The following is a 465,858-nucleotide window of genomic DNA, read 5'->3' as shown; positions in this document are numbered from 1 at the left end:
ACATTCAATCCCACTAGTTATATCATCTACAGTCAGCCATGTTTCACTAATACCTATAACCTGTGGTCTGGAAGTGCCAACCATGGCCAAAAACTCTTCCTTCTTGTTCCTAATACTCCTAGTATTAGTGTACATGAATTTAAGACCCCCATTAGCCCCAACCCTACCTTGATGCCTTATATTAACTATCCTACTCAGATTTGTTGTCCTTATTTGCTCTGGCATATTATATTCATTCTTACATTCAACTGCCTCCATAAGGACTGTATCTCTACTCCCCCCCACTAACAAATCTAGTCTCCCTGAATTTGCACATCCACTATATTCAGCAACACTTTCTCAAGTCTTCTTACACCGTAACCATTCAAATGCAAGCCATCCATCTTATATAGATCCTTTCGCCCATCAAACTCACTCCACACATCCACAAATTCCACACCACTCGTCATACATAACCCACGCATAAAGTCATTTGCAATTATAGCCCTCCTTTTAAACATTTCACTGTCATACCGTGGCAAAAGACTAATCATTCTAACTCTCTCACTCTTTTCTTTTGCTACCTCAAACAATTCATTCAGGTCTTCTGTCATTTCCATTTTATCTCCTTTCAAATCATTCGTACCTGCCACAACAATCATTTCTTTCACCCTTTCCTTTTGCTCTCTAATAGACGCAGTTACGTCCTTTATGGTCGCACCAGGTTGGTACGATTTTGTCAAATCCTCTACTAACACACCTCGTACTAACGAGTCTTCATACAGCACTCTATCCTTCATTTTGTTCATGTTCACATTCATACGTCTATTTTTCCTGTCATACCTTTTATTATTGGTTGGTTCATTCAGTCTACTTTTGTTCATGCACTCTAGCTGCTGTTTTGCTCTTTCTATCGCATTATTCAACAACGCGATCTCACTCAATGCATCTATCTCATCTTTTTTGTTCTCTGAGAAACCATTTATACTATCATTCACACACTCACAATTTTCCTGTACAACCTTGCCGTTTCTTGTCATATCCCTATTTCCTTCATTCTGAAGGTTGACAAAAATATCACACTCACGATCCGAAATACACTTCAATTCCGCATTCTCCCTACATTTTCTACACACATTCAATCCTTTATTATCATCTAACCACACTCCGACCGCACTCCGCAAAGCGTACATTTTACAGCTAGTACACTGACTCATTTCTTTTATGCTACCGTTCTTTGATAACGATAGCGAACCTTCATTACTGGCCGCCATTTTCCTTCGCACAGTGCCATACTTATCTGTAACGTGTTTTGTCAAATTATACGTTATAACACACCAAAAATAGACGCACTAAAATAATGGAAAAAAGTTTAATGGAGAAAAAACCTGTCTTCCCGTGCGAAAGATCAACTAACGCGGGAATCGGTGGAAAAAAGCTTAGTAAAAGTTCCTCTAGTCAGCGACTAAATTTGAACTCGAAGTCTATCTTCTGGCGGTTTAGCGCTGAGGAGTGCAAACGCCACTTCCACTGAACTCACAGGCGTTCATTGGGACAAGTATCTGTACTTGAGTTTTATAGATCTGGAAAAGGCATATAACAAGGTACCCTGTAAGAAAAATTCAATTATATGGTGTAAATGGAACATTATATAAAGCAATTTATAGGCTATATTTAAGTTGTAAATCAGCAGTTAGAATTGAATGAAATTCAGAAAATGGTTTGATGCAATATCAGGTGTAAGACAAGGAAACACTTTAACTCCATTGTCATTCACCATCGATATAGATCGAATTATAAAAGTAAGTGGCATTAAACCTGATATTAGAATTGAATATTGTTGTGTCCTGAATAAGCATTAAAAATGTTTATATTAAAATATTCAGGTCACAACATTAATTCTACTCAGGCAGAGAACATGGAACGTTGGCAATAGAAAAAATAAGTTGTTTGTGAATACAAGTCAAGATAAAGTTTAAGGAATTCTATAAAATTGTATAAAATATTTAAATATAATCTGTATTAAGTGTGGGCTTGATAATAGAAATCCATGTAAGCTGGGAAAATCCATTTGAAAAACCAACCTCTTGCACTGAAATAGTAAAGCCTGTGAGTCAGGGTTCAAGGGTCACTTTTACCGTTCTGCATTATGAAAATATTGGAAAGGGAAACCTAAGCGTCTTCCAAGAATAGGAGGCAGACACACGTGCGAAAAAAATAATAGAGGGAGCTAATGAGATTGACGTGGACACACGTGACCGAGTTGGCGCGTATCGCAAATATCGAGATTTACCGAGAGGGGAAAATTAAACAAAAAGGCCTTGCATGAAGATTCGAATCTCTTTTCTTCCTGATCTCTCGGAGTGGTTCTGCTCGTCGTAGGAGGGAAGTTCCTGGCCAGTCGTGGAAGGCACTTAGTTCGTCCGTTGTAGCGTTCGTATTGGGCCAAGTTCTAGGATAGCTGTGATGTTGTCATAGGACGGAGGGACTAAATTGAGCCATCCATTCAAGGCGACGTTACCGTGCCACCTCCCACGTTTCCCTCGGAGATTCTACTCGCACAGATCTACGGAAGATATCCTCCAAAGCGACTACATTTGAATGCTCAATGTTACAAGGCGGGAATAAGTTTTAAGAATTCAAGGACAGAAATGGTAATGTAGACCTTTGAAATACTAATTCCAGTTGTAAGAAGATAGTGAATTTCCTGTGTGAACGTTTAAATTGAACTGAACTTAAAGAACTGTAAGAATAGCCTACAACTAGATACGTGTCCGAGACTGTGTTAAGAATTGTTTGCCCAATAGGCCGAATAGATACAAGATTATGTTAAACTAAAAGTGTAATTGTACTGATGTGTTCACTGATAGCCACGTGTATCCGAATGGCTTAATGATAATCTATGAATTTTACTTTATGATTGTATTTAAGGTTATTAAGATCCAGTATGTGTGATAAGTACAAGTTAATTAGAGCTTTTGATCTGAGTTGAGTGCAACCATATTATCCTGTTTTGAAATGTATTATAGTATATCACCTTAAAGCTCATTAAATTATTTCATTCATGCACTTGCCTGATCTGCCTATGTTATATGAATTCAAAACTACCGCTCATAAAAATAACAACGAACCAAGCGAGATAAACCCATGAATAATAATGCAATAAGTAAGCCGCGACTGTAAGAAAGAAAAGGACAAGCGGGGGGGGGGGATAAATTTATGCTTGATCAAATAATCATTTCCTCTAGTCGCCGACTAGACTCGAAACCAAGACTTCCTTCGTGCGGCCTAGCGCGGTGGTGTGCAAACGCCTCATCCACTGAGCTACACAGGCTTTTTTTTTTTTTTTTTTTTCAAATCATTAACTCTCTAAAGGGGGTCACCATGAAACAAGAATCCTTTCTACCTAGGTATTAGCTGGCGCAGCATATATATAAATGTGTTAATACTTATAGAGTGAACTTCTTCAGATTGTTTGTTTAGGACACAGAGGCCAATAGGACTGCGAAGCACTTAAGGAGAGAATATTTGATTGTAGAATTTAAATTATAAGGGATAATTATGTATAAGTAGGGTACAGTGTTAGGCGAGTTTTGAATTTAAGAAAGATAGAATACTGGATCAGTTAAGAAAGGGTAGATAAAAGGTAAACAACTAATTAAGTAAAGAAATAGCAAACAAGATAAGAAAAGGGCAATAACATAAATGACGGAGTCGAGAGGATAGTAAAGACAAAAATGATAAGAAAAGTCGCAACAATATATCAAACTTTGTTTTATGCAGATATTCTCCCAAACACGCCGAGTGCAAGTTTTCAGGTTTCTCTAACAAAACTGAATAGCAGCTGTGGCAAATTTGGCATGATAACTAGCAATAAAAGTAATAAAACTATAAAAATAGGTAGGAACATAGAAAACTTTAGTTGTTTCTCAATGGAGAACCTATAGAACAATAAAATATTTCACTAAAACTTCATAGTTTTTAGTGAAGATGGCAAATTAAATTAGGCAATAGACAGCAGAATAAGCATAGCCAGTATGGCATGATGGAAATTATTTATGTGGAATAAGAAGAATTAAAGAATCTACGAACAACCAATAGTATTTCTTTTTTATTTTTCTCTGTAAACACTTACAGGACGGCTTTGTCTATATACGGACTGAAAACCACACATTTCCAGGAGGAAGACTGCTTTCACCATGTGAGATGGCTAACTCACATATGAATAAGGATATATAAATTCGTACAACGAGAATCACACTTACGTTTTTTCGGTCGCAGGGTGTCCGTCGTTCTTCCAGTTGCGCTGTAAAGCGCCTATGAATGTCATGTTGTATTCATTGAACTCTCGATGAGTTTATTCAATGTTACGAGTGCTAAATTTTACCAAAACTTCAAATTGGAAAAAACAAACTTTCATTATTGCTTTAAATATTGTTTATTCAAAATTCATTACTTATCTTCTTATAAGTAAGAAGATAAAATTATTTACTGATCTTCTCTCTGCCTAATGGTGCATAAGGCTGAGATCTGTTCCAAGCCACCAGTTCAGCTTCTATCCAGGCTCTACTCAGCCATCTGTTATTTTTGGACAAGTGAATTTATTATTATTATTATTACGGACAACTCCAAGGAGACCTTAGACTCATCGAAGGACGCCCTAAACATGTCAAGAACTACTCAGCATTCGCACAGTATCTATCATACTTTGCTTTGAACTCATTTGGAGTCATGGCGCCCACAGCAGACTCTAACAGCTTATTCCACTCATTCACCACTCTCCAAGTAAAAATACCTAGTTCTAACGCCCTTGCTAACTACACTCTTGCTCAGTTTCCAAGGATGGCCCTAGTTCTCCCACCACCAGACCTGTTCTGAAAAATCTCCTCTGAATTAATCTTATAAAAGCACATCAGTAATTTGAATGTCTCAGTCATATCACCCCATTTTCTGCCTATCAAACAATTTCTGTAACTCACAGATCTTCAACCTGTTCTCATAAAGCTTCATTCCATAGACCAACTATCATCTTGGTCACTCACCTCTGGATCCTCTATACCTCCTCACCATCAAGAAGAAACCTTGGCTCCCAGATCTGGGCACAGTAGCCAAGATGGGGTCTTATCAAGGTTCAATAAAGAGGAATAATAACCTGCTTGTCTCTGCTAGTCAAAGTATTTTCAGTAACCAACTGATTTGATCAGTTAATTTAGTCACTTTTGCATTGTGCCCGCTAAACTTATCTCTTTGTGATATTTGCTGTTTAATTTAAGCACTTTTGTTTTAGTCATATTTATTTTAATACCAATCCTCTCACCTGTTTTATTCAGGCCTTCGGATTTTGTGAGATACAAAGGTCGAAGTAATGCAGAAGTCATATCTTCTGCATTACTTTTCTTCTGCAAGTTTCTTTTTAAGTTTCTTCTGCAAGTTTACACGTGAAGTAACTTCACGACTGGGAAACTCGTATATAGAGGCTAATGAATTCACATTACTTATATTAGTAATAAGGTAAGGTATACAACACCTTTTGGCTGCTTGCAAATGGAAATATGACTTCAACCTTGGTATCCCACCTCCGGGTCTGGCTCCCACTGATGAGACTTCAATAAAGTCGAAACCCTTCCCATAATGCATAGCTATATACATGTCCGCGAGGATATGTGCTTTGCATTATGGGATACTAAGGCAAGTGATGTGAAGTCAGTCCACCTTTGCTGCGAGTTGCCCCAGTCCTGAAAGATACTTCAGGCGCAAACTTTGTTTGCTTATACTTGGATAATGGATTAAACCAAGTATATAATTTCTTGGTATTTTAATTTATAATGTAACCACGTGAAAATCTTTCACCAACAATAAATAAAACAAATTAAAACAACGTGACACTCATTGCGTGTTGACATAAATCGACTTCCATACCAGTTAAAACGATCCTCTTTTCCTCGTTTCATGTCAACCTAGCCATGACTGTTTTAGCTTGATTAAAATTAACCAAAGCTACTCACATATTTATGGCCGTGTTAGTCTCACATTAACATTGTCAAATTAAGCAAATCTTTATTGAGCATATGACGCAAAACATGCATTACTAATATCTTTATCGTGTTTTTTTTTAGATGAGTGAATTTCTTCCAAATGCTCTTTTATGATACAAGAAATGTCTCTAAAATATGCTTTTATCTTTTGTTATTAATATCGCCTGTACAGTTTTAACGGACAACCGATTCCTTTCATCAGTTCAAAATGCTTTTATGAAGGAATACTCTATTTGAAATGATTCATTTGAGCCCAGCATTCCTAACTCAAAATTCACAATGTGATGTTCCCAGAAATGTCTTCATTTTCCACTGCCTGAATTGCCTCAATCCACCACGAACAACTCGCACGTCACATTTCTTTCAATGATCAATCTTAGATTATCAATACACACAACACACCAAAATGAAGAGATATTTAACAAAACCTATTTAAAGTCACATAGCTGTGCAAAACGCTTTGTTCAGTTTCTTGTTTCAGTTTTCAGTAAATTCAACATCTCTGGTGACATTATCCTCTATTAGTTGTTTTTTGAATGCAGGATAGATGTCAATATAATGTTGCTCTTTCTTTTGAGCATTTGTTCATCAGCTCTTGTGTCACCTCACTGCCACAAATGTCCTCTTGACTATTTTTGATTGTGTTATTACATATTTTTAGTTGGCTGTCAATGAACTTCAATCAGAGAGTACTGACGATTGTTAAAAAAATCCCTGAGTTTGGGGCTTTTATCTTGTGATAGAAAGTGTGACATGAAACCATCAAACGTTTTGAATATTCTTTCCACAGCAGGTCACATGGAAAGCCATCTGGTCTTCGCACTTCCTAAAAGTTGTTTGTGTTTCGCTTCAATAAAATTGCAGAAGGATTTGAAACAGTCTGTTAATAACTCTTGCACATTAATTGGCAATACACATATGCACTTTACAAAGCATTATGAACGAAATGTGCAACACAGCCTACATCTCAAAAGGTTCATTTTCATAGCATTTTAATTTATGAAAGACGTTATCTGTTGCCTATTTATTGTTATCTTGTCCGTTAATTGCGGTCGAAGAACAAGAAGTCCCTAGAAATTAAGTAAGTGTGGCTAATGGCTAATAAGGGTGAAGTCTAGATTTTTCGTTTGGAGAGTGGCGAATGAATGGAATACATTGGCTGATTCAATTGTGAGTGCTTCGTCTGTTAATGAGTTCAAGAAGCGGTATGATAGACATTGTGTGAATAGTTTGGGTCTCCCGCGATGAGTCTACTGACTCCATGGAGATGCCCGTATAATAATTTATATTTCTCCATGATGGAGAGAATGTGATATTCTACGAGATTTTGGAATTTCAAGAACTCACTTGTATTCCTTTCGTAGATATATCTCGCCAAAACTTGGAGAAACTTTAGACTTAAGTGATCTGATGAATCTCTCATTAGAGATACATATTTTGCCCCTCGTAATTCACTCATCACTTCACGAAATGCAAAAGGAGTCAATACTTTATAATTCATTTAAGCGCCTCCGTAGCGCAATTGGAAAAACAACGAGATATTGGTCTTTTGAATGGATAAGTCCCGAGTATTGTTCTCTTCGCGACGAGAGGGAATGGGCTTTCTCAATTCAAGTTGAGTTAGACGATCTGATACGGCAGTTTTCCTCCAGGAAACTCTGGTTTTCATCCTGCATATAGGCAACTCAGCCATGAGAACTTACACAATTTACAGACAAATGCGGTAAGCAGTAGATGGCAGCAATAGTGTAGTGTAGTTTGAAGATTTAATACTGGAGTCAAGCTGTGTGTATTTAGAGGGTTAAAAAGTGGCATAGAAGACCCTCCCGCGATGCGTCCTTCGACTTCTTCGAGGTGTCCCTTAATAACATAACAGTAATAATAATAGTACTATACTTTCACAATTTCTTCTTCTCTATGTGAATCGTTTTGGGAATAAGTTTCATATGATGGTAAGTGTGCAGTCCACTGATCTAAATTAATGGTTATGTACTATAGAAAACAACAGCATATTTTTACTAAAGAAAGGTGCCATCTTTTAACAATTTGGTGATATTTTATAATAGTGTCACGGTTGAGTTGGATGAAAGGAATGGATATACGCCATGGTACTGTTGGATTTTGCTAAGGCATTGATAAGATACCACTGATATGAAAAAAAAAACTGATACTAATCATAATATATAAAAAACTGCCCAGAGAAGACGCATATTGAGGAACAAAGAAAACTGAGGATACGTTAAAATTCATTCTTATTAACAAAATTACCATGTTTTTCCGTGTATAAGACGATACTTTTTTCTAAAATTTTTCGACGAAAAATTGGGGGTCGTCTTATACACGGGTGTTAACTGGTTGAGAAACCATCGGTTGCCATGGTGAAACAGCCGGTATCTGGTCTCCGGCTGTTTCACCACGATTAATTCGTGGTGAAACAGCCAGACTGATTAATTCTAGAATAAATCAATTTGCATTCATATATCTGCAACTTGTTGGTGGGGGTAAGTTAATGCATTAACAATATTTTGAGCACTAGCCCATAAAAATGTCAGAAAATAAATAACGACTGTCATATTCTTCCAAATTCAAGTTAAAAGTCATCTTACGAAAAAGAACATGGAAATAAATCTTCAGAGAGACTGTTTGGACCTCCTCCTATTGAGTGTATGATTAAACAGTGGAGAAAACAGGAAGAACAACTACTAAAGTTGCCAAAAAAAAAAAAGAGAGAGAGAGCCTTAAGAGGAAAACCAGCAAAATGGCCAAACTTGGAGCAGAGGCTTAAGACTTGGATTATGGAGCAGCACCAGAGTGGGATATGTGTGTCATTTATTTATTATTATTATTCCTGACACCTCCAAGTAGTCCGAAGACTCATCGCGGGAGGACACCTACAACTGTCTCAACCACTACACCGAACTTCTACTACGAATCGTCTCCATCAACGCCATCTACCGCTCATTTCCACCACCACCACAACTGGTATTCTATGTCTGTAAATTGCGTGTGTTCTGATGGGCCGATTTGTCTGTACGCGGGATGAAAAACCCGAGTTTCCGGGAGGAGAAACCCTGCTACCTCTGTATGAGATCGGCTAACTCACCTTCGATTGAAAATCGTCCAGATCACGATTCCTCCCGTCACGACGAGAATCGAACTTAGGCCTATTTCAATTGAAGAGCGCAATTGTGTCAACCAAGCTTATTCAATATGAGGCAAAAAGGTTTGCAAGAGAACATTGTTGATTTCACACGAAAGGCAAAATGGTGCTTCAATTTCATGAGGAGATAAGGGTTGGCTATGAGAACACAAACCAAATTAGCCCAGAAAATGCCACCAGCTTATGAGGATAATATCCAACAGTTTTACTCCTATGTCATAACACTTCCAAAAAAATACGCTTCTGAGACAAGTCAGATTGCAAACGTGGATGAGGTGCCTCTCAATTTTGACGTGCCTTCCAACAGAACTGTTGATATGAAAGGGGTCAAAACAGTAGAAATCAAAACAAGTGGGCATGAAAAGACATACTATACTGCTGTTCCTTCATGCAATGCAGATGGTATTAAAACTGCCTCCTATGCTCATTTTTAAGAGGAAAATATATCCTAAATAGAGCATACCACCTGGCGTTCTTGTCCAATTCATGAGAACGGCTGGATGAATGAAGAGATCATGGCAATTTAGTTTGCAAAGATTTGGTCCAGAAGACCTGTAGGGCTCTTGAAGAGGCCAGCTCTGCTTATGTTTGATCAGTTCCTAGCACATTTAACAGAAAAGGCAAAAAGGGTTGCAGCGGATTTTCGAACACAGCTAGCAGTTATTCCTGGTGGACTTACAGATCAGCTAGAGTCACTAGATTAGTGGTTCTTAACCGGTGTTCTCCGGAACACTTGTGTTCCGCGAACTGGTTACAAGTGTTCCACCGTGAAAGGTGTCACGTGACACAGTTCTGAGTGTAATTGCCTACTCTGAATAAAAATGTCGAGGGAGCTATTCACGTTATAACAGAACAATTAACAATATTGGAAGAAAAGATTTCAAGTTTCTTTCCTTAAATATACACAATTATGACTAGATACGAAAATCATTTGGCACAGTTAATACACCAAGTTGTGAATTTTCGTTACAAGAGAAGAACAATTACCGTATTTGCGGGCGTATAAGACGCACTTATTTTTATTTATTTTTTAAACACATTTTTTAGGAAAAAACTTTATCACTGAATATTATAATGAATTTACAGTATTTCAAATATAAGTAATAAATAGGTCTACTTTCAACAAATACCTAATCTAACTAGGAAAGAGTACCCACATTTTAATCTTCTTCTTCGTCAAAACCCAGAAATTCATCTCCAGAGCTAAATAAAGAGACACTTGAAACCTCTTCTAAATCAGAATCTGAGTCCTCATACAACAAATTGTCCTCTGTACCATCCAGTGCACTTTTTAAATGATTTAAACCCTGTCTGAGTTTTCACAGCTTCCAATGAAGCTTTGACCCCTCACAAACTTGCCAAATGCTAGGCCTCTTCTTTCTTCCTGATGGTATAACTTCAAAATCTGAAGACTGCATCCAGCTGTTCCACTTCTCCTTCATAAATCCTTTAAATGGTTTATTAATACAGACATCTAAAGGTTGAATCTGACTAGTTAGACCTCCTGGAATTACAGCTGAGTTTTCAATTCTTTGAGTTTATTTTTAACATCTTCTGTTCTGTGAGAACGAAACTGATCCCATACCAGCAGGGCAGGATTCTTCAACAGTCCACCAGGGCACCTAGACCAGAGTTTAGTTATCCATAACTTCCTTCCTCCTCCATCCATCCAGCATTTTGCTTGAACATGTACAAACACTCCTTTAAGCAGTTTTAAGAGCATCCACTGAACTCTACGTAACTGGAATCCTCTCACACACCACAAGGAAGCAAGAAAGAAATCTCGTAACTCGGTACAGATAAAATGTCCAGTAATGAAAGTAATATAAAACTGAGTATCGGCGTATAAGACGCACCCTGTTTTTCCAGACCTATTTTCAAAGGGAAAAAAAGTGCGTCTTATATTCTGGAAAATACGGTAGTTACCTTGCCAACGGATAGCACTCTAAAAAATGAAATACTCTGAAATAACTCTTGAGAATTTTGTATTTTTGTCCAAGCCGAATACCCAGCTCTCTCCACAAGAGCACTGATAAATTGTTATACTTTTCAGCATATTTGTGTGAGCTCGGTTTTTCAATATTAACCCATATAAAAACTAAAAAGCGTGAAAGACTTACTAATACAGACAAAGAGACGAGGGTAGCTATATGTGTCTAATATGTGAATATTAGACCTGATATTGCTGAAACCTGCAAAAGCCGACAAGATCAAGTATCGCATTAAAATAAGTTCCATTTTTATAAAAGGTAAGTCCATGCATATGTTTATTGTTAGTTTTATGACCATAATGCTTTTTGGTGTTTCCCAAATTCTTCTTAAAATCAAAAGCGTTCCCTGACTTTTAGAAGGTTAAGAACCAATGTACTAGATATTTCTATCAACAAGCCCTTCAAAGCTCTGAAAGAAGAATGGAATGAACAGATGCAAAAAGCAGGTACTAACTTGACACTGACAGCAGTCAAGCAAGAGGTGGTTGTGAAGTCCTTCAAGAAATGTGGAATCAGCAATGCCATGGTTGGAACTGAATCCATGAATAATCTCATATATATATATATATATATATATATATATATATATATATAGACAGTGACTCAGAAGACAGCAGTGATGCAGTAGAGTTTGAAGAAAGTATGTCTGGAGCTAAAGTGATGAAGAAAATGATATCCCAGCATAATTTCTTAGTATGTATCTTAAAAATATTATCTAATTACTAAATATACTTTTGATATTTTAAAAAAAATATCAAATGTGTTCTGTTTTTGTTTAAAATATTAATTTCTTAATTTTGGGTTCGAAAAAGTCAGGTTCGTCTTATACAGTACATGGAAAAATAAGGTATATTGCTATCTTCTCAGTATCCAAAAAGTTAAATATGGTTAAAATGGCTTCACCTGTTCTCTGTGGGGAAATAAAGGCGTTAGTACATTTATTTTATTGGAAATTTTATAAGAGCAATTGGATTAATGCATTAAATTGACGATGGCATATAACACACATACACATGAACTAAAGTTAATAAGATCACCGATGGAGAGATTCTCATTATAATGGTGAGATATGAATCATGCACTGATATCAGAGTTGCAGAACGGATACTTCTGGTTGCATGAGCTTAGAATTTTCTTTACATATTCCTGTCTAGTCGCCGACTGGAAGAACTTTTTCTAATCCTATCTTCGACCAGTTCCCGAGTTAGTTAATCTCTGGCACGAACAAGCGGGTTTTTTCTCCCGGACACTTGGGTTTTTCATCTTGTAAAATCACGAAAATCGCCCGTAGAACCCACATTATTTCAGACAGTAACATATCATGTTACGGTTAGGTACCAAGATATGGCGGCACTTATTTGCCAGTCTATTCATCGGTGCCACCTATAATTAATGATAGACATGGGTCAGCTATCTCTGATTGGCTACCGGTAGAGATTGAACTGCCTGCTAAGTCTCCAAAAGCTAGATAGGATTAAAAGGCTTCGCCTATAAGGGAATAAAAAGGCGTTAGCTGATTTTTGTTTAATCTGGAAAATTTATGGCGGTCACTGTTATTCAAGTAAACTGATGAATCGGTGCTTCGCAGTTCTTTTTTATAACGTTAACATTCATTTTTAATATTTTTTTAAAAATGTCTTTTATGTAACACTTTATTTTTTTATTTTATTTTTATTATTTATTTATTTTTAACCAATGTTCTCATCATCACCATGATCGTTTGTTATGTGTTTATGATTTATGTCTAGTATACCCAGTTCTGGTTCTGAGATCAGGAGTTACCAGTAATCCACTTTAATGGATGAGTGGTGTCCTTTTTTTATTTTATTTATTATTTATTTATTTTATTTTTTATTTATTTTTATTTTTATTTATTTCTAATGCGTGAAGCATGTGACTTGATTTGTCTGAGTTGTGGACTCATGAAATCTAAGCGTATTAAAAAAAAAAAAAAGAAAGAGGAAAAAAGTTGTTCTCTCTCGGTGAGAACAGGAATTTCCTAAGAACATGGTCAGCTTGCAAATAGGATGCAATGACACCTAATGGTTTAATAGAAGCCTGCGCATTTATTATTTTTTTTATTACTGATAGAAACATCTGACATCAGGAATGAAAGCCCAAAGCAGGTCTTAAAGTGAATGAGAACTCAGGCTATACTTGTTTATTATCCATATTTCATCAGAAAGAAGCGTGGTTTTAATATGCTACAGCCTGTTGCTGTAAAAGCACTTCTGTGGATAATGCGCGCACGACTAAACAGAGTTTCATTAGTTGATCCGTTGGGTATTTTTAAATTTACGGAGGAAGCAGCCATGGAGATGAGGTCAGTGTGTTATGTCTGCGAATTGCATGTGTTCTTCCTGGGACTTTTCTAGCAGGAAAAGTCCTGCCACTTTCATATGAGACTGGCTATTTTACTTTCAGCTGAAAAGTGGCTTTTTGCGTCATATGAGATGACTCTGCATGAAAGTAAATAGCTAAGATTATTTACAATTTTAACAACTTACATTTATACAATTAACACATTACAGTCTGTTTGAAGAGTTCAGCATTCAATGCTAAGTGAATAATAGTTATGTCAATTATTTTTATTATTATTCGACAGCATCATCAGTAAATATATCAAACAACATGCAGCTAGCCTAGGCCTGATCTCATTAAAATTAATAAATGAAATCTTTAAATCCGGACAAATACCCAGTATGTTCAAGACTGCCATAATAACGCATATACAAATTTAATCAAGAAATTTAGTTAACTCTATAGCAACACTACCAATTAGCAATACAATTATGGAGCAGCTCGTGCCCAACAAACGCGCAACATATCCACAGAACTATCGTATCATCCGCAAAACACAGTTCAGTTTTCAAAAGAATAAAGGAACATCTTCCTCTCTTGAAAGATTTTACAGAAGTAATTAATGTCACCTTGGATTTAAAAAAAAAAAAAAGTTGTCATAGTGTTGTTTATCGAGAGCCTCCGTGGCTCAGTCAGTATAGACGAAGCCCTTTGGTCGGAAAGACTTGGGTGAGTTAGCCGGTCTCATACGTAAGTAGGGCTTTTTTCACCCGGAAAGTAGGGTTTTTCGTCCCTCTGAACAGGCAAACCGTCCTCGTGAACACACATGGATTGCAGTCATGAATACGTCCCAGCCATATGCTGGTCCCGAGTTCGGATAAAATTGTGGGTTGGGGAAAGCAATAGTGAACTACCCTGTAAAAAAAATCTCGCCAGGAATACTTTGTGGGCAATGCCTGCAAAGTCACCTACGGTAGAAAACGACTGAAATAGGAAACCAGAAATTGTTTATCGACACACTCACATATGAAACCTTATTAAAAAAGCTAAGACATGGTGGAATAAATGAGCCTCTGCACACGTGATTTAGAAATAGTCTTCAAAACAGGAACCAAATCACATGCATCAGATTAATCCGTGTTCTTACCCCAGTTCTATTCACCATCTATATACACCTGGTATTAACCAGCTACCTCTCAAAGGCAAGATCTTCCAATATGTCTTAAATATTCTAATAAGGTTTCATATAACCAGTTGATTATAAATATATATCCGGTTATTATTAATAATTACCGGTTAAAGTGAATAATTAGAATTAATCACTTTAACCGGTTAAAGCGAATAATTCCTAGAGGAGTCTAGTAATAAAAACATCTTTACAGGTTTTAACCGTAACATATGTTACGGTTAAAGTGATAAATCCGGTTATTATTAATAATAACCGGTTAAAGTGAATAATTTACGAGAATTAATCACTTTAACCGGTTAAAGTGAATAATTCCTAGAGTAGTCTGGTAAATGTAATAAAAAGATGTTTATAGGTTTTATATATAGGTTTTCTTTCTCTATAGAAATTATAACAGCTTAGGTTAGGTTAAGTTAGTTTATAATGAAAAAAGTAAGGAAAGTACTTTTGCACTCAATGAAATCAGAAATCATTATAAACTAATCTAACCTAAACTAACCTAACCTTTATCGGTTGGAAATCATTATAAACTAACCTAACCTTTATTGGTTAGGTTAGTTTATTTTTACAGGTTTACAGGTTTTATATATAGGTTTTCATTAAATTTCTTTGCCTAGGGGCATCAATATTCTCGGACCGGCCCTATAGATAACCATGATTGACAAGCCCTGGAAGTACTGATTACTACGTTAATAGGAGAGGTTGCTTTTTTCTTATTTACATCAGTCGCTACTAAGTGTGTGTACATTTCTCCACATTTTCATTGATTTTATGTACCCATAAGCATAATGGGAGATTTAGAAATAATGAAAACACGATTTAACGACCAAGTTAATATGTTGAGATCGAAAAAAGGGACAAATAATCAGTTATTTACAAGAGAAGAGTATTATTCGTTTTCAGCGAAAGAACAAAGATAAGGTTTCCGGCAAAATACCCGAAGATTATCAAGATTTGATATCGTAAAAATTGGAAATATTGAAAAACTCGTCGTACCTGTTAAAAATGAAAGAGATCCGATTATGTATTACACTTTCTTGGAGGTAAATTTTCAGTTAATTCATGACACTCATATTGCTATCGGCCATGGAGGACGAAACAGAATGATGAAAGAGCTTAAAGAGAAGTATAAGAACATCACAGTTGAAATTGTTATGACATATTTGAATCTTTATGAACCCTGCCAAAAGAAATTGAGCATTCCAAAAAAAAAAGGGCTCGTTGTTAAACCAATTAAAAGCGGCGAATTTAATTCTAGATGTCAGATTGATTTAATTGATATGCAGTCACAAGCTGATGGCGATTATAAATTTATAATGGTTTATCAAGACCATCTTACGAAATTTGTTCAACTTAGAGCTTTGAAAAACAAAACGAGCTGAAGAAGTTGCACATAATCTATTGGATATTGGATGTATTCACAATATTTGGAGCCCCGTGCATCTTGCAAAGTGACAATGGCCGGGAATTCGCGAATAAAATTATTGAAGAAGTCTGCGGAATGTGGAATGAGCTTAAGATTGTTCATAGGAAACCACGGCAAAGTCAATCACAAGGCTCGGTTGAAGGAGTAAACCAAGACATTGAAAAAATGTTATCCACATGGCTTGAAACAAATAAAACAACAAAATGGCCGGAAGGGATAAAATTTATTCAGTTTATGAATAAATTTTCTGGCATAGATCACAGTCCCTATGAAGCTATGTTTGGCTGTAAAGCTAATGTAGGTTTGAAAACGTACTTACTAGTCGATACCTTGTCAGAAATCACGAGTGAAGATTTCAAGATGATATTAAAAGATCAAACTAATAAGGATGTTGAATGTGAGAAGATAATCTCAGAGAGGGAAGCTGTATTAGGACAGAAAACGGTGACAATGTGGAAGTGGAAATAGATGATACGAGTGATGACTTATCTGTTGGAGATCCAAACAAAAACAGAAATAAGAGTTTTTGTAACATTTTTCTGAAACAGGAACGATCGACAAGGAAGATAACAAAATAAAAAATATAACTAATGTTGAATTAGAAAATAATGAAAAAAAAGTAAGGAAAGTACTTCTTTTGCACTCAATGAAATCACAGAAAGAATTCAAGAATCTCGAAACTCTGCTAAGCAGTCACTTAAGAAGCAAGCTGAAAAAAATTTTAAGGCTTTCAATGACTAAATTTCCAATTGCAAATGTAGGAGAAAATGTTCGGATAAGAATTCCAGAAGTAGACAGGGCTAAGACCGATAACCGGAATATTATAGCTGTTATAATTTCTATTGAGAATGAAAACCTATATAAATTAAGTACAAAATATGGTATTTTCAGCCAACTCTATTCGAGGAAAGAATTTACCGTTTGTAAGGAAACTTTTATTTCAATTAATGAAGTTCCTGATATTGAGATAAGTCTAAGATAATGTGCCCGCAAGAATTCTAATTTAGGTGGTCAAGGTTTCCAATATTGCAATTGTACAGCTCATTGTAACTCAAATCGCTGCAAATGTAAAAAGTCAGAAATCCTTTGTAATTCCAAGTGCCACGGAGGTCTTTCCTGCAAAAATAAGTAATTTGTTTTTTACAGGACAACAATATAATCATATAATAATGTATTTATCTCCTTTTCTCTCTGTTATTAAATAAAATATTTTTTATAAAACATGTTTTTATTACATTTCCCAGACTCCTCTAGGAATTATTCACTTTAACCGGTTAAAGTGATTAATTCTAATTATTCACTTTAACCGTAACATAACCAATCCACTCTCCATCATACAAAACAAGCAGAACATTGAAACCACTACCATCACTCAAGTTGAAACAATACGATATCTTGGAATTTATCTTGATGCTGATATGAACTGGAATAGCCACATATGCATCTACAAAACAAATTCCAGTACAGTAACTGGCAAATTCTACAGGCTAAAAGGCATAGTTTCTACACAGATAAAGACAATAACTGTACAAAGCACTATTCCAAAATACTAAGATACGCTATAATAACTTATGCATTTTGTGCACACTGCAAACTCAATATTTTAATATCATTACAGTACAATATGATACAGCTGATATTTTGGGAACAAAGTCGCGACACCAGCTTTATACACGCTACAGTGTCAGAACATAAAATACTAACAGCAAAACACTTATGTCACTATGCAGCTATGCTAAAATATTAATTTGATGCCAACTAAACTACAGGACAGCCAGAAATACTTACCATATAACAAGACCTCAGACAATTAATTATTATTATCATTACTCTTCTTCTTTTCCCTGTAATAGGCGTACTGGCCTATTACAGAGCTATCTTAAGCCCTTCTAAGTCGTACCCTTCCCGAGAATAAGGTAACTCCTCCTATGCCTCCCGGTATATTCTATGGCTGTAGCTGCGTGTGTTCACAGGGCCGGTTTGCCTGCTTGCTGGAGGAAAAACCTCAGATAAACCTGGGAGAAAACCTTATTGTCCACGTCCAAGACGGGATAACTTGGCTATATCTGAGACAGATCCTCAAGTTCCTCACACCGGCGACGAAAATCGAACCCAGGACACTATTTCCCAGGCATATGGATGCGAAGTGCATAGCCACTAGGCTAACCGCGCGGACATTATTATTGCTTTATTCACATAATTGATACACACAGTCAAACCAAGATATCATTTAAACAACAATTTCACTGGTGATAAAGAGCAATTCAGATTCTGCACAAGAATCTAAGAACAGTCTGTCAGGTGGGGTCGTAAAATATGGACCCAAGTAATGCTGTTTTTTATATATCATATAGGGTCACTTCGTTGGTATTTAATTGCTGTAAATAGTTGGATAGTGTCTTTGAAATTGCACCGATAACTATTGGGATGACTTTGGTGTATTTAAGTCACAGCCGGCCAACTTCGATTGCCAGATCTCGATATTTAGTAATTTTTTCCAGTCCTTTGTTGTTAATGTCATTATCATCGGGTACTGTGATATCAATAATCCATACCTGTCGATGTTCGATAATTGTGATGTCAGGTCTATCGTGTTCCAAATGCCGATCAGTTTGTATTCTCAACTCCCATAGAATTTTTGCTGTTTCGTTTAGTGTGGGTTCTATGTTCGATTTTCTTGAGTTTATGGGACGAAAAACCCGAGTTTCCGGGAGAAAAAATCCGCATGCCCTTGCCAGAGATCGACTAACTCGGGAACCGGTCGAAAAAAGAATTTCCTCTAGTTGCCGACTAGACTCGAAATCAAATCTTCCTTCATTCAACCAAGCGTAGTGGTGTGCAAACGCCACATCCACTGAGCTACACAGGCTCAGCTTATTATTATTATAAGATAGCAAGACCTCAGTCAACTAATTATATCACATGGATAATTATATCACATAGATATAATAATCATTACAGAAAGGCCACTCAAAGCTTCTACATACCAAATATGCTAAATAAACGGTATTTTGAATACAGGAACCTTACAAACTACAATAGTTTGAAGGACTTAAGGACATACTATGAACGAAAAATACGCACCCCCTTTACAGCCTTAATGAAACATAATATATTAGTTCAGGCTTTCCAGTTCAGTGATGCATCATGACATTCCAAAATCTCTCTCTCTCCCGCTCTCTCTCGCGTGTGTATGTGTGAATTTCATATCCTATTGTTATGATAAATAAGAAATCTTATAAGTAACCATTGTCATCCTCAGATAAGCTTAATGAAAATTTCGAGGATGTAAGCTGAGATATTACATTTCAATTTGGCCCAATGCAAAAAAAAATCCATTCATTACAATTACAGCATTTAAATGCATTAATAATAAATAAATAAACACTTTAAAGCAAAATTTGTAAATTAATATAAATGTCTTTAACTAACGCATGTATGCATATACATATGTATTATAAAGACATTTTATTGATATTGTATATTTATACTATAAAAATGTAATTTTATTCAACTGTAAAATACCTATTACTTTCATTATTATTAATATATATTAATTAGTATTTGATATATATATATATATATATATCATCATCTAACTTTTTGGGAGACTGAATGGGCAGTTCAATCTCCACTGGGGCTAAAAACGGCCTCGCCTACTTCCTGTATATGCGGGAATAAAAAGGCGTCAGCAGATTTTTTTTTTTTAATCATTCATGATCATCATCATAACACTAATTACTGGTATAGACCATATTGGTTTGCTCTGGTCTCATTATCCATCCAATATCCTTTTTTTAGGTCTACCCTGCCTTCTCTTTCCAATTGGCTTATAATTTAGTATTTGTTTAGGATGTAGGGTGTTGGCCATTCGATTTACATGTTAAATCCATTTTTGTTTATAATTGTTTAGTTTTTTCCTATTGATTTTGTTTTTAGTTCTTTTAACACGTCTTCGTTCCTTTTTTGATCTAAAAATGTGTATTTTGCAGTTCTTGTGATAAATCTCATTTCACTTGTTTTTATTCTTTGTTTATATTGTTTGTTTATTGTCCAAATTTGACTGCCATATAATAATGTGGGCACTGCTAAAGTATTGTATATTTTCAAGCGTGTTTCTTTTTGTACTATATTTGGGTTGAGTGTTCTATTTATCAGGCCTATAATCTGTAAAAATTTTGAAGTTTTTAATTTTATGTCTTTTTCTCCTTCATATGATATTTCACATTCAAGATAAAGTATTTATCTGTTTTATTATTTTATTATTAATAACTATTTTGCTTCTAATTGGAGTTTGTCCACAAAATGCCATTGCTTTAGTTTTATCTATGGAATTGTATTTACTCGGTATGAAGATATGTTCATTTTTTTATATACTGACTGAAATCCGAGAATTAGACAAACGATTAATTTATTTAACACACAACATGTTTCGTCGGAAAGCCGACTTCTTCAGGCATGAGAACATTGAAAGCAAAGTAAAAGACACTACAAAGAAACATTGTACCACTACAAAATCGACTATAAACTTCTGTTAAGTTTGAACTGTAGCTACAGTCAGAACTAAAGTTCTATTGTTAGCCATCTACGTGCGTGTGACTTCACGAGTGCGCCAGTATCTGATAGCAGAGCCTTTATACCCTATCTAGCTTTTGGAGACTGAGTGGACAGTTCAATCTCCACCGGTAGCCAATCAGCGATAGCTGGCCCATGTCTATCACTAATTATAGCAGCCACCGATGAAGAGGCTGACAAACAAGTGCTGCCAACTCTTGGTACCTAACCCTAAAAAGATATGCTACTGTTTGAAATAATGTGGATACTACGGTCGATTTTCTTGAGTTTACGGGATAAAAAACAGTCGTCGATGAAAAACTTGCTTGCCAGAGATCGGTTAACTCATAAATCGGTGTCTAAGAAAGGGCTTAGAAAAAGTTCCTCCAGTTGGTGACTAGACTTGAGCTTGAGTCTGACTTCGAGCGACCCAGCGCAAAGGATGCAAGCGCCATTTCCACTGAGCTACACAGTCCCACGATAAAATTATTATTATTAGAGATTATTGTTATTAAAATTTATTATTATTATTATTCACATAATTGATACACAGTCAAAACAAGATATTCACACTACAATTTGACTGGTGATTCAGATTCTACCCAAGAATCTAAGAATAGTCCGCCAGGTAGCGTCGTAAAATATGGACTGTTCCAAGTAATGCTGTTTTTTTGTAGGTCATATGGGGTCACTTCATTGATTTTTAATTGCTGTAAATAGTTGGACAGCTTCTTTGAAGTTGCACCAAGTGCACCGATAACTATTGGAATGACTTTGGTGTGTTTAAGCCATAGTCAGCCAACTTCGATTGCCAGATGTTGTTGTTGTTGATGTTGTTATCACTGGGTACTGCGATATCGATAATCCAAACCTGTCGGTGTTCGATAATTGTGATGTCAGGTCTATTGTGTTCCAAATGCCGATCAATTTGTATTGGAAAGTCCCAGAGAATTTTTGCTGTTTCGTTTTCCAATACTGTTTCTATTTCATGCTGCCACCAGTTATCAGAAGTAGGAAAGCCATATTTTCTGCATACATGCCAATGAACTATTTTGGCCACTTGATCATGGCGGTATTTATAGTCAGTTTGAACTATTTTGTTGCAGGCACTGATTAGATGTTCTACAGTCTCATCTTTCTGATCGCAAAATCTGCATTTGCTGTTATTATTGATGTTCAAAATTTTTGCTTTGATTGCATTAGTTTGTAATGCCTGTTCTTGAGCTGCTAGAATAATCCTTCTGTTTCTTTTTTAATATATCCTTGTTGTAGCCATTGCCATGTCTCGTTCACGTCAATTTTGTCCTCAGTATCTCGAAGAAATTGGCCATGCAAGGGTTTATTTTTCCAGCGCACATATCGGATATTTTGTTGTTCCTTTTTGTAATCGGATTTGTTTCCTGTTGCTTTTAGAAGGCCCTCTTGTGTAATTGCTTGAAGCATTGGCTCAGAGCTATTGTCGATGTAATTTCTTAAACCAATTTCTTCTTCTTCCACAGTCTGTCTCGCTTGCAGCAGACCTCTTCCACCTATTCTCCTCGGTAGGTACAACCGGTCAACATCACTTCGTGGATGTAATGCATGATGCATAGTCATTAGTTTTCTAGTTTTGCGGTCTAGTTTGTCCAGGTCTTCTTTTGTCCAATTTATTATGCCAGCTGTGTATCGGATCACTGGTATAGCCCAAGAATTCATTGCTCTAATTGTGTTTAATTCCATTTAGTTTTGTTTTCGGAATATTTCTAACTCTTTTGATGTATTTTGATGCTGCCTGTTGTTTAACTTTCGAGTGGAGAATATTATTGGCTTCTAATATTCCTAGATATTTATAGTATTCGTCAGCTGAAATTGCTTTTATATATTTCTCTTGATCAAAATTAAAATTGCTAGTGTCATTAATTTTTCTTCGTTTAATAGATAAAATTGCGCATTTATCTAAACCAAATTCCATTTTGATGTCCTGAATGAAAATACGAACTGTGTTCAATAAAGAATCTATTTGCTGGGCCGATTTTCCACATAGCTTCAAGTCATCCATATACAGCAGATGGGAAATTTTAATATTACATTTAGGAATTTCATATCCAAGTTTTTATTATTATTATTATATCATCTATTATGATGGTTATTGTCATTAGAGGCCTCCAGGGAGTCAATGACTCATCGAGGGAGGCCGCAGATCACCCACACCAGATGAACCTTCTCTTAAATTCATTCACACTGCGATGCACTCACTAAAGAGCAGGCCACTTGCTGAGGAGCAGGTCAATTGTTCCACTCATTCACTGCTCTGAGAGCAAAAAATCTAGTGCTCATCCATTTCTTAACAGCACACAAAGATAGCTTCCCCTGACGTTCCTTGTTCTCTCCCCGCATTCCATATGGTGAAAAATTTAATGAGTTGATAACCTACGATGTCCTTTCAGAAGTTTATAGACCTCTATCTTATCACCTCTCTTTCTCCTGTTTATCAGTGCCTGCAATCTACTTCGTTATTCTCAATCTGTCCTCGTAATCTACATTTCATATCCTGATATCATCTTTGTTACTCTTTGTACCCTTTCTACTCCAAACCTAGGAGACCAAATCTATACACCTTACCCTATTTTTTATTTTATTATTTTTTTATAGTTGTAGTTGAATAAAATTATTTTTGTTCTAATGCATTTATTTATTTATTTTTAATGCATTTAAATGTGAAGTTATAATAAATGCATTTGTGTGTGTAAAGCTTCAAGGAATGCATGCTGAGAAATTACACCTCAAATGGGAGCAACACACACACACACACACGCGATAATTTGGAATGCCATGATACGTCACCTGAACAGAAAAGCCCGAATATGTTGTATTTCATTAAGTTTGTAAAGTGTTGTGGACGGAGTGTATTTCTCGTTCACAGTGTCCTCATGGCCCTTTTCAGGTTATTGAACTTTGTAAGGGTCCTGTATTCAAAAGGTAGTTTATTTAGCATATCTAAAATGTGGAAGCTCCAAAGGGCCCTTCATAGTGATTATTATACATATATTTAAATGTGATATAATTAGTTGTCTGAGGTCTTGTTATACAGAATGTATGTATTTCTGGCTGTCATGTAGTTGGCATCGAAATACTATTTTAGCATAGCTGCATAGTGTCTTGACTAACTAGTTTTCCCTTTCAGTCATTTTCCTTATCGGAAAACGATTTTGTAGGCATTGCCCACAAAGTATTCCTGGTGAGATTTTTACAGGGTAGTTCACCATTGATCCCCCCCCAATTTACGTCCCAGCCATATTCGTCGGGAACGGCATATGGTTGGGACGTATTCATGACTTTGAACACACATGAACACATGTGTGTTCAAAGGGCCTTTTGACACTTCTGGGGAACGATAAACCGGAGTTTCCGGGTGAAACCCTCCCTCCCTACCTCCGTATGAGACCGGCTAACTCGCCTTAGTCGAAAAAGATCAGATAAAGGTTCCTCATGTCACTGATGGGAATCGAACCCAGGTCTTTCGGACCAAAGGGCTTCGTCTGTACTGACTGAGCTACATTGCCTCAATAAGTGTCTTGCTGTTAGTGTTTTGACATTCCAGTGTGTATAAAGCCGGTATTGTCTCTTTGTTCCCAAAAGATCAGTTTTACCATTTTGTACTATAATCATATTAACCTATTTAGTGTGCACAGAATGCATACGTTGTTATAGCGTATCTTATTATGTTTTGGCATAGTGCTTTATATATTAGTGTTTTTATGCGTTTGTTGAAAGAGGACTGCAAATTTTACGCGTTGCTCATAATCTATCAATATTAATTCCTATACCAGTTGGATCTTGTACGGGAAGAGGCATAAATGGTTTAAGTGCGCTTCAGTAACGTCCGAGACACATCTAACTGGCCAGAACGTCTTCCGGGCAACGTTTCTGGTTCTGCTTCTTCAAAACTGTCCAGCATACGTTGAATGTTTTCCTCTGTCCTCTCTCGGATGACAAACGTTTTTTCCCAGAAAGACGGTTCCCTAAGTGAAGTCACTTAGGGAACCGTCTTTCTGGGAAAAAACGTTCAATCAAGCAACGAATCATTGTTTCCGAGGGAGCATTTCTAACATTAAAATGGCAGCGATATGCTGTTAGGATAATCGAATGCTGATTTTTAAAATAAAATAACACGTTTTTGATTCGTTGTTGAGTTGCGAACTTTTCCATGATTAATTTTCCCAAATGTTTTTTTAATACCTGAAAAACGATAAAATGAAAAAATGAATTTTAAACCCTTTCATGACTTATGGACCATCCTGTATAATGAAAAAAAAAAAAAAAACATGTAGCATTTGCGCAATGTTTTATTGTCACACACTGTCCAAATTTTGAGAGTTCCTTCTCTTGTTTTATGAGAGGACTCAATATTGCAGCCCGTACGATATATATTATATATCGTATATTGGAGACTCATTGGAGGCCTAAAGTGGCCTGAAAAAAAGTTTCATGTTTTGTTTCTAGAGCAGGGTTTCGGACTATCTAAAAATAAATAAAAAATACAAAAATTCAAAATCAATAAAAAGTAGAAAAAATCTCACTCACGATACGAATGTACAATAGGTTTACAGACAAACTGGCTTAAAACTATTTTTTTATATATTAATTATTGTCCCTTTTTGGTCTTTAATCCTTGTGTTTTATTTTATTTATTTTATTTTATACTTTCTCGAAATTTATAGTCCATTTGATTCATCATTTTTCTTGTTTACTAGTCTAAAGAGCCTTGGAAGAATGCTCCACATAACAAGAAAAGGGACAGAATAAGAAATACAAGAATTAGAAATATGACTGGAGTAGAAAATATTGTAAAATGCTATGAAACTATAAATGGTCAGCCTATTTATAAACTATAAATAGGCTGACCATATTAGTAGAATGCCAGAAGAAAGGTGGACAAAATTAAGCGCTGAGTGGATACCAAGAGAAGGAAAGAGAAGGAAGGTCGCTAAAAAAACATGATCTGCAAACGTTTGATATGAGATCGTGGACATGGCTAAAGAGACAGAATTGGAAAGTTAAGGGGGAGGCTAAAGAAAAAGATGATGATGATGAAACCATTCCCTAACCGCATGCTCAATCAAGTTTGACACCAAATATTTTATCATTTCCGCCTTCCAAAAATATACAACCAGGTATATCTTCTAAATTACTTTTCAGTATTAATTAAAAATTTATATTAGTCTTTTAGCTTAGCTTTTGATGGGAAATACAGAGTAGCTCCATTATCTACTAAGCTTTGCTATTTTTGTATTTTTAAAATTTTATTTCATGTTTATTTATTTATTTTCAATCATGATCTCTCACGGAAGGTCAAGGAGCCCTGGTTTAGAGTATGGTGTAGCGTATTATGTTTATATTTATTGTGCACTATGTAGCACAAGTTGTTTATAATATTAACCAACACTGGATTGCATATTTCTAGTCTGACGATGATTAAAATAAAAAATAAAAATTAAAAATAAAAAAAAAAACGCTATTTGGTATGAATAAAGTAAACTAACCGTCAAAACAGATTAGAAAAAAAAAAAAAGCAAGAGAAATGTAAATATCGTTTTGAACTTGATAACGTCAAGATATCAGTTTTAGTTATCTTTTCTGTCTTCCAGTGTTTCAAGATCAATGAACTAGTCTCCTTATTTTGATTATTTATTATTGAAAAAAAAAAAAAAATCCCGCTTAAGGTTGTTGTTGTATATGTTATTGTGCGCTATGTAGCACAAGTTGTTTATAATATTAACCAACACTGGATTGCATATTTCTAGTCTGACGATGATTAAAATAAAAAAAATAAAAAATAAAAAATAAAAAAAAATAAAAAAAACGCTATTTGGTATGAATAAAGTAAACTAACCGTCAAAACAGATTTAAAAAAAAAAGCAAGAGAAATATAAATACCGTTTTGAACTTGATAACGTCAAGATATCAGTTTTAGTTATCTTTTCTGTTTTCCAATGCTTCAAGGTCAATGAACTAGTCTCCTTATTTTGATTTATTATTGAAAAAAAAAAAAAATCCCGCTTAAGGTTGTTGCGTCAAGTGGCAGTTTTCGGAAACATAACTGCGACATTAATAATACACATTATCCTTTTTCCATTTTAGTTTTCATTGTTCTTTCAATGAAGTTATTTAGATTTGAATTTTCTTCTATGTGTGAAGAAAATAAGCAAACGCATGATGAACTTAAACTAGTATAGCAAATTCGAGAACTTCTTAAAAATGCTATATCTGAATTCCTTGGTCTTCATATATACCATACATATAGGAGGGGGGAAATGGAAATTTAAGCGATAAAGCAGGTGTTTTTGTTTTTATTTTATTTTTTGAGATTTCAAGATGAAGATGACGTCCCAAGCAGTTTCAGACAGCAAAATTTTTCTAAATTTTTGGTTAATGTTGTTTCATGACTCACTCATTTTATGTTAATTACACTTTTATCAAAAGAACAGTGTGAAAAAAAATCAGTATTTTTAATTAATATTTATTATACTTCACTAATGAATTAATATATATTATTCGTATGAAAATAAATACTAACCCATTTCATTTATATTTCAACGCACTTATTTTGTTTTTTATTATTTTTTTTATTCGCATCAACACTGTCAGAAGTGCAGGTAACTGATCTCTCATAAGTTTTCGGGTAAAGTGTATCTTTACAGGCCACCGAATTTCGCTAAAAAATTGAAGTGACGTTTTGCCTTCGGAAGCTATGCACACATTCGAGTTCCCAAGATCGTATTACATGTTTTCAATAGATGCAAGATAAATTATTTGGATAATAGGGTAGACGAAGTGCAATGTTACGTGTCCATGACACTTCCTGTAGGCTTTATTTTACTGTTTTTTTACATGATGGTTTATCATTTGATACTACCGACACAGCATCGAGCAGGCTTAGGTTTCTTCATTAGAAACTTCTAAGAAATACACATTAATTATAAAAACTAGTTTTTTTTTTTTTAAAAAAATAAAAATAAAAATATAAACAATGTGTAGTATACTGTTATCCAATTTAAATAAGTGACCTTGAGGATATTATAAATATATTTATGCATATCAATGTTAATAAATAAAAGGAAACCGAGGCTGAACCTTTCTTCGAAATAAAGAAATTATGAAATAACAGCATATAACATAGCATATTACCTGAGGGTAGGGGGGGATGGTAAGAACACTCAAGGCAAGAAGGGACATCGTTATTATTATTATTATTATTATTATTATTTAGATATGTCAGCAGTGCGTTTGGGGGAATACTCTTCATTACTGTATCAGCAGTGATGACGGATTTAACTTTGAAAAAGAGTTGAAAGTAAAAATATTATTTTTACGCTACTGATAAGTTAACACAATTGCTGTTATATATATATTTATATTATATATATATATATTAGGATAACCAAGTTATTTTAACTCCTAATCCCAAGTATGCAAACAATTAAGTTTGCACCTGAAACAAAGCTCAAGTCTAAAGATGGTACAACACCAGGGCAACTCATTGTAAAGGTGAGTAAAGCTCTGATCACTATTCTTAGTATTTTCCCATAATGTAAAGCACATCTCACTAGAAGATGTATACTGCAATGCATTATGGGTGGGGTCACTACCCAGACCGGTTTCAACCTTTTTTGAGGTCTCCTCAGTGAGTAGCTAGACCCTAAATACCAAGGTTATCCTTATAAGGACTGGCTTAAAGGGGCGAAGCAAGAAGGCTTCCCCGTTATCTCCAGAGGACAGTGTAGGGATAAGGTGTTAATGACCTATTAAAGCTCTGATCATGGCAGGAGGGTAACAGCAATAGCCAAGCCTCAGTTAGAACTTCATTGGCTACAGCATTGCCATATTTAAAGGTAAAGCCGTCTCTAAAAATTCAGACGATCCCTAGGCCACTCAACCGTCCATCTCAGCGTTGGCTCCACTCAGTGATGGCCTTCCACCCACACGTCACCACCGAGCAGAACCGCTCATATTCCCAAGAAAATCATTCACCGACAAAGCCCCTCAGCGGGCCGTGCCGGACAACACTTTCCCCGCAGACTCAAATTGCTCCCTTAAGGCAAAAACCTTAAGAGAGCGTATTCATTAACTCTCGAATCTCAGCGCCCCAGGGGGCTAACAGCAACAGCCGAACCTCAGTTAAACTTCATTGGTACGGCATTGCCATCCATTACCCTCCAAGAGTATTGGATTGAATGAATCAATCACCGAATAAAATCTAAACGACAACAACAACAACGTTACTGGCTTGTTGGGTGAAGCATAAAATGCTTTTTATTTCCCCCTTTATCTGTGTCAAGAAGCTTGATGGGGGGGGGGTTGTGAGTCTTATGCTCGCACTTTGTGAACTATGGAGTTACTCTCTTCTGCTGAAAGCAGGATTGCCTTGGGTCTTTTATGTTTGCAATAGTCATGTTCACTATAACTGGAAGCTTGTCTGATAAGTGGGTTGGGATGAGAGTGTGCCTTGCTGAAGAACTTTTCCGCATGGTCATGAAGGAGAGAATGGATGTCAGGGATTCCAGTTTCTCTGTGGATCTGCGTGTTTCTGACGAACCATGGGGCGTCCACGATCATCCGCAGGCATTTGTTTTGTATCCTCTGTAGTTTCCGGATGTTAGAGTTGGATGTGACTCCATGCCGGGGATGCATATGTGATTACTGGTCGTATTACCATTTGATATAGTAGCAGATTGTTGCGTGTATCCAATTTGCTGTTGCGATTGATCAGGGGATAGAGTTGGACTATGGTTCTGGATGTCTTTGTGCCTATGAGCTTGATATGGCTGTTGAAATTTAGCTTTTTGTCTAGCTATACTCCAAGGTATTTGGTTTCTGTCTGCCATGGCATCTTTTTTCCGAGGAGTTGAATATCATCTTGGATGAAGGCTTTGCATCTGGTGAATAGTATAGCTGAGCTTTTGACGGAGTTTACTTGTATCCTCCAGTCGGAGAACCATTTATCGAGCTTTGTGATAGTATCCTGGAGACGACTAATCGCCAGGTGTGGGCGGAGAGATCTTATCATTATGGCTGTGTCGTCAGCATATAGGGCTGTGATGGTAGTCCTCAGGTTGGGTGGAATGTAAGCCACGTAGATTGTGAAAAGTAAAGGAGCTAATAGAGATCCCTGTGGTACTCCTGCCAGGATTTGGCGCCTAGTTGAGATGGTGCATTTATTTTTATCTGCATGGATCTGTCAGTGAGGTATGATTTTATTAGACAGGTAAGGTTTGTCGGAATGTTGGCCTGAATGAGTTTGTAGAGTAATCCTTGATGCCATACCTTATCAAAGGCCTTGGCAATATCCAGAAAAACTGCAGCTGTGTGAAGGTTCCAGTTGTATCCTTGAGTGATATGCTCCACTAGTCTGTGCATTTGTTGCACTGTGCTGTGCATACGGCGGAAGCCAAATTGTTCGTTTGGAATTATTCCTAATTGGTCTGATTTTTCTTGTAGCCTTGAAAGGATAATTTTTTCAGCAATCTTTCCTAGGTTGGAAAGCAGGGTTATTGGACGGTAGCTTTGTGGGAGTTGTGGATTGTTTCCTGGCTTTTTTATTGGTATGATGTCTGCTGTTTTCCATGCAGTGGGGAAGTGTCATATCCTCAGTATTGCATTGGTTATGTTAACCAGATGTATAATAGCCTTTCTAGGAAGTAATTTGATGATCTGTTTGTAATTCCATCCTGACCTGGAGCTTTTTTGTTGTTTAGATGTTTTATGATGTTGGTTATTTCAACTGGAGTAGTGGGGGTGATGCTGTCTGGTTTGTCTTCGGACTGTCTTAAGGTACGCTTGACCTGCTGGTGGACTTTATATATGTGGGTGATGTTTATATTGTCATATGATGGGCTGCATTGTTTTTCTAGGTTTTCTGCTATTGCTTCAGCTTTTTCTTTATCAGTGTGCGCCATTCCATGAGCAGTTTGCATGGGGGGTAGGGGGTTGTGTTTGGTGCGCAGGATCTTCAGAAATTTCCATATTGTGTGATCTTCTGGGTTGAGTGATGATAGTTTATTGTCCCAATCCTGATTCCTGTGGATTGAAGTGCTTTTCTGACTTGGTTGTTCAAGTTGTTCAGTGTTTTCCTGTCCCGTGGGGCTCTTGTGTTGTGGTATCTTTTCCTGGCTTTGTTTTTTTGTTCTGATGGGGTCCATGATGTTTTTTGGGAGCCGACTGGTTGAGTGGTTGGTTGTGGTTTTGGTGACTGCTTCTAATGCTTTATTAATTTGGTTTGTTAGATTGCTTACTGCTTCATCTATTTCTTCTTTATTGTGGATGATGGGTACAGGACCAATGTATTCTGGTAGGATTTTAGCTAGCCTATCCCATGATATGAAGGTGTGCTGGTGGGCTAGTTGGTCTTGAGTGCCAAGTTTGATCAGGATTGGGTTGTGGTCAGATGATAGTTCATTGATCGTCTCTAGTTTGTATTGATAACTGATGTTTCTGAGGATAGCTGTGTCAAGTACATCTGATCTGCCATGAGGGCTATAATGTGTGTGCTCAGTGGGTCTTGCTACCACAACTGAGTTAAGTGTTGAATAGCTGTGTAGTATGCGTCCACTTCTGTTGTTGATCGTGCTGAACCATGCTGTGTGTTTGGCGTTTAAGTCTCCTGCTATGATGGTGGGGTCTGTGCTGCCAAGGACTGCATCCAGGTCTGCTGATAATTAATAAAATCTAAATACCAAGGTTAGAGCCTTATCAACTTTACCTATAGAAGTTGCAACAAGGTGTTTTTATTTTTAATAAAAATCTCTGGAGAAGATATAGATTAAAAAAACTTTTTAACTTGGGGATATTAGGATAACCAAGGTATTTTATAAACTTGGTTATTTTAACTCCTAATCCCAAGTATGCAAACAATTAAGTTTGCGCCTGAAGCAAAGTTCAAGTCTAAAGATGGTACACACACACACACACACACACACACACGTGTGTGTGCGTGTGTGTGTGGATACCAATATACCAAGCTATTTTATATATATATAGAAAGTATTTTACCTTGGGTATAATAAATGTTAAAGATACCAAGCTATTTTAAACCTGGTTTTACTCCATTTCCCACGTAAGCAAACAGACAAACAAGTCAAGTTTGCGCCTGCACGTAGTGCGAGTCTAGCTGATCCTCAAAGTAGTGCAAGTCAAGGCAACTCATGGTAAAGGTAGAATAAGCTCTGATCACTATAATTAATATTTATTCTTAATATTAACCCATCTCCTTGAGGAGATGTATGATGCTATGTATTAAAGGCAAGGGGCCATTACCCAGACCGGTTTCGACCTTATGAATAAGTGAAACGGGCTCTAAAAATAAGAGACGATCTCGAGCGATCGCACAACTCCGCGTTGTTCCACTCAATGACAGGCTCACCCCGTCACCGAGAAAAACTTCTCAGCATTGGATCTACCCAGTGGCAGGCTCACCCCACCACCAAGCAGAGCCATAATCTCAGCGGTGTCCCCCACTCAGAGACAGGCGAAAACCTATTTTCAAGCAGAGCCTCTCAGAACCCAAGCCTCACCCGCACCGGTTTCGACCTTTATTGAGGTCTCATCAGTTGGAGCCAGGCTAGAAATACCAAGATTTTAGTAATACAGAGCTTATAAGTATTTTACCAGAACAAGTTACCATAAGGTGTTTTAACCTTATTAAATAAAAATCTCTGAATGAGATATAAATGTAGAAAGTATTTTATCTTGTATTTATATAATATATAATATATATAATATATATTATGTATAATATATAATATAATATTTATATATATAATATATATTTATATATGTTAAAGATACCAAGCTATTTTAAACCTGGTTTTACTCCATTTCCCAAGTGAGCAAACAGACAATTAAGTCAAGTTTGTGCCAGCAAGTATTGCAAGTCTAGCTGACCCCACACATAGTGCAAGTCAAGGCAACTCGTGGTAAAGGTGGTTAAGCTCTGATCACTATTCTTAATATTTACCCTTAATGCAAAGCACATCTCCTGGAGGAGATGTATGATGCTATGCATTAAAGATAAGGGGCCACTACCCATCAGGTTTCGACCTTTATTGAGGTGTATTTAAGTAAAGACCTCTCTAAAGATTAGGACGATCCCTAGACCACTCCATAGTGGCCGAAAGACCGTCCAACTCAGCGTTATTCCACTCACCAAGAAGAACTTCTCAGCGTTGGCTCTACCCCGTGGCAGGCTACCCCACCACCAGCCAGAGCCATAATCTCAATGGTGGCCTACTCAGAGACAGGCAAAAACCTATCCCCAAGCAGAGCCTCTCAAAGCCAGCCCTCACCAGTTCCGACCCCTATAGAGGTCTCATCAGTGAAAGCCAGACTAGAAATACCAAGATTTTAGTAATACAGAGCTTATAAGTATTTTACCAGAACAAGTTACCATAAGGTGTTTTAACCTTATTCAATAAAAATCTCAGGATGAGAGATAGATGTAGAAAGTATTTTACCTTGGTTATGGTGCAAACTTGACTTACTTGTCTGTTTGCTTATTGGGAAATGGAGTAAAACCAGGTTTAAAATGGTATCTTTAACATTTATTATACCCAAAGTAAAATACTTTCTACATCTATCTCTCTTCCTGAGATTTTTATATTAAGGATAATTTTCTGAGATAATTTATATTAATATTAATATAAAATATAATTTATATTATATTATATATTAAGGATACCAAGTAATTTTATAAACTTTGTTTTTTTACTCCTTCTCCCAAGTAAGCAAAACAGTTAAGTTTGCGCCTGAACGTAGTTCAAGTCTAAAGGTAGTGCAACACCAGGGCAACTCGTTGTAAAGGTGAGTAAAGCTCTGATCATTATTCTTAGTATTTCCCATAATGTACAACACATCTCACTAAGAGATGTATACTGTTATACATTATACATTATGGGTGGGGAGTTCACTACCCAGACCGGTTTCAACCGTTTTTGAGGACTCCTCAGTGAGTAGCTAGACCCTGAAATACCAAGGTTTTTAGTAATACATAATATCAACTTTACCTCTACAAGTTGCTTTTACTTTGAATAAGAAACTCTGGATGAGATAAAGATGTGAAAAGTTTTTTACCTTGGGGATAATATATATATTATTATCCCCAAGTAATTTCATAAAGTTAGTTTGTTTGTTTTTTTCACAAGAGATGTGAAAAAACTTTTCACATCTTTTTCTCATCCAGAGTTTCTTATTCAAAGTAAAAGCACCTTGTAGCAACTTGTATAGGTAAAGTTGATAAGGCTCTGCATTACTAAAAACCTTGGTATTTCAGGGTCTAGCTACTCACCGAGGAGACCTCAAGAAAATGTTGTTGTAACCTGTCTGAGTAGTGAACTCCCCACCCATAATCTATAACAGTATACATCCCTTAGTGAGATGTATTTTACATTATGGGAAACACCAAGAATAGTGATCAGAGCTTTACCCACCTTTACAACGAGTTGCCTTGGTGTTGCACTACCTTTAGACTTGAACTACGTTCAGGTGCAAACTTAACTGTTTTGCTTACTTGGGAGGAGTAAAAAAACCGAGTTTATAAAATTACTTGGTATCCTTAATATATATTATCCTCAAGGTAAAACACTTTTCACATGACGTATAAGACGAGACCTAAATTTTAGGTTATTTTTAGTATGTAGGTTGTAGACGACCTCTCAATTTCTTTCTTTCTTATTTTTTTGTATTAATGCAACGTTAGGTATTGTTATATCCGTTATTTTTATATCTATGCATATCCGTTTATAGCACAGATTTAGTATTTACCTGAATTACTCTAATTAAAAGTGATTAGCCCCAATTTTAATTAATTATTAATTTTGCATTTTTTTTTTTAATTTTAGGATTATTAAAATTGTTATCATTTAAAATCATGGAACCAGCAACAAAACGAAGAAAGTATGAAGCTCGATTTGAAATAAGGGTAATTGAAATGGCAAAGCAAACTAATAACTGTGCTGCTGCAAGAAAGTTTGACATAACCGAGATGATGGTAAGAGAATGGAAGAAGAAAGAAGATATTTTAAAAAAATTGCCAAAGAAAAAATGTGCGATGAGAACGGGGATCACCCGATGGTAGAAACTGGAAAATCACGTTGCAGAATGGGCATTCGAATAAAGGTAGAATGGTTATCTTGTTACAAGAAATATGATTAGAGCATGCGCACTAAAATGGTCAAGACTGAATCCGGATGAAAGTAAAAAATTTCAAGCTACTTCAGGATGATGTAATCGTTTTATGAACACACAAAATCTGATAATACGACAAAAAAAAAAAACGAAAATTGCTCAAAAACTACCAGCAGATCTTGACTACAAACTTACCAGTTTCCATAAATTTATTATTCAGTTGAGACAAGAACATAAATTTCTATTGTCAAATATTGGAAATATGGATGAAACTCCTATGAGCTTTGATATGATAAGCAATGAAAAAGTGGAGTCTAAAGGTAGTAAGAGTGTGCTAGTTCGAAGTACAGGTCAATGAAAAAAAGCAAGGTTTACGGTTGTGTTGTCATGTTTGGCTGATGGAACCAAGTTAAAACCAATGATCATCTTCAAACGTAAAACTAATTATGGATAAATAATGTGTGGAACACGCGATCAGTCGGTATAATGAAGAAACGCAGTTTATTAAGTATGGGATATGTTTCGTAGTCATTTAACTGAGAATACTAAAAGTCTTCTAGAAAAAAATAACACAAAAATTGCTGTTATACTAGGTGGTTTAATTTCTGTATTGCAACCACTAGACGGCTGCTTGAACAAACCATTTGAAGATTACATGCGAGAAGAGTGGAATAATTGGATGATTCAATTTCCCTTTTTATACTCGCCGTATAAGACGACCCATGATTTCGAGGAGTTTTCTGTAGTATTTGAGAGTCGTCTTATACGCCGACATATACGGGTATATATAAATTTGCTAACTCCTTTTCTTCTTCGAATCTGGAATAAAAGTTAACATTTATTATTTTAGCATTTTTGATATTATTATTATTATTATTATTATTATTACTACAACGTGGCACTTCCAAGGAATCACCGTCGGAGGGCACTCTACTCCACTACATACATTTCGCCATCTCCCCTACTATTTAATTCTCCAATTGCAACACAACGCCACTACTACCATTAACGCCATCTACCGCCCACCATTACAAACAGCATTTTTTTGTCTGTAAATTACGTATGTTCTCATGGCCGATTTGCCTGTACGCGAAATAAAAACCCGAGTTTCATGCACAAAAAATAAATAATAAATAATAATAATAATTAAAAAAATAACGGATATTTGGAAACTTTTTATAATTTGATGGAGTGCATTGTTGTACATTCATAAATTTGCTCTCTCATTGTGGCATGGATGTATGCGAATGTCTTTATGGAGTATTTGGGATTCTTCGTGGCGATAGAGCCTCCATAGCTCAGTGTGTAAGAAGGATGCTCCTTTCGTTCCAAAGACCTGGGTTCGAGTCACGTCTAGCAAGCAAAATTAGCCCTTTATTTTCTGGCTGAGTTAGCCATTTTCATACGAAGTGAGGAAGGTTGTCCCTGCAAAAAAATCGGATTCTGCAACCGTGTCCAAAGGCCTCACGATTAACAGGTATAACATATAACAGCCGAAACACCCAAGCTATGCAGTCAGTGATATAATATTTAAGCTCCATATTCGGTTTCTGGAGCCACTAAGCTATACTGCAGTATTTAGAATTGTAAGATGCTTTCCAGATTCACAAGGAACATTGTGCATTTGATACTTTACATAAAATCCTATAAAAATAAACAAACTCAGCTTTAAGAGCGTAGGTAGCAGTCAGGTTCATGATAAGTAAATACAATCAATACTTGAAAAAACATAATTTAATGAAGAAAACATTCATTTTTTATAATGTCAATGGGCAACTTGGCAATGTTTATCCTTGAACAGCTTGTCGATGTTGGCATCAATGTTGGAAGTATTCTCGAGATGTTGGTCCGTAATCTTGTCTTGGACTTCGCATGCTTCATTCTGGAGAAGAACTGCTCACATAAGTATGTGCTTCCTAACAAAGCGCACATCTTCAAAGTATGCCGGCGAAGATTAGGGAATGCATCCTCAGAAATGTAGTCTTTGTAAAATGTAAGCAAGGGCACATGGAATAATTTTTCTCTCAAAGAAGGGTTGTTTTGGAGTTCAAGCTCCATTTGTACTGAGCCTGGCATTTCGGCAGCATTGACACTGAATGGCATTGAAAATAAATCTAAAGACTGATCTGTGGCACACCCAGAGGGGAGGAAAAAACACTAGAAAATTTTCCAAAATTATTTTCCTAATTAAAATTCATTTTTTTTTATTTATGTTGTGTCCTGTCTTTTATTTCTACATTTATGAATTAGCGCTCATTCCAGATGCTCAATTAGAGGTCGTATGCGATGCGTAATGTGTATTCTCAAATTGTCAACTCAACTCTCCCCCCCCTCCCCCAAGATTAGATCCTGAGTGCGTAACTGAGACTGATGATTACGAAAATCACTAAATCTCTCTTCGAACTCACTTCGCAACACGGCTAATTTTGTAGCGTATTCATCAAGAGACGAACAGTTGAACTCAGCAAGAAGCTGAAAATGATTTAAGTCTTTTTTTTTTGCAAGTTGTGCCTTTCAAAGTTTGAGCTTGGCCACAAAAGCTTTGATGTGATCAGAGTGTGCACCAGTTGATCTTTGGATTGTAGCCGCGTATTTAGGTCATTCACAGGGCCGGCGGAAGCAGGCATGCAGAGCATGCGGTGCATGCGGGCGCCGTCGCTGGGGCACGGTTCATAAGTTCATTTTTAAGAAACAAAATTTTTATCATAAAAAAAATTCTTAGAATGATTAATATTAAAATAAATAAGGCCGGATACACTGAAATAAAAATTTAAACAGCCGCCTCTTTGATCAGACGGCTTGTTTACAATTTTGCAGCGAGAGCAGGCTAAATGCCTGCCTGCAGATTGTTGTCTACTGCAGTCTATCTAAAGTGAAACGGTGAACGGTTTTATGCGCAGAAACGAATTTTCGTACAAACCATTTGTTGCTAGTTAACCAGTCATATGGTACGCATCACAATAGGCTACTGACAGTAGCGCACTGCAGACTATTATTTCGTCTCTGTGTTGTGTTGTGTAATAATTTCTTGTGGGTATAAAATAGAAATGGAATCAAAAATTAAAAGTTATCCGGCGCACAAAATCGTAAGCGTCATGCTGCGAAACAAGCAGATATTAAGAAACAAACTGGGGCTCTTAATACATTTATTAAAATATTAAAATATTCTGATGCAGATTGTAACCAACTCGATATATCAGAAATCAGAGTTGAAGAACCGTGCACATCATCCAGTTTGCATGAAAGTACTATTGCAACTGTTGAACAAGATAACAAGACGCATGATTTAAGTAAAAAAGAGTTAGGAGAAGATTTAGTTGTAGTTCACCACGAAACTAATACATTGTTAGTCTCTGTAAATTTAGAAGATCCAGGTGAATGAATGAGGAAATATTGATGAAAAATTATGATTTGTTTTAATTGAAATAGGGCCTGTCCCAAAGAAAAATATAATATATCCCAGAGGTACATATGGTCGTAAATTTGGCGACACGTATTATAATAGAAAAATGGAAAACGGGGAGATCGTGCCAAGAACATGGTTCATTTATTCCGAAACTTTAAAGTCTGTTTTTTGCTTTTGTTGCAAACCTTTCGCACCTACTGAATCAAGCAGTCTTGTAGAAGGTTATAACGATTGGAGAAATGTAAGTACAACTTTGCATAGACATGAGACTAGTTTAACTCACATGAAAAATTTCTTAAAATGGAATGAACTTGATAAAAATTTAAAAAACAAAACTACTATTGATTGTCAGACTCAAAGCATGTATGGAATGGAAAAGAAACATTGGACAAGTGTTTTAGAACGCGTGGTTGAAATTATAAAATTCCTTGGTAGCCAAAATTTAGCTTTTCGCGGATCATCTGATAAATTATATGAAAGGAATAATGGCAATTTTTTAAAATTAGTCGAACTGTTTGCGAAGTTTGATTCCGTTATGGAAAATCATGTTGAAAGGGCCCTACAACGAAACAATAGAGTACACTATTTGAGGAAAGACAGTCAAAATGAAATATTGGAAACTTTAAGTAACGCAATCAGGGATACAATAATTATTATCAATTCGAAAATCTAAATATTATTCCATAATTTTAGACTGCACACCTGCACACTCGCTTTGTTTCCTGTGACAATGGAATTGTCAAGATTAGGGAAAACTTTTCAGGTTTTGCAGATGTATCAGATTCCACAGGACGTAGTTTATGTGCAACAATAATTGAATAACTGGAAAAATGGAACATTCCCATTGAAGACATGCGAGGTCAAGGGTATGACAATGGGGCAAATATGAAAGGGAAAACATATGGGCTCCAAAATTTGCTTTTGAACAAATATCCTCGAGCTTTTTACGTGCCATGTGCTGCTCATACTCTAAATTATTCATTAACGATGCAGCCAAAGTGAATGCAGATACAATTAGTTTCTTTGCAATTATTCAAGAAATATACAATTTCTTTTCATTCTCTTACAAACGTTGGGCAATCCTTTTAAAATTCGTAAAAAAATTAACATTGAAACAGCCATCAGAAACGCTATGGGAAAGTAAAATTAATGTAATCCGCCCACTACGATATCAGTTAGGAAAAATTTACGATGCACTTTTTGAAATTTTAAATAATGAAAATTTTAATAAAGAAACTCAGCATGAAGCACAAACATTATGTGCTAAAATAAAGGACTACAAATTTATTTGCTCTCTTATAACTTGGCATGATTTACTTAACAGAATAAACCCTGTGAGTAAAATGCTTCAAGACAAAAATATGATCATTAAACTTGCTTTAGAATCTATCGAAAACTTAAAAATATTCTTACAAGAGTATCGAAAATACAAATTTTAAAGAAGTTCTACAAACGGCAAAAGAACTGAGTGAAGAGGTGGATGGAGAACAAGAATTTAAAACTGGTACGGAAGTTCGACGACGAAAGAAGACACGACAATTTGACTACGAACATCATGACGAAACGCCACAATCGCCAGAAGATAAATTTAGAGTGAATGTGTTTTATACACTTCTAGACGTTGCAATGTGTTCGTTAATAGAACGTTTTGAACAACTAAAAAGATATTATAATTTCAATTTATTGTATAGATTACTACAAATTAATAAGGAAAATTTACGAAAAAATTCTGACGATTTAGAAATTCTCTTGAAGGACGGCGAAAATAAAGACGTAAATGCAATAGAACTATATGACGAGTTATGTGCTTTCCGGGATATTTTACGGAAGGATAATTTAAATATTCAAAACCCTTTCGATATTCTTAATTTTATTGTGTCCAATAATTTATCTTTCCCTAACTTTTCAATTGCTTTAAGAATACTATTAACCTTACCTGTTAGTGTAGCGAGCGGTGAACGTTCCTTTTCCAAGTTGCAATTGATTAAAACCTACTTAATAACAAATATGTCATAAAAAAGGCTTGTTAGTTTGGCGTTAATAGCTATTGAAAATGATATATGTGCGGAATTAGACGTTAAGACCATTATTTCTAATTTTGTCAATATGAAATCAAAAACCCTAAAATTTTAATTAAAAAAATTCAACTATATTTATCTAATTTAATTTATTCTAATATGTTCTAATTATTTCTGAATTCTTTTCTTATTTTCTCATCTATCTTGAATTTCTTTTATTTTCCTAGAAGATAGTTCCACTTTTAAAAATTATATTAAAACACTTTTACAAGTTACTAAGAATTTAGTTGTTATTGTTGTCTTGTCCTTTGAAGAGTCCTAGATGCCTCCGTGTGGTCCCCACACTGCCCTGGCCATGTCTATGATTCTGCTTGTATATAGCTGTTGTTCAGGATTAGGATCCATTTCTTTCAAGGCCGCTGCAATTGCTGGACAGGCAAAGATGTGAGTGGGTGTCAGTTCAGTATTGGAGCAGTTGACTCTTCATTAAAAAATTGGATGCCGTTGCCACGTTAGTCACCTTGAAATCGGACCATAAGAAATTTGGTCAAGAGCTTCAAAGGTCCAGGGGGGACCGCGAGGTGTGGTGGGACTTCCCCCCAATAAGAATTTAATAACTTGTAAAATGCAAGAATTTTTTAAACTTTAGTTCAAATAAAGTTTAACTTTAATTAAAATTCATTTTAATTTTGTTAGCGATTCAGGTCGGTGAGAAGGCTATAATCCCTGTGTCATTATATTCAACGATTAAAGTGAAGTGGCTTTATCAAAATTTGCTTTAAATTTTGATAATTTGTTTTAAATATTCGGGTTTTTAACGATTATCCCGCCTAGGCAACACCCTTTTGTTCGTTACATTTAGCGAACCAACGTGTGGCTGTTCTGTCAAAATTTATTTAAGAAATTTCAAATAATTTAAATTTTTATTATCATAAAAGAACCACACACGCCCGGATTGTTACAGGGGCGCTTAGATAAAAATTGCATGCGATAAAAGACCCTAGCGCCGGCTCTGAATATTACTATTAAAATGTGTTTACATAGTATAAGATATTATTATTTTCCAAATATAAATAAAATATTTATTGCATTTGTTAATCACATGAAAATAATCTTCCTCAACCATATACATGCCTATATGTGAAAGGGTTCGACGTACTATTTGCTGGGAAGCTCCAATGTTTCTTCTATGTCACTGGTTTTGAAAGAACGATTATGAATGAAAAAAATGAAGTAAGTTAAATGAAATTAGAAAGTAAAGGTATCCTATATTTGCCAATCATATGTTAATCCCCTAGGTTAATTGACAGGGGACGATTGATAAATGAGTGATTAAGTGAATTGAGTTTCCTTTGCAACTACCTGGTCGGGAATAATAATTCCACAGGAGTACGGATGCTATAAAAGACGACAGATCATTTTCTTTGCCTGGTGTTGCATAGAACTCCCGATTCTCTTTCCCCTCATCCAAACAAACAAATAACTAAATTTTAGATCAATCATTATTCTCATTAAAGCAGTGAGAGCTAATGATCCCTTAAAATTGTCTTTCATTAGCTTTACGAATAGTTGTTCAACTGAAATGCATATTTCCAAAATAAAGAAATAAATATAGTTCAGTTAAAAAATAAAAAAAAAACTGTTAGTAAAAAAAATAATAATATGTCATTTCAGTGAGATCCCTCCCTCGTTTCATTGTTTCACGACCGGATTTGTTACTGAGTACTAAAGTAGGCGTGTCCTGATGGTTGCTACACGTAATTTGCGATATTTAGGTCTGAAACACAATCTAATAATACCAGTTTAGGCAGAAGACTCGGATATTATTTTGGATTAAAAAAAGGGGGGGAAAAGGTAAGAACAAGTTTTCTATCATAATTAACGCAATTATAAATCAATTCATTAATAATATATTATTGCTTCAAATGTTGATTGTGTACTTAACTTTTTCTCAGATCATTGGTTTAAACAGTTTAAGAAGTAATTTCGTTTTCGGATGAATTCATAAATATTTTTTAAGTACTGTGATTATGTTAGTAAACAAAGTATGATTATTGTTTATTCACAGCGCTGAGCTGGTAGGACAGTAAGTATATATATATATTCTTCGATGGATCTTGAGTCCTTGAGATGTTTGTAGCATTATTTTTATATGGGAAGAAATTTCGGATATTTAAGTAGTTAGCAATCTACCGAAACAACTAAGGCTATGGAGCCAGTTGTCATATTTGTAATTTTTAGTTGTTCCTTTAGCTGGTTTGCCTTTCAGGATGAAAAAAGGATTATTAACGTTACAAGGATGTTGCATCACAGTAATAAAGGATTATTACTGCGATACAACAACATCGAAGCTATCACAGTATATAGCGACAGTGCTCACGAGTGAGTCTCTTTATGTTCATATTTTTCAAGTAATTATTTTCTGTTATTTTCTTTAATTTTGAAATTCAATTTACACTGATGTACTAAACTTTCTTATAAATAGTGATAAGTACAACGTGACTCTATAGGTCAGAGCTCAGACATGTTGGTGCTTCCCTACACGTAATAGATTGTTCGTCTATAGTTCGCCCACAGTTTACAGATCTCTGCTTGGCGACTTGCCAAGAATAGTCGATTCAGGCTGAAGGGGAGAAAGAAATGAATGACGTGCGAATTGGTCGCCAACACGCGAAATCACGTGCATTATAGGTAAAATTTTCCAACTGTTATACAAGCAACATAGTTAACTACAATAATCATAAAAGAGAAGTTAATTTTCCGACGTGTAATAATAAACAACTCATCCCACAATACGAACTGATTACCCTATTATTGGAATGGATTCTCCTCCTGTTGACATGCGCAGAAGTGTCGAAGGGTCTCGAATCTGTGGGCGTACTATACCAGGGTTTCCCAAACTGTGCTCCACAGAACACTAGTGTTCTGCGGAAAGGGAATAAGTGTTCCTTGAAAATCTATCGAAATTAATATGAGCCTGAAATGGTTTTAAATGCTGCGACAAGTTCAAACATGTTTGAAAATCAGGTGCTCCTCACTTTGCATGTGGTTTGTGCTATTAAGGCCAGGGTGTGCTAGCCTTGACTCAGCCGGTCGGGGTTGTCGACACCCCCCGAGCGCGAGTGAAGCACGGAAGCATCTATTCTAGGAAACGTGCGGTCACAAGCAAGGTCAATGCAATGCGCTATGGCCCAGCCCGACACGCCTGTAGTGTGCGCTGTCGCATTTTTGCAATGCAATACAGCCTGCTTCGGCAATAGTGTGCGCTTAGCTTTTCATTGAATACGAGACCAATGATACTCGACTCTAACCAAGGTGTTCCGTTAAAATTTCAGGATTTGTTAAGTGTTCTGGCATAGGAAAAATTTGGGAAACGCTGGTCTATACGATTGACATAATTACGTTCATCTCATGAACATGATTTGAAGAAGAACTGTTGGTATCTAAGTAATTGATGTATTCTCCCCCAAGTGCATTTATAAGATATGTTTCTGAAGTAATGCCCATCTACCGTATATTGCCTTTAAAATCTTTTATATTCATCTAGAATCGATCCTAAATCATGGAAACAAGGCTATTTAATCAGTCTTAAAGAAATTAAATAAACGTTAGCTATCCAAGTATATTCCTATTGCACCTACATCATTACTATTGAAAATAATGGATCAAGTCAACTTCTTCACCACCTGGAATCCTACCATTAAATGCTACAACCAATATAGATTCCATGACTCTTGGTCCACAGCAAATCTTGCGAACATCACCCATCTATGAACACGTGCTATAGAAAGGATTGGTGAAACACACTTGTCTTTCTCACGAAAGACTAGAGGAGGAATGCAATGAGCAATTCTTGATAAAGTGAGGGATAATTATCTTGATTATCAATTCAGAAGTTGGAGTGAAAAAATGATGCCAGTAGGTGAGCATTATCTTTGAGTAATGCTATAAAATTACCATCTGGATGTGAGAAAGGCAGAAGCATCTTGCTACTTGGTTAAGGCCCTAGCATCATTTATACAGAAACAAGATTTCTGCATTTCTGAAAGGATTGGTGAAACCTCAGCCCTTTCAAAGGACTGTGGGTTTCACTAATTTCTGTGGTGTTGAGAGATTAGTATGATTTTTTGCAGCGTTTAGAAATGAGCATACTTTTTTATACAAAAAAAAATTGTAAAATAATTTACTTCTAAATTATGTTTTCGTTAAAAACCCTTTACTTCAAGGTGAATGTGAACATAATCAATTTAAATTAGAAATATCACACTATTTTATTTCAATTATTGCAGTCTTTCTTTCAGCTTCTGTTCTCAAAATAACCTGTTGAATGCTGTTTTCACCAAATTTTAGTTTGGATGTCCAGTCTAAAACAATTAATCAAAATCAATCAGCTAACTGCTTTTATTCCCTTATAGAGAGTATGCGAGGCATTTTAACCTTATCTAGCTTTGGGGAAATGAATGGGCAGTTCTACTCCATTGGTAGCCAATCAGAAATAGCTAGTCCAAGTCTATCACTATTTATAAGCGGCAACCGACGAAGAGATTGGCAAACAAGTATTTCCATGTCTTGGTACCTAACCCTAACAGGATATGTTATTGTCTGAAATAGTGTGCTTTCTAAGGTCGATTTTCTTGCATTTGCGGAACGAAAAATCCACTTTCCCCCTTGCCAGAGATACTAACTCGGGAACCGGTCGAAGAAAGGCTTAGAAGCTTATCTTTGGGCAGTGTATCTCAGAGGATGTAAATGTCATTTCCATTTAGCTACACAGTCCTAGCCAATCTAAAACATTTAAATGATATTTCCATTATAAAAAGCAAAGTTGATCCCAAAGTGTGACTGAAAGGATACTGTGGGCCAGCATCTCCCAATCCCCAACCCCCAAAGCCACTGTTTATAGAATTGTTTTCTAATGACTTCAAGAAGTAGTTGGCAACAGTCTCAGTGCATTTAGTTTCTGCTCCGTGAAGATATTCTATGCCACGCAGTTCTCGTTGTTCAGGAACTTTTAGCGAAATGCATAATCTGTACTTACACTTCAGGTGTGTTCCCAAATTCTTATTCTCCTGGTTGACCGAGTAGCTACGTATCCGCTCTCCAGCCAAGAGGATGCAGGTCCGAATGTCCTACTAACCTTTTACTATATGTAAACTGCTGTAATCTGTGTCGTGGTGCAGTATGACCTTTGATGTCTTTGCACCATAAAAATGAAAAATAACTAGCTAACCTTATTGAGGATGAAAAGATTGCTGATTAAGGAAACGGTTTCACGATTTCGAAGAAACTATGGTTTATATCTTTGCAGTAGCAAAGATATAAACCATGGCAAAACAGTTTTGCCAGAGAGCCATTTAAAAATGGAAAGATTTTGTACATAATCAGAAAAAGGTTACTTTGAAGAAGATAACTCAAAGCAACTTCTACACAATACACGTTCAGTAGAATACCCGCAAAAATAAGCAAGAAAGAACATATGCATATGAGAGAACAATACATTGATGGCTTTACCTTGTTGCTTTAATATAAGATTATTCCATAATCAAGCCAAAAGTAAATGGCAAAAAAAAAAAAAAAAAGTTGACTTACGAAAAACAACTTACCAATAACTGCTGGATGAATACAACACATTCATATGTGTATAGCACTTTTGCAATTTACTTCAAGCTGTAATAAGCAGGTAGAAATGTCTGTAGTGGTTTTACAGTGGGTGCTAAAGATCTTCATGAATATTCATGCCATAGGGCATTCGAACATATAACAGCGGACGCAATATCCACTTGGCCAAACAGACCGATATGTGAATAAAATAAGCAAAATATTTTACATAATAAAATAAAAATGAAAATAATGAGCGAAATATATCTTATTATCTGATGAATAATAGAGTCCAATAAATTAGCTTTCTCGTCTAAGAAAGAGCTTTTGGTATTAACATACAATAGATTGGGTTATTTGGAATTACAAAAGGAAAAGCTATTTACAAGCGGATGCCTGTTAATTTGCATATGTTGTTCTGGCTAGTTTAACTGTTTTTGTGAGAAAACAAGCCTGAATTTCCATGAGGAAACTGCTGATTAACTCAAATCCAATGATAACAATCCTTGTAAATGTCCTTTGCACATTCCAGAAGAGATGGAAATCCTTATTTAGTATCGGATGTCCTTTACAGAAAAAGGGCGTTGTCTATACGAAGCAACGAAATACATAATAAGAATATGGTTAGGCACGAATGTATTAAACTACTAAGTGTTACTTGAAAATGAAACTCGGCAGATAATTATGTGATATATTTTATGTTTTCATATCACCCAACATTCGCTGATGAATATGACCTAACTTAGTGTTTACCAAAATAGCCTGAAATTGACCAAAAACAATACTATGCACAGAATGTTATGAAGTACTCATGTTTCTATTCAGAAATAATAATTTTTTTTTTAACGTAAATAATCTGTTCAAAGTAATATTCTCTGTTGGCCTTATTACTTAACAAACAAAGCTCCCGGAGTGTAGGGTGTAGTATTCTTACCAGATTGAAATTCAATGCCATTTGGTAGAACTGTATAGTACAAATGTAACATCGAGGAAACAGGCTTGGTTTTAGTCCATTTACTAATGGTAAGATAAATGATCAACGATAGTAGCGATCTGGGTGCCAGTGCAATCCCTCCACTATAAACAATATTTCAGATGTTCTTAGTCGTTCAAAGAAAAATATGTGGCGAAAACAACAAAAAGTCCATCACTGGAAATTTATTTCTCTCCATCATGAAGATATTCCCTCCCCTTTTGCTTTGTCTGTGTGCAGGAATTTATGGGCATGACCACTGTCTCGCATTGATGAGATGCGATTCTTTTTTTTTCCTTAGTTTCCGGAGTCCATTTAACATCTAAGAGCGAATTGAATTTCATCTTCATGAAATAAGGGGGGGGGAGGGGAGCGCGCGCGCACACATATATGGATGCCATATATGCTGTGTGCATATATAGACAGAATAAATATACACAATGTGTGTGTGTGTGTGCGTGCGTTAAGAAAAATTATTTAAATATAATACTATTTTTTTAAAATGATTGTTATTCTGTTTTAGGCATAGACATTTATCTAAGAGATGCAACATCAACAAGAAGAGATAACACCACTTTTGCATTCCGATAACACCAAAATAAATTTGAGAAGTTACTCATCTACACCTCAAGTAAGTTGTTTTAATTTTCTAAGATCTTTTTTCCTGAGTTTGTTGAATTGTGCTTCATATATCAATGTGTTTTGCTTGTCATTTTCTCTATTCTATTCCTTCCCCCCCTCTTTGTATTTTTAAGGTCTTTTCATATTTGGGCTTCCAGTCTTTTGCTAGTTTAACTATTATTTTGGGGCCATTCTATTAAAATGTTGATACCATTCCGATTTTTTTTTTTTTTTTTTATATCCATTCGTATATCGACTCTAAACGATATTCTTCATAAATCTTTTCATTTTAACTCCATCAAATTTTGTTTTTAACTATTTCTCTTAATGTTTTCATTTCACACCTTGTATTTATCTGTTGTATTTTGATGTTCCTATAGTTGAATTTAAGCAGTCTGGTATTTGTTATCCTTCTTTTATTTCATACTCTCTAAGCCTCTTTCTAGTTTTTAAACCATAAACCTCTTAGTTGTGTCATCATAATTACCTATTCTGTAGTTCCACGCACGCGCGCGCGCACACACACACACACACACACACACACAAATTTAGCCACCTTCTAGATGAAGACATGACCATTCCGCCAATTCAGGGACAGACTGGCTATTTTCATCATGACTATGCCCTCTGGTACTTGCATGTTAAGTAATATCCCTCAGTTGTTGGATAATATCAATTTCTTTTTCCCTGTATAGAGCATTCAGAGTTCACATTCAGTATCGAAGAAGCCGCTTCGTTAGAAAGACGTCGGTACGAATCCTTCTATGCAAAGAACCCTTTAAGGGCTTTTCAACTGAAGGTGAGTTTAGCCTGTCTCATATAGGCGCAGTATTTTATTTTATTTTATTTTTTGAAATTGGTTTTTCATCTGGAAAAATAGGCCAACAGGCCAGAGGAACACACTGAATTTACAGACGTAATACTGTACACTAGTTTCATAGCCTCGCTTGGTTTGGCCGTAAATCCGAACCAATCAACCAACCAACCGTGCATAATATCAATTTCTTTTTCACTATATAGGCCTCCGTAACCCACTCGTTTTTTTGCTAAATTGATTGGAAAGGATTTTTGTTTGTTCTGTGGATTTTTCACTCAATGTTCTTGTTCCGACTGTTCAAGACTTCCATAATTTACCAGTACATTTCATTAGAACAGAACAACTATAAATATATTTTTCCAGTTTTTCTCGATCTTCCAGCAAAAAAATCTGAAATCTGCTTTTGCCCATGACCTAGGTTCCAATACTGTCTACAGAGGCGTAGAAACGCTTTAGCACTGGGAAGTTGCTAAGTGCGCCGGTATCAGAAGGAGGGTGCTAGTGGCAGAATAACCAATTTTCGAAATTGTCACACTGTAGACGGTGCTAAACTACGAATTTGCAAAGGAACGCTAAAAGCCTATCAAGCTGCTAACTACTCGAGGCGAAAAACCTTAAAGCGTTTCAGTTCAACAGTGAGTTAGCTAGTCTCATATTGTGATAAGGTTTTCCCTCCAGGAAATACTTACTATATTTAGTAAGCATTTCCTGGAGATATTATACTAGAATTACTCAGATACTTACTATTAACCCCTTCAAAATGAGTTGCGGTGTGTTGCAGAATTTGTGTGTCTAAAGCGGCATATTGCCGAAATTTAAAAATACAATATAAAATAGCGGACTTTCATATCTATTTATTTTTATTTTTTACATTTTTTGCATTTTGCGTCCCCAAACCTAGTTTCGCCCGTGGCTGGCGCCTCTTTCGCCACGCCCTCGTTACGGCACTGCAAACTAGCCATTACTACTACTACTGTTATTACGGCCGACTCCAGGGAGTCATTAGACTGATCGAGGGAGGCCCTTAACATCATGTCCACACAACTATTCGACATTCTCACAATATCTATCATACCTTGCCTTGAACTCATTCACTGCCATAGCACCCACAACAGACACTGGCAGCTTATTCCACTCATTTACCACTCTAAAAGTAAAGAACCCAGCTCTAACACCCTTGCTAACCACACTCTTGCCCAGCTTCCATAGATGTCTCCTAGTTCACCGACCACCAGTCCTGATCTCAAAAATATCCTCTGAATTAATCCTATAGAAACCCTTCAGCAATTTGAATGTCTCAATCATATCTCCCCTTTTCAGCCTATCACCCAATTTCTGCAACCCACAAATCGTCAACCTGTTCTCATAAGGTCCATTCCATAGACCTGCTATCATCTTGGTCATCTACCTCTGGATCCTCTCCACCTCCTTCCCCATCAAGAAGAAACCTAGGTGACCAAATCTGGGCATAGTAGTCGAGAGAGGCCTTATCAAGGCTCGGTACAGAGGAACAATAACTTGCTTGTTTCTGCTCGTCAAAGTATTTTTCAGCAACCAAGTGATTTATTTGATGAGCTGATTTAGCCACTTTTGCAATGTCCCCCTAAACGTCATCTCCCTCCATATCCACCAACATTCCCAAGTCCCTGACCTCATCAACCTCCTGGAGTACAGTTCCACCAATGTGGTATACTGCTGCTAATCTTTTCACCCCAAAATGCATAACCTTACATTTTGTCACATTAAATTGACATCCATTCTCATTAGCCCAGAACTCCAATCTATACAAATCATCCTGCAAAGTTTTGACATCTTCTGCATTCACTATTGCCTTACCCAACTTTGCATCATCGAAAACAAATGAACCGTTCCTTTTAGATCCTTCTCTATATCGTTAATGAACAAATTAAACAGCTGTGGTCCAAGAACAGAACCCTGAAGCACACCACTAGTCACAGGCCGTCATTTGGATTCTACTCCTGAATAAGGGTACTGGATAAGGGTAATGGGTTTACAATTATCATTGTAAACCCATTACCCTTATCCAGTTTAGCCATCACGGTGTTATAAAACTTGAGCAAGTTACTGAGGCATGATCTACCTTTCACAAAGCCATGCTGTCCCCCGTACAGTATCTGATTTTCATCAATCCATTCTTATATTTTTCCCTTGACTACTTTCGCCAAGACCTTGACAACGACTCCTGATATGCTAATCGGTCGGTAATTTGCAACAGTAGTCTTGGATTCTCCTTTATGCAGTGGAACTATTTTTCCCTCTTTCCACACCTTCGGGACTAAATCAGACCCGAGACCCAGATTAAACAACATGGTCAAGGGCACTGATAATTCTTTAACCGCTTCACGTAAAACCCGTACCGGTATACCATCCAATCCCAGAGATGTATTCACATTAAGGTTCTGTAATAGACTATTCACCTCCACTTCATTCATCACAATTCCCGTATAAACTAATGGTTCCTTCATTCTTTCAGTGTCACCACCTGGCTGATATACTCTTGCAAAGTGCTTACTCAGCAATTCCACTATATCGACTGATTCAGTGACCTCCTTACCATTCGCATTCCTTAAAATGATTCTGCTGTGTACAGTTTTTTTTTGTGCTTGCAGCATATTTAAAGAACTGTTTGGGATTCGCTTTAGCTTGCATAGTTAGTTTCCTTTCATAATCCGCTTTTGCTTTTCTTACGATACTCGTTACCCTTCTGGCTTGCGCTTTATACCGTTCGTGTGCCTGCAGGTCACCTTTCTCTTTAAATTCCTTTCACAGTTGTTTCTTTTTTTGAAGCTCAAGCTTAATGGTGTTATTCATCCATTTAACCCCTACTTGTTTTACTATTCCATAGAATAGTACAACAAGTAGCCATAGAATGCTTTGGCCATTATTTCAAATAATAAATAGAGTCAACTGTAAATAGTACTATGGTCATTAATCACTGTGAATTTGGGATTAATTGTTCGTCGAAAATTAACAGTTTACAGAGCGGGCTAATTCACACACAGGGAGATTATAGGAGGAAGGGATTATTGCGGTTTACGTATACTAATGCCCGAAGTATTCGGAATAAGTGTGAAGAATTTTTGTCATTACTTAGTGCAACTTGGCCAAACATTATAACGATTAGTGAGACTTGGTTAACTAAGAATGGTATAGTTACAGGGATTGAATGCAAAGGTACAGTATTTTCAGGCAGGACAGAGATGACAGAATGGGAGAGGGGTTTTACTGATGATAGACGAAGCGTTAAAGCCAAAAAAAAGGTAAAAGTGCCTCAAGGTGACAGGTATGTAGAGGGCAGTTCATTCTAGGCTGTTTGGTGTGTAATAGATTCAACAGGGTGAAATATGTAATCGGTTGTTGTTATAATCTAAGGGGTATAAGGGAGAATGTAGATAATATGTATTGGCAAATTAGCACGATAAGTGAAGGTCAAGTAATCATTATGGGGGATTTTAACTTTGGGGACGTAGATTGGGAGAAGGAATGGTTACAAGGAACAAAGGAAATTGAGTTTATACAGTTGTTAAGAGATAACTACCTGAGACAGCATGTAATAGAAAGGACAAAAAATTCGAAAGTGTTAGATCTGGTCATAGCATTGGATAACATATCAATAAGTAATCTAGTTACACTGTCTCCACTTGGGGAAAGCGATCATGTCGTCTTGACCTGGAAGATTGTAAGATGCGCTGAATATTCTGTTAAGAAGGGGTATATGTGGAATTACAAGGCTGGTGATTATGAAAAGCTGAGAAGTCAGCTTTCAGCAGCGTTTGGCATAAGAATTTGAAGGGAGAGATGTTGATGGTGAGTGGGAGATTGTCGATGAGTATTTAAAGAACGCTGTATCAGACTGTATTCCCAGAGTCAGAAAGAGAAATCAAGTAGGTAAACAAGTTACTGAGTAAGATGGATGAATAATATTATTAAGCAAGAGTTGCAGATAAAGAAAAGGTCGTGGTGGAAGTGTAAAGAAAAAGGAGGTGAGTGTTCCCATGAGCAATACAAGGTACAGGCAAAGAGATTATAACCTGTATGGTGAGGAAAGCCAAAGCTAATTATGAGAGGAAGCTAGCTGATCAATTCAAAAGACATCCTGAGGAGTTCTTTCGCTATGCTAGTAAAAGGAAGAATAACCATGGAAGGATGACTTTAAAAAAGTGTCGATGTTAGTGAAATTACAGAAGCAAATCAAATACTTGAGTTACTTACTGATCATTTTACAAAAGTGTACCATCTTGGTTGTGATATTGCAGTGCCGAATGTGTCATTGACTGATGAAAGTCTAGAGATAGACGAAATAGAGTGCTTAGTTTATTACAGAACCTTAATGCTAACACTGCCACTGGATCAGATGGCATATAGGCCCATGTGCAAGAGAATTAGCACCTCCTCTAACCAGTTCTGTTAAAGTTTCAATAAAGTGGAAAGAGGGTAAAATAATTCCACTACATAATGGAGGTTCCAAGACAGAGGTTGCAAATTATAGACAAATCAATACATTTGGAGTGGTGGTTAAGGTTTTGGAGAAATTGGTAAAAATTAGAATTCATGGCGAGGTGGACAGCAATATGATACTTTATAAGGGGAAACATGGTTTTGTGAAGGGTAGGTCTTGCCTCAGTGACTTGTTTACTTTCTATAATAAAGTAATGGTGGAGTTGGATATCCTTACTCAGTGATACCGCTGGACTTGGCAAAGGCAATTGACAGGATTCCACACGGAACTCTGTTGCATAAATTGAAGCAAATTGATATGGTTCCAAAGCTGGTGATTTGGATTAGAGAGTGGCTGGTGGATAGATATCAAAGAGTAGTTTATGGAGGAGCTGAGTCCAGGATAAGGCAGGTGACTAGTGGTGTACTTCAGGGCTCAGTGCTTGATCCTCTATTGTTTAATTTGTACCTCAATGATACTGGGAATACTTTGAAAGGAAATATCCAACTGTTTGCTGATGATGCAACATTGGGAAGAGCGATAGTCAATTCAGATGATGTAGGTATCTTGGAGGATGACTTAAATAGGCTGACGGTATGGGCTAAGGTAAATGGCTGTCAGTTTAACGTGGCTAAGAGTAAGGTACACTTCGAGAGGATGAAATTACATGCTATTTACTATATTAATGGAACTGAACTGCAAGAAGTTGACGAGGCAAGGGACTTGGGAGTTATGTGGACAGAGAACTTAAGTTTAATGGGCATATTGCAAAGGTTGCCAAAACATCACATCAAATTACATGGTTGTTAAAGAACAATATTCTATAGTCTAGTTTTATAAACAAATGTTTCAATTTTTCTTTCTGTTCTTGTTACTTGTAGCCATTTAGGTGGTAATCTTAATTTTATTTTAATAAGGAAGTGGTCACTGCTTATTTCATATCCTCTGTGAACTCTAACATCTAGTGAAAATTTTGATGTCTTTTCATTTAATATGAAGTAATCTAATATTGATTTCCATCCTCTTGCTGCCCAAGTATATTTATGTATGTCTTTATGTTTATAGAAGGAATTCATTATTTTTAGGTTATTATAAACTACAAATATCCTATCTTTAAGAAAGGTAATAGAGATGACCCTAAAAACTATAGAGGTATCACTATACTAAATTCATGTTACAAAATATACAGCAGAATCTTAAATAACAAACTAATGAAATATTCCGAAAACTTTATTCTAGAGGTACAAAATGGATTTAGAAAAGGGCGATCATGTATAGACCCAGCCTTCTGCCTAAAATTAATAACAGAGAAAAGAAGAGAATATAATTTAGAAACACATATTGCATTTATTGACTTTAAAAAAGCATTTGACAAAGTTAAAAGAAACATATTATTTAACATATTAAAAGAAAGACAAATACCAAATAATATCCTAAAAGCTGTCACAAGTATATATGAAAATAATCAAATACAAATAAGATTAAATCATGAACTATCATATACAAGAGAGATAAACAAGGGGTCCGACAGGGATGTCCCCTCTCAGCAACTCTTTTTAATATCTACTTAAATGAAATAATAATAAAATGGAGTAAAAATTTACATCAAGGAATTAAACTTTCACTTACAGTTAACTTAAACACTCTCCTCTTTGCAGACCACCAAATAATAATTACAAATTCTGAAGATAACTTACAGAAAGCTATTTTAAATCTAAATGAGATATCCAAAGATTATGGTATGATAATATCAGCGGAAAAATCAAAAACTATGGCCTTTAAAGGACAAGATCCAGCAAGAACTAAAATAGTATTAGATAACAAGATCTTAGAACAGGTGAATTCATTTAACTACCTAGGATGTATGATCACTTATGAAAAAGATATAAACATAAAAATTGCAAAATATTTAAAAATAACAGGAGTAATTAACTCTATATTTAAACCAAACCTAGTTCAAAAACAAACCAGGCTAAAAGTATACAATACATTAGCCCTACCGGTCTTAATGGAAGCGAAATCTGGACAATAAAACAAAAAGACAAACAAAGATTAACAACAGCAGAAATGAAGTTTATGAGAAAAACTGCAAAGTATACCCTATTTGATCACAAAAGAAACGAAGATATTATGAAAGAATTAAACCAAGAACCAGTAATTGAAAAAATTAAAAAATATAAACATAGATGGATGGAACACGTTCAAAGAATGAAAACAGAAAGATTACCAAAACAAGCCTTAAAGTACAAGCCATCAGGAAAAAGAAAACCAGGACGTCCTCTTAGAAGTCATCGGTTCAACGATGACTTCTACGGCCGGAACAGGCCATACTAGGCCTAAATCCTTGATACGTATGATGATGATAAAGAACAATAGAGGTATATAAATTATTAAAGGGATTTTAGGATTGAAAACTGATGACATTTTTAAGACCAGTACAGGAGGGAAGAGAAAGAGGGGTCATCCGTGGAGATTGTGTAAGAGTATGGTTAATAAGGGTGTTAGGACTAGATTTTTTGCTTCGACGATTGTGATGGGTGGAATGCGCTGCAGAGGTGGTTGTGAATGCTTCATCTGTGAATGAATTTAAGGAGAAATATGATAGGTATTGTGTGAATAATGGTTAGTGTGTCAATGTAGGGTCTCCCGCGATGAGTCTTTTGAGTCCATGGAGACACCGTTATAATAATAATAATAATAGTAATAACCGAAAAGAAACGTCTACTATGGTTGTTGTCGGTTACTACTATGTGCATACACTAAAATAAATAAAGAAAATAAAATCTCTAACGCTTTTTTATTCATCAAAAGTAGCAGCTTTATCTCTTTTCGCCCTAGCTTTTTCGAAATCAGTATGCAACGATAATTGAGTCCGCACAATTATGAACCAATTTAAAATTTATTAAAATATTTTTCATTTTATTGTTCCGGTATCACTATTATTTTAGTAATAGCGATCATCACGCCATCAGAAATTTCCATTGTAACAACTCAAATGAGCCTGAAGTTTATTTTGGTATTTTTCATCTGCATATGTAGGAAGAAACCTAAATCTCTGGAGAACTATATTATTTTAATAATCTTTTCTATCATAACCATAACTAGATATCGCATTTTTGGCTTGATGACAAGTAATTTTTTCATTGAAAGAAGTCTACTACTCGTTGATGTCGCTTGTTCTCAAAAGGGTAAGAGGCAATTATTATTATTTTAGCTAAATAACTTTTTGCTACAACTAAAAATATTGTTTGCATGTGTTATTTTCAAGTTATGAATTGTGACAAAAGACTACGATAAAATACATAAAAATTATTTAGAAAAATATTTTACTGCAATGTATATATTAATGGGGGTTAGAAAATGTAGTTCCCGATTGCTGTACCTGCCTCACTTGGCAACCATTAACTTAAATCGGTAAAATTTTGTTTTATCACTTTGCGATTTTCGAGAGATGTATTTCGTCATAGATTTCCGTATTATAGCTTTTCCGGCAAGTAATTATCGTATTCAATGCTGCCATCCTGGAGATGCATATTATGTAGGAAAAGCGGAAGTTCATCATCAGAGAGAGCCATACGGCTTCATGTTCATACGGAATAGGAAGAACATGTTTATTATCAAAGAAAGAGCAATACGGCGGAAGTTAATGTTTTAGACAAGGTATTATTCAAGTAGTCAATTCGTGTCCTAGACGGATTCAAACCCAGATCTTTCCAACGAGGGCAATGTTAAAACCGACTCATCGCTTTTCCATTTCATCTGCTTTGCTTGCTTCTTTTCATGTCATTAATCTTCTGATGATCCCCCCCCCCCCACTGCCCTTTATTCACTCTTTCAAGAGGCAAAACTGCAGAAGAAATTATCAAATGCGAATGTAAAGAAACGAACTGTTAACCTATATTATATCTAAGTTGCTTAATGTTTAGCATGATTCAACGTTTTTTTTTTTTTTTTTTTTTTTTTTTTTCCTGTGGGGAAGGGATGCGTATGGAAACATTAGCGTTGAACACCATCCACGGCAGTGTTGAAACGTACTGCACCCCAATGCTGTCGTGGAATACACACTATTTCATCATTTCTTCGATGCGTCGTTTTATATAGTATCCATTTTTTTTTTTTTTTGAACAAATGAAAATTTCTTCCCTTTTCTGTAAGTAAATACTAAAGTATTTGATCCAAATGATTTCGAAGCAGTTCATCTCTGCTCACAGCATTAGCGAACTGCTTAATGAGCCCTAAGTTAGAGTATTCATGGCACGGCACAGTATTCGACTTTTTATTTTATTTATTTATTTTTTTCACTTCCCATTTACTTATGATGTTTTCTGAATGATATTTTTTGACCTCGCGTATAAGGATATTTCTTGCTGGTCATTCCATTTGCTCACTTTCCTGCAGCTGTCACAAAGAAAAAACATGGAAGTTTAGTGTAGTCGGATTCTGGCCACGTACAATACTTAATACTTCTAATTCTCTGTATATGTCAAACACATACCGGCTACTGAATTAGAAGCCTTTATGCTGTGAACGTAACTTACGCAGCGTATATGCAAAATACTTGATCACGTGCTTCACCACGTGTTTTAGGCAACTGTTTAAGAATGCCGCTGGTCTTTCAAAGGATCTTTCGGAGTTCGATAAAGGGCTTATTCTTGGCCCTCGCCTGGCTGGAGTCACGATTTTGAAAACAGCAGAACTTTCGAAAAAAATGAAACTTTTTTTTTAAATTCAATTTAATGAAGATCGAGTTATGATTATTCTTATGCTCATCACGGAGTGCACTCCTTTTTTTTTTTTTTTTTTTTTTTGTCTTTAAATTCGAGTATTCTCTGGTCTATCTGTCTGTATGTGGGATGAAAATCCCGAGTTTCTGAAAGAAAGAAAAAAATAAAACAGAACACGCTACTTCAGTATGAGATTGGCTAACTCACCTTCAATTGAAAAAGTATATAAATATACCTCTCATCACGATGAAACTTAGGTCTTTTCCATTCGAAGAGTGCCATGTTCTATTATTTTTCTGTGGGCACTATTGTCCATTTAAAAGAACTTTCTAACTATATAGTATATTTTAAATACCAAATTTCATTAAGTTATATCCAGACAGTGCTGAATTATTATTGTTGTTGTTATTTTTATTTTAAAGTAGGATCGTAAATAGACATACATTACATATCAACGGGTGACTTACGCGGAATGAATTAAATGGTTCGCGGATGCTGGATTTCGTAATACATCCGAGATAGCTGTATCTAAGTTAGCTATTTTGTCTTAAGTTGGAGAGAATGATCCATCCATTTTGCTGTCGTATGAGGTGTTTAGGATGCTGAATATTTGGTCAAAAAGGGGTACATACGGATTTATAGATCTTCTGATTATGTTAAACTTAGGGGACAACTTGGTGTAGTGCCATGGCATGAGAATCTGCAAGCAGGGATGTTGGCAGTTCATGGAAAATAATCGAGAGTATTGAAGGAAGCGGAATTAGACTGCATTCCTCAAGTTAGGAAGGTGGTCTGCTATTGCTTCCATCGAAATGAAACACGTAGTTGTCAGATGAATGACAGTATTAAGCATGAGCTGTAAAAGAAGAAACTGTTGTGGAAGGAATATAAGGGAGTGCAATCAACAAGCATATGAATTGCACAAGGTACAGGCACAGAGGTTACGGAGGTGAGGAAGGTAAAAGAAATGAATCGAAAAGTTTGAAATGAAATTAGCTGCGCAAGCCAAATTTAGATAATCCTAAAAGGGTTGGTTCTTCCCCTATGTAGCCAGTACGAGAACACGGTTATGATGAGATATTTTTAAAACATTCTGCTGGTTATTATGGTATCAGAACTTGAAAAAATAGTTGTATTGCTGAGTGATTATTTTGCAACGGTTTATCATAAGGATGTAGGTAAATAAATCAGTGCCTAATGTAGTAGGCATCGAAGTGAACGTTGAGGCGGAAAAACTGGAGGTGCTTGGGATATTGCAAAATCTTTGTGCGAATTCTTTCATGGTATTAGATGGGATATTGGTGCGTACATTACGGGAATGTGCAGAGAAATTAATTTAAGTCTCAGTCTGGCAGAATCCCAAGAGAGTGGAAGGAAGGAAAGTAATATGCTTACTTAAAGGTGGATCGAAAACACAGGTTGAAATTGCAGACCTGTTATTATCTCAGGAATATTTGAAGTTTTTGGAAAAGTCGATTAAAACCAGAATTAAGAACGGGGTGGATAAGAATAAGCATGATACTTTATAAAGGATATCATATCCTTGTTAAAGGGAGGGTATTGCCTTAGCAATTTACTCTGTTTCTATAATAGAGTGACGGTAGAGTTGGATAAATGCAATGCCTACACTGTAATATTGTTGAACTTCGCAAAAGCATTTAACAGGATACTTCATGATAATTTGTTAAGTAAACTGGAGTGAACAGAGATAGATGATTGATGGGGTTTCACTTCTAGAAATTGATGAGGTCAGGGATTTGTGACTCATGGTTAACAGACATCTGCTGGTTGCACAAACTGGAAAACCAGCACGGCGGATCACTTGGACTCAGATTAGTAGAGAAAAAGAAGTCATTATCCCGCTCTATAAGGCTTGATTAGTCCCATCTGTATTACTATTCTCAGATTTGGACATCCTTGTTTCTTTTTGATGTGGAAGTAGTTGAGAGGATTCAGATACAATGACAAAGATAGTTTCAGATCTGTGAAATACTACGTATGAGGATAGATTGAAAGCTTGTGGGTTACAAAAATTGGTTGATAAACGGAAGAGAGAGAGAGGGGGGGGGGAGTATGATAGAAGCATATAAGAGGCTAAAAGTTTTATAGGATAGATCTAGAAGAGGTTTTTCAATATATAGCAGGAAGAGAAGAACAAGAGGTCATCATTTGAAGTTGAGTAAAAGCGTTGTTAATATGAATTATTATTATTATTATTATTACGTGACACCTGTCACTACCATCATCATCTACACCAACGCCATCTACTACCCGCCATCCCCACTAATATTTTTTGTCTGTAAATTGCGTGTGTTCTCAAGGCCGATTTGTCTGTATGTGGGATGAAAAACCCGAGTTACCGGGAGAAAAAATCCTCCACCTCCGTATGAAACCGGTTAATTCACCTTTGGTCGAAAGAGATCAGATAAAGGTTTCTCACCTCAAAGACGAGAATGGAACCCAGATCTTTCCGACCAAATGGCTTCGTCTATACCGACTGAGCTACGGAGGCTCCTCGTTACTGGATACTGATGTAATTTGATGTGAAATCAACAGTCTCTCTCTCACTCTCTCTCACTCTCTCTCTCTCTCTCTCTCTCTCTATATATATATATATATATATATGAACATACTTCAAATGCAAACTTTTCATGTTTGGATAAAGAATAAAACAAGAGTATAATTTCTTGTCAAATATAATTTACTTTCCAATCAAAAATGGCTAGATACCAATGCCACAGATAAGAAAAAGTAATTCGGCATCGAGGAAATTACTATCTAAAGAATGTTGATTACTATCTAAAGAATGTAAATTACTATCTAAAGAAAACTAATTATTTATCACTGTTCCTCGATAAATAATTAGTTTTCTGAGTCTGGGGCATCGGTATCCAGTCCTTTTTTGGTTAACGTACTCCTTACAATATTCTCAGGAATTTTTCTTCACTATAAGATACACCTTTACTCTTCCTAAAAATGATTTTCGAGCTATGTCTTTGCGCCTTGCGGCAATTTATTCATTCTTCATCATCCATTGATTAATTATCGTGAAATGTAACATTTGAACTAAATACTAAATTTAGTATTTGAATTTAATTCCAATTGTAATATTTTGACTACTAGTTGTAATTGTATATTTAAAACTGTACTAAAATGTAAACTACTAAAAATTTATAATTTTTCAATAAAAACATATTTCATATTTGAGAGTACTTCACTTAAAAAGACCGAATAGCTCAAGCAATATGCCACTATTGAATATCATGGATCGAAAGGCGTTAGCTGCTTTTTATTTTTTATTTTTTTTTATATTTTTTATGTGATACCTCCAGGGAGTCCAAAGACTCTTCGAGGGAGAGTGTGCCAACAACATCGAATGATTGATCCCCTTCCAACTACTAACCGCGTTCAAACTTGCTTAACGTTTTGCGTAAGCTAATAGTAGCAGAGGCTGTACCAAATTTTAGTTAAACCTTATTGGTGGATAACTATTATTTATGAACATAAAGCTCATTTATTTATTTATTTAGCGTATGGCTCACACATGAAAAGTTACATTACAATAATCTTTAGTATATATATATAATCAAAAATCAGCTAACGCCTTTTTTTATTCCCGTATAGGGAATAGGCGAGGCCATTTAGCCGTATCTAACTTTTGGAGACTGAGTGGGCTGTTCAATCTCCACTGGCAGCCAATCAGAGATAGCTGGCCCAAGGCTATCACTAATTAAGCGGCATGCAGTGAAGAGAGACGGCTCAACAAATGCCGTCATCTCGTCGTCCTTAACCCTAACACAATATATTTAATGTCTGAAATAATGTGGGTGATACGGTCGATTTTCTTAAGTTTATGGGACGAAAAACCAGAGTTTCCTGTAGAAAAAACCCGCTTGCCCATGCCGGAGATCGACTAACTTGAGAACCGGTCGAAAGAAGGCTTAGAAAAATTTCCTCTAGTCGCCGACTATATTCGAAAGCAAGTCTTCCTTCGTGCAGGCAAGCGCCGTGGTGTGCAAATGCCACATCCATTGAGTTACATAGGCTCCCTAGTATATATATATATATATATATATATATATATATATTCATTTTTACTCGGTTGGCAGATTATGGAAAAGCTTTAATGACTATTACCGAGAGATAAAAAGATGACAAGATATATTTAAAAAGATACTACTAGTTTACTAGTTTCGTTGAATAGATCAACATCCTCAGGCATCACAATCAAAGAAGTATATAAAAAATTACAGAGACTTAAAATTGTAATAACAGAACAAGTATAAAAAGGCAGTAGCGTGTTTGAAAAACAAATGCAAGTATGAGTTCCAAACAAACGTATACTACGCGCTGTCGCGAGTGCACCAGTACTGAACAGAAGCAACATGTGCATCAGAGAGATTGTAACTCAGGCTGTTGTTGATATGAGAGGAATCTAGAGAAATTTCCCTGGATTCGATAATCTTTCTTTCGAGTTCATCGTAGCACACATGGATGTTAGAAGTTTGAGTCCAGTTTACAATGTGTTGGCGGCCTTCGTCTGAGTTAGCTAAAAAGAGAACGTGGCTAGAGAGAGCGCTAGCTCTAGTCCTGTTATAGGAGATATCTCTACAGTGTTCATCCAAATGTAGAAGGATGGATTTAGCAGTCTGTCCATAGTATGGCTTTCCACAATCACACAAAATCTTGTACACTCCTGGAAACTGAGTAGGAAGATGTTTCTGTTTATGTTTGCTAAATAGTGAACGAAGTTTTGGAAGCGTAGTGAAGCAAGTTTTGAAGTTAAATTTCTTGAGAATCTTGGCCAGTTTTGGTGAAAGAGAGCTGATATAATGCAAGGAGATGAAGGCTCTTGGGGAAGAGGGATCTTCAGAAGTAGTTGAGTGCCTGGGGGAAAGAAATTTGTCAATTTTCTTTGGCGAGAAACCATTGTTAATAAAAGTTTTTTTAAGAAAAAGTAGTTCATTTTCAATTTCTGTTTCTTCTGTAAGTAATGATTTGGCTCGGTGAGCTAAGGTGGAAATAATACCACATTTTTGTGGGGGATAGTGATGGGAGGAAGCATGAAGGTATCTATCAGTATGAGTAGGCTTTCTAAAAATTGAGATTTTAATGCTCTCAGCACATCTGGTAAGTTTGAGCTCTAAAAAGTGAAGGCAGTCATCTGATTCCAGTTCGAAGGTGAAAGAGATTTTTTCATGGCACTTGTTTAGGTGGTCTAAAAATAAATAGAGGTGATTGACACCGTCTTCCCAGATGAGGAAAATATCATCAATATAGCGGTACCAGATTTTTGGTTTAAAGTGAAAGGAGTTAATAGCTTTTTCTTCAAAATCGTTGAGAATATTAGAAGAATCTCAGAGCGATTGGATTATACATCAACAGACTTGTATTTCTAAAAAAATTTAAGTGTAATTCTATTATTCCACTCTTCCTTAATTTTAAAGAATCGATTAAAACCACTAGAGCCGAAAGAATTTACAAGAGAGCAAAACTAGATCTTTTATCGGAACGCATTTGTGATACCAAACGTTGTCTTGCTGCTTATTTTTCTAAGAAGACCTATCACGAAACACGTTTTTCTCATTCTCTAGACAGTTCATCTTGGAACCATTTAAAAGAAATTAGCACTCTTAAAGCTTCTAAAATACAGAATTTAAATAAAATCAAACTCATTAGAAAATATGATTCTCTTAAATATAATCAGGATAGCAAAACTTCTCATTTTTACTCTACTTATCTAAAAAAAGTTGTCATCAATAAGTCTTCCCATCAATTATCTTTGGCAGAAGAAAGCATACTTGCTAAAGGTCTCAACTTTGTCACTGCTCCTACATCAATCGCTAGAGAACATCTCTTAACAAAGATAGAAAAGGCAGCTTCTTTATTACGAAACAAAGAAGCTAACCTCCTCCGTATGGAAGCAATTTTCTCTATAAATAAAGCTAGACCTCCACCTGATAACATTTCTTACTCTAAAAGGACAGCTATCAAGTCCTTGAAAGATAATAGTAACATAGTTATCCTTCCGGCAGACAAAGGGAATGCAACTGTCATCTTAAACAACGCTGATTACCATAATAAAATCTTGGAGCTTTTAAATAGTGATACTTACTCAGAAATTGCTAGTGACCCTACGATGGAACTACACAATAGAACTAATAATTTATTAAAAACCACCTTAGAGTTGCAAAGAAACATTCGGCTTTCTCTTAGGTCACTTTATACTCAGTTTCCAGGAGTGTACAAGATTTTGTGTGATTGTGGAAAGCCATACTATGGACAGACTGCTACATCCATCCTTCTACATTTGGATGAACACTGTAGAGATATCTCCTATAACAGGACTAGAGCTAGCGCTCTCTCTAGCCACGTTCTCTTTTCAGCTAACTCAGACGAAGGCTGCCAACACATTGTAAACTGGACTCAAACTTCTAACATCCATGTGTGCTACGATGAACTCGAAAGAAAGATTATCGAATCCAGGGAAATTTCTCTAGATTCCTCTCATATCAACAACAGCCTGAGTTACAATCTCTCTGATGTACATGTTGCTTCTGTTCAGTACTGGTGCACTCGCGACAGCACGTAGTATACGTTTGTTTGGAACTCATACTTGCATTTGTTTTTCAAACACGCTACTGCCTTTTTATACTTGTTCTGTTATTACAATTTTAAGTCTCTGTAATTTTTTATATACTTCTTTGATTGTGATACCTGAGGATGTTGATCTATTCAACGAAACTAGTAAACTAGTAGTATCTTTTTAAATATATCTTGTCATCTTTTTGTCTCTCGGTAACAGTCATTAAAGCTTTTCCATATATATATATATATACACTTCCACCATCACCATCACTAGTATTTTCACAGACAATCACAAACATCCATGCCCACGGGTTCGAACCCGTGGGATTCGAACCCGCAGCCTTTTGGCTGGAGAGCGGATATGCTAACCACTGGCCAACCAGGCCAGCAGCATAATACTTATATACATATGTAACTTAATAATACATAATATAGTCATAAAAGAGACACTGAAGAATAGACTACAACTATATGTCTAGGTTGATTATCTAATCGACTGCACTTTGTGTAGCGTGGATGAAGTCCGACAGGTTTCCATTGTATGCACGTTAGGGATTTTCTGCTGTAATATGACTAGTAGTGTGGCGGAGTGATCTACAGTCACACATGGGTGATGCAATCATGCCCCATTTGTAAAGGTGGTCTGCACATCTACCATGATTGGTGCGGATTCTGTTGAGGGTAGACCAAATTTCTGAGGTAGGTCGAAACCCGAAGGCAGTGTGTTGGGTCCACCAATTCATGGAAGTTCCCTGTTGAAATGTTACACCAGGACTCCTTCAGCTTCTCCTTCATGTTAAGCCTTGTCTCCTCAAGCTTTTTTGCTTAGGATGCCTTCACTTTAGCGAATTTATTTTTAGGGATGGAATGTCTGGATTTCCATGATTTTGTTGTATTCATGTAGAAGAAATTTGGATCTGCGGAGGTGTGGAGGTGGAATATTGCTTAGCAATATTCCACCTCCAGTATGTTGAGGTTGATTTCACAATTCCAGAAATAAGTTGCATAGTGGTGTTAAGCTGTACATGGTTGAGCATCAACCAAGTACATATGGGTGCTGTTCAGCTATGCAGGTGAGCAGTATTCAGCTGCAGAGTAAACCAGACCAAGAGCAGTGCAGTGAAGTGTTGCTGCTAAGGCTTCGTGTTTTTAGCTTGAATGCTGTGTTAATGAGATGTGGTTTAAAAGATAGATTCTATTCGAAGTGACGCCCAGATATTTCGGGAATCTGTTGTAGCATAGCAACTTGTGATTGAAGTAGATCATCAGGTCTTTGTTTGCTAGTTATTGTTCAGGTGGAAGCATGAAACTTTGTTTTGCTAGGATTTAGACATAATCTCCATTTGCATAAGTATTCATCTAGGGCTGCAAGGTCATTAACACAAAGCTGACATAAAGCTGAGAAATTTGGAAACACTGGGCATATTATTTCATCATGTGCTACCATATTTTTTAATTCGTGTTTAAACCAATACAGAATATAAGTTGCTCGAACAAGTTCCATATTGTCAGCCTATCCTCTTTTGTTCAGTATTCATGTGTGCAATGGGAGAAACTTGGCGAGTTAGAGATGACTATAACTGACCTCTTGAGACCAATCAGATATCGTTGAGTCAGAGGCGGGAGATTCTCCACTTAGAGAGATGAGTGGTATGATAGAGAGCGAGAGTAGCGAGAGAAATATGAATGAAAAAATGAGAGTGGTGGAGAGTGGAAAGATTGAATGATTGTGAAGTTTTTGGAGATGGTCTCAATTTGAGATGAATGGCAAGCAAAAGTGGCTGACTTGCAGAGAGAGCGATAGATGAGCTGAAAGAGCAGGTGGAATGTCTAGGGAATAAGATGAGAAGTGTGGAAGATGAGATTAGGCAAGTGGAAGGGATGAATGCAAGACGAATCAGAGTAGGAGTGAGAGAGTTATGGGAATGCTAGAAGAGGAGAGAATGAAAACAGTAGGAGAGAGGGAATGAGGAGAATGCGAGTGAGCTTGAACCAGAGATAGAGTGATGTCAGGAGGGCAGGTCAATAGGGAAACACACAGAGAAAGTGTTAGAGGAGAGAGAGGGATGCAGGTGAGAAATCGAGGAACAGGGTGGTAAGAGGTGTAATGTATGGGGACTCAATGATCCGTGGTGTGCAAGGTGGCATGCGTGAGGAGTGTGTGCCTGGAGAAACAATAGAAAGTGTGATTATGGCAGTTAAGAGAGGAGAAAGGGTGGATGAGATGATTGTGATGGTAGGAACAAATGACTTGAGAGGTAATGTAAATTCGGCGGCGAGAGATATGAGATTCTTGTTTGAGGTATTCATATACAAAAGAAAACGAAGTGAGGAAAGATAGTGGGCATGTCGCCTAAGTATGATAATTACGACATGAGCAGAAGAACAGTAATATTTAATAACACAATAGCTAGAATGTGTCAGAAGAGAAGATTAGAATATGTGGATGCTTGGAGGTGGTTTGAGGACAGGAAGGAATTGTATGCGAGAAACCGCTTGCATTTGAATGAGAAAGGACATAGGCATCTGGAGAGATTGCTGTTCGGAACGAGTTACTGTGTCAATGCAGGGAAACTAGAATACCCAGGGTGGATGGTAGCAGAGGTGGCGTCTTGTGGGAATGGGTGCTTAGGAGAAAGGGGACGACATCAGGTAACGCTGAGCCGAGTGGAGTCTAGAGAGGTTAATACTAGGTATAGAAACATTGGCAATTTTATGCTTTATACTAATGCCGGGAGTATCCGGAATATAGGAGAGGAATTGGTGGCGATGATAGCATCAGCCTGGACAAAGATTATTGGGATCACTGAGACGTGGTTCACAGAAGAGGATATAATAACAGGAATAGAAGTAGCAGGGTACAGCATTTTTCTGCAGGATAGGAAGGGAAAGCATGATGGTGGAGTACTGCTTATGATAAATGATGACTTATGTCCTCTAAGAGGGTAGGCTTTTGGAGGCATTGACACTAATGATTTTGAAAGCATATGATCTGAGGAAGAGGAGGGCAAGACAGGTTATTTAGTGGGGTGTGGCTGCAGACCAAAGAGCACAGAAGGTGGGGGGACCAGGAGATGTTGAGACAGTTAAGTTTGGCAAGTGCAAGAAGAATGATTGTTATGGAAGATTTTTACTACAGCAGTACAAATGGGGAGAGGAAGATGCATGTACTAGAATTCCTGAGGAACAAATGTCTTAGGATGCATGTAATAGAGGGAACAAGAGGTTCAAGAGTTTTGGATTTGGTCATAGCATCAGAAGAGTTGATAATTAAGGTGATATCTCTCCCACCAGTTGCAGAGACTGACCATGTGGTTTTGACTTGGAAGATGAATAGACATGCAAGAGTATCAGAGAGACGGGAACGTATGTGGAATTATAAGGCAGATGATTATAACAGTCTTAGATATCAACGTGGTTAGTTTCATGGAGGGAGATGTTTAGACAGTTACAATTGGAAGGCCGTGATATCATTAGTGATTGGGAAATTGTGAAGGAATATTTGTTAGCAGCAATAATAAGCTGTATTCCACAAGTGAAAAAGAGGACACAATTTGGTGTAAAGTGGATGACAAGCAATATTAAACAGGAACAACATTTCAAAAAGAGGCCATAGAAGAGATACAAGGAGACAGGGAAGAGGGGATAATCATGAAGAATATAAGACACAGGCCAGGAGAGTGACTAGTATGGTAAAGAAGGCGAAACTCGAATATGAGAAGAGATTTGCCCTAAGATCCAAATAAAATCTTAGGGAATGTTTTAGCCATGTGGCTAGTAGGAGGAGAAAATGATTGTGGAAGAATGACACTGTGGGATTGAAATGAGAATAGAGTGACTGATGCAGAGGACATAGTGGAATTATTATTGAACACTTTATTGGAGGGCATCGTGGAATTGTTATTGAACACTTTATTGGAGTATTTCTTCCTGGAGAAGTAAATTTTAATACTAGAAGGGATAGAGCAGGTTCGGGGGTTAGAGGTGCAGGAGTAGAGTGTGTTTCAAATACTGAGTATTCTGAATGTCACTAAAGCTGTGGAACTGGATGGTATTTCACCACGAGTTTTGAGAGAATGTGCTAAAGAACTGACAGCTCCTTTGACCTTGCTTTTCAATTAAAGTCTGACTACGGGAAAGGTGCCCAGGGAATGGAAGGAAAGTAAGAGAGTGCCATTGCATAAGGGCGGTAACAGACTGGAAGTGTCTAATTATAGGCCAGTTTGTGTGTCATCAGTAGTTAAGATCTTGGAGAAATTAGTGAAGGACAGTATACAGCATTGGGGAGATGAGGGTAATGTTGTCTGTGACAGTCAGCATGGATTTGTTAAGGGACGCTCTTGTTTTAGTAATATGCTAACCTTCTATAATAAAATTACAAGAGCAGTAGATGAGGGAAAGGCATATATTGCAATTTTCTTGGATTTAGAGAAGGCATTCGACAGGGTGCCACATGATAAACTGATATTTAAGTTGCAACTTGGAAGATGAATAGACATGCAGGAGTATCAAAGAGACGGGAATGTATGTGGAATTATAATGCAGATGATTATAACAGTCTTAGATATCAACTTGGGTTAGTTTCATGGAGGGAGATGTTTAGATTACAATTGGAAGACCACATGGGTTTGGATGTCAGGTTGGTCAACTGGATTTAGGATTGTCTGTCTAATAGGTACCAGAGAGTTGTGTATGGTGGGGCAGTTTCAAGCAGGCAGAGGGTTACAAGTGGGGTCCCACAGCGCTCAGTACTGGGACCTATATTGTTTAACCTTTATATCAGTGACATTGTCAGTGGATTTCATGGGGATATTCAGCTGTTTGTGTGTGTGTGTGTGTGTGTGTGTGTGTGTGTGTGTGTGTGTGTGGAGGAAGGAAGTGAGACGAGATCTGGGGTCGATGAATGATAGGAACATGAAATTCAGTGGACATATTGTGAAGGTAACCCATAGGATTGCTGCAATAGTGAGAAGGACGCTGACCTAAAGAGATGAAAGAGTTACCATTCCGTTGTATACGACCTTGAATAGATGACACTTAGACTATTGTTCTCAGATTTGGTCCTCAAGATTTGAAGCGGATAAATTAGCAATGGAAAGGTCACAACAGATGGTTTTAGGACCATACAATGATAGTTATGAGGATCAGTTGAGGAAATGTGGACTGCAGGGTTTGGTAGATAGAAAAAGGAGAGGTGACATGATTGAAATTTTTAAACTGTTGAGAGATGGTTATTAGATTTGACAGTTGTGAGTGGTTTTGCTTGGTGGAAGGTGGGACAAGTGACCATCCCTGGAAGTTACGAAAGGAAGCTGTGAGCAAGAGGTTGAGGAGTGCCTGACAGAGTGGTGAGAGAGCGAGAACGGTCAATTAGTTTATGGAGTGTTATGATAGACTTTTTTGTTTTCTAGGAAGGACCTCCTGCGATGAGTCTTTTCACACCATGGAGGCCTGAATAATAATAATAATAATATTATTATTATTATTATTATTATGACTCCTCCAGGGAGCCCAAAGATTCATCGATGGAAAGTATGCCAGCAGTATCGAACGATTGAACCTCTTCCAAGTACTGACCGCGCTAAAACTTGCTTAACTTTTTATGTGAGCCATTAAAAACAGAGGCATTACCAATTGTCGAATGTTTGCTGGCATTAGCTAATAAGGATGCACACAAGAAAGTGAGGCTTGACTTTTTGTACTGACACCTTCTCTACATTCCTTATAGGCCATATGAAGGTGTTCCTGTTTATCAAGTGTTTTGATCCTCACACATCGTGTAAGGTTCAAACCCAATAAATAATTACAAAACTCCCGATTCAGATAAGTTATTCTTGAAATAATTAATTGTATATGAGTGATTGTTTGAGTAAGAGCTGCTATAAAAGTTGTGCGCTACTAGTAATATTAGTGTGTGGAATATTTTGCTTAAACTTGATTACAAATTCGTTGTTTTTGACCCTTAGAGTAGTAACCGGCAGAGGAAAGATGGCGGCGGCTTTGTCTGTGCATGACTTTAACTTAGACTTCAGTCGTTTCGTGAAGTGCTTCATGTATTCTTTTGATTACATAGATGGTTTGTGGACATTTAGAGCTGGTGGAAAGGTATGCGCGAAGTGTGAGCTAAACGAGGATTTGATGAGTGCTAATAAAAATTTGATGAGAGAAAGTGTTAGTAGCGAGAATATCCAGGAGGAATGAGTGCTCGTTCGAAAGAAAAGTAAGGTGTGAAAGAAAGGGGGAAAAATTGTTAATAACGCATTGAAAAAGAAAACAAGTGATTTGAAAATCGTAATGGATTTTAAAAAGAATGAAAGCGAGGCGAATGTGGCGGAAGGAAACACAATTGAGAGAAAGAAAGAAACCGGAAATAGCGTGACGAAAGGATCGAAAGTGGGAAAATGGAAAGAATGAATGAAAGCGAAAGTTGGACGCATGGACCGAAAGTGCAGCAACTCAAAAGGATGAGTGAAAGTGTGAAGGGGAGTCGAGAGTTCGAAAATTAGAAAGATTGAATGATAGAGAGAATGTGACACGAGATTCGAAAGTTGAATTGGGTTGGATGAGGCAAGAGATGAAATGGATGCGGAGTGAAATTAAGAAAATTCGGGTGAAAACGATTAAAACAAATCAAGTAGATACGAAAGAGTTAACGAAAGACTAGCGAGGGGCGTTGTATGGCAACTCCGTTATTAAAGATTTGCTGAATAAGAGGATGCACAAGGTATGTCTTCCAGGCGGTAAGTGAGTAGAGTGATTGAGGCATTGGATATGAGGAAGGAGTGAGCGAAGGAATTGATAGTTTTTAATAGGTAGGAATGACTTGACAGAAGACAAAGAGCACGTCTGAGTGGATATCAGGAGGCTGTTTAGGTGGATAAAAGAGAATACTGTGACAGGAAGGATAGGAAGTGTGTTGGCTAGGTATGACTGTGGTGAGATGAGATGGAGAGCAAGGATTATGAATGGTATGTTGGCTGAAATGTGTGAGGAGAGGGGAAGTACAATTTGTTAATGTGTGGAATGAGTTTGAAGGACGAAGTAAACTGTATGGGAGTGATGGACTGCATTTGAGTGCTTATGGTGTAAGTCACTTGGAGAGACTGTTGCTGGAAGGTAGAGAAGTGAGTGTAGAGAATGAATCACATCAAGTGAGAAGTGATGTGGAAGAGCAGGAGAGATTGAAGAGGTGGTCATGAATGAGGAAATAAGTGACACGAATATATGGAAAATGAGAGAATCAGTGTGTTCAAGATGAACAGGGAAATGGGGAGGCTCAGAGTGGACAGGGGTTCACAGCATAAAAAAGGTGGATGCTCCAAGAGGATGTGAGAGCATGTGTAGACAGGAAAGGAATGGGACAACCTGGGATCAGGAGGAAGCAGTTGGAATTGAAGACGGTTCTAAAATGAATAAGGAGAAAGGGAAATGGCCCGAGTCGAGCATGGAGACATCACATCGAATGAGTTATCAGTGGAACTAGCTGTAGATCCAGGAATGAGCTGCTGTGTTTATATACAAATGTTAGAAGTGTAAGAAACAAGGCAGATGAGATGGTTGCACTGATTGTGTCTGTTCACCCAAAGATTATTGGAATAAATAAATGAGACGGTTGGAAGAGGATGACATCCTGACAGGAATAGAGATGGAAGGATATGATGTGTTTCGTGAGGATAGAAGGGGTGAAAAGGGAGAGGAGTGCTACTGATGATAAAGAAAGAGTTATATCCATACAAAGGAGAGATGCAAGAGGAAAATAGTGCAAAATAGTGGTTTTGAGGCAGTATGGTGTGAGATAGAGGTGAATGGAATGAAATACTTCGTTGAATGTTATAGACCTGGTAATGTGGATGGTAATGATAATGAAATGCATAATCAAATTAGACAACGAAATAAGAAAAGAGTGATATGGATTTTTTAATTATGGCAATATAGACTGGAATGATGAGATAGCAACTGGAAGTAAAGAAAATGAGCTTCTTGAGTTTTTGAGGGATAACTACCTCAGACAGTATGTAACAGAGGGCACACGAAGATTAAGGGTTTTGGATTTAGTCATCTCATCAGAGGATGTAATTATAAATGAAGTGTCAAATCACTCACTGATTGGTGAGAGTGACAATGAGGTGATTACCTGGGTGGTTGCCAGCACTGTGAGGACCTCTGTAAGACAAGGTTACATGTGGAACTACGGGGGGGGGGGGGGGGGAGGATTATGAAGAACTCAGGAGACAGATTTCAGGTGTAGCATGGAATGAGGTTCTGGGATTTTCAGAAACTATCTAATAGATTCAATGTCTAAATGTATTCAAAAGGTGAGAAGGTTAAATAAGGTAGGTGTGAAGTTATTATTATTATTCAGGCCTCCAAGAAGTCAAAAGACTAATCGTGGGAGGTCCTTCCTAGGAAACACAAGTCTATCGAGACTCATCGTGGGAGGTCCCTCGTAAAGTCTATCATACCACTCCTTAAACTCATTGGCCATTCTCGCTCTCACCACTCTATCAGGCAATGCATTCCACGGTTCAACCACCCTCCATGCAAAGAAACCACTCCTCACCCTCTTGCACACAGTTTTTCTTTCGTAACGTCCAGGGATGGCCCCCTTGTCATCACTCCTTCCCGATGTTCAACCAAGTGAAACAACTTCCCAGTGTCAACCCTGTAACCACCTCTCAACAGTTTAAAAGTCTCAATCATATCACCTCTCGTTCTTCTATTCACCAAACACTGCCGTCCACATTCCCATCAGACGATCCTCATAACTAACATTGTACGGGCCTGAAACTGTCTTTGTTATCCGCCACTGTACCCTTTCCACAGTTAATTTATCCCCTTCAAATCCTGGGGACAAAATCTGAGAACAATAATCTAAGTGTGATCTGATCAGGGTCTTATACAATGGAATGATAACTCTTTTATCCCTGCAGGTCAGCATCCTTCTCATTATTGAAGCAATACTCTGTGTTAACACTTCACCATCTTTGCAATATGTCCCTTGAATTTCAGGTTTCTATCAATCATCAACCTCCCAGATCTCTTGTCTACCCTACTTCCTCCATTATAGCTCCTCCAATAGAGTGTGCAGCCTCCCATCGATGTCTCCCAAACCTCAAGACTTTTACATTTTGCTGCATTAAACCGAAACCCCCATTCATTTGCCCATCTGTCTAGCTTATTCAAATCCTATTCCATGACTACCACATCTGCATTATTACTAATAACCCTTCTCAGCTTCACATCATCTGTGAACAACTGAACATTCCCCTGCAATCCACTTACAATGTCATTGATATAAAAGTTAAACAATATAGGTCCCAGTACTGAACCCTGTGGGACTCCACTTGTAACCCTCTGCTTTCTTGAAACTGCCCCACCATACACAACTCTCTGATACCTATCGGACAACAAATCCTGAATCCAGTTGACCAACCTGACATCCAAACCCATGTGCTGCAGCGTAAATATCAGCTTATCATGTGGCAACCTGTCAAATGCCTTTCCCTCATATGCCTTATATGCCTTTCCCTCATCATATATCTTTCCAGCAGTATATGCCTTTCCCTCATATGCCTTATATGCCTCACCCTCATCATATATCTTTACAGCAGTATATGTCTTTCCCTCATCTACTCCTCTTCTAACTTTATTATAAAAGGCTAGCATATACCTAAAACAAGAGTGCCCCACTCACAAATCCTTGTTGACTTTCACAGATAACATTACCCTCACCACCCATTCTTAACAACTACTGATGACACACAAACTGGCCTATAATTAGACACTTCCTGTACTCCAGAAATGGATGAATAAAGAGATTAAGCATGCGTAACAGAGAAAAAGGGCATTATGGAGGCAATATAAAAGACATGGAAGACGCCAATTCCATGATGACTACGAAGACCAGGCAAGGCTGGTGACTTGGTTGGTGAGGGTAGCTAAAGAGAGGTATGAACAGCCCATAGCTAATGAAGTGAAAAAGAATCCTAAGGAGTTCTTTCGATATGTAGCGAGCAAAAGAAATAATGATTATGGAAGGATGACATTGATTGGAGAAAATGGTATAAAGACAGCTGTTGCAGAAGGTGTGGTGGAGATACTTAATGAGCAGTTCATAAAGGTCTTTCAATCTTGTGAATGTGACTTCATGAAGAGATTGAAAGCAGTTGATGATGGCGAGGAGAGACTGATTGTAAGTTAACAAGATGTGTATGGGGAGTTGAGCAAACTAGATATAAATAAGGCCTTCGGAATATGTGGGATATCACCATATATTCTGAAGGTATGTGCCAGAGTTGACGCCGGCCTTGACATATTTTTTTATTACGAGTCTTGCACTTGGTCAAGTTCCTAAAGAGTGCAAAGAAAGCAAGATTGTGCCACTTCATAAAGGAGGTGAAGCATCAAACTATAGGCCTATCTGTGTGTCAAGTGTTGTAGTTAAGTTGTTGGGAGAAGCTTGTGAGAACTAGGATCCAGAATTGGGTTGAAAACAATGGTATATCTTTGATTGACAGCATGGATTTGCTAAAGGGAGGTCATGTTTTAGTAATTTACTTATTACAATAATTTGGCTGATTCCATGGACAGAGGAGAAGGATACTTAGTACTATACTTAGATTTTGTGAAGACTTTTGATAGATTACCGCATGATAAGTTGATAGTCAAACTGGAGTGGATGGGGGTTGGATATTAGATTGGTGCATTGGATTGGAGACTAGCTATCTGATAGGTATCAACAAGAGTTGTGTATGGGGGGAGCGATATCCAGCGAAGGAAAGTTACTAGTGGTGTGCCTCAGGGATCTGTTTTAGGGCCATTGCTGTTTAACTTGTATATTAATGATATTGGTGAAGATTTGGATGTTCAGTTGTTTGCAGATGATGCAAATGGGAATGGGACGTGAGTTCAATGTTGCAAAATGTAAGGTTTTAAAATTTGGAAAACAAAAAAAATGGAATGCAGAATTTATGCTTGGTGAGAATATATTGTTGGAGGTGGAGAAAATAAGAGATCTAGGATAAGGATAAGGATCTGAAATTTATGGGTCACATAGCCAAAATTGTGAAGACAACACAAAGGCTTCTGGGAATGATGCGGAGGACACTGACTTTTAGAAGTAGAGAGATTTTTCTTCCATCGTATAAGACTTTGATTAGGCCACACATGGACTATTGTGCCCAGATATTTTCACCTGGTTTTCAGAAGGAGGAAGAGATGTTGGAAAGGGTCCAGAAATGACTGACTAAGGTAGTTTCTAATCTCTGGAATGTCGAGTATGAGGAAAGGTTGAGGAGATGTAGTTTGCAGAAATGACTGACTAAGGTAGTTTCTAATCTCTGGAATGTCGAGCATGAGGAAAGATTAAGAAGATGCAACTTGCAGAGTCTGGTGGACAGGAGGAGGAGGAGAGGAGATATGATAGAGACCTACAAGTTATTAAGGGGTTGTTATTGGATCAATGCTGGAGAGGTTCTACAGAAAATAGTGGGAGATCAGGGGAGAACCAGATGTCATCCCTGGAAGCTGTATAAGGAGGGTGTGAGTAGGGGAGTGAGAAGCAGGTTTTTTTCATTCAGAGTTGCAAATGATTGGAAAATGCCTTGCCTGAGAGTGTGGTGTCTATATAGAGAATTTGAGTGTGTTTAAAGCATGATATGATGAGCTGTGTGTTTGATAAATGGACCTCCTAGATGAGTCTTTGACTCCATGAGGTCTTGGGTAATAATAATAATAATATATAGCGATCAAAGTTGACAAATAACAGATTCATTTGGAAGAAATTTGTTAATCCGAATCTAGTAATGTGATATGCTAAATTATATAATACTATCATAGTATCCTGTACATATCAGGAGTTGACATGGAAGATATATTATTATTAATGGTTATACATCATCTTAAATTGCCATATGGATTGTGTTTGCTTTCATAGTGCTAGATTACCAGAAGAAAGACCACTATAAGTCTGATTCCAGTTGCTGACTAGAGAAATCTTTTTAAGCTATTTTATGTGCTAGAGTTAATCAATCTTCAGCACAGGCAAGTAAGTTTTTTCTTCAAGAAACTAGTTTTTAATCCCGCAACTAAAGATTATATACCATATAACTGACATCATTTCAGAAAATAATGTAAATGAAATGAAGAGATTGCCATCAACTCTGGTTATTTCTCTTGGAAGAAAAAAATCTACAAACAGATAGAGGGAACTGCTATGGGTACCTCCTCTAACCCCCCCCCCCCCTCTTGCCAATTATTACATGGAAAATTTTGAAAAATGAGCCATTGACTCTTCCCCTCTAAAACCTTCTATCTGGCTAAGATATATAGATGATGTGTTCTCTATTTGGCCTCATGGCCCAGACATATTAGATTCCTTCCTTCCTCAGTCACCTCAATAGCCTACATCCAAGAATCCAGTTTACGATGGAAAAGGAAAATAACAATAGTTTACCCTTCCTAGACACCTTTCTTTCTCTGTATACAGAAAACCTATATACAGAGAAAGAAAGAAATTCAGTAAGAAGTAAAGAAAATGAGCTTCTTGAGTTTTTGAGGGATAACTACCTCAGACAGTATGTAACAGAGGGCACACGAAGATTAAGGGTTTTGGATTTAGTCATCTCATCAGAGGATGTAATTATAAATGAAGTGTCAAATCATCTCCACCAATTGGTAAGAGTGACCATGAGGTGATTACCTGGGTGGATGCCAGCAGTGTGAGGACCTCTGTGAGAAAAGGGTATATGTGGAACTACAAGGGGGGGGGGGGATGATTATGAAGAGCTCAGGAGACAGCTTTCAATCTTGTGAATGTGACTTCATGGAGAGATTGAGAGCAGTAGATGATGAGGAGAGACAGACTGTAAGTGAGCAGGAGATGTATGGGGAGTTGAGTAAACTAGATGTTAATAAGGCTGTGGGACTTGATAATATATCACCACATATTCTGAAGGAATGTGCCAAGGAGTTGACACCTGTCTTGACATATTTTTTTAATACACGTCTTGCACTCGGCAAGCCCTAAGGAGTGTTGGAAGGAGGGCAAGATTCTGCCACTTCTTAAACGAGGTGATCGAACTCAAGCATCAAACTATAGGTCTATCTGTGTGTTGGGTGTTGTGGTTAAATTGTTGGAGAAGCTTGTGAGAAGTAGGATCCATAGTTGGGTTGACAACAATGGTATTATCTTTGATGGACAGCATGTATTTGCTAAAGGGAGGTCATGTTTTAATAATCTACATACTTATAATAATAAAGTGACTGCTTCCTTGGACATAGGATAAGGATACACAGTAATATACTTAGATTTCGCAAAGGCTTTTGATAGTGTACCTCATGATAAATTGAGAGTCAAACCAAACTAGAGCAGATGGGGTTGGATATTGGATTAGTGCATTGGATTGGAGATTGGCTATCTGATGGGTATCAGCAAGTTGTGTATGGGGGAGTGATATCCAGAAAAAGGAAAGTCACTAGCGGAGTGGTTCAGGGATCTGTTTTTAGGGCCATTACTGTTTAACTTGTATGTTAATGATATAGGGGAAGAGTTGGATGGAGATATTCAGTTGGTTGCAGATGATGCAAAGTTTGGATGAACCATGAAGAGTAGTGAAGATGTTGTGTCCTTACAAGGACTTGAATAAATTGAGAGATTGGGCACGGAAATGGGGATGTGAATTCAATGTTGCAAAATGTAAGGTTTTAAAATTTGAAAAACAAAGATGGGATGCAGAATTTAATAGAAATAAGAAATGGAAGAAATAAGAGATCTGGGGGTGATAGTGGATAAGGATCTAAAATGTAGGGGACACATAGACAAAATTGTGAAGACAACACAAAGGCTTCTGGGAATGATGCGGAGGACACTGACGTGTAGAAGTAGGGAGATTCTTGTTCCGTTGTATAAGGCTTTGATTAGGCCACACATGGACTATCGTGCCCAGATTCGGTCACCTGGTTTTCAGAAGGATGAAGAGATGTTGGAAAGGGTCCAAAAGCGATTGACTACGGTAGTTTCTGATCTCTGGAATGTCGAGTATGAGGAAACGTTGAGGAGATGTAGTTTGCAGAATCTGGTGGACAGGAGGAAGAGGGTGAGAAATGATAGAGACCTACAAGTTGGTAAGGGGTTGTTATAGGATCAATGCTGGAGAAGTTCTACAGAAAATAGTGGGAGATCAGGAGAGAGAGAAATCCAGATGTCATCCCTGGAAACTGTATAAAGAAGATGTGAGTAGGGGAGTGAGAGGCAGGTTTTTTCGTGCAGAGTTGTAAATGATTGGAATGCCTTGCTTGAGAGTGTGATGTCTACAAGGAGTTTGAATGTGTTAGGCACGGTATGATGAGCTGTGTGTGTGATAAAAGGACTTCCCAGATGAGTATTTGACTCCATGAGATCTTGGGGTAACAATAATAATAATTTACCTTCTTTGGAATACATTCTGATATTGCTTCCACTAAATAGTTCTTGAGTAGAGTCCAAGCAGCATTGATATCCTTTCCATCCAGTTCTTCTTTTCAATTTATTAACGGAAGCTGTTTTCTGAGCTTTTCACAATTACCAGTCTTATAATTCCACATATATCACTTTCTAACAGACATCCTTGAATGAATGGTCACCCTGCAAGTGATCACTTCATGGTCACTCTCATCAACTGGTGGAAGATTTGACCCCATTTATAATAATATCATGTAATGAGATGATCAATTTCAATACTTTTGATCCTCTTGTACCCTCCATTATGTACTGCCTAAGGTAATTGTCTTTCAAATATTCATTTTCTTTACCACCAGATGCAGTCTCTTGATTCTAGTCTATATTACCATAATTAAAGTCATATATAATGATTACCCATTGCTTGGTAGGTAGGCCAATTTGCATTATACATTTCCTTCTCATTACCCCCTGCATATTATCAGGTCTATAGCAACACCCAACTAAATATTGCATCCTGTTTACCTCTATCTCACACCATACTGCCTCAATACCGTGCTCACTATTGCACCTTGCAAATCCATCTTAGATGGGCACAACTCATCTGCTACCATCAACATTACTTCTCCTCCCTTTCTTCACTGTCTGTCTTCATGAAAAATATCATATCTGTTCATTTCTTTCCAGTCAGGATGTTGTCGTCATCTAACCATGTCTCGCTTATACCAAGAATTTTGGGGCAAATAAACTCAAGCAAAGCAATAATTTCATTCCCCTTATTTCTAATACTTCTAAAATTAGTAAATAAACATAAGAAATCATTTCTGGTTCTACAAGTGCTACGAACATCATTTCTCCAATGTGACTTTGTGGTACCTTCCCCAGTCACTTCCTCTATATTACCATCGATTCTACAACTTTCCTCACACCCAAACTCCTTTCCATTCCAGCCCTCCCCCCCAATCTGTGTTTGACTGCTCACACATTCACCTCTGAATCCATCATCAACATGTTTCATAAAGTGTCCTCCCCCCCTTCCCCGTTTCCCTGTTTGTGTTGTGCTTCCAGTTTTCCCCTCTTTCCACTCGTTTGGAACTTATTATCTCTCATTTACTTCATTCATGATATTCACCTTTCCATTTGCAAGTGAGCAAACACCTCTTTCTACCCTGGTTTTTTTGCTCTTTCATATCACCTTGTACGACTTCAGATCTGCCAGCAACAATCTCTCCAGCCATCTCACACAGAAAAACCATTTAAATGCTGCCCATCTTCTTTATATAGTTTCATCCATCCATGAAATTCCTCCCACACATTTACAAAATGCACTCCATTCTCCTCAAATAACTGCACTAGCATATCATTCATAATCTTTGCTCATGTCCTCAATTCATCATTATCATACCTTGACAACACACTGTTATCCTAATCATTCATCTCTACTACAACCACCAACTCTTTTGCTCTCTTATTCCTCTTGTCCATTGCTTCAATCACTCTCTCCTTTCTACCACCAGGAACACAAACCTTATGCACCTTCTCATTCACCACAGCTCTAATAAGGGAATCCCCATAGAGAGCTGCTCTTGAATCATTCGCTACATGGCCATCTTTCTTTCTCTCTTTTTCACTCTAAAAAGAATTACGGACATGTATGTCCATAATTCTTTTCATTTCATTTCACATGCAGTTCATCTCTTGCTTCATCATTATCAACTCTGCTTTTATGTTTGGGTCCAATATATGATAACACGAAGATTCGTGTCTAACATTTTCATGTACACTGCTCAAAACAATTAGAGTATATTTTAGTTTCTGTTGGATAATTATAAATTTCTGCAAATAATTATAACTATTGGGTACTTTATACATGAATAAATATTTCTTACGTATGGATAGGGTGTGATTGATGAGATATTGTTTAAATAATCAATATTATTATCATTATTAATAATATTATTCAGGCCTCCATTGAGTCAAAAGACTCATCGTGGGAGGTCCTTCCTAAGAACATAAAGTCTGTCAAGACTCATCTTATTTATTCCAAATTTAACAAATTATACATTTTAAGAAGAATAACAACCAAAATAGCCAAAATCGCTTTTGTTAATTTTTAATAGGGCATATGGTCTCCATTAACAGCCGAAACAGTGGTACATTTTGATTGCATAGACTGGATAAGATGATCAAACAGTTCTTGTGGGATATTTTCCCACTCTTCTGTGAGAGCAATTTTGAGCTCTTGAAACGATCGTGGTGTCACCAGTCGAGCAGAAACACGCCTATCTAAAGCATCCCAGGCATGTTCTTCTGGCAAGTAATGACAAATACTGATCGTCTCTTGGAGTTGCTGATGGGAGACCCTGACCTTGTCTTCGGCAAACATTTCCCATCTTCAGAAAGCGATTCCAAAGTCGTGAAATTAAATTACGCTTTGAGTTACACGACACACTTGAGCGACAACTTGCTGCATTTGTCCAGCTTCTAATTGACAAATGGCTCTCCACGCCAATGGATTCCATGATATCATGTTGCTCTGCCATTTTCAACAAAATAATGGGTGCTAGGTGACACAAGTTTACAATTGAAGTGATAATTATGCACTGTGGAAGTGAGCCATGCTTTTATACCCCCCCCCTTCCACATGTTAATACAGCTAAGATATGTTTCGACAAGTCTTAACATGATTTTGTACGCAGTTGTATGTTCTACACTGTTGTATATTAAGAATATTTTAAAATAAATGTGTTACATTTGTAAATTATTTTTATAACTTTATAATTTACAAGAAAACTAAAATATCCCCTAATTGTTTTGAGCAGTATAGTTTCTTTGGTTATTTTTGGTTGTACAGCATTTGCAGCAGACCTCACACTGATGTTCTGAAAAGGATACCCAAGGATAATTAATTGACTTATGTATCTTCTCCTGAGTGATATTCTGATCTTGTAGTAGAAGCTGCTAATCATGTATTTTATGAATGCTTGACATAACAGCAGTTAATTGAATAAACTTTTAATGTAATGAGAATTAGGATTTAAGAATTAGATTATAAACATCGATTTAGGATGCCCATATATTTCAGTTGTGGTTTCATTTGGCACCTTTTATTGGAAAATAGAAAAGTTTCTAATATTAATAATTCCAATATTAATAATTTTACACTGAATAGGTGAAATTTAATGAAATTTGGTTTATTTTGAATCTATTACAATTTATCTAGTGGTTTCAGTATGGGCTTCATTCGTACTGTCCGTAGCTGCAAAATCCGGTGAAGTGTAATAAAATGATTGTAGTTCTGGATCCACTCACTGGATTTCTTACACATACTACACTATGCGATAGTTATTTAAATAACTTAACTTTGTCAGTCATCATGAAGGTTCTCAACGTTAAATAGAAATATGCACTGACAGTTGAAATTCTGCTCTGAAATTTGTCAACCTTTATTCTGTTATTGAAATATTGAAATTCAGAAGGTTATCCTCACTTCACTGAAGAATATCAAGGTGATCAGTGTTAGGGACATTGATTATTGACGGTCTTCAGTTTAAACAACTAGTTGATTTTTAATTTTTTTTTTTAGATTTTTTGCATCAGCAGCTATTCTCAAAACCTAACCTAACCTAATCAAAAAAGGGTTATATAGAACTCCTCAGGATATGCACTCACAACTGTAATTTTAACTCCTGCACAACAAGTAAGACTACTGACTATCACTTATAGATGTGCTATTCTTAGACAGAGTCTAATAAATTCCACTTTATTGGTATTGTGTGTAACATATGAAATACTGGAATAATTTAAACATGGTTTAATTTCATTTTTCTGTACTGTGCTTCATCTCCATTCAACATGCATATTTTTTCTTCTGTTACAGATTACTAGTTTACATTTAATTAAATATATATATATATATATATATATTAGGATAACCAAGCAATTTTATATGCTTGGTTATTTTAGCTCCTAATCCCAAGTATGCAAACAATTAAGTTTGCGCCTGAAACAAAGTTCAAGTCTAAAGATGGTACAACACCAGGGCAACTCATTGTAAAGGTGGCTAAAGCTTTGATCACTATTCTTAGTATTTTCCCATAATGTAAAGCACATCTCACTAGAAGATGTATACTGCAATGCATTATGGGTGGGGTCACTACCCAGACCGGTTTCGACCTTTTTTGAGGTCTCCTCAGTGAGTAGCTAGACCCTAAATACCAAGGTTTTAGTAATACAAAGCCTTATCAACTTTACCTATATAAGTTGCAACAAGGTGTATTAAGTTTTAATAAAAATCTCTGGAGGAGATATTGATGGGAATAAATTTTTAACTTGGGTATATTGTATATTAGGATAACCAAGCAATTTTATATGCTTGGTTATTTTAGCCAAAATAAAAAAAATATATAAAATAAAATAAATAAAATAAATAAAAATAAATAAAATAAAAAAAAAAAAATATATATATATATATATATTTTTTTTTTTTTTTTTTTCATATACATCAGAATTCATCTTCTGCTTTTGGACCTGTTACATTGTCCTGGAAAAATATCACAGTTTTAGGAAGGGTGGAGCCAGAAAAATGGTTCTTACGCATAAAAAAACCACAATACAAGAAGTTATTGAAAGGAGGTAGGGATTTGTTTATTTTATTCTTTATTATCAGAAACTTTCAGAGAGTCAAGAACTCATCAAAGGTTGAGTTCTTGTTTAATTTTCAGAATTTTAAGAAAATCAAACAAAAAAAGTTTTGCATTTCACATGATTATTGAATTAGATTTCTTCTATTGCATTACAAGTAAATTTGCCTACTGTCATGCTAACAATCAGACATATACAATGTTATTCTCATTTTCATTGTTATATATAGGCACTCTTTAAGACTGTAATAGATATGTTTCAGAGTATGACTAACACCCATATCACCAAAACAAAACTAACTCAGTGCCTCTGTAGTGCATTTGGAAGAATACCAGGACTTTTGATTGAAAAAAGACCTGAGTTTTATTCTAGTGATTAGATGAATCTTTATTGAACTGTTTCAGTTGAAGTTGAGTTTGCCAATCTCATATGGATGTAGCAGGGCTTTTTCTCCCTGAGGCTCGGGTTTTTCATTCTGCATACCAGCAAATCAGCTATGAAAACACACAATTTACAGATCACCACCAGCACCACAATTTACTGCTCACTAATGCAAACTATTGTTGGTGTTGGTGCAAGTTGATGGTTTGTTGTGTGTAGATGGAGGATTAGGTAGTGGAAATTAGGCCACACATGGACTATTGCCGATTTGATCACCGGGTTTTCAGAAGTATGAAGAGATGTTAGAAAGGGTCCAAAGGCGATTGACTAAGGTAGTTTCTGACCTCTGGAATGTGGAGTGTGAGGAAAGATTGAGAAGATGTAATTTGCAGAGTCTGGTGGAGAGAAGGAAGAGGGGAGATATGATAGAGACCTACAAGTTGGAAAGGGGTTGTTATAGGATCAATGCTGGAGAAGTTCTATAGAGAATAGCGGGAGATCTGGGAAGAACCAGAGGTCATCCTTGGAAACTGTATAAAGAGGGTGTGAGTAAGGGTGTGAGAGGCAGGTTTTTTTTGTGCAGAGTTGTGAATGATTGGAATGCCTTGCCTGAGAGTGGTGTCTGCAAGGAGTTTGAGTGTGTTTAAGACACGGTATGATGAGGTGTGTGTGTGTGTGATAAAAGTACCTCCCAGATGAGTCTTGACTCCATGAGGTCTTGGAGTAATAATAATAATAAATAGTGAATTATGTGTAGATAGAGCATGAAGCAGTAGTGGGGACAGTAAGATGTGTGTAATGAAGTACGATACAATAGAGTGCCCTCCCACGATGAGTCCTTGGACTCTTTGGAGATATCACATAATAATAGTAATAACAGTTTGAAATATTAGGCTCAAAATAGTAATGATAATAATACATTTTTTCTACTTAAGTATAAAGAGCTAATAAGCTTCATTTCAGCAATGAAAACATTACTTAAATTAAGGGGATATTAAATCCCACATAGTTTTAAAACCGAATAAGAAACTCAAAGATTGGAATCAGAGAGTTTCTTGCCGATGCAAGTGATCCTATACGTAGTACAATACCAGACGACCCGTTGCAAAGGTGGGGGGGGAAGTTCAGATCGCTATTCTTAGGTATTTTCCATAATGTAAAAACACATTTCCTAGGAAATGTATGCTGTTATTACATTATGGAGGGAGGTCACTACCCAGACCGGTTTCAGCCTTTTTTGAGGCTTCATCAGTGAGTAGCTAGACCTAATACCAAAGTGTATAGCGAAAAGAACTTATATACTCTGCGAACGAGTTTTCCAAACAGGTGCAACCATTAAGTTACTTAAGTATAAAGAGCTAATAAGCTTCATTTCGGCAATGAAAACATTACTTAAATTAAGGGGATATTAAATCCCCCCACCTTTGCAACGAGTCGTCCGGTATTGTACTATGTACTAGGATCACTTGCATTGGCTAACGCTAGTGTCGCCGATACTTTATAGTTTACTATATTTGGCAAGAAACTCTCTGATTCCAATCTTTGAGTTTCTTATTCGGTTTTAAAACTATGTGGGATTTAATATCCCCTTAATTTAAGTAACATTTTTTCTATACTAAATAGGAGGGGGGATTAATTGAGTCTAGTTCATGAGTAGTAAACAGGAAGAGAGAGAGAAAGAGAGAGAGAGAGGAAGAGAGTCTCTAGACCTTAAATCAATGGATATCACATCTAAGTAATAAGATTTTTCTCTTTTTTGGATTGAATCACTGGTAGACTTATATTTTTTCCAAACTGTAAGGACTCTTAGACTAGTCAATAAATCAAATACAGTACTTGAGAGAACTGTGTAAGGTTAATATTAGGACGCTTACTTCATTACATTTGTTTATTTTTTATATTATTCCTGCATACCTGTATTTCTCCAATCAACTGCCAGGCTTATAACAAATAAATACCACATGTAGGCTGGGGTCAAGAGCAAAGTAATCAGTTGATATTCCTCTTAAAGAGCTGGAGGTTGTAGTCATGGGGGGGGGACTGTTTCACAGAATTGAGATCACTGGAATGAAAGATAACTGTCAGTAGCTCATTTGGTGGTGTCAATTGTTCAACTGTAAAATTTTGTTGGGCAGCTGTTGCTCAGATTGCTGTAGGTTAAGCAGAAATGGGGAACATAATGGATGCAAGTTCTGCTGAGCAATGCTCTTAGAAATATTAGATGAGACACAGCAATCAAATGGAAGATACATGCACACACACACACACATATTTAACTAAATTAACAATTTTCTGTTATAATGATTAAAGTATATGCTTTTCCATTAAATAGACAAAAATTAATATTCATGCAAGAAACCAAAGCTTCTAAAAGTGACTGCATACAGACCTTGGAACAACGTTTATAATGAAATGCCACTGTGATGATACACTACTTCAACAGGAACTTAAAATGCTTCCATAGCATAATCGGACAACAGGACATTGCTCCCTTTAGCTGCAAAAGACTTGAGTTCGAGTCTCGTCATGATGAAAGGAATCTTTATGTGGACTTTTTCAACTGAAGGTGAGTTAGCAAATCTTATATTGGGGTAACAGGGCTTTTTCTCCAGGAAACTTGATTTTTTTCATTCCTTATACAGGCAAATCAGCCATGAGAACTTACACAATTTACAGACAAAAATACTATTTGTGCTGTTGATGGGCAGTAAATGGTGTTGTGTGTTGATGGTGATAGTGTAGTTGTAGTTGGAGGATCAAGTAGGGGAGACAGTGAGTTATTTAGTGGAGAAGTGTGCCCTCCCACTATGAGTCCTTGGACTCCCTGGAGGTCTCACATAATAATAATAATAACATATTTGCCTTTTTTTATTATTCACACTTCTTTACTACCCCAGTTGCTGCTTTGATATTCTTAGTTTGTTTGTTTTTTACCTGGAATGCAGACAGTAGTTTATCTTGATAGCAAACTTTTAAGCTCTAGTGGAAGCTTTAAAAGAGCTTCTTCTTCCTCTTGGTGATTTAGCAGAGGAATAAAGTATCTGTTTTGCAATCAATAGGCAACCTAATTTTTCTGATTAAAAAACAAATGTATATGAATGCAATCATAATAGTTTGAGGTATTTCATCTACTTTTTTTATTGGTTGCTTTGCTAATGTAAGTGCTGGCGATTGTGTAATCTTGTGGCAACATTTCTACTTCTTATGGAAATCTAACTTCTATTCTAGTTACTATCTAGAATGGAATTCAGCATTATGCAAAGAGAACTTTTTCTAGATTTGTATTTTTTCACAGCCACTTCCAGAGCTAGAGGACCCTTTGATATAGGCAAATAAGTTTTTTTTCCTCTGAGAAACTCGGGTTTTTAACTTCAGTTAGAAAAAATTAATGTGGGTAATGGTGGATAGTTTCCTTTCATCATCAGATTTTCAGTTAGTGCTGGTGTACCCCAGGACTCAGTGCTGTCACCCACACTTTTCTTTCTATACCTTAATGATCTTTTTCTCTCTGACATCCAATCCTTTCATAGCTTTGCTGACAACAGCACTCTCCACACCACTTTTTTTTATTTTCAAAATCTTTTAATTCTCAGAAAATTCATGTTTCAAAGTCTTCTTTAACCAATGCATTAAACACCAGTCACTTTGCCATTTCCAAATGGTGAATTTTAATGCCACTAAAATGTAATCCTCTCATTTCCAGAAAGAAACATTATGCCCCCCCCCAGTAGTTTTGACAAACTTCTTCTTGCAGTCAGGATCAGTTTTCTTTTCTTTAGTTAACTCTCACAGCTAATCTATCCTGGCATATGCACATCAGTTTAATAGTGTCTTCAGCCTCCAAAAGCCGGGTATTATTATTTTTTTTAATTTCAAACAGTGTTTCTCTCCTGCTCAACTCTCAACACTTTATAAAGCTCAAATTCACCCAACCTTAGAATACTGTTACTACATTTGGGATAGAACACCTAAGACCCCCCCCCCCCCCTCTGAATGCTTGATTATTCAGAATCAGGTAATTTGTTTAATTAATGATCTCTCTCCCACCTGACTTCCACAACTCACTTTCCCACAGATGTTCTGTTGCTGCATTATATCTCTTCTGTAGTTATTTCCATTAGATTAGAGATTAATCCATGGTTCAACCACCTGGAGGGTGGTTGCATTCCACAGTTCACTGCCTGATAGGGTGAGAACAGTCAATGAGTTCAAGGAGAGGTATGGTAGACTTTGTGTTTCCTAGGAAGGAACCTCCCTTGATGAGTCTTTCGACTCCATGGAAGCTTGAATAATAACAATAATAATGATCCTAAAATTGCAAGGTGATCTCAGTGGATTATGGTAATGATTAAGAGGGCTTTAACATGTAGAAGGAAAGATGTAAGTTCCCGTTCCCTTATAGAAGACCTTGATTAGGCCACATATGGACTAGTGTGCAAATCTGATCACAGATCAGCAGCTTAGAGAAGATTCGCTAAGTTGGTATCGGATCTCTGGAATGTGAGATATGAAGACAATATTGAGGGAATTCAATTTGTAGAGCCTTGTGAATTGAAAAAAGAAATGGGATATGATTGACATATAAGTTAGTAAGGTTTTGTTACCAGATTAATATGGAAGAGATTATTTGTAGAGCAGAACTAGAAGCTATCCCTGGAAGCTGTATACAGAAGTAATGATATTTTTGTGTGGAAGCATGGACTTCCTGTGATGAATTTTTTGGCTCCATTCCTGATGTTATTATTTTTATTATTATTATTATTATTACATAACATCTCCAAGGAGTCTAAAGACTCATCACGGGAGGGTACTCCACTCCACTGCACACATCTCACCATCTTTCCTACTACACATAACTAACATCAACCACCTGTCACCACCATCGACAGTTTTTTTTTTGTCTGTAAATTGCATATGTTTTGATGGCCCAATTTGCCTGTATGATGTAAAACTGAATTTCTGGGACAAAAAAACCTTGCTGCTACTACTAATAATAATCAAAGAGGAGTATCAGACACAAAGGGATAGAGTTTGTTGTCAATATTATTATTATTATTATTACACAACATCTCCAGGGAGTCCAAAGACTCATTGAGGGAAGGCACCTACTCTACAACTCTCCGTCTCCACCACTCCACCAACCGCAACTACCTTCATCGTCTATGCCAACACCATCTACCCTTGACCATCACCACTAGTATTTTCTTTGACAATCACAAACATCCATATCCACGGCGGGATTCGAACCCCGCAGCCTTTTGGCTGGAGAGTGGATACACTAACCACTCGGCCAACTAGGCCAGCAATATGTTGGGACTTCGGTTTGTAGGCATTAGTGAAACCTGGCTATCAGAATCACACATACTAACTGATATCGAGTGTAAAGGGTAGACTATTTTTAGGAAGGATAGAGAGGATAGGAAAGGAGGGGTGTGCTGATATCAGATGACTTGAATCCAGTTAGAGTTGAGACCTATGATTGTAGTACTGCTACTATTAACAGTATTTCATGTGATAGTGAGTTTGAATCCATCTGGTGGAATCTAACAAGATCAGTTACATAGGGGGTGTTGTTACACACCCTGGTGGATTGGTTGCTAGTGGTGAAGAAATGCATTACCAAATAGATAAGATGAGTGCAAAAAGAGTAATCATAATGGAGACTTTAATTATCCAAATATTGATTGGGTATCGGTTGAATCTCATGAGAAGAATAAAAAAGAGATTAGTTGAGCTGTTGCAGGACAAATTTCTCAAGCAGCATGTGAAAGAAGGAACTTGAGGGCAAAGAGTGTTAGATTTGATTATAGTCTAATCAAATTTAATTTTCCTTACTTGGATTCAAAGAAGGCCTCATAGTCATCTCTCTTATTTCACCTCTCCATAAAAGCATTCTCTACATCTTCCCACACATATATATTACACTCACAGCACCATACAGATATGACAATTAAATTAGCTGAATGTGCATGTAGAAACTATATTTGATTACCTGTAGACTAGTGACTACACTGATATCCAAAAAAGAAAGGTGAACTACATGTTTATCTATATATGAAAATGTTTCATGTCTAAAGCCAAATGCAGACATAACTTTATTGCTAACATACTAATAAATTATATTATGCAATAAAGGTGTTATAAATTTTTTATAAATTAAATTGCAATATATTTTTTTTGCAGAAGTTACAAATTTCCTAAGGATGTAGTTAGGAATTAATGTGTAGTGCTTACAGAAAACTATGCAGAGAGGCATTTCAGTATGCAATATGTCCACCCTGAACTGCAATGCAGCTCTCACTACATCGTAATGTGCTTAGCACTAATTGATTCAGTAGTTCTTGAGGTAAACTGATCCACTCCTCCTTCAGAGCAAGGATAAGACCTTGTTTATTTTCTTGAGCGGAATTTCAAGCAGCATTGTGTCTCCCTATTGTGTCTGAAATGCGTTCTGTGGGCTGAGATCAGGGGAATGTGCTGGCCACTTGATTTGATTAATATCCTCATTCTCCAAAAGTATCTCCACTTCTTGTATACAATGTGGTGTGGCATTGTCATTCATGAAAATGCATTCTCCACCTACAGCACCATGGAACAATCAAACATGACGTTGAAGAACTTCATTACAATATCTTTCACAAGTCATAGTCCCTCTCTCCAGCATTCGTAGCTCGGTGCATCCATTAAGCATAATGCCTCCCTAAACTATGACCACCTGCATTACCATTCTCACAATGGTAAGCAGTACCACTTTCATGCCAGATCAAGTGTCATCTAGAATCAGAGGAAAGACTAAAATTACTCTCATCTGTAAAGGGTACATTAGCTCATTGGTGTCTGTTCAATTTTTATGAATACAACACCTCTGAAAATGTGCTCTACAATCAGCTGTGGATAAAGGAATGAAACTCTAGGCCTTTGGGCATATAGGCCTACTTGTCACAGATGTCTTGCCACAGTTTGTCAGGATATCCACGTATCTGTGCTTGAATGGAGCTGACTTGCAAGCTGACCTACTGTGGTGCATCAATTATGGTTTGCTATTATAACCAAAAATTTGTCTTCATGCTCCATGGTAGAGTGAGTGCAACCTATCAAATCTGGAACATATTCCATTGGTTTGAAATACTGCCCAGAGCCTGGATACAGCACTATGCGAGATTCCAAACTCTCTGAAAATATCAGTAATTATGTTGCCTTCAAGTTTTCCAATAATTCTTCCCTGCGTGAAATTATCTAGTGATGTTTTAGAGACATTACAAGACATCCTACTTTGCAACTTTATTCCTTCACAAAAAAAGTTTCCTTCAAACACAATTCACTTAAAACAGCCTTTTGCCTTTTATCCTGTTGAGTGACCCCTTTGTGAGCAATTAAAAAATTTGAATGTGTACTCACTTTCTATTCAAAATTGTCAATTATACAAATTTTCACAAGCTGATTCATCTGAATTTGCAGTTGTAACCTTCAGAAATAGTGTTTTTCCTTAGGTTTTGGACACCGATAACTATCACCAAAGTAATTCCCTTGTGCAGCAGTGCACTTAGTTATATGATGATGCCACTGTTCAAAACATTTCTGGAACTTGTCTTCTGGAATGCTTTTTATTATTGTCACTACATGATGTTGGATATCAGAAATGCCAGAAAGTCAATATCTTTTTAAGGCATTATTCAGTTTTGAGAACAACAAAAAAAAAAGTCACAAAGAGAAGTCTTTGGTAAATATAGTGGATGGTCCCAATTTTGTGATTGATTTTTTAGCCAGAAACTCACATAGAGATATTGCATCATTTGTAGGGACATTGTTGTCATGGATGATTAAATTGTATGCCCAAAATGCAGTTCTCCTCATGAACAGCTTCATGTAACCTTGTCATCACTTCTAAATAACAATGCTGGTTTGCTGTTTGTCACAGTTTAATGTATTTGAAGTGAATATTATTATTATTATTATTATTATTCTGGCCTCCATGGAGTCAAAAGACTCATCGTGGAAGATCCTTCCTAAGAAACACAAAGTCTATTAAGACTCATCGAGGGGGAGCCCCCCCCCCCTAAGAAACACAGTCTATCATACCACTCCTTAAACTCATTGACCGTTCTCACTCTCACTACTCCATCAGGCAATGCATTCCATGGTACAACCACCCTCCATGCAAAAAAAACCACACCCTCTTGCTCACTGTTTCCTTTCGTAACTTCCAGGGATGACCTCTTGTCATCACTCCTTTCCGCTCTTCAACCAAGTGAAAGAATTCCCCAGTGTCAACCTTGTAACCACCTCTCAATCATATCACCTCTCCTCCTTCTATCCACCAATCTCTGCAGTTCACATTCCCTCAGCAAATCTTCATAACTATCATTGTACAGTCCTGAAACCATCTTTGTTATCCGCCTTTGTACCCTTTCCACAGTTAATTTAAAATAAAATATAAAATATCAGCTAACGCCTTTTTATTCCCGTATACGGGAGTAGGCGAGGCCATTTAGCCCTATCTAACTTTTGGAGACTGAGTGGGCAGTTCAATCTCCACTGGTACCCAATCAGAGACAGATGGCCCAAGGCTATCACTAATTAAGCGGTACGCAGTGAAGAGAGACGGCTCAAACGTGCCGCCATCTCGTGGTCCCTAACACAATATATTTAATGTCTGAAATAATGTGGGTTCTACGGTCGATTTTCTTGAGTTTACAGGACGAAAAACCCGAGTTTCCGGGAGGGAAAACCTGTTTGCCTGTGCCAGAGATCGACTAACTCGGGAACCGGTCGAAAAAAGGCTTAGAAAAATTTCCTCTAGTCGCCGACTAGACTCGAAACCAAGTCTTCCTTCGTGCGGCCAAGCGTGGTGGTGTGCAAACGCCACATCCACTGAGCTACACAGGCTCCTACAGTTAATTTATCCCCTTCAAATCCTGGGAACCAAATCTGAGAAGAATAGTCCAAGGGTGGTCTGATCAGGGTCTTATACAATGGAATGATAACTGTTTTATCTCTACAGGTCAGCATCCTTCTCATTATTGCAGCAATCCTATGTGTTACCTTCACCACCTTTGTAATATGTCCCCTAAATTTCAGGTTTCTATCAATCATCAACCCCAGATCTCTTGTCTCCTCTACTTCCTGCAGTATAACTCTTCCCACAGAGTATGCAGTGTCCCATTGATGTTTCCCAAACCTCAAGACCTTACATTTTGCTGCATTAAACTGACACCCCATTCATTTGCCCATCTATCTAGCTTATTCAAATCATCTTGCAGGGCTACCGCATCTGCACTATTACTAATAATCCTTCCCAGCTTCACATCATCCGCAAACAACTGCATATCCCCTTGCAATCAACTGACAATGTCATTGATATAAAGGTTAAACAATATAGGTCCCAGTACTGAGTCCCTGTGGGACCCCACTTGTAACCCTCTGCTTCCTTGAAATTGCCCCACCATACACAACTGTCTGATACCTAATGGACAGCCAATCCTGAATCCAGTTGACCAATCTGACATCCAGTCCCATGAGCTGCAACTTAAATATCAGCTTATCATGTGGCATGTCAAATGCCCTCGCTAAGTCTAAGAAAATGGCATTATATGCCTTTCCCTCATCTAATAATAGTTGTTGTGGCGGTGGAGGTGGGCGGTAGATGGCGTTGATGGAGATGATTCGTAGTAGAGGTTCGGTGTAGTGGTTGAGACAGTTGTAAGTGTCCTCCCGCAATGAGTCTTAAACTCCTTGGAGGTATTAGGAATAATAATAATAATAATGCTCTTGTAATTTTATCATAAAAGGCTAGCATATTGCTAAAACAAGCGCGCCCCTTCAGAAATCCATGTGGACTCTCACAGATAATATTACCCTCATCTGTCCATTGCTGTATAAAGTCCTTCACTACTTTCTCCAAGATCTTACTAACTACTGATGACACACAAACTGGCCTATAATTAGACACTTCCAGTCTGCTACCGCCCTTATGCAATGGCACTATCTTTCCTTCCTTCCATTCCATTGGCACCTTTCCTACAGCCAGACTTTCATTGAAAAGTTAGGTCAAAGGCTCTGTCAATTCCCTAGCATATTCTCTCAAAACTCGTGGTGAAATACCATCCAGTCCCACAGCTTTATTGACGTCCAGAGTACTCAATATTTGAAACACACTCTCCTCCTGTACCTCTAAACCTCGAACCTGCCCTATCCCTCTAGCATTTAAACTGACTCCTCCAGGATGAAATACACCAATAAAGTGTTCATTAAACAATTCCACTATGTCCTCTGCATCAGTCACTCTATTCCCATTTTTATCCCACAATATAATTCTTCCACAGTCATTTCTCCTCCTACTGGTCACATATCTAAAAAATTCCCTAGGATTTCTTTGAATCTTAGGGCCAATCTCCTCTCATATTCCAGTTTCATCTTCCTTACCATACTAGTCACTTTTCTGGCCTGTGTCTTATACTCTTCATGCATCTTCTCTTCACCTGTCTCCTTATATCTCTTCCATAGCCTCTTTTTCGCATGCAATTCCTGTTTAATATTGTTTGGCATCCACTTTACTCCAAATTGTGTCCTCTTGTTCACTCGTGGTATACAACTTACCATTGCTGCTAACAAATATTCTTTCATAATTTCCCATGCACTTTTGATATTCTGACCTTCCAATTCCTCCTTCCATGAAACTTTCCCAAGAGTTGACGTCTAAGACTATTATAATCACCTGCCTTATAATTCCACATACGTTCCTGTCTCTTTGATACTCCTGCATGTCTATTCATTTTCCAAGTCAAAACCATATGGTCACTCTCTCAAACTGGTGGGAGAGATGTCATCTCAGTTATTATCAACTCTTCTGATGCTATAACTAAATCCAAAACTCTTGAACCTTTTGTTCCCTCTATTACATGTTGCCTAAGACATTTGTCCTTCAAGAATTCTAGAAATTCCATTCCCTTATTGCCACATGCATCTTCCTCTCCCCAATTTATACTACTGTAGTTAAAATCTCCCATTATAATCATTCTTCTTGCACTTGCCAAACTCAACTGTCTAAACATTTCCTGTTCCCCACCCTCTGTGCTCCGTGTGTGCTCCTGGGTCTGTAGCAACACTCCACTAATATCCTGTCTTGCCCACCTCTACCTCACACCATATGCTTTCAAAATCATTAGTGTCACTGCCTACCAAAGTCTCCACTCTTAGAGGACATAGGTCATCACTTATCATAAGCAGTACTCCACCACCATGCTTCCCCTTCCTATCTTGCCGAAAAATGCTGTACCCTGCGACTTCTATTCCTGTTATTATATCCTCTTCTGTCAACCACATCTCAGTGATCGCAATAATTTTTGGCCAGGCTGATGCTATCTGTGCCATCAATTCCTCTCCTTTATTCCGGATACTCCTGGCATTAGTATAAAGCATATAAATGCCATTGTTTCTATATCCAGCATTATCTCCTTCTATACTCCACTAGGCTCAATGTTACCTGATGTTGTCCCCCTTCTCCCAAGTACCCATTCCCACAAGAGGCTACCCCTGCTACCATCCTCCCTGAGACACACTGACTTGTTCAGAACAGTAATCTCTCCAGATGCCTACGTTCTTCCTCATTCAGATGTAAGCGGTCTCCCGCACGCAATTCCTTTCTGTCCTCAAATGCGCTCCAAGCATCCACATATTCCAGTCCTCTCTTGTCACACATTCTAGCTATTATGTCATTCAATACCACTGCTCTTCTGCTCAGCTCGTCATTACCATACCTAGGCAACACACACGCTATCTTTCCTCTCTTCTTTCGTACCACCTCAAGCAAGAATCTCATATCTCTTGCTGCCCTATTTACACCACCACTCAAGTCATTTGTTCCCATCATCACAATCATTTCATCCACCCTTTCACCTCTCTTAACTGCCAAAGCCACACTTTCTATCGTTTCTCCTGGCAAACACTCCTCACGCATCCTATCTTGAACACCACGAATCATTGAGTCCCCATACATTATATCTCTTACCATTCCCTCTCTCCTATTGTTTCCATTTTCTCCTCTTCTTTCATTCCCATACCTGTCTCTCATTCCCTCTCTCCTACTGTTTCCATTCTCTCCTCTTCTAGCACTCCCATACCTCTCTCTCATTTCATCTCTCATACTGTTTCCATTCTCTCCTTACAATAAAAAAAAAACAAGGAAATGTTTCTTGATCTGTGATTGTGACATTTTTGTCATTTTCAGTCTTGATGAAGATAATGTTTTCCTAAGCATGATTTGCTATTTATTTCAGGATCACACTCAAATTGCAAGTTTTATCAGCAGTAATAATTCTTTCAAAAACAGTCAATGTGAAGATCAGAACAAACATTGAACTGTCACTGCTTTTGCTCTTCACTTAAAATTTCCACAACAATCTTTGTTGATTTTCTCATTCCCAAATTGGCTGTCAAAATATTTCTCATTGTTTTTCTCTGTTTAAATTTAATTCTTCTGCCATTAACTACACACTTAGTCATCTAGTCATCTGGCAGACTGAACTAATTGCCATACTCTTTCCACATATGATGGATATCAATGAGGATGAATATCAGGTGGTTATTAAGGAGAATGAAAGGTAACAGGGTAGTAGAAAAGGTTATCAATGTGTTTCCAAGGAAAACAAGAATCATGAATGATATGTTGACAGAGCTGTGTGAGGAGAAAGAGTGCTGTTTGTAAATATGTGTGAGATGCATTTGAGGAAAAGATAGACTAAAGCACATTTGTATCAGGAGTGGACTAAGGAGTTTCGTTTGGGTTTTTATTAATTTTATATCTTTTTTTGTATTTTTATTAATTTTATATCTTTTTTTGTATTTTTATTTAATTTTATATATTTTTTTGTATTTTTATTTAATTTTTACATAGTCCAGAACTGTGCTAGAAACCAAACATGGAACCTTTTCAAGCCATGTCAAGTTTCCAATAAGCAAAGCAGTGGGTGATGAAGTTCATCTCCTACCTAAAGAAAATCACAAACATCCATGCCCATGGTGAGATTCAAACCTGCAGCTTGTTGGTTGGAGAGTGGCTTCATTAACTAGCCACCCTTGTTGACTGAGTGGTTAATTAATAAGCAACGACATGACATTAGCCATATTTGTTTATGCTAATACACTTTTAATTATAATATTATTTCAGGATTAAAACCATATCAAACAGTTAATATTGATTGGAAAGAGTAATGAGCATCTGGTAATAAGAATTCTTCTTGAAATTCAGTTTCCTTAATGGACTGTGATCTTAGGTAACATCAAAGGATGTGATTGTCAATAAATCATCTCTGTTGTTAGTTGAGAGCAATTACATGGCTTTCACTTGATAAAAAGGGTTGGGCATAAATGTAGAGGTCTCAAGATAAAAAATGGATTTATGTGAAGCTACAAAGCAAGTGATCATTATAAATTTTAGGATTGAAGAACTTGAAGGAAGGAAGAATGGTAATGTATGGAAATTGTATACTTGAAGGGAGAAAGATAAACAGGTTTGGAGAAAAATAAGTGTTTAAAAATATCAAGCAAGAATTGGGGAAGAAGTGTTATGAAAGAATTTGTAACTTCTCATGCAAGGAATGAAAAAGGGATAAGTATAAGATTTAAAAAAAATACGAGCAGAGCAATGCCAGTCAAAGGGAAATTGAAGTTCAGGACATACTGGTAGATCAGTTAACACATTCCTTGAAGAACATAAAAATTACACTCAAGATAATCTATATAAAACAGTCAGGGTTGGCAGTATCCATTGAAGGATACTGCCAATGTGGAATATGGATACATATTCCACAACACGGGTACTCCATACCTCACATAGGATCATATGGAGAAAAACATCTTTATTACATAGAAGTTGTTATATGTCTTAGAGGCTATTCTTAGAATCAGCATCAGCTATCTCTCCCAATCTCAAGTATAGTTGCATTAATTTACCAAAGATCTGGGAGACTATTGTTTTAAGATCCTAATAGCTGGACTTCTTCGAATTAACTTTGTAGTTATCTGATCCATATAGGGTGCGACTTAAGGACAGTTACTTGGTTTGGTACTGTGTGCTTGTTGTAGTTATCATTTTGCTCTGATGATGCTGAGTAGAAAACCAGTGAAATATTAGTGATTTTAATTACTTAAATATAAAGAGCCAATAGGCTTCATTTCAGCGATATAAACATTATTCAAATTAAGGAGATATTAAATCCCACATTGTTTTAAAACTGAATAAGAAACTCAAAGATTGGAATCAGAGAGTTTCATGCCGAATATAGTAAACTATAAAAGTATCGGTGGTTACTAGCGTGAGCTAATGCAAGTAGTCCTAGTACATAGTACAATCTCAGGCAACTCGTTGCAAAGATGCTTTTATAGTACGATACTTTTATAGTTTACTATATTCGGCATGAAACTCTCTGATTCCAATCTTTGAGTTTCTTGTTTGGTTTTAAAACAATGTGGGATTTAATATCCCCTTAATTTGAATAATGTTTATATTGCTGAAATGAAGCCTATTAGCTCTTTATATTTAAGTAACTTAATGGTTGCACCTGTTTGACAACTCGTATAGCAGAATATATAAGTTCTTTTCGCTATACCCTTTGATATCTATTTGGTCTAGCTACTCACTGATGAAGCCTCAAAAAAAGGCTGAAACCGGTCTGGGTAGTGACCCCCCACCATAATGTAATAACAGCATACATTTTCTAGGAAATGCGTTTTTACATTATGGAAAATACCAAGATTAGCGATCAGAACTTTCCCCACCTTTGTAACGAGTTGCCTGAGATTGTATTACGTACTAGGACTACTTGCATTAGCTTACACTAGTAACCGCTGATACTTTTATAGTTTACTATATTCGGCATGAAACTCTCTGATTCCAATCTTTGAGTTTCTTATTCGGTTTTAAAACAATGTGGGATTTAACATCCCCTTAATTTGAATAGTGATTTTAATAAATGTATTTTTTATCTTGGTGTTAGTTATACTTTTAAGCTTTATTATGAATATATGCTGACATATGGAGGTATAAAAGTTTTATAGTTGCATCACTGCATAATTCAAAAGGCCTGGACAGATGGTTGAATTCAAGATGATTGGAGTTGAGCTTTCACATTACCCATCTATAAAAAAGGGAAATAAAATGGAATGGGAGAATCACAGAGGAATTTCCCTAATGGGTGTTCCTGGTAATATTTATTATTATTGACACCTCCAGGGCTTCCAAGACTCATCGAGGGAGGGCATCTACTCTACAACTCTCCGTGTCCACTACCCAACTTCATCCACCCATCATCCACTAACCTTATCATCTAAATCAACGCCATCTTCTGTCCATCACCACCACCACCACCAGTTGTATTTTCACAAACAAACACAAACATCCATGCCCACAGCAGGATCTGAACCTGCAGCCTTTTGGCTGGAGAGCGGATACACTAACCACTCAGCCAACCAGGCCGGTAGTACACTTGAGAAATGGCTAAGAAGGATTGTAGAAGGGAAGCTTGGTGAAGAACAAGTTGGATTCAAGCCAAATATAAGTTGTCAGGATCAAATTTTCACTTTAAAACAAATAGTTGAGAAATCATGGGAATATAACAAGAATCTGTATTTTATCTGGAAAAGGCATATGACAAGGTGCCAAGAGGGTAAAACTATTCAAAACACTACAATTATATGGTGTAAATGGAAAAATATATCAAACAATACTTCTGTGTTTGAGTTGTTAGTCAGCAGATAGAATTGAAAGAGGTACAGGAAGAGAATTTGATGTTAAATCAAGTGTGAGCCAAGAATGTACATTATTACTCTGTTATTAATATGGATCACATTATGAAGGAAAGTGCTATTAAACTGGATATTAAAATTGGGAATGTTAATCTCAGCTCTACTTTATGCAGATGATGTTATACAAGTCTGCAAAATTCCCCCTGACCAAATTGAGTAAGTGGCATAATAAATTTGGTATGAAAATCAGCATTAAAATGACAAGTACAATGACAGTAGGCAGAAACATTGTCATCAACTGCATCCTGAATGAAGCTATATGAATATGGCAAATTAAATATGAAATAGACAACAGAATTATCAAAGCTGGTATAGTAGGAAGTCAACTGAATAAATTTATATAGAATAGAGGAAAATTAGTCAAAACACTAAGTTAGCTATATACAAGTCAGTGTTCAAACCAATTTTAATTTAGATATCTGAGAGCTGGGTTAGAAATAAAACTCTTGACCAAAGACTGAAGATGTGAGAGTTGTGAGAAAGATTCAGATAGTGAACAGATGGAATCAATGGTAATATCATACTAAAAATGACGATATTAGGAAAGAACATAACATTGTTAGCATTCGGGAATGTGCTGACTGATTGCTTTTCCCTTTCAGTCATTTCCAGCCATAGGTGACTTTGTAGGCATTGCCCATAAAGTATTCCTGGTGAGACAGGGTAGTTCACCATTGCTTTCCCCAACCCCCCAATTTTTATCTGGGCTTGGACGTATTCATGACTGTAATCCATGTGTGTTCACGGGGCCGGTTTGCTGTCCAGGGGAAGGAAAAAACCTGAGTTTCTGGGTGAAAAAACCTCTACCTCCGCATGAGACCGGCTAACTCACCTTTAGAAAGAAACCAGAAACAAGATAAAGGTTTTTCATGTGACTGACAAAAATCGAACCCAGGTCTTTCCGACAAAAGGGCTTTGTCTGTACTGACTGACTGAGCTACAGAGGCTAAGAGTGTGTTAGCAAAGCTAATCTCAGATGTTAAGTAATTTACACAGAATTAGTGTGTGAAAAGATTAGCAAATCTTCTTTGCCAAACTGTATAGATCTAGGTAAATTGATACAGTAAAAAGTACCTTGGAAGACAGATGAAAATCAATATAAGATTTTCTTCTGTTCACACAGAATAAATGAAATGTTCAACCACATTTGACTTATTCTAACAATATTTTTGGGTGAACAAATTCAGTCTATGTAACAAATAACTTTGTTCTCCTTTTAGCATTCATATACAGTAATATTAAAGATATGTTTAAAACATATTTTAAGATATAGTTTCTTTTTAGGAGTTCAGTGGTTTATAGATTTCAAATATGTATCTATTTAAAAAATTTATATTTATTTATATATGAGGGTGGTCTGAAATGTTCTAGGCCTAGAACATAGATCGAGGCCTAGATTCGGCAAGATTTTTTTTTTTATCTAAGTTGGTACATCTGTCATGAGCATCCATGTGAAATTGCAAGTCATTCTATCAAGTACTTTGTTTTATACAGCTGTCTGAATCAAAAGTGTTGTCTGTATCCCTTGCAATGGATAAAATTGAGTATCGTGCAGGTATAAAATTCTTTGTAAAAGAAGGCTTAACGTCAAAAGAAATTCATTCAAAGTTCATAAAAGTTTATGGACACTCTTCTCTTTCGTTTTCAATGATTAAGAAATGGACTGCAAAGTTTAAACGTGGCTTTACCAGCCTTGAAGATGATCCACGTGAAGGACATCCAAAAAGTGTAACAACACCAGAAATCATTGATCAAGTACACGGTATGGTATTGGATAACTGGCGAGCCAAAGTGCATGAAATTGCTGAGACTATAGGCATTTCAAAAGAATGTTTAGATTATATTTTGCATAAAGAATTGCAAATCAAAAATGCACTCACATGAAAATCTCTGAACAGTGCTTGGAGCATTTTAACAAGAATAAAACTGATTTTGTGCTTCGATTTATTACTATGAATGAAACTTGGATTCACCATTACACACCAGAATCCAAACAGCAGTCAAAACAGTGGACAGAAGCCGGTTGTTCAGTGCCAAAGAAGACATTTCTCAAAGTTGGTTCCATCAGCAGGAAAGGGCATGGCATCAGTGTTTTGGGATGATAAAGACATTTTGTTTATTAATTATCTTGAAAAGGTAAAACAATAACCAGGGAATATTATTCTGATCATTTAACCAGACTAGATGAAAAAATTCAAGAGAAAAGACTAGGTTTGTAGAAGAAAAAAATCATCTTTCATCAGAACAATGCACCTGCCCACAAAAGTGTTTTGCCAATGGGAAAATTAAGGGATCTGCACTATGAATTGTTGGAACATCCACCCTATTCCCCAGATTTGGCTCCCTGTGACTTCTATCTCTTCCCAAAACTAAAACTCTTCCTCACCTGTTAGCGTTTTTCTTTGAATCAAGATGTGATTGCAGCTGTAGAGGGGTATTTTGAGATCTTACTGAGAACCACTACAGGGACGGGATGATGGCGCTGGAGCATTGCTGGAATAAATGCATTAGTCTTAAGGGAAATTATGTTGAAAATAAAAATAATTTTGAAATTATAAATTTATTTTTTCATTGTTAGGCTGAGAACTTTGCGTGTGTGCATGCACATGCATATGTATTAAATATGTTAATTGAAAAAAAAAAAATAAATATATATATACTTTTATTAATCACTTCAATAGTTGATGGTATTGTGCTGCCTGGACAATTGTTAGCTATAATGGGACCTAGTGGAGCTGGGAAAACAACCCTAATGAATACTCTTGCTTTTCGTAACTTGAGAAATTTAGTAGTTACTGGAGCAGTTCTTGTTAATGGCAGGAATATTGGAAAAAAGATTACTGAGATATCTGGATATGTCGAACAGCATGATATGTTTTATGATAATCTGACTGTGTTGGAACATCTTATTTTCCACGTAAGTTTTATTTAATAAAAATTATACATTATACTATTATATTTTACTGATGTTTCATTTTATAGTTTAACGGTATGAACACAACAATAAATAAATTTCTTTGTTCCAAATTATTTTGTGCAAAAATAAATTAAATAATTTAATGAATTTAATTAAATAAGTTGGTTTGCAGAGGTGAGAAGTGAAAGAATTATTATTAATTCTTTAATTTATTCCTCAAACTCTAGGGAAACATTCTTACATTGCATCATTGATGTATTTTTTTAATACTTCTCAGGTACTTCCAATATCCTTTCTGTAAAGCAGCCACTACCACTGAATAGAACCTAGTGTTCTCCTAAGTTAGTCATAATTTTCTAATTTGTAGTTGCATATAACCGTTTCTTAGTGAAACATTCATATACTTAGCTGCTTTTGAGATCAGTGCAGCATGATCGTTGTCACTAACTGGAGGGCTGAACACCAACTGGAAGGTGAGAACGAGGGATAACCCTTGGAAATTGTGTAAGAGTGTGGTAAGCAGCATTTTTTGAATTAAATTCTTTCTCTTCTTCTTCTCCCTGCTACGTATTAGGCTTTACTGGCCTGTTACAGACCTGACTTGAGCTCTTCTAAGTCGTACCTCCCCTGAGGATAAGGTGACTAGCCCTATGCCTCCAGATATATCATCTGGCTGTATCTGGTGTGTTCACAGGGCCAATTTCCCTACTTGCGGGAGAAAAACCCTGCTGTCCATGCTTAAGACCGGCTAACTTGGCTATGTCTGAGAAAGATCCTTAAGCTCCTCATGTCGGCGATGGGAATTGAACCCAGGACACTCCTTTCCCAGACATATGGTTGTGAAGCGCATAACCACTAGACTAACTGCACAGACATTATTATTATTATTATTAACATCTGACCTCCATGGAGCCAGGGAGGTACACAATATCGCATGCAACGTTCATCCAGCCATGTCTTAAACTGATTCAATGTAGCAGTGCATTCTACTCACCAACCACTCTCCAAGATAAGAACCTATTCCTCACTGCTCTTCTGCGCACACTCTCCTTATACAATTTCCAGCGATGGCCTCTTGTTCTATTTCCCTCTCCTATTCTATGAAAAATCTCCTCTATGTTAACCTGATAACAATCCCTAACTAGCTTATATGTCTCAAACATATCCCCCTTCCTCTTCCTACTATTCATTAGGCTTTGCAATTTATGTTCTCTCAGTCTGTCCTTGTATTCTACATTCGAAAGACCACTGACCACCTTTGTGAATCCTCTCTGGACCCTTTCTAACATATTTACATCTCCATGAAAACCTAGCAACCAAATCTGTGCACAGTGATCTATATGAGGCCTGATCAAGGCCTTATACAGCATTCTGCATGTCAAGGTCCTCTGCATCATGGCCATTATCTGATGCAAAGTCTTGAAATTCAGGAGTCGCATTTGTGCAAAGTGTCCCCCAGGTTCTTGTCTACAACCAATCCCAGATCTCATCTTCTCTACCTCCTTTAAAGTTTCCCCACCAAGTGTATACTTTGCATCCCATCATTGCTTACCAAATTTCAAACCTTATACTTTGCAATATTGAACTGACAGTTCCTTGATTTGCTTGACTGTATTGCTCTCCCAAATTTTGTATCATTTGCAAACAGCTGAATATCACTAGTTAAACTTATCCCAATAACGTTAATATATAGATTGAACAATAATAGTCTCAAACCTGACCCCTGCAGCACACCACTAATCACCTTCCTCTTTTGAAATACTCTGCACCCCATGTACAACTTCCTGATACCTATCTAACAGCCAATCAATGATCCAACTCAGAAGTCTGTTATTGAAACCCATCTGTTTCAATTAATTTAATAGTTTGTCATGTAGGAGCCTACAAAAGCTTTGGCAAAATTGAAGTATACCACTGCATATGCATTTCCCCTCTCCAAGACATTTGTCATCTTGTTATAGTACAAAGTAAGTTAGTAAAACATGATCTTCCTTTATCAAACCCATGCTGATAACTACAGAAAATACTGCTGTTATCAACCCAATTCTGCATCCTACTTCTGTCCAGTTTCTCTTTAGTACCTTCACCATAACTCCAGATATACAGATTGGCCTATAATTTGTAGCCACAGCCTTATCACTACCTTTATGCAGTGAAACAATTTTACCTTCTTTTAAACAATTTTACCTTTTTTCCGCTCCCTTGGAATCTGTGCTGTTGTAATACTCTTATTAAACAAGCATGCCAATGCTATTGCCACTTCCCTTAAGATGCATGATGATGTCATTAAATCATATTGCCATATTGACAACAAAGTTATTTAGCTATCCTGTCCTGTTTCTCTGCACTTAAATTGAGTCACTCTGTTAGTAAGGACAACATTATTAATTAGAACAACTGATTATTCACCCATTATTCATCTTGTACTGCATCCATAGTGCCTTGTTCTTCTTCAAGATTTCATTTTTAAGCCTCTCATTCATCGTTTTCGTTGTTTTTGCAGATTCAAATTATTTGAAAGGTGCAAATTATGCAATGAGAGAAGACATGGATGAGTTGCTGACAGAAGCAAAAAGAAGAGTGAAAAAGTAAAGATTGTGAGTTTTCTACCTTAGTATGATAGAATAGAATAGAATTGAGAGGAGGGGAAATTATTGCTAATGAGTCAATGAGAAGATTAAATTGGAGAAATGTTGTGCAGTTTTTAATCATATGGAGTGAATTTGATTGAAGAAAGGACCTACATTTGTTTACTGGACTTCATTTGAATCACTTTGGATTTTGGAAAGAGTGTTGTTCATTGAGAGGTGAGAAATATAAAATCAGGAAAACTAGAACTATTGGAGGGGAGGATGCAGTCAATGTGTGACAAATGAGTGTGCATAAAAATGATTATGCAATGCTGAATGCAGTTTGACCGAGTTCACATCTGAATGGGTTTAATGACATTATTCAAGGGTAACTGTGGGTCCAAGGCAAGGTTGAAATGCATGTACACGAATGCCAGGAGTATCAGAAATAAAGGAGAGGCGTTTGGGTATTGGTCATCTCAACTTGGCCAAAAATTATAGGCATCAGTGAGATGTGGTTGATAGAAAATTGTCTGCAAGTAGTTTTAAGGTTGTATGTGTCTAGAAATTTTTTTCAGTTTTTCAGATGTGCCTTGGATATATGGGGTGGTAAAAGATTTGGTATAGTCTTTGTTCTGCAGAGAAGAGAGGGAGGGGAGTATGGTTTTGGTATTTTAATATTCTTTGTATTTGGTGGGGATTGTAGTCATTGGCTAAGAAGGTGTTGTGAATGTGGTCAAGTTCAGCCAAGAGCATTACTCTGAACTATTCAATTTTGTCCTGTTGTACAGTTGGGGGGACAGTGAGTGACTGTTGATGAATGTATTTGCCTGTGTGTGTGTTGGGGGGGGTTACTGTTCCATCAGTTTGGCATGTAATCAAGGTGCCTAAGAAGGGCAGGCTATTTTTTTTTTCTTCTTTTTTCCTGAACTTGGAGTGCTTGCTATTAAGATAAGATGTGTTTGGATGGTGTTAAGAGTCTCAGAGCCATGTGGCTTCTGGCCACAACATAGCATAGCAAACTGGGTCTGTGTGTGGCAGAAGTTAAAGCTTTATCTTCACAGGTTTTCATAAAGTAGTTTGCCATGGGGAGGGGAATAGAGATTTCATATGTCTCCTCTATTTGTTTGTAGAATTTTTCTTGCCAAACAAAATAGCCTGAGTTCATGAACTTAAATAAGGCTGATATATTGGGAGAAAATTGTGCTTGGATGTGGTCTAAGGTGTCCTTGAGAGGAACATTAGTGAGCTGAGAGGAGATGTCAAAAATGATTATTATCTCTGTGTGCTGGAGTGCGGAGGGGTTTTCTATGCTGGCCTTAAAGTGGGAAGAGTTTTAAATGTGTAAAAAGAGTTGTTGCCAGTATTCTAATTGAGGACGTTGACTAAGTGTTTGACTAGTTTATTTGTGGGTGAATCATTGCCATCCACAAGAGAGCCAAAACTTAGCCCTGAAAGATCCCACTTGTAACCTTTTGCTTCCTTGATACTGCTCCTTTGCACACAACTCTCTGATAACTATCAGACAGCCAATCCCCAATCTGTTTCACTAACTTGATATCCAAACCTATATGCTGTAACTTAAATATCAGCCCGTCAAATGCCTTTGTAAAATCAAAAAAGAAAAAAAGTGATCTGTGCCTTTCCTTTAACAACTGCCTTGTTACTTTATTATAAAAGGCAAATTATTACTAAAAAGATTACTAAAACAAGAGCACCTCTTAACCTCTAAACATATTCATGCTGACCCTTGCATATAACATTATTCTCATCTGCTCAATGCTGTGTATGATCTCTCAAGGATTTCTCCAAATTCTTAACAACTCTAGAAGAAATGCAAACTGATCTATAGTTTGACATTTCCATTCTACCACTAGCCTTATGCAATTAGACTCTCTTACCCTCCTTTCACTCCTTGTGCACTTTTCCCATAGCCAGATTCTCAGTGAAAAACCAAGTCAGTAGAGCTGTCACTTCCTTAGCCATTCCCTAAAAACACTTGGTGAAATCACATCCATTCCCATTGTCATGTTGGCATCCAGATAACTTAGTATTTGTAACACACTCTCCTCTTGCACTTCCAAACCTTGAACCCTTGCTATCTCTCTATTAATAAAATTTTTTCTAGGCTGAAATACTCTAATAAAGAGATCGTTAATTCCACTACGTCTTCTGCCCCATTTTTGTCTGACAGTGTCATTCTTCTCAATTATTTCTCCTCCTACTGGCCACATAATGAAAGAATTCCTTCATATTTCAGTATGTACTGATGAGTCACAAGACTCATAGTGGCATGTTGCACTCACTAAGAAGAACATTGAGTAGCAGAGATAAGAGGAGTAGTGGTTCTATTATAAGGCCCTGAAGACCATATCTGGATTACTGTGCTCATCGTGTCACCAAAATTTGAAGCAGATGAAGTAACTTTGGAGGGGGAAGGATACAATGGCAGAAAACAAAAACACTATCAGACTATGGAAAATTGGTTACGAGGGCATGTAATCTGCAAATTTCATGGGTAAAAGATGAAGAGAGTGATATAATTGAAGCATTTAAGGTTATTATTATTATTATTATTATTATGCAACATCCAAGGAGTCCAAAGACTCATCGAGGGAGAGCACCCCCCCCTCTATAACTCACCATCTCCACCACCAACTATAGCAAATAACAACTATCATCATCTGCTGTCCGCCACTAGGATTTTTTTTTTTTTTTTTGTCTAAATTAAAGAAAATTACAAACATCTATGCCCACAGCAGGATTTGAACCAACAGCCTTTTTGTCTGGAGAGCAGATATGCTAACCACTCAACCAACCAGGCCAGCAATAAAGTGATCATTAAACAACTCCACTATGCCTTCTGCTCTATTTTTGTCTAACAGTGTCATTCTTCTACAATTATTGCTTACAGTTACAATTATTTCTACAATTACAATTATGAGATTAAAACAGGATTTTTCATATGGTAAAACAAGGAAAAAAAAGAAGAACAAGGGGCCATCATTTGAAGTTGTGAAAGGAAGTGATGAGTCATTAATAGAGTAAGAAGTAATTTTTTTGCATGGAGAATGGTAGGAGTATAGGATACATTACCTGAGAGGTTGGTTAGAGTGCAGACAATGAATGAATTTAAAGAGCTATACAATATATTTTATTTTGTTTAAAGCAGCCTTTCCACTATGACTGCATATGAAGTCCAGAATAGTAATAAATGTTATTATACTTTTCTAACTACTATTAAAATATCTTTAAATTGGTAAATGATAATATTTTATTGTATGCGATATGACTACTAGGTTTGTTATTCCCTATAAATCAAAAGTAGAAATTGCAAAAAAGTAACTCATTCTGAAATTATTCCCAAGAAATCTTATGAAAATCTTTTGTGTTTCATTTTTAAGAGATTTAAATAATTAAAAAAGATTAAGGAGAACAATTAATGGAAAGATAGACATTTAGCCACTGAATAGTGTTCAGTGTTAAACCTGAACTGTTCAGTAAATACTTCAGTATAATTAACATGGTTAATGAACAAGAAGATATTTGTGGAATACTGATTATGAAGACACATTGAGAATTTGTAGATTGCAGAGACTAGCAAACAGGAGAAAGAGGGGGTGATATGATTAAGACATACAAACTTCTTAAAGCTTTATACAGGATTTCAGTTCATGGAATTTTTCATTTTATGGAGGGTGGGGAAAGAACAAGAGGGCATCCTTGGAAGCTAGGAATGAATGCTGCTAAGAAGTGTGGGGATGAGGGCTAGATTTTCCTCTCATAGAGTTGTGCATGATTGGAATGGATTGCCATTGGATGTTGTGTGTGAAAGCAGTGTGAATGAATTCAATAACAAAGTATGATAGCTAGAGTATGTAGTATATAGCCGCTCTTGATGAATCCCTGAAGGCCTCTTAATAATAATAATAATAATAATATTTCATGCTGATGATATTGTACAATGTTTTGGAACGAAGACAGAATGGGGTGGAGTTATTATTATTAATATTATTACCCAAGACCCCATGAAGTCAAAGACTCATCTACACTCAAATTCATTCAAATTCTCTGCAGACACCACACTCTCAGGCAAGGCATTCCAATCATTCACAACTCTGCATGCAAAAAACCTGCTTCTAACTACCCTGCTAACACCCTCTTTATACAGTTTCCAGGAATGACCTCTGTTTCTCCCCTGATATACACTATTTTCTATAGAACCTCTCCAACACTGATCCTATAACAACCCCCTTACTAACTTGTAGGTTTCTATCATATCTCCCCTCTTCCTCCTGTCCACCAGACTCTGCAAATTGTATCTCCTCAATCTTTCCTCATACTCGACATTCCAGAGGTCAGAAACTACCTTAGTCAGTCGCCTCTGGACCCTTCCCAGCATCTCTTCATCCTTCTGAAAACCCGGTGACCAAATCTGGGCACAATAGTCTATGTGTGGCCTAATCAAAGCCTTATACAACAGAACAAGAATCTCCCTACTTCTACACGTAAGTGTCCTCCCATCATTTCCAGAGGCATTTGTGTTGTCTTCACAATTTTGGCAATGTGTCCCCTAAATTTCATAGTCTTATCCACTATCTCCTCAAGATCTCTTATTTCCTCCATCTCTGACAATATATCCTAACCAAGCATAAATTCTGCATCCCATTTTTGTTTCCCAAATTTTAAAACCTGGCATTTTGCAACATTGAACTCACATCCCCATTCCCATACCCAGTCACTCAAATTATTCAAGTCTTCTTATAAGGCCACATCTTCTCTCCTCTTCATGGTTCGTCCCAAATTTGCATCATCTGCAAACAACTGAATATCTTTGCCAACATCATTAATATACAAGTCAAATAGTAATGGGCCTAAAACAGACCCCTGAGCCACACCACTAGTAACTTTCCTTTTTCCTGGATATTGCTCCCCCATACACAACTTGTTGATACCTATCAGATATCCAGTCTAATTTGTACATGTTTTGGTCATAAAGTATTACAAACAGATATCCAGTCTCCAATCCAATCTAATATCTAACCCCATCCGCTCTAGTTTGACTATCAACTTATCATGCAGTAATCTATCAAAAGCCTTTGTGAAATCTAAGTATATTACTGTGTATCCTTCTCCTCTGTGCAAGGAAGAAGTCACCTTATTGTAATAAGTAAGTAGATTACTAAAATATTACCTCCCTTCAGCAAATCCATGCTGTACATCAAAGATAATACCATTGTTGTCAACCTAATTCGGGATCCTAGTTCTCATAAGCTTCTCCAACAACTTAACCACAATATCTGACACACAGATAGGCCTATAGTTTGATGCTTGATTTTTATCACCTCCCTTATGAAGCTGCACAATCTTGCCCTCCTTCCATCCTTAGGAACTTGATGCAGTGCAAGACTCGTATTAAAAAAAAATATGTCAAGGCAGGTGTCAACTCCCTGGCACATTCCTTCAGAATATGTGGCAATATATTATCAAGTCCGACAGCCTTATTAACTTCTAGTTTGCTCAACTCACCATACACCCTTGCTCACTTACAGTCAGTCTCTCCTCTCCTCTCCAATCATCGACTGCTCTCAATCTCTCCATGAAGTCACATTCACAAGATTGAAAGACCTACATGAACTGCTCATTAAGTATCTCCACTGCAATGGCTGTCTTTATTTCATTTTCTTCAATCAATGTCATCCTTCCATAATCTTTCTTTTTGCTGGCTACATATCGAAAGAACTCCTTAGGATTCTTTTTGGCTTCATTAGCTAACTGCTCTTCATACATCACTTTTTCTATCCTTACCAACCAAGTTACCCACCTTGCCTGGTCTTTGTAATCCTCATGGAATTGGTTATTATTACCACTTCTCTTATGCTTCCTCCATAATAACCTCTTTCTCTGTATCACATGCTTAATCTCTTTATTCATCCATCTCACACCCACCTTATTTAACCTTCTCACCCTTGGAATACATTTAGATATTGCATTTACTAAACAGTTTTTGAAAATCCCCCAATCTCTTTTCCAGCTAACTCCTCATTCCATGCTCCTCCCGCAAGCTGTCTTCTGAGCTCTTCATAATCACCCCCCCCCCCTTGTAGTTCCACATATACCCTTTTCTCACAGAGGTCCTCGCACTGCTGGCAACCACCCAGGTAATCACCTCATGGTCACTCTCACCAATTGGTGAGTGATTTGACACCTCCTTTATAATTACAACCTCTGATGAGGTGATCAAATCCAAGACCCTCAATCCTCACGTGCCCTCTGTTACATACTGTCTGAGGTAATTTTTCCTAACAAATTCAAGAAACTCATTTTCTTTACTTTTAGTTGCTATTTCGTCATTCCAGTCTATATTGCCATAATTAAAATCATGCATAATGATCACTCATTTCTTATTTGCTTAATGACTACCATCCACATTATCAGGTCTATAACAACATCCAACTAAATATTTCATTCTATTCTAACTAAATATTTCACCTCAATCTCACACCATACTGACTCAAAACCACTGGCACTATTTCCCTCTTGCATCCTACACCCCCCTCCTTTTTTTTTACCCCTTCTATCCTCACGAAACACATCATACCCTTCCATCTCCATTCCTGTCAGGATGTCATCCTCCTCTAACCATGTCTCACTTATTCCAAGAATTTTGGGTGAACAGACACAATTAATGCAACCATTTCATCTGCCTTGTTTCTTACACTTCTAGCATTTGTATACAAACACAACATCTCATTTTTGGAACTACAGCTAGTTCCACTGATACCACTCATTCGATGTGATTTCTCCATGCTCAACTGGGGCCATTTCTTTTTCCTCTCTGTTTTCCTCTCGATCCAGGTCATCCCATCCCATTCCTTTCCTGTCTACACATTCTCTTGAAGCATCCACCTTTCTCATGCTGAGTTGGAAATAATAGTGATTGAGTGAACAGTAGGTATATATGAATAATTAAGAATAATTGATGCTAGTAAGACAAGGACAGAATGACATATCACTTCATGTTTTAAAGAAATTTTTCAGTGGGTTAACAGAAAACTTGATATTATTTAACAAGAGTAATGCAAAAGAAGAACCAAAAGTCTGGAAGGTGTTTCTGAGGCTTAAATTTACAAACCAGTCTGTGTATCTGGTTATAGTTAAAGAGGATAGGATCCAGTATTGGATTTTGTTGATAACAGCAGGATTCTAGATGATGGTCAGTATGGATTTGTTAAGAGGAGTGGTATTATTTTCATACTTCATTGACATGTTAAATAAGGCTACAGATGTACTTGAGAAGAAGAAGACTGCATATACATTGATATGTGTGTGTGTATATATATGTATATATATTATTATTATTATTATTATTCAGGCCTCCATGGAGTCAAAAGACTCATCGTGGGAGGTCCTTCCTAAGAACATAAAGTCTGTCAAGACTCATCGAGGGGAGGTTCCCCCTAAGAAACACAAAGTCTATCATACCACTCCTTAAACTCATTGACCGTTCTCGCCTTCATCACTCTATCAGGCAATGTATTCCACGGCTCAACCACCCTCCATGCAAAGAAACCACTCCTCACTCTCTTGCTCACAGTTTCCTTTCGTAATTTCCAGGGATGGCCTCTTGTCATCACTCCTTCCCGCTGTTCAACCAAGTGAAAGAACTCCCCAGTGTCAACCCTGTAACCACCTCTCAACAGTTTAAAAGTTTCAATGATATCACATCTCCTTCTTCTATCCGCCAAACTCTGCAGTCCACATTCCCTCAGCTGATTCTCATAACTATCCTTGTACAGTCCAGAGACCATCTTTGTCATCCGTCTTTGTATCTATTCCACAATTAATTTCTCCCCTTCAAATCCTGGGGACCAAATCTGAGAACAATAATCCAAGTGTGGTCTGATCAGAGACTTATACAACGGAATGATAACCCTCTTATCTCTGCAGGTCAGTGTCCTTCTCATAATTGCAGCAATCCTCTGTGTTACCTTCACCACCTTTGCAATATGTCCCCTAAACTTCAGGTTTCTATCAATCATCAACCCCAGATCTCTTGTCTCCCCAACTTCCTCCAGTATAACTCCTCCCATGGAGTATGCAGCATCCCATCGATGTTTCCCAAACCTCAAGACCTTACACTTTGCTGCATTAAACTGACACCCCATTCATTTGTCCATCTATCTAGCTTATTCAAATCCTCTTGCAGGGCTACCACATCTGCACTATTACTAATAGTCCTTCCCAACTTCGCATCATTCGCAAACAACTGAATATCCCTTGCAATCCACTGGCAATGTCATTGATATAAAGGATAAACAATATAGGTCCTATTACTGAGCCCTGTGGGACCACACTTGTAACCTTCTGTCTCCTTGAAACTACTCCACCATACACAACTCTCTGATACCTATCAGACAGCCAATCCTGAATCCAGTTGACCAATCTGACATCCAGACCAATGTGTTGCACCTTAAATATCAGCTTATCATGTGGCACCCTGTCAAATGCCTTTGCTAAGTCTAAGAAAATTGCAGTATATGCCTTTCTCTCATCTAATGTTCTTGTATCTTTATTATAAAAGGCTAGCATATTGCTAAAACAAGAGCGCCCTTTCACAAATCCATGTTGACTCCCGCAGATAACATTACCCTCATCTGCCCAATGTTTTATATGGTCCCTCACTACTTTCTCCAAGATCTTAACAACTACTGATGACACACAGACTGGTCTATAATTAGACACTTCCAGTCTGTTACCACCCTTATGCAATTGCATATCTTACCTTCCTTCCATTACCTTTCTTCCCTGGGCACCTTTGCTGAAGCCAGACTTTCATTGAAAAGCCAGGTTAAAGGCACTGTCAGTTCCCTAGCACATTCTCTCAAAACTCGTGGTGAAATACCATCCAGTTCCAAAGCTTTATTGACATCCAGAGTTCTCAGTATCTGAATCACACTCTCCTCCTGTACCTCCAGACCTTGAACCAGTCCTAGCCCTCTAGCATTAAAACTGACTCCTCCAGGATGAAATCCTCCAATAAAGTGGTCATTGAACAATTCCACTATGTCCTCTGCATCAGTCACTCTATTCCCATTTTTATCCCACAATATCATTCTTCCACAGTCATTTCTCCTCCTACTGGCCACATATCTAAAAAATTCCCTAGGATTTTCTTTGGATCTTAGGGCCAATCTCCTCTCATATTCCAGTTTCGCTTTCCTTACCACACTAGTCACTCTTCTGACCTGTGTCTTATATTCTTCATGCATCCTCTCTTCACCTGTCTCCTTATATCTCTTCCATAGCCTCTTTTTCACATGCAATTCTTGTTTAATATTGTTTGTCATCCACTTTACTCCAAATTGTGTCCTCTTCTTCACTCGTGGTATACAACTTACCATTGCTGCTAACAAATATTCTTTCACAATTTCCCACGCACTAACGATATCCCGGCCTTCCAATTCCTCCCTCCATGAAACTTTCCGAAATTGACGACTAAGACTATTATAATCACCTGCATTATAATTACACATAAGTTCCCATCTCTTTGGTACTCCTGCATGTCTATTCATTTTCCAAGTCAAAACCATATGGTCACTCTCTCGAACTGGTGGGAGAGATGTCATCTTAGTTATTATCAACTCTTCTGATGCTATAACCAAACCTAAAACTCTTGAACCTCTTGTTCCCTTTGTTACATGTTGCCTAAGACATTTATCTCTCAAGAATTCTAGAAATTCCATTCCACTATTTCTACATGCATCTTCCTCTCTCCAATTTATACTACTGTAGTTAAAATCTCCCATAACAATCATTCTTCTTGCACTTGCCAAACTTAGCTGTCTAAACATCTCCTGGTCCCCATCCTCTGTGCTCCTGTGTCTGTAGAAACACCCCACTAAATATCCTGTCTTGCCTACCTCTACCTCACACCATACGCTCTCAAAATCATTTGTCTCACTTCCTTCCAAATTCTCCACTCTTAGAGGACATAGGTCATCACTTATCATAAGCAGTACCCCACCACCACGCTTTCCCCCTCCTATCCTGACGAAAAATGCTATACCCAGCAACTTCTATTCCTGTTGTTATATCCCCTTCTGTCAACCACGTCTCAGTGATCGCAATAATTTTAATTTTTGGCCAGGCTGATGCTATCTGCGCCACCAATTCCTCTCCCTTATTCCAGATACTCCTGGCATTAGTATAAAATTTTATTAGTATATTTTAATTCCTAGAAAAGTAAACACTCATATTTCTGAACATCAAGACATCATCTGGCTCATTAAACCACACAACTTGGCTCAGCATGGAATTGAAAATGCAAACCATAGGATCAAATGGGAAAACACAAAGCTTTTACACAAATCTATGTACCGAAGCTCTACTTCATAGACCAAACCTTAATTGTAACGATTGCCTTACTATCCCAGAAGTTTGGGGAATTGTTTTATACTCAATTGTGTTAAATAGATTGTATCATAATAATTAATTTAATTTATTATTTCAGCCCAACAGTTTTAACTTAACAAATACATAACTACTTGTACAGAAGGATTAAAATTTGGCACATATGCATATTGTTTCATGGTTCAAATTCCTTACTCTTGTTCTTGCTATCACTGATGATGTCTTATAATATCTAAGATGAAATATTTGTAAAATAAATATTATTTTTTTTACTGTGTCACTGTAAATGTTTAATTATGGAAACTCTACAGGTCTTGCTATAAAGGAAAGTCCGAAAAGATACATTTAAGTAGACAATCACGACTGACAATGCTAATATTATGCTTGCTACTTTGCTACTTTACTGTAATTTTACATGAATAAATGTTTTTTGTTGCATTTTTTTCTAGGCTTCTTTAAGAATGGGTCGACATTACTCACGTCAAGAGAGAATGGAACATGTACACAAAGTGCTGATGGAGGTAAAATATTTTAATTCAAATATATAAAATTAAATATAGACCTTATGAAATTCTATAAGCTATTATTATTGCTATTATTATTTGTAATCTCTGCAAACAACTGATATCTCCCTGCAGAAGCTGATGGTACCAACGACATAAATGTTAAACAGTAGGGATGCTAGTACTGAATCCTTCTTCTTTGATAACACTCCATTGTACACAACTCTCTCTCTCTGTCTCTCTCTCGTTCTGATATCTCTCAGACAGGTAAATGAGTGGAATAAGCTGCCATTTACCTTTACCACTCATTTACCACTCTGATATCTCTCAGAGTAGTAAATGAGTGGAATAAGCTGCCAGAGTCTGTTGTGGGTACAATGACGGAGAGCGAGTTCAAGGCAAAGTGTGATAGATACTGTGAGAATGTTGTATAGTTGTGTCGATATGATGTTTAGGGCCTCCCTCGATGGGTCTAAGGACTCCCTGGAGTTGCCTGAAATAATAATAATAACAAATCTTGCTGTGCAAAAAAAGCTAAATGTGTCAACTGTCAGGGAGATCATCCAGCTTACTCTCATGCATGTCAGAACTGGAAAGATGAAAAAGAAATACAAAGAATGAAAACAGAGCATATCCTTTCTTTTAGGCTTACATGGTGATCCGAATACATTTTGGAAAATTATGGAGACAACTACCATGTTTGAGTAAAAGTTTAGTTTAATATAAACTAAAATCCACTTTTGACGTTTCGACCTTTATATCAAGGTCATCTTCTGGAGCCTATGCACTATATACAGAAAACAAGCTACACTACAATCTACATGGTTTGTTAAAGTTACTGACCAATTATTGGTCAGTAACTTTACAACAATTATTGGCCTGACCTCTGGCAAAAAAGCAGGATTAGAAAAACAGAGCATACAATAAAGGCACAAGAGCATTAGATGAGGGAAAGGCATATACTGTCATTTTCCTAGACTTAGCAAAGGCATTTGACAGGGTGCCACATGATAAGCTAATATTCAAATTGCAGCACATGAGTCTGGATGTCAGATTGGTCAACTGGATTCAGGATTGGCTGTCTGATAGGTATCAGAGTTGGGTATGGTGGGATGTTTCAAGGAAGAAGGTTACAAGTAGAGTTCCACAGGGCTCAGTACTATAACCTATATTGTTTAACCTTTATATCAGTGACATTATTCGTGGATTGCAAGTGGATGTTCAGTTGTTTGTGGATGATGCGAAGCTGGGAAGGGTTATTATTGGGTTGTTGCAAATGAAATGGCCGATTTTAAGGAAGATTGAAAAAGAAGAAAATAAAAAGAAGAAGAATGCCTGTTTAATCAAAGTAATCTCCATCAGCATCAATGCATTGTTGCCAATGTGCAAGGTCATTTATACCACATTTGTAAAAATCAGTGTCTCTGGAAGTGAAGTCCTTCACTGCCTGATAAATTGATGCGTCGTTGGCAAGGCATTTCTTGGACAAAAAATGGCTCAAGTGCCGGAAAAAATGATAATCTGTTGGGGAAATGTCAGGAGAGTATGGAGGATGAGGCACAATGTCGTATCCCAAATTGTTTATTTGCTGTATGGTTGACACTGCCGTATGTGGTTGAGCGTTATCCTGAAGAAATAGGACTCCATGTCTATTCACAAGTGCTGGTTGCTTAAGGCACAATTTGTCATGCATTTTCCGCATATCTGTACAATATCGAGCTGCATTTTATTGTTTCACCTCGTGGAAGGAATGAGTAGTGAATAACAACAGCAGAAGACCACCATACAGTAAACAACATCTTCACTGGATGCAGAGATGCCTTTGGAGTCCTTCTTGGAGCATCTTTCACTCCCAACCACTGCGACGAATGTGTACGATTGTCGTAGAATATACACTTCTCATCCACAGTCACAATTCATTGCAGGAACCTTTCTTAAGAGAGAAGAGCACACTTCCAAATGCCATGCTTTGTTTTCATCAGTCAATTCGTGAGGCACCCTCTTGTCGAGTTTCCTTACTTTTCTTCTTATTGCCAAGTGTCGTGAAACAGTTGAAAAGTGTACATTTAGTGTCTGGGCAATCTCTCGTACAGTTTGTCGTGGATCTGATTCGATTAAATCCTTTAATTCATTCAAATCAATGGAGGAAGGACGATGGCCATAGGGTTTGTTTTGTAGCCTTGAATCTCCTGATCGAAATTTCGCAAAGCAACAGCGAGTGGATCTCTCATTAGTTGTTCCTCTACCGAATGCTTTATTGATGTTTTTTACTGCAGCTGCTGCAGAATATCCCAATTTGAACTCGTAAAGATATAGCAACCTTAATTGACTGGGTTCCATCATTGACTTGATGTCGGTAGTATTCAATGTTTAATGCTCATTGAATGAAACAAATACTACAATTGCATCATCCACGTGTGATGCTGTCACATGACATAAAAAATTTGCATATACCTCAGCACTTGCTTTCTTCAGCAACCAGTAGAAACCTGACAGTCATTCAACGGCCATTTCATTTGCAACAACCCAATAGTAATAGTGCAGATGTGGTAGCCCTGCAAGAGGATTTGAATAGGCTTGATAAATGGGTAAATGAATGGGGGTGTCAGTTTAATGCAGCAAAATGTAAGGACTTGAGGTTTGGGATACATCGATGGGATGCTGCATACTCTATGGGAGGAGCTAAACTGGAGGAAGTAGGGGAGACAAGAGATATGGGGTTGATGATTGATAGAAACCTGAAATTTAGGAGACATATGGCAAAGATAGTGAAGGTTCACAGAGGATTGCTGCAATAATGAGAAGGACACTGACCTGCAGAGATAAGAGGGTTATCATTCCGTTGTATAAGACTCTGATCCGACCACACTTAGATTATTGTTCTCAGATTTGGTCCCCAGGATTTGAAGGGGAGAAATTAACTGTGGAAAGGGTACAGAGGCAGATAACAAAGATGGGACTGTACAATGTTAGTTATGAGGATCGGCTGAGGGTGTGTGGACTACAGAGTTTGGTGGATAGAAGAAGGAGAGGCGATATGATTGAGACTTTTAAACTGTTGAGAGATGGTTACAGGGTTGACACTGGGGAGTTCTTTCGCTTGGTTGACCAGCGGGAAGAAGTGATGACAAGGGGCCATCCCTGGAAGTTAGGAAAGGAAACTGTGAGAAGAAGGGTGCAGAGTGGTTTCTTTGCATGGAGGATAGTTGACCCATGGAATGCATTGCCTGATAGAGTGGTGAGAGCAAGAACAGTCAATGAGTTTAAGGAGTGGTATGATAGACTTTGTGTTTCCTAGGAGGGACCCCCCCCCTCGATGAGTCTTTTGACTCCATGGAGGCCTGAATAATAATAACAACATACCAGGATGCAAAAAGAAAGCTAGCCACTATCACACCTGCTCTGAGATCTTCTTACGCTGAGAAGGTAACAATTAAGAAAGTGACAGTAGCAACTCAAACTTGTATGTCTGTTTCACCATCGGATAATTTCACCATACCTGCACCTTATGATCACAAGTACTTCTCTGTTGAGTGCATCAATCACATGACCTATAGCCTTACTCCAGAGACCACTCCAAAAATGATCCCACTTGATGAAAATCCGCTTATCAAAAAATGTTATGGCAAAGTGAAAGTAAACTAAACTTACCAACTGACCCTAACACATCAGACGTATTGAATACTCTCCCAGAGGAAGAGATGGACACTGGCCGTCCATACTTCCCCAAAACTATTGATAAATATAAATATGACAAAGGTAATTTCTCAACCTCCTGAAAACCAGACAAGTCTATAAAACCAAAAAAATAGCAAAATTTGTACAATGGAACTGTCATGGATTTCACCAGAATATCGATGATATCAAGATTTTCTTGCAGAAACCAAACCTTTCTGTTTCTGCCTAAAGGAAACATACTTAAGACCCAATGAGGACCCTACCTTTAGGAATTTCAATGTTGTATGCTCGGATAGAACTGGAGATGGTCCTGCTCATGGAGGAGTAGCTATCCTTGTTGGCAGTCATATTCCTTTCCATCAGGTCCAACTTAATACTTCTCTGGAAGCAGTAGCGATTCGCTTCTCCTTGGGATTTCTTATTACAGTATGCTCAATTTATTTACCACCAAGTACTGAGTTAAATGAAATTGATCTTCATAACCTTATCTCGCAACTGCCTGAACCCATACTTTTGATGGGTGACTTTAATGTTCACAATACTCTATGGGGTAGTGCCAACACTAATAGATGAGGTTGAATCATTGAAAGAATTCTTGATAATAACTCTTCCTTTTAAATAATAAACTCAGTACTTTCTTCCATATGCCTACCCATTCATATTCTGCAATTGATCTTACAATCTGCTCCCATGGGACGTTGAAGAGAACATATATGGAAGTGATCACTTTCCTGTTCTCTGCACAATGTCTTCACAGGAACCATGTTCACCCACACTGATACCTATATGGAAAATGGACCAGGCTAACTGGAACACTTTCTCTCATCTTGCAAAATTTAATGCTGATGCCATCAGTCCAATGCCTATCAATGAAGTGGTAAAATATATAACAGAGTGCATTGTCCAGGCAGCAACAGCCTTCATCCCAAAAATATCATCTTGGTTTCCACTCTGTCCAAAGCCGTGATGGAACCCAGAATGTCAGACAGCCGATATATTTTGTAGATATCCCACCACATTAAACCTTATAGCTTTCAAGCATGCTCGAGCCAAAGCCAAAGTTCAGTAGAGCCTGATGACATCCATTATGAAATGATAAAACATCTACCATCATCTTCTATGGTAGATATTTTATCACCTTTTCTTACTATAGAATAGAATACTTGCAGAGGAAGAGTTTCCAAATTCTTGGCATAAGTCAATTGTCATTGCTATCCTAAAACCAGGAAAAGATCCAACACAAGTAAATAATATCAACCCATTGCTCTGACCAGCTGTCTTTGTAAGATACTAGAGAAAATGGTTAATGCCAAACTTCTCTGGTATTTAGAAAGCAACAATCTTCTCTCCAATACACATTGTGGGAGACATCGCTCAACTTTAGATCATTTGGTTCGTTTAGAAACTTGTATAAAAGATGAACTTCTGAAGCAAGAATACCTTGTTTCAGTTTTTTTTTTTTTGGCATGGAAAAAGCTTATGTCACAGCCTGGAGATATGGCATATTAAAAGACCTCTATAGCCTTGGTCTTAAAGGACACCTTTCTGTATTTATTAAAAACTTCCTTTCCAGATGAATTTTCCAAGTCAGAGTGTGAAATACGTTATCTCGATCATATCATCAAGAACAGGGTGTTCCCCAAGGCTCTGTCTGAAGTGTGACACTTTTTGCTGTTAAAATGAACTCAATCACCAAACAGCTTCCTCCCATTGTAGACAATGCTCTATATGTTGATGAGTTCACAATTTACTGCCTCTCCGATAATATGAGTGTAATTGAAAGACAACTTCAGCAAGCAATTGGTCATGTTTCTCTGTGGGCTCTTAGTAATGGGTTTAGGTTTTCAACAGAAAAAAGTGTCTGTGTACACTTCTGTCGAAAACACACTCTTCACCCAGATCCTGAATTAAGAATGGGACACACTATTATTCCAGTAGCTCCAGAAGCCAAATTCTTGGGACTGATTTTTAACAGTAAACTTATATTTGTAGCACACATTCGTCAACTAAGAGAAATGTACAAGAGAATGTTCAACCTTCTTCGCACTCTATCCTCTGATTCTATCAGTTTGATTTCTTGCCTATCTACTATACTATAGGTTCAAGAACTAACACCTCTATTGGCTGTGCTGCTCTGTTTCCTGACATTATTATCTCCAACCAGATCCCACCTGATTGCAGTATTATACAGCAGAGTTACATGCCTTTCAGCTTGCACTGGTTCATATAAAAGAAAACTGCTACCAAAAGTGTATAATTTATACAGACTCATTGAGCTCTTTACAGGCTATCTCCTCTCCTATGCATAATCCACATCCAGTACTTTATGGTGTTACAACGCTCTGTTTTACAAAATGAAAATCCTTAATTTCAATGTTCAGTAGTTCTGGATTCCCAGCCACATTGGAATTAAAGGAAATGAGGCAGCAGATGCAGCTGCTAAATCAGCTCAAACTTTCTCCACGTACTGTTTGACAGTATCATATACAGACTACAGAGTTTATACGATCAAAGCTAATTACTTAATAGCAGTCGTCATGGCAGGAAGCATTAACAAACAAATTATATGACATTAAACCTGAAATCAAGCATTGGCATTCTAGTCAACCTAGTCAACAAATAAAGAGAAGAGAGGAAATTGTTCTCACTAGACTCCACATAGGTCACAGTCATCTTACACATTCTTATTTGCTAAGGCTTTTGACAGGATACCCCATAGAACACTGTTACGCAAATTGGAGCAGATGGGAATGGATATTAAATTGGTGATATGGATAGGAGAATGGCTCAGGGAGAGATACCATAAGGTGGTGTATGGAGGAGCCGAGTCCAGAATGAGGCAGGTGACCAGTGGTGTGCCTCAGGGCTCTGTGCTTGGGCCAATGTTGTTTAATTTGTATATAAATGATATAGGAAACGGCTTAAAGGGAGATATTCAGTTGTTTGCTGATGATGCAAAGTTGTGTAGTGCAATAAAAAATCAAGCTGATGTTGAAAGTTTGCAGGAGGATTTAAATAAGCTGGTAAAATGGGCAAAAGAAAATGGATGTCAGTTCAATGTGGAAAAGTGTAAAGTCTTGCATTTTGGGATTAAAAGATTACCAGCTGTGTACTACATAGATGGAAAGGTACTCCAAGAGATTGATGAGGCTAGGGACTTAGGGGTATTGGTAGATAAGGAGATGAAGTTCAGAGGACACATTGCTAAGGTGTCCAAGATTGCACATAGGATTACTTGGTTGTTGAGGAACACACTGACATCCAGAGATAAAGAGGTTATTATTCCCCTTTATAAAGCATTGATACTTCCACATTTGGATTACTGTGCTCAAGTCTGGTCACCTGGATTCCTTGGAGATGAGGAGGCTGTGGAGAGGGTTCAGAGAAGAGTGACCAAGTTGGTGAGTGATATAAAAAATGCTCCCTACATTGATAGATTGAGAGCTTGTGGATTGCAGAGATTGGTTGATAGGCGAAGAAGAGGGGATATGATAGAAACATTCAAATTACTAAAAGGTTTTTATAGGATTGATGCAGGGGAAATGTTTCAGCTGTGTGATAGTGATGGAAGAACAAGAGGTCATCTCTGGAAATTAAAGAAGAGTGTGGTTAACAAAGGTGTCAGAACAAGGTTTTTTGCCTGGAGGGTGGTGAATGAGTGGAATTCATTGCCTGACTTTGTTGTGAGCTCTTCATCTGTAAATGAATTCAAGAAGAGATATGACAGATATTGTTTTGCTAGTTTGGGTCTCCCGCGATGAGTCTACTGACTCCATGGAGATACCCGTAATAATAATAATAATAATATTTACTGAGAGCTAATGACCCTCCATGTGTGAAAAATGCAATACACATCTCACTATTTATCATATACTGGTAGAGTGCCAGCACTTTGCATGAGAGAGGAAGGAAATTTTTGCTTACCTGGCCAGACCATATACACTCAGGCAGATGCTGACAGACTCGGACAGATTGCACAATGTTTTTAATTTTTTACAAAGAATTAATTTATACAAACACATTTGACTGTAATTTTGTTTACATGTAAATACTGTATTACTTCACTTAACTTTTGTATGTATATATTACAAAGTATGTAATGTTCTGTGATGTATATGTGCAGAAGTTGACTACTAATGTATATATTACTCATTAGGTTAATTTCTGACCAATCATGTATTTCTGTAGCCTTGTGTTACCTTGTTGTAATTTTGTTAATATGTAAATACCACACTGCTAAACTTAATTTTTATGCACACATAATGTATAATAAGTCCTCTTTAACTCTATGTATTAGTGTAATAATATTTGTTGTAATGTTATTGTAGTAATGTTTCTTACTAAATAGCTTAAGGAAATTACAACGTACAATAGAATATACATTAAAATAAATTTTAATACACTTCCAATTTTTCGGCAACGTCACGTTGCCATTATCACGGGAACTTAAATACAAGACACATGCATGCAAGCAGAACACACAGTAAATGAGGAACGAAGCAGGAAGCTATTCTTTCTCCTAAATGTCCTGATGGTGCCCTCTAGTGGGCAATGTTGGTATTCTTTGCCGATTGGGCTGAAGGTATTCTGATGTAGGTTTCCCAAATTTGGGGGCAGTTTCATGCAACCAAATTTGTTTAGGTTTGGATTGTTTCTTAGGGCTGAGGCTGATGCCATGAATAGCCTTTTGTATTTGAATTTACTACAGTGTATTATCGTGACTTTCTTCCACCGTATTCTATGGCAGGAATCCAGTGCATGGTCTGCAAGACCAGAGTGGCTGTATTGGTGAAACCGGATGTAGTCCTTGTGTTCTGAAATTCTGATATTAGCTGTCCTACCTGTTTGGCCAAAGTAGAACAGCTTACAGCTGCAAGGGACTTTATACACCAGGTAGGTCTTGGGGGGGGGGGAAGGTTGGTCTTTAGTGGAGCAGATAAGGGATGCCAATTTTTTATAAGGTCTGTAACAGGAAGTTAAGTCATGTTTTTGTAGGATTTTTGTAATTTTTTCCAAGCTGCCTTGGATATAGGGAATGGTGATTGGATTAGAGTAATCCTTGTTGCGAAGGGGGGAGGGGGGGGTTGTAGTTTATTGGTTTCAGTATGTTTTTTTTGGGGGGGGGTAGCCATTGGCTAAGAAAGTGTTGAGAATGTGGTTTAGTTCTGTGGTTAGGGCATTTTCATTTGAACAGATAAGTTTAACCCTGTTGTGTAGTGTCTTAATGACTCCATATTGTTGTGAGGGGTGGGGGGAATTGTTGGTGAATGTATCTGCCATTTATATGGAGACTTTTGAAGAGAAAGCCTTAAACTCTGCCCCACAAAAACCAACCATATGGCTTTGCTATGTTGATGATGTGTTCACTATTTGGCCACATGGCTCCGATGCACTCCTCTCCTTCCTAACACACTTAAACAACCAATACCCCAGAATCAAGTTCACCCTGGAAGAAGAAAAAAACAACTGCCTTCCTTTCTTAGACACGTTATTCACCCACCAGCCTGATGGAACCTTAGTTTTCTTTTTCTCAGTTTATAGAAAACTTATCCATACAGGCAGATACATTCATCAACAATTCCCCCCCCCTCCCACAAGAATATGGAGTCGTTAAGATACTACACAACAGGGCTAAACTTATCTGTTCAAATGACAATGCCCTAATCACAGAACTAAACCCACATTCTCAACACTTTCTTATAATGCTACCCCCCCCCCCCAAAAAAAAATCCCAAACATATTGAAACAATAAACCACAACCCCCCCCCCCCCCCCCTTCGCAACAAGGATTACTCTAAATCCATCACCATCCCTATATCCGAGACACCTCAGAAAAAATTACAAAAATCCTAAAAAAATATGACTTAACTTCCCGTTACAAACCTTATAAAAATTGGCATCCCTTACCTGCTCGACTAAGGCCCAACCCCCCCCCCCCCCAGACCTACCTGGTGTGTACCAAGTCCTTTGCAGCTGTAAGCTGTCCTACTTTGCCCAAAGAGGCAGGACAGCTAATATCAGAATTTCAGAACACAAGAACTACATCCAGTTTCACCAATACAGCCACTCTGGTCTTGCAGACCATGCGCTGGATTCCCACCATAGAATACAGTGGAAGAAAGCCGCGATAATACACCGTAGTAAATTCAAATACGAATGGCTATTCATGGAATCAGCCTCAGCCCTAAGAAACAATCCAAACCTAAACAAATTTGGTTGCATTAGACTGCCCCAAATCGGCAAAGAATACCAACATTGCCCGCTAGGGGGCACCATCAGGACTTTTAGGAGAAAGAATAGCTTCCTGCTTCGTTCCTCATTTACTGTGTGTTGTGCTTGCGTGCACGTGTCTTGTATTTAAGTTCCTGTGATAATGGCAACGTGACGTTGCCGAAATATTGGAAGTGTATTAAAATTTATTTTAATGTATATTCTATTGTATGTTGTAATTTCCTTAAGCTATTTAGTAAGAATGTATAACCAACGTCTAAGCCTTTCCACGAGAATGTAGTAATCTTATATGTAAATACTGCATTCCTTGGTTTGGTGTTGTACATGTTTTGTTTATTAACTTATATTATTGTCTAAATTTTTTTATTTTTCACTTGGTTAGAGTATAATAAATTTAGTTTAATCCTTTATCCAAGTGTGAGCAAACAAAGTTTGCACCTGAAAGTATCTTCAGGACTGGGATAAGGTGGTACAACACCAGGGCAACTCGTTGCAAAGGTGGAGCAAGCAACCAACAACTCCTCTCTCAGTATCTCTTATAATGCAAAACACATCTCCTTGCAGATTTGTCTAATGTTATGCATTAAGGGAAGGGCCACTACCCAGACTAGTTTCGACCTTTATTGAGGTCTCTTCAGTGGGAGCCAGGCCCAAGTTGAGATACCAGGCAGAAGCATTAGCAGGTCATCTCCACCTATAGGAATTGCCAAATGGTGTGCCACCTTTTTTAATAAATTACTCTGGATTTAGAGAAAGTTGTTGAAATTTTTTTATTTTTCACTTGGTTAGAGTATAATAAATTTAGTTTAATCCTTTATCCAAGTGTGAGCAAACAAAGTTTGCGCCTGAAAGTACTAACCAAGTGAAAAATAAAAAAATTTCAACAACTTTCTCTAAATCCAGAGTAATTTATTAAAAAAAGGTGGCACACCATTTGGCAATTCCTATAGATGGAGATGACCTGCTAATGCTTCTGCCTGGTATCTCAACTTGGGCCTAGCTCCCCCTGAAGAGACCTCAATAAAGGTCGAAACTAGTCTGGGTAGTGGCCCTTCCCTTAATGCATAACATTAGGCATATCCGCAAGGAGATGTGTTTTTGCATTACATTATAGGAGATACTGAGACAGGAGTTGTTGGTTTCTTGCTCCACCTTTGCAACGAGTTGTACTGGTGTTGTACCACCTTACCCCAGTCCTGAAGATACTTTCAGGCACAAACTTTGTTTGCTCACACTTGGATAAAGGATTAAACTAAATTTATTATATTATTGTCTAATTATGTACTCCTTAAATGCTGCAGTAATTTTGTTTATATGTAGATACTGCATTTCCCAGCTTAAGTTTTGTGCATACATATTATTTACTAATTTTTTTGACTAATTATATATTGCTGTAGGACACCTTGTATATTTGTGTAACCTTCTTGTAATTTTGTTTATATGTAGATACTACATTGCCAAATTTTATTTTTATGCATGCATGTTGTATAATAATTCCTTTTTGCCTATTTATGTATGGCTGTAAAAACATCTGTTATAATTTTAACTATATATAGATACTGCATTCCTTGGCTTGTACACACATTTTGTTTATTTAACTTGTATTGTGGACAATTTTTGTACTACTATAACCTTTAACCTTGTGTGTTGCTGTGTTCTCTGCAGCAATTCTGTTTGTACAGGCATATTGTTTACAATTTTCTTTAACTGCTTATGTACAGTTGTAACCTTAGTATTGCACAGGATGACCTTTGTAGTTTTTGTGCCAAATAAACGAGTTAGCTGGAAAAGAGATCGATGCATCTTGGGGGATTTTCAAAAACTATCTCATAGATGCAATGTCTAAATATATTCCAAGGGTGAGAAGGTTAAATAAAGTAATTGTGAGATGGATGAATAAAGAGATTAAGCATGAGATACAGAGAAAGAGGGCATTGTGGAGGCAGCATAAGAGAAGTGGAAATAATTCCATGAGGTCTACAACGACCAGGCAAGAAGGATGACTTGGTTGGTGAGGATAGCTAAAGAGAGGTGTGAACAGCAGTTAGCTAATGAAGCCAAAAAGAATCCTAAGTAGTTTTTTCGATATGTAGCCAGCAAAAGAAAGAATGATTATGGAAGGATGACATTGACTGGAGAAAATGGTATAAAGACAGCTGTTGCGGAATATGTGGTGGAGATACTTAATGAGCAGTTCATACAGGTCTTTCAATCTTGTGAATGTGACTTCATGGAGAGATTGAGAGCAGTAGATGATGGGGAGGAGAGACTGACTGTAAGTGAGAAGGAGGTGTATGGGGAGTTGAGTAAACTAGATGTTAATAAGGCTGCTGGACTTGATAATATATCATCACATATTCTGAAGAAATGTGCCAGGGAGTTGACACCTGTCTTGACATATTTTTTTAATACGAGTCTTGCACTCGGTCAAGTCCCTAAGGAGTGGAAGAAGGGCAAGATTGTGCCACTTCATAAAGGAGGTGATCGAACTCAAGCATTAAACTATAGGCCTATCTGTGTGTCAGGTGTTGTGGTTAAGTTGTTGGAGAAGCGTGTGAGAACTAGGATCCAGAGTTGGGTTGACAACAATGGTATCATCTTTGATGGACAGCATGGATTTGCTAAAAGGAGGTCATGTTTTAGTAATCTACTTATTACAATAAAGTGACTGCTTCCTTGGACAGAGGGGAAGGATACACAGTGATATACTTGGATTTTTCAAAGGCTTTTTATAAAGTACCTCATGATAAATTGATAGTCAAACTGGAGTGGATGGGGTTGGATATTAGATTGGTGCATTGGATTGGAGATTGGCTATCTGATAGGTATCAACAAGTTGTGTTATAGGGAAGTGATGTCGAGTAAAAGGAAAGTCACTAGCGGATTGCCTCAGGGATCTGTTTTAGGGCCATTACTGTTTAAATTGTATGTTAATGATATAGGTGAAGATTTGGATGGAGATATTCAGTTGTTTGCAGATGATGCAAAGTTGGGACGAACCATGAAGAGTAGTGAGGATGTTGTGATCTTGCAGGAAGACTTGAATAAATTGAGTGATTGGGCACGGAAATTCAGATGTGAGTTCAGTGTTGCAAAATGTAAGGTTTTAAAATTTGGAAAACAAAGATGGGATGCAGAATTTATGCTTGGTGAGGATACATTGTTGGAGATTGAAGAAATAAGAGATCTGAGGGTGATGGTGGATAAGGATCCAATATTTAGGGGACACATACCCAAAATTGTGACGACAACACAAAGGCTTCTGGGAATGATGCGGAGGACACTGACGTGTAGAAGTAGGGAGATTCCTGTTCCGTTGTATAAGGCTTTGATTAGGCCACACATGAACTATTGTGCCCAGATTTGGTCACCTGGTTTTCAGATGGATGAAGAGATGTTGGGAAGGGTCTAAAGGCGACTGACTAAGGTAGTTTCTGACCTCTGGAATGTCGAGTATGAGGAAGGATTGAGGAGATACAATTTGCAGAGTCTGGTGGACAGGAGGAAGAGAGGAGATATGATAGTTGGTCTTGTAGGTCTCTATCATATCAAGTTGGTAAGGGGTTGTTATAGGATCAATGCTGGAGAAGTTCTACAGAAAATAGTGGGAGATTGGGGGAGAACCAGAGGTCATCCCTGGAAACTGTATAAAGAAGGTGTGAGTAGGGGAATGAGAGGCAGGTTTTTTTCATGAGTTGTAAATGATTGGAATGCCTTGTCTGAGAGTGTGGTGTCTGCAGGGAGTTTGAATGTGTTCAAAGCACGGTATGATGAGCTGTGTGTGTGTGTGTGTGTGTGTGTGTGTGTGTGTGTGTGTGTGTGATAAAAGGACTTCCTAGATGAGTCTTTGACTCTATGAGGTCTTGGGTAATAATAAACTATAAACCAACCAACCAATCCAATCTGACTGCCTTATTGACATCCAGAGTACTTAGTATTTGAAACATATTCGCATCATACAGTTCTGATCTTTGAACCCTCTCCATCCTTTTAGTAATAAAACCTCTTTTCCAGAATGAAATACCCAATAATCAATAAACAACTTCACTATTTTATCTGCAGTGGTCACTGCTATTTTCGTCTAATAGTGGCATTCTTCAACAATCATTTTTCTTACTGGCCACATAACAAAATAAATGATTAGGTTTTTCTTGAATTATATTATTAGTCTCATCTTGTAAAATGTTAGTATATCTGGATGCTGTTATAGGTCAGAGAATGTAGAGAATACTGATTGTGAAATGTTTAGGCAAATTGTTTGGGCATAGTGAGTGGGAAGAAGTAGAGAGAGTTCGTTCAGTTTCTGAGAGATAAATATCTTAAGCAACATGTAACTGAAGCAACTAAATCCTTTAATGTTTTGGATTTGGTAATAATTTCACAAGATGTAGTTGTTAATGAGATGTTGACACTGTTGCCAGTTGGTGACAGTGATCATGAGATACTTGTTTAGGAAGTGGTGAAAGAAAAGGTTACCTCCAAAATGGATATATCTGGAAGTATATAGTGGGTAATTGTAGGAAGCTTTGTAATCAGCTATCATTATACATTGGGTAGATGAGCTGAGCAGAAAAGATGTTGACAGTGCATGTAAATTCACAAGGCAGTATCTGACACAAGCAATGTATAACTGCATACCAAGGTTTAAGTGAGTAAACAAAGTAGAAGTGAAATTGATAAACAGTGAAATCAAGTAAGCCTATTCGGAAAAGAAAATACTATGGAGGAAGTACAAGACAGTTGGAGGTGATCGGATCCATGAAAAGTTTAAGTGCAGGCTAGAAAGGTGACAAGCATGGTGAAGAAAGAAAATGTGCAGTATGAGAAAAGATTGGTTGGTCAGGCCATGGTTAACTCAAGGGAATTTTTCTGCTATATGACAATCAAGAGAAAGAATAATTATGGCATGTTGACAATGGTGGATAGTCATGACAGCAGACTGACTTTTGCAAGGATATAGTGGAATTATCAAATGAGAACCTTATTAGTGTATATCATATTGGTGTAAATGATGTGGTTCAATATATAGAAAGGAGGTAAGTATTAGGAGAATTAGAAGTGAAATAATCAGAGGTGCATCAGGTGTTGATTGAGTTAGATGTTAATAAGGCTGTGGGAATGGATGACATATCACCACACATTCTTAAGGAATGTGCACCACAGTTGGTTATGCCCTTGACCTGTTTATTTAATGAAAGTCTTGCAGTGGGTAGGATTCCTAAGGAGTAGAAAGAAGACAAAATAGCACCACTCCACAAGCATGGTTCTAGGACAGGTTTCCAATTATAGACCAGTGTGTATAACTGCAGTTGTAGTCAAGGTGTTGAAGATATTGGTTAGGAATAAGATTGGGCTGATGTAAATAGGATTATTTTGATGGTCAGCATGGATTTGTAAATGTAATTTTTGTTTTAGCAATTTGCTTGCATTTTATGATTAGATAAGAGAGAATCATATACAGTGATATTCTTGGACTTTGCAAAAGCATTTGATAGATTACCACATGATAAGTTGGTATACAATTTGCAAAGGATGGGAATAGATGGTATATTCGTGAGGTGGATCGGCGATTGGCTCTAACCGAGACCAGCAAATTGTGTATAAGGGAGCAGAGCCTCAAAAAAAGGAAGGTAATCAGTTGTATACCCCAGAGTTCTATTCTTGGGCCCCTTGCTGTCTGATGCTTGTTTGTAAATGATATATTGTGGACAAACTGGGGATCTTCAGATGTTTACTGATGATGCAAAATTGAGAAGAATTATAAGTAGCACTGCTGATGTGATTTCTCTTCAGGAAGATTTGAATAAGCTTTTGACTTGGGCAAAGAAGTGAGGTTGCAGTTTTACTATTAATAAGTTCAAGATGTTGCATTTTGGAGTGCAGAAATATAAGGCTGTGTACTATATCGAGAGTGCCGTATACTTCAGGAAGTGCATGAGATTTGAGATTTGGGAGTGATGGTTGACAGTAGACTGAAGTTTAGAAGGCATATTGCAAGTGTTGCAACAACTACACGTCACAGCACCACTATTGCTCTAACACATAGGATAGAAGTGGTTGTGCCACTGTATAAAGCACCTGTCAGACCACACTTGGACTGTTATGCTCAAATCTTGTTACTTTGTTTTCAATGCAATGTGGAAACATTGGAGAGGGTCCAGAGATGAATGACTAAGACAATATCAGGACTTTAGAATGCTGGATATGGAGAGAGGTTGAAAAATCTGGATTGCAGAGTTTGGTGAATAGGAGGAAGAGAGGTGATATGATAGAGACATTTAAGTTGGTGAGTGGATTTTATGAGATTAATCAAGAGGGATTATAAAAAGAGTAGAAGGTGAGAGGGGAAGAACCAGAGGATACTATGAATGCCATGAATTGATTCTCTTTATTCCTGTAATCCTGGTGATTTTAACATATTCTTTTTATACTGATTTAAAGCAATTCATTTTCCCTTTATCTGCTTAGTGTTCGGTATTTTAATTATTTATTTTTTGTTTAAGATCTGTTAAAAAGTTTTAAATAAATACACCTGTGGAAAAAAAAAATTAACACATGTATATTTAATGATGAAGAATTTTTCTTCTGTATACTCCAGATAGTTTCCATGTTTTACTCTGAACTTGTTAAAATTGTAGAGAATGTGCAAAAGTATGATTTGAGTCATAGGTGTTTCTGAATATCAGGAGGTTGCTGAGAAGAATAAAAGGTTCTAGTGTGATAGGAAAGTTAGGCAGTGTGTTTCTCAGATACGACAATTATGGGATAAGGTGGAGAGCAAGAATTATGAATGATATGTTAGTGGATATCTGTGAAGAGAAAGCAGTGCAGTTTGTGAATGTGTTGGATGAATTTGAAGGATGAATGAAATCGTATAAGAGTGATGGACTACATTTGAACGGTCATCTGGAAAGGCTGCTGCAGATTCTGGAATAGAGAGTAATGAGTGTAGAGAATGGATCTGAGCAAATACGAAGTGATGTGGAGAGCAAAGAAGTAAGGAAGGAGGGATAGGAAGTGGTGTTTATGAATGGAAAAGTGGGGTAGCATGAGTTTGGGATATGGGAAAGCAAATGTATAAGACAGACAGGGGAAGTGGGGTGGGGGGGGGGGGGCAGGGTGAACAGGAAAGCACATTTGAAAGGTCAATGCCCAAAGAAGAAGAAGTACTGAATGTGCAAGTAGACAAGAAAAAAAAATGTAATGGCCTGGGATGTAGGAGGAACATTTGGGGTGGAAGAGGGTAATAAGATGGATGAGAGAGAGAGAGAGAGAGAGAAAGGAATGGTTCGAGAAAGGCATGGAGAAATTAGATCTAATAATTGGCATCAGTGAAACTTGCTATTGATCCAGAAATGAACTGTTATGTTCCTTCATGTATGAATTCTAGAAGTATTACAAACAAGGGGGACATCCAAAAAAGTATTGTTATAAGTGAGACGAGGTTGGAGGAGAATGACATCCTGCTAGGAATAGTGTTAGAAAGTTATGATGTTTTTCATGAATATAGGAAAGGTGAAAAAGGAGGTGCAGTGCTGTTGATAACAGAAAAAGAGTTGTCCATGCAAAGTAGCGATGCAAGGGAAAATTTGCTGTGGTGGTTTAAGACAGTATGGTGTGAGATAGAGAAGGTGGATAAAATGAAATATTAGTTGGATGTTTCTATAGAACTGGTAGTGTGGAGGCCAGTGACCATCAAACTATTATTATTATTATTATTATTATAATGGTGTCTCCATGGAGTCAAAAGACTCATCGCAGGAGACCCTACATTGATACACTAACCATTATTTACACAATACCTGTCATACTTCTCCTTAAATTCATTCACAGATGACGCATTCACAACCACCTCTGGCAATGTATTCCACCCATTCACAGCCCTCCAAGCAAAAAATCTAGTCCTAACACCCTTGTTAACCACACTCTTACATAAACTCCAGGGGTGGTCCCTCGTTCTCTCCCCCTCCAGTATATTAAAAATGTCATCAGTATCAATCCAATAAAATCTCTTTAATAATTTATATGCCTCTATCATATCTCCTCTCCTACATCTATCAGCTAGTTTTTGTAGCCCACAGATTTTCAATCATCCTCATAGGGAACATCCCACAAACTTGCAACAATCTTTGTAACTTGCCTCCGAATCCTCTCCACCATTTCTTCATCTCCAAGAAATCCAGGTGACCAGATCTGTGCACAGTAGTCCAAATGTAGTCTTATTAATGCCTTATAAAGTGGAACAATAATAACTTTCTTATCCCTGCTTGTTCGTGTGTTTTTCAACAACCATGTAATTTGATGTGATGATTTGTCAATCTTTGCAATATGCCCTTTAAACTTAAGTTCTCTGTCCATAATAACTCCCAAGTTCCTTGCATCGTCAACTTCTTGCAGTTCAGTTTCATTAATATAGTAAGATGCATGTGATCTCACCCTCCCAAAATGCATCATCTTACACTTAGCCACGCTAAACTGATAGCTATTTACCTTAGTCCATACCGTCAGCCTATTTAAGTCATTCTGCAAGATATCTACATCATCTGAATTGACTATCGCTCTTCCTAATTTTGTATCATCAGCAAACAAGTGGATATTTCATTTTAAAGTATTCCCAATATCATTGATGTACAAATTAAACAATAGAGGACCAAGCACTGAGCCCTGAGGTACACCACTAGTCACCTGCCTTCTCCTGAACTCAGCTACTCCATAAACCACTCTTTGATATCTATCCACCAGCCACTCTCTAATCCAAATCACCAGCTTCAGATCCATACTCATTTGCTCTAATTTATACAACAGAGTTCCGTGTGGAATCCTGTCAATTGCCTTTGCAAAGTCGAGCAGTATCACTGAATAGTAAGGATTTCCTTTATCCAACTCCACTGTTACTTTATTGAAGAAAGTAAGCAAGTTACTGAGGCAAGACCTACCCTCCACAAAACCATGTTGCCCCTTATAAAGTATCATATTGCTCCACCCAGTCCTGAATTCTAATTTTTACCAATTTCTCCAAAACCTTAACTACCACTCCAGATATATTGATTGGCATATAATTTGCAACCTCTGTCTTGGAGCATTCCTTATGCAGTGGAATTATTTTCCCCTCTTTCCACTCTATAATTGCTTCTGTAATTTCCCTACCATCAACACTTTTTAAAGTAATCTTTCCATGGTTATTCTTCCTTTTACTTGTCATATAGCAAAAGAACTCCTTAGGGTTTCTTTTGGATTCATCAGCTAGCTTCCTATCATAATTAGCTTTGTCTTTCCTTGCCATACAGGTTACTTGCTTTGCCTGCACCTTGTACTGTTCATGGGAATGCTCATCTCCTTTTTCTTTATACTTCCTCCACAACATATTCTTTATCTGCAACTCCTGCTTAATAATATTATTCATCCATCTTACTCCTACTTGATTTCTCTTTCTGACTCTGGGAATACAGTCTGATAAAGCTTTCTTTACATACTCCTTGACAATCTCCCACGCACCATCAACATCTCTTCCCTTCAAATTCTCATTGCACTGCTGAAAGCTGACTTCTCAGCTTGTCATAATTGCCAGCCTTGTAATTCCACATATACCCCTTCTTAACAGAATATTCAGTACATCTTACAATCTCCCAGGTCAAGACCATAGGATCGCTTTCCCCAAATGGAGACAGTGTAACTAAATTACTTATTGATATGTTCTCCAATGTTATGACCAGATCTAACACTCTCGAATCTCTTGTCCCTTCCATTACATGCTGGTGTTAAGAGATAACCTGAGGTAGTTATCTCTTAACAACTGTATAAACTCCTTTCCTTTGTTCCTTATGACCATTCCATCTCCCATTCTATGTCCCCAAAGTTAAAATCTCCCATAATGATTACTCGACCTTCACTCATCATGCTAATTTGCCAATACATACTGTCTATAAAATATATGCACGTTTACACAAGAATATTATTTAATTTGTCAAATATTTCATATATTTGGCAAATATATGAAATATTAAATATATTAAATTAATATATTTATATATTTAATATATTAAATTAATATATTTATATATTTAATATTCCAAATATTAAACGTCATAAAATATTTAATCCGATGAGCCAAAACTAATGGTTCAACTTCTCATTTATTACAGAAAGAACTTTAGAAATTTTAATCAGGATAACACACTAATTATTATTATTATTATTTTTATTTTTATTTTTTAAATTTCCTATATTAGTCTAATGTTATTTAAGATTATTACATGAATTTCTGAATTAATATCTTTAATTTAATCATGACTCTGATAAAAAATGTTTACTATCAAACATCACATGAAACTAAATGGCTTCTCCGAAAAGAGTACACAACATCTTTTCGATTCTTACAATCCAACACAAAACAGCAAAGATTCAATACGTCGAGTTCCAATTCCTTACATTTCTGGGATTTCAGAACCAATTTCAAGAATTCTGAAGAAATATGATTTAACAGCCACTTATACATCTATTAACAAATTATCCACCCATTTTCCTTCTTTTAAAGATAAACGCTCAACTATGTCTCTACCTGGTGTGTATCAAGTTCCATGTAACTGTAATCTTTCCTACTTTGGAAACTGGACGCTCTATAGAAAAAAGAATTCAAGAGCATCAATCATCCATTCAACACAACAAACCTGAGAAATCTGGATTAGCTCAGCACGGAATAGAAACAAGCCACAACATCCGTTGGTTCAAGACTCTCCTCCTACACAGATGTCGCTATAAATTTGAACATTTATTTAAAGAAAGTGTGGAGGTCTTACTTCGACGTCCTAACTTGAATCGTAATGACTGTATATCTGTATCAAAAATTTGTGAAAGTTTAATCAGGATAACACACTAATTATTATTATTTTTTTTATTTTTATTTTTTAAATTTCCTATATTAGTCTAATGTTATTTAAGATTATTACATGAATTTCTGAATTAACATCTTTAATTTAATCATGACTCTGATAAAAAATGTTTACTCTTTTAATACTTAGCGATATGACATCACATGATGCGGCTCATTCTATTTGTGAATGATCGATTGTTCGTATTCCGCCTTGTTTTTTTTTAAACTATTCCTATGTAGCCACTGAAGATGGTCTGTAATATTCAGACTGAAATATTTGGCAAATTAAATAATATTCTTGTGTAAATGTGTATATATTTTATAATCCTAATGTCACAAGTATCTTTAAACATGCTGTCTATATTCTTCCTTATATCCCTTGGATTATAACAACAACAACCAATTACATATTTTGCCCTGTTGATCTCTACCTCACACCAAACAGCCTCGAATGAACTGCCCTCTACAATACCTGTCACCTTGAGACACTTCTACCTTTTTTGACTTTAATGCATCATCTATCATTAGTAAAAAAACTCTCTCCCCCATTCTGTCATCTCTGTCCTGCCTGAAAATGCTGTACCCTTTACATCCAGTCCCTATAACTATATCATTCTGAAATGTATAAGCAAATAGGAAAAAGATGATCATTATAGGTGATTTTAATTTCAGCAATATTCAGATGAAGTGATTTCAGCTAGAAGTAAAGAAAACAAAATTCTCAAGTTTTTAAGAGACAGCTACCTCAGACAGCATGTATCAGAAGACACATGATGATCATGGATCAAGGATTTGATCATTTCATCAGAGGATATCATTTTAATTGAGCAATCAAATCTCCCTCCGGTTGGTGAGAGTGACTATGAAATGATTACCTGGGTGGTTGCCAGCTGTATGAGGACCTGCCAGGAAAGGATATATGTGAAACTACAAGGCTGGTGATTATGAAATGTTTAGGAGACGGCTTGCAAGTGTCACATGGAATGGGAAGTTGGGTCAAATGGAGAACAATGCTGCATGAGTAATATTCAAGAATTCTTAGTAGAAGCAATGTCTAAATGTATTCGAGGTAGGTACAGAAGACTAAATAAAGTAGGTGTGAAATGAATGAATGTAGAGATTAAGCATGCAGTACAGAGAAAAAAGACATTATGGAAGCAACATAAGATGAATGATAATAATCAGTTCCAGAAGTACAAATAATAGGCAAGGAGAATGACTCAGTTGATAACGGTAGCAAAGATGCAGTGTGAGCAGTCAAAAAAAATCCTAAAGTTCATTCATTATGCAGCTAGCAGAAATACGAATGACTATGGAAGGATGACATTCATTTGAGAAAATGATAAAAAGAAAACTGCTGTGGAGAATATAATGAGCAGTCCATACAGGTATATGAATACCTGTGAATATACTTGTGAATCTGGTATCATATGTAGTTCACCATGTGTTTTGAAGGAATGCGCTAGTGAGGTGAAATCTGCTTTGACATACTTGTTTAATATTTGTCTTACACTGGGTCAAGTTCCAAAAGAGGAAAAGGAAGGCAAAATTGTACCTCGTCACCTTCCTTTATACGGGAGGTGACCAAACTCAAGCATCAAATTTTAGGCTTATCTATGTGTCAGCTGTTGTGGTTAAAGTGTTGGAAAGACTGGTGAGAATCAGGATACAGAATTGTCTTGACAACTGTGGTATTCTCTTTGATTGACGATACAGATTTGCTAAAGAAAGATCATATATTAGTAATCTACTTACTTATTACAATAAAGTGACAAGGGAGATGGATACACAGGATACTTAGATTTCACTTTTGATAGATTGCCACATGATAAGTTGACAATTCAACTAGAACATCTGGAGTTGGATATTAGATTACAATCCCATTGGATTGGAGATTGACCATCTAGATATCAGCAACTTGTATATCATGTAGCAATATCCCAAAAGAGGAAAGTCACTAGTGATGTGCCTCAAGGACCTACTTTAGGACCATTGCTCTTTAACCTGTATGTTAACAATATTGGCGAGGGTTTTGAATGAGGATAATTATTTGCTGATAATTATTATTATTATTAAACAAGACCTCATGGAGTCAAAGACTCATCTAGGAGGTCTTTTTATCTCACACACATCTCATCATACCGGGTCTTAAACACATTCAAACTCCTTGCAGACACCACACTCTCAGGCAAGGCATTCCAATCATTCACAACTCTGCACGAAAAAAACCTGCCTCTCACTCCCCTACACACACCCTCTTTATACAGTTTCCAGGGATGACCTCTGGTTCTCCCCTGATCTCCCACTATTCGCTGTAGAACTTCTCCACCATTGATCCTATAGCAACCCCTTACCAACTTGTAGGTCTCTATCATATCTCCCCTCTTCCTTCTCTCCACTAGTCTCTGCAAATTACATCTTTTCAATCTTTCCTCATACTCGACATTCCAGAGGTCAGAAACTACCTTAGTCAGTCGCCTTTGGACCCTTTCCAACATCTCTTCATCCTTCTGAAAACCAGGTGACCAAATCTGGGCACAATAGTCCATGTGTGGCCTAATCAAAGCCTTATACAATGGAACAAGAATCTCCCTACTTCTACACGTCAGTGTCCTCCTCATCATTCCCAGAAGTCTTTGTGTTGTCTTCACAATTTTGGCGATGTGACCCCTAAATTTTAGATCCTTATCCACTATCACTCCCAGATCTCTTATTTCCTCTACTTCCAACAATATATTCTCACCAAGCATAAATTCTGCATCCCATCTTTGTTTTCCAAATTTTAAAACCTTACATTTTGCAACATTGAACTCACATCCCCATTTCCATGCATAATCACTCAATTTATTCAAGTCTTCTTGCAAGGCCACAACATCTTCACTACTCTTTATGGTTCGTCCCAACTTTGCATCATCTGCAAACAACTGAATATCTCCATCCAAATCTTCGCCAATATCATTAATATACAAGTTAAATAGTAATGGCCCTAAAACAGATCCCTGAGGCACTCCACTAGTGACTTTCCTTTTCCTGGATATTGCACCCCCATACACAACTTGTTGATACCTATCAGATAGCCAGTCTCCAATCCAATGCACTAATCTAATATCCAACCCCATCTGTTCTAGTTTGACTGTCAACTTAACATGAGGTACTCTATCAAAAGCTTTTGCGAAATCCAAGTATATTACTGTGTATCCTTCTCCTCTGTCCAAAGAAGCAGTCACTTTATTGTAATAAGTAAGTAGATTACTAAAACACGACCTCCCTTTAGCAAATCCATGCTGTCCATCAAAGATTATACCATTGTTGTCAACCCAACTCTGGATCCTAGTTCTCACAAGCTTCTCCAACAACTTAACCACAACACCTGACACACAGATAGGCCTATAGTTTGATGCTTGAGTTCGATCACCTCCTTTATGAAGTGGCACAATCTTGCCCTCCTTCCACTCTTTAGGGACTTGACCAAGTGCAAGACTCGTATTAAAAAAATATGTCAAGGCAGGTGTCAACTCTCTGGCACATTCCTTCAGAATACGTGGTGATATATTATCAAGTCCCACAGCCTTATTTACATCTAGTTTACTCAACTCCCCAAACACCTCTTGCTCACTTACAGTCAGTCTCTCCTCCCCATCATCAACTGCTCTTAATCTCTCCATGAAGTCACATTCACAAGATTGAAAGATCTTTATGAACTGCTCATTAAGTATCTCCACCACACATTCTGCAACAGCTGTCTTTATACCATTTCCTCCAATCAATGTCATCCTTCCATAATCATTCTTTCTTTTGCTGGCTACATATCGAAAGAACTCCCTAGGATTCTTTTTAGCTTCATTAGCTAACTGCTGTTCATACCTCTCTTTAGCTACTCTCACCAACCAAGTCACTCTCCTTGCCTGGTCTTTGTAGAACTCATGAAATTGGTTACTTCCACTTCTCTTATGCTGCCTCCACAATGCCCTTTTTCTCTGTATTGCATGCTTAATCTCTTTATTCATCCATCTCACACCTAACTTATTTAACCTTCTCACCTGTGGTATACATTTAGACATTGCATCCACTAAATAATTTTTGAAAATCCCCCAAGCTGCATTGATCTCTTTTCCAGCTAACTCCTCATTCCATGCTACACCTGCAAGCTGTCTCCTGAGCTCTTCATAATCACCCCCCTTGTAGTTCCACATATACCCTTTTTTCACAGGGGTCCTTGCACTGCTGGCAACCACCCAAGTAATCACCTCATGGTCACTTTCACCAATTGGTGGATGATTTGATACCTCATTGATAATTACATCCTCCGATGAGATGACCAAATCCAAGACCCTTAATCCTCTTGTGCCCTCTGTTACATACTGTCTGATGTAGTTATCCCTCAAAAACTCAAGAAACTCATTTTCTTTACTTCCAGTTGCTATCTCTTCATTCCAGTCTATATTGCCATAATTAAAATCACCCATAATGATCACCCTTTTCTTATTTGCTTGGCTTATTTGACTATACATTTCACTATCACCACCATCCACATTACCAGGTCTATAACAACATCCCACCAAGTATTTGATTCTATTCACCTCTATCTCACACCATACTGCCTCAAAACCACTGGCCCCATTTCCCCCTTGCATCTCTACCTTGTATGGACATAACTCTTTCTCTATCATCAATAGCACTCCCCCTCCCTTTTTACCTCTTCTATCCTCACGAAACACATCATACCCTTCCATCTCTATTCCTGTCAGGATGTCATCCTCATCTAACCATGTCTCACTTATTCCGACAATCTCTGGGTGCACAGACGCAATTAGTGCAACCATTTCATCCGCCTTGTTTCTTATACTTCTAACATTGGTATACAAACACAACAACTCATTTCTGGATCTACAGCTAGTTCCACTGATACCACTCACTCGATGTGATCTCTCCATGCTGGACTGGGGCCATTTCCCTTTCTGCTTCTTCATTTTAGAACCCTTTGCAATTCCATCTGTTTCCTTTTGATCCCTGATCATCCCATTACTTTCCTGCCTACAAGTTGGGAAGAAGTGTGAGAAATAGAGCAGATACTGTGGTTTTATAAATGGACATGAATAGACTGAGTGAATGGTTAGGCAGTAGGGTTGCCAGGTTCAATATTGCAAAGTGTAAGGTTTAAAAATTTGGGAAAGAAAGAAAAATGGAATGTAGTGTATACATTTGATGGGAATATATTGGAGGAGGAAATAAATAATCTGGTAGGATGGTGGATAAGGATCTAAAATTTAGAGGACACATTGCTGAAATTGGGAGGATAACACAACAAATTCTGCAATGATGCAGAGGACATTGACTTGTAGAAGTAAGGAGATTCTTGTTCCATTGTATAAGTCTCTGATTAGGCTACACATGGACTGCTGTGCACAAATTTGATCACCTGGTTTTCAAAAGGACGAAGAGATGTTGGAAAGGGTCCAGAGGTGACTGAATGAGGAAACGTTCAGAAGATGCAATTTACAGTCTAGTGGCTGGGAGGAGGAGTGATATGATAATAACATATAAGTTGGTAAGGGGTTCTTATCAGATTAATGTTGAGGAGGTTTTCCATAGAATTGGTTGATCTGGGTGAAGAAGTGTTCATTCCTGAAAGCTGTAGAAGAAGTGTGTTAGCAAAGAAGTGAGGAAACAGGTTTTTTTTTTTGCATGGAGAGTAGTGAATGATTGGAAGGCATTGTCTGAGAGTGTGTTTTTCACAGAGAATGTGATATTTAAGGGACGGTGTGATGTTATGTGTATGACAGCACAACCTTCCACGATGAATCTTTGACTACATCAAGGTCTGAGGATAATGATAATAATAATAATAATCCTTTGACAGAACACCACAAGGCAATTGGTTTCTAAGTTAGGTAATTTATTTGTCATGTTAACTGAGCAGATATTATTATTATTTAATTTAAGGGGATATCAAATCCCAATTACTCAAAGATCAGAATCAAAGAGTTTCATGCCAAATATGGTAAACTATAAAAGTATCGACGACTACTAGCGTAAGCTAAAGCACGTAGTCCAAGTACGTAGTACAAACTAGGGCAACTCGTAGCAAAGGTGGGGAAAGTTCTGATCACTATTCTTAGTATTTCCCATAGTGTAAAACCCATCTCCTAGGAGATGTATGATGTTATACATTATGGTGAGAGGTCACTACCCAGACCGGTTTTGATCTTTATTGAGATCTCATCAGTGAGTAGTTAGACCAAGTTATTAATACTAAGGGTATAGCGAAAAGAACTTATATACTTTGCTATACGAGTTGTCAAAAAGGTGCACTGATTAAATTACATAAATAAAGAGCAATAGGCTTCATTTCAGCGATGTAAACATTATTTAAATTAAGGGGATATTAAATCCACATTATTTCAAAATAATGTTTACATCACCAAAATGAAGCCTATTGGCTCTTTATTTATGTAATTTAATCAGTGCACCTTTTTGACAACTCGTATAGCAAAGTATATAAGTTCTTTTCGCTATACCCTTAGTATTAATAACTTGGTCTAGCTACTCACTGATGAGATCTCAATAAAGATCAAAACCGGTCTGGGTAGTGACTTCCCACCATAATGTATAACATCATACATCTCCTAGGAGATGGGTTTTACATTATGGGAAATCCTAAGAATAGCGATCAGAACTTTCCCTACCTTTGCTATGAGTTGCCCTAGTTTGTACTACGTACTTGGACTACGTGCTTTAGCTTACGCTAGTAGTTGCCGATACTTTTATAGTTTACTATATTCGGCATTAAACTCTTTGATTCCGATCTTTGAGTTTCCTATTCGGTTTTGAAACAATGTGGGATTTAATATCCCCTTAATTTAAATAATGTTTACATCGCCAAAATGAAGCCTATTGGCTCTTTACTTATGTAATTTAATGATATTATTATTATCCATGGAGTCAAAGGACTCATCACAGAATGTCTATACCCTCTCATGAAAAAAGATCACTGAACCATGCCTTAAACCGATTCACAGTTTCCTCACTTACCACACTTTCAGGCAATACATCATTCCAGTCACTCTCCGTGCAAAGAACCTGCTTTTCACTTCCCTGCTAACACCCTCATACAGCTTCAAGGAATTGCCTCTGGTTCTACCCTTACCACCCTCTACTCTATGAAACACCTTCTCCACATTAACCTGGTAACAACCTTCACCATCTTATATGTCTCAGTCATATACCCTTTTCTTTTTTTATTCACAGGGCTTTGTAAGTTGCATTCCCTCAATCTCTCCTTGTATCTGACATACCATAGACCTGACACTGACATGGTAAACTTTCTCTGGACCCTTCCAATACATCCCCCTGAAAAACCAGGTAACCAAATCTGTGCACAGTAGTCCATATGTGGCCTGATCAAAGTCTTAGACAAAGGAACCATAACTTCTTTGCCAATGTCCTCCTCATTATTGGCACAATCCATTGGGATGGTCTATTATTATTATTATTATTATTATTAAACAAGACCTCATGGAGTCAAAGACTCATCTAGGAGGTCCTTTTATCTCACACACATCTCATCATACCGGGTCTTAAACACATTCAAACTCCTTGCAGACACCACACTCTCAGGCAAGGCATTCCAATCATTCACAACTCTGCACGAAAAAAACCTGCCTCTCACTCCCCTACTCACACCCTCTTTATACAGTTTCCAGGGATGACCTCTGGTTCTCCCCTGATCTCCCACTATTCGCTGTAGAACTTCTCCACCATTGATCCTATAGCAACCCCTTACCAACTTGTAGGTCTCTATCATATCTCCCCTCTTCCTTCTCTCCACTAGTCTCTGCAAATTACATCTTTTCAATCTTTCCTCATACTCGACATTCCAGAGGTCAGAAACTACCTTAGTCAGTCGCCTTTGGACCCTTTCCAACATCTCTTCATCCTTCTGAAAACCAGGTGACCAAATCTGGGCACAATAGTCCATGTGTGGCCTAATCAAAGCCTTATACAATGGAACAAGAATCTCCCTACTTCTACACGTCAGTGTCCTCCTCATCATTCCCAGAAGTCTTTGTGTTGTCTTCACAATTTTGGCGATGTGACCCCTAAATTTTAGATCCTTATCCACTATCACTCCCAGATCTCTTATTTCCTCTACTTCCAACAATATATTCTTACCAAGCATAAATTCTGCATCCCATCTTTGTTTTCCAAATTTTAAAACCTTACATTTTGCAACATTGAACTCACATCCCCATTTGCTTGCCCAATCACTCAATTTATTCAAGTCTTCTTGCAAGGCCACAACATCTTCACTACTCTTTATGGTTCGTCCCAACTTTGCATCATCTGCAAACAACTGAATATCTCCATCCAAATCTTCGCCAATATCATTAATATACAAGTTAAATAGTAATGGCCCTAAAACAGATCCCTGAGGCACTCCACTAGTGACTTTCCTTTTCCTGGATATTGCACCCCCATACACAACTTGTTGATACCTATCAGATAGCCAGTCTCCAATCCAATGCACTAATCTAATATCCAACCCCATCTGCTCTAGTTTGACTGTCAACTTATCATGAGGCACTCTATCAAAAGCTTTTGCGAAATCCAAGTATATTACTGTGTATCCTTCTCCTCTGTCCAAGGAAGCAGTCACTTTATTGTAATAAGTAAGTAGATTACTAAAACACGACCTCCCTTTAGCAAATCCATGCTGTCCATCAAAGATTATACCATTGTTGTCAACCCAACTCTGGATTCTAGTTCTCACAAGCTTCTCCAACAACTTAACCACAACACCTGACACACAGATAGGCCTATAGTTTGATGCTTGAGTTCGATCACCTCCTTTATGAAGTGGCACAATCTTGCCCTCCTTCCACTCTTTAGGGACTTGACCAAGTGCAAGACTTGTATTAAAAAAATATGTCAAGGCAGGTGTCAACTCTCTGGCACATTCCTTCAGAATACGCAGTGATATATTATCAAGTCCCACAGCCTTATTTACATCTAGTTTACTCAACTCCCCAAACACCTCTTGCTCACTTACAGTCAGTCTCTCCTCCCCATCATCAACTGCTCTTAATCTCTCCATGAAGTCACATTCACAAGATTGAAAGATCTTTATGAACTGCTCATTAAGTATCTCCACCACACATTCTGCAACAGCTGTCTTTATACCATTTCCTCCAATCAATGTCATCCTTCCATAATCATTCTTTCTTTTGCTGGCTACATATCGAAAGAACTCCCTAGGATTCTTTTTAGCTTCATTAGCTAACTGCTGTTCATACCTCTCTTTAGCTACTCTCACCAACCAAGTCACTCCCCTTGCCTGGTCTTTGTAGAACTCATGAAATTGGTTACTTCCACTTCTCTTATGCTGCCTCCACAATGCCCTTTTTCTCTGTATTGCATGCTTAATCTCTTTATTCATCCATCTCACACCTAACTTATTTAACCTTCTCACCCGTGGTATACATTTAGACATTGCATCCACTAAATAATTTTTGAAAATCCCCCAAGCTGCATTGATCTCTTTTCCAGCTAACTCCTCATTCCATGCTACACCTGCAAGCTGTCTCCTGAGCTCTTCATAATCACCCCCCTTGTAGTTCCACATATACCCTTTTTTCACAGGGGTCCTTGCACTGCTGGCAACCACCCAAGTAATCACCTCATGGTCACTTTCACCAATTGGTGGATGATTTGATACCTCATTGATAATTACATCCTCCGATGAGATGACCAAATCCAAGACCCTTAATCCTCTTGTGCCCTCTGTTACATACTGTCTGAGGTAGTTATCCCTCAAAAACTCAAGAAACTCATTTTCTTTACTTCCAGTTGCTATCTCTTCATTCCAGTCTATATTGCCATAATTAAAATCACCCATAATGATCACCCTTTTCTTATTTGCTTGGCTTATTTGACTATACATTTCACTATCACCACCATCCACATTACCAGGTCTATAACAACATCCCACCAAGTATTTGATTCTATTCACCTCTATCTCACACCATACTGCCTCAAAACCACTGGCCCCATTTCCCCCTTGCATCTCTACCTTGTATGGACATAACTCTTTCTCTATCATCAATAGCACTCCCCCTCCCTTTTTACCCCTTCTATCCTCACGAAACACATCATACCCTTCCATCTCTATTCCTGTCAGGATGTCATCCTCATCTAACCATGTCTCACTTATTCCGACAATCTCTGGGTGCACAGACGCAATTAGTGCAACCATTTCATCCGCCTTGTTTCTTATACTTCTAGCATTGGTATACAAACACAACTCATTTCTGGATCTACACTATCCTCCTCATTATTGGCACAGTCCATTGGGATGGTCTTACAAAATTAACAGTGTGATTCCTAAATTTCAAGTCTCTGTGCACGATCACTCCCAGATCTCTTATCTCCTCCACTTCCTTCAAAATTTCTCCATCAATTGTATACTCTGCATCCCGGTGTTGCTTATCAAATTTCAAGACTTGCACTTTGCAACATTAAACTGATAGCTCCACTTATTTGTCTATTCACATAGTCTATTCAATTCCTCCTACAAGGCTACAACATCTGCTCTACTTCTCATAGCCCTTCCCAACTTTGCATCAACAGAAAACAGCTGCACATCTCCAGTTAACATTGTCACAGCATCATTAACATACAAGTTAAACAATAATAGCCCCCAAAACAGAACCCTGTGGCACTTCACTAGTGACCCTCCTGTTTCGTGATACCACTCCTCCACATACAACATGCTGATACCTGACAGCCAATCAGCTATCCAACTCACTAATATTTTATCTGTTCGCAGCTGTTTCAATTTAGTTACTAGTTTGTCATGTGGCAGTCTATCAAAGGTGGAAGTAATGGAGAAGTCATATTTCCATATTCCAGTTGCGAAAAGGTGTCACACCTTATTAAAATCCAAGTATACTACTGTATATGCATCTTCTTTATTGAGTGAATTTGTTACTTTGTTGTAATATATAATCAGTCTGCTAAAACATGTCCTTCCCCAACAAACCCTTGCTGGCCATCATAAAGAATGCTGCTATTATCAACTCATTTCTGAATCCCAGTCCTCATGTTCACTCTTCAACAAAAAAACAACAAATTAAGATAATGCATATTTATATAATGATAAAAAATATTTCTGTTGTATACCCTATATTGTGTTCATGTTTCACTCAGACCTTCTTAACATTGTACATAATTTGTACAGTTATATGGTTTGAGTCATAGATTTACAAATGTATTTGAGAGATCACCACATAGCAGTTGGTATCTAGGTTAAGGTAATTTACTTGTTGGGTTTTTCTAATCAACAAGTAAACTTTAACACAAACTGAAGGTTCCAGTCTCTCTGTTGCAGAGATGTGTGTGATTAGATAGTTTAGCCTTAGGTGATAGATAGTTTCACTGCATGGTGCAAAACCAATCTGCACTTTGGAGAGCTGAAGTAGCTTTAAAAAAAAGTACAACATTGTTTTGTTTTCAGAGCAGGATAACCAGATTATCCCATTCTTAGCTCACTGACAGATCTAAATGCTCTACAAGTTAATGGAAGTTTTTTCACTTGACTATGCTACCAATTATATATTTGGTTTAATCTTTATCGCATTATAAGCAAACAAAGTTTGCGCCTGAAGTATTTTCAGGACTGGGACAACTCATAGCAAAGGTTGAATAAGTTCTCATCACTTGCCTGAATACCCCATAATGCAAAACACATCTCCTTGTGGACATGTATAATTATTATTATTCAGGCCTCCAAGGAGTCAAAAGACTCATCGAGGGAGGTCCTTCCTAAGACATAAAGTCTGTCAAGACTCATCGAGGGGAGGTCCCCCCCTGAGAAACACAAAGTCTATCATGCCACTCTTTAAACTCACTGACCGTTCTCGCTCCCACCACTCCATCAGGCAATGCATTCCATGGCTCAACCACCCTCCACACAAAGAAACCACTCCTTACCCTCTTGCATACAGTTTCCTTTCGTAACTTCCAGTGATGGCCTCTTGTCATCACTCCTTCCCGCTGTTCAACCAAGCGAAAGAACTCCCCAGTATCAACCCTGTAACCACCTCTCAACAGTTTAAAAGTCTCAATCATATCACCTCTCCTTCTTCTATCCACCAAACTCTGTAGTCCACATTCTCTCAGCCAATCCTCATAACTATCCTTGTACAGTCCTGAAACCATCTTTGTCATCTGTCTTTGTATCCTTTCCACAGTTAATTTATCCCCTTCAAATCCTGGGGACGAAATCTGAGAACAATAGTCCAAGTGTGGTCTGATCAGAGACTTATACAACGGAATGATAACCCTCTTATCTCTGCAGGTCAGTGTCCTTCTCATAATAACAGCAATCCTCTGTGTTACCTTCACCACCTTTGCAATATGTCCCCTAAACTTCAGGTTTCTATCAATCATCAACCCCAGATCTCTTGTCTCCCCTACTTCCTCCAGTATAACTCCTCCCATAGAGTATGCAGCATCCCATCGATGTATTCCAAACCTCAAGACCTTACATTTTGCTGAATTAAACTGACACCCCCATTCATTTGCCCATCTATCTAGCTTATTTAATTCCTCTTGCAGGGCTACCACATCTGCACTATTACTAATAATCCTTCCCAGCTTCGCATCATCCACAAACAACTGAATATCCCCCTGCAATCCACTGGCTATGTCAGTGATATAAAGGTTAAACAATATAGGTCCTAGTACTGAGCCCTGTGGGACCCTACTTGTAACCCTCTGCCTCCTGGAAACTGCTCCACCATACACAACTCTCTGATACCTATCAGACAGCCAATCCTGAATCCAGTTGACCAATCTGACATCCAGACCCATGTGCTGCAACTTAAATATCAGCTTATCATGTGGCACCCTGTCAAATGCCTTCGCCAAGTCTAAGAAAATTGCAATATATGCCTTTCCCTCATCTAATGTTCTTGTAATTTATTATAAAAGGCTAGCATATTGCTAAAACAAGAGCGTCCTTTCACAAATCCATGTTGATTCTCACAGATAACATTACCCTCATCTGCCCAATGCTGTATACGGTCCCTCACTACTTTCTCCAAGATCTTAACAACTACTGATGACACACAGACTGGTCTATAATTAGACACTTCCAGTCTGTTACCACCCTTATGCAATGGCACTATCTTACCTCCCTTCCATTCCCTGGGCACCTTTGCCAAAGCCAGACTTTCATTGAAAAGCCACGTTAAAGGCACTGTCAATTCCCTAGCACATTCTCTCAAAACTCGTGGTTAAATACCATCCAGTCCCACAGCTTTACTGACATCCAGAGTACTCAGTATCTGAAACACACTCTCCTCCTGTACCTCCAGACCTTGAACCAGTCCTAGCCCTCTAGCATTAAAACTGACTCCTCTAGGATGAAATACTCCAATAAAGTGTTCATTGAACAATTCCACTATGTCCTCTGCATCAGTCACTCTATTCCCATTTTTATCCCACAATATCATTCTTCCACAGTCATTTCTCCTCCTAATGGCCACACAGCTAAAAAATTCCCTAGGATTTTCTTTGGATCTTAGGGCCAATCTCCTCTCATATTCCAGTTTCGCTTTCCTTACCACACTAGTCATTCTTCTTTCCTGTGTCTTATATTCCTCATGCATCTCTTCACCTGTCTCCTTATATCTCTTCCATAGTCTCTTTTTCGCATGCAATTCCTGTTTAATATTGTTTGTCATCCACTTTACTCCAAATTGCGTCCTCTTCTTCACTCATGGTATACAACTTACCATTGCTGATAACAAATATTCTTTCACAATTTCCCACGCACTAGTGATATCCCGGCCTTCCAATTCATCCCTCCATGAAACTTCCTGAAGTTGACGTCTAAGACTGTTATAATCACCTGCCTTATAATTCCACATAAGTTCCCGTCTCTGTGATACTCCTGCATGTCTGTTCATTTTCCAAGTCAACACCATATGGTCACTCTCTCCAACTGGTGGGAGAAACATCAACTCGGTTATTATCAACTCTTCTGATGCTATAACCAAATCCAAAACTTTTGACCCTCTTGTTCCCTCTGTTACATGTTGCCTAAGACATTTGTCCCTCAAGAATTCTAGAAATTCCATTCCCCTATTGCTACATGCATCTTCCTCTCTTCAATTTATACTACCGAAGTTAAAATCTCCCATAACAATCATTATTCTTGCACTTGCCAAACTTAGCTGTCTAAACATCTCCTGGTCCCCATCCTCTGTGCTCCTGGGTCTGTAGCAACACCCCACTAAATATCCTGTTTTGCCTACCTCTACCTCACACCATACGCTCTCAAAATCATTTGTCTCACTTCCTTCCAAATTCTCCACTCTTATAGGACATAGGTCATCACTTATCATAAGCAGTACCCCCACCACCACGCTTTCCCCTCCTATCCTTACGAAAAATGCTATACCCAGCGACTTCTATTTCTGTTGTTATATCCCCTTCTTTTAACCACGTCTCAGTGATCGCAATAATTTTTGGCCAGGCTGATGCTATCTGTGCCACCAATTCCTCTCCCTTATTCCGGATACTCCTGGCATTAGTATAAAGCATATAAATGCCATTGTTTCTATACCCAGCATTATCCCTTCTAGACTCCACTGGGCTCAGTGTTACCTGACATTGTCTCCCTTCTCCCAAGTATCCATTCTTACAAGAGGCCACCCCTGCTATCATCCTCCCTGGGACACACTGACTCGTTCAGAACAGCAATCTCTCCAGATGCCTTCGTCCTTCCTCATTCAAATGTTAACGGTCTCTGGCATACAATTCCTCTCTTTCCTCAAACGCACTCCAAGCATCCACATATACCAGTCCTCTCTTGTCACATATTCTTGCTATTATGCCATTCAATATCACCGCTCTTCTGCTCAGCTCATCATTATCATACCTAGGCAACACGCACACTATTTTTCCTCTCTCTGTCTTCTTCCGTACAGTCTCAAGCAAAAATCTCATATCTCTCTTGCTGCCCGACTTACATTACCACTCAAGTCATTCGCTCCTACCATCACAATCATCTCATCCACCCTTTCTCCTCTCTTAATTGCCATAGCCACCCTTTCTATTGTTCCTCCTGGCAAACACTCCTCACGCATCCTATCTTGAACACCATGGATCATTGAGTCGCCATACATTATACCTCTTACCATTCCCTCGCTCCTATTGTTTCCATTCTCTCCTCTTCCTTCATTCCCATACCTCTCTTCTACTGTTTCCATTCTCTCCTCTTCTAGCACTCCGATACATCTCTCTCATTCCCTCTCTCCTACTGTTTCCATTTTCTCCACTTCTAGCACTTCCATATCCCTCTCTCATTCTGTCTCTCCTACTACTGTTTCCATCCTCTCATCTTCTAGCATTCCCATACCTCTCTCTCATTCCATCTCTCCTACCGTTTCCATTCTCTCCTCTTCTAGCACTTCCATATCTCTCTCTCATTCTGTCTCCTACTGTTTCCATCCTCTCGTCTGCTAGCATTCCCATACCTCTCTCTCATTCCCTCTCTTCTACTGTTTCCATTCTCTCCTCTTCTAGCACCCCTATACCTCTCACTCATACTCCCTAAATTCTCTCTCTCTCCTACTCTGATTCGCCTTGCATTTATCTCTTCCATTCTCTTAATCTTATCTTTCATACTTCTGCTCTCATTCACAAGACATTCCACCTCCTCTTTCAACTCATCTATCTCCCTCTGCAGGTCAGTCACTCTTAATCTAAATTCACTCTCCCAAACAAAACCATCTCCTAAACTTTCAGTCACTCACACCTTCCACACTATCAACTATTATTTTCTCATTCTCTCCTAACACACTACTTGTCTTCCTACATTCATTCCCTGTTCCTGGAGCAACAAAGTCGGATATCGATATATTTAATGTACTTATTTCCTCCAACTGCCTGCATTTTGCGCACATACACTCTCCACTCTCTTTAACAAGCCACATATGTAATTCCTGAGACGCATACATGCTGCAAGTACTGCATACCACAAAGTCCCTTATGATATTGTTAATAATTGAGTTCTTAAATGGCGGAGTACTTGCCGTTACGCCACTTGCGACTGCTGCTGAATCCACCATCATTCCTTACTGCCGAGTAGCGTAATATTTAATAATTATTCAATTAATAAATAAGAGGAAAAAAAAAGTACAAACATCAGAACATTTAAGTACTAAATATAATTAAATAAAATGAAATATAACTAAATACAGTAACAGCTTCGTTTTGTCTTCCACCGTTACGGGTTCTATTCCGACGGTACCAAAATATATTATAACGTGACAGCAACTAACTTCCAAAAAACAACCACTGAAGTACACTCGTATTCAGAGAAACAATTTAGCACTCAAAAACGTAGAAAAACGGGGGGAAAAGCGGACTATTCACCGATTAAATATCACTTTCTTCTGCACAGCTCAAATTCACCGCCACGTGCTACGGTGATGCTAGCACCACTCACATAGCATCATAATGCAATGCATTAAAGGAAGGATCACTACCCAGACCGGTTTCGACCTTTATTGAGGTTTCATCAGTGGGAGCCAGACCCAGAGGTAGTGATACTAAGGTGGAAGTAATGGAGAAGTCATATTTCCATATTCCAGTTGCCAAAAGGTGTCACACCTTATTAAAATTCTCTGAATTAGAGATGAGTTGATGGAAGTTTTTTCACTTGGCTATGCCACTAAAATACAACTTCTCCATTATTTCCATCTTAGTATCACCACCTCTGGGTCTGGCTCCCACTGATGAGACCTCAATAAAGGTTGAAACCGGTCTGGGTAGTGATCCTTCTCTTAATGCATAGCATTATACATGTCTGCAAGGAGATGTGCTTTGCATTGTGGGATACTAAGGGAAGTGATGAGAGCTTATACCAGCTTTGCCACGAGTTTCCCCAGTCCTGAAAATACTTCAGGTGCAAACTTTGTTTGCTTACACTTGGATAAAGAATTAAACAAATACATAATTGGTACTAGCTCTACAAGTTATAACTGTTCATGAATAAGCTGCATTTGAAACAAAAAAAAAATAGCAATAAATCACTATCACTAAATTCAATTGCATACCCCCCATGCACACACGCACGCGCGCACACACGCACACGCACAAATAATACTTACTAATATATCATTGTATATTAACCAAGAAATCATTTTAATATTCTCTTCCTTTGAATATATGAGTGCATTCACAAGAACAGAATTTGAAAGCAGTCTTTCATATTCAAAAAATGACTCTGTCTATAAGTATAATTTGCATGTGATTAGGATTTTTTAACGTATTCACTTCAAATCAAATGAAAATATTATTTTCTATTATAATGCTTTGGATTTTTTATTTGTTATTGTTACAGAATGTGTACTTGCTGTATCTAATTATAAGAACTATTTAATTGCTTTTTTATATGCCATCTCCTTGTTGACAAATTTATGTTAAAATCAAAAGCAAGTATAGTGTAAAGAATACAGAAGTATACATATCTTTTATTACATTTTTTGCTTTACATCATTCAGGTTGGGTGCATGAATAGTGTACCCATTCTTCAACCAATAAGTTGTGGGTGTGAATCCCAATTTGGTAATGGATATTTGTGAATGTCTTTGAGTGAAAGATGAATCCTTGATGTGTGACTACTATCCTATCTCGAAATGGCTTGTTTAAGTACTGATAAACCTACTTGTTTTTTAGTTTCGTGATGGGCAACAAAGAATACATTTTGTGCTAGAACCAAATACTAGGGCTTGATGTCTCTACTAGATGTTCAGTCAGAACAGTTTTCTTTCCACCCATATGAATTTTTGTTTTTCTCATATAGATTCATTATGTTTTTCTGCTCTGTTGAGGTAAAATGAGCCTGTTTATCTTATTTTCATATTTCTTTTAACAAGGTGGTAACTGGTTTTTGGAATGTGGGACATGAAGACTGACTTAGGGAATGCAATTCACAAAGCAAAAAGCCTTAGGAACAGCACCTCTGTAGTAGCACAATTGGAAGAACAGTGGTACTTTGCACCTTTCAATTAGAAATGGACCTGAATTTGATTCTCGTTATGATGAGAAGAATCTCTATATAGGCTTTTTTCAGTTGAAGGTAAGTTAGCTGATCTCATATGGAGGTAGCAGGGTTTTTTTCTCCTGGAAACTTGGATTTTCATCCCACATACAAGTAATTCAGCCATCAGAACACACATAATTTACAGACAAAATATACTGTTGGTGGCAGTGATGGCCAGTAGATAGTGTTGATAGTAATTGTGTATAGTAGTAGAATTAAGCAGCAGAGAAGATGGTGAGATGTGTAGTGGTGGTGTGGAGTAGATTGCTCTCCCACAATGAGTCTTTGGACTCTTTGGAGGTGTCACATATAATAACAATAGTAGAAGAGGATATATTTTGAGACATTTAAGTTTGTAAGGAGTTGTTACTGAATTAACGTGGAAGAAATTTTTTACAGAATGGAAGATACGGATAGAACAAAGGGCCAACTTTGAAGACTATATAAGGAGGTTGTGAACAAGGACATAAGGATCAGGTTCTTTGCACAGAGAGTAGTTGGTGAGTGGAATGCATTACCCGGCAGCATGGTGAATGCTGACACATTTGAGTTTAAAGCACAGTTTAATAAGCTTTGTGTATAATAATATAATAGTGTACATTTCTCATAGTGCGTCTTTTGATTCTGTGGAGGGCTTGTGTTAATAATAATCATAATGTCACCAGTAGAGTTAGTACTGAATTGCTTCCTACGTAATAATGCTCATACAAGATCACTTCTGTCTTTTGAAGATAAGTGGACAAGCACCTAATGCTTACAAATCTGAAATCTGCATTGTTCTCACATTTGCAACAGCATGTTTAAAATTTCTCTAGAAATCCAAGTTCTATTTAGAAAGTAGCAATTTGAATAACAGTGTTCTCTTACTGATTCATTAATTATTTTTTGTTCACAAAATGATCTGTTTCTTTTTTCCCCTTTCTTTAAATGCATCTATGGGCACTATTGAATTGAATTGATTGCCACTCTTCTCTTAAAAAACCTATCAAAACACAAGATAACTACTCACCATTCACGTATAGTATGAATTTAAATATGTCAAACCAGCCTTTCCCCTCTCCCCAATATCTGTTTCTGTGTTCTATGAGGTAGCCTTTCTCCTTCAGCATTCTCAGCAAGTTCAATCTGCAATTCACGACAAATGTAGGACTCTTCTTTCTTACTAACCTTTGATCCTTAATACTAATAATGACTAACAAGTTTTACATTGTTTTTGGGAGAGTCCCACAGTAATGAGTATAATAATAAAAAAATTATATTAATAAAACTGTCTTTGTTAGTTAGGGTTGAAAAATTGTGAACACACTATCATTGGACATGCAGGATCTCCAGAAGGAATTTCAGGAGGAGAAAGGAGGAGGTTATCATTTGCAACAGAAGTAAGTAAATTATGCAATATTTTTTCAGTGATTGCAACTGATAGTTATTTGTCAGATTTGAGTCAATATTTACAAATATAATCCTTATTTTAGCTACTTTTTTATCATTTAAAATGCTCTGAATGTAATTCATCTTTAGTTATCAGCGTCACGTTCAGCTGATAGAAAAACTGGATTTAGAAGAAAGATACAGTGTTTGGACCAGCTTTAGTTTTTCTTTCTGCAAAAAAAAATTTGAAAACATTTAGTATAGTATGGACATAAGGTATTTTTTGTTCTTGGTTTGATAGCTTTTGAATGACGAAGTGCATAGCATGAGGTTTACTAGTAAAAGAGAGAGCTAGAATAAGGAAGTAGAGCTGAAAAAATAAGATGATATTTGGCATAATGATGGAAATAGAGAATATTGTTATTAATATTATTATTATTAACAAATGTTAATAATAATAATATTAACAGTCAGACACTCATCATGGGAGGTACACACAAAGCTCATCCAACTGTACCTTAAACAGACTCAAGAAGTCTGCATTCATAACACATGCAATCATTCCACTTATCAACCACTTTCTGTGCAAATAACATGCTCCTCATGCCTTGCTCACATCCTTCTTATACAGTTTTCAGGAATGGCCTCTTGTTCTACCCCCCCCACACCCCCTCTCCTATTCTATAAAAAATTTCTTACATGTTAAACTGGTAACAATTCCTGACCAACTTATATATCTCCATCATATCTTCCTCTTATTCATGAGGCTTTGCAGTTTACATTCTCTCCATCTGTCCTTGTACTCCACATTCCAAAGAGCAGTTACCACCTTTGTGAATCTTCTCTGGACCCTTTGAAATATATCCTATCACAATGAAAATCAGGTGATCAAATCTGTTCACAGTCTGATCAAGGCCTTATACAATGAAATGATAACCTTTTTGTTTCTGTACATCAAGGTCCTCAGCATCAGTGCCATCTGATCTGATGACTTCACTACTTGTGCAATGTAGCCACTGAATTTCAGGTCCTTGTCCACTGCCACTCCCAGATATATCATCTCCTCTACCTCCTTCAAAGTTCCCACCAAGTGTATACTTCGTATCCTATCCCATCATTGTTAATCAAATTTCAAAATCTTACACTTTGAACACTGAACAGATAGTTCTATTTACCTGCCCATTCATACAATCTGTTCAAGTCATCCCATAAAGCCATAACATCTCTCCTTGACTCTGCATCATTAGGTCATCTTCTGCAGACAGTTGCATATCACCACTTCCTATTTTTATTAATATACAAATTGAACAACAACCCCGATACAGACATCCCTGCAGCACACCACTAGTGACTTTCCTCTTTTGGGACACTGCACCACCATATCTAGCATTCCGATACCTATCTGACAGCCACTCACCAACCTAACTCAAGTCTAATATCCAATCCCATCTGTTTCAGTTTATTTAACAGCTTGTTGTGTGTGGCATTCTATCACAAATTTTGCAAAATCTAAGTATAACATTATATATGCATCTCCCTTATCCAGTACATTTGTTATCTTGTTATAGCATACAAGTAAGTTGGTAAAACATAATCTTCCTTTAACAGACCTATGCTGACAGTGACAGAGAAAACTGCTCTTATCAATCAATTCTGTATCTTAGTTCTCACTAATCTCTCCAATATCTTAACCACAACTCCAGATATACAGATTGTCATAATTTGTAGCCACAGCCTTATTACCACCTTTATGCAGTGGAATTACCTTCTGTCCACTCTTGGGACCTGTGCTGTTGTAAGACTCTTATTAAACAGGCAGGCTAGTGCTACTGCCAACTTCCTGGAACATTCCTTTAAGACATGTGGTAATATGTTATCAGATCCCATTGGCTTATTTAATATCAAGCTTATTAAGGAAACGGATTGGTGATATGCAGTGTCTTGATCAGTTGAAAGAGAGAAAAATCAATAATGTCTGGGATTTGGTCCATAATAAATTACTTAGAGCAATATTAGATTGTATTCCTAAGGTTCAGAGGATAAATAAAGTAGGAGTGAAATAGAGGGAATTATGCAAAATATTCTGAGAAAATGGATGTTATGGAAGAGATATAAAGAACACTGTATGCTTCAGCAGCACGAGGAGTATAAGGTTCAAGCTAGAAAGATAACAAGTGTAGTAAAGAAAGAGAAATTAGCATATGAAAAGAGACTGGCTGCAGCAACAAAGCAAATCAAAGCTCTAGAGAATTCTTTAGTTATGTTGCTAGTAGAAGAAAGGGTGAATGTGGAAGGCTGACTTTAGTCTCTGCAGGTAGATGGAACAAGCGTCATGGTGGAAATGTTTGATGAGTATTTTGTTAGTGTATTTCATGTAGGGAGAGTGCTAAGAGTAGTGTTGAATAGTAAAAGGAAGGAGGTAGAAGTATAAGAATGGGAAGTGTTTAGAATTTTAAGTAACCCTGATGTCTTAATGTTAATAAAATGTGGTCAGAAGTCTCGCAACAGGAACAGTCCCAGAAAAGTGAAAAGAAGGAAAAATAGTGCCACTGTATAAGGGAGAATCCATGTCAGGGGTGTCAAACTATAGGCCTGTGTGTATATCAAGTGCAGTGGTGAAGATGTTAGAGAGGCTGATTAGGGACAGAATACAAACATGGATTGACGACAGTGGATGGGTTTCGAGAAAGCAGCATGGTTTTGTTAGGAAGGGGGGGGGGGGGTTAATAACTTGGTTGCATTTTATAACAGGGTAACTAGTGTATTGGATGGCAGAGATGCTTATAAGTGACTTATTGCTAAAGCAGCCTAAAGCATCAACCTATTCAAATCTTGTAATAGCAACATATCAGAATTTCCTGACATTACTCTTCCTAATTTAGTATCATCAGCAAACAACTGAATAAATATCACCTTTAATACTGTGAACTATATCATTGATATATAAGTTAAATAGCAGTGGTCCCAAAAGAGAGAGAACCCTTTGGCATCCCATTAACCAACTTCCTTTTATTGGGACACTGTACCTCCATACACAACTCTCTATCCTATTAGTCAACTGGCCTTGTAACCAAGCTACCAGATGCCTATCCAATCCCTATCTGAATAATTTCAACAGTATTACATGATAAAGTCTGTATGCCCTCTGTTGAAATTATTCTGACCCCCCCCCCCATGGAGTTAAAAGACTATCACGAGAGGTCAACACTAGGGAACACAAAGTCTATCATACCACTCCTTAAAATCACCCACAGTCTTCACATTCACCACCCTCTCAGGAAATGCATTCCATGCTCCTGCCACTCTGCAAAAAACTTACTTCTTACTCTTTTACTCACTACCTCCTTTTGTAACTTCCAGGGAAACTTTCCCTTGTTCCTTTCTCTCATTCTACCATGTGAAAAATCCCATCAGTGTTATTACGATAACCATTCAACAGCTTCAATCAAACTCTGCATTCTGTATGCCCTCTGTCTATCCTCATAATCAACATTGTACAGTACTGACATCATTTTTGTTATCCATCTCTGCAACCTCTCTAAGGTTACTTCATCCCCCTTCAAATCCTAGTGACCAGATCTGAGCACAGAAATCCAGATGTAGTCTGATCAAAACTTTATACAATGGGACAAGCACAATTTTATCTCTCATGGTCAATGTTTTCCTCAATTGTCGAATTCTCTAAGATGTTTTCACAGCCTTTGCAATATATCCCCAGAACTTTAAATCCCTATCCACAATCACTCCAAGATCCCTTGCTTCTTTTAGTGTCACTCTACCAAGTGAGTAATGAGTCCTTGAGAGTTTCTGCATACCGTATTAACAACAAAATTTATACTGGCATTCTTTTTGTCAAAGAATAAAAATAGAAAGTTTCATTTTACAGAACTGATTGTGTTCATGAAATTGTGGATTAGCACTTTAATCCAAAACACTACTATGGGAACAAATGTTTGATGAGATTTACAGTTGTAATAATATAAGTTCGTAATACTTTCTTGTTTTTCCCTCCTCTCACCCAGGTACTGAGTAATCCATCAGTGTTATTTTGTGATGAACCAACATCAGGACTAGACACGTTTATGGCACAGAATGTTATTGATGTATTAAGGAATGCAGTCATTAAAGGAACAACTGTAATATGTACAATTCATCAACCAACATCTGAAATCTATTCAATGTTCCAACACGTACTTTATCTGGCAGATGGCTACATAGCATTTTTTGGAGAGACTACATCTGCTATTCCTTTTTTTTCAGGGTTTGTATAAAAAAACTAATTTTGAAATGTTCCACCCTTCATTAGTTTACTGTGGTCATATTTCATATACACGAAAACACAAGGTTAAAGTATTATTTATTAAATATACTGCCATATATTTCAGTCTGAAATTAACAGACTATATATGGCAGTATATTTAATAAATACTACTTTTACCTTGTGTTTTCGTGTATATATTGTATAGAACTATGGCACAAGTTTCTCTTAAAACTAGGTCATATTTCATAACATGAAATTCATCTCATTGTAAAATCATTCTTCATTAACAGCATGGATTTACAACTACTGAATTATTATGGATAACTTGTTAAAAGCATATGTTCAGCATATATGTCACATAGCAACTGTTGAATGGTTTTTCAGTTTTAATCTCTACTAGATTCATGTGCATTGTATATTATTATTATTATTATTCAGGACTTGCATCAGTCACAAGACTCATTGTACGAGGTCCATCTTAGAAAACACAAATTGTATCATGCTACTTAAACTCATTCACTGTTCATGCTGTCACTACCCTATCAGGCAATGCATTTCTCGATCCAACCCTCCATTCAAAAAAAAGCCACTTCTTCCTCCCTTACTCATCACTTTCATTCACTACTTCCAGGTATGGCCTCTTTTCCTTAATTATTCTCCTTGTTCTGCTATAAAGAAAGATTTCCACAGTTCACAGTTTAAATGTCTCAATCATATCTAACCCCCTTCCAAGGTTAATTTATCCCCCTTAAATTCCCAGTGACCATATCCAAATACATTAATCTTGATGTGTTCTGATCAGGACTTTACACAATGAAATCAATTAGTTAGTTAGTTACCTTTACCATGAATCTAGTAGAGATTCATGTCAGAGAAGTGATACTTATACAGTATACATGTGGAGAGAAAAATTAACTGATGTATAGCCCAAATTATTCAAATTACGCAAATTATAATAATAATTTTAGTTATGCATAAATTTTGCTTAGGAGATTTCTGTAGATGGGGAACATTTGAAAGTTTATGTCCAGGTCCAGTAATGTTCAAGTATGTAGTCTATATGTAGTTACATATTATGTAGTAGCTACATGGAGATTGTTGAAAGTTTTTCTAAGTTTTAATCTCTACTAGATCATGTGCATTATAGCATATTTCTTCACAAGAGTTAAAGAAAAAAAACTTAACTGATATTACACTGATTGAGTTTTGTAACCAACAGACTAACAGCATCAGTAATACAGAATATTTGAAATAGACTGCCAGTGTTGCACAAGATTCATCTTGTATTATGATGACTAGCAATATAATGTATGGAATGTCCAAGAACTGAATAATAACACATAGACACAGATGAAAATATTTACTTAAGATGGATTAATTACAGATATTTTGATTCACATATTATAGATCATTATCAGTGTAAAATAATTAGAAATCAAAAAATTAAATAACATTGAAAATATATGGAGAATGGAACCTCACACACTGCTGGGTGGTTCCCAGCAGTGTGTGAGGATGTCTGTGAGGAAAGAGTATATGTGGCACTACAATACTAGTGATTTTGAGGAGCTCAGGAGACAGCTTGCAGGTGTAGCATGGAATGAGGAGTTAGCTGGAAAGAAGATCAATGCAGCTTGAAGGATATTCAAGAACTGTCTAGTAGAAGCAATGTCTAAATGTATTCCAAGTGTCAGAAGGTTAAATAAGGTAGGTGTGAAAGGGATGAATGAAGAGATTAAGAATGTGATACAGAGGAGAAAGGCATTATGGAAGCAGCATTAGCAGAATAGTAATAATCATTTCCATGAGGATTACAAAGAACAGGCAACGAGGGTAACTTCCTTGGTAAGGGTAGCAAAAGTGAAGTATGATCAACAGTTAGCAAATGAAGCCAAAAAGAATCCTAGGGAGTTCTTTCAATATGTGGCCAGCAAAACAAAGAATGATTATGGAAGGATGATACTGATTGGAGAAAATGATATAAGAACAACTGCTTCAGTTGTTCTTATATCATTTGTTATATTAACTAACTCCTCAATTCCCCGTATACCTCTTGCTCACTTACAGTTAGTCTCTCCTCCTCATCATCAACTGCTCTCAGATACTTAATGAGCAGTTCATATAGGTCTTTCATTCTGAATGTGACAATCATGGAGCATCTGAGAGCAGTTGATGATGATGATGAGAAGGAGAAACTGACTGTAAGTGAGCAAGAGGTATATATGGGGAATTGAGCAAACTTGATGTTAATAAGGCTGTAGGACTTGATAATATATCACCACATATTCTGAAAGAATATGCCAGGGAGTTGACATCTGCCATGCCATATTTTTTTAATATTAGGTTTGCACTGAGTCGAGTTCCAAAGGAGTGGAAGGAAGGCAAGATTCTGCCACTTCATAATGGAGGTGATAGAACTCAAGCATCAACTTATAGGCATATCTGTGTGTCAGATGTTGGTTAAGGTGTTGGAGAGGCTGGTGAGAACTAGGATCCAGATTTTAGTTGATAACAATGGTATTATCTTGGATGGACAGCATGGATTTGCTAAAGGGAGGTCATGTTTTAGTAATCTGCTTACTCATTGCAATAAGGAGATGGTGTTATTGTACAGAGGAGAGGGATATGCAGTAGTAGTAGTATCCTTAGATTTTTCAAAGACTTTTGATGGATTACCGCATGATAAGTTGATAGTTAAACTAGAGCAGATGTGGTTGATATTAGATTACTGCAATGGATCGGAGACTGGCTATCTGATAGATATCAGCAAATTGTATATGGAGAAGCAATATCCTGGAAGAGGAAGGTCACTAGTGGTGTGCCCCAGTGATTTGTTTTAGGGCTGTTGCTGTTTAACTGGTATGTTAATGATATTGGCAAAGATTTAGATGGGATATTCAGTTGTTCACAGATGATGCAAAGTTGGGATGAACTATGAAGAGTAGAGATCATGTTGTGCCTTACAAGAAGACTTGAATAGATTGATTGAATTGGCATGGGAATGGGGATGCCATTTCAGTGTAGTAAAATGTAAGGTTTTAAAATTTGGGAAACAGTGATGGGATGTAGAATTTATGCTTGGTGGGGATATATTGTTGGAGGTTGAGGAAATAAGAGCTCTTGGGGTGATAGTGGATAAGGATCTAAAATTTAGTGGACACATTGCCAAAATTGTGAAGGCAACATAATGAATTCTGAGAATGATGTAGAGGACACTGACTTGTAGAAGTAAAGAGAAAGATTCTTGTTCCAGTGTAGAAGGCTCTGATTAGACCATACATGGACTGCTTTTCACAAATTTGGTCACCTGGATTTTCAAAAGGATGAAGAAATGTTGGAAAAGGTCCAGAGGTGACTGAATGAGGAAAGGTTGAGAAGATGCCATTTACAGAGTGTAGTGGATAGGAGGAATAGGGGTGATATGATGACCTACAAGTTAGTAAGGGTAACTACAAGTTATAGGATCAATGTTGAAGTGGTTTTACAGAAAACAGTGGTTCATCAGGAGAGAGAACCAGAGGAGTGAGTGAGTGTGTGTGTGTGTGTGTGTGTGTGTGTGTGTGTGTGTGTGTGTGTGTGTGTGTGTGTGTGTGTGTGTGCGTGTGTGTGTGTGTGTGCGCGTGTGTGTGCGTGTGTGAATAATGATACTTCTGGCTTTCCACGATGAGTCTTTTGGTGCCTTGCAGGAGATATGAGAGATATGAAAGCATATTGTGAATAACGGTAAGTGTGGGCTCCTGTGATGATGAGTCTTGGATTTTATCGAGGTATGGGGATACCTGGTTAACAATCCTCCCACACACACCCACACACACAACATTAATAATTTATTAGTAGTCAATATAAAAAAAAATGGAACAGAATTACAACAGAAAGAAATTCAACAGTGAACCACGAAAGCTTTAGTAAGGTGATATAACAAATGTGCATGTAATTTCTAGAGTAAGGAGAAAAAAAATTAAAAAAACAAACAAACTTGGAAATTTTGGAGATTGTAGTAGTAGTGTATTTTTCATAATGGAGATAAAAGTAGGTCATTAGACCTATCTAAATTAGACGATGTAATTTTTTATGTATCTCCCACTGACAGATACCACTACTGTGAAAACAGATAATGAGCATTTTTTTTATCATTTTACTTATTTTTACATGGGCCAGAAACCCTGTTTTAGAGATCAAACATAGAACTTTTTAAAGCCATCTCAGTCTTTCAATAAGGAGAACGATGGTCTCACATTGGGCAATTAAATTCATTTCTCTTCTTCTTCAACCTTCTGGTTCTGTCCACTGCTGGATGAAGGTCTCCCCCCATGATTTTCCAGATCACTCGGTTTTCTGCTTCTCCCATCCATCTCACTCCTGCAATTTGTTCCAGTTCATCTCTCCATCTTCTTCTCGGTCTTCCTCTTTGTCTTGCTCCATCCATTGGTCTCCACTCTGTTGTTTTTCTGGTCCATCTCCTGTCACTGCATCTGGCAATATGGCCAGCCCATCTCCACTTAGCCTGTTTAATGTATTTTACAATATCCATGACACCTGTTTGAGATCTTATCCAGATATTTGTCTTCCTATCTCTTAATGTTATTTTTAGCATACTTCTTTCCATGCGATGTTGTGTTGTTCTCAGCTTTTTGTTTAGGGTTTCTGTTAAAGTCCATGTTTCTCCTCCATATGTTAGGACAGGAAGTATTCACTGGTCGAAAGCTTTCCTTTTTAGACTAATAGGAATGTCACTTCTGAATATGTCTCTCATTTTCCCATAAGCCATCCATCCAAGGAATTGAATTCTTCGTTCAATCTCTTTTCTTTGACACTCCTCAAAGGATAGTAGTTGGCCCAAATATACATATGAAGTAATTTGTTCTATTTCATGGTTTTCAACTTTGATAGTTCTGTGGTTTATGCATTTATTCATCATTATTTTTGTTTTTTTCTCTATTTATTTTTAATCCAATTTCTCCGGAGGCTTCATTTGGCTGATTTAGCCTTTCTTCCAGATCTTCAAGATTATCTGCTATCAGGACAATATCATCTGCAAATTTCAGATGATGCAGCCTTTCTCCATTTATGGTTATTCCTTTTGTTTCTCAATCAATGCTTCTAAAGACTTCCTCTAGTGTAGCTGTAAATAATTTGGGAGATATGGTGTCACCTTGCCGGATGCCTTTTTGTATTGGGAACTTTTCACTGTTTTTATATAATTTAATTAAAGAAGTTGCATTATTGTAAATATGTTTTAGTGTTTCAATATATGGTTTCTCAGTTCCCTGGGTTTCAAGTGCTTTTAGTGTTGCAGATATTTTAACTGAATCAAATGCTTTTTCATAGTCTTTTTCAATAAGGAGAATGGTAGTCTCACATTGGGTGATTAAATTCATTTCTCACCTATGCCTATACATGGGAAATAAATTTGCCACAGCTTTTATAAAACTGTTTCATAAAGAATTTATTCTTATGCAATATTTTTGTGTTTTTCCAGAAGACCCTGTGTTTAGTGAATGTTCCACAAGCATGACTTCAGTTTCACGAAACTTGATGTACGTTTTATATTCCTCACGACAAAGGGGTTCTTCCAAGAAATAGAGATTTCACATTAAGTATAATTTAATTGTTGGAAAGTAAATTATATTTAACTTTTTCTCATCCAGAGTATTTTAAAACACGGTTTTACATCATTTTACTACTTTAATAGGTGCCCTCCCTTGATGAGTCTTTGGACTCCCTGGAGGTGTTACTTAATAATAATAATATGGAAAATATGATTTCTGCACTGAATTTAGCCCTTATTATCCACTAGTCTCGCTCCCGCTGATGAAATGTAAATAAAAACTGAAACTGCTCTGGGTATTAACTCATTCTTTCCATAATACATAGCGTATATACGTCCGAAAAGGGAAGTGCTGTTCATGTGTGTTCTCATGTTATCTTAAATTCTATATAAGATAATGAGAAAAAACATTCTTTCTATAGATAGTCTTCTTTCAGTAACAATGATGTCCTATTTTTAACATTACAATTATTTTAGATTTAGGATTCTGGATTACCTACAGTCCTGTTTATAGTTAACTCTTAGAGAGAAAGGTTCATTGGGTAGAATATGTGCCTTCCATATGCTTGGGATTTGTAGACCATCATTATCGTTCAGATTGGGGTGGTTGATAAGAATCTCGCAGGCTTCCTTAATTTGCATTCATACCATGTTTTGGTGTGATGTAAACAACTGGTACTTTTCCAGTCAATTCCATGTAAAGTGTTCAGGGCATCATCTGAAAGGTCATTTTAACCATAGTTATTATCATCTTGTTTCCCCTATATATGGTATATATTACAAGTGCAATAAATAAAGTACTCCAGGGTGGGCCAACGGAGGGGTTGAGCGGAGGGAGTGGATCTTTGAATGAGTTGAGTAAGCTTTTTAATTTTGCAGGAGGTTTAAAGGTGGCTTTGAGGTTGTATATTTGTAGTATTCTGTCTGTTTTATCTGATGTCCCTTTAATGTAAGGAATGGTTATAGTTTTATTGTAGTCTGGTTTATCTTTGTTTTTTATTGAGGTCCTGTAGAGAATTTTGTTAATATTGTTTTGGCTGTAACCATTTTTTAGAAAAGTATTGCTGATAATTTTAAATTCATCTTTCAGTGCATGTTCATTAGAGCAGATCTTCAATGCCCTGTTTTTTAGAGTAATAATGATACCTAGTTTTTGTGTTGGTGGTGGTGGTAGGAGTTTATGGGTATATGTTGGCTGGTATGTGTTGGTTTCCAGTACACAGTGAAGGAAAGACTGCCAGAAGCAAGACGTGTGACCAGTGTATCTAGAAATGGAAGTGTGTTCTGTTTTTCAATCTCAATTGTGAACTGTATGTGTTTGTGTTGTTTGAAGATCGAAACGTCGAGAAATTAAAAAGTTAATTATAACATGGTTGTAAAGTCCATAATTTCTAAAATGAATGCTGATCACCATGCAACACTAAAAGAAAGGAAACATTTAATTTCAACCAAAATATCCAAAATTCACAACAAAGTAAAAAGTGAAGCTATATCAAAGCTTACTAGTAAATCTGTGGAGTGAAGTCTCAAATCTTTAATTTTACATATGATGTCACTGGTATTTTTAATATAAGAAAAGGAATATCCAGTTAAGGAAAAGAGAGAGAGAGAGGAGATTTGAAAGACCTACATGATGGGGTCTCCAATATCTCTCATTCTTGCTCACTTTTATTTAGAACAACTGGAAGAGAGAAAATGTTAATGATTAATCTAAATGTTTGATGTGGCTTTGCTATATGGATGATATCTTTGCTGTTTTGAATAATTCAGGTAAACAACTAGACATCTTTTTACAAAAAATTAATAGAATCACAGAATCAATTTCATTATGGAATTTGAATCAAATGGAAGTATAAATTTCCTTGATGTTTTCATAAAAAGAGAATTGGATGGCTCCTTATCAACATCTGTTTTTTTTTGCAAACCTTTCTTTTCAGGTCAATACATCTATCAGACTTTGGCTGATCATCCCTTACAAAAATATGACATTATTAAATGCCTTCTTTCAGTGCTCATATTATCTGTTCTTCATCTGATCTACTTCAGAAAGATCATTATCATCATCATCAAATTCCTGGCATGTACCCTCAAGGGGTGTAAAGGATATTATTATTATTATTCATGCCTCCATTGAGTCAGGGGACTCATCATGGGAGGTCTTTCCTAGGAAACACAAAGTCTCTCATACCATTCCTTGACCATTCTTGCTCTCACCACTCTATCAGGCAATGTGTTCCGTGGTTCAACCAACCTCCATGCAAAGAAATCACTCCTCACTCTCTTGCTCACAGCTTCCTTTTGTAACTTCCAGGGATGGCCCCTTGTCATTGCTCCTTTCCCCTGTACCACTAAGAGAAAGTGTCCACCCTGTAACTCCCTCTCAACAGTTTAAAAGTCTCAATCATATCACCTCTCCTTCTATCCACCAAACTCTCCACCAAAGTCCATTTTCCTCAGCTGATCCTCATAACTAACATTGTACAGTCCTGAAACCATCTTTGTTATCTGCCTCTGTACCATTTCCACAATTAATTTATTCCCCTCAAATCCTGGGGACCAAATTTGAGAACAATAGGCTAAGTGTCGTCTGATCAGAGTCTTATACAACAGAATGATAACGCTTCTATCTCTGCAGGTCAGCATCCTTCTTCTCAGTATTGCAGCAATCCTGTGGGTTACCTTCACTATCTTTGCAATATGCTCCCTGAATTTCAGTTTTCTATCTATCAGATTTCTTATCTCCTCTACTTCCTTCAGTACAGCATCTCGAATCGAGTATGCAGCCTCCCATCGATGTATCCCAAACTTCAAGACTACATTTTGCTGCATTAAACCCACACTCCCATTCATTTGCTCATCTGTCTACTTTATTCAAATAATCTTGCAGGACCACCACATCTGCACTATTACTAATAACCCTTCGCAGCTTCACATCATCTGCAAACAACTGAATATCCCCTTGCAATCCATTGATATAAAGGTTAAACAATACAGGTGCCAGTACTGAGTCCTGTGGAATCCCATCTTGTAACCCTCCCTCCTTGATATTACCCCACCATACACAACTCTCTGATACCTACCAGACAGCCAATCATGAATCCAGTTAGTTGACTAACCCAACATCTAAACCCAGGTGCTGAAACTTAAGTATCAGCTTATTTTTTTGGAATTTGCAAAGGCATTTGACAAGGTCCACATGATAATAATTAATATATGCCTTTCCCTCATCATCCTCTTCTCACTTTATTATAAAAGGCAATCATATTACTAAAACATGAGTGCCCCTTAACAAATCAATGTTGATTTCTCACAGATAACATTACCCTCTTCTGCCCAACACTGTATATAGTCCCTCACTAATTTCTCCAAGACCTTAACAACTACTGATGATGCACAAACGGGCCAATAATTAGACATTTTTAGTCTGCTACCACCCTTATGCAATGGCACTGTCTTACCTTCTTTCCATTCCTTGGGTACCTTTCCCGTAACTAGACTTTCATTGAAAAGCAAGATCAAAGGATCTCCTCTGTTCTTCAGTTCTTCTGTCAGTTCTCTCAAGACCTGTGGTGAAATACCATCCAGTCCCACAGCTTTACTGGCATCCAGAGTACTCAGCATTTGGAACACACTCTCCTTCTTCACCTCTAAACCTCGAACCTGCCCTACCCCTCTAGTATTAAAACCTTCTCCAGGATGAAATACTCCAATAAAGTGCCCATTTAACAACTCCACTATGTCCTCTACATCAATCACTCTATTCTCATTTTTATCCCACAATGTCATTCTTCCACAATCACTTCTCCTCCTACTGGCCACATAGCTAAAAAAAATTCCCTAGTATTTTCTTTGGATCTTAGTGCCAATCTCTTCTCATATTCTAGTTTTGCCTTGCTCACCATACCAGTCACTCTCCTGGTATGAGTCTTATATTCTTCATGCATCTGCTGTCTACCACGCTCCTTATATCTCTTCCATAATCTCTTTTTCACCTGTAGTTCCTGTTTGATACTGTTTGTCATCCACTTTCCATCAAATTGTGTCCCTTCTTCACTCGTGGAATACAGCTTACTATTGCTGCTAATAAATATATCTTCACGATTTCCTAAGCTCTAATGATATCCTAGCCTTCTAATTCTGCCTTCCATGCAACTGCCCCAAGTCTAAGACTATTTATGATCACTTGCCTTATAATTCCACGTATGTTCCCTTTTCTTTCATACTCCTGCATGTCTGTTCATCTTCGAAGTGAAAACCATATGGTCACTCTCTCCAGCTGAGGAGAGAGAGAGATGTCATCTCAGTTATTATCAGCTCTTCTGATGCTATGACCATATCCAAAACTCTTGAACCTCTTGTTCAAGAATTTGATTATGTTTACTGAATTTTGAAGTAAAATTAAACTCTCTGCTCACTCACTCTTTCTCTCTCTCACTTTTGCATTCCTTAATTTCCTTTTTCTTTCATTTCACTGTCCTTTCTTTCTCTTCTCTACTCTACTGAGAAGTATAGATCCACTTATTCCATATACTTAATCAAAGCTGTCACATGATTCGCCACCTTGCATGATTACTTTATCATTTGATTGCATAACAGTCACCTCGTTTATTAATTATTATTATTACATCTGACTTCCATAGAGTCAGAAACTCATCGTGGGAGATATATACTGTCACACACAACATTTCATCTGACCATGCCTTAAATTGACTCAATGTGTCTACATTCACGACATTCACAAGTAATGCATTCCACTACTGATCCAACCAACCACTCTCCATGCAATGAACCTGCTTCTCACTCCTCTGCTAGCATCCTCCTTATACAGTTTCCAGGGATGTCCTCTTGTTCTACCCCCCCCCCTCTCCAATTCTATGAAAAATGTCCTCCACATCAACCTGATAACAACCTGGGACTAACAATATGTCTCAATCATATCCTACTATCCTCTTCCTGTTCACGTGTCTTTGCAATTTATATTATTTCAATCTGTCTTCATACTCCACATTCCAAAGACCACTGACTGCAATTGTGAATTTTTTCTGGACCATTTCTAGCATATCCTTATCACCATGAAAACTCAGCGACAAACAGCAACAATAATCCATATGAGGCCTGATCAAGGCTTTATACAATGGCATCATTATTATTATTTATTATTATTATTATTACGGGTATCTCCATGGAGTCAGTAGACTCATCGCGGGAGACCCAAACTAGCAAAACAATATCTGTCATATCTCTTCTTGAATTCATTTACAGATGAAGAGCTCACAACAAAGTCAGGCAATGAATTCCACTCATTCACCACCCTCCAGGCAAAAAACCTTGTTCTGACACCTTTGTTAACCACACTCTTCTTTAATTTCCAGAGATGACCTCTTGTTCTTCCATCACTATCACACAGCTGAAACATTTCCCCTGCATCAATCCTATAAAAACCTTTTAGTAATTTGAATGTTTCTATCATATCCCCTCTTCTTCGCCTATCAGCCAATCTCTGCAATCCACAAGCTCTCAATCTATCAATGTAGGGAGCATTTTTTATATCACTCACCAACTTGGTCACTCTTCTCTGAACCCTCTCCACAGCCTCCTCATCTCCAAGGAATCCAGGTGACCAGACCTGAGCACAGTAATCCAAATGTGGAAGTATCAATGCTTTATAAAGGGGAATAATAACCTCTTTATCTCTGGATGTCAGTGTGTTCCTCAACAACCAAGTAATCCTATGTGCAATCTTGGACACCTTAGCAATGTGTCTGGGGGGGGGGGGTGGGGGGGGGGGGGGGTGGGGGGGGGGGGGGGTGGGGGGGGGGGGGGGTGGGGGGGGGGGGGGGTGGGGGGGGGGGGGGGTGGGGGGGGGGGGGGGTGGGGGGGGGGGGGGGTGGGGGGGGGGGGGGGTGGGGGGGGGGGGGGGTGGGGGGGGGGGGGGGTGGGGGGGGGGGGGGGTGGGGGGGGGGGGGGGTGGGGGGGGGGGGGGGTGGGGGGGGGGGGGGGTGGGGGGGGGGGGGGGTGGGGGGGGGGGGGGGTGGGGGGGGGGGGGGGTGGGGGGGGGGGGGGGTGGGGGGGGGGGGGGGTGGGGGGGGGGGGGGGTGGGGGGGGGGGGGGGTGGGGGGGGGGGGGGGTGGGGGGGGGGGGGGGTGGGGGGGGGGGGGGGTGGGGGGGGGGGGGGGTGGGGGGGGGGGGGGGTGGGGGGGGGGGGGGGTGGGGGGGGGGGGGGGTGGGGGGGGGGGGGGGTGGGGGGGGGGGGGGGTGGGGGGAAAATGCAGCAATATGCACATCTGAAAAAAAGTGTATTGTGCATTATGGAATACTAAAGCTATTTTTATTTATTTGTATGGGGTTCCCCCTTTCCTTCACTGTCCCTTAGGACTGGTTGAGCCCCCTAATGAGGGATTAAGTATGTATTTTATGACTGTATATCCGTGCATGTTCACAGGGTAGTTTGCGTTTTCTGAGGGATGAAAAAACCGAGTTTTCAGGTAAAAAAACCCTCTACCTCTGCATGAGACCAGCTAACTCATCTTTAGTTGAAAGAGAGCAGATAAAGCAGATTGTTGGCCTGGTTGGCCAAGTGGTTAGCGTATCCGCTCTACAACCAAAAGGCTGCAGGTTTGAATCCCGTTGTGGACATGAATGTTTGTGATTGTCTGTGAAAATACTAGTGGTGGTAGTCGCCAGTAGATGACATTGATGTAAATGATGAACGTAGTTGTAGTTGGTGGATTGAGTGGTGGAGACGGAGAGTTGTGGAGTAGGTGCCCTCCCTCGATCAGTCGTTGAACTCCCTGGAGGTGCTATGTAATAATAATAATAATAATAATAATAATATTTTGCTTCTCCTTTACCTTATTTTTCATATAGTTTATGCCAATTTTGCTGCCCCCCCCTCCCCAAATTGCTGCCCCATGCAAATGCATGTCTTGCACCATCAGTAGACCCAGCCCTGATTATTATTATTATTATTATCTGACCTCCATGGAGTCAGATCCTCATTGTGGGAGGTACACACTATATTGCCATAATGCTCATCCAACCGTGCTTGAAATTGATTCAGTGTGTTTGCATTCACAGCACACTCACGAAATGCATTCCGCTCTCCGTGCAAAAAACTTACTCCTGACTTCTCTGCTCACACCCTCCTTATACAGTTTCCAGTGATGGCCTCTTGTTCTATCCCCCCCCCCCTCCTATTCTATGAAAAAACTCTTCCATGTCAGCCATATAGCAACCCCTGACAACTTATGTCTCAATAGGAATTGAATTCTCTTACATTCAACTTACATTCTCTTTCTCTCAATCTGTCCTCGTACTCCACATTCCAAAGACCATCCCTCCATGTGGGGGCACCTGTTCGTGGTGGAGGGGACCTCCCGGTGATGGTACTGGCCCTTTTCATTCTTCCTCTTTTTCTTTGCTTTTCTTCCCGTATTCTTTGCACTACTTCTCCTGAGTCTTTTTCACTATCCTTTTTTCCAGACCACCATCACTGGGATCCAACGCCCTGCTGCCGTGTTTGCCGTGCGGTGCGACCCGTGGACATCCGGAAAGGGGGATCCTGGTAGTCTTGCACTACTTTGGCATCTGCTTTGGCAAGACGGGTGGTCCTGGATGGCCCAGCCAAGATCAATCGGCTAGTGGGCTTGCCTGCAAGGGTCAACGGTGTTGCAGTAAGTCTCTCACCCCATGGTCCGGGGTCGGGATCCTAGACCTGCTGCAGTGCCGGTATAGCGTCCAGGGTAGCCTTGGCATTCCACTCCTGAGCGCATTCTTTGCTTGCCAGGTAGTGGGCGTCCATGTGTGGCTCCGTGGTGGGTGTGGAGTTCTGGCACCGAATTAAAAATTCCTTAAATATGAATTCTTCATCCTCAAATGTTTCAGGACCCTAACAAAGTCCCAACCAAGTACTGATAATATAGACACAGCATATGGAAACAGAAGTAAGAAACAAAAGATATTGGATACTAACAAAAATGTACCAACCTTTTTAATCATTCATGCAACAGGTGAAAAACCAATTGGGAAAATATCACCCTTCTTTATCCAAAAAGGTTTAGAAGGACTAGCAGGATCTCCCAAAACTGTCAAGAAATTGCGTTCTGGTGATATCCTCGTGGAAACAATGTGCAAACAACATTCTGAGAAACTACTGAGAGCAACGACAATGGGTGGAAAACAAATTGCAGTAACACCTCACAGAACACTCAATTCCAGTAGAGGAGTGATATCAGAATGGGATCTCCTTGAGGTTCCTGATGAGAAGATATGTTTAGAGCTTAAAGATCAAGCAGTGATGGGTGTGAGGTGCATCCTGATACGCAGGGATGGTCGCCTGCTCTCGACCAAGAACATCATCCTTACTTTTGATACACCTAGGCCTCTGATCAGCTGTCCTGTTAGAATGTACATCCCTAACCCGCTGAGATGCTTTAAATGTCAAAGATATGGACATGCCCAAACTGCCTGTCATGGTTCTATTTCCTGTGCTCAATGTGGTAGTAAAGAACATGAAAATAAATCTTACTGTGAAAAAAAAGCTAAATGTGTCAACTGTCAGGGATATCATCCAGCAAACTCTCGTGCATGTCAGAAATGGAAAGATGAAAAAGAGATACAAAAAATAAAACAGAAGAAAACATATCATATCAGGATGCAAAAAGAAAGCTAGCCATCATTACACCTGTTCTACGATCCTCTTATGCTGAAAAAGTAACAATTAAAAAAGTGCCAACAGCAACTCAAACATGTATGTCTATTCCACCATTTGATAATTTCACCATATATGAACTTTATGATCGTAAGTGCTTCTCTGTTGAGCGCATTAATCACAAGACCTATAGCTTTACTCCAGAGACAACTTCAAAAATGGTCCCATTTAATGAAACTCATCTGTCAAAAAAATTATGGTGGAGACTTCACTCAAAGATAAACCACCAGACACTCGCACAGAAAAAATGGATACCTCGATACCCACTGAAAGCAAACTAAGCATACTAACTGACCCTAACACATTTGATGTTTTGAACACTCTACCAGAGGAAGAGATGGACACTGGCTGTCCATACTTCCCTAAAACAGTGGATAAATATAAATCTGACAAAGATAAGCCTTCAACCTCTCGAAAACCAGACAAGTCAATAAAATCAAAACAATAGGAAAATTTTTACAATGGAACTGTCGTGGGATATGCCAGAATATTGACGATATCAAGATGTTGTTGCAGAAACACAAACCTTTTTGTTTCTGTCTGCAGGAAACTTACTTAAGATCGTAATGAGGACCGTACCTTTAGGAATTTCACTGTTGTACGTAAGGATAGAACTGGAGATAGTCCTGCTCATGGAGGAGAAGCTATCCTAGTGGGCTGTCATACTCCTTTCCATCAGGTCCAACTTAATACTCCTCTGGAAGCAGTAGCAATTCGCTTCTCTGTGGGATTCCTTATTACAGTATGTACAATTTATTTACCACCAAATGCTGATTTAAATGAAATTGATCTTAATAACCTTATCTCGCAACTGCCTGAACCCATCAAAAGTATGGGTGACTTTGATGGTCACAATACTATACTATATGGGGTAGTGCCAATACTAATAGACGAGGTCGAAGCATTGAAAAAATTCTTGATAATAATAACCTTTCCCTTCTAAATAATAAACTCAATACTTTATTCCATATGCCTACCCGCTCATATTCTGCAATTGATCTGCCAATCAGTCAAACACCTATCAATGAAGCTGTAAAATATATAACAGAATACATTGTCCAGGCAGCAACAACCTCCATCCCAAAAACATCATCTCGATTTCCAGTCTATCCAAAGCTTTGGTGGAACCCAGAATGTCAGGCAGCCAAAAAAGATCAACACAGAGCATGGAGCATATTTCATGGATACCCCACCACATCAAATTTAATAATTTCAAGCGTGCTCGAGCCAAAGCACATTTTGTAAGACATCAGAGTCAAAAACAATCATGGATCCAATTTACTACATCAATTAATCAAATGACCAGTCCAAAAATTGTATGGGATAAAATCTGGAAAATGAAAGGCAGAAAGGTTGGTCGATTGGTAGAGCCTCTGCTACTAATGGCTCAGTTAAGTAAGTTTGAGCGCGGTTAGTAGTTGGAAGGGGACCAATCGTTCGATGCTGTTAGCACACTCTCCCTCGATGAGTCTTTGGACTCCCTGGAGGTGTCAAATAATAATAATAATAATAATAATATAGTACACATTGTTTGTCCACCTTAGACTATAATGGAAGTGTTCTTGCTGATCTCAAAGCTATTGCAGATACTTTAGGAGAAACGTTTGCTAAAATCTCAGCAACAGCTTCATATTCTCCGGAATTTTTAATACTGAAAGAGCAGCAAGAGAAACAAAGGCTTAATTTTTCTACCAACATTCTTCAGCCATATAATCAGCCATTTGTCAAGGAGGAACTAAAAAGAGCTCTCCTACAATCTCACCCTAGTGCAGTAGTAACTGATGACATCCATTATGAAATGATAAAACATCTACCATCATCTTCTATGGATCTTCTTCTCTTATTATACAATAGAATACTTGCAGAGGAAGAGTTTCCAAATTCTTGGCATAAATCAATTGTCATTGCTATCCCAAAACCAGGAAAAGATCCAACACAAGCAAATAATTATCGACCCATTGCTCTGACCAGCTGTCTTTGTAAGATACTAGAGAAAATGGTTAATGCCAGACTTCTCTGGTATTTAGAAAGCAACAGTCTTCTTTCCAATACACAATGTTGTTTCCGTAGACATCAATCAACTTTAGACCATTTAGTTCGGTTAGAAACTTGTATAAGAGATGCATTTCTGAAGCGAGAACATCTTGTCTCTGTTTTTTTTGACATGGAAAAAGCTTATGACACAACATGGAAATATGGCATATTAATAGACCTCTATAACCTAGGTCTCAAAGGACACCTCCCTATATTTATTAAAAACTTTCTGTCCAGGCGAACTTTCCAAGTCAGAGTGGGAAGTATGCTATCTCGACCATATCTTCAAGAACAAGGTGTTCTCCAAGGCTCTGTATTAAGTGTATTAAAATCAACTCAATCATTGAACATTTTTGTAATAGATTCGGTTTGATATGAACACAGATGATTAAGAAAATAACTATTTATTAACTTAAAAGCTAATATTTCGCTGGTATTATATCTAGCATCTTCAGAGCACACAACACAAAGTTTGTTACAAATGCAAAACAACCACAATTTGGTGTAACAGTGGAGCTAGTAATTGCAGCATGCAACACAAGACTAAAGTCCTAATATGGTGCCATCTAGGTTTAAAAAAAAAAAAAAAGTTTTGAAATAGTAGTCCAAATGATAGTCTTAGAAAGTTTGAAAAAATGAAATAAAATAAAAGTAATAAATATTAATTTGGTCTTAAGATGACGTTCTCCCAAATCTTTGGTAGATTTATACAGCCATACTTGTTAAGGTTTTGAGTATGATTTAAGGCTTCTGTTGATTCCAGGAACAACCTCTCTAACTTGTAGAAGCTTCTGTGCATTACTTTTGTTTCTTTTCAATTGATCCTGTGTGCAGGGGTATCCAAAGCATGGTCTGCCAGACCCGACTTGCCATAGAGAAAGTGTCGGATATATTTTTTGTGTTCACTGAGGCAGATGTCCACAGTTCTTCCTGTCTGTCCGTAGTAGGCTTGATGACAAGAACAGGGCACTTCATAGACTCCTGGATGTGATAAAGGAGTGCATTTGTCCTTAGGTGAATGGATGCGAGTTGCTAATTTTACATAAGGTTTAAATACTGTGCATAGTTGGTGTTTGTTAAGCACCCTAGATATCTTTTCAGATGTGCCTTTAATGTATGGGATGGTGATAGTTTTTGTTGTAGTCTTCTGTGGTAGATAGAGGGAATTTCTGGGTAGCATTTAGTATGTTATCTATTTTATGGGGATTATAACCGTTGGTTAAGAAGGTGTATCGTATGTGAGAAAGTTCAGCAGTGAGAGCAATGTCATTGGAACAGATTGCTCTAGCTCTATGGGTTAGTGTTTTTAAGATACCATATTGTTGAGAAGGGTGATGGTGTGATTGTTCATGTAAGTATCTTCCTGTATGTATGGGTTTTCTATAAATCGAAAATGATAAGGAACCTTCCGGAAGACATTTGATTAGTGTGTCCAGGAAGGGTAGGCAGTCATTGGCTTCTATTCCATTGTAAAGTGGATTTTAGGGTACTGGCTATTTAGATGGACTAAAAATGTATTCAATGTGTATAAATGTCTGACGAACACATAAGCCTATCCGCGCGTACAATCATTGAACAGCTTCCTCCCACTGTAGACAATGCACTATATATTGATGACTTCACAATTTACTCACTCACGTAACATGAGGGTAATTGAAAGACAACTTCAGCAAGCAATTGATCATGTCTCTCTGTGGGCTCTTAATAATGGGTTTAGGTTTTCAACAGAAAAAAGTGTCTGTGTACACTTCTGTCAAAAACGCACTCATCACCCAGATCCTGAACTAAGACTGGGACCCTGTTATTCCAGTAACTATAGAAACCAAGTTCTTGGGACTCATTTTTGACAGAAAGCTTGCATTTCTAGCACACATTCATCAACTAAGAGAAAAGTGCAAAAGAACTTTGAACCTCCTTCGCACTCTATCCTCTACTGGGTGGGGTGCTGATCGAGCTTCATTGCTCCATCTTTATCGTGCACTTATACGTTCAAAGCTGGATTATGGGTCCCAAGTCTATGGTTCAGCAAGACAGAGTAACCTACGATGGTTGGATTCCATCCATCATCAAGGTATATGGATAGCTACTGGTGCCTTTTGCACCTCACCCACTCCAAGTCTCTATGTGGAAGCAAATGAACCGGCTCTATCACTTTGACGAAAACAGCTGTCTCTTAATTACGCCCTAAAAATAAAATCTCTCCCAGATCACCCTACATGGAATAGTATCTTCTCTCTGCATTGGGAAGCTCAATGTCACACACATCAAACTGCTGTACATCCTTTTGGTATGTCTATTAAAGAAACTGTGCAAGCTGTTAGTATAAATGTTGACAACATTAGCTACAAAACATAACAGCATTTCTCCATGGCAGGTTTACACACCATCCTGCAACCTCTCACTTTGTCAGCTACAGAAATCTTATACCCCATCATCCATCTACCCTCAATTGTTTAATGCACACAGAGCAGCACATGCTGATTTCTTACCCATCTATACTGATGGTTCAAGAACTAACACCTCTATTGGCTGTGCTGCTGTGTTTCCTGACATTATTATCTCAAATCAGATCCCACCTGACTGCAGTAATTATACAGCAGAGTTACATGCCATTCAGCTTGCACTTGTGCATATAAAAGAAAACTGCTACCAAGAGTGTATAATTTATACAGACTCATTGAGCTCTTTACAGCTATCTCTTCTCCCTTTTCCTATGTATAATCCTCATCCAGTACTTTATGAAGTGCTACACCTGCTTCGCAAAATGAAAATCCTTAATTTCAATGTTCAGTTCTGCTGGATTCCCAGCCATATTGGAATCAAAAGAAATGAGGCTGCAGATGCAGCTGCTAAATCAGCCCATACCTTCTCCACATACTATTTGACAGTTCCATATACAGACTATAGACAACTTATAAGATCAAAGCTAATTGCTCAGTGTGAGTTAACATGGCAAGAAACATCAACAAACAAATTATATAACATTAAACCTGAAATTAAACACTGGCATTCTAGTCGATGTACAAAGAGAGGGGAGGAGGTTATCCTTGCTAGGCTCCGCATAGGTCACAGTCACCTTATGCATTCTCATTTACTGAGAGCTGATGACCCTCCCATATGTGCAAAATGCAACACATATCTCACTATTCATCATATTCTGGTAGATTGTCAAAAATTTACACGAGAGAGGAATGAAATTTTCACCTATCTAACCAAGCCATATACACTCAGGGAAATGCTAGCAGACTCAGGCAAATTGCATGACATTTTTAATTTTTTAGAAAGAATTAATTTGTACAAACACATCTGACCATAAATTTGTTTATATGTGAATACTTTTTTGCTTAACTTAACTTTTATACATACATATTATACATTATGTTAAATCTGACCAATTATGTATTACCATAGGCCTTAATCTTGTATATTTCTATCACCCTGCTGTAATTTTGTTAATATGTAAATACCATAATGCTAAACTTAAATTTTATGCATCAATGCTGTATAATAATTCCTTTCTGACTCTTTAAGTATTAGTATAATAATGTTTATTGTAATCTTACTAGATATAGACACTGCTTTCCTTGACTTGTTTTGTATATACATATGTTAACCTATAGTTATCTATTTATGTACTGCTGAAACCTCTGCAGTAATTTTGTTTATATGTAGATATTGCATCACTTAACATGCATTTTGTGTATGCATGTTATTTACTACTTTATTTTTCGAATAATCATGTAGTGCTGTAGGACATCTTACCTATTTGTGTACTTTCTAGTAATTCTGTTTATATGTATTCTAAATTCTGTTTTTACTGCATTGCTAAATTTAATTTTCATCCATGCATATTGTATAATAATCCCTTTTTGCCTATTTTTGTACTGCTATAAAGGCATCTATTATAATCTTACATATATGTAGATACTGCATTTCTTGGCTTAGTGTTTCATATATTATGTATTAACTTATGTTAACTATTTTTGCACTACTGTAATAACCTCTGACCTTGTGTATTGCTGTGCCCTCTGCAGCAGTTCTGTTTACCTAGAGATGCTGCTTTGAGAAACTATTTTTCTGTAAATGTTAATGTTGTAACCTTTAGTATGGCACAGTATTACCTTAGTAGTTTTTGTGCCAGATAAACTATAAACCAATCAACCAACCAAAGACCACTGACCACCTTTGTGAATCTTTTCTGGACCCTTTTCAACATTTCCTCATCACCATGAAAATCTAGCGACCAAATCTGTGCACAGTAATCCATAAGAGGCCTAATCAAGGCCTTATACAATGACATCATAATCTCTCTATTTTTTCATGTCAGGGTCCTCCTCAACATTGCCATTATCCGATGTGACATCTTCACAACCTGTGCAATGTGGCCCCTGAATTTCAGGTCCTTGTCCACCATCACTCCTAGATCTCTCATTTCCTATACTTCCTTTAAAGTTTCCCCACCAAGTGTATACTTTGCATCCCATTGTTGCTTACCAAATCTTATGACCTTACACTTTGCAACATTGAACTGATAGTTCCACTTACCTGCCCATTATACATGTAATCTCTTCAAGTCCTCTTGTAAGGCCATAACATCTGCTTAACTCTGCTTTGCTTTCCCCACTTTGGCATCATCTGCAAACAGCTGAATATCATTAGTTAAACCCATCCCAATATCATTAACATACAAATTGAACAACAATGGCCCCAAAACCGACCCCTGTGGCACACAATTAGTGACCTTTCTCCTTCGTGAAACCACACCCACATATACAACCTTCTGATCCATATCTGACAGACAGTCACTAAACCAACTCAGAAGTCTGTTATCCAGTCCCATCTGTTTCAATTTATTTAACAGCTTGTCATATGGCAGTCTATCAAAAACTTTTGCAAAATCCAAGTACACTGTATATGCATCTCCCCTGTCCAAGGTATTTGTCACCTTTTTATAGTACATAAGTAAGTTAGTGAAACATGATATCCCCTTAACAAACCCATGTTGATAACTACAGAGAATGCTGCTGTTATCAAGCCATTTCTGTATCCTACCTCTCACCAATCTCTTCAGTACCTTCACCACAATTCCAGATATACAGACCAGCCTATAATTTGAAGCCTCACCAACACCTTTATGCAGTGGAACAATTTTACCCTCCTTCCACTCCCTTGGAACCTGTGCTGTTATAAGACTCTTATTAAACAAGCATGCCAATTTCCTGGAACATTCCCTTAAGATGTGTAGTGATGTGTCCTCAAATCCTATTGCCTTATTGACAAGGCAATAGGATTTGAGGTTTTTTATTTCCTCAAACACCTCTTGCTCACTCACAATTAAGTCATCCACTCCTAAGTCCTTTACACTTAATTTCCTCATGATTTCATCCTGATCAAGATGAAACGCCCTTATAAATTGATCACTGAATACCTCAACAATGTCTTCTGAAGCAGTTACCGTTCTACCACTTTCATCCCTTAAGTTCATCTTACCATGATCATTCTTCCTTCTACTTGCCACATATCTAAAAAATTCTCTACGGTTTTTCTTTACTTGATTTACCAATACCTGCTCATATTTTACCTTTGCTTTCCTTACTAACTGAGTCACTCTCCTGTCTTGTTCTTTATACTCTTCATGTGACTGATTATTACTGTTATTCATCCTGTACTTCCTCCACAAAGTACTTTCTTTTTAAGCTCCACATTCATCCATTTTACACCTACCTTATTCAGCCTTCGGAATACATTTGCACACTTCGGAAATACATAACACCACTGATGGCAATATGTATTTCTTCGTCAGTATCCATGCAGCATTTATTTCCTTACTGCTCAACTCCTCATTCCATGTTATAAGCTGTCTCCTATGCATGTCATAATTACCAGCCTTATAATTCCACATATATATCCTTTCCTCACAAAAGTCTGAATATGACTAGCCACAACACAGGTGATTACTTCATGATCACTTTCACCAACTGGAGGAAAGTGTGAAACCCCTCTAATAATTACATCCTCTGATGAAATGATCTAGAACTCTTGATCCTCGCGTGCCCACCTTTACGTGCTGCTTGAGATAGTTATCTCTCAAGAACTCGAGAAATTCATTTTCCTTATTCCCAAATGATACCCTTTCATTCCAATCTATACCACCATAATTAAAATCACCCATAATAATTACCCTTCCTTTGTTCACTGATCCAAGTTGTTTATACATTTTTCATCACTGCCTTCCACATTCCCAGGGCTATAGCAACATCCAACCAAATATGTCTTCCTGTCAACCTCGATGTTACACCACACTGCCTCATAACCATTGCCAGTATTTTCTCCTTTCATGTCTACCCTATGTGTATTTAATTCCCCTGCTATTATCAGAGGGGAAATTTTCCCTTCATCTCTTTCTTCTGATCTCTGGCACGCATCACACATACACACTGTACTTCCACACACTATACTTTCATCCAGCAACACTGAGAGAGAGAGAGAGAGAGTGAGTGATGAATGAAGGAACCCTCATCAGTAGACATTCAGCCCAATGGCCAAGAACACTCAACCAAAGCCAATAGGTGGCGTGATTATAGAACTTAAGGTCATCCCGTACCTCTCCTGTTCCATTTTGAAAGTTTTTCCACTTACTGCTATACAATAGTGCTATTTCAAAAGGGAGAATCCAAGTCAATGGTAGTAAACTGAAGGCTAATTTATGTATCTGATGTGGTGGTGGTGGTGGTGGTGAAGGTATTAGAGATACCTGTTGGAGATAGAATACAAACTTGGAATGATGAAAATAGACTCATTCCAGAAAACGTTGTAGGTTTGTTAACAGAGTGGGTCTTGTTTCAGGAATGAGATGGTCTGGGATACAGGGAAACAGTTGGATTTGAAGAGGGTTCTGGGATGGATTAAGAGAAAGAGGAATTGCTTGAGGAAGGCATGGAGAAGTCACATCTAATAAGTGATATCAGTGAAACTATACTCAATGGACAAAATATTTGAGATACCTACCTAACAGCATGTCAGTCCTCCTCTAGTGCGAATAACAGCCTGTACTCTCCATGGCAATGGCTCCACCAGCTGCCAGAGGTAATTTCAAGCATGCCTGCTGCAGCATTGTCCCCACTTGTGCCTTAGATGTCAGTCCCAGATACATGGATCTGATGTCTTGCTCTATGGCACCCCAGAGAGATTTGAGTGGATTTAAGTCCAGGGACCTTGGGGGCCACTGGATGATCCAAAACTCAGATGAGTGTTGCTTGAGCTGTGCCTGAGTGGTTGCAGCACAGTGGGGGCGGCACATTGTCCTGCTAAAACAGACCATTGGCTGCAGGATGCATGAAGGCCATGAAAGTGTGTAGGTGATCAGTCAGCACATTCTGGTAGCTCGAAGTGTTTAAGGATCTCTCTAGAAACACTAAGAGAGCTAATGTGTTACATGAGAAGGCTCCCCAAACCATCACAGAGCTATCACCTCCTTGAACAGAGCTGACCTGGCATGACAGGGCCATGGCCTCATGCTGTCAACACCACACCCACACCCTCCTGTCAGTTTGGTACAACAGAATGGTATTCATTGGACCGCATGACTCTGGTCCACTCTGAGGTCTAGTTTTAATGGTTCTAACACAGTGGCAGCCTGTACATAAGCACTGTGACACTGCAGCACCCCCAAGGAAAAAATGAAAAAATAAAATTTTGGTTGTGTTTATAAATAAAAACAATGCTTACAACATTATATAAATGTAGTACAAGATGTTAAAGGTTACAGCTTATGTTTTGACATATATTGTTGAATAGTTAATAATTGGAATTGTTCGATTAACGCTTTAGATTACGAAACAAATGCACTGCGATCTAACACTGATATTCGTTTGCTCTTGTCATTGCACATTATGTCATTCCCAACTGTAACTGCTCAAATGGCAGTGTATTTTTAGTATCCTTACACGCCTTATTTCTGTGAGATATGAAACGTTTATTATTGGTGTGTGTGCGTGGTGAACTATTTTTTGTAAATCTTATTTTATTTTTTTAAAATAACATATAATTATTTATTTATTATAGATACAAGGCTGAATTATGATGAGTGTCACTATTGAAAATATGAAAAAGAAAATTTGTGTAAAGATAATTTTTTTCAATTATCTTTACACAAAACAAATGCCACTGCGATCTAACATTGATATTCGTTTGCACTTGTCATTGCTATTGATACGAAACTTTTATTATTGGTGTTTGTTCGTGGTGAGGATGAAATATTTTTAATAAAGCAATTTTAGTATGTAAATTTATTTATTAATAAATTCGTTACTGATTAGGAAAAAAAAGTGGTTTTTTTTTGGGTTTTTTTTTGTATATGCAGCACCCCCAATTAAAATTTTCACCAGCCGCCACTGTTCTAACATCAGACAAAGTGCAATGCCCGACAATGAGCTGCCAACAGTAGTACACAATTAGGGCATTAACTCCCATAGCCCATGGCATGCTGTACTGTTTACTCACTGATGCCGTGTGGACCTCATTCTAGCATCCAATCCCATCTGCTTCAGTTTAGTTACTAACGTGTGTGTGTATATGTGTGTGTATATATATATATATATATATATATGTTTCACTCTAAAGGCTCATTTATCATTCTCATTGTATCATCAACAAATAAATAAAAAAAAATAGCCTTTTGGCTCTTTATCGTAGAAATAATAATCAGATTTCATTAAAACTGTTAATGTATTTTTCAGCAACTTATTAATGTTCACTCTGCCACTTTTATCTGTTTAGTCATTTCCTTCACTCAGTTTCATTCATCACTCCACCTGACTGTTTTCTCAATATGAATAATGTCTGTTACCTTATACTTCTACTAGGGATGCTCTCTCATTCTTGCAGCACTCATTATCCTATGCTACAATTCTGCTGAATCTTGGTGGCATTTTGGAATAAGTTGACCTTAACATATTTCGTATATCAATTTCACCAAGTGAAATTGATATACGAAATCATTTTGAATTTATGTATTAAACTACAGCAGCAGATAATGCTGATGAGCACTGATAAACCCAATGATGGTATCAAATGTCACAGCTGTAAACTAGATTTCAAAACATCAAAAAGGATCTTCTGTGTGATTTTTGTTGCCATTAGTTACATGCTCATGTAATAAAAATTGATGAAAACCTACAAACCTGAACCAGCCTTTCTTATGTTCACTATGCTTCCCTTCAGTCCTTGAATTTAGGAAAACACACTGAAATCTGGAACAGTACCTCATTGCTACTTTCTCCCCACAAATAAGATCAATTGAATCCGACAGAACAGATCCATGATCAGTGCCTCAATGAAAAATCACCTGCCACTGATATCAGTCTGCTGCATAGCAATATCATGTTGTTGTTGGTGCAAAAGTTGATTGAGGCCAAAAACAAAAAATACAACACTATAATTCTAAATTTCCATACTGAAAATGATGAACCATTGAAGGATAACATCACCAAGACTGAAAAATGTGGTTTCAACCAAAAAATCACCAGATGCTACTACTTCAGACCCATATACAGATGAAAGATGGAATGAACTTTCTATGACAGGTGATAGTAACCTGGAACACACTGGCAAGCATATCAGAATTATTATTATTGTTATTATTATTATTATACAGGCACATCCATGGAGTCCAAAGACTCATCGCAGGAGATACAATCCATCATACCTATCCTTGAACCCATAAACAGCTCACAACTGACTCTGGAAAACCCATTCCACTCATTCACTACTCCAAGCAAAAAATCTAGTCCATGCACCCTTATTGACCACATTTTTATTCAACTTCCAGGGATGACCCTTTGTTCTGGTCCCCCTAGAGAAGTGCTGAAACATTTCTCCTGTATCTATCCTATAAAATCCTTTAAGCAACTTAAATAATTTTATCATACCCCTCTTTTTCTCCTATCAACCAACTTCTGCAATCTGCACACCTTCAATCTATCATTATAGAGAACATTTCACAGACCACTCACCACCTTGGTCACTTGCCTCTGAATCCTCTCCACCGCTTTCTCATCCCCAAGAAACCCAGGGGACCAAACTTGAGCACAGTAATCCAGATGTGAGTGTCTCAAGGCCTTATAAAGAGGAATAACAACTTCCTTATCTCTACTTGTTAATGTGTTCTTCAATAGCCAAGTAATCTCATGGGCTACCTTAGCGACCTTAGCAATATGTCCGCTAAACTTTACCTCTCTGTCCACCACTGCCACTAAATCTCTAGCTGCATCTATTTCCTGGAGTACAGTGCCATCAATGTGATACACTGCTATTATCCGAAAATGCATAAGTAGTTAATGGGTGTAATTAAACTGATATCCATTAACTTTTGCCCATACTGACAGCCTGTTTAAATCTTCCAGCAAGCTCTCCACATCACCTTGATTAACTATTACTCTAGTTAATTTTGCATCATCAGCAAACAACTGAATATTTCCTTTCAGGTTATTTCCTATATCATTCATGTACAAATTAAACAGTAATGGTCCCTTCAGCACTGAACCTTGTGGCACACCACTAGTCACCTGTTTTTGCCTTGATTCTGCCCCCTCCATATATATTGCATCTTGGTTGTTGAACATAATTCATTCCTAAAGGCTGTTCGGAAACTAATTTGTTTGAAAACTGAAACCATTTTTCCATAAGAATTAATGTAAAATGGAATAATCCGTTCCCGAATCCCAGATGATTGCTTATTTAAATCTTTACAACAGTACTTCATGCATAAAATCATATACAAAAATAATGAAAATGCATAAAATCTTACATAAAAAGAATAAACACAATAAATAGATAAAATATTATTATTATTATTATTATCATCTAAGACCTCCAGGGAATCAGGGACTCATCGAGGGAGGCTGTAAATTACCCAGAACATAGATGAAAAAGGATGATCTCTTTCCACAAAACTTTGCACCTTACCCCCATTTCACACATATTTCTTTGATCAAAGAACTAGGAATCCTCCCTCTGTCTCTGAAGAAATTTCTTCAATCACCATCTTTTGCTGCTCCTTCTGAAGGTGTTCCAGTTCTTTCGTGGTGAGCTCATTCCTGTGGTCCTCCACATCAGCATTGCCAACTTCCAAGCCCATGCTTTTGGCCAGAGACACAACATCATCAACAACAGCAACATACTCAGCCTCAAAGCCCTGAATGTCTCTGTCTGCTACACAGTCTGGCCACAATTTCCTCCAGGCTGAGTTTATGGTCCTGTAAGTCACTTGCACCCAGGCTTTGTCAAGAATATTAAGCAATGGAGGAAATTGAAGTGATTTTCTGAGTGTTAACACTCAGAAAATTAACTAATCAGAAAAAATCAGAGAATTAACACTCAGAATTTTCTGAGTGTTAATTCTGTGTCAGAGGTCACTTCAAAACACCTTTTGAAATAGTGCTTTGGTGTAGAGTTTCTTAAAGTTCGAAATGACCTGCTGGTCCATGGGCTGGATTAGAGGAGTCTTGTTAAGGGGATAGGAACTTCACTGTGATAAAATCAAACTTCTCCACCAAATCGTCCTCCAAGCCTGGAGGGTGAGCAGAAGCATTGTCCATCACAAGAAGGCATTTTAATGGCAAATTTTTATCTTGAAGGTATGTTCTCACATTTGGGACAAAGACTTCAAGGATCCACTGAAATTGCCTGGTTACCCAAGCTGTTTCTCGTTTATCCAAATCAGCAACAATTTTTCCACTTCTTCAATCATCCAAGATCTTTGTTTAGTAAGAACTTGAACTCCTTTTTGCAACAACAGCTCCCTTGATCGCTTCTTTATTTTTGAGTATTGTACAGATCATTGATATTGCCATACCAAACTGCATAGCAAGATCAGAGACATGAACGTCATTTTCATGTTTGGATAAGATTTCTCTTTTCACCTCTATCGTGATTCTAACAACTTTTCTTTTCTCTTTGCTGCTATCACTATCCTTATTTGGTCCTATGGTGGCTTATTTAATAATAATTTATAAAAAAAAAACAGCAAAACACAAAGAAAATAAAAAAAAAGGCACTTTAAATTCGAGCAGGTGCCTGGATTGAGAGGAGGCTGTGGCATTAGTGACGCTCTCCCGCCGTACATCTCAGCCCGGGGATCACGTGGGTGCTGGTTTGCCTGTTCGGGAACTGAGATTCTGCTTGGAAACTGCTGCGTTTTTGGTTTGGAATATATGTTTGGAAACCGATTTGTTCGAGATGAGAGGCGTTCGACAACCAAGGTTCCACTGTACCACTTTTTGATATCTGTCCAAAAGCAACCCTCTTATCCACTTAACAGTGTCATATCCAGCCCCATTTGTTCTAATTTGTGTAACATTGTTCCATGTGGTATTCTATCAAATGCCTTTGCAAAATCCAGCAAAATCATTCTGTAGCCATTTCCTGTATCCAACTCAGCTGTTACTCTATTATAAAAAGTTAGTAAATTACTAAGCAGGACAGACCCTTCACAAAGCCATGCTGACCCTCATACACTTTCATATTTTTATCTATCCTTTCTTGAATTCTCTTTTTTATCAATTTTTCTAGTACTTTTACCACTATGCCTAAGATACTGATTGGTCTATAATTTGCTACTGTAGTCTTAGAACCTCCCTTATGCAAAGGAATAATTTTGCTCTCTTTCCACTCCCTTGAAACTCTACCACAGCTGAGACTTAAACAGCTTAGCAAAAGGCATATCCAGTTCTCTTGCACATTCTTGCTGATATCCCATCTAATCCCACAGCTATATTTACATTGAGATTCTGTCCTGTCCTATCCTGTCAGGTGTCTTCTCCTTCCAGGAGATTGACTACCATCTATCTCCACCATGACCTATTCTGTGCCTCTCTTCTGCATTCCTCATATGAGAGATAGGTCCAGTCTTTGTCTTCCTCTCCTTCTCTTTCCCACAACAGTTCCTTTGAGAAGTATCCTTTATGGACAGTTATGTCCCAGAATATGTCTGAAATAGCAAACTTTTCTCTTTTTAATTTCTTTTATCAGGCTCCTGTTTATGCCTACCATCACTAGTGCCTCTTCATTTGTCTTTCCATGATATCCTCATAATTCTTCGCAGCATCCACATTTCAGAGGCCTCCAGTTTTTTCACACTCAGATTGGAGAGTGTCCATGTCTCTAGTCCGTATAATAATGTGGGCCATATGTAACATTTGGAGAATCTTAGTCTTGTTTTCAGATTTAATTCTCTAGATGTCAGTAGATATTTCGTATTGTTCAAAGTTGACCTTGCAATTTGAATCCTTTTTCTAATTTCATCTTCTGTCCTGCCTTTCTCTGGGATCAAGTGTCTGAGGTATGTGTATGTGTGCACCTGTTCTAATTTATTTCCTTTTATATTGATGCATTGTTTTGGTATTTCCTTTTCTCTTGAAATTATCATGATTTGTGTCTTTTTAAAGTTGAAACTGAGGCCATACTGTTCGCTGTACTTGAGGGTTTCCTCTATAAGAGTCTCGAGGTCATATTTGTTTTCAGCTAGAAGAACAGTGTCATCTGCATATCTTAGGTTATTAATATTTCTACCCCCTACAGTGATTCCTTTGAGGTTATTAATTTTATCAAATATTTCTTCTGTGTACAGGTTAGAGAAAATCGGAGACAAGACACAGCCTTGTCTCGCACCTTTCTGAACTGAGAATTCTCTAAGGTCTGTCTATTTATTCTCAAAGATGCAGTCTGTTCCCAGTGAAGATTAGTTATTAGCCTAATGTCTTTTCTGTCCATGCCTATTTTTGAAAGGATTTCAATTAATTGCTCATGTTGAACATTGTGGAATGCCTTTTTTGTAATCTATGAAGCAGAGGTATAGATCTTTTTGTTTTTCTAGATATCTTTCTATGATGGTTCTGAAATTGAAAATACCTTCTCTTGTATCTACATTTTCCTTGAAGCCACTTTGTGTATCATTTATTTCTGTGTTTATTTTTCTTTTATTTCTTTCAAGAATAACATATAGGAGGACTTTTGATATGGACAATTGTGAGGACTTGACTGATGAGGCTAATTCTTCACATCTTGTAGCTTTTCTTTTCTTGGGAATTGGAACAAAAATTGAGTGATTAATATCTTTGGATAGAAATCCGGTCTCGTATATCTTATTGTATAAATCTGTTATAAATTTCAGTCCTACTTCATCGAGAGCCCTCAACCATTCTGCCAAGATATCGTCTATTCCTGCAGCTTTATGTGGTTTTAGTTTTCCGATGGCATTTTGAACTTCACAAAGTAAAATGGGTGATCCTTCTAAATCAGTCTGTTTGGGAATATCATTTCTTTGTTGCTCGTATAATTTCCTTGTGTATTTAATCCATCTTTCCATGATTTCTTTTTTATTCATTAGAATATGGTCTCTTGAGTCTCTAATGAAACGTGCATGATTTGCTGTATTTGACTTGTTTGTCATTTCTCTGATCTTTTCATACATTTCTCTACTTCTGTGTTTTTTATGTCTGTGCATTTATTCTTAATCCATTCCTTCTTTGGCTTTCCTGCATTCTTTTTCATTTCTTTATTTATGCTTTTATATTCAGGTTTGTTCTTTAACTTTTTTTTTTGTTCCATCAACTTTAATATTTTTTCCTTTATCCAAGGTTTATTCCCTTCCCTTTTTAATTGTGGAAGTGTATTTTTGGCTGCTTTGTTGATTCTATTCTTGAATGTTTACCAGTTCATGTTAATTTCATCAATTGATGTTCTATTTTCTGTGTGAGTTGTGGTGTCAGACTTGTTAAGGGATTATGTGAACTCTTTTATAAAGCAGTCTTTAACTTCTTGGTTGTTAAGTGAGTCTGAGTTATAAGTTTCTCTTATGAATGGTTGGCTTGGTATCTTAAGTTTTATTTTGATTTTTCCAACCACTGGGTTGTGGTCCGATCCTATGTCTGCTCCGGAATATGTTTTTGTTTGGGTTATTGCATTTCAGAATCTTTTGCTTATTATTATATTATTATTATTATTATTCTTATTACCCAAGACCTCATGGAGTCAAAGACTCATCCAGGAGGTCTTTTATCATACACACTGCACAGCTGCAGACACCACACTCTCAGGCAAGGCATTCCAATCATTCACAACTCTGCATGAAAAAAACCAGCTTCTTACACCCTCTTTATACAGTTTCCAGGGATGACCTCTGGTTCTCCCCCCGATCTCAGACTATTTTCTGTAGAACCTCTCCAGCATTGATCTCTATCATATCACAGATATGATAGAGACCTACAAGTTAGATCTCTATCATATCTACCCCTCTTCCTCCTGTTCAGCAGACTCTGCAAGTTGCATCTTCTCAATCTTTCCTCATACTCGACATTCCAGAGGTTAGAAACTACATTAGTCAGTCACCTCTGGACTCTTTCCAACATCCCTTCGTCCTTCTGAAAAACCATGTGACCAAATCTGGGCACAATAGTCCATGAGTGGCCTAATCAAAGCTTATACAATGAAACAAGAATCTCCCTACTTCTACACGTCATTGTCCTCCTCATCTTTTCCAGAAGCCTTTGTGTTGTCTTCACAATTTTGGCTATGTGTCCCCTAAATTTCAGATCCTTATCCACTATCACCCCCCCACTCGTATTTTTCTTATTTCCTCCACCTCCAACAGTATCTCTTATTTCCTCCACCTCCAACAATATATCCTCACCAAGCATAAATACTGCATCCCATTTTTGTTTTCCAAATTTTAAAACCTTACATTTTGCAACATTGAACTTATATCTCCATTCCAGTGCCCAATCACTCAATTTATTCAAGTCTTCTTGTAAGGCCACACATCTTCTCTGCACTTCATGGTTCATCTCAACTTTGCATCATCTGCAAACAACTGAATATCTCCATCCAAATCTTCTCCAATATCATTAACATATAAGTTAAACAGCAATAGCCCTAAAACAGATCCCTGAGACACACAACTAGTAACTTTTCTTTTTCTGGATATCACTCCATCATACACAACTTGTTGATACCTATCAGATAGCCAGTCTTTAATCCTATGCACCAATCTAATATCCAACCCCATCTGCTCTAGTTTGATTATCAACTTATCATGTGGCAATCTATCAAAAGCCTTTGTGAAATCTAAGTATATTACTGTGTATCCTTCTCTTCTGTCCATGGAAGCAGTCACCTTATTTTAATAAGTAAGTAGATTACTAAAACATGACTTCCCTTTAGCAAATGCATGCTGTCCATCAAAGATAATACCACTGTTGTTTACCCAATTCTGGTTCCTAGTTCTCACAAGCTTCTCCAACAGCTTAATTACAACACCTGACACAGATAGGCCTATAGTTTTGATGCTTTAGTTCTCTCATGTCCTTTATGAAGTGGCACAATCTTGCTCTCCTTCCACTCCTTATGAACTTGACCGAGTGCAAGACTCATATTAAAAAAAGGCCGGCGTTAACTCCCTGGCAGATTCTTTCAGAATACATGGTGATATCCCACAGCCTTATTTACATCTAGTTTGCTCAATTCCCCATACACCTCTTGCTCACTTACACCTACCTCGCCATCATCAACTGCTCTCAATCTCTCCATGAAGTCACATTCACAAGATTGAAAGACCTTTATGAACTGCTCATTAAGTATCTCCACCACACCTTCTGCAACAGCTGTCTTTATCATTTTCTCCAGTCAATGTCATCCTTCCATAATCATTCTTTCTTTTGCTGGCTACATATTGAAAGAACTCCTTAGGATTCTTTTTTGGCTTGATTAGTTAACTGCTCTTCATATGTCACTTTTTCTACCCTTACCAACCAAGTCACCCATCTTGCCTAGTCTTTTGTAGTTAGTCCTCATGGAATTGGTTATTTCCACTTCTCTTATGCTGCCTCCATAATGCCCCTTTTCTCTGTATTGCATGCTTAATCTCTTTATTCATCCATTTCACACCTACCTTATTTAACCTTCTCACCCTTGGAATACATTTAGACATTGCATCTACTAGATAGTTTTTGAAAATCCCCCAAGCTGCATTGATCTCTTTTCCAGCTAACTCCTCATTCCATGCTACACCTACTAGCTGTCTCATGAGCTCTTCATAATCATCCCCCTTGTAGTTCCACATATACTCTTTTATTACAGAGGTCCTCACACTGCTGGCAACAACCCAGGTAATCACCTCATGGTTGCTCTCACCAATTGGTGGGTGATTTGACACTTCCTTTATAATTGCATCCTCTGATGAGATGACCAAACCCAAGACCCTCAATCCTGATGTGCCCTCTGTTACATACTGTCTGAGGTAGTTATCCCTCAAAAACTCAAGGAACTCATTTTCTTTACTCCCAGTTATTCTTTTCTTAATTGCTTGTCTAATTTGATTATGCATTTCATTATCACTACCATCCACATTACCAGGTCTATAACAACATTCAATGAAGTATTTCATTCCATTCACTTCTGTCACATCATACTGCCTCAAAACCACTGACACTATTTTTCATCTTGCATTTCTACTTTGTATAGACAATTTCATTTCTATAGATGTCCCCAGGTCTTTTCCATGTATATAGGCTCCTGGGGGGGATGTTTAAATAGTGTGTTGGCAATTATTAGGTCATTGGTTTCACAGAATTTAATTAATCTTTCATTTCTGGTTCCAAGCCCTTGGTTTCCCATGCAAAATTAGATTTTTTCTGAGCCCACTTTAGCATTTTGGTTACCCATCATTATAATAATATCATCTGACTTAGCACTTGAGATGGCCATTTAGATGTCTTCATAAAATTTATCCAAATCTTCATCTGGGTGGTCTTGGGTTGGAGCATTATGCTTGAATAATATACAAATTGAATATTATTCAAGCAATGGTTGTGCAGTTATTTTGGCTGTTATGATTCTGTCATTTATGGGCCAATAACCATGTAGAGATTTTGCAATTCTATTATTTAGGACAAGCGCTACTCCGTTAACATGTAAGTCACTGCCAGAGTAGATTATAATGTGATTTTTTTCTTATTATTATTCCTGTATCTGTCCTCCTCACTAATACTTGCAATATGAGCCTTCATCACTTCTAATTTCTGGATTAATTTGTCTAATTTGCCTAGCTCATAGAGTGTTCTGATGTTCCATGTACTATTTTCAAGAGATTACTCCTGGTTTTCAGACAAGGACATCTGAGAATATCTTCCCTGGAGGTTTGGGATATCATCTTCATACGCTACCTTAGTAGTTCTTGTCTTACAATTCCCAGTTTCAAGTTTTTTTCCTCTGTAGCTATAAGAGCTGATGGTTGCAAGGATCTCAACCACATCTGTAACTTCACATTGTGACATGGTGTGTTTCATGGTTGACAATGGATAAATACTTGATGAGGCTCCAATCTCTTCCACAGCGGCTGGCCACAAGTCCTTAGATGTCAGGAGCATACCCTCGATGTGCCGCACATCTTGCTGTCATGCCCTTGATCAGTCAACGTTGATTCTTCTGCCATCTTTGTCATTCCAGACTTCGTGCACATAAAGATTGACATTCCCTATTTACAGCATTCTATTTTGTTGATACTCTCTCATTGAGATTCTAAAATATCCTAAAAACCTCCAATTCATCCACTTCTGTTCAGACATTATCTCACATAGATTAAAGCAGTAACCTTACTAGAACAATATATGCTTGCAAAGTAGTAACTCAACTATTTTATCCGCTTCTGTCTCCTTGTGACCATCATCACTCATTAAGGTTAATCTTCAATAGTTATTCTTCCTCTTACTTGCACATAAAGAAAGAACTGTTTGGGATTTCCTTCAGCCTGCTTGGCTAAATTCTTCTCATAATCTGACATTGCCTCCCTTGCCATGCTGATCACCTTTCTTGCCTGAGCCTTGTACTGTTCATGAGTTTGCAGGTCACCTTTCTCTTATATACCCTCCACAGCATGTTCTTCTTCTGCAGCTCATGCTTAATGATATTACTCAATCATCATACTCCTACCTGATTAACTCTTCTTACCCTAGGTAGACAATTTAATACTGCTTCCTCAACTAAGATCCTTAACTATATCCCATGCACTACTAACATCCTTACCCTACAGTTTATGACATGGTACAGATTTAAGATTTTTCTTAAGCATGTCATAATCACCTGCCTTATAGTTCCACAAATACCCCAAGTCAAGACAGCATGGTCACCAATTGGAGGTAATGTTCTCACCTTGGTTATGGATAGCTCTTCTGATCCTATGACCAGGTCGAATACTCTCCCACTCCTAGTCCCCCTCCATCATATGCTGTCTTAAGTAATTATCCCTCAACAGGTGTATAAATGCTATTTCCTTTCTGCCATGTGATCTTTCTTCCTTCCAGTCTATATCTCCATAGTTGAAGTCCCCCATAATAATCACTCGACCTGTACTCATTGTGCTAATTTGGTGATGCATGTCTTTCAGATCATCTGTAGAACTCCCAGACCTACAGCAACAACCAAATGAACAGTCACCCTCCTGCCTGTCTTCTATTCTTTTTGGTTGCGATTCATCTGCTATCATCAGCAGTGCTCCTTCCCCTCCCCATCCTCTCTTCTCTATCTTCCCTGGTGAGGTTATACTAACCAATGCCAAAACCTCCTCCTCTCCCTTCCTGTTACTTCTGGCATTAGTATATAGAAACAGCAACATCCCTTTATTCCCCCACCTACCTTTACTTTCCGAATTGGCTGCCCTATTCAATATTTTTGCTTAAGAGACTAGATTCCTCACTTGGTCATTCTTACCCTCACTCATTTCACAGGTTCCTTCACAAAAACTTACTTGCTTCCACCCTAATTGCTTAAGTTTCCCTGAATCTGCATGTCAGCATGCTTGGTGAACAAAGCTCTCTCCAGATGCTTGACACAAAACCATTCAGATGCAGTCCATCTGCATTGTACAAATACTTCTTTCCATCAAACAGAAACTACAGATCCGCAAACTATACATCATCCTTTTGCACAATCTACGTATAGACTTATTGCTATGAATGCCCTCCTCCTCAGTTCACCTCTATCATGGCTTGGTAGAGACTTACAATCTTCACCTTCTCGCTCTTCAGTTTTGCCTCGTTTAACAACTCCTTTACATCTTCCCCTCATAGAATACTTGTTGCCTCTTGAATAATTGGTACCAACCAAGACAATCATTTCCTTCAACTTACCTTTTTTGCATCCGGATGACGTGGCTAATATCATGAATTTTTGCTCCCAGGAAACACGGTAGCAGAGTTGGTTTGATTGCTCCTGCCACGATGTTCCTGCAAGTGTTGAATTGGATATTGACCTTAGAGGTGTGTGTTGTGTGTGTGCATGTGTGCATTGATCAACCACATAGATGCACAATATTTGGCAGAGGCATAGACCATGCTGATAGCTATAATCCAGAGCAACTCTGCTGAGGCTCCCCACAATATGCTGACAAGCTTATGCAAGTTGTTGTGGAATGGCAGTTTAGCAGTTTTTAGCAATTTGCTAAAAACTTCTAAACTAGGTGAGCACCCTCTGTGGACACCTGTTGGCAGCATAGGATGTAAACTGGGATCTTGAAGTATTAGTGTTTCCCATATTTTTGGAAGTTTCTGTGTGCTCACCCAGCCACCCAAATTTCTTGATTTTTTAATCCCCTCAACCATTTGTAGGGTTCATGTAAAATGCAGCAACCTCCTTCGATGCCAGTGCCTCACTTGTCACTGACCTCTGTGATGTTATTCTGTCTAGTTTGTCTAGAATACCTTGGGACACCTTCCATGGTCTAGAGCAGTGCTTCTCAACCGGGGTTCCGCGAGAAATAATAATGAATAGCAGTGGCAAATAAATGAACTTAAACAGTGGAAGAAAATAATAAACGTTCTCTGAAAGGAATAAATTGGAGTTTGCGTTAGTGTATTAACTCCCACTAGGATGCAAGGCAATGCTGTCTGTGATCCACTTATCATATGGCAACTGGAGCTAGTTCTAGGTCTAGCTATTTTCACTTATGAGTCAGTGCAAGCAAGAAATGCGAAGCGCATTCAGTTTCTTATCAATCCTATGTGTTTTCTAGTGTTTTGTGCTTCAGTTTTATTAGTCTAATTTTGATTTATCATCTTTTTTACATTTTTTATTTTATAGAAATTTCTAACCGTTAAAATGTGGAAATTTTTGAAGAGAAAAAATCCAGACAATTCTGAAGAGGCTAGTGATGAAGAATTAGAATCTCATACCGAATTTTAAAACACAAATACAAAAACGAATACAAAAAAGGTTTTCATCTTTACAATGAAAATTACTTATCATTGGGCTTTACATTGACTAGTGATCCGGATTGTCCTCTTCCACTGTGTCTCGTCTGTGGCAAACAACTTTCAAATACAGCAATGGCTCCAGCCAAATTGAAAAGACGTTTCACAAAAAATCACAATGATATGGAAAAATAAAAGTGCTGATTACTTTAAAACGCTATTGCAATCTCGAAAGAAACAGAGTGCAGTTTTTATGTTTTTATGAATAAATTTGGTGTCAGTGAAAAGGCTCAGGAAGCAAGTTATTTGGTAGCAGAAATTAATACACAGAAAAGGAAAAGTCACACGGTTGGTGAGAAGCTAATAATGTCAGCATGTAAAATTATAGTGGGTAAAATGTTGGGACAAGATGCAGTACATGAAATTGAAAATATTCCACTTTCAAACAGTACGATAAGTCGACGTATCCATGATATATCAAATGACGTCGAAGAGGTTTTGTGTGATAAACTGAAAAATAGCAGTTTTTCCATCCAAGTTGATGAGTCATCAAATCTTACCAATAACTGTTACATTGTAGCTTTTGTAAGATTTGTTAATGAGGGTGAAATTCAAAAAAACTTTCCCTGTTGTAAAGAATTACCTAAGACAAGCAGAGGAATATATATATTCAATATTTTATCCTCATATCTGAAAACAAAAGGTCTTTCTTGGAAGAACTGTATTGGCATCTGTACTGATGGTGCTCCATAAGAGGTTTTGTTTCTCATGTAAAAAAAGAAAATGCTGATGTTGTCTCAACACGCTGTTTTATTCACAGAGAAGTGTTGATGTCAAAATCTCTTCGAGATGAACTGAAAAAAGTTTTTGATGATACCACAAAAATGGTTAACTTCATTAAACAAAGGCCAGTTTACTCCAGAATGTTTAAAAATCTGTGAGAAAACCTGGACAAAGAGCATATAAATCTTTTGCTCTATACAGAAATCTGGTGGCTAAGTAGAGGAAAAGTCCTAAATAGGGTGCTTGAGCTAAAAGATGAATTGCAAAGATATTTTCAAGAAAACAATAAACAAGATTTTGCCAAGTGTTTTGAAGATCAAAAGTGGGTGCAGATGCTAGCCTATTTAGCTGACATTTTTCATTACATTAATATGCTGAACAAGTCACTGCAGAGTCCTGGAGAAAATATATTAACTTCAAGTGACAAGATTCTTGGATTTAAAAGAAGGCTGAATCTTTGGAAAAAATAATGTTGCAAAAGGGAATCTTGATATGTATCAATTACTGGTGGGGCTTAAATAAAGAAAGATATCATCAAATTTCAAGTCTTATTGTAACCCACCTGGAAGAACTGATGATAAAAATCGAACATTATTTTCCGTCCCTTCCAACACAAATGTATGATTGGGTGAGAGATCCATACTCAGAATCTTCTGCTCATCCTGAGAACTTGACCTTAAGAAAAGAGGAAGAACTTTGTGGGCTGCAATCTGATCATACATTCAAGATGAGATTTATTGACCTATCCCTGGACAAGTTCTGGATTTCTGTTAAAGAAGAGTATTCCACTATTCATAGGAAAGCAATAAATATATTGCTGCAGTTTTCAATGTCTTATATGTGTGAGCAAACTTTTTCTTGTTTGACAAGTATTAAAAGCAAAGACAGAAATAATCTCCTTTCTGTTGAAGATGAAATCCGTGTTTGTTTATCTAAAATCTGACCTCGAATTAAGTATTTGTGTATCAAAAGACAAGCACAGGTTTCATATTAGAAAGTTTAACTTTATTTTGTTTTCCTCATGATCTTTAAATTCATAAATAATAAAGAAACATACTAACAATGATATACAATAATTATTATGTAGGGGTTCCCTTCAACATGGATATTATTTCAAGGGTTCCGCAAGGGCAAAAAGGTTGAGAAACGCTAGTCTAGAGCATTGGTTCCCAACCGGTGATACACATACCCCCATGGGCACATGCTGGGCCATTCAGGGGCATGAAAAATAATCAGTAATGGCGTAAAAACCTCATTTCCACTATTTTACATTAAGACAGGCACTGAACAAAAGTGTCAGTATTTAAAAACATCTATTTAAAAAAAAGGGGTACAATTTATAGAAATGGTTCTCGTGGAAAGTCTTAGACGTTGGTTATACATTCTTACTAAATAGCTTAAGGAAATTACAACGTACAATAGAATATACATTAAAATAAATTTTAATACACTTCCAATATTTCGGAAAATTCAGGTTGACATTATCACAGGAACTTAAATACAAGACACGTGCACGCAAGCACAACACACAGTAAATGAGGAACGAAGCAGGAAGCTATTCTTTCTCCTAAAAGTCCTGATGGTGTGCCCCTAGCGGGCAATGTTGGTATTCTTTGCCGATTGGGCTGAAGGTCTTCTTGCAGACCATGCACTGGATACCCACCATAGAATACGGTGGAAGAAAGCCACGATAATACACCGTAGTAAATTCAAATACGAAAGGCCATTCATGGCATCAGCCTCAGCCCTAAGAAACAATCCAAACCTAAACAAATTTAGGTGCATGAGACTGCCCAAAATTTGGGAAACCTACATCAGAAGACCTTCAGCCCAATCGGCCAAGAATACCAATATTGCCCGCTAGGGGACACCATCAGGACTTTTAGGAGAAAGAATAGCTTCCTTCTTCGTTCCTCATTTACTGTGTGTTGTGCTTGCGTGCACGTGTCTTGTATTTAAGTTCCTGTGATAATGTCAATGTGAATTTGCAGAAATATTGGAAGTGTATTAAAATTTATTTTAATGTATATTCTATTGTACGTTGTAATTTCCTTAAGCTGTTTAGTAAGAATTTATAGAAATGGGTTTAAAAGGGGTACACAAGTAGAAAAAGTTTGGAAACCACTGGTCTAGAGGAATCGCCCATGATGTATTCAGGTGGTTATCTCAGCCACAGGAGCCCAAAACACTAGGGGGGGGGGTCATGATGTTTTTGCTCATCTGTGTATATATCGCTATTCACAGTCCCTCCTATTACATTAACACCACTTAGCAGCCTCCTAGCATAATAGTGACAGCAAGCTTACTCAGAAGTTTACTAATGAATTATCATTGACTAGAAATCTGTTTCAAGATATCACTACTGAAAAAGTATTCAGTTTTATTTAAAAACTGAATATCTAATATCAATTCTTGACAAATTATATTAACACCCAGTTATTCTGTTCAAACTATCTATTCAAACTAGATGAAAGAGAGAGACAGATCATGTGTTTGAATGCATTCCACCAGTTATCTCTTCGGTTATAATTGATAATTACTTGATAATTAATGTCATTTAAATATATTACTAATGTGAATTATAACTGAATGGGCACAGTAAAATAAAAATTGATTTCAAGTTATTTGCTTATAGAGAGTGAATGAAAAATATATTTCTGAACAAGGTACATATATGAATGAGATATTGGAAACAAGGGAGTCAGATACAAAAGTAAGTATGCAAAATTTAAATAAATAAAGACACACATAATCAAAGCTTTAGGAATGAAATTCATTGTATAAGATAAAATGAGTAAATGAATTTAATTATTACTTCCAATATTCTACCAAAATCAACCTTTGTATCATCAGGTAAATGATCTGGTGTTACATGCACTGCCTGGAAAGAAGTCAACGGACGCCATATTGCAAGGAACAACCAACCATCACATCCACCTTAATAAGATGTAGGACCTCCCTAGAAGCAATACCTATAGGCTTACTTTCCAGAAGCATATGATAGCGATGAATGGAAATTTCTGACAATTCTTCCTGTATATACAGGGTGTTCGGGATAAATTTGACATATTTATAATTAATTATATTTTTCCGTAAGTTACATGTATTAACACACACTTCTCTTCATTTAAAAGTTTGGACCCTTCTTCATTCATATACAAGATGTCAGAAAGGATGGATAGCTGGAACCCACCTGAATCATGGAAGAGAATAACTTGTATCATGATGATTCGTGCCCGCCATCAAAATAAGGATATTACGACTGCTGCCCAATGCTCCCTGAATACAGTAAAAACAATCAGGCATGAACTAGAGACTTGCAATGGTGACTACGAGGATGTAGCAAGAAGAAAGATCCCTAGCAGACGATCTGATTGCATTCGTACAGCAGAATTCCTCGCAAATCTGCAGGAACAGGTGTTGAAGAACCCTGGCATTGGAATTCGGGCTTTGTTCGTGGAGTTGCTAACTGTAGTCAAGCCCTGGATAACAAGGGTAGCCAATGGTAGGCCGTATGTATGGCAGCAGGATTCGGCCCCTTGCCACACCTCTGGGAAAAGTCAAAAATGGTTGTCTGAAAATTTCTACGACTTCACCAGTCCAAATGTTTGGCCTCCAAACTCCCCAGACCTTAACCCCATGGATTATTTTGTATGGGGCGCAGTTGAAAAAGACACCAATCGCACTTCCAGTAATACAAAAGCCCAGTTAATGGATAAAATTAAAACAGTTTTTGCGGCCCTTCCCAGGGAGACTGTAGCATCAGCTTGTTCGAGGTTCCGAAGCAGAATTGAAGCTGTGATTGATGCTAATGGTGGTTATTTTGAGTAAATCTTGTTGATAGTATTGTAATTAACTCTGCCTGTAATGTTTTTTTGTCAATTCATTAAATTTAATAGATACAAAGAAGATTTTCTTTTTCCTTACGAAACTGTCAAATTTATCCCGAACACCCTGTATGTGATGAAGTCCTGGGCTGTTGTGGGGCAGATGTTCCTCGACCTCACTTGATACTCCAGTTCATCCCACAGATGTTCAATAGGGTTCAGATCAATGCTTTGTGCAGTCCAGTAAAGTCTGCTAACATTTATGTCCACAAATCACATAATTACAGCAGCAGCCTTATGACACAGTGCATTGTCTTGTTGAAAGAGACAATGGTCAGTTCCTTAGGAATGCCACAAAGTAGGAAGCATTCCACTGTTCGGAATGTTCGGATACCTCTTGAAGTTTATTAATAATAATAATAATAATAATAAGACTCATGGAGTCAAAGACTCATCTAGGGAGGTCCTTTTATCACACACACACAGCTCATCATACCGTGCCTTCAACACGTTCAAACTCCTTGCAGACACCACACTCTCAGGCAAGGCATTCCAAATCATTTACAACTCTGCATGAAAATAACCTGCCTCTCACTCCCCTACTCACACCCTCTTTATACAGTTTCCAGGGATGACCTCTGGTTCTCCCCTGATCTCCCACTATTTTCTGTAGAACTTCTCCAGCATTGATCCTATAACAGCCCCTTACCAACCTGTAGGTCTCTATCATATCTCCCTTCTTCCTCCTGTCCACCAGACTCTGCCAATTACATCTTCTCAATCTTTCCTCATTCTCGACATTCCAGAGGTCAGAAACTACCTTAGTCAATCGCCTTTGGACCCTTTCCAACATCTCTTCATCCTTCTGAAAACCAGGTGACCAAATCTGGGCACAATAGTCCATGTGTGGCCTAATCAAAGCCTTATACAACGGAACAAGAATCTCCCTACTTCTACACATCAGTGTCCTCGACATCATTCCCAGAAGTATTTGTGTTGTCTTCACAATTTTGGCTATGTGTCCCCTAAATTTTCGATTCTTATCCACTATTATCTCCAGATCTCTTATTTCTTCCATTTCTTATTTCTATTAAATTCTGCATCCCATATTTGTTTTCCAAATTTTAAAACCTTACATTTTGCAACATTGAACTCACATCTGAATTTCCATGCCCAATCACTCAATTTATTCAAGTCTTCTTGTAAGGCTACAACATCTTCACTATTGTTCATGGTTCATCCTGACTTTGCATCATCTGCAAACAACTGAATATCTCCATCCAAATCTTCAGCTACATCATTAATATACAAGTTAAACACTAATGGCCCTAAAATGGACCCCTGAGGCACTCCACTAGTGACCTTTCTTTTCCTGGACATCATTCCCCCATACACAACCTGCTGATACCTATCAGATAGCCAGTCTCCAATCCAATGCACTAATCTAATATCCAACCCCATCTGATCTAGTTTGACTATCAATCCATCATGAGGCACTCTATCAAAAGCCTTTTGCAAAATCCAAGTATATCACTGTGTATCTTTCTCCTGTGTCCAACGAAGCAGTCGCTTTATTGTAATAAGTAAGTAGATTACTAAAACATGGCCTCCCTTTAGCAAATCTATGCTGTCCATCAAAGATAATACCACTGTTGTCAACCCAATTCTGGTTCCTAGTTCTCACAAGCTTCTCTAACAGCTTAACTACAACACCTGACACACAGATAGGCCTATGGTTTGATGCTTCAGTTCGATCACCTCCTTTATGAAGTGGCACAATCTTGCCCTTCTTCCACTCCTTAGGGACTTGACCGAGTGCAAGACTCGTATTAAAAAAATATGTCAAGACAGGTGTCAACCCCTGGCACATTTCTTCAGAATATGTGGTGATATATTAACAAGTCCCACAGCCTTATTAGCATCTAATTTACTCAACTCCCCATACACCTCCGGCTCACTTACAGTCAGTCTCTCCTCCCCATCATCTACTGCTCTCAATCTCTCCATAAAGTCACATTCACAAGATTGAAGACCTTTATGAACTACTCATTAAGTATCTCCACCACACGTTCTGCAACAGCTTTTCTTTATACCATTTTCTCCAGTCAATGTCATCCTTCCATAATCATTCTTTCTTTTGCTGGCTACATATCGAAAGAACTCCTTAAGATTCTTTTTCACTTCATTAGCTAACTGCTGTTCATACCTCTCTTTAGCTACCCTCACCAACCAAGTCATCCTCCTTGCCTGGTCTTTGTAGATCTCATGGAATTATTTCCACTTCTCCTATGCTGCCTCCACAATGCCCTCTTTCTCTGTATCACATACTTAATCTCTTTATTCATCCATTTCACACTTAGACTAGATAGTTTTTCACACATCTACTAGATAGTTTTTGAAAATCTCCAAAGCTGCTTGATCTCTCTTCCAGCTAACTCCTCATTCCATGTTACACCCTCAAGCTGTGTCCTGAGCTCTTCATAATCACCCCCCCCCCCTTGTAGTTCCACATATACCCTTTTCTCACAGAAGTCCTCACACTGCTGGCAACCATCCAGGTAATCGCCTCATGGTCACAAGCTTCTCCAACTTTGTTATTTTTTATTGATAATATATCACCAGGAGTTCAATGTTTGTGGTGCCACAAACAGAAGTCTGAGATCAAACAAGAAAAAAACAGGACCATATCATCTCACTGCAACCTTTAAATTTCATAGTTGTGGTTAGCACTCTGGTAAGAGACATTCACCAGGCATCCACCACACCCACCTATACTTCCACTATACTTCCACTATATGCATGTTGGTTTAGGTTTGCATATCGTGGTCAACCAGGAAAACACATGTTGTTAGCCTCTATTTTGAATGTTTTTGTGCAGATATGTGTTCCAGTTGATGCCCAAAACTCCACATTCAGTGTATCAGCTGACGAATGTCAGTTTTTACATAGTGCCCTACAGTCAATGCAATTGCTACTGCACATTCACTGTGGGGTGGCACTTGCAGTTGATGCTCTAGCCTTCCATCTTGGTATAGTATTACTAATTGATAAACTGAATTTGTCAACAATTTGCCGAACAGATAGGCCTTCAACATGGCACAATGCCTCTTCCTATCACAATGCCTCTTCCAAACTCCATCAGTTCCTTTCTCACATTCATTTTGCCCAGATACAGTTACATTGATTTGTATCATATTCCTACATTTATACCAGCTACAAACACATGACTCATTACATGGCACAATGTGCTTTGCCCATCAGGGTGTCTGTTGACTTCTTTTCAAGCGGTGTATATGTGCATGCAGGAACTACATGAGTTAAGTGAGACTGAAATAAAGAAACAATTGTAGGCTTAAAGTCCTAATTTGCATTCAGACTTGAATAGGTATTCTTGGTTGTTTTGTTGATTGCCTGAGGATGAGTGTTTCCCAGTTGTGAGGTGGTTCAATGCATTCATAATTTTGAAGTCAGGATTGTTTTTTTTTAGAACAGAGGCAGATTTAAGGAATAAGTTATTTGTGCTTGTATTGCTTCAGTAAAGTAAGGTAGCATTTTCCACTGGATCCTGCTACAGGTAAACAAGGCATGGTCTTTAAGTCCTATGGTATTATGGGTATGGTCCTACCTGTTCATTTTCTGTACCAGTGTACTGTTCCCTGACCCTGGTGAAATATTTTAATCCATTTACTTATTAGATCTTCTAGAGTATAGGATATGTTACAACTGCAGGGTGCTGATTAGACAGTAGGTAGATCTAAACATTATAGTTTGTCTTTAACAGGACTGATAAGGGATGCTAATTTTTTTCTGTGGTTTGAAAGTGGTCACCAGAATGTATTTTTTCATCATCCTGAAAGGCTTTTCAGAAGCTCCACAAATATATTGGATAGCAATTGATTTACTACAGCCTCTGTTTGGGATTGGGGGATATGGGGATGTTAATGTTTTTTTGTTTTTTTTTGATTTGACAGCAATTATAGCGACTTGTTAAAAAGATATTGAATATTTTATTGACCTCAGAAGTGAATTTGCAAATACATTGTCATCAGAGAAATTAACACTTTTGCTTTGATGACAAAGGGTTATGCCATCATCCCCTGTTAGGAGGGTGATGGTATGACAGCTGATAGAAATACATTTACAGTATATGAGGGTGGTCTGAAAATTTCACCGCCTCAATCATAGATCGCAACCAACACTATTGGCAAGAATTTTTTTTCTAAGTTGGCACATCTGTCATAAGCATCCATGTGAAACTGCAAGTCATTCTATCAAGTAATTTGTTTTATACAGCTGTCTGAAGCAAACATGTTGTCTGAATCCCTAGAAATGGATAAAATTTGAGTATGTGCAGTTATAAAATTCTTTGTAAAAGATGGTTTAACGGCAAAAGAAATTCATTCAAAGTTCATAAAAGTTCATGGGCACTCTTCTTCTTTTTCAACAATTAAGAAATGGGCTGCCGAGTTTAAATGTTCCTAGTTTAAATAAGCCTTGAAAATGATCCACGTGAAGGAAATCCAAAAAGTGTAACAACACCAGAAACCATTGATCGAGTGCGCGATATGGTATTGGATGACTGGCAAGTGAAAAGTGTGTGAAATTGCTGAGACTATAGGCATTTCAAAAGAACTTTGCATGAAGAATTGCATATGAAAAAGCTTTTCGCAAGATTTGCTTACAGCAGATCAAAAACGCACTCGCATGAAAATCTCTGAACAGTGCTTGGAGCATTTTAACAAGAATAACACTGATTTTCTGCATCGATTTATTACTATGGATGAAACTTGGATTCACCATTACCTACCAGAATCAAACAGCAGTCAAAACAGTGAACAGAAGCTAGTTGTTCAGCACCAAAGAAGACAAAGTCGGTTCCATCAGCTGGAAAAGTCATGGCATCAGTGTTTTGGGATGCTAAAGGCATTTTGTTTATTAATTATCTTGAAAAGGATAAAACAATAACCGGGGAATATTATTTCAATCTTTAACCAGACTAGACAAAAGAATTCATGAGAAAAGACCCAGTTTGCAGAAGAAAAAAATCATCTTTCATCGACAGTTCACCTGCCCACAAAGGTGTTTTGGCAATGGGAAAATTAAGGGATCTGCACTATGAATTGTTGGAACATCCACCCTATTCCCCAGATTTGGCTCCCTCTGACTTCTATCTCTTCCCAAAACTAAAACTCTTTCTTGCTGGTCAGCGTTTTTCTTCGAATCAAGAGATGATTGCAGCTGTAGAGGGGTATTTTACAGATCTTACCGAGAACCACTACAGGGACGGGATAATGCACTGGAGCATCGCTGGAATAAATGTGTTAGTAGCAAGGGAGATTATGTTGAAAAATAAAAATAATTTTGAATTATAAATTAGTTTTTTCATTGTTAGGCCAAGAACTTTTCAGATCACCTCGTATATCTGTGTGCATTAGTTTTCTGAAGACAGTGAATGTCAAGGCTTCATTAGATTGACATACAATCTGGGTTTCTAGGAACCCAATAATAAGTATTACTGCTCAGGACTAATAGTTGTTTTTGTTGTTGTTATGTGCCATCCAGTCATTTTCGAATCTTGGTGATCCTGTGAACAAAGGCTCTTCATCTCACTCAGCCTTTTGTCCTTTCTTTCAGTAATTATAAGTCCAAGTTGGTAAATTCTTTTATATTGTCCATCCAACTCTTTTCTAGTCTTCCTCTTCTTTTCATTCCCTCAGTCATCTCCAACATAACTGCCTTTTCCAATGATTCATCAGCTTGCACAATATGACCAAAGTACATCAACTTCTGTTTAGTAATCATCATCTCCAAGGAGCATTCTGTTTTTTATATTCTCAAAACTTTCTTATTGGTCATTCTTGTAGTTCATGAGGTTCGTAATTGTCCTCTCCACACACATAATTAAAATGAATCACTTTGCTTTCTATCTTTCTTCTTAATAATCCAGCTTTCACATCCATACATCACTACTGGAAATACCATTGCTTTGACAATTCTAACTTTCATGGCCTTACAACTCTATCTTTCATAGTTTTTGTCAGGTTTAACATCACTTTTTTCCCATGACTGTCCTTTTAATTTCATCTTTTCGTCATTTTTTCATCATTTCAGTTTGGGTTTTGGTTTCATGTTGCGAGTGGTCGTATAATTAGCGCTCATGTGAAATTAGCAATTTTTGTTGAGTTTTTTTTGTTTGTTTGTTTTCATCAGAAAATGAGAGTATTATAGTCTATTAATGTAGATTTTCATGTTTTTAGAGTATTAGTATATTTATAACATTGTTATTGAGATATTTATTGCGATACTGTCGGCATGGTACCATCGTGACGAACAAAGGTGGCAAAGACCACGTTGTGCGGCGATTTTAATTTGTGGGATATTATTCAATGCACTGTATACAAGATGTATGCCTTGAGAAAATTAAAGAATATGGGGAAGAGAAGTGAAATTGGAGAGGGAGAGAGAGAGAGAGCATGTGTTAAGTGTTTTAAAAGTGAGTGTCTGTTAGGTGACAAATGCAAGAAATTCCAACAATAAGACGGAAAATGATGTTAATAATGTTGAATGTGCAGCTGTGGAAACTCAGGAGAATGAAATGGTTATCAATAAAGAAATGGTGAGCTTAAATGTTATCCTTTATAGCACAAAGTGTGAAATTGAAAAACCACACAAGTGGCAAGAGTTTAGCAATGCTGAAAAAAGAAAGAAGCCGGCAATCCAAAAGAATAACAAAGACTAACTGAACAACCAAGAAAAACAAATTCAGAAGAAAATCATGTATGGAGATTTTCTTCTGAATCAGAGTAATCAGAGGAGTACTTAACAAATGTATGACAAAATCATGTTTCTGGGGAGCAAAAATTCACAATATTAGCCACACCATCCGGATGCAAAAAGGTAAGTCGAAGGAAATGATTGTCTTGGTTGGTACCAATGATTTGAGAGGCGAGAAGTATTCTATGAGAGAGGAAGTAAAGGAGTAGTTAGAAGAGGCAAAACTGAAGAGCGAGAAGATGAAGATTGTAAGTCTCCTACCACACTATGATAGACATGAACTGAGGAGGAGGAGGGAATTGATAGTCAATGAGTCTGTACGTACATTGTGCAAAAGGAATGATGTAGAATTTGTGGATCTGTGGTCTCTGTTTGATGGAAAGAAGGATTTGTACAATGCAGATGGACTGCATCTGAATGGTTTTGGTATTAGGTGTCTGCAGAGAGCTTTGTTCACTAAGCATGCTGACATGCAAATTCAGGGAAACTCAAGCAATTAGGGATTTTAAGCAAGTGAGTTTGTGTGAAGGCACCCATGAAATGAGTGAGTGTGAGAATGACCAAGTGAGGAATCTAGTCTCTCAAGCAAAAATATTGAATAGAGTAGTCAATTCAGAAATTAAGGTAGGTGGGGAAATAAAGGAATGTTGCTGTTTCTATATACTAATTCCAGAAGTATCAGGAACAAAAGGGAGGAATTTTTGGCATTGATTAGTGCAACATCGTCAAAAGTTATAAGCATTAGTGAAACTTGGCTAACAGCAGATGATGTAGTTACAGGGATTGAATGTGACAGGTTTATTATTTTCTGGGAATATAGAGAAGATAGGATGTGGGAGGAGTACTGCTGATGGTAGCAGATGAATTGCAACCAAAAAGAATGGGAGACAGGCAAGAAAGTGGTTGTTGCATTTGAAGCAATGTGGTGTAAGATTAAGACCAATAAGAGAAAATATACAGTTGGTTGTTGCTATAAGCCAGGGAGTTCCGCAAATGATCTGAAAGACATGCATAGCTAAATTAGTACAATGAGTACAGGTTCGAGTGGTTATTATGAGAGACTTCAACTATGGAGATATAGACTGGAAGGAAGAAAGATCACATGGCAGAAAGGAAATAGAAATTATATACATGCTGAGAGATAATGACTTAAGGCAGTACATGATGGAGTGGACTAGGTGTGAGAGATCATCAGACCTGGTCATTAGGATCAGAAGAGCTATCCATAACCAAGGTGAGAACATTACCTCCTATTGGTGAAAGTGACCATGCTGTCTTGACTTGGGAGATTGTAAAACATGAGGAATATTCTATCAAGAAGTGGTATTTGTGGAATTACAAGGCAATTGATTATGACATGCTTAAGAAAAAGCTTAAATTTGTACCATGGCATAAAATGCTATAGGGTAAGGATGTTAGTAGTGCATGGGATATAGTTAAGGGTCATCTAAAGAAAGTAGTATTAAACTGTATACCTAGGGTAAGGAGGGTTAATCAGGTAGGAGTTTGGTGGATGAATAATATCACTAACACGAGCTGCAAAAGAAGAAAATGCTGTGGAGGATATATAAAGAGAATGGTAACCAGCAAACTCATGAACAGTACAAGGCTCAGGCAAGAAAGATGACCAGCATGGCAAGGAAGGCAAAATCAGATTATGAGAAGAAATTAGCCACACAGGTCGAAGGAAATCCCAAAGAGTTCTTTTGTTATGTGGCAAAGAGGAAGAATAACTATCGAATATTAACCTTAACGAGTGATGATGGTCACAAGGAGACAGAAGCGGATAAAATAGTTGAGTTACTGAGTTACCACTTTGCAAGCATATATTGTTCTAGTGAGGTTACTGCTTTAACCTATGTGAGAAACACTAAAGTGAGAACAGAGGTGAATGAATCGGAGGTTCTTAGGATATTGCAGAATATCAATGGAAATACAGCTGTATGATTAGATGGGATATCAGCTAGGGTTTTGTAAGAATGTGCAAGGGAACTGCAATGCCTTTGATTAAGCTGTTTAATTTAAATCTTAGCTCTTGTATAGTTCCAAGGGAGTGGAAAGAGGGCAAAATTATTTTTTTGTATGAGGGAGATTCTAAGACTACAGTAGCAAATTATAGACCAATCAGTATCTCAGGCATGGTGGTAAAAGTACTAGAAAAATTGGTAAAAAAGAGAATTCAAGAATGGGTAGATAAAAATATGATACTGTATGAGGGTCAGCATGGCTTTGTGAAGGGTCCCTCCTGCCTTAGTAATTTACTAACTTACAGAAAATGGCTACAGAATGATTTTGCAAAGGCATTTGACAGAATACCACAAGGAATATTGTTACATAAATTAGAATAAATTGGGATGGATATGATACTGGTTAAATTGATAAGAGGGTTGCTTCTGGACAGATATCAAAAAGTGGTATATGGAGGGGCAGAATTGAGGCAAAAACAGATGACTAGTGGGGTTTCACAATGTTCATTGTTGGGATCAATGCTGTTTAATTTGTACATAAATGTATAGGAAATAACCTGAAATCAAATATTTAGTTGTTTGCTGATGATGCGAAATTAGGTAGACAAATAGTTAATCAAAGAGAGCTTGCTGGAAGATTTAAGCAGGCTATTCAATATGGGCAAAATTTAATGGGTGTCAGTTTAATGTCGAGAAATGTAAATTTATGCATGCATTTTTGAAAAAATAGATTACAACGAGTGTATCACATTGATGCCCCTATACTCTGTGAATTAGATAAAGATAGAGATTTAGATATTGTGCTGGACAGAGATGTAAGAGGACATATTGGAGAGAGAGAGTGACCATATGGTTTTGACTTGGAAAATGAATAGACATGCAGGAGTATCAAAGAGACGGGAACTTATGTGGAATTATAAAGCAGGTGATTATAATAGTCTTAGACGGCAACTTCGGGAAGTTTCATGGAGGGAGGAATTGGAAGGCCCGGATATCATTAGTGTGTGGGAAATTGTGAAAGAATATTTGTTATCAGCAATGGTAAGTTGTATACCACGAGTGAAGAAGCGGACACAATTTGGAGAAAAGTGGATGACAAACAATATTAAACAGGAATTGCATGTGAAAAAGAGGTATAAGGAGACAGGTGAAGAGAGGATGCACGAAGAATATAAGATGCAGGCCAGAAGAGTGACTAGTGTGGTATGGAAAGCGAAATTGGAATATGAGAGGAGGTTGGCCCTAAGATCCAAAGAAAATCCTATGGAATTTTTTAGCTATGTGGCCAGTAGGAGGAGAAATGACAGTGAAAGAATGATATTGTGGGATAAAAATGGGAATAGAGTGACTGATGCAGAAGACATAGTCGAATTGTTCAATGAACACTTTATTGGAGTATTTCATCCTAGAGGAGTCAGTTTTAATGCTAGAGGGGATAGGGCCAGTTCGAGGTTTAGAGGTACAGGAGGAGAGTGTGTTTCAGATACTGAGTACTCTGGATGTCAGTAAAGCTTTGGGACTGGATGGTATTTCACCACGAGTTTTGAGAGAATGTGCCAGCGAGCTGACAGTGCCTTTAACCTGGGCTTTTCAATGAGTCTGGCTTCGGCAAAGGTGACAAGGGAATGGAATGAAGGTAAGATAGTGCCATTGCATAAGGGTGGAAACAGACTGGAAGTGTCTGATTATAGGCCAGTCTGTGTGTCATCAGTAGTTGTTAAGATCTTGGAGAAAGTAGTGAGGGACCATATAAAACATTGGGCAGATGAGGGTAATGTTATCTGTGAGAGTCAACATGGATTTGTGAAAGGGCGCTCTTGTTTTAGCAATATGCTAGCCTTTTATAATAAAGTTACAAGAACATTAGATGGGGGAAAGGCATATACTGCAATTTTCTTAGACTTAGCAAAGGCATTTGACAGGGTGCCACACGATAAGCTGATATTTAAGTTGCAGCACATGGATCTGGATGTCAGATTGGTCAACTGGATTCAGGATTGGCTGTCTGATAGGTATCAGAGAGTTGTGTATGGTGGAGCAGTTTCAAGGAAGCAGAGGGTTACAGGTGGGGTCCCACAGGGCTCAGTACTAGGACCTATATTGTTTAACTTTTATATCAATGACATTGCCAGTGGATTGCAAGGGGATATTCAGTTGTTTGCGGATGATGCGAAGCTAGGAAGGATTATTAGTAATAGTGCAGATGTGGTAGCCTTGCAAGAGGATTTGAATAAGCTAGATAGATGGGCAAATGAATGGGGATGTCAATTTAATGCAGCAAAATGTAAGGTCTTGAGATTTGGGAAACATCGATGGGATGCAGCATACTCTATGGGAGGAGTTATGCTGGAGGAAGTAGAGGAGACAAGAGATCTAGGGTTGATGATTGATAGAAACCTGAAGTTTAGGGGACATATTGCAAAAGTGGTGAAGGTAACACAGAGGATTGCTGCAATTATGAGAAGGACACTGACCTGCAGAGATAAGAGGGTTATCATTCCGTTGTATAAGTCTCTGATCAGACCACACTTGGACTATTGTTCTCAGATTTGGTCTCCAGAATTTGAAGGGGATAAATTAACTGTGGAAAGGATACAAAGACGGATGACAAAGATGGTTTCAGGACTTTACAAGGATAGTTACGAGGATCAGCTGAGGGAATGTGGACTGCAGAGTTTGGTGGATAGAAGAAGGAGAGGTGATATGATTGAGATTTTTAAACTGTTGAGAGGTGGTTACAGGGTTGACACTGTGGAGTTCTTTCGCTTGGTTGAACAGCGGGAAGGAGTGATGACAAGAGGTCATCCCTGGAAGTTACGAAAGGAAACTGTGAGCAAGAGGGTGAGGAGTGTTTTCTTTGCGTGGAGGGTGGTTGAACCGTGGAATGCATTGCCTGATGGAGTGGTGAGAGCGAGAACGGTCAATGAGTTCAAGGACTGGTATCATAGACTTTGTGTTTCTTAGGGGGGATCTCCCCTCGATGAGTCTTGACAGACTTTATGTTCTTAGGAAGGACCTTCCACAATGAGTCTTTCAACTCCATGGAGGCCTGAATAATAATAATAATAATAATAATAATAATAATAATAATAATAATAATAATAATGCTAAGTTTACTAAATTAGCTCATAAGATTACTTGGCTATCGAAGAACACATTAACAAGTAGAGATAAGGAAGTCGTAAATCTTCTTTATAAGGCCTTGATATGCCCACATCTGGATTACTGTGCTCAAGTCTGGTTCCTTGGATTTCTTGGAGTTGAGGAAATGGTGGAGAGGATTCAGAGGTGAGTGACAAAGATAGTGAGTGGCTTGTGGAATGCTCCCCATGAGAATAGATTAAAAGTGTGTGGATTGCAGAAGTTGGTTGATAGGAGAAAAAGAGGGGATATGATAGAAACATTTTAGTTGCTTAAAGGATTTTATAGGATAGATGCAGGGGAAATGTTTCAGCACTTCGCTAGAAGGACCAGGACAAGGGGGTCATCCCTGGAAGTTGAATAAAGGTGTGGTTAGTAGTGGTGTGAGGACTAGATTTTTTGCTGGAGAGTGGTGATTGAGTGGAATGGTGTGTGGCAGAGTCAGTTGTGAGTGCTTTGTCTATTAATCGGTTCAAGGAGAAGTATGATAGATTCCATGGATAGATTCGGTCTCCTGCAAAGAGTCTGCAGATTCCATAGAGGTGTCCATATAATAATAATAATCTTCACATTTGCCTTCATTTCTGATTCTGGACCCAGTAAATCATAATTTTCAATGATTTCTGTTTTATCTCCCTCTATTATAAATACATTTAAATTGCCAGAATCCATCACTCTTGTTTTGATGATGTTTAAATAAGCCCGGTTTTGTTACTTTCTGCCTTAATCAACAGAATCAACCGCTTCAGATCTTCCTTAGTTTCTACTTTGAGGGTTGTATCATCTGCATATCTTAAATTATTTTTCTGCCACAAATCTTAATTCCAGCTGGACTAATATACCATGCCTAATATCTGCCACAGGATGATTTGGAAATACACCATCTTATATCTCTAAAGCAAATACAAATATGAATGACTATCCTTGAATTTGCTTGTGCCTTAATCCTCCTCCTTTTATGCATATTAGGCCTAGTGGCCTGTTATGTTTGTATTAGGCATGGCCTAGTATGATTTGAAATCACGACTGCCTAAAGGATAAGGTGGTTAACCCTATGCCTCCTGGTGCGTGCTATGTCTGTAGATGCGTGTTAACGGGGAGGTTTGCCTGTTCTGGGGGGAACGAAAAACCCGCGTTTCTGGATGGAAAAAACCCTCTACCTCTGTATGAGTCCAGCTAGCTCACCTTCAATCGAAAGAGACCAGATAAAGGTTCCTCACATCTTGGACGGGAATTGAACCCAGGTCTTTCCGACCAAAGGGCTTCGTCTCTACCAACTGAGCTACAAAGGCTCCTGCTTGTGCCTTAATAGACTAGGGTAATCTTAGTAAATATGGCTGCATTAATGCTTTACATCTGAAAAGCACTCATCTTCAGATCATCAGCCCAATAACTGAATCAAATCCACTAGATGGCACAATTTAGAACTTTATTATTATTATACAGATATTTCCATTGAGTCAGAAGACTCATTGCAGAAGACATTTTATTCGCACAACAACTATCATAACTTCTCCTTAAGCTCATTCATTCAGAAAGAACTCACAATCACTTCTGGCAACCGATTCCACTCATTCATCACCCTCCAAGCAAAAAACTAGTCCTAACACCCTTGCTAACCACACTTACTCTTTTCCTGCCATGTGTACTAAAAGAGCATTCTTAAGAAAAACACTTTTAATAACTTAAATGCTTCCATCATGCCTCCTCTTCTTCACCTATCAGCTAGTTTTTGATGCCCATAGACCATCAATCTATTATCATATGGAACATGTCATAGACCTGCTATAATCTTTATCACAACAACCTCTCTATCCCTGCTTGTCAGTGTATTCTTCAGCAAACACATAATCTGATGTGCTGTTTTGGCTACCTTTCAATATTATTATTATTATTATGATTCAGGCCTCCATGGAGTCCAGAGACTCATTGTGGGAGGTTATTCCTGGAAAACACAAAAGTCTATCATACCACTCCTTGAACTCATTGACCTTCTTGCTCTCACCACTACTCTTTCAGGCAATGCATTCAATAATTCAACCACCCTCCATGCAAAGAAACCACTCCTCATCCTCTTGCTCACAGCTTCCTTTCGTAACTTGCAGGGGATGGCCCCTTGTCATCGCTCCTTCACACAGTTCCACCAAGAGACAGAACTTCCCAGTGTCAACCCTGTAACTATCTCTCAACATTTTGGAAGTCTCAATCATATCATCTCTCCTTCTTATATCTACCAAACTCTGCAGTCCACATTACCTCTGGGAAATTTTTCTTAATTCTGGAAAATGTTCACAGGGTAATGATCACCAGAAATTAATCATGTTGGAAGCATTTGGGACTAAGGAAAGCTCATCAAATTCTGCTCCCTCCACGTCATCTCACCCTGTTGCTTAAACACGGGCCATATGCAGTCAAAGTAGCTCTAGCCAGTGAGCCTTTACAAGTATGCATGTTGCTTGGGAAAATTAAGTTACAACCAACTTTTTATGACGATGTTATTGACCAGTTCATAAAGAAGAACTGTAGGGTAGAATTTGTATTCAAGTAGCTAAATTGAAAAAGATAGAATATTATTTGTAAAATAAATGTTGTATTTGTATGATTAAATGTACATAAATTTCTAAATACAGTACATAGTTTTAAATAGTCAATTCATTATTCCACTAATCAGACTTCAATCACACCTCTCATTCCCTGAATGAAAACAAGAGCAAGCGTGAATTTCATGACCAGCATTCGCCCCTGTTGAGATGGTTGGTAACATCAACTAAAAATGCTAACTCAAACAGCCAGTTTTATCACATAAAAGGGCTCTTTTATCAGGGAGCTCATTTTTCTCTTCTAGAAAATTATGAACAGTAATTTTTCTACTCAGAATGTATCCTCTAGAAAGCCAGTGCCACTCACAATGAAGAACAAGATCGTCATATTCCAAATCTAACATTTCACAATATTCTCTTCTGTTTAATCCTCTTGCTTTAATTTCATTCATGTGTTTCACAACTGGTAACAGGACATGCTGCAAATTTAACTTTTTTCCACACAGTGAACATATCTGGAATTATAAGGCAGGTGATTATAATAGTCTTAGACATCAACTTGGAGAAGTTTCACGGAGGGAGGAATTGGAAGATGGACAAGATGCCGTAGTGAGTTATATGAAAAAAGCTAGATTTAGATAGCGTTGGGAAACTGACTGAAGAATTGAAGCAGATATCACCACTAGGTAATGAGCATGATATTGAATCTCTCGATTGGTATCGCAGACCTTGTTGATCCAGGCGACGTCCAAGCCGGCATGTTGTAGCTGTTGATCGTATATGCATCAGATAACAATCGTGTTTTTTCTTTACGGTCAGAGCATTGACACTCATCTGACTGACCCTCTTCCTTTATCCAAACTTGGGACTGGTATGAGACCCCCTAAGGATTCCATGGCGGCTTTTTGCTTTGTTTCCTGGCAAATCAGAATTAACTTACAGCAGATTATTCAGTGCCTTAAAGGGCTTATGTTCATCATTAGATCCCGAAACATTAATGGTTGACTTCGAGAAAGCAACTATCAATGCTTTTTCTAACACATTTACATCAACAACTATAACAGGTTGTTTATTTCATATAGTACAAAATCTATATCACAAAATTGTTGTCATTGGTTTGAAGTTACGCTATCAAACAGATGCTGAATTCAACACGAAAATTAATTGCTTCACAGCATTAGCATTTTTTCCAGTGAACGATGTTACTGATGGATTTGTTGAATTGACAATCCACAGCAAAACACTAATTATTTAAGCAGCATCTCTTTTAATTTGCACAATTTTTAAACGATTTTATTACGTTATGTATCACTGACATTCACCTTAATAAAAATTAATAAATTTGCATTATTTACAAAAAATAATGCAAAATATCTTACGGCGAATTTTCCGATCACCGTTCAGAGATACCAGAAATATGAGGGATTGGAACCTTTTGACTGGTCTGTTAACAATTGGTCTGTTAAAAAATCCTTAGGTGTTCAACATAATCTAATGCATAGCTTTGGCTTCAATTTATTTGCCAATGATGAATTGTAGGCTGTTTGCTGATTTTAATAAACATATCTTTGCATTGGTTATTACAGATCAGTTTGCTTGAGATTTCACACAAAGTGCTGACAGCAAAAAAATAGGGGGTGGGTGGGAATAAATTGAGGAAAAAAAGTAGATTACCACAGCTACAAACAGAAATAATGAATTGGTGGTGAAATGTGCCAAAAATCAGACTTTTGGCCACTGCACACACACTGTTGATGTTATTCTTTTGTGGCTGAATGCTTTAAACATCTTGGATTCAAACCCTACTATGGTATATTATTATTATTATTATTCAGGCCTCCACGGAGTCAAAAGACTCATCGTGGGAGGTCCTTCCTAAGAAACACAAAATCTATCAAGACTCATCGAGGGGAGGTTCCCCCTAAGAAACACAAAGTCTATCATACCACTCCTTAAACTCATTGACCGTTCTCGCTCTCACCACTCCATCAGGCAATGCATTCCATGGTTCAACCATCCTCCATGCAAAAAAACCACTCCTCACCCTCAGTTTCCTTTCATAACTTTCAGGGATGGCCTCTTGTCATCACTCCTTCCCACTGTTCAACCAAACGAAAGAACTCCCCAGTGTCAACCCTGTAACCACCTCTCAACAGTTTAAAAGTGTCAATGATATCACCTCTCCTTCTATCCACCAAACTCTGCAGTCCACATTCCCTCAACCGATCCTCATAACTATCAGTCCTGAAACCATCTTTGTTATTAACTTTTGTACCCTTTCCACAGTTAATTTATCCCCTTCAAATCCTGGGGACCAAATCTGAGAACAATAGTCCAAGTGTGGTCTACATGCAGAGATAAGGTGGCTCTCAAGAGGGTGAAATTTAAACAGATTATTGAAATTGAAAGATGAAGTTGTTATATTTTTGACTGAGCAGAAATCCGCTTTTTGTTAATTTTTTTCATAATGACTTTTGGCTTTCAAAACTGTGTTATTAGTCAGATATTTTTGAAAAACTGAATGATTTAAACATGTCGCTTCAAGGAAAAATTGTAACATATTTATGTTAAAAGATAATATTGAAATTAATTAATATAATTAATAATTAATTAGTTAATAAAATTAAAATTAAAATTGAAATTACTAAAAAAGTTAACATATGTAAGAATAGGGTGGAAAATGTTTTTTTAGAAATTATTACAGCTACAGATGATTTTATAAATGAAAATAACCTTCCCAAAGATTTAATTGTATGAGTTATAATTAATCATCTGAAGTGCCTGAAGACACAGTTTCCAAAATACTTCCCTTCAAATTTTATTCTAAAAAACTAAGTTGGGTTCATAAACCATACTCAACTGAAATCAAAAACGTCAGTCATCAGCCATTAAAGGTTGAAGAAGAATTTGCCGAGTTATCAAGCGACACAGGTCGCTTGAGTTTCCTAAATGAAACAAGTTTTCCTAAAACTTGAGTTTCCTAAAAAATTGTCAAATGAATTTTGGCTTGGCATTAAAACAATTTCTGAAATGGCCCTAAACATACTTATGCCATTTTTATACTATGTATTTATACGAAGCAGCGTTCTCAGCATTGACAATTATAAAATTCAAAATATCAGTCAATTCTGAAAAATGTTGAAGATGCTCTTCGTTCTGCAGTATCAAATATTCAGCCAAAATTTAATTCTTTATGTAAAAATAAACAAGCACATCTATTTCATTAGTATGCAAATTTACTTTCATCTGTAATATATGGTAAAATTATATGTATACCAAAGAATTGTTTTAAAATAAATTTCTTTATGATTTATTATCAGTAAATGTTTGATTTGTATACCTATTTTATATACCTATGTACAGGGGGGGCCGCATAAAAAGGGGTTGTGGGTGGAAAAAAAGTTTAAGAAGCCTTGATTTAGAGCAGCGTTTCTCAAAGTATGGTACGTGTACCCACAGGGATATGCAAAAGGTCTTCACAGGGTACGTGGCAATTTTTGGCTGTGCATCATTAACTCATGGAATCATTATATTTCTCAACAAATAGTGCAATTAGAGACAACCGGGATGAAAACAGCACTAACTAATGAATTACATCTCCCCCTTCAACAGAAACTCTGTATAGACTCAAGCAAAACTATATATTGCCAGTGCAACATATAGTTTTGCTTGACACCACCCCCGTCATGAACGTGTTAAAACTAAGAAATATATAGTAAACATGTTTCAGATATTATGGAATTCGGATGAAGAGAATTAGCATTTCAACTCAACTGTTGAAATGCTAATTTGTCTTTGGTTCACACAATCTTTTGTTAATACTGCACCAATCATGTGCACTTCTTCATAGCTGCCCTATGTATCTCAAGTCTTGTAAATTACTGGTAATTTTTGCTTGAAATAATGGGAAAGAAGATGAAGCTATTTTGATAGATGACTTTGATGACACACACAAGGAAACTGTTCTCGGTGCAAAAAGTAGTGCTAGCGAGTAGGAGCGAGCTTCTTGGTAAGTCATACCATTTTCAGTTTTTTTCTGAAAACTTTAGTTTCCGAAAATCCCCGCATATATCGGCACAACGATTTTTTATCTTTGATTTTGGGAAAAAAGCGTGAGTTATATTCAAGTAAATACGTTAATTTTTTTTAGCTTTCAAATTCTTAAGTATGGATCATTGGTTAAAGATTGGATTTATAAAATCCACAACAGAGAGCAATATAGCAAATACAAGTAGCTGTAAGCAACAAGAAAACGTTGATATTGCATATGGATCAAATGAAATTGATAAGGGGGTGTGTCGTCTGACATCTCTAGAGAACCAACCAATGAAGAGGAACCTATTCCAAATTTTGTTCTATTAAAGATAAATCATATTTTTTGTTTACATGAACATATAAATTCAAATAAAATAGACATTTACAATGAAATATACTTTATTTGTGTATTTATTTATTATTTGATAAGGGGTTACTTGGTCATAATGAAAATTTAAGGAGCATTCTGATATCTGAAGTTTGAGAAACACTGATCTAGAGGATTGCTGCAATACTGAGAAGGATGCTGACCTGCCGGGATAAAAGAGTCATCATTCCACTGTATAAAGCCTTGATCAGACCACACTTGGACTGTTGTTCTCAAATTTCGTCCCAAGGATTTGAAGTGATAAATTAACCATAAAAAGAGTGCAGAGGCAGATAAAAAAGATGGTATCAGGACTTGACAATGTTAGTTATGAAGATAGGCTGAGAGAATGTGGACTGTACAGTTTGATGGATTGAAGAAGGAGAGGTGTTACAATTGAGACTTTTAAACTATTGAGAGATAGTTACAGGGTGGACACTGGGAGTTCTTTTGTTTGGTGGAACAGAGGGAAGGAGCAAGGACAATGGGTCATCCCTGAAAGTTATGAAAGGGAGTTGTGAGCAAGAGAGTGAGGAGTAGTTTCTTCACATGGAGGGTGACTGAACTGTGGAATGCATTGCCTGATAGAGTGTGAGAGCATGAATGGTCAAAGAGTGGCACGATAGACTTTGTGTTTACTGGGATTGGCCTCCCACAATGAGTCCTTGGAGGCCTGAATTATAATAATAATATCTAAGTCTTTTCTGACATACTAAAATTCTGAGAACTAGATGATACCAGCTTTACTATATATATTTTGATAAATAAAAAAAAAATACCTAAAATAATGAAGTAATTTTTTTTATATAAGGATAAATTGCCTTTAACCTCTTCAGTCTAGTCAATGAATGGAATGCCAATATTTATTGCATTTCCAAGTTTACTACATTTGATTTAAAAAAAAAAATTATCTAAATGTCATAAACTGAGTTAAAAATTGGTCCTTCACTGATTAATTCTATACATCAGGTCATTCTAACTAAATAATGTGAATAGCCCACATATATAACAAAATACAGTAATACCCCGACTTACGTGAATCTGGAGTTACGCAGTTTCTTATATGCACGTATTCCCGTCCTGCTTCACCCTCACCACTAGTTGTATCTTTCCAGCGCCAGCCACATTCGCCAGTGTTGCACATGCTGTGAACAAGCACTGCCGTGTTTCGCGCGGTCTCCATTTATACACTATTTTTATAGTTTACAAACCATGCGATTGTTTAATGTTATGTTCTTGATAAAAATTTTATCACATAAAAAATAATAATGTCGTCCAAAAGAAGCAAGTCTGATTTTTCTGCAGCTAGCAAGAAAAGAAAAAAAAACTTTGGAAACAAAACTCAACATTATTAAGGATTTTGAAGGCGGAATGAAAATTTGTGAGCTAGCAAAGAAGTTCGATCTACAGGAATCCACAGTAAGAACAATCATAAAAGATAAAGAAGGAATTCTCGCTGCTGTGAAAAATGCCCAATCATTGAATTCAAGCATAATTGTAAACGTCATGGGATTATCGGTGAGATGGAAGCAATACTTAAATTGTGGTGTGATAATCAAGTGAGAGTAAAAAATTGTCCAGTTGATCAAACGACAATATGCAGCCAAGCCAAGCTGATTTTTGAGAGGCTAAAAGTAGAAGCTGGAGAAGCAGCCAAAGAAGAAAATTTCGTGGCCAGTTATGGTTTTAAATCAGTTTGAAATTGGTTTTAAATGGTTTTAAATCGGTTGAACCGATTTAAAAATCGCTGTAACTGGCACAGCATCGCGGAGAGTGGAAAAGCGGCAAGCGCTGATAAAGAGGATACGTCTTCTTTTCCTGAGACACTTAAGGCTATCATCGAGGAAGGTAGCTATAGCAGTCAAACCATATTTAATGTAGACAAGACTGGCTTGTTCTGGAAAAAGATGCCTAAGAGAACTTTCATCGCATGTGAAGAAAAAAGTTTCCTAGTTTTAAGGCTTCCAAAGACCGGTTGACAGTAATGCTTGGTGGAAATGCAGCTGGTGATTGCAAGTTAAAACCTCTCTTAATTTATCGCTCCAAAAATCCAAGAGCTCTAAAAAAAAATCTAAAGCTGGCTTGCCAGTGATTTGGAAGTCAAATTCTAAAGCTTGGGTGACAGCTTCTATTTTTGAAGACTGGTTTAGTCACCACTTCATACCTGAAGTTGAACGTTATTGCCAGTTTAAAAAAATTCCTTTTAAAGTTATGCTCATTATTGATAATGCACCTGGTCACCCTCCTGCAACTTTAATTGATTTTGATCCATGTGTAAAAGTAGTTTTCTTGCCTCCAAATACAACCAGCTTACTTCAACCGATGGACCAAGGAGTTATCAAAACATTCAAAGTGTACTACACACGCCGTTTGTTTGCAAGTCTGAATGAAGCTATGAGGCAAAATGAGCAACTGTCTGTTAAAGAGTTTTGGAAACAGTTTAATGTTTTAGATGCTGTCAGGATTATCAGAGATTCTTGGGGTGAAATTTCCCAAAAAACCTTGAAGGGTGTCTGAAAAAAACTTTGTCCATCCTTTTTTAAATGCAAAATGGAAATGTTGCCAGAAACGGATCAAGTTGCAGAGGCAATAGAAAAAGTTGTCAACCTTGCTGAGCAATTGGATTTAGAAGTCAACAGTGAAGATGCCAGCGAGCTGTTAGACTCACATAACAAGGATCTTACAATTGACGAGCTCATAGAGATGCGTGAGCAAAGCTCTACTGAAGAGACCGAAACCTCAGATCCAGTTCTACCAGAAAAGCATATGACGATTGAAAAATTAACAGAATGTCTCAGCTTAATCAAGAAAGGTTTACAGATTTTGGAGGACATCGATTCTAACGAGGAACGAATTGTAGCCACAAGGCAAGGAATAAAAAAAATCATTGGCTTTGCTATGAAGAAATTTTGTGTGACAAGAAAAAGACATTATGCCGTCAGACGAATCTATTAAATTTTATGAAACCATCGACATCGAAATAACTTTCTTTTTTTTATGTATGAAAAACTACAATTATGATTATATTTCTTAAAAAATATAGTTGTTTTTGTAAACCTTTGGTCCCAATTAATTTGAATGTTTGTATATAAAAATTACATGCAAAATTATACCCGAGTTATGTGAATTCGACTTAAGTGCTTTTTGTTGGTCCCACCTACCACGTAGCTTTGGGGTTTTACTGTACTAATAATGCTAAAAAACAGGCAATCACCATAATAAATATGCTTGTGTTTTTTAGGCAGTAAAATATTCACAATCTTTAGCTGGTTGATAAAGCAAACTTTATAACCCCTAGTAGTTATGAAAACAATTGGGATTTTAAATTATTATTATTAACCAAAGACCTTCATGGAACAAAAGATATCATGTTAGGCTTTTATGTGGGAGGTTTTTATTGGTTGTTAACAAATAAAAAATATACAAAGAATACCAACTAGTTTCAACACAAGGTAACTTCTTCAGGTGAATAAACATAAAGATTATTATTATTATTATTATTATTATTACTATTTCCTGACCTCCATGGAGTCACCAGACTCATCATCAGAGGTCAACACAAAGTCTATCTGGTAATTAATTTACGGAATTGACAACGCATATAAAGTAAATTAATTAAAGATAACTTTAATGAATCACTTCTATATTTCGGCAATGTCACATTGCCATCTTCGGGAACATAAAGATATGGTATGTGCACTAAGGAACTAACAAAGCAAATGAGGAAGAAAATAGGAACTAATTTTGTTCCTAAAATCCTAATGGTGCCCTCTTGCGGGCTAATTTGGTAGTCTTGGCAGTTGGGCTGAAGTTCTCAAAATGAAAGTCTCCCAAATTTGGGGCAGTTTCATGCACCCAAATTTGTTGAGGTTAGGAACGTTTTTTAGAGCTGCTGAAGATTCTTTGAATAGTCTTTCGTATTTAAACTTGCTGCGATGGATTATTTTTGTCTTCTTCCAACGAATTTTATGGTGGGTATCTAAGGCATGGTCTGCCAGCCCAGAGCGGCTGTACTGGTGAAACCGGATGTAGTCTTGGTATTCTGAAATCCTGATATTTGTTGTTCTGCCTGTTTGGCCAAAGTAGGACAATTTGCAGCTGCAAGGGACCTGGTATACACCAGGTAGGTCTAGGGGAAGTGGTTGGTCTTTGGTAGAGTGGATAAGCGATGCCAACTTTTTATATGGTCTGTAACAGGAAGTAAGGTCATATTTTTTGAGGATATTAGTTATTTTTTCAGAGGTGCCCTGGATGTAGGGGATAGTGATAGACTTGGTGTAGTCTTTATTGTGGAGGGGGGGAGGGGGGTTGTGGTTTACTGGTTTTAGTATTTTTTGGATTTTTTTGGGGTTGTAGCCATTGGCTAAGAAAGTGTTGAGGATGTGGTTTAGTTCCATAGTCAGGGCCTTGTCATCTAAGCAGATTAATTTTGCCCTGTTATATAGTGTTTTTATCACCCCATATTGTTGTGGGGGGGGGGGGGGGGGGGTTGGATTGCTGGTGAATGTATCTGCCAGTGTGGGTGGGTTTTCTGTAAATAGAGAAAACTAAAGATCCATCAAGCTGGCAGGTGATTAAAGTGTCTAGGAAGGGGAGGGTGTTGTTTTCCTCTTTTTCTAAGGTGAACTGGACTCTGGGATGTTGGTTGTTTAAGTGTGTTAGGAAGGAGTGGAGTGTATCTGAGCCATGTGGCCAAATAGCAAACACATCATCCACATAACGAAGCCAAATAGTGGGTTTTTGTGGGGCGGAGTTTAAGGCTTTCTCTTCAAATGTCTCCATAAAGAACTAAACCACATCCTCAACACTTTCTTAGCCAATGGCTATAACCCCAAAAAAATCCAAAAAATACTAAAACCAGTAAACCACAACCCCCTTTCCCCCCTCCACAATAAAGATTACACCAAGTCTATCACCATCCCCTACATCCAGGGTACCTCTGAGAAAATAAACAATATCCTCAAAAAATATGACCTTACTTCCTGTTACAGACCATATAAAAAGTTGGCATCGCTTATCCGCTCTACCAAAGACCAACCACTTCCCCTAGACCTACCTGGTGTATACCAGGTCCCTTGCAGCTGCAAATTGTCCTACTTTGGCCAAACAGGCAGAACAACAAATATCAGGATTTCAGAATACCAAGACTACATCCGGTTTCACCAGTACAGCCGCTCTAGGCTGGCAGACCATGCCTTAGATACCCACCATTAAATTCGTTGGAAGAAGACAAAAATAATCCATCGCAGCAAGTTTAAATACGAAAGACTATTCAAAGAATCTTCAGCAGCTCTAAAAAACGTTCCTAACCTCAACAAATTTGGGTGCATGAAACTGCCCCAAATTTGGGAGACTTTCATTTTGAGAACTTCAGCCCAACTGCCAAGACTACCAAATTAGCCCGCAAGAGGGCACCATTAGGACTTTAGGAACAAAATTAGTTCTTATTTTCTTCCTCATTTGCTTTGTTAGTTCCTTAGTGCACATACCATATCTTTATGTTCCCGAAGATGGCAATGTGACATTGCCGAAATATAGAAGTGATTCATTAAAGTTATCTTTAATTAATTTACTTTATATGCGTTGTCAATTCCGTAAATTAATTACCAGTTATGTCTAACCAACATATAAATCTTACTACTACAAAGTCTATCATACCACCCCTTAAACTCATCTACAGCCTGCACATTCACCACCCTTCCAGACAATGCATTTCATGCTCCTACCACTCTTTAGGTGTGTGTGTGTGTGTGATCTTTCTTGTAAGAAAGAAGACAAGTGTGTGTTTCAGTAGCATTGAAGTGCTGAAGAGATTGTTCTTCATTTAAAATGGCAAAAATAGTAAGCAGATCAATTTTTAGGACATTGATCCTTGGATATGCTCTACATTAGTTTCTAATTTGTTAGAGAAAGAAAAAAGAACATCAGATTTTCATGTGATCAAGTTCCCACCTCAGAGTAATAACAGAATACTGTTTGTCTCCCCCCTTTTAATAGTGAACTGTTTCTTGGATGTTGGCTGTTGATGAAATTCAGAAATCTTGGTAGGTTGTAAATCCTGTGCACAATGTGAGCACCACATGACACTGTGTGTGTTGATGGTTATGTATAGTTGGAGGATTAAGTAGGAAAGACAATGAGTTGTGTGTGTGTGTGTGTGTGTGTGTGTGGTAGAGTAGAGTGCACTCCTATGATGAATCCTTGGATTCCTTGGAAATGTGATGTAATCATAGTAATATAATAGGTTTACAGTCAATTTTCCAGTAGCTTTACTAATGCACAATAGGTTACAGCCTTTCATGAGAATGAAATTCTTATAAAAATTATTATGATTGCATGGCATCTCTATGGAGCCCACTGACTCATTCTAGGAGACTTACACTAAACTATTATTGGCACAATGGATAGCATATTTCTCCTTAAAGTCATTTCACTCACTAAGCAGTCATGATCTCCTCTGGCAACCTTTTCCATGATTATTGGTAACTTTAATTAATACATTCTGGAACAGTTATAGTAATTCATTCACACACTCACACACACACACTGACCACTCATTTCTAGGCTTGTACTACAGTATAATCTTTTTTACTAAATGATCAGTTGATTACAGGCTAAGAACCGCTAACTAACCTTCACGTATTATTATTTGGTAGAGATGACCAGATGAATGGCTAGATATTATGTTGTTATTATTATTCAGGCCTCCATGGAGTCAAAAGACTCATAGTGGGAGGTCCTTCCTAAGAACATAAAGTCTGTAAAGACTTATCGAGGAGAGGTCCTCCCCCTAAGAAACACAAAATCTATCATACCACTCCTTACACGCGTTGACCGTTCTCGCTCTCACCACTCCATCAGGCAATGCATTCCACGGTTCAACCAGCCTCCACACAAAGAAACCACTCCTCACCCTCTTGCTCACAATTTCCTTTCGTAACTTCCAGGGATGGCCTCTTGTCATCACTCCCTCCTGCTGTTCAACCAAGCAAAATAACTCCCCAGTGTCAACCCTGTAACCACCTCTCAACAGTTTAAAAGTCTCAATCATATCACCTCTCCTTCTTCTATCCAACAAACCTGCAGTTCACATTCCCTCAGCTGATCCTCGTAACTATCCTTGTACAGTCCTGAAACCATCTTTGTCATCCGTCTTTGTATCCTTTCCACAGTTAATTTATCCCCTTCAAATCTTGGGGACCAAATCTGAGAACAATAGTCCAAGTGTGGTCTGATCAGAAACTTATATACAATGGAATGATAACCCTCTTATCTCTGCAGGTCAGTGTCCTTCTCATAATTGCAGCAATCCTCTGTGTTACCTTCACCACCTTTGCAATATGTCCCCTAAACTTCAGGTTTCTATCAATTATCAACCCCAGATCTCTTGTCTCCCCTACTTCCTCCAGTATAACTCCTCCCATAGGGTATGCAGCATCCCATTGATGTTTCCCAAACCTCAAGACCTTACATTTTGCTGCATTAAACTGACACCCCCATTCATTTCCCATCTATCTAGCTTATTTAAATCCTCTTGCAGGGCTACCACATCTGCACTATTACTAATAGTTCTTCCCAGCTTCACATCATCCGCAAACAACTGAATATCCCCTTGCAATCCACTGGCAATGTCATTGATATATAAGCTAAACAATATAGGTCCTAGTACAGAGCCCTGGGGGAACCCACTTGTAACCCTCTGCCTCCTTGAAACTGCTCCACCATACACAGCTCTCTGATACCTATCAGACAACCAATCCTGAATCCAGTTGACCAATCTGACATCCAGACCCATGTGCTGCAACTTAAATATCAGCTTATCATGTGGCATCCTGTCAAATGCCTTTGCTAAGTCTAAGAAAATTGCAGTATATGCCTTTCCCTCATCTAATGTTCTTGTAACTTTATTATAAAAGGCTAGCATATTGCTAAAACAAGAGCGCCCTTTCACAAATCCACGTTGACTCTCACAGATAACATTACCCTCATCTGCCCAATGCTGTATTCGGTCCCTCACTATTTTCTCCAAGATCTTAACAACTACTGATGACACACAGACTGGCCTATAATTAGACACTTCCAGTCTGTTACCACCTTATGCAATGGCACTATCTTACCTTCCTTCCATTCCCTGGGCACCTTTGCCGAAGCTTTCCAGACTTTCATTGAAAAGCCAGGTTAAAGGCACTGTCAGTTCCCTGGCACATTCTCTCAAAGCTCGTGGTGAAATACCATCCAGTCCCAAAGCTTTACTGACATCCAGAGTACTCAGTATCTGAAACACACTCTCCTCCTGTACTTCTAAACCTCGAACCAGCCCTATCCCTCTAGCATTAAAACTGACTCCTCTAGGATGAAATACCCCAATAAAGTGTTCATTGAACAATTCCACTATGTCCTCTGCATCAGTCACTCTATTCCCATTTTTATCCCACAATATCATTCTTTCACAGTCATTTCTCCTCCTGCTGGCCACATAGCTAAAAAATTCCATAGGATTTTCTTTGAATCTTAGGGCCAATCTCCTCTCATATTCCAGTTTTGCCTTCTTTACCATAGTCTCTCTTCTGGTCTGTGTCTTGTATTCTTCATGCATCCTCTTTTTACCTGTCTCCCTATATCTCTTCCATAGCCTCTTTTTCGCTTGCAATTCCTGTTTAATATTGTTTGTCATCCACTTTACTCCAAATTGTGTCCTCTTCTTTACTTATGTATACAACTTACCATTGCTGCTAACAAATATTATTTCACAATTTCCCACACACTAATGATATCCTGGCCTTCCAATTCCTCTCCCCATGAAACTTCACCAAGTTGACGTCTTAGACTATTAAAATCACCAGCCATATAATTCCACATACGTTTCCATCTCTTTGATACTCCAGCTTGTCTATTCATTTTCCAACTCAAAACCATATGGTCACTCTCTCCAAGTGGTGAGAGATAAGTCATCTCAGTCATTATCAACTCTTCTGATGCTGTAACCAAATCCAAAACTCTTGAACCTCTTGTTCCCTCTGTTACGTGTTGCCTAAGACATTTGCCCCTCTAGAATTCTAGAAATTCCATTCCCCTATTGCTACATGCATCTTCCTCTCTCCAATTTATACTACTGTAGTTAAAATCTCCCGTAACAATCATTCTTCTTGCACTTGCCAAACTTAGCTGTCTAAATATCTCCTGGTCCACATCCTCTGTGCTCCTGGGTCTGTAGCAACACCCCACTAAATATCCTGTCTTGCCTACCTCTACCTCACACCATATGCTCTCAAAATCATTTGTCTCACTTCCTTCCAAAGCCTCCACTCTTAGAGGATGGTAAGACTAAATAAGTACTCAAATTATGTTCATACCAGTGTTTGAAAATTAATTTGAGTATAATTATATATTCAATGTATTTATTTCTTTTTAGGTTTCGAAATCATACTATAGGTATGTATGTTTTAATATATTTTTATTTTATTTTATTTCACAACATTTTCAACCAGCCAATAAAATACAATCTTTCTGGTTATCTAACAATTTGGTTTGATCAGTATTTTAATCTTTGTTAATAAATAAAATTTTATAAAAAGATTATCTCTGCATCCAAAAAAAAAAAGTTCCTGTTGACATTGAAATAATATTAGTAGCCATAATGCTAGAAATAAAAGAAACATGACTCACATTAAATAATTTAATCTATAAAATATTATAAAATTATAAATTATAATATAAATTACATGTATAATATATAAATTATAAAATAGAATTTATAAAATATTTGCCTATTTGTCAAAGGTATCTTCGGCACAGAAATTATTATTATTATTACTTGACACCTCCAGGGAGTTCAACGACTCATCAAAGGGAATGACATACTCTCCAACTCTCCGTTTCCACCACTCAATCCACCAACTACAGCAAACCACATCATCTACACCAATGCCATCTACTGTCCACCACTGCCACTAGTATTTTCACAGACAATCACAAACATTCATGCCCATGGCAGGATTTGAGCCCACAGCCTTTTGACTGGAGAGCAGATATGCTAACCACTCAGCCAGCCAAGCTGGCACAATTAACAGAAAAATTCTAAATAGTGCAACAGTCATTTTTGTAAGGAACAAAACAGTCAATAATTCCTAATTAAATATATATCTATTTATTATTATTAAGAGAGACCTCCAGGGAGTCAGGGACTCATTGAGGATGGCCACATACTGCATGCACCACCACCACCACCACCAGCATGATAGCTGGTGCATGCATACTGCATGCACCAGCTATCATACTTATTCTTGAATTCATTCACACTGCTTGCACTTAACACTCACAACATCCAATGGAAATCCATTCCAATCATGCACCATCCTATGAGAGAAAAATCTAGCCTTCACCCCTTCTTATTGGCATTCATTCTCAGCTTCCAAGTATGGCCTCTTGTCCTTTCCCCACTCTCCATAAATTGAAAATGAAAAATTCCATCAATTGAAATACTGTATGACTCTTTCAGGAATTTGTAAGTCTCAATCATATCAACTGTCTTTCTCCTGTTTCCTAGTGTCTGCAGTCTACAAATTCTCAATCTGTCTTCATAATCAGTATTCCATAATCCTGATATCATTTTTAACACTCTCTTTTGCACTCTCTCTCCAATATACCAGAATCACAACAGAAATCAGGAGACCATAACTGCACACATAATCCAAGTGAGGTCTCATCAAAGCCTTGTAAAGAGGCAAAATGACATCCTTATCTTTACTTGTCAACATTTGTTTCAGAATTGCAATTATCTTTTGAATTGTGTTTGCAATCTTTGCTACATGGCCCTTGAACTTCAACTTCCTATATACGAAGTGTGGTTATTAAATAATGAGACTTGTTGCAAAAAGTGTGATTTATTATTACAATTGTACAACTTAATTGTTATCCCCTTCAACATACCCCCCCCCCTCTTCTATCTATACACCATTGCATACAAATTTCCATTGTTGGAAGCAATGCTGCAAGTCATCAGGTGTTATCTGCTTCAGTAGTGCTGCTGTTTTCTCCTTTACCGTCCACTGACTGAAAATGGATGCCCTTCAATACAGATTTCAACTTTGGAAAAAGGTAAAAGTCACATGGAGCTCAGTCCTGTGAGTAAGGTGGATGGTCCAACACTGGGATCTTCTTATCAGCCAGATACTGCTTTACAGACAGTGCACTGTGGGTGGAGCATTGTCCTGATGAAGAATCCAAGCGTTGTTCTTCCACAGATCGGGGTCTCTTCTTCCTCACTCTTTCTCTCAGCTTGTCCAGAACCTCAAAATAATAATATTGGTTAACTGTCTGACCCAATGGTACCCATTCAACCATTACCACACCATCGATATTAAAAAAAATGATCAGCATTGCCTTCCGTTTTGACTGAGAGCAGTATCTGGCTGATAAGAAGATCCCAGTACTGGACAATCCACCTTACTCACCAGACTTAGCTCCATGCAACTTTTAAATTTTTACAAAGTTGAAATCTGCATTGAAGGGCACCCATTTTCAATAAGTGGATGAGGTAAAGGAGAAAATGGTAGTGCTACTGAAGCAGATTAACACCTGATGACTTGCAGCACTGCTTCCAGCAATGGAAAATTCGTATGCAACAGTGTATAGATAGAGGAGGGGAGTATGTTTAAGGGGATAACAATTAAGTTGTACAATTGTAATACTAAACCACATCTTTGCAACCAGTCTCGTTATTTAATAGCCACACCTCGTACTAACACTCCAAGATCCCTAGCCTCATCAGTTTCATTAAGCATAATTCCACCAATATAATACTGCATTGGAATATCTAATCACGCTGAAGTGAATGACTTTACATTTACTGACATCCATTTTCCCATGCCCACAATTCCAGCCTATTCAAATCACTCTGCAAGTACTGCATATCAGAAGCATTCCTGATTACCTTACCTATCTTTGTATCATCAGCAAATAGCTGTATGTCACCTGTCAAATCCTTCCCAATATCATTAATGTATAGATTGAATAACAGTGAACCAAGCACTGATCCTTGTGGTACACCACTGGTTACCTTAAATCTTGCAGACTCACATCCCCCGTATACCACTTTTTGATAATCTGTCAGTCAGCCATTATATCCATGCTAATATTCTATAATCCAAACCCATATTCTCCAATTTATGCAACAGTCTACTATTCTGTATTCTGTCAAAAGTCTTAGCAAAATCCAAAAGTATCATGGTGTATCCATTCCCCTTGTCTAGTTCAGTGGTAACATTGTAGAATGTGAGCAAGTTGTTAAAACATGACCTTCCCTTAGTAAATCCATGTTGCTCGTTGCAAAGTAGAGATTCACTGTCAACCCATTTCTGAATGTGAGCCCTAACAGATTTTTCCAAAATCTTCACCACCACTCTTGAGATACTGATTGGTCTATAGTTGGATACATCGGTCTTAGCACCACCCTTGTGCAATGGAATTACCATACATTCTTTCCATTCCAGCGGAATCTTCCCTGTTCTGAGACTCGTTAAATAGCCTGGTTCAGCCAGTTCAGCTAAACACTCTTTTAGTACACATGCTGAAGATCCCATCAATCCCTATTGCTGAATTCTTATTCAGTTTGTACAACAGCTCTAACATCTCATCCTCATACACCTGAGCACACACCAGGTTGACAGCTTTTAACAAAATGGGCACTCATTAGTTGAACAACTTCTTCTGCATCTGTATCCCTCATCGCATCTGCATTTAGAAGAGTTATTCTTCATATTCATTCTTTCTTTTACTTGCAGCATATCGATAGAATTCTTGTGGGTTGTCTTTGGTACGCAGAGCTAGTTTCTTTTTGTACTCAGATTTTGCTTTCCGTACAACAGTTGTGGCTATTCTAGCCTGCTGTTTATAATTTTCATAATGCACATCATCCTTATGCACACGGTATTCCTTTGACATCATCCTTTTCTTACGAATTTCTTGCTTAATAAGATTACACATCCATTTGACTCCTACCCTATTTATTCTTTGAACTCTCAGGGAAACACTCTGATATCACATTATTTAAGTATTGTTTAAATGCTTACCATGCACTGTCAATATTCTCCCATCCATCAACCGATCTCATTCTTCTGAACTCACTATACTTCTCAGTTCGTCATAATTTCTTGCTTTGTAGTTCAGCATGCAACTTTTACTGAATGGAACATTCATAAACTTAGTCACTTCCCAAGTGAGTACCACATGATCACCATCACCAGCTGGAGGCAGAAGAGTTACATCTTTAACTGAAACACCCTATTACAAATCTAACACTCTTTGACCTCAAGTTCCTTCTGCCACATGCTGCTTGAGGAAGTTGTCTTGCATCAGCTCAATAAATGCATTTTTGTTCTTCTCATGAGATTCTACTGCTACCTAATCAATATTTGGATAATTAAAGTCTCCCATTATGATTACTCTTTTTGCAAAAGACGGCCTGTGACTAGTGGTTTGCCACAGGGTTCTGTTCTTGGACCACTGCTGTTCAATTTGTTCATTAACAATATAGGAAAGGATCTGAGAGGAAGTGTTCATTGTTCGCTGATGATGCAAAGTTGGGTACAGCAATTGTGAGTGCACAGGATGTCAAAATTTTGCAAGATGATTTGGATAGTTTGGAGGACTGGGCTAAGAAAAATGGATGTCAATTTAATGTGGCAAAGTGTATGATTATGCATTTTGGGGTGAAAAGATTAGCAGCAGTATATCACATTGGTGGAACCGTACTCCAGGAGATCGATGAGGCCAGGGATTTGGGAGTGTTGGTGGATAGGGAGTTGAAGTTTAGAGGGCACATCACAAAAGTGACCAAATCAGCTCATCAAATCACTTGGTTGCTGAAAAATACTTTAACAAGCAGAGACAAACAGGTTATTGTTCCTCTGTATCGAGCCTTGATAAGACCCCATCTAGACTACTGTGCCCAGATATGGGTGCCATGGTTTCTTCTTAATGGAGAGGATCCAGAGAGAAGTGACCAAGATGATAGCAACTCTATGAAATGAACCTTATGAGAACAGGTTGAAGATTTGTGGGTTGCAGAAATTGGTTGATAGGCTGAAAAGAGGTGATATGATTGAGACATTCAGATTACTGAAGGGTTTCTATAAGATTAATTCAGAAGATATTTTTGAGAATAGGACTGGTGGTGGGAGGACTAGGAGCCATACATGGAAGCTGGGCAAGAATGTGGTTAGCAAGAGTGTTAGAGCTAGGTTTTTTACTTGGAGAGTGGTGAATGAGTGGAATAAGCTGCCAGAGTCTGTTGTGGGTGCTATGACTGTGAATGAGTTCAAGGCAAGGTATGATAGATACTGTGTGAATGTCGAATAGTTGTTCTTGACATGATGTTAGGGCTTCCCTTGATAAGTCTGTCGACTCCTTGGAGTTGCCCGAAATAATAATAATCAATAGCATGTTTTATTATAGAGTCACCATACCAAATAACTTCTTTCTTTTTACTAACAACATCACTTACTTGATTTCCGTTACTTCCTTACATGTCTGTTTCCATGCTTTGTTGTTTCTTATTTTTCTGCTTAATTTTCATTTTCTCCCTGTGCTCATTTAAATACCTGTCGACTTTTTTGTAATTCTCACATTGTTTCTCTGATAATCTGCTTTAATTTTGCTATTTTGGAGGTTAATTCATTTTCATGAACCTTTGCCACAACTCCAATAACCTCGTTAGCAGGGCTAGCTTTCTTGTTCTCGCCTGCAGTGCTCTTTTGGCGCCATTTTAAACTTGTTGTTGAAGTATCTTAATAAAAATATGTTATAAAATACTAAAGACCCTAAAATCTACACTAATATACTTTAAAACACTAATTTTCTGATGAGAAACACAATAAAACAGACAAAAATTATCGATTTTACACACTTGCTAAATTCACCGACCAACCATGACGTATCCTCGAACCAATTCTATATATATAATTAAATAATTAAATAAACAAATTAGGAAAGATTAGCAAATTGAAAAAGTACTATCTCTCATCCATCTGTCTATTCATTGGGCATCATCAGATGCTGTATGGTCACTCCATTTCTCAGTGATGTACCATACCAGTCCTTGCTAGGTGGTCCTGTTGTTATGCATCTCTGGAGGCTTTGACTCTCTGAAGATCAACCACTCCAGACACATCATACATTCATCTCGTTGAGGGTCTACCTCTTCCTCTTTTTTCCAATAACTTTACATTCTATAACTGTCTTGAGAAGTTCTCCTCCATCCTTCCAATGTGCCAAAGTATTTCAGCTTTCTTCTGAATTCAAATTGATTCTCATCTATTAATCCTTTCTAGCATCCAGTCATTTGTCCACCTTTCAGTATATGATCAACCCTAAAAAGCAGCTGTCATTTTTCCTATCAGACTTCTTTAGGTTCCAAGTCTGACATCCATAAATCGCTGTTGGAAAAACAGCAACATCCTGAATCCTCAGCTGTGTTCCTCTGGAGATAGATCCATCCTTCCAAATTTAGACAAGTCTCTTGACTGTTATTTTAGTTATTCCTAACTTCTGTATCTTCTGAACAGCAATTTTTCATGTTAATAATAGATCCCAGGTACTTGAACATGCTTGCTGACTTCTTCAGTTCTCTCTTCATTAAGGTACACTTGTTTCCCAGGAGCTTCCCTGTCTGCATTTCCTTTGAGAGTCATAATTTTTGTCCTGCTACGATTGAGCTGAATCTTGTTACTGATCTCATTAACGTTATCAAGGATTCATCTTAGTTCTTCCTTGTCATTGCAAAGGAGTACATACCTAAAATTATTGATCAATGTGCCACCTTTTCTAATTCCTATGTTAAGCTTATCCAATGCTACACACACACACAATATCCTCAACATAGATACTAAACAGCAGAAAGTTGGCATCCCTGCCTAACAACTCCCTTGCTGACCTGAAGCCAATCAGTTATTCCATCACCTGTTTTTACTGTGGCTTCTTGTTCACTTTGCAAATCAGCTATCAACCTTATAACGTGTTGAGGAAAACCCATGCAGCACCTCCAAAGCACAGTTGGGAGAATGAATACGTTGCATTCTTTGACCGGAAATGGCCTAAGTTTGATTTTCATCATGAAGGAAGGAATTTTTATATGGCTTTTGTCAATTGAAGGTGAGTTAGCCAATCTCATATGGAGGTAACAGTGTTTTTTCTCCAAGAAACTCATGTTTTTTATCACACACAAATTCAGCCTCTAGGACACACAAACAATTTACAGACATAAAAAGAAAGTGATGGTGGTGGGCAGTAGATGGCGTTAGTGTCGATGTTGGAGACGGAGAGTTGTAGAGTGGTTCCTCCCTCGATGAGTCTTTGGACTCCTTGGAGGTGTCACAAAATAATAAAAATAATAATAGTAATAATTATTATTATTATTTTCATTAAATTGCACAATTTCGTATGCTGAACACAGTCATAAGATTTGGAGTAGTCTATGAAATACATTAACATAGGGAATCTAAATTCTTTATACTTTTCACTGATCTGTCTAAAACAAAGATTTTGAACTCTCGAACCCTTGCCTTTCCTAATGCCTGCTTGTTCATTGAATATCTCTATCTCAGCTTTGGCCTCAGTCCTATTTAGAATTTATAAATTAAAGATGCCAAGAAATTATATTCTTGGTTTAATCATTTATCCAAGTGTAAGCAAACAAAGTTTGTGTCTGAAGTAATGTCTGTAATACAGAGATGTCTTTAAGGATATGTGCTTTGCATTATGGGATACTAAGGCAAGTGATGTGAAGTCATTTGCCTCAGTGCTGAAATTACTTCAGGCACAAACTTTGTTTGATTATGCTTGGATAAATGATTAAACCAAGAATATAATTTCTTGGCATCTTTAATTTATAGTATAACCAATTGGAAAAACTTTCAAGACCTATTTAGAATTTTCACCCATACACAGTACTAATGTACTATAGGTTGATCAACCAACTTCTAGTGTATGGACTTAATATATATATATATATATATATATATATATATATATATATATAAAAGAAGGATCGTTAATAAAATCTTTCTTGCATGAGAGATTAAACTAATAGTTTTATAGTTCTTGAATTATATAGTTCTATCTCCCATAAAGAAGAGAAATAGGCCATCGGATCTACTTGAGTTTGGACAATAAAGTAATGTTTCATGATTTTTCTTGTAAAGATGTTCCATGAGGAATCTGTTCTTATGTAAGATTTTAGTTTTATTCCAGAAGACTCTGTGCCTAGTAGAGATGGCATATTTAGTAAGGCTAGATTGTTCTAGTTCAAGATACTTAATATAAGATTTATGTCCCTGATGATGGACAAAGGTATCTCTTTTGGATTGTTAAAATATCACCCCCAAAAGCAAGTTATCATTGTGCATGCTTCTGTGGAGATGGGACATGCTAGGAATATGTTTTCCAGTATTTTACTACAAAAAATATCACAAGTATTTGGTTGGCCAGAGAATACAAAGGATGATGCGGGTAATATGCATCAGCAAATAAATTCAATAAATAGAGGGCAGATAATTATTATGGAGATATAGATTGGAAGGAGAAAAGATCATATGGGTAGAATGAAATGGAATTTATGTAGCTTCTTGGGGATTACCTAAGGCAGCATGTAATGGAAGGCACAAGGGGATTGAGAGTGTTTGAACTTGTGATTACATTTTAGGATTTGTGTATAATTAAGGTGGATAATTGCCACCAGTCATTGAGAGTGATCATTTAGTTTTGATCTGGGAGGTGGCTAAGCATGTGGAATTTTCGGTAAAGAACGGTTTGATTTGGAATTATAAGGGTGGGAACTATAAGAAACTTAGAAAATTACTTGGAGCAGTACCATGGGAGGATATACTTTAAGGAAAACATGTTATTATTGCATGTAAAGTGGTAAAGAAATGTTTGAAGGAACAAGTAGCTAACTGCATACCAAGAGTTAAGAGAATTAATAAACTGAGAATTAAATGGATGTGTTACAGCATTAAGCAAGAGTTAGAAAGAAAGAAGCATGTAGAAGTGATTCATAATATAGAGGTGACTAGCAAGCCCATGAAGACTAGAAGAGTGACTGGTATGGTAAGAAAGACAAAATTGGAGACTGAGGGAGATTAGCCAAATGAGCTAAGAATAATCCAAGAGAGTTCTTTCAATATGTGGCAAGCAAAAGAAAGAATGACTACAGTAGAATGATTTTGAAGAATGCAGATCTTACGGAAATGACTAAAGCAGATGAATTAGTTGAATTGTTGAATAGTCATTTTGCAAGAGTGTATCATCCATCATATAATACACTGGTGTCCAAAAGCTAAGGCCGAACTACATTTTTATCTTTACATGAAAAAATTTTCATGACTACAGCCAAATGTGGACATATATTTATTGCCATCATAATAATAAATTATGTTACACAAAAAATGTGTTATAAATTTTGCACAAATAAAATTGCAATATGTTTTTGGCAAAAGTTACAAATTTCCTAAGGATGCAGTTGAGGAATTAATGTACAGTGCTTACAGAAAACTATGCAGAGAGACATTTCGGTATGGAATATGTCCACCCTGAACTGCGATGCAGCACTCACAATGTCATACTATGCTTAGCACCAAGTGAATCAGGAGTTATTGAGGCAAACCAGCCCACTCCTTCTTCAGAGGAAGGAATAAGGAATTGTTTGTTTTCTGGAGGAGAATTTTGAGCAGCAATGTATCTCCCTATTGCATCCCAAATGTGTTCTATGAGACTGAGATCTATGGAGTGTCCTAGCCACTCAAATCAGTTAATATTCTTGGTCTCCAGAAATATCTCCACTACTCGAATACGATGTGGTGTGGCATTGTCATCCAGAAAATTGAATTTTTCACCCACAGCACCGTAGAACAATTGAACATGATGTTGAAGAACTTTGTTGCAATATTGTTCACCAGTCATTGTCCCTTTTTCCAACATTTGTAGTTTGGTGCTTCAATTAAGCATAATGACTTCCCACACAATGATCCCAGTACCACTCTATCTACCCCTTTCAAGAACTTGCGATGGTAAGCAGTACCACTTTCAAGCCAAATCAAGTCATGTAGAATTAGAAGAAAGACTAAAATGACTCTCATCTGTAAAGACTACATTAGCCTGTTGGTGTCTTGTCCAATTTTTATGGATACACATGCTCTGTGATAAGCTGCAGATAAAGGGATGCAGACCACAGGCATATAAACATACTTGCCACAGTTTGTCAAGATATCCATGTATCTGTGCTTGAATGGAGTCGACTTGCAAGCTGACATTCTGTGATGCATCAATTATGCTTTGCTGTTATAACCAAAAATCTGTCTTCATGCTCTGTGTAGAGCGAGGGCAACCTCTTACCAAACATCTGGAACACATTCCATTGGTTTGAAATGCTGCCCAGAGCCTGGATGCAATGCTATGTGAGATTCCAAAGTCTCTGGCAATATCAATAATTCCGTGGCCTTCTTCAAGTTTTCCAGTAAATCTTTCCCACGTGAAATCATCTAGATAATGTCTTTGAGACATCACAAGACATCCAAGTGCAACTTTATTCTAACTGATAAGCTTAGGCGTTGCTGGTTATTCATGACTTATTTTTTCACGGTATTAACAACACCACAAACACTTTTATTAACAAGGATGTTTTATTAACGCTAATATTTCGCTGATTTTCAAATCAGCATCATCAGAGCACAACACACATGTAAACGCGACAGTGAGTGAAACAATATAATTGCAGAAAGACAAAAGATCTAAAGTCCTATTTTTGGCGCCCTCTAACGAAAAAAAAAAAAAAAAAAAAAAAACGCAGCAGTTATCCAGGAGTTTTTCTTAGGATAACGGTCTCCCAAATTTTTGGCAAATTAATGCAACCATATTTGTTAAGGTTGGGAGAATTCTTCAAAGCCATTGCTGACTCAAAAAATAGTCTTTCAGATCTATAACGACTCCTAAATAGCACATTCGTTTTTCTCCATCTAATCCTGTGTGAAGGAGTGTCCAAAGCGTGGTCTGCCAGTCCCGACTTGCCATAGTAATAGTAGCGAATGTATCTTTCATGTTCTTCCAGGCGGATGTTCACTGATCTTCCTGTTTGCCCATAATAGGCCAAGTCACAGTCACATGGAACTTCATACACTCCTGGGTGTGCTAAAGGGTGAAGTCTATCCTTTGGTGAGCGGATCAGAGTTGCCAGCTTGACATAAGGCTTGAAGGTGGTGCGAAGGCCATGTTTCACCAATACTTTGGCTATCTTTTCCGATGTACCTCTGATGTAGGGAATAGAAATGGTCATGTTGTATTCTTGTGTATTGGGGGGGGGGCAAGGTAATGGGCCTATGTAGTATTTTTTCTATTTTGTAGGGATTGTAGCCGTTGGCTAAGAACGTATGGCGCAGGTACTGGAGTTCAGTGGTCAGAGCTGTATCGTTAGAACAAATGGCTCTGGCTCTGTGTGTCAGTGTTTTTAAAATGCCGTACTGTTGGACTGGATGATGATGTGATTGTTTATGTGATTGTTTACATGGAACACTTTGAAAACAAAGTACTTACCACAGCTACATACAAGCCACTAGTGTGGTTGCGCTATGTAGATGATGTGTTTGCCATCTGGCCCCATGGACAAGACACTTTGGATGCTTTTGTCACCTACCTAAACAGCCAACATCCCAAAATTCACTTCACAGTAGAAAAAGAATCAAATAACTGTTTACCATTTCTTGACACATTAGTCACCCGCCTTTCAGATGGATCACTATCTTTTTCTATTTACAGGAAGCCTACACACACAGGAAGATACCTACATAAACAATCACATCATCATCCAGTCCAACAGTACGGCATTTTAAAAACACTGACACACAGAGCCAGAGCCATTTGTTCTAACGATACAGCTCTGACCACTGAACTCCAGTACCTGCGCCATACGTTCTTAGCCAACGGCTACAATCCCTACAAAATAGAAAAAATACTACATAGGCCCATTACCTTGCCCCCCCCCCCTAATACACAAGAATACAACATGACCATTTCTATTCCCTACATCAGAGGTACATCGGAAAAGATAGCCAAAGTATTGGTGAAACATGGCCTTCGCACCACCTTCAAGCCTCATGTCAAGCTGGCAACTCTGATCCGCTCACCAAAGGATAGACTTCACCCTTTAGCACACCCAGGAGTGTATGAAGTTCCATGTGACTGTGACTTGGCCTATTATGGGCAAACAGGAAGATCAGTGAACATCCGCCTGGAAGAACATGAAAGATACATTCGCTACTATTACTATGGCAAGTCGGGACTGGCAGACCACGCTTTGGACACTCCTTCACACAGGATTAGATGGAGAAAAACGAATGTGCTATTTAGGAGTCGTTATAGATCTGAAAGACTATTTTTTGAGTCAGCAATGGCTTTGAAGAATTCTCCCAACCTTAACAAATATGGTTGCATTAATTTGCCAAAAATTTGGGAGACCGTTATCCTAAGAAAAACTCCTGGATAACTGCTGCGGTTTTTTTTTTTTTTTTTTTTTTTCGTTAGAGGGCGCCAAAAATAGGACTTTAGATCTTTTGTCTTTCTGCAATTATATTGTTTCACTCACTGTCGCGTTTACATGTGTGTTGTGCTCTGATGATGCTGATTTGAAAATCAGCGAAATATTAGCGTTAATAAAACATCCTTGTTAATAAAAGTGTTTGTGGTGTTGTTAATACCGTGAAAAAATAAGTCATGCAACTTTATTCCTACACGAAAAGTGTTTCCTTCAAACACAATTCCTTAGCACAGCCTTTTGCCTTTTATCTGTTGAGTGCTACCACATGATCCCTTTGTGCATGATTCAAAAAGTTTAGAGGCATGTGTAAATAAGTGGATTAGATTGCCAGAGTCAGTTGTGTGTGCTTTGTCAATGAATAATTCAAGGCTAAATATGACAGACATATTATTGACAGTTGTTGATTTTTTTAATTTTTTTATTTATTTACTGGTTATTGAGGAACACCTTGACATGCAAAGATAAAAAGGTTATTCTTCCTCTTTATAAGGCTTTGATAAGGCCCATCTGGATTATTGTGCACAATTTTTTTAGACACGATGAGTCTAATGACTCAACGGAGGTGCCTATATATATATATATATATATATATATATATATATATATATATATATACATGAAAAAGCTTTAATGACTGATACCGAGAAAAAAAAAAGATGACATAATATATTTGGAAAGCCATACTATGGCTAGACTGCTAAATCCATCCTTCTACGTTTGGAAGAACACCGTAGAGATATCTCCTATAACAGTACTAGAGCCAGCGCTCTCTCTCTAGCCACGTTCTCTTTTCATTTAACTCAGACGAAGGCCGCCGACACATTGTGAACTGGACTCAAACTTCTTACATCCATGTGTACTATGATGAACTCGAGAGAAAGATTGTCGAATCTAGAGAAATTTCTCTAGATTCTTCTCGTATCAATAACAGCCTTAGTTTCAGTCTCTCTGATGCACATGTTGCCTCTGTTCAGTATTGGCGCACTCACGATAGCGCGTAGTATACGTTTGTTTGGAACTCAAACTCGCATTTTGTTTTCAAACACACCACTGTCTTTTTGTACTTGTTCTGTTATTACAATTTTAAGTCTCTGTAATTTTTTATATATTTCTTTGATTGTGATACCTGAAGATGTTGATCTATTCAACAAAACTAGTAAACTAGTAGTATCTTTTCAAATATACATGTCATCTTTTTTTCTCTCGGTATCAGTCATTAAAGCTTTTTCATAATATTCCAATTGAGTAAAAATGAATTCTGAAAAAAAAAATAATAATAATAAAAAAAAAAATAAAAAAAAATATATATATATATATATATATACTCATAGGCCTTGGGTAGGGCTCGAATTAGCGGAATATAACCAGCCTTTTACTTAAGACTGAGGAAGCAAATCAAGCTTTGATGAATATTATATATATATATATATATATAACAGCATTAGAAACTTCTTATTTTTTCGATTAGTTTTTAGTTCATTCAACCAGCAGCAAATGTACTAGTGAATGCATGCTTTCTATTAAACAATAGAAAGCATGCATTCATTATTACATTGGCTGCTGGTTAGTAGGTTGCTGTATACTACTGGTAGATACAAGTGTGTCGTGAAGATCAAAATGAATTAATGAAGATCAAACTTGTAAAATCATCCCTTGTTTTTGGCTGCACTCTTGAGTGCAGCCAAAAATATAAAAAAAATCAACAACTGAGGATGTTTCATCGTTATCAGCTGATTCTTTAAATGCTCATAAGAAAAAAACATACCTATCTGGAGCAGTTTTATTTGTTTCCATGCTACTTGTTACTGTGTTTCTGTTGTATGTGCTGCCAGCCCTGATTGCTGTCTTCTTTCATTCTGAATGTCTTTGGTATATTCTGATTGGCAAAACTCTCCATATATGCCTTCTGGAGTCTACCAGGAGTCCACAACTGATGTTGTAGACTCCTGGTTTTTTTAAGTGGTAGATGTGGAGGTTTATTAGTATGTTTTTTCAGGTGGTTAGAGATCTTATTGACTGAGTAGAATTTTTAAATTTTGTTGGCAAAGCAACCTTGCTATTTTATCTGTGACTGATTACATATATGGGAGAATTCTCTAAAGTTTTGGTTTTCTTGTTCATCTGATTGTTTTGGAGGTTTAAGTAGAATTTTTTTTTTTTATTAATGTTCTACTGTGATGGTTACCAACCTTTTTCCACTTGTATACCCCTTTTAAACTCACTTCTATAAATTGTACCCCTTGTTTTTAAAATAACTGTTTTTAAATATTGACATTTATTGTTCCATAACTAATGTTTTGCATTTTGTTTACTTGACTTGTTTTTCTGCCATTACTAATTATTTTTCGTCTATCTACCCCTGAACGGCTCAGCATGTACCTCCAGGGGTATGCCCGCCACCGGTTGGGAACCAATGTTCTATTGTAACCATTTTTTGATAGGACTGAACTCAGGTATTGTAACTTTTGGTTCCTTTTTTTATGTTGTGGAAATTCTGTAGGCCCTATTGTATAAGGAACAGATGATAATGCCTATTTTTTGTGCTGGGTGGCGATGAGATATGGCATGTAGGTAACGTCCTCTATTTGTTGGTTTTCTATAGACTGAGAAGTTGAGTGCATTTTGTTCAGAGACCTCAAGTAGTGTATCCAAAAATAGTCAAGACCTGTCGGTTTCTAATTCAACTGTGAATTTAATTTGAGGATGAAGGTTGTTGAGGTAGGTGACGAATCTAATTGAGTAATGGTACTATGCCAGATAATAAAATATCATCAACATATCTTTGCCAAATTTTAGATTTTGTTCGTTGATGCTGGAGAGCTATTTTTTCAAACTACTTTATGAATAGGTCACAATAGAGAGAGAGGAAAGCCCATTGCTAGTCCTTCCTTCTGTTCAAAATAATCTTGAAATTTGAAAAATGTACTATTGATGCAGTGTTTAAAGAAATCTTCCCAGTCTGTCTGGTGGGAAGATTTCTTGTAGCAGTTGTATTGTTTCTGTTCTTGGAACATTGGTGAAAAGATTTACTGTGTCCAGGCTTGCAAGTATACCAGTAGGAACCGCTGTGATGTCTTTGATGTTTTCTATGAAATTTATGTTGTTCTCTTCATAAAAGGATGCTTGTCTTGTGTAAGGGCTTAGTAGGTTTGGTAGATATTTCGATAGCAAAGAAGTTGAAGAGTATTTTGTATCAACAATAGGTTTCAGTGAGGAGTCTTGTTTGTACAGCTTAGGGACTACGTATATTCCAGGAACCAGAGGTGCCTAGATTCGAAACTTTTTTTTTGTTTCCTCAGACCAGTTCAGCATGTTTTTTTATTAAGTTGTTGGTCTTATTATGGAAATATCCTGTGGGATCATGGTTCAACTTTTCATAGGTGTTAGTGTCTCTAGAAGTGATTTCATTTTTTCTATGTATTCTACGGAGTTCGATACTGTTGTTGAGTTGCCTTTGTTGGCTTTCAGTACTATGATGTTTTTGTCTTTTTGAACATTTTTTAAATTCCTTCATTCTATTTTGGTAATATTGAAGGGTTTTTTCTATACTTGCCATAATATCTAATTTTGGAATCCTACTAGGGGAGATTGCAAAATTAAAACCTCAGGAAGAGATGTTCATTACAGAATCAGATAATGTTCTTGAGGACTATTTCATTAAGTGGTAATTTGCCATTATAGTTGTTTTCCATTGTTTAATCATGTTCAAATATTTTCATTAGTCATTAACTGTGATTACTTGGTTTCTAGTTTTTTAGTTTATTCATGTAATTATCTTGATGAAGTGAAAAAAAGAAGAATTTTCACGTAACTAACCAGGTATGATAATGATGAGTTCAGAAGGTGAGGAGGAGAATTCATAATTCAAAAATTATGAATGGTATGCCAGCAGAATTGTGTGAGGAGAAAGGAGCTCATTTTGTGAATGTGGGATGAGTTTGAAGGGGGGCAGATAGAGCTGTATAAAAGAGATGGGCTACATTTGAATAGATTTGGTGTGAGTCAGTTTGGAGAAACTGTTGCTGAAAGAGAGAATGACTGAAGTGAATGTAAGACCTGAGGAAACAAGAAGTGTTGTGGAAGAGCAAGTGAGAGTAAGTAAGCAAGTTTGTGAATGGAGAGGTAAGCGGCATGAGTAAAGAGAATAAGAGAGAAGGAACACAGAGAGGCTAGGGAAATGGGGGAGGTGAGGGTGGATTTGGGACATTGCATGAAAAGTGTAGATGATGTTTTCAGGATTAGATGTGTGAGTGTGCAAGAAAGGATTAATATAGTGAAGGATGTGGGGGGTGACATTTAGGTCTAGAGAGAGGTGTAACGTTTAGACAGCTGACCAAATTACTGTGACTTTAGCATACCATATAGATTGCAACTTAGCTTGTTTCTTTGTATGTATGTATATGTGCATACTCCAGATGATGACCTTGATATGAAAGTTGAAACGTTAAGTGATTATTTATTAAACTGAAGTTTTATTATAACATGGTAGTTGTTTCCATAATTTTTTAATAATGAAATCTGGAAGAAGAAGAAGAAGGTACTGTGGAGTAAACACAAGCTAATAATCAGTTGCATGAAGAGTACAAAGAGCAGACCAGGAAGGTGACTTGATCAGCAAAAGTGCATTATGGGAAGAAATTAGTCAATCAAACTAAGAAAAATCCTAGTGAGTTCTTTCAGTATGTGGCAAGTAGAAGAAAAAAACTGACTATGGGAAGATGATGCTAGTTGATGACACTTGTAGATTGGTAACCAATGTAGAGGACATAATTGATGTATTCAATGATCAATTTATTGGTGTATTTCATCTCTTGAAGGCAACATCATTGGCAGCTCAAGCGTTGAGGGTATGGTGGAGGAGGAACTGAATAGGACATATATGAGGAATTAAGTAGATTTCATATTAATAAGGTAGTAGGACTTGACAGTATATTGGAGCATGTCTTGAAGAAATGCTCTAGTGAATTGACAGCACCTTTGGCACCTATTTAACATGAGTCTTGCAACAAGGTGAATCCCGAAGGAATGGAAGGTGGGAAAAATTATTCCACTTCACAAAGGTGGGGATAAGAGAAGCTACAAATTATAGGCCAATTTGTGTGTCTGAAGTTGTTAAGGTGTTAGAGAAGTTGGTTAGGACTATGATTCAGAAATGAATTGATAATAGCAGTTGATAGACTGCCACATGACAAGCTAGTAACTAAATTGCAACAGATAGCATTAGATAACAGACTAGTGAGTAATTGTCGTAGAAAGGCTTATACGTTGGTTGCATATGATTACTAAATAACTTAAGGAATTCACAACGTAAACTGGAATATAAATTAAAATAAACTTTAATATATTATTATTATTATTATTACCCCAAGACCTCATGAAGTGAAAGACTTGGGAGGTCCTTTTATCACACACAGCTCATCATACGGTGCCTTGAACACATTCAAACTCCTTGCAGACACCACACTCTCAGGTAAGGCATTCCAATCATTTACAACTCTGTACAAGAAAAACCTGCCTCTCACTCCCCTATTCACACTTCTTTATACAGTTTCCAGGGATGGCCTCTGGTTCTCCCCTGATCTCCCACTATTTTCTGTAGAACTTCTCCATCATTGATCCTATAACTATAACAACCCCTTACCAACTTGTAGGTCTCTTTTATATCTCCCCTCTTCCTCCTCTCCACCAGACTCTGCAAATTGCATCTTCTCAATCTTGGCAACATCACTTTGCCATCTTCATGGGAACATAAGATTAAGACACGTGCACGCAGGCACTAAAAACAGCAAAAAGGTCGAAGCGAGGACACTGCTGTTTTTCCTAAAGTCCTGATGGTGCCCCCCCCCCTTGCAGGCTATATTAGGTATTCTTGGCCGTTGGGCTGAAGTTCTCAAGATGTACGTCTCCCAAATTTGGGTAGTCTCATGCATCCAAATTTGTTGAGGTTTGGCATGTTTCTTAGGGCTGAGGCCGATTCTATGAATAGTCTTTCAAATTTATACTTGCTGTGGTGTATTACTGTGGCTTTCTTCCACCGTATTCTGTGGCCTGTATCTAGAGCATGGTCTGCAAGCCCAGGGTGGCTGTACTGGTGAAACCGGATGTAGTCCTTATGTTCCGAAATTCTGATATTCGCTGTCCTGCCTGTTTGACCAAAGTAGGACAGCTTACAGCTGCAAGGAACCTGATATACACCAGCTAGGTCTAGGGGAAGTGGTTAGTCTTTAGTGGAGTGGATGAAGGATGCCAATTTTCTCTATGGTCTGTAACAAGAGGTCGGGTCATGTTTATTCAGGATTTTGGTATTTTTTTCCGAGGTGGCCTGGATGTAGGGAATGGTGATGGATTTAGAGTAATCTTTTTTGTGAAGGGGGGGGGGGGGCTGTGGTTTACTGGTTTTAGTATTTTTTGGATTTTTTGGGGGGTTGTAGCCATTGGCTGAGAAAGTGTTAAGGATGTGATTTAGTTCAGTTCAGGCATTGTCATTTGAACAGATTAGTTTAGCCCTATTGCATAATGTCTTAATAACTCCATATTGTTGTGAGGGGGGGGGGGGATTGTTGGTGAACATACCTGCCTGTATGGGTGGGTTTTCTATAAACTGAGAAAACCAAGGTTCCATCAGGCTGGCAGGTGACTAGTGTGTCTAGGAAAGGGAGGCTGTTGTTTTCCTCTTTTTCCAGGGTGAACTTGATTCTGGGTGTTGGTTGCTTAATTGTGAGTAATTGGATAACTGATTGGCTCGCAAATAGTCAGGAGATTGTGTATGAAGGAGTGATATCCCAAAAGATGAATATCACTTTTGGAGTGTCACAGGGATCTGTTTTGGGATCATTATGCTTTAACTTGTACATTAATGATGTTAGAACTGGCTGCTGATGCAAAGTTGGGAAGATCTATGAGAAACAGAACAAATGTTGTGACCTTGTAGGAGGATCTCAATAGACTGTATGAGTACGTAAATAAGTGGAGTTATCAGTTTAATGTTGCAAAGTGGAAGGTCTTGAAATTTAGTATTTAGGTTGGAAAGCAGAGTATACAATTAATGGAGAAATTTTGAAGGAGGTTGAAGAGATGAGAGATGTGGGAATGATGGTGATCAGAATCTTGAAGTGCAGAAGTCACATTGGTGAAATTGTAAGAACATCACAATGGATTATGGCAATAATTTGTTGTGAACATTGACATGCAGAGGCAAAGAGATTATGGCTCCCTTGTATAAGGCTTTGACCACATATGGCCTACTGTGCATATTTGGCCAGCCAAATTTCAGGATGAGCATCTTTGGAGAGGGTCCAGAGAAGTTTTGCTAAGTCAGTGTCAAGTCTATGGAATGTTAGATGTGGGGAAAGATTGAGGAAATGAACATCATGAATAATGATAATAGTAATAAACAATAATGTGTGTATATCATTATATTTGGAAGATCAAACTTTTAATTTGTACAGCATATCATAACAGCATAATTATATCAACAGATATAATTATCTGGTATCACGCAGATAGAGCCTCCATACATAGCTATCAGCATTCAGGAACCTTTATCTGGTCTCTTTGACTAAAGGTGAGTTAGCCGGTCTCATACAAAGGTAGAGGATTTTTTTCCCCCAGAAACTCTGATTTTTCCCATGAACACACACGGATTTAACAGTCATAAATACATACTTAAGTCCTTATTGGGAGGACTCAACTGGTCCTTAGGGATGGATAAAGAATGAGTGCAACCCCATATAAATAAATTAAAATCACACAGATTAAAAAATAAAAACATACTATGAGGACATAAATTCAGAAAACTTTTAAGTTATCCTTGTTTTATATTAATCTTAGAATTCTTGTGTAGAGGCTTAAGTGCTGTGAGGACATTATGTTGGAGGTTTAATGGATTTTTTACAACACTCAAAAAGAATTAAAATAGAATTTAATACTTCCTATATTTCGTCCTAGTCACTAGGACATCTACGGGGATTACAAAGACAATTAATGTAACATGCACACAAAAACTTACAATACTAAGCCCAACCACATGGGTGACAATAAAGTCCTATCTAGGTGGAGCGCCCTCTAAGGGCAGTAGTAGGTGGCCTGGAATGTAAGGTGGGACCTCTGGTGATGACTGTTTCCCAAATCTTCGGAAGCTTAATGCAACCGTATTTGTTAAAATTTGGTTGGTTTCTGAGATCTGCTGCTGCTTCTAAGAAAAGTCTCTCTTTCTTGAATTTGCTGTGGTGGGGCATGGTGGTTTTCTTCCATGATACTCTGTGGGTGGTGTCCAAAACATGGTCAGCCAAGCCTGAATGGCCATAGTTGTGTTTAACGATGTACGACTTGTGTTCCTCCAGGCGGATGGATGCTGATCTGCCTGTCTGTCCACAGTACGCAAGCTTACAGGAACAGGGTACTTTGTAAACTCCAGGCAGAGAGAGAGGAGGGAGCTGATCTTTTGTAGAACGGATAAGGGTAGCCAGTTTGCGGTAGGGCTTATATGCTGTGTGTAGGTTATACTTTTTTAGTATCTTGGCTATTTTTTCCGAAATGCCACGGATGTAGGGTATGGTGATGGCATTTTTAAATTCTTGTTGACGAGAAGGACGGGGAATGGGGGAGGAATTGATTATTTTTTTGATGCTGTGTTCGCTGTAGCCATTGGAGAGGAAAGTTCTGTGTATGTGGTTAAGCTCAGTAGTGAAGGCGGTTCCACTGGAACAAAGATTGTGGGCTCTCTTGGTAAGGGTTTTAATGATGCCGTATTGTTGTGAGGGGTGGTGGCTGGAGAGTTTGTGAATGTATCTGCCTGTGTGTGTGGGTTTTCTCTATACAGTGAAGGCAAGTGTATCATTAGGCAGGCGCGTGACTAAGGTGTCTAGGAAGGGTAAACAATTGTTCTTTTCCTTTTCCATAGTAAACTGGATTCTTGGATGTAGGCTATTGAGATGACCGAGGAAGGAGTCTAACGTGTCTGGGCCATGAGGGCAAATAGAGAACACATCATCTACATATCTTAGCCAGATAGAAGGTTTGAGTGGGGCTGAGTCTATGGCTCGTTTTTCGAAATCTTCCATATAGAAATTGGCAAGGGGGGGTGAGAGGGGGGAGCCCGTGGCGGTTCCCTCTATATGCTTGTAGATTTTGTTATTCCAAGCGAAATACCCAGAGTTGATGGCGAAGGAAAAGAGATCTAAGATGTCAGAGGGAAAAACGTTTTCTAAGAGAGATAAAGTGTCAGTTAAGGGAATATTGTTTACCAATATTCCCTTAACTGACACTTAGTATTGTAAGTTTTTGTGTGCATGTTACATTAATTGTCTTTATAATCCCTGTAGATGTCCTAGTGACTAGGACGAAATATAGGAAGTATTAAATTCTATTTTAATTCTTTTTGAGTGTTGTAAAAAATCCATTAAACCTCCAACATAAAAATAATATTAATCTTAGGTTTTAAAAGTTGTTATTGGTCCTGAAGATATTGTGATTAAAATCACTAATGGTTAATAATATACACTAAAAAATAAAGAACAAATGTGAGTTAGCCAATCTCATACCGAGGTAGCAGGGTTATTTTATCCCAGAAACTCGAGTTTTTCATCCCACATACAGACAAATCAGCCTTCAAAACACACGCAATTTACAGACAAAAAATACTGTTATTGGTGATGATGGTAGTAGATGGCATTGATGCTAGTAATGTTGTAGTAGGAGAATTAAATAGTACTGGAGAGGGTGAGCTGTAATTATTGAAATAGAGTAGAGTGCCCTCCCACAATAAGTCCTTGGACTCCCTGGAGAATTATTATTACTCATAGTAATAATAATAATAGTATGATTTTCAATTCATTCCCATACTTATTTTGCGTGGATTATTTATGCACCTGTGCACAGCACAGATGTGCTATACAGGTCTTTTGACCTTTTATGTGTTGGTCTGATATTTAAAAAAAAAAAAAAAGAAAATAGATAATTTTGAAACATTATATAATGCATTATATGACTTACAGTATTCAATATTAGAATATACTTAGATTCATCATCATCAGTTACCTGATATGTACCCTCAACGGGTATTCAGGCTATTATGACACCACTACATAATTAACTTTGCATTATTATTAATCTTCTATCAATAATATTCCCTCTAAATTGGTATATTACTTGTCAGCACTCCAATATTGTCATATCTAACATTTCATTCTTCAAAGGCTCTTCTGAATGAATCAATCCACATAGACCTTGGTGTCTCTCTAGATACCTGCCATCTTCGTATCAAACATCTGTTTTGCTAATCTTTCCTCACCTGTTCTATTTAAAGGACCATAAAAAAACCTTACATTAGCTTTGCTCACACATTCGTGAATTCAAACAATGTCAAGTTACTTCCTAATCTCTTCATGTTTAATATAGTTGAGGTATTCAATGAGCAGTTCATAAAGGTCTTTCATCCTTGTGAATGTGACATGTAGAGTTTGAGAGCAGTGGATGATGAGGAAAGACTGACTGTGAGTGAGGAAGAGGTATATGGAAAATTGAGCAAACGATGTTAATAAAGCTGTGGGATATATCACTGTGTATTTTTAAGAAAGAGGCCACGTAGTTAACATCTGCCTTGACATATTTATTTAATATTAGTCTTACTTTGGGTCAAGTTCCATAATAGTGGAAGAACAGGAAAATTTTACTGCTTCATAAAAGAAGTAACAGAATTCAAGCATCAAATTATAGGCCAATCTGTGCTTGTCAGGTGTTGGAAAGACTGGTATATTCCACGTTTCAGTTAAAATGTTGGAAAGGCTGGTAAGAATCAGGATCTAGAAATGGGTTGACAACAATGATATTATCTTTGATGGACAGTACAAATTTGCTAAAGGGAAGTCATGTTTTAGTAATCTACCTTCTTATCTTCCAGGGAATGGAAGGAAGGTAAGATAGTGCCATTGTTTATACTAATGCCAGGAGTATCCGGAATAAGGGAGAGGAATTGGTGGCGCAGATAGCATCAGCCTGGCCAAAAATTATTGCTATCACTGAGACGTGGTTAACAGAAGGGGATATAACAACAGGAATAGAAGTCGCTGGGTATAGCATTTTTCGTCAGGATAGGAGGGGAAAGCGTGGTGGTGGGGTACTGCTTATGATAAGTGATGTGTCCTCTAAGAGTGCAGAATTTGGAAGGAAGTGAGACAACTGATTTTGAGAGCGTATAGTGTGAGGTAGAGGTAGGCAAGACAGGATATTTAGTGGGGTGTTGCTACAGACCCAGGAGCACAGAGGATGGGGACCAGGAGATGTTTAGACAGCTAAGTTTGGCAAGTGCAAGAATAATGATTGTTATGGGAGATTTTAACTTCGGTAGTATAAATTGGAGAGAGGAAGATGCATGTAGCAATAGGGGAATGGAATTTCTAGAATTGTTGAGGGACAAATGTCTTAGGCAACATGTAACAGAGGGAACAAGAGGTTCAAAAGTTTTGGATTTGGTTATAGCATCAGAAGAGTTGATAATAACTGAGTTGATGTCTCTCCCACCAGTTGGAGAGAGTGACCATATGGTGTTGACTTGGAAAATGAATAGACATGCAGGAGTATCAAAGAGACGAGAACTTATGTGGAATTATAAGGCAGGTGATTATAATAGTCTTAGACGTCAACTTTGGAAAGTTTCATGGAGAGAGGAATTGGAAGGCCGGGATATCACTAGTGCGTGGGAAATTGTGAAAGAATATTTGTTATCAGCACTGGTAAGTTGTATACCACGAGTGAAGAAGAGGACACAATTTGGAGTAAAGTGGATGACAAACAATATTAAACAGGAATTGCATGCAAAAAAGAGGCTATGGAAGAGATATAAGGAGACAGGTGAGAAGAAGATGCATGAAGAATGTAAGACACAGGCCAGAAGAGTGACTAGTGTGGTAAGGAAACTGGAATATCAGAGGAGATTGGCCCTAAGATCTAAAGAAAATCCTAGGGAATTTTTTAGCTATGTGGCCAGTAGGAGGAGAAATGACTGTGGAAGAATGATATTGTTGGATAAAAATGGGAATAGAGTGACTGATGCAGAGGACATAGTGGAATTGTTCAATGAACACTTTATTGGAGTATTTCATCCTAGAGGAGTCAGTTTTAATGCTAGAGGGATAGGACTGGTTCGAGGTCTGGAGGTACAGGAGGAGAGTGTGTTTCAGATACTGAGTACTCTGGATGTCAGTAAAGCTGTGGGACTGGATGGTATTTCACCACGAGTTTTGAGAGAATATGCTAGGAAATTTACAGTACCTTTAACGTGGCTTTTCAATGAAAGTCTGGCTTTGACAAAGGTGTCCAGGGAATGGAATGAAGGTAAGATAGTGCCATTGCATAAGGGTGGTAACAGACTGGAAGTGTCTAATTATAGGCAAGTTTGTGTATCATCAGTAGTTGTTAAGATCTTGGAGAAAGTAGTGATTGACCGTATACAGCATTGGGCAGATGAGGGTAATGTTATCTGTGAGAATCAACATGGATTTGTGAAAGGACGCTCTAGTTTTAGCAATATGCTAGCCTTTTATAATAAAGTTTCAAGAACATTAGATGAGGGAAAGGCATATACTGCAATTTTCCTAGACTTGGCGAAGGCATTTGACAGGGTGCCACATGATAAGCTGATATTTAAGTTGCAGCACATGGGTCTGGATGTCAGATTGGTCAACTGGATTCAGGATTGGCTGTCTGATAGGTATCAGAGAGCTGTGTATGGTGGAGCAGTTTCCAGGAGGCAGAGGGTTACAAGTGGGGTCCCACAGGGCTCAGTACTAGGACCTATATTGTTTAACCTTTATATCAATGACATAGCCAGTGGAGTGCAGGGGGATATTCAGTTGTTTGTGGATGATGCAAAGCTGGGAAGGATTATTAGTAATAGTGCAGATGTGGTAGCCCTGCAAGAGGAATTAAATAAGCTAGATAGATGTTCAAATGAATGGGGATGTCAGTTTAATGCCGCAAAATGTAAGGTCTTGAGGTTTGGGAAACATCGATGGGATGCTGCATACTCTATGGGAGGAGTTATACTGCAGGAAGTAGGGGAGACAAGAGATCTGGGGTTGATGATTGATAGAAACCTGAAGTTTAGGGGACATATTGCAAAGGTGGTGAAGGTAACACAGAGGATTGCTGCTATTATGAGAAGGACACTGACCTGCAGAGATAAGAGGGTTATCGTTCCGTTGTATAAGTCTCTGATCAGACCACACTTGGGTTATTGTTCTCAGATTTGGTCCCCAGGATTTGAAGGGGATAAATTAACTGTGGAAAGGATACAAGGATGGATAACAAAGATGGTTTCAGGACTGTACAAGGATAGTTATGAGGATCAGCTGAGAGAATGTGGACTGCTGAGTTTGGTGGATAGAAGAAGGAGAGGTGATATGATTGAGACTTTTAAACTGTTGAGATGTGGTTACAGGGTTGACACTGGGGAGTTCTTTCGCTTGGTTGAACAGTGGGAAGGAGTGATGACAAGAGGCCATCCCTGGAAGTTACGAAAGGAAACTGTGAGCAAGAGGGTAATGAGTGGTTTCTTTATGTGGAGGGTGGTTGAGCCGTGGAATGCATTGCCTGATGGAGTGGTGGGAGCGAAAACGGTCAGTGAGTTTAAAGAGTGGTATGATAGACTTTGTGTTTCTCAGGGGGAAACTCCCCTCGATGAGTCTTGACAGACTTTATGTCTTAGGAAGGACCTCCCTCGATGAGTCTTTTGACTCCTTGGAGGCCTGAATAATAATAATAATAATAATAATAATAATAATAATAATAATAATAATAATCACAATAAGGTGATGGCAGCATTGAATGTGGGAGATGGATACACAGTAGTATACTTAGACTTTGCAAAAGCATTTGATAGATTACCACATGATAAGTTGATAGCCAAACTAGATCGAATGGGGTTGGATATTAGTCTAGTACAGTGGTTCCCAACCTTTTCCCACTTGTGTATCCCTTTTAAACCCATTTCTATAAATTGTACCCCTTGTTTTTAAAATAGCTATTTTTAAATACTGACACTTTTGTTCAGTGCCTATCTTAATGTAAAATAGTGGAAATGAGGTAATGAGTTGGGAAAGGAAAATTACTACACTAAAAGTACAAACCACAGATTTAATTTTACAATATTCATAACACAGAAATAAGTATAGCTTCATGTTAAATATTGATAATGCTGATCAAGTATTTGACAAACTTTTGATTTATTATTATTCATCATCATGCGTATCAAGGATTTAGGCCTAGCATGGCCTGTTCTGGCCTTAGAAGTCATCGTTGAATCGTTTAAGAGGATGTCCTGGTTTTCTTTTTCCTTTATTATTATTATTATTAATATTTATTTGTGTACTTGGCAATGGATTATATCCAGATCAAGTTTTGATTTTTTTAACCGTTCCTGTTTTTAACCACTGATCCATCACTAACATGCTTAACTGACAATAATAACTGAAACTGCATTAAACATTAAATAAAAAAACTACTTGAAAAGAATCACAATCAAAGACAACGCACTTACTTATACTCAGTCAATAACTGAACTGGCCAATCGTTCGATGCTGTTGGCACACTCTCCCTTGATGAGTCTTTGGACTCCTTGGAGGTGTCAAATAATAATATGTTCAAACAGTCTGGCTACGGATGTATTTATATTTTTGGAGAAGTTCTAGAAATGTTGCAAATGGAAGTCAGTGGAAGGTTCGTTATTGCAAAGGTCATTTCTTAGTAACACGCAATTGTTCTGGAAAGGAGGATGGGTGACAAAAGTGATGCATGAACTGTGCATAATAATGATTGGTAGAAGAGTAGTTTGGGGGAGGGGTTCATAGCCATGCCCTCACCAGTCATCATTTGCTAATGTGAGCTTGTTTTGAAGTGTCTCCATTAGCGATGATTCAAACTTGACATTTATTGTTCTATAACTAACGTTTTGCATTTTGTTTACTTTACTAGTTTTTCTGCCATTACTGATTACTTTTCATATACCCCTGAACAGCCCAGCACATACCCCCAGGGGTATGCATACTACTGGTTGGGAACTGATGGTCTAGTGTATTGGGTTGGAGATTGGCTATCTGATAGGTATCAGCAAGTTGTGTATGGGGAAGCAATATCCCAGAAGAGGAAAGTCACTAGTGATGTGCCTCAGGAGTCTGTTTTAGGGCCATTGCTGTTTAACCTGTATGGTAATGATATTGGGGAAGATTTGAATGGAGATATACAGCTGTTTGCAGATGATGCAAAGTTGGGATGAACTATGATGAATAAAGCAGATGTTGTACCTTTCAAGAAGACTTGAATAGACTCAGTGGATGGGGGCATGGGTGTGTGGGGGATACCAGTTCAATATTCTGAAATGTTTAAAATTTGGAAAACAAAGATAGGATGTAGAATTTACTCCTGATGGGATATATCGTTGGAGGTGGAGGAAATAAGAGATCATGGAGTGATGGTAGATTAGGGTCTTAAATTTAGAGGATATATTGCCAAAATTGTGAGGACACCACAATGATTCTGAGAATGATGTAAAGGACACTGACTTGTAGAAGTAAGGCGATTCTGGTTTCATTGTATATAAGGCTCTGATTAGGTTACATATGAACTACTGTGCACAGGTTTTCATCTGTTTTTCAGAAGGATGAAGAGATGTTGGAAAGGGTACAGAGGCGATTGACCAAAATAGTTTCTGATCTCTGGAATGATAAATATGAAAAAAGGTTGAGATGATGTAATTTGCAAATTCTGGTGGATAGGAGGAAGGGGGGGGTGATACGATAGAGGTGTACAGGTTGGAAAAGGGTTGTTATAGGATTAATGTTGAAGAAGTTTTTCATAAAATGGTGGGAAATGGGGGAAGGATAAGAGATCATCCCTGGAAGCTGTATAATGAAGGTATGAGCAAGAAAGTGAGAAGCAGGTCTTTTGCATGGAGAGTAGTAAATGATTGGAATTTATTACCTGATAGCGTGGTGTCTGCAGACCCTTTGAATGTGTTTAAGGCATAGTATGATGAGATGTGTGTATGATAAAAGAGATCTCCTAGATGAGTCTGTGACTCCATGGGATCTTAGGATAATAATGATAATAAAGACCATGTATTGACCTGTATAATGTTTGATGTACACCATATAACTGAGTGTTTTGAAAAGCTTTTCCCTGGACATGTTGTCATGTGCCTTTTTGAGATTTACAAAACTTAAATACAGATTATTATTATTATTATTATTATTATTATTATTATTATTAATACCCAAGACACCATGGAGTCAAAGACTCATCTAGGAGGTCCTTTTATCACAGCTCATCATACCTTGCTTTAAACACACTCAAATTCTCTGCAGACACCACAATCTCAGGCAAGGCATTCCAATCATTCACAACTCTGCATGAAAAAAAGCTCCTTTTTACTCTCCAACTCACACCCTCCTTATACAGCTTCCAGGGATGACCTCTGGTTCTCCCCTGATCTCCAACTATTTTCTGTAGAACCTCTGCAGCATTGATTCTATAACAACCCTTTAATAACTTGTAGGTCTCTATCATATCTCCCCTCTTCCTCCTGTCCACCAGACTCTGCAAGTTGCATCTTCTCAATCTTTCCTCATACTCGACATTCCAGAGGTTAGAAACTACATTAATCAATCGCCTCTGGATCCTTTCCAACATCTCTTCATCTTTCTGAAAACCAGGTGACCAAATCTGGGCACAATAGTCCATGTGTGGCCTCATCAAAGACTTATACAATGGAACAAGAATCTCCCTACTTCTATAAGTCAGTGTCCTCCGCATCATTCCCAGAAGCATTTGTGTTGTCTTCATAATTCTGGCTATGTGTCTGCTAAATTTCAGATCCATATCCACTATCACCCCCAGATCTCTTATTTCCTCCACCTCTGACAATATAGCCTCACCAAGCGTAAATTCTGCATCCCATTTTTGTTTTCCAAATTTTAAAACCTTACATTTTGCAATGGGGTGCTTAAGGGTCAAAGCCATATAAGTGAGAGGAGACCTCCACATAGCCTTTAAAGGAATGCAGAGAACCGACCAGGGCTTCTGACCTAATGTCCAATCCTCACCTTCTTGTGGTGCACCCTGTTGGGTATCTACCTGGATACTGAACAAACAAGGATGGGCTGACAATTGGAATTTAGTCGACCAAATTGTATTCTTATTGGCTTAAACCAGTATAGAAAATGATGGTACAACATGACAAAATTTCATGCTGGCTGTGGCGTCGCCCGGTTAAACAAGACCCCCATTGTTTTTGCTAGGGAACCAGAGCGAACGGCAAAAAGTCAGCTATTGGAAGAAATCTGAAAACACACCCCGACTAAACGTTACCAGAGTTAAAGATCGGTACTATCAACATAAGAAGCCTGAATGGCAAAGAAATGGAGCTAGCTGAGGAATTAGATAAGTACCAGATTGACATAATAGGGGTGACTGAAACAAAAAAGACAAAAACTTGTGAAATCTTTCTGAGCAATAAATACAAAATGTTATATTCAGGCAATGACAATCAAGGAAAAGAAGGAGTCGCCATAGTATTCAACACTAAATATGAGGCTAATCTTCTTGAATGGCAGGCAGTCTCAAGTAAAGTGATGTGGGCAAATATTAGAATTGGGAACGGGACAATGAGACTTATTTGTGCCACAGAAGGTTCTACTAAGGTAGAAGTGGAAGACTTTTTTGATGCTTTAGATCCAAAGCAACTGACACGATGAAAAAGGAAAAGTTGGTCCTTGTTGGGGATCTAAATAGCAGAGTAGGAAATGATTATCAGACATACAAAAATATTTTAGGAAAATTTGGAGAAAAGAGCAAAACTAATAATAATGGCAAATACCTGTTGGATTTCTGTTCAAGACATGGACTGGTTATTACTAACACCATGTTCCAACATAAAAATGTGCACAAATTCACATGGAGAGAAGGGGCAAGGAATAAGAAAAGTCTCATTGACTATGTTATTGTTGATAGTGATGTTTTCTCCCTGGTGCAGGACACCAGTGTGTACAGAGGATTTGAAATTGGAAGTGATCACCATTTAGTTACAAGCAGGATAAAATTGAATTTCATATTGAAAAAGAAGAACATATAAGAAAGTTTTAAAGCGAATAAAAGTTGAGCAGCTCTCAGATGTGAACTGTAGACTAAAATACACAAAGATTAGTGAAGAAAAAATGAAAGAGTTTGAGAACAGGAACCAAATCTTGGAGATGCAGTGGCAAGCCTTGAAGAAAACCCTGATTGATTCAACTAGAGAGGCATGTGGTGAAGTTGTCAGCAAGGATAGAAAAATTAGAACTCCATGGTGAACACAGGAAGTTAAAGAAGCAGTGAAGGAAAAGAAGAAAGCATATCAAAAGTTCCTGGCAAATAAGTCAGCTTGTGCTCTTAGAGAATACAGAGACAAATGCAAGAATGCTAAATAGAGTGTAAAACTAGCTAAACAAAAGTCATGGGAGGACTTTGGCAAGAATATAGAAAATAAATATCAAGAAGGTGGCAAAATATTCTAGAGGTTGTTGAAGAAGCTTAGGAATGGAGGAAAGAGTGCTGTAAAAGGAGTTAGAGATGATAAATGTGACATGAAAATGGGAGATATCCTTGAAGTATGGAGTAATTATTAATTACTCCATACTTCAAAATTGCTAAATGAAACAAGCAGTGATAGCATACTGGTAAAAAACACTGTCCAGGCATACAGTCAGGAATACATATCCATACTTGAAGTAGAAAAAGCCATCAAAGGTTTGAAATGTGGAAAGGCAGCAGGAGTAGATGATATTCGACCAGAAATGCTGAAGTATGGTGGTATAAAAGTGTTACAGTGGCTGCACTGCATCGTTCAGAAAGCCTGGACAGAGGGACGAATTCCTGATGATTGGAGTAGAGCTCTGATAGTACCCATATATAAAAAGGTAAATAAAACTGAATGTGAGCATTACAGAGGTATTTCCCTACTGAGTGTTCTGGCAAGATCTATGCAAGTATACTTGAGAAACGGTTGAGAAGAATTGTGGAAGAAAAGCTTGGTGAAGAACAAGTTGGATTCAGGAAGCAGTTACCTTATTGTAATAAGTAAGTAGATTGCTAAAACATGACCTCCCTTTAGTAAATCCATGCTGTCCATCAAAGATAATCTCATTGTTGTCAACCCAATTCTGGATCCTAGTTCTCACAAGCTCTCCAACAACTTAACCACAACACCTGACACACAGATAATCCTATAGTTTGATGCTTGAGTTCGATCACCTCCTTTATGAAGTGGCACAATCTTGCCCTCCTTCCACTCCTTAGGAACCTGACCCAGTGCAAGACTCGTATTAAAAAAACTGTCTAGGCCAGCATCAACTCCCTGGCACATTCCTTCAGAATACGTGGTGATATATTATGAAGTCACACAGCCTTATTTACATCTAGTTTGCTCAACTCCCCATACACCTCTTGCTCACTTACAGTCAGTCTCTCTCTCTTCCTCATCATCAACTGCTCTCAATATTTCCAGATCCTTGTTATGTTCCTCTGATTTCTCAGCTGTCTGTAATAAAGTGAAAATTTTATCCTAACAACCTCTATTTTGCCTGGATTCAGCTTATTCTTCTACTGCTTTCTCTTCACAATTTTCCTCCTTTCAAGTGTGCTTGCATACATACCTGCAAGACTTCATAGAGAAATTCCTCTGGAATTCTCACATTCAGCTTTATTCCTGTTTTTTTATAGATGAATATTATGACAGCTCTATTCCAATCATCTGGAATTTGATTTTATGAGCAGGGCCACTGCAGAACTTCTATACCTCCATATTCGAGTATTACAGGTCGAATTGCATGCTTTTTCACATTTCAGGTTTTTGTCAGCTTTTTCTACCTCAAGTATTGATATGTTCTCCTGTTTGCATTTCTCTTGAAAATTTTCTACTACATTTCTGTCACTGCTTGTTTCATTTCACAGTCTTTCAAAGTAATTACTTCAGACATTTAGGATATCCTTATCTTCTGTTTTCATGTTACCTTTATCATCTTTAATTCCTTTTACAGTATTCTTTCTCTCATTTCTATGATTTTCAATAGCCTTAGCCTCTAGAACACTTTACCGCCTTAAAATTTAAAGGTATGTAGCAATAATAATACCCTATTTTCTTTTGTATTCCAGGAATTATGCAGTTTCATGCTCTGCACAAATGAGATTACTGCTATGGAGATCATATTTGACAATGAAAAGAGAAAAATCTTTAATATATGTAAAATTGTTACAAACCATAGTAAGTATTTCTGAGGTTTCATTATAAAAGTTATTTTTTGTTAAATGCAGTATCTTGATTCCATCTAAATACATGAATGACACTAGCATTAAATATCACCATAGCATTGCATTCAGTGTGGAAATTCAATACCGTTAATAACTTTGGATATATAATTTGTAACAGTGTACTTCTTTGTAAAGGTAAAATTGTTTTTTTGCAAAAGGAAATTGAACATTAAAATGGAACATTCTAGGGTACCACATCCTTTTAATGATTAAGTATTATTCTAGTACAATCTAACTATTGATTTAATTTTTTAAATTTTAAAAACTAACTCTTACATGATTATAATTCAATTTCACATTTCAAAAGGCTGTAACTATGTAACTACTCAGTGGAACAATTTAATATTTAATGTGTGATATGTGCGGCAATGGAATTTTATTTTGCACAAAATCCAACATTGATTCTAAAAGTTGCCACCAGGGTGGCAATTGCTACATGGCACTGCAATACCATAGTTGGTAATTCAAACCATCAAAACAAACATCTGTGGTTGAGCATGCAATTTTACAATTTCAGCACGTTGCTGTCAACAGAAGACAGCATACCGAACATGTTGTGTAACCGCACAATGCTTCATGTGTAAAACATAGGGTATACATGATGTGTTATGTGGTTACACAACATGTTCAGTATGCTGTCCTCTGTTGACAGCAATGTGCAGAAATTGCAAAATTGCATGCTCAACCACAGAACATAGAGTTTCACTTGGTGTGAATATAACATGTAATGCTGGTCTTCAGATCCATTAAGTTGACTATGTGTCCACGATAGATGTCTTTTAGATGCCACCACAGCCAAAAGTCACAGGGGTTCAGATCCGGTGAGTGCTCTGCCAATGTCATACAAAAATGACAGCAGCTGATGATTCTGTACTCGGTAAAATGTGTCTGAAGCACTTGACAGGGGTTGCAATGTGAGGAGGGGGGGCACCATCCTGCATAAAAACTGTTGAATCGAAACACTGATGCTGTTGAAGTGTTAATCATCTGATTGGCTAAGAGAGAGAGAGAGAGAGAGATACATATCGCTGGCCATTAACAATGCAGGTAACTAGACTACCAGGACCGAGCTCCTTGAAAAAGAAAGCTCTGATAATGAGTAAAGCCACACCAAACGGTGACCTTCACGGAAAAAAGCAGTGTCACACAACGTTTGGTTTTGCAGTTGCTCAAATTCTGCAGCTGTGCCTATTCACATCACTATCCAGATGGAGGTGAGCCTTTATCAGTCCAGAAAATGTTCCATGGCCAGTCATTGTGCAGTTCAGTCCAAGCAAGAACTGCAAAACAAATGTTTCTTGTGCATCCCGGTCAGGATTAAGCAGTTGATGAACATAGGAAATCTCGTAAGGATAACAGCGCAGAATTTGCCTTACGACTTTGTGAACTGTGCTTTTTTTTTGTTTATGGGTTTGTTTTAAAATGTGCAATATGTCATGCTGCTGCTTCCTATGACATTTGCCATCCTTTCTTTCTTTAACACTATAGCTACTTCCTCCACTGTCTCTCATTCAATGGACTTCCATCCTCTGTCAGGTTTGACATCTAAGGAACCTGTCACTTCAGATTTCTGAATCATTTTGTGCAAACCATTTACAGTCATAGGACCATTTTAATCCCGATTAATGTTCTGAACTTTCACAAGGCACAGCTGTTAATTTGGTAAAGCAACTTCACGAGAGGTGCATGACTTTTCAGTAATGGTGACATTGTGCTTTAACATGTTGTCTGCTCAGAGACAATGAATTGATGCATTCCACAGCTACCTGCTTTTATAGACGCTTCTTTCGAAGCATACGTCATTGGAGACATTTGTCCTTTGCATAAATGATATGGTCACAATGTTTCACTGCATACCAGGAGTATCACATGTAATTTACATGTATTGTAGTGCCATGTATCATCCTAGTGGCAACTGTTAGAACTAACATTTTCATTTCTTCTAATGAGGATATGTTTCATTTGTTAAAATAATAGAGCACTTCATTTATTAGGATTGAATTCTGTTTACATGCTTGCCCATTAATAAATAGGTGATGTGAAAGATATAGCTTGTCCATGTGAAGTTGTCCCTATCTTCTTGTGGAGTAATCTGTTTCCACAAAAGAGGTTCTGGTATACCTAACAAGCATTTCCACTGCATATCTTCCTAGCTGGAGGAAATGCCAACTAAACCCAGTAGGTAGTAGATGACCTTCTTAACCTAGTGAACCATCACACAACCCTGTTTATTGGAGACCTAAGTAGTGAATGCTCTGCTTGGCCTTTAGAGCATGGGTTACAGTGCTCCCCCTCCCCCCCCCCCCACACACAGAGTATTCTTATTCATACTAAGTGATACCCTTCAAGGAGTTGCCAAACCTGCTTTGCAGCTCAGACTTCCAAAATTTCAAAGGTTCATCAGTAAACACAGTGGTGCAGCAAGTTTGCCACCAGATAGTATACAGGGAGTCAGAGACTGATTATGGGAGGTACACACTATTGCACACAATGCTTATCCAACCGTGCCTTAAATTGATTCAATGTGTCCACATTCACAACACACACACTTAGGCAATCTATTCCACTCTCCATGCAAAGAGCCTGCTGCTCACTCCTCTGCTCACAGCCTTTTTTATACAATTTCCAGTGATGGCTCCTTGTTCTGCTCCCCACCGAATTCTATGAAATATCTCTTCCATGTCAACCTGATAACAACCCCTGACTAACATCATCATCATCATCAAATTCCTGATATACACCCTCAAGGGATGTACAGGATATGATAGTACTATATGAAAAATTGCATCATTACTAACTTCCTATCTACAATTTTCCAAATAAGTCTCTTACCTGTCAAGACTCCAACATTATCAGATCTTATATTTCTATCGCCTAAGACTTTTTACTGTATCAATACACCTATATCTTGGTCTGCCTCTGGGTCTTTTTCCTGCCAACCTGGCAGAGAACACTTATTTTTGCTAATCTTTCCTCTCCTATTCTGTTTAAGTGACCATACCACCTGAGATTAACTCTGTTAATGCATTCCTGGATGCTGACAATGTCAAGTTCTTTCCTAATATCCTTGTTTTTAATATGATATTGTCATTGATGCCATCTGTTCACGCCCCTAATCTTTCTCAGGACTATCATTTCGGCAGTCTCTAGTCTTTGGTCAAGTGTTTTACTTCTAACCCAGTGCTCAGATTTATAAGATAAAATTGGTTTGAACACTGTCTTGTATACAGCTAATTTAGTGTTTTGAATAATTTCTCTATTATTCCATATAAATTTATTCATTTGACTTCCTACCATACCAGCTTTGTTGGTCTATTTCCATATTTAATTTACCATCTTCACTAAAAATCATGCCTAAGTAGCTGAAATGTTTTACTTGTTCTATAGGTTCTCCATACTCAACACTACTGTACATAGGATACATCGGGATATAGGGCTGACCACCTTCTGTGAACAGTTTGAGGTCCGATGATTAATAAATACTCGATAAAGCAAGGTAAAAGAGGGTAAAAGGAAGATGAGATGAGATGAGAAGGTTCTCCATTCACAATGTAGTTGATATTTTCAATGCTTCTGCCTATTTTCATTATCTTTGACTTGTTATTGCTCACCTTCATACCATATCTATTACAATAGTTATTCAATTTAGTCAGGGAATCTTGCAGACTTGTAGCAGATTTATTTAGAAGTATAAAATCATCTGCATGAAGCAAAAAGCTGAGATTTACATCTCCAATTTTGATATCAGGTTTAATACCACTTTCCTTCATAATGTGATCCATCTAGATAATGAATAAGAGAAGGGGATAATGTACATCCTTGTCTGACATCAGATTTAACATTAAACCGCTTTCCTGTACTTCTTTCAATTCTAACTGCTGACTTACAATTCAAATAAAGACTAAGTATTGTTTGATTTGCCCCACTGACACCATATAACTGTAGCATTTGGAATAGATTCTCTCTCTCTCTCTCTCTTTGCACCTTGTCATATGCCTTTTCCAGATCTACTAAACTTAAATATAGATCTTTGTTATATTCCCATGATTTCTCAGCTATCTGTCGTAAAGTGAAAATCTGATTCTGACAACCTCTATTTGACCTGAATGCAGCTTGTTCTTCACAAAGTTGAAAGTTTATTTTTCACTTGGTTAGAGTATAATAAATTTAGTTAAATCCTTTATCCAAGTGTGTGCAAACAAAGTTTGCGCCTGAAAGTATCTTCAGGACTGGGGCAAGGTGATACAACACCAGGGCAACTCATTGCAAAGGTGTAGCAAGCTACCAACACTCCTGTCTCAGTATCTCCCATAATGCAAAACACATCTCCTTGCAGATATGTCTAATGTTATGCATTAAGGGAAGGGCCACTACCCAGACTAGTTTTGACCTTTATTGAGGTCTCTTCAGTGGGAGCCAGGCCCAAGCTGAGATACCAGGCACAAGCATTCGTAGGTCATCTCTACCTATAGGAGTTGCCAAATGGTGTGCCACCCTTTTTTAATAAATTACTCTGGATTTAGAGAAAGATGTTGAAAGTTTATTTTTCACTTGGTTAGAGTATAATAAATTTAGTTTAATCCTTTATCCAAGTGTGTGCAATGCATAACATTAGACATATCCGCAAGGAGATGTGTTTTGCATTATGGGAGATACTGAGACAGGAGTGTTGGTAGCTTGCTACACCTTTGCAACGAGTTGCCCTGGTGATGTATCACCTTGCCCCAGTCCTGAAGATACTTTCAGGTGCAAACTTTGTTTGCACACACTTGGATATCGACATCGACAGAACGCAGCGGATTCCAGAGACAGTTCCCGAGGACCCCTGAGAAAGCTCCGGCCGAAGGCAGACGTCTACCTCTCAAGAAGATCCAGTTTCAACGGCCCGAAAAGAGAGCTCCATGCTCAGATTCCGCAGTAGTACCCTAGCTTTGGTAAGACCTTTTTTTCTTTTTATTGCCTGTTCTATCCGTCTATTCTGGTATCGCTTTGTTTGCGGCGAGGAACGCCCAACGTTCCTCGATTTTACCCTCCCTTACATTCCCTTTCTACACCCAGTAGTCAGGAATTTCTGTAACCATGTCGCATTTTTTGCCTAGAACTAGGACGCTCGGTATCGAGCTCACGAAGCCCGTAGATCAGCGGGCGTTAGCGAGAGCTCTAATCGAAACAGTAGGGGCTGAAAATATATACGGTTTTATACCTTATGGGAACAATAGATTTCAAATAGTGGTCAAAAGCGAACAAACAAAAAGGAAATTATTAGAGGGTTTCATTTGTTGTGGACAAACAATCAGACCGTTTCTAGTAGGGAGCCTACGAAAAACGCTAAAAATAACCAGGTTTCCACTAGAATACCTAGAGAACGAACCTGAAGTCAAGAAATTCTTTAGCCAATGGGGAGAAATTCACAAGATTAAAGCAATGGAGTACGCAGACTATAAAGGATGGAAAACAGGAGACGTTGAAATCCAGATTGACATGAAAAAAGAAGTCCCCAATTTTGTTTTTTTCGGGGGAACGAGGGTAATGGTGAACTACCCAGGTGTGAAAAAAAGGTGCTTTAGATGTAATTCGGAGGAACACCTTGGGGCAGATTGCCCTCGAATACAATGCAGAAATTGCAAATCGTCAAAGCATAAAATGGAAAGCTGTACAGAACCCTGTATTAAGTGTGGGGCTCTGACCCACAAATTGGACACATGTCTGTACAAGACACACTCAGAAGCAACAGGAGGGACCATAACACCGATTAGGGCAACGCCCATCGGGAACCCTGAGAAAATATCAAGGAGCGATTTTCCGGAGCTCGGCCAACAGGCTGAAAAGGAAGCAGCAACGGAAACGAAAACCCCAAAGATACCCAAGGCAAGCCGCCACACACAGAACATCACCAGCATTAATGTAGCAAACCATGAAGCTTGCAGGAAAGAGAAAGCGGTCACACCCAGCGCCCCAACAAAGCGCGCAAGAGAAACGGAATCACAGGAAAAGAAAAAAGTGAAACAAAGCAGCATGATGTCATCGGAAGACGAAACAGAGACCACAGGTCAATGTCGAACAATAGGCGCAAAGCCCCTCGACAATGACGTTACAATGTTAGAGAGCCTACCCCCAGTAATGGATCAAGTGGCACAACCCCAAGTCCACGAAATGGACTCTGACGAAGACAGGGACTCTACAGACAGGCTCGTCATTGTCTCGGATGCTCAAAGTGCAACCAGCTCCGACGAGGAACCAGAACTGGCTTTCATAAAACAAACACCAGATAATGCCCCCCCTCATTCTAACACCACCATGGAAGTTAAAATCGCAACTTTAAACACTAACGGACTACGCAACCCCTTTGCGCAAAGCGCTGTCTGGAGGCTAATGTTAACACACAAAATTAATATCCTCCTGATACAAGAAACCCATTTCTATAAGGACGTGGGGCGTGGAGAACTGTGGAATTGGGACGTGGAGAACTTCTCAAGAAGCTATCCGGTCACCAGCTACTGGTGCTTCGGGGACGCTCACTCGCGAGGGGTGGGGATACTGATTCGCCCCCCAATCGCGGGGGGGGTTCTTCAACTTCCAAAAAGACGCCACAGGACGCCTAGTAACGGTGGACTGGAAGTACGGTGGCCGTACCATCCGACTTGCTGCAGTTTACGCCCCGAACAATCCATACCACAGAAGTGGTTTCTTCTCTGCCCTTGAAAACTATCTCCTGGGAGCAGAACACCTAATAGTTGCAGGAGACTGGAACTGTGTGGAAGACACACGTCTAGACAAAATAGGCGGGAACGCAAACAACGGAACTGGCGGCATTGCCGCATTAAATCGATGCTGTATAAATTTTGACCTCGTCGATATCTGGAGGCGGAATAACCCCGCCAAAGTAGAAACTACGTGGGGCCGCGGCCAGATATCGACAAGACTAGACAGGGTGTACGTGTCCCAAAACCTGGAACAATATGTTCAGAGGATACGTCACACCGCAGTGCATAACTTGACAACCGACCACAAGATGGTCATACTAAAAATCATGCTCCCAGAGGTGATGGAAACAGCCAGAGGTCCTTGGAGGCTCCCTCCCACCTTCCCCAGTCTTTTCAGCGACCAGCTACAGAACCACTGTGACAGATGGACAAACACCAACTGGGACTGGGAAAACTGGCTGACCTTCAAGAGGCAGGCTAGGGAACTGTTCCAAAAATGTGGACGCGAAAGGGCCTACCAAAAACGCAAACGGCTGAGGGATCTCTACAGGGAACTCGGCTGGTACCGGACAAACGAACGGAGCGGAGTTTCCTGCGGAGATCTCATCAGACAAGTAGAAATAGAACTGCAGCAAGAGCGGCAGAGTAGAGTCGAGGACCTCGACTTTCGAACGAGACTCTATCTCAGACATTTGGAAACACCTTCCGCCGCATTCTACAATCAACAACGGGTGGCGGCTAATGATGAGAAAACGATTCACCAGATCGAGGAGAAGGGCCAGATTTTACGCTCAACCCACGAAATACTCGGTCACTTTCATCAGCAATATATCGGTATCTTCTCTGACCGGCAGGGCACGGATGACTTCAGTGAGTGGGACGCAACACGTTTTCCCGATCATCTTAGTGCCCTGCAGGACAGGCCGATAACTGCAGCCGAATTAAAGGCCATGTGCAGAATGATGAAAACAAAGAAGACCCCAGGGCCAGACGGACTGGGGATAGAATTCTATAGATCTATCTGGGAATTTGCATTGGCAGCATTAATAAACATCTTTAACGAATTCCTCACTTCGGGAAACATCCCCGAGGAATTCGTTAAGAGCCACACCATCTTTATCCCCAAGAAAGACCGAGATCGGACTTTGTCAAATAACTGGCGTCCAATCTTCCTAACCAACGTAGACTACAAGATTTTTGCAAAAATTATCTGCACGCGCCTTAAGGGCGGTATCGAAAAAATAATAACAAGCTCACAGGTCTACGGGATCCCTGGTAGATCTATGGAATTCAATCTCTTTTTGTTAAGAGACTTGATCAAACTGGCCAAAGAGAAAAAATACCCCCTGGCACTTCTCTCCACCGACCTGGAGAAAGCGTTTGACAGCGTCAACCACAGGTACTTGCAGAACATCCTACAAAAAATAGGCGTTGGCTCGAGACTTCAGCGTACAATTAAAAACATGTATGCGGAAGCCACGACCCAACTATCTATTAATGGGTTTCTAACAGAACCAATCCGCATAAAGAGAGGGGTTAGGCAAGGCTGCCCGCTAAGCCCCCTCCTCTTCTCCCTAGTATTAGAACCCTTAATCAAAAGAATTGATAACACCCCCGCAATTAACGGTATTCCACTGCCCCAAGGCTCCAGACAATGCAAAATAGTGGCATATGCAGTCGATGTAGTGGCTACACTCAGAGACTCTGAGTCCATCTATATCTATCTGCACACGCTGCAAAAATTCAGCATAGTCAGTGGTCTTCGCGTTAATGCACAAAAAACCAAAATCAAAAGTTTCGGAAATTTCCATAGCACTGGACTTCCCTACGGTTTAACGCTACAGACACAGCCCCTAACTATACTAGGCGTGCCCTTCTCGGACACCCTAGCACTACCAATCCAAAAATTGCAGGAGACAAGCAGGGAAAGGATAAGGCTGTTCAAACCAACCTTCTTCTCCTTTTATGGCAGAGCGACAGTAATAAAAACAATCGTCACCCCAATGCTGATGCACACTGTCAATATCACAGGCATCACACTGGCACAAGAAAATAAATTATCAAAGGAACTCCTGGATTTCTTCTGGAATGGGAGAAAACGAGAAGTAAAGAAAGAACACCTACAACTCAAACAGGAAGAAGGGGGTTATGCTCTGCCCGATCACAAATGCTTGCTACAAGCAAACACGTTCAAAACCGTACGGAAGGCCTTAAATTCCAACCACATTTCTGGCTTACTAATTAGATATTTTATAGGACTTTTCCTCCCCCTCTTTGGGATCACGGACTATGCTGGACCCCGCGCAAGGGGGGTGCCCAAGTGGTACCGTACAGTAGTGAAATCGATCACAACACTCAGAGACAGAGGAATAGCAATCCTCACACACAAACCCAAAGCAGTATACTGGGATTTCTTCCAACTTTCCAGGCGTGATACACCCAATCTTAGTACAAATAATGAAATTCTCTTCAGAAACATCAAAAATAGCTGGGGACAGCCTTTTCATCGGGATCTAGCCTGGAGAATAGCCTACGGGCGGCTCCCGGTGAAACAGGTGAAATCCTGGTATTTACCTAACCCATGCGACCCATTCTGCGATGTCTGCCGGGACGTGGAAACGGTGGACCACTTCTTTTATTTTTGGCCACCAGCCCAACGCATCTGGTGGAGACTCAGCACAGCATTGGGAATCCCCATGCTGACAGTAGAAGAGGTAGTACGACTACAATTCCTGCCACCAGTCCAAAAAACCCAAAAGTTCACTATCTTCCTAATCAATGTACTAAAATATCACATCTGGAAAGTACGGAAAAAATCCCAGGTACGAGACGCAAATTTAATGTATGCAAGAATAAGAAAAGGTTTCTTTTTCTACTTACACAAATTTCTTGCACAAGAAAGGCACTTGCTAGGAGACTTTAAATTTGTGAATCAATACTGCAAACCACCGATAATATGCTTTCTTATACAGGGACGCATCAAGCCCTGTATATCTCTTTAGAACCCAAAAATCCCACCATCCCCCCCACCCCAGGAAAAAGAATAACCACTCTGTTTCCCCTAGCCACAAAGCTTTCGCTGGCACGGTTTCTTTACTCCAAACAAGGGGGGTAGAGCTGAGAACCCGGGCGGCGAAGGCTTACTGCGAGGCGGTGCCGCTCCTCGTGAGCGGCATCTCCCGGGCCAGTCTCTTCCCCATTCTAAGTCCCAGTGGTACCAGGTATACAAGTTCCTCAGTAAGTTCCTATTCATTCCTACTTACCGGACCTTAAGTCCCATTATTTTAGATTTAAAATAAATATTTAAACAAGTCCTATTATTTACATCCTGTTTTTAAATAAATAAAAAAATAATAATAAATAAATAAAAAATAAATAAATAAATAAATAAATAAATATATATATATATATATATATATTTATTATATATATATATATATATATATATATATATATATATATATATATATATATATTTACCTGGAATAAAAATAAGGATATTATATCTAGTAACATAAAAAAAACCTCCATTAATACTGGAGTAAATCATTACTTTAGATAAAATAATATGAGAACTATAGACAAAAGTCTATGTTTAACCTTTTCTGAACAGGTAAATTGAGATTATATGTTACAGACCAATTAGCCAATAAGGCTAAACAGGTTGACTGAGGCCTCTTTTTACCTCCTACTATCCTACTCTATCTTATATACTCCTCTTTTACTGTCTGCTGATCCTCAGCATGCTTTATTCTCCAAAGGCCAGTGATGATAGACATGAACTCCCATTCTACCTCAATAAAGGTCGAAACTAGTCTGGGTAGTGACCCTTCCCTTAATGCATAACATTAGACATATCCGCAAGGAGATGTGTTTTGCATTATGGGAGATACTGAGACAGGAGTGTTGGTGGTAGCTTGCTACACCTTTGCAACAAGTTGCCCTGGTGTTGTATCACCTTGCCCCAGTCCTGAAGATGAAGATACTTTCAGGTGCAAACTTTGTTTGCACACACTTGGATAAAAGATTAAACTAAATTTATTATGTTCTTCACAAAGTTTCTCTTCCACAATCCTTCTCAAACTTTGCTCAAGTATAATGGAGTAATTATTTGGACAATAGATCAAGTGTTAACTAATAAATATTTATTAAATCTACTAGTTTCACCAAACTTTAGCAAATTTGGTGAAAAGTTATTCTTAGCAAGTTATTCTTAATTCTCTGACCACATCTTAAATAAACCTGAAATTGCTATTCTCAAGAAAGGTTTCAACTATGCCATAACTCCTAAACAGATACCTAAAGTGGAATTCATCTGCAGTTTAGACAAAGCAATCTCATTATTACCACTACACATAGCAAATGATTTCAGACTAAAAAGTTGCATAATACTCTCCTCTCCTAGAACCACAAAACAAAACTTCACCTCTCCAGATAGAAGAACTATTCATAATCTAAAAAGGAACAAAGACATCATAATATCTAAGGCAGATAAAGGCAACAGTACTGTAATACTGAACACCAAGAACTACAAAGATAAAGTAAACAATCTACTATTGGACTTCTGTTTACCGTATTTTAACGAAAGATCCTACATTAAAAAACCACCATGATACAAATGAATTACTATGCAATATGGCCAACTGGCCAACAGATCTGATTAAAAAACTAAAATCCATGCGCCCTTTAACTCCAAGACTCTATGGTGTTCTAAAAGTACACAAAGCTGGTATTCCTTTACGCGCTCTTGTGGATGGAATCAACTCACCTACCTACTTATTGTCCAAACATCTCTCCAAACTCCTACAACAACATATCCATAACTCAGAGAGTTACATCAGAAACTCACAACATTTTGTGGAAAAATTAAAAAACATTACCATATCAGAAAATGATCTTCTAGCTAGCCTAGATGTCACCTCTCTTTTTACAAACGTTCCCATGGTGGAGTTCATCAGCATCCTAGGTACCTTGTTCCCACAAGATATGACCTCACTGTACGATCATTGCCTAAATTCAAACTATTTTTCTTGGAAGAATATGATTTACCAACAATTAACTGGCTTGGCAATGGGCAGTCCACTTTCACCTTCTTGTGCTGACCTATTTATGGAACACCTCGCAAATAAAATCCTATCTCAAATAATTCCTAAACCAACTATTTGGTGGAGATATGTGGATGACATCTTCATTGTATGGAACCACAACAAGGATGACCTACTTAACTTCCTCAATAAAATTCATCATTCATCATTTCCTTTCATCATTATATTAAATTTACTCTGGAAATTGAAAGAGACAAACAACTGCCATTCTTAGACATCTTAATTAAGAAGCAAATTAATGACCATATAAACTTATTAGTTTACAGGAAACCTACGAATGCAGGTCGCTATCTACATTTCAGCTTCTCTCACCATATTTCTCACAAACTCAGTGTAGTACACATGTTAAAGAAAAGAGCTGTCCATATCACAACAGATAACAAAGACCTTCAAGACAAGTTAACATTGATATCTAATAATCTGTACTTGAACGGCTACCCACGAAGATTCGTCAACAAAATCCTTTTCTCTGAACCACCACAAAGAGAGCGAGAGGATACTCAATATATCAAAACTATCGCAATTCCGTATGCGAGTGACATCTACAACAAGCTTGCTAGTCTCCTCAAACCACAAAAAATAAGAGTTACATTCAAGCCTATGGAAACAATTTGTAAACTACTAAGATCTCCAAAAGATAACCATCCTTTCTATAAATATGCTGGCGTTTACAATATTCCATGCTCATGTAGTTCAAGTTACATTGGGCAGACATCAAGAAACCTTGAAATTAGACAGAAGGAGCACATTCGTTACGTCAAAAACAGCAGACAAGACATATCAGGCCTGTCATCTCATTTTTCTATAACTAACCATGTCATTGAGTGGGATAAAAGCTGTTCCCCTTATATAGAAGATGACTACCATTCGCGAATATTTAAAGAAGCAGCTACAGTCGTTCGCTCTGTTGATAACCTTAACAGGAACCACGTTTTAATACTCCCAGAGATATGGAAAATCCTAGTTAGATCTCTTAACACGCAGGAAATAAACTTCAGTGCAAACTACAGGACGTTCCTTAGCAACAACTAGTTAATCATGTACACGTGATACGTGTATCACTCACGTTCAATGCTATTTCTGTTTTTAACTATAATCATTAGAGTTTTACAGTTATTCATATTTGTGTAATGTTTTTTAACCTAAGTGCTTATACCCTGAAGATGCCAACAGCTAAAGTTTGGTGAAACTAGTAGGTTTAATAAATATTTATTAGTTAACACTTGATCTATTGTCCAAATAATTACTCTAGTTAGAGGATCAAGAAAATAAACATTCATTATTTGCTCAAGTATACTTGCATGTATCTGACTAGGAACACTCAGTAGAGAAATACCTCTGTAATTCTCACATTCAGTTTTATTTCGCTTTTTATATATGGGTACTATGAGAGCTCTACTGAATCACCTGGAATTTGTCCCTCTGTCCAGGCCTTCTGAACTATACAGTGCAGCCACTGTAAGACTTTTATACCTCCATACTTGAGCATTTCTGGTTGAATATCATCTACTCCTGCTGCCTTTCCACATTTCAGGCTTTTGATGGCTTTTTCTACTTCAAATATGGATATGTGTTCCTGACTGCATGCCTGGTCAGTGTTTTTTACCACTGTGCTGTCATCACTGCTTGTTTCATTTAGCAGTTTTTCAAAGTAATTACTCTATACTTCAAGGATATCTTTTTCTCCCATTTTCATGTCACCTTTATCATTTCTAACTCCTTTTACAGAACTCTTTCCTCCATTCCTAAGCTTCTTCAACAACCTCCAGAATATTTTGCCACCTTCTTGATATTTATTTTCTATGTTCTTGCCAAAGTCCTCCCATGACTTTTGTTTAGCTAGTTTTATACACTGTTTAGCTTCCTTACATTTGTCTCTGTATTCTCTAAGAGCACAAGCTGACTTATTTGCCAGGAACTTTTGATATGCTTTCTTCTTTTCCTTCACTGCCTCTTTAACTTCCTGTGTCCACCATGGAGTTCTGATTTTTCTATCCTTGTAGACAACACCTCTCTGGCTGAATCGATCAGTGTTTTCTTTAGGGCTTGCCATAGAATCGTATCCTTCCTCCTCCTCCTTCCGAGGAGGAGGAAGGATACGAGGTTCTGCAATTTACATTCCCTCAGTCTGTCCTCATACTCCACATTCCAAAGATAACTGACCACATTTGTGAATCTTCTCTGAACTCTTTCCAAAATATCCTCGTCACCATAAAAAGTCGGCGACCAAGTCTGTGCACAATAATCCATATGAGGCCTGATGAAGGCCAACCTTATATATTGGCAGCATAACCTCTTTATTTTTGCATGTCAGAATTTGTATCATTGTTGTTATCTGATGTGTTGTTATCTTCCATGCCAAGTGTATACTTTGCATCCCATCATTGCTTACCAAATCTCAAAACCTTACACTTTGCAACTTTGAACTGATAGTTCCACTTACCTGTCTATTTATGCAATCTATTCAAGTCCTCCTGTAAGGCTCTAACATCTGTTTGACTCGGCATTGCTCTCTCCATACCAACTGAACAACAGTGGTCTCAAAACTGACCCCCCCTGCGGTACACTATTAGGGACCTTCCTCTTTTGGGATACTTCACCGCCATATACAACTTTGTTATACCTATCTGACAGCCAGTCACTGATCCAACTCAGAAATGTGTTGTCCAATCCCATCATTTATTTATTAAATTGTTTTGTGGCAGTCTATCAGAAGCTTTGACAAAATCTAAGCATAGCACTGTGTATGTATCTTACCTATCCAAGATATTTCTCCCCTTGTTATAGTACATAAGTTAGTTAAACATGATCTTCCTTTAAGATACCCATGCTGATAACAACACAGAATACTGCTGTTATTAACGAATTTTTGTATGCTATTTCTCAACAATTTCTCTAGTATCTTCACCACAACTCCAGATATACAGGTTGGCCTATAATTTGAAGTCTTCTCACTACCTTTATGCAATGGAACGATTCTACCCTCCTTCCACTAGCTTGGAACCTGTGCTGTTGTAATACTTGCATTAAACAGGCATGCTAATGCTACTGCCAATTTCCTGGAATTTCCTTAAGATGCATGTTGATATGTCATCGAATCCTATTGCCTTATTGACATCAATCTTATTTATTTCCTGAAATACCTCCTGCTCACTCACAATTAAGCCATACTCTCCCATGTCCTCTACACTTAAATTCCTCATGATTCCACCCTGATCAGGATGAAACACCCATATAAATTGATCACTGAATACCTCAACAATGTCTTCTGTGGCAGTTACCATTCTACCGTTTTCATCCATTAACATCATCTTACGATGATCATTCTTTCTTCTACAGTGGTGCTTCGCAATTCGACAGTTGAATTTCATGGGCCGGCGCATGCACGGGCATGGAATTGTGCAATGTCATTTGTTATTTTATTTCTTGTTGGGCTGCGTTGGTGTTTGCTCATGTTGTTTGCACTTGCCAATTCTGCATTTTTCAGAAAGTAAAAATTTTGTGCATCTGCAGTTATTATCATTTTTTTAGTGAAATTTAAGAATGGGTCCAAAGAGAAGTGAACAGAGGAATAATTCAGGAAAGAAGCACACTTGGTTGAGTATACGGGGAAAAAAAAAAGAAATTCAGGAGTATGGCTTTCCTAGGTCAACTGTGGCAACTTTTTGGCAACAGAGTGAGAAGATTATGGGTGCTAGAGTGTCTGCTGGTGCAATGAAGATTTCTGACAAGAATAGATCTTCAATCAATGAAGAGATGGAAAAGCTGCTTATCACCTGGATTAGAGAAAGACAGGAGAAGGGAGATCCAGTAACTCAGGCAATAATCTGTGAGAAGGCTAGGTTAATTTTTGAATAATTGCAGAAGAAAACTCCAGGATGTACCTCAGATCAAACTGAGGAATTCAAAGCAAGTCAAGGCTGGTTTCACAGATTCCAAGGTATCCATGGTGTTCTCAGACAGGGGGAAGCTGCTAGTGCAGATAAAGAGGCTGCAAAAAAGTTTGTGAAGATTTAATCAGGAAGAAAGGCTACCTGCTACAGCAAATTTTTAACGTGGATGAAATTTGGTTATTTTGGAAGTGCTTGCCAAATCTAACTTATATCATGCAAGAAGAAGTGATGCTCCCAGGACATAAGCCTATGAAAGATAGGCTTACCTTGTTATTGGCAGCAAATGCAAGCAAAGACTTTAAACTAAAGCCACTTCTAGTCTACCTCTCAGAAAATCCTCAGTGCTTTGGGAAGAAAATCAATAAGTCCAAACTGCCAGTGATGTGGAAATCCGATGCAAAAGCCTGGGTAGACCAGCAAGTTTTCAAAGATTGGATTTTTGAGATGTTTGCCCTGAGCGTGAAGAAGTTCCTCACTGACAACAATTTGCCTTTGAAAACACTGCTGATCCTTGACAATGCTAGTGCCCATACTCAAGACTTAGAGGACATTCTTGAAATTGACTTTGACTTCATCAGAGTCCAGTTCTTGCCTCCAAACACAATGTCACTGATCCAACCCATGGATCAAGAAGTGATTGCATGTTTTAAAAAACTTTACAACAACGCTTTGTTTTCTCATGGCTTTTCGATGTGACTCACTCTTCTGACAAGACACTGAAGAACTTCTGGAAGACCGAGTTCAACATTCTCCCTGGCATTTCCTTTATTAAAATTGCCTGGGATGAGGTGACACAGAGAACACTTCACGCATCATGGAAGAAACTCGTTCCTAATTTTTTCAGGATGACAACAGTGCAGGCCAAGCAGCTGCAGCCATGCAAGAGATAATTTCGATGGCTGAGAATCTCGACATTGAAGAGATTTATGAGGCTGATGTAGAAGAGCTTGTGGAGGATCACGATGATGAACTGACCATGGAAGAACTCAGAGCATTCAGCAAACAGCAAACAAAGGGGAGAGAAAGAGGAATTTCACTTGAAGAAGAGGATGGCAGGGAAAAAGGGCTGATGCCAACTGCTGCCATTAAAGAAGTTTATTCCATTGGGAGAAGGTGCAGTCTGTTTGTTTGGAATGATACCCCAACACTGCTGATGTGAGTAGAATGACAGACTTGTTCAGCAACACCATCATGCATCACTTCAAAACCATCTTGAAAAAGACGAGAGACAGTCCACCCTTGATCAGTTCGTCATCCCTGTTCAAGCAAAGAGGAGACGAGAAGAGGTAGACCAGGATAAAGAAGACTCCCTTCCAACATCTAAGGCTCAAGATATTGTGTATATTGTGTATACAATATTGTATTTTGTAATTTAGTGTGTTATACAATAATAAAATACGTAAAGTAAATGATATGGTGTATTTCTCTCCCACTCTCCCTAATGGGGGGGAGTGGAATGGGGGTCTGACAACGAGTTCATCTATTTTCTATAGACTTATATGGGAAATATTGTCCCACAATTCGACAGCTTCGCAATTCGACATTAGTTTGCCAACAGATTAGGGTCAAATTGTGAGGCACCACTGTACTTGCCACATATCTAAAAAACTTTAGGGTTTTTCGTGTGGACAGACTTATGTGTTCGTCGAACATGTTGTTTATTATTTTAACGGTATAATAGAACACAGAAACTAAGTAAATAATTAATTTATTAACTTGATGCTGATATTTCGCTGGTATTATAACCAGCATCTTCAGAGCACAAAAACCACTGTTTGTCACAATACGCTAGACTAAAATAAAGGAGGGAGAATTGTTAGTGAGAGTGGCTAGTAGCTTCGCTAAATGTCTAGCCAGTTTGTATGTGGGACTATTTATACTGTCCACAATTGGGCGTAGGGGTGTGCCTGGTTTGTGAATTTTTGGTGATCCATAGATCCTCGGTGTTTTAACATGGAAGGGTTTGAGTTTGTTAACTGTGTCTTTGGGCCAGGAAGTGACTTTTTTTAATAATTTTCGGGCCTTATTCTTTTGTGTGTTGGTGAGATTTTTTTTTTTTTTTTTTTAAATAGAGGGCGCCAAAATCAGGACTCTAGTCTCTAGAATCAGGACTCTAGATGGTTCCTTATCATTTTCAGTTTTCAGAAAACCCACACATACAGGCAGATACTTACACAAACAATCACACCATCATCCCTCTCAACAATATGGCATATTAAAAACGCTAACCCATAGAGCGAGAGCAATCTGTTCAAATGACAAGGCTCTTACTGCTGAACTCACTCACTTACGCCACACCTTCTTGGCCAACGGCTACAATCCACAAAAAATAAACAAAATACTAAACACTCCCAAGAAACCCCTCCCACCATCCACCACAGAGAACTACAACAAAACAGTCACCATCCCCTACATTAAAGGCACATTCGAAAAGATCTCAAGAATTCTCAATAAACATAAACTACGCGCTACATTCAGAACATATAGCAAATTAGCCACCCTCATCCGCTCACCCAAGGACAGCATTCCTCCTTTATCACATCCAGGAGTCTACCAAGTACCCTGCTCATGCAATCAAGCCTACTACGGTCAAACAGGAAGAACTGTGAATATCCGCATCAGCGAACATAAACGATACGTCCGGAAATATCATTATGGGAAGTCGGGCCTAGCAGACCATGCTCTGGATACCCCTGCACACAGGATCAACTGGAAAAACACAAAAGTACTACACAGAAACCCATATAAATCAGAGAGATTGTTCTTAGAGGCGACAGAAGCCCTAAAACGCACTCCAAATCTCAACAGATATGGCTGTATTAACTTGCCGAAGATCTGGGAGACAGTCATATTAAGAAAAAACTAGCACTTTTCTAGGACTCTAGTAATATATGATAGCGTTTTTTTTTTTTTTTTTTTCCAGATAGAGGGCGCCAAAATCAGGACTCTAGTCTTTGTGTTGCTGCTACAATTTTAAGTACACCATGTTGTTTTAGTCTAGCGTATTGTGACAAACAGTGGTTTTTGTGCTCTGAAGATGCTGGTTATAATACCAGCGAAATATCAGCATCAAGTTAATAAATTAATTATTTACTTAGTTTCTGTGTTCTATTATACCGTTAAAATAATAAACAACTTTAGGGTTTTTCTTCAACTGATTGAGCACAAGCTGACTTATTTGCCAGGAACTTTTGATATGATTTCTTCTTTTCCTTCACTGCCTCTTTAACTTCCTGTGTCCACCATGGAGTTCTGATTTTTCTATCCTTACAGACAACCTCACCACATGCCTCTCTGGCTGAATCGTTTTCTTCAGGATTTTCCACTGACTCTCCAAGGTTTGGTTCCTATTCTCAAACTCTTTCACTTTTTCTTCAATCATGTTTGTGTATTTTAGCCTGCAGTTCACATCTGAGAGCTGCTCAAGTTTTATTCGCTTTAAAACTTTCTTATATGTTCTTCTTTTTCAATATGAAATTCAATTTTATCCTGCTTGTAACTAAATGGTGATCACTTCCAATTTCAAATCCTCTGTACACTCTGGTGTCCTGCATCAGGGAGAAAACATCACTATTAACAATAACATAGTCAATGAGACATTTCGTATTCCTTGCCTGTTCTCTCCCTATGAATTTTTGCACATTTTGATGTTTTAACATTGTTTTAGTAATAACCAGTCCATGGCCTGAGCAGAAATCCAACAGGTATTTGCCGTTATTATTAACTTTGCTCTTTTCACCAAATTTTCCCAAAATATTTTTGCATGTCTGACAATCATTTCCTACTCTGCTATTTAGATCCCCAACAAGGGCAAACTTTTTATTTCTCATTGTGTCAGTTGCTTTCTCTAAAGCCTCCAAAAATTCCTCCACTTTTATCTTAGTAGAACCTTCTGTGGGACCATAGGCACAAATAAGTCTCATTATCCAGTTTCCCATTCTGATATTTGCCCATATCACTCTACTTGAAATTGCCTGCAATTCAAGAAGATTCGTCTCATATTTAGTGTTGAATACTATAGCTACTGCTTCTTTTCCTTGATTGTCATTGCCTGAATATAACATTTTGTATTTATTGCTCAGAAATATCTCACCAGTTTTTGTATTTTTTTGTTTCAGTCACTCCTATTATGTCAGTCTGGTACTTATCCAGTTCCTCAGCTAGCTCCATTTCTTTGCCATTCAGGCTTCTTATGTTGATAGTACCGATCTTGAACTCTGGTGATGTCGAGTTGGGATGTATTTTAGGATTTGGTCCAGTAGCTGACTTTTTGCTTTGCTCTAGTTCTCTGGCAAAAACAATGGTGGGCCTTGTTTAACTGGGCAGTGCCCAAGCTAGCATGAAATTCTGTCATGTTGTACCATCATTTTATTGGTTTAAGCCAATAAGAATGCCATTTGGTAGGCTAAATCTCAAATCCAGCCAGTCCTCGTTCATTCAGTATCCAGGTAGATGCCTAACAGGGTGCACCATGAGAAAGTGCGGAATGTTGGAGATTAGGTCAGAAGCCCTGGTCGGTTCTCCTCATTTCTTTAAAGGCTATGTGAAGGTCTCCTCTCAGTTATAGAGCTTTGACCCTTAAGCACCCTAGTTCTGTAAAAGTATAATAAAATTAGGTACTTCAAATAAAAAAAGGAACATAGGTAAAACTGTTTTTAATTTCACTTTCTTCAATGAATATAAATTTTATATTAGGTGGGCGATGAAATTCATCTCCTGCTTAAAGATAGTCACAAGTATTCATGCCCAAGGCAGGAATCGAACCCACTGCCTGTTGGAATGAGAGTGGGTAAGCTATCCACTCAGCCAACCAGGTCGGCAACTAGGCCTCTGTTAAAATAACGGGATTCATATTTTTCAATACCAGTAGATAATTGCATTTCATGCTTTCCTGGAGGATTCGATTTTTCTTTTCAACTGGTTACTCATTTTTATTCTGCTAAATGCTTGGTAGTAGTCATATCCTATTTCAAATCCTCTGTCCACTGTTGCATCTTATCTCCCACCTTTTGAAACCGAGCAATTTTTTCCTCTTTCTATTTTTTTGGAACTTGGCTCAATCTAAGACTCAAATTCATGTCAAACAACTACATCAAGGCTGTAATAACTGCCTGGAACATTCCTTCAAAGCACACAGTGATATATATCATCAAGTCTTACTGCCTTATTAAAATCTAGTTTACTCAATTCTACATACACCTCTTTGTTCACTTACCATAAGTCACTCCCTCCTTCCTACTGCATTCAAGCTCTGCATAGTGTCACATTACCAAGAATGAAATACCTTCATTAATTGTTCATTTAATATCTCAACTACATCCTATACAGTGGTTACCATTGTATAATTTTTGCCAACCAATGTTGTATGATTCTTCTATAATTTTTGCCAACCAAAGAATAATTGTTTCACAATTATCCTTTCGTCTACTTCCACATAATGAAAGAACTTACTTGAATTTTTTTTTTTGGGGGGGGGGGGGTTCATTTGCTGATTACTACTCATTCTTCACTTGATATTTTTACCCAGTAAGCCACCTTCCTTGCATGTTCTTTCTACTCCTCATGCAACTGATTATTACTTGTATCCTCCTCAAGGATTATCTAATGCAGTGGTGGCGAACCTATGGCATGCATGCCAGAGGTGGCATGCCCAAGAAATTTGCTGGCACATGCTTATAAATTATTCAGCCTTTTTTTTGTAATTGTTACAATACATACAAGTTAAATTTTGTTTTACAGTAGGAGCAGCTATGAAGACATGAATTTGATTGGTGGGGTATTAACAAAAGATCATGCACCCTAAAAACAAATGGAACCGACAGTTTTTGAGTTGAAATGCTAATTCTTTTCAACCGAATTCCATAACATCTGCAACTGTCATAACAACATTCACTATATATTTCTTAGTTTTAAGACATTCACGACGGGATGTCGTTTATCGTTCTCATTACCGGCGGGCTCAACTCACACAAAGTTTCAACCCATGATTGGTTTTTATTGCCTTGTTTGCGTTTGAGCTGGAATGGGAACTCGCACAAGCATTATATGGCATGTTTCAATTCGTGGTAGAATTTTATTTGAAGTTAGCCCCTGATCTGTCATAATGACATCGAGATTTTCAAATGCAATCAAACAAACACTTATTTCATGTAATTGAAAAATTAGATAATTGTTTTAGTTAGATACTGTGTTTCCGGTGCAACATATGGTTTTGCTTGCCTATACAGTGTAGTTTCTGTGAGAGGGGTACATGTGATTCATTAGTTAGGTGCCATTTTTATTCCAGCTGTCTCTAATTGCACTATTTGTTGAGAAATATATTACACAGACTGCAAAAGCCTCTTCAGGGATATAACAAAGCTATTTTTTTTTCTTGCATCTACAGTATATATAATGGCTGTTGGGGAGGGCGTGTTTTTTGTGTGGGAGATATATATATATATATATATGCGAAACCTTTTAATGTCTTTTTTGTAAAGTGAAATCAGGGGTGCCAGTTATATGCGAGGGCAAGTTATATTCGATGGTAAGCGTTTGCCGACATCGACACCCTTCTGCTGCTTCCCCTGCTCCACTGACTTCTTATGGTGAGTTACAATGCATAAATATTTCTCTCACTACCATTTTTTTTTTTTCAAACCAACATCATTAAAATCAATTTAATAATGCAATAATCAATTTTAATACTGAATAATATTATAAATTTTTGGTGATCAGAATGGATATGTCAATAAAACTTACCAGAAGTTAATTTAATGATGTTGGCCTGAGGAAACTCCAATATTTTAGCATTAGTTCTCTGATTGATAACTAATTTAAATGCGTACTTTTATATTTGTCAACATGCTACACCGTTACATTACGGGTATTAATACTCTTTATGATTATGCCATAATTAATTATTAATACTAAAATAAATAGCCAAAAGGCTTCACATCAGTGATACAAAATTATATAAATTAAGTGGATATTAAATCCAACATTATTTCAAAGCCGACTACAGAAACTATAGACGTTTCTTGCGAAATTTGACCAGACATCTTATGGGAATACACTTGCCAAATTTCCCATGAAAATTCTATTAAGTGGATATTAAATAATGTTTTATTTAATATCCACTTAATTTATATAATATTAATACTTATATTAGTTTAACGTATGAACTTTAAAAAAATTGGAATTGTATTTACGAGTAAGTTTGTTGGGACTGAGCCCTCTAATACAGTAAGAATAAATAAAAATACAGTCTATAGAAAAAGAATTGAGAACGACTGATCCTTAGGATTACCCGACTTTTCCCTTTTCTAATCGTACATGCATTCATTATGCATTTCGCACCCCGCATCTGCCAGTAGGCAGAAATATGCAGCAGCAAGTGGGAATTATAAAGATAATTTAATTTAGACATATAATAAAATGTTGATTTTTTTGAAACTCTAAAAAATGCATTTGATTTAAGTTGTGAATTATTTTGTTACTGTTCTACCGAACATGGCTGGTGAAAATAAAAAACGAAAATTATCACAGTCAAGCAGTAGAGAGTTCCAAAGCTAGTGGAATGAAGAGTATGGCATGATTAATAAAGACAATAAAGCAATATGTGTTTTATGTTCTGGGACGGTTGTGTACAGAACGTTGTCAGTAAAATGGCATTATGAGACAAACCATAAATCGCTCCTTAAGAAAAGCAAGGACAAACAGAAAGAATTTAAATTGTACAATTAAAAATAGGAATATCCTATTTTTAATTGTTAATCCTTGGCAATTAAAAATAGGAATATCCAGTCAACAACCCTAATGAAATTTATCGGCAGTCGTTCAAATATAACTGCAGCTAGTTTTTTTGCCTCAAATGTAATTGCTAAACACGAGAAACCTTTTAGTGATGGGGAATATATAAAAGAAACATGGTTAAAATGTGCACCAGTTCTCTTTGAAGATTTTGAAAACAAGGAAAAAATTATTCAAAGAATAAAAGATATGCCTTTGGCTAGAAACACGGTGAAAGATAGAATCATAGAAACAGCTAAAAATATAACTCATCAGCAAAAAAAGGATATAAAATCTTCTGGTTTTATTTCTCTTTGTCTTGATGAGAGTACTGACATAACTGGGTCAGCTCGCTTAGCAATTTTTATTCATTATTGTGTTGGGAATAACATCAAAGAAGAATTGATAAGTTTAACATCATTAGTAACAACAACAAAAGGAATAGATATTTGCAATGCAGTTGTAAATGCACTTGCTGAAAGAGATATAGATCCCTCCAAAATTGTATCAATAACTACTGATCGTGCTCGCAATATGACTGGAGAGGAAAATGGGTTCGTCAATTTATTTACCAAATATATTGGACATTCAGTTCTGGGTTTTCATTGTATTATACATCAGCAGGTTTTATGCGCAAAGGCTAGTTTCAAGCCACTGGAAGATATTATGAGCATTGTAACAAAATTGGTCAATTTTATATCGGCACGCGTTTTAAGTAAACGAAAATTTATAGAATTATTAAGTGAGGTAAACTCGGTGTACAATGGTTTACTTACGTACAACAACGTCTGATGGTTAAGTCATGGAAAAGTTCTTCAAATATTTGTTCAGTGTTTAGATGAAGTCCGATTTTTTTACATAATGAGAAAATCATTGAAAAATACAATCAATTAATGAACATCGAATGGCTTTCGAAATTAATGTTTTTTACTGATTTATGTTTACATTTAAATGAATTAAATGTTAAACTGCAAGGTGTTAACAAGACAATTATTGTCATGTTTGATTTAATCAAAGCATTCGAAGCTAAATTACCCATTTTTAATCATGATGTCATTTCCAATACCTTCCGATATTTTCCAAATACAAAAAAAGTCTTTGCAGATCTAGCATCCCATGAAAAAACAGATCAAGTTAAATTGACAAAAGAGTTTTCTACAGTTATTCAGTCGATAAGCAACGAATTTTCTTCAAGATTTATGCAGTTCAGGCAATTTGCAGAGACATCAAAATTTATTTTGCATCCGGACACATCAACAGATAAACTCAATTTGGAGATTTTCGAGTGGCTGAATTTGGAAGATATAGAAATGCAACTAATCAATTTTCACTCTAGTTCTATATGGAAACAAAAGTTTGTCGATTTGTGAAATGACTTGGAATTATGGAAAATGATCGATTATTGGGGGCAATTAAAAAGAATGCAGAAGAGGAAATATTGAGAACTTGGAATGCCGTTCCTGAAACCTTTTGTTGTTTAAAAAACTAGCGATGGCTATATTATCAATTTTCTCCTCTACATATGCTTGTGAGTCATTATTTTTTGAAATAAATTATATAAAAGACAGTTTAAGAAATAGAATGACTGATGAATCTAGTTCCATGTGTGTATTACTAAAAGTGACAAAATATGAACCTGCTATAAAGCATTTGGCATCTAATGTACAACAGCAAAAATCTCATTAATAAATTGATATATTGATATTGATAAATTAATAAATTGATAACAGGTTAATATTGATTTGTATACAACAATGTGCATGTCAAATTATGTGTTCATTATTATGAAATTCTATATTAATTTTTATAAACTTGTCTCAATAAAATTCTGCAGTTAATTTTGTATTAATTAATGTTAATTAATTAATTACTGTTGTATTAATTAGTTGCTGGCATGCCCGGCACGTCAGCAACTTGATTTGTAAATTTTTGGCATGCGCTGGCACGTCAGCAACTTGATTTGTAAACATTTGGCACGCAGACATAAAAAGGTTCGCCACCACTGAACTAATGCATTAGAAGAGGCAGCCTTTGAATGTATTCCAAGTGTCTAGAGCACTAGTTCCCAACCTTCGTTTCATGCCCCACCTCAACTCCTCAAAGATTTTGATGCCCCCTCTAGCATAATAGACAACCAAGTTCTTAAAAAGTATAATATAAATAGATACTTCAAATAAAAAAAGGAATACAGGTAAAATTGTTTTTAATTTGACTTTCTTCAATGAATATAAATTTTTTATTACACTTTGTAAATTATGACACATAAATTGAACTCAATGCGGGAAAATAAAATCAAAGTTAATGTAATGTAAAGAGTTTTTACTTGAGGTACTAATTTAGTCAATTTCAATCTTAAATCACCACAGTTTGTAATATCCAGATGATTTCTTTTTTTCACTAACAAGTCATTTACAGCACTAAAGCCACATTCAACTAAATATGACAACGGGAAGGGCAAACAGTAATTTTCTTGCAAAACTAGTTGATTTTGGGTGTTTAGTTTCTGTCTCATCACAAAGCCATGCCATTGTTCCTCTTATGTTGAATAAAGTTCTAATAGACTCATCATTTTGCATTTATTATTATTATTATTATTATTCATGGAGTTGATAGAACTTGTCATGGGAGGTTCATTCAACTGACAACATATTTATCATATAGAATCTTAAAATCCTTAACATTCCTTGCATTAACAACACATTCTGGTAATGCATTCCATTCACTGACAATTCTCCATGTAAACAAATCTACTCCTCACACTTCTTCACCACACTTTTACAAAACTTCCAGGAATGACCTCTGGTTCTTCTCCTCTCACCTTGTACTCTTTTTATAATCATCTCTGGATTAATCTGATAAAATCCTCTCACTAACTTAAACGTCTCTATCATATCACCTCTCTTTTTCCTATCTACCACTGCAATCCACATTTCTTGAATCTCTTCACAGCCAGCATCCCAAACTCCCGATATTGTCTTAGTCACTCATCTCTGGACCATCTCCAATGTCTCCACATTACACTGAAAACCAGCTGACCAGATCTGAGCACAACAGTCCAAGTGTGGTTTGATCAGTGCCTTATACAATGGCACACCCTCTTCCTTATCTTTGCATGTTAGTGTACTTCTAATCATAGCAGCACTATGATGTGCAGCCTTTGCAACACTAGCAATATGCCCTCTAAACTTCAGTCTACTGTCAACCATCACTCCCAAATCTCTAATCTCATCCACTTCCTGCAGTACAGCATCATTGATATAGTACACAGCCTTATATTTCTGTGCTCCAAAATGCAACACCTTGCACTTATTGATATTAAAACTACAACTCCACTCTTTTGTCCAAGTAAACAGTCTATTCAAATCTTCCGGAAGGGATTCAGCATCAGCAGTGTTACTTACAATTCTTTCCAAATTTGCATCATCAGCAAATAACTGAAGATCCTCAGTCAGCCCACATAATATATTGTTTAAAAACAAGTTAAACAGCAGGGGCCCAAAAACAAACAGAACCCTGGGGCAGTCCACTGGTTACCCTTCTTTTTTGAGACCCTACTCCAGGGGCAAATGCTGGTCTTGAAATTCATGCTTGTTCTTGTTATCATTCAGGGAGTGAGAGGTGTGATTGAAGTCTGATTAGCGGAATAACGACTTACTGACCATTTAAAATTATATATTTAGAAATTTATATACATTTAATCATACAAATACAACATTTATTTTACAAATGATATTCTATCTTTTTCAATTTAGCTACTTGAATACAAATTCTACCCTACAGTTCTTCTTTATGAACTGTTCAATAACATCATCATAAAAAGTTGGTTGTAACTTAATTTTCCCAAGCAACAAGCCACTTGTAAAGACTGGCTGAAGCTCACTGGCTACAGCTACGTTGACTGCATAGCCTGTGTTTAAGCAACAGAGTAAGATGACATGAAATGGCTATGCGCGCTCATGAAATCACAGTGCTGCTGCGAGGACCTGGAAGCTCCTACAAACGAGCAAGCTAAGGTAGCTTTGATTAGTCAAGCAAGCCAAGGTAGCTTTGACTAGTCGAGTAAGCATCGGCCTTCGATACACAATGCAAGGCTCAATTATTGCCGGGAAGCTTAAGACATCGTCTGTCTACAAAAATAAAAGCCTGAATGGAATGCTTATAAATGCATGCATTTATTAACAAATAAATATTACTTCTTTCTTAATTAATAAGCTTGCGCAGCAAACATAGCAAGCATGGAGAATTCGCCCCTGCACTATTTCATCATACACAACCTGCTGGTATCATTCAGAGACCCAATCTCTGATCCATCTAACCAATATAGTATCCATTCCCATCCTCTGCAGCATGTACCCCAACTTATCATGTAGTAATCTATCAAATGCTTTTGCAATATCTAAGAATATCAATGTTTATGATTCTCCCTTATGTATAACACACTCGTCACCTTATCATAAAATGAAAGTAAATTACTAAAACAGGACCTACCCTTTAGAAATCCATCATGGCCATCATAAAGTATGCTATGCTCATCAGTCCAATTCTGTATTCTATTCCTTACCAATTTCTCCAACATCTTGACCACAACTGCAATTATACAGACTGGCCTATAGTTGGAGATTTGTGTCTTAGAACCATGCTTGTGGAGTGGTACTATTTTGCCTTCTTTCCACTCCTTAGGAACCCTACACATTGCAAGCTTCCATTAAATAACCAGGTCAAGGGCATAACCATAAGTAGATATGCAGACTTTAGGGAGGCAGTTGAGTGTATGAATGAGTATAATATGCCCGAGCAAGTACGAAGGGACACCAAATCAGAATGGGATAGTTAGTATAAGGCATCAAAGTAGGAATGGGACTAACGGACTTCTGCAATTCATGTACACTAATGCCAGGAGTATTAGGAACAAGGAGGAGGAATTTTTGGCCTTGAGTGGCACTTCCAGGCCACCGGTTGTTGGTATTAATGAAACATAGCTGACAGAAGATGATAAAGCTAGTGGGATTCAATGTGACAGGTCTAGCGTGTTCAGGAGTGACAGGGAGAATAAAAATGGGGGAGGAGTGTTATTGATGATAGCTGATGAGCTGAAGCCAAGGAGAATAGAAGTGGAACTGCAGGATAGAGAAATGAGCACATATGAAGCTATTTGATGTGAGAATGAGACCAGCAGAACAAAATATGCAGTTGGGTGCTGCTATAGACCAGGTGGAGATAGTATGCATAAGCAAATAGAAGAAATCAGTGGAAGGAGGGTAATTATTATGGGATATTTCAACTATGGTAACATTGATTGGAAGGAGGAGAGGACACATTGGAGGAAGGAATTGAATTTTATGCGGTTATTAAGGGATAACTATCTGTGACAGCAAATGGAAAATACTAGGGGTCAGAGAGTGCTTGACCTAGTAACTGCAACTGAGAATTTTGCTGTAATGAATATGACCACGTTGCTACCAATTGGTTAGAGTGATCATAGGGTCTTGACTTGGGAGGTGGCTAAAGGTGTGGAATTATCGGGTGGGTAAGTATGACAAGCTTAGGAGTATGGTTGATTCAGTGCCATGGCATGTAAAACTGCAAGGGCTGGATGTTGATAGTGCATGGAAGGTGGTTAAGAAGTGTTTGCAGGAGGATATGGCTGACTGTATACCTAGAGTCTAATAAATCAAGTAGGGGTTAAACAGATGAATAACACCATTAAGCTTGAGCTGCAAAAAAAGAAACAACTGTGGAGGGAATTTAAGGAGAAAGGTGACTGGCAGGCACATGAACGGTATGAAGTGCATGCTAGAAGGGTAATGAGTGAGGTAAGAAAAGCAAAAGCGGATTATGAAAGAACATTAGCCATGCAGGCTAAAGAGAATCCCAAACAGTTTTTTCGATATGTTGCAAGAAAAAAGAAAAAATATATATAGCAGAATGATTTTAAAGAATGCCGATGGTCAGGAGGTAACCGAATCAGTTGATATAGTGGAATTACTGAGCGAGCACTTTGCTAAAGTATATCATCCAGGTGGTGACATTGCACAAATGAATGAACCAATAGCTTATTTGGGAATTGTGGTGAATGAAGTGGAGGTGAATAGTCTATTACAAAACCTCAATGGCAATTCATCTGTGGGATTGGATGGTATACCAGCTCGTGTTGTACGTGAAACGGCTAAAGAATTGTCAGTGCTCTTGACCATTTTGTTTAATTTGAGTCTCTGGTCTGGGCTAGTCCCAAGGGGGGTGGAAAGAGGGGGAAAATAGTTCCAGTGCATAAAGGAGGTTGCAAGACTGCTGTAGTAAATTACTGACCCATCAGCATATCAGGAATCATTGTCAAGGTCTTGGAGAATATAGTCAAGAGGAAAATACAGGATTGGATAGATGAAAATGGGATACTGTATGGGGGACAGCATGGTTTTGTGAAGGGTAGATCATGCCTCAATAACTTGCTCACGTTTTATAACACAGTGAAGGCTGAACTGGATAAGGGTAATGGGTTTACAGTGATTCTACTGGACCTTGCTAAGGCCTTTGACAGGATACCACATGAAATTCTAATCAGTAAACTGCAGCATATGGGGATGGATATAGGGTTGGTGAGATGGATAGGAGGGTGGTTGATGGAGAGATATCAGAGAGTGGTTTATTCAGCAGTTGAGTCCAAAAGATGGCCTGTGACTAGTGGTGTGCCACAGGGTTCTGTTCTTGGACCACTGCTGTTCAATTTGTTCATTAACAATATAGGAAAGGATCTGGGAGGAAGTGTTCATTGTTTGCTGATAATGCAAAGTTGGGTAAAGCAATAATGAGTGCACAGGATGTCAAACTTTTGCAGGATGATTTGGGTAGTTTGGAGAACTGGGCTAAGGAGAATGGATGTCAATTTAATGTGGCAAAGTGTAAGGTTATGCATTTTGGGGTAAAAAGATTAGCAGCAGTATATCACATTGGTGGAATCGTACTGTAGGAGATTGACGAGGCCAGGGATTTGGAAGTGTTGTGGATAGGGAGATGAAGTTTAGGGGGCACATTGCAAAAGTAGCTAAATCAGCTCATAAGATCACTTGGTTGCTGAAAAATAATTTAACAAGCAGAGACAAACAGGTTATTGTTCCTCTGTATCGAGCCTTGATAAGACCCCATCTTGATTGCTGTGCCCGGATATGGACGCCAGGGTTTCTTCTTGATGGGGAGGAAGTGGAGAGGATCCAGAGACAAGTGACCAAGATAATAGGTAGGTCTATGGAATTAACCTTATGAGAACAGATTGAAGATTTGTGAGTTGCAGAAATTGGTTGATAGGTGGAAAAGAGGTGATATGATTGAGACATTCAGATCACAAATATTGTGTTAATTTTTGAGCATTGTAGCTATTGAATAGCTTGGTTCACACAAGAGTTCATTTGAGAGAAGTCTGCAACCTTTGTTTCAACTATGGTTTTTATTGTACTATATTGTTTGCAGAAGTGTATGATGGAGGATATGTGAATGAATATACCTGTGTGGGTAGGTTTATGTAAATGGAGAAAGAAAGACAGACTACCATTAGGGAGATGTGATTAAAGTTTCCAGAAAAAACAGACCACTCTTATTTTCTTTTTCAGTAGCAAACTGAATTCAGCAGACAGTGCTGTCTATTGCGGTGGAGAAGGAAAGAGTATAATGCATTAGAGCCATGTGTACAAATAGGGAACATGTCCTCCATGTACGAGGGTGGTCTGAAAAGTTCTTGGCCTTGATCATAGATGACAACACTATCGGCAAGATTTTTTTTTCTATCTTGGTATAGAAAAACACCTCTGTTGGAAGCATCCATGTGAAATTGCAAGTAATTCTATCAAGTAGTTTGTTTTATACAACTGTCTGAAACAAAAGTGTTGTCTGTAATCTTGAAATGGATAAAATTGAGTTTGTGCAGTTATAAAATTCTTTGTAAAAGAAGATTTAATGCCAAAAAAAATTCATTTGAAGTTCATAAAAGTTTATGGGCACTCGTCTCCTTCATTTTCGACAATTAAGACATGGGCTGCTGAGTTTGAACTTGGCCGTACCAGCCTTGAAGATGATCCACGTGAAGGATGTCAAAAAGTGTAACAAAACCAGAGATCATTGATCAGGTGCACAGTATTGTGTTGGATGACCAGCAAGTCAAAATTCATGAAATTGCTGAAACTATAGGCATTTCAAAAGAACATTTAGGATATATTTTGCATGAACAATTGCATATGAAAAAGCTTTGCGCAAGATGGGTGCCGCGTTTGCTCACAGCAGATCAAAAACGCACTAGCATGAAAATCTCTGAACAGTGTTTGGAGCATTTTAACAAGAATAAAACTGATTTTGTGTGTTGATATATTACTATGGAAGAAATTTGAATTCACTATCACCCACCAGAATCCAAACAGCAGTCAAAACAGTGGACAGAAGCTTGTTGTTCAGCACACAGAAGGCAAAGTCGGTTTCATCAGAAGGAAAGGTAATGGCATCAGTGTTTTGGGATGCTAAAGGCATTTTGTTTATTAATTATCTTAAAAAGGGTAAAACAATAACCAGGGAATATTATTCCGTTCTTTTAACCAGACTAGACAAAAAAATGCATGAGAAAAGACCCCGGTTTGCAGAAGAAATAAAATGAGCTTTCATCAGGACAATGCACCTTCCAACAGAGGTGTTTTGGCAATGGGAAAATTAAGGTATCTTCACTATGAATTGTTGGAACATCCACCCTATTTGCAGGCTCCCTCTGACTCCTATCTCTTCCCAAAACTAAAATTCTTCATCACTGGTCAGCGTTTTTCTTTGAATCAAGAGGTTATTGTAGCTGTAGAGGGGAATTTTGCAGATCTTACTGAGAACCACCAGAGGGACGATTTAATGGCACTGGAGCATTGCTGAAATAAATGTATTAGTCTTAAGGGAGATTATGTCAAAAAATTAAAATAAATTTGAAATTATAAATTCGTTTTTTCATTGTTATGCCAAGAACTTTTCAGTATTTTAGCCATTTAGAAAGTTTGGGGTGAAAAGATTATCCATGTTTTTTTAAATCATCTGTACAGAAATTGGGTGGGAGTTGCAAAGCCTATTGCTTTACACTTGTCTCCGCTATTATTATTATTATATTACCCTAAGACCCATGTAGTCAAATACTCATTAGGAGGTCCTTTTGTCACACACACACACATGCACGCACACACGCACGCACGCACGCACACACACACACACACACACACACACACACACACACACACACACACACACACACACACAGCTCATCATTACTGCACCTTAAACACACTCAAATTCTCTGCATACGCCACCCACTCATGCAAAGCATTCCAATTATTCACAACTCTGCATGCAGAAAAACCTGCTTCTCACTTCCCTGCTCACACCTCCTTATACAGCTTCCAGGGATAACCCTGGTTCTCCCCTGATCTCCCACTGTTTTCCGTAAAACCTCTCCGACATCGATCCTATAAAAGCCCATTACTAACTGGTAGGCCTCTATCATATCACCCCATTCCTCCTATCCACTAGACGCTGTAAATTGCATCTTCTCAATTTCCTGATATTCAGTATTCCAGAGATCAGAACTGCTACCTTAGTCATTTGCCTATCGACCTTTTCCAGCATCTCTTGATCCTTCTGAAAACCAGATGACCAAATCTGTGCACAGCAGTCCACCATGAACTACCTGTGCATAATCCATTGGTGGCCTAATCAGAGCCTTATACAAAAGGACAAGAATCTCTTTACTTCTACAAGTCAGTGTCCTCCACATCATTCCCAGAATTTGTTGTGTTCCCCTCATAATTTTCACTATGTGTCTTCTAAATTTTAGATCCTTATCCACTATCACCCCAAGATCTCTTATTTCCTCCACCTCCAGCAATATATCCCCACAGAGTGTAAATTCTACATCCTATCTTTGTTTCCCAAATTTTAAAGCCTTTCATTTTGCAACATTGAGCTGTCATGTCAATCTATTCTGAACTGTTATATCAATCTATTATGGCTTCGTGTAAGGCCACAACATCTTCTCCACTCTTCATAGTTCATCCCAATTTTGCATCATCTGCAAACAACTGATGTGGTGGGAGCCAGACCCCGAGGTGGATACTTAGGTGGAAGCAATGGAGAAGTCATATTTTGCAACTCGTATAGGTAAATATGACTTCTCCATTGCTTCTACCTTATTAACACCACCTCTGGGTCTGGCTCCCACTGACGAGACCTCAATAAAGGTCGAAACTGGTCTGGGTAGTGGCCCTTCCCATAATGCATAGCATTCTACATGTCTGCAAGGAGATGGGAGATGTGCTTTGCATTATAGGAGATACTAAGACAAGGAGTGATGAGAGCTTGGTCCACCTTTACCACAAGTTGCCTCAGTCCTGAAGATACTTCAGGTGCAAATGTTATTTGCTTATACTTGGATAAAGGGTTAAACTAAATTTATTATAGTCTAACCAAGTGGGAAAAAACATCCAACTTCTTTCTCTAAATCCAGAGTAATTTAATAATAAGGTGAAACACCTTTTGGCAACTTGTGTTGGTAAACATGACTTCTCCATTGCTTCCACCTTAGTATCTCCAAATTTGGGTCTGCCTCCCACTGACGAAACCTCAATAAAGGTCAAAACCGGTCTGGGTAGTCGCCCTTCCCTTAATGCATAGCATTATACATGTCTGCAAGGAGATGTGCTTTGCCCTATGGGATATACTATAACAAGGAGTGATGGGAGTATGGTCCACCTTTACCACAAGTTGTCTCAGTCCTGAAGATACTTCAGGTGCAAACTTTGTTTGCTTATTCTTGGATAAAGGATTAAACTAAATCTAATTTAGTCTAACCAAGTGGATAAAAACTTCCAAAATCAAATTTGTTCAATTTCTCATATACCTCTTGCTCACTTACAGTCAGTCTCTCCTCCTCATCATCGACTGCTCTCAAATGCTCTATTATATCACACTTACAAGCAGTACAGTAATGAGGGTATGAAGCACCTGTGGAAAGTGTCTAACTTGCCACAGGTGCTTCAACCCAAACAACCCCCAACCCAAAAATGACAAAAATTTTGGAAAATTTAAATGTAACAAGTTAAATTTTACTAAATGCAATGTAAAATACTTACTATTAACCCCATCAAAACAAGTTACAGTGTGTGGAGGAATTTGTGTGTCTAAAGTGCGTATTGCCAAAATTAAAAAATGCAATATAAAATAGCAGACTTTTATATATATTTATTTATTTTTATTTTTTACGTTTTGCTCCCCAAACCTAGTTGTGCCCATGGCAGGTGCCTCTTTTGCCGCCCTTGTTACGGCACTGCTCACAAGAATGAAGGATCTTTATGAACTGCTCATTATCTCCACTATATTTTCTGCAGCAGTGGTTCTTATACCATTTTCTACAATCAATGTCATCCTTCCATAATCATTCTTTGTTTTGCTGGCAACATATCGAAAGAATTCCTTAGGATTCTTTTTGGCTTCGTTAGCTAGCTGCTGATCATACTTCACTTTTGCTACCCTTACCAACCAAGTCACCCTCCCATCTGTTCTTTGTAATTCCCATGGAAATGATTATTACCACTTCTCTCATGCTGCCTCCATAATTCATTTTTCCTCTGTATTGCATGCTTAATCTCTTCATTCATCCACTTCACACTTATCGTATTTAACCTTCTGACTCTTGGAATACATTTAGACATTGCTTCTACTAGACAGTTCTCAAATATCCCCCAAGCTACATTGATCTCCTTTCCAGCTAACTCCTCATTCACTCCTTTACTCGCTTACGTCTCATATCCAATACCACAATCATTCTACCTCAAGGAAAACAAACCTTGTGCATCTGCTTGTCCAGCACACCTCTAATAATTGAATCATCACACAGCGCTACTCGCGAGTCTTTCATTACCTCTTTTATACCAGTATTATTCGTTTTCATCAGTTTCACTCTTCCATACATATCTCAAATTGTCTTAACTTCAATTCCATTTTTAAATGAAGTTAAGGTGTCAGAAAGGAGGATATTGGTGAATAAAAAAGTGATGTCAAAAATGACCGTGATATCGACACTATTATCATCATCAAATTCCTGACATGTACCCTCAAGGGATGTTCAGGATATTATGATAGCACCACATGAAGAACTTACATCATTACTAACTTCCTATCAACAATTTTTCTCCAAATCAATCTGCTATCTGTCAAGATTCCAACATTATCAGATATTATATTTCTGTCTTCTAAGGCACTTTTTACTTTATCAATCCACCTACATTTTTATCTTTCTCTGGATCTTTTTCCTGGTAACCTGGCAGAGAACACTTGTTTTGCTAATCTTTCCTCTTAGGTGGTAGTGACCATAGCTGTGCTAACACATTCCTGAATATTAACAATGTCAAGTTCTTTCCTAATATCCGCATTTTTAATATGATATTGCCATTGATGCCATCTGTTCACACCCCTAATCTTTCTCAAGACTCTCATATCGGCAGTCTCTAGTCTTTGTTCAAGTGTTTTATTTCTAACTCAGCTTTCAGATCCATAAGTTAAAATTGGTTTGAACACTGTCTTGTATACAGCTAATTTAGTGTTCCGACTAATTTCACTCTTATTCCATATAAATTTATTCAGTTGACTTCGTACCATACTGACTTTGTTGATTCTGTTGTCTATTTCCATATTTAATTTACCATCTTCACTAAAAATTGTGCCTAAGTAGCTGAAATGTTTTATTGGTTCTATAGGTTCTCCACTCATGATGTGGTTGATATTTTCAATGTTTCTTCCTATTTTCATTGTCTTTGTCTTGTTATTGCTGATTTTCATGCCAAATTTATTACACCAGTTATTCAGTTTAGCCGGGAATCTTGCAGACTTGTATTGGATTTATTTAGAAGTATAACATCACCTGCATAAAGTAATGACCTGAGATCAACATCTCCAATTTTGATATCAGGATCAATACCATTTTCCTTCATAATGTGATCCATATAGATAATGAATAACAGAGGGGATAATGTATATCCTTGTCTGACACCAGATTTAAGATCAAACCATCTTCCTGTACTTTCTTCATTTCTAACTGCTAACTTACAACTCAAATAAAGACTAAGCATTGCTTACATTTTTGAAAATTATGGAGACAACTACCGTGTTTCAGTAAAACTTTAGTTTAATATAACTAAAAGCAACTAAACTAAACTAAAGTTTTACTCAAACAAGGTAGTTGTCTCCATAATTTTCAAAAATGTACTCGGATCACCGTGCAAGCCTAAAAGAAAGGACTAAGTATTGCTTGATATAATGCCCCATTGACAGCATATAACTAGCATTTTAAATAGCTTTTTTCTTGGCACCTTGTCATATGCCTTTTATAGGTTGATAAAACTTAAATACAGATAAATTAAAGATACCAAGAAATTTGCAACAATTAAGTACAGATCTTCGTTATATTTCCACGATTTCTCACCTATTTTTTGTAAAATGAAGATCTGATCCTGACAATTTTATATTCAACCTTCATTTGGCCTGAATCTAGCTTATTCTTCACCAAGCTTTTCTTCCACAATCCTTCTCAACTGTTTCTTATGTATGGCATAAATCTTACCACAAACACTCAGTAAAGAAATACCTCTGTAATTCTCACATTCAGTTTTATTTCCTGTTTTATATATTGGTACTATGAGAGCTCTACTCCAATCATCTGGAATTCACCCCTCTGTCATGACTCTAGGCCATGAAGTTCTGAACTATGGAGTGCAGCCACTGTAAGGCTTTTATACCTACATACTTGAGTACATGATGTTCAACCATTCTGGTTGAACATCATCTACTCCTGTTGTATTTCCTCATTTCAGGCTTTTTTTGATGGCTTTTTCTACTTCAAGTATGGATATGTATTCCTGTTTGCATGCCTATTGAGTGTTTTTTACCACTGCTGTAACTGCTGGTTTCATTTAGCAATTTTTCATAATAATTATCTATACATCAAGGATATCTTTTTTTCCTACAGTTTTCATGTCACCTTTATCATTTCTAATTCCTTTTCCAGCACTCTCTCTTTCATTTCTGAGGTTTTTCAATAGCTTCTAGAATATTTTGCCACCTTCCTGATATTTATTTTCTTTGTTCTTGACAAAGTCTTCCCATGACTTTTGTTTAACTTTCTTACATTTTATTATTATTACGTGACACTTCCAGGGAGTCCAAAGACTCATCCAGGAAGGGCACTCATTCTACAACTCTTTGTCTCCATCACTCAATCCACCAATTACAATGAAACGAAACTACACTAACTCCATCTACCGCCCACCACTACCACTAGTATTTTCACAGAAAATCGCAACATCCATGCCCATGGTGGGATTTGAACCCGCAGCCTCTTGTTTGAAAAGCGGATACACCTACCACTCAACCATCCAGGCCGGCAAAAGACCAACATCTCAAGAATTGAGATGTTGACCTTTTGCATCCCATAGAGAATACAGAGACAAGAATTTGTGTCTGTATTCTCTATGTATTCAAAGTATACATAGTGTACATGGAAGTAGTGTAGTATGCCATTAAAAATAACTTTGTAAAATGTTTTAAATCGGTAACTAAATTATTTCAATCTGGTGAGTGATTTTTTAAAATAGTTAGCCATAAAAATGTATAGATAGAAAATTTTTAAAATCTGTAATATTTATTTTTAAGATGTATATAGGTGCACTCATTGAATTTTAGAGGCGCACTAATCGAATTTGGGTATCTAAAAAAAATGACGCACTAATCGAGGGATTACTGTAGTCTGAAAATGCCTGCTCCAGAGAATAAACGTGAAACTTTTTTAAGCCACTTTAGTCTCCATTAAGCAGGACAGTAGCCTCACACTAGGCAATGAAATTCATCTCCCACTTATATAAGAGGTAGCACCATTAAGATGGGATAAAATAATTAACTAGTTTTTTCTTATTTTATTATTATTATTATTATTACGGGTATCTCCATGGAGTCAGTAAACTCATCACAGGAGACCCAAACTATCAAAACAATATCTACCATATCTCTTCTTGAATTCATTTACCACCCTCCAGGCGAAAAACCTCGTTCTCACATCCTTGTTAACCACACTTTTCCTTAATTTCCAGGGATGACCTCTTGTTCTTCCATCACTATCACACAGCTGAAACATTTCCCCTGCATCAATCTTATAAAAACCTTTTAGTAATTTAAATGTATCTATCATATCTCCTCTTCTCTGCCTATCAACCAACCCTCTGCAACCCACAAGCTCTCAATCTATCAATGTAGGGAGCATTTTTTACATCACTCACCAACTTAGTCACTCTGCTCTGAACCCTCTCCACAACCTCCTCATCTCCAAGAAATCCAGGTAACTAGACCCAAGCACAGTAATCCAAATGTGGAAGTATCAACTCTTTATAAAGGGGAATAATAACCTCTTTATCTCTGGATGTTAGTGTGTTCCTCAATAACCAAAAAATTATCAACAAAAAATTATTTTTTTTATATCAATCACACACAATGAAAGAGGGGCCCCAAGATTTATGACATGGTAATGCCATGTGTGGGCAGGTGGTTAGAGAAAAAAGGAACATATTTGTTTATGTGTTTCTTGAAGATATGGGGGATTACAGTCATTAGGAGAAACAGTATTGAACAGTTTACTGAACTGGCAAGAGTTATGCAAGTATACTTGATATCCAGCCTTTCTCAAACCTTTTTTTTTTTTTCAACCCAAGGGGAGAAAACTAATCTTTTTGAGAGAAACATTGTCAGAAGTGAAGGAAGTGAGCATTGTTTTTTCTTCTGGGAAATGATGCATGATTGCATTTTAGTATCTTTAAAATTCACTACGTATCTTTGCCCTTCTTGAGGATGACAAGGAGACTGAAGTTTAAGGTGTTAGTTATAGATCTTGGAGATCTTGGAGCATGAATCATGTGATCATTATAAGGTTTTGTAAAGGCACAAGAGGAATAGAAGGTACTGTCATCAGCAGCACTATGAATAGAACTGTATGTCTGAGTGAGAGTGTTAGTTAAAGCACAGGTCTATGGCACTCCAGCATTTATTAAACAAATCTGATGAGGAGGGAAAACCATCTACCTTGATCTGCAATAAATTACTGGAAAGGGAGTTGGGGATCCATTTACAAAGGAAAGGAATGCCATAATAATGTAGCTTTCATAGGAAGGTCACTATACCAGACTCAATTAAATGCCTTGGAAATTTTGGATTTTTTTTGGTATATTTTTCTTGTTTTTTTTTTTTTTTTGCAATTATTGATATATTTTTATCTTTTTTTTTTGCAATTTTTGGTGGCTTTATGGAAGATTTTTGTAACCAGAGTGACTATAATTTTTATTGTCGTTCATGTACTAAGTAGAGCATTAGGAACATTTATAGAGCAGATGCATGCAGCAGGAATGAAGAATTCATGGTCAAGACTCCAGACAGGGAGTGCATAAACTCTAGTGTAAGTATGGCTTCGACAGTGCCTCCCTGCAAGGCTGCTATGCTAGTTCTCTCTCTGTCTCCAGGCACACCCTAGTAGAGTAAGCAGCAGCAGCAGAATTATTCACCAGCTGATGGGAAGTTTCCAAAACTATTATCAACTTGTTATCTTCCTTTTTCATCCATCTCCCTCTGTTTTTTGAGAAAAGTCTTCATCATATCATTTTTCTTAAGGATTATCCAGCCATTCAAGAAACACAACAACACATTCTTTCTTGCTCCTTAGTCATTTGTCCTTCTTCCCCATGCACTCACAGCAATACTGTGTATTACTGTGGGGGGGGGCATTAATATTTAAAAGAATAAAAGAAACTTGTTTACAGTCACAAACTAAGTCTTTTGGATTCTCATATCTATTACATGCTCTATTATGTAGATTAAGATTTGCTAATTAAAATGATGTGTAAGAATTAAGTATATATATATCACTGGATTCTAATCTAGTACATAAAATATCTCTTTGTGTAATTATATAGGTTTTGGCATTACTGATAGGAATGACTTTCTATCAACAACAGATTACTACTCAGGAAGGAATTTATAACATTAATGGGGCATTGTTTGTTATAGTAATGTGCCAAGTTTTCCAGAACACATTAAATGTCATACATGTAAGTATTTTTTTTTTTTAATGATTCATGCTTGAGGTTGTACTTAAGAAAACTCAGAGAGAGAGAAGAGAATGTGTGCGTTGCACAGGTGTGATAATGACGAGCTGAGTAGAAGAGCAGTTATAATGAATAGCATAATAGCCAGAATGTGTCAGAAGAGAGGGTTGGAATATGTGGATGCTTGGAGGGCATTTGAGGACAGAAAGGAAGGGTATGCAAGAAACTTCTGCATTTGAATGAGGAAGGAAGTAGATAACAGGAGAGATTGCTGTTCTCTGAACGAGTCAGTGTGTCAATGCAAGGAAACTAGAAGTACCAGGGTGGATGGTTGCTGGGATGGCCTCTTGTGGGAATGGGTGCTTGGGGGACGACATCAGGTAACACTGAGTCCAGTGGAGTCTGGAGGAGATAATGATAGGTATAGAACCAGTGACATTTTTATGCTTTATACTAATGCCAGGAGTATCCAGAATAAATGATATGAATTGGTAGCACTGATAGCATCAGACTGGCCAAAGATCATTGGGATCTCTGAGACGTGGTTGCTGGAAGATGATGTAATAACAGGAATAGAAGTAGCAGGGTATAGCATTTTTCAGCAGGATAGGAAGGGAAAACACAGTGGTGGAGTACTGCTTATGATAAGTGATGACTTATGTCTTCTGAGAGTTGAGGCTTTGGAGGGCAGTGACACTAATGGTTTTGAAATCATAATGTGTGAGGTAGAGGAGAACAAGACAGGATATTTAGTAGGGTGTTACTACAAGCCAAGGAGCACAGATGGTGAGGAGTGGGAGATGTTTAGCCAGTTGAGCTTGGCAAGTGAAATAAGAATGATTGTTATGAGAGATTTTTTTAACTATGGCAGTATAAATTGGGAAGAGGAAAATGCATTTAGTAATAAGGGAATGGAATTTCTAGAATTCTTGAGGGACAAATATCTTAGGCAACATGTAATAGAAGAAACACGAGGTGCAAGAGTCTTGGATATGGTCATAGCATCAGAATAGCTGATTATAAGTGAGATGGCATCTCTTCCCCCAGTTAGAAAGAGAGAGTGACCATGTGGTTTTGACTTGGAATATGAATAGACGTGCAGGAGTCTCAAAGAGAAGGGAATATATGCGCAATTATAAGGTGGGTGATTATAATAGTCTTAGATATCAACTTGGAGCAGTTCCATGGAGGGAGGAATTGGAAGGGTGAGATATCATTAGTGATCAGCAAATTTGAAGGAATATTTGTTAGCAGCAATAGTAAGCTGTATTCCACGAGTGAAGAAGCAGACACAATTTGGTATAAAGTGGATGACGAACAATATCAAACAGGAACTACAGGTGAAAAAGAGGTTATGGAAGAGATATAAGGAAAGAGTATGGAGAGCAGATGCATGAAGAATATAAGATTGAGACCATGAGAGTGATTAGTATTGTAATGAAGGCAAGACTGGAATATGAGAAGAGAAGAGATTGTTACTGAGATCCAAAGAAAATCCTAGAGAATTTTTTAGCTATGTGGTCAGTAGGAAGAGAAATGATTGTGGAAGAATGATATTGTTGGATAAAAATGGGAATCGAGTGACTGATGACATAGTGGAGTTGTTCAATGAACACTTTATTGGAGTATTTCATCCTGAAGAAGTAGGTTTTAATACTAGAGGGATAGGACAGGTTCATGGTTTAGAAGTGCAAGAGGAGTGTGTGTGTGTGTGTGTGTGTGTGTGTGTGTGTGTGTGTGTGTGTGTGTGTGTGTGTGTGTGTGTGTGTGTGTGTGTGTGTGTGTGTGTGTGTGTGTCAAATACCGAGTAGTCTGGATGTCAATAAAGCTGTGGGACTGGATGAAATTTCACCACCAATTTTGAGAGAATGTGCTAAAGAACTAATATTAAACAGGAACAGACTTGATGCAAGCCAATTGTTACTTGAAAACTTTCTGTCTGTCCCAGACAGGTCCGAACTCTTGTCTTCACATTTCTGTACATCTCTGCACCAGCCTGACATATTTCTCCAGTACCTTCCTCTCCCTCAGACACCTCCAGACTTCTTGTCTTGGCACTCTATCATACGCTTTCTCCAGATCAATAAATACCAGATGTAACTCCCCGTTGCGTCTCTCGAAACTTTTCCATCATCTGTGGTAACCCAAAAATAGCATCTGTCGTCAATCAACCAGGCATGAAGCCAAATTGCTACTTTGCAATCTCCACCTCCTTCCTCAGTCTTCCATCAAGAACCCTCTCTAGGATTTTCGTTGTGTGGGACATCAACTTTATTCCTCTGTAATTCTTACAGTCTTGTGCATCCCCTTTACTCTTGTAGATGGGGACAAGAGTACTTTCCCTCCATTCCTCAGGTATATTTTCCTGTTAACAAACTTTTATTAACAGGTCCCACAGCATTTCAATTCCCTTTTCCCCCATTGCCTTCCATGCCTCCACTGGGATCCTGTCAGGGCCCACCGATTTTCCATTTTTTATCCTTTTTATGGCCTCCTTCATTTCCACTCTACTAATGTTCTGCACCATCTCCTCATAAGGCTCCCCATCTTCTCTTTGAGTTCCTTGCATTTTCTTCATTCAAAAGCCCTTCAAAGTATATTCTCCATCTGTTTCTTATATCCACATCCCTCCTTAATACCCTTCCTCCAGAGTCTTTGATCTGCCTTGTACGATGTCCTTTGATGCCTTATTTCTACATTTTGCCAATCGCTAAATCTTTCTCTGTCCTTCTTTTGTTTCTAATTGATCATAAAGGTCTTGATATGCCATGGCCTTTGCCTGCACAACAACTCTCTCTTGGCTTCTCACTTTTTCTCTCTGTAGTCCTCTCTGTCCTTGTCCACTCTTGACACTTCCCACTTCTGCTTTGCCTTCCTCTTAGCCGTCACTGCTTCTTGTACATTATTATTCCACCACCAACCCTCCTTCTTCTCGCTAATCTTTCCGGATGTTTCACCAAGCACTTCAATTGCACAGCATAGAATTGCTTTTGAATTATGTCTCCACCAATCTTGTACACTTTCTAGTCCATCCGAAATCCTCTCTAACACCTTCTCCCTAAAACGGTTCCCCACACTCTTCTTTTAAGCAAAACCACTTAATTATCTTCCTCCCATGGCTTACAAAGGTTCTTATCTTCGACCTTATTCTAAAGTCTGCTCACAGCAGCTGGTGTTACTGTGCACTTGATCTGTTGGGATTACCAATTTGTTACTGCCTTAAGATGTTTTCTTCTAGTCAAAATGCAGTCAATCTGTGAACTGTTATTGCCACTTCTAAATGTTATCAACTGCTCTTCCCTCTTACAGAAAAAGGAGTTCACAATTGCCAGCTCAAACACTACTGCGAAGTCAAAAATCCTCTCTCCTTCCTGGTTCATTATTTCCACTCCATGGCTGCCATGCCTCCTTTCACAGTCCCTATTCTGTCTTCCTATGTGTTCATTCAAGTCTCCTCCAACAATCACCATTTCGTTTTCTTCCAGTTCCCTCATTTCTTCATCTAGCATGTTCCAGAATTCATCTTTCTCTTCTGCTGTACAGCCATCTTGTGGGGCATATACACAGAAGACGACCAGTTGCTCTTCTCCAAGACGATGTCCTTTGATGCCTTAATTCTACATTTTGCCAATCAATAAATCTTTCTCTGTCCTTCCTTTGTTTCTAATTGATCATAAAGGTCTTGATATGCCATGGTCTTCCTACCCACTTCCAATACTTCACCCTTCATTCTACCACACACCACAATTCCAACACCATTTCTTCCTTCTTTATTTGCTCCAGAGTAGAACAATTTATACCAAAGGTTGAGGTATTTGGTAAACGGTTCATCAGGATATATCATCCTCAGTGTGAAATCAGAAGCTCAATTGTAGAGAATAAAATGAGAGAAGACTTAATGGTGAGTGAGCAAGAGGTATATGAGGAGTAAAGTAAGCTAGATGTCAATAAGGCAATAGGACTTGATAACATATCACCACATGTCTTAAGGAAATGTTCCAGGGCGTTAGCATCAGCATTGGCCTATCAGTTTAACAAGAGTCTTGCAACAGCACAAGTTCCAAAGCAGCAGAAGGGAGATAAAATTGTTCCACTTCACAAAGGTGGTGATAAGGCTAAGACAACAAATTATAGGCTGATCTGGATATCTGGAGTTGTAGTAAGGGTGGAAAGATTGGTGAGTGCATGGATACAAAAATTGGTTGATAACAGTGGTATTCTTTTTTGGTTGTCAGCATATGGTTGTTAAAGGGAGGTGGTGTTTTTCTGACTTGCTTATGTATTATAACAACGTGAAGATTGTTTTGGACAAGAGAGATGCATATGCAGTGCTATACTAGATTTTGAACTAGAACTAAATTTTGCAGTCTTTTGATAGATTGCCACACCCACAAGTTGATAACTCAATTTGTGGGTGTGGGAAAGTAGATAGGATTGGATAACAGATGAGTGAGTGAGTTGGATAGGCAGCCGGTCTCAGATAGGTATTGACAAGTTGTGGTGGTGGGGGGGGGGGGCAGTGTCCCAGAAGAGGAAATTGACTAGTAGTGTTTTGGTGGGACCATTGTCATTTAATTTCATTTCTATATTAATGATATTGAGATGGATTTAATTGGTGATATGATATGTAAATGTTTGTAGATGATGAAAAGCTGTTGAGTGTGATGAGAATCAGATGTTGTGGCCTTGCAGGAGGACTAGAATAAATTGTAGGAGTTAGCAACCGTATGGAACTGTCAGTTCAATGTTGCAGAGTGTAAGGTTATGAGATTTGGTAAGCAACAATGGATGCAAGGTATACCCTTGGTGGGGAAACTTAAAAGGAAGTAGAGGAAATAGAGAGATAGGAATGATGGTGGACAAGGACCTGAAATTCAGCAGCCACATTGCACAAGTTGTGAAGTCATCAAACTGAATATAGCAGTGATGTGGCCTAATCAAGTCCTTATACAATAGAACAGGAATCGTCTTACTTAGATAAGTCAGTGTCCTCTGCATTATTATTGCCAAAACTTGTTGTATTGTCTTCCTTTACAGAATCCCCTGCACTTGCAGCATATGTTATCGTGGACAAACTGGTCATTCTGCACAAATCAGGAATCCATGCCACTTAAAAAGCTTAACAAATCCAGTTTAACAAGCCATGCATTATTCACAAAACACAGAATTCAGTAGAACAAAACCAAAGTGTTCACAAAAGTTATTTTCTTCTGGAAAGAGTGTAAAAAGAAACCTGTGAAGCACACATTCACAACCCAAACCTGAACCAAAACGATTGCCTAAAACTTTCTCAATTTTGGGAAGTTATAGTGACTAATACTCACCATTCATGTGTTCCTTAATTTGTAACTAATTTTTTGTTTATATTTAAAAATAATTTATTAAGTAAATTATTTTATTGTAATTTATTTTGAACAATTATTAATGCATTCTGCTGCAGCCAGTAGTGCATATAATATTGTGATCTCAATTGAATTGTTGTTCTCTTTTTTTTGTGTTTTCCTATAATTCTATCGACAATGGCTATGAAACCTAGCTAAAAATTTTCCAAAGAAAGACATTTAAATTAAAAGTAAGAAATTCTGACCTCCATGAAGTCGGAGACTCATCGTGGGAGGTACATACTATTGCACACAGTGATTATCTGACCGTGCTTTAAACTGATTCAATGTGTCTACATTCACAACACACTCAGGCAATGAATTCCACTCACCAACCACTCTCCATGCAAAGAACCTACTCCTCACTTCTCTGCTCACACCCTCCTTATACAGTTTCCAGTGATGGCTTCTTGTTCTACCCCCCCCCCTCCCATTCTATTAAAAATCTCCTCCATGTCAACCTGATAACAATCCCTGACTAGCTTATAAGTCTCAATCATATCCCCCCCCCTTCCTCCTATTCACAAGGCTCTGCAATTTATACATGCTCTTAATCTGTCCTCGTACTCCACATTCCAAAGTCAACTGACCACCTATGTGAATCTTCTCTGGACCCTTTCCAACATATCCTCATCACTATGAAAACCCAGCCACCAAATCTGTGCACAATAGTCCATATGAGGGCTTATACAATGGCATGTTAATCTCTCTATTTCTGTATATCAGGGTCCTCTGCATCATTGCCCTTATCCGATATGACGTCTTCACAACTTGTGCAATGTGGCTGCTGAATTTCAGGTCCTTGTCCACCATCACTCCTAGATCTATCATCTCCTCTGCTTCCTTTAAAGTTTCCCCACCAAGGGTATACTTTGCATCCCATTGTTGCTTACCAAATCTTATGACCTTACACTTTGCAACATTGAACTGATAGTTCCACTACCTGCCCATTCATGTAATCTATTCAAGTCCTCTTGTAAGGCCATAACATCTGCTTAACTCTGCTTTGCTTTCCCCAGTTTTGCATCATCTGCAAATATCTGCATATCACTAGTTAAACCCATCCCAATATTATTAACATACAAATTGAACAACAATGGCCCCAAAACTGATCCCTGCTGCACACCACTGGTGACCTTTTTCTTTCGGCATACTGCACCCCTCAATATACAACTTTCGGATACCTATCTGACAGCCAGTCACTGATCCAACTTAGAAGTCTGTTATCCAATCCCATCTGTTTCATTTTATATAAGAACTTGTTATTTGACCTCTATCAAAAACTTTTGCAAAATCAAAGTACACCACTGTATATGCATCTCCCATGTCCAAGGTTTTTGTCACATAAGTAAGTTAGTGAAACATGATCTTCCCTTAACAAACCCATGCTGATAATCACAGAGAATACTGCTGTTATCAACCCATTTCTGTATCCTACAGACAGATATACAGTCTGTAGGATACAGATATACAGATTCACCACAATCCAGATATACAGGCCCGCCTATGATTTGAGCTACAGCCTCACCACCACCTTTATGCAATTTTACCCTCCTTCCACTACTTCCTTGGAACCTGTGCTGTTGCAAGACTTTTATTAAGCAGGTATACTAATGCTACTGCCAATTCCCTGGAATATTCCCTTAAGATGCATGGTGATATATCCTCAAGTTTATTTACCCAAATGCCTCCTGCTCACTCACAAATAAGCCATCCTCTTCTATGTCCTCTACACTTAAGTTCCTCATGATTCCACCCTGATCAGGATGAAACACTCTTATAAATTAACGACACCAAGGAATTATATACTTGGTTTAATCCTTTATCCAAATGTAAGCAAACAATGTTTGCACCTGAACTATTTTCAGGACTAGGGCAACTTGTATTATAGAAGCTAATGACTTATTGCACATCACTTGCCTTAGTATCCTTGCAGACATGTATAATGCTATGCATTATGGGAAGGGTGTCTACCAAGACTGTTTTGACCTTTATTGAAGTCTCGTGAGTGAAAGCCAGAACCAGAGGTGATACTAAGGTCCTTATAGTCCTTATAAGGACTGGCTTAAAGGGGCGAAGCAAGAATGCTTTTCATCTTCCCCGTTATCTGTAGAGGACAGTGTAGGGATAAGGTGTTATTGAGCTATTAAAGCTCTCATCATGGCAAGAGGGTAACAGCAATAGCAGAGCCTCATTTAGAACTTCATTGGCTACAGCATTGCCACCCATTACCCTCCAAAGGTATTAATCACCGCATCTCATGGTCGATTCTCTTCTCCATACCTACAACAACCATGATACTAAGGTTGAAGTAATGCAGAAGTCATATTTTCATATACGTGCCACCAAAAGGTGTCACACCTTGTTATTAAAATACTCTAGATTACAGATAGTTGATGGAAGTTTTCCATAAATTTAAGATACCAAAAAATTATATACTTGGTTTAATCCTTTATCCAAGTGTAATTAAACAAAGTATGTGCCTGTAGTATTTTCAGGACTGGGACTTTCAGAACAAGTGGAAAAACTTCCAACAGCTATCTCTAATCCAGAGTATTTTAATAATAAGGTGTGACACCTTTTGGTTACCCGTATATGAAAATATGACTTCTGCATTACTTCAACCTTAGTATCACCTCCGGGTCTGGCTCCCACTGATCTGCAAGGATATGTGCTTTGCATTATGGATACTATGGCAAGTGATGTGAAGTCGTTAGCTTGTTTGCTTACACTTGGATAAAGGATTAAACCGAGTATATAATTTCTTGGCATCTTTAATTTATAGTATAACCAAGTGGAAAAACAACCCTTATAAAGTGATCATTGAATACTTCAACAATGTTTTCTGCAGCAGTTATTAAAAATATCAAATTTTATTAATTAAAAAAAATTAATATTATTATCCATATTACTTAGTAATAGCTGTTTTATGATTACTAATGATATCTTTAGATTTTTTTTTTTTTTATTATTATTATTATCCAAGACCCCATGGAGTCAAATACTTATCTAGGAGTTCCTTTTATCAAACACACACAGCTCATCATTATCATGCTTTAAACACACTCAAATTCTCTGCACACACACTCTCAGGCAAGGCATTCCAATCATTCACAACTCTGCATGAAAAAAACTTGCTTCTCACTCCCCTACTCACACCCTCTTTATACAGTTTCCAGGGGTGACCTCTGGTTCTCCCCCTGATCTCGCACTATTTTCTGTAGAACCTCTCCAGCATTGATCCTATAACAACCCCTTACTAACTTGTAGGTCTCTATCATATCTCCCCCTTTTCCTCCTGTCCACCAGACTCTGCAAATTACATCTTCTCAATCTTTCCTCATGTTCGACTTTCCAGAGATTAGAAACTACCTTAGTCAGTCATTTCTGGACCCTTTCCAACATCTCTTCATCTTTCTGAAAACCAGGTGACCAAATCTGAACACAAATAGTCCATGTGTGGCCATCAAAGCCTTATACAATGGAACAAGAATCTCCCTACTTCTACAAGTCAGTGTCCTTCTCATCATTTGCAGAAGCCTTTGTGTTGTCTTCATAATTTTGCTATGTGTCCCCTAAATTTCAGATCCTTATCCACTATCACCCCCAGATGTCTTATTTTCTCCACCTCTGACAATATATCCTCAGCAAGCATAAATTCTGCATCCCGTTTTTGTTTTCTAAATTTTAAAACCTTACATTTTGCAACATTGAACTTGCATCCCCATTCCCATGCCCAATCACTCAATTTATTTAAGTCTTCTTATAAGGCCACAACATCTTCTCTACTCTTCATGGTTCATCCCAACTTTGCATCATCTGCAAACAACTGAATGTCTCCATTCAAATCTTCACCAATATCATTAATATCATGTTAAACAGCAATGGCCCTAAAACAGATCCCTGAGACACACCATTAGTAACTTTCCTTTTCCTGGATATTGCTTCCCCCATACGCAACTTGTTGATACCTAACAGATAGCCCTGTTGATTAATATAAGTACTGTATGGTCATTTATTCATTCATTTCTGTTGCTTTGTTGTCCTCAATTAACTCAATACCAAATGTTTTTTTCTCTATTAAGTTATCCAGATATTGTGGCTTTAATGTATATTAAATGCTTTAAAACATAACAAGAAAGATATAGTGAAAACACTAGTGAAAATATTCCAAAATTTTTATTACCAGACTTTTTGCCTTGAATTACCCATTTTGATCAGGGAATATGGGAGCAAATTGTACAGGATAGATATCTATTTCTTCTCTAAGACAGTTGTTGAAGTAAGTACTACAGTATATTTAGATTAGTATTTTAGACATATTTCTGTGTGTGATTAAAAACTATGTAGAAAGTTTTGAATCCTTCAGGGAAACTTGAGTTGAATAACTTAAAACTTTTGGATTAAACTGCTATCATGTCCATTGTAGTTTTTAATTTTTACAATAATTTTTGCCAGTAGAAAATAATTTCATATTACATACATTAAACATCCCAACTTATCTGTTTGCAAATTCATGTCTTTAAAATTATTTTTCATATCTAATTGCATATTATCAATGAGAGATTCTTGAATATCTTCCAATCATATGCAGATAGAGTGGATATTGCTTGACTTTGAAAAAGATGTAGACTGAAAATATCCATTACTTGGCTTGCATATGGGAATAGTTTGCATCTTTCAGTGCTACTGAAAGATGCAAACTGTGCTAGGAATTCTGTTCTAAACATAAACAGAGAAAAAAGAAAGAGAAATGAGGGGATAGAAGTAGAATGGAACTGTTTCACTTGTGTTTTCTATTTCATTAGAATATACAAGTGAAACCAGGATAAAATTTAAATGAAATAATTGATATTGATCTAAATTATAAATGAACCTTGAAAATTAAAATAGCTGAGAATCATTGCTACTTATACTCAAATCTACCAATGAAAATAGTTTACCATTATATTAGAAATCATCCTTTAACATCTGATCCATCTGATTCCAGACCAAATCACTCCAGATTTGGTCTGAAATATACGAAGTAGTTTATATTTATCTATAAAGGTTTTATATAGTAGAACAATAACCTTTTTATTATTACTTGTTGGAGATGTCCTTATTGTGTTAATCAATAATTAAGACAATTGATAATTAAATAATCAATAATTGTGTTAATCTAGTATGATGATGATCTCATAATGCTTCCACTAAATTTCTACTTTGAGGAGATAAAATTTAAATTTTAAAATAAAAATTTCAAAGATAAAATTTTAAGGGGACTTCAACTTTGGAGACATGAATTGGAAGAAGTAAAGATCACATGGCAGGAAAGAAATGGAATTTATATACTATTACTTGAAGCGGAATGTTATGCATACAATAGTGTTTGATCTTGTTATAGGATCAGAAGACCTGTCTGTAACTAATGTGGCTACATTGCCTCCAATTTGGAAAAGTGATCATGTGGACTTGTCTTGGGGAGGTAGCAAAACATGGAAATTCCAGTTAAGAAGGGGTACCTGTGGAACTACGAGTCAGGTGATTATGGTACACTTAGAAGGCAGCTTGAAGCAGTACTGTGGCATAAAGATCTGCATGGTGGGGGTGAAGGGGTATCTGGAGGTAGCAATATCACACTGTATACCCAAGGTCAGAAGGGTAAACTAGGTAGGATTTAGATGGATGAGCAGCATTATTAAGCATGAGCTGAAAACAAAGAAATGTTGTGGAGGGTATATAAGGAGAAAAGTGACCAACCAACTAATGAACAGTGCAGGAAACAGTCAATAAAAGTAACCAGCATGGTAAGGAAGGTAAATCAAATTATGAGAAGAAATTAGCTGAACGGGCAAAAAGATCCCAAAGAGTTTTTTATATTATGGTGCAAGGGTCAGCCTGGGTATCTGCAATGGATCTCGTCTTTCCCTCCCCTGCAAACTCTACTTGATTGGTGAAGTACCAGTCATTTACAATCACATTCTCCACTTCTTCAACATCTACATGCAACAGGAGGATGTTTTGGCATTAAAAAATCCTGGAATTCATGCAGAACTACCTTTCTGAAGTTGACCTGAAACATGTCATCATAGCTGGCAACTTCAACTGTACCCTTGATTAAAAATGGATAGATTTCAGTGTGCTGAACATTGAACATCATAGCACAACAGCTTTGTAGCTGCAGTCAACAAGTATGAACCAGTTTTGATGCCTGTTAGCTAACACGCACGCGCGCACACACACACACACACACACACACACACACACACACACATATATATATATATAGAAGAGATCTTATACCTGGATATCAGCTTACACAATATCAGGCATGGCTAAACAGGTATTACATATCCAAACATGGAATGAAAGGAAGGTAAGATAGTGTCATTGCATAAGGGCGGTAGTAGACTGGAAGTGTCTAATTATAGGCCAGTTTGTGTGTCATCAGTAGTTAGTAAGATCTTGGAGAAATAGTGAGGGACCGTATACAGCATTGGGCAGATGAGGGTAACGTTATCTGTGAGAGTCAACATGGATTTGTGAAGGGGGCACTTTTGTTTTAGCAATATACTAGCCTTTTATAATAAAGTTACAAAAGCATTAGATGAGGGAAATGCATATAATGCCATTTTCCTAGACTTGGCAAAAGCTTTTGACAGGGTGCCACATGATAAGCTGATATTCAAGTTGCAGCACATGGGTCTGGATGCCAGATTGGTCAACTGAATTCAGGATTGGCTGTCCGATAGGTATCAGAGAGTTGTGTATGGTGGAGCAATATCAAACAGGCAGAAAGTTACAAGTGGGGTTCCACAGGGCTCAGTACTGGGACTTACAGGGTGTTTGGGATAAATTTGACATATTTATAATTAATTATATTTTTCCGTAAGTTACATGTATTAACACACACTTCTCTTCATTTAAAAGTTTGGACCCTTCTTCATTCATATACAAGATGTCAGAAAGGATGGATAGCTGGAACCCACCTGAATCATGGAAGAGAATAACTTGTATCATGATGATTCGTGCCCGCCATCAAAATAAGGATATTACGACTGCTGCCCAATGCTCCCTGAATACAGTAAAAACAATCAGGCATGAACTAGAGACTTGCAATGGTGACTACGAGGATGTAGCAAGAAGAAAGATCCCTAGCAGACGATCTGATTGCGTTCGTACAGCAGAATTCCTCGCAAATCTGCAGGAACAGGTGTTGAAGAACCCTGGCATTGGAATTCGGGCTTTGTTCGTGGAGTTGCTAACTGTAGTCAAGCCCTGGATAACTAGGGTAGCCAATGGTAGGCCGTATGTATGGCAGCAGGATTCGGCCCCTTGCCACACCTCTGGGAAAAGTCAAAAATGGTTGTCTGAAAATTTCTACGACTTCACCAGTCCAAATGTTTGGCCTCCAAACTCCCCAGACCTTAACCCCATGGATTATTTTGTATGGGGCGCAGTTGAAAAAGACACCAATCGCACTTCCAGTAATACAAAAGCCCAGTTAATGGATAAAATTAAAACAGTTTTTGCGGCCCTTCCCAGGGAGACTGTAGCATCAGCTTGTTCGAGGTTCCGAAGCAGAATTGAAGCTGTGATCGATGCTAATGGTGGTTATTTTGAGTAAATCTTGTTGATAGTATTGTAATTAACTCTGCCTGTAATGTTTTTTTGTCAATTCATTAAATTTAATAGATACAAAGAAGATTTTCTTTTTCCTTACGAAACTGTCAAATTTATCCCGAACACCCTGTATATTGTTTAACCTTTATATCAATGACATTGTCATTGGATTACAAGGGGATATTCGGTTGTTTGCGGATGATGCAAAGCTGGGAAGGGTTATTAGTAATAGTGCAGATGTGGCAGCCCTGCAAGAGGATTTGAGTAAGCTAGATGCAGCAAAATGTAAGGTCTTGAGGTTTGGGACACATCGATGGGATGCTGCATACTCTGTGGGAGGAGTTAAACTGGAGGAAGTAGGGGAGACAAGAGATCTGAGGTTGATGATTGATAGAAACCTGAAATTTAGGGGGCATATTGCAAAGGTAGTGAAGGTAACACAGAGGATTGCTGCAATAATGAGAAGGACACTGACCTGCAGAGATAAAAGGGTTATCATTCCATTGTATAAGACTCTGATCAGATCACACTTAGACTATTGTTCTCAGATCTGGTCCCCAGGATTTGAAGGGGATAAATTAACTGTGGAAAGGGTAAAAAGGCAGATAACAAAGATGGTGGCAGGACTGTACAATATTAGTTATGAGGATCGGCTGAGGGAGTGTGGACTGCAGAGTTTGGTGGATAGAAGAAGCAGAGGTGATATGATTGAGACTTTTAAACTGTTGAGAGGTGGCTACAGGTTGACACTGGGGAGTTCTTTTGCTTGGTTGAACAGCGGGAAGGAGTTATGACAAGAGGTCATCCATGGAAGTTATGAAAGGAAACTGTGAGCAAGAGGGTGAGGAGTGGTTTCTTTTGCATGAAGGGTGGTTGAACCATGGAATGCATTACCTGATAGAGTGGTGAGAACGAGAACGGTCAATGCATTTAAGGACTGGTATGATAGACTTTGCATTTCCTAGGAGGTCCCTCCCTCTATGAGTCTTGATAGACTTGTGTTTCTTAGAAAGGACCTCCCACGATGAGTCTTTTGACTCCATGGAGGCCTGAAGAATAGCATATTATTCCTCTCATTATAGGCATCTGTCACACACCTTCCTTTATCTGAAATAACCTCATCATTAAATTGCAACTTTTTATCCTCTCCAAACCATAAAAGGGAAGAAGTATGTACTGAATCTTCACAGTACCCTCCTACAAGACCAGTAATTTGTCTAGTCTCCAGGCATTAATCTTAAGGCTCACTCAATCCAAAGTGATGACAAAACTCATAGAACAACCATTCACTAAAAACCAGGAACTGCATGTAAATCTTTGCCAAAGAACAGATCCCCTTGTTTAAGTGAACTTACCTCAAAGTTTTCCAAGTTTTCTGTGTAGTGACCCAGCCTGAAATACCAATTAAAATCTTTTACACACCTCTGTAGTCATCAGATAAGTCAACAGGACACATCAGAATCAGGTAATTTGTCCATTAACTTTGATATCTCTCAAAAGAAAGCCTCTCATATCAATCTATCCTGCAGGCATACAAGTACATTTGGAAGATACAGCTAAGAGCCCTGTTTTGATTGTGGCAACTATAACCTTATCAGATGCTCCCACCAAATACTCTCTCTCTCTCTCTCTCTCTCTCTCTCTCTTGAAGCAAAATGCCAAAGTGTAACCATCATTGCAACTATTTGCTTCCAAGATGGCAGCATCACCCAGATGGCTCAATTGCAACATCACCCATAGAAAAAGCTAATCTCCTGGCATCACACTTTGCCTCCAATGCACACAATGGCAAATGCCCTCTGGTCATACCAACTGCCCAACATACAATGCCCTCTGTATCCTTTTGCCAAAAAGACAATACAAACTTGTTGTCTAAATTAGACACAAAAAAGTCTCCTGGCCCTGAGGGCATTCCTCCAATTATCCTGAAGGTCTGTCCATCGGAACTGACTCCTATCCTATGTCACCTGTACACACTCTCTTACTCCACTGGTATATATATATATATATCCCAAAACCTGTAAACTGGCCTATATTCGACCCATTCCCAAAAAGGGTTACAAATCACTGCCATCTAACTACAGCCCTATCTCACGCACTTCAGTCCTATCAAAAGTAATGGAGAAAATCATCAACTCTCAACTCCTAATCTACCTTGAAGGTACCCAGCTATTGAGCGACCACCAGTATGGATTCTGTCAAAGCCATTCAACAGGAGATCTACTCTCATACATCACTGGACAAACGCCATGAAGAAATTCGGTGAATCCCAAGTAGTTGCACTTGATATCTCCAAAGCCTTTGACCAAGTCTGGCACAAAGGCTTACTAAGCAAACTCCCATCATTTGGACTGCCTCAGGACTTCTGCATGGATTGTCAGCTTCCTGTCTGGATGCACACTATGTGTGATGGTAGATGACTCCCTATCCTCTCACCATCCAACTAATGCTGAGGTCCTACAAGGTTCAGTTCTCTCGCCAATCCTCTTCCTTCTATATATCAATGATCTACTTCAGTTGACCTCTAACTCAATACAGAGTTTTGCAGATGACAGCACATTACATTCCTCCCTTTCATCTGACAAACCCTACTCTACACAACTCACCTCAACCCACAGAACATCAACCACCACTGCCCTTACTTAATTCCGACCTCCAAACCATCTGCCAATGGGGCTCAGATAACCTCGTCAACTTCAACGCTAGTAAAACCCAGTTCTGTCTTATTTCTCACAAAAAAAAGATGAAATTTCTCTTCTCGGAATTACCTTGACATCAAGCCTCTCCTGGCATAAACACATCACAACTATTGCATCCTCAGCTTCCAAAAAACCAGGTTTTCTCTTTCGCTCAAGACGCTACTTCATCTCTAAACAGCTGTTAACACTATACAAGTCACAAATCTGTCCAGCTCTCGAATACTGCTCTCACATCTGGAGTGGGGCTCCAAAAAACCCCCTCAAAATGCTTGACTCAATACAGAGTAGAGCAATTAGACTAATAAATGACCCATCCCTCACCAACTTACTCGCTCCACTTTCACATAGACGTTTTGTCTCTGCAATCTGTAAATATTTCCATGGGAAATGTTCATCTGAAACGCATCAATAATTCCCCCACCTGTACTAAGCCCATTGGAACACATACAGCTGCTGCCCAACATCCTTTCACAGTACACCTTGAAACCCACAGAAAAAGTTTCTTTTTCTCCTCATTCATCCCTGCTACTGTAGTACTGTGGAACAGTCTTCCCCCAGATGTATTTCCCTAGGAATACAACACACGGGCGTTCAAAACAAATGTAAACAAGTTTCTCCTTTTGCAACCCACCACCCATATACGGTACTAACGTACTATAGGTTGACCAACCAACCTCCTGTATATGGACCCAACATAAAAAAAAAAAAAAAAGAAGACCCAAATGAAATAACATTTGAAATACTACAGTATTACCAAACTACATACAGCTCCATGAGAGCAGAGCCTTCAAAAAAGTCATTAGAGAATTGAAAAGAACCAACACATATCTCCAAACACTAAGAAAAGCCTAGATGAACTAGTTACTCTAGAAGAGCTGAAAACAGTATGAAACTCCCTATTGAAAAACAAATCTGTATGCATAGATGGATTTACATCAGAGTTCTTCCAGGTTTTCTGGGAACAACTTTAACTACTCCTGTTAAAATTTGTGGAAAAAACCTATCCCATAATCTACTACAACTTCAGCAGCAAGCTTTATTCCCAAGAAGGGAGATCAGAATGACCTTCAAAACTGGAAACCATTTCAACCCCAACTTCAAAATTTCAAAAGCTATAGCAAGGCACAGAGTCAAGAAGTTGATGTAGCAAATGATCATAGTCTACCTGTGAAACAAGATAGCACAAATCAGCAGATTGTACAGCTGGAGGAAGATGGATATGAGGTTGAAGATGTGGTTGCAGCAGCAGCACAAGGTGATGGAATGCATAAAGGTGAGGATGAGAAGATAAGAATGGAAATCACAGTCAGGATCAGGAAAACAGGAGTGGTCAAAACTGAAGAGAGAGAGATAGAGATGTAGTATAGCAGCTAGAATAGAGAATGTTGATGCTGGTAGGATGGCCTCAAATACTTAACGATTGTTATGTTTATACACAAATGTATGGAGTATTCAAAACAAGAGAGCTGAGTTTGTGCATTGATTGAGGCAGTATGCCCAAAAGATTGGAATAAATGAAACTTGTTTGTCTGAGGAGGATGTGTTGTTGGGAACAGAATTAGAAGGATATATAATTTCCCGAAGGATAGAAATGCAAAAAGAGGAGGTGGGGTTAATGATTGCAGAGGAATTGTGTCTGCAAAGTGTGGAAGTTGATAGTGCACACACAGATTTTGAGTCTGTGTGGTGCAAAGTTGAAATAAACAGTTAGTATATCTCATAGGATGCTGTTATAGGCCAGGGAATGCAAAGAATACTGATTGTGAAATGTTTAGGCAAATTAGTTGGGCATGTAAAAAGAAGGTGATCCTGATGGGAGACTTTAATTACAGGAATATAGACTGGAAGGAGGAGGTAGTGTATGAGAACAAGGAGAGCTAGTTTGTGGAATTTTGGAGAGATAAGTATCTTAAGCAGCTACAGGATTTAATGTTTTGCATTTGGTGATAACTTCAGAAGATGTAATTGTTAATGAGATGTTGACATTGCTGTCAGTTGGTGAGAGTGATCATGAGGTACTTGCTTGGGAAGTGATGAAACAAGAAAAACACTGCAAAATTGGATACATGTAGAAGTATAAAGCAGGTGATTATAGGAAGCTCTGTAGTCAGTTAGCATCAGTACGTTGGGTAGATGAGCTGAGCAGAAAGGATGTCGACAATGTGTGGAAACTCATATGACAGTATCTGACAAAAGCAACATATGACTGTATACCAAGGGTTAAGAGAGTAAATAGAGTGTCAGTGAAATGGATGAACAACAAAACCAAGCAAGCTGTGCTGGAAAAGAAAATGTTATGGTGGAGGTACAAGACAGTTGGTGGTGGTCAGATCCATGAAGAGTATAAGGTGCTGGCTAGAAAGGTGATGAGCATGGTAAAAAAAGAAAAGATGCAGTATGAGAGGAGATTGGCTAGTCAGGCCAAGGTTAACTCAAGGGAATTTTTCTGCTACATGGCAAGCAAGAGGAAGAATAATTATGGCAGACTAATATTGGTGGATAGTCATGGCAGCAGACTAACAGCTGCAATGGATATAGTGGAATTATCGAACGAGCACTTTATTAGCGTATATCATACTGGTATAAATAATCCTGTGCAATATATAGAAGAGAGGCAAGTATTAGGAGAATTGGGAGTGAAAGAAACGGAGGTGTATCAAATGTTGGTTGGGTTAGATGTGAATAAAGCTGTGGAAATGGATGGATGACATATCACCACATATTCTTAAGGAATGTGCTCCACAGTTGGTTATGCCCTTGACCTGGTTATTTAATGAAAGTTTGCAGTGTGTAGGGTTCCTAAGGAGTGGAAAGAAGGCAAAATAGTACCACTACACAAGCATGGTCCTAAGACAGAAGTCTCCAACTATAGGCCAGTCTGTATAACTGTAGTTGTGGTCAAGGTGTTGGAGAGATTGGGAAGGAATAGAATACAGAATTGGATTGATGGGCATGGCATTCTTTATGATGATCAGCATGGATTTGTAAAGGGTAGGTCCATTTTCAGTAAATTACTTGCATTTTATGATAAGGTGACGTGTTAGATAAGGAGGAATCATATACAATGATATTCTTAGACTTTGCAAAAGCATTTGATAGATTAGCACATGATTAGTTGGTGTACAAGCTGCAGAGGATGGGAATAGACAGTATATTGGTTAAATGGATCAGAGATTGCTCTCTGAACAATACAACAGGTTGTGTATGATGGAGCAGTGTCTCTAAAAAGAAGGGTAACCAGTGGCATGCCCCAGGATTCTGTTCTTGGATCCCTGCTCTTTAACTTGTTTGTAAACGATATATCAAGTGAGCTGACTGGGAATCTTCAGTTATTTGATGATGATGTAAAGTTGGGAAGAATTATAAGTGGCACTGCTGATGCTGACTCCTTTCAGGAAGATTTGAATAGTAATAATAATAATATTATTAAATGATACCAATCTTGCTCACTGTTATTGTCCTGGCACAAACCTACTCTGTGCCAGGACATTCAATCCATGACAACCTGCTCCTAATCAAGAAGCTTACCCGCATTGCTAATATTCACAGTGAGAACCTATCACTAATTAGTCTTGACCAAAAAAAAGCTTTTAACAGAGTTGAATATGAATATCTATTTGAAGTCTTGAGATCTTACATCACACCGATTGTTAACTTACTAAACAAGGAAGCACTCTCCTCTCTGAAAATGAATAATCCTCGCATTGATTACCTTACTCACATTTCCATACTCATCAAGAATAAAACAAGTTGTAATAGGTTTCATGGTATAATAAGAACACAGATGGTTAAGAAAATAACTATTTATTAACTTAAAATTATTTATTAACTATAAAATTAGCAACTCTCATCCATTCACCTAAGGACAAATGCACTCCTTTATCACATCCAGGTGTCTATGAAGTGCCCTGTTCTTGCCATCAAGCCTTCTACAGACAGACAGGAAGAAATGTGGACATCCACCTCAGTGAACACAAAAAATATATCTGACACTTTCGCTATGGTAAGTTGGGTCTAGCAGAGCATGCTTTGGATACTCCTGCACACAGGATCAATTGGAAAGAAACAAAAGTAATGCACAGAAGCTTCTACAAGTCAGAGAGGTTATTCCTGGAATCAACAGAAGCCTTAAAACATACTCCAAACCTTAACAAGTATGGCTGTATAAATCTACCAAAGATTTGGGAGACAGTCATCCTAAGTCCAAATTAATATTTATTACTTTTATTTTATTTAATTTTTTTCAAACTTTCTAAGACTATCATTTGGACTACTATTTCAAAACTTTGATTTTTTTTTTTAAACCTAGATGGCGCCATATTAGGACTTTAGTTTTGTGTTGCACGCTGCAATCACTTTTACTAGCCCCACTGTTACACTGGATTGTGGTTGTCTTGCCCTTGTAACAAACTTTGTGTTGTGTGCTCTGAAGATGCTGGATATAATACCAGTGAAATATTAGCCTTTAAGTTAATAAATAGTTATTTTCTTAACCATCTGTGTTCTTGTTATACCATGAAACCTATTACAACATGTCTGAAGAACACATAAGCCTATCCACACGTAAGAATAAAACAAGGCTGTCCTCTCTTAGGAATACTTTACACATTGCTATCAAACTTTCATCAAACTTATGTGATAGATTACTATTCCAGACAAACTGAAGTACCAGATCCACACTAAAAAATTAGTGTGACAGTCTATGCCACTAATGTCACAACTGTAACACAAAATGAGGAAGAAATGAAAACCACAAACCGAAGAAGCAAGCTTCAAGAGCAAAATTAAACTCTGGATAGGGAATTAGAAATTCAGAACAGACTTTCCCAGTCAAATGCAACTTGGACAAGTGAAGGGCAAAAATACTTTGGATGTTGATGTTAATAGCTTTCAGGAAGATTTTAATTGACTTTTAACTTGGACAAAAGAGTGGGGTTGTAGTTTTAATATCAATAAGTGAGGTATTGCATTTTGGAGTGCAGAAATATAAGGCTGTGTACTATATCGATGATGCTGTACTGCAGGAAGTGGATGAGATTAGAGATTTGGGAGTGATGGTTGACAGTAGACTGAAGTTTAGAGGGCATATTGCTAGTGTTGCAAAGGCTGCACATCAAAGTGCTGCTGTGATTAGAAGTACACTAACATGCAAGGATAATCACACTTGGACTGTTGTGCTCAGATCTGGTCAGCTGGTTTTCAATGTGATGTGGAGACATTGGAGAGGGTCCAGAGGTGAGAGACTAAAACACTATCAGGACTTTGGAATGCTGGCTATGGAGAGAAGTTGAAGAAATGTGGATTGCAGAGTTTGGTGGATATGAAGAAGAGAGGTGATATGATAGAGACATTTAAGTTAGTGAGAGGATTTTATCAGATTAATCCAGAGAAGATTATAAAAAGAGTAGAAGTTGAAAGGGGAAGAACCAGAGGTCATCCCTGAAAGTTATGTAAAAGTGTAGTGAAGAGGAATGTGAGGAGTAGATTTTTTACATGGAGAATTCTCGGTGAATGAAACACATTACCAGAATGTGTTGTTAATGCAAGGAGTGTTAAGGATTTTAAGATTCTATATCATAAATATGTTGTCAGGTGAATGAACCTTCCACGATGAGCCTGCCAACTCCATGGATGGTGTAATAATAATAATAATAAATAATAATAATCTACCTGGGCAACATGTCAACCTACAACGTGCTGAACTGGACTAAACCACAACTGCTTCAACAGTGTCCTGGGAAATGTGTACAGAATGAAAATACACCACCTGAAGACTTCCTCCATCAAATTAAATCAGCAATTACAGTTTCATATGGAACAAAACAAAACTGAAAATACTACTTGGCACTCTGCATGCTACCCCACAAGGGTTGGCAGTGCTTAGCTTCTCTTGAAACCAAGATTACATCCTTCAGAACCATCCTCTTTCTCCAGGACTCTGCAGACAACACACATATACCTATTCACCTGACTTGGGATATAATCTTAAAAAAAAAAAAAAGCTAATATTGGTCTCCTTCTATCCACCATCTTCAGAATGGCCAACACACTCATATCCTTTCAACTGCCAAGCTTTTACCAAAATGTTACCCGGTACTGTAAAAAAAAACCACATCACACACTAAAAGGATCCTCCCTGCCAGCTGTACTCACAAAGCAGAGCCTTTCTTCATCCAGATTAACTTAAAATAATATTTTAAATAAACAACTCAGAATCAGATTTACAGTACCAACAAGTGAAATTAGCATAGTGTTTCCAGACTTTACAACTGCATAAGGCCTCCAAATCGCTGCCAGAAAATTAGTCATCTATACTTTCTCTCCAACTCACATCCTCCACAGGCCATCCAAGAAATAGTAGAGAAACAAAAAAAGAATTTCTGTAACAGATCAGAAAAGCTTTGACAAACCAGTCACTAAAAACTAGAAACTGAATGGAAATCTTCCAAAGAATAAATCTCTTTATATAGGTGAACTCACATCAAAGTTTTCCAAGTTTTCTGGGAACAGCTCAGACCACTTTGCCATAAAATGATGCAAGAAGCTTACTCCAGTGGGCTTCCACAATCCATCATAACCTCAGTAGTGTGCCTGATCAGTTTATTTCATTCCTGCATAATTTTATGCACATTGAAACTTTTAAGAATTTCTGACACTCGAAAATATCCAAAATAGGTTTAATGATTGAACCCAGGATTTCATTGCATTATTCTGGCAACAGCATCAATGGTAAGCCAACAAAATTTTAATTTTTCTATATTAAGTATATTAAACATAGACAGGTGTGCAGCACCTCTGCCACTATTGATGGATTATATTTCTTTATTGAGTATTAGTAAAGTAGGATGACAAAACCTTTTAACTAATTATATTAATTCTCTTCGACTATAAAGTAAGATGGTGAATGTGATTCTCATACTTCTGCTTTAATCTTCTGCATATTTTTGTTCTTTTGTAGACGATTTGTTTTTCCAGTCTATTTTGCCTTTTTAGAAGGCATGATATTGACTTATTTATTATAATAACTTTATTGTAGTTTATGTAATCTGTGTTTGAAGACTTGCTTGGTCATATAAGAGGCATGATAGATATTGTGTGCATAGTTTGGGTCTCCCCCGAAGAGTCTTCTGACTCCACGGAGATACCCATATGATGATAATAATAAAGAAAGAAGATCACAAAGACTTTCACATTTGGCATCCAATCTTGCTACTTAACACAGACTGTAAAATCATTTCCATAATAATTGCAAACTGACTGAAGCCCATGCTGACTGAAGTTATTGACCACTACCAAACTTATTCAGTACCAGGAAGATAATACACAATAACCTACATCTAATTAGAGACCTTATCCACATCACAGTCAAACTTAATGAAACAAAAAATGAAAACTTTACACTTGTCAACCTGAATCAGGAAAAAGTCTTTGGCAGACAGACAAATGGAACAGCATATGAGCAACTTGTACACTCAAGGAATGAGTTATAATCATCAACCATGTAGCTATGAGTATACTCTGGCATGTCTCTGGCATATTTTAGCCGGCCTGATTAGCCAAGTGGTTAGCATATCCGCTCTCCAGCCAAAAGGCTGCAGGTTTGAATCCCACTGTGGGCATGGATGTTTGTGATTGTCTGTGGAAATACTAGTGGTGATGGATGGTAGATGGTGTGGTTGTGGTTAGTTGTAGTTTGTGGATTTGGGTGGTGGAGACAGAGAGTTATAGAGTAGGTGCCCTCCCTCAATGAGTCATTGGACTCCCTGGAGGTGTCACGTAATAATAATAATATTTTCAAAGAAAGTGCTGATATCCCCCTCCCTTCAAGACTTTCTCTACATATAGCTGTTTGAAGCCCTGAGATCATTTGAACATGTTTCTGCCATTATTAAAAACAGTCCAGCTAATATATAGGGTAACACTGTACTGTTTTCAAATAAACAACTGGTTCACCTGTGCATCATCATACTCTTGAGGAATTAAGCAAGGATGTCCTCTTGCTGGACAACTGTATACACTATCCATTGAACCTTTCTTCAAAAAATTTCAAGCACTATGCTTGCCAAACAAGGATAATTAAACCATATCTGAAAATCTGCCTATTAACATGTGCTGATGATGTCACTAGCATATGTTAATACATAATACATAATGACAAAAAAATGAAAGTAAAAAGTTGCAAAATCAAAATGCAAAAACTACTGGCTTATGGGCAGGCAAATGGAAATCTAGCACTTACTCTTCACAGCTGTACAAACACTTCACTCAGACAAATAGAGAAATGGAACAGCATACGAGCAACTTGTGCACTCAAGCAATCAGTTATAATTATCAACTATGCAGCTGTAAGTGTGCTCTGGCATGTCTTCAAAGAAAGTCTTAATTCCTACCTGCCCCCCATCTCCAAGACTTTTCATCACATCTAAAAGGCAACCACACGTTTCCTCTGGAACAAAACCAACTGAACAATCTACTTACCACTCTGAAAACTGCTCAATAAGGAGGCCAGTGCCTCATCTCCCTTGAAAACAATTTATTATTTATTTAGCGTATGATGATAGAACAGCCGTGAGGCCGCTTTTATGGGTGAGTATGCCACCATCTCAATCCCTCAAATTTTTATCTGGGCTCAAAACCTGCATATCTGATGAATCAGACCTATGGCTGGGGCTTAAATATTCCTGACTGTAATCTGTGTGTGTTCACAGGGCTGGTTTGCCAGCTTGCGAGAGGAAAAACCCCAGTAAAACTGGGGAGAAAACCCTGCTTTCCATGCCCAAATCCAGCTAACTTGGCTTGAAAACAAAAATCACTCTATCTGGCTCATATTTCTTCTCAAGACACTTCATATTATTCATATATATGCAGCAATTCTTGAAGACATTCCGAAAGCATTTGCCAGAAGATTCATGCTATCCACAGTTCTCTAAACGGTCAGTACTGCACTGCCACTTCCCAAACCACCTTCATTCTAATGATATGCTCTACAATACGGAAAAGTATAGGAACCTCATCACATACACTGAGAAGATCAACACAGACAACCATGCTGAAGAACTACTGTTCTAAAACAAAAACATAACAATCATTTCAGACAAATTATGGAGACTACAACCATGTTAGAAATAATTACTTTAATTTCCTGAAGTTTCGACCTTCATATTAAAGTCATCATCTGGAGTACACACACACACACACACACACATATATATATACACACAGAGACAAGTCATATTACATTCCAAACAGTATGCCAAATAGACAATGATTTGATCAACTGTTGTTCTACTGGCAAACCTCTATTGGGGAAAAAAAAAAACTGCATCAAAGCTATATTCCATTTATAACATCATCAGAGAACAAATTCATATAGATAGTTTTATCACAGCAAAAGTAGTGTCCTAATTTAACATGAAAATTGTTATATAAGAGTTAAGATCCTGGATTACTTACAGTCCTATTTATAATTCGCTCTTAGACTAAAAGGTTATGTGCCATCCATATTCTTCGGATTTTTAGACGATCATTATTCGTAAGATTAAGGTGGTTGATAAGAATTTCCGAGGCCTCCTTAAATTTATGTTCATACCACATTTTGGTGTGATGTAAATAATAGGTGTCTCTCCAGTTAATTCTATGTAGGGTATCCAGGGCATGATCAGAAAGTCCAGATTTACCATAGTTATTCAATTTAATGTGCCGTTTATGTTCCTTTGGATAGGAATTGTGAAGAAATTTTTTTTGGATAGGAATTGTGCATCCTCTTTCACCTATTGAGGGCAAATTACAGGTGTACTGAATACGGTATACTCTTGAGGTAGACCAGTGGAGGAAATGGATTCCTGGATGAGTTGAATGAGTTCTTTAATTTTTGCAAGAGGTTTAAAGGTGGCAATAAGATTGTATTTCTGCAGTATTCTGTTTATTTTATCTGATATCCCTTTAATGAATGGAATGGTTACAGTTTTATTGTAATCTAGTTTATTTTGTTTTTAAGTGGCATCTTGTGAAGAATTTCGTTGATAGGTTGCTCATGAGGCAACAGTAGATGCGGTGTGTAAGAAGAGCTCCAGATTCAGATAAGTTATTCTTGAAATAAATAACTGTATATGAGTGATTGTGAATAAGAGTGACTATAAAAGTTGTGCACTACTAGTATTATTAGTATTTTGCATAAACTTAATTACAAATTCATTGTTTTTGGCCCCTTAGAGTAGTAACGGCAGAGGAAAGGTGGCAGCAGTTTTGTCAGTGCATGACTTTAACTTAGACTTCAGTCATTTTGTGGAGTGCGAGGTGTGCTACATGTATTCTTCTAATTACATAGATGGTTTGTGGACATTTTGGGCTGATGGAAGGAGGGTATGTGCGAAGTGTGAGTTAAGTGAGGATTTGATGAGTGCTAATATGAATTTGATAAGAAAGTGTTAGTAGCGAGAATGTCACAGGAAGAATGAGTGCTCATTTGAAAGAGAAGCATGGTGTGAAAGAAAGGTGAAAAATTGTTAAGAAAGCATTGAAAAAGAAAACGAGTGATTTGAAAACCGTAATGGATAGTAAAAAAATGAAAGTGAGGCGAATGTGGGGGGAGGAAACAAAATTGAGAGAACGAAAGAAACCAGAAATAGCGTGATGCAAGATTTGAAAGTAGAAAACATTGAAAGAATGAATGATAGCAAAAGTTGGATGTACCGACATAAAGTACGGAAATTTGAAAGGATGAATGAAAGTGAGAAGAGAGGATCAAGAGTTAGAAAATTAGAAAGATTGAAGATAGAGAGAATGTCACGCGAGATTTGGAAGTTGAATTGGATTGGATGAGTCGAGATGAAATGGATGCAGAATGAAAATTAAGAAAATTCGGGTAAAAAACATTTAAACAAATCATGATGGCACGAAAGAGTTAACGAAAGACGAGCGAGTGGCATTGTATGGTGACTCCATTATTAAAGGTGTGCTGGATGAGAGGATGCACAAGGTATGTTTTCCAAGTGGTAAAATGAGTAGAATGATTGAGGCATTGGATATGAGGAGGGAGCAAATGAAGGAGTTGATGGTTTTAATAGATATGAATACTTGACAGAGGACAAAGACCATGTCAGAATGGATATCAGGAGGCTGCTTAGATGGATACAAGAGAATAGTGTGACAGCAAGGGTAGTAAGCATGTTGCCTAGGTATGACTGTGGTGAGATCAGGTAGACAGCAAGGATTATGAATGGTATGTTGGCTGAAATGTGTGAGGAGAGGGGAGTACAATTTGTTAATGTGTGGAATGAGTTTGAAAGACGAAGTGAACTATATGGGAGCGATGGACTGCATTTGAGTGGTTATGGTGTGAGTAATTTGTAGAGACTGTTGTTGGAAGGTAGAGAAGTGAGTATAGCGAATGGATTAGGTCAAGTAGGAAGTGATGTGGAAAAGCAGGAGAGATTGAAGAAGTGGATATGAATGGGGAAGTGAGTGGTATGAGTATAGAAAATGAGAGAATGGGTGTGCAAGAGGTGCATGGAAACGGGGAAGGCTCATGGTGGATAGGGGTACACTGCATGAGAAAGGTGGAAGCTCCAAGAGGAGGTGAGAGCATGTGTAGGCAGAAAAGGAATGGGATGACCAGGGATCAAGAGGAAACAGTAGGAATTGAAAAGGGTTCTAAAATGAAGAAGCAGAAAGGGAAATGGCTCCAGCTGAGTGTGGAGAGATCACATCGAGTGAATGGTATCAGTGGAACTAGCTGTAGATCCAGAAATGAGCTGTTGTGTTTGTATACAAATGCTAGAAATATATGAAACAAGGCAGATGAAATGGTTCCACTAATTGAGTCTGTTCACCCAAAAAATTGTTGGAACAAGTGAGACATGATTAGATGAGGACGACATCCTAACAGGAATAGACATGGAAGGATATGTGTTTCATGAGGATAGAAGGGATAAAAAGGGAGGGGGGAAGGGAGAGTGCTATTGATAATAGAGAAAGAGTTTTTTCCATAAAAGGTAGAGATTCAAGAGGGAAATAGTGTCAGTGGTTTTGAAGCAGTATGGTGTGAGATTGAAGTGAATGGAATTAAATACTTGGTTGGATTTTGTTATAGACCACGAAACGTGGATGGTAGTAACTATGAAATGTATAATCAAATTAGCCAAACAAATAAGAAAAGAGTGATCATAATGGGCAATTTTAATTATGGCAATATAGTCTCGAATAATGAGATAGCAACCGGAAGTAAAGAAAATGAGTTTCTTTTGTTTTTGAGGGATAACTAACTCAGACAGTATGTAACAGAGGGCACACAAGGATTGAGGGTCTTGGATTTGATCATCTCATCAGAGGATGTAATTATAAATGAAGTGTCAAATCACCCACCAATTGTTTAGAGTGACCATGAGGTGATTACCTGGGTGGTTGCCAGCAGTATGAGGACCTCTGTAAGAAAAGGATATATGTGGAACTGCAAGATGTGGTGATTAAGAAGAGCTCAGATGACAGCTTGCAGATGTAGCATGGAATGAGGAGTTAGCTGGAAAAGAGATCAATTCAGCTTGTGGGATTTTCAAAAACTATCTAGTAGATGCAATGTCTAAATGTGTTCCAAGGGTGAAAATGGGTGAATAAAGAGATTAAGCATGTGATACAGAGAAAAAGAGCATTATGGAGGCAGCATAAGAGAAGTGGAAATAACCAGTTCCATCAGGTTTACAAAGACTAGGCAAGGTGGGTGACTTGGTTGGTGAGGGTAGCTAAAGAGAGGTATGAACAGCAGTTAGCCAATGAAGCCAAAAAGAATCCTAAGGAGTTCTTTCAATATGTAACCAGCAAAAGAAAGAATAATTATGAAAGGATGACATTGATTGGAGAAAATGGTATAAAGACAGCTGTTGCAGAAGGTGTGGTGGAGATACTTAATGAGCAGTTCATAAAAGTCTTATAATCTTGTTAATGCAACTTCATGGAGTGATTGAGAGCAGTTGATGATGGGGAAGAGAGACTAACTCTAAGTGACCAAAAGGTGTATGAGGAGTTGAGCAAACTAGATGTAAATAAGGCTGTGGGACTTGATAATATTATTATTATTATTATTATTATTATTATTTGACACCTCCAGGGAGTCCAAAGACTCATCGAGGGAGAGTGTGCCAACAGCATCGAACAATTTGTCCTCTTCCAACTACTAACCGCGCTCAAACTTACTTAACTGAGCCATTAGTAGCAGAGGCTCTACCAATCGACCAACCTTTGCCTGCATATCACCATGTATTCTGAAGGAATGTACCAGGGAGTTGATGCTGGCCTTGATCATATTTTTTTATATGAGTCTTCCACTGGGTGAAATTCCTAAGGAGTGGAAGGAGGGCAGGATTATGCCACTTCATAAAGGAGGTGATAGAACTCAAGCATCAAACTATAGGCCTATCTGTGTGTCAGGTGTTGTAGTTAAGTTATTGGAGAAGCTTGCAAGAACTAGAATTCAGAATTGGGTTGACAAGAATGGTATTACCTTTAATGGGCAGCATGGATTTGCTAAAGGGAGGTCATGTTTTAGTAATCTACTTACTTATTACAATAAAGTGACTGCTTCCATGGACAGAGTAGAAAGATACATAATAATATACTTAGATTTTGCAAAGGCTTTTGATAGATTACTGCATGATAAGTTGATAGTCAAACTGGAGTGGATGGGGTTGGATATTAGATTGGTGCATTGGATTGGAGACTGGCTATATGATAGGTATCAACAAGTTGTGCATGGGGGGAAAGATATCTAGGAAAAGGAAAGTTATTAGTGGTGTACCTCAGAGGTCTGTTTTAAGGCCATTGCTGTTTAACTTGTATATTAATGATATTGGTGAAGATTTGGATGGAGATATTCAGTTGTTTGCAGATGATGCAAAGTTGGAATTAACCATGAAGAGTTGAGAAGATGTTGTGGCCTTACAAGAAGACTTGAATAAATTGAGTGATTGGGTATGTGAATTCAATGCAAAATGTAAGCTTTTAAAATTTGGAAAACAAAAATGCAGAATTTATGCTTGGTGAGGATATATTGTTGGAGGTAATAAGAGATCTGGGGATAATAGTAAATAAGGATCTGAAATTTAAGGGACAGATAGCCAAAATTGTGAAGACAACACAAAGGCTTCTGGGAATGATGAGGAGGACACTGACTTGTAGACGTAGGGAGATTATTGTTCTGTTGTATAAGACTTTGATTAGGCCACACATGGACTATTGTGCCCAGATTTTGTCAACTAGTTTTCAGTAGGATGAAGAGATGTTGGAAACGGTCCAAAGGCGATTGACTAAGGTAGTTTCTGACCTCTGGAATGTCGAGTATGAGGAAAGATTGAGAAGATGTAATTTGCAGAGTCTGGTGGACAAGAGGAACAGGGAGAAATATGATAGAGACCTACAAGTTGGTAAGGGGTTGTTATAGGATCAATGCTGGAGAAGTTTTACAGAAAATAGTTGGAGATCGGGAGAGAAACAGACGTCATCCCTGGAAACTGTATAAAAAGGGTGTGAGTAGGGGAGTGAGAAGCAGGTTTTATTCATGCAGAGGTGTGAATGATTGGAATGCCTTGCCTGAGAGTGTACACACAATTTGAGTGTGTTTAAAGCACAGTATGATGAGCTGTGTGTTTGATGAAAGCACCTCCTAAATGAATCTTTGACTACATGGAGTCTTGGGTGATAATAATAATAATAATAATAATATTTTGGCTACAGCCATTTTTCAGGAAGGTATTGCTGATAACTTTTAATTCATCTTTAAGTGCTTGTTCACTGCTGCAAATCTTCAAATTCCTGTTTTTTAGTGTGTTAATGACACTTAGTTTTTGTGTTGGGTGGTGGTAACAGTTTATGTGTATACATTGACCAGTATGTATAGGCTTCCGGTAACCAGTGAAGAAAAGACTGCTATAAAGAAGATGTGCGACAAGTGTATCTAGAAAAGGAAGTGTTCTGACTTTCAATCTCAGTTGTGAATTGTATGCATTTGTGTTGTTGTAATCTTGTTTAGGTGGAAACAAGATTACTGAGGAAAGTGTCTAATGTCTGGTGACCATGGGACCAGATAGCGAAAACGTCATCAACATATCTAAGCCAGACTTTGGATTTTAAAGTATAGGAATCAAGAGCACTTTGCTCAAAACTTTCTATATAAAAGTTAGAAATTGTGGGGAATGGTGGTGATCCCTTGGCTGTGCCTTCTTTTTGTAGGTAAAAAAATGTTTTTGCCATACAAAAATAGCCAAAATGTAGTACATGTGCAAGGGGCACTGTGATATCACGCAGGAATTTGTCCTGTAAAAGAATAAGGTTGTCCCAATCAAAATTAAGTGTTACAATTCTTCTTTTACAGAATTCCTTCCTGATATTTACTGCACTCTTTTCCATATATACTATGTTCTGGCTATTTTGTGTCACAAATACTTTATACCTAAAAAAAGAAGGCACAGCCATGGGCTCACCATTATCCCCCCCCCCCCCCCAAATTGCTAACCTTTTTATGGAAGCTTTTGAGCAATGTGCTCTAGATCAATGTTTCTCAACCACTGGGTGCTGGCATCTATTGCACCTGACCACGAGAAGTTCTCCTCGAATTTGTCATTTTAGTTTTCTAAGCATTTTTCATGAATAAATATTTTATAGATTATTCATGAATTATTCATATTTCATGAATAATCTATAAAATATTTTATATAATAATCAGTGAAATGTCGAAAAGCTCAGACCCAGAACGCCTAAAATAACATCTGTGTAGCAAATGTCGGTTACCAAGTTACGTATTTTTAAACATGGAAGTATTCATGAATTATCGTTAATTTTCACACATTGAAATCTTTCAATGTTTGGGAAAGTGAATACCACTGTTTATGACTGGTAATATAAATTGACTGCACCGCCGATTACAACAATGGGCGGCATATCCTCTGTTCTCAAAACTGAACGAAATAACATCTGTGCCACAAATGTTAGTGACCAATCAGCAAGGAAGTATAAAGAAAATTTTTCCACTGAAATTGAAGATCAAGGTAGTCTGTATCCAGTTCTCAAATCTAGTAATACTGAATACTTTCTTCGCAAGTTCATATTGCAGTGTGTAAGTGCTTATTTCGAAACCGGAGTGCCGTGATTTTTGTAAAACTTTTAAAACCTACAGATTTAAATTTTAGTATGAATAAGAGACAAGGGACTTTTTTTTAATTCTGGCGTTAAGAAATCTCATATTGAAGGTGTCTGTGATGCAACAAAATAGTGATTCATCCACCTCAAGCCTATAGAAATCTCCAGGATGTACAGAAGGAGGAGAAAACTACCATCACACAGGAAAAGGAGTCTGCATTCACTCATAAGTACTTATAATAATATTATAAATTTTTGGTGATCAGAATGGGATATGTCAATGAATATCAGCACAAATTAATTTTATACAACATGCTACAAGATTTCATTAGTCCAGTGATTGATAATTAATTTAAATGTAATTTTATATTTGTCAACATGCCACACTTGGTATATAAGTGTACAAATGCTCTTTATGATTATACCAAAATTAATTATTAATACTTATGTTAATTTAACTTATGAACTTTAAAAAAATTTGAAAGGTATTTATGAGTAAATTTGTTGAGACCGGGCCCTCATCTTATGAAAAAATAATTTACTGGCTGCAGTCTCACAAAGTTTGAGAACCACTGCTCTAGATTCCTTAACTTTAAAATCCAAAGTCGGGCTTAAATATGTTGACGATATTTTTGCTATCTGGTCCGATGGCCACCAGACATTAACTGGACACTTTCCTCAGTCACCTAAACAAGGGTTACTACGACACAAACGTATACACTTCACAATTGAGAGTGAAAATCAGCCTAGACATACTGACATAATATACACATAAACACTTACCACCACCCAACACAAAAACTAAGTGTCATTAAAAAACTAAAAAACAGGGCTTTAAAGATTTGCTCCAGTCAACAAGCACTTAAAGGCGAATTAAAAGTTATCAGCAATACTTTCCTGAAAAATGGCTACAAACAAAATACTATCAATAAAATTCTTCACATGATCCCACTTTAAAACAAAAATAAACTAGATTACAATAAAACTGTAACCATTCCATACATTAAAGAGTTATCAGATAAAATTAACAAAATACTGCAGAAATATAACCTTAATGCCACCTTTAAACTTCCTGAAAAATTAAAGAACTTATTCAACTCATCTAAGAGAGAAATGGCTGGAGTGCTATGTGATGAGAGGGTGCCAATCAATCTAAAAGGCAAAATCTATAGAACAGTAGTGAGAGCAGCTATGGAAACTGTGGCTCTGAGGGAAAATAACATCAGCAGGATGGAGGTAGCAGAGATGAGAATGCTTAGTTGGATGTGTGGTGTGACCAGAAGGGATCATCTGAGAAATGACTATGTGAGGGGAATGGTAAAAGTTATGAACTTAGGAGCGAAGATACAGGAGGCAAGGTTGAGATGTTTTGGTCATGTGATGAGGAAGGAGGACGAAATGTGAGAAGAAAGGTCATGCAGATGGATGTGCAGGGGAGGAGGAAGCGCTGGCGGCCAAAGAAGAGATGGAGGAGGACTTGAGGATGAAGAACTTAGATGTGGTTACAGCCCAAGATAGGATGGACAAGCTGCAGAAGAAGAAGATTCAACTCATCCAAGAATCCATTTCCTCCACTTGCCCACCCAGGAGTATACCATAATTAGTGCACCTGTAATTTGCCTTATATAGGTGAAACAGGATGCACAATTCCTATTCAAAAAAAGGAACATAAATGGCACATTAAGTTTAATAACTATGGTAAATCTGGCTATTCTGATCATGCCCTGAATACTCTACATAGAATTGATTGGAAAGGCACCTATTGTTTACATCACATCAAAACGTGAATATCAATGTAATTTAAGGAGGCCTGTGTAATTCTTATCAACCACCCTAATGTTAACAATAATGATGATGGTCTAAAAATCCCAAGAATATGGATGGCACATATTCTATCCATGTAACTTTATTCTAAGAGTTAATTATAAATAGGACTATAAGTAATCCAGGATGTTAACTCTGATATAACAACTCTCATGTAAAATTAGGACACCACTTTTACTGTAATAAAACTATCTATATGAATTTGTTCTCTAATGATGTTATAAATACAATATAGCTTTGCCAGCCTGGTTGGCTGAGTGGTTAGCATATCCCCTCTCCAGCCAAAAGGCTGTGATTCGAATTCCACCACAGGCGCGGATGTTTGTGATTGTCTGTGAAAATACTAATGGTGGTGGTAGTGGTGGGCAGTAGATGGCATTGGTGTATTTGCAGTTAGTTCTAGTTAGTGGATTGAGCAGTAGAGACAGAGAGATGTAGAGCTGTAATTCTTTGGACTCCCTGGAGGTGTCAATAATAATAATAATGTAGTTGTTTTTTTTTTGTTTTTTTTTTCACTAGAGCTCAGACCAGTAGATTAACAGTTGATCAAATCATTATCTCTTTGGCACACTGTTTGAATGTAATCTGGCTTGTCTCTGTATATATATATGTATACACTACAGATGATGACCTTAATGTGAAAGTTGAAGCATTAGGAAATTATTTCTAACATGGTTGTGGTCTCCATAATTTATCTGAAATGAATGCTGATCACCATGTAACACTAAAGGAAAAGATATGATTGACAATTTTTTTTTCCTCCTCAGATCTGGACAGGAATAAAAATCAAAGGAGACCTTCTCACTCAGATCCTAAAGTTGAAATGTATTAATGCCAGGATTTTCTGAAATTTTCATGTAGATCTTGTTTTAGACAGTGAAAAATAGTAAATCTTTTAATAGTAATGGAGCATAAAAGATTGTGCTTAAAGATGAGTTAAAAGTTATTAGTAATACCTTCCTGAGAAATGGCTACAGCCAAAATACTATCAACAAAATTCTTCATAAGACCCCACTTAAAAGCAAAAATAAACTAGATTACAATGAAACTACAACCATTCCATACATTAAAGGGATATCAGATAAAATAAACAGAATAGGAGAAACAGAGGAGTAGGTTCTTTGCATGGAGATTGGTGGGTGAGTGGAATGCATTGCCTGAGTGTGTTGTGAATGTAGAAGAATTGAATCAGTTTAAAGCACAGTTGGATGAGCATTGTGTGCAATAACGTGTACCTCTGACAATGAACCTCTGACTCTATGGAGGTCAGATGTTAATAATAAAAACAACAAGCAAAAATAAGCACGGTTGGATATGCATTGTGTACAGTAGTGTGTACCTCTGACAATGAGCCTCTGACTATGTAGGTCAGGTGTTCATAATAATAATAACAACAATAATGGAGCTGCCCCTATTTTCCACCCTGAGGCTAAAATTAAGTTTTAAGTAATTAAAATGTGTATATATTAAAGGAATATCAAAGAGACATTCCTCTGTCTCTCTGATATTCCTTTAGCAGGGGTGGCCTATTGTAGCAATAGATGCTTGGGGGAAGGGGGACGACATCAGGTAACACTGAGTCCAGTGGGGTCTAGAGGGGATAATGATAAGTATACAAGCATTGACATTTTTATGCTTTATACTAATGCCAGGAGTATCTGGAATAAAGGAGATGAATTTGTGGCACTCATAGCGTCAGCCTGGCCCAAGATTATTGATATCACTGAGATGTGGTTGACGAAAGATGATATAGCAACAAAGAATAGCAGGGTACAGCATTTTTTTTTTTTTTTTTTTTGGCAGGATACGAGGGGAAAACATAGTGGTGGAGTGCTGTGTATGATAAGTGATGACTTGTGTCCTCTAAGAGTGGAGGCTTTTGAAGGCAGTGACGCTAATGGTTTTGAAAGCATATGGTAGAGATGGGGAAGACAGGATATTTAGTAAGGTGTTGCTATAAGTTAAGGAGTACAGAGGGTGGGGAGCAGGAGATGTTTAGGCAGTTGAGCTTGGCAGGTGCAAGAAGAATGATTGTTTTTTGAGATTTTAACTATAGCAGTATAAATTGAGAAAAGGAAAATGCATGTACTAATATGAGAATAGAATTTCTAGAATTCTTGAATGACAAATGTCTTAGGCAACATGTAATAGAGGGAACAAGAGGTTCAAGAGTTTTGGATTTCGTCATAGCATCAGAAGAGGTGATAATTGAGATGGCATCCCCCCCCCCCCCACACACACACAGTTGGAGAGAGACCATGTAGTTTTGACTTGGAAGATGAATAGACATTATTATTATTTAGGCCTACAAGGAGTCAAAAGACTATTCGAGGGAGGTCCTTCCTAGGAAACACGTCTATCAAGACTCAACGTGGGAGGTCCCTCTTAGGAAACACAAAGTCTATCATACCACTCCTTAAACTCATTGACTATTCTCCCCCTCACTACTCTATCAGACAATGTATTCCATGGTTCAAACCATCCTCCATGCAAAGAACCACTCCTCACCCTCTTGCTCACAGTTTCCTTTCTCAACTTCCAGGGAGTATCAAAGAAAAGAGAACATATGTGGAATTATAAGGCAGGTGATTATAATAGTCTTAGATATCAACTTGGGGAAGTTCCATGGAGGGCAGAATTGGAAGGCCAGAATATCATTCGTGCTTAGAAAATTATGAAGGAATAATTGTTTGTTAGCAGCAATAGTAAGCTGTATTACACGAGTGAAGAAGCGGACACAATTTGGTGTTAAGTGGATGACAAACAATATCAAACAGGAACTGCAGGTGAAAAAGAGATTATGAAAGAGATATAAGGAGAGGGGGTGGAGAGCAGATGCATGAAGAATATAAGATTCAGATCAAGAGAGTGACTAGTATGGTGAGGAAAGCAAAACTGGAATATGAGAAGAGATTGGTACTAAGATACAAAGAAAATCCTAGGGAATTTTTTAGCTATGTGGGAGGAGAAATGATTGCGGAATAAAAATGGGAATAGAGTGACTGATGCAGAGGACATAGTGAAGTTGTTCGATGAGAACTTTATTGGAGTATTTCATCATAGAGAAGAAGGTGTTAATACTAGAGGGGTAGGGCAGTTTCGAGGTTTAGAGGTGCAAGAAGAGAGTACGTTTCAAATGCTGAGTATGCTGGATGTCAGTAAAGCAGTGGGACTGGATGGTATTTCATCACAGATTTTGAGAGAATATGGTGCTAAAGAACTGACAGCTCCTATGACCGGGCTTTTCATTGAAAGTCTGGCAATGAGAAAGGTACAGTGGCGGCCCGTGAAGTTTTAAGTGAAGGTACTGCCTATACAAAATAATTTTTAAAAAATTCTTCCTTTTTTGCTAATCAGGAACCAATTTATCAATAAATAAATCTGATTTATTTATTAATAAATTGGTTACTGATTAGGAAAAAAAGAATTTTTTTAAAATTATTTTGTATAGGCAGCACCCCCACTTAAAACTTCACAGGCCGCCACTGGAAAGGTATGAAAGGAATGGAAGTAAGGTAGGATAGTGCCATTGCATAAGGGCAGTAGCAGACTGGAAGTGTCTAATTATAGGCCAGTTTGTGTGTGTGTCATCAGTAGTTGTTAAGGTCTTGGAGAAATTAGTGATGGACTATATATAACATTGGGCAGATAAGGGTAATGTTATCTGTGAGAATCAACATGGATTTGTTAAGGCACACACTCTTGCTTAAGTAATATGATTGCCTTTTATAATAAAGTGACAAGCGCAGTTGATGAGGGGAAAGGCATACACTGCCATTTTTTGGATTTTGCAAAGGCATTTGACAGGTTGCCACATGATAAGTGCTGATGACTAACCCAACATCTAAACCCATATAGCACATAGGTTTAGATGTTGGGTTAGTCAACTGGATTCAGGATTGGCTGTCTGATAGGTATCAGAGTATTGTGTATGGTGGGGCAATATCAAAGATGCAGAAGGTTACAAGTGGAGTTCCACAGGGCTTAGTACTGGGACCTGTATTGTTTAACCTTTATATCAATGACATTGTCGATGGATTGCAAGGGAATATTCAGTTGTTTGCAGATGATGTAAAGCTGGTAAGGGTTATTAGTAATAATACAGATGTGACATCCCTGCAAGAGGATTTGAATAAACTAGACAGATGGGTAAATGAATGGGGATATTGGTTTAATGCAGCAAAATGTACAAGTCTTGAAGTTTGGGATACATCGATGGGGGCTGCATACTCGATTGGAGGAGCTGTACTGGAGGAAGTAGGGGAGACGAGGTCTGGGAGTGATGATTGAAAACTGAAAACTAACTTTAACTTTAAAGTTAAAGATAGAAAACTGAAATTCAGGGGGTATATTGCAAAGGTGGTGATGGTAATCCAGAGGATTGCTGCAATACTGAGAAGGAACCTGACCTGCAGAGATAGAAGAGTTATGATTCCTTTGTATAAGACCCCCGATCAGAACACACTGAGACTATTGTTCTCAAATTTGATCCCCAGGATTTGAAGGGGATAAAGTAACTGTGGAAAGGGTACAGTGGTGGATAACAATGATGGTTTCAGGACTGTACAATCTTGGTTATGAGAATCAGCTGAGGGAATGTGGACTGCAGAGTTTGGTAGATAGAAGGAGTGGCGATATGATTGAGACTTTTAAACTGTTGTGAGGAGTTACAGGTTTGACACTATGGAGTTCTTTTGCTTGGTAGAACAGGGGGGAAGGAGTGAGGAGAAGGGCTATCTATCCCTGGAAGTTATGAAAGGTATCTGTGAGAAAGAGGGTGAGGAGTGATTTCTTTGCATGGAAGGTGGTTGAACTGTGGAGTACATTGCCTGATTGAGTGGTGAGAGTGAGAATGGTCAGTAAGTTCAAGGAGTAGTATGATAGACTTTGTGTTTCCTAGGAAGGACCTCCCGCGATGAGTCTCTTGATTCCATGAGGCCTGAATAATAATATAAATAATAATAATGTATTTTTTGAAGGAAGGAGTGATATTTGGTGCCAATCTTGATTCTTGATTTAGCTGAAAATGTGTAATTTGGAAAAATATTAAGGATGAAGAACAAATATTTGAGAACATATAAACACTCACAGTAACTGAAATAAAACATGAATAGGACCAATAATGAATCCACTAACCAGTGATGAAAGAAGATAATGAATCCAATAGACTGCAGACTTTAAAGTTACTAATCTGCTGGCTGTGCTGTGCTGTGCTGTGCTGTGCTGGCTTTGTGTATACAGTAATATCCTGCCATTCTCTTTATAACAATCCACTTATACAGATCTTTTCAATTATGACCATCTGCTCATAAAGGGCTTTTAAATTATGACTAGTGCCCATTTTATGACACTGGGAGTGAGAAGCAGGTTCTTTGTGTGGAGAGTAATTGGTAAGTAGAATGCATTGCCTGAAAGTGTGGTGAGAGCAGAAACTATGAATGGGTTCAAGGCACGATTCGATGATCTTTTGGCATGAGAGATCTCATGCCAAAAGGACATGAGATCTCTCATGTCCTTTTGGGAGATACAGACCTCCCATAATGAGTCCTTTGATTCCATGGAGGTCAGATTATTAATAATAATAATTTTATATCAGTATCCAGCCAGGCTGGCCGAGTGGTTAGCGTATCCTCTCTCCAGCCAAAGGGCTGTGGGTTTGAATCCTTCCGTGGGCATGAATGTTTGTGATTGTCTGTGGAAATAGTAGTGGTGGTGATTGGCAGTAGTTGGCATTGGTGTAGTTGCAGTCAGTTGGTGGATTGATTGTTGGAGACAGAGTTGTAGAGCAGGTTCCCTATTATTATTTGACACCTCCAGGGAGTCCAAAACCTCATCAAGGCTTTGGACTCCCTGGAGGTGTCAAATAATAATAAGTAATAGTATCGTCCTTTATTATTATACACCATACTGACATATACATTACAATAATTTGCAGTTTGTGATTATGAGAATTAGTTGAATGAGGCAGGCTAATCCCACCTACTTCAAAACTAAGGTTAGCTTTTATGAAGAGAGTGGGATTAACCTTCACTATTTATGTTGTTTGGTACTTTCTAATAATATTAATAATAATAATAATAATTTAGTAATATATTAAATATTAATATTAAATAATATATTTAATGATATTTAATAAAAAAATAAATAAAATAATAATTTAGTATATATTTTAATCATGTTGTAACATTGTAAAATTATTTTATATAAATATATAAAATTATTATAATAATTTTAATAATTTAGTAATGTATTAAATATTAATATTAAATTATTATTATTTAATAATAATAATTTACCCCTCTCCAAGTAAAGAATCTGGTCCACACATCCTTACTAACCATACTCTTAGACAACTTCTAAGTGTAACCTCTTGTTCTACCCATATTCCTCATGTATTGAAAAATTTCTTTTGTTCAATCTTATAGAATCCCTTTAGTAACTTATAAGTTTCTATCATATCCTCTGATATGATGGAGACCTGTAAGCTAAACTCTGCAATCCGTACACTTTCAATCTATCCTCATAGGGAACATTCTGCAGACCTGTCATCAGGTTGGTCACTCATCTCTAAATCCTCTCCACCACTTCCTGATCCCCAAAAAATGCATGGGACCAAATCTGTGAATTTGGTCACATTGACCAAATAATCAACATGTGACTGAATCACAGCCTTATAATGAGGGATAATTATTATTATTACATGACACCTCCAAGGAGTCCAAGGAAGGCACCTGTTCTTCATCTGTCTCCACCACTCAGTCCACCAACTAGAACTAACCGCAACTACACCAACACCATCTACAGCCTACCACCACCACTAGTATTTCCAGAGACAATCACAAACATCCATGCCCATGGCAGGATTCGAACCAGCAGCCTTTTGGCTGGAGAGTGGATGCACTAACCACTCGGCCAACCACACCAGTGATAATAAGAATCTCTGAGCTATTTGCCAGCCCTTGCAATATGTCCTCTGAATTTCAAATTTCTATTCACTATCACCCTCAAGATCCCTAGCCTCATCAGTTTCCTGTAATGTAGTATCATCAATATGATACAAAGTATGTAATCTTTTCATCCCAAAAGTACATTACCCTACATTTTGCAACATTAAACTGAAAGCCATTGTCCTTTGCCCACACTGCCAACCAATTTATTTAATCATCCTGCAAGATATCTACATCATCTTTATCAACTATTGTCCTCCCCAGTTTTGCATCATTAGCAAACAACTGAATATCCCTCCCCCAAATCTTCTGCTATATCATTATTATGCAAATTAAAGAATAATTGTGTGAGTACAGAGTCCTAGGACTCTCCACTAGTCACCCCGATTTGCCTTGATTCCACTCCACCATACACTACCCTTTAATGTCTGTCTATCAGACAATGATACACAATTAAGATTTCATCACTATTTCCTTTCTGTGAAATTGACCTATTATTTGTCATACCTCTAATATATGATCTGAACATTTCTTACATTTTGACATTTTGAAACACTCCTAACTATGCCAACTGACCTAGAAGTTAGTATGACTCAGTATTTTTAATTCATTTTTGTTTTAAGTTAACCTTTCAAGGTCGACATAAAAAGATAAACAGATAGTACGTGGACCCAAACCTGTCAGTAATGATTCAGAAGTTTTCCCGATAAGCTGGCATATAGTCTGCTAGGTCATTAGTGGAGGCAGTGTGGTCTGTAGTGGTATGTGGGAGGGACTATCAAGGCTATGTTATGGTCCCTGTATGAGTGCCATGTCTTAGAGTCTGTCCCCTCTTACTTGCATATTCCTCCTTTTTCCTTTAACAAATTCATGATTAGTAATGCAACATACGAAAACAATAATAGTGTCACTATGATCAAATTAAATCTCCCTCAAAAAACAATTTCAGTAAATACGAAAAATCAAACTGACTACTCACAGCATTCCAGAATACATACAAAAAATAAAATAAATAAAAAACTTTTATTTCACATCTGTGGCATAAACATCAATATAAATGATGTCCATCATAACTTACAGGCATCTAGACTAGACCTACATTTGACAGAAACTCACCTGTGCCTTTGTAAGATCTAAATATTGCCTGTCAAAGAATGCCGAATTTAAAATTTGACCTTCTCTGGCTCAAGGTTTCCTTGTCCTATTCAGTAACATTCACCTGTTATATCTACTGCTCTCCATATTCCAAAACCTACCCTGACTGCATCACTTTCGTATCCATGAATCTCAACATTCTACAGAATATCCTTCCTCCAACTACTCTTGAGCTTGGGTCCTTTGGCACTACAAAGGTGCCAAGTGGGATGACCTCCAGAATTTCTTCTCTTTCTTTCTATGGGCTGATTATTGCTTCTTCTTTGAACAAGTCACTGAAATTACCTTTACCGGCATGAAGGCCTTCGTCTCCCATTCAACCCAAACTTCTCATCCATTTTCCAAGCTATGGTTCAATATAATCAAAGCATTTGAAGAAAAAAAAAACTCAGCTTGTTGTAGGTGGCTTGCAAGAAAATTCCCAGCTTCATACTTGGTTTATGCTGAAGCATACAATAAATGTAAACAACCATCAGCAAATCCAAATCTGACTTCATAAATGCCAATAGTGGAAACTCACCTCCTGTCCAAATGGAAGCCATGCCTTCTGGTTCTTGGCAAAGGCCATCAGATGCAGTTTCTGCTCACTTGGGCTTTCAGTTCTCTCTCTCTCTCTCTCCCCCAGTTAGTACCACTATTACAGAACCTAAAGGTAAAGCTGATTTCCTAGAATCACTATATCACTATTTCTTTCACTTGTGCATAGTTGACCAAGGCCAATTGCCGCCTACCATACCAGTAACTGAGGATCATATCCCTCCAGTATGGTTCTTCAGCAAAAAAAAAAAAAAAAAGCAAAAGATTGCTAAACAACATGAATACTAAAAATTCTTTGGCCCCAAAGTCATCTCTCCAATTATACTCAAATATGGAGTTCCATAGCTAACACCTGTCTTCTATTGTCTTTGTAATTTTCCACAATTACTGACCAATCACCATTGCCTCAGTCCTCTAGATTGCCTTCACCACCTTCATAATATGTAATGAACTTAAAATTTCTGTCATCCATCACCCCAAGATCCTTTGCCTCCTCTAGTATAGTTCCATGAAAAGAGTATGCAGCCTCACCTGTGGATCCATAATTTCAAGCCCTTATAATTAGTTACATTAAAGTGATATCCATTTTTGATTTTCCCACTTTTCCAGCTTGGCAATTCCTCCTGAACAACCACAGTATCAGTACTATTACTAATAATTCTCCCAGCTTCACATCATCTGTAAACATTTTAATATCTCAATGCAATCCATGATACTGTCATTGATACTCTCTCTAGGGAACCTCAGTTGTGGCCTTTCTTCTCCCTGATACTGCTCTTGTGCCAACATTATAAAATGCCTCTGCAAAATCCATAAAAAAATGGCAGTATGTGCCTTACCCTCATCAATCTACTTTTTTGTTTACTTTATTATAAGAGGCAAACAGATTACTGAAACAAGAACATCCATCTTAACAATTGCATATTAACCCTTATAAATAAAATTGTCCACATCTTCCTCTATCTTATTCTCCTTCCACTCCACATGGACTTTTCTAGTGGCAAAACTTTCATTAAACAATAAAATTGCAGTATATGCATTGTCTTTGTTGACTATTCTTCTTACTTTGCTATATAAAATGTAACAAGATTACTGTAATAAGAGTGCCCTTTAATAAAACTGTGCTGACCTCCATAAATAATATTATCCTCATCAGCCAGTTCTGGATGCAAGCCTTTACAAATTTTTGCAAAATCTTAACCAGAGAAGAAATATAAGTTAGTCTATAATTTGCTGCCTTCATTTTACCAATTACTTATGCAGTGCACTATCTTACTCTTCTAAGGAACCTTTTCAAGGTAGACTTTCATTAAATGAGATCAGTGGCATTGGCAGTTTATTTCTTTCAACCCTTACCTTACTACTAGGAATAAATTTTGCCAATATAAAATACTATGATGTACTGTAATAATTAAAGATGTGCAGTTTTTAAAAAGTTTGATATCTCTGGTATTATCCTATAAATATAATCTATGTAAACTTATATCATTTCTTTCTATTAAAGTTTCATATATAAAATAAATCCATTTTCTTTTAGATGGTTTTTTTTGTAATATTTCCAGTAATATATGGTTGCATATCATACTGGATGATTGGTAAGTAATTATTGTAATTATACATACATCTTTTGACTATTTGATGTTATTTTAGAACAGAGCTCTCCAAACTTTCATGGGCTATAATTCTTAGTCTGCAACAGCTGTGTGTGTGAGAGAGAGAGAGGAAGACTGGATAGCTGATTAACATCTGTATTTACTGTAATGAGGTCATTCAAAAAAGTTTGTTTTAATTGTTTTCCCTGAAGAAATTATTGGAAACAACTTAAGACTGGTGTAAAAAAAAAAAAAATTCCTAAACATTGTCATACAAACGTTAATAATGTACTTTATTTACTTACACTATTTTTGTACACCATTTGGAAACAAACACTAATTTTTGTTCTACACATCTAGAAACAGACTGTTGTTTCCAGATGGTGTAGAACAAAAAAAAATAAATAAATAAAAATGTGTTTGGTTCCAGATCATGTACAAAAATAGCGAGGGCCATGCTTACTTTGGCAGTAAACAACATCCTTAAAGGTTTATCGATGGATGTCATGTTCATTGGACTGAAAAATGGAAGTCAGAAAAAGCAAAATCCTGGAGATGTGGCCTGTAAGTAAAAAAAAAAAAAAGGTTGACTAGCATGGTAAGGAGGGTGAATTAGATTGTGAGAGAAAATTAACTAAGCAGACCAAAAGAAATCCTACACATCTAGAAACAGACTGTTGTTTCCAGATGGTGTAGAACAAAAAAAAATAAATAAATAAAAATGTGTTTGGTTCCAGATCATGTACAAAAATAGCGAGGGCCATGCTTACTTTGGCAGTAAACAACATCCTTAAAGGTTTATCGATGGATGTCATGTTCATTGGACTGAAAAATGGAAGTCAGAAAAAGCAAAATCCTGGAGATGTGGCCTGTAAGTAAAAAAAAAAAAAAGGTTGACTAGCATGGTAAGGAGGGTGAATTAGATTGTGAGAGGAAATTAACTAAGCAGACCAAAAGAAATCCTAAAGAGTTTTTTTTTTTTTTTTTTTTTTTTTTTTTTACTATGTAGTGAGTAAGATTATGGAGAATAACTTGAATCAATGTTAAGGGTAGGAAAGTGACAGAAGTCACTAAGTGATCACTTTGCAAGTTGCATTATGTTTGTGTACACAAACTAGAGGTGCTCACCCTCTGGATAAATATCATGAACACAGCAGTGAGATTGGATGGCATGTCGGTCCAGGTGTTACAAGCATGTGGGAAAGAACAGGTCTGATCAAGCCATTTAATATAAGCGTCAGCTCTGCAAGGTCCTGAGAGAGAGTGGAAACAGGGCAAGAGTGTTCCATTACATAAGGAGGGTCTAAGACAAGCAGGTTTGTAAGAATACATTTTGGAAAATTATGGAGACAACTACCATGTTTGAGTAAAAGTTTAGTTTAATATAAACCAAAATCTACACTCGACCTTCATATCAAGGTCATCTTCTGGAGCAAATACGCTATATACAGAGAAAAACAAGCTGCACTACAATCTACATGGTTTGTTAAAGTTACTGACCAACAATTACTACACTTATTGGCCTGACCTCTTTAAAAAAAAACCTTTACTACATCAATGCTAGAGTCCTATTATTATTATTATCTATTGGTTACAAAATGAGGGCGCTCGTGAGTCAAGCGCAGTGACATGTATAAGAAGAGCGCTTGATTGGGATACGTTTTCTAGGAATAATTAAACATATATATGTGTAATTGTTTGAGTAAGAGAGAGGCTGTAAACGTTGTGTGCTACCGGTTTTATTAGTGTGGGGGATTTTTTTTGCCAAAACTTAATTACGAAATCGTTATTATTAGACTTAGTAACCTGCAAAAAATGGCGGCGGGGTTGTCATTCCATGACTTTAATTTAGATTTCAGTCATTTCGTTAAGTGTGAGGTCTGTTATATGTATTCTTTCGATTACATAAATGATTTGTGGATATTTGGTGAGGATGGAAGGAGGGTGTGTGTGCAAAGTGTGACCCTGAACGAGGAATTGATAAATGCAAATATGAAACTAATGACAGAAAGTGTCAGTAGCAAAATTGTCGCTGGGAAAATGAGTGCATGTTTGAAAGAGATGTGAAAAAATGTTAAAAAATCAGTAAAAAAAGAAAAAGAGCGATTTGAAAACAGTAACGGATGTTAAAAGGGAATAAAGTGAGGTGAGAGTGGTGGAAGGAAATGAAATTAAGGGAACGAATGAAACTAGAAATGGCATGATGCAGAAATCGAAAGTAAAAAAAATCGAAAGAATGGATGATAGCGAAAAAAGAATGAATGTTGAAATGAATGCTGATAGCAAAAGTTCGACGCATGTTGGACTGAAAGTACGGAAACAAAGAAGGATGAATGAGAGTGAAAGTGCGAAGAGGGGGGGTTGAGAGTTAGAAAGACTGAATGATAGACAAAATGTGTCGCGAGATTCGGATGTTGAAATGGATTGGATGAGGAAAGAAATGAAATGGATGCAGAATGAAATTAAGAAAATTTGGGTAAAAACTATTCGAATAAATAATGATGGCATGAAAGAGTTAACGAAAGATGAGCGAGTGGCGTTGTATGGCGACTCCATTATTAAAGGTGTGCTGGAGGATAAAATGCACAAGGTATGTTTTCCAGGCGCTAAAATGAGTAGAGTGATTGAGGCATTCAATATGAGGCAGGAGCAAGCAAAAGAGTTAATAGGTACGAATGATTTGAGAGAGGACAAAGAGTGTGTCAGAATGGATATCAGGAGGCTGCTTAGAAGGATAAAAGAGAATACTGACTGGAATGGTAGTTAGTGTGTTGCCTAGGTATGACTGTGGTGAAATGAGGCGGAGAGCAAGGATTATGAATGATATGCTGACTGATATGTGTAAGGAGATGGGAGTACAGTTTGTTAATGTGTGGAATGAGTTGAGGGACGAAGTGAGCTGTATGGGAGTGATGGACTGCATTTGAATGGTTATGGTGTGAGTCGCTTGGAGAGACTGCTGCTGGAAGGTAGAGAAGTGAATAGAGAGAATGAATCATATCGAGTGAGAAGTGATGTGGAAGAGCGGGAGAGTAAGACAGGAGAGATTTAAGAGCTGGTTATGAATGGGGAAGTGAGTGGTATGAGTATAGAAAATGAGAGAATGGGTGTGCAAGAGGAGCATGGAAACGGGGAGGCTCAGGGTAGACAGGGGTACACAGCATGAGAAAGGTGGATGCTCCAAGAGGAGGTGAGAGCATGTGTAGGCAGGAAAGGAATGGGATAACCAAGGATCAAGAGGAAACAGTTGGAATTGAAAAGGTTTTAAAAATGAAGAAGCAGAAAGGGAAATGGCCCCAGTTGAGCTTCGAGAGATCAAATCGAGTGAGTGGTATCAGTGGAACTGTAGATCCAGAAATGAGCTGTTGTGTTTGTATACAAATGCTAGAAATATATGAAACAAGGCAGATGAAATGGTTACACTAATTGCATCTGTTCACCCAAAGATTGTTGGAATAAGTGAGATCATGGTTGAAAGAGGATGACATCCTGACAGGAATAGAGATGGAAGGGTATGATGTGTTTTGTAAGGACAGAAGGGGTAAAAAGGGAGGGGGAGAGTGCTATTGATGATAGAGAAAGAGTTATGTCCATATAAAGTAGAGATGCAAGAGGGAAATAGTGCCAGTGGTTTTGAGGCAGTATGGTGTGACATAGAGGTGAATGGAATGAAATACTTGGGTGGATGTTGTTATAGACCAGGTAATGTGGATGGTGGTGATAATGAAATGTACAATCAAATTAGCCAAGTAAATAGGAAAAGGGTGATCATTGTGGGTGATTTTAATTATGACAATATAGACTGGAATGATGAGATAGCAACTGGAAGTAAAGAAAATGAGCTTCTTGAGTTTTTGAGGGATAACTAACTCAGACAGTATGTAACAGAGAACACACAATTATTGAGTGTCTTGGATTTGGTCATCTCATCAGAGGATGTAATTATAAATGAGGTGTCAAATCATCCACCAATTGATGAGAGTGACCATGCGGCAATTACCTGGATGGTTGCCAGCAGTGCGAGGACCTCTGTAACAAAAGGGTATATATGGAACACAAGGCGGGGTGATTATGAAGAGCTCAGGAGACGGCTTGCAGATGTAGCATGGAATGAGGAGTTAGCTGGAAAAGAGATCAGTGCAGCTTAGGGGATTTTAAAAAACTGTTTAGTAGATGCAATGTCTAAGTGTATTTCAAGGGTGAGAAGGTTAAATAAAGTGGGTGTGAGATGGATGAATAAAGAGATTAAGTATGCGATATAGAGAAAAGGGGCATTATGGAGGCAGCATAAGAGAAGTGGAAATAACCAATTCCATGAGGTCTACAAAGACCAAGCAAAGAGGGTGACTTGGTTGGTGAGGGTAGCTATAGAGAGCTATGAACAACAGTTGGCTCATGAAGCCAAAAAGAATCCTAAGGAATTCTTTCGATATGTAGCCAGCAAAAGACTGAATTATGGAAGGATGACATTGATTGGAGAAAATGGTATAAAGACAGCTGATGCAGAATGTGTGGTGGAGATACTTAATGAACAGTTTCTAAAGATCTTTCAATCTTGTGAATGTGACTTCATGGAGGGATTGAGAGCAGTTTATGATGGGGAGGAAAGACTGACTGTAGGTGAGCAAGAGGTGTATGGGGAGTTGAGTAAACTAGATGTTAATAAGGCTGTGGGACTTGATAATATATCACCACATATTCTGAAAGAATGTGCCAGGGAGTTGACACCTGCCCTGACATATATTTTTTTAATATGAGTCTTGCACTTATTCAAGTTTCTAAGGAGTGGAAGGAGGGCAAGATTGTACCTCTTCATAAAGGAGGTGATCGAACTCAAGCATCAAACTATAGGCCTATCTGTGTGTCAGGTGTTGTGGTTAAGTTGTTGCAGAAGCTTGTGAGAACTAGGATCCAGAGTTGGGTTGATAACAATGGTATTATCTTTGATGGACAGCATGGATTTGCTAAAGGGAGGTCATGTTTTAGTAATCTACTTACTTATTATAATAAAGTGACTGCTTCCTTGGACAGAGGAAAAGGATACACAATAATATACTTGGATTTCACAAAGGCTTTTGATAGAGTACCTCATGATAGGTTGAGAGCCAAACTAGAGATGGGGTTGCATATTAGATTGGTGCATTGGATTGGAGACTGGCTATCTGATAGGTATCCACAAGCTGTGTATGGGAGAGCAATATCCAGGAAAAGGAAAGTCACTAGTGGAGTGCCTCAAGGGTCTGTTTTAGGTCCATTACTGTTTAACTTGTATATTAATGATATAGATGAAGATTTGGATGGAGATATTCAGTTGTTTGCAAATGATGCAAAGTTGGGACGAACCATGAAGTATAGTGAAGATGTGGCCTTACAGGAAGACTTGAATAGATTGAGTGATTGGGCACAGAAATGGGAACGTGAATTCAATGTTGCAAAATGTAAGGTTTTAAAATTTTGAAAACAAAGATGAAATGCAGAATTTTTGCTTGGTTAGAATATATTGTTGGAGGTAGAGGAAATAAGAGATCTGGGGGTGATAATGGATAAGGATATAAAATTTAGTGGACACATTGCCAAAATTGTGAAGACAACACAAAGGCCTCTGGGAATGATGCAGAGGACACTGATGTGTAGAAGTAGGGAGATTCTTGTTCCTTTATATAGGGCTTTGATTAGGCCACACATGGACTATTGTCCCTAGATTTGGTCACTGGGCTTTCAGAAGGATGAAGAGATGTTGAAAAGGGTCCAAAGGAGACTGACTAAGGTAGTTTCTGACCTCTGGAATGTCGAGTATGAGGAAAGATTGAGAAGATGTAATTTGCAGAGTCTGGTGGACAGGAGGAAGAGGGAAGATATGATAGAGACCTACAAGTTGGTAAGGAGTTGTTATAGGATCATTGCTGGAGAAGTTTTACAGAGAATAAAGGAAGATCAGGGGAGAACCAGAGGTCATCCCTGGAAACCGTATAAAGAGGGTGTGAGTAGGGGGGAGTGAGAGACATTTTTTTTTTGTGCAGAATTGTGAATGATTGGAATGCCTTTCCTGAGAATGTAGTGTCTGCAAAGAGTTTGAATGTGTTTAAAACATGGTATGATGAGCTGTGTGTGTGTGTGTGTGTGTGTGTGTGTGTGTGTGTGTGTGTGTGTGTGTGTGTGTGTGTGTGTGTGTGTGTGTGATAAAAGGACCTTCCAGATGAGTCTTTGACTCCATGAGGTCTTGGTGGGGTGGTAATAATAATAATAAATTACATTGGGCTGGAGGCAACATGTTTATATATATATATATGTGTGTGTTAAAAACATGATTATACATGTAAATAACAACCTGTGCCAATGGCAGGAGAGGATTATTGTTATTATTCAGACCTCCATGGAGTCAAAAGACTCGTCGTTGGAGGTCCTTCCAAAAAAAAAAACACAAAGTCTATCAAGACTGATCGAGGGGAGGTTCCCCCCCCCTAAGAAATACAAAGTCTATCATACCACTCCTTGAACTCATTGACTGTTCTTGGTCTCACCAGTCCATCAGGCAATGAATTCCATGGTTCAACCACCCTTCATGCAAAGAAACCACTCCTCACCCTCTTGCTCACAGTTTTTTTTCGCAACTTCCAGGGATGGCCTCTTGTCATCACTCCTTCCTGCTGTTCAACCAAGCAAAAGAACTCCCCAGTGTCAACCCTGTAACCACCTCTCAACAGTTTCAAAGTTTCAATCATATCACCTCTCCTTCTTCTATCCACTAAACTCTGCAGGCCACATTCCCTCAGCCAATCCTCATAACTATGCTTGTACAGTCCTGAAACCAACTTTGTCATCCATCTTTGTATCCTTTCCACAGTTAATTTATCCCCTTCAAATCCTGGGGACCAAATCTGAGAACAGTAGTTCAAGTGTGGTTTGATCAGGGTCTTAAAGAATGGAATTATTATTATTCATGCCTCCATGGAGTCAAAAGACTCATCGTGGGAGGTCCTTTCTAAGAAGAACAAGTCTATCAAGACTCATCGAGGGAGGTCCCTCCTAGGGAACACAAAGTCTATCATATCACTCCTTAAACGCATTGACCGTTCTCACTCTCACCACTCTATCAGGTAATGGATTCCATGGTTCAACCACCCTCCATGAAAAGAAACCACTCCTCACCCTCTTTCTCATAGTTTCCTTTCGTAACCTCTAGGGATGGCCCCTTGTCATGACTAATTCCCACTGTTCAACCAAGTGAAAGAACTCCCCAGTCTCAACTCTTTAACCACCTTTCAACAGTTTAAAAGTCTCAATCATATCACCTCTCCTTCTTCTATCCACCAAACTCTGCAGTCCACATTCCCTCAGCCAATCCTCATAACTAACATTGTACAGTTCTGAAACCATCTTTGTTATCCACCTTTGTACCCTTTCTACAGTTAATTTATCCCCTTCAAATCCTGGGGACCAAATCTGAGAACAATAGTCTAAGTGTGGTCTGATCAGAGTCTTATACAACAGAATGATAACCCTTTTATCTCTGCAGGTCAGTGTCCTTCTCATTATTGCAGCAATCCTCTGTGTTACCTTCACTACCTTTGCAATATGTCCCGTAAATTTCAGGTTTCTATCAATCATCAACCTCAGATCTCTTGTCTCCCCTATTTCCTCCAGTTTAACTCCTCCCGTAGAGTATGCAGCATCCCATTGATGTGTCCCAAACCTAAAGACCATACATTTTGCTGCATTAAACTGAAACCCCCATTCATTTGCCCATCTATCTAACTTATTCAAATCCTCTTGCAGGACTGCCACATCTACACTATTACTAATAACCCTTCCCAGCTTCGCATCATCCGCACACAACTGAATATCCCCTTGTAATCCACAGACAGTGTCATTTCTATAAAGGTTAAACAACATAGGTCCCAGTACTGAGCCCTGTGGAACCCCACTTGTAACCTTCTGCCTCTATGATATTGCTCCACCATACACAATACTCTGATACCTATCAGACAGCCAATCCTGAATCCAGTTGACCAATCTGACATCCAGACCCATGCTGCAACTTGAATATCAGTTTATCATGTGGCATCCTGGAATGATAACTGTTTTATCTCTGCAGGTTAGTGTCCTTCTCATTATTGCAGCAATCCTCTGTGTTACCTTCACCACCTTTGCAATATGTCCCCTAAATTTCAGGTTTGTATCAATCATCATCCCCACATCTCTCGTCTCCCCTACTTTCTCTAGTATAACTGCTCCCATAGAGTAATCAGTGTCCCATCGATGTTTCCCCAAACATCAAGACCTTACATTTTGCTGCATTAAGCCGACCCCCCTATTCACTCATTTGCCCATCTATCTAGCTTATTCAAATCCTCTTACAGGGCTGCCGCATCTACACTATTACTAATAATCCTTCCCAGCTTCGCATCATCTGCAAACAACTGAATATCCCCTTTCAGTCCACGGACAATGTCATTGATATAAAGATTAAACAATATAGGTCCCAGTACTGAGTCCTGTGGGACCCCACTTGTAACCCTCTGCTTCCTTGAAACTGCCCGACCATACACGACTCTCTGATACCTATCGGACAGCCAGTCCTGAATCCAGTTGACCAATCTGACATCCAGACCCATGCTGCAACTTGAATATCAGTTTATCATGTGGCATCCTGGAATGATAACTGTTTTATCTCTGCAGGTTAGTGTCCTTCTCATTATTGCAGCAATCCTCTGTGTTACCTTCACCACCTTTGCAATATGTCCCCTAAATTTCAGGTTTGTATCAATCATCATCCCCACATCTCTCATCTCCCCTACTTTCTCTAGTATAACTGCTCCCATAGAGTAATCAGTGTCCCATCGATGTTTCCCCAAACATCAAGACCTTACATTTTGCTGCATTAAGCCGACCCCCCTATTCACTCATTTGCCCATCTATCTAGCTTATTCAAATCCTCTTACAGGGCTGCCGCATCTACACTATTACTAATAATCCTTCCCAGCTTCGCATCATCTGCAAACAACTGAATATCCCCTTTCAGTCCACGGATAATGTCATTGATATAAAGATTAAACAATATAGGTCCCAGTACTGAGTCCTGTGGGACCCCACTTGTAACCCTCTGCTTCCTTGAAACTGCCCGACCATACACGACTCTCTGATACCTATCGGACAGCCAGTCCTGAATCCAGTTGACCAATCTGACATCCAGACCCATGGCAACTTAAATATCAGATCCATATCAGATAAGGATCATTAGAGGAGTTGAATATGTTTTTTTTAATTTTGTAGGTGGTTTAAAGGTGGCATTGAAATTATAATGATGTAGGATTCTGTTGATTTTTTCTGATAACCCTTTAATGTATGGGATGGCTATGGTTGTACTGTAATCTAAATTCTTTTTTGATGAAGTTTTATGTAGAACTTTATTAATAGTATTTTTGTTGTGGCCTTATTTATAAATGTGTTGCTAATAATCTTTAATTCTTGTTTAAGAGCTTGTTGATTAGAGCAAATTGTTATAGCTCTGTTTTTAAGGATGTTAATGACTCCATATTTTTGTAATGGGTGGTGGTATGATTTAGCATGTGTGTATTGGCCAGTATGTGTCAGTTTGCAGTAGACCGTGAAGGATAGACCGCCTGAAGGAAGACTTGTGACCAGTGAAGGTCACACGTCTTCTATACCTCACCTTGTTTATAAAGTATCCAGGAACAGGAGCAAGTTCTGATTTTCAATTTTGATAGCAAATTGTATGTGTTCATGTTATTTGTTTAGGTGGCTAAGAAATGTGTTTAATGTTTGTCGCTGATGTGGCCAGATAACAAAAACATTGTCAATGTATCTAAGCCACACTGTAGGTTTTTGAGTGAAGGAATCAAGAGCACTTTGCTCAGAGGCGTCCATATAAAAGTTTGCAATTGGGGGAGATAGTGGTGAGCGCATGGACTTACCTTCTTTTTATAGATAAAATTTATATTGCCACACGAAGTAACTGGAACATAGTACGTCGACAAAGAGGGCCGTAATGTAAGGCAGAAATTTGTTCCGTAGGAGAAGAATTGTGTCATTGATTGGGACATTTGTGAAAAGGGCAGAAACGTTGAAACTGAATAATAAATCATCTTTGCTGAGTGTTATGTTTTTAATTTTGTTTATAAAGTGTTATGTGCTCGTTATATAGGAGGGGGAATGACCTACCAACTCCTTGAGTGTTGACGCCAATTACTTGGCTAGGTGATAATTAGGGCTATCCATTCCTTCAACTATCAGCCAAAGCATTTTCACCAGAGGTCAGGCCAATAAGTGTTGTAATGGTTGGTCAGTAACTTTAGCAAACCATGTAGATTGTAGTGCAGCTTGTTTCTCTGTACATAGTGCATATGCTCAGAAGATGACCTTGATATGAAGGTTGAAACATTGAGTGTAGATTTTGGTTTATATTAAACTAAAGTTTTACTCAAACATGGTAGTTGTCGCCATAATTTTGCAAAATATATTCTGATCACCGTATAAGCCTAAAAGAAAGGTTTGTAAGAATACCTTAATGCCAGACATAATCAGATGGCGTCGAAATATCAAGAGTAACCACATGAGTTTCTCCAAATCTTTCTACGGCCTGAGTGTCCAAAGATGAGTAAGATTAGTGAGGAAGATTGATCTACAACAAGAATGGCAGAATCTATATTGGTGATCAATCACTAATTAATTGATATTGTTCCAAAGTAGTGAAGAATCTGGTTGTTGATGGCCTTTTCTATTTTCTAAAGTATTGAATTGAAGGCCATGGGATAATCATTTGATGGCTGCTTTCCATGCTTTGGACACATGCTTTTAGGCAATAAAAGATGAGTGTTAATTCCGGAGCACAAATTTTTAGCTTACCTTGAATGATACCATCTAGACTAGGATGCTTATTATTATCAAGGTTATTGGATATTCTTATTTATTTATTGCAGAACCACTGCTTGGATAGATGGGGTTTTAAGTGGAGTGGAGAATAAAGGCTCTTATTCCAGCAAGAATAATTTCATTTATTCAATAAGAGCAAGTCCCCGCTGTTCAACCAAGCAAAAGAACTCCCCATTGTCAACCTGTAGCCACCTCTCAACAGTTTAAAAGTCTCAATCATATCACCTCTCCTTCTTCTATCCACCAAACTCTGCAGTCCACATTCCCTCAGCCGATCCTCATAACTATCCTTGTACAGTCCTGAGACCATCTTTGTATCCTTTCCACAGTTAATTTATCCCCTTCAAATCCTGGGGACCAAATCTGAGAACAATAGTCCAAGTGTGGTCTGATCAGAGACTTATACAACGGATTGATAACCCTTTTATCTCTGCAGGTCAGTGTCCTTCTCATAATTGCAGCAATCCTCTGTGTTACCCTCACTACCTTTGCAATATGTCCCCTAAAAATCAGGTTTCTATCAATCAACAACCCCAGATCTCTTGTCTCCCCTACTTCATTATTCCCTTGTCTCCCCTACTTAGGTTTATATTTTTTCATTTTTTTCTATTACTGATTCTTGGTTTAATTCTTTCATAATTTCTTCATTTCTTTTGTGTATACTTTTGTGAATAGAGTATACTTTTGCAGTTTTTCTCATAAATTTCATTTCCACTGTTATTAATCTTTTATTTTTGTTTAAGTCGCCAGATTTCACTACAATACAATAGGATTGGTAGGGCTAATGTATTGTATACTTTTAGTCTGGTTTATTTTTGAATTAGGTTAGGTTTAAATATAGAGTTAATTACACCTGTTATTTTTAAATATTTCACAATTTTTAGGCTTATATCTTTTTCAGTTTCATACGTAATCATACATCCGTAGTTAAATGAATTCACCTGTTCTAAAATCTTGTTATCTATTACTAAAATAGTAATAACTATTTTAGTAATAGATAACAAGCAAGATCCAGTAAGAACTAAAATAGTTCTTACTGGATCTTGTCCTTTAAAGGCCATCATTTTTGATTTTTCTGTTGATATTATCATTCCATAATCTTTGGCTATCTCATTTAAATTGAAAATAATATATTCATAATTTGTAACTTCAGAATTTGTAATTATTATTTGGGTCATCAGCAAAATGGAGAGTGTTTAGGTTCACAATAGGAAAAAGTTTAATACCTGATGGAAATTTTTATTCAATTTTATTATTTTGTTTAGATAAATATTAAAAAGACTTGCTGAAAGGGGTCATCACTGTCAGACTCCTTCGTTTATCTCTCTCTTGGATATGATAGTTCATAATTAGTGTCATTGTGATTTCTCCATAGTGATTTACTCACTTTTTTTTTTTTTAAATAACAATGTGTTAGCTGAATTTTATAATGGAAATGAGTATATAATGCTGGATTTGCCAGATGCATTGGTTGGAACAACTAAAAATTAATATGAAGCTGATGATATAGATAAAAAAGGTGACTGATATACAAATCATAGAGAGGTTATAGGAATGAGTCGAATCGATGAGAAAGCAAGAAAAGTACAAATTAAATAGCAGTGGCTGAAATATAAAATAGGGGAAATGTCCAGTCGTTTGCTGAAGACTAAACTAGTAAGCAATATTTAATAAAAGTGATATAAATATCTTGCAGGATGATTTAAATAGACTAACATGGGGGGGGGGGGGGGATAATGGTTACCAGTATAATGTGGCCAAGTGTAAGTTAATGCACTTTGGGACAAAAAAATTACAGGGTATCTACTACATTGATGGAACTGGACTGCAGGTAATTAATGAGGTTAAGGATTTGTAAAACACTCTGACAAGCAGAGATAAGGAGATTATTGTTTCTCTTTATTAATGATAATTATTGGACTTTTGTTAAGTGCAATAATTATCATTAATAAAGAGAAAAATAAAAATTATTAATAAAAAAAAGTCATTTCTTTGACTCTGTGGAGTCAAAGGACTCATCGCAGGAGTCCCCCCAATTATTATTATTATTATTTTTTTTTTTGAGAATATAATTTATTATTTATTGATTGCTAAAATATTTATACATACAATAAACATCTTGTGTGACATTGCACCTTATAATTTTACAGAGATCAGCACTAAGTGCTGCATACTCTACATTGGATTTCGATTAAAATTTTTAATAATACTTTTTTGCCTTTATATTATGTATTTACAACACATGTTCTTCTAATATTAACAATGAAGATTATATAGAATTTTTTGTATAATTTTTTTTTTCAAGGTTTGAGAAAGAGTGATTATACAAACAAATTTCTGCATTTGTTTATAAGGATTACTTGTAGATGAGCGAGGCAAGTTAATCTCACCTACTTCGAAGCTTGAGTTAGCTTTTATGAAGAGAGTGGGATTTAGCCTTCACTATTTGTGTTGTTGCTACTGTTTATGTATGGGATGTAGGCATTGGATGCTAGTGATTTGTGATGTGTATATTAGTGTTAATGTGTATATTAGTGTTAATGGTATCTTTGTTGGTATATTTTCCAGAGTTGGTTTTTTAATGTTCTGTAGTTATCTGCATGTTTTAAATTTCTTGGTAGGTTGTTGAGTTGTGTGGGTATCTGATGTGATCTCACAAAAGAACCGTATGAGTTGTTGAAGGGTGTCGGGATGTAGAGAGTTGTTGTAGGTCGTGTTATACGATATATGTTTCGATAGGTGATGTTAAAGTAATTCTTTGTTAATGTCATGTAGTGTTTCAGGTTTTTAATACTCAGAATTCTGTGTATCACCATGTGCTCGTCAGATATTGGTTGTTGCATGTAAGGTGTCCAGATCACTGTTGACACGATTTTCCTGTGTAGTGTTTCTAATTTTGTTAGGTGGCTGTTTGATGTATTTGCATAGACTGTTATTCCATATCTGAGTAAGGATTCGCAGATACCGTGATATAGGAGTTTTTTTATGTTGGGTGGAATAATGTCTTTAACTTGGAAGAGTTTTGCTGTGATGATCTGGAGTTTGGTGTGTGGGTATTCTATATGTTTTGTCCATTTAAGGTGGGAATCTATATATAGACCGAGGTATTTTGCATGTATTACAGGTGTGATTTCAGAACATTGGCAGGTATTTTTGTTGTTAATGCAGCGGTATGTGTGACAATGTATTGATAGTGATGCGGGGTGTATGATTCTTGGGTTGTGTATTATCAACATCTGTGTTTTGGTGGAAGTATGTCCTGATTTCATTTAGGTCTTGTATTTTGCAGAGAGCTGTGTTAATGTCTATATGGATTGCTAGTAGTGCTGTATCATCTGCGTATTGAAATATTTGACTTCTTATGGATATATTATGAACATCGTTAATGTATATGTTGAATAGAGTGGGTGATAATATGGCACCTTGAGGTACACCGTGTTTTACTTGTATACTCCGACTGTGACATGTACCTATTTTTGTTACTTGTGTTCTGTTTGAGAGGTAGTTCTTGAACCATGTATGCAGTGTTCCTCCTATACCTATTGAGTATAGTTTGGTGAGTAGTATGTCATGTTCAAGTGTGTCAAATGCTTTGGTTAGGTCCAGCAGTGTAAGGACAGCATTCTTTTTTTTTGTCGAGAGCTTTGAATGGGTGATGTCTTCTAATAAAGTAATAGTGCTTTTTGTTTTCAGAAAGCCGTATTGGTTTTGTGAGATGATGTTGTACTTCTGTAAATAGTTCTGTAGTCTGGTGTGTGTTATTTTTTCTAGAATTTTTGAGAAGACTGGTAGTGTAGTTATTGGTCTGTAGTTCTGAGTATTGTTTCTTTTGCCGTGTTTGTATATTGGCATAATTACTGCAGTTTTTAGTTGTTGTGGAATAATGCCTGTGTCAAATATTATGTTCACGAGTTTCAAGTATTGGATTTATTTGTTCAAAGTGTGTTATAAGGTCTGTGAGTCTTGTTTTGTCTATTCCTGGAGTGGTCTTTGGTTTTAGTTGTAGGATTGCTTCTTTCAGTTCCTGTTTTGTTACGGGTTGAAAATACATCGTTTGTTGTTGACTTTGTGTCAGTAGCTTTTTGTTGATCATTGGTAGTTTGTCTTTTTTGAGTTGTGTGATGTTGTTTGTGAAAGCATGGTTGAATAAGTCTGCTAGTTCCTCTTGGTTTGTGTCCTGACCGAAGCTTTTTGCAATAAAATCTTGTGCTGAAGTTTTCTTTTTTTGGGTTACTAATTCGTTGAGTGTAGCCCATGTTTGCTTAATGTTGTCGTTATATTCCATGATTTGGAAGTAGTAGCGTCTTTTTGCCCTACGAATTTTTGTTGTTAGTTGATTTCTTGTGTTTTTGTATAAAGTTTGTAAATGTGTTACTGGGTGACTTTTTAAGTTTTTTCCATAGATTTTCTTTTACAGTAATAGTATTTAGTATGTCGTCATTTATCCATGGATTGTTGTCTGTTTGTTGCCTCATTTGTGTAGGTTTTGTTGCTTTTTTGTATATTCCTGTGAACTTTAGTTGAAAATTCTCGTATAATATTACAGGATCATTTATTTTAAGTAGAGAATTCCAGTCTGTATTTTTTACTTGGTTATCGACAATGCTCTTTAGTATGATCGAGTTTTGTCGACTTTTGTGGTGGTGGTGGGAGGGGGGGTAGGAAACGTAATAAAACGAAGTTGAGACAAAGTAGTGATCGGCAATTTTGACGTTAATTACTTATGATGTATATGTATGGATGGAAGCCTGTATGTCGATATGATCAATGCATGATTTTGTTAGTGAGTTATTGAGTATTTCTTCTCTTGTTGGGGGAGTTAATGGTAGTGTTTATGTTGTACTGACTTAGTATATCTAGATATGTATTAGTGGTTGAAGAAGCGTGGTCAAGCGTATTTATGTTTATGTCTCATATTAGGATGAGCCTGTGTTTTGTACGGGGTTTGGTGCCACTTAGCCATGTTTCTAACTCGTGAAGAAAACTGAGTGGATTATTATCTGGTGGTCTGTATATTGTGTTTATTGTGTATTTGATACTATTGTGGATATTTGTGATTTCCAGAATTAGTGTTTCGGCATGTTCGAAGTGAGTTTGTTTTTCAGTCACATTGTATTTTTTCTTTGATAAATGCCACAGTGCCAACTCCCCTTTTGTTTGGTCTACATAAGTTGTAGGTTTGATAATTATTTATGCGTAAATTTCTGTGTTGTTTATTGCAATTGTCAGTATTAGCACAGTTATGTTTATCATGGTATAATTGAGCTGTGTTATCAATGTAAGCCAGTGTTTTTTTATACTTCTTATGTTTGTGTGTATGATAGTGAAGTTGGTATTGGTGGAAGTGTTGTCTGACCATTTCTTCAAAGCGTCAAAGACCTTGAGGTTTATGTTGTCTGACTGGATATGTTCACTTGTGTTTGAGATCTCCATTATATAGTTTATAAATGAGTTCTAATCTTATTCTTAAGGATGTGAAAAGTTAGTGTTTTATATTGGTAGACTGTGTAAGTTGGATTCACTTGTAATTATGTATACTCGAGTGTTTTCATTCTTTCTCATAAATATCTGGGAATTCTTTGTCCACAGGAACTTGTAGTTTTTCTCTGTTTTTGTCTTCGTTGCTTGACAAAAGATTTTTGAAGTATGGAGTCCAGTGTTCCATTATATAGATTGGTGTTGAGAGTTTCTTATCAGTTAGGATCATTGTTGTCGGCCTTGTTTTCTTGCTTGCTGTAAGAATGGAGTCTCTCAGATTTCTGTTGGTAAAACGAGCGATGATTGGTGGCGGTCTCTCTTTGTTTTTTTGTGGGCCTCGATTAATAGAGGCGATATCTGTGGTTGCGATTCGAATTCCAATTTTGCTGCCGATCAGTTGCATTATGTTGCTTAAGTCTTCTGTATTTTCTTTCATTATTCCCTCAATTTGAAGTTCTTTTTTTCTTTCTTTCTTTTTGTAGCATGTGCTCCATTTGACACTTGAGTGTGTTTACTTCTTTCCGCAATTCTTGATTTTTGTGTTGGAGTGTTTCTTGCATTTCTATCGCTACCGTTAATTTTGTCTTTATTTTTCGCATGGTTCCTAACATTTCTTCAGAGGTCTCGTTATTGAACTGTATGTAATGTTCATACTCCTCGAATTTTTTGTTAATTTGTTCCATGTGTGTATTTAACAAGTCTTTCACCATGAGTTTAAATGAATCAAAGTTATCTGTAATTTTAGGATCCGGAAGCGTCTTAACCCTTGATGTGCGTTGTTACTTTTCTTTGTTAATTAATAAAAAGAAATAATAACAATGTTAGTTATGAGGATCGGCTGAGGGAGTGTGGACTGCAGAGTTTGGTGGATAGAAGAAGGCGGGATGATATGATTGAGACTTTTAAACTGTTGAGAGGTGGTTACAGGGTTGACACTGGGGAATTCTTTTGCTTGGTTGAACAGTGGGAAGGAGTCATGACAAGGGGCCATCCCTGGAAGTTATGAAAGGAAACTGTGAGAAAGAGGGAGTGGTTTCTTTGCATGGAGGGTGGTTGAACCATGGAATGCATTGCCTGATGGAGTGGTGAGAGTGAGACCGGTCAATGAGTTTAAGGAGTGGTATGATAGACTTTGTGTTTCCTATGAGGAACCTCCCTCGATGAGTCTTGATATACTTGTGTTTCTTAGAAAGTCCTCCCACGATGAGTCTCTTACTCCATGGAGGCCTGAATAATAATAATAATAAAAACCCTTATCAACCCTGCACCTGGTAAGGCTTTGAAACTGCTCCCCCTGGGCTGCTTGCACAGATCTGATCACCTAGGTTTCTTGGAATGAGAAAGTGGTGAAAATGATTGAGAGGTGAGTGATCAATATAGTGATATATCTCTGGAAAGCAATTTGTATATAAAGTACATTGAAGATTTAAAATTTAGTTGATAGGCAGAAAACAAGTTACATGATAAAATCATGTTGCTAAAAGGACTTTTTAGGAATAAAACTTTCAGTATATTATTATTATTATTACTACCCAAGACTCATCTGGGAGGTCCTTTTATCATACACACAGCTCATAATATCATGCTTTAAACACACTCAAATTCTCTGCAGACACCACACTTTCAGGCAAGGCATTCCAATCATTCACAACTCTGAATAAAAAAAACCTGCTTCTCACTCCCCTACTCACACCTTCTTTATACAATTTCCAGGGATGACCTCTGGTTTTTCCCCTGATCTCCCACTGTTTTCTGTAGAACCTCTCCAACATTAATCCTATAACAAACCCTTACTAACATTCTACTGTGTGAAAAATATCCCCCGCATTAATCTAGTAAAAACCCTTATCAACCCCGCACCTGGTAAGGCTTTGAAACTGTTCCCTGGGCTACTTGCAGAACATCTCCAACATTGCTCCTATAACAAACCCTTACTAACTTCTAGTCTCTATCATATCTCCCCTCTTCCTCCTGTCTGCCAGACTGTACAAATTATATCTTCTCAATCTTTCCTCTGGAATGTCACATTTGACATTCCAGAGGTTAGAAACAACCTTAGTCACCTTTGGCCCTTTCCAACATCTCTTTGTCCTTCTGAAAACCACGGGACTAAATATAGGCACAATAGTTAATGTGTGGCCTCGTCAAAGCCTTATACAATGGAACAAGAATCTCCCTACTTCTACAAGTCAGTGTCCTCTGCATAATTCCCAGAAGCCTTTGTGTTGTCTTCATAATTTTGGCAATGTGTCCCCTAAATTTCAGATCCTTATCCACTATTATCTCCAGATCTCTTATTTCTTCCACCTCCAACAATATATCCTCACCAAGCATAAATTGTTGATCCCATTTTTGTTTCCCAAATTTTTAAAACCTTACATTTTGCAACATTGAACTTGCATCCCCATTCACTCAATTTATTCTCATCTTCTTGTAAGGCCACAACATCTTCTCTACTCTTCATGATTTGTCCCAACTTTGCATCGGCTGCAAACAACTCAATACTCCATCCAAATCTTCACCAATATCATTAATATACAAGTTAAAAAAGTAATGACCCTAAAAGAAACCCCTGAGGCACACCACTTGTGTGCCTCCGGGGTTTATTTTAACCTTCCTTTACCTGGATATCGCTCCCCATACACAACTTGTTGATACCTACCAGATAGCCAGTCTCCAATCCAATACACTAATCTAATATCCAACCCCATCCACTCTAGTTTAGTTCGACTATCAAAAGCCTTTGCGAAATCTACGTTACTGTGTATCCTTCTCCTTTCCAAGGAAGCAGTCACCTTATTGTAATAAGTAAGTAGATTACTAAAGCATAACCTCCCATTAGCTAATCCATGCTGTCCATCAAAGATAATACCACTGTTATCAACCCAATTCTGGAAACCAGTTCTCATAAGCTTATCCAACAACTTAACCATACAGATAGGCCTATAGTTTGATTCTTGAGTTTTATCACTTCCTTATGAAATGGCACAACCTTGCCCTCCTTCCACTCCTTAGAAACGACCCAGTGCAAGACACGTATTAAAAAATCTGTCAAAGCCGGAGGCAAATCCCTGGCACATTCCTTCAGAATAGGTGGTGATATATTATCAAGTACCACAGCCCTATTAACATCTAGTTTGCTCGACACCCTCATACACCTCTTGCTTACTTACAGTCAGTCTCTCCTCCCCATCATCAACTGCTCTCAATCTCTCTTATGAAGTCACATTCACAAGATTGAAAGATCTTTATGAACTGCTCGGAAAGTATCTCCACCACATCTTCTGCAACATATGTCTTTATACCATTTTCCCCAATCAGTGTCATCCTTCCATAATCATTCTTTCTTTTGCTGGCTATATATCAAAATAACTCCTTAGGATTCTTTTTGACTAATTAGCTAACTGCAGTTTATACCACTCTTTAGCTTCCCTCACCAACCAAGTCACTCACCTTGCCTGGTCTTTGTAATCTTCATGGAAATGGTTATTTCCACTTCTCTTATGCTGCCTCCATAATGCCCTTTTTTTCTGTATCGCATGCTTAATCTCTTTATTCATCTATTTCACATCTATTCATCTATTTCTACCTTATTTAACCTTCTCACCCTTGGAATACATTCTGACATTGCATCTACTAGATAGTTCCTGAAGGTCCCACAAGCTGCATTGATCTGTTTTCCAGCTAACTCCTCATTCCATGCTACACCCGCAAGCTGTCTTCTGTGCTCTTTATAATCACCCTTTGTAGTTCCACATATACCCTTTTCTCACAGAGGTAGTCCTCACTTCTGGCAACCACCCAGGTGTAATCACCTCGTGGTCACTCTCACCAATTGGTGGTTGATTTGACATCTCATTTATAATTGCATCCTCTAATGAGATGACCAAATCCAATACCCTCAATCCTCTCATGCCCTCTATTACATACTGTATGAGGTAGTTATCATTCAAAAACTCAAGAAACTCATTTTCTTTACTTCCAGTTGCTATCTCATCATTCCAGTCTATATTGCCATAATTAAAACCCTGACCACTCTTTTCTTATTTGCTTGGCTAATTTGATTATACATTTCATTATCACTATCATCCACATTACCAGGTCTATAACAATATTCAACGAAGGATTTCATTCCATTCACCAGAATCTCACACTATTTCCTTCTTGCATCTCTACTTTGTATTGACATAACTCTTTTTCTATCATTAATAGCACTCCTCCCCCCCCTCTCTTTTTACCCTTTCTATCCTCACGAAACACGTCATACCTTTCCATCTCTATTCCTGTCAGGATGTCATCCTCATCTAACCATGTCTCACTTGTTCCAACAATTTTTTTGTGAACAGACTCAATTAGTGCAACCATTTCATCTGCCTTGTTTCTTACACTTCCAGCATTTATATACAAACTCAACAGCTCATACCTGGATCTACAGCTAGTTCCACTGATACCACTCACTCGATGTGATCTCTTCACACTCAGCTGTAGCCATTTCCCTTTCTGCTTCTTCATTTTAGAACCCTTTTCAATTCCTACTGTTTCCTCTTGATCCCCGGTCATCCCATTCCTTTCCTGCCTACACATGCTCTCACCTCCTCTTGGAGCATCCACCTTTCTCATGCAGTGTACCCCCTGTCCACTCTGAACCTCCCCGTTTCCCTGCACCTCTTGCACATCCATTCTCTCATTTTCTGTACTCATACCACTCACTTCTTCCCCATTCATATCCACTTCTTCAATCTCTCCTGCCTTACTCTCCTGCTCTTCCACATCACTTCCCCTCTGGATCTGATTCATTCTCTCTATTCACTTCTCTACCTTCCAGTAACAGTCTCTACAAATTACTCACACCATAACCACTCAAATGCAGTCCATCGCTCCCATGCAGTTCACTTCGTCCTTCAAACTCATTCCACACATTAACAAATTGTACTCCCCTCTCCTCACACATTTCGGCCAACATACCATTCATAATCCTTGCTGTCTGCCTGATCTCACCACAGTCATACCTAGGCAACATGCTTACTACCCTTGCTGTCACACTATTCTCTTTTATCCTTCCAAGCAGCCTCCTGATATCCATTCTGACATGTTCTTTGCCCTCTCTTAAATCATTTGTACCAATTAATGCTATTAACTCTTTTGCTCGCTCCAGCCTCATATCCAATGCCTCAATCACTCTACTCATTTTACTGCCCGTGATATTTATATAGTATGATATAATTCAAGAATAAGAAAATTTATATATATATATATATATATATATATTTTTTTTTTTTTTATTATTATTATTTTCCAATTTGAAATGGTGCCCCTATCTTCAAGCGCCCTTGTGCTGCACACAATTTGCACAACCGCATGGCTCGGCTCTGAAGGCAGTGGTAAGGAGATATGATAGAAACATATAAGATATTAAAGGGTTTTATAAAATTGGCATAAAGGAAAATTTTTAATATATGACATAATCAGAGAACTAGGGCCGTTCGTGGAAATTTGTAAGAGTGTGGTTAGTTAGGGGTGTGAGGACCAGATGTTTTGCATGGAGAGTGGTGAATGGGTGAAATGGATTGCCAGAATTAGTTGTGAGTGCCCTGGCAATGAATGAGTTTAAAGGGAGATACGATAATTTTTTGTTTGTATAATAGTTAGGTTGGGTCTCCCATGATGAAAATCTGGACTGCATGGAGATACCATATAATACCACTACTACTAATAACAATGCTATTTATAAAATTTTGCAAATGACATTCCCTCAATCTATCTCCATATCCCACATTCCTCAGACCAGGAACTTAGCCACTTTTGCTAAGTAGCTAAAGCAGCTTTAGACACATAGCAAACTTTAACTTCCTATCCGCTAACACTCCCAAGTCTCTGGCTTCATCAATTTCCTGGAGTACAATTCCACCAGTGTGGTAAACAGCTGGTAATCTTTTCACCCCAAAATGCATAACATTACACTTTGCCACATTAAACTGATATCCATTCTCTTTTGCCCAGTCTGCCAATCTATTCAAATCATCCTGCAATATTTTGACATCATTTTTATTAACTATTGTTCTATCCAACTTTGCATCATTGGCAGACAACTGAACAGTTCCTCTCAGATCCTTTTCTATATCGTTAATGTATAAATTAAACAGTAGCATTCCAAGAACAGAATCCTGCAATACGCCAGTAGTCACTGGCCTTCTTTTAGACTCTACTCCTGAATAAACTACTCTCTGATATCTCTCCATCAGACACCCTCCTAATGATCTCACCAACCCTATATCCATCCCTGTACGCTGCAGTTTACTAATTAGAATTAATTCCATGTGGTATCCTGTTAAAGGCATTTGCAAAGTCCAGGAGTATCACTGTAAACTCATTCCCTTTATCCAACTCAGCTGCCACTGTATTATAAAAACGTGAGCAAATTACTGAGGCATGACCTACCCTTCACAAAACCATGCTGTCCCCACCATACAGTATCCCATTTCCATCTATACATTCCTGTATTTTGCTTTTGACCAACTTTGCTAATACGTGGACAACAACTCCTGATATGCTGATCAGTCGGTAATTTGCTATATATCAGTCTTGGAGCCTCCTTTATGCAATGGAACTATTTTACCCTCTTTCCACCCCATCCCTCCTCGAGACTAACCCAGAGCTGAGACCTAGATTAAACAATATGGTCAAGGGCACTGACATTTCCCTCACCGCTTCATGTAAAACTCGAACTGGTATACCATCCAGTCCCACAGCTGTATTCAGATTAAGGTTCTGTAATATGCTATGCACTTTCATTTCATTTACCTCAGTTCCCATATAACCCTTTGGCTCTCTTGTTTCTGCAATATCACCACCTGGATCAGGGCTGGCTCTAGGCTTAGGCACAAGAGGCACCAACTTACGGCACCAACATCATAAAAAAAAAGTAATAGTATTAAAGAGGACCAGAGAGTCGAAACTTTGGTGGTATGAGCAATGTCTTCCAAAATGCTCTATACGCACTTTTTTTTGGCAATAACCATAAACTGCTTTTAACAATAAAGAATTTTATGATGCCTGTCTTGTCTTACAATGCATTGATAAAACTGGCCTAGGGGAGCCACATACCCTTGAGCCAGTACTGACCTGGATGATATACCCTTGCAAAGTGTTCACTTAGTAATTCTACTATTATAAGTCTTTATCATGTATCCTCTTTTTCTGCCTGTTAACTAAACTTTGCAACTTGTACAATCTGTCTTCTTTGATAGCATTCTACAGACCTGTCACCATCTTAGTTATGCTTCACAGTATCCTCTTCACCACCTCCTTGTCCTCAAGAAACCTGGGTGACCAAATCTCTGTTCACAGTGGTCAAGATGCAACCATGTCATAACCTTATAAAGAGGGACAGTAACCTCCCATATCGTGTTTTTCAACATCCAAATAATCCTTTGGACCGTTTAGCCAGTCTTTGTAGTATGCCCTCTGAACTTCAACTCTCTATCCCCTATCATTCTCATTATTTTCTGGCAATCCAGTACCAACATCAATGTAATATACACAATATGTAATTTCACCCCAAATTGCATATGTAACTTTACACTTAGCTACATTAAACTAATAACCATTATCCTTTCCCCATTACCAATTTATTTATACCATCCTACAAGAGCTCTATATCACCTTCATTAACTATTGCCCTCTCCAGTTTTGAATCATCAAAAAAGAACTGATACTCTTTACCTCAAATCATTCTGTCTATATTATTAGTATACAGATTAAACAGCAGTAGCCCTGGTACAGGAAACTGAAGCATTCTACTAGACGCCCTCTTTTTTGAGGATTCTATTTCACCATACAAATTATTATTATTTCTATTTCCCATAGAAATAATAATAATAATAATAATCATAAAACCATTACTAAGAGAGAGAGAGAGAGAGAGAGAGAGTAGTAATGGTTTTTATTATTATTATTATTATTATTATTATTATTATTATTATTATTATTTCTATGGGCAATCCATGGAATCAAAATCCTCATCAGTGGAGACCCACCTATCCATTAACACAATACCTATCATACATCTTAAATCTATTCACTGTTGGGGCACTCACAACTGCCTCTGGCATTCTATTTCACTCATTCACCACTCTCCAAGAAAACAACCTAGTCATCACAGGTTCTTTACTAACCACACTGTTACTAACCACACTCTTAGACAGCTTCCAAGTGTTACCCTTTGTTTTCCCCCTACTCCCCAACATATTATTATTATTATTATTCAGGCCTCCATGGAGTCAAAAGACTCATCGTGGGAGGTCCTTTCTAAGAAACACAAGTCTATCAAGACTCATCGAGGTAGGTCCCTCCTAGTAAACACAAAGTCTATCATACCAGTCCTTAAACGCATTGACCGTTCCCGCTTTCACCACTCTATCAGGCAATGCATTCCATGGTTCAACCACCCTCCATGCAAAGAAACCACTCCTCACCCTCTTGCTCATTTCCTTTTATAACTTCAAGAGATGACCCCCTTGTCATGACTCCTTCCCGCTGTTCAACCAAGCAAAAGAACTCCCCAGTGTCAACCCTGTAGCCACCTCTCAACAGTTTAAAAGTCTCAATCATATGACCTCTCCTTCTATCCGCCAAACTCTACAGTCCACACTCCCTCAGCTGATCCTCATAACTAATATTGTACAGTCCTGACACCATCTTTGTTATCTACCTTTTTACCCTTTCCACAGTTAATTTATCCCCTTCAAATCCTGGGGGACCAGATCTGAGAACAATAGTCTAAGTGTGGTCTGATCAGAGTCTTATACAACAGAATGAAAACCATTTTATCTCTGCAGGTCAATGTCTTTCTCATTATTGCAGCAATCCTCTGCATTACCTTCACTAATTTTGCAACATGTTCCATAAATTTCAGGTTTCTATCAATCATCAAACCCTGATCTCTTGTCTCTCCTACTTCCTGCAGTTTAACTCCTCCCATAGAGTATGCAGCATCCTGTCGATATGTCCCAAACCTCAAGACCTTACATTTTGCTGCATTAAACCGACACCCCGTTCATTTGCCCATCTATCTAGCGTATTAAAATCCTCTTGCAGGGCTACTACATCTGCACTATTACTAATAATCCTTCCCAGCTTTGCATCATCCGCAAACAACTGAATATCCCCTTGCAATCCACTGGCAATGTCATTGATATAAAGGATAAACAATATAGGTCCCAGTACTGAGCCCTGTGGAACCCCCACTTGTAACCTTCTGCCTCTTTGATATTGCTCCACTATACAAAACTCTCTGATACCTATCGGACAGCCAATCCTGAATCCAGTTGGCCAATCTGACATCCAGACCCATGTGCTGCAACTTGAATATCAGCTTATCATGTGGCACCCTGTCAAATACCTTTGCTAAGTCTAGGAAAATGGCAGTGTATGCCTTTCCCTCATCTAATGCTCTTGTAACTTTATCATAAAAGGCAAGCATATTGCTAAAACAAGAGCGCCCCTTCACAAATCCATGTTGACTCTCACTGATAACATTACCCTCTTCTGCCCAATGCTGTATATGGTCCCTTAGCACTTTCTCCAAGATCTTACTAACTACTGATGACACACAGACTGGCCTATAATTAGACACTTTCAGTCTGCTGCCGCTCTTATGCAATGGTACTATCTTACCTTCCTTCCATTCCATGGGTACCTTTCCCACAGCCAGACTTTCATTGAAAAGCCAGGTCAAAGGCACTGTCAGTTCCTTAGCACATTCTCTCAAAATTCATGGGAAATACCATCCAGTCCCACAACTTTACTAACATCCAGAGTACTCAGTATGCGGAACACACTCTCCTCCTGCACCTCTAAACCTCGAACCTGCTCTATCCCTCTAATATTCAAATTGACTCCTCCAGGATGAAATACTCCAATAAAGTGTTCATTGAACAATTCCACTATGTCCTCTGCATTAGTCACTCTATTCCCATTTTTATCCCACAATGTCATTCTTCTACAGTTATTTCTCCTCCTACTGGCCACATAGTTAAAAAATTCCCCTTGAAAAATTTGTTCTGTGTCAGTCTTATAGTGTTCATTTAGTAACTTATAAGTTTCTATCATATCTCCTCTCCACCTGTTAGCTAAAATCTGGAATCCACACTCTCTAAATCTATCCTCATATGGAACATTCCTCAGATCTGTCACTAGCTTGTTCGCTCCTTTCTGAATCTTCTCTACCACCTCCCGATCCTAAAGAAATGCAGGTGACTAAATCTATGCACAGTGGTCAATATGTGACCTAATCATAGCCTTATAAAGAATAATAATAACTTGCCTATCTTTACTTGTCAATGTGCTCTTCAGCATTGTTATTATTGTTATTATTATTAGGGGCTACTCTAAGGAGTCCTTAGACTCATCAAGGGAGACCCTAAACATCATGTCAAGAACTATTCAACATTTGCACAGTATCTATCATACTTTACTTTGAGCTCATTCACAGTCATGGCATCCAAAACAGACTTTGGCAGCTTATTATACTCATTCACCATTCTCCAAGTAAAAAACCTAGTTCTAACTCCCTTGCTAACTACACTCTTGCTTAGTTTCCATGGATGGCCCCTAGTTCTCCCACCTCTACATCTGTTCCGAAAAATTTCCTCTGAATAATTTGAATGCATCAATCATATCACCTCTTTTCCATCTATCAACCTGTTTTTGTAACCCACAAATCTTCCTGTTCTTGTAAGGTTCATTCCATAGACCTGCTACCATCTTGGTCACTTGCCTCTGGATCCTCTCTACCTCCTCCCCATCACCAAGAAACCATGGTGCTCAGATCTGTGCACAGTAGTCAAAATAGGTCTTATCAAGGCTCGATAAAGAGGAATAATAACCTGCTTGTCTTTTTTTTTTTTATGTTGAACCCATACAGGAGAGGTTGGTAGATCAATCTATAATACCGTGTATTATAGATTGGGAAAGTTTATGTACCGTGTATGGATTGGGAAAGAAGATACTTGTTCACATTAGATTTGAATGACTGTAGATTGTATTCTCTAGGGAACACTTCAAGGGGAAGACTGTTCCATAGTATAGCGGTTGCAGGGATGAAGGAGGAGGAGGAGAAGAAATTTGTTGTGTGGGTTTCAAGGTGCACTCTATAGGGATGTTGAGCAGTAGCTGCACTTGTTCCAATGAGCTTAGAACTAAGTGGGGGAATTATTGATGCTATTTCAGATGAACATTTTCCATGGAAATATTTATAGAAGACACATAGTGCAGAGACCGATCGCTTGTGTGAAAGTGGGGGGAGTGAGTTGGTAAGAGATGGGTCATTAATTAAGTCTGATTGCGCTCCTCTGTATGGAGTGAGCAATTTGAGGGAGCTTTTGGGGACTCCATCCCATATGTGGGAGCAGTATTCGATGGTTAGGCAGTTTGTGATTTATATAAGGTTAATAGCTGTTCAGGGGTGAAGTAATGCCTTGAGCAAAAGAGAAATCGTAGTTTTTTAGAAGCTGAGGATGTAATTGTTGTTATGTATTTATGCCAGGAGAGGCTTGATGTCAGGGTTAATTCCAAGAAGAGAAATCTCAGATTGTCTGAAAATTTGGTTATTGTTAAAAAATAATACTGGGAGAAACTGGTTCTTTTTTATGAGAAATGAGACAGTGCTGGACTTTATTTGCATTAAAATTGACTAGGTTATCTGAACCCCTATTGGAGGACGACTTGGAGGTCTGAATTGAGGGCAGTGGTGGAGGTTGAGGTGAGTTGTGTGGAGTAAGGTTTATCAAATGAAAGGGAGGAGTGCAATGTGCTGTCATCTGCAAAAACTGTGTATTGGGTTGGAGGTAAGCTGAAGTAGGTCATTGATATATAGTAGGAAGAGGGTTGGTGAGAAAACAGAACCTTGAGTAACCCAGCATTAGTTGAGTGGTGAGAGAATAAGGTACCATCAACCACCACACACAGTGAGCATCCAGACAGAAAGCTGGCAATCCAGTTGCAGAGGTCCTGAGATAGACCAAATGATGGCAGTTTGTTTAGTAAGTCCTTGTGCCAGACCTGGTCAAACACCTCGGAAATATCAAGTCCAACCGCTTGTGATTCGCCAAACTTCTCCATGGCATTTGACCAGAGATGGGTGACATATATGAGCAGATCTCCTGTTGATCAGTAGCGATGGAATCCATACTGGCAGTCAGTCGTGGACTGAGGTGAGCGAGATGGGATGGTAGTTGGACGGCAGTGACTTGTCGCCCTTTTTGGGAATGGGTTGAATATAGGCCAATTTCCAGGCTGTGGTATAGATACCAGTGGAGTAAGACAGTATATATATATACACACGACATAGGACAGGAGACAGTTCTGGTGTGCAAACCTTCACGACAATTGGAGGAATAGCATCAAGGCCAGGAGACTTTTTTCTGTCTAATTTAGACAGTATTTTGCTGATCTCTTTCTGGCAAAAGGATATGGTGGGCATTGTATGTTGGGCATCTGGAATGGTTGGGGGACATTTGCCATTGTCGATTATGAGTGCATTGGAAGCAAAGTGTGAGGCCAGGATATTGGTCTTTTCTGTAAGAGATGATGCAATGGAGCCATCTGGATATGATAGAGGTGGGGATAGTGTTGGACAGATGTTACGGCCAATTGCTTTGGCGATAGACCAAAAGGCTCAGCTGCCATTTGGACAGGCTGCTAATTTCCTGCTTTTTGCTCTTTTGAACTCTGTTTTGGAAGCATTGATTGTTTTTTTTTGCATTTATTTCGGGCTTGGGTATAAGCTCTAAAGCAGGATGGGGTTCTTGATCTGAGCCAGTGATGGTATGTTTGGTTTTTTGTTTGTACTGCCTTTGCGCATTTTTTGGAAAACCAGGGTTTAGTTAGGGAATGGCAGGTCAGAGTACTATGGGGAATGTATGATTCCATGCCAGTGAGGATTATTTTGGCTATGAGTTCAATGCATGTGTTTGGGGTTGGAAGGTTAGAAGAAATAGTCTAACCATGGGAATGAGGCATAGGAGTTGCAGAGGCTGTCCCACTTGGCACTGTTATAATGCTAAACTACTCTTGTATGGGAGTGGCTGTGTAAGCATTGTTGCATGGGGGAGAAGATGAACATTAGGTTGTGGTCAGAATTGCCTAGTGGGCCCTCTACATTTACTGTGTATTTGGATGGGTCATTGGTCAGGAAGAGGTCTAGGGTATTTGAAGAGTGGTTTGGGTTATCTGATATTCTGGTTGGAATCTGAATGAGTTTTGTAAGGTCATTAGTGATGGTGAATGTTTCAGCATCTCTGTCTGCAAGATCTGTACAGCTGGAAGAGGAAAGCCAGTTGGTATTGTGGACATTAAAATCTCCTAAGAAGATGATTTCACTGTTGGGAAAGTGGGACTGGAGAAAGTCAATCTTTAAAGAGAGGAAATTAAAGAGCTCAAAGTGATTGGTTGCATTTGGGGAGCGGTAGAGACAGCATATGAATTTGACTGAGTTGGGTATGGATATTTTCATCCAGAGAAGATCAAAGTTGGGCCATTCTAGGTTGGATGCTTTCTAGCAAGGTATGTTGGAGCAGATGTATGCACAGATTCCACCCTTGAGTTGAAAGGAGTTAAAGAGTGTGTAGTTTGGAAGGTTCAGATGAATAGTGCTGGTTGGAAGTGAGATCTGAGTTTCTGCCAGAAAGAGTAGGTGGTGTTTAATCTGCAGGTGGTAGTGGACACTATTAAGGTTGGAGTTTAGGCCACGGATGTTGGTAAAGTCGATTTGTAGGGTTTTGTGAGTCATATGTTTGACTTCAGGGGTTCTGCACATTTCCTATGCGGTGCCTGCATACTGGTCACCATGGTGTCTGCTAGTGGCATCTCTTCGTTTTTGTACCAATTTAACTTGTCTGTAGTCGATGGTCCAACTGTAATTACCATTTTGACGTTTTACTGCAAGTTGTCTTCAAAGATGGCAGCCTTGTTCCCGTTGTGCATATGATAGATCTGTTCGAGCACATATGTGCAACAGGAGACAAGTGTCTTTGAACTTGTTGTTGATTGCTGCTATTAGTTTTCATGTGCTTGTCAGTGTGTTGCAAGTCACTTTTACGAGGCGTGGAAAGTTCGTTCCGTCCTTTCTTTTGTTTATGGGTCCAAAACGATGGCACCTGATGATATTTTTAGGGTCGATGTCGCATTCTTCAGCTGGTTTAATGATATCTTCTTTTAGCATTTTTCTGTTTTCTTTTGGAAAGTTCAAAATTACGGCATTGAATTTTTTTGTTTTTGGCCTCTTTTGAGTCATGCACCACTGATGCGATTATTTCACAGAGTTCATTCATGTGGAGGAATGAATTTGCGTTGCACTGCTAATCATCAGTTGATTCGATCTTGGTTTCTACTGTGCATATCTTGGAGGAAAGAGTTTCGTTCATAACACTGATGTGTTGTTCGGGGCTTTCTGTTCATTTGCCTAAGTTCAGAAGCTGTTTTACAGATGGGACGCACAGCGAACAGAAATAGGGCTGGTTAAGGTCGATGTATATCTTGTGCCCTGTTTTGTCCAGTTTTGTGCAGAAAGCATGTAACAAGTGGTAGCAGAACTCACACATTATACCTTATTTTATCACTGATATTGATTTTGTAGCTGCGGTACTTTGTAGGTTTGTCAGCAGTCAACGGTACTATGCTGGCAAGACACGTGGGGGCTTGTTTCATTGGCTTTTGTTACCGCCATCTTTGCTTCGTGCAGTGGGCATAGCGGGCTCTTGCACATGGCCAATTTTTGTTCATCTCTGCTCATCAAAGTGATTGACCTGCTTTAGCTACTTTTTCTATGTGCCCCCTGAAAACTTTAACTCCCTATCACTAACACTCCCAAGTCTCTGGCTTCGTCTTTCCTGGAGAATGGTTCCACAAATGTGGTATACTGCTGATAATCTTTTCACCCCAAAATGCATAACCTTACACTTTGCCACATTAAACTGCCATCCATTCTCCTTAGCCCAGTCTGCCAATCTATCCAAATCATCCTGTAAAATTTTGACATCATGTGTATTCGCTATTGCTTTACTCAACTTTGCATCATCAGCAAATAATTGAACAGTTCCTCTCAGATCCTTTCCTATATCATTAATGAACAAATTAAATAGCATTCAAGTAATTCTCTGAGCTATTCTGTTAACTCTTACAATATGTCCTCTGAATTCCAAATCTCTATGCACCATCACCCCCAGATCCCTAGCATCATCAATTTCCTGTAACTAGTGCCATCAATATGATATGAAGTGTGTAATCTTTTCATCCCGAGATGTATTACCTAACATGTTTCAATACTGAATTGACACTATTGTTCTTTACCCACACTGCCAATTTATTTAAATCATCTGGTAAGATGATTGTATATTGTATATGTCAATTGTATATGAGTATTTGTTTGAATAACAGCTGTTATAAAAGTTGTGCGCTGCTAGTATTATTAGTGTGTAGGATATTTTACCTAAACTTAATTATGAATTCATTATTATTAGACCTTAGAGTAGTAACCAACAGAAGAAACATAGCGGCGGCTTTGTCATTCCATGACTTTAACTTAGATTTAAGTTGTTTCATTAAGTGTAAGTGTGCTATATGTATTCTTTTGATGATTATTATTATTACATCACACCTCCAGGGAGTCGAAAGACTCATCAAGGGTAAATGATCTGTGGATGTTTAAGGTAGATGGAAGGAGGGTGTGTGTGCAAAGTGTGACCTGAACGAGGATTTGATGAATGCTAATATGAAATTGATGACAGAAAGTGCTAGTAGCGAAAGAGAAGGATGTGGGGAAAAAAGAAGTGAAAAAATGTTAAAAAATCAATAAAAAAGAAAAAGAGCAATTTGAAAACCATAATGGATGGTAAAAAGGATGAAAGTGAGGCGAGAGTGGCAGAAAGAAACGAAATTGAGAGAATGAATGAAATCAGAATTAGCATGATGCAAGATTCAAAAGTGGAAAAAATCAAAAGAAAGAATGATAGCGAAAGTTGGACGCATGGACCGAAAGTACGTAAATTCAAAAGGATGAATGAAAGTGAGAAGAGAAGATCAAGAGTTAGAAAATTACAGAGATTGAATGATAGAAAGAATGTCAAGTGAGATTCGAAGTTGAATTGGGTTGGATGAGGCAAGAGATGAAACGGATGCGGAATGAAATTAAGAAAATTCAGCTAAAAACGATTAAAACGAATGATGATGGCACGAAAGAGTTAACGAAAGACGAGCGAGTGGCATTGTATGGCGACTCCATTATTAAAGGTGTGCTGGATGAGAGGATGCACAAAGTATGTTTTCCAGGTAGGAAAATGAGTAGAGTGATTGAGGTATTGGATATAAGGAGAGAGTGAGCAAAGGAGTTGATGGTTTTAATACGTACGAAAGACCACGTCAGAATGGATATCAGGAAGCTGCTTAGATGGATAGAAGAGAATAGTGTGACAGCAAGGGTAGTAAGCGTGTTGCCTAGGTATGACTGTGGTGAGATGAGGCAGAGAGCAAGGATTATGAATGGTATGTTGGCTGAAATATGTGAGAAGAGGGGAGCACAATTTGTTAATGTGTGGAATGAGTTTGAAGGACGAAGTGAACTATATGGAAGTGATGGACTGCATTTGAGTGGTTATGGTGTGAGTAATTTGTAGAGACTGTTACTGGAAGGTAGAGAAGTGAGTATAGAGAATGGATCAGATCAAGTGGGAAGTGATGTGGAAGAGCAGGAGAGACTGAAGAGGTGGTTATAAATGAGGAAGTAAGTGGCATGAGTATGGAAAATGAGAGAGTAGGTGTGCAACATGAACAGGGTAACGAGGAGGCTCAGGGTGGACAGGGGTACACAGCGTGAGAAAGGTGGATGCTCCAAGAGGAAATGAGAGCATGTGTAGACAGGAAAGTAATGGGATGAACTGGGAGCATGGGAAAACAGTTGGAATTTAAGAGGGTTCTAAAATGAATAAGCAGAAATGGAAATGGCCCCAATCGAGCATGGAGAGAACACATAGAATGAGTGGTATCAGTGGAACTAGCTGTAGATCCAGAAATGAGCTATTGTGTTTGTATACAAATGCTAGAAATATAAGAAACAAGACAGATGAAATGGTTGCACTAATTGAGTCTGTTCACCCAAAGATTGTTGGAATAAGTGAGACATGGTTGGAAGAGCACGACATCCTGGCAGGAATAGAAATGGATGGGTATGATGTGTTTCGTGAGGACAGAAGGGGTAAAAAGGGAGGAGGAGTGCTATTGATGATAGAGAAAGAGTTATGTCCATACAAAGTAGAGATGCAAGAGGGAAATAATGCCAGTGGTTTTGAGGCAGTATGGTGTGAGATTGAGGTGAATGGAATGAAATACTTGGTTGGATGTTGTTATAAACCAGGAAATGTGGATGGTAGTAACTATGAAATGTATAATCAAATTAGCCAAGCAAATAAGAAAAATGTCATAAATGGGTGATTTTAATTATGGCAAAATAGTCTGAAATAACGAGATAGCAACTGGAAGTAAAGAAAATTAGTTTCTTTAGTTTTTGAGGGATAACTACCTCAGACAGTATGTAACAGAGGGCACACAAGAATTGAGGGTCTTGGATTTGGTCATCTCATCAGAGGATGTAATTATAAATGAAGTGTCAAATCACAAAAAAACAGATTTTGCAAAGGCTTTTGATAGAGTACCTCATGATAAGTTGACAGTCAAACTAGAGCAGATGGGGGGTTGGATATTAGATTAGTGCATTGGATTGGAGACTGGCTGTCTGATAGGTATCAACAAGTTGTGTATGGGGGAGAGTGATATCCAGGAAAAGGAAAGTCACCATTGGAGTGCCTCAGGGGTCTGTTTTAGGGGCCATTGCTGTTTAACTTGTATATTAATAATATTGGTGAAGATTTGGATGTTTGGATGGAGATATTCAGTTGTTTGCAGATGATGCAAACTTGGGATGAACCATGAAGAGTAGCGAAGATGTTGTTGCCTTGCAAGGAGACTTGAATAAATTGAGTGATTGGGCACGGAAATGGGGATGTGAGTTCAATGTTACAAAATGTAAGGTTTTAAAATTTGGAAAACAAAGATGGGATGCAGAATTTATGCTTGGTGAGAATATATTGTTAGAGGTGGAGAAAATAAGAGATCTGGGAGTGATATTGGATAAGGATCTGAAATTTAGGGGACACATAGCCAAAATTGTGAAGATAACACAAAGGCTTCTGGGAATGATGTGGAGGACACTGACGTGTAGAAGTAGGGAGATTCTTGTTCCTTTGCATAAGGCTTTGATTAGACCATACATGGACTATTGTGCCTAGATTTAGTTACCTGGTTTTCAGAAGGATGAAGAGATTTGGAAAGGGTCCAAAGGCGACTGACTAAGTTAGTTCCTAACCTTAGTTTAATCCTTTACCCAAGTGTGCGCAAACAAAGTTTGTGCCTGAAAGTATCTTCAGGACTGGGGTAAGGTGGTACAACACCAAGGCAACTCGTTGCAAAGGTGGAGCAAGATACCAACACTCCTATCTCAGTATCTCCTATAATGCAAAACACATCTCCTTGCAGATATGTCTAATGTTATGCATTAAGGGAAGAGCCACTACCCAGACTAGTTTCGACCTTTATTGAGGTCTCTTCAGTGGGAGCTGGTCACCTGCTAATGCTTCTGCCTGGTATCTCCACTTGGGCCTGGCTCCCACTGAAGAGACCTCAATAAAGGTCGAAACTAGTCTGGGTAGTGGCCCTTCCCTTAATGCATAACATTAGACATATCCGCAAGGAGATGTGTTTTGCATTATAGGAGATACTGAGATAGGAGTGTTGGTAACTTGCTCCACCTTTGCAACGAGTTGCTCTGGTGTTGTACCACCTTACCCCAGTCCTGAAGATACTTTCCGGTGCAAACTTTGTTTGCTCACACTTGGATAAAGGATTAAACTAAATTTATTATACTCTAACCAAGTGAAAAATAAACTTTCAACAAGTTTCTAACCTCTGGAATGTTGTATATGAGGAAAGATTGAAAAGATGTAATTTGCAGCGTCTGGTGGACAGGAGGAAGAGGGGAGGTATGATAGAGACCTACAAGTTAGTAAAGGGTTGTTATAGGATCAATGCCGATACGTTCTACAGAAAATAGTGGGAGATCAGGGGAGAACCAGAGGTCATCCCTTGAAACTGTATAAAGAATGTGTGAGTAGAGGAGTGAGAAGCAGGTTTTTTTCATGCAGAGTTGTATATGATTGGAATGCCTTGCCTGAGAGTGTGGTGTCTGCAAGGAGTTTGATTGTGTTTAAAACACGGTATGATGAGCTCTGTGTGTGTGTGTGGGTGGGTGGGTGTGATAAAAGGACCTCCCAGATGAGTTTTTGATTCCATGAGATCTTGGGGGTGATAATAATAATAAGATACTACATCATCTTTATGAACTAATTCCTTCCCATCAAACAACTGAATGCCCACCTTCAAATCTTTTGCTATATCATTAATATACAAATTAAAGAGTAGTTGTCCTAGTACAGAGCCATAGGGCACTCCACTAGTCACCCTCATTTGCCTTTATTCCACTGCACCATACACCACTCTCTGATATCTATCTATCAATCCATCCTCTATCCATGCCACCAGCCCTGTATCCATTCCCATTTGCTCCAGTTTAGTTTTCCATGCAGTATTCTGCCAAATGCCTTTGAAAAGACCAGCAGTATCATGGTGTAGCCATTTCCTTTTTCCAATTCTGCTGTCACGTTATTATAAAATGTGAATAAATTACTGACGCAGGACCTACCTTTTACAAAGCCATGTTACCTCCTCTAAAGTATCATATTTCTATCCACTCATTCCTGAATTTTATGTTTTAACCAATTTTTTGAATACTTTAACCACCAATCCAGAGATACTAATTGGTCTGTAATTTGCTCCTTCTATCTGGGAGCCACCTTTATGTAGCTGAACTATTTAACCCTCTTTCCACTCCCTTGGAATCTTGCCAGAGCTGAGACTTAAATTAAAGAATTTCGTCGTAGGCACTGCCAGTTCACTTGTACTTTTTTCAAACATTGATGTTTTTGAATATACTGAGTACCTTCAGTTCATCTGGCTGAATGCTTACATCAGTCTTATTCACTTCAATATCTGCAAAATCACCACCTGGATGATATCTTGTTGCAAAGTGATCACTTAGTAACTGAACAGTTACTTCTGTCACTTTCCTATCATGAGCATTGAGCAAAGGTATCTGTCCATAATCATTCTTTCTCTTACCTGCTATGCAAAAAAAAACTCTTTTGGATTTACTTTGGCCTGGTTAGCTATTTCTGTACTATTACCTATTTTTTTAGCTATTTCAGTGTATTTTCTATGCAGTATTCTTGTCAAATGCCTTTGCAAAAGGTAAGTATCATGATGAAGCCATTTTCCTTATCCAGCTATCACATTTTATAATAATAAAGTATTATTTTATTTATTTATTTTTTAATTAGTATATGGTATGGCTTTTTATCACAAATTGTGCTGCATTTTTCCAGTTTGGATACAAGTGTCCTTCAGTAGTGCTGTTGAAATTTTTGTTGTTTATATTTTTTATTGTGCTTTACTACTGTTTGTTCGTTCTGTTTCTGCTTTTCAAAATGGCATCCATAAAGAAACGGGTGTCAGTGGCACAGAAAGCTTTGGTATAAAGGTCTAGCTCTGTCTTAGATTTTTCACAGTGGATCCATTGCAAAAATTGCTATATGCATGCACCAAAAAATGTGAAAGATTTGTGGACTGTTTGGGTAAACGAGAAGAAAGAAATCATTAACACATGGGAACATTTCTTGATAGATTAGAGTGATTAGAGTGGGGAGCAAGATTCGGGACCATTGTAGAAAACCTTAGGCAAGAGTTAGTGAAAATGAAAAGCAAAATGAAACATGGAGGAGGATATTAAACATCTAAAGAAGAGATTGGCTGATGAGATAAGGAGGAAGTTAGTATTACAAAAAAAGAGTCACAGGATAGTCGTGACGTGATGTGATGTGATGACTTATAAAGTGCACAAAACATGTTTTCCTGCTGGAACAATGAAGGAAATGCATGATGTGTTACAGAAAAGGAAAGATGGGCATCCAAATTAGTGGTAGTCATAGGTACAAATGACTTAGTTGGGGGGGGGGGATATTAATAGAGACTTGAGGAAGTTGTTGCAGCAGGTAAAGAAGATTAATGTTGTTGGAAAAGTCATAGGCATGTTGCCCAGATAATAACAATAGTGAATTGAGAAGGAGAGTAGAGATAATGAATAGTAAGATGGCTGAGTTATGTGAGGCAAAGGGGGTTCAATTTGTAAATCTGAGGAGTGAATCTGAAGGAAAGTTGAAATGGTTTAAAGTTGATGGATTGCATTTGAATGGGTTTAGTGTTGGGCATTTAGAAAGGCTAGTTATTTCTGAGAAGGCACAAAGTCAAGAAATCAATCAACGTAGTAAATTATTATTATTATTATTATTATTATTCAGGCTTCCATGGAGTCAAAAGACTCATCATGGGAGGTCCTTTCTAAGAAACACAAGTCTATCAAGACTCATAGAGGGAGGTCTCTCCTAGGACACACAAAGTCTGTCATACCACTACTTAAATGCATTGACCATTCTCGCTCTCACCACTCCATCAGGCAATGCATTCCATGGTTCAACCACCCTCAATGCAAAGAAACCACTCTTCACCCTCTTTCTCACAGTTTCCTTTCGTAACTTCCAAGGATGGCCCCTTGTCATGACTCCTTCCTGCTGTTCAACCAAGCGAAAGTGTCAACCCTGTAACCACCTCTCAACAGTTTAAAAGTCTCAATCATATCACCCCTCCTTCTATCCACCAAACTCTGCAGTCCACACTCCCTCAGCCGATCCTCATAACTGACATTGTACAGTTCCGACACCATCTTTGTTATCCGCCTTTGGACCCTTTCCATAGTTAATTTATCCCCCTTCAAATCCTGGGGGACCAGATCTGAGAACAATAGTCTAAGTGTGGTCTAATCAGAGTCTTATACAACGGAATGATAACCATTTTATCTCTGCAGGTCAGTGTCCTTCTCATTATTGCAGCAATCCTCTGTGTTACCTTCACTACCTTTGCAATATGTCCCCTAAATTTCATGTTTCTGTCAATCATCAAACCCAGATCATCAAGCAGGATAACACAACTAAACACATTGTATGACAGGAGGAAGATGAATATGAGGTTGAAGATGTAGTTGCAGCCACACAATGTGAATGCAAAAAGGTGAAGATGGGACAGGTATGAATGAAAATCAGATTCAGGATCAGGGAAATGGGTGTGGTCAGATCAAAAGAGAGAGAGAGAGTTATAGTATAGCAGCTAGAATAGAGATTGTTGGTGCTGGTAGCATGGCATCAAAGACACAATGATTGTTATGTTTGTATGCAAATGTAATTAGTATTCGAAACAAGAGAGCTGAGTTTGATACATTGATTGAGTCGATATGTCCAAAGATAATTGGAATAAGTGAAACTTGGTTGTCTGAAGAGGATGTGATGTTGGAAATAGAAAGGGAAGGATATATAATTTTACAGAAGGATGGAAATCTGAAAAGAGGAGGGGGAATGCTGTTAATGATTACACAGGAATTGTGTCCCCAAAGTGTGGAAATTGATAGTGCATGCACGGATTTTAAATCTGTTTGGAATCAAGGTGAAATTATCAGGCTAGTATATCTGATAGGATGCTGTTATAGGCCAGGGAATGCAGAGACTACAGATTGTGAAATGTTTAGGCATATTAGTTAGGCATGTAAAAAAAAAGGTAATCCTGAAGAGAAACTTCAATTAGAGGAATATAGAATCGAAAGAGAAGATAGTATATGTGAACAAGGAGTGTGAGTTTATTGAATTTCTGAGAGATAAATATCTTAAGCAGCATGTGACTGAAGCAAATACAGGTTTTAATATTTTGGATTTGGTGATAACTTCACAAGATGTAGTTGTTAATGAGGTGTTACACTACTGCCAGTTCGTGAGAGTGATCATGAGGTACTTTTTTGAGAAATGATGAAACAAGGAAGATTACTGTCAAAAATGGATACCTGCGGAAGTATTATTATTATTACGGGTATCTCCATGGAGTCAGTAGACTCATCGCGGGAGACCCAAACTAGCAAAACAATATCTGTCATATCTCTTCTTGAATTCATTTACAGATGAAGAGCTCACAACTAAGTCAGGCAATGAATTCCACTCATTCACCACCCTCCAGGCAAAAAACCTTGTTCTGACACCTTTGTTAACCACACTCTTCTTTAATTTCCAGAGATGACCTCTTGTTCTTCCATCACTATCACACAGCTGAAACATTTCCCCTGCATCAATCCTATAAAAACCTTTTAGTAATTTGAATGTTTCTATCATATCCCCTCTTCTTCGTCTATCAACCAATCTCTGCAATCCACAAGCTCTCAATCTATCAATGTAGGGAGCATATTTTATATCACTCACCAACTTGGTCACTCTTCTCTGAACCCTCTCCACAGCCTCCTCATCTCCAAGGAATCCAGGTGACCAGACCTGAGCACAGTAATCCAAATGTGGAAGTATCAATGCTTTATAAAGGGGAATAATAACCTCTTTATCTCTGGATGTCAGTGTGTTCCTCAACAACCAAGTAATCCTATGTGCAATCTTGGACACCTTAGCAATGTGTCCTCTGAACTTCATCTCCCTATCTACCAATACCCCTAAGTCCCTAGCCTCATCAATCTCTTGGAGTACCTTTCCATCGATGTAGTACACAGCTGGTAATCTTTTAATCCCAAAATGCATGACTTTACACTTTTCCACATTGAACTGACATCCATTTTCTTTTGCCCATTTTACCAGCTTATTTAAATCCTCCTGCAAACTTTCAACATCAGCTTGATTTTTTATTGCACTACACAACTTTGCATCATCAGCAAACAACTGAATATCTCCCTTTAAGCCGTTTCCTATATCATTTATATACAAATTAAACAACATTGGCCCAAGCACAGAGCCCTGAGGCACACCACTGGTCACCTGCCTCATTCTGGACTCGGCTCCTCCATACACCACCTTATGGTATCTCTCCCTGAGCCATTCTTCTATCCATATCACCAATTTAATATCCATTCCCATCTGCTCCAATTTGCGTAACAGTGTTCTATGGGGTATCCTGTCAAAAGCCTTAGCAAAATCCAGAAGTACCACTGTGTAGCCAGTTCCTTTGTCCAACTCAGATGTTATTCTATTATGAATAGTTAATAGATTGCTAAGGCAGGATCTACCTTTAACAAAACCATGTTGGCCTCTATAGAGTATCATATCCTGATCCACCCATTCTTGAATTTTGTCTTTAACCAACTTTTCCAATACTTTTACCACTACTCCTGAGATGGTGATTGGTCTATAATTCAATACTGCAGTTTTAGAGCCACCCTTATGCAAAGGAACCACTTTGCCTAACTTCCACTCCCTAGGGACCATACCAGAGTTCAAACTTGAATTAAATATCCAGGTAAGAGGGGTTGACAATTCATTTGCACATTCACGCAACACACGAGCTGATATTCCATCTAAGCCTACCGCAGTGTTTGCATTTAAGTTTTGCAATATATTTAATACCTCTGATTCTTTAGCTTCAATTCTCATATTTGGTATTGCTATAGGTATAGAGATATCCTCACTTGGGTGATAGACTTTTGAAAAGTGATCACTCAGTAACTCGACTATTACATCTGATTTTGTCACCTCAATACCATCAGCACCCACTAAGGTTATCCTTCCAAAGTCATTCTTCCTCTTACTTGCCACATAGCGGAAGAACTCTTTGGGATTACCCTTGATCTCTTTGGCTAAGGTCTTCTCATAATCTGATTTAGCTTTTCTTACTATGCTGGTAACCTTCCTAGCTTGAGCCTTGTACTGCTCATGGGTGTCCTGATCGCCTTTCTCCTTGTAAATTCTCCATAACATTTTCTTTTTTTGCAGTTCAAGCTTGATACTACTGCTCATCCATCTAATGCCTGCCTTGTTTGACCTCCTGACCATGGGGACACAATCTGATATTGCTTTCCTCAGATACCCGCTGATTTTATCCCAAGCACTGCTAACATCTTTCCCTTGCAATATGTTCTGCCATGGAATGGCTGCAAGCTCACTCCGAAGCTTGTTATAATTGCCTAACCTGTAGTTCCGTACATACCCCCTTCTTAATAGAAAAATCCACAGATTTTGCAACCTCCCAAGTCAATACCACATGATCGCGTTCACCAACTGGAGGTAACGAGGACACCTTACTTATGCATATAACTTCAGAACCAATAACCAGGTCCAACACTCTCACACCACGTGTCCCTTCAGTTACGTGCTGTTTCAAGTAATTATCTCGTAGAAGATGTATGAACTCCATTTCCTTTTTGCTACGTGATATTTCCTCCTTCCAATTGATATCACCATAATTAAAATCCCCCATAATAATCACTAAGCCTTCACTCATTGCACTAAGTTGCTGATGCATGAATTCAATATCTCCCCCCGTACTCCCTGGCCTATAGCAGCATCCAACTGTATATTTGGTTGCATTGGTCACTATTTCGCACCAGACTGCCTCAAATGAACTCTCATTCACATGTCTATCATCATGATATACTACTTTCTTTGGCTGCAACACATCAGCTATCATCAACAGTACTCCTCCTCCTGTTCTATCTTCTCTATCCTCCCTGAAAATACTGTACCCATCACATTCAATTCCAGTGACCACATCTTCTGCTGACAGCCAAGTTTCACTAATGCCTACAACTTTTGGTGAGATTTCACTGACTAATGCCAAAAATTCTTCTCTCTTATTTCAAATGCTTCTAGCATTGGTATACAAAAATTGCAGATTCCCTCTAGATCTTGTACCGACTTTAGAACTGAAATATAAGTCACTAACTATTGTAGTCCTATGCCGATTTTTATCCCCTCTCTTCTGCAATTTATTCTGCCTATAAGGATCAATAGATACATAATCAGTGCTAAAGTTTCTCTCTCTTACACTCAACCTTTTCAATATTAGTTTCCCTGCCCAATAACTTCAACCTGTTCAGAAAACAATAACTTCTTCAATCGCTTATGTCCTTCCATGTTAAGATGCAGTCCATCTCTAGCATACAACTGCCTTTTTCCTTCAAACACACTCCAAACATCAACAAACTCCAGACCTCTTTTTCTGCACATTCTTGCAATCATATCATTCATTATCATTGCTCGTCTACTTAACTCGTAATTGTCAAAACGAGGCAGCACACACACTATTCTCCCATTGACACTTTTCCTCTTCACAATATCTAATAATGTTCTTAAATCATTTCCTACCCGATTTATACTACCTCTCAGGTCATTCGTACCCACCATAACTATCATCTTGTCTGCTTCATGCCCTCTCTTTATTGCTAAAGCCACTCTTTCTATTGTCCCATCAGCCAAGCACTCCTCATGCATACCACTCTCCATACCCTTAATCATAGAATCACCATATATTTTACCACTCTTAACTTCATTCAAGTCCACACTCATGGACTCATTCTCTACACTATTCAGCATGACTCTCCCAGCTTCATTACTCAACTCTCTATTACTTACCCCCCCACTCTCACTACATCTCATTTCTTCTAGGCCACTTGTGGTTTTATTATGTTGACTCCCAATCACTCCCATACTATTTATTACTAAATCATTCACCAAAGACTCACCCATATGTAATCCTGTTCTAGTTACTTCAGCTAAAGTAATCTCTATAGTCCTAATTTCTCTGTTTAACACATTAAACTCAGCTTTAACTTCCAGTATCTCCTTACCGATCACTTCCACTTCCTCATGAAGAAGATGAAGGTCATTTTTCATTTTCATAAACTCCCGCCGAAGTTCTTCCGCTACGGTCCCGATGTCAGCTTCCATTCCTAAACGCTCCAACCTATCCCGACACTTCTCACATACGTCGACATTTTCGTTCTTCTCATTTTGCCAGACCGACCACAGATCCTTCACATTTTTCGGTGCATACATGTAGCAGTTTCCGCAACGCATCCATTGCGAAAAATCTAACGCTGAGCCAGCCTTTCGTGTAGTAGTAGAAGTCCTGCGCGCCGCTGACGCACGTTTCTTGTTGGACGCCATCTTTACACGTTGATATAGTGAAACTAACGGCAGTGAAAACACAATATATACAACACAGTTCTAAACAATAATACCACTGAAGGACACTTGTTTCTAACCGATGCACAATTGCAGCACAATTTGTGACAAAAAGCCACACTATATTTAACTTTAAAAACACGTTTTCTAGACTAGCTAAACTCGACTGCCACGTTTACCCACTCTATACAAGTATAGAGTGGGTTATTATGGGAAGCTCTGTAGTCTGTTAGCATCAGTACATTCGATAGATGAGCTGAGCAGAAAAGATGTAGACAATGCATGGAAACTCTCAAGGCAGTATCAGACAAAAGCAATGTATAACTGCATACCAAGGATTGAACAAGTAAACAGAGTAGGAGTGAAATGGATGAACAGTGAAATCAAGCAAGCTGTGTTGGAAAAGAATATGCTCTGGAGGAGGTACAAGACAGTTGGTGGTGATCAGATCCATGAAGAGTATAAAGTGCAGGCTAGGAAAGTGACGAGCATGGTAAAGAAAGAGAAGGTGCTATATGAGAGGAGATTGGCTTGTCAGGCTAAAGTTAACAAGGGAAGTTTTCTGCTATATGATAAGCAAGAGAAAGAATAATTATGGCAGGTTGACACTCGTGGATAGTCATGGCAGCAGAATAATAGTTGAATAACATAATAATGAAATTATTGAACAAACACTTTATCAGTGTATAGCCTACTGGTATAAATGATGCAGTGCAATATATAGAAGGGAGGCAAGAATTGGAAGTGAAAGAATCAGAGGTGTATTAGGTTGAGTTAGCTGTTAATAAGGCTGTGGGAATGGATGACTTATCACCATGTATTTTAGGAATGGGCACCACATTTGGCCTGGTTATTTAATGAAAGTCTTGCAGTGGGTAGGGTTCCTAAGGAGTGAAAATAAGGAAAAACAGTACCACTCCATAAGCATGGTTCTAGGACTGAAGTTTCTTATTATAGACCAGTCTGTATAACTTCAGTTGTAGTCAAGGTGTTGGAGAGTTTGGCTAGGAATCGAATACAAGATTGGATTGATGGACATAGCATTCTGTATGATGGTCAGTATGGATTTGTAAAGGATAGGTATTGTTTTAGCAATTTGCTTGCATTTTATGATAGGATAACAAGTGTGTTAGATAAGGGAAACCATATACAGTGATATTCTTGGACTTTGAAAAAGTGTTTGATAGAAGTTGGTGTACTAGCTACAGAGGATGGGAATATATATAGTGTATTGGTTAGGTGGCTTGGAGATTGGCTCTCTGAACGATACCAGCAAGTTGTGTATAATGGAGAAGTGTCTAAAAAAGAGGAGAGTAACCAGTGGCGAGGATGTAATGTCGAGAATAGAAAGGGAAGCATATATAATTTTCCAGAAGGATAAAAATGTGAAAAGAGGAGGGAGAGTGCTGTTAATCATTGCACAGAAATTGTGTCTACACAAAAGCGTAACTTTTTTGACTTGGACAAAGGAGTGGGGATGTCGTTTTAATATTAATCAGTGAAGGTGTTGCCTTTTGGAATGCAGAAGTATAAGGCTGTGTACTGTATTAATGGTTCTGCAAGAAATGGATGAGATTCAAGATTTGGGAGTGATGGTTGACAGTAGACTGAAGTTTATAGGGCATATTGCTAGTGTTCCAAAGGCTGCACATTGTAGTGCCACAATGATAAGAAGTGCTATCACAAATAGGGGTTAAGAAGTGGTTGTGCCACTGTATAAAGCACTGGTCAGACCACACTTGCACTGCTGTGCTCAAATCAGGTCACTTGTGTTTCAGTGTGATGTGGAAACATTGGAGAGGGTCCAGAGAGATAAGTGACTAAGACAATACCATAATTTTGAAATGCTGGCTATGGAGAAAAGTTGAAAATTATTATCAAGTTCTTATCCTCAATTATAATAAAAAAAGAGTAGAAGGCGAGAGGAGGAAAACCAGAGGTCATCCCTGGAAGTTATATAAGAATGTGGTTAAGAGGGGTGTGAGGAGTAGATTTTTTACATGGAGAATTGTCAATGAATGGAACACATTACCAGAATGTGTTGTTAATGTTAGGAGTGATAACAATTTTGAGATTCAGTACGATAAATATGTTGGCAGTTGACTGAACCTCCCACAATGCATCTGCAGCTCTATGGAGGGTGCCAAAATAGCAGTACCGTGCTGCCCACCATACAATATCATATTCCTATTCACCCATTCATTTATGAATGGATTCAAGGAAAACTATGATATTTTCGTGGCCAATGCTGATCTAAATGAGCATTGACAATCCTCCCCTCTGTTAAATCTATTCATATTGTGAAACAGCAACTAGTCAATACTAATTCAAACTCAACTCCAAACCCACAGAATAAATTTAGCCTCCTCGTCTTTTATTCCTTCTACTGCTGCTCTTCAGAACAGAGGCCCATGGTATCTGTTTCTCTTGGAAGAATACAATCCATAGCTCTTCAAACTAAATGTGAACAAGTTACTTCTTGCCTAACCACAGTACTAACATACCATAAGTTGCCTAGCCTCTCCATATGGGATGGGATTATCATAGAAAAAAAAAAAAAGATAAATAATGTATAAACAGTAGTTATTGTGATTTTCCTATGATGAATTGTTAGACTCCATGGCAATATCTCTATAATTTTTATTTTTTTAATTTTTTTTTATTATTTATTTTTTATTAATTGCTAAAATATTTATACATACAATAAACATCTTGTGTGACATTGCCTCTCATAATTTTACAGAGTTCAGCACTAAGTGCTGCAATTCCTACATTGGATTTCAATTAAAATTTTTAATAATAATTTTTTTTTTATTGTTCTTTCAAATATTTACATATGTACAATGATCATCTTATTCAGTATATTATTTTACAAGGTTCAGCACTTTATGCTACAAATAATGAGATTTAAATAGTAATGATGATAACAGTTTTTTTTTATATATATATAACAATCATAATAATAATTTACAATTATATTGTTCTGAGTTACATAAGTTGTATAATATTACATGTTGTGGTTTACTATTTTTTTTTTTCAAGTTTGAAAAGGTGTGATTATACAACAGTATTTACACATATGCAATCTAAATATTATGTTTCCTTATTTTCACAAACATATGGTGTAAACTCAGTGTAAACTCGCGATTTACTTTGAAAATAATTTTTTTTTACATTGCATACATTTGTTACAATTATTATATACATTACATTCATTTGTTTTACATATGATACATTACTTACATTTGTTTACATGTGATATTTACATTGCATACATTGGTTTACATATAATACATACATTACATACATTGGTTTTCATGTGATACGTACATTACATACATTGGTTTTCATGTGATACGTACATTACATGCATTTGGTTACATATGATACATCTTGGATGAGAACTAATTTCTTTGCTTTCATCCTCGAAGCTTATATGTAAGCTTATCTGAGGATGACACCATTTGGTTATTATGTTGTTTTTTTTATATATATAATTTATATAATTAAATAACAATAATAATAATAATAGCCGTTCATCCACTGAATTAAGGGTTAATTCTTATCCTCAGCAGCTTCACAGCTTTACCAGTTTAGTCTGCATAAACTGGTAAAAGATGCTTATCATTGTTCATTTTTAAAAAAGTTAAAGAGGTTGCAGGTTCGAATCCTGCCGTGGGCATGGATGTTTGTGATTGTCTGTGGAAATACCAGTGGTGGTGGTCGATGGTAGATGGCGTTGGTGTAGTTGCAGTCAGTTGGTGGATTATGAGTGGTGGAAGCAGAGCTGTAGAGTAGATGCCCTCTCAATGAGTCTTTGGACTCCCTGGAGGTGACAAATAATAATAATAATATAGTCAATTTCTAGTAGCAACATATATAAACATACAGTTAAAAAAGAAAGCATTTTGTTTTGTTATTTTGTTTGTTAATTTTTATTTGTGTATTGTTTTGGAGGAAACAAAATACATTTTTACATTAGTTGTTAATTATTTACATTCATATTTAACTAAAAATAAAAAAGTATGAGAGCATTCTTTCAAATTCAGGATATTAAGATGATAAACAACCATCTGTAAGAGATTCTGTTGCAGATGGTTGTTAACATGGTTACAAACATTACAAGCAAATACAAACTTTGTAAGTCAAATGATGAAAGATCTTGCACAATTGAAATGATTGCATAATGAACATTCTACACTGGTAATAAAAATATCTGCTCTCTCTCTCTCTGTGTGTGTGTGTGTGTGTGTGTGTGTGTGTGTGTGTGTGTGTGTGTGTGTGTGTGTGTGTGTGTGTGTGTGTGTGTGTGTGTGTACGCGTGTGTGTGTGTGTTGTAATTAATATAATCAATATATTTTGTTTTCAAAAATATATTAGTAAGTATAATTTGTGTCTTGTGTCTGATATTTTAATTTCAAAGTTAAATGAAAATATCAGACTTTTTTATTTTAATGGAATGGCATATATTAAAGTAAAATGCATATTTAGAAATAAAATCATGATTTTGAATAAAACTGCTGCTTAATTTTTGCTCTATTTTCAGGTTTAAACCCATCTGCATATGCCTTTTTCTTTCATTTATTAATTTTGATTCTGATTGGAAACATATCTTGTTCTTATGGTAATAACAACTATTTAATTATCTCTTTTGATTTGCATAAGTATATATATATATATATATTATTAAGGCTATTTACTCGGATTGTAGACATTTTTATATTAGAATTTTACTGACTAGAAACACCGAGATAGGACAAAAACTTTAATTAGAAAACACAACTAGTTTCGTCGGAATGCCGACTTCTTCAGGTGTAATACTATCACAAAAAATTGGAAAGTTAGCAAGATAAAAAATGAACTTCTCATATAAACAAGTTAGGAACAACAACAGTCAAGTTTAAACTGGTGTCTGATTGGCAGGTCTAGCGTGAGGCGTTAGTGAGTGGGAACTATCTCGAGAATGCCAAAACTGAATTACAATCAGGTAAGCTATTACTTAAATCACTGTTCATGTGTGAGGGGTCCAGAACTATTTCTTTGTTCATCGGGGCATTTATGGATATTTGTAGTAAGATTCCAGTCTATCTGGCATTGACACTCTTCTAAATTAGAGTTGGCAGAGAAAAGGAGATGACCGGAGAGGGTGCTTGCACGAGTTCTGTTGTAAGAGATATCACTGTTCATGTGTGAGGGGTCCAGAACTATTTCTTTTGATTCTAAGATGCGTCTTTCTAGTTCATCGGGGCATTTATGGATATTTGTAGTAAGATTCCAGTCTATCTGGCATTGACACTCTTCTAAATTAGAGTTGGCAGAGAAAAGGAGATGACCGGAGAGGGTGCTTGCACGAGTTCTGTTGTAAGAGATATCACTGTTCATGTGTGAGGGGTCCAGAACTATTTCTTTTGATTCTAAGATGCGTCTTTCTAGTTCATCGGGGCATTTATGGATATTTGTAGTAAGATTCCAGTCTATCTGGCATTGACGTTCTTCTAAATTAGAGTTGGCAGAGAAAAGGAGATGACTGGAGAGGGTGCTTGCACGAGTTCTGTTGTAAGAGATATCACATTGATGCTCTTTGAGTCATAGTGAGATAGACTTATCGGTTCACCCATAATACGGCTTCCCACAACTACAGATGATTTTATATACTCCTGGGAACTGAAGTTGGTGATGTTTTGGCTTGGGTGGACTCAGGAAAGAACTAAGTTTTGGTAAAGTAGTGAAGTAAATTTTAATATTAAATTTCTTCATAATTTTTGCCAATTTGGGCGATAGAGAACTTACGTACGGTAATTGAATGTGTGCAATAGGGTTCGAGTTATCTTCTTGCCGAGGTTGGAGATGTGGGTACAGATGGTGAGAAATGCTTCTAGGTGAGTAGCACCGTTGTTTAAGAAAATACTTTTGAGGTGGTTAAGTTCGGTTTGAAGATCTTCTGAAATTAGAGATCTCGCCTGATGAGCCAGAGTGGTGATAATTCCAAGTTTCTGCGGAGGGAAGTGATAGGAGAAGGCATGTAAGTATCTGTCCGTATGTGTTGTTTTTTGAAATATAGAAAATTTGAGACAGTTAGGCATCCTAGTAATCTTTACATCTAAAAAGGAGAGGACACCATTCACCTCAAGTTCTGATGTGAATTTGATGTTTTGATGGCCATTGTTCATATAATCTAGGAAGATTTGTAAGTTCTCTTGACCATATTCCCAGATGATGAAGATATGATCTATGTATCGAAGCCACAGTTTTAGTTTTAGTGTAGCGTTAGAAATTGCCTTTATCTCCAAGTCTTCAAGAAAAATGTTGGCTAACACCAGAGACAAAGGGTTGCCAATAGCTAAGCCGCCCAACGGCTTAGCTATGGACAATCCTTTTGTTTAAAGATTTCTCCTTCAAATAAGAAATAGCCGGAGTTTACACAATGCATTAATAAGGAGAAAATTTTTTGGAAAGTTTGTTTTCTAGGAGATTGAGGACTTCTTCGGTAGGAACATTTGTAAAGAGAGAGAGACAATATCAAAACTGACCATTCTGTCAGACTCCTTGAGTTGTAAATTTTTTACCTTAGATATAAAATACGCAGAGTTCTTGATATAAGTTGAGATTTGAAATTTTGTGGAATGAATACGTAACAATAAATGGGGGAAAATTTTTAAGGATAACTTTAATAATCAGATGTTTAAATTTAACCCAAGACGTAATTAAGTTTAAAAATAAAACATTATTGGTTTGATGAATAATCATGTTCTTAAGGAAATTTGCCATAAGAAAAAACTTTCAGAAGAATATCGTTCTGTAAAATCATTTGACTCTTTGAGAGTAAGTGCAACGTTCTGAAGCTTTCAGAGAAGGAATATGTGAGGCGATCATGAGTGATATGATGCATAGTCTTCATATCACTGCACATATTTTGCACTGCACATGCAAAAGAACGACTGTGAAATACTCCACACATGTAGTAAGCGGGGAAGGTGGCCTTGTAGAATCTTAAATTTATTTAGCTGGCTCCAGAGGTGTCAAGGTAGATTGAATCCTGGAGGTTTGACAGTTGGATCTAGAATCAGGTGCTTGTTCGTTATTTGTAGTTCATTCTAGAATCTTTTCTGGTAGCCCTGGGGAACATCATCATCTCATGTTCCACATGAGATAATGTCTTATCTCCAGATTGGGGATCTAGAGAAGGCAGCTAGTTAGAGGCAGGAAGATATCTTGATATATGGAAAGGCTGATGTTATTTTGGATTTTATTTATGTCTTTCATGGTGACTTCTTCTCTTATGAAGCTTGGAGGAGTGATGTGGAAGAGGACAGGCAACCATGGGAGAGGAGTAGTCCTTAACATACCTGAGATGGTTTTCATTGTTATGCTGATCTGTGGTGACTTCAGCTCTAAATTTGGAAGCATTACTCTGCCAATAGGATGATTAGAGCCAGGGCTGCTATTCTATGGATCAAAGTTATAAACTCCAAGTACGAGGGTAGTCTGAAAAGTTCTCGGCCTAACAATGAAAAAACGAATTTATAATTTCAAAATCATTTTTATTTTTCAACATAATCTCCCTTATACATTTATTCCAGTGATGCTTCAGTGCCATTATCCCATCCCTCTAGTGGTTCTCAGTAAGATCTGCAAAATGCCCCTCTACAGCTGCAATCACCTCTTGATTTGAAGAAAAATGCTGACCAGCGAGGAAGAGTTTTGGGAAGAGATAGAGGTCAGAGGGAGCCAAATCTGTGGCATAGGGTGGATGTTCCAACAATTCATAGTGCAGATCCCTTAATTTTCCCATTATCAAAACACCTTTGTGAGCAGGTGCATTGTCCTGATGAAAGATGATTTTTTCTTCTGAAAACCATTCTTTTCTCATGAATTGCTTTGTCTAGTCTGGTTAAAAGATCAGAATAACATTCCCCAGTTATTGTTTTACCCTTTCAAGATAATTAATAAACAAAGTGCTTTTAGCATCCTAAAACACCAATGTTATGACTTTTCTTGCTGATGAAACCGTCTTTGTCTCCTTTGGTGCTGAACAACCAGTTTCTGTCCACTGTTTTGACTGCTGTTTGGATTCTGGTGGGTAATGGTGAATCCAAGTCTCATCCACAGTAATAAATTGATGTACAAAATCAGTTTTATTCTTGTTAAAACACTCCAAGCACTGTTCAGAGATTTTCATGTGAGTACGTTTTTGATTTGCTGTGAGCAAGCCGGCACCCATCTTGCGCAAAGCTTTTTCAAGTGCAATTCTTCATGCAAAATATATCCTAAATGTTCTTTTGAAATGCCTGTAGTCTCAGCAATTTCACGCACTTTGACTCACCGGTCATCCAATACCATATCATGCACTTGATCAATGATTTCTAGTGTTGTTACACTTTTTGGACGTCCTTCACATGGATCACCTTCAAGGCTGGTATACCCACGTTTAAATTCGGCAGTCCATTTCTTAATTGTTGAAATGAAGGAGAAGAGTGCCAATAAACTTTCATTAACTTCGAATGAATTTCTTTTGGTGTTAAATCTTCTTTTACAAAGAATTTTATAACCGCATGATACTCAATTTTATGCATTTCAAGGGATACAGACAACACTTTTGCTTCAGACAGCTGTATAAAACAAACTATTTGATAGAATGACTTGCAATTTCACATGGATGCTTATGACAGATATACCAACTTAGCAAAAAATAAATAAAAATCTTGCTGATAGTGTTACCATCTATAGTCGAGGCCGAAAACTTTTCAGACCACCCTTGTATTGTCAGTGGGCTTGTTTATGATATTATTCCCAGATATATTAACTCAGTTTTTTTTTTCCCAAATACTGTTGGTATATAAGGCCACAATCAGCTGTGACACCAAGGTAGCAAGTGTTACTTTCATAGATTACAGTCCTGTTGCAGAAATGTATTTTTAGTCTTCTGTGGGTCTTGTGATTATTTAAGTGGAAACCTGAAACAACTGTTTGCTGGGATTTGGAGATAGTCCCCAGGTTTCAAAATAGTTTAGCAGTGAACTCAGATCTTTGCTCAGGGTTTCCTTGAGGCATTGACAGATTCTTGTAGCAGTCTGCCCTGTAGGATGAACGTTCTTTTTTTTTGTGAATTCAGGTGAACTTTTATTTTCCAGTTGGAGAGCATTTGTTCCACTAGTTTTAGTTGTTTGATATAGGAAGCCTTTCTTCCATACCTAGGTTGATGTTAGATCAATAATGGTAGTATTTTCAAACTCTTTTGGTATCCTGCTTCTATGTGGGTTGCAGTGGAAGGGCATTAATGGTCACTGCATCTTCTGCCAGATCCAAACGTAGCCTATTCATTGGGTAAGATGGCATCTATATTTGGAGACATTCTGGAGGATAATGCTTTCAAAAAGTTTGTAAGGAGTGCAGAGCACTGCTATAAGGCAGTATGTTATTTGGGTCATCAATTGATTTATTGGGTTTTGCAAGGCTATTATCTATTTATTATTGAAAAGGAGGAATTAGATAGCCAGGTTTTTGCTCTTAGGCTAAGGTGAGTAAGGAAATCAGGAAGGATTGCATCAGTGCCAGGAGCTAAATCTCCTGGTCATCAGTTTGAGGGCTGTATCAATTTCATGTAGAGTTACTGGATTGCAGTTTGCTGTAGATGTAAGACATGATGAGAATTTTTTTTTTGTCTGTTTGTTTGTAAAGATGATGAATCTCTTTTTAGTATCTGTGAAATTTTACGTTTAGCTTTTTGTGCTATGATTTTTACAATACTGTTTGGATTTACTTTTCCTTTAGTTCTGTTGGGAGCTTATATGTATAGATAAGGAGGTGATATCTCCACTCTGTAAAGTGTTAATTAGGCCTCATTTGGATTTCTGTGCACAGATGTGATCACCTGGATATATTGATGTAAAGAAACATTGGAGAGAGAGAAAGAGAGTGTGTGTGCGCCTCTGCACTCTCTCCAATGTTTCTAAGACTGTCCATCACAGGAGTCTAGAATATTGAATATGAGGACAGATTGAGGGAATGTGTTCTGCAGAGCTTGGAATATTTTAGGGATTGGGATGATTAATATATATAAGTTGGTGAGGGGGCCCTATCAGATAGATACAGGGGAATTATTGCATGGGATAATGGGCAGTTTGAGAACAAGAGGTCATCACTGGAAACTACAAAGCTCATATGAATAAGGAAGTGAAAAGCAGATTTTTTGCTTGCTGGTTTGTGAATGAGTTGAGTGCATTACTGCATTACCAGAGTGGATGGTGAATACTCCAACATTGAATGTTTTCAAGACTGAGTATGAAAGCTGTTGTGGTCTGTGAGTGTTCAACCTAATAATCAGAAGTCTGATGAGTAAGTGCATCCATAGGTACAATGTGGCATTCTTAAATTTCATTTTTTTGCAAATTAATATCATCAGTAGATGTTTCTGTCATTGACTGTCTGCTATTACTAGATACACTGGTTACATGCCTTCCTGATAATCCATTATCTTTTTCTATTTATAGAAAAATTACACATACTGGATGATATTTGCACAAACAATCACACCGTCATCATGGGTAACAATATGGTTTCTTAAAAACACTAACTCACAAAGTCAGAGCTATCGCTTCCACTGATAATACTCTTACCATTGAACTTGCTTAACTGTGCCATGCTTTTTTAGCCAATGGTTCCAAAAGTAGAACAAATAGTTCTACTTTTAGTTTCAAATAGTTCCACTATTAAATGACAAAGGGATTTGAGGGAACAAATGTTCCCTCAAATCTCTTTGTCATTTAATACACGAGACCATAGCAAAACTGTTACCATCCCATACATTCAGGGTACATCCAAAAAATATTCAGAGTGCTTAATAAATATCAGCTCCTCACCACATTTAAACCACACATCAAATTGCAAGTTTCATCTGTTCACCTAAGGACAAACTCTCTCCTTTATCAAATCCAGGAGTGTATGAAGAGCCCTATACTTGTGATCTGGCTTGCTATTGATAGACAGGAAAAACTGTTGATACATCATTATGGCAAGTCAGGACTAGCAGACCGTCCTGACTTGCCATAATGCTATGATACCCCCTTCACCCATGATCAAATGGAAAAAACAGAAGTGCTACACAGAAATCACTATAAGTCAGAGAGAATGTTTGTGGAATCTGTAGTGGCTTTAAAATGTTCCTCAAGAAGTATGGTTATATCAATTTACAAAAATCTGGGGGTCATTTTAAGATCCAATTAATAATTATTCTCTCTCCTTATCTAACAATAGATGGTGCTAATTAGGACTTCAGTTCCTTGTGTTGTCCGTTGCAAATTTTAAACTGTTACGGATCACATACAATGACGAACTGTTCTTTGTGCTGTGAATATGCTGAGTATAACACCAGTGAAATATCAGCAAATAAGTTTAATAAGTATTAATTATTTTCTTATTGTTCTTCTGTTATGAATTAAAACCATTATCATCATCATCATTAAATTCCTGCTGTGTACCCTCAAGGGGGTATACGGGATATGATAGTACTACATGAAAAATTTACACCATTACTAACTTCCTATCTAAAATTTTCCTCCAAATCAGTCTGTTACCTGTAAAGACTCCAATATTATCCATCCCATTTACTCGTCCGTCCAAGGATGGGTTGAGTCCCCTCCTAATTGGGGATTTACTGGCATATTAATGCAGCCGGCCCACCACTCTTCTGCCACATCCCATATGGGAGGTATTCTTGACTGTAATCCGTGTGTGTTCACGGGGCCGGTTTGCCTGCTTGCAGGATGAAAAACCCCAGATAAACTAGGGGGAAAAAATCTGCTGCCTATGCCCAAGACCGGCTAACTTGGCTATGGCTGAGGAAGATCCTTAAGCTCCTCACGTCGTCAACGGAAATCGAACCTAGGACACACCTTCCCCAGGCATATGGTTGAGAAGTGCAAAGCCACTAGGCTAACCGAGTGGACCCAATATTATCAGGTCTTATATTTCTGTCTTCTAAGACACTTTTTACTGTATCAATCCACCTATATCTTGGTCTTCCTCTAGGTCTTTTTCCTGCCAACCTGGCAGAAAACACTTATTTTGCTAATTTATCCTCTCCCATTCTGCTTAAGTGACCATACCACCTGAGATTAGCTCTGCTAATGCATTCCTGGATGCTGACAATATCAAGATATTGCCATTGATGCCATCTGTTCATGCCTAATCTTTCTCAGGACTCTCATATCTGAGGTCTTTGGCCAAGTGTTTTACTTCTAACCCAGCTTTCAGATCCATAAGTTAAAATTGGTTTGAACACTGTCTTGTATACAACTAATTTAGTGTTTTGGCTAATTTCTCTCTTATTCCATATAAATTTATTTAGTTGACTTCCTACCATACCAGCTTTGTTGATTCTGTTGTCTATTTCCATATTTAATTTTTTTTCCCATATTTCCATATTTAATTAAGGGTCAAAGTTATATAGCTGAGAGGAGACCTCCACATAGATTTCAAAGGAATACAGAGAACTGACCAGGGCTTCTGACCTAATGTCCAATCCTCACCTTCTCGTGGTGCACCCTGTTAAGTATCTACCTGGATACTGAACGGACGAGGATGGGCTGGCAATTTGGGATTTAGCCGACCAAATTGTATTCTTATTGGCTTAAACAAAAATTTCAAATGATGGTACAACATGACAGAATTTCATGCCGGCTGGGGTGTCGCCTGGTTAAACAAGGCCCCGTTGTTTTTGCCAGGGAACCAGGGCAAACAGCAAAAAGTGTTGGAACAAATCCTGATTAAAACCATTAAACTAAACTAAGCATATACTAGAGGAAGTGAAGAAGACAAGGAATCTTGGGTGATAGTTGATAAAAATTTGAAGTTTAGGGCACACATTGCAAAGGTGGTGAGGGTCATCTAGAGAATTGCTGCAATACTAGGAAGGGCTTTGATCAGTAGAGTTTTTGATTCCATTGTATAAAGCCGATCAGGCCACATCTGGATTATTGCCAAGATCAGGTCACTAGGATTTGAAAAGGATAAGTTAACTTGGAGATGTACAGAGGTGAATAACCAAATGACATCAGAACTTTACAACGTTGGTTATGAGGATAGACTGAGGCTTGCAAACTGCAGAGTTTGTTGGATAGAAGAAGAAGAAGAAAGGACATTTACACTGTTGAGAAGTATTTACAGGATTGGCACAGGAGAGATTTTTCATCTGGTTGAAAAAAAAAAAAAAAGAGGAAGAAGCAAAGACAAGAAGCCATCCCTGGAAGTTGTGAAACGAGGTGGTAAATGGGAAGGTAAGAAGTGGCCTTTTTACATGGAGAGTGGTTGTACCATAAATTCATTGCCTGATAGAGTAGTGAATGTACAGATGGTAAATGGGTTTTAGAAGCAGTATGATAGACTTTGTGTTATCTAAGATGTCCCCCCCCCCGATGAGTCTTATGACTCCATGAAGATCTGGAATAATAATAATAACTTTCCCAATTTTGGAAAGTCATTCTAAGCAATATTTCTCATTCCTGTGTCTGATGATTAACTATTTTTTAAATTTATTTCTTTGAATTCTGACAGTTATAGATGAAGTTATCCTCATGCATTTAATATCATACTTCATCACATGTTTCAGGTGTTACTCTAATCTGTTTATCTTCCCAAAATTGGGAAAATTTAAGACAGTCATTCTTGTTATGTTTAGTCTAGGAATATGGGCTTCATAACTTTCTTTATATTGTCTTTCAAGTAAAAAATAACTTCTGAAGGCATTAGTTTTATTCCGATCAATTCTACCTTCTATCGACCTTCAAATTTCTTTCTATCTAGTTTTGAAATTAAATTCCTTCCTAGCATCTCCAAAAGATAAATATCTTTCACTTTGTTATCCTGGAGTCTGTAGAATTCTGTGCTCATGTTGTCTTTGTTATTATGGACTTGTTCAGCTCAGATTCATTGAGAAATATATCAAAACCAAACTTAACTGACTCATAAAGTAGAATATAATTTTGATATTTTTCTCACTGAATCTCAGCTGAACAACCCATCTGTCCATAATAGCAAAGACCACATGAGCACAGAATTCTACAGACTTCAGGATGACAAAGTGGAAGATATTTATTTTTTGGAAATGCTAGGAAGGAATTTAATTTCAAAACGAGATGGAAGGAAATTTGAAGGTCGATTTGGCAAAGATGCTTTGCAGTTCTTTGTGACACTCCCTTTGTATGTGGAAATTCTAGAAGCTTCTTCTAGAAGATGATTTGAATGAAGGCCATTATTATTTATTTTGTTGATCTTATGTTGTATCCATTGGAGATGAATGTATCTCTGATAAAGGACTGTTCCTTATTCAAAAGAGATGCAGTTGAACATAGTTTATGTGTATGATGAACCAGAGTTTTAATAATGCCATATTTCTGACAAAGGTGATGATGTCACATAACATTAACGTACTTTTCCCAAATGAGTTATTTTGTTGTATACAGAGAACTGTATACACAGATTGTCATAAGATGAGTAATAGGAGACATTTGTTTTCCTCTACTTCATGAGTAAATTAATTCTAGGATGCACTGAATTAATTTTCTTTAGAAATTCATAAAGCTCCAACAAAGAAATTCATAAAGTTCCATACCAAATACATCATTACATATCTAAATCAAATAGAAGGCTTATGAGAAAATATATTAAGAAAATGTTGTTCAAAATGTTCCATATTGGCTAAAGAAGTTGGAGAAATAGGGACCCCCCCCCCCCCCATCACAGTTCCTTCTATTTTCTCTCCTAAGCCTTTTATTTGAAAAGAACCAGTACCATCGCTGGGAAAAATCACCTCCACCATGAACAGGTGCCCACATGGAGAAGATTGTGGAGAGAAGATAAAGAAAATTAGAAGATTTAATTAGAATTAAGATTAGCTGTTTTAGTTCAAGCATGTACTTGAATAATTTTTTTTCTGTAGGATATCTAATATCATCAATTTCCAGCAGTATCAATATTGCTCTTTCCCTTGCAACTCCACTACTGATTCCTCTAATGTTACTTGGTGGATTCTTCACCAGAGTTTTGTAAGTATATTTAGAAGTATATTTAACTTTTAAAAAATAAATAAAACATCTAAGTCCAAGATTATCAAATATTTTTGTGTAAATAAATAAGACATACACACACATACAACTATTCGCTAATGAATTGGGATACAAAAAAATTAACTGGAGAGAGATAGCTGAAGTGCTATGCGATGAGAGGGTGTCGATCAATCTAAAAGGCAAAATCCGTATGCTATGGAAACTGTGGCCCTGAGGAAAAATAACATCAGCAGGATGGAGGTAGCAGAGATGAGAATGCTTAGGTGGATGTGCAGTGTGACCAGAAAGGATTGTCTGAAAAATGACTATGTAAGGGGAACGGTGAAAGTTACAAACTTAGGAGCAAAGATACAGGAGGCAAGGTTGAGATGGTTTGGTCATGTGATGAGGAGGGAGGAAGAGTATGTGGGTTTCTTCTGCAGATGGATGTGCAGGGGAGGAGGAAGCGTGGGCGGCCAAAGTAGAGATGGTGGAAGAGGACTTGAGGATGAAGAACTTGGATGTGGCTACAGCCCAAGACAGGAGGTTGTGGAGGAGACTCACCACAAACAGCGACTCTACTTAAGTGGGAAAAACTGCAGAAGAAGAAGAAGTTACTACATGTTATATTTTTACTTCATGTTATCAGCATAAAATCATATTCATGCTCCCCCCTCCCATATACAAAGTATTTTTTTTAAAAAAACTGAAAAACTAGGAGACTCAAGATTTGGAGTTTAGTCTCCTCCATAGTAATGCTCTTCTGCAACAACCTGCTTTGATTTGATAATTGTTTTAGCCACAGAAGTCCAAAAACATGCAGAGATCATAAAGTACTAAATCCAGTCAAATGGAAGCTTTTGGAGTTCTGTTATTTAGCCAGAATAATGCTAGATAGGAACCTGGTACTAATTGAAATATATGAGTAGGCAAGGCATGAATTCTATTGAAATGCATGAACAGGTATGTTACTGTGATGTTGCATTCATTTAGACATCCTTAGACATTTTTGATGAACTTTTAGCATCTGAAACTGAACATCTGAAACTTTACTGTAAAATTCCTTTGCAACACCTTCACAATAAATAAAAATAAAGTTTGAGAAACAGAAAGAGGAGGAGAGATATGATAAGATTCTGTTATACCTTCATATTAAAAGACAATAACTTTGCCTTGCATGTCTGTGCTTTTTTGGTCATGGAGATGATCAATTTTTCTATTGTTTTTTAACAGTTGTCTCATCCATAGAAGATGGAAACCTAATAACACTAAGTACTCTAAGTTTGATAAGGATTAGGTAATCTGGAAATTAGATATCAAACACAGTATTTTTTTTAAAGTCACCTCAAGATTCCAATAAGCAGAGTAATTTCTCACACAAGGTGATGAAAATCAGTTAACACCTAAAGATAATTATAAACATCCATGCCACAGCAGGATTTGAAACTGCAGCTTGCAGCCTAGAAAAACAGAGATTCTGTCATCTTAGATAACAAAAATGGATCTGATTAGTTTCGATTATGACTTTTACTTTGTTTGGGCCATGTCAAGTTTCTTTCAAGTTTTTTTTTTTTTTTTCTCATTAAAGCTATGTTCAAACAGTGCAGAGACCACTATCAACAAATGATTTTCTCATTCTTCAAATACTTTGTTGAAACTTTTTGTTAATTTTCTGGTTAAAATTGAGTTTCACAAGTCTGAAAATTCTGGCCTCTTTTGAAATGTTGTGTAAAAATTGAGTCATTTTGAACTAAACTCTGTGCTTTTTAATAGCCATTTCTCAATCCTGATAGACATGTTTTTTCTCTCCAGTATATTCAATTAGTACTCAAGGAAGGTAGAGGAAATAAGGAATGTAAGAGCAATGAAGAATAAGTACCTGAAATTCAGAAGATACATTGTGAGAATTGTGAAGTCAGTAAATTGTTGCAATGATGAAGAGAACACATTGACATGTGAACACAAGTTTCTTTAAAGTTTTTTTTTTTTTTTTTCTGATTAAAAGTATGTTCAAACAGTGCAAATACCACTATCAACAAATAATTTTGTTGATAGTGGCTGAAATGTAGTAGTCCATATACAAGGCTAATGAGAACACATTTCAGTTAGTCCCAACAACTACAACTTCCTAAAAAAAAATACAAAGGCTTGGTTAATCTCCTTATTGTACAACACAGAAAATACATCCTATGGATTCCTTTATCTATCATTTTCATCCAGCTGCCTTTTGTACTGTGCATGTATATCATTTTCCCTGAATTGAACCAAAATTACAGTAAATGCCAGCCTGGCCAGTTGAATGGATGGCATATCCACTCTCTAGCCAATAGGCTATGAATTCAAACCGCACTGCAAACATGGATATCTGTGAATGTCCTTAGGTGGTAGATTATTTTCATTGCCTCATGTGAGACCATCACCACCCCATTTATCAGAAAACTGAAGTGGTATGAAAAAAAGTACTACACTATATTTGTAGTCTTCAGAGCAGGAAAAACATATTATACTTAACATGTCACGGAAGGGATCAACAACAACAACAAAATTATATAATTATATTAGTGATTTATTTAAAAAAGCAGCAATATAATTCGAATTTCCCTAATTCAAAATTCTTGTTCAATTAAAATTAATGTTGCATTATTTGTTGGATTTTTAACCTGGGAAACTTCAGTTTATATTTGGTTAATACAATATAAAGCAAATTTTACAGGAAAATACTGTAATACTACTATTGTTTTATAAATTATTTAATTTCTTCATATTATAGAACTATACCAACATTTGTGAGTTGGCTGCAGCATTTATCCTGGTTCTATTATGGATATGAATCTCTTTTACTTAATCAATGGCTGTTCTTGAATTTCAGTGAGTATCTCATTTAGTCATTTATGTAGAAAGTTTTTTAACGTGGGCATATTATGTATTCAAGATACCAAGTCATTTTATATAAACTTGGTTTTTAATCCTATTTCCCAAGTAAGCAAACAGACAAGAAAGTCAAGTTTGTGCCTGCACGTGGTGCAAGTTCAAGGCAACTCTTGGTAGTGCCAGTTGAGGCAACTCATGGTAAAGGTGGATAAAGCTCTGATCACTTTCCTTAATATTTTTCCCTTAATGTAAAGCACATCCCCTTGCAGAGATGTATGATGCTAAACATTAAAGGCAATGGTCACTACCCATACCAATTTCAAGCTTTATTGAGATCTCATTAGTGGGAACCAGACCTGAAAATGCCAAGGTTGAGATAATGCAGAGTTCATTATGAATTTTACCTAAACAAGTTGCCACAAGGTGCTTTGAATGCACCTTGTGGATAAATTTTATATAAACTTGGTTTCTTGAATACATAATATACCCAAGTTAAAAAACTTTCTACATCTGTCTCTCATCCTGAGATTTTATTTATAAGGTCAAAACACCTTGTGGCAACTTGTTTAGGTAAAATTCATAATGAGCTCTGCATTACTTCAACCTTAGCATTTTTAGGTCTGGCTCCCACTGACGAGACCTCAATAAAGGTCAAAACCAGTATGGGTAGTGACCATTGCCTTTAATGTTTAGCATCATACATCTCCGCAAGGAGATGTGCTTTACATTAAAGGAAAAATACTAAGGAAAGTGATCAGATCTTTACCCACCTTTACCACGTGTTGCCTCGACTGGCACTACCAAGAGTTGCCTTGGACTTGCACTACATGCAGGTGCAAACTTGACTTTCTTGTCTGTTTGCTTACTTGGGAAATAAGATTAAAAATCAAGTTTATATAAAATTACTTGGTATCTTGAATATCATTTAGTCATTATTATTATCATTATTATGGTATTAACTCTCAATGGCTTTAAAAAATATTCTAGGCCAATTCTAATTTTTGAGGAAAAAAAGTAGAGTGCTCTGAGAAAAACAATCCCAACAGTTGAGCCATATAATAATAATACATATAGGCTGACTAACAATGGGCTAGTAATATGCAACATACAGCATTTCCCACTCAAGTCAACTCTGCCTTCTTGAATGTGAACTGTTTCTGCTAAATGGGCTGTGCACTGTTAGCAAGCATTCCTTCTGTTAAAGGATAACTTTGGAGGATATTCCAACCAGACCTGCTGGATATATGACTGTCATTGCCTAGTGAAACAACACCAACACCTTGATAACTAGGAATATGATGTGTTCCAATGTTATGTTCGGCTTCATTTTCTGTCTCCCAATCTCATAGCATATATTGTAAGTGATACCCTTCAAGAACATGCCGCCACATACTAATGGAGATAAAGAGGCCTCCCTCCCATCTTCAAGAATGAAGCATTTCCACAGGCTGGCTGCCAGATATATGTGCAGGACCAAACTAGATAGTAATGCATGTAGGAGGTGCATAATATAGCTGCCATCTATACTGATCATGCTGGGGGGGGGGACACTGAGTAGTGGTATGCATGGAGGGCAGGGAAGAGAACATTGGCCACATTATTGCATGGAGACTACTGCTGTTTGTATGGGTAATATGCCGAAGAGTCTATTTCCTCTCACAACACGTTCCCCTACTTTTTTTTCTCATCACTTCTTCTTCTTGCAATGATTTGGCATTTGCCTGTTCTGGCTTCACTGGGCTTTCCATTTTGCAGCTAGTCTTCCTTTTGCTCTTCCCCCCCCCCTTGGTCTGTACACTGCTTGGAAAGAAGTCAATAGACACTGTAATGCGAGAACAAAATAGCCATGGGGCCAACCTTAATAAGAAGGACCTACTTTCGCTACAGTGACTGCAGCAATCCTACAGGGTATACTTTCCACAAGCATACAGTAGTAATCAATGGGAATTTTGGACCATTCTTCCTGTAGTCATTTAATGAGATTTAGGACTGTTGTGATAAGGATTTCTTAGCAGCTTCACATCAGTTTTCATCCCAAAGATGTTCAATAGAGCTGAGATAGGGACTTTGTGGAGGCCAGTCAAGTGTGGTGACAATCATGTCCATAAACCATACAGTTAAAGCAGCAACCTTATGATACAGTGCATTGTCTCTCTAAAAGAGACAATGGTCAGTTCCATGAAAGCACTTGGTTTGGCCTCACCTCTGTGGTGAGGCCAAACCAGGAAAAGCAGGACCATATCATTACAATGCCACCTCCAAATTTTATAGTTATGATTATCTACTCTAGTAAGAGATGTTCACTGGGCATCTGCCACACCCATCCATCTGCTCATCAGAGGGTGTAATGTGATTCGTTGCTTCATAATGCAACTTTCCAAGCTTCCACGTCCTGCACACACTCTTTGCACCACTGAAGATGACTCTACATACTGGTTCAAGTAATGTTGGGCTTACATATTACAGTTCTAGCATGGAAACCCATGTTGTGAGCCTCAGTTCTGGATGTTTTTGTGCAGATTTGTGTTCCGGTCTCTGCCTGGAAACTCTGCACTCAATATGTCAGCCAACTAATGGCAGTCTGTACATATTTTCTTTTGTAGCACTCTGCAGTCATGTTCAGTGAGTGTGGTGGGTCGTCTACTGCTTGTAGCACTTGCAGTGGACTCCCTGAACTTCCATCTCAGTATAGTATCACTAATTGTTGACTTGAGATGGCCCATTTTGTCAACAATTTGCTGAACAGATAGACCTGTAAAATGGCATCCTATCACAGAGCCGCTTTCAAATTTCATCAGTTCCCTTCTCACAGCCATTTCACTGCCACAATTGCACTGACTTGAGAGCATCATATTCCTCCAACTTATAGGAGCTACAAACAAATTACTCATTACATGCCATGATGCACCTTGCCCATGAGGATATCTGTTGACTTCTTTTCAAGCAGTGTGTTTATCCACCTCTTTTGGTAGCCAATATCTTTCTATCCTAAATAGATGCTATTTCTCCCTAAATTCTTTGATCTTTTCATTTACTTTGAAAATGTCTAGCTCTCTTCTGATTTCTTCATTTTTATATGGTTCAATTTTGTGCATCCTTTAATTTCCCTTAAATATTTTATTTCTGCAGCTTGTATTTTAGCTTTCATCATTTTTTTTAACAGGCCATATTTCTGAACAACATAATAGAGTGGGAGTGGCCATTACTTTATAAAATTTTAGTTGAGTTTCTCATCTGTTGTTTTTTTTTTATTTGGTGTCCTTTTAATTGTTCCACAGATTTTCTGAGATTTCTTTACTTTTTCATCTATATCTTTATCTTTTAGATACGTTATTATGCAATCTAAATAATTAAACTATGTCATCTGTTCTATTATTTTATTTTCTATGACTATTTTTGATATAACACGATCTCAACCTTCAAATGCCATCACTTTAGTTTTCTTTAGTGAAAATTTTAATTTGTATTGTTGGCTTATTTTGTTTAATTATTATTGCCCTAAAACCCCATTGAGTCAAAGACTCATCTAGGAGGTCCTTTTTTCATGCACACAGTTCATTATATCATGCGTTAAACACAATCAAATTCTCTGCAAACACCATCCTCTCAGGCAAGGCATGCTAATCATTCACAACTCTATATGCAAAAAACCTACTTCTCACTCCCCTACTCACACCCTCTTTATACAGCTTCCAGAAATGACCTCTTGTTCTCCCCCTGATCTCCTACCATTTCTGTAAAACCTCTTCAACATTGATCCTATAACAATCCCATTACTATCTTGTAGATCTCTATCATATCACTCTTCTTCCTGCTATCCACTAGACTCTGTAAATTACATCTTCTCAACCTTTAGTGAAATTTCACTGCCACATATTCGACATTCCAGAGATCAGAAACGATCTTAGTCAGTCACCTCTGGACCCTTTCCAACATTTCTTCATCCATTTGAAAACCAGAGGACAAAATATGGGTGCAATAGTCCATGTATGGTCTGATCAGAGCTTTATACAATGGAAAAGAATCTCCTTACTTCTACAAGTCAGTGTCCTCTGCATCATTCCTAGAATTCTTTGTGTTGTCTTTACAATTTTGGTAATATGTCCTCTAAATTTTAGATCCTTATCTACTATCATCACCCCAAGATCTCTTATTTCCTCCACCAAGCATAAATTCTACATCCTATCTTTGTTTTCCAAATTTTAAAACCTTACATTTTGTAACATTGAATTGGCATCTCCATTCCCATGCCAACCTACTCAAACTATTCAGATCTTCTTGTAAGGCCACAACATCTTCTCTACTCTTCATGGTTCATCCCAACTTTGCATCATATGCAAACAACTGAATATCCCCATCCAAATCTTTGCCAATATCCTTAACATACAGGTTAAACAGCAATGACCCTAAAACAGACCCCCCTGAGGAACACCACCAGTGACTTTCCTCTTCTGGAATATTGCTTCCCCATGCACAACTTGCTGATAGCTATCAGATAGTCAGTCTATGCTCCTATGCACTAATCCAGTGGTTCCCAACCTTTTTCCACTTGTGTACTCCTTTTAAACCCATTTCTATAAATTGTCCCTCTTGCTTTTAAAATAGCTGTGTTTAAATACTGACACTTTGTTAAGTGCCTCAAAAGATGCAAGATACAGTCTTAAATCCATTTTTCTCCACATTACTAATTATTTTTCATGTACCCCTGAACAGCCCAGCACCTACCCCTCCGGGGAGGGGGGGGGGGGAAAACCGATGCACTAATCTAATATCCAACCATATCCACTTTAGTGTGGCTATCAACTTATCATGCGATAATCTATCAAAAGCCTTTACAAAATCTAAGTATACTACTGTGTATTCCGCTCCTCTGTCCAATGAAACTGTCTCTCTCTCTCTCTCTCTATCCTTCTCGTCTGTCCTAGGATGGGTTGAGTCCTCTCCTAATGAGGGGTTACTGGCATATTAATGCAGCCGGTTTGCCACTCCTCTGCCGCATCCCCCAAGGGCGATGTTCATGACTGTATCTGTGTGTGTGTTCATGGGGCCAGTTTGCCTGCTTGGGGGATGAAAAACCCTGCTGTCCACACCCAAGACCGGCTAACTTGGCTGTGACTGAGGAAGATCCTTAAGCTCCTCACATCGTCGATGAGAATCGAACCTAGGACACTCCTTCCCCAGGCATATGGTTGCGAAGCGCATAGCCACTAGGCTAACTGCACCTTATTGTAATAAGTAAGATGAGTAAAACATGAACTTCCTTTAGCAGATCCATGACAACAATAATATTATCCATCAAGGATAATATTATTGTTGTCAACCCAATTTTCTGGATCTTGGTTCTCACCAGCCTCTCCAACAAGTTAATTCATAAACTGATTTTTGAAGGTCATCTTCATTGACTTGTAATGCAATCTGATCATCTCCATGCTGCATTATATTGATAATAGTTCTTCTGGTTAACCAGAATCCTTGTTTTATTGTTGTTTTCCATATTTTAATAATCTGATCAATAGACATATTGAATAGAGATAAGCTACATCCCTGTCTAACACTTCGATTAATTTCTGTCTCTTCTGTTCATTTATATGCCGGCCTGGTTGGCTGAGTGGTTAGTGTATCTGCTCTCCAGCCAAAAGGCTGCAGGTTCGAATTCTGCTGTGAGCTATGGATGTTTGTGATTGTCTGTGAAAATACTAATGTGATACTGGGTGGTAGATGGCGTTTGTGTAGATGATGATGGTAGTTGTGGTTCGTTGTAGTTGGTTGATTGAATGGTGGAGACAGAGTTGTAGAGTAGATGTCCTCCCTTGATGAGTCTTTGGACTCCCTGGAAGGGTCACGTAATAATAATAATATTCCTAACTGTAACTGTATTTTTGTATCTTTATATAAACTTTGTTTAGTTTATATCAAATGTAATGGATATCCTTGTTTTTTCATTATAATCTGCAGTTTTTCTCTGTGTATTTTATCAAAAACTTTCTCATAAACTATAAAGACCAGATGAATCTCTAAATTAAATTCTCATTTTTTTTTTTCAAAAAAATTGTTTTAACACATAAATATATTGTCTATACATGATCTTCCATTTCTGAAACCATTTTGTTCTTCTGAGAGTAGATTGTTTGCAATATCTCTGTCTTTTATTCGGGATTTTTCTGTAAATTTTGTAACCTGTATTGAATAAACTTATTCCTCTGTAATTTCACACAATCATCTCTGTCTCCTTTCTTAAATATAAATATAACCTTAGCATTTGACCAGTCTGATGGACCCTCACACTCTCTCCAACAGTTGTTTAATTTTAAGAATCTGTGATGTAAATATTTCCACCTTATTTCCAAAATCTCTGTATTTATGAATCTAATCTGATTGATTTTTCTATTTTTTGATACCTTTATTGCTTCCTTTAAGTTCTTCTAATCTAATTTGTTCTATATCACTACTGATTTCTTCATTATTATTTTCTTTTATTGTTTTTTCACCTCTGAAACACCTATGTGATAGTAAACTCAAAGATATAGTATTGCTTCAGCTGAAAAATAAATAAATAAAAATACAAAAATAAAATAAATACAGATCTCTCTCAAAAAAAAAAAAAAATTAAACATTCAAGTCTCTAAGTAAATGTCCATAAATAAAATTGTCTCTATTGTACATAAATAAAAAAATAAAAATATTATTATAATTAGTAGTAGTAGTATTGTACAGGCACCTCCATGGAGAGTGAAGACCCATTGCAGGAGATCCAATTTATCCACAAAATCTATCATACCTCTCTTCCAAGAGCTGAATTCACATGGAGATTCTGTAATATCCCAAGAACCTCCAATTCATCCACCTCTGTTCTCATATAAATCTCTGTCACATATGTCACAACAACACCTTCTCAGACCAAATAACAGAAACCATCTTCACAGAAATGAAGGCTTTCGTCCCTTATTCCACTCCAAATTCTCAGCCACCATCCAATCCTTGGTTCTCAAAAAAGCATGCCAGTGCTGTAAAAGAAAAAAAACTCTGCTTACCACGAATGGCTCAAGACCAAAACTCCAGCTGTTCATTCTGCCTATACTACAGCTTGCAACAGTTGTAAAAGAATCATCTCCAAGTCCAAGTCAGACTTTGAAAGGGCCAAATGCTGCAAACTCGCCTCCTGCCCAAATGGCAGTCAATTGTTCTGGTTCCTTGCCAAGGTCATTGGCTGCAACTTTTGCCCACCCAGGTTTTCACCACTCTCACATCTGGATGGTACTGTAGTTACCTCACCTAAAGACAAGGCTGACTTTCTAGCATCATTCTTCTCTTCCAATTCCTGCATTGATGACCTGGGAAAAGTTCCCTTCACTCCAACAAGAATGGCTTTCTCTCCATTTAACTCATAGTCTTCCACCAAGAAAGAAATCTGAAGTGTTCAGATTATTAAGAATTCTTCTTAAACAAGGCATCTGGTCCTGATGGTATCTGACTTACTGTGTTCTGGGACACCTATTGTGCCAGAAACTAACAACTGTCCTGTAGTTGTTAGTTCTGGACACAGATCTTCTAGCTCTAACCCAGTGGGCAAGAACAGGCTTGTAAACAATGCCATCAAAACTCAGTCCTGTATATTCTCTTGCAAGAAAGAGCTCACATCCCTCCCTCCCCCTTCCCTTCAGTAATACTGAGATATCTAAACACAATTTCTTGGACAGACCTGCAACTCTGATCTTTCCTGGCACAACCACATTTCAACTATAGCTTCTGCATCCACCACAAAACTTGGTATACTTTATCACATAAGACACTACTTTATATCTTCACAGCTCTGCTAACTCTATACAAAGTCCAAATCTGCCCAGTCATGGAATATTGCTTCCATGTTTGGGGGTGGTGCACCAAAATCCTCTCTAAGATTGCTCAATTCTATTCAGAAGAAAGCAGTCTGACTAATTAATGATCTGTCTCTCTCTCACACAGACCCATTTCAATCCCTCTCTCACAGTTTCTTATGCCACTTCTACAGATACTTTCATGAACAGTGCTCTGCTGAATTGGCCCCTATTATTCTTCCATTCTCCTTCAAAATCATTAGAACAAGAGCCACTGCTAACCAATACTCTTTTACAGTCCATCTTGAAACTCACTAAACCAACTTCACGTCCTCCTCTTTCATTCCATCTACTTCTGTCCTTTGGAAAAGTCTCTCTCACTCTGCCTTCCCCAAAGATTGCAACTCTCAGCTGGTCAAGCAAAATGTGAACAGATTCTTCCTTTCTTCTATTTCTCTTTCTCACACATGGCACTAACGTGCTACAGGTCTTGTGGCTTTTCCTCTATGGATCAGATATAAATTCACCTCACTTGTATGATATACCCTTGCAAAGTGGTCACTCAGTAACTCAACTGTTTTTATCTGCTTCTGTCACTTCATCACTATGAGCATTCATTAAGATTATTCTTCTGTAGTCATTCTTCATCTGCACAGTTAGCCTAGTGGGTATGCACTTCGCAACCATATGCTGGGGAAGGAATGTCCTAGGTTCGATTCCTGTCAGTGACATGAGGAGCTTAAGGATCTTCCTCAGCCATAACCAAGTTAGCCTGTCTTGGGGTGTGGACAGCAAAGTTTTTCCCCAGTTTATCTGGGGTTTTTCATCCCGCAAACCGGCCCTGTGAACACACACAAATAGAGTCATGAATATCGCCCTTAGCAGATGCAGCAGAGGAGTGGTGAACCAGCTGCATTAATTTGCCAGTGACTCCTCATTAGGAGGGGACTCAACCCTTCCTAGACAGATGAGAAGGATAGGATAGGAGTCATTCTTCCTCTTACTTGCCATGTAATGGAAGAACTCTGAGATTTCCTTTGGCCTGCTTGGCTAGTTTCTTCTTATAATCTGATTTTACCTTCCTTACTATACTAGTCACTCTTCTTGCCTGACCCCTTTACTGTTCATGAGCTTGCCACCTTTCTCCTTTTATACCCTCCACAGCATTTTCTTCTTCTGAAGCTCATGCTTAATGATATTACTCATCCATTTAACTCCTACATGACTAACCCTCCTTATCTTAGGTATAAAATTTAATATAGCTTCATCTAGATGCCCCTGACTATCTCCCATGCACTACTAACATCCTTTCCTTGCAGAATTTTATGCCATGACAAAGCTTCAGGCTACCACCTAAGCTTGTTATAATCACCTACTTAAAATCTCCCAAGTCAGGCAACAAACAGACTCTCTCAAAAAACCAAAAAACAACTCAAGAAACTTAAAAAACAAAATCTCTTACACATTCACTTCACCAGCAGTCATGATATTAACACCAACTTAAATGATGTGTATCATTACCTACAGATATTCAAACTTGATCTCCTGATTTTGACTGCAGTCCAAAGTACTGTCACAATGACAACAACAGCAGCCCATCTTGATTGTCCAAACTACATTTGTATGATTCTATCACCACAAAGGTTCTACCTATGCATTTGTATAATCTGATATTCTTTGTCAGTGAATGCCTAATCATGAATTTCATCTTTTCGACTGTAGCCAAAGATTTTCTTGTTGTGTATCATTTATCTACTGTCTTTACTGCTCCCCAGATTTTGAAAATCATTTTTCAGAATCTGGGGATCTTGCAAGTGTAAATTCCTGCAGTCTAACTACTCTAACTACTAGACCGGCTAACTTGGTTATGGCTGAAGAAGATCCTTAAGCTCCTTATGTCATTGACAGGAATCGAAACTAAAGTTATTCCTTTGTGACTTTGACATCCACACCTCCATCCAGGTCCCTTTTTCCAATTCCACTGACCAAGCTGGGGTATATGCTGTAAGCAGTGACCTTAAGCAAATCATTCATTTGCTAACCAGAATACCCAGTAATGCTCTCCACTCATCAAACACTCTGGATATTTTGGTTAGTAAATGAATGCAAGTTCTCCTTCCAGTTGCACTATTGTGGTGATCTCACCCTGTAATCTCATCCAACAAATTGCATCTCTAGTGGATCTAATTGTCTTTCCTCTCAGTCATTTGCTACATCATATTTCTTTGATGCAATGTTCTCCTTTCAGTTGCACTATTATGGTGATCTCACCCTGTAATCTCATCCAACAAATTGCATCTCTAGTGGATCTAATTGTCTTTCCTCTCAGTCATTTGCTACATCATATTTCTTTGATGCAATGACAATGCCAAATGGAAAGATCTCTGAAACTTTTACATCTCCTTTCCATGGTCAGACACTATTTCAATTTACCAATTACTTGATTGCTATCATGTTACAGAAATTATCCATGTTGGAATGAGTACTTTTCATTCTCCACCCTGTTCAAAATCCTGCCTTATGTTTTCCAAGAAGTGTGCCAGAGTTGTTTTCAAGAAAAATGACAGCAAACAACATATTGCAATTGGCTGGAAACACAAACTCCAGCTTCATTTACAGCCTGCACTGAATGCAAAGTCTGCTAAGGCTGGCTTAAGGGCTAAACGTAGAAAACTAATCCCTAGCACCACTAATAATTATTAGTGGTGCTAGGGCAATAAAAGGCAATAATTATAATTATTGCCTTCTGGTTGCTTCCAGTACAATTTCTGTCCATCTGTGTTCTTGGCTCTCTATTACCTAGATCACTTCCAGTTTCACCTGGAACATTGCATACTGCCTGTAGCTTTCTGCCAGAAGAAGAATCTTGAACAACTTGGATATCAAAAAGCTTTTTCTGATGGTATTCCACCATTTGTGCTTAAGAGATGTTCTCCTGAACCAATATCTGTCTTTGTTATCTCTACACTATATTATGCTCAGCTGGCATCCACCTCACAGCATGAAAGCAAGCTCATTTACAGGCAATTCAATAAAAAGTAATAAGCATGTACCAAACTAGCAGCCTGTTGTTCTAACATTATTTCTATCTAAAGTGATGGAGAAGCTCATCAGCAATCATTCTTCAATACCAAGAACACTGTCAACTAATTGGTGCTAGCCACCAATATGGATTCTGTCTGCCAAGACTGACAGTAGATTTTCTTGTCTACATCAGTCACCTCTGGACATGTGCCATAGAAAATTTTGGAGAAACCAATGCTGTTGCACTTGATATTTTGAAAGGATTTGGCATTGAGAGTTTCTCAGCAAATTGTCATCTTAATAGTCTATCAATTCAACCCTTTGTAAATGGATTGCCAGTTTTCTCTTGGCTATAGTGGAGGATGTTCTCTTTTCATATTTCCTGGCAATATAGGTTCCTTGGCCACATGGAATTCTTTAGGATTTTCATTGGATCTCAGGGCCAACCTCTTTTCATATTCCAGTTTTTCCTTCCTTACCATACTAGTCACTCTTCTGGCCTGGGTTTTATATTCTTCATGCATCTGCTCCCCCCCCCGCTCTTCTTATATCTCTTCCATAACCTCTTCTTTTACCTGCAATTCCCATCTTATATTGTTTATCATTCACTTTATACCAAATTGTGTTCACTTTTTCACTCACAGTATACAGCTTGCCATTGCTGCTAATAAATATTCCTTCACTAGTTCCACACTTGATATCTCACCCTTCCAGTTCCTCCATCCATGGAACTATTCCAAGCTGATTTCTAAGAGTATTATAATCACCTACCTTATAATTCCACATGCATTCCTTTCTCTTTGATACTCCTGAATGTCTGTTCATCTTCCAAGTCAAAACCGCATGGTCACTTGCTCCAGTTGGGGGCAGAGATGCCATCTCAATTCTAATCAGATCGTCTGATGCTATGACCAAATCCAAAATTCTTGAACCTCGTATTCCTTCTACTACATGTTGCCTAAGACATTTCTCCCTCAAGAATTCCAGAAATTTAATTCATTTACTCTTACTACTGTTACTTGCTGTTTTCTCTTCCCAATCATACTACTGTAGTTAAAATCTCCCATAATAATCATTCTTTTTGCGCTCGCTAACCTCAGCTGCCTAAACATCTCCTGCTCTTCGCCCTCTATGCTCCCTGGCTTATAGCAACACCTCACTAAATATCCTGTCCTTCCCACCTCACACCATATGCTCTCAAAACCATTAGTTCCATTGCTATATTGCTATTCAGTTCTCAGAGTAGAGAACTTGCTATTCAAGTTCTCCACTCTGAGAGGACATAACTCATCACTTATCATAAGCAGTACTCCACCACCACATTTTCCCTTCCTATCCTACTGAAAAATGCTATATCCTGCTACATCTATTCCTGTCAGTATATCATTTTCCACCAATTATGTCTCAGTGATCCTAATAATCTTTGGACAGGCTGATGCTATCAGCATCATCAGTTCATCTCCTCTATTTCTAGTGTACTCCTGGCATTTGTATAAAGAATCATCAAGGCACTGTCACTGTTTCTATACTTATCATTATCTCCTCTAGCATCCACTGGATTCAGCATTACATTATGTATTTCTTCTTCTTGCAAGTGACTATTCCCAGAAGAGGCCACTCCTGCTACCATCCACCCTGATAATTCTCATTTCTCCTGCACTGACCTGTTCAGAGAACAACATTCTCTCCTGTTGCCTAAATCTTTCCTCATTCCACTGCAAGTTTTCTCTCGCATATGGTTCATTTCTGTCCTCAAATGCCCTCCATGCATGCACATAATCCAAGCCTCTTTTTTGACACATTCTGACTATCATACTATTTATTATCTCTGCTCTTCTCCATAGCTCTGAATTATCACACCTGGGCACCACACTCACTATCTTCCCCTCTCTGTCTTCTTCTTCCTCTGTACAACCTCCAGTGTGAACCTCAGATCTCTCGCCACCCAATTCATACTGCCTTTCAAGTCATTCATACCCACCATCACAGTCATCTCAGCCACTCTTTCACCTCACTTAATTGCCATAGTCACACTATCTATCATTCCTCCAGGCAGACACTCCTCTGGCATTCTATCTTGCACACCAGGGATCATCGAGTCACCATACATCACCCCTTACCACTCTTTTTCTTCCTTGCTCACTTGCATCCTTCACTCTCACTCCTCTGATACTTTCTCTCCTTGTTCTCCCACTTACCTGCCATTCTGTCGTCTCTCCATGCATGATTCCTGCACTATCCTGCCTTTCTCTCATTCCCTTCCTTTCAGTGGTTCTCCATTTCTATCATTTCCATAACTCTCTCACTCCTACTCAGATTTGCTTTGCATTCATTGCTTCTAATCTCCTGATCTCTTCTTTCACATATCAAACTCATTCCTGATACATTCCACTTCTTCTTCTTTCAGCATCTCTCTCTTTCTCTCTCTGCAAGCTATCTACTCTTGCCCGACATTATTCTCCCAGTCAACACTATTTTTGAAACCTACTATACATCCTACTTTTATATTCTCATTCACATGTCCTTGATCACGCTAACTTGTCTCTCACTTGCTCAGTATTCACCCATTTCTGACATAACACTGCTGAGGTCTGTTATGCTAATTTCTAAATTGCAGATCCCATTTTCTACATTTTATGCAGACATGCTCTCTCTCTCACCTGTTACATATCTTTCTGTCTGCCAGGAGGTGTACATGCCAAAAATACCGCATACCACAAAATCCCGTAGTATGCTGTGTAGATTGTGGTCCTTAAATGGTGGAGGACTTAGTGAAAAGGCATTGGCAAATTGAATTGCAGCTGCCAACCATTATTCAAACATTGCACAAAGAATACTAACAAACTATACTAAAATATTACATTTAAGTACAAATTCCAGAAATGCAAACTACCCACAGACTATATGTTATATTTAGCTCAGATTCCTCATAAATTTAAAGTAAAGCTCTAATAAATTATAATGGAAACTTATCTCTTTTTTCACTACTGCTTTGTGACATGTCTGATTAAGTAGATGGTATGAATTGGCAGCAAAGTGCATGACTCCTTTTTCTACTTTGAATTTGTCTGTATTTTTTTTAAATTTGACAATTGCTTTGGTATCTTTATAATATTATAATATTATAATTGCTATATAGGAAGTTGACATCTGCCTTGACATATGTATTTAATATTCAGATTCGTATTCAATTTAATTCGTATTCGATTTAATATTCGTATTCAGAGAAACAATTCAGCACTGGGGTTGACACTGGGGAGTTCTTTCAGGAATGGGGATGTGAGTTCAGAAGGATACACAGTAATATACTTAGATTTCACAAAGGCTTTTGATAGAGTACCTCATGATAGGTTGAGAGCCAAACTAGAGATGGGGTTGCATATTAGATTAATGCATTGGATTGGAAACTGGCTATCTCATAGGTATCAACAAGTTGTGTATGGGGGAGCAATATCCAGGAAAAGGAAAATCACTATTGGTGTGCCTCAGGGGTATGTTTTAAGGCCCTTACTGTTTAACTTGTACATATTAATGATATTGGTGAAGATTTGGATAAAGATGTTCAGTTGTTTGCAGATGATGCAAAGTTGGGACAAACCATGAAGATTAGAGAAGATGTTGTGACCTTGCAAGAAGACTTGGATAATTTGAGTGATTGGGCACGCACAGGAATGGGGATGGAGTTCAGTGTTACAAAATGTAAGGTTTTAAAATTTTGAAAACAAAGATGAGATGCAGAATTTATGCTTGGTGAGGATATATTGTCGGAAGTGGAGTAAATGAGAGATCTTGGGGTAATAGTGGATAAGGATCTAAAATTTAGGGGACACATAGCTAAAATTGGGAAGACAACACAAATGCTTCTGGGAATGATGCAGAGTACACTGACTTGTAAAAGTAGGGAGATTCTTGTTCCATTGTATAAGGCTTTGATTAGGCCACACATGGACTATTGTACCCAGATATGGTCACCTGGTTTTCAGAAGGATGGAGAGATGTTGGAAAGGTCCAGAGGCGACTGACTAAGGTAGTTTCTAACTTCTGGAATGTCAAGTATGAGGAAAGATTGAGAAGATGCAATTTGCAGAGTCTGATGGACAAGAGGAAGAGGTGAAATATGATGGAGACCTACAAGTTCAGCAAGGGATTGTTATAAAATCAATGCTGGAGAGGTTCTACAGGAAATATTGAGAGATCAGGCGAGAACCAGAGGTCATCCCTGGAAACTGTATAAAGAGGGTGTGATTAGGGAAGTGAGAAGCAGGTTTTTTTCATTCAGAGTTGTGAATGATTGGAATGCCTTGCCTGAGAGTGTGGTGTCCTGCAGAGAATTTGAGTGTGTTTAAAGCATGGTATGATAAGCTGTTGTATGATAAAAAAGACCTCTCAGATGAGTCTTTGACTCCATGGGGTCTTGGGTAATAATAATTGCTTTTATTGCTTCACACATTTTTGCTTTTTCTTGTAACCAAGTATTTTTTCCCAGATCTGCACATTCTATCAATTTTGTTTTTTAGTCTTTTATAATGTTGCTTATTTAGCTCTGTATTGTCTCTGTTCAAAGTATTTTTTGCATGTCTTTTTTCTTCTAAAGTTTTTTTTCAAAACTTTCTGTGGTTATTCACTCATTATTGTAACCAAGTATTTTTTTTGCAGTATTTACCATAACTACTCAGTTTCGACATATTTTCTACATTGGCAAAGGTTGTTATTTCTTTAGCTCTGTTTCTATTAGGGTTCTGTAGTTGTTGTATATAGTTTTACTTTCTACTCACCAACCACTCTCCATGCAAAGAACCTGCTCCTCACTCCTCTGCACACACCCTCCTTAAACAGTTTCCAGTGATGATCTCTTCTTTTATCCCCTCTCTCTCTCTCTCATTCTATGAAAAATCTATTAAATGTCAACCTGATAACAACCCCCTGACTAGCTTATATGCCTCATATAAGCTAGTCATATAAGCTCATATCCTCCCCCCCCCCTCTTCCAAAGACCACTGACAACCTTTGTGAATCTTCTCTGGACCCTTTCCAACTTATCCTCATATTACCATGAAACTTGGTAACTATATTTGTGCTCAATGATCCATATTAGACCAGATCAATGTCTTATACAATGGTATCATAACCTCTTTATTTCCGCATCTCAGGGTCATCTGCATTATTGCCATTATACAATGTGATGCCTTCACAACTTGTGCAATGTAGCCCCCTGAACTTTATGTTCTTGTCCACCACCACTCCCAGATCTCTCATTTCCTCTACCTCCTTTAAAGTTTTCCCACCAAGTGTATACTCTACATCACATCATTGCTTACCAAATTTCAAAACTTTACACTTTGCAACATCGAACTGATAGTTCCACTTACCTGCCCATTCATGCAATCTGTTCAAGTCCTCCTGCAAGGTCATAACATCTGCTTGACTCTTCATTGCTCTCCCCAATTTTGCATCATCTGCAAACAGTTGCATATCACTAGTTAAAACCCATCCAAATATCACTAACATACAAATTCAACAACAATGGTCCCAAAACTTATCCCTGTGGTACATGACCAGTGACCTTCCCCCTATGGGATACCGCACCCCAATACACAACTCTCTGACACCTATCCGACAGGCAGTCACTGATACAACTCAGAAGTCTATTATCCAATCCCTGTCCAAGGTATTTGTCTCTTTATTACAGTACATAAGTAAGTTAGTAAAACATGATCTCTTCTTAACAAACCCATGCTGATAATCACAAAGAATACTGCTGTTTTCAATCCAATTCTGTACCCTACTTTTCACCAATTTCTCCAGCACCTTCACCACAACTCCAGATTTACAGATTGGCCTAGAATTTGAAGCCACAGCCTTATCACCACCTTTATGCAGTGGAACAATTTTACTTTTCTTTTACTCCCTTGGAACCTGTGCTGTTGTAACACTCTTAATAAACAAGCATGCCAATGTTACTGCCAATTCCCTGGAATATTCCCTTAAGATGTGTGGTGATATGTCATCAAATCCTATCGCCTTAATTGATATCAGTGTTATATATTTCCTCAGATACCTCCTGCTCACTCACAATTAAGCCACCCTCTCCTATGTCCTCTACACTTAAGTTCCTCATGATTCTCCCCTGATTAGGATGAAATACCCTTATAAATTGATCACTGAATACCTCTGCAGCAATTACTGTTTTACCATTTTCATCCATTAAAATCATCTTACCATGATCATTCTTCCTTCTACTTGCTACATATCTAAAAACCTCTCTAGGGTTTTTTCTTCACCTGATTTGCCAATTTTTGCTAATACTGCACTTTTGTTTTCCTTACTAACTGAGTCACTCTCCTAACTTGTTCTTTATACTCTTCACGAAACTGATTATTACCATTATTCATCAGTACAATACTGCTTCTAAAGTACCTTCATCTTCCAGATTTCATGCTTACACACCCCTCATTCATCCATTTTACACCTACTTTATTCAGCCTTTTGGATTTTGGAATGCATTCACACTGACAAAGAAATACTGTTAGGTATTTCTTTGTCATTCCCAAACAGCATTTATTTCCTTACCGCTCAACTCTTCATTCCATGCTATAGCTCCAAGCTGTCTCCTAAGCTTGTCATAATCACCAGCCTTATAATTTTATATATATCCTTTCTCACAGAAGTCCACAACATGAAGTTGATCACTCTCACTAACTGGAGGAAAGTGTGAATCCCCACTCACAATTACATTAATTAAAGAAGGAACAAGAGGTCAAAGAGTGTTGGATTTACTCGTAACATCAGGAGTCTCTGTCAAGAATATTGCTATTTTACCACCAATTGGTGACAGTGATCATTGCTGTACTTTCTTGGGAAGTATCTAATTGCATTGATGTTCCGATTAAAACAAGTAACATGCTGAACTACAAAGCTGGAAATTATAATCAACTTAGGAAAATACTATCTTTGGTCCCATGGTGTCAGTTACTGAATGGGAAAAATGTCTAATGCATGGGAATCTTTGAAAAAGTGCTTAAATGAGGTGGTATCTGAATGTATTCCTAGTGTACTTAATAAGGTTGGATGACCTTATTAAGCAAGAAATGCACAATAAGAAGATGATGTGGAAAGAATATCATGAGGATAAGAGTGAGAGGAGTTATGAAATATTATTATTATTATTATTACGTAACACCTCCAGGGAGTCCAAAGACTTATCGAGGGAGAGCATCTACTCTACAACTCTCCTTCTCCACCAACCACAACTACCTTCATCATCTACACCAATACCGTCTACTTCCGACCACCACTACTAGTATAGATAGAATATATAAAGCTCAGGCAAGAAAAGTAACAAGTATTGTGAGGAAATCTAAATCGGAGTATGAAAAGAAATTAGCCATGCAAGCTAAAGGCAATCCAAAGAGACAACTTTAAATGTAACAGTAAAAGAATTTTATGTCTATGCTGTAAGTAAAAGAAAGAATGAATGTGGAAGAATAACTTTATTGAATGCAGATGGTACTCGAGTGTCGGAAACTAATGAGATTGTTCATTAAATGAGCGCTCACTTTGTTAAGATATATCAACCAGGTTTATGTAACATGATGCACAGTGATACTGCTACATTGGATGAAGAGTTAGAGGTTCATGAAAATGAGGTTGAAGAGCTGTTGCATAACCTGGATTTGTCTATAAGAATTTGTCTATAGGGCCAGATGGAATATCAGCCCATTTGCTAAAGGAATGCTCAGCCGAATTGGCTACACCTTTCACATGTTTGTATAACTTGGGTCTCAGCTCAGGAATGATACCACAGGAATAGAAGGAATGTATGATAGTTCCATTGTACAAGGGTGGTGCAGAAACCGATGTGTCTAACTACCGACCTATCAGTATCTCTGGTGTGGTAGTGAAGATTTTAGAGAAGTTGGTAAGAACTCGCATACAGAAATGGGTAGACAAACATGCTATACTCTGCAAGGAACAGCATGAGTTTACTAAAGGAAGGTCATGTTTTAACAATTTGCTCATATTTTATAACAATGTTACAGCCAAGTTGGATAAAGGGAATGGATACACTATGATAATGTTGGATTTTTCTAAGGTGTTTTATAGGATACCACATGGAAGGTTGTTGCATAAACTGGAGAATATGGGATTGGAATATAAATTCTTGACTTGAATCAGGGGATGGTTGATGCAGATATCAAAAAAAGTGGTATACAGTGGGTATGAATCTGCCAGATTTAAGGTGACCAGTGGTGTACCTCAGGGTTCAGTCCTTGGGCCATTATTGTTTAATCTATATATTAATGACATCAGGAAGGATCTGACATCAGATGTGCAATTGTTTGCCGATGATGCATTGATAGGCAGAGCAATCAGGGATGCTACTGATATTCAGCAATTACAGAATGATTTGAATAGACTGGAAATTTGGGCAAGATAAAATGGCTGCCAATTTAATGTTAGTAAGTTTAAAGTTATGCACTTTGGCATGATTAGAGTTCCAGTGTCATATTATATTAGTTGGATTATGCTACAAGAAACTGAAGAGGCAAGGGATCTTGGCATATTGGTGGATAGGAATTTAAAGTTCAAATGTCACATAGCAAAAGTTGCAAATACAACTCGGAGGATAATTGCGATGTTGAAGAATACCTTGACATGTAAGGATAATTAAGCCATTTTGCCTCTTTATAAGGCTTTGATAAGACCACACCTGGATTATTGTGCACAAATTTGATCTCCTGGATTCCAAGGGGATAAAGAAACTTTGAAAAGGGTGCTAACAAGAGTTACAAGGATTATAATCTGGATTATGGGTTTAGATTATGAGGACAGATTGCGAATATGTGGATTACAGACTCTGGTTAACAGGAGAAAGAGGGGTGGGGGATATGATATGATATTATTATTATTATTATTATTAAAACAAGACCTCATGGAGTCAAAGATTCATCTAGGAGGTCCTTTTATCTCACACACATCTCATCATACCGGGTCTTAAACACATTCAAACTCCTTGCAGACACCACACTCTCAGGCAAGGCATTCCAATCATTCACAACTCTGCACGAAAAAAACCTGCCTCTCACTCCCCTACTCACACCCTCTTTATACAGTTTCCAGGTATGACCTCTGGTTCTCCCCTGATCTCCCACTATTCTCTGTAGAACTTCTCCACCATTGATCCTATAACAACCCCTTACCAACTTGTAGGTCTCTATCATATTTCCCCTCTTCCTTCTCTCCACTAGACTCTGCAAATTACATCTTTTCAATCTTTCCTCATACTCGACATTCCAGAGGTCAGAAACTACCTTAATCAGTCGCCTTTGCACCCTTTCCAACATCTCTTCATCCTTCTGAAAACCAGGTGACCAAATCTGGGCACAATAGTCCATGTGTGGCCTAATCAAAGCCTTATACAATGGAACAAGAATCTCCCTACTTCTACATGTCAGTGTCTTCCTCATCATTCCCAGAAGTCTTTGTGTTGTCTTCACAATTTTGGCGATGTGTCCCCTAAATTTTAGATCCTTATCCACTATCACTCCCAGATCTTTTATTTCCTCTACTTCCAACAATATATTCTCACCAAGCATAAATTCTGCATCCCATCTTTCTTTTCCAAATTTTAAAACCTTACATTTTGCAACATTGAACTCGCATCCCCATTTGCTTGCCCAATCACTCAATTTATTCAAGTCTTCTTGCAAGGCCACAACATCTTCACTACTCTTTATGGTTCGTCCCAACTTTGCATCATCTGCAAACAACTGAATATCTCCATCCAAATCTTCGCCAATATCATTAATATACAAGTTAAATAGTAATGGCCCTAAAACAGATCCCTGAGGCATTCCACTAGTGACTTTCCTTTTCCTGGATATTGCACCCCCATACACAACTTGTTGATACCTATCAGATAGCCAGTCTCCAATCCAATGCACTAATCTAATATCCAACCCCATCTGCTCTAGTTTGACTGTCAACTTATCATGAGGTACTCTATCAAAAGCTTTTGCAAAATCCAAGTATATTACTGTGTATCCTTCTCCTCTGTCCAAGGAAGCAGTCTCTTTATTGTAATAAGTAAGTAGATTACTAAAACACGACCTCCCTTTAGCAAATCCATGCTGTCCATCAAAGATTATACCATTGTTGTCAACCCAACTCTGGATCCTAGTTCTCACAAGCTTCTCCAACAACTTAACCACAACACCTAACACACAGATAGGCCTATAGTTTGATGCTTGAGTTCGATCACCTCCTTTATGAAGAGGCACAATCTTGCCCTCCTTCCACTCTTTAGGGACTTGACCAAGTGCAAGACTCGTATTAAAAAAATATGTCAAGGCAGGTGTCAACTCTCTGGCACATTCCTTCAGAATACGCGGTGATATATTATCAAGTCCCACAGCCTTATTTACATCTAGTTTACTCAACTCCCCAAACACCTCTTGCTCACTTACAGTCAGTCTCTCCTCCCCATCATCAACTGCTCTTAATCTCTCCATGAAGTCACATTCACAAGATTGAATGATCTTTATGAACTGCTCATTAAGTATCTCCACCACACATTCTGCAACAGCTGTCTTTATACCATTTCCTCCAATCAATGTCATCCTTCCATAATCATTCTTTCTTTTGCTGCCAACATATCGAAAGAACTCCCTAGGATTCTTTTTAGCTTCATTAGCTAACTGCTGTTCATACCTCTCTTTAGCTACTCTCACCAACCAAGTCACTCTCCTTGCCTGGTCTTTGTAGAACTCATGAAATTGGTTACTTCCACTTCTCTTATGCTGCCTCCACAATGCCCTTTTTCTCTGTATTGCATGCTTAATCTCTTTATTCATCCATCTCACACCTAACTTATTTAACCTTCTCACCCGTGGTATACATTTAGACATTGCATCCGCTAAATATTTTTTGAAAATCCCCCAAGCTGCATTGATCTCTTTTCCAGCTAACTCCTCATTCCATGCTACACCTGCAAGCTGTCTCCTGAGCTCTTCATAATCACCCCCCTTGTAGTTCCACATATACCCTTTTTTCACAGGGGTCCTTGCACTGCTGGCAACCACCCAAGTAATCACCTCATGGTCACTTTCACCAATTGGTGGATGATTTGATACCTCATTGATAATTACATCCTCCGATGAGATGACCAAATCCAAGACCCTTAATCCTCGTGTGCCCTCCGTTACATACTGTCTGAGGTAGTTATCCCTCAAAAACGAAAGAAACTCATTTTCTTTACTTCCAGTCACTATCTCTTCATTCCAGTCTATATTGCCATAATTAAAATCACCCATAATGATCACCCTTTTCTTATTTGCTTGGCTTATTTGACTATACATTTCACTATCACCACCATCCACATTACCAGGTCTATAACAACATCCCACCAAGTATTTGATTCTATTCACCTCTATCTCACACCATATTGCCTCAAAACCACTGGCCCCATTTCCCTCTTGCATCTCAACCTTGTATGGACATAACTCTTTCTCTATCATCAATAGCACTCCCCCTCCCTTTTTACCCCTTCTATCCTCACGAAACACATCATACCTTTCCATCTCTATTCCTGTCAGGATGTCATCCTCATCTAACCATGTCTCACTTATTCCGACAATCTCTGGGTGCACAGACGCAATTAGTGCAACCATTTCATCCGCCTTGTTTCTTATACTTCTAGCATTGGTATACAAACACAACAACTCATTTCTGGATCTACAGCTAGTTCCACTGATACCACTCACTCGATGTGATCTCTCCATGCTGGACTGGGGCCATTTCCCTTTCTGCTTCTTCATTTTAGAACCCTTTGCAATTCCATCTGTTTCCTTTTGATCCCTGATCATCCCATTACTTTCCTGCCTACACATTCTCTCACCTCCTCTTGGAGCATCCACCTTTCTCACGCTGTGTATCCCTGTCCACCCTGAGCCTCCCCGTTTCCCTGCTCCTCTTGCACACCCATTCTCTCATTTTCTATACTCATACCACTCACTTCCACATTCATTTACACTCCTTCAATCTCTCCTGTCTTACTCTCCTGCTCTTCCACATCACTCCCCTCTCGATCAGATTCATTCTCTCTATTCACTTCTCCACTTTCCAGCAGCAGTCTCTCCAAGCGACTCACACCATAACCACTCAAATGCAGTCCATCGCTCCCATACAGCTCACTTCGTCCCTCAAACTCATTCCACACATTAACAAACTGTACTCCCATCTCCTCACACATTTCAGCCAGAATATCATTCATAATCCTTGCTCTCCGCCTCATTTCACCACAATCATACCTAGGCAACACACTGACCACCATTCCTGTCACACTATTCTCCTTTATCTTTCCAAGCAGTCTCCTGACATTCATTTTGACATGCTCTTTGTTCTCTCTCAAATCATTCGTACCAATTAATACAATTAACTCTTTTGCTCGTTCCCGCCTCATATTCAATGCCTCAATCACTCTACTCATTTTACCGCCTGGAAAACATACCTTGTGCATTTTATCCTCTAGCACATCTTTAATAATGGAGTCGCCATACAACGCCACTCACTCATCATTTGTTAACTCTTTCATGCCATCATGATTTATTTTAATAGTTTTGACCTGAATTCTCTTAATTTCATTCCGCATCCATTTCATTTCTTGCTTCATCCAATCCAATTCACCTTCTGAACCTCGCGACACATTCACTCTATCATTAAATCTTTCTAACTTTCTAACTCTCGACCCCCTCTTCTCACTTTCCCACTCATTCATCCTTCTTTGTTTCTGTACTTTCGGTCCAACATACGTCCAACTTTCACTATCATTCTTCTCACTTTCACATATCTTTCTTTGTTTCCGTACTTTCGGACTAACATGCGTCCAACTGTCGCTATCATTCTTCTCACTTTTACTGTCATTCATCTTTCTTTGGTTCAGTACTTTCGTTCCAACATGCGTCCAACTTTCGCCATCAGTCATTTCTTTTTTCGCTATCATTCATTCTTTCGATTTTTTTTACTTGCGATTTCTGCACCACGCCATTTCTACTTTCATTCGTTCTCTCAATTTCATTTCTTTCCGCCTCACTTTCGTCCCTTTTAACATCCGTTACGGTTGTCAAATCGCTCTTTTTCTTTTTTCCTGATTTTTTAACATTTTTTCGCCTGTCTTCTTCGCCATTCTTCTCTTTCAAACGTGCACTCGCGACACAATCGGTACTAGCACTTTCTGTCATCAACTTCATATTCGCATTCATCAATTCCTCGTTCAGGTCACATTTCGCACACACCCTTCTTCCATCCGCACTAAACATCCACAAATCATTTATGTAATCGAAGGAATACATATAACAGACCTCACACTTAACGAACCGACTGAAATCCAAATTAAAATCATAGAATGACAATGCCGCCGGCATTTTTTTTTTTTTTTTTTTTTCTCTGCAGGTTTCTAGGTCTAATATTAACGTTTTCGTATTTAGTTTAAGCAAGAAAAAAAACCCCACACTAATAATATCGGTAGCATACAATGTTTACAGCCGCTCTTACTTAAACAATTACGCATATATACTTAATTATTCCTAGTAAAACTTATCTGAATCAGGAGCTCTTCAAAACACGTTCATAGCGCTTGACCCACTAGCGCCCTCTCCCCATATACTCCATCTCCATGCACACATTCACTACTACTTTCAAAATCCTCTCTCTTGCCATGTCTCTCTGTCCACCAGGCCCTCCCCCATTTCCCTGTTTGTTTTGTGTTCTGTTTTCTCTTCTTATCTCACACTACTATCATTTCCACTGCCAAGCAGTCCTGTCTCTTCTCTACCACTCTCCGAATATTTCACTTCATCTCTTATTTTTGATCTCTTGCATAATAATGCTTAAGGTCTTTGGTTAGCCATTTTTAAATTCTGTCATTTTTCAGTTTTTCAGTTAGTAGAAATTACTCTCATTAAATTGCTATTATTTAAGGAATTATTATTTTTATATATATTCACACCTCTATAGACAAGTTCTCATTGAGGGCCCTTTGCAGATCATAAAATATCAAATACTTATGATATATCTCCTTGACAACACTCACTGAAGATCATACACCATGCCTCCATCCTAAGTATGCTTCAGGGACAACTCTCGGTTCCCTCCCAATTTGCATGACCAACAAAATTTTCATCTTATCTATGCTGTAAAATCTCCTTCCCCAGTTTATGTGATTCTCCTCATAGCTCCTCCTGTTTCTCAAACTTTACAGGTCACATTCCTTCATTTCAAACTGTTTTCATATGCAAAATTCACAGACCAGTTATCATCTTTAAGATATCTCTATCAGTTATATACTTTATATAATTTAAATAGTTATATACTTTGCATCCCATCTTTGCTTCCCAAATTTTACAACCTTTGCAACACTGAATAACTCCATCCATTTTGTCCACTCACCCAATCTATTTAAGTCTCCTAGTAAAGCCACAACATTTACTGCTATGCTTTCTAATTTTGCATCATCTGCATACAATTGCATATTCCAATTCAGTACTTTTCCAGTATCATTAACATACAAGTTAAACAGCAGCAACAGTCCCAAAGTAGGTGCTTGAGGCACACTACTAATAACTTTTATCTTCTGGAATCTGATTTTAACTGATGTGACTAATATCATCCTCCCCATCCCTCACATGTTAGTGAAGGTGACTATGGAGTCTTAAATTGGAGGAAGAATAGGCATGCAGAATTATCAAGTAGAAAAGAATTTATGTAGAATTATAAAGCATGTGACTATAATAATCTTAGAAATAAGCTTAGGTCAGTTCCATAGTAGAAAAGCAAAAAGGGAGTGATATCAGAAGTGCATGAGGACTAATTAAAAATATTTATCAGTGGCAATGGCACTTTACATTCCTCAAAAGAAAAATATAATACAATTTGGTATAAAGTGGATAACTAATGAAATCAAACAGAATTGCAGATGAAAAAGAGGTTATGAAAAAAAGGATGAAGAGAGGACTGGAGAACAGTTGCATGAGGAATATAAGACTCAGGCCAGGAAAGTGACTAGCATAGTTAGGAAGAAAAACAAAACTGAAATATGAAAAGAGACTAGGCCTGTGAGCCTGAGAAAATCCTGAGGACTTCTTTTGTTATGTGGTCAGTACAAGGAGAAATGATTATGGATGAATGACCCTGTTAGATGTAACTGGAGGTCAAATGACTAATGTAGATGACATAGTGGAGCTATTTAATAATCATTTTATTGCAGTTTTGAACTTTGGAATTTAATTTGGAATTGTATTATTTGCTGTCAGACAGGTATCAGCAGGTTGTGTATGGAAGAGTGGTATCTCAAAAGAGGAAGGTCACTAGTGCAGTACCACGGGATCAGTTTTGTGACTGTTATTGTTTAACTTGCACATTAATGACATTGAGACTGACTTCACTGAGGATTTATAGCTGTTTGCCGATGATGCAAAGCTGGGAAGGGCTCTGAGAAGTAGAACAGATGGACAGAATAGACTATATGAGTGAGAAAATGAGTGGAGCTATCAGTTTCATGTTGCAAAGTGCATGGCCTTGACATTTGGTAGCAAGGTTGGAATGTAGAATATACAACAATTAATGGAGAAATTTTGAAGAGGGGGGGGGGGAACGAAAGATCTTGGAGTGATGGTGGATAGAGACTTGAAGTTTAGGAATCACATTACTAAAATTGTAAGACCATCTCAACAGATGATGGAAACAGCGAGGAAGACATTAACATGCAGAAGCAAAGAGATTACGGTTAACTTATATAAGACTTTGATCAGACCACATATGGAATAGTGTGCACAGATTTGGTCGCCTGGTTTTCAGAGAGATAAGGATTTATCAGAGAGGATCCAGAGAAGGTTTAATAAGTTAGTGTCAGATCTCTAGAAGTGAGATATGAGGAGAGATTGAGGGAATGCAACTTACATAGCCTTGTGAATAGAATAGATTGAGGCATAAAAGATGGTGAGGGGTTGTTAACAAATTAATGTGGGAGAGATTTTTCAAAAGGTAGAAAGAGGCAAGAGTGGAAAACAAGTGGCCATCCTTGGAAGCTGTATAATGAGGCTGTGATTATGGGAATGAGAAGCTAGTTCTTTGCATGGAAAGTGATTGATGAGTGGAACACATTGCCTGAAAATTTGGGGAGGTTTAAGGCACAGTTTGATGATCTTTTTTGCATGAGACAGTATAGACCACCCACAGTGAATCCTTTGACTCCATGGAGGTCTGATATTAATAATAAGAAGAAGAATATATCCTTCAAGGAGTATACTTCCTGGAAGAGAAGAAACAAGAAGTGTGTGTGTGCGTGCGCACGTGTGTGTGTGTGTCTGGTATTGTGTCAAAATTCAGAGGGATCATTGCAAGATTTATTCAAATCATTATTCTTAATGGAATTTAATTCCTTATTTGTTATTATTAAAGTGCTTAGGTAAAAGGGGGAAAAAAGCAGAAAAACAGTTATTTTCCTTTAAAGAAGTAATATGGTATTCCATCTCACTTCCAACAATGTATTAAAATTTTGAAGATGATGCTAAATTTTGTTTAATTAATCATATATATAGAAACATAAATCTGAATGGCTGTGATGTATATTTCTTTCCTCTTTCTTTGCTTTTCTCCCCATTGTGTCCTACATTCATGTACATGCAGTCTAAGTTAAGTAAAATTTGAAAAGTAATTATAATTTTTAAAATTTTCTTTAATTTCTTTAATTTTTTTAATTAAAATATCCTTTAATTTTTCAGCATGTGGTGCTAGTAATCATACCTGTCAAGGCACAGAAGTTATTCTTTACTATAACTTTGATCCAGTAACTATATTATCTTTCTTTTATTAAATATTTTAAAATATTATTTATTGCTTTTTTATTTGATTGAATGATTCAAAGCATAATGAAGTGAACCAAAAATGTAAGCATTATTTGCTACTCATACACGGAAAAAGGTGCTTTCAAACTTTTGAAGTAGAAAGAGAATTAATAAATATTTGGGATATGTTTAAAAAATATGTATTAGATTTTTAATATGTTTTATTTTATTAGTATAATTTGCTCTTGTCACTATAATTTTTCAGAAACAATAAAATATGCTTTCCTATATGTTGGACTCCTATAGAAAACATTTGAAAGCAGCTACATACATGCCTGCTAAAAACAGAACATATTGTTGTCATGGAAACATTGTTAGGTCTCTCTCTCTCTCTCTCCCCCCCCCCCCCCCCCCAATGAAATTTGATTAGAGAGAGAGAGATTAACAGTTAACTTTTTTTTTTAGTTTGATTTCTTGTGGGAGAGGTTATTGTCCCTCTTCTTATCCAGATCTGCTGTTATACAGAACACTTGTTCCAATAATGTGAGATTAATTCATAATTTGAGATAAATCAATGTTGACTCAACTTTGTAAGCTTTGTATTCTGCAAGATTATTATGTTCATGAAGTTGATAATATTGTTATTATTCTGGACCTCAAGTAACCTAATAGTCAGTTTAATAAGTTTTGTTAGATTTCAGTATTCATACTTCTCCATCAAAGTCTGTACTCATCACCCTCTCTGTCAGTGTATTTCACTTCATTTGTTATTGAAAATGAATATAGTGTTGTATATTTGCATATTGATTATTTTTAATTTATGGTTATAATAAAGTTACAAATTTTGTAACTTTATTATAGCATAATGCAAATATGGTTCATATTTATTCTTATAAACATTGCTCATTACTTCTGTGTGAAGAATAGTTAAGCTTATTAATGTAAAACTACCTCCGCAAGCACCTATAGCTGCTATTTTTCACACAGACATTCCAGGAATCAGAAACTATTTTAATCAATTGCCTCTGTACCCTCTCCAATATCTCTTCATCCTTTTGAAAACCATGTGACCAAATCTGTGCACAGTAGTCCATATGTGGTCTAATCAGAGCCTTATACAGTAGAACCAGAATCTCCTTACTTCTACAAGTCTGTGTCCTCTGCATCATTCCCAGAATTCGCTGTGTTTTCCTCACAATTTTGGCAATGTGTCCTCTAAATTTCAGATCCTTATACACCATCACCCCACAATCTCTTATTTTCTCCACTTCCAACAATATATTCCCACCAAGAGTAAATTCTACACATCTTTGCTTTCCGAATTTTAAAAGTTTACATTTTACAACATTAAACTGGTATCTCCACTCCAGTGCCCATTCACTCAGTCTATTCGAGTATTCATGTAAGGCCACAACATCTGCTCCTCCTCGTAGTTCATCCCAACGTTGCATCATTTGCAAACAACTGAATAACCCCATTCAAATCTTCCTCAATATCATTAACATACAGGTTAAACAGCAATGGCCCTAAAACAGATCCCCCCCCCCACAGAGGCACACTACTACTGACTTTCCTCTTCTGGGATTTTGCTACCCTTGTTGATACCTATCAGACAGTCAATCTCCAACCCAATGCACTAGTCTAATATACAATTCCATCCACTCTAGTTCGACTATCATGTTTGTCATGCAGTAATCCATTAAAAACCTTTGCAAAGTTTAAGTATACTACTGTGTATCAATCTCCCACATCCAATGCTGCTATCACCTTATTGTAATAAGTAAGTAGAGTAGTAAAACATGACTTCCCTTTAGCAAATCTGTACCATCCCTCAAAGATAATGCCATTGTTGTCAATCAATTCTGAATCATGATTCTCACAAGCCATTCCATAACTTTAAAAACAACACCTGACACAGATTGGTCTAAAATTTGATGCTATTCTGTCATTTGGAAGTTTATTTTGCACTTTGGTTAGACTATAATAAATTTAGTTTAATCCTTTATCCAAGTGTAAGCAAACAAAGTTTGCGCCTGAAAATATCTTCAGGACTGAGGTAAGGTGGTTCAACACCAGGCAACTCCAAGCAAAAGGTGCACCAAGCTCTCATCACTCCTTGTCTCAGTATCTCCCATAATGCAAAGCACACATCTCCTTGCAGACATGCATACTGCTATGCATTAAGGGAAGGGCCACTACCCAGACCGGTTTCGATCTTTATTGAGGTCTCGTCAGTGGGAGGCAGACCCAAACGTGGAAATACTAAGGCAGAAGCAATAGGAGAGGTCATATTTACCCATACGAGTTGCCAACAGATGTACCACCTTATTATTGAATTACTCTGGATTTGGCAACTGGGTAAATATGACCTCTCCTACTGCTTCTGCCTTAGTATCTCCACGTTTGGGTCTGCCTCCCACTGAGGAGACCTCAATAAAGGTCAAAGCCAGTCTGGGTAGTGGCCCTTCCCTTAATGCATAGCAGTATGCATGTCTGCAAGGAGATGTGCTTTGCATTATGGGAGATACTGAGACAAGGAGTAATGAGTTCACCTTTGCTCGGAGTTGCCTGGTTACCTTACCTCAGTCCTGAAGATATTTTCAGGCGCAAACTTTGTTTGCTTACACTTGAATAAAGGATTAAACTAAATTTATTATTGAATTCTGTCATCTTTTTATGAAGCAGTACAGTCTTGCCTTTTTTCGATTCCTTTGGAACTTGGCCCAATGTCAGACTCATATTAAATACATATATCAACTCCCTGGTACATTTCTACAAAATATGCAATGATATCTCATCAAATCCCACAGCCTTATTAATATCAAGTTTGCTTAATTCCCCATATACCTATTCCTCACTCACAGTTAGTCTCTGCTCCTCATAATCCACTGCTCTCAGACTCCTCATGATGTCACATTCACAAGGATAAAAGACCTTTATGAACTGAACTGCTCATTAAAAATCTCAACTATATCCTCAGCAGAATTTGTCCTTATACCATTTTCTCCAGTCAATGCCATCCTACCATAATTATTTCTGACTATATATCAAAAGAACTCCAGGGGATGTTTTTATTTTTTTTTTTTTGGTTTCATTAGCTAATTGCTGCTCATACCAAACTTTTGCTACCCTTACCAACCAAGTCATCCTCGTTGCCTTCTCTTTGTATTCCTCATGAAATTGATTATTACTATTCCTCTTATGTTGCCTCCATAATGCCTTTTTTTTTCTCTGTATTGCATGCTTAATCTCTTTGTTCATTCATTTAACACCTACCTTATTTAATCTTCTGACCTTTGAAATACATTTAGTCATTGCTTCTACTAGATAGCTCTTGAATATCACCCAAGTAGCAGTGATCTCCTTTCCACCCAACTCCTCATTCCATGATACAGCTGCAAGCTGTCTCCTGAGCTTCTCATAATTACCAGCCTTGTAGTCCTACATATACCCTTTCCTCACAGAAATCCTCACATGACTGGCAACCACCCAGGTAATTATTTCATGGTCACTCTCACCAACTGGAGGGAGATTTGACACCTCATTTATAATAACATCCTCTGATGAGATGATCAAATCCATGACTCCCAACCTTGTGGGACCCCTGTTACATACTACCTGAGGTAATTATCCCTCAAAATCTCAATAAACTCATTTTCTTTACTTCCAGTTGCTATTTTGTCATCCCAATCATATTGCCATAATTAAAATCACCCATAATGATCACTCTTTCTCATTTGCTTGGCTAATTTGATTATATGTTTCCCCGGTCAGTACACTCCACATTACCAGGTCTATAGCAAATACGAAATACATCATAATCCCTCTGTCTCTATTCCTGTCAGGATGTTATCCTCATCCAAACATGTCTCACTTATTCCAACTATTTTGGGGTAAATAAACTCAACTTTGTTTGCTTACACATATCCAAGTGTAAGCAATCAAAGTTTGCACCTGAAGTAATTTCAGAACTGGGCAACTTGTATATAGAGACTGATGACTTCACATTACTTGCCTTCCTGTAACACAAACCACATATCCTTACAGACATATATGATGCTATGCATTATGAGAAAGGTCACCACCCAGACTGGTTTCGACCTTTATTGAGGTATGTTTAAGTGCGGGAATACCGCTCCAAAAATTCAGGTGATCCCTCATAACACCCAACAATGAGTGATCGAAAGGATCATTTAACATAGCGGTGGTTCCAACTCAGTGATAGGCTCACCACCACCACCACCAAGAGGAACCTTCAATGGTGGCTCTGCCCAATGGCAGGCTCATCCCACCACAGAGCAAAACCGTAAACTCAACCGTGGCCCCACCCAGAGACAGGTAAAAAACAGCAACCAAGCAGAGCCACTCATATCTCAGGGAAAGCTGCCACATCAAAGCACAAGTGCAGCCAGACCCAGAAGAGGTCTCATCAGTGGGATCCAGACCAGAAGTGATACCAAGGTTGAGGTAATGCAAAAGTCATATTTCCATATATGAATAGCCAAAAAGTGTCACACCTTATTTCTAAAATACTATGGATTATAGACAGATGTTGGAATTTTTCCACTTGGTTATACTATAAATTAAAGATGCCAAGAAAGTGTATTCTTGGGTTAATCCTTTATCCAAGTGTAAGCAAACAAAGTTTGCACCTGAAGTAATTTCAGGACTGGGCTATGGGTATGGGATACTAAGGCAAGTGATGTGATGTCTTGTCTCTTGTCTGATGCTATCTCTTTCCAGGAGGTTGACTACCGTGAGCTTCCACCATGTATGGTTTTGTGCTTCTCTTTTATGTTCTTCATAGGACAAAAAGGTCCAGTCCTTAATATTTCCCATCCAATCTATTTTTTGTATTCCTCTTCTTCTTTTTTCCTTGTATCATTCTTTCTAGAAGTGTTTTTTGTAGGGATTCATGCCTTAGTATGCGGCCAAGGTAGGTGGGTTTCCTTTTCTTAATGTTTTGATGTGATGTCATTAGCCTCTATATATGAGTTATCCAGTCCTGAAATTACTTCAGGTGCAAAAATTTTTTGCTTACACTTGAATAAAGGATTAAACAAGAATATAATTTCTTGGCATCTTTAATTTATAGTATAACCAAGTGGAAAAAATTCCAACATACTACCACTATTATGGACATCTCCATGAAATCAAAAGACTAATCAAAAAAGCCTACACTAACCATTATTCCCACAATACCTATCATACCATTCCTTAAACTTGTTCACTGTCAGAACAATCACTACCTCTGGCAATTTCTTGGTATGTGGCCAAGGTAGATGGTTTTCCTTTTCTTAATGGTTTTGATGTGATGTCATTCCAGTCATTTAATACTCTCCAACCAGATAAGTAGTCCTCTCATGCTTACTTACACAACTTCCAGGGGTGACCCCTAGTTAATAGAGGAAAATGTTGGTTACGGGGATGAATATGATGCATGTGGTATTTTCATGGAAGATTAAAAGAATGGGATGCTTCTGATAATGACTGATGAATAACTGCCAAAAAGATTACGATGTAAGCCAGAAAACTGAAATCTGGAAAGCAATGCTTGTGAGGCTATATTATTATTATTATTATTTGACACCTCCAGGGAGTCCAAGGACTCATTAAAGGAGGGCACCTGCCTTTGATGTTAAAAAACACTAGAAAATTTTCCAAAATACTTTTCCTAATTAAAATTCATTTTTTATTTATGTTGTGTCATGTCTTCTGTTTCTATACTACTTATGAATTAGCGGTCACATAAGGTGAGAGAACCCTATAGCAGTGTTTCTCAACTTATGGTCCGTGGTCCACGACAATGGGACAGGTGATCCACAGGCTTAAATTAACCAAATAAATCTATATGTTTTAATTATCCAAACAAAACAAATTAAAATTGAATAAGTAAGTAAAAATTATTAAAATAAAATGAATACTTAAAAAAAAAAATAGCAACAGAATGTTCATGGAATGAACATTCTGTCACTATTTTAATTTGTAGCGGCAGAATGACGAGTGATAAAAGAGGGGTGAAGTGAAAAACAATAGGGTTTTATTGCTTCCACCTTCCCTTGCTGTTTTGTCAGATTTGAAGTGAACATGTGTTATCCACATGACCACATTTCAACCAATTGCTTGTTGTTTATTGATTTTTATTGTTGAAGGTTTCCCCCTTCAACCAAGGCTCAATATATCTTCAGAAGTGCTAAGTAATACTTGGACAAAATGTGTTGTGAGTTAACTCCAGTATTTATATATTTTTCGGAAATTGCGCGAAAAGCAAGCTGACAATTGAGTTGAAATGCTAACTCTCTTCAACCGAATTCTAATAATATGTGAAACTGCCATAACAGCATTCACTATATATATATATATATATATATATATATATATATATATATATATATATATATATATATATAGTGAATGCTGTTATGGCAGTTATCTTAGTTTTAACACGTTTACGAATTTTAACACTTTCGGTTGAATTTTATTGCGGCCGAGCGAACTCACACAATCTAATTAATAACAATAGTTTTTAGTTAGATACTGTGTTTGCCATTGCAACATATGGTTTTGCTTGAGTCTATATATACAGCATAGTTTCTGTATGAGGGGACATGTGATTTATCAATTAGTGTAGTTTTTATCCCAGTTGTCTCTAATTGCACTATTTGTTGAGAAATATATTACACAAACTGCTTATACCTTATTCACTGACATAATAAAAGTACTTGTTTTTCTTGCCTCTGCAATATAATGGCTATTGGGGGAGGGTGTGTTGTTTACCACGGGAGCAAGTTACTATCGCCCTGCTCTGAACGTGTTTCAGCTTTTTTCATTTGGGAGATATATGTGAAACTTTTTAATTTCTTTTTTCGAAAAGTAATATCAGGGGTGAGAGTTATATGCGAGTAAGTATGGTATTTCAATTATGGATAAGTACATTGGTGCCTTCTTTAAACGGAAAAATAGCTCGGATGACAGTGATAATACAAAACGAGTTTGTAATGACAGTTTGTGTGTAGTTTCTGAAGAGAAAGAGGTCTGTAACGAATTTACAGAAACATAGAATTCCCATCAGTTGCAATGCGATAATATTAATCGAAAAGAAAGATTTGCTGACTTGCTGGACACTCGACCAGTGGATCGCATTCAAAGGTAAATACAATTGGTTAGTTTGTAGGAACATTTTTCTGTTTTGTGACTTTTCTCCCTTTACGGTAATTATGCCTACATTATTGTGTTATTATTCAACAATTGTTTACAGTTTTGAATATATATATAAAGTCAATATCAACAGTAGCCTGATTATGAATGTGTGATGAAAGGGATGGGGAGGTTTGGAGCTTCCCCGGATAGTATTCAAAAGGTAAATACAATTGGTTATTTTGTAAAGGGCCCCGAAACTTATTAGTTTAGAATTTAACCACTGGGAAAGGGTTTGTCCACCTCAAAACTGGGAAACAGAATTTGGAAACATTTTTCGAATAACTTTTTATAAGAAATTTCTGTGATTTCACGATCCATTTCAGGCTTGCAGTCACAAGAACGACCTTTCGTTATCGAAAAAAGAGCAGCTAATTGAGCTATCAGGTGACATTGGCTTAAAATGCAATTCCGTGATCGTGGTTTGGCTCGATTCTGGATCTCGCCTTCAGTAAAAAGTGAATTTCTCGAATTATTTGAAGAAGTCGAAAATCGTCATACAGGTTTCTACACTCTATCTTTGCGAGAAATGATTTTTATCGCTCCTTCAAATAAAAACAAAATATGGAATTCATCTTAGTGTGTGTGCCAATCTTCGACTGAAGTTGACCAACATTGAGCCAGATATCCAGCAACTCGGCAAGGTCGAGAAGCTCATCCATCTCATTAAAAGTAAATAGTAACATAATTATATCATTTTATTTATTTGTTTAATAAAAATTAAAACAAAGTTTTAATTTTTATCCACAAAATTTAATTTTTTATCTATATATCCGGCCTGGTTGGCAGACTCTCCAGCCAAAAGGCTGTGAGTTTGAATCCCACCATGGGCATGGATGTTTGCAATTGTCTGTGAAAATACTAGTGGTAGTGGTCGGCAGTAGACAGCATTGGTGTAGATGATGATGATGATCATTGTAGTTGTGGTTGGTGAAGATGGAGAGTTGTAGAGTAGGTGCCCTTTCTCGATATGTCTTTGGACTACCTGGAGATGTTATGTAATAATAATATCGACAAGCTTTATATGTTCATTCTGCATCACATAGTTTGAATTTGGCACTTGGAAATGCTATATCTGTGACAAATAAGAAATTGCATTGGCATAATTGAAAAGGTACACAATTTCTTCAGTACCCCTAAAAGACAGGACGTCATTGTTGTTTATAATATTATAATATTAATATCTTTTAAGATTTATAATATATCTTTATTTAGCTTGCAAAAAATATTTGCGTGTACCTTACTGTTGTCTAAAATAATGCAAAAATCTGACAGTGACCTCTTAATTGCCCTAAATTTTGTTGATGATGATGTGGCTTAATTAAATACCATTCGTGAAACACTAGATTCTTAATTTAAAGATATTTACGATGAAACATGTATAAAAGCCAATAATTTTAATATTGACATTAAAAAGCCAAGGACTTCATCAAAACAAACATTAAGGTCCAATGTTCCAGCCAATTCTGTAGAAGAGTATTTCAGGAGAACTATTTCATTCCATTTATTGACCAAATATTGACTCAACTTCATGAACGTTTCACTCGGCACCGCAACATTTTGAAATATATTTTTTTCTCTTCTACCAAATGGAAAAGATGCTCCAACAGTAATTGCAATGGAAGATTTTCGTCAATTGTGAATTTTATGGCGATGATTTGCCTTATACAAATCCAGCAATTTTGAATGCCGAATTCAAGTTGTGGTATAAGAAATTTGAAAAACCGTTTGCAATAGCTCCATGCAAAAATGTCGTTGATGCAGTTTCAAAGTGTGACAAAATGATATATCCTAACATCTATAACTTGTTAAAAATATTTGCAACGCTTCCAGTAACAACATGCATCAGTGAAAGGTCATTTTCTAACTTACGCCTTTTAAAAACCTATTTAAGATCTACCATGACACAATCACGATTGAACGGACTGGCTTTGCTATATATATACACAGAGAGAGAGAGCGATTAATGTAACCATGACTGAAATAATTCAAGAGCTTTGTAAAAAGAAAAGAAAACTGGATTTTATTCTTTAAATAAATTTTTATAATTACCTAATGAATTTTATTTCATGAATTTTATTGAATGAATGAAATTTAACGAATTTTAGTTGAATGGATAAAAATATTTTTAATGCAAATTCATTGTATTAAAAATATTTTTATCTGTTCAACTCTCCCCCCCTCAAAAAAAAGGTTAAATCCTGGGTGCGTCACGGAGTAGAACAGATGTTGCTGTGCAAGGCAAGATGACTGGATAAATTGTGTGAATAGACAAATGATTGGGATTACCAGTTCAATGTTGCAAAGTGTTCGGTTTTAAAATTCAGGAAGCAAAGATGGGATGCAGTATATAAGATTGATGGGGGGAGGTGGAGGCGATGAGAAATCTGGGAGTGATGGTGAATCAGGAACTGAAATTTCTGGAACATTTTGCTTAAATTGTGAGGATGGCAGTGGATTGTCACAATTATGTGAAGGATGCTGATATATAGGTTAAAATGTTATGATACTGTTGCATAAGGCTTTAATCAGACTGTATAAGAAGTACTGTGCACAGATATGGTCATCTGATTTTCAAATGGATGAAAAGATGTTGGAAAGGATTCACAGACAGTTGACTAATACAGTTTCTGGTCTCTGAAATGTTGAATATAAAGACAGGCGAGAGAATGCAGTTTTCAGAGTCTAGGAGAAGGGGGGAATGATTGAGGAGAAGTGGCCCTGATTGAGACATGAATTGGTAAGGTATTATTACTGTATTAATGCAGATAAGATTTTTCTTAGTGCGGGTGGAGACAAGAGGGGGGGGGTAAGAGGCTCTCCCTGGAAGCTGTATAAGGATGGTATGAGTGAGGGGATGAGGAGTTAGTTGTTGGTGATTGGAATGCATTGCCTAATATTTTGGTAAGTATGAAGATAGTGAATATGTTTAAGTTACATCATGATGAGCTGTGTGTTGGGGGGGAGAAGACTCCCATGATGAGTCCTTTGACTCCATGGAATTCTGATGCTAATAATAATAATAAAAATAATAATATAATTATTTTTGACCACCGATTGTAGATGTTCTTCCCTCACCATCAATCACTGTAGGCTGTCAGACCTGTGCTTACAGAACATTTCTTCTATTATCCGTTGACCTTTTATGGAGATACGATCTTCTTACTCATAAGAGTTTCTTATTATTAATGTACCCGTAATAAAATAATTCTGAGTATTTTTTAATACATTTCATATATAATGTGACATCCTACATATCATTTCGCAGAATATTTATATATGTTCTTTCAGTTTTATTATTCACGTAACATTCCATTTTTATTACAGGGTCATCGCTATCATAATTTTATACCATTGACAGCAATGCTGCTTGGTTTTCGAATATCAGCCTTTGCATTTCTTGCGGTGAAAGTAATTTTTCAAGAATGATTTGAAATAGCTTATTTTGTGAGTTTATTCTGGCACATTGGAAAGACAAAAATTATGATATTCAAATATTCAATTATAGAACAGCTACATTGAAGAATGTATACAGCTGTATATAATGTTTTAATGTAATTTTTAATACCATCATAGATATTATCAGTATAATCTACCTGTGAATTAGGCTTTAGCAATTGAAGTGAATGTATGTTACATAATTGTGTGAACTCTTTTACTCACCAAAATTAATCTTTTTATTCGGTATTGTTTTTACTTAGCCAGTTTAAAAGTATGGAATTAATGTGATTATGCATTCATGTGCTTGTGTTTTTACCCTTCTAATAAAGATTGTAAACAAATAATTAAAATAACTAATACAAAAAAGAAAAGTCAACTGGATTGTGAATAATGTATTATTTGGAGTTTTGTGTGTATAGTAAAGAAACATTACTATTGTGCAAATACTCAATATACGTATTTTTTTAACAAATAGTAGATTCTAAGACTTTTGGTTAAGCACAAATGTTAAACATTGACATATTTATAAGTATTGTTCATTGCTGTTTCCATTGTCATTTAATTTCATTAATTATGATCTTAAAAAATGTGAATTTTTTGCATTTAAAGAAATATAGAAAATAAAAATAAAAATTTTTTGTATGTTTAAATAACTTTATAGGATAATTTAAAGTTTTACCATGTTTAAATAAAATTGGTCTCTGCTTTGGAATTTTATCGTCAAAGATCGATTGATTGATAATACTTCCAAGTTTGTAAGAGAGAGAGAGAGAGATAAGAGTCAAATTTATTGGTATTGGAGGAGGTAATTATGTTAAAAAATGTGGATTATGCCAAAATATGTAGATTTAACCTTTACAATGTGGCAAGTATCAAAGGAGTGTTAAGAAAATAAAACTGTTCTAATCTAATCACCTGGATTCATAAAGGGAATGATAATAATACTGAGGCTTCAAATTATAAACTAATCTATGTACTTAGAATTGTAGTTAAGATGTTAGAGAGTGCTGGAATCAGCTAGGTTCATAGCCACAGGATTCTCTATAATGGTTTGTTGAAGGCAGGTTGTGTTTAGCAGTCTGCATACATCAAATTCATTTGATGCATATGTAGTAATATATTTTGTTGTTGCAAATGCCTTCAATAGATTTCCACATGGAAAAGCATCATTTGGAATGGCTAGAACTAGGTAATAGATTACTGAACTAGTTAGGAGATTGTCTTTCTGACAGGTATCAGCAAGTTCTATGTGGGAAAGCAGTATCCTGGAAGAGAAAAGTCACCTTTTTTGCAGCCACATGTTAACGATTTTGAGGGAAGATATTCAGTTATTTATTATTATTATTATTATGTGACACCTCCCAGGAGTCCAAAGACTCATTGAGAGAGAGTGTGTGCCAACAGCATCGAACGATTAACCCCTTCCAACTACTAATCGCACTCAAACTTGCTTAATAATTTTAGTTTAATCCTTTATCCAAGTGTGAGCAAACAAAGTTTGCGCCTGAAAGTATCTTCAGAACTGGAGTAAGGTGGTACAACACTAGGCACTCCTTGCAAAAGTGGAGCAAGCTACCAACACTCCTATCTCAGTCTCTCCCATAATGCAAAACACATTTCCTTGCAGATATGTCTAATGTTATGCATTAAGGGAAGGGCCACAACCCAGACTAGTTTTGACCTTTATTGAGGTCTCTTCAGTGGGAGCCAGGCCCAAGTGGGGACAAGTGGGGATACCAGGCAGAAGCATTAGCAGGTCATCTCTACCTATAGGAGTTGCCCAATGGTGTGCCACCCTTTTTTAATAATTTACTCTGGATTTAGAGAAAGATGTTGAAAGTTTATTTTTCACTTGGTTAGAGTATAATAAATTTAGTTTAATCCTTTATCCAAGTGTGAGCAAACAAAGTTTGCACCTGAAAGTATCTTCAGTAAGGTTGTACAACACCAGGTAAGGTAAGGTTGTACAACACCAGGACACTCCTTGCAAAGGTGGAGCAAGCTACCAACACTAATATCTCAGTATCTCCCATAATGCAAAACACATTTCCTTGCGGATATGTCTAATGTTATGCATTAGACATATGCAAGAGACCTCAATAAAGGTCGAAACTAGTCTGGGTTGTGGTCCTTCCCTTAATGCATAACATTAGACATATCCGCAAGGAAATGTGTTTTGCATTATGGGAGATACTGAGATAGGAATGTTGGTAGCTTGCTCCACCTTTGCAAGGAGTGTCCTGGTGTTGTACAACCTTACCTTACCTGGTGTTGTACAACCTTACTGAAGATACTTTCAGGTGCAAACTTTGTTTGCTCACACTTGGATAAAGGATTAAACTAAATTTATTATACTCTAACCAAGTGAAAAATAAACTTTCAACATCTTTCTCTAAATCCAGAGTAAATTATTAAAAAAGGGTGGCACACCATTGGGCAACTCCTATAGTTGGAGATGACCTGCTAATGCTTCTGCCTGGTATCTCCACTTGGGCCTGGCTTCCACTGAAGAGACCCCAATAAAGGTCGAAACTAGTCTGGGTAGTGGCCCTTCCCTTAATGCATAACATTAGACATATCCACAAGGAAATGTGTTTTGCATTATGGGAGATACTGAGATAGGAGTGTTGGTAGCTCACTCCACCTTTGCAAGGAGTGCCCTGGTGTTGTACCACCTTACCCCAGTCCTGAAGATACTTTCAGGCGCAAACTTTGTTTGCTCACACTTGGATAAAGGATTAAACTAAATTTATTATACTCTAACCAAGTGAAAAATAAACTTTCACCAAACTTGCTTAACTTTTTTTTGAGTGAACCATTAGTAGCAGAGGCTCTACCAATCGACCAACCTTGCAGATGATTGATGAAAATTTGGGAAGAATTATGAACACTAGAGCAGATGTGACTTTATTGGAGGATGGAATAGATGGCATGAGTTGAGATGCAATTTCAACATTGCATAGTATTAGGATGTAAAATTTAGAAAGCAAGGATGGAATACAGAATACACCTTTGATTGGAATATCTTGAATTAAGTAGTTGAGAGTTTATTTTTCACTTGGTTAGACTGTAATAAGTTTAGTTTAATCCTTTATCCAAGTGTGAGCAAACAAAGTTTGCATCTGAAAGTATCTTCAGAACTAGGGTAAGGTAGTTCAACACCAGGCAACTTGTTACAAAGGTGGAGAAAGCTCTCATCACTCCTATCTCAGTATCTCCCATAATGCAAAGCACATCTCCTTGAGGATATGTGTAATGCTATGCATTAAGGCAAGGGCCACTACCCATACTGGTTTCGACCTTTATTGAGGTCTCGTCAGTCGGAGCCAGGCCCAGTAGTGAAGATACAGAGGCAGAAGCAATGAGAGGTTATCCTAACCTATAGGAGTTGCCAAAGGGTGTGCAACCTTATTATTAAATTACTCCAGATTCAGAGAAAGATGTTGAGTGTTTATTTTTCACTTGGTTAGACTATAATAAGTTTAGTTTAATCCTTTATCCAAGTGTGAGCTTCCACTACCTTACCCCAGAAAATCTGCACATAATAACCATGGGTTATTATGTGCAGATTTTCCCCCTGTTTTTTGTGGAATTCAGAGCCTTTGGATCAGATCAGGAGAAGATTGATTAAATTGATGTCAGATCTCCAGAATGTTGGGTATGAGGACAGATTTTGGGAATACTACTTCCAGTTTGTGGTGGATAGAAAGAAGAGGAATGATATGCTTGAGATATATAAGTTGGTTAGGGATTGTTAACAGAATAATATGTTATTATGATTATTATTATTATTATAATATGGGTATCTCCATGGTGTCAAAATACTCATCGCAGGAAATCCACACTGAACATTATTCACGCAACCTATCATACCTCTCCTTAACTTCATTCACTGCCAGAGCAGTCAAAACTATATCTGGAAGTAGTATTCCCAAAATCTGTCCTCATACCCAACATTCTGGAGATCTGACATCAATTTAATCAATCTTCTCCTGATCTGATATAATTACCCACTCTCCAAGCAAAAAATCTAGTTTGCACACCTTTACTAACCATGCTCTTGCAACTTACAGGAGCAATCCCTTTGTTCTTTCCCTACTTGTCCTATATTGAAAAATTTCTTCTGTTAATCTTATAGAATCCCTTTATTCTATAAAGATAGAAACTTCTAAGTTTCTATCCTGTCCCTCTCCTCTGTCAGTGAACTAAACTCTGCAACCTACATGCTTTCAATCTGTCCTCAAAGGAAGCATTCCCCATGACCTGTCACCAGGTTGGTCACTCATCTCTGAATCATCTCCATCACCCACTAATTCCCAAGAATCTCAAGAGACCAAATATATGCACAGTATATAGTCAAGGTGCAGTAAAATCATGGCAAAGAAGGATAATAACTTGCCTATCTGTATTGTCAATATGTTCTTCAATATCCAAGTAATCCTTTGAGCTATTCTTTTGCAATATGCCCTCAGAACTTCAAATTTCAGTCCATCATCACTCCAAATCCCTGACCTCATCAATTTCAACTCATGCAATCCAGTACCATTCTATATGATACAACGTACATAATCTTTTCTTCCCAAGTGCATTACCTTACATTTTGCAACATTAAATTGATAACCATTGTTCTTTGCCCACGTTGCCATTTTGATTTAAATCATCCTGCAGGATATCCACATTACCTTTACAACTGCAAAGTTTTGTGTCATCAGTAAGCAACTCTATATCCACTCCCCTTAAATCATCCCCTATATCATTAATATACAAAATAAACATGTAGTGGCCCTAGTACAGAGTCCTGAGGCACTCCACTAGTCCCTTTTGTTTGCCTTGATTCCATTCCAGCTTCATATCCATTCTCTTTTTCCCCAACTTATTTAATAGTTTTCCATGTGGTATTCTATCAGATGCCTTTGCAAAGTCAAGAAGTATCATGGTTAGCCATTTCCTTTGTCCAGTTCTACTATCCCTTTATTATAAAATGTGAATAAATTATTAAAGCAGAACCAACCTTTTGCAAAGCCATGCTGCCTACCATCGAGTATCATATTTCCTACCCCCCCTTTCCTGACTTTTACCTTTAACTAAATTTTCTAGTACTTTATAATAAAGGTTTATTTTCTTGATCATGTGAATTAGTGAAATAATATTTGGTTTACAGATCAAGTATTGATAAAATTTATTAACTCTACCAACTAGTTTCACCACACTTTAAGTGTTGGCATCTTCAGGGCACTGACATATAGGCTTAAAACAATCTCACAATTATTAGTAACTGTAAAACTGACAAGAATAATTACAAATAAAATAGCATCGAACGTGAGTGAAACATGAGCGAAACACGTATCACGTGAACAAGGTTAACTAGCTGTTGCTAAGGAACTTCCTGTGGTTTGTGTTAAAGTTCATTTCTTGTATTTTTAGAGATCTAATTAGGGTTTTTCATATCTCTGGGAGTATAAAACCTTGATTTCTGTTAATGTTAACAGTAGAACGAGTGACTGTGGCTGCTTCTTTGAAAATTCTTGAATGGTAGTTTTCCTCTATGTAAAGGGAACAGCTTTTGTTCCACTTGATGACATGATTAGTTGTAGAAAAATGAGACGATAGGCCAGAAATGTCTTGTCTGTTGTTTTTTACGTAGCCACTGTGCTCCTTTTGCCTGATTTCGAGGCTTCTTGAAGTCTGTCTGATGTAACTTGAGCCACATGAGCATGGAATATTATAACACTAGCATATTTATAGAAAGGATGGTTATCTTTTGGAGATCTTAGTAGTTTACCAATAGTTTCTATTGGTTTGAATGTTACTCTTATTTTGCATGGTTTGAGGAGGCTGGCGAGTTTGTTGGAGTTGCCACTTACATGTGGAATTGCAATAGTTTTTATATATTGAATATCTTCTTGTTCTCTTTGTGGTGATTCAGAGAAAAGGATTTTTTTGACTAGTCTTCTTGGATAGCCGTTCAAAGTACAGATTGTTAGAAATTAATGTTAACTCATCTTGAAGGGTCTCGTTGTCTGTTGCGATGCTAATAGCTCTTTTCTTTAACATGTGTGCAATGCTGAGTTTATGTGAGATATGGTGAGAGGAGCTGAAATGTAGGCAGTGTTCTGTATTGGTCGGTTTCCTGTAAACCGATAGATTTATGCTGCCATCAATTTATTTTTTGATTAAGATGTCTAAAAACGGTAGTTGTTTGTCTCTTTCAAGTTCCAGAGTAAATTTAATCGAATGATGGAAGGAGTTAACTCGAAAACAAAATCCTATCCCAAATTATTCCCAAACCTAAAATTTGGTATATATATGTGGACAATATCTTCATCGTTTGGAACAACAACAAAGATGACCTATATGACTTTCTCAAAAAGATTAACTCCTTCCATCATTCGATTAAATTTACTCTGGAACTTGAAAGAGACAAACAACTACCGTTTTTAGACATCTTAATCAAAAAATAAATTGATGGCAGCATAAATTCCTCACCTGATCTTTCCTTGTCCACACAATCATCAAAGCATCCTCATTTCTGCAGCACTAAGCTTGCTTTCATTAGACTTCTTATTCCTCGCATTTCTTTCCAATTCTTCCATCCTGCCGGAATTCTGTTATCGACTTCCCTTTCCACTTCACCTTTACTATCTGCTACTGAAAACAGATATTTGAATTTATCTACTTTTTTCATGGCCTCCCCATTCAGAACTATATCTTCTTCAGTGTCAACATTTTGACCACACAGCAGATATTCAGTTTTTCTTCTACTTACTCTCAGTCCTCTTTTTTCTAATACTCTGTCCATCTTATCAGCTTTCATTCCACTTCCTCTCTTGTTTCTGTGCACAGTAAAATATTGTCTGCATATAACATACACCAAGGTGCTCTCTCTCTGACTTGCTCTGTCAAAGTACATATTACAACATGAAAGAAAAGTACTGAGTGCTGATCCTTGATGTAAGCCAACTGTTACCTCAAAACTCTCTGTTATTCTCAAACAGGTGAAGACTGTTGCTTGTACATTTCCTGTATCAGTCTAACATATTTTTCTGGTACTTTATTTTCTCTTGGACTCCTCCATATCTCTTTTCTAGGTAGTGTTTTTGATCATTTGCCTCAGAATGAATACCGCATCCATAGTCCCTCTTTGAGGCATAAAACCAAAATGATCTAAGAGAAGGAAAGCCAATATGAGTTGCTGATGTTGAATTCCCCAAGAAGGATGACCTCACTATTGGAGTATTTTGGCTGCAGAATATCAAGCTTTAGAGAGAGAGAGAGAGTTGAAGAGATCATAGTAGTTAATGGAGAACAGTAGTGAGAGAGAGAGAGAGAGACTTGAAGAAGTCAGAGTAGTTAATGGAGAACAGTAGTGAGAGAGAGAGAGAGAGACTTGAAGAAGTCAGAGTAGTTAATGGAGAACAGTAGCGAGCAAGTGAACGAGAGAGAGAGAGAGAGAGAGAGTTGAAGAGATCATAGTAGTTAATGGAGAACAATAGCGAGAGAGAGAGAGAGAGAGAGAGAGAATTGAAGAGCTCAGAGTAGTTAATGGAGAACAGTAGCAAGCGAGTGAGCAAAAGAGAGAGAGAGAGTTGAAGAGATCATAGTAGTTAATGGAGAACAGTAGCGAGAGAGAGAGAGAGAGAGAGTTGAAGAGATCATAGTAGTTAATGGAGAACAGTAGCGAGAGAGAGAGAGAATTGAAGAGGTCAGAGTAGTTAATGGAGAACAGTAGCGAGCGAGTGAGCAAGAGAGAGAGAGACAGCATATGAAAAGGTCAGGTTGATTTGGTATGGAAATTTTGAGCCAAAGCAGATCAATCAGTGGTGATTGCGATTTTGCTATCTCTGGCATGGTATGCTAGTTCTGATAAATGCACAAATGCTGGCCTTGTGACAGAATGAAATGTGTAATGGGTAGTTTGGACCATTGAGAGGACAGTGGTTGTTGAGGTTTCCAGTTCTGATAAGAATAGAAATTCTGGTTTAGATGACTGGCGTCCACGGATATTGGCAAAGTGGATGTGGAAACTTTTTTTTTTGGTAAGAATTGACATTGGTAGGTGTTTGGTTGAATTCCTTTTGTTTTTTATGTTTTTTTTTTTTTTTTTTTTTTTTTTTTGGATTTGCCTTCATAGTGCAATTGGAAGTATGATGGTAGGTTGCTCCCTTTGATTAGGAAAAGGCCTAAGTTTGATTCTTGTCATGACGAAAGGAATCTTTATATGGACTTTTTCAATTGAAGATGAGTTAGCCAATCTCATACAGAGGTAGCAGGGTTTTTTCTCCCAGAGACTCAGGTTTTTCATCCCACATATACAGACAAATCAACCCCTCAGAACACATACAATTTACAGACAAAAAATACTAGTTATGGTAGTGATGGTGCTGATGTAGATGATTGGTAGTAGAGGTTTGGTGCAGTGTGATGGAGAGTTGTACAGTGGATGTCCTCCCATGGTGAGTCCTCGGACTCCTTGGAGGTGTCACGAATAATAATAATTTTTTTTGTTTTTTTATGGATTTTTTTACTCATTTTTATGATTTGCAGTAAAATTTCTTTGGATTGTGGTCCATTGTTGGTGAGAAAGAGATAAAAAGGAAATGGTGCATGCAGTGAGAGGTGACAGACTCACAAATATACTACCCACACAGGGGAAACTTGGTCTCTTGTCCATACATGGCCTCGACAGTTCCCGCTACAGCCACAGTATTTTAGTCTCCCTCAAGTCACAAACCGGCAAAATATGTGGTTGCAGGATTTTATGATAACTGGTCAGGAAGCCTCCAGGTTCATTAGGTTCATTACTAATAATGAACTACATTATTAGTAATGTAGTTCATTACTAAACATTACTACTAACTGCAGTCACTTCAGGTCTCTAATAAGCAAAGTGGTGGTATTTCACTGGGAGATGAAACATATCTACCACGTAGAGGTCTAGTCAGTATTTCCTCCAACTAGGAAAGATACTTTTGCAGCAGCAATGGTTGCAGGGTTCATTTGCCAGAGTGGCATTTGTGGAAATAGGCTGTACTGCAGGAAGACGAGGATGAACTATGAGAGGCTATATATTGTACATCAACAGCCGTTTAATAGCCAAATGAGTTGCTCGTATTTCTTTATCACCTCCCTCTGCATTCCCTGACCTGTAGCATCATCCAACTAAATATCTCTTCCCTCCACCTCACACAATACTGACTAAAAACAATTGCCACTGTTTACACCTCACATCTTCACTTTCTGTGGACATAATTTGCCTGCTATCATCACCAACACCCTCCCTTCTTGTCCCTTTTTATCCACATGTAAAACATCATACCTTTCCATTTCTAATTCCCATCAGGATATCATCCTTTTCCAACCGTTTCATTTATTCCAACAATTTGAGGCAAGGAAATTCAATCAACAGAACCATTTCATCTTCCTTATTTCTGATGCTCCTAGCATTTGTAAATAAACAGCAATTCACTGTTAGATCTTTAACTAGTCCTGCCCATGCCACTTGCAGGTTGTGATTTCGTTACACCTAACCATTACTAATTGCCTTTATCCCCAACCACTTAACATCTATCTCTCTTCAGACTCAACTATATCCCATACATCCCGAAAACCATCCCATTCCCATACTGACCATCCACATACATATATTCACCACTACTACGAACATTAATTATCCTTATACTGTCTCTCTCCACTCCAACTCACCCTCCCCCGTTTCATTATCAACCTTGCATTCTCATTCTATCATTATCACTCTCAGTACTACTATTCTCATTTACAATTAATATAGCAAATAAGCTAGGGTTTATTTGTATAAGTCCATAATCAGACTGCATATAACATTTTCTAAAGAATGAGCATATTTTAGCAAGAGTCCAGGAAATATGGCCTGCATTAGGTCTCTGGAATATTATTATTATTATTCCTGACACCTCCAAGCAGTCCGAAGACTCATCGTGGGAGGATACTTACAACTGTCTCAACCGCTACATCAAACTTCTACTACAAATCATCTCCATCAACGCCATCTATCGCCCACCACAACTAGCATTTTTTGTCTGTAAATTGCGTGTGTTCTGAAGGGCCGATTTGTCTGAATGCGGGATGAAAAACCCGAGTTTCCGGGAGAAAAAACCCTGCTACCTCCGTATGAGATCGGCTAACCCACCTTCGATTGAAATCATCCAGATAAAGATTCCTCCCATCGCGACGAGAATCGAACTTAGGCCTATTCCAATCGAAGGGCACAATGTACCGTCATTCTTCCAATTGCGCTATGGAGGCGACAATATAAAGACATATTGAGAGAATGCAGTTTGGTGAGCCATACAAATAGAAAAATGGAGAAATGTGGTTGAAGAATGAATGATTGTTACCAGATTAATGTGGAGGTGATTTTTCATATACTGGGAGTGATGATGTACAACAACAGGAAACAACATGGACTGGAAAAGAAAGGTGTGAGCATTCCAGTAAGGAACAGATTCTTTGCATGGAGTGTTCAGAGTAGAATGCTCTTGTATTAGTGGTATGATAGACTTTGTTTTTTCCTAGGAGGGGGACCTCCCTCGATGAGTCTTGATAGACTTGTGTTTCTTAGAAAGAACCTACCACGATGAGTCTTTTGACTCCATGGAGGCCTGAATAATAATAATAATAATAATTATGGTGAATGCAGAAAATATGAATAGTTCTAAGGTGCAACATGATGATCATTTTGCATAAGGGTGTGGACCTCCTGCCATGAGTGTTTAACTGTATGAATGTGATGTTAATAACATTTAAATGTGATGTAGGATTGTGTCCACTTGTGACTAGAGGAACAGTTCAAGGCTTTTTTTTTTTTTTTGCACATTTGCATGTTAATTGATCTTTGGTAAAGGTAGGATTTTCCATACAGAAACACAGGTTTTTAACCCAGCAGCTCAAAACATCTACCATAATAAAACTGTGAATTTCATGATTGAGTATTCCAAACATATCCTTGTATAATGACTCTTCTGGTACTTTTATATGTTGAGCTCCATATTCACAGAAGTTCCATGAGTACAGAAGACAAATGTGATACAGAAGGCATTTAGTGATCCGTAACCATAACATTAGATGATTAATATAATAGTTCATAGAATTACACTGTTTCAGACAACATTATATAGTATTGTTTAGTGATCAGTAATCATATGAACTATTTGCTTCAGTTATTACAGGATTAAAACCTTAACTGCTGCTGTTAGAGGTTCACCAACTCAAGAACCAGTCACTTAGAAAATTCTTCTAGTTAGTGACTTGCAAGGCCAGTATAGCCTTGGGGAAATGGTATATGCATCCACAGCATTAGGTTGAAAAGTGCTGTGGATGCATATAACATTTCCCCAAGGCTATACTGGCCTTGCAATATTTAGATTAAAGCAAATAATAGAGAAATCATTAGAATACAATAGACCAACTTTACATGTGATTCATTGATTTAACTTCAGATTCCAAACTAATTAAGAATGTGCACGCACATACACACACACACAGATAACATTTCTCTGATAAATTAAAACAAGGAGAGACTGAGGTAATTAAAATAAAAGAAAAAAGATATTAAAATAGAAACTAAGGAAATAAACAAAGTGATAATTAGTTCACACCTTATTTAAATTGGTATTAAAATAATAAACGAAGTGATCAAAACAAAACTGAGGGTAATCTAAATTAAAATGAATTATTAATTAATTAAAAAATTAGAAAAGGCATGTGTAGCTCAGTGGAAGTGGCACTTGCATCCTCTGTGCTTGGCTGCACAAAGATAAACTTATTCTTCGAATCTAGTCTCTGACTGGAAGAACTTTTTCTAAGCCTTTCTTCGACTGGTTCCCATGTTAGTCGATCTCTGGCACAGGCTAGCAGGTTTTTCATCCTGTAAACTCAAGAAAATCAACCCCACATTATTTCAATCAGTAACATGTTCTGTTAGCGTTGGGTATACCAAAAGATGGCAGTACTTTTTTGTCTGTCTCTTCATCAGTGGCAGCCTATAATTAGTGATAATCATGGACCAGCTATCTATGATTGGCTACCAGTGGAAATTGAACTGCCCACTCAGTCTCCAAAAGCTAGATAGGGTTTAAAGGTCTCGCCTACTGCCTATAAGGGAATAAAAGGCATTAGCTTATAATTAAAAATTATTCAAGTGAACATGATCTCCAAAGATTACTAAATACTGTACATTCAATAATTCAGAAGAAAAGAAAATATGAAGATATCAACAGAAAAACTAAAATGCTTACTATTGCTAGATTATCCATGAAACAAATATTAATTGATGCTGTTTATTCCTTTTTAGGGAGTAGGGGAGACCTTTCAACCCTACCTAGATTTTGAAGCATGAGTGAACAGTTCAATCTCCACCAGTAGCCAATCAGAGATAGCTGGCCCAACACTATCACTAATTGTAAGCTGCAAACGATTAAGAGACACATTCCAAAAAAGTGCTTCCATCTCTTGGTACCTAACAGGGTATGTTTTTGTCGGAAATAGCTTCGGTTCTATGGTCAATTTTCTCTAGTTTATGGGACTCAAAATCCGAGTTTCCAGGAGAAAAAACCAGCTTACCCATGCAAGAGATCGACTAACTTGGGAACCAGTTGAAGAAAGGCTTAGAAACGTTTCTCCAGTTGGCGACCAGACTTGAACTTAAGTCTATCTTTGGGAGGCAGAACACAGAGGATGCAAACGTCACTTCCAGTGAGCTACTCAAGGCTTTCAGAGAGATATAGATTAGATATATATAAAAAATTAATATCTGAATTGAATCCACTAATGCCTTTTTTTCTCCTATAGGGAATAGGTTAAGCCATTTTAGTCCTGTCTAACTTTTGGAGACTGAGGGTAAAAAAATAATCGAAGACGTTACTAAGAGAAAAGATATTTAGGAATAGAATTGCAAATGAATGACATCACACAAAATGAACTATAACAGCAGGATTAAAACTTAATGGAATATCTGGATGTCTCAACCACCTCATCCAGAAAATATTGTAATATAAGCAAAGAAACAAAAAAGTAGTTAGACCAGTATTAATATACCCTTCTTGGAAAGAAGTCATCTATCACCACAGTGTGACGAACAAACAGTCATGGTGCCCAATTTAATAAGATATAGAACCACTCTTTGCAGCATTCTCTGCAAAAATCCTACAAGGCATACTTTTCACAAGTGTGCGATACTGATGAATGAAAATTTTGAGAAAATGAAGTGACAAAGGGAATGTGCTGTCATTACCTGATAGACAAATAGTGTGCATTACACACTAAGGGGATGAAAGGCATGTAATGAGGTCCTGAAGTGTTGTATAGCAGACATACCTTTAGCTCACCTGATACTCCAATTCATCTCACAGATCAATGGTTGATATCAGGACTGTGGAAGCCAGTGAAGTGTGGTGACATTCATTCTATATACCACACAGAACAGCAGCCTTATGACATGGTGCATTGTTTTACTGAAATAGACGATGGTCGATTCCATAGGAATGCCACAAAGCAGGAAGCATTTCATTGCCCAGAATGGTCAGATATCTCTCGGAGTTCAATGTTCGTGTTGCCAAAAACAGCAATCCAAGGCCAAATCAGAAAACAGGACCATACCATCACACCACCACCAAGTTTTATGGTTGGAGTTTACGCGCTCTAGTAAGAGACATTTGCCACACTCCATCTATCTGCTTGGTAAAGGATGCAGTCTGATTTGTCGCTCCATAACACAGCTTTCCAAGCTTCCACATTCCACTGTATGCGCTCTTTAAACCACTGAAGATGATGCTGTGTGGGTTCAGTTACTGTGGGATTGCACATTGTGGTAGTACCATGGAAACCCATGTTATCTTCGGTTCTGAATGTTTTTATACAGATTAGTGTTTCAGTTGATGGGCGGAACTCTGCATTCAACGTATCGGTGGATGAATAGTAGATTTTATGGGTAGCACTTGCAGTGTCCGACGATTGTTAAAAAATACCATTCATCTGCCAACACGTAAAATGCAGAGTTTTGGGCATCGACTAGAACACTAATCTACACAAAAACATTTACAACCGAAGATCACAACATGGGTTTCCATGGTACTACCACAATGTACAAATTCATTGTGGTAGTAATGATGTCATGCTGCAGATCGGCTGAAGCATGGCATCCTAATCTAAGACCTCTTTCAAATTCCGTCAGTTCCCTTCTTGCTGCATTTTTACTCGTACGCAGTTGCACTGATTAGGGAGCATTATATTCCTCGAATTTATACGGGATAGAAACACGTGACTCGTCACATGGCACAATGCATCTTGCTCATGCGGGTGTTTATTGACTTCTTTCTAAGCAGTGTATGCTGCAAAAACACATTATCACTACAAAATTAGACAAATTAACGAAAGCACTCAGATTGGCAGTGTAGAAATGTGATATTATTTTAACAGTGTCTCCATGGAGTCAAAAGTCTCATCGTGTGAGATCCGACATTGACACACTAACCATTATTTACACAATAACTCTCATACTTCTTAAATTCATTCACAGTTGAAGCATTCGCAACTACCTCTGGCAAAGCATTCCACCCATTAACAACCCTCAAAGTAAATTTAGTCCTAATACCCTTGTTAACCACATGCTTACACAATCTCCAGGGATGTCCCTTCGTTCTCTCACTTTCTGCACTGGTCTTAAAAATATCATCCGTTTCAGTCCTGTTAAATCCCTTTAACAATTTAAATGCCTCTATCATATCTCCTCTCCAACGTCTATCAGCTTGTTTTTGGAGCCCACAGATCTTCAATCTATCCTCATAGGAAACGTCCCACAAACCTGCAACAATCTTTGTAACTCGCCTCTGAATCCTCTGATGAAACCTTTAGATGAAAAACACTTCTGATGGCCTTAGCATCATCATCTACGGAACGCGAATCTAGGTTTATGTGACCAAACGCTCCTTCGTATTGTATTATGAGTAATTTAAGACATTTGTTAAAGAAATTTTGAAGCTTTGTGCACTCAAGGTTTCGCAAGTGAAGAAACGAAGGGAATGTGCTGTCATCTGCCCGATAGATGAATAGTGTGTATGTCGTCAGCAAAACTGTAATTCTGTCGATCTGAGGTTGGAATGAGAATTGTTCCTTCCTAACTTCAAGAGAAAGTTATGACAAAAGTACTCAGCCCTATAGCATTACCAGGTAAGTAGATCTGAAAAGAGGATATTCTTCATCATGACATGCAGTGAAGCCAGAGAGGGAACTCGAATAAATTTTGCTTAATATACAATGCTTTAAGAGCCTGTGTAGCTCAGTGGATGTGGCGTTTGCACACCACGGAGCTTGGCCGCACGAAGGAAGACTTGATTTCGAATCTAGGCGGCGACTAGAGGAAATTTTTCTAAGCCTTTTTTCGTCCGGTTCCCGAGTTAGTCGATCTCTGGCACGGGCAAGCGGGTTTTTCGTCCTGTAAACTCAAGAAAATCGACCGTAGAACCCACATTATTTCAGACATTAAAGTGTTAGGGTTAGGGAACACGAGATGGCGGTACCTGTAGAGCCGTCTCTCTTCACTGCGTACCGCTTAATTAGTGATAGCCTTGGGCCATCTATCACTGATTGGGTACCAGTGGAGATTGAACTGCCCACTCAGTCTCCAAAAGTTAGATAGGACTAAATGGCCTCGCCTACTCCCGTATACGGGAATAAAAAGGCGTTAGCTGATTTTTTTTCTGATTTTTACAATGCTTTATGTCATATCTAATAAAATGTCTTGAAAATGTTAGCAACACTCCAAGTTTCGCAAAAATATTTCCATGGGTTTGTCCAAAGACAAGTAAATACAGATCTGCTTTGGAGCAAGATGAACCTAATACTGGCGATGACTTATCAATTGGGGAAACTCCGGTTAGATGAAGAAATTTGTTGATGACCATTTATTTATGCAGCATAAGATTATGAAAAGATCAGGATGTCCAGATTGGCTGTCATGTATTTTTGTCGCTATGGTTTGGAGTAATAAATCCACAGACATAATTTTGCTTTGGTGCATTGCATTCTTGGTTGCATATAACTGCTCGATATATATCATACTGAATCGTTTAATTCATATACAGGTTAATGGTTAATCTTATTGATGCTATATTCTAATAAAGTGTGTATCAATCAGGTTTGACTATGTTTTTTTTTTTTTTTTTTGGTTAGAAAAACTTAGCCACGAATCGGTCTAGGACAGCGTTTCCCAAACTGTGAGCTTCGGTCCCCTTGGGGACCGTTAATTTTGTTGAGGGGGGGGGATTGAAATAATGAAAACAAATTTGAAATGTTTTAAGACTAAGTTTGCCATGTCAAATGTGTATGTGAGATGCTAAAAATGTAATATTTGCATTTGATTTTTGCAATATTCGCTGTGTGTTTTGCTAAAAAAAAAAAAAAATCAGCTAACGCCTGTTTTGCATTGAATATAAATACAATAATAAATGTTATAATAATATATGTCTGTATTACAATTTTTTTTTGATGGGGTCGTGAAATATTTTAATTTTTCCAAGGGAGCCATTACATCCATAAGTTTGGGAAGTAGTGGTCTAGAATATGAACTCTTTTTTTTGGGGGGGGGGAGGTCCTACTTGCCTCATATGATGGTGGAAGGGTTTCCACTCCTTTTATCTTTGGATTTTCACCGCCAATCAGGCATACTGACTAGAAGAAAGCAATTGAGCCATAATACACTGTCTAGATAGAATTAACCGTCCTATCAAATCATTAATTAGGTTTTAAAGGAATCAGTTAACTTGGTCATGGCGGTAATGCATCAGCTGCAATAGAAAATGTATGTTACAAGTAATCACCATATGTAAAAGATATTCCCATTTTTACACCATCAGAGCTTTTCATATCTCCCTCATATAGCGCCTCCGTAGCGCAATTGGAAGAACGACGGTACATTGCGCCCTTCGATTGGAATAGGCCTAAGTTCGATTCTCGTCGCGACGGGAGGAATCTTTATCTGGTCAATTTCAATCGATGGTGAGTTAGCCGATCTCATACGGAGGTAGCAGGGTTTTTTCTCCCGGAAACTCGGGTTTTTCATCCCGCATACATACAAATCGGCCCTTCAGAACACACTCAATTTACAGACAAAAATTACTAGTTGTGGTGGTGTTGGAGGTGGGCGGTAGATGGCGTTGATTCGTAGTAGAAGTAAGGTGTAGAGACAGTTGAAGATGTCCTCCCGCGATGAGTCTTCGGACTCCTTGGAGGTATCAGGAATAATAATATAAAGTGACATTGAAAGCTCTGATGGTAAATGAGAACCACCTAGAACAAAAATTATATTACAGCAACTGATATAACCACAAGAAAGAATATCTTAAAACCCTTTAAATGCCACGGTTCATCAAATTGTATTTTTTTTTTTTAGGATATATAAGACGTCAGGAGTTTTGAAGAAATTCGAAGACACATATGTGCGAACTGTCATCAAGTGTTTCATGCCGCAATAAAAGTACGCAAATGAGATTCATCAAACGTTATGTAAGGCTTCAGAGGACAGCACCCCAGCATATCCAACAGTGGCCAAGTATAAAACTAGGTATCCTAAGACAACATATGCTCCCCATGTCAGGAAAACCTTTCACAGCGATTGCACCTGGAAACATCAATGCAGTGCATTCCATGGTACTTGATGATAGACGGATACCAGCCAAAAACATTACAAAGGCTCTGGGGGGGGGGGTATCCAGAGAACGAGTTGATGTCGTTATCCACCAACATCTGGACGTACAGAAGGTCTCAGCGAGGTTTATCTTTTATCCCCAAATGTTTGAATGTTGACCAAAAGGGAGAATGTGTATTGTCATCTCAATGGATTTTAGATCATTTTGAGAAACCAGGTGCAAATTGCTCGGCTAGTATTGTGACTGTTGTCGAAACATTTCTTCATCACTATGACCCAAACACCAAGCAACAGTCAACGGAGTGAAGACACAAAGGCTCTCCACAGCCAAAGAAGTTTCGAACCCGAAAGTCATCAGAGAAGTTTCTTGTCATTGTCATTTGGGACATGGATAGGGTAATCATCACCTACTTCGAAGCAGGTGAATCCGTTACTGCAGCAGTTCATTCAACAGCTGTTATGGAACTGAAAGGGGTACTGAAGGAAAACTGCCGCGGGAAACTGACCATACGTGTGTTGCTTGTGCAGGATAATGCATGTGCTCACACTGCTTCTGAAACCGAACAGACAGTATACCATTTGGACTGTCAGTGTCTGCCTCACCCACCCTATTCGCCATACCTGGCCCCATTTGACTATTTTCTATTCACGAATTTAAAGAAACAAAATTAACCACAGATGATGAAGTCATATCTGCAACAGAGGACTGGTTTGTTCAACAAGGAAAAGACTTTTTTCTCAAAGGACTGCAAATGAACAGCAGTGTTGTAACAAGTGTATAACATCTCGTGGGTAATATGTAGAAAAAAGGTATATAGTTTCATCGT

General features: G+C 37.7%; 2 protein-coding genes across 3 annotated transcripts; both read left to right on the top strand.

Annotated features, from left to right (window-relative positions):
* Positions 1 to 55,747: 55,747 nt before the first annotated feature.
* Positions 55,748 to 198,466, top strand: LOC150100013 (ABC transporter ATP-binding protein/permease wht-1-like). Its single transcript, XM_090403194.1, has 7 exons — positions 55,748 to 55,869; positions 82,939 to 83,065; positions 101,938 to 102,173; positions 115,606 to 115,677; positions 155,834 to 155,932; positions 159,944 to 160,182; positions 197,995 to 198,466. Exons 1-7 carry the CDS (start codon positions 55,849 to 55,851, stop codon positions 198,464 to 198,466), a joined length of 1,266 nt encoding a protein of 421 aa, XP_090259320.1. The 5' UTR covers positions 55,748 to 55,848.
* Positions 198,467 to 201,135: 2,669 nt separating this feature from the next.
* On the top strand, positions 201,136 to 447,886 carry LOC150100012 (protein white-like). Of its 2 annotated transcripts, XM_090403080.1 has the most exons (11): positions 201,136 to 201,209; positions 230,560 to 230,579; positions 262,909 to 263,017; positions 303,546 to 303,680; positions 313,248 to 313,340; positions 347,488 to 347,545; positions 395,672 to 395,749; positions 406,061 to 406,166; positions 408,937 to 409,034; positions 436,654 to 436,718; positions 447,241 to 447,886. In XM_090403080.1, exons 1-11 carry the CDS (start codon positions 201,171 to 201,173, stop codon positions 447,340 to 447,342), a joined length of 903 nt encoding a protein of 300 aa, XP_090259206.1. In that variant the 5' UTR covers positions 201,136 to 201,170; the 3' UTR covers positions 447,343 to 447,886. The 2 variants fall into 2 exon arrangements, with proteins under 2 accessions (XP_090259206.1, XP_090259207.1); XM_090403081.1 differs by lacking the exons at positions 201,136 to 201,209; positions 230,560 to 230,579 and adding an exon at positions 285,246 to 285,353 and having other exon boundaries at positions 262,957 to 263,017.
* Positions 447,887 to 465,858: the final 17,972 nt, after the last annotated feature.

Source organism: Typopeltis vanoorti, chromosome 13, assembly GCF_054136105.1.
Source record: "Typopeltis vanoorti isolate ZY-2024b chromosome 13, IOZ_Tvanoo_1.0, whole genome shotgun sequence".
NCBI lineage: Eukaryota > Metazoa > Arthropoda > Arachnida > Uropygi > Thelyphonidae > Typopeltis > Typopeltis vanoorti.
Note: the sequence above shows the minus strand (reverse complement) of the source record. Positions and strands in the feature narration are given on the sequence as shown.

Excerpts from the sequence above, each read along its gene's own strand:
- LOC150100013 (XM_090403194.1), top strand. The coding sequence starts at position 55,849 with ATGTCGCTTGTTCTCAAAAGG. Across the intron at positions 115,678-155,833 it reads TACACAAAGTGCTGATGGAG|TTAGGGTTGAAAAATTGTGA; the intron begins GTAAAATATTTT and ends TGTCTTTGTTAG. Across the intron at positions 155,933-159,943 it reads GGTTATCATTTGCAACAGAA|GTACTGAGTAATCCATCAGT; the intron begins GTAAGTAAATTA and ends CCTCTCACCCAG.
- LOC150100012 (XM_090403080.1), top strand. The coding sequence starts at position 201,171 with ATGAATGAGATATTGGAAACAAGGGAGTCAGATACAAAA. Across the intron at positions 230,580-262,908 it reads GTTTCGAAATCATACTATAG|GAATTATGCAGTTTCATGCT; the intron begins GTATGTATGTTT and ends TTTGTATTCCAG. Across the intron at positions 409,035-436,653 it reads ATGGCTGTTCTTGAATTTCA|CATGTGGTGCTAGTAATCAT; the intron begins GTGAGTATCTCA and ends TTAATTTTTCAG.